General features: G+C 49.9%; 6 protein-coding genes, 1 pseudogene and 10 gene segments (V, D, J or C); 4 read left to right on the plus strand and 13 right to left on the minus strand.

Moving 5' to 3' along the window:
• Nucleotides 1-268: 268 nt before the first annotated feature.
• RSPH14 (radial spoke head 14 homolog) lies at nucleotides 269-70,730 on the plus strand. Its single transcript, XM_057491597.1, has 7 exons — nucleotides 269-379; nucleotides 1,510-1,767; nucleotides 3,320-3,422; nucleotides 6,639-6,757; nucleotides 66,479-66,704; nucleotides 68,754-68,890; nucleotides 70,452-70,730. Exons 2-7 carry the CDS (start codon nucleotides 1,569-1,571, stop codon nucleotides 70,688-70,690), a joined length of 1,023 nt encoding a protein of 340 aa, XP_057347580.1. The 5' UTR covers nucleotides 269-379; nucleotides 1,510-1,568; the 3' UTR covers nucleotides 70,691-70,730.
• GNAZ (G protein subunit alpha z) lies at nucleotides 13,466-60,717 on the minus strand. Its single transcript, XM_057491596.1, has 3 exons — nucleotides 60,528-60,717; nucleotides 39,470-40,654; nucleotides 13,466-15,305 (listed from the first exon to the last, which is right to left on the minus strand). The coding sequence occupies exons 2-3, from the start codon at nucleotides 40,190-40,192 to the stop codon at nucleotides 14,961-14,963; spliced, it is 1,068 nt and encodes a 355-aa protein (XP_057347579.1). The 5' UTR covers nucleotides 40,193-40,654; nucleotides 60,528-60,717; the 3' UTR covers nucleotides 13,466-14,960.
• Nucleotides 70,731-150,802: 80,072 nt separating the features above from the next.
• LOC130680757 (immunoglobulin lambda constant 3-like) lies at nucleotides 150,803-152,674 on the minus strand (the record flags this gene model as incomplete). The annotated part of the segment is given in 2 exon segments: nucleotides 150,803-151,255; nucleotides 152,644-152,674. Coding segments are annotated over 2 exon segments (351 nt in total), but the record flags the coding sequence as incomplete, so codon positions are not given.
• Nucleotides 152,675-154,598: 1,924 nt separating this feature from the next.
• Nucleotides 154,599-155,198, minus strand: LOC130680758 (immunoglobulin lambda constant 3-like). The segment is given in 2 exon segments: nucleotides 154,599-155,107; nucleotides 155,173-155,198. Coding segments are annotated over 2 exon segments (402 nt in total).
• Nucleotides 155,199-168,145: 12,947 nt separating this feature from the next.
• Nucleotides 168,146-377,422, minus strand: LOC130680826 (immunoglobulin lambda variable 1-40-like). The segment is given in 3 exon segments: nucleotides 168,146-168,466; nucleotides 376,968-377,273; nucleotides 377,362-377,422. Coding segments are annotated over 3 exon segments (672 nt in total).
• Nucleotides 171,558-441,967, minus strand: LOC130680825 (immunoglobulin lambda-1 light chain-like). 4 transcript variants are annotated; one of them, XM_057492329.1, is made up of 4 exons: nucleotides 441,907-441,967; nucleotides 441,510-441,797; nucleotides 173,244-173,282; nucleotides 171,558-172,010 (listed from the first exon to the last, which is right to left on the minus strand). In XM_057492329.1, the coding sequence occupies exons 1-4, from the start codon at nucleotides 441,950-441,952 to the stop codon at nucleotides 171,691-171,693; spliced, it is 693 nt and encodes a 230-aa protein (XP_057348312.1). In that variant the 5' UTR covers nucleotides 441,953-441,967; the 3' UTR covers nucleotides 171,558-171,690. The 4 variants fall into 4 exon arrangements, with proteins under 4 accessions (XP_057348312.1, XP_057348310.1, XP_057348309.1 ...); XM_057492327.1 differs by having other exon boundaries at nucleotides 441,507-441,797; XM_057492326.1 differs by lacking the exons at nucleotides 441,510-441,797; nucleotides 441,907-441,967 and adding exons at nucleotides 431,676-431,975; nucleotides 432,085-432,175.
• On the plus strand, nucleotides 202,434-212,983 carry LOC130680827 (uncharacterized). 3 transcript variants are annotated; one of them, XM_057492330.1, is made up of 4 exons: nucleotides 202,434-203,181; nucleotides 208,708-208,764; nucleotides 208,879-208,955; nucleotides 209,681-212,983. In XM_057492330.1, the coding sequence occupies exons 1-4, from the start codon at nucleotides 202,689-202,691 to the stop codon at nucleotides 209,699-209,701; spliced, it is 648 nt and encodes a 215-aa protein (XP_057348313.1). In that variant the 5' UTR covers nucleotides 202,434-202,688; the 3' UTR covers nucleotides 209,702-212,983. The 3 variants fall into 3 exon arrangements, 2 of the variants coding, with proteins under 2 accessions (XP_057348313.1, XP_057348314.1); XR_008993871.1 differs by lacking the exon at nucleotides 208,708-208,764 and having other exon boundaries at nucleotides 202,434-203,038; XM_057492331.1 differs by lacking the exon at nucleotides 208,708-208,764.
• On the minus strand, nucleotides 208,869-209,730 carry LOC130680829 (immunoglobulin lambda variable 3-25-like). The segment is given in 2 exon segments: nucleotides 208,869-209,394; nucleotides 209,553-209,730. Coding segments are annotated over 2 exon segments (463 nt in total).
• LOC130680828 (immunoglobulin lambda variable 3-19-like) lies at nucleotides 213,393-214,783 on the minus strand. The segment is given in 2 exon segments: nucleotides 213,393-214,560; nucleotides 214,694-214,783. Coding segments are annotated over 2 exon segments (597 nt in total).
• Nucleotides 243,482-247,455, plus strand: PRAME (PRAME nuclear receptor transcriptional regulator). Its single transcript, XM_057492325.1, has 3 exons — nucleotides 243,482-244,257; nucleotides 244,661-245,269; nucleotides 246,570-247,455. Exons 1-3 carry the CDS (start codon nucleotides 243,965-243,967, stop codon nucleotides 247,144-247,146), a joined length of 1,479 nt encoding a protein of 492 aa, XP_057348308.1. The 5' UTR covers nucleotides 243,482-243,964; the 3' UTR covers nucleotides 247,147-247,455.
• Nucleotides 269,950-363,001, plus strand: ZNF280B (zinc finger protein 280B). 2 transcript variants are annotated; one of them, XM_057492323.1, is made up of 2 exons: nucleotides 269,950-270,324; nucleotides 362,380-363,001. In XM_057492323.1, the coding sequence occupies exons 1-2, from the start codon at nucleotides 270,016-270,018 to the stop codon at nucleotides 362,404-362,406; spliced, it is 336 nt and encodes a 111-aa protein (XP_057348306.1). In that variant the 5' UTR covers nucleotides 269,950-270,015; the 3' UTR covers nucleotides 362,407-363,001. The 2 variants fall into 2 exon arrangements, with proteins under 2 accessions (XP_057348306.1, XP_057348305.1); XM_057492322.1 differs by lacking the exon at nucleotides 362,380-363,001 and adding an exon at nucleotides 297,513-301,937 and having other exon boundaries at nucleotides 270,010-270,324.
• Nucleotides 368,599-369,254, minus strand: LOC130680830 (immunoglobulin lambda variable 1-40-like; annotated as a pseudogene).
• Nucleotides 441,968-457,097: 15,130 nt separating the features above from the next.
• LOC130680831 (immunoglobulin lambda variable 1-40-like) lies at nucleotides 457,098-457,631 on the minus strand. The segment is given in 2 exon segments: nucleotides 457,098-457,435; nucleotides 457,545-457,631. Coding segments are annotated over 2 exon segments (369 nt in total).
• Nucleotides 457,632-474,120: 16,489 nt separating this feature from the next.
• Nucleotides 474,121-474,925, minus strand: LOC130680759 (immunoglobulin lambda variable 8-61-like). The segment is given in 3 exon segments: nucleotides 474,121-474,152; nucleotides 474,459-474,758; nucleotides 474,858-474,925. Coding segments are annotated over 3 exon segments (378 nt in total).
• Nucleotides 474,926-476,308: 1,383 nt separating this feature from the next.
• On the minus strand, nucleotides 476,309-480,178 carry LOC130680760 (immunoglobulin lambda variable 1-40-like). The segment is given in 3 exon segments: nucleotides 476,309-476,427; nucleotides 479,613-479,984; nucleotides 480,094-480,178. Coding segments are annotated over 3 exon segments (537 nt in total).
• Nucleotides 480,179-490,804: 10,626 nt separating this feature from the next.
• Nucleotides 490,805-491,391, minus strand: LOC130680761 (probable non-functional immunoglobulin lambda variable 1-50). The segment is given in 2 exon segments: nucleotides 490,805-491,205; nucleotides 491,295-491,391. Coding segments are annotated over 2 exon segments (447 nt in total).
• Nucleotides 491,392-506,271: 14,880 nt separating this feature from the next.
• On the minus strand, nucleotides 506,272-506,866 carry LOC130680762 (immunoglobulin lambda variable 1-40-like). The segment is given in 2 exon segments: nucleotides 506,272-506,660; nucleotides 506,770-506,866. Coding segments are annotated over 2 exon segments (435 nt in total).
• Nucleotides 506,867-514,334: the final 7,468 nt, after the last annotated feature.

Below are 514,334 nucleotides of genomic sequence, written 5' to 3' on the forward strand. Positions count from 1 at the left end.
ATGGGCGAGAGGTAGGCAGTCCTGGGGTCAGACCTGTGCGATTTGCGGGAAGCTACTGAACCTCTTTGAGATTCATATAGGTAAACTGGGTATGCTATTACCTCACGGGATTACTCAGAATTCAAATCATGCAGACTGTTCAGTACAGAGAAAGGCGTACTTCCCTTCCCTTTACCATGAACAAAGCTGGGCCGCCTTTATTCTCCACAGTAACCCTCTTAAGGATCATTTTCCTCACTTTACAGCTAGCCCTTTACCTGGCGCTGTTCGCGCCTGCGCAGTGGGCGCAGAACGTGGCGTTGCTGACGCCACTGGGGTTGCCTGGCAACCAGGTCTCCAGGCAACAGACTTGCGCTACCGGAACCGAGCGCTGAGGCAGGTGAGCTGGGCGGCAAGAAAGGGTTCTGGGAACAGGGGACCCCTCCAGACCCACCCAGACTAGTTCACACGGGGCCGTCCTCACACTCAAGGCTTTCTCATCGGTGGCCGGACTCCTGCAGCCCGTGACCCTTTAGAGAACGGCAGGCCCCTGTCCCTAGCGCTCCCTGCTCCCTTTGAGAGCAGCCCAGATGGGAAGAGGCCGCGTCCCTCCCAGCCTCGTCCCCTCCCCTCCTTCCCTTGTCACCTGGTGCCTCTGTTACTGGAGTTGGCCATTCCTATAGGGCTGGGGTCTGTCACTGCGACTAATTGCCATAACAGCTGCCACCACCACCAAATAATAACCACAGCCAGCATATCTGGAGCCCTGGGCTGCCGGGCTCATGAGCATCAGTTAATATGACAACTCTGGGGGGGATGGAAGCAGGTGCTATTATCGCCTACCTTTTGCAGCTGTAGAAAGAGAGGAACTAACTTATAAAGGGCCAACCATGGCCTGGGTCTGGAGCCCGTTCTTAACTACGAAGCCGCATTGCCTACAGTTGCTCAAAGTGTATATGTGTGTAATAAAAATAAATCACACTTTAATCTTAATTCCTTTTTTATGGTTGTGTCAGAAGCATCTGATTATGGGTCCCTGATGGGTGAATGAGCTGAACCTGGATTCAAACACTGATTCCTGGACTTACTGGTTCCCTGACCTCCAGCAAGCTCCCTGCCAATAAAAGCTCAACTTCCTTCTATGTAAAATGTGGATAATATAGCTCCCCTCCTTCTTGAGTAGCTGAGTTATGTACTAAGTACTGCTGGCTCGAGATAAGCACTAAATGTGGCGACCAAATTAGTGTTTGCTTATTCGGTTTGGTTTGTCTCTTTGTGCCTGTGACTGAAGGCACAGCCTGTAGAGTATTAGTTTCTGCTGTCCTTAAGCATGTGAGGACCCTGAGCTGACACTTATCTTCACTGTGACCTTGAGCAGATTCCTTCATTGCTCTCAGCCTCAGGTTGCTCACCTGTGACATAGAAGTAAAAATATCCACCTGGCTGCCCTTAAAGTTTTGGGGATCAAATGAGAAGTGGCTTCAAAATCACAATAGTAGCAACAACAATATTTTGGGTTCTTTTTATCAGTGCTTTCTGCAGAGCTTCATTTCAAAAGCTAGAGAGTTGCCCTCTGCAGGCGTGGAAAGATGGCCCATTCCCAGATCTCTCTGCACCTTCCCCTCGACATCAACCCCACCCAGGCTGCCACTGCCTATGGCTGTCGGGCCCTGCCCAAGCTGAAAGAGGAGCTGCAGTCGGAGGACCTACTGATGAGGCAGAAAGCCCTCATGGATCTGTGTGACCTTATGCATGACCCTGAGCATGTCTACGTGGCCATCGACATAGGTGAGTGTCAGCCCAGGTGACCATGACAGGGGTCTGGAGGGACAGACACAGAAAAACTGGAGGTTAGAAGAGCTGAGGCGACCTAGCCCCTTTACAGCATCCTCCCAGCTGGTCAGCCAGTCTGTCCATGCCCAGACACCAGCAGCAGCCTGCCCAGAGCCACAAAGCAGCCCTCTCTGCTGTAGCTCAACAAGGTGGCCATGATTCCAGCAAACAGACCTATTTATCTGTCTCATCCATAAGGCAGTCATGGAGATAGGCACATACCCTATTGAAACCACACGTATATCTAGGATCTGTGCCCCTTGTTTCCTACTCAGTCCTAATTACCAAAGTAAGAGTTGAGGGGATTTCCATGGCCTGGTTATACCTCTCCCAGATCAGGCACATTATGGACGAACTGTTTCATCTCTCGCTAATCTTAGCTGAAGGGCTAGGTTAATTCCAGAGGAGGTGGTGGTCCTGACATGGCCTTGGACACAGTTAGAGCTCCAACAAGTAGGGCTGTTCCTTAGTGAGCCCGGCTCTGGGCCAGCACCACCCCATGTGCACTGCCTGTGTTATTTTTAGTGCCTCAGAGCACCAACAGTGATGGCAGAAAACACAAGGAGCAGTTTCTGTCAGTTGAGGAGTACCCTCAACCGACAGATAGGACAACCAAGGCTCAGAGAAGGGCTGTGAGGCTAGGGTTGCTGGACAAATAAATAAAGCAGGATTTTTATTTGTTCAATCTGGCATCCCTAGGTGTAACCCATTTAGGGCTACATGACTAGTCTGGGACAAGGTTAGAATTTGACCTCTGGTCTCTCTAAAGGCACAGGCCATTTTCTTAACCCTGTGGTGGACTGCAAGAGAAGGCACTGCATGCATGGGATTCACGAGGGGGGATAGATGAAACAGTCCCTGGGGGTGAGCCTTTCTAGCACACAGAGACTCCTTCAGTGATTCTGAAATACTTCATAACTGACACAATTTCCCCATGACCCAAAGCAGTGGGACTTCTGGGGGGCCTTATCCATGGTTTCACTTCACAGTCTCAGTCACCCACAGTCAACCACAGTCTGGAAGCAGGTGATCCTCTTTCTGACAGATTGTCAGAAGGTGAAGAGTGGCCTAGCACTAGGTCACGATGCCTACGTCATTCATTTCATAACGAATCTCACATCCTCCCAAGAAGGATGAGTGTGGTACAGTAAGATATTTTGAAAGGGAGAGCACAGGCACATAACTTTTATGATAGCATATTGTTGTAATTGTTTTATTTTGTTATTATTGTTGTTAATCTCTTACTGTGCCTAGTTTATAAGTTAAACTCTATCCTATGTATCTACATATAAGAGAAATCATAGTACATCTAGGGTTTGGTACTATTCGTGGTTTCAGGCATCCCCTGGGGATCTTGGATGCACCCCCTGTGGGTGAGGGGATTTCTGCACTCTCTTGTTGCCCACCATTGGCTCACCTGTTGGCTTCTAGGTTAATTGATTTCTGAGAGTGGCAAACATTCAAAGGTTTTTGTTTTGTTCTGTTTTGTTTTTTTAATGCCTTGCAGGCTGCCTGGAAAGCCTGAAAGCTTTGCTGAAGGATACCAACGACACGGTGCGGATAAAGACCACCGAGGTGCTCTACATCATGGCAACCCACAACGTGGGCAGGTGGGCAGCTGTCTCTGCAAACTGAAGTCTTGCTTTGGAGCCGCCCCTTCCCTTGGCATGGGCATGCCCTTGAACAGCCTTCAGTACTCAGAATGTTTGTCTGTAGTGCAGATCTTCGGCAGGAACAGGCCTCTGTGGGGTGGTTACCTCTGCGGGGGCCTAGTGCGGTCCTCTGTTCCAGACTGGTTTTTGCGTTAGTTCCCAGCTCTGCACATCCCCCTTTGAAGATGGAAAGAAAGTTCAGGGCCCATACCCGCAACAATTTAGCCTGTTCTTGGCCCTTTATGGAGAGCCCAGTTCCTTCTCCCAGACCCTGGCAGGTCTCCATGCAGTCCCTGTCCCCATGCAGGTGTTAAGACACCAGCCTCAAAGCACACACCTCCTCTAGGCTGGTAGTTTCAGCATTATCATGATGCCCTCTTGACCTGGGATCATTTGTCTTACTTTGTACTGAAAACAGAGCTGAACACTGCAAACAGCATCATGCCCTGCCTGGGGAGGGCTGCCCAGAGAGCCCACGCCCAGAAAGGAGGGGGACCCATGACCGTCACCATGATGGTGACGGCGGAGGACAAAGGGGGCAGGGCACTCCCTGTCTTCGGACTTGCTTGGTGCAAACAACAGGTGCCTTCAGAGAAGCTTGAGAGGTTTTCAAGGGTGTCAGGGCATCTCACAAACCCCAAGGTCTCTCAGTGTCGATGAGTCCTCATCTGAGCCTGCTTGTGGGGCAGGGAGTGGAATGAGTTAATGCACATGACGTGCTCAGCCTGGCGACACCTCAGAAACGTCCTCCTAACGTTGACCTGGAGGCTGCTGGGGTTCCTTTCTCTGGGGACTGCTCTCTGTGAGCCCGCACACCCACTCACTCGGGCCACCTCCAGAGGGCCACCTCGGTCCCCCAGCGCCTTGACATCCTGGCTGCCGGCTGCTCTCTGGGTTCTAGTTTCAGGTCCCGGAAGGGCTACGGCCAGCCCAATCCCATGCGCAGCCCTGGCCTGACGGGCCACTGCGAACGGGGTGAGTGTGGGGAGGCGGTGCCACAGTGCGCACCTGATGGCGTGCCGTGCGGGCCACTGTTGTGTGGCTTTGCTGTCTCCCTTGGCTGGGAGGAGGGGCGTCATTCCCCTGCCAGGCACCGCCTCCGTCGCCTCCCCCCCTTCAAGCGCATTCTGTTGAGTTGTTTTCCCATTTCTAATTGATTTGAGGCCAGGGCCTGAGACAGTTGTGAGTGGCCTTTCCCTGCTCCATGACCTTGGCTGAGCCTCGTGCACTCTGAGACAGGCCTGGGGAAAGAGTCACGGGAGTGGCTCGCCTCTCATCCTTCCTGCTGCTTGTTCTCTTTCTGGACCTGACAGGGACATTGGGTAGTAACTGCCGATGATGGATGACAGACACCGGCGCAGACAGGAGGGATGCTTGGAGCTGGGGCAATTATAAGGACACGGGGAGCCTGGGAAGGGGGATGTAGGTTTGTGTAGCCGCACTAGGAGGTCTCGGTGGGGCATTCCTGGCTGGGCTGGGGGGATGAGGAAGGAAACTATTATCACTGCCTGAGAACCTGAGGGGGCACGGCCCACACCCTCTGCCATCCTGAATGTTACCACTTCAGGGCATGGGGAGGAGGCCAGAGTGAGGCAACTCAGGTGTCCAGGTCCAGGATCCCAAGCCCTGGTTTGGTCCACCACACCACATGGGACAAGTATGCCAAGGGCCAAAAATAACTGGGGCCACTCTGAAGTTCACTGGGCTTCAGTGGTGATTGTGTAAGTAAGGCCAGTAGCTCGTGAAGTCCACCCATCTCTCAGTGACAGCCCATGTGGAATCCTTCCGCCCTCTTGTACCCACACAGGTAGCAACAGGAAGGGGGGATGAGGGTGAAAACATGGGGCTTGACATCTTGTCACCTTGAGGAGTTAGTTTGTACAATGGGCCACAAGCAGGAGAGTACCCGGGAGCCTGGCTACCTTGCACTCTCTTGCTTGCCTGCTGCTAAGTGGGGGGCAGAGTCCTAAGGGCAAGCAAGCCAACTCACACAGCAGAGTGATGGGAGCGGGCTACCGGTGCTGACTGAACAGGCCCAGGCACCTCACCCAGCTGGTCAGGGAGGCCCCTGTGACTCGGGTGTCCTGCTGTGATTTTCTTATCGCAGGGCTTAGAACTCACCATATGGTTAGGCCCTGCCAGTGCAGCGAGGCACAATTGGTCGGCACTTCCTGTGTGCTGGGTACTGGGCAGCAGTCTTACATGGAGTTCTTACTTCTTTCTGACTCCAGCCCCGAGAGATGTGACCTCACAGGAACAGGCCAGATGCAAGTGGACCCGGCAGCTAATTGGTCAATCAAGAGAAAAGGTTAAAAAGCTAGGAACTGAAAAAATTGTTCATTCCATTTAAACAGTTCCTTTTAACCCAAAACACGAAGATTAGGCATTCACCAATGCCTGTGTGCCACCCGGACCCTTTCTTGGATATGAGCCCACTTTGTTTGCCTAAAGCAGACCTATAACATCACCTAATTTGCAGCTTTGGTTTCTTTAAAGTAGAGCTCAAAGACATTAATGAAGTAACTGCATGCAAAAACCTTCTAGAATCTTTCACAAACATCTCACTTTTTCTTTTTAAGAGACTCACTTTTGAGTCTTCCCAAAGCATTCAACTTTGTGAGGAAATGAGAAAAAACCTTCTCTCATCTAATTGGCTTACCTAATATTTAATTAACTTACATAATTACAACAAAAGCATACCAGACATACATAGGTTTGGATGCAAAGAACTGATGGCTGGCAAGCTTGCAACTCAGCTGGGAGAAGAGGGTCGGGCTTCCAGGGTCCCAGCCTACGGGAGCTCGCTGTGCGGGAGCAACAGCTGCCATGTGCGCTGGTGGGTGGAGAGAGGTCAGCTCAGCCCGGCAGCTCAGCTCCCGGGACAAGGAGTTAAATGCTCGCCAGTTAGGAGCCTCTGCTGCCTCATCCCCATTGTACAGAAGATAAAGCTGAGGCTCAGAAGAGAGAAAGGACAAAGACCTTGGCCTCGAGGGATTCTATAATGTGTTGTCTACCTCTGGTCTTTGTCTTCCCTTAGGAAGCCAGAGGAATGTGGTCTGCACCAGCCAGCGTGGGTTCAGACACTAGGTGGGGGTGGGCAACCGTCTCTTGGGCGTTACTGGGTCCTCGCCAGGCATGTCTTAGTTGTGTCTAAATTCAGCTTCTCTTTCCCAGAGAGGGCTTTTTAAAGCACGACATCATCCTTGCCTTGTCCTTCCTGCTGAATGACCACCAGAAAACGTGCCGAAAGAACCTGCACCTCGTGTTCACGCACCTGGCCCAGCTGCCTTCAGGTAGGCTCACAGGGGGCGCTTGGGTGGCCCCTCGGTCTCCTGTCCAGGTCTGGCATGTGCCATGCTGCCATCATGGTCTAAAGCACATCTTTAAAGCAGTTATGCCTTTATAACTTATGTATGGTACAAATACATACCAAAAAGGCACAAGTTATACATGAACATTTGACTGAATTGTACTAAGCAAGCATGTCACGAACTACTATGATCAAGAAATATGTGGTGTCACCAGCACTCCAGAAACTTCCCACATGCCCCATCTCTGTTACTACCCCTCAACTAAAGGTAAATATGACTTTCTATTTATAAGATAGTAGATTAGTTAATACGTCTTTTGGAACTATGTAAATGGAAACATACAGTCAGTAATATTTTGTTTCTGGTTTCTTTTGCTCAACATTTTGTCTCTGAGTTCCATGTATGTTACATATTACTGATTTTTGCTGATTTACGTGTAGTGTGGCATTCACATTATATGAGCATACTGCAGTTTATTTATGTGCTCACCGATGGACATTGGACTTCTTACTGGTGGATGGCTGCTCAGAATAGAGTGACTAGAAGTGTTCTTACAAATATGCCTTTTGGTGGACATGTATATTCATTTCTCTTCAGACATACCTAGGAGGAGAATTGCTGGGCACAGAATACACTTATGTCCAGCTTTAGGAGGTCTGACAAATGGCTCTCTAAAATAGTTATGCCAATTTACACTCCCACCAGTAATGTACAAGAGTTCAAGGGGTTCCACACCCTCACCCACACTTGATATTTCCTGTCTTTATATTGTAGCTTTTTTGCTGGGTAGGTGTGGTAGTGTCTCATTTTAGTTTTAATTTGTATTTGCCTGTTTATTTTGGTACTATTAATGTCCTCTTTTGTGAAGTGCCGTAGCGCATGTTTAAGGATTAAAGAGGGCCCACTCCGAAAGGCCCCCCGGCTCCTTGCCCTTTACAGCTGGCTGCTGCTGCTGATCAGATGCAGGATCCAGGGGGCCATGGCCAGAGGGCTGAGGCTGTGTCAGACTGACGCTGCCGTGGCACGTGGTGCAGTGAGCATTTTTAAAGGAGGGCCTCATTTCAAAACGTGTGATGTCAGGCCTTAAAGGGGATGCCTAAGTTAAAGGTGGACAAAAAAAGATGTGGCCCAGGAGCCTCACAGGCCTGGGTTTCCTCTGTCTTCCCCTGGTTTCCTGGGTGTCCTGGACAGGTGATTTCGTCATCTCTAAAGTGAGACTGACAGTACCCACCACAGAAGCCTGAGGTGATAAGGTACTCGCCGAGTGTGTAGCACAGCGCCCTGCACAAAGCCCACGTACATGCCCAGATTTAGGTGTGAGCATGTCCTGAACTGAGGTCCCAGAGAGAAATGACTACAGGCCAAATGGGGTGGAGTCCTCGGGTGCCTGGGGTTGCTGCTTGGCAGGAGGCTTGCCTTCTTCCATCTGGGCCGGGCTGGGTGTTGGAGTGCATGTCAGGCCAAACAGAACCTGCTGGAGAGCTTTTAGAAAGACCATCCTATCCCTGGTCCTGTCCCAAGCCAACAGAATCTGTCTCTGCAGGTGGGCCCTGCTCACATTTTTCTTAATGGCACCTTGGCTGAGTCTCCTGTGTGGCCACTGGGGTACTGGAGTTTCTATTATGGACCAGTGCTTGGGGCTGAACTAAACGAGCCCTGTGCTCACCATACAGGGGCCGTACTTGGCGTGTGCAGGGGACACGTGCTGCTCTCATCCAGGGCTCCTAAAATTACTGTGACCTATCGAGTGTTCAGAGAATTATAGAGATAATGATAATGAGCGTCAGGCACCACACCCAGCTTTGCCAAATCTTAACCTACTGTATTTCATATTTGCTTGCGGTTCTTGTTTAAAAAAGGAAAATACAGTCCAAGCACCCTGTGAGCCTCCCCTGCCCAGCACCCTTCCTCCTGCCCTCCTTTAAGCTACCAATAACTTAGTGACCATATTTAGTGTCTTTATATTTTATCACAGATGTAATTACATAGATCTTGCCTTACATGTTTTACAATTCTATGTAAACAGATCTTGCCGTATGTATCCCTTTGCTACTTAAGAATAATGCCATCATTTTGAGATTCATCCCTGTCATGTCATGGGCTCCGTTCCTTTGTTTGAACTGCTGCCCATCTTTCTGGCGTGGTGATTCCCAGTTGACACTCCGTATGCGTACCCCCGCCCCGCTGACGGGCACAGGAGTTATTTCCGGGCCTCAGGTTTTCCGAGAGCCCCTCCAAGGCCTGCCCCGGAGGAGGATGTCACCAGGCCCGGAGAGGGCGCAGCTTCAGCTTGGCTGGACGTCCCCGCACACCCTCCCCTGCCGGGAGACAGCCTGCGCCTCCCCACCAGCAACTCCGTGCGGGTCTCGGCTGTGTGGCTTTGCGGCCTCCCGTGGCCAGGAGGAGGGGTATCTCTCCTCTGCCTCCCGTGGCCAGGAGGAGGGGTATCTCTCCTCTGCCGCGCACCGCCTCTGTCACCGCCCCCGCCGGGTGCCTCCAGGGCCGACCGTTCTGTTGCGTTGTTTATCCATTTCTTATTGATCTGTGGGGGTGTTTCACTTCTTCCGGATCCCAGCCCTTTGTTGGTTACACCTATCACCAAAACCATTTCCCGGTGGTCTGGATGGCTCCTGACTGCTTGTTTCTGGTCTGGCAGGTTTTCATCTGTGTGCAGTCAGTTCCGTCAGTCTTTCCCTGTGTGTGTGTCGTCGCTGCTGTTTAAGAGCTCATGACGGTGTCCTGCCGTGTGTTCTTCTAAGTGTAGAGTTCTGCTCTTCACGTTTAGCTCATGAAGGTCCCTGGGGTGGATTTCTGTTTGACTGTTTTGAGCTCTTCTTGTCCAGCACTTGCCAGCCCAACACCGCCTCGATGCCCAAAGCACCATGATCCTCTGCGTTCCGGCGGACAGGCCCTGCCACCATCCTCTTCCTGCATGGCTTTTCTGGACTCCACGCATGCTGGGCACGCCGGGAGGAGCAGGGTCCTGTGGTTCCGACAAACCTCAGTGGGGCTCCAGTGCTGAGCCTTTATCACGGGATTTCTGGGTGCTGCGCGTTGTCTGTGCTATGCCCTGAAGGGAGGCCTGGGACACGCTGGTGGAGGGCATGCGGCTACAGGGGCAGCAGGGAGATAGCTGGAGAGAGACAGGGAGACATACAGTGTGGTGGGCATCCCAGAGGTCCATCTGGGGGTGGTCTAAGTTCTGTGACTCCTGGGTTGGCCAGCGTGGCTGAGTCCCAGGTGGTATCCTTGATGGGCCTCCAGGTGGCGGTCCAGGTGGGCTGAGGGCATCTATTTCAGCGGCTGCAGGACCCTGGGCAGTCACGTAGCCTGTCAGCCTGTCTCAACACCAAGCATGGGCAGCCACAGGGAGCACGTGCAGCCTGGCTGGGATGGCCTGCACTCGGGGCTCAGCCAGCTGTCATGCTGATGGTCATTAATACAGGCTTTCTGTCCGTGGCCACACTGGAAGGCATCCTCTGCACCTGCTGGAGCACCTGGCACGTGGCTGCCATTCAGCAAATATTGATTGTTTAGCAGGTTTTATACTGTATTTCCAAGGATCATTTGTCAGGTGTTTTCTTGAGGCAGTTCACTCACTTGCTCCGTCATTCATTGGACAGATGTGTGTTGGCCCCTTGCTTTGTTGCATCCACTGTGCCTCAGTTGCTTCGTCTGTACTGCGGGGTACTCGCTGGGGCGCGGAGGTCTGCCCTCTGGGGCCCGAGCCACATGGGTCTGGCTGGCTGCGTGGTCCCAGAAGAACCAGCAGAGGGCGCCACAGGACCGACGGCCCAGCGCATGGCTCTGCTAACCCCATGTGGAAACATCTTGGGAGCAGGTGCTCTGAAGGAGAGAGCACCAATGCTGAAACCGGGGGTTCTTCTGTAACTGGATTTTGGGATGCAGCTGAACAGCCCCAGGAACCCCAAAATTCTCCTACCAGCCCCATGGCCCCGGCCCTCACCTGCCGTGCCTCTGGTGGTAGCCTGGGCCCGATCGGGACCTATGAGCCTGGCCTGGCCCTCTCCCCATGTCACTCCACCCTGGCGCCAGGCTCCGACCTGCAGGCCCAGCTTCACTGGCAGTGCCGCACAGACCACTCCGTCCCCTTCCCGCCAGTGTGTGGCCTGGTTTGGGTGGGGCTGTGCAGTTGGAGGCAGGCACTGGCCCAGGACGGGGAGGGCGGCAGTGCAGGTACAGTCAGGACCATCCCGTGGCGCAGGGCTGGGCTGGGGGTGGGGGACAGGCTGTGGCAGGGGAGACCAGCAGAAGCCTCGGCACAGTGCACCTCGCCAGTCAGGGGAAGAGGGGTGGGGCTGGCAGCCCCCAAGGGGCGGGCCTTTCCTTTCTCACCTGCCTTCAGGGCGCGGTACGCCAGGGCCTGAGTCTTTGGTGGGCAGTGGGCCCCTTTGGGACTTAGAAAAGGACGATGCCCATGAATGGTGACACTGCCCACTTGGTTGCCAGCCTGGTGCGCTGGCTCTGTGCCCCTTCTCCTCTCCCCTCCCTATCCGCTTGCCCTCTTCCACAGGGAGAGCCGTGTCCTCTGTGTCCTCACGGCCACCCTGGGGCTCTCTCAGGACAGGCGGCCTTTCCCAGCCTTCTGCATGAGGTGTCCATATGATTGCCAGGCTGTTTGGGACAGTCCATTCCACGTGGAATTGCCAAGGGAGTCAACTCCGCCTGCGGCACGTGCTGGGCAGAACCAGCTGGGGCCTGGCCTAGGGCCTGCCCGCACGCCGAAGTCCTTAGGCCAGCCCATCTCGGTGAGGTGAGTCCCCCAGCTGGCCCCACACTCCATGCCTGTTTGTCCTAGATGGCCAAGACCCCCAGGGGGTTCCCAGGAAGGTGGAGACAGAGCACAGCCCTGGGGACCCAGGCCTGGTCAGGTCGTCACTCGTTGTATCTGTGACACCAGGGTGTCGTGCCCTCTCAGGGTCTCTGCTTTCTCTTCTGCAAAATAGAATCGATCATCTCAGCTCAGGGCCTGGCATGTGGGGAGCAGTCTCTGAGGGGAGCTGGGGTTATTGGGACACTGTCATTGTAGACCGTATAGGCTACAGGGGAGGACATGCCCGGCAGTGCACCCTGGGGAAGGGAGTCTATGCCCATTCCTGGCCTAGGGCTAGTGTTCTCCAGGGGCAGGGCTGGACTAGCTTTGACTGCCCAGGGAAGCACTTCTCCCCTCCCCACTGTTTGTCTATAGCTCATTTCCTTCTGGGTAATGCCCCAGCTTCTCCTGGGCCTTCAGCTCTGCACGTGTTGGCACCACTGGGGCATAGTACAGGAAGGAGGTGGGTCAGACGATGCCAACACCCCTTCCCAGCTCACCCTGGTGTGGGTGTGCTATGTGCGGGAGTGCAGGAGGGGTGACTTTTGGTGCCCAGAGGCTGGGCCCTGAGGGACTGATGGATCCAGACCATGAGGGTGGGAAGGGCATGTCAGCTGAGGGGTCAGCGAAGCACAGTGTGGACGCGGCCAGCTGGTGAGGGGCAGAGCCAGAGCAGACAGGCCGAAGCGGAGGGCCAGCTGGGCTCTGGGAGCCAGGAGGAGCCCTGGCCCAGGGCAGCTGCCTCGCATCCTTGGGCACATCAGGAGAGAAGGCAGAATCCTCCTCTTTCCCCTGCAGCTGTTTAATTTTAGGCTAATGATGCACAAGGTGAAATTACTGCTCTTTTCACAGTTGGCATTAAAAGCACAAAATAAGTTTCAAAGATTTTTAAGTCACACTTTATTTCTTTTTATAAAAAAGCCCCCTTGGGGTTCTGCCATTCAGTGACGTGGGAAGGTGTGAAGGGAATCCCCACATGGGCTCAGGAGTGGGGTGGGGAGAGCGAACCAAGTCAGGACGTGTATCTGAGTGCCGTGTGTATGTGTGTGTGTATGTGCGTCTCTGCCTGCTGCTCCTGGCTCAGGGCTTCATGTAGGTCCTGGATTCAAGAAGGTATAAGGTGGCTCCCCCTGGGTTCCTGCCTGTCCAGGTACAGAGCAGTCAGGGACAGTCAGGTAAAGACTGAGGCCTCTGAAGAAGGATGGTTAGAATGGCTCCAGCGTTCCCTGACCTTGACCTTGGGCACCTTTCCTCATCTGTAAAATGGGTCATAGCTGACAACCTGCCATGGTGCAAAGTGTCCAATAAAATAATTTGTAGGGAGCCTGGTGCATGGTGAACAAACTACCTTGACCTCTAATTAGTGTTTTCCACCATATGGACATGCCTCTAGTCACACAAGCCAGAGTCAGCAAACGGTGGGCCATTGAGGGGCCCTCCTTCCCATCTCCCGCAGGGCCTGCCCTACACTGCTGGGGCTTGTCGGCACCCTCCTGGCTCTCGGGCACCTGTCTTGTTCCATGGGGATGACTCTGACCCTGGGAGAAGTGCCTTTAGGGTGTGAGGGGCCCAGATGACAGTACAGGCTGGTTCAGTGCTGGGCAGGAGTCCTGGGGACTGCAGAAGGGGCAAGGGCCATCAGCACCCCCAGACCTAAGCCCCTTGGGACACATGGGCATGCAGGGCTCCCCTCTTCTGCAGCCTCTTTCCTCTTGGAGTTATTCTTGATGTTCCTGTCAAGTTGATCCTAAGTATGTGGAGTGGAAGAGGAGAGGAACTTCAGCATGGAGGGTGTCCCTGGCTGCCCTCCCCGGTGTCAGCCATGCACGCACACAGCACTCCAGGACAAGGCTTGACTCATTCAGGGTATTTTATTTTCTTAAAGTAGACAATCTCTGACTTTCATACAACCACCAGCTCCTCTTTCCCTCTGTACATCTCTTAAAGTCCTTGGCTGTGATTCCACACGCTGACCTTGGACCCAGTACTGAACAAAGGCTGTGAGAAGGGGACCTGGCAAGGGCTCTGGCGGCGCCTTCCCTCTCGGCGGCAGCGCTTCCTATTTACACGTGGCCCTCGGCCAGTCCTTTCATGGCGGTAGGTGCCACAGGGCCTGGGCGCCGGGCCCCAGTGGGGCCTCCCTCAGGCTACAATGCTGGCGAAGCCTTCACAGGAGTTGTAGTCACACTCAGGCATCTCAGGCGCAGGGCGTGCGGGGGCCGGGCTCTCGCCTCCCTTTCCTCAACTTGCGAAGCCACAGATAATGTACTCTTTAAATACCAAGACATTAGCTATTGTTCATTCGCTCCTAGGTGAAGAACCTTCTTTAAATACATCACATTTATTTTCTGAAATAAAAACGAAGCAGAAACCGCACCATAACAAGGACGCTGCACAGGTTTATGTACAACATGGCCCCTAGAGGCTGCTGCTGGGCAGCCATTGGCCCCAGCGTCTCTCGGGAGCAGAAGGACAAACTCGTCCAGACAACTTTTACACTCAGCAAGCCAGACACAAAAAGGACCACCTGAAAAAAAATATGCTTTGAAAATCTGCATTTTAAAAAAGAAGATTCAACTGCATTTGAAATTTTCTGTTTTTCTGCGAAACACCACAAGATCTGGCCAAAAAAAAGGATGTCAGAGAAGAAAAACCAGGTTTTGATTTATAAAACATCAGACTAGTAGAAGAAAAGCTGGAACCCAGCTGGCCTAGTTTGAAACAAAATGTGCCACTCGTGTTATTGTGATTTTTGCTGCATATTTTGAAGCTGTTTAAAAAGAGCTGTGAGTGGCTGGAGGTCTGGTTAGTGCTGCCATCTGACCTTGAACCCTGGTTCCAGAATGAACACGGTACAGAGTAGGCCAGCGGTGCGCATGGCCAGCAGGGAAGGCGCATGGACCTCGCTCGGGTCCTCCCTCCTGGTCAGCGGCGAGGTCCCCGGTCTGGAGCTCAGGCAGAGCTGGCCTCCTCCAGGTGGCCCAGCTGCCACTCCCTGTAGCCCACACGGACCCCCATGCAAAGTGGGGCCCACTCAGGAAGGCAAAGTGAAGGGGCAGGAAGGGCTTGTAGTGAACCTGGTGAATAGCTCCTCACATTTCAAGAGACCTTAGTTTTGGGGAATTCTGCCATCTCCAGACTGTATGTGAGTGTGTGTGTGTGCGTCTACCTACCTAGCAATCTATCCATATATATTTAGGTGTATGGAAACGTGGGTGCCAAAGAGGCAGAGGGGCGGGGGGACACTCTTCAGGCCCCACGTTTTCTGCCCCTGGGCTGGGTCTCCCTAGCACAAGTGGGGGTGTGACACCCCCGGGGTTTCGCCACAGGCAAACAGGCTGGCCTGGCCTCTCAGCAAAGGCCTATGTACTTGAGATTGTTCTGTATGATGACGTCTGTTACTGCGTCAAACACAAACTGGATGTTACTGGTGTCAGTGGCACAGGTGAAGTGGGAGTAGATCTCCTTGGTCTCCTTGTTGCGGTTCAAGTCCTCGAACTGCCGCTGGATGTAGACGGCGGCCTCCTCGTAGGTGTTCTGGCCCTTGTACTCAGGGAAGCAGACGGTGAGGGGGATGCGCCGGATCTTCTCTGCCAGCAGGTCCTTCTTGTTCAGGAAGAGGATAAGCGAGGTGTTGATGAACCAGTTGTTGTTGCAGATGGAGTCAAAAAGGCGCAGGCTCTCCGCCATTCGACTCTGCGAAGAAAACGCTGGTGTTAATTGGGGCAGCAAGGAAAGGCCCTGGACCCACAGCCCCGCTGGGGGAAGCCCCCTTGGCAGGGTCCCAGCCCAGCACCAGCCCTGAAAGAAGGCCCTCCTGCTGGGATGTCCCCCCTCTGCCCGCTCGGAGCTGCCTTCACCTGCCTCCTGCACTCTGGGGCCTCTGGAGTGGCCAGCACTGCCCCCTGGGAGCCTGGCAAGTGTCTGTAAGAGGCCCTCCTGCCCCACTGGCCCCTCCTCTAGGCACCAGGAGTCAGTGACTTCAACATATCACTTTGGGGCTGTGGCATGGCCTCCCTTGGCCCCAGGGACTCGGGTGGCTCTAGGCTCACAGCCTGAAGTCCTTGTCCCGTCTGCCCTGTGCCCACACGGGCAAGCTCCCATCTCCCCCAGGAGATGCTCTCATCCCGTCATCTCCCTCAGTGTGAGTGTGGCGCCTTCTGCCCAGCAGTCAGCTCCAGCCCAGGAGCCTCAGTCCTGCCACAGGGTGCTGTCAGTCCCCAGCCGCACCATGAGGGGCGGGCCTGCACTTCCAAAGCCAAAGCCCCAGTTCAGAGCCAGGGCAGGCTCAGGCCCCTCTGCCTGGGCGCTGTCAGACTCATGTGAGGACAGCGGCCTGGGGGTGCAGGGACCACAGAGCATGGCTCCTGGCCCTTCTCTAGCTCCGAGCACTGTAGTGATTGTGGGCTTTTAAGGAACAAAATGTGTTTGTCTGACTGCCAAAGCCACCATTTCCACACAGAACTGACAATTCTTACTAAAGGAACTGCTGGGGAAAGCTGCCCCTTAAGACAAAGGTAACAAACCAAGTTGTCCAAGCAAAGTCAGGAGCCAGTTTAGATTCGAGGCATCCGATTACATCACCAACAGTGTGGCAGTGACAACGGGGTGGGCATGGCACTGGCCTGTTTTGATCTCCACACCTTCCTATTCCCATTTTATAGATGAAGAAACTGAGGCTTAGAGAGCCAGGAAGTGCACACTGGCAGGAGCTCCAACGGCTCCCCCAGCGGGGATGGGCAGCTCTGCTGAGGAGGCTGCGCCCGGGCGGGGATGCCTGGAGGGATGTGCACTGAAGCCCCGAACTCCCTGGGACCCTGAGTCACCTGAGGCATGCGGTCTATCAGCTATCAGTGCTGAGAAGGCCCCAGGGTGGGCTGGGGGCGGACGCCCAGAGGCGCCTGTCATTGACCCCTGACCTCAGCGCGGCTGCCTTGAGGTGCTGTGCTCCACCTGGAGGATCATGTTTTCCAAAACCAATCTTCTCGTGCCTTCCTCAGAATGAACTCAGGAGCAACAGCTCTGAAAGATGAGTGGTCTCAAGTTTGAGGGTGGGGGATGATTTTTTGCAAAGAAAGATGCGGCATCCCCATCCCCAGCAGTGACTGGAGGACCTGCCTGGTGTTCCCAAAAGCCAGCCAAGTGGTGGTCTAGGAATGCCGTGTTCTTCTGGGGAGTAATTAGCTCTAATGGATTCCTGGAAGTCACACTGTAAAAACTAACGGAGCTGTCATTTCTCATAGGAATTATGTCATAATCAGGGGCTGTGCTTCTGACCCCAAATTTCCCATCAGATAAATAACAGATGCAGCTATTAGCACGTGTGCCTTAATTCAATGAGCACATGCTTGCTGAGCATGCCCTGAGGGCCACGGCCAGGTCTCAGCTCTCATGCCAGGTGCTGGAGCCCCAGAGGCAGGAGCCCAGGGCTGGGAGGTGGACGGGCTGCCCACTGCAGGTGGGACTCAGCAGGCCAGTGCCCAGGGCTGGCACCTGGGGTTCCAAGGCAGGTGGGCAAAGATGGAGCAGACCCCAGGCTATACAGTCAGGGCTCGTCTCCCTGAGCCCTGCCGGGGCTGCCCTCGCACCCAGCCCCAGCCTAGCAGTTCCGGGCAGGCGGGCCTCTCTTGACATGCTGAGGGCCCCCAAGTGCTGGCTAGAGGTCACGCCGAGGGCTCTGCCGCTGGTCCTCTGTGGGGCATGCACACTTGGGAAAAGCTGAGTGGAGCACAGCCGGGTGGCAGCGCCATCCCAGGGCCCTTGGAAAGGCACGAGGCCCTCTGCTGAGGAGAGGAGCCAAGCCCAGGAGGTGGTAGGGGGCAGGGGGGAGCTGGAGCCCCCGGGTCCCATGACTTGGTGCCCACACTGCTGCTGTCACTGCTAGGGGTGTGCTCCTACGGCCCAAGCACTGGAGGGGCAGAGCAGCCCCCTGATGCCTCATAGCACAGATCACTGACAAAGGAGCATGCTATTCTGGGCTGTAATGCTGGGAACCCTGTGGAGCATGCCCGAGTGTGAGTATGGGAGGAATGGGTACCCAGGTGCCTCCCCACCCAGCCACCCCCCAGCCAGTGGCACAGGCCTCCCTTCTTCCCCACCACTCCATGTTCTCTCTGCTCACTGTCCATTGCCTCCTCAAGGCCCCTTCTTCCTGGAAGCCCCCTGACTTCTGCCACCCCATACCACCTTCCTGTGGCACATCTGGCTGTTGCCCCCTGGCACCAGGACAAAGTCCCAGCCCCTCAGTCTGGCCTTTGGGGCCTCTCCTGCCAGCCCCCCAGCCCTGGTGGGTGTACTCAACTTGGGTACCAGCTGTGGCCTCGATCTTCTCCCTGACCCCTCTTTGGCCTGAGTGGGGTTCTACCGTGCCACCCGGTTCTCCTGCCTACTTGTTGTCAGGGGTCAGAGCTGCTGCTGAGGGCCCTGAAGGTACTAAGACTGGGTTGCCTTTGCCGTAAATGAGGCCAGGGGCAGCTTTAGAATCGTTACTGGCACGTCACCCCCTTGTCCTATTCAACTCCCCTCGGCCCCACACAAGCACCCTGGAACCAGAGGCACCTCCTCTGCAACCCATTGACATGCTGCGGCGGGGAGGACTGCCCGTTTCACACTCTGGAAGATGGAGGCCTGGGTGGGCTGGCCCCCAGGGCTCAGGGGAGAGCTGTTTCCACCACACATTCTCCTCCAAGAAGCCCTCCCGGCCTTGACCTCTCCAGCTGCCAGTGGAGCAGCGGCCATAGATGCTGGTCCCAGGAGGAAGCACACCCACTGATAGTTGCCTTCAACGACAGCTCAGCTCTCTCCAGGGCCTGCTTACCAGCAAGGCAGCACTTTCAAGGAGTCTGGGGACTGTCTGCACATTCATTATATAAATAACCCGGAGCAGACGATTCCCATCAGAAGCCTGTGTGATGGTGGGAAACTTACTGCTCGCGGTGAGAAACCAGTGATTTGGATTTGTAACAGAGCATGTCAGACAGTGGGAGGCAGCTAGGTGGCTGGATACAGTCCCTGGGGTGGTAAGAAAGTGATTTCTTGGCCATCTGCAGGGAGAAAGCTCTTGCTGGGACAGGTCCAAATATATTCAGTGCCACTGCATGGACTTCCCCCAGGGGAGCCTGTGGGGGTTGCCTGCCTGGATCATGTGGGTGTCACCAGGTTGGACCTGATGATCCATTCCTAAGGAGCTTCTAGCTTGCTGGCCCGTGAGTCTGGAGTCTTCCCTCAGTGCTGAACTCTGCAGTGGAGGCCTTTACTCGGCACATGGCTGCCATGTGACAGCACCCACGATGGCGTGGACTGGACTGGCTCCTGGAGTGGCCCTGTGAGGCCAGCGGCCAGGGTGAGCTAAGATGTGAAGCGCAGCCTGCATCTGCTTAGTGAGGCACTGCAGCCCAGTGGTCCCATCTCCATGTTCTCCTGGTGTCACAGAAGAGCTGCTCTCCCTGGTTAAAGGCATGGGGTCTGGGGCCAAAGGCCTGGGATTCATTGTTACCTCCAGTGTTTGCCACACTTTAGACAAGTCATTTCGCCTCTCTGGGCCTCAGGTTCCTCATCTGTAAAATGGGGACATCTCTAGCTCTCAGTGCCAGGCCTGCTGTGAGGAATGGAGGTCTGCTGTGGGAAGAGCGGGTGGGCCGCTGCCTGAGGGGGCTCTCCCAGGCCGCTCACCACCCCTCGCCGTGGCATATGGTATCTGTGTGTCCTCTCACCTCAATGACAACCCACCTCTTGCCACCCCAGCACAAAGCTGCTCTGGGATGCCACTGTCCTACTACAGAACAGCCCCATGGGATGGAGAGGGAAGGGGGCATGACTCTGAACCCAGGCCCCACCAATGACACCTCCGTGCCGGCCACAGACCCCAGTCGGCCTGCTTCCTCCAGAAGCTCCTGTGACTGCTCAGCCTGGCTATCCGACAGCAGCCTGGCCCTTGTGACACAGGCTCAGCCCCTTCCACCCGGCCTCCCTGCGGCAGGTTTGCCTAGCTGCAGGGCACAGGCCAGCGCCAGGTGCCAGGCCAGCGCCTCCGGTCACCACTGCTTCCCTGATTCAATAGGTCAGGCCCGTGAGCTGCGAAGGACGGCCGTTTGCATGCCTGCTGTGGGGGACAGGGCTGCTTCCCAGAGACCTAGCACTGGGCCCGGCCAGCAGACACCCAAGTCCAGTCCTTGTATTTCACATACAAGGACCAAGGGGCCCCCACCAGGCAAAGGTGGCTGCCCAGACGCTTCCTGCATGGCCTCTTCTAGCACATCTGCTTCCCTCTGCTTCAGGAGCCCACTGGATCACATGAAGAACAGGGGACAGCGGATTCCCTCCAGGCCATGGTCCTGGGTCTCTCTCAGAGTGAATTCTGACTCCCTGCATGGTTAGGGGGAGTTCCTAGAGGGGCGTAGGGAACAGAGGAAGGGAGCTGTTCAGCGACCTGAGGCTGCCGGCATGCCATGGGGCGTTCCAACCTGTGCCTCCTGGGGGCTCCTTCCAGGCTCCAGCCGCCCTCTTTCTGGACCATCCCTTCTGACTCCCAAAACCTGTGAGCCAGCTCGAGCCTCATTCAGCTTGCCCCTGAGTCTGTGATGGGGAGTGTAGGGTCCTATGTTCACAACACAGCAGGCCTCTGGGGCAGACGTGGGGTGGGGCCTATCCTGGAGGGGAATCATTGGTGTCTGTTCACCTCGGCCCGACAACCCCAGCCCCCAGTAACGTACACATGGCTGCCGTCCCGCTCCCAGCTCATAAGGACACCGAGGCAGCTGGCTGTGTGAACAGGCGGGCCAGGGAAATGGGGGCCTGACGCCCCACACTCCGGGTTCTAGCCTTGGCCCATGGCACCCCTCCCGACACGCCCAGTGCCAGGGCCAAGGACAGGCCGTGGAAGGCGTGGTAGAGGCGGGCTCTGAACCCCTCTCTCTGTTCCCCATTGCTGTACTGCACTCCTGGGGCCCAATCTGGACACTTCAGAGGGGCCTGCCAGCCCTTCATGTTAGGGGATTCTCATCTCTCTCCCCCACCCCTGCTCCGTGTGACTCCCCTGTGTCCCTCTGGGCAAGATGCTCCTTTCTCAGCATCTCGGTCCCTCAGCGGTGAGGGTGGCGACTCCAGCCTCCCAACGTGGTGTGGCTTTCAGTGGAGAAAATGTACATGCAGACACGCTCACTGTTCTTGTTGGCTGTGGGGCCTGCCCTCTACTGACCTCTCAGGCCTCAGGCCCCAGTGTGGCTGCAGGGGATGGAGCTGTAGGCCCACTGGGGGTACCTGCCAGGTGCACCCAGTCTGACACAGGCCTGCAGCCCATCTTGCAGCCTTATTATTGCACAGGGGCCCCCAGCTCCATCCCAGGAAGGGGCAGGCTCCCTGGCCTCCCACCTCCCCATGGACACGCTGCTGCTCGCGCCCTTCAGGGCCCCAGGAGTCTCCAGGAGGACGGGCCACACTCCAGGTCGCCTCAGTTTCCATACCAGCTCCCAGCTGCCACCCTGTTCCCAGTGCCCTCCTGGATCTCACGTGGATGCACACCCCAGAGGTGGTGGGACTGGCACCGCCTTACTCGCCAAATCCACACCAGTTTGGGGCAGCCACATGGAAACGCAAACATGCTGAATGAGCCACCACCCCGCTCCTCTGCACACGGGGTGGCCCATCCCGAGGGGTGGGCAGTTCTCCCTGGGTGGGGATCACTCTGAGGAGGAAGCAGAGCCCGTGACATGGGGTGTGGTGGGCAAGGCTCTGTCCCGACCACTCACTCTGCCAGGTCCCCACCCCAAGGGCCCAGTCAGGGTCCGCTGGGATCCCTGGCCTTAGACCCCACATGAAGTGCAGGTCATGCCAAGGTCTCCGCTCTTCTCAGCAGCAGGCTGAACTCAGGGCCCAGGTGACCTGGAGACCCCAGCCTCCAGTGCCCCAGACTCCCTACTCAGCTGGGCCCCTGCGTCCCTCACCCTTGCCTTGTCTCCCTGGCAGACCTCCCCAGGTGCCCCTCTGAGACGCCGTTCTAGGCCTGAGGGAGGCAGGCGAGTGGACAGCCCTGCTCTCAACGAGCCTGTCCCGAGCGGGACGAAGGGCAGAAGGCAGCGCTGCGGCCGTGCAGTGGCTGACAAGGAGCAGAACCCCTGCTCTGCCAGCCACCAGCTCTTACCAGTTCGGAGCCTTGGGGGAATTCCTTCTTGCAAGGTGGCTGAGGGTGAAGTGTGACATACAGGGACAGCTCAGTTGCCGTGCCCAGGCTGCGAGTGCTGGCAACCATCAGGGCATGACCCTGAGTAGAGGGACAGGGCCCTGCACGGGAGAGGGAAGGGGGAGGTAGGCCTTGAGGTCAAGACCAGCGGAGGCCCGGAGGCCCAGAGCTGCGGGGGCACTGGCTGGGGGACGGTGCACAGGACACAGCAGGGGGTGCTGGCTCAGCTGCTCAGGGCCCCAGGAGGCTCTGTTCTGCCCTTGGGACCCAGTTTACTCATTTCCATGACAAATTCTCAGTTCTGTTGTAGTCTGGAAAGCCCAAATCTGCCCCTTGTAGAAAAGCCATGAGTGTTTGTTCACGGAAGCCATGAATTCAGCTTTTCCCATTGCAGTGGGGCTGGAAGGCTGAGCCAGGAAGTGATGAGCTCCAGTCACTGCAGGGGGCCAGCCCCAAGGCCGCCTGTCCCACAGCCGAGTGCCAGGCTCCAAGGGCCCTGAGGTTGGGACTCAGGCAGTGCCCTGGCTGGAGGGCCCTAGGAGGGGACTTCACACAGGGCTAGATGTCAAGCCAGCACCCTTCACAAAGTAACAGCCAAACCTCATGGCCCCTCGGGGCTTCCTCCGTGGCAGAAGGCTCAGGCTGCCTAGGTGTGGGCTCAAGGGGCGCAGGGTACTGCTAGCCTAGTGAGTGGCACGTCCCAGTGGGCAGTCTGGTGCCCATTCTCAGTGCACACCGACTGCTCTTCTCCCCTGCCAGCAAAGGCAGGTAAGGCCCAGAGCCCAGTGCTCTAGGCCTGGTGGGTGGCAGGAGACTACTGAGCCCTTCCTGGCCCACCCTGAGCTCTGCTGAGGGGGAGTCATCTGGGCTTGGGCATCCCCAGATTTCTCCTGCAGGGAGAGGCTGGGAGGCCCCATCCCCACACCCATGCCCCGAGGTCCTGGTCGGTGCACGGGGGGGCCTGTGTTAGCTTCCTCTGCAGCTGTGCAGCAGTGTGAAGACAGGGTGTACCTCCACAGTAAAACCACTCCAGGGATGGCATTGGTCACTCAGGGAAGAGCTGATCATTTGTCTCCAAGGAAGTGGGGGCAGGTCCTTGGTGGGATAGAGGGGTATTCCTCTTCATGCCAAGCTGCAGAGAAGTCTAGGGTGGCCTCAGGGTGCCCGGGTGGCTCTGCTGTGTGGTTGCAGGAGGCAGGCAGGGGCTGCACTTGGGGCACCCTGGCCCTGGGAAGAGGCCAGGCTGGGCACAGACCGCAGGCTGCCCGGTGGCTGGAAGACTTGTGCTTCCCTAGCCAGTCCGGTAAGGGTCCTTAGTCTGCTGGAGTTCATTTCCCTTCTGGGTGCTAGCTTGTCCCGGGGGAGCTTGGGGTACAAGGCCGTGGCCTGCGTGTACCTTCAGGCTGAAGAGTGCAGGGAAGGCTCTCCTGGAACGGAGTGAAGGGGGCACGCAGCAGAGCAAGGGCCACGGACTGGGATGGAGGCTCCTCCTGCTGTGCCCCGGGCGAGTCAGGGGGCCATCCCCAAGAGAGGCCGGACAGGCCGGACTGGGACAGCGGGGGGCAGCATGAGAGGGGGTCCGGGTAGGGTCTGGGGTAAGAAGGAAGCTGGGTCCAGCAGGGCCTCATCTGGGCACAAGATGCTGTTCAGCCAGCGTTAGGGGACTTTGTTCTCCCCCCAGGACAGTCACGGCCGCAGGGGGCGCTGTGGCCCGGCAGCTGGCCGACACAGGCCTTCGTGGACCCTGGCCATTCACCCGCTCTGAAGAGCTTCCTCCCATAGCCCCCTCTCCATCTCTGGGCCCCACCACACCCCACAGGGATGTGCCTGAGACTTTTTTGGGCTTCTTTCTCCTGCTGGACAGAGCGCGTGCTCGCCTCCTTTGCCTGGCCTACGCCCAGAGATTTGTGGCCACACCCTGACTGGCAGATGGACAGCCATGCACGGCAGCCTCTCTCTGGCTCTGCTGCTCTGCTTCTGAGCCTGAGGGAATAGCTAGTGTACACACTCCCCTGTCCTTAAGGGATTTATGGTGCGTATGGGGGGCCATGGCAGGAGACAGGGGTGGGCAGACTGACAAGAGCCACACAGCATGGCAGCCCCTTCTCGGCAGGGACCCAGCACAAGAGCAGGGGCAGCAGGCCTGAGGCAGCTCTGCTCATGCCTGCAGGGCTGCACCGAGGTGCTCGGACCTCCCCAGGCAGTCCAGCGTGTGGCTATCACCTGCCAGAGTCCAAGTTTGTCCACCCCCAGCCCGCGCTGCGCAGTAGGCATTCTGACTGGAAGTATCACCTGGAGGGCAGGGCCGTGCGCTCTGCTCACCTAGGCCTGGATGGAATCGCCATAACCCTGTGTGGACAAGAGGGCAGAAGTGGCCAAGGTCCAGCTGCCCACAGGGGGTCGGTGGGTGAGGAGGCCTCCAAGCCGCCCTCTGCTTGCTGGGCTCAGGACTATGGCAGCCCCCGGAGCCTTCCCGGTGCTGAGCTGCCGAGACTGGCTGCAGCTGCCACCCAGGGCACCTGCTCCCCTCCTTCTGCTGAGCTTAGTACCCAGATGCTCAGCAGATGCACCGATGTTTCCATGACAACTCGGGAGGAAGCCGCCACCCTCAGAGCCTCATACAGCAGCACAGAACGCGGCCAATGCTCGGGTTGGCCCCTCCACAGGGGCACGTGGGCCTGAACCCGGCTGGCCAGCCAGACAAGTGTTAGAGTCGTGCATTACTGTCTATTTGTTAGGAAGGGAGGGCCTCTGGGATCTGAGGGGACCCCACTCTCCAAGGGACAGGGAAGAGGAGAGGTCCCTCCGGTACCCACCCCTGGCTGGAGCACCCTGGGTGGGTGGGCCTCCCAGTAGGAGGGGAGGTGGGATGCTGTCGTTGGTACTTAAGGAGCATGGGATGGGATCTTGCCCTGGTCACCCTGTGGCCATGTGGGCCCTGACAGCTGCCCCCCCGCCCCCGCTGGCTTTGGTGCATCACTTCCATTTCCATGATACCCAGATGTCCAGCTTTGTTCATCTCAGAGAACTGGCTGTAAGGGGCTCCTCCCAATATTCCCATCTTATAGATGTGCAAACTGGGGCTCAGAGGGCTTACCTGGCGTGACTTGAGCCCCTCTCCCAGCCCACCGCCCCCAGCCCAAGGAGGGGCCCAGGCAGCCAGAGCCACCCTCTGCGCCTGGGGTCACCAGCTGACTGCTACTGGCCTCAGGAAACGGGGAGGTGTTTGGGGACAGAGCTGGATGGCCGGGGTCACTTCCAGACCAACCTGGTTAGCACTCCCCACTTCTTCCTCCTGCAAACCTAGCGCTGCCTTGCTGGACTGGAGAATTGGATTAATGAGGCTAATGAATCAATGGGCCTGAATGCCTGGGAGCCGGTCTGCAGGGACAGCACGGGAGTGGTGCCTGGGCCAGCGTCAGGGCAGTGGAGGGGAGCTGGGGCATGCTGCTGCCTGGCCTCTCTCCCAGGGCACTCAGGGCCTCTGGGGATGTGGCATTCTCTCTCAGGGCAGCCCCTGGTCCCCACAGTTACTCAGGTCCCAGTCAGCTGCACCTTCACCCCAAGCCTGGGCCCTCGGCCCCCGGGATGCCCAGGCTGAGACAGACAGGCACAGCCCTGCCCACTCACAGGGACAGCTGCTTATGGCCCCATACCCCTCTTGCCGGCCGTCCCCTCCCCCAGTCAGCCACTGGGGACTGCCCCTCCCTGGCACCCCCACACCCAGCCACTAGGCATCTTCCTACTCCACCCTGTTCTCCTGTCCCCAGACTTAAGCCACAGGCCTCCCCAGCACAGGCTCTGGGGACCCCTGCTCTCTGAACCTTGGTCAGATGCCCACCCCACTCAGTGTGCACCCCTCTTCCATCTGACCCCTTTTCTCCCTGGCTTACTTCAGCTTTCGGGCTGCCTGGGTGACATGTTTGGGGAAGTCTGAAGAGGGTAGCAGCTGATCCCCTAGCAGCCCTGCATGGGGCGGTCGGGGGGGCCAGCTGTGTGAGGGCCCCTGCTCTGCTGCTGGGTCCACTGTGGGGCTGCCTCGGTTCTCCTTGAACTTCACGTTACCCGAGACTCGGTCCTCCTGGCCAGGAGATGGCAGTTATTTTGGGCTATCATGGAATGAGTCACAGTAGAAATGTGGTCACCAGGCAGTAATGAGGCTGGAGGTCTGGTGTCCCTGCCCACCGAGTGCCACTGTCTGGGGGCAGCACTGCGGTGCAAGCCCAGCTCCCCGGGCTGCCCTCCCAGCACCTCTTCCCTGGACCCCAGGCCGTGCCTTGGTGACTGGGATACACCTTAAGCTCCTACTGAGTGCAGAGCACACTCCCGCCTTGGGGGGGAGAGGGGAACAAGGAGCAGTCCTGGCCTATCAACTCAGTCCCCCAGGGGTGGACACGAGTGCCACCGACAGCCCAGCACCACACCACGCAGAGGGGGCGGTGTCGGGTGGGCTCTGCCTGCATCCCATCCCATCAGCAGGACCTCCCGGCATGCCGGGAACCTGTCCACACCACTCCTTCCCACTGCCAGCACCTTCATCTCTGCGGGACCGGCTCCCTGCTTCTGCTCTCATGGCCCCCTGTCACCCCACCACAGCCACCCAGGCCACTCCAGTCCCCTGGGCAAAGCCCCCCAGTGGCTCCATCACTGAATAATCCAAGCCGCCCCTTGCATCCGGCTCCCTCTCCCACCTCCCCTCTCCCCTCTCCTGACTTCAGCACCTCTGCCATGCTGGGTACCCAAGGAAGGGTCACCCCACCCCCAGGCCTTCCCTGACCTCCTCTAACTGAAGTACGCCTGCCATGACCCGAACGGTGTCTGACGTCCCTGTTACCACTCCGGTCTGCCTGTGAGTGCAGTACCCTGTCAGGGGGCACTGCTCTCTCCAGCACCCAGCCAGGGCAGTCTGCCCAAGGTGCGGTGATGGCACGCTGCAGCAGGGATAGGTGGCTCGCTGTGGGCATTCGGTGTGGCAGCTGCATGTTTGGAGCTGGGGTGAGAGGAGGCACAGGTGCACCTGCCCTGAGCACCCAGGGATGGCCCGATGTGGGGGACGGGGAGGCACCCACGGGACTCACACTACCCCAAGCCTCCCCAGCTACTCCCAGGATGCCTGACATGTGGCTGGGCCCTCAGGATGGCAGGGCTGGGCCTCCCTGCCCCGCAGCAGGCCTAGCACTGCACTGGCCTTCCACTGGCAGCTGGCCCTGTCCCTTCTCACCTCTGTGCTGTCTTTTGCTAGACTGATCTGGCAAAATGGACTGGAATGCGTTTCATAAGCAGGTGCTCTTCCCGCTTTGAAACAATCAGAAATGCCTGATCCTGTCTTGGTGGTTGAAGCCTCGGGTTTTATTTTCCTGTATCAGCCCCGTGAGGCCTGTTTTGTGTAGAGGCCCCACGACCAATTCCTCTGGTGTGTTCCTGCCCCTGCAGACAACAGCCCCGAGGCCACGAAACTTGCCCAGCCGGGGTGGAGATTAATGAACGAGTGGCCACAGAAAGATGAGCAACTCAGATGAACGAGAGGCAGCTGGTAAAGGGCCACTGCCTGGCCCTCCTTGTCACCCCCTCTTCTCCCAGCCCATGCCTGCCCTGGGGGTGCTTGCTGCATGCCCAGGCAGGGAGGCGGGGGCAGGAGGCCCACTTTAGAGGGCTCAGTCCTGCAGGCATCAGCTGGCAACATATGGGGTGGGGGGCTGGGGGAGAGAGTGTTCTGAGGCGTCCAGCAGTCAGTCACCGCTCGCCTGTCCCCTCCGCCCCCGCATCCAGTGACAACTGCAGCGCTCATAGTAACGGCACCGGCCAGGCCTGTCGCTTCAAACAGCACGGGCTGTTTAAACAAGATAACGGGCTGCCAATAAAGCTGTAACTCAGGCCCTAATAGCCTGAACCGCGTTCTGAACCTGCGGGTAACAGCCGAGAGCTACTTCCTGTCTCAGCTCTAGTTCAGTATTGGGCCACCTCGCCTCGGGGCCTGGTGCCCCACTGACCCTCCTCAGGCCGTCCTGTTTGCTGGCCCTTGGTTTCCTCCGGCATACAGAGGGAATTAGGGTGACCTGATGTAACAGCAAGGGTGGCACCCCCAGCCCTCCAGGGGACAGCTGAGGGTCCTCCTTAGAAGGTGGCAGAGGGACTGGCTATGCGACCCGGACAACTTGCTGTTGGAGCCTGAATTTCCTCATCTATGTGGTGGGGACCAGCCCCTGCAGGGCCAGGGGGCTTAGAAAGCTGCATGCAGGCAGGGCCCCATGGCAGCACCTGGGGGCCCAACCTCCTTCCTTGGCCCTCCCTCCCCTTCCCACCTGGACGTCGCCCCCAGAGAGGGAGGCTGTGGCTCAGGTCCCACATCTCCCCCACAGTGTTGGGCACTAGGCTGAGAACCTGGGTGCCTTGATACAAGCAAGGGCAACCCACCGCTCACCCATTCAGTGGCTGGCCATGGCCAAGAGCCACTTTGAGCTGAGCCCCTGTGCTTCGTGTACTGCCCCAACTCCTCAGGAGCTGGGAGATGCGCATGGGGGCCTGGAGCTGGGCAGCTCGGGGGTCCCACAGTGACCCTGGGGCCACAGCCAGGCTGGTACCCACCCCAAGGCCCCAGCAAGAGCTGGAGGCAGCCTGCACGCACAGCACTTCCTTGTGTTCCGGCTGGCGGCTGTGCCCACTGGACCGGGGCTGTCTCCAGGAGTCGCGTGAGCCAGCCAGGACACCAGCAGCCCAAACACGCATCACTGTATTGCTTCCTTTCCTGTGCTCCCTGAACCCCAGAATCAGTGATGTGCAAGGTCTGAGAGCTAGAAGGACTCTTCTCACTCCCACAAGTAGAGGGATGTGACGTGGGTGGTAGGTGCCCTGTAACTTGAGGGGTTGACCTAGGTACACTCAACGACTGTCAGTTCTGGGGCGGCAAATTCCCAGGGGCTCCTATGTCCTGCTCCCTGATTTCACACCCAGTCCAGAGAGGGAAGGGGCTCATGGGCCTCCTGACAGGTGGCAATTTAGGATGAAGCCAGGCTGGGGTCCTGCCCGTTGCACGCTCTTGCCTAGGCCCGCCCTCCATCCTCCTCGTCCTGCCGTGCACAAGGCCTCTTCCAAAGCCCCACTCCTTTTTTGCTTCAGCTGAAATGAGAACTGTTTCCTATTTGTTTTTATGTTAAATCTTGCTGGCTTGACCCAAGTCCCCCTGCTGTCAGTCACTGATGGGAAATTAGCAAACAGCAGGACACAGGTGCGTGCAGACTGGACGTGGCAGCACAGATACAGGCCTAGCAGGGGGCTTACAGACCATCACTGTCATTATGGGAGGAAACCAGGGCGCAAAAGCCCCTCCTACTTTTAGCTCCAGAAGATCCCCACCCCTAGCCTGACACTGCTCAGCCTGGTGCAGCTTCGCGCTCCGCAGTGCAGTCCCGGCCACACGTCCAGGAGCAAAGCCTGGGGGAAAAGGCCAGGAGGCCCATGGGTTCCCGCAGGACCGAGAGCACAGCACAGGGCAGGTCTCTCAGCAGGGAACTTCTGCCTGTAGACAAGGTGGATTTCAGGAATGCTTAACCTTTACAAACGTACTTGGGTCATTACTGCCCTAACCCTGGCTTCTTCACCCGTGCAGAGCAGGGGGTGCTAGGCAAGTGTAGTTTCCCAGTCTCGGATCTGTGGAGAAAATGATTAAAGCAAAGAGCCTCTTCCAGGAGGGACGTCCATGCATACGCTGAAGCAGCCACACGATCCGGGCGTGTTTAGGGAATTCTGCAGCCCCTGGGGCCCCTCACAGATCTGGGCGCTGCCACACGGGGGCCTTGAGCCTGGGCATGGCTGCATGTGCCCGAGGCAGCAGCAGGCAGCTGCTTCCTGCCTGGGACCTGTTCTGTTGTTGACACACCCCACACCACTGGGTCCTCAGCAGCTGATGCGCTCTCTGGGCGTTCACCCTGGCCAGCGCAGGCGGAGCCTCTCGGCCCCGTTTACAAATGAGGCAGGGAAATGAGATGAGCTGGGAAGGGCCAGTGATGTCCAGGCACATTTGTAAAGGGTAAGCATTCCTGAAGCCCACCTTGTCTACAGGCAGAGGCTCCCCACTGAGATACCTGCCCCACCCTCACTAGGGGGACAGTCACTGCCTCATGGGGGGGACCCCAAACACCTCACCCCACCTCCACCGGTCCCCACGTGTCACCCCTGGGGCTGTGCCAGCCCGTTCTCCCGGATAGGCAGGGGGTGTGTGGAGGCACAGGATGGCTCAGGGTGATGCCCAGGCCAGGAGGCCACTGGCCACAGCAGCTGTACCTGCAGACAGGGCACTGGGCAGACGCAGGGACAGTGTTCAGGGGAAGGGCGTGCCAGAGGCCAGGCTGGTGGTGGCTGTGGTCTGAGTCCAGGCTGGAGCCACACAGTGGACAGCTCTGGGGAACAGTCTGGTCCCCAGCCCCCATGGGTCCCCTGCTGTCCAGAAGGGCTCTCCTATCCTCACTGGGCCCCACACCACTGCAGCTGGGGGGCTGGGACGTCCCAGGGAGGAGCATGTCCCGTGCTGGGCCTGGTAGAGCCCCAGCTTCTTGGCTCTGAGACTCCTATGCCATGTCCTCTGATCCGTGGGACTGCAAAAGGCTGGCCTGCTAGCTCTGGGTGTTAGAGGAGATGGTGACAGGCCCGCCCAGGGTTGCTCCCGTCCTGTGCTGCCACGTCCTTATGGGTACCCCAGGGAGGCCTATGCAGCACTTGGGTGGGGGTGCAGGATGGCCACCAACAGGCTCCCTGGGGAACAGATAACCCAGAGGCACTGTGCACGGTTGGGCCCTGGCTCGGCCTGGTCTCCTCTGTGGTGGGCTGGCCTTGGCCTTGGGGGGTTTCGTGCCATGTGCAGGCTCAGCCCACTTGCTTGTCCAGGGGGAGCCTGTAGCTGTCTCAGGAGAGGAAAGTGAGACGGCGGGAGGGTACTGTGTTTCCTGAAGGCCTGGGCCGACTCCCACACAGCCCTCCCAGCCACCTGAAGCAGGCAGCGTCAGCCAGGCCACAGGGGAGGCCCTGGGGCTGGGAGAGGCTCGCTGACCTGTCCAGCCACCCAAGGTCTCAGCTCCAATGCACGGTGCTCCCCTTTATCAGGGCCCCAACCTGAGAGCGCTGGGGCGTCAGGCACCAAGCACAGGCCCAGGTGGGAGACATCATGAAAACCATGCCCTGCCCTTGAGCCACGGGCCTGTCCTGCTTTACTGACAAGGAGGCCAAGACAGGACCAGCTTGGCCAAGCTGAGGCTGTGCAGGGCCAGGGGCCACATCTGGCCAGGCACTGCTCCCTCTCACCACCCAGGGCCCCGTCCTCAGCAGACAAGGCTGGGAGAGAAGCCGGAGGGGGCGGGCCTGGGAGCCCAGCAGGCACCACAGGGCCACAGAGGAGCAGATGTCTGCCCTTAGCATCTTTCCTGCTGAGCCAGGGGTGGGAAGCTGCCCAAGAACTACAGGTAGCCTGGGTCAGTTGTTCCAGAGTGTTTTCTTTCCCAGATGGTAATTAGCTACAGAATTGGTTTTCTGGAACCTGGGACACAGGAGCCAGAGATGGTGGCTTCTGGGGAATGTTGAGGAGGTCACAAATTTTTCAGACCACCCCACCTCCACCCCGCTCCACCGTCACTGCTGGAGGGAGGCTGTGCAGCCCTGAGGGGAAGGACTTGCCCAGGGCCACTCCCCTGGCTGGGCCACGCTGGCCTGGAGGCTCCTTGGTCAGGACGCTGTCAGCCTTCCCAGTGTCACCGAAGGCCAGAGAAGGTTTGCAGGGCTGTGGCCTGGGGCCGGCCTGAGTGGGAACCTCGGGGTGTGCTCAGGCCTCCGACTGACTCGGTTTTAATGAAATTACAGAAAGTGCAGGAGCCACAGAGATGCCAACCAGGGGGGTGATCAGACAGGACGAGGGTGAGCTGCAGCCTGGCTCTGGGGCCAGTCTGGGTTGTTCTTTGGGCCTGAGGACATGTGTCCTGTTGGGAGCCACATGCAACGAGCAGGGACACCTTTTGCTCATCCCAGCTGTGACCCTCAGGTGCCCAGGGTTGAATCTCCCTAGAAACTCCAGATGGTCAGAACCAGTGGGGCCTTGGTTGGGGGCCTACAGATGGGTGAAGAGGCCCCCTCCCTTGCATCCTGGTCAGCACAGAAGCATTTCTGTTTTGTTCAGGGCTGGTTATGGAACTCCCCTAGTGTCAGACCCCCATCCCAGTCTATGCTGGTTGCCAAGGGTCCTCAAGTCAGCTGGGCCCCAGGGCTCCCAGACTCCTCCCTGGAGTCTGTTCTTCATAAGTGGAGAAGTTGTTTTTCAGTTCTTGGATTAAAGAAATCCCTTAAAACAATAACCTGCGTCTTAAAACCCAGAGCTGTTCTGATGTGTGCGTAAGGAGCAGAGCTAATGCGCTCAGGAAATTAATTACCCTGCTGGCTGGGACGGCTGAGCAGGGTGCAGGCTGGGAAGTTCTCTGCCCTGAAGCTCCTGGATGGGCGGAATGGAGACGGTCTGCCAGTCAGGGACGCATTGTTGAGAGCAGGTTGTGTGGCAGGGGGTAGCATGCAGTCACGGGAGTTGCAGAAGCCCTGGCGAACCCTACCTCTGCCATCCCAGAGTGTGCAGGCCGTGAAGCCCACCTGGGACCGTGCTGGGAATTGGACATGGCACCTAGGCCCTTGTCCCCTGTGCAGGGCTCCTGGTGTCCTAGCACACCGTGGTCCCCAAACAGCCCCTCCACCCTGCCTTTGCTGGCTGCCCCCTTCCAGCCCTGTGGCCTAGGGTAGATCTGCAAGGTCCAGATTACCACCCCCACCGTCACCCCAATTTTCCTAAGCCCTGCTTCTGCTGTCAGCCCTCTTCTCTCCTGCAAGTTGGTCTCTGGCCTCCTGCTTCACAGGGGGGCCTCAAGGCCAGTCACAGAGGGCGCAGGGCCGGTAGAAGTAGGCCCTCCATGGATTGCTCAGTGCCATCCCCACCTGACCGCAGAGGAGGAAGGGGCACACGGATCATCTCTGTCCTTAGAGAGCGAGCTAGGTGCACACTAGGTGCATATGGAGTGCTTCCTGAGCGTGCCAGGGCTAGTTCTCTCTGACGGAGACAACACAGGATGGGCCCCAGCTTCACAGACGGTCTCACGAGAGTCGGCTAACATGCCGACAGGGAGAACGCAGAACCACCCAGCTCTGAGTCTGCTTCCTTGCCTGGAAGATTTCTTGTAAATCTGCCTGAGGAGACTTGGGTTGGGTGGGTGGGGGTGCGCAGGACGAACACGGAGCCATTCTAGCAAATGACCATCCTCAACCGAGATGAACGTGGCCAGAAATAACACATGCAGTCACAGGGCCAGAGAGGGAATCTCTGAGAAGTCACAGAGGAAGCTGAGAAGCAGGGACACTGCCTGGCTCTTCAAGCAGATGTGGACAGTGAATCCTGTAATTCACCAGTAAGTGAGCCTCACCGAGGCAGGCCCCTCTGGCCAGGGTTTGGGGGTCACTGGCTGTAGCAGGTTGGTGAATGTTCAACAACCGGCTGGGAGAGGGGCTGATTTGTATCATCTTCCATGATGTAGTTATTTCCATGGTGTAATTATTCTCACCTGGTTGATTTTAGGCTACCAATATGATGCCAAACAACTCACAGTTTCTAGAAATTGAAAGACTGGTATTTGTAAGCTGGTAGCAGCTAGCTCCAGCCCTGCAGTGGACTGGTGCACAGAGAGGGAGGCTCTGGTGCTGCTAACCTGGGACCCCGTGCCTCTCCCACAGGTGGAAGGGCAAGAGCTAGGCACAAAGGCAGGCAGGGGAGCCCTTAGCAGCTCCAGTGGGACAGGGAGGGAGGAAGAGAGGGAGCTGCAATCAATAGTGGCCTCAGTGGTGAGTGTCTCCCTGGGAGAAGGAAGGAGGTGTGAGCCCAAGGAACTGAAATTTTGTCAGCTGGCAAGTGCTAAGGGTGGCAAATAGATGCCAGGCTGTCCTGCAGGGGAGGGATGGCTGCTGGCTGCTACCTTCTCCACCCTCCCTCCACCTCACCCCTGCCCATCACAGGCTGCAGCAAGCATGTGAAGCATGGGACTGACGTGAAGCCCAGGGCCTGGCAGGGGAGCAGATATCCACCACCACTGGCCAGTCACTGAGTGTGGGCCACAGGCTCAGACCCAGGGTCCACCAAAGTGAGAACCAGCCAGCCTTAGCCTTGTCAGGGCTCAGACAAAGGCTGGGCAAGGGAGCCAGGAGCCCTGGGTGGGGCCGGGGCCCCAGGAGCCCACACGGAGCTGGGGGGACTGTTCAGAAGTGCTGGCAGTGCCTCTGGGCCATGGGTGAGCCAGCTGTGAGTACAGGGCCATCCCCCTGCAGCTGGCTGTGCTTCTACAATGCCGGCCAGGGATAATGGGCCCAGAGAGAAAGAGCTGGCCCAAGCTGAGACGGGGGCTCCGCTGGGGAGAGTGCAGGCCAGCTGAGCCCTGTGCCCACCTGGATCTGATGCCGGAGGTGCTGGTATGGCCCTGCCAAGAGCCTGACCCTCTTGCTGCATTTGTCTCTGCAGAACCCCTCGGATCTGTGCCTGGGGCCGTCCACTCCAAGGGAACCCAGCCCCTCCGCCAGCCAGGCCCCTCCTCCTGGCTCTAGTCCAGGAGGTCTCTGCTGTCCCAAGGTCACCATGATTTGTGGAGGCTGCAAACTGCAAGATCAGAAAAAGCTGCTCAGGGAGACCAGCCCCTGGGGGAGAAGGCTGGTGGCTTCCGAGCAGGTTGATGGCATGCCTCTCTGGCACTGTCCCAAGTCCCCATGGCACCACTCCTGGATCTATGTCCTTGACCTGGTCAGGAGCAGGAAGCAGGCTCTGCCTGGGCTCCCTGTGGTCCTGCCATGGATGCGGCAGGGTCCAATGCTTACGGCCACTGAAGTCTGCTGAGCCCGGCTGCCGGTGCTCCACCCTCCCTGCAGGGAGGCCAGTGCCATGGCAGTTCCCCCCACTGACTCTCTGTGGATGGCTCCCAGCCCTAAGGGGGGAAACCAGTCCACTCCCTGAGACACTCCCTGGAGCACCCCTGTCCCCACAGGGCATGGAGACTCCAGAGTCCCCTGGGGGAACAACGCCAGGTCCCTCCCTGAGTGCCAGACTCACCCCTGGGACACGCAATGGATGATCTCTGGGCCTCAGTTTTCTTATCTGCAAAGCTGGCTGGTTAAGGACACTAAAGGGTACACAAGGTCCCTTCCAAAGCTAAGCTGGGGTATCATCCTCATTTGGCTGTCTCCCACCTGTAACCACCTCCCTCCTACAAACATCACCAGGTCTCTCACCAGTAGTTGAGCCTGTCTTACTGCAACGCCGCGCATTACCCTCACAGGCCATTTCGTGACACAACGCCATTCCAGGCTGAATGACAAAGCACAGCGGTAGGGTGAGGGTACACATTGCCTGTAGGACAGCCTTGAGCAGCTTCCTGCTTGGGGGTGCAATGCACACGCCCCTGTCAGGGAAGGGCTGGGTGCCCCAGAGGCGGCATACCCAGAAGCCAGGGCCCTGAACTCCGGCTCTTCCTGAACCTGTCCCCACCCCAACCAGTCCGCAGATGTCTGCTGAGCACCACTGTGTGCCAGCCCATCCCTCAGCACATGCACTGCAGGGTGGGTGCATGAGGGACTGAGGGCCTGCCCTCATGGTGTGATGGCGGCTGAGTCCCGTCCAGGGCTGGGGAAAGTCCCCCTGGGAGATAAGGGTCCCAGTATGAGGAGGTACCATTGGCTGGTGCTGGGCAGAGGTGACCCCCCAAAGTCTGGAGTCTGGTGGCGTACTACCTGCCACTTGCAGAACCTGACCTCCTAAAGGGCATGTCCTTGTGTCCCACCTGTCCCCTTAGGGATCCTCCTTTGACACATGTCGACACAGCTCTCTGTTGGGTAAGCGGCGGGGATGCCAGGTTTCCCATGTGAGCCATGCCGTGGCCACAGCTGGTTCTGCATTAAAGGGGAAGGGGGGATACCCCAGGGGGCTGCCGCCTGCCAGGTCCTGAGGGAGGGGGTAGGTGTCCTCAGCAGCATGCCGGTCTGTGGAAATGATGCTGTGACGGTGCTGTGTGACAGCGCCCCCTCCCTGAGCTCTCTGTGCCGCCGTCAGGATAGTCAGACTTACCCTGGCGTCCAGCCCTCAGCCTGGGCCTTGTACCTGCAGAGCAGGCACACAGCAGGTGCACACCTGATCCGCCACAGGGCTGGGAACACCAAGGGCTCTGCCGGAAAATGGGGAGCAAGTGAGCTCCCCGTGGATTTTCACGTGAGAACACTTTGAGGCTTTACAGCCAGGCCTTTTAGTCCATTCCTTCTGAGGGGTCACTCCACCTGTACATGGCTGCAGATCCACCAGCAGATCCACGGCGGCAGAGGCCGGGCGGTGAGCGCCGGGCCCCCAACCCCATCTCCCCTGCTTTCCTGAACTTCCCTCCTGGGGCTATCACGGGTCAGGGGAGGCAGCCATTCTTTAGTCCTGGAAGAGGCCACAGGACAGGTGGAAGAGGCGGGCCAAGCTGCCAGGTAGTGGGGGTCCCACACGGAGCAGGGTGGGGTAGAGTGGCCTGGCCTGGCCCACACAGCAGGCATCGGTCAGGGAGGCCCCACAGCTGCCGGGAGCTATGGGCCTGGCCCTGGGCCCAGCCTGGTCCATGACCTGTCCTAAGCCTGGGCATCCCCATCTGTCCCCCCATCCATGATAGGGACAGTAGGCACGGCTGCCACCCACCGGTTGGTCAGTAACATTGCTGGGCCATACTCCGGCCTCCTTTGCTGCCTGTAGGGACTGTGGAGGCCCACCCTGGTGCCTTCCAGAACTGCATGGGGGGGCGGGGGCCCAGGCAGGCAGAGGACCCATTAAATCCTCCCAGGACAAGGCTGGGAAATCACTGTCAAGGCTGGGTGTGGCTCCTTGTATCTGCTTGTTGACATGGTCCACAGACGCCCCAGAACCTGCCTCCCCTGCCCAGTGCTGCCCTGTGCTTGCTGCAGCCCTCCGCAGCCCTTCATGCCCAGGAGCCCAGAGATCCCGACGTTACCCTTGGCAACGTGCTGACGCATATGCTAGCGGGCAGGTTGGGGGGGTGCTGTGGTGCCTTAGCCAGGTGTGGGGGCGGGGGGCTCTGCCAGCTCTGCCACAGGGAAGAAAGACAAGGCCTCAGGAGCTGAGCTGGCGAGAAGACCTCCGAGGAGCTGTGGCCAGAGCCTGGCCCTGGGCTCCCAAGATCCTCTGGTTCTGGCAAAACTCAGCATGGCCTTTGCTGGGCCCGGTTCAGGGCCCTCCCATAGGAGGAGGCAGCGGTAGCAGCCCTGTCCAGCCCCCAGCACCTGCCCTGGCCAGGAGGAAGGAGGGCAGGGGCACGAACAGCAGTGGTGACAGGGGCTGCCTGCGGGTGCCAGGAGAGGCAGGCTCTTCCCCGGGCGGCCGGCCTGCTCCGCGGCCAGCCGGCTGCAGGAATCACCGAGGGTATTGTCTTTCCTCAGCAGCCTGTTTGTTTTCCAACCCCAGATATTGCTGGTAGAGCATGAAAGGTCAGAACCATTTGGAATCCAGTGAATTTCCAGCCTTGCTTGAGTTTCTCAACAAGAATTTCCTTTTCTGGTGAGCCACCACCTCCCCAGGCCTGCTGAGACCAGCGTGCCAGTGGTGCTGGGGGCGAAGGCCTGGCTGCCAGCCCCTCCCTTTAGGAAACGCCCTGAATGGCCCCAGAGCCCGGCTGCCTCTCAGAGGCAAGTGTGGGCCTCATAGAGAACCCCACAGCCAGGCCAGTGGTCGCCAGCCCCACCCAGGGCTGCCCTCCCTGACCCCCACAGGGCTGGGGCCAGGAGAAGGCTAGAGATGGGAGCTCCCTGTGGGCTGCCCGTCCAGCCAGTCATCCAGCCCAGGCAGGTGGCCACTCGTCTGCATACAAGCAGGGACCCGCCATGAGCTGAAGTCTGCAATGGCGGGGTGTGTGTGGGTGCAGGGCTCGGGCAGGGCACAGGGCAGTCACACACTTGAGGCTGGAGAGAGCATGGCACATGGGAATGAAACAAGCCCAGGAAGCCCAGAGCAGAGGAGGGAGGCAGTGAGGCGGCAGGGATGGGCCAGGCAGAGTGCAGGACTCGGGGAGCCGAAGGCCTGGCCCTTGGGGACCCTTGGGCGTCTCCTGGTCGACTGGTCCAGGGAGCAGAGGTGAAGGCCACATCCCTGCATGAAACATGGCACCAGCTCAGGGCCCAGGCACCCTGCCTCCTGTGTCCTGGCGCACCTATGGGCCTGGGCTTAGTGGGCAGAGTCTGCCGATGGACAGCCTGGGAGCCTGGCCGGGCGCCGAGGGAGTTCACCACGTCTGTCTGGAGATGACAGCCTGGACTCCTGGCTGAAGCCAAAGAATCAAGTCGTCAGGTGCCTTAAAGAGCCCAGATGGAGAAGTGGGCGGGCCCCTTCCGTGCTGCGGCCCGGGTCCCACGGGGCCCAGAGGCTGCGCTCCTTTTGCAGCATGATGGGTCCCCTCACGAGCATTGTTACCAGCCCACTACCCTGAGCGCCTGGCACCCACAGCCTCGTACCCCTTACAGCTCCTTGCGGACCCCATTTGTCTGCAGGCCTCCCACCCCAGGGATCAAAGGCCTCTTAAGGGCAGATTTACCCAGTACTCCTGCCTGGCACACAGTCTCTGCTGTGGGAAGCAGCCCTGGCCACACCCACCCCTTGTGGGGCTGCCTGGCCTCCACTGCTGGGCATCCAGGGAGACTGTAGTGCTTTGCCCACTGGGCCTTCTGCCCTGGTCGGGCTTTGGTGTGCTGCCCACCCTCTCCATGCCAGGAGCCTGGCCCTTCTACTCCCACAGCCCAGCAGCTTCCCTGCAGCCCCTCACCAGCTTGGCATGGGATCCAGGTTGCCCCTCGGCACCTCCCTGCCCTGCACCACCTCCATGGTCTCTTCCCAACCAGGTGTCTGAGTCCCTTTCCCCACATGGTGTTCTGAGCCTGGGGCTGAGGGCCTGAAAGAATCCCCCCAACCTGCCCAGCCTCTGGGGATTAAATCTCAAAAATGGTTCTTAACCCTGTGGCAACCAGACTCTCAGGATCCGATGGGGTCTGGAACTGTGGCTGTGGTTGCCAAGGCGCAGGATGGGTAGGAACTTTGTGTACTTACTGAACTGCCACGTGGACCAACAACTGGATGCCTGGCCTGGGCCTTGTCCCCTCTGGTCCTGCACAGCTGCCATCCTCCCTCCTGGCCTCCAGGTCACCTCCCCACACAGCTGGTGGCAGCACAGCCTCTTGTGGCGCCCAATTCCCCCTTCCCCTCCCCAGCAAGCCTTACCTGACCCCCCGGTGGCCAATGGCCCCTTTTCTGGGATCCAAGCCACATGCTCTGGGGCCGAGGAGCAGGTCCCATTCAGCAGAGGGCTGGCCCTCCATGCCCTGGGCACATCTGGGGTGTGGTGTGCTCATGGCACCGAGGCGGGAGCTGCCTGGGCACCTGAGGCCTGCCCGCTCCAGGAGGGCAGTGCTGTCCGCAGCAGGGTGAGGGTGGCCACAGCCAAGAGAGCATCCGCACTGCTCCTAGAGAACTCGCAGGAGCCACCCTGGCCCCCCATCTCACTGCAGCGTCTCCTCCCTGCCTTGCGATACACTCCTGACCCACCTGCCCCCAGAAGCATGGTGGCAGGGGCAGCAGAAGGACAGCCAGCACACTCACCGTCTGGTTGTCCTCGTAGAGCTTCAGGTCATAGCCGCTGAGCTCCACGCAGAAGATGATGGCCGTGACACCCTCGAAGCAGTGGATCCACTTTTTGCGCTCTGACCTCTGCCCACCCACATCCACCATCTTGAAGGTGAGCTCCTTGAAGGTGAACTTGTTCTCCACGATGCCCGTGGTCATGTCCCGGGAGCGCAGGATGTCCTCGACCGTGGGGATGTAGTCAGGCGCAGCGATGCGCTCCAGGTCATTCAGGTAGTAGGCGGCGTTGTCCTCCAGGTGGTACTCGCTGGAGCGCCCAAAGCAGGCCTGCGCCCCGGGGTCGGCCCACAGCCGCCGCATGACGCCCAGCAGCTCCGGCGTGATCTCGCCCTTGCTCTCGGCTGGGCCCGTCAGCGCGAAGAGCTGCACGGCGTCGTAAGCCCGGTCGGGGTTGTGGAAGTCGATCTTGAGGGCAGCCAGGGCACGAATGATTCGGGTCAGAGAATCGATGGCGTTGTAGATGATGAGGGGCTTGTACTCCTTGCAGGCCTCCAGGTTGAAGCCGCCGCTGTGGATGATCTTCATCTGCTTGACAATGGTGCTCTTGCCCGAGTTGCTGGTGCCCAGCAGGAGCAGTTTGATCTCGCGGCGCTGCCGCTGGCTTTCTGAGCGCAGGTGGCGGTCAATTCTCCGGGACCGCCGCGCCGCCTCTTTCTCCTCTGAGCTTTGCCGACATCCCATGGTCCGGCAGCGGCGGGCCCAAACGTGGAGCGTGGGACGGAGCACCTCTCCTGCCGCCTCTGATCTGGGGATGCTGAGATGTGGGCCGGTGCGCGCAGCAGACGGAGCCCAGCTGCCCTCAAAGTGCTCAGTGCAGGCGGGGGGATGAGGCCGTGCCACACTGCAGCCCCCGCCCGAGTACCTCTTCTCCCGCTCGCATGGTGCTCGCGTGCTCTGGGAGGCGGCTGAGCCTCCCCTTTAGTGACACTCCACCTCCCAGGGCCACCACGGGGCCTGATTGGCTGCAGTCATTCCCTATCCTCCCTACGGTGGGGAGCCGTCCTCTCGTGTCCGCCTAGGCTGCTGCCGTCTGGCCGCTGGTTGCTGTGGCGATGCTGCTAAGCGCGGCTGGAGGGCCAGCCACCAGTGCCGGTGCCGTGGGGGCTCCCTGTGGCCCCCCTGCCACAGGCATCCGCCCTTCACCTGCCAACACAGAGAACAGTGTGAGCCTCCTCCCACCGCAGGCTGGGTGAGAAAGGGAGCGGCGGAAGCGGCCTGGGGAACAATGAATCAATCCCCCTCCCTTCCGTGGAGCCCCGCAGACTTCATGCCCAAACCACAGCAAAACAAGCACGTCTGGCTTGCCGCTCCCCGTCCCTCCTGGCTGGCGGTCAGCCTGAAGTCAGGTGATGGAGGGAAGAGTGTCCAGCGCTATCCAGGACCTTGGCCAGAGGGTCTTCAGAAGGGGAGAGCGCAGCTGGGGTCCTGCCACCCATCCCTGCCCAGTGGACCCGCCGACCTCACCTGCCCAGAGCTTCAGTTTCCCGGGCTGGTGGTGGTTGACTGGATGGGCAATCCCACTGGGATGCACCCCACCCCTCCCGGGGCTTTTCTCACACGCTGCAGCCTCAGGGGGGCTCAGCCTCCCCTGGTTCACGGTGGGTTTCCTGGCTGGGAAGCTGGTTGCCCCCACTCTTCCTGCCTCCTGCAGGAGCTGGGTCCCTCCTGCTCTTTCCCAGGGTGGGAGGCTCACCAGGAGGAGAGGAGGAGGCTGGCCAGGCATGGGAGCGCCGTGCGACGGCCTCACTACCGTGGGTGAGGTGGCAAGGGGCTGGGGCTGGCTGGCCGAGTCGGGGGAGCAGGGGCTGGCAGGGGAGGATGGGGGCCTGGGCGGTGGCCAGGTGTGGGGGTCAGGACCTGCCAGAGCGGGTCCACGGGCATCAGGCATCGATCCCAGGCCAGGCAGGGGCCTCAGGCCAAGTCTTCCACGTTCCCGCCCCCACTCTGATGGTCAGTAAGAATAGCTGTGCTCACACCCGGGGCAGGGCCTCAGTGCCCCACACTCCCCTGCCACCTGTTGACCCATAATGCCTGTGGGCAGCTGCCCTCCCAACCAGTGCAGCTCCAAAGCTTAGGCTCTGCCCAGGGCCCCCATACCATCTACACACACCTCTTGTCTCCCGCCTCTGACCTGTTCTACCTGGCTGCCCCCGCACAGCCTCCCCATTCTGCCGCGGCCAGTGTTTATTCCTCTAACATTTCCACTTCCCCTATGGCAGGCCCCAGATAGGAAGTACCTGAGGCCAAAAGACCCCAAAGCCAATGGCATTGTCCTGTCTCCCCACCAGTCCATTTTTCTAGCTGGCCTCCCTGCCTGCTAGTCCCAGGAGTGCTTGGAAGTGGCCCCCGTGCCCCATTCTCTCCCTGGGCCACCTGCTCTTGCAGCCAGGGCACCGTAGGCACCTCTCACTGCCTCTCTCCCTTGGTGGAACCCCCATGTACCCCCAGTGCTCTCAGGGCCATGATCCTCATCCCAGCTGCGTGGCCTGGGGACGTGACTTGATGCCTCAGAGCCCACCCCTCATCTGTCATGAGTGTCTGCGGAAAGTAAAGCATCTCCTGCAAGGCCTGGTACCAGCCAGCGGCAGCCAGCACCCCACCGTCCCCTTCACCACAAGCACCCCGGGCTCCTTGGTTCTGCCTCCTCAGGACCAAGCACCGTGCTGCTCGTGCGGCCTCCCCACCAGGCCCGGAGCAGCGCCATGCAGAGAGGGAGGGAGGGAAAGAATCAGGCTGAGGAACTTCTGCGCCTCGCCGACCCGTAGTCCGGGGATGAGGGCTGCACTAGGACATACCCTGGAAATCACTGCTGAGAAGGGCGGTGAGTGAAGGACCAGGTGGGTCAGCACAGTCCCGAAAAGGAGGGAAATTCTGCTCAGAGCGAAATCCCTGAGATGACCCTGGGCCCCGGGCAAGGGCGGGGAGTGGGGTGTGCTCATGGGGCACATGCTACAGGACAACAGGTACGTAACAGTGCAGGTGCACACGTGCTCACACACATCTATGCATGCGCCCTGTGAGCAGAGGTCTGAGAATGAGTTGGAGCAACAATGAGTTCTTGGTTGGAATTTTCTCTTGTGTTTTACATGTTCCCTAAGTTTTCTTCAATGAACTTTTGGCATAAGAAAGGTTTGTAAACAAGGATCACGGCATTCGTTAACAAGGCCCCTGTCTCAGTCCCATTTGGGACCTGCCTCTCTGTGCCTTAGAGTGTGTGCGGCAGGAACCCAGTGGTCGCTCCGGGGCTCCTGCTGATGACTGGACAGCCCTGAAGTCCTCAGCCACCCTGCTGGGATCCTGTTCCACCCCCACTGCCGCCCAGGGCCCCCCTGCCCCACATCTCTCCTGCAGGAGTGCGAATGCCCTCCTCCCTGAAGGCACTGCCCACCAGGCAGGGCTGCTCCACATTGTCATCACTTTTTCCCCAAATCTTGTGCTTTAAAATGTGAGGCATACCCAGGCCCCAAGTGGGCACTTCTCCCTCAGCTTGTCAGTGACAGAGACAAAGGTCACCCAGGAAGGCAGATTCCAGGTTCCTCCCACTGTTCATGCCACCCGAGACAGGCAGGCCCCTGGGCACTAGTCTCCATGCCTTGGGGTGCTCTGCTGTGACTCCACACTTGGAACACGGTCTTATTCAGGCAGGTGACATGGCCTAGTGTCATGCAGGCCAGTTCCCTGCTTCCTGCAAAGCTATACTTGAGCAGATGGAGATGTTGGCGGTTGTTCACAGTGCCCTGCATGTTCGCCCTGGCACATAGGTCCTTCCCAAACCCAGATCCCACTCCTTGCCTCTTGGGCCTGGGAAGCCCACTAGGCCCAGCATGGGCTGTTCTCTGGAGGGTTCGCTTCATCACCCCAGGCTGCTGCGGGTCAGGGGAGCCCCTCGCCATGCTCCTGCACCAGGACTTGGCCTGTTCTTCACAGGCCAGCTCACACATGGTTGCCGCACCCCCCAACAGGGCACCCTGTCCCTCCTGCTGCCTGCACCTTTCCACTGTGGTGCCCTGTCTCTGGTCTCTCCCACCAGGCTGGGGTTTTATTAAAAGCAGCAAGCACCTTCCAAAACACCATATACAAAATTTCAGTTAACATGGATCAAAGACTTACATGTAAGTCAAAACTATAAAACTCTTAGATGAAAGCATAGGCCAAAAGCTACAGGACACTGGATTTGGCAGTGATTTCTTGAATATATGACACCAAAAGCACAGACAAAATTTTCTGAAAATTAAAAAATTTTGTGCATCAAAAGACAATGTCAACAGGTAAAAAGGCACCCCACAGAATGGGAGAAAATACTTGCAAATCACATGTCTGATAAGGGATTAGTATCTAGAATACATAGAGAACTCCTAAAGCTCAACAACAAAAAAAAAACCAAACAACCTGATTCAAAACTGGGCAAGTGACTTCAATGGACATTTCTAGAAAGAAGATACATGAATGGCTAATAAGCGCATGAAAAGATGGTCAACATTACTCATCATTAGAGCAATGCAAATCAAAACTACAGTAAGATACCACCTCACACCTATATTAAAACAAAACAGAACAGAAAATAATGAGTGTTGGCGAGGATGTGGAGAAACTGGAACCCCTGTGTGTCGCTGGTGGGGATATAATACACTGTCCGTGCAACTGCTATGGAAAATAGCATGGCAGTTCCTCAGAAAGTTAAAAATAGAACTACCAGCAATTCTACTTCTGGATATATATACTCAAAAGAACTGGAATCAGGGTCTTGAAGAGGCTTTTGAACACCTGTGTTACAGCAGTGCTAGTCACAGCTAAGCAGCAGAAGGCAATTAACAGTGAATTGCCTGTTAATTCACCGCTAAGCAAACGGTGATAGATACACACAAGGGAATATTATCCAGCCCTAAAAAGGGAATCCTGACACAGGTTATAGCATGGATGAACCTTGAGGATGTTATGCTAAGTGAAAAATGCCAATCATTAAAGGATGAATGTTATATGATTCTATGTGTATGAGGTCCCCAGAGTCATCAAGTTCACAGAGACACAGAAGAGAATGGTTGTTATCAGGGGCTGGAAGAAGGGAGTTAGTGTTCAGTGGAGATGGTGCTGCAGTTGTGGAAGATGAAAAGTTCTGGAGATGGATGGTGGTGATGGCTAAATGGTCAAAATGGTCAGCTTAATGTGATGTGTATTTTACCACCCTAAAGAACTCATCCAGGGAGGCCACATAGCGTAAGGCAAAGAGGAAGGCCCAGGCCCGGTCCTGGCTCCCCCACCAGTGGAGAGCCACTCTGGCCTGCACGGGCCATCCTGGGGCCTGGACGCCTGCCCTAGTGGCCCCCAACCCAGTGCCGATGCTCATGGGGGGGGGGGGGCAGGGTGACTCTCACCCACCCAGCCTTTGGTCTGAAGCTGCCCTGTCCTTGTTCCTTGTGCTTTGTGACGAACGTGCTCCATGACCCCAAGGCTGAGGGCTGGGCTTCTGAGAACCAGGGGAGCAGGATGGGGGTGGCAGGTGGGCAGTCTGGGGCTGGCCATGCGGTCCGTGACCAGTGCAGCCAGAGCACTGCCGGAGTGGAGGGGAAACGTGGCTGGGTGGTGAGCATGTGCGTCAGGCCAAGTCTGGGAGCCGTTTGCCATCAGTGCAGGACAGCACCAAGTCACACACACAAGGTGTTAAGAGGTACCCTCTTAGGTCACCAGAAGCAAACATGCAGAAAGTCTCACACAGAATTCTCCCTGCAGCTCTGTGGGGCTGTCCATAGATGCAGGAAGGAGGCCTGAGGGGCAGTCAAGGCTGAGGTCTGAAGGGGACCTCAGGACAGTCCCACCCACTCTGAGGCTGGGCTTCTCTGCCTTCCCTGGAGGCTCCTGTCACCTCCCGCCTCTCTCTCTAATTGGGCTTTATTGGACTTCCCGGTCCAGAGGCAGAGGGCCAGTGGCCAGATAACCACATTGTTCCCTGGGCTAGTAACTGCTCACAGGCCCTCACAGCCTGACACCCAGGATCCCACCCCACCCCCACAGCACTGCTGGGTCTGTCTGGGTGTCACTGGGGAGTGGGTGAGGGAAAGTGTCCCCAGGCAGAGGACGACCATGTGCTCCTGCGGGGGAAAGGACAAACCACAGTGTGCCTGGGAACTGACAGAAGGTCAGGGCCGCCCCGTGCCAGTGCACGCTGCAGCCATGTGGTGTCCATTGTGCACACGTGCGTCTGGCTGCGTGCACACAGGTCAGTGTATGTGTCTCTTTGCAGGACTGCTGGCCTAGGTATGTGCCTGTGGGTGCAGGTATGTGGGGGCATGTGCATGCACACGCATGTCTGTGTGTGGCCATATGTGGTGTGCACGTAGAGAGGAGGTCTGGGCTGTGGTGTGCAGCTGGCTGAGGCCAGTGAGAGGCTGAGGGGAGGAGTCGGGGGCTCTGCCACCCAGCGTGTTGCTTACTGGTCAGGGGCTTTGGGCCTGGCTCCTGGGGTGGGTGGCACTGCTGACAGAGCAGATGAAGCCGGAGCCCAAGTTTAGGCAGCGGGGAGGGTGGGGTCAGACCAAAGGCAGCCAATAAATGTGGTGAGGGAAGGCACAGAGCTCCACACCAGGAGGGTATGGGGTGCTGGGGGTGAGGGCTACAGGTCTGCAAAGGTGGGCACAATTGGCCTCCCGACAGGTGACGGGTGAGGGGTTAAAGTGAGAAGGTGGTGAGGGAAGAGGAGGGCCAGTACAAAGGCCCTGTGGTAGGGACGTGCCTCTGGCCTGTCTGAGGGGCAGGAAGGAGGCCAGGTGGCTGCCGCTGAGGTGAAGGGCTGGCAACAGGAGGTCACAGTAAGAGCTCTGAGTTGGGAGCCAGCCAGGGTCCAAGGGAGGAGTGCGTCATCTGCCCTGGGTGTGCCCAGTGTCCCCAGACCAGAGAGGCTCCTGCATGCAGCTGTCCAGGTGACAGGGCATCGGTGTGGGTGAGGACCGTGGGGCAGTGCCTGGTGCTGGAGCGGTGGCTGGGGCTCAGGGCACTCAGGGCTGGCCAGCAGGCAGGGAGGGGGCCCTTCTCAAAGAGGGGACACTGGAGAAGCAGCAGGTGTGCTCACGGCTCTTGACAAGCTCCATTACAGCCCCTCACAGGCCTCCCTGAATTCCTGGGTACCGGAGGCTGCCAGGGCACAGCCCAAACCCAGAGCCCGCTCCGGACCCCTGGCTGAAAGCAGTTCCACTTCCTGCAGCCTCAGGCACAGATACTTGAGCACGTGCAAGGAAGGCCCTCCCTCCACCCCCCTGCCCCCTGGGCTCCCAGCCCTGGTCCTTGTTCAGCCCTGGCAGGCCCAGCCTCCCCTCATGTCATACTGCCCCTTCCCCCAGGAATGACCCTCTCAAGCCTCTATTCAAGTCAGATATTGGGTGACAGCTCTGAGCCTGGGAGGGCACACAGTAGTGGAATACTGCGCTGCCACCTCTCGGGCCTCTGCATGCTCGGGTGCTCTTCACCCTGGATGCCTACAACGCCAGCCACAGCTCCGACGGGCATGCCCCCACACCTGGCACAGAGGTACCCCTGCCCCTGACCTCTCTAACAGCTCCTCCTTGGCCCTCCCTCCACAGGGAAAGGGAGCCCAGGGTCAAGGTCCCCTGAGGTGTCACTACCCAAGCTGGGCTAAGCTGGAGGGTCTCCAAGGAGAGAAGGCAGTTTATCAGCTTACTGGGCTGGAGAAGGTTTGGACCTGACGGGCTCCCCGTCACCAGGCCCGCTTCCTCGGAGGGAAGCAGAGATGACAGGCCAAAGCCCTCACTCGCCAGACCCCCTTCCTGCTCCACAGTGAGCCCTATGCTGCCAGGAAAGGATGAGTTGGGGACGGGCAAGACCCACCCTCAGGGAAGTAGTTTGGTCCTGGTGAGAGAGCTGCACCTAGAATGAATGGCTGGAGAGGCCACTCAGACGTTCTCCTGTGCGGGGAGGGGTTGGGACCCCAGAGGCTGAGGGCAGCCCCGCACACAGGACCAGCAAGTCAGAGTGACCCCTGCCCCCAGTGCACTGACAGGCCCCCGTCTTCCTGCAGATGCGACCCTCGCCCCCAGCCTGAGGCCCTGGCTGGGAAGTGCCCAGCCACAGCGTGAGGATCGGCAGGATCGAGCTCCTGCCCCTCCACGAGAGCTGCCTGCCCCTCGCCCCCAGAGGGGTCCGGGCCTCAGCCTGCCCCGGCGGTGCTGTGACTCAGCACTGCTCTGTCCTGCACCCACACCCGGCCATGGCCTGTCCACCTGCCAGGGGAGGCGTGACCCCAGGCTCTTCATCACGTGAAGGACCGTCCTGCCGAGGCCCAGTAGGCCCACGCCTCTGGGTTTGCAGGGCATGGTGGGAGGAGGTGTGTGCTGGGCCACCCGGGCATGCTGGGGTCTACAGGCCCCTGCTGCTGGCCTCAGGACCCCGATGGCTTGCAGGTCAGAAAGGGCTCCCAGGCCTAAATCTATGCCTGTTGTTTCCATCTTCTAAAGAGCAGGCCCCTCTCCCCACCCTCTGGAGCTGCCCTGCGTCAGCTCCCACCAGGGCTCTATTTTAGAAACCGAAGGTCCAGAAAAGCCTCTGCCTGTGGCAGTCACTGATTATCAGTCTTCCTCCCTTTAATAAGGCAACATTTCCCACTGCCCTTTCACGCCTGGCATGCTGAAGCCAGCTTTCTACTTTTGGTTGACATTTTTGCACGCTCCTTCCTGCATGACTGTTGTGGCCCGGTTCCCTGTCGGCACCCTTCATCAGGTCTTCCCAGAGCCCAGCCTGGACCCACAGGGGACTTCTCAGTGGCAGTGGGTCCTCTGCAGTCTCTGATAAGCCCATGTTCTTGCCTGCCTGCTTCTTCTGCGGTTCTAACTTCCTTCCCCTTCGACTCCCGCCTCTTCCCCGCCCGAGCCTCAGCCCCAGCACGGGGCGTCTCACCTCTCCAGGGCTCAGCAGTCCCTGTACTGGGCTGGCGGGGCCTACCGCGGTGTTTCCAGCCTGCTGTGTGTGCGCTGCCCTAATCGCCTGGTCACGGCCCAGGGCCTGCAGACTCTCCATGGGGCTGTTTCCCCACGTTCTCGGGCCCTCGGGGATGGCTGGGGGCTGGGCATGGTGGGGTCAGGGTGAGGGCCTGGCTGCACTCTCTGCGTCTACGAGATGCCTCCTTGGGGCGCAGGGGCCACCAGGAACGAGGAAGCCTGAAGGGACAGCCTGTGCCTCCATCCCGCTGGGCCCCCGCCTGCCCTTGTGCACACATTATCTCCCATCATCCTCACAGTGCACTAGGGAGACGGGCAAGACCTGACAGATGCAGAAACTGAGGTCAAGGAGGGGCGGCTTCCTCAGGGCTGCCCAGCTGGGCACCCGCAGGGCTCAGCATTCACCAGGCCTGTGGACCCCATGCAGTGGCCCAGCACAACCTGGTCACCACCTGTAATTTACTCAGCATTCTTCTTTAAATTTACTTGTGTTTTTTACTTAAGCAGGCAAACTTTAAGAATGGCTTCACCTTCCCACTTTAAGTGGAAAGCTGGAGCCACTCACCACACAGCGTAACCCCAGTAGGAGCTAGTGTAAAGGAGACGCTGCTGCTGGCTGGCGTTGCCTGCGGAAGGGCGGGGCGCTCGCTGCTGGGTAACAACAGGGGCGTGAGAGCCACACTGGCACCAAGCTGGGATTTTCGCCCTGAAGGAAAAGGATTGGAAGAGAAATAAAAAAGGGTTATCTTCCCCGCTGGAGGGTCGGTGCTGCTCACAGTGGTGGCCTCAAGCCGCCCGGCCTGGTGGACACAGACTGGGCGCACAGGGGCTGGGTGCCCCCAGGCTCTGCTGTCGGCACTGCACCCTTGTTGCTCAGGCCAGGGGCCACCTCTCGTCTTGGGAAAGTGCACCACTCCGCCCCGTGGTCTCCCCTCCTCCGCTCAGGCCCACCTGCCTGCTCATCAGCCGTCCCCCACCACCTCCCTGTCACTAAATAAACCAGCATGAGATGCGGCAGGCGCGTGCCCTCCACCCAGGATGGGAACAGGCAGCCAGCCAACCACAGGCTCCATACGATCAGCACTGTGTCCTCTGGGACTGGAGCACACATGTGTGCAGCCTCTGCTCTGGGCTTGGGGTACTGGGCAGGGGACAAGCTGAGTGCGCACCAAGGAGCGTGTATCCTGGTTGGGGAGACTGTGAGCAGACAGGTCCGCAAGGCCACTTCTGATAAGGAGCAGCGCTGTGGAGAACAGGGAGCAAAGGCGTGGTGAGATGACTAGACGTCTGGGGCGAAGCCCAGAGAGGTGACACTGGAGGGGACAGGGCAGGAGTACGTGGGGCGGGGACACCTGAGCGGGACACTGTCCCAAGGGCTCGGCTGGGCCGGCTCAGAGGCACAGCCACCCCGGGCATCCCTCCGCAGTTCCCCAGGGGGCAGCCCAGTGATGGCTGCCCTGGCAGACGCCCCCAGGGGCTGGAATTCAGAAACTGCTCCCTAACCAACCCCCTTCCTCCCATGGAAGTGCCCCAGGAAGTGAGGCTGTCCATGCCACGGGGCCTGGCCAAAGACACGGGTGGCAGAATATCCAGCTCAGCCATACCAAATGCTTTGGGTTTTGATACAACCCATATTTTTGTACTGAAAAGCAGTATCTTACCAAGGAGACAAAACCCCTGCTTGCCTTGATGTCAGTCACAGTGGGTGGGGAACAGGGACAGGCCACCCTCCCAGGAGCCAGGATGGGGAAAGCCAGCCTCCATAATCCACCCCTATCTTCCTGAGAACCTTCCCAGAACCCAGGTCCCCACCTCCCCAGCTGTATCTCCCACCTCCCACACTCACAGTGCCCTGCCTGGCCCAGCGGGCTAAGAACATCCCTGCTGGAGGCCGGCTGAGGGCCTCCCTCACTGTGAGGGTCCTTTGACCTCTGCAGCACCAGTGGCCCCGTGGAGCCCTGGGGACTAGATCTAGACTTGCCACCTGGTCCTGTGTGACCTTGAGCGGAGTGCTGTGCGCCACTGGCTCAACAGTGGGACTGGACTTGAGCCCAGGAAGAGTCTGGCAGGGATGGCCGGGGCCAGCCCTTCCTTGGCTCTGGGCACTGGTCTGCAGGTGCCTGTCCTGACCACGCCTGCTGTGCCCTGGGGTTGGTCTGGCCCCTTACTCGAGGCCCGCCTTACCCCCCACCCCCCGGCCACCAGCTCTGCTTCCCTCTGAACAGGTGCTCTGAAAAGATGTGCTAAGCAGATGGACGGGTGGATGGATGAACACCAAAAACTATCAGTGCACAGCTTCCAACCTTCCCTGCACCCCCTTCCGAGTGTGTCACCTCACATGACCTCACCCAGGGCCCGCGCTGGAGGGTCAACTGTGGTCCACACCAGGCCTCCACTGACCGTAACCCACTCCCGAGCCCCTGACACTGATGGGACTCTGGGACCCCTCTGCCTGTGCCTTCTCCTCCCCCAAATGCCCTGGGCACCTCCCCAAGCTTCAGGCTAAGCCGCAGGGGCCCCAAACTCAGCTCAGCAAAGAGTGCTTTGGCCACCCCTGCCCCCAGCGGCTCCTGGGCCCTCCAGCTGCCTCCCCACCCCTTTCTCCCTCCCTGCCCCTCCTACCCCCTGCGGCTGCTTTCTGGTGTTTCCCACCTGGAAGGTCTCCCACCTACAAGGTTATTCCTTGTTGCTTCCTGGCCCTCCCCCACAGCCTGCTAAACTCACAAAGGTCTGCAGGCTGCAGGGTCTGAGTGTCCAGGCCAGCGTGGCTGAAGAGAGCTGCAGATGCCTGGGCCACCCTAGGTCTGAAGGTGGGACTGGGATGTGCATGTTGTCCAGCATCTTGGGTCCTTCTGAGGCCAGAGGCCTGGGTCCCCGCACTGGCAGCTACTCCAAGCCATTCTCACAGCTGGCACCAGTCCTCCTGCCCACAGTGGGTCGCGCCCATCAGCAAGGCACAGCCGTCTCTGACCCTGTCTTGGTGGGGGTCTCAAGAAGCTGAGCCTAGATGGGATTCTTGGGCACATGACCATTGAGGGAGCAAGTTCAGGAGAGAAGGATGGAGAGCACGGGGCCGGGGAGGGAGCCAGGGACCTGCTTTCAGTGGCCTTTTCACTGCAGCCTGATCCCCTGGGGAACTCTGGAGTGTGTCCCAGCTTGAGGGCAGGGGCAAGGCATCCCCAGCCTTCCAGAAAGGGGCGCCTCAAGGGCCTGGGGCAGTTCTCATGGAAGGGGTGCAGCTGGGTCTGTGAGCTCAAGGTGATGCTGCAGCAGGGGGGATGGAACGCCGGCAGGAAAGGGCATCTGGGCACAGGGGTGTCCACCGCATGCCCAGCCCACCACCCCTCCACCTTTCTAACAGAGCCTGGGACCTCAGGGCTGGGCCTGGGTGGCCTGGGGGAGCCCTCTGTCCAGAATCTGACCACTTACCTGCCCCCCCCACCCCTCATCTGGATTGATACAGCAACCCTGACCACCAGCCTCCCTGGTCTCTCCTGGCACCGGCACTAGTGCTGCCCACAGCAGCCGGGGAATCCTTATGAAAGTATAAAGCAGAGCGCCGCTCTTGTCCTCAAAACCTTCCCGCAGCTCGCCGTTCAGAGTCCAAGCCCGCCCAGGGTCCCCGGCTCTCTGACTCTCAGCCTGCAGAGCTGGCCGTCACGCTGTCCCCAGACACCACACTGTGGTCTCCCCTCTCAGGGTCTTCGCACTGAATGTCCCCTCAGCCGGGAGCCACTCCATCCTCGCCTCCAAGGACTCAGAGGTCTCCTACTGGGGAGACACCCCTCGTCCTACTTAGGACTGCCCACGCGTCTCACCGCCGTCACTGCCTACTGCGCTGCCTAACTCGCCTTACCGGGCGGACCGCCTCATCAGGCTTACAGAACGCCAGATCCACGGGCAGGGGCTGCCGGCTGTTTGTCACTGAGGTGTCCCACGGGACAAGAAGATTCTGGCAGGAAGCAGGTGCTGATAAACCCATCCCAGCCCTTCCCACTCTACTGAATGAGGGAGGGGCCGACCCGACACAGGGGGGGGTGGCCCCCAGTGGCCATGGTAGGCGTGCGTCACCTCCTGCCTGGCTGGGGCTGACCCTGACACTGCCCTGCCTCTGAGCCCCAGCCCACGACACACTGTCATCTGCTAAGCCTGTCAGGGCTGGGCTTCCGTTGGCTGCTACTGAAAGCATGGCCCCTCAAGGGCCCTGGCCCTCCCACCCCAGCCTCCTCGTGCCAGCGACCAGGACAGCTCCTGCGGTTCCGCCTGCCCAGTGCCTGGGCTTGCAGCGCAGCCCTGGGCCCCAGTCCTCAGCAGCCACACCTCCCTCAGTCCCCGCCCACTCCACCGAGGTCCTTCATCCTTGCCCCGCCCAGAGCCTCTTTGGAGGCTGGAGATGGAAGTGGCGAGGGCCGGCCAGCTGAGGAGTGCAGGGAAGGTACGCCGCCGTGGCCACGGGGCTCCCTGGCAGGGGTGGGTGGTGTTAGGGACACCAGGCAGCCCTGTCAGTGTGCCCACCCTCCTCCCTGCCACTGGGCAGGGGCAGGGCTGGGGATGTGCGTGCGTGCAGGGTGCTATCATAGAGGAAATCAATGCCTGGCACTGGCCCAGTGTTTAAGGGAAATGAATAGATTTTGGCCGAGGACAAAGAGAGTTTGATTAATCAGAAATTGGATAATGGAGGCAACACTCTAATTATTTTTCTTCCCAGCATTTTATCGAGAAATATGTTTGCACAGCATATCAGAGGTAACGGAGAGGGTGAGGGGGGACAACCACACTGGAAGAAAGCCCAGCTTGGGGGCAGGGCCATGGTACCCACATGTGCCAACAGGGGCTGATGGCAGGTCCTGATGGTCACTCCATGGGGCCACAGGAAGCAAAAGGGGGCAGGTGGGGCAGCTGGGGTCACAGAGGATGTGCCAAGCAGGGGTGGGCAGGGGAGGAGTCTGGTGCCAGGCCCAGGCCCTCAGTCAGCACAGAGGTGGACACCTCAGAGAAATGCCCCTCCTGTGGAGACTGTTCTTTCCCTGGCCCAGCTACCTCCATGCCACCCTGCCCTGCCCACAGCCATGCTGGCACAGTGGGACACTCAGCTCAGGTCACTGGGACCTGCAGCAGCCAGGGTGAAGCTGTAGCTGTCAAGTCCTCCAACTCTCAGTCAAGGAGGGTCTTCGAGGCCCCTCTCGGCAGCTTGGAGCGTTTTCCCATCTTTACCTCTGGTGAAACCTGGTGAGCTGAGGTCATTCAGGACCACTGGGTCCTGGAAGGACCAGGGCCTGAAACTCACACACCACAACCCTTCCTGGTTGCCTGCCCCTCCTCCTGCTCTGCCCCCACTCCAGCATCACCATTTCTGTGGTCATGTGGTCTGTCAATTCCAGGCTGGCTTCTCAGGGATCCTGGCCAGAGCAGGGCTCAGCACATGGCCCATTCACTTCCTCATTCATTCATTCAGAGGCTGCTGTGGGATGAGACATTCAGCAACGACCCGAGCTGCCCATTAGGCTGAGGGTGCCGGCCATATAGAGAGGTGCAGGGTGAGCTGAAGCTGCTAGGCCAGCATGAGGGAGTGGCAGCGGGGCTCAGCCAGTCCCTGGCAAGCAAGTCTAAATCCCGCCCTCCTGTACCCACGGCAGACATCACTCACTGACCGTTAGCTGCATGCCCTCTGAGCCACACACAGCCTCAGAATCCTCCTCAACGCTGTGCTTTTAGGCAGCCACTCCAGAGCTGGTACCAGAAATGAAAACTATGTGTACCCCTGACCCAGCCCAATTCAAAATGAGGACACCAAGGCCCAGAGAACGAAGAGCATTCACCAGAGTCAGCGTCACAGGCATAGCCGCAACCAGAAGCAGGCCTCCCAACTTCCCGCGCCAGGCCATTTCCCCTGTACCGAGCCGGCCTGCTGAGCTGACCTCAGGGCACAGGAGCTGCCTGGAAGGGCCACTCAGGCCTCCCGTGGTCACCATGAGCACCACGTTCCTTTCCCACCACCAGGATGTCGTCTTGCCCTCTTGGGATGGTTTCCCATGGACACGCTTCTGTACGTCATGGCTACAGATCCCCCACATCCCCCCAAGGCCTCCCCGAGTCCCACTGCATCATTGAGGGCAGGGCCTGGGACTCTGCTGGCTGCGTGAGAAGCTGGACAGCTTGCCTGCCTCTGGCTTGGGAATGAACCATCTGGGCCTGACAGGTGCCCAGCCAGTGGTGTTCACCTGTGGGTGGCCACTTTGTCGGCCAAACCTAAGGCCCAAAGGCACACCTCTTGGGACCCAAAGGCACAATGCCCTGGAGCAGAGGGCGGAGCGGGCACAGCGGTTCTTCAGTGTGAGCACAGCAGCTACCAGGAAGCCCAGCCCTCTGGGTGAAGGTGGCTAACAGGTCACAGTAGGCCTGTCTTCCTGCCGATATTTATTCTTCCTGCAACAGCCATTTTCTGAGTCCCTACCATGGGCCCAGCTGGGCTCTGGGCACTGGATTCTCAGAGGTGGACAGCAGAAAGGTCATGACCTCATAGCTCGTACTCAGATCCAGGAGACTGTAAACAAACGCAAGTATATAGAGCAGGTAGTGGGTGGGTTACAGTGTGGTGAGTGCCAAGGGGAGAAAACGGAAGGCAGGAAGGGGTACAGGATATGCGTGTATGGAGACACCGGTGCTGTTCTAGACGGAGGGCCCAGAAGGGCTGGAGGCCTGGACACGCATGGTGTGTGTGGACCCCGCCTGAGAGCCACTGGTGAGAAGCAAGCAGGTGCGAGGTGCAGGCTGGTCTGTCCAGTGAAAAGGACGCAAGCCACCAGCCCTGTCAGAGCCAGGCATGCGCCGAAGAGCTGCCATGCCAGCCATTGGCACAGCAAGCCCAGCCAGCCCTCCGTCAGCCCTCCCGGTGACCACCTGGGCAGTGGAGGCGGCCTGCCCTGGGCTGCCAACAGCAAGCCTGCAGGGTTCCTTGGCACCCTCCCTGGGGCCTACTCCCTCACCCACTCAGGAGAGCCACCCCATCTCTCTGGGTCTCAGTGCTCTTAATTTTGAGGATAAAACTGAGCAAAAACTGGCCCCTTCCTGGCGAACCGGTAGTAGGATAACTAAGTGAGCTGTCTAGGAAGGCCCTTGCCTGCTGTGATCCAGGGCAGATGCTGCCACCCTCCTTACCAACGCCGTGTCTGCGCTCTGGGAGACATGTGCATGTGGAGACCTTCTCCTCCACCCCAACACCACGACCTTGACCTCCATGACTCCCAGGGGCACAGGGCCTTCCTGAGGGGGTCAGGGCTCAGGCCACCCCACGCAGGGAGCCCCATCCAGACAGCTCTCCATCGGAGTCAGCAGAGGGCACCCAAAGGGGCGGGGTCTCTTTCTGAAAGGTGTGCTCTGACCACTGCCCACTTGGCCGGGAGAGCGGCGGGACAAGCCCTCGCGGACAGGGCTCGGCGTGTGTTTCTGGTTAGAGGCTGCTGGAAGAAACGCCAGGCTGCCACTGTTTGTAAGGCCCCTCCCTGCACTGTGATTTTTAACAGTCTTGCTTCTTAGCACTTTTTGATGGATTCTCCAGGGACGTCTCAAAAAGAGTTATACCTTAATTTAGAAGCAAATAACTCAAAACTCTGTGATGTAGCAGGTTCCTTTGGAAAAGAGATGAACTTAAGGAAGCCATTGTTGTGTGAAGCTGCCTGCCACGTTCGCTCAGGTCCTGCCAACAGGAGAGCCCAGCCCTCAACCATCCAGCTGTGCCTCCTGCCTGAGGCTGCTTGTGGCCAGTGGACAGAAGGGGCAGAAGCCGCACTCACAGGAGGCCAGGGTGAGGCTTGCAGGCTAGCTCTGACTGACCCCAGAGGCCCTAAGTGCCAAGCAGAGCCCACCTGCTCAACTGCCAAAGGGAGGCAGATGAGGAGAGTGGGCGGCAGGCATGTAGCACCGTGCCCACTGCCAGCACAACCAGGCTTCACGGGCAAGCACAGGGGCAGGCCGGCAGGGCCCAGGCCTGGCTAATGCTCTGCTTTCGTCATCTTGAAATGCTTAATAATTTTTAACAAGGGCCACACAAATCATGCAGCTGGTCCTGCCCCTGCTGCCTAGCCCCCAAGCCCCATGCCCACTAGTGTCTGCTGCAGGAGCCGCCCTCCTGGAAGCCCCTTGCCCTCACCTCCATCCTCCTGCATCTCTTCTCTGGGTGCTCCCCCCCAGCTCACGCTCTGAGAGGTGAAGGCCCTGCGGCCTGGCCTGGTCACTCTGAACCCGCCTACCCTTGATCCCTGAGTGGCCCCACATACAGGCTGCCGAGGACTCCAGGGTTCTACCTTCAGCCTTGCTCTCTCTCTGACATCACATGTGCTTACATCCACGAGCGTCTAACCCAAGTCACTTTTCCCAAATGAGGTGTCTTCCTTCTCAGCTAACGCCGACTCCATCCTTCCAGGGCTGTCCTTGCCTGTTCCCATCAGCAGGTCCTCCTTGAAATAAACCCACCATCTGACCACTTCTCATTATCTGCTGCTCTCACCCACCGCGTCAGCAGCCTGCTCACCCTGAAGCTGTAAGGGGCCCTAACAGCCTCTGGTCGTGCCCCATGCCAGCCAGCCAGGCAGGTCTTTTAACAGTGCACATAGCCCAAGTCTCTCCTTTGCCACAAACCCGCTCAGAGCTGCCTGACTCCCTGGAGCCCGCGGAGCCCCACGGGACCTGCTCTGAGACCTCCTCACCTCTCCGGGGCTCCAGCTGCCCAGCCTTCTGGTAGGGCCTCCAGGAGCCGCCCTGGGTCAGCCTCAGTGCCTCTGCACCTGCCATCCCCTCCTCTGGTGCTCTTCCCAGTCAGTCAGAACCCGCCCATCACTTCTCCATGGCATGATGCCAACGGCCCCTCCACACAGACCCCCTGCCCCTTCTGCTTTAGTTCTCTTCATGGCACCCACCCTCCCTGGCTTCCAGCTGCACCAGGTGCTGTGAGCCTCTTCCGGGGTGATGTGAGTGCCCTGAGGGTGGATGCTGTCTGTCCTGCTCCCTGCCATACCCCTGTGGCTGGCAGAGTGCCTAGTGCTTGGAGGCCACTGGCAAGCATTAGTCCAAGGAAGAAATGAATGAGTGCCCTGTGTGAGGTTGTGTCCTCATGCTCCGAACGGAGGCCTGTCTCTTCCCATGTGCTCCAGGAGCCACCAGATGGTCCCTTCACTGCCATGAAACACCTCCCCTGCCAGTGTGGACATGTGGAGGGGGCCTGGGTGCTGAGGAGGGCCCGTGGGGGTCCGTGTGGGCTCTGGGCGGGGCACTGTTGGCTCTGTGTACAGATGAGCACAAGGAGGCTCTGGGAGGATGGGGTGGGCCAGGGGGTGGTGGGGCCACAGTCAGGGCCCAATCCAGGTTTCTGGATGTCTCTACAGAGCTGCATAAGCTGCTAGGCTTTGGGCTGGTCCTCAGTGCCACCCCGGTGCCTCTGTTTCCCTTCGGCCTTCTTCCTGCCGACCTCAGCACCCCAGGCCTGCCCCTGGGGGCGTGGCCTCCCCAGCTGTCCTTCCTGGGGGCTTCAGAGAGTGGTGCTGATGTGCCTCCCCCAGAGTTCCTGCGGCCCAGCTGTGGTCTGCAGCAGCATGAACACCCGGTAGCCGCACAGCATTTTAGGTGTTCTGAGAGCTAGCTTGGGACAGTACAGGGTGGCCCGGTGGTGAGGAAGGAAGGTCGAGGGGAGGAAGGCGCGGTCCACACTGTCACTGCAGTACACCTGGGACAACCATGAGGCTAGGCGGAGGCCGCTGAGGCCAGCCTTCCCCGCCACTTGGCCTTCCATCTCACTGGCCTCTTTTCATGGGCCTTAGGCAGCCAAGTTCACCTGGTCACCCAGAAGTTCCTGGAATTGCCCTGGAAGCTCCTGAGGTCTGGACCAAGGCACTTTCCTCCTGGGACTCTGGGAAACAGAAGAGCTGAGAAGCTGGTGACAGAGGGAGGAAATCATTCAGTGGCCCAAATCTAGAGTCCCACGGCAGGCCTCCAGAATGCGGCCGGGTGACAGGCATCAAGTGAAGCAGCTCCACCAACTGGGCACAGACCGCACCCCCATGAGGGCAGGCAGGCAGCCCTGCCCGCTGCAGCAACCTGGGCCGCAGCCAAAAGCTGAAAGTGGGTGTGCGTTTGGGGGTGGGGCAGGGAGGGGGCGCCCTACACAGATGAGTAACAGCAGCCCCTTCAGGAGAGCAAAAACATCCCCAGGAGCTCGCAGACCCGGGCAGGACGTGACACTGGCATTCCGAGGGGTAGGGACATGTCTTATTTACCTCTTGTCCCAGAAAATCAATATCTGCTACAAGAGCACACAGAGTTTTAAACCAAATGCCAGTGTCTCATCATCCCTGGAGCATGAGGAAGGCTGAAGACACACCATTTCACCCAGGGCCTGGCCAGGCTCCTGTGCCATCAGCCCCCACATGGAGACACTCAGGCCTCCACGGTGACTGCTCACAAACACCCAGGCTTCAAAGGGACAGAGCTACCAATTAAGCATTGGCTTCTTTCCTAGCTAGGAAGGGGTCCTCCATCTGCCAGGAAGGGGGCCAGGTGGTTGGTCACCCAGTACCTTGACCCTGCCCAAGGCACAAAGTGCCTGGAAGGACAGTCCTCGGCTGCAGGCAGCCCTCCGAGGTCTCCCAAGCTCTTCCTCAGGCCCGCTCAGCTCCGGGCCACAGAGCTGCTCCCTCTTGGATGAGGAGATGCCAGAGCAGACAGGCAATGGGTCATGCCACTGCCCCAGCTTCCTCGGCACCCACCCACCCTTCCTGCCGTACCGCCTATGCTTTCCCAAGCACACCGCGCCCTTGCCAGACCCAACTGCCCGAGTGCCCTCTCTGTGTCTTGGTCTGTTCTCTGCCTGGTCTTCAATGCCCACCCCAACTGCACCTGTGTCCTTCAAGCTCCAGTTCAAATGTCACTTTGCTCACAGGCCTTCTGACCCCAGCCCAGGTCACCTCTGAGATCCCTCCTGAGGCCCCTGAACCCTCAGGGCTGTTATCTGAGCAGAGACGTTTCTCCCCCGTGGGGTGGTGAGTCAGTCCCTAGGGGGGAGTCCCAGTCCTCTCCCACCCCAGCACCAGGCTCTGGGGGAGCATTCTCTCAGTAAATATTTGTTTAATTGCATTCGGCCAAGGAGCTTCCTTCAGACAGAGCTGGAGGCAGCAGGACTTGCTCCCGGGGGCAGGGAAATCACTTGGGCAGAAAGGAGTCAGTGAGCGCCCAGCTGCCTCCCCAAGCTGGGCAAATCTTGCCTACGAGGCAGGTCCCTCCATCTGGAGACCGGGACTCGGGGGAACCCTGGTCTTCGCACTGTCTTCCCATCTTCTGCTCTCCTGTAACAGAGAACCCCAATTCTGGGCCTAGGCGGATGCCTGCCATCATCACTCAGAGACTCAGCACCGCCCTGAGGCAGAGCCCCTCGGATCTCCTGCAGGATAAGGAGCCCCAGCCGGAGGGCCTCACGTTCCTCCCCCCAAACCCCCGCCTCCTTTTAAGGGAAGAAAGCCATTGAGCAGGGCACATATCACGGTCGCAGCGGGTCGATACTCATCCCTTGCTCTAAATGCCTCCAGTGAACCTGCTCGCTGCAGGGGCGATGCCCGAGACCTGCGGAGCGGTCCGGGCGCCGGCCCAGGCCTCCGGGGCCCTCTCCTCGGTTTCAGCCAAGGCCACGCGTCTGAGCTCCCGCCGCTCGGGGTCGCCTCCTCCCCACTCCCCCCGGAGGGAGACCCCACTCAGCGCCGGTCCCGCGGGTCTCCCGATACGGCCCTGCACCAGCGGCTGCTCTGGGGCCCCGGGGCGGCATCCCCGGCCCGCAGTCGCCCCCTCCGCCGGCTCCTCTGCCTGCGGGCCCAAGGCCGCCCCTTGCCCACCTCGTCCGCATCCCCGCCCTCGCCGTCCCCCCCCCACGGTCAGGCATCCTTGTCGACGCGCCCCGGCGCCCCACGCCCGGGCGGATCCCCAGCACAAAGGCGCGGGCGGGGCCCCGGGTGGGGGTGGGGTGGACGCCCCGACCGCGCCCCCGGTCCTCCGAGGCTCAGACGCTAGCTCCGACCGCGGGTCCGCTCACTCACCTCCCGACCGCGGCTCCGTGCATCGGCCGAGCTGCTCTGGGCGGGGCGGGACGGCGAGCGCCGGCCGCGGCGCCCTCGTTTCGCACCAAGCGGGCGGAGGCGACCGCGCGGGGACGTGACCGGACCGCGGGCGGCGCACACGCTCCGGCCGGCCTGGCTCCCTCCGCCCGCTCTCCCGCGCCGCCCGCCGCCCGCCAGCGGGTCCGCCCGCCCCGCGCCGCGCCGCGCCGCCGCCGGCAGGGGGCGGAGCCGCGAGCGCAGTGTGTTGCCCGGCCAACCGCGGGCGGGGGTGCCGCGCACCCGCGGGTGACCACGCGCCGGGCGCCACCGCCCCGCCGCGAGCGCCGGCTCGCTGCACATTGGACAGGAGGGTTGACGGACATGTCTGCGGCCCAATGGCGACGGGCAGGGGCAGGGCCGCGGCTCCGCTCGCAGCTCAGTCCCGGACGCGCTGCGGGAGCTGGGGTTGCCGGCATCTGGCTGCTGCGAGGCCAGTGGGCAGACCCAGCCCGACCGCCTCTTGCAGGCCAGGAGATCCAGCTTGAGCGCGGTGGATGGCTCCGGCCTCTGCCCCTTTCCCGGCCCTAATTCGAACCCAGTGTGACTTTCTCTGAGTTCCACGACCTTGGACAACCGACTGACCTGAGCCTGTTTTGCAAAGTGGGACTAGTGGCACCTGCCTTTCCGAAATGTCGCTAGAATGTGTGAAGGGCTATGTAAGCCCGAAAGGTTTACACCAGTGAGGTTTGTGCAGCAATGGGAGGGGACACTAGTCATCTTTGCTGTTTGCACCTCCTAGGGTGTAGGGCTCTTCAAGGTCCCTGGTAATTCTGGCCACAGAAGGTTGCCTGGAACGAAGGGGACGGAGAAGGACCCAGGAACTGGGCCCATGGTAAGAGAGGCAGGAGGGAATCAGCTCCATGAAGGCCAGTTCTCCATTGGCGCTTCTGGGAGGCTCATAGAAGGCATCCAAGTCTCAGCAAAATGTACCTGATGGTACATTTCAGTTTCAGGGGAGCCCTGAAACTGCCAAGTATTGCTTTCGGTTTCAGGGGGAAGTCCATCTGTGGGCCTCAGAGCTAAGAGCCCCTCACTCCTGTGCTTAAAAGACCCAGGCCAGAAGGCCAAGACATTAATGCCATACCATCTTTCCATTGCCATAACTGAGGCTTTGTGCGTCCTAGGGCATCCCACATAGATGCAGAGGCTGCCAGCTAATACCTTGCTTATCACTTTACACACTTGTGGTCTTGTTACAGTGATCACTCCGCTTGGGTGCTAAAGCCCTGGAACTAACCACTGGCAGAGGTAGATGGGGTGGTGGCCCCGGTCTGCGGTCCGAAGGCAGGGCAGGGGTCTAGCTCTGCCAGCCAGAGGCTGTGGTATCCCAGTGTCATCCCATAACCTCTCTGGGAATGTTTACTTTGCTGTGAAATGGAGACCATTGGGCTACATACCCCCAGTGGCCCACGGGGAAGGTGCTGCTTAAACAGGAACAGGGCAGGTATTGGAGGTAAACTTAGGCCTAGACATGGCACAGTGCTTCCTGGAGAAGGACCAAAGGAAAGTGGCTAACAAATGAGGGGCTCCTCTGGATGCATGTCTTCTATACGGCAAGGCTGGGACTCTGTCTGGAGAACCACTCGGAAGCCAATGGCTATGATCCCAGGAAGACAACAGGCACAGGCCTGACCCTGGGGTGGGTCAGAGGTGAGAGGGGCTGTGGGTGACATGCAGGCCCAGTTGTATTGCTGTCACCTGTGCACTCTTGGGTGACTTATTTCACATGGCTAAGCCTCAGTTTCCTCTTCTGTCAAAAGGGGAGAGTAATACTGTCCCTAGAGGGTAATTCTTAGGAGAAATGCATGTTGGTGCATGTTTAGAGTTGGGCAAGGACAGTTTCTGCTAGGAGATCAGAGCCATACCTGAGCTGTTTGTGAGGGCAAACTTAGATACCTTGAAGTCTAGGCATGAGATCAGAGGCCAGCCCATGGCAGGGCCCAGCGGGGCTGGCAGCTGCCTCCCTCCCCTGACCCTGCTGGCCACTTCTACAGGAGAGAGTTCACCTGGTATCAACCAATGAGTTTAATCCTTCATAGAGCATTTTATGACAGTCTCCTCTGCACTGGGCACAGTTCTGGGATTAAGACAGACCTGCCCCTGTTTGCTAGACCCTTCTGTCTGCAGGGCAACAATCTGCCATGACAGCTGTCCAAGGAGGAGACCCACCAGGGCTCTGGAGGCATGCGGCAGGGGGAAGACTGGGCAGCGGGGCAGCAGGACGGGGGTGGCCTGTGACTTGGGGCAGAAGAGAAGCACGTTGCAAAGTGGGGAAGGCATTGGGTGTGAAGGAGCAGGAGGGCTGGAGGACCCCACAAGGCTGGAGGCTGGGCAGTCACACTGGACCTGTGGCCCCCACGGAGGAGGGAGGATGCTGGCCTAAGGACCAGTGGAGCACCCTAAGGTTCGCTTTTTAAATTTGAGGAGGATGGCAAGTTTTTTTCGTATTTATTCACAGCAGGCATGGCCCAGCAATGTGTGTCATCCAAACATGCAGAATCGAACAACAAAAACGTCAGCGGGTGGGCACAGAGGTCAGTGTGAGGCTGAGTTGAGCCCAGGGCCATGGGATCAGCGGTCTGCTGCATGTGTCCGGGAACGGTGTGGGGTGCCTGCAGCTGCAGAGGTGGGCTGGAGGGAGGAGTGGCGCTTGCCTCGCAGTTGGAGGAGCGGCTGGTGAGGTGGCTGGGAAACCAGCAAGTGGAGGGTCCTGGAGCCACGGGAATATCTGGAGAAGGAAGCATAGTCAGGACAGAGAAGCATCCCCACGAGCAGAGGCAGACACAGGTGGGATCCGTGTTCCGGGAGTTCGGGGTGTGGGGACCACACGAGGTTTAAGCTGGATAGCTGGGTCCCAGTGAGGTGCGGTTGGCCCAGGGCGCCAGGCACAGGTACATAGTCCCCAGGGCTGGGGCCAGTGCACCTTCTGGGGTCCTCACTTGCCAGATCAGGACCGGGAGATGATGGCTGGGGCTCTGTGATAGAAAGAGAAAAGAGGCCCTGAACTGAGCCCACCTGGCACCTCACCAACCCAGCAGGGACAGCTGGTGAAGGAGCAGCCCCTTCAGGTGGTGTCAGTCTCGACCACAGGGGGTCCGGTGTCACGAGCATCATGGCCTCTCAATTGCAGTGGAGTTTCCGGGCTCCTCAACCACTGAGCCCAGCCTGGTGCACCAGCAACCCTGGACTGGGCCCTCCCCAAACACATCTGTGCCTCACACCTTTGCCCCTCTGCCACATGAGGTCCTGCTCCTCCAGGCCTCTCTTCCTGCATCTTCCAGAGCCTCTAGGCCCTGGAATTCCTCACCTACACACGTGTCAGCTTGTGCTGTCCTGGCCAGGCCCGGTGGGCTCCCCGGCAGGTCCCCCTGCTTCCCTGCAGGGGGGAGTGGTGGCATTTCCCTAGTCTCTGAACCACTGGCAATGGGTCCCTCCTGGCTGGCCCTTCCCCGCCTGTCCTGCCAGCTGATTTTCAAGGTGTAGCGGGGTGCTGGCGTAGGTTTCTCCAGTTTGTTTCCTTGGGGTCTGTGCACTCCCCACCCCACTCCCGCCCCTTGAACATCCATTGTAGATCTAGGTTAGTTATAAATAGTCCGGCCTGCAACTCTCCTTTTAGCTGAAAGCCAAGTGAACGAGCAGAGAGGCACACCCGGCACGCGTTTTATTTTTAATCTTCTTCCTCTGTCTCAAAATGAGTCCGGGTGCTGGTGCTCAGCATTTCTAGGAGCAGAGGCCCAAGACACCCTGAGAAACAAAACCTGAGGAGCCGAGGGCCTGGTTTTGCCCTGGTCTTGTGTGTGACTTTGGGCACTTGAGTTGCCTCTCTGGTCCCCAGTTTCCTACCAAGAGGGAGAGCAGTTGGAGGTGATCACCTCCAGCACTTTGACTTTCTGACTTCAGTTCCCTCCCCGCCTGTGCTGTCCTGCTGCTCCAGCAGCCACTCCTTTCCCTGGGGATTCCCTGGGAAGCTCAGAGGCAGCTGCAGGTAAGGCCACATCAAGCCCCGATTTGACCATGCTCCAGTTCCTCATCCGCAGGACTTTGCTTAAGTGCCCTCTACCCAGGCAGCTTCTCCTCCCTCCAGACAGCAAAATCCTTGGAAAGTCACCTTCCCATTGTGAGCCGGGGAGGGGCCATCCCGGTCACGGCTGAGCCAGACCCACGCTGGGGTAGGTGGGGAGCTTGTTGGCCGGTGTGTGAGAGGAGCCAGAGCCACTGCATATGCCCAGGTGTGCCCAGGTGTGTGACGGTCTAGCAGGGGCCCAGGCCGAGGGCAGCGCTGAGGGAGAAGCCTGTGTTCTCAGAGGGCAGGGGCTGTGCAGCCTTTTTCTTTCTATGCCACCCTGGCTCCCACGCCTGTGCAGCTGGAACTGTGTTGGTGGAGTTTGGGAGACTTGCTGATCTGGGTCCAGATGGTCTGGGCACACAGTGACAGCCCTTACACAGCACATTCCCACCACTACTTCACTGACATGGCACAACCCCCTGCCAGATAGGCTTGTTTTAATAATGAAACCAGACTCAGAGAGGTCAAATATCTTGTCTAAGGTCACACAGCTGGATGCATTTAGAAGTTCAACCTAGGCTTTTAAAAAAAATCTGTGTGTATTAAATCTTAGAAAGCTCAGTCCTCTTGAAGCACCAGGAAGCTGTCGTGAGTGCCCTGAGGACAAATGGGGTAGAGCTAGCTGTTCTACCATGATGCCCCAGTGAGACGCTGGCCAGGGCACTGGGAACCACCTGACAGGTGGCTGTGCCTCACCAACCCCTTCACCCCAGGGCCCCTGCCACTTGATGTCCTCGGGGAGTGAGGGAGGAAGGCTCGGCAATGTCTTCAAAGAGGAAATTCCCGGTGCTAATTGGCACTCCGAGACCTTTAGGCTAATTAACCTGTTTATTTGTCTCTCTAGAGTAAATTAGAGGGTTTAGCTGGGAAGGGCGGAAGAAAGAGGTGCTTGCGGTGGCCGCCTACATGGGGGCCTTGGATGGCTTCTCGGTGGGTGGTGGGCCCTATGAGCAGCTGGGGGGGGCTGTGGGGAGAGGGTGGGCTGCCGACAGTGGTGAGGGCTGCCCGCATGCCTCGAGGAAGGGCTGCCTCCCCTTCTCCGTAAGCGCCACTCTGCCGGCAGTTCCCGCCGCCTGCAAGCTGGGTCCCTTGGGAGTGCCCTCTGGGCTGGTCCTGGGGTCTCCTCTGGGCGGCCATGCTCAGACTTTCCCCAGGAAGGAGGGGGAGCCAGGAGGAGTGAGGTGGAGCCTGTTCGTTCACCAGGGAGGCTTGGCCAAGCTGTGCTCTGCGGAGCCCCCTTCCTGCGGGGCGACAGGCTCCTTTAGGACCTTGGCCAGTCCATGGATTTCCGGCAGTTGCGGGAATGCGGGCACGGCTCTTTCCAGTTTGTCGGACGCTGGCCTGGTCACTAAATCCCCCACCTTAGCCGCTCTTCCAAGCTCTTCTTCCATCTCCAAGTGCCCCCAGACTGGCCTGGTGGCTCCAGCACCTTCGAGATGCTGGAGGTGGAGAAGAGGGGCTTGACTGGTTCCCACTCCCCTGCTTTCCCTGGTGCAAAGTGGGAAAGGGAGGGAGGTGCCTCACGTGCCCTGGGCCCTGCAATTGCTGAGCTCTCCAAGGGGTGGTTGGGGCTTCTCAGGCTGCTGGGCACCTGTTGCAGGCCGAATGCCCCCCAAGTCACAGGCGACCACAGGCTGGCACCCTTCAGGGTCCTCTGGGGCCTTGCAGTTCCCACCCCAGCTTGTCACCCATGGCCTCCTGCCTGGCAGTGCAAGTCATCTTGTCAAGCCCCTGGAGGTTCAGCAGGCCTCTCCTCGTCCTGCGTGCCTCCTGGCACTGGCTGCGGGTGGCCAGCCCACTCTGAGCGCCCTTTCCTGTCCTGCAGGGGCCCGGGGCATTGTCAGCAGTGGCCTGATCCCCCCGCTGGTGTGGAAGCTGCAGGGGGAGGAGGAAGAGATCCAGGAACTCCTCCTGGACACGCTGGCGGCCTGCCTGACGGAGGACGCCACCGAGGCACTGAGCAGCCGCGTGGTGCCCTTCCTGAAGGAGAAGCTCCTCAGCACCAACCATGACATCCGCAGCAAAGCCACCCGCGTGCTCACTGCTGTGAGGTGGGGCTGCTGTGGGCCCCGGGGCGCTGCGCAGGGAGGGCGGAGTGGCTGGCCCCGGGGCTTCTGCTGAGGCTCCCAGGAGAAAACCCTGCTGTCCCCAGACCCCAGCGAGGCAGCACCGGGGCTCTAGCGCACCCACCGAGGGCCTGCTTGCCCTTGTCTGCTTGTGCCCTGGGCATCAGGGCTGGGGCAGACGATGGCCTTCCTGTGGCCTGAGTGTCCTGAGTTCAGCACTGACCTTCCTGTGTCCTGAGAGGTCCCCAGTCCTAGGCAAAACGAGGTGGTCGGTCAACCCCCTCCCCACGAGGAAGGCGAGTGCAGAACAGCTGGGGTAACGGTAGTCCCAGTGCTGGACGTGTGCCAGGGGTTGTCTGCAATCTGCACATTTAGACTCTTCTCCAAGGAGAAGAGGTGAGGGAACAGAGGTGTCTACTCATCTGTGACCAGGGGTCACATGTGATCACACTCTGAATCCGGGTCTGGAACCTGAGGAAGCCCAAAGCGTCAGATCTAGGATGGGGCCTCAAGCCCAGAGAGGCCCTCCGCAGCACTCCCGGAGGACAGACTGCCGCCTGCCCCTGACTCACACCTCAGCTGTGGTCCCCTCCCTATGTCCCTGCACCTCTCACTCCCCCTGAGTCCTGACTTTCCCTCTGTGTGGGATTCTCACTAGAGATCTGGGCCTGCGTTTGTGCCAGCACGGCCCGACCTTGGCCCCTGGGAGGCTTGTGAATACACAGACTCCTGGGCCCCACCCCAGACCGGTCATCCTCAGGTCTGAGCTCAGAGCCGCCTGAGGATGGTTCTCTCTTTGTAACCCGGTGGCAGCCTCCTGTCCCCCGCCCTGCCTGTGCCCCTCATCATTCTGGACTATTCTGTGCACCACCCCAAGGGGAGCTCCTGAAGATAGGCTTTGTTCTGCTCACTGCTCCAGACCAGAGGTTCGAGACGCAGGGAGCTTGGCCTTCCCGGGAGGCATGTGGCTCCGTTCAGAGACGTTTTTGCTCTTCCAACTTGGGGGTCGGAGTGCTCTTGCCACCGAGTGGTAGAGGCCAGCGATGCTGCTCCATGTCCCACAAAGAGTGATCCTGCCCAAGACGCCAGTGGTGCTGTGCCGTGGCTCCCGGGGGCGAGGGGCTCTCAGTCCTCGCTGGGGAATGAATGAACACGGGGGGCCCCCGGCACGTGCAGCCCAGGGCTGCATCTCTGAGCAGGCTCCTGAGTGTGGAGGACCAGTGACCTTAAAGCTCAGCAGCCTCACAACAGCAGAGCAGCAGCTGGCCAACCCCACTCTTTCCAAACTGGGTTCCCAGGATGCAGGACAACGTGTATTTTGAGATATTATTAATAGTTCTGTCAACATGAGGGTTCTGTGGGTGGCAAAGTTTGGGAAAGGTTGATTCAATTAGGTGACCCAGGGTCCTTTGCTGCAGGACGAACATACACTGTGACGCTCCCACAGGACCCGTGGGCTGCGTTCCTGACCCAGGGAACCCTTCTCTTTTGTGGGTCAGTATTGGTCCTCAGCTCGGAAAACTTGTGGGAAGCCTACCACTTCCATTTTCACAACTACCTTCAGTGCCAGAACTAGAAGGGGGCTACCAGGTCACCCCTCGTGTTTGTGCCTCCAAACCAGTGTGTCCCCAGCGGCTCGCTGCTGCGTGTGTGGCTTAGCCCACCCCTGGCGGCTCGGACTCGTGCAGAGGTCGCAGGCTGGGTCCTGCTTCTCCCCATTCAGGGGCAGGGGGAATATGTCCGGTTTCTTCTTCCTGTGGTACCTTAGGGTGCGGTCCATCACCCCCCAACTCCTGGGTGGTCTTGCCTTCTGTGGCCCCAGGCTGTGCCGCCGGGTCGTCTGAGTATGGGGGTGAGGCCTGGACCTCACACCAGTGCTCCCTGCCCCCTGGTGCCCCAGCCCCAGCCAGGCCTGTACTGCCAGGGATGCTGCCAACACAGGTCCTTTCCTCTGGTGCCCCTGGGGGTGGTCCTGGGGCCTGCCCACCTCCTCCCCCCAAGCAGAGCCACCTAGCTGTCCCCTTTTTGGCTCAGTGTCCCTCTGGAGGGCAAGAAACAGGTGCGGCAGTATGACGTCATCCCCATCTTGGTGCACCTGCTGAAGGACGAGGTGGAGGAGGTGCGGGCCAACGCTGCTGGGGCCCTCATGAATGCCTTGGTGACGACGGAAGGTGAGGCAGCCTGTGGCCTGTGCATCTGGGTGGGCGGGGTGTCCCCTGTATAGCCCCTCAGCGTGCTGGCTACCCGGGGAGTCCAGGTCTTGCTTGCCCTCTGTCCCACCAAAATACTCCTCCCGCCAGTTGCTGAAGTCCTTCCAGGTTGGGGTCCAAGGCCCCGCCCTTCCTCTTCTTCCTGGCACAGTGGGCCCAGCATTAAGACCTCTGTGCTATTCCATGGGCTTGGATTTCCTTCCCAGACCAGGCTGTGCTTCCAGGATTGATTAGTTTGCCATCCATGATCCGGTTATCCTGAGGGCAAGAAGATGCTGGAGCCCTTGCTTCTATGGTGTTTCTTGATTGAAATTGCTTTTCTCAGTTTTGGGGGGTGTGGTGGCAAATAAGAGTATTAGATTATCTCCCCCATCTCCTACCCTGGGGCTCCATAAATCACCCAGTCCTGGGCTAATGGGAGGTACCAGGGCTGGCTTCCCCACCTAGACCACGGATGGCTGGCTGACCTCCCCTGGGCGTGTCACCTGCACTGGGCCTCTGATTCTCCACCAGCCAGCTGCAAGGCCTCCCTGAGTTGGGGCCCCCAGCCACTGCCCCTGGACCCTAATGACCTAATGGTGGAATCTGAGACACACGGGGGTGGGGAGTGGGGGCCTTTTCCAAGTCACAGGCCTCTGTTGATTGTGCAGTCAGTGCTGACTGCCAGGGGTTCCCTCTGTTTATTGTGGGGCATCCCCGCTGCAGTGTCGCTGCCTGGCCTCCCAGCAGGAGCACCTGGAGGTCCAGGGGGCTCATGGAGGGCCCAGGCAAGGCTGAACCTGTGGAAGTGAGGCCACTTTTTCCTGAGTTGGCACTCTTTCCAAGGGGCTCAGAGCTCCTGCCATGTGTCCTGCTGTGCACTGGGTGGGGGAGGCCCAGACGCTCAGCCTCCAGTGTCTCTGGTTTGGTGGGAGGGGCAGAGTGATGTGTGACACGGGGGAGAAGTATAACACGTAGTGGGCACAGGACACAGCAGAGCCTCCTCTGGGAGGGGTGGGTGTTGACTGGAGGGGAGTGCGAGTTAGCAGGGCACAGGAGGCCTGGATCTGCCTGGCAGCACAGAGAAGAGGGCACTGAGTATGGCAGGAAGCCTACGGGTGGGGAAGCCACGGCCTTTTGGTAGCCCACGCAGTGGGAAGGTGGCAAAGGGTTAAGGGGGCCTGCATCCCCCACTGGACTGTAAGCACTGGGAGGGTGAGAACTATGTGTGTTTTTGTGCCTGGTGCAGAGTGGTGCTCAGGAAATACTGACTACATAAATGAGCAGTTGGATTTTAAAGACCTTTCATGTTGCCTTGTGAGGACTGGATTGTGGAATGAGAGCCAGGGTGGATGGGGAGAAGCCAGTTATGGGGCTGGAGGGATGGGGTTCCTGGGGCCTGGGCTGGAGGCAGAGGAAGGTGCAAGGGCCTAGGTGCGGGTAAAGGGGTGCTTTCCCGAGACTGCGCGGGCTGGAGGCTGGGGCATGAGAAGAGGTGGGGCAGAGGGCAGGTGGAAGAATGCCCGGTGTTGGTGCCCCACAGGGAAGTATGCAGCCCTGAACGCAGAAGCCATCCTCCCGCTCCTGCAGCTGACGTCCTCAGCATTGAGCAAGGCACGCCTGAATGCTGTCAAGGCCCTCACCATGCTGGCCGAGGCCCCTGAGGGCCGCAAGTTCCTGCAGGCCTATGTGCACACCTTCCGCGCCCTCGAGTTGGACAGCAGCAAGGCCGTGAGGCAGGCAGCCGAGATCGCCACCAAAGTCATAGAGTGGGAACCCTGAGACTCTTAGTGGGCCAGACCTGATAAACTCCATGCCTGAATAAACGGGCTGATTCTCTTTATCTTGGGTCTGAATGGTACTTTGTGTTCCTGGAACACGGTCACATCTCCCCTCTCTCCTGCCAGAGGGGGACATTCTGGGTCCGAAGGACAGGGTGGGTGAGGGGGCAAGGGCTGACCCAGGCCCAGGGATGGGAGGGTAGCATCCCTGCTCTCTGCCAGGGCCAGAGCCCCTCAGAAGGGAGAGCAGACCAAGCTCTCCAGGGATGGGCCAGGGTTATGGGGAGGAACACAGCTGGACCAGGCCCCATCCAAGCTTAGGACACTGGAGTGAACAGGCCCTTGGGTGTGGCTGGGCACAGCCCTGCTCAGCCAGGTCTGTCCCCTTCCCACTGGGTGGCAGGGGGGAAGGTCAAAGGTGCCACCCCCTGGAACTCTTATTGGAGGAGGGTGAACTGTAAGAGCCCCCACTTACCCCTGGGGAATGAGCAGTCCTAAATATCTTCCCCTCAAAGCTGCATTCTTCCCCCGAACCAAGAAGACCCCTGAGTTAGCTCCCTGGCTGGCCTGAGGCCTGCAGCACCCCAGCCCCCGGATCTTTGCCTGGCCTCCCCTGTGCTCCCACGGCCTCTCTTGTCTCCACAGTGAATCTGGGTAAAGAGGCTGAGAGCTTGGGCAGGAAGGAGGAGAACCAGGCTGCAGGGGTGTGAAGTGTGGGTCCCCTCCAGCTCTCCTACCTATCCCTGCCTGAAGTGGCAGGGGAACGGTTTCCAAGTCAGTTCTGGCCTCCGCAGAGGAAGCTGCAGGAGTGCAGCTCAGCTGCAGGGGAGCTTTCGGAGGCCCCCTGTCTCACGGGAGGTGTCCGTCCTTATGGCACCAGCCAGCCCCGCATTTCCTGTGGGACGGTGCCTCCCCAGGCTCACGGGATGCTCACTCCCCCCCGAAGGAGTATCATCAGCGGAACCAGAATCTCCAAGTGAGTGCCCTGTTACACTTCTTTCAGTGCCTGGGGACTTCACTTTCCTGGAAGAAACAGAAGTTTGTGTCCCTGGAATTAGAAGATTAGCCCAAGTAAGCCCTCTTGTTCTGAGAGGGACTGGCTGCTGGACCCAGGTGGGGTTTTGGATTAAATTTCATTCTCAAAAAAGGCCCGTTAGAGGAAATCTCCTCTCCTTCAGGAAAACAGGTGCTCAAGGGCTTCCACTTCCTCATGTCCCCGTCCTGCCTCAACCCACAGTAGGTTGGCTGCACCCATACTGCCTCACCAAAGAGCCTCACCATGGCCACTGACCTCCTTGCTGCCAAGATCCCGTGCCCTTTGTGCCCCTGCAGTGGCCCTGGTGTGGCTGCTTCCTTCCTGTGTCGGCTGCCTTGTCCTCCTCGCAAGGCTCTGGCTGTGCCCCCTTGGTCTCCTTTGTAGACCCTTCTTTCTGTATATGACCAGTTGCTCTGTTCTAGGCCCTCTCTCCTCCCACGCTCCTGCACGATCTCATCTGTCCAGCTGTGGGCTTCCTCTACCAGGTTCCCTTCTTAGCTAGATCTGTCTGCTGCCCACTCTCCCCCAAACTGGTCTCCAGCCACAGCTTCTTGCCTGAGCTCTGGATTCTTCTATTCAATGTAACATCTATGCTTAAATGTCTTCAGGCAAGAATTAATACCAATCCTTCACAAACTGTTCCAAAAAACAGAAGAGGAGGGGGCACTTTCCAACTCATTCTATGAGGCTAATATTACCCTGGCACCTAAACCACACAAAGACATCATAAGAAAACTGTAGGCCAATATCCTTTATGAACATAGACACAAAAACTCAACCAAATATTAGCAGACCAAATCTAGTCACATTAAAAAAGTATTTACACTATGGCCAACTGGGATTTATCCCAGGAATGAAAAGTTGGTATAATAATGAAAATGAATCAATATATAGCTACATTCTAGCTATATAGATAAAGGACAGAAACCACGTGATCATTTTAATAGACGCATAAAAAGCACCTGATGAAATCCAACACCCATCCTAAGAAAAAAAAAGAGCAGAACGAAAACTCTCAGCAAACTAGACTAGAGGGGAAATTTATCACCATGATAAAGGACATCTGCAAAAACTTTGAACTAATATACTCAATGGCAAGAGATGGATGTTTTCCTCATAAGATCAGGAACAAGACAAGGATGTCTACTCTCAACTACTTCTACTTGACATTGTACTGGATGTTCTAGCTAGGGCAATTAGGCAAGAAAATGAAATAAAAGGCATTCAGATTGGAAAGAAGTAAACCAAGTCTATTTGCAGACTACATTATCTTGTATATGAAAAATCCAAAAGAATATACTTAAAAATGATTAGAACTAATATACAAGTTCAGTAAAGTTTCAGGATACAAGATCAATGTACAAAAATTGTTTCTCTATACACTAGCAATGAACAATCCAAAAGTGCAGTTAAGAAAACAATTCCATATACAATAATATCAAAAAGAATAAAATATCTAGGAATAAGTTTAGCAAAGTGCAAAACTTGAGTGCTGAAAACAAAACAGTGTTGAAAGAAAGAGGACCTAAATAAACAGAAGACATCCCATGTTCATGGATCAAAAGACTTAATATTGTCAAGATGGCAATAAGTATCTTCATGCAACTCAAACTCAAATGGTGCTCTACTTTTCTCACATGTCTGCTCTTTTTCCAGAGTGGCCTGTCCTTGGAATTGGTGCATCCTTTGCCCACATGCTCAAGTCAAAAAGATACCTCTGATCCCTCCTTCCAGAAGGCTAACCACTCGAGTCCTGTTACTTTCCACTCTTGCCACTCTCTGCCACGAACTTGCCAGGATTTCCCTAACAGTCTCCTGGTGGGCGTTCATGCCTTTGTTTCATCTTTCTAGCAGCAGCCAGCACATCTGATCCTATCACTTGTCCGCTGAAGCTCCCAGGGACTTAGGCTCCCAAAGCATACAGGGCCTGCAGGTCAGGATCCGGCTCACTTTGCTCTCCCCACCTCCCACTGTTCTCGCACTCACAGGCCACACCTTGGCACCCTTGACCATGCCTCACACTCTTGCCCTGTGTCTTCCCACACACTGTCCCTTCTGTTATCCAGCTAAATGACCTCCTCCTTTCGTCAGAGTTCTTCCCTTACTCTGAGGCTAAGTAGGGCTCCCCGCTGGGTGCTCCTGCAGTTCACACAACGTGTGCAGGACCCGTGTGTGGCTTTGGTGTCAGGCAGGCTGCTGCAGGCCTTGTGCCCTCTCCCTGTTTACTTGGTTCTCCTGCTGAGCCTCAGCCTCCTCCCCTGTGAGATGCAGTTAATTCTAGTCTTCCCACAAAGGTGGTTCGGTGGCTGAATGTGGTAATAATGCACTTACCCTCGCCTGGAAGACAGCAGGCAATGCTAAATCCTGGCTCTCACTCCTAGTTGTCACTGTCTGTTTGCCTATAGATCATGTGCTTTGTTCATAGCTATTTCCTTGCAGCAGCTGGCACATAGTAGGTACTCAAAAATGTCAGCTGAAGGAATAAACTAGGGATGTGGGGCTGATCATGTGAGTGTGCCTTCAGAGTATGATTTCTGTGATGCTGGGTGAGCCTCCCCCAAATCACTTCAAGGCACCCAAAGCTTTTCTAAAGACAAATCATTTACTTTGGTCTGAGAAGAAGGATGTGGAAGGGGTGGCTCGGGGAACTCCTGCAGAAACAGCCTAGGAGGGGCCTATACTCGATAGTTAAGAGGAATCTACTCCCTGGGCCCAAATCCCAGTAACACCCCAACAGCAGTCAGACTGGGAGGGACTCGGAAGAGCTTGGTAAGGAGGGAAGTCTTCTCTACACCTGCCCTACAGGGGTGCAGTGTGGCTGCAACTGTTAGTGCTGAGTCGTAGGGAGGCCTGTTCCACTAGGACAGAGACAGCCTCAGCCCCACCACTGGTCCAGGCAGGAGCCCAGGTGTCCATCCAGGGGCAGCTTTGACTCCAGCTGTCCGGTGAGGTCATCAGTAGTGGGCACAGCACCTGTGGGTGGGAGCCCTGGTGTAGGGGCAGGGCTGGCACGACCTGGCATCTTTGCCAGCAGGGCCATAACTTTAGAAGGAGGAGAGAACAAAGCAAATGGGGGTTGGGTTTAGGAAATGGTGATGGTAAAGTAAACACAAGCAAAAATACCAAATATATCTGGAGATAAAAAGCCAAAATTAAATTTAAAGAGAAAGTCAGTGTTTATGCAGTAGAGCCATTTGGAGACAATGACTCATTTTGTAAAGGAGCAGATGTTCTCATGTGCATAGTCTCTGCAAGCGCAAATGGACTTCACTGTCCCCTCAGCACACAGTCCCTGCAGCTGGTGGTCCTTGAGTCCTGACACCAAGGGAGTATTCCCCTTAGTGCAATCCTGGGTCCCAAATCTGTGGGTCCCCAGGTAGAAAATGCTTCCTCCCCTCAGTGGTGAGGGATCTGGATGAGGCAGCAGTTTGCTTGCTCTTCCCAGACACCCCTGAGTCCCAGCTGCTTAGGAGTAGTTTAGTTAGTGGCACAGGACTACAATAGAAATCAAGAGGAACCTGCTGGCAGCATCGGCAGATTTTCTCTGGAAGGGCATCTCTGATGTGTCACCATGCCGTGTCCTTTTCCACATATCACCGTTCTTTGTGGTACCTTCCCACACATTACCATGCTTTGTCCCTTCTGAAGGATCACTGCACTCTGTCCCTTTGGTGTGGCACCATGCTCCCTCTCCTCCACAGTGCCTCTTCTGGGGCCAGTCTGGTGCCCGGCTGTGGCTCCAAGCCACAGAACACATCCCAGGCATTCCAGGGGCAGTTCTGGGCCTTCTTCAATACATCTGAAACCAAAGCAAAGTTCAGGAGGCACAGGCAACGACACAGGAGGGAAATCTTCCTAGGGGTCACATCTCAGCTCTGAGCCCAGCAGAAAGGCCAAACAGACTCACTCCTAATATGAGGTACAATTTTCAGCCTTGCTATGCAATGCCAACCACCACCTTCAGAGATATGGGCAAGTGGGACTCTGGACTGGGAGGTGGGTGGGGACTGCTTGGGGCTGTGCTTGCTTTCCATTGGCAGAGCCTTCAGCTGGGCCCAGATGCCCTGGACTGGGTGGTGGAGGTGACAAAGGGGCCCCCTGCCATCACAGGAGGGGGCCCTCCCCTGTGTGCTCCCTGCATGCCCACCCCTCCCAGTCTCAGCTGAACACCTATACAGCTGAAAACAGCTCTGTAGGTCTAGGGCAAGTAGCTGCTGCTCTGAATCTCCCTCCCCAGTTGCTGCTCTCGAGTCCAGAGGATGGAAAAAAAAACCCTGATCTCTGGAAACAAACACTGCTCTCCTTGGCAACCCCTCAGGGAATGTCTTCTCCAGGCAGGCACCACTCTCATGGACTGGCCCAAAATACAGCCCTCTGGGCCCCTGAAGGGGAATCACTGATGTTTTCCAGGGGGCAAAGGAGGGAATTATAGGAAAGTTTCCTTTCAGTTTTCTAGGTCGAATTAGTGAAAAAAACCTAACGCCGGGGTGGCCCCAGGGTCTGTCAGTACAGCCTGTGCGGGCTGCTCCCTGGGCCTGCTCAGGCGCAGGTCAGCACCACGGCCAGCTCCCGCACGGGCGCCGTGGGCCCAGCTGCTGCCCGGGAGTGGTTCCCTCCTTGATGACAAGACTAGCATGTCCCAATCAGAGCAGGCTCCTGGCAGTGTGCGTTGTGACCTGTTCCGTGTCTCATTTCTTTGGGCAACCTCCATGCCAGCTGTGTCCCAAGGCTGAGGCAGCACCAAGGATGAAAGACCCATCAGCCAGGGTGGAAGGCAGCTGCAGCTGGAGGGACCCAGGCACCCAGACATCTATTGTCAGGGCTGAAAAGTCCCGAGCAGCACAGTCTGGCCCTAGTCACTCAGATGCCCAGGTCACCACACTGTCACGCAGCTGCCAGGCCCAAAGAGGCTGCTTTTTGTAAAAGGCAATCGGTCAATCATTCCACTACTGCCCCAGGGCACACAGGCCAAGAACACACACTTTGGAGTCAGATTCCTGGTGTTCAGATCCCAGCTTTACCACTGCCTGGTTACCTATGGAGCCTGGGGCCAGTTATGTAGCTGTTCAGTGCCTCAGTTTCCCCATCTCTAAAATGGGAATAATAATAGTCCCTATCAATTTTAATAGACATTTTTCCAAAGAAAACACACAGGTGGCCATAGACATATGAAAATATGCTCAACATGTAATCATCAGGGAGATGCAAGACAAAACCACAATGAGATATCACCTCACACCAGTTAGAATGGCCACTATCCAAAAGACAAGGAATAAAATGTGTTGGTGAGGATGTGGAGAAAAAGGAACCCTCGTGAAACTCTTGGTAGGAACATAAATTGGTGCAACCACTATGGAAATCAGTATGGAGGTTTCTCAAAAAACTAAAAACAGAAATACCGTATGACCCATCAGTTCCACTTCTGGGAATTTATCCAAAGAAAACAAAGCCACTAATTTGAAAAGTATGTGTACCCCTATGTTTATTGCTGCATTATTTACAATAGCCCAGGTATTGAAGCACCCTCAGTGCCCATTGATAGATGAATGGATCAAGAAGTTATGGTACATATATACAGTAAAATACTACTCAGCCACAAAAAAGAATGAAATCTTGCCATTTGCAACAACATGGGTGGACCTAGAAGGTATTATGCTAAGTGAATTAAGTCAGACAAAGAGAGATAAATACTATATGATTTCATTTATATGTGGAATCTAAAAAACAAAACAAATGAACAAACAAAACAGAGAAATAGACTCATGAACACAGAGAACAAACCTGGTAGTTGCCACTGAGGAGGGGATGGGGGATGAGGGAAATAGGTGAAGGGGGAAAAATTAGTGAGACTGTTTGAAATCTTGGTCTGCGTGACGGTTACTTGAGTTTATACAAGTGTATAATTCACTAACTGTACATTAAAATTTGTGCATTTTGTTATATGTACTTCAACTTAACAAACTGTACCTGTCACATCTGGGTATATTTTTGACAGTGCCTGGCACATCCCAAATGGGCAATAAATGTCAGCCGCCATCCTCCTCATCATCCACCCACAGCTGTGGGATGAGGGGCGTGAGAACAAATGCCAAGAGCAAGTGCCTAGCACACTGTGGGCACCCCACGAGCCGGTTCCCGGCCCCCCCGGGTTAGAGGAGAGAGGTTCCCAGGGCACCCTCGTTCAGGAGAGGCTGTGCGCTGCCCCGGCCCCTCCCCCAGAGTCTCCTCTGCAGGTGTCAGGAGGGAGCCCCGGGGCCCTTTGGGCTCTGAACTTCCCTAGCAGAAGTGGCGGTGGGGGGGGCCAGAATGCTGCCTCTTCCCGGGCAGTACCTTCCCTGCCTCTCCAAACTCATGCTTCCCGGCACTCTCTGCCCCAGATGCAGGACTAATCTCATTAGGCCTTTATCCCTGTTTGCGTCAGTCAAGGCCACAAGAGGCTCAGGTCACCCTCTCCCGTGACCCTAACACTCCTTTTCCAACTCCGTGTTCTGAAAGCCTGCCCCTGGGCCCTCTGAAGGCCCAGAGCCTGAACCTCTCCCTGGCACATTCTCTCTTCCTGCTTGGACTGAAATCTTGTTGACCCCAGACCTCTTTCCCCTGGTGTCCTCTTAGCTGAAGCTCCCCCCCATCCCCTTACAAGCCATCTCCCACCCCCCTTCCCAGAAACCATCTCCATTTGAATCCCTGTGTAACCTCCCCCACTCCAACCTGGCCTCTCCACTGACCCCTAGCCCTGACCCTAGCCCTGGCCCCTGAACCCCACCCCTCACCACCACACACCAACTCCACCGGGCTGCTCTTGTTGAGGCCCAACATGCTCTCTGTGTGGCGAGACCCCATGGCCGGTTCTCATGCCTCATCTTTCTTCATCCGCCAGCACCTGCCTCCTCCTGGCCAGCTCCTCCTCATTGCCTGCAGTGCCCCTTGCCTCATGCCAGCCCCCTGCTCCTCTCCCCCTGCACCCGCCCTTCTGGGGCAGCCCAGCACCTCTGATGGTCCCCCACATGGATCTCTCCAGCCCAGACCCCTCTGCCCAGATGTTTGAGAAGCATCTCAGCCTCTGCAGACACCCCCAAAGACAACCGAGGAAAAGTGAAAGCCAGGGAAAAATGGAACGCTCTGTCTGGAAGGGCATGTCTGGGAGTAGAGGCTGTGGCGCTCCCCCAGGGCACTACCTGGGAGCCCTCCCCGGTGTTGGGTCTCCCTCCTCACCTGGCTGGGCCTGGGGTGCCAGTCTCTTCCCTAGTTTTTCTGCATCCCCATCTGCCCTTTCCTCTTGGCTGTTTCCTAAACTCCAGCAGAGCTGGTGGAGATGCGGGGAGAGCAGGGGCGTGTCACCACCCAGGCCTTGGAGCGCCATGCCTGGCAGCTGGGCACCAGGGTCCTGAGGGACTGGAGAGAGATCTGGTCATTAGACTCCAACAAGAGTTGGAAGGAATACGGGGTGGGGAAGGGTGCCCTTGGGAAACCCTGGATCTCAGTTCTGGCTCTGGCACCATGTGGTCATGTGGCTTTGGCAAAGGGTGACACACCTTGCCTGGGCCTCAGTGCCCTTCAGCTGTACGGTGAGGGTAGGAGGCAATGTGCTCGGGGCTCGTTCCAGTTCCGAGGGGCCAGGAACCTGTGCCCTTCAGGGTAGGAGAAGCCGCCCATCATCCCAGTCTGCTTCCTGTGCTGGAGGAGGAGGTGCTCTAACCTAATGAGCAGGACAGGCAGACCAGGAGCTGTTCTCCTCCCAGGAGCCCTTCCGTGGCCAGCAGAGAGCAGCACTAACTCAGCTCAGGAGAGGCTTGCCCTGGTTTACCCTGCCAGGCGGCTGCGCACAGTCACTAAGCTCAGCAAGGCACTGGCGGGTGCAGAAGGAGAGCTCACCTTCCTTCCAGTCTGGGAGTTTGTTCTCTTCTGAAATCCCAGCCAATTGTTGCTTTTCTTTTTTTAAGCGTGGGGTCAACACAAGCGCGACTAAGTGAACATTTCCACCCAGTCTATCCTGAAATAGATTTTAGTCTATTATACCAATCTCCCCCAGCCCCACAACATATGGCAGGGATGTGAATGAGCTGGGCTGACCCCTCCCTAGCCTGCCCCTCCAAACCCACCTGAGCCCCACCTCTTGGACTAAAGTGTTGGAACTAGAATGCTGCTGTGTGAACGACAGAGACTGGGTTTAGCCTTTACTTGCTTCCTGGTGATACCATATGGATGTTTGCCTGCCCAGCTACACTCTTGGCCCCTGGGGACGAGGTCGCTGGGTGCACCGCAAGAGCTGGGGCTCAGGTGCCTTCCTGCTGCCCCTGGGCATGCAGAGCAGAGGGAGTGGCCCAGTGCCGGGCTCACTGGTGCTGACCCTGATTTTCCCTTTCATCTCTGCATCCCACCAGCAGCTGTTCTGTGTTCTCCAGGGCACTGGGCACACACTAGGCAGGTGGGAAACACTCAGCAAGTTTTTGGCTGCCTGAGAAGTGGGCAAAACCAAAAAGCTGAGAGTAGGAGAATAGCAGAAAAGAACAATCTAAACTGTTAAGACCCTGGGCACCAGGAAAAGAAGGCCACCACTCCCAGCTTCTCAAGGTGCTGGGGACACTCCAGTTCCCCACCACCTCCCTGCTGGCAGAGGGGATGCGCGGTGGGTGTGCACATCCGGGATGATCCTGGTGTCCTCCGCGTTCAATCCATCCCTCATCCCCCTGGGCACTGTGTGCAGGGGAGGCATGAAACACATGGAGATCACTGTGCATAAAGTGCGGCCAGAGGGACAGCCCAAGGTTGAGCAGCTGGACCCCGAGGCAGTCTCCCACGTTTCTGGCTTGTACCCAGGCCCCAGGCAAAGTCACAAGAAGGGCACGCAGGCCTTACAGAGCCATCTCCCTTCCAAGCTCCTCCCTGAACTCTGCACGCCCAGGATGCCCCCTGCTGGCTTCCGTCCTGTCCTGCTGGCCGAGTCCCTGTCCTGCTAAGCCTGTGGGTCAGGCTGAAGTAATGACACGGTGGAGCCAGGCTGGGGCCTGTGCCTGCCACCTATCAGTTCTGGTACCTTGGATAAGTGACTTACCTTCTCTGAGCCCTGGCTTTCTAGTATTCCAACTGAGGTGACTGGCACCTGCCTCTTGGGAGGGAGGAAATAGCCTAGCCAGGAGAAGCCTGAGAAATACCCAGCCCTGAGCTGGACCGGCAGCTGCTAGCACTACTGTGCCCTCGCCCTCCGTCCTGGCTTCATCCTCTCTCAGTGGGTAGCAGCTGGGACTGCCTTGATTACCTTCATTCACACTGAGGTTAGTGAACCCAACTTTTCCAAGGAAAATATGCATTTTAAAAGCCAAAATTCTCATTCTAAATGAATACCTACTTGGTGGATTGTTGAGAATACCTAATTGGTGGATTTTGGTTTTGTTTTTAAGGCAGGGTCCTTTCTGTGTTATTTGCCTATTTCTGACCTTCCCACACCTGGCCCCAGCTCTCCAAACAAGAATGCAGGAATTCAGCCTCATTTCGCCAAAGCTAGCAGAGTCAAGGTCCTGCTTCCTGGGATGCAGGGACTGTGGGCTGACCCCAGAAATCCTAAGAGCAGCACCTATGTGTTTATCCGGAATAGGGTTGGTGAATAAGGAGACCCCCAGGATGGTGAAAAGACTGGCTATGAAGAGGATTATGGCAAAATAGAGGCAGTGCGTGCTTCGGATGATCAGAGGGCACTTGCTGTTTGCTGAGCAGCTCCAGGGTCTGCAGACGAACCCGGGCACCATTGAGAAAAGCCAACCAGAAGTCTTCGGATGGGTCCCCAGAAGGCACCTTGCCAAAGGAGGAGCGCCAAGAGAGTCACCTGGGAGGGAGATGGGTAACGAGACAAACCATCTTCAGCCTCTCCTCCCTGACTGGGGAGTTCTAGAGCTCAGCTTGCCGTAGTACAGGCTTCAAATACCCCATGGAAGCAGAGGACGCTTTCTTGGGCCGAACAAAGACCCGAGACACTTAAGCACTCTCTTAGGGCAATCAGAGAACTTAAGGAACACCGGACACACTTTTACATCAGATCATGACTAAGCATCTCAAACGGACTGTGTCCACAGAGCCCAGTGTTCCCCATCGCCGGATGTGGCACCCCCATTTCCCTGGTTGCTCAGGCTGGAAACCCAGGAGTCATCCCTGACCACCTCCTTTCCATCCTGCCCTCCCACCAACCCATCAGCAAAGCCTGCTGGCTCTACTGCCAAAACGTAGCTGGAACCCGTCCACTCTACGGCTACCCCCCTAGTCCGGAACCTCCATCTCGCCTCACACAGGTGGGCTCACGACCAGCACCAAACCTCAACTCTGCCATTCAGGTGACCTCACCTGGCTCCACCGCTGTCCCTGGGTCATCCCACTTCAGCCACTGTGTGTGGCCTTCCTCCTGCGTGTGAAATGCACCCGCTTGGCCCTCGGCTCAGGCCTGTGCCCTTGCCCCCCTCTCTGGTTGGGTCTCTCTCTAGATCTTGGTATTTCTGGCTCATCCTTCCAGGCTCAGATTCAAAGTCACTTTCCTAGGAGAAGTCTTCTCCCGTCACCTTGGCTGATGTTCCTGAGTGCCCCCTTGCCACCAGGGGCTGCCTGGCCACCTGCCCTAGGACCCTTCTTTTATCTTTTCAATAGCGCTGCGACACTCACACTGGGAACCACCTGCCCTCCACCGAGATGGTCTGTGCTTGGAGTGAGACCTCGTCCAGGCTTGGGAGCTTTATCTGGAGGCAGACGCATGTGTGGATGGATGTCGGAGGAGATACAGGATACAGCATTTGGGCAAACATTTTGGAGGAAAAGCTGAAACCAAAAGCCAGGATGATGATCCCCAGGAACCATTTATTGAAGATGTGCGGAAAGGGAATATCTACAAAGAGATGGGCAGTAGCAGCTAGATGAGCCTGCCATCTAAAACGGGGTAGACGAGAGGGCCTGGGGAAGTTCTCTAGGTCAGAGAAGGCACCACAATACTCTTACAACCTTGGACCAGGGGTGCGAGAGGGCCACGGATCAGATCCTATTTTCCTCGTCAATAGACCCCAACACCTCAAGGTCGGTGTCACAGAGAGGAGGCCGATTCTCATGACTGCCTGCCTCTCTTGTCATCCCCTTCCCAGGAGAGCAAAGAGAAGCAACTCAAACTCTGGGGTTACATCAAGCCCCCTGACTTGCTTCATTAGCTCAATGAGGCTGCAGAAGTCCACCTATGGGGCTCAGAGAGCAGCGACAGCAGCTACCAGGTGCCCGGCACAGTGTCTGGCACACAGGCATGCTGGGAGGCCTGCAATGCCAGGGAGCAAGCCAGCCTTCCTGTGGATCATACCTCAGTGCCACTGCAGAGATTGGGCCCAGCTGGGGGAGCAGCGACAGGCTCTTCTCTGCCCGAACTTATCTCCCAGGAATTTCTCTGTTGCCACCTACATCTATGGTCTATGCCAGACTTCTGCTCAGCTGCAACCCTACTTTGAACTGATTAGCCCCCAAGACAGCAGTCTGGGGCACCTCAACACCACTGCCCTGTGGGAGACCTGGTAACCCTGATACTCTGGCTTTCTAACACGGGAGGAGTAGATCGGTGTGAGTATATTAGGATGGAGAATTTACCTGGGTACAAGACGCGGCTGACCACTCCTGGCATCACTATTCTGAACACAGGCAGCAGCTTCAGGTACCCATACAAGACACAGCCGCCTTTCACATGAGACATGTTCTTTCCTGCCAGGCTTTGCTGGACAAGCATCTGCCAAGGAAACACAGGTGCATGGTGGCTTCATCAGAGTGTATCAAGCCTGGGCCGCCTCAGCACAGAGGACAGTTGTGACCTGCTGCAGCAGTAGGATGTGCCCTCTGGTGGGTTTTTGCTAAGCTGCTCATTCCAGTCATCCAGGCAACTCTGGGGCATCCAGGGCCAGAGGAGATGCATGTGATCAATGAACATGTTTTGTTCCATGCACAGCTGCCAGAGGGGACAGGGATGGCAGGCATGACCTTGGCCTTATTGCTAGCACCGCCCACCAATCATGGCAGTGCAGTGCTTATAAGTTGTCCTCTGGCAAGGACGAGACTCCCTCCTAGAGTCACAGACCATCTCTGCCAGGCAGAGGGAAGGGAGCCCTTGTGACATCAATCAAAGCAAAGGTGGGTCCCTGGCAACAAATTCAGAACTCGGACCAACTTCGTTCATGTAAATCGAAATGAATAGTGCAGACCTTTAAAATGCAAAAAGCTGGAGATGTTTCATGAGCCATTTCATGGTGCTTCTGCTATAGGAGACAGTGTGTGCTCAGGCCAAACAGAACAGTACAGCTGGCAGGTGGAGAAGCACTTAAGGAACATAAGGACACAGTCCAGTACATCAAAACAACACAGTGTTATGTATGCACTTAAAATGCTTTCTGGGAGAACATTTAAATGATGTGAAAAATTGCTCATGATGTGATGGTAACCAAAAGGCGCAGAATATCACAATAGCATATGCACTGTGACTCTATGCCTAGAAAAAGTCCACAGGAATAAACCTCCATGTAATAGTGGTTAATTATGGGGCGGTAGGATTAACAGGTGGGATTTTCATTCTCTTCTCGATATTTTCTTTATTTTCCAGGTGTACTATTTTAATAACAGGAACTCAAAGTGCTCCTGCCTCATGCAACAGGTACTGCTTCTCAGAAGGCCTTACTGGCAGCTTGCTGCTGGTCTCTCAGTGTACCTGGGCCTCTGCTGGGCATCTGGGCTACATTTCTTGGTCTTTGCTTCCCCCGTGCACAGAAGAGATGGTCTCTCAGGGAACGGCTGAAGAGGCGTGGTGTGAATGCCACTCTCCTGGGGAAGGTAATCACCAGACATTAAGTCACCCCACGTAGAAGTCCTAAGCACTTTCTATGTTGTCATATATTTCAAAGTGGGTCAAGGGAAGGATTATTATTCAAAAACGGTTTTCATTCTGTTAGAGTTTTGCTTCTTTCTTAATGAAAATTTTTCTTAAATCATTTTCTTTACTTGTTAGGAAGTTATATATTTGACTTCTATGCTTTTAATTATCACTCCAAACATTTTAATGTGGACACAAATTCAAGTCTGAAGTAAATCAATATCCCCACCTTTCCGAACAGTTTAAAGTCCATAGAATTAGCTCCAAACTATGGTCCAATATTTTAGCTTTATCCTGTTTTTTTACTTCTGTATTTGTCATTACTATTATTTTTCTCCAATTTATTCACATGCCCATCAGTATCTTTACTATTCCTTCCTGCTCTTCAGAGCTTCCTGTCTCTGTATGTGCATCTTTCAGTCTTCCTTAGGGAAGGGCGTGTCCTTATTTTGTCCTTTGTTATGACTAATACCTTAGCTGGGCATGTAATTTATAGTTGACATTTTCCCCAATACTTTGAAAATCTTACTCCTCTGCCTTTAGATTATCCCACTGCTGAGAAGTCTGTTGTTGGGGTGACTGTCCATTTCTAAGGGACCCTTTCTCTCAAGTGGATTTCAGAATCTTTTCCTTGTCTTTGATGGTCTGAACTTTCATTATCTGTCTTTGTGTGGATTTTTTAAATATTTCTGTTTGAGATTCACTTCAATTCCTGAATCTGATGATTTCTGTCCTTTCAGTAATTGTAAAAATTCTCAGGCACTTGAAAGTATTCCTTTTCTCTCCTTTTCTTCTGCAACTCCAAAGAAATGTATTTTAGCCCACATTCTATCTTCTATGTCACCCCCTCCTCCAGTCTCTGGTAGCAGAATTGCTCTTTCCAGTGGTCTTCCATCCTGTGTAGCTTATATGGGCCTCATTAAGCTACCATTCCAATCTGGCATGTGCCCCAGGCTTGGACAATGTTCCCTGCCCTCTGGACAACAACTGATATGTCAGGAATGGGCATGTGACCCCAGCTGGGCTAATCAGAACTGGGCTCAGGATCTTCTGCTTAAGGAACCAACAAAGCAGGCTTCCTTCCTTTGGGCTTCTAAGCTCGGATGGCAGATTGAAGCTCTTTTGTCTACCTGGTTTATTTGGAGCCCTGGATCGGGCCATGTCTGAAGGTAGTATGACCCTGGAGATTTTAGTTACGTGGTCCAAGAAAGTACTTATTTGCTTATACTAGTTTTGAACTAAAGTTCTACCACAAGTTATCTAAAGAATCTTGACTAAAACAGAAATTATTATTTCTTTTTCTGCACTGCCAACAAAATATTTATGAAACTTCATATTTGAATTGTTCTCAGAGCCTATGGCATTGCTCCTTCAATATCCCAAGTGGTATAAAATCTTAACATTTAAAGAAAATATTTTTTAAAAGGTATTGAAACATTCATAATTCCATCTACTTGACTAAAAAGAACACTTTTATTTTGTCATATCAAGCCATGTTCCTTTGACATATATGTGATTGTTTAAATGGGTTCAAGGTCATTTAGAGTCAAAATGAATCAGGATACTGAGCAACTTAGAACGAATAAAACATCTCATGGCATATCTAGAAATGAATTGATTCCATGTAGATTTTTTTAAAAAGGTGAAATACAAAACTAGAAAGTTTTAGAAGAAAATAGGAAAATATCTTTATGAACTTGAGTTAGGAAATACATTCTTAAACAAGATACAAAATGGAGAAGGAAGGTTGACAAATTTGACCTCAAAAATTTTAATTTATATTACTGAAATCATATTTGTTAGGCTGAAAGAAGAGATTTACATTAGGACTCCTATACATCAATAGCCAAGGGAAACTACTGGAAAGAAATATGGTAGAGAATATGAATAGGTAATTCACAAAAGAGGAAATACAAATCACTACTAAGTATAGGAAAAGATCTCCACCTCACCAGTGTCTGGAAATTTCTAGTTAAAACAAAAATGAGATATTTTTTTCCTCACCTATTGCAAAAATTGTTAAAATGTCTTAAAATATCAAGTGTTGGCTGAGAAGTTAGGAATCGTATATTCTCATATATTGTTGAGGATGTAAGTTAATATAGCCACTTGGGAGAAGAATTTGGGGCTATTTCTTGACAAAGCTGGGTTTATTCCAGGAATGCTAGGTTGGCTTAACATTCAAGACCAAGTCACTGTAATTCATCATGGTAGCAGAATAAAGGAGAAAAATAATATAATTATCTCAGTAGATGTGGAAAAACACAATACAATTCAATATCTGTTTATAATAAACACTTGAAGCCAACTAGGAATAAAAGGGAAGTTTGTCAGTCTGATAGAGTATCTAAAAAAAACTTAGATTAAATATTATATTTAATGGTGAAATATTCAAAGCTTTCCCTGCAAACTGGGAATCCTATTGCTGTCTTTGCATCTGAGGAAGCAGTCACCTCCTCCAGTCTTCACTGCCAGGCTTTTGGAGAGAAATACCTTCCATCAGCCCTGCTAGGAATTCTGAGACTTTCTCAGAACTTTTCTATGGGTACACATCCTCTATGCTTTTGTTTTGTCTTCTGGTGGAATTCTTAATATCGTATGTCTTTTCTTGATTCTGCAAAGCCAGGCCAAGGGCTGACAGCCTCTTCTTTGCCTGTTTTCCACCGGGTGGTGCTGAGTGCTCAAGCCTGCGTGCTTTCGCCCCATCTCACAGTCAGGCTGGCTTCTGCACATGCTCAAGAGCTTCCTGCAAAGGTTTGCTCTCACCCCCGTCAGAGTGGACAAGTGTTTTATGCTTATGAGTTTTATCCGGACAATGATAAAGGTGGAGGTTAGTTGTTGCAAAAGGTATTACTTACATTCCACTCAAAGGCCACAACAGCAATTCCTGAAGTCAGGCCCATAAAGTGGCCACTGCCAATATTTGAGGCAAAAAGAGAAGCACCTATAAGAAAATTATATATCGTAACTCTTAGTTCATCTCCAAGAATCAATTTTCAGAATGTAAACACAAACTGAATTTTCTATGTTCTCAAAAGGGATCAGTACCTGGGCAGAATTCCCATTTGTGTTTCTTTTATACAAACCTTAACCATAAATTAGAAGCCAAGTGAAGAGGGAGAAAATGAAAAAAACGGAACAGCCAGCCTTACGTTGCCACCTCCACGTGCTCCACTGACACTTGCAATTGCCTAAGGCAGAAATATTAGCAGAGTTTAATTTCATCATTGTTTAAAGTAATTAAAAAATATGGATAATCTAGCCAATTAGCTATTAGAGACTGGTTAAAATACTAAGATATGTGAATACAATGAAATACAATGTAGGATATAGAATAAAGGAGCTCTTTATTAAACAATAAGGTAAACAATATGTATGAGGTAAACAATATGTGTAATATTAAAATTTTATGTGTGCATATTACACTTGCACACATATATGTTTATGTATGCATGGGAATGATTCTGGCAGTATATATATAATGAAATATTTCTGGGTACTGAAATTATGGTTACAGAGATGAAATGGAGAGAAAATTTCAAGTTCACCACTTGGACTGTAACTTTTGTTTTTTCACAACCAACACCTGTTACTGTCAAAATAAAGAATCCTGGAGATAGTTGAAATGAACAACTCCCTCCTAAACTCATAACAGCTTTTTCATCTAGTAGGAAGAGCCACTCCACTCAAAACCAAAATCCAACAATTGTGCTGTTGACATGAGGTATCTTTAAGACCAATTTATCAAGAGAGACTGAAAATAATAAAGCCTTTTAGGTAAAAACAAACAAACAAAAACTCCAGCAATGACAATACTGACATAAGATAAAGTAGCACTCAAGACCAAGAGGGCCAAAGTGCTGCACTTTTACACTAGAATAACTGTAACAGGCAAAATGCACTAATAAGACATAGTTGAGAACATACAGGCCACCAAATATCTTAGCAGTGACACTGTGGGGCAAAAAAGCCTTAGAAGTGGCACATAATACTCAAGTAACAATAGTTGTTTTTACTATTAGGAATGGTCACTACATTTATCATAATAGTGAAAAGTTATATACAGTCTGATTGCTGTATATAATATGGTGCATAAATGGTGGAATGTCCATGGGATATGATATTAAATACTGTTCAATTGCATATAAGTATAAAGTATCTGTACCTACCTATCTATGTTTATGTAGACTTAGGAAGATATCAGTACATTATTAAATGAAAAGGTAGGTTAAAAAGTCACCATCCATTAATTTAATAATGATTAATAGACATCTATTGCTAACTATGTCCAGGCTCTGGTCTAGGTCTTAGGGGTACATTATTGAGTAAAACAGACAACATTCCCTGTCCTCATAAAGCTAACACTTTTTTGGGAAGAAGAGAATAAACCAAATAAATTAGGGGAATATTTTGTAGCATAATAGACAGTGATAAATAGTACAGTGAAATAGAAAGGTGGGAAAGTGGATGGGAAGTGCTGAGCAATGGGGTGGTGAGGATAGGCCAAGTGAGAGAAGAGCTAAGAATACCAGGGATGAGGGAGCAAGCCGTGGGGAAATGTGAGGAGACCATTCCAAGCAGAGGGAGCAATAGGTGCAAAGGCCCTGAGGCAGGAGCCCTGCTGTATTGTTCAGACACTGGCTAGAGTCCAGTATAGGTTATTATTAGCAGCTGAGCTTTCATTCTGGGTGATATGGTAGCCCTCAGAGCGTTTTAAGCTGAAAAGTGACATTGTTTGACTTGAGTTGCAATAGGCTCCTTTTAGCTGCTTTGCTGAGTTTGGACACAGAGGAGCAAAGGTGGAAGGCGGGAGCCCAGCAAAGCTGTTATGATTAATTTGCATGACAGATGATAGCAGCATGGGCCTGGAGGCAGAGTAGAGGAGAAGAGGTCAGATTTCAAATATATATTTTTAGGAAGAGTCACAGGATTTCCTGATGGATTGGCTGTTGGGTAGGAGAGAGAATGAACACACATCAACTATCTGCTGATTGAATAAAAATATAAAAGGAAAAAGAAAGTTGGAGTGGCAAAGTTATTCATTTCCATTTCCTTTAATAATACCATAATATATTTTGTTCATTAAGCAATAATTCTAATAATGAAAAAGGAGTCACAGCAAACAAATTAGTAAATCATAACATAAATATTGGGAGGCCAAAGTATGTTCATGTCTTCTGAGAACCATCACAAGAGTCACAGTTTTACCAGGTAATGTGGGCAGCAGATTGCCTTTTTTCTGGGTACAGAGAACATGACTTCAGGCCTCAGAGTAGCTCAGGCAAAATACTGGGGGCTTCACAGCCCAGGATTGTGTTGTTAGACTCCTCTGCTGAAAATAAACTAAGGTAGGAGGCCCACTACACACATTTCTTTGTCTCATCCAATCTCTTTCTAAACCAGGTTTACAACAAAGAGAAGTTTGGGGCATAATTCAGAGAGTTACCACCAGGAAAATGCTTTCCGCAGATCTCCTAGCTAACCAAGGCAAAGCCATTTCTATTAGGTTGTTTGATCCATCAGAGTTAATGTGTGCACTTTCCTCCTCCCTTTGAATAAAGACACTTCTCCACTCCAGCCAAGACTTCTCTCTACGAAGAATCATTCCAGTGTGAAAAACCAGATCTCACCATAAGACTGGTTCACATTTGAGGACAAAGTATATTGGTGGCGGAAGGGCCTGCTTCTTTCAAGATTCTCTAAACATGTGGGAAATGTATGTGTATTTTAACACAATACATTATAAGCAGCTCTGGCTCAGGCTTGGCTTGGGTTCACAGACCCAGGGTCCCGCTGGGTCCCCACATTCTCCTCTTCCCTGGGGCACCCCCATCCACCTCATCCTGTGTAGAAGGCCACGGAAGAGCCGCTGCCTCCACTGCTGTGGGGGATTCGAGGCAGTCCTCTGGGACAGAATCACTGTGTAATGAAGAATAATCTAATGTGTCACACCAAAAATGTTTCTAGCCCTTCTAGTCTGCCCCCTTCTGTGCAGCATTGTGCTGTTCCACACCTCCATGCTGGCATGTGCTGTCCCTCTGCCTGGAATACCCTTATACTCTACCTGGCAAACACCTATCACATCCAAATCCTGCTCAAACAGCAGCACCTCGTGAGACCTCTCTCGTTTTGGCACACTAGGCACCCACACCCACAAAGCCTACTACACTGACTTTATCTTTCACGTATACCTGGCCTCTGCGCCTCCTATTAGGCTTACTACCCTGTACTGTTATGCACTATAATTCTCTAGTTACATGTCTAACTCTCATGCTAGATTGTGTTCTTCCAGAGGGTAGGACTGTCTATTTCCCATCTGTGTCCTGGAACCTAGGACTATGCCTGGTACATCCTGGGCACCAAATAAGTGGTTACCAAACTAAACTGAATTGAATGGAAACATTTAGGTAAAAACCTGCTTAAGAGTTTAGGGGACTACTGATGAAATGACTTTCCTGATTTAACAACTTTAAGTGATTTGGAGTATAAGACTTCTCAATTAACGCAATAAGCAAGTTAACAGGTAGCTCCCAAAGTGAACTGCCACATGCCAGGCTTACTCACTGGTCACTATGCTAGATTTCGTCCAGCCAGGAAGAAGTCTTCTACTGTCCCATGACTGCTTGACAGTGTAGCCTTAAAGACAAATAAGCAATGGGGTACAAGAAGCCAAACTGCTCCACAGACACAGGTCTCTCAATGACCTTCACTTACGGGTACGCTCTTTAGCAGAGATTCCCAAATCCATTCTCATCCATTCTCCCCTTCTTTCCTTTTAGGAATCGAAGCCACTGCCCCCAGGGGTAGAGGAAGGCTCCGGCTGCCCATCTGGAGACTCCAATCTCTCCCCATTCTGAGATTGCTTGGGCATGTCCATTTCTCTGTCCTCTTATGAAAATAATATTGCTTCATTTTTTCCCAACTAGTTAACCAGTGCCACAGTTTCTGGCACAGTCCGGGAGATAAGTGACTTAGTGAATGTATGGATCAGTCAGGATTGGCAAACCCGAACATGTGCCTTGCTTTTTCCAGGAGAGCTCTCGTGCTGCCGTCACCACAGTGTCCTTCCCGTGCATCCAAGCACAGTCCCCAGCTCTGATTTCCAGGCTGCAGTATCAGGGCAATATTGGGGATTTCCCGGACTGCCTAGCACTATTACCACCTAAAGGTGAGAGTTGCTTGACAAAAATGTGTTTCTGTGGTAAGAGTGACCTTATTGCTGCTATCTCAGGTATCTGCCTTATGATGCGGTCCCCCCACATCATAAAACCAAAGAAATGACCCTAAATCAGACGCATTGTTAGTCTCATTCCAACCATTCACTAAATATTTATCAAGGGCCTGCTGCACACAGAGCTGACCTTTCTAAGGAAGGTATCAGCGGTATGTACGCAAAGGTGCATTAAACTTTTAAAAGGAACTTATACAATGTTGTACAATGAATAAAATTACCCTTTTATCATTAAAGAGAGAACCAGACAGGAAGAAGAGATCCTGGGAAGAAGTGGGGTTAAATGCCTAACCCTGTCTCTCCCTTCCTGCCTGCCGTCTTAGAGAACAACACAACAGCCACAGTAGCCAGGGGCAGAGGACACATCCAACACTTTCCTGAAGATCTCTGGGCTGAGACTGATAAAAGAGAAAACAAACGAACAAAAAAGGGTACATTTTTTTCCCTTTTACACCCTTCAGAGCCAAGGCTCTGGCAAGATCTCCCAGGTCCCTGGGCACACTCAGCAGACAGAAGCTGAGGAACCCTCTCAGAAAGGAGTCCCATTTGTGCAAATGTGGGCAATGCAGTGCGGTGAGAAAAAGGTGGTTTGTTTAAGAAGTAGAAGAAAATAAAGCTAGCCTCCACCATGACATCATACATAAAAGTAAATTTCAGATGTTCTAGAGATGTAAATATTAAATTATAAAATATTAGAAGAAACTTTAGGGTAATATTTGCAAAACCTTCAAGCAGGGGAAATCTTTCCTTAGCAAGCCAGGAAATCTAGAAGATGTAAAATAAAGGAAAAGGGAGATAGCTCACTTCTTCAAAGTGAACAAAAATTCAAATGACAAAAAGAGACCTTTAACAGAGCTAGAGCAGGGGTGATTGTTGCCCCACCCACCCACAGGACATTCAGCGATGTCTGGAGACATACTTGGTTGTGAATGGCTAGGGGCCAGGGATATTTATAAGCATCCTAGAACACACAGGACAGGCCCCAACCCTCCTCACTCCACAGAAAGTAAGGAATCATCTGGTCCCAGATGTCAGCAGTGCTCAGGTTGAGAAACACTGATCTAGACAAATGGTAGTTTGGGAAAAACATATTAGCAAGCCAAATAACAGACAAGTTGATAAAATGAAAAGTCAAACAACCCAGTTAAAAAATAGGCAAATAAACTGACTCCAAAGAAGAGGAAGATCAACAGACAACTCATGAAAGATGCTCAACTGCACTAGGAGTCTAGGAAGTGCAAACTGAAGCTGCAATGACATACGACTATTCACTCATCAGACTGGCAAAGCAAACAGAAACCTAGCAGTGACAATCAAAGCTAGTGAGGACTTGGGGAAAAGAGCATGCTCAGACTCTGCTTGTGAGAAATGTACATCTCTCCAAGCTTTGGGGATTGCGTTAGTAGTATCTACTAAGATTTCAAGTGAACACACACTTCTGACCCAGCCATTCCAATGTGAGGAATCCATGCTACACAGAGTAAAACCATCAACACGTTAAAAACAAAATAACCTGGCAACAATCAAAGTGTCAATTAGTAGGAAAGAGTTGAATAATACACATGGTTGTATGATTATTACTTAGTTAGTAAAAACCAGAGCTAGGTCTCTATCTATTGACCCATAGAACTCTCTCCATCATATAGTAAGTAATGGGTGTGATATGATCACATTTTTTGTCAAATGAAACACGAAAACTCTCTGTATTGGTCCGTATGTTTGCATAAGCACTGAGACAGGGAAGGAAGGGTACACAGCCCATGGTTCCCTCAGAGGTGGGAATGGATGGGGGAAAGAGTAGTGACTTATTCCTTAAATATTTGTGTCTTTTCACATCTACAATGAGCATGTAATACTTTTGTAATTAAGAAATTATGTATGACTTTTTAAAAGAACAAATGAAAATATAATAATATAAAGGAAAAAGACCAAAGCATTTTGGATAACTATGCATGTCTTATGGCTTCCAGAACAGAAAGAATGCCAGGTTTCCTTTGGAAGTGACCAGATGGCTTACTAGTTTCTGACCTTAGCCAGACTGAGGCCCCCACTGAGCCTGGAAGAAAACTGCACGGGGGCTTCCTAACTCAACAACCAGACTGGGGGAAGGATCCCTGAACAAGTACTCATTATGCAGAGTCCCTGCCTAGGCCTCCTAGAAGGATGCTTCTCATGATTGAGGCCAATTTTTAAAAAGTTGTTCATTTGATGATCTGGAAAAATACCTCAGATTTCTCCTTTACATTTGGAATAAAGATCCTGTATTTTCTCTTTTGGTACAAAATCCTCTTAATAGGACAGAGACCATGTCACCATTACTCTATTGCCCACCCCCCGGCAGGAGAATGACTCATTGTAAGCCCTCAAAAGAGAGTCCAATAACCAAAGGGGCCAGATTCTGCACAGTAAGATCCTGCTTGTGACCTGGTGAAGCACCCCCAAATAAAGGCCACATGGGTATGAAAGATTCCCCTGGGTGGGGGGCCACCCAGAATGAAAACTCTCCTACTGGTTAGCAAATGGTGGCATTGCTGCCACATACTCCTCCTTGGTGAAGCAGGCCAGGAAGAGGCCTCTCATGGCCGACAGCTTAGCTGAGGGTCAATACCATGGCACCAGCCCAAACTTTTATACCCACTTCATCTTTCACTGGAACTTGGGCAGGCTTTTCCTGGGCAGGATCTGGGCCGGATCTGGGCCTGAGTAGTCTAGTTAAGGGACACCTTTTCGAGGGCTTACATGCTAAACTCTAGTGGGTGGATGGCAGTAAAGGAGATGTAGTCTCTACCCTATTAAGAGAACTTGCACTAGAGGAGAAAATATAAACTTTTAATTCAAATTTAAAGGGAACACTTAGAGCTCTAAGTCACGTGTGACCTTTGAGGTCTTGCCAGCAAGGCAATGTGGTTGAGCTCACAAGTCCTATCAGGCAGCTTTAGGTTCAAATCTGAACTCCGTAGTATTATTCCCTGGTTGTTACTTAATCTCTCTGAGCCCCAGTTTCCTTGTCTGTGAGACTGGAGGAAATGACACTATGTTCTTCACAGCATGGTTGTGAGGGGGTGATGCACTCAAGTACTCAGTACAGTCCTGGCACTTGAGCACCTCATCATCAGTAGCTGTCATTATTACCACCACCACGACGGTCATAACAATAACAACTCTTTATTAAACACCGCTTCAACTCCAGGAGGAAGGCACCGGGGCCTTTGACCTGTTCATTTGGGGGCTGAGGAGGAGAGGCATAGCTGGTCAGGCAGGGCTCTGCTGCTGAGGACATGCACATATTCTTGACTGGAAGGGTAGGGAGAAGCCAGACAAGGGAAGGGTGGCGAGGTCTCCCTGAGTGCAGGCAGGGGTGGGACTGCTTTGCGAGGTGGGGACCAAGTGACTGGCAGGGGGAGGTCAAACCCAGGCCGGTGTCCAGGGCGCTGCCCTGCCCTCTGGGTCCGGGCATACCCGCAGCCCGATGCCCAGGACCAACAGGAGGTACAAAACCATCACCAGGATGTCTAAGGCACTGCTGACGTCGGAGCCCAGAGCATCAGTCCGAAGTGGCACCATGCCAGGGGAAAGCTCATGGCGGCGCTTCAGGCCAGGTGAGCGGCGTGCACTGTCCGCGGAGGCGGCCAAGGCTTTGACTTGGCTCTAGCCTCGGGCTGCCGCTCCACCGCCGCAGGGCATCCTGGGGTCCACGCGGGGCGGCCCGGGAGTTCCCGGCAGGCTCCGCGCGCCGGCGTCGCCCAGTTCCCGCCTGGCTGTGAAGGCCTCCGTCCTCAGAGGGGCCTGCGTTCTGTGGGAGCCCGAGAGGCCCTGCCCCGCCGCCCATCCAGGTGCAGCGCCCTGCCTGGCGGGCCGCGACCGCCTCCCCGCTGTCCGGAGGTCGGTCTGCGGCAGCACGAGCCTGCGGGGGCCGTGCCAGCGGCAGGCCGGCTTCGGGGCCTCATTGGACCCCCCGGGCAGAGTGAGAAACCGGTAACACCGTCCCTGTCTGCATTCGCTAATTTGATACTTTGTTCATTGTGGATTTTGGCGTTCATTTGGACTTTCAAATAATTACGTTAGAATATTGTCTATTTTGAGTCCTGAGTTTCTTGGCGCCCCCTTAAGTTTTGTGCCAAGGAAAGTGCCTCACTAGCCTCACCCCGGTCACGGCCCTGATGGCGCCAGCTGATCACCGAGGGTGCCTCAGCTTTTTTGCAATTTGACCATTTACGGATGATGTCAGTTTTAATCTGGGCCAGGCGTTATTCTCCTTGGTGTGTTTCTCTGCTGAAGATGTCTCTCTGCTAAACTGTAGTTTTAGAGGTTTGAGTGAATAATACTACCAATCATAATAGCTAACACAGCTAGGTGCCAGATCTCCTTTTATGCACTTTGGATGCATTAACCCTTTTGGTTCTCACAATAACCGGGTAGTCCGAGTGTATGACCACAGCGTTGGGGAGGCTTGTCCCTGTAGCCAGGCCAGCCTATGGGGTCAGCCTGCTGAGCAGAAGTTTATAGTCCTACTTCAGTTGAGTGCTACCCAAAAGAAATATGGGAATCACTGGTGTTATTTTATTTTATTTTTCCAGCTCTACTGAGGAAGGATTGACAAAAATTGTATATATTTAAGATGTATGTGATGTTTTGATGTATGTATACATGGTGAGATAATTACCATAATCAGGCTAATTAACATATAAGTGATCTCATGGAGTTACCATTTTGTGTGTATGGTGGGAACACTTGAAATCTATTCTCTTAGCAAATTTCAAGTGTACAGTACATTGTTATTGGGTACAGGCATGATGCTGTACATTAGGACTCCAGAACTTATTCATCGTATAATGGAAAGTTTGTATGCTTTGATTAATATCTCCCCCTTTCCCCTATTCCCTAGCTTCTGGTAATTACCATTATACTTACTTTCTGTTACTATGAATTAGACTTTTTTTTTTTTAGATTTCACATATAAGTGAGATCATGTAGTATTTTATAATATTTGTTTTTCTGTGTCTGGTTTACTTTCCTTACCATGATGTCCTCAAGGTCCGTCCATGTTACAAATGACAGGATTTCCATCTTTTTTAAGTCTGAATAACATTCCAGAGTGTGTGTGTGTGTGCGTGTGTGTGGGTGTGTGTGACATTTTGGGCAGTTTGTTTCCATATCTTGACTACTGTAAATAATACTGTAGTGAACATAAGAGTGCAGATATCTCTTCAAGATAATGATTTTATTTCCTTTGGATACAAACCCAGAAGTGGGGTTGCTGGGTCATGTAATAGTTCTATTTTTAACATCTTGAGGAAGCTTCATGCCTTTTTCCATAGTGGCTGGACCAATTTACATTCTAGCCCACAGGGTACCCATGTACTGTTCTCCACATCCTCACCAACACTTACCTCTTGTTTTTTAAATAGCCATCCTAACAGGTGTAAGGTGATATCTTACTGTGGTTTTGATTTACATTTCCTTAATGATTAGTGATGTTGAGTGTCTTTTAATGTACCTGCTGGCCATTTGCATGTCTTCTTTGGAAAAAGGTCCATTCAGGGCCTTTGCCCAATTTTTAATTAGGTTATTTGTTTTTGCATTGAGTTGTATGAGTTTCTTATATGTTTTGGATATTAACCCCTTATCACATGTGGTTTGCAAAAATTTTCCATTCTATAGGTTGCTTTTTCATTTTGTGCATTATTCCCTTAGCCGTGTATCACATATATAATTTAAAATTTTCCAGTAGCCACATTTTAAAAAGTAAAGCAATAGGGTGGAATTAATTTAAATGATATATTTTATTTTGCCCAATATGTCCAAAATATTACTTTGAATTGTAATAAATATAAAAATTGCTGAAGTATTTTATATTCTTTTTTTCCATATTAAGTCTTTGAAAGCTGGTGTATGTTTTACACTTATGACACATCTCAGTTCACACACTGACTGTCCATCAGAGATACTTGATCTTTATTTAGGTTTAATAAAATTTACAATTGAAAAAGTACATTCACATACCAAGTTGTTCTAAACATACTTTAAAGTTTTCCAGTAACTGAATTAAGTTCCAAAATTTAATTTTCCTCTAAGTCAATGACAAAACTGATTAATCTTTTTAGAAAAATTGATTTAATTTTGAAGCAAAAGCACATCAGTTTCAAAACTGCATCTGTCCAAGTTAGATAATTCACTAATTCTTGTCAACTTGATATTACTAACATTGAATTCAAACAGTCATTACATACTTTGAAAAGCATTTCTAAATTGATCAATATTACAAAGCATTCTTCAAGTTTTTCTTGTAGTTTTTACTGCCAACTACATAACAGCCAGTTTATAATTAAAAACTTTGGCATATTGACTCATGTTAGGAGAATGTGTGAAATCATTATTGATTTGTATTAGAAGTTTCAGTTTCAACATAAATTCTTATACTTGGCTATCAAGGTCACAAATAAGCTTTTCTTTGACTATTTAAATTTTTAGCTCTTTCACATGTAGTACATACTAGTGAGTGTAAATACAGATGGCCATTTTTTTGTGTTTGGTTATTGAATATTTGACAAGCATTCCTTTTATTTCAAGAAAATCTTGAATTGTAATTGACATTAGAGTAATTCTTCGTAAAATTTCCAAGACTTAACCACTGACCATTGGTGAAACAGTATCATTAAATTCATTGCTTTTTATTTATTTCAGTAGTTCCACAAAATGGTGATGATTCATATTATTTGTGCATGTAAACTGAATGATTTTAACAACTGTATTCATCAATGATACTTTGCCGAGTCTGCTGTAAAAATTAAGCACAGATATTTTAAATATGTATTACAGAGTGGAATAAAACAATAAGGGAAATATCAGTCTCTGTTTTAAAATGCCATTAAATCTGGAATTTTGACCTAACATAGCTGGAGCACTGTTACAATAAAAGGTTAAAATTTAGCTGAAGTTATTGTCTTTGATAAAAGTAAAAAGTTGAAAATAATTTATGCCACAAATTTGATCTTTTAGGTCATGAACTGGCAACATTTCTTCATAGGTTTACATGTCCTTTGAGACAAAATATATTCAAAATATTAATTGAGCAGCATCTCATATCACATGGCTCAACTAAAGCTAAAGAAGGGGCCTTGAAAATTTTCAAATTTTAAACCCACTAATTTTTGGCATTGTTTATAGGCCTTATTTCTAATGGGCAATGTTTTGAAGCTTAATTGAAAAAAACTTTCACTTTTTGTAAAATATCTTTTTCTTTTAAGCATTTTTCTCAAAAATTTCTGACAGATTTCTGTAAGAATTAATAATTTCTTATGTCATCTTTCCATCTAAAATGTTTTAATGTATTTCTTTTTAGTGCAAATATCCAAGCTATTTTAAAGCTAGCCAAAGTTACAAACTCAAATTCTGTTAAAAATCAAAACAATTGTTTTTTGACGTTTATTTCTGAAGTCAGGGAACTAACATAACTTTTTTTTTTAACCACCAAGAGCAAACTTTTTAAAAAGTCAGATTTACTATGTGGTTGTTGAAAATTCCTCTTAATATTATTTACTATCTTTAAATTTTTTTACATACCTAGCAAATAGTTCTGCCAAAGCATGATGCATAAACATTATGTCCTTTAAATGAATTGATCCCTTTGCTTCTGTGAAATGACCCCTTTTGTACCTGGTAATATTCTTTGCTCTGAAATTTGGTTTTATGTTAATATAACCATTTCAACTTTCTGATGAGTGTGAGCATCATGTATCTTTTTCTATCACTTTTAGCATACTTATGTCTTTATATTTAAAGAGGATTTCTTGTAGCCAGCATATAGTTGATTCTTGCTTTTTTAATTTAATCAGATAATCTCTACTTTTAATTAGCATGTTTAGACCACTTATATTTAATGTGAGTACTGATGTGGTTGTGTTTAAATATACCATCATGCTGTTTGTTTCTTATTTGTCCTATATGTTCCTTTTCTCTTTTTCTATATCTTTTCGATTAATTGATGTGTGAGTGGGTGTTTGTTTGTGCAAGCACTTTCATTTTGTCTCATTTGTTGGCTTATTAGCTATAACTTCTTGCTGTCTTATTTCAGCGGTTGCTTTAGGGGTTACAGTATAAATCTTTAACTTAACCCAATTCACCTTCAAGTGATATTTCACTTCACATATAATATAAAAACTGAAATAATATGATTCCATTCTTCCCTCCTAGACTTTGTGATACTGTTGTCATACATTGCACTTTAGATTTGATATAAGATTTAAATTTGAATTTATATATGTTATTATTTCTCTTTTAAATGGTTTGTTATCCTTTAAAATATTTAAATAAGAAAAAATCTTTATATTTACTCACATAGGTACCATTTCTGGCACTCTTCATTCCTTTGTGTAGATCCAGATTTCCATTTTGTGTCTTTTTCCTCTGCTTGAATGCCTTTCTATAACATTTCTTGTAGTGCAAGTGTGCTAGTGATACATTCTTTCAGTTTTTTCATGTCTGAAAAATCCTCACATAGCCTTCTTTATGAAAGATACTTTTATTAGGTAAAGAATTCTAGGGTGACACTTTTTTCTTTCAATGCTTTAAAGATGCTGCTCCAGTGTCTTGTAGTTTGCATTGATTCTGATGAGAAATCTGCTGTCATCCTTATCTTTGTTTCTCTGTACATAATACATATTTTCCCCTCCAGCCACTTTTAAGATTTTCTCTTAAATGAGTTGATTTAAGAAATGTGATGATTGTGATGTGCCTTGGTATGGTTTTCACGTTTTGTGATTATGGTTTGTTGAATTTTCTTGGTCTATTAGTGTACAGTTTTAATCAAATCAAGTAGACTTTCTGCCATTTTTTTTCAAATACCCCCTTCCTCTCTTTCACAGACTCCATATATACAGATATCAAACTACTTGAAGATATCCCCCAGGTCATTGATATTCTGTTTATTTATTTTTAGTCCTTTTACTCCTATTTTTAATTTTGGATAATTTCCAAATTTTATATTTTTTCTTTAATTCTTTTCTTCTGCAATTTCTAATCTGACAGTGATCTTATCTAGTGTATTTTTCATCACTGGCCTCATAGTTCTGGAAGTTTAATTTAAAAAAAACCCGTCCATTACTTACCTAACATGTTTGATCTTTTCTCTAGCTTCTTGTACATATGAATTATATGTACAAGCATTATAACTGCTGCAATGTCCTAGTCTATTTTATTGTCTATGTCAATTCTAAGTTTTCATTGGTTGATTTTTTCCTTATTATGGATCATATTTTCCTACTTTGCACACCTGGTAATTTTGTAGTTAAATGTTGGACATTGTGAATTTTATCTTCTGGGGTCCTAGATGTTTTTGTATTCCTACAAATTTTCTTGGGTTTTGTTCTGGTATGTGATTAAATTACTTGGAAACAGACTAATCTATTCCAGGATTTCTCTTTAGAATTTTTTGGGTGAGATCACAGAAAAATTAAGGCTGAGATTGATTTTCCCCACTACTCAGGTAAACTCTTCTTGAGTACTCTACCAAATGCCCATGAATTATAAATTTTCCATGCTCTCTTTCCATGTGAGAACAGACATTATTCTCAACCCTTCATTTTCTCTGGAGATTAGTCTCTCTAACTGTTATAGATAGTTTTTCTTGGGCTTTAGGTAGTTTCCCCAAGTACATTCACTGGTCACTAATCAGCTGAGTGCTTGAGGGTAACCCTCTGAAGATTTGCAGAATTCTCTTTCTGTTCAGTTTTCTCCTTTCTGACACCCTGTGCCATGAGCTCCAGCTGCCTTGCATCGCTGGGCATCTCTACCTCTTCAACTCAGGGAGACCACTGGCATCTGCCTGCATTCCCTCCTCTCTGAGCCTCAGCATGGAAGGTCTCTCCAGAGAGTAATATGGGCAAACTGACTCAGTACCATTTCTTTCCATATATTTTGTGCTTATGTTTTCATTCTTTCAGGCAGGAGAATAAATCTGGTCCTTACTACTCTATATTTGCCAGAATTTTCAATTTTTAAAAATAGTTTTATTGAGATATAATTCACATATCATACATTCTACCCATTTAAAGTGTACAATTTGGTGGATTTTAGTATATTCACAGAGTTGTGCAAACATTCTTGTGCAAAACACATTGTTCAATACACAATCAGGTTTAGAACATTCCCCTCCTCCCACAAAAAAAGGGCCCATACCCTTTAGCTGTCTGCTCCCCACTTCACCCACTCATCCCATTCCTGTCCTAGGAATCTATTTTCTGTCTCTATAGATTTGCATATTCTGTACACTTGATATACATGGAATCATATAATATGTGGCCTTTTGTGTCTGGCTTTTTTCATGGAGTATAATGTTTTCAAGGTTGTGAAGATGTTCTAAAATGGATAATTATTCATAACCTTTTGGCTATTAATAGTACTGCTATGAACATTCATGGACAAGTTTCTATGTAAACATATGGTTTTCTTTCTCTTCAGTATAAGCCTAGGAGTGGAATTGTTGGGTTAAGTGGTAACTTTATGTTTAACTTATTGAGGAATTGCCATACTGCTTTCTAATGTTGCTGCACCAGTTTACATTCCCATGAGTAGTGTATGAGGGTTCTGAGTATTCCATATCTTCACCAACACTATTTATTATTTGTCTTTTTGATTATAGCCATCCTAGTAGGTGTTAAGTAGTATCTTACTGTAGTTTTAATTTAGTGTAAATTAAATGACTAATTATATTGAACATATTTTCGTGTGCTTATTGGCCATTTGTATATCTTTCAAGGAGAAACATCTGTTTGGTCCTTTGTACATTTTTATGAGATGTCTCTCTATTAATGAGTTGTAGGAGTTCTCTATGTAGTCCAGATACAAATCCCTCATCACATATATGATTTGCAAATATTTTTCCCATTATGTGAGTTGTCTTTTCACTTTCTTGATGGTACTTTTAAAGCACAAAAGTTTTAAATTTTGATGAAGTCCAATTTTTTTCTTTTGCTGTTTGTGCTTTTGGTGTCATATCTAAAAAAATCATTGCCCAATCCAAGGTCACAAAGACTTAACATGTATGTTTGCTTTTTCTTTTTTCTTTTTAAATTAAGGTATCATTGATATACAATCTTAGGAAGATTTCACATGAAACATTGTGGTTTCAACATTCACTCATATTATCAATCCCCCTCTACCCCATTGCAATTCCTGTCCATCAGCATAGTAAGATGATGCTATAGTCATTACTCGTCTTCTCTGTGCTATACTGCCTTCCCCATGACCTACCTATATTGTGAATGCTAATTGTAATGCCCCTTAATCCCCTTCTCCCTCGCTCCCCACCTACCCTCCCTGACCCCTTCCCTTTGGTAACCGCTAGTCTCTTCTTGGAGTCTATGAGTCTGATGCTGTTTGTTCCTTCAGTTTTGCTTACATGTATGTTTTCTTTTTAGTTTTAGGTCTTACATGTAGACCTTCAATCTATTTTGAATCAATTTTTGTATTTGGCATGAGGTAGGGGTCCAATTTAATTTTTTTTATGTGGATATATAGTTTTCCCAACACCATTGGTTGAAAAAACAATTCTTTCCCTATTGAATGGTCTTGGTACCCTTATCAAAAATCAATTGACCACAAAAATATAGGTTTATTTCTGGACTCTTAATTCTGTTCTATTGATCTCTATGTCTATATCTATGTCAGTACCACATTGTCTTGATTATTGTTGCTTTATAATAAGTTTTAAAATAGGCAACTATTAGTCCTTTAACTTTTTTTTCAAGGTTGTTTTGATTATTCTGGGTCCTTTGAGTTTCTATATTATTTTTAGGATTACCTTGTTCAGTTCTACAAAGAAGGTAGCTGGAATTCTTAGAAGGATTGAATTGAATCTGTAGACAACTTTGGAGAGCACTGTCATCTTATCAATATTAAGTCTTCTGATCCATTAACATAGGACATGTCTCCATGTATTTAGGTTTTCTTTAATTTCTTTTTACAGTGTTTAAGAGTGTTCAGAGTATAAGTTTTCCACTACATCTGTTAAATTTATTCTTAAATATTCTACTCTTTTTGATGTTATTGTAACTGAATTATTTTCTTGGTTTCATTTTTGGATCATTCATTGGTAGAACGGAAATACAGTGGACTTTTTCCAGCTTTATTGTGGTATATTGATAACAAAAAATTGTGTATATTTACAGTGTACAGTGTGATGTTTTGATATACATTGTGTAATATTTACAACAATCAAGCTAATTAATGTATCGATCACCTCATGTAGTTATAATTTTTTGTGGTGAGAGCATTTAAGATCTGTTTTCTTAGCAAACTGCAAGTATATAGTGTAGTATTATTAGCTATAGCCATCGTGCTGTACGGTAGCTCTCTAGAACTTATTCATCCTGCATAACCGCAACTTTGTGCCCTTTCATCAACATCTCACAATTTATGTTTGTATATTGATCTTGTATTCTGCAACCTCACTGAATTTGTTCAGTAGGTCTAGTTCTGTGGATTCCTTAGGATTTTCTATATAAAAGGTTATGTTATCTATGAATAGAATTTTACTTCTCTTTTAATCTGGATGCCTTTTATTTCTTTTTCTTGCCGAATTCCCTGGCTAGAACCTCTTTTCCTGACCATGCCCATCTGATAATTTCACTCATTGCAACTGATTTCTCTCTCATTTTTCAGCAGTGCCCTGGGGCACACATTGCTTCATAGACTGATCCAGTTAAATTTAGGCTCACTTGCCAGGATAGATTTTGAGGTCAGTGTTTGAGATTTGGTCTGACCCCAGGTGGGCTCTTCTTGGTTGTGTTTCCTGATTCTCTCTGGCAAATTAGCTGGCCAGTGGTTTAGCTTCTATCTCTAAAGAAACTACAAGTCTCCTCTTAATTGTTCTTCACCTCAAGCTCCATTGTTTTGAGAGTGACTTTATGTTTGATCTTCCTCACGCTCTGTTGCATATTAAGCCAGTTCATTTGTGAAAGTGGTCAGAGCTTTCTGTTTTGTCTGGCCTTTTTCCTGGGCACAATCTCTGAGCCATAGTTCTGGGGTGGCAGCAGGGACAGCCGTAGCTTCTCTCTGAGTGACAACCCCGCTTTAGGAGCTGGGAACTCACCTAGGGGCCTTTGATTTTCTTCACTTCTTTGTCCCAGCATGGAACCTTTACTTTAGGAGTGAGCCTGGGCAAGAGTGATGGTGACCCAGGATTTTCAATGTGCTGCATGAACGGGCCTGTGTGTCACAAGTGAAGGCTGAGCATAGACAGCCTCCGCCTCTTGCCACACTTGCCTGGAATTTAGCCTCGGCAGCAGGTAGCTGGAGGAGTGGGTACAGGGTAGGGGAATGAAAAATGCTGATGGACTGCCCCTATCAGGAAGATGCTGTCACTTGATTTTGAGCTGGGTGGAGAGGGTGCCGTGTGTTCTTGGTTGTTCCTGGAGTGGAGTTTTTGTCTCATTGTCTGGGAGGAGGGATGAAGAGAGGAGGTTATGGTTGAAATGTTACAAACTTACTGCTCTTGCCAAGTTCTAGTAGATTTTATTGAATACACATTTCATTTGCTATATGTCCTTGGGTCTGTTTACAGAGACTATAAATGTATAATTATATAAAGACTTTAAATATTTATATATAAAGACTATATATAGTCTCTAAAAGTTAGTATATATGTTTTAAAATTAACATACGTAAAAATAAATATTTAAGTGTATTTATATGTTATTGTAAGTATACTTAATTATAAATATTTACATATATTTGCTAAAAACTTTTTTTTTTTTTTACCAGTTTTGCTGGGGCCCGGGTCTGTAGAGCTCCTTATATTGCCATTCCAGAAGTGGACGTCCAGTAGGTGCTTACATAACTCCCACGGCAGGACGACTTAAGGATAGACATCCCAGTGAGTCAAACCTCCTTCCTTCTTTTTTTTTTTTTTTTTTTAATAATTATTTTTTATTGAAGGGTAGTTGATGCACGGTATTACATTACATTAGTTTCAAGTGTACAACACAGTGGTAGAATATTTATATACATAATTCTAGGTTCCAGCTATCACCCTACCAAGCTGTTACAATATCTTGACTATATTCCTTATGCTATACATTACATCCCGGTTACTTATTTATTTTACCATTGGAAGTCTGTCCTTTTTTTTTTTTTTTTTTTTTTTTGTGAGGGCATCTCTCATATTTATTGATCAAATGGTTGTTAACGACAATAAAATTCTGTATAGGGGAGTCAATGCTCAATGCACAATCATTAATCCACCCCAAGCCTAATTTTCGTCAGTCTCCAATCTTCTGAGGCATAACAAACAAGTTCTTACATGTAGAACAAATTCTTACATAATGAATAAGTTACATAGTGAACAGTACAAGGGCAGTCATCACAGAAACTTTCGGTTTTGCTCATGCATTATGAACTCTAAACAGTCAGTTCAAATATGAATACTCATTTGGTTTTTATACTTGATTTATATGTGGATACCACATTTCTCTCTTTATTATTATTATTTTTAATAAAATGCTGAAGTGGTAGGTAGATACAAGATAAAGGTAGAAAACATAGTTTAGTGTTGTAAGAGAGCAAATGTAGATGATCAGGTGTGTGCCTGTAGACTATGTGTTAATCCAAGCTAGACAAGGGCAATAAAACATCCACGTATGCAGAAGATTTCTCTCAGAACAGGGGGGGTGAGCTTCTAAGCCTCACCTCTGTTGATCCCCAATTTCTCACCTGATGACTCCCCTGCGACTGTGCCTGTCTTAGGTTGTTCCTCCCTTGAGGAATCTTACCCGTCTCTGGCTAACCAGTCATCTTCAGGGGCCATACAGGGAAATGTGAAGTTGGTAAGTGAGAGGGAAGCCTTATTGTTTGAAAAGGTTAGCTTTTTACTTCTTTGCATATTTATGCCCTGTAGCTTCTATGCCCAGCATTTGTCTTGAGGTATCTTTACCACTTGGAAGAATTATGATACTCGGTAAATTTGATATGAGGCACGAATTCTATTTAAGGGTTGTAATTAGGAAGGAAGAAGAAAAGCTATAGAAGTAGCAGGCGGAAGAAAACATGGGAAGATTGATTATTTCTTTGACATATCTTCTTGTAGAGTAACTTCAGCATGTATAGGTTTTAAGCTACTACTTAAATTGCGCAGACACATTAACATAATAGGAGTATAGTTACATAACCAAAGCATATCTGTAATTACCAGCCATCTCCAGTGAAACCAAGAAAATCAGTTAGGCACCTTAGGCATTTGTGAAAACTTATCTATGATATGGTGGATATTGTCCAACTGAACTTGAACAGTCTGAGAGAAATCAGACAAATTAAAACAACCCATTCCTGGGGACTGTTCACATGCCATATGTTCTTTTAACAGTAAATAGTCTGTAGTTGTAAGACTTTGGAGCGCTACAATTTGCACTTCTCCAAATTCTTGGTTGAGTTCCAACAGTATAGATCCAGTCCAATTTGTTGTTTTACTGTATGCACAGGCCAGCTTAGATATCTCCTTCCTCATTCCCATGGCAAGTCCAGGAACTGGTGGGATGAGTGCATCTACAGCTGTAGCAGTGCGTGGATCTTTGTTGGGGTTTTTTGATGATCATCTTCTGGCATGAGTCTTCCAGAGAGTGCAGATGTTGGAAGTTCTTTTTCATATCGTATCTTAGTTCATTTTCGGGGTAGCCCAATTAGGCTTTGATCCTCTGTATAAACACAAACAGACCCTTTGCCTACACTTTTATATGCCCTTTATACCCTTGTGTAGAACTCGTTGGAGGTTACCACACAGGAACTGCCCTTTTTTTTTTTTTGCTTTGTTTTTGGTATCACTAATCTACACTTACATGACGAATATTATGTTTACTAGGCTCTCCCCTATACCAGGTCTCCCCTATAAACCCCTTTACAGTCACTGTCCATCAGCATAGCAAAATGTTGTAGAATCACTACTTGCCTTCTCTGTGTTGTACAGCCCTCCCTTTTCTCCTACCCCCCCATGCATGTTAATCTTAATACCCCCCTACTTCTCCCCCCCTTATCCCTCCCTACTCACCCATCCTCCCCAGTCCCTTTCCCTTTGGTACCTGTTAGTCCATTCTTGAGTTCTGTGATTCTGCTGCTGTTTTGTTCCTTCAGTTTTTCCTTTGTTCTTATATTCCACAGATAAGTGAAATCATTTGGTATTTCTCTTTCTCCGCTTGGCTTGTTTCACTGAGCATAATACCCTCCAGCTCTATCCATGTTGCTGCAAATGATTGGATTTGCCCTTTTCTTATGGCTGAGTAGTATTCCATTGTGTATATGTACCACTTCTTCTTTATCCATTCATCTATTGATGGACATTTAGGTTGCTTCCAATTCTTGGCTATTGTAAATAGTGCTGCAATAAACATAGGGGTGCATCTGTCTTTCTCAAACTTGATTGCTGCGTTCTTAGGGTAAAGTCCTAGGAGTGGAATTCCTGGGTCAAATGGTAAGTCTGTTTTGAGCATTTTGATGTACCTCTATACGCTTTCCACAATGGTTGAACTAACTTACATTCCCACCAGCAGTGTAGGAGGGTTCCCCTTTCTCCACAGCCTCGCCAACATTTGTTGTTGTTTGTCTTTTGGATGGCAGCCATCCTTACTGGTGTGAGGTGATACCTCATTGTAGTTTTAATTTGCATTTCTCTGATAATTAGTGATGTGGAGCATCTTTTCATGTGTCTGTTGGCCATCTGTATTTCTTTTTTGGAGAACTGTCTGTTCAGTTCCTCTGCCCATTTTTTAATTAGGTTATTTGTTTTTTGTTTGTTGAGGCGTGTGAGCTCCTTATATATTCTGGATGTCAAGCCTTTATCAGATGTGTCATTTTCAAATATATTCTCCCATACTGTAGGGATCCTTCTTGTTCTATTGATGGTGTCTTTTGCTGTACAGAAGCTTTTCAGCTTAATATAGTCCCACTTACTCATTTTTGCTGTTGTTTTCCTTGCCCGGGGAGATATGTTCAAGAAGAGGTCACTCATGTTTATGTCTAAGAGGTTTTTGCCTATGTTTTCTTCCAAGAGTTTAATGGTTTCATGGCTTACATTCAGGTCTTTGATCCATTTTGAGTTTACTTTTGTATATGGGGTTAGACAATGGTCCAGTTTCATTCTCCTACATGTAGCTGTCCAGTTTTGCCAGCACCACCTGTTGAAGAGACTGTCATTTCGCCATTGTATGTCCATGGCTCCTTTATCAAATATTAATTGACCATATATGTCTGGGTTAATGTCTGGATTCTCTAGTCTGTTCCATTGGTCTGTGGCTCTGCTCTTGTGCCAGTACCAAATTGTCTTGATTACTATGGCTTTATAGTAGAGCTTGAAGTTGGGGAGTGAGATCCCCCCTACTTTATTCTTCTTTCTCAGGATTGCTTTGGCTATTCGGGGTCTTTGGTGTTTCCATATGAATTTTTGAATTATTTGTTCCAGTTCATTGAAGAATGTTGCTGGTAGTTTCATAGGGATTGCATCAAATCTGTATATTGCTTTGGGCAGGATGGCCATTTTGACGATATTAATTCTTCCTAGCCACGAGCATGGGATGAGTTTCCATCTGTTAGTGTCCCCTTTAATTTCTCTTAAGAGTGACTTGTAGTTTTCAGAGTATAAGTCTTTCACTTCTTTGGTTAGGTTTATTCCTAGGTATTTTATTTTTTTGGATGCAATTGTGAATGGAGTTGTTTTCCTGATTTCTCTTTCTGTTGGTTCATTGTTAGTATATAGGAAAGCCACAGATTTCTGTGTGTTGATTTTGTATCCTGCAACTTTGCTGTATTCCGATATCAGTTCTAGTAGTTTTGGGGTGGAGTCTTTAGGGTTTTTTATGTACAGTATCATGTCATCTGCAAATAGTGACAGTTTAACTTCTTCTTTACCAATCTGGATTCCTTGTATTTCTTTATTTTGTCTGATTGCCGTGGCTAGGACCTCCAGTACTATGTTAAATAACAGTGGGGAGATTGGGCATCCCTGTCTAGTTCCCGATCTCAGCGGAAATGCTTTCAGCTTCTCGCTGTTCAATATAATGTTGGCTGTGGGTTTATCATAGATGGCCTTTATTATGTTGAGGTACTTGCCCTCTATTCCCATTTTGCTGAGAGTTTTTAACATGAATGGATGTTGAACTTTGTCAAATGCTTTTTCAGCATCTATGGAGATGATCATGTGGTTTTTGTCTTTCTTTTTGTTGATGTGGTGGATGATGTTGATGGACTTTCGAATGTTGTACCATCCTTGCATCCCTGGAATGAATCCCACTTGGTCATGGTGTATGATCCTTTTGATGTATTTTTGAATTCGGTTTGCTAATATTTTGTTGAGTATTTTTGCATCTATGTTCATCAGGGATATTGGTCTGTAGTTTTCTTTTTTGGTGGGGTCTTTGCCTGGTTTTGGTATTAGGGTGATGTTAGCTTCATAGAATGAGTTTGGGAGTATCCCCTCCTCCTCTATTTTTTGGAAAACTTTAAGGAGAATGGGTATTATGTCTTCCCTGTATGTCTGATAAAATTCCGAGGTAAATCCATCTGGCCCGGGGGTTTTGTTCTTTGGTAGTTTTTTGATTACTGCTTCAATTTCGTTGCTGGTAATTGGTCTGTTTAGATTTTCTGTTTCTTCCTGGGTCAATCTTGGAAGGTTATATTTTTCTAGGAAGTTGTCCATTTCTCCTAGGTTTCCCAGCTTGTTAGCATATAGGTTTTCATAGTATTCTCCAATAATTCTTTGCATTTCCGTGGGGTCCATCGTGATTTTTCCTTTCTCGTTTCTGATACTGTTGATTTGTGTTGACTCTCTTTTCTTCTTAATAAGTCTGGCTAGAGGCTTGTCTATTTTGTTTATTTTCTCGAAAAACCAGCTCTTGGTTTCATTGATTTTTGCTATTGTTTTATTCTTCTCAATTTTATTTATTTCTTCTCTGATCTTTATTATGTCCCTCCTTCTGCTGACCTTAGGCCTCATCTGTTCTTCTTTTTCCAATTTCGATAATTGTGACATTAGACCATTCATTTGGGATTGCTCTTCCTTTTTAAAATATGCTTGGATTGCTGTATACTTTCCTCTTAAGACTGCTTTTGCTGTGTCCCACAGAAGTTGGGGCTTAGTGTTGTTTTTGTCATTTGTTTCCATATATTGCTGGATCTCCATTTTGATTTGGTCATTGATCCATTGATTATTTAGGAGCATGTTGTTAAGCCTCCATGTGTTTGTGAGCCTCTTTGCTTTCTTTGTACAGTTTATTTCTAGTTTTATGCCTTTGTGGTCTGAAAAGTTGGTTGGTAGGATTTCAATCTTTTGGAATTTTCTGAGGCTCTTTTTGTGGCCTAGTATGTGGTCTATTCTGGAGAATGTTCCATGTGCACTTGAGAAGAATGTATATCCCGCTGCTTTTGGATGTAGAGTTCTATAGATGTCTATTAGGTCCATCTGCTCTACTGTGTTGTTCAGTGCTTCCGTGTCCTTACTTATTTTCTGCCCGGTGGATCTATCCTTTGGAGTGAGTGGTGTGTTGAAGTCTCCTAGAATGAATGCATTGCAGTCTATATCCCCCTTTAGTTCTGTTAGTATTTGTTTCACATATGCTGGTGCTCCTGTGTTGGGTGCATATATATTTAGAATGGTTATATCCTCTTGTTTGACTGAGCCCTTTATCATTATGTAGTGTCCTTCTTTATCTCTTGTTACTTTCTTTGTTTTGAAGTCTATTTTGTCTGATATTAGTACTGCAACCCCTGCTTTCTTCTCACTGTTGTTTGCTTGAAATATGTTTTTCCATCCCTTGACTTTTAGTCTGTACATGTCTTTGGGTTTGAGGTGAGTTTCTTGTAAGCAGCATATAGATGGGTCTTGCTTTTTTATCCATTCTGTTACTCTGTGTCTTTTGATTGGTGCATTCAACCCATTAACATTTAGGGTGACTATTGAAAGATATGTACTTATTGCCATTGCAGGCTTTAAATTCGTGGTTACCAAAGGTTCAAGGTTAGCCTCTTTAGTATCTTACTGCCTAACTTAGCTCGCTTATTGAGCTGTTATATACACTATCTGGAGATTCTTTTCTTCTCTCCCTTCTTGTTCCTCCTCCTCGATTCTTCATATGTTGTGTGTTTTGTGCTGTGCTCTTTCTAGGAGTGCTCCCATCTAGAGCAGTCCCTGTAAGATGTTCTGTAGAGGTGGTTTGTGGAAAGCAAATTCCCTCAGCTTTTGTTTGTCTGGGAATTGTTTAATCCCACCGTCATATTTGAATGATAGTCGTGCTGAATACAGTATCCTTGGTTCAAGGCCCTTCTGTTTCATTGTATTAAATATATCATGCCATTCTCTTCTGGCCTGTAGGGTTTCTGTTGAGAAATCTGACGTTAGCCTGATGGGTTTCCCTTTATAGGTGACCTTTTTCTCTCTAGCTGCCTTTAACACTCTTTCCTTGTCCTTGATCTCCTTCCTTCTTTTAACGAATTATTATTGCTATTTTGCTGGACAAACGTAAGTTTGTGGAGTAAAACTCTTGCTACCTTGAATTTTACTTTTCTGAGCACTTTTGGGATAAAAGAGTACTTGTAACCCAGCTAGCTCCTAAGGCAGTCTTCTTTTAGGATTGGATTCATTCTCACTACTCTATCCGGATGGAGGGATATGGGAGATAAACTAGCTGTGCCAACCTTCTTTCAGCATTCATGCCACCTGGTGGGCAAATTTTGTGTCGATCACCTTGAGCCTGGGTTAGATTTAGTGGTCTCTGGCGCCCTCTAGTGATGAAAGGGCCCTGCCTGGTGTTTTGTGCTAGTTCGATCGCATTTCATTTGAGGCGAAGTGATTTTGACCTGGTGAGTATGATCATCCGTCACCAGCACACAGATTTGGAGCTTGTCCACTGAGGGGCCAGAGTGATTGTGCTGTGCCTGTGCCCGTGCCTGCAGGCTGCCGGCGGGCATTTCCCCTGGGGGGGCCAGGCGTGGGCTCCTTGTGAGGGCATTCAAGACACGGGCCTCCCAGGTCTGCAGTTCAGCGTTCTTCCCAAGTCAGCGTCCAGAGTCGCCCTCATGGTTCGGGACGCTCACAGCTCTCTCAGTAGATGTTGGTAGTGATCATGAAGGATATAGTGAAGTCTGGAGTGTAGTCCTCCCCTGGGTTTTCTGGCCAGCAAGGGAAGGACTAAGAGGAGAGTCTGGTTTGGGCCTTACTGTTTCACAACCAGACCTTCACGAAGACGTGAAGCATCCGTTTTCTTCCTCTGTTGGGGTTCCTACTATCCCAGATGCATCTTTCCCTATCCCACCAAGCAGGAGGAAATCACCTGAATGATCTAGAGCCAATTCTTCTCCCATTTCCTGCCAGCGGAGAGGACATCCATAGGGACTAATGTCATCGCAGATGTCCCACCACCCCAGCCCTCTCCTGGTTTTCAGGCTGCTTTACCTGAACCTGTGACCCAGAGCTTGAGACGCCTGTTGTCCTTGAGGCTAGTGACAAGCTGTGATCTTGTACTCCTGAGTTGCGGCCTATACTCCACTTAGCTGATCATCCAGTCCAGGGACTCCAGTTCCTGATCTTACTTGTGAAGAATCATTTAGAAAAATAAAATTCAGCCTCCTTGGCAGTAGTTTGTCCTGGAATGTTGGTTTCAGTTTTTGCAGGCCAAACGTCCCCTACCTTTTCACCTTCCATGAGTATCCCATATGAAAAGCCCTAAAACTGATAAGGAAAATATTTAACACAGCCATCAAGGTCAGTAAGCCGCTTTTTCCCTCCGGTTGGCAAAGTCAGCAGAGCATTCCCAGCCCCCTCCTCCCCTCCTTCTCTGGGCTCCTCTTTTGCCCTGCGCATGCCGAAATGCCACATATCAAAATAAAATAAAGTGCTCCCTTGCTTGTGCTCAGGGCTCAGGCCTTGGGAGACCACTCCCCGCTGGGTCCACTGGTGTAAAATAAACCTCAGCACCGCAAGACCTCTGAGTGCTGCTTGGTTCTTCCATCAGTGATCCAATCCAGGTTTTCCAGTATTTTCCATAACAAAACTGGTCAAGGGGTGGTCATTTTGAAAATCAGGATATTGGGGGACATCCTGTGGGGGGCCATCCCTGAAGGCGAAAGTTCTGCTAAGGCATCATTAGGGTCTGGAAAGGTGACAGGATGATTTCCTTTATCCATTAAACTTGGAAACAGGGAATTGCTTGAAGAGCCAGAGTTGAGCTTCCAGCCTCACTCATCATATGAAACCTCTGGGAGAAGCAAAGGAGAATTGGCCCCCTCCTTTTTGGTGTGCAAACACTGTACTCTTGGACACATGCCTGGCCTGTTGGTCTTTTACTAGAGCAAGACTGGTGGCTTATATTTGGTCCAAGTTGTCGCAGCTTCTGGGTCCATCAGAAATTCTTGATTTCTACGCTGGGAGGTGGGAGGTGGGTAGGGGGTTCCTATTCTTTTTCTCATGCTCCAGACCTTTATCTCTGTGCCCTGGGATTTGCTCGGTCTTGCCACCAGGTGTCACTGTCCACTCGTACAGAAGCACAGGGAGCTGAGTATTGCCTGCCCACACTGGGGAGTGAGTAACGGAGTGGGAGGCGTGCTGGGGCCCACTTGCTCTGGCTCCTGACTGTTGAGTGAACACATCTCTTCAAACTCCTCAGTGATGCACCATAGTAGCTTGAAGTCAGCTATGGTGGGGGTATTTACATCACAGAAGTTGGGAAATGCTGTACCCGCCCCATCACACATATACTAAATTGATTGTTCAGCATTTACTAGCACACCACTGGGTATAGTGACTATTTAGTGACACTGACTGGGAAACTGAAGCTCGTGAGTTTTTTAAATTAGTGGCAGAACTGGGAAAGAGCCCTGCTGGAGTGAAGCACTGTGTTAAGTGAGTTTGGAGGAAGCAAGCGTGCCCCAGTCCCTCTCCTTGGACTAGTCTGAAGAGGAAGGCTCACATGTTGCTGCAGTAGAGGACTTGCCAGGCCTCTGGCACATATGTAGGGTTTTCCTGCCTTATTTGAGAGGTAGAAGGGAGGGTTGTGGTAAGAGTGTGGGGGTGAAAATGGACAGGCTTGATAATATTAGGTGTTGCAAAGACTTAGGGAAGTAGGACCCCCCACACTGCTGGTGGGGATGTAAGTTATGCAGCCACCACAAGGAGCAATAGAACTGAAAATGTACATTCCTTCTGACTCAGTGGTTCCACCTCTGGGTGTTATTTGTAATAGTATTGTTTGCTAACTTGCATTATTTGTAGTAGCAAAAATTTGGAAGCCTAAATTCCTAGTATATACCACATGTTTATATAGCATATACCATATACTAGTATACTGTATACATGGAGGTGTGTATGTGTATATATATATATATATATATATGTATAGGATTTATCAGTGATATATATATATATAGTTATACATATGAATTGATCATGGGTGATACTTGTGATAAATTTTTCAGCCTCCAAATCATCCAAGCTGGAGAGATACTTGCCTCATGTTGCTCTGGTATGTTGTGATAATAAAGACCTTATTATTTAAGTCCCCCCAAAAGGTATACAAATATGTTAAAAAATATATAAATAGGTATATATATTAACAATACATTTATAAGATGGGCAATTCAGCAATTAGGATACTAGAGCTGTGTATATTATAATGGCTTAGATCTTGAGAACATAATGTTGAATAAAAAAATGTAGCCAAGTGATATGTAGAGCATAAATCCATTCATGTAATTTTAAAACTTGGAAACAAATTCAGATTTCTCATTGCAGCTTAATATGACTCTTAAATGTAAGGCACGACTTGTTGCGTTCCCTTCTATGTCCACTTCTCCTCCCATACTGCTCATGGAAGAATGGGGTTGTACATCCACTGTGAAAAAGTTTGGCGGTTGCTTAAAAAGTTAAGCAACGAACCACATCTACCATACGATCTAGTCATTCCACCTCTAGGTGTAATCCTAAAAGACAACATATATCTATACAAAGACTTGTGTAAATGTTTATTAGAACACTGCCTGGCAGTAGTAAATGATCATTCAATACTTGAATGAATGAAATTATATTTAGAAAGGAAAAGATATAGTCTGAGAAGGGAGGCTGTGTAACTCCAGCTGGCCTCAGGCAACACAAGCTGGAATCTGGCTGGCGGATCACTTGGCCCCTTGCTGGAGGGCGTGAGTCAGGGCCAGTGTATGGAAGCGGCCCACCCCAGCCAGAAGGTGTGGGAGGCTGGAGCTTGGTCAGTCAGGGCTGCTGAGGTGAAACTAGGCCGTCCTCATACCGGTCCACTGGCATCTGCTCAATAAAAAGGAAGGAAAGCTGGAAACCAAGCGAGGAGCCTTTTTGTCCCTGTGGCCTTGCAGCGTCCCTCCGGCATCCTGTATTGGCAAAGCTAAGCATTGCTTAGTGGCACAACGGTTTACACCCCACAAGATGCAGCTGTCCTTTCTGTAAAGATCTCACCCTCCCCCCCACAGGAGGAGACACATGCTCCCAAGAGTCGCTGTATTGTATCCCACAGCTCACTGTATCGTTTCTCCTCGCACTCAGCCCCACTTCCACTGAATGTTCTGCCAGCCGGCAACAACTCGTATATACAGGGATAATGCGAGGCAGAAATGAGAACAGCTTAATGAATATAAACACATGTCATGAGCAAAGGAAAAAAGGTGCCAAGTTTGTAGGTCTCCTTTGTTCAGTGGTCATGAAGAGGGTTGCCAGACAAAATACAGAATGCCCAAACAACAAATAATTTTTAGTATACGTGTGTCCCAAATTGTGTATGGGGCATACTCATACCAGAAAGAGTATTTGTTGTTTATCTGAAATTCAGATTTAATCTGGCATCTGTATTTTTTTTTTTGTAGATAATTATTTTTTATTGAAGGGTAGTTGACACACAGTATTACATTACATTAGTTTCAGGTGTACAACATAGTGATTCAACATTTATATACATGACAATTCTAGGTACCAGCTATCACCATACCAAGCTGTTACAATATCTTGACTATATTCCTTATGGCATCTGTATTTTTATCTGCCAAATCTGGTGATCCTAGTCATGAGGCCACAGTCGGTGTCTATGACTTCTTCCTTCCTCTGCTCATTCGTTATCTCTCTTGTCCTCAGATAGAAACTCAGCTGCTCATGGATCTTTACCTGGTGTCGGTGGTGGCAGGGAAGATCTAAACCTTCCATCTTAAAGACTCTAGGTATTAAGAAGTATTATGGTGCTTAGGTTCTGCTCTGTGTTCTAGCCAAAGGCCTGCCTGTCCCCCTTGTGTTGCTGCCATCCAATTTCTCCTTAGTGATCTGGATCAATCAGTTGAACTGGCAGAGTAGCCCCTTTTTTTTTGCCTGTTGGTTTCAACTCAGTGGAATCCATTGTAGTGTTCCCCTGGTGGGAGCATTATCTTTATTTATTTATTTTTCATTTTGGTATCATTAATCTACAATTACATGAGGAACATTATGTTTACTAGACTCTCCCCATCACCAGGTCCCCCCCACATACCCCATTACAGTCACTGTCCATCAGCGTAATAAGATGCTATAGAATCACTACTTGTCTTCTCTGTGTTGTACAGCCTTCCCTGTGCCCTCCCCTATATTATGTGTGCTAATCATAATGCCCCCTTTCCCCCTTATCCCTCCCTTCCAACCCATCCTCCCCAGTCCCTTTCCCTTTGGTAACTGTTAGTCCATTCTTGGGTTCTGTGAGTCTGCTGCTGTTTTGTTCCTTCAGTTTTTTTCTTTGTTCTTATACTCCACAGATGAGTGAAACCATTTGATACTTGTCTTTTTCTGCCTGGCTAATTTGGTAGCATTATCTTGTTGGGAAATAAGATCTCCAAAACAGCATAGCCCAAAGCTGCCAGGACAGAAAGTCAACATTCTTTGAATTATTAGGATTCATTATGAAAGAAGCCACTCTCACTTCCATCCTTTGATTCCCAGACTGATCTAGTCTGGCTCTGGGGATACTGCACCATAGAATAATGGTCTTTGCTTCAAAGCATAAACTGTATCCTATAAGACAGAAGCTCATAGTTCAAGGTGTTATCTCTCAACTTGTGCCATAACTGAGTCTTCAGCAAGCCACTCACCCCACTTTTAATTGGGCCAGCCACTTCTGAGTGATAGGCTATGGGAAGACTGGTTTAATTTCGTGCTGTACTTCCTTTGCTGTGGAGTAAATTCCTGGATTAGATGTGGTGCTGTGGGGAATGCCATGGTGGCAGCTAAGGCATCCCAAGAATCTGGGGATGGTGGTGCTGGAAGAAGCCTTACAGGCAGGAAAGTCAAATCCATATCCAGAATTTGTGCCCTTTCCATGATGGAAGAGGTGCAGTGGAATCAACCTGTCACTAGGTGGCGGGCTGGGCCCCCAGGGAATGGTGCTTTATGGAAGTTCTGCCTTGGTCTCTGCCGTTGTTGGCCAAGCGGCCACTAGCTGGTAGCCTTAGTAAGGGGGAGACCATGTCGATGAGCGCATGCCCAGCCTCCATGCCTGCCACCATGGCCCCTTTGCTCATGAGCACCTTGGTTCGGCTGGGAATGGTTGGGAATGAGGTTGACTGATACTGTGGGTTGTGTCATTTTGTCCACCTGATTACCGAAGCCTCTGGAGGGTGTTTGTTCATATGCCACTTGGTGATACGGAATGTGAATACCCTTACGTGCTGTCCATTCTCAGAGGCCCATCCCTATACCTCTTCCTACTCTTGTCATTTATTTTCAAATACTGGCCCTTAAGCCTTCTGAGTCCCTGCCTGTCTCAGTGTGCTCAGGCTAGGGTGACACCATAAGTTGGGTGGCTTCCACAGCAGACATTTATTTCTCACAGTTCTGGAGGTTGGTTACATCTAAGATCAAGGTGCCAGCAGATTCGGCTTCTGGTGAGGACTGTCTTTCTGGCTTGCAGACACTAGCTTTCTCACTGCTCACATGGCCTTTGTTGGTATGTGCGTGTGGAGGAGGGAGAGAGAGAGAGAGAGAGAGAGAGAGAGAGAGAGAGAGAGAGAGAGAGAGAGAGAGAGAGAGAGAAGAGAGAGAGAAAGTGAGAACAAAAGCAAGACTGAAAGAGAGACAGGGGAAGGGAGAGCGAGGAGCCCTAACACACAGATTCTCTCCCTCCTCTCATATGGCGCTAATCCCGTCATGGGGCCCCTGTGACCTCTAAACTTAATTACCCCACAGAGGCCCCCCTCCAAGTACTGCCAGATTGGTGGTTAGGGCTTCAGCATACAAATTTTGGGGGGGACACAAACATTTACCCCGTAACACTGACCATGCAGCCCAAACCACTGCTAACTCATCTGTGAGCCACTGTAGATCCGTATTTCTTGCTGTCTGTTGATCCAGGCCAAGTTAGGCCTAAAATGTACCCCTCAGTCTTATGTCCTGGAAGTTTTTCCCTGCTGTTCTTTAGGGTCACCCTTTATTGGGGTTGTTGTGTTGCAGCTGGCCACTTTCAGGTGGTACCAGCATATTGTGCAGAGCCATCAAGAAGCCAGTTCAAGACCTCCTCCTCCTTTGGATGGGTCATGTCCAGGGGTGAGGCTCTGCTCTGCTGGAGCTGTTTACCCTCTATGAATTTGGGGGTGAAAGCAGAGCAGACAGAATCTTAGAGAAGCAAGGCCAGGGCTTCTGGGATCAGGCAGCCCTGAGTGCCCCACGCTTAGATTCCCAGTCACATGAGCCAATCATTCCTTCCTTATGTGAGACCATTATTTGAGGTGCCTTGCAGGATCACTGACACTGTCTATAACAGAGGGCTGCACATATGCTCTGGAAGCATGGAGAAGTGCCCAGTAAGTCTGCCCCAGGCTCAATATTGAAGAGAACAGGCCAAAAATTTCGAATACAAAGGCAACTAAACTGTTAGAAATGTGAAGAGCACAGACTTGATTCTTGCACGATGTAAATGCTTGGTACACATTTCACAAATGACTTGCATGAAAAAAGTTATTTGGAGAAGAGATCCCATGTCTCACAATGGTGGGCTAGTTTATTTAGTTGAATTAAAAGGACATGGATGATAAAAGATACCATGAAATTCCTACCCACAAGAAAGCTGGTGTAGCTATATTGATCAGATTTAACAGCTTTATGCCCAGGAATTATTACCTGAAATAACTTGAAGAAGATAACAATGGATTGGAAGACTTGATTGATTTGACCTAGTGGACTTACATGTAGAACACATGTCCAGAGTTACAGTATGCATATTCCCTTCAAGCAGAAAAGGAACGCTGACAAAAATGACCATCTGCTGGGTCATAAAGCAAGTCTAAGTAAAGTTCAAACTACTGAAATTACTCCGCATATGTTCTATAAGCAAAATACTAGAAATTAAGGACAGACTAGAAACCAGTAAGAAAGAAATACTAGACATCCCCGTATGTTTGAAAATAAAGAAATATGTTTCCAATGGTTGAGAGAGGTACTCAGATCACAAATTAGCTGACATTTGAATTGAGCAATAGTGAAATCACTCCATAAAAGCCTTAAGGAATACAACTAATGTAGTATGTAGAGAGAAATCGATAACTTTGAAATGCATATAGAAATTTTGTAGAAAACAAAAAGGCTGAAAGTTAATGAGCTGAGCCTATATCTCAGAAAGCTAGAAAACAACAAAATAATCTTAAAGAAAAATAGAATGAAGGAAATAAGAAAGGGAAGAACAAATGCTAAAGAAACAGATAACCAATATCCAACAGGGATGGTAAAACAAGAAAGCAGAGAATTGGTCACTTTATGATATGACTGGAATTGAAAATGATTTGGTGAATTTATCAAGAACAAAAGAAAGAAGGCAAAAATTACCCATATCAGGAATGAAAAAGGGGATAATTTTGCAGACATGGAGTACCTAAAATGGATGATGAGTCTTTTATAATAGCATTATGCCAATCATTTGAGATAAAAGGAGAACATTCCTAGAAAAATCTAATCCAACACATATGTTTGACTGAAGAAGAAACAGAAGAAGTGGATAAAGAAGCACAAAATCTCAGTCATAATATAAATTAATCATGGAGATGGAAGCACCATATAGAGAATATAGTCAGTAGTTCTGTAACATCTTTCTATGTTGACAGACAGTAACTACATTAGTTGGCCTGAGCATTTAATGATGTATATGACTCTCAAATCACTGTTTCATATACTTGAAACCAATATAATATTGTATATCAACTATACTTCAATAAAAAATATAAAAAATTGTATTAAGGGGATTAAACCGTCATCAAAAGTCAAAAAAAAAAAAGAAATGGGAAATCTCAATCCTTCCAAAGGTATTGAATCAGTAGTCAAAAATCTTCCCACAAAGAAAACTGGCTCAGAGACCTTCACTGGTAAGCAGTTCCAACCACACACAAATTCATCCAGAGAAGAAAATAATTCTTTTAGAGAATAAACAATGTCTCATTTTATGAACGTAACCACCTGGGTTGTGAAACTTGATGATAAGGGCAGTGAAAGAGAGATTACAGCTCTGTCTCACTCAGGAATATGGATGCAAACTTTTTTTTTAATAGGCCAAACTTTTTATTTATTTGTTTATTATTAAAGTATCATTGATATACAATCTTTCAAAGGTTTCACATGAGCAATATTGTGGTTACTGCATTCACCCACATTATCAAGTCCCCCTCATACCCCACTGGATGTGAACATTTAAAACAACATCAACACACTGATTTCAGCTACAGTGCAGGGTAGTACATAATGGACAAATCTGGTTCATGCATTCCAAAAATGCAAGATTGGTTCAACATTAGAAAAATATACACAATTTGTAACATTAAAAGAGAAACGTCTCATTAAAAAATGTGGAAAAAGCCAGGTGGAGAAGGACAAATACAATATGACTTCACTTACTTGTGGTATATAAAAACAGCAAAACATAAGGAAAAAAACCGCATTAGACTCATAGACACTGAGAAGTGACTAGTGGTTACCAAGGGGGAGGGAAGGAGGTGGGGATAGGGGAGGAAGAGGGGAACTGTTGAACCACTGTGATGTACATTTGATAATTTAAAAAAAAGATTGTATATTAATGATAGTTCAATAAAAATTTTAAAAATGCAGAAAAAGCATTGAGTAAAACCCAACAAATCATTTCTAAAAACCATTGTACTTGTCATGCAAGGAATATAAGAGACTTTCCTTAATCTGGTGAGAGAATCTTTAAAGAAAACTATGGCAGGCATCATGTTCCATAATGAAAAGTTTAAAAACATCCCTTCAGACAAGACAAGGCTGCCCATTATCCTCCCTGCTATCTACTGGAGCACCAGCAGAGGGGGTAAGGCAAGGGACAGAAATGAAATGTTAAGAATTGTCATTATTCATAGATGATAGTTAAGTATGTAGCAAGTCCTACAGAATGTACAGGTAATTTAACAGAATCTATACCAAGTGCAGCAAATTTGCCAGATACAATTTCAAATATTGAAACTTACTGTATCTCTATATATGAACAAATGAACAGAAAATAACATTTAAGGAGACAATTTATCAGTTAACTAGGGATTAATCTAAAGAGATGTCCATGCTATTTGTTTATGAAGAAAACTACATACAACTTCATTGAGAATTATGAAAACCTATTAATGAGAGAGAGAAAGAGAGAGAGAGAGAGAGAGAGAGAGAGAGAGAGAGAGAGAGAGGATATTCTTGGATTAAAGATTCAGTGTGGTAAAGATGTCAAAATTTCCCAAATTGATTGGTAAATTCCCTGGGGAACTGGTTCAAGGTGCAAAACTCCTGTACATTTTTTAAAAATGTTGATATCATTAATGTACAATTACATGAGCAATATTATAGTTACTAGACTCCCCCTATTATCAAGTCCCCACCACATACCCCATTACAGTCACTGTCCATCAGCATAGTAAGATGCTATAGAATCACTACTTGTCTTCTCTGTGTTGCACTGCCCTCCCCGTGCCTCCACCACCACACCATGTGTGCTAATTGTAATGTCCCTTTCCCTCCTTATCCCTCCCTTCCAACCCATCCTCCCCAGTCCCTTACCCTTTGGTAACTGTTAGTCCATTCTTGGGTTCTGTGAGTCTGCTGCTGTTTTGTTCCTTCAGTTTATTCTTTGTTCTTATATTCCACAGATGAGTGAAATCATTTGGTACTTGTCTTTCTCCACCTGGCTTATTTCACTGAGCATAATACCCTCTAGCTCCATCCATGTTGCTGCAAATGGTAGGATTTGTTTTCTTCTTATGGCTGAATAATATTCCATTGTGTACATGTACCACATCTTCTTTATCCATTCATCTACTCATGGACATTTAGCTTGCTTCTATTTGTTGGCTATTGTAAACAGTGCTGCAATAAACATAGGGGTACATATGTCTTTTTCAAACTAGGCTCCTGCATTCTTAGGGTAAATCCCTAGAAGTGGAATTCCTGGGTCAAATGGTATTTCTATTTTGAGTTTTTTGAGAAACCTCCGTACTGCTTTCTACAATGGTTGAACTAATTTACATTCCCACCAGCAGTGTAGGAGGGATCCCCTTTCTCCACAACCTTGCCAACATGGTGGCCATCCTAACTGGTGTGAAGTGATATCTCATTGTGGTTTTAATTTGCAAAATTTCTCTCATGATTAGCAATGTGGAGCATCTTTTCAAGTGCCTGTTGGCTATCTGAATTTCTTCTTTGGAGAAGTGTCTGTTCAGTTCCTCTGCCCATTTTTTAATTGGCTTATTTGCTTTTTGTTTGTTGAGGTGCTTGAGCTCTTTATATATTTTGGATATCAACCCTTTATCGGATCTGTCATTTATGAATATATTCTTCCATATTGTAGGATGCCTTTTTGTTCTACTGATGGTGTCCTTTGCTGTACAGAAGCTTTTCAGCTTGATGTAGTCCCACTTGTTCATTTTTGCTTTTGTTTCCCTTGCCTGGGGAGATATGTTCATGAAGAAGTTGCTAATGTTTATGTCCAAGAGATTTTTGCCTATGGTTTTTTCTAAGAGTTTTATGGTTTCATGACTTACATTCAGGTCTTTGATCCATTTCGAGTTTATTTTTGTATATGGGATTAGACAATGATACAATTTAATTCTCTTACATGCAGCTGTCCAGTTTTGCCAACACCAGCTGTTGAAGAGGCTGTCATTTCCCCATTGTAGGTCCATGGCTCTTATATCATATATTAATTGACCATATATGTTTACGTTAATATCTGGACTCTCTATTCTGTTCCACTGGTCTGTGGGTCTGGTCTTGTGCCAGTACCAAATTGTCTTGATATCCCCCCTGCTTTATTCTTCCTTCTCAGGATTGCTTTGGCTACTTGCGGTCTTTTGTGGTTCCATATGAATTTTAGAACTATTTGTTCCAGTTCATTGAAGAATGCTGTTGGTACTCTGATAGGGATTGCATTGAATCTTCAGGCAGGATGGCCATTTTGACTATATTAATTCTTCCTAGCCAAGAGCATGGGATGAATTTCCATTTATTAGTGTCCTCTTTAATTTCTCTTAAGAGTGTCTTGTAGTTTTCAGGGTATAGGTCTTTCACTTCCTTGGTTAGGTTTATTCCTAGGTATTTTTTTCTTTTTGATGCAGTTGTGAATGGAATTGTTTTCTTGATTTCTCTTTCTGCTAGTTCATCATTAGTGTCTAGGAATGCAAAAGATTTCTGTGTATTAATTTTTGTATCCTGCAACTTTGATGAATTCAGATATTAGTTCTAGTAGTTTTGGAGTGGATTCTTTAGGATTTTTTATGTACAATATCATGTCATCTGCAAATAGTGACAATTTGACTTCTTCCTTACTAATCTGAATGCCTTTTATTTCTTTATTTTGTCTGATTGCCATGGCTAGGACCTCCAGTACTATGTTGAATAAAAGTGGGGAGAGTGGGCATCCCTGCCTTGTTCCCGATCTTAGGTGAAAAGCTTTCAGCTTCTCGCTGTTAAGTATGATGTTGGCGGTGGGTTTGTCATATATGGCCTTTATTATGTTGAAGTACTTGCCCTCTATACCCATTTTGTTAAGAGTTTTTATCATGAGTGGATGTTGAATTTTGTCGAATGCTCTTTCAGCATCTATGGAGATGATCATGTGGTTTTTGTTCTTCTTTTTGTTGATATGGTGGATGATGTTGATGGATTTTTTAATATTGTACCATCCTTGCAACCCTGAGATGAATCCCACCTTATCATAGTGTATGATCCTCTTGATGTAGTTTTGAATTTGGTTTGTTAATATTTTGTTGACTATTTTTGCATCTGTGTTCATCAGGGATATTGGTCTGTAATTTTCTTTTTTGGTGGGGTCTTTGCCTGGTTTTGGTATTAGGGTGATGTTGGCTTCATAGAATGAGTTTGGAAGTATTCCCTCCTTTTCTATTTTTTTGGAAAACTTTAAGGAGAATGGGTATTACGTCTTCTCTAAATGTCTGATAAAACTCAGCATTGACTCCATCTGGCTCAGGGATTTTGATCTTGGGTAGTTTTTTGATTACCGCTTCAATTTTGTTGCTGGTAATTGGTCTGTTTAGATTTTCTGTTTCTTCCTGGGTTTCTTCCTTGGAAGGTTGTATTTTTCTAGGAAGTTGTCCATTTCTTCCAGGTTATCCAGCTTGTTAGCATATAGATTTTTATAGTATTCTCTAATAATTCTTTGTATTCTGTGGTATCTGTCGTGATTATTCCTTTCTCATTTCTGATTCTGTTTATGTGTGTAGATTCCGTTTTTCTCTTAATAAGTCTGACTAGAGGTTTATCTATTTTGTTTATTTTCTCAAAGAACCAGCTCTTGGTTTCATTGATTTTTTCTATTGTTTTATTCTTCTCAATTTTATTTATATCTTCTCTGATCTTTATTATGTCCTTCCTTCTGCTGACTTTGGGCCTCATTTGTTCTTCTTTTTCCAGTTTCAATAATTGTGACTTTAGACTATTCATTTGGGATTGTTCTTCCTTCTTTAAATAGGCTTGGATTGCTATATATGTTCCTCTTAGAACTTCTTTCACTGTGTCCCACAGAAGTTGGGGCTTTGTACTGTTGTTGTCCTTTGTTTTCGTATATTGCTTGAGCTCGTTTTAATTTGGTCATTGATCCATTGATTATTTAGGAGCATGTTGTTAAGCCTCCATGTGTTTGTGAGGCTTTTTGTTTACTTTGTACAATTGATTTCTAGTTTTATACCTTTGTGATCTGAGGAGTTGGTTGTAGAATTTCAATCTTTTTGAATTTACTGAGGCTTTTTTGTGGCGTATTATGTGGTCTATTCTGGAAAATGTTCTATGTGCACTTGAGAAGAATGTCTATCCTGCTGCTTTTGGGTGTAGAGTTCTGTAGATGTCTGTTAGGTCCATCTGTTCTAGTGTGTTATTCAGTGCCTCTGTGTCCTTACTTAATTTCTGTCTGGTGGATCTGTCCTTTGGAGTGAGTGGTGTGTTGAAGTCTCCTAAAATGAATGCATTGCATTATATTTCCTCCTTTAATTCTGTTAGTATTTGTTTCACATATGCTGGTGCTCCTGTATTGGGTGCATATATGTTTATAATGGTTATATCCTCTTGTTGGACTGAGCCCTTTATCATTATGTAATGTCATTCTTTATCTCTTGTTACTTTTTTGTTTTGAAGTCTATTTTGTCTGATAGTAGTACTGCAACACCTGCTTTTTTCTCCCTATTGTTTACATGAAATATCTTTTTCCATCCCTTCACTTTTAGCCTGTGTGTGTCTTTGGGTTTGAGGTGAGTCTCTTGTAAGCAGCATATAAGTGGGTCTTGCTTTTTTATCCATTCAGTGACTCTATGTCTTTTGATTGGTGCATTCAGACCATTTACATTTAGGGTGATTATCGATAGATATGTACTTATTGCCATTGCAGGCTTTGGATTCGTGGTTACCAAAGGTTCAAGGGTAGCTTCTTTACTATCTAACCATCTAACTTTAACTCGCTTATTATGCTATTATAGACACAGTCTGATGATTCTTTATTTCTCTCCCTTCTTATTCTTCCTCCTCCACTCTTTATATGTTAAGTGTTTTATTCTGTACTCTTTTGTGTTGCCCTTGACTGCTTTTGTGGATAGCTGATTTTATTTTTTGCCTTTAGTTAGTATTTGGTTGGTCTGCTTTCTTTGCTGTGATTTTATTTTCTCTGGTGACACCTATTTAGCCTTAGGAGTGCTTCCATCTAGATCAGTCCCTTAAAAATACCCTGTAGAGGTGGTTTGTGAGAGGCAAATTCCCTCAACTTTTGCTTATCTGGAAATTGTTTAATCCCTCCTTCAAATTTAAATGGTAGTCTTGCTGGATACAGTATTCTTGGTTCAAGGCCCTTCTATTTTATTGCATTAAATATATCATGCTATTATTCTCTTCTGGCTTGTAAGGTTTCTTTTGAGAAGCCTGATGCGTTTTCCTTTGTAGGTGATCTTTTTTCTCTCTCTGGCTGCCTTTAATACTCTGTCCTTGTTTGTCTTTGATCTTTGCCATTTTAATTATTATGTGTCTTGGTGTTGTCCTCCTTGGGTCCTTTGTGTTGGGAGATCTGTGGGCTTCCATGGTCTGAGAGACTATTTCCTTCCCTAGCTTGGGGAAGTTTTCAGCAATTATTTCTTCAAAGACACTTTCTATCCCTTTTTCTCTCTCTTCTTCTTCTGGCACCCCTATAATGCGAATATTGTTCCATTTGAATTGGTCACACAGTTCTCTCTTAATATTCTTTCATTCCTAGAGATCCTTTTCTCTCTCTACCTCAGCTTCTATGTATTCCTGTTCTCTGATTTCTATTCCATTAATGGTATCTTGCACCTCATCCAGTAAGTCCTTCTATAGATTGTTTCATTTCTGTTATCTTCCCTGGACTTCATCCCTTAGCTCTTGCATATTTCTCTGCAGCTCTATCAGCATGGTTATGACTTTTATTTTGAATTCTTTTTCAGGAAGATTGGTTATATCTATCTAGCCAGATCCTCTCTCTGGCAGTGTTTGAGTGATTTTGGACTGGACCAGGTTATTCTGCCTTTTCATGGTGATAGAAGTGATCACTGGCAAATGGTACGTGTGTCAGCTGGGAGAACAAAGTCCCTTCCTGCTTTCTGGTCGCCTTGCCCTTCTCCCTGCCTGTGCCGGTTACCCACACACAGAGAAAAGTCTCTGGGTTAATTCCCTGAGCTTCCGTGGGCAGGGTGGCCCTCGGGATGGCCTAGTGCACTGCTGGGAATCACAGGTGTGCCAGGTGTGTTCTCCTGAGAGAACGGCACCCCTTTGTGCTTTCCAGACTTTGCCCCGGCTTCCTCTGCCTGTGCTGGGTGGCTGTGTGCTGGGGGCAGCCTCTGGGTCTGGCCTGGTTAACTGAGCACTGGGAGGAGACTGTGTGGTTGCTGTGGGCTGGGCTGCCCCCCCGGCTGGTCTGCAGCAATGGTGGGTCAGCCGGTTTATTACAGTGCTCACAGTAACCTGAAACCAGACTCCCCATGTCCCCGCGGTACCAAGTCAGGGGTGTGCTGTCCAAAGCACTGGGGTGTGCACAGTGACGCTGTTTGTGGAAAAGGCATAGGAACTGCCCGGGTGTCCCTCCAGCCAGCCGGCCAGTGCCATGCTGTCTGTTCACACACTGAACTGCCTAGCTCTCTGTGAACCTGTTACATGCTAGTCGTCAACTCAGATAGGTAGGAGGGCAGAAGGAGCACGGTATACCCACATCGCTCATGTGAATTTGAAAACTTGGAACAAAAGGCATGGTGCTCGGCATGATGTGCGAGGCCCCAGGGACCAGCTGGTTCCCTCTCCTGCCTCCCGCTTCCTTGGATCCAGCCACGCTGGCCTCCTCACCACCATTCCTGCAACTCGTCAGGCACATCCCACCCCAGGGCCTTTGCACTTGCTGTTCCTGCTGCTGGGAGCCCTCCTTCCCAGGCCCCTCCCTGGCTGGTCCCCTTGCTTCCTTTAGGCGTGGCCTCTCCCAACCAACCATCTAAACCAACAGTTGTCACTCTCCTCCTCAACCCAAGAATTGATCACACCACATATTATAGCATAACATGCAGTTTGTTCTGGCCTCCTTCAGCCAGTGGAACTTTGCTCCAGGACTTGGGCTCTGAGGCCACTGCTGTGTCCTCAGGGCCTAAAGCAGCACCAGGCTTGGGGACTGATCAGTGGCTACGTGTGGAATGAACGGCTCAGGATTTCTTCCAGGAAAGGTGGGAGCCCGTGCGACTGGGAAGGGGTGGGGACGCAAGGGGAATTGGCAGGACCAGTTGGTTTTCTGCTCCTGGTAAACAATCTGAGCTAGCTGGCCACAGGGCAGCATGTGCTGCTTCTGTGTGGTGGCGTATCGCCTGTGTCAGTGTTCTGGGCGTTTCTGAGTTTTCGTAAAGCCCAGCTGTCTCCCCTCCGACAGAGGAGACCTGTCTTAGGTACTCTGGTCTGGGAATTCCTCCCGCCCAAGGTGACTTCTTCCCTCATGGGGGGCAGTGCACAACCATGTGGGGGGAGGGGTGCAAAACCCCCAGTTCCTCTGCCCCAACCCCTGCCTCAGCAGAGGACCCAGCCTCTGGGCTCTGGCGGGGCCCTGGGAGATGGAAGGAGCTGGAATCTGAGCACCAGGCCACGTGGGAGGGGGCGAGAGCACTAGGGTGGGAGTTGGGGGCCAGGGCTCCACCGCTTACCTGCTGTGTGACCTTGGCCAGGTCACATCCCCCTCTGTGAAAGGAGAGAATGATCTTCCCAGACCTGAGCATCTGGGATTTCTGCTGAGCAGGCCTGGGGTTGTTAGGGTGCGACCGTCACCTTTTAGAAGAGTGACAGCAGCGGCCACTAGAGGGCACTGCCAGCTCAGGCTTCTGTGTGTGCACTTGCGTGGGCGTCAGTGTGTGTGAGCATGTGTGCGTGTGAGCATGTGTGGTGTGTGTGAGTGTGAGGGCCACTGTACGGGGACACTTGGGGTATGTTGACCGGGGATGCAGCTGGGACACCTCCCTGGGGTCCACGGAGGACAGTCAGGTGAGGGCCATGACATCCTTGTGTGATGACACCTCTGCAGGGTGCCAGGTGACCGCCTGGCTGGGTCCCCACCGTCAGCCCCTGCTCCCCAGTGGGTTCCTGACAGCCTGAGCTCCTCTCCAGAGGCACCTGAGGCTCGCGGGCTCTGGGAGAGCCTGGGGAGGGGGAGTGGGCCCATCGGAAGGGACTGGGGCGTGAGGTGCAGGCAGGGAGGTCACCCTGCTCCCAGGCCTGGAAGGAGGGGCGACAGGAGGGGAGGGCTTCTCCTCTCAGGCACCTGCGTCCTTCCTGCTCACAGCACATCAGCCCCAGTCGCCATTCCCTGGGCCCCTCGCGAGCTTTCCACTCCGGGGGACTGAGACCCACCTACGGGAAGGTCACAGGGGTGCTCCCTACCCCTGTGGGCGCTGCCCCTGAGCCTGGATCTCGGCTGGGGGTCGGGTGGGAAGCTGAGAAACGGGGCCGTGATGCTGGGTCCTGAATGTGCTTCAGCTCCGCGGGCCCCGAGGAAGGCAGGCAGGAACTGGGGCTGCAGGAGATAAGCCAGGCTGGGGCCCCGACACGAGAGAGGAGCCCGAGGGGAGGCCGGGTGGGCAGTGCTAGCTCTGGGGGCTTCTCAGCTCAGAGTGGCCGATGCTGAGTCTCGGGGTACAGACCCTGAGGCTGGAGCCTGGCCGAGTGGGCGCCTCTTAGGGCCAAGGGCATGTGAGTGCTGTGTGGGGGAGAGCCCTGGGCCTCGAGGCTGTGGCTGGGCTCACGGTGTGGCCTGGGGCAAGTCCTCCTCTCCCTGTGGGCCTTGGTTTCTCCTGGGAAAGCTGAGCGGCTGGGCCTGATCTCTAAGGCCACTTCCAGGTTCCCACTGCCCCCCAGTATCTGGGGCAGCCGGACTGGGCAGCCCTGATGCCTACTGGGCCTGACAGCCCAGGCTCTGAGACCCCCACAGTGGGGGCACCAGGCCCTGCTGCTGGAGGTGCTGGGGCTGGAGGTCTCCCTCAACCCCCACCCCCAACCCCCTGCCCCACCAAGGGCAGCTGCCTGGGAAGGCCAGACTGGGGTCTCTGCCTCAGAAATGGATGGGCCAGCTATTATCTGGGGCAGAGGACGAATTCCCTCCCTGGGCCCTGACTGTGGGGAACGCCAACCCACAGCCCCATATGTGCACCCCAGAGTCTCCAGTGCCCAGCCCTATGATCTCAGGCTGTATCCCAGGCCCCCCACTCCCATTGCTCCCACCTTCCCAATGCCCCCCACCTTCGGTAGCCAGAGGCTGAGCTCACAGTCCAGAGCCTTCCTCTCCCAACAGGGGTCTCGATGCTACCAAGGAGATACACAGAGCAGTGGTGGGGGTCTGAAGCATCATTGAAGATGGGGCTTCCTGCCTGGTTTAGGCCACCTAGGGGTGAATGTTCCCATGGGCAGAGGCCTTGGGGCTCTTCTCTGACTCCTGCCGCAGAGCTGTGGTTGGGATGGGACAGGTGGGGAGCAGTGTCCTCAGGCACTTCTGTCCCCTCCCTGGGGATCCGGGGGACCTAACAGGCTCTGAGGGGTAGCAGGTGGTGTGTGCTGCCTTTGTGGAACTGGGTCTGGAACATGCTCCTGAAGCTTCAGACAGGCGTGACCTTTGATCCCTGTGGGGAGGGTCAGCCCACGGTCAGTGGTGGGACCCATGCACAGCTGAGGCCAGGGGTGTCAGCTCCGTCCTGTGCAGAACAGTGTTGCCTGGCTGGGCCAGGGCGGGCTGCCCAAGTGTCATAAGAGCTGTGTGTTCACAAGTGGGATGCACACCCAGGTCACCATACCCTCATGGGTGTGCTGTTCAGTGACAAAAGTAAAAGCTCCATCTGTCATCTTACCTACCTACCTACCTACCTGTATAGCAGTTTCTGTCATCTGTCATCTATCATCTGCCTGTTGTCTGTGGGAAATGCAAGGTCAAGTATGGGAGGACACACACCAGATACCGCCAGCACAATCTCCGTACTGTGCTGGAAACATTTTTCTTCACATGTTTTTTTCTTTGTATTTCATTTTATAACTAGAAAAAAATTAACCTATCTCCCTTTTTAACCGAACAAAGCCAGTGTGTTACACAATGTTAGGGTCCCAGAGAAACCTTCACTCCCGGCTCCAGCCAGTGTTGGTGGGCCCTGCGGGGGGCAGATCTGCCCGGTGTCCAGCCGCCTACGCCTGGCCAGGGGTGGCTCCATGTCAGCAGTGGAGAGGGGCACTGTCAGCATGGATGGATATCAGAGATGCAGTGTTGAGAGAAAGAAACCACACTCGGTCTGACTTAATCTATGAGAAGCACAAAAATGGGTGAAGCTGAAAAATAGTTGGTTTGAGGGTACACTTTGGAGTTCCTGTGCGTGTTCTTAGCCCGTGAGGCTAATAAATGTGAAGCTCACATCACCGTTTAAAAATGAACAGACAGGTCGCCTAGTACATTCACAATGTTATGCAGCCATCACCCCGTTGTTATTTTTTAAACTTCACAGATGCATTCTATTGATTTATTTTGTGTTTGTTACAGTTTACAATTAGAATAGGATTAAAATAGAAGGAGAGCCAGCAAAATACTGGCTGTGACCCTTCTGGGTGAAGTAGGAGGGGTGAACTTTTTCCTCTGATTTGTTTTCCTGACTTTCCACATTGTTGATAGTATGTAGTTATTATTTCAAAACTCAAGACCAAGACCAATAACTCTAGTTTTAAGAGGAATTCAGAAAACAAACAAGGTGCTTCTCTCTACACTGGGCTGGCACCTGGGTCTGCGTAGTTCATCTACATCCTGTTGCCTTCCCCTGGGCCTGAGTTTGGGGCCCCAGAGGCACCCGAACCTCTGCCAAGATGGCGTTGGGACAGGAGAAATCTCTCGCAGGTTCTGGAGTCCCTTCCTGGACCATCCGCCCCAGTTCCTTTGGCGATTCCATGTCACACTCGTGTTTGATAAACTCTGTTTTCCTTTGTTTTGTCCTCCTCTGGTTGATTTTTGTTCACATAAGTTCATGAACTCCAAAACTGCAGGTCCCCTGGGGGAGTGGGTCGAGTTGTTTTGCCACCAGCCACTACCTCTTTCTCCCTCAACTTTATTGTTAAAACCCTCTTACAACAACCTTGAGAAACATACTTAAAAACAAAATTGAAATTCCCCTACAGAATGGTTGCTCAATCCAAATGGTGGCCCCTGCCGTGTCCACCGCCACCCCCACCTCTGGGAGCCTCTCCTGGTGTATGCTGCTCCTGGGTGGCGGTGACCCTGTCTCAGGCCCCTGCTCCAGGCGGGGGGTCTCACACAGGACTCAGTGCCTGTGTGCTCTGCTTCCCCAGACCCACTGAGTGCTCTTGGGTGGGCCCCGGAATGAGGGTCCTGGATTAGATCAGTGTGGTTAAAAGCCCTGACCATTTTCCACAAGCACATTTATACAGATGAATTTCAGGGTTTTTCAAACCCCTGAATTCGATGTCCTAGAACATCTGCAGGCCTCCAGGGCACCCTGTTGCAGAGGCAGGGCAGCCTGGTGACCCCAGAGAGCAGACCTCGGGTCTATCATTTCACCCCTGTCAGGTGCCATGCTGATTGTTTTCTGGAATTATCCCTCTGAATCCTCACATAGTCCTGAGGGATAGCTGTGACTCTTGTCACCTCCACATTACAGAAGAGGACACAGAGAGGACAGTCATCTGCCCAAGGCCACAGACTTGCACAAGCAGTGGACCAGGACTACAACCCTGGCATGTCTGGGCTCCAAGCTCAGGCTCTTACCACAAGCTGTGATCCAACCCCAGGGGGAAACCTATCTATCACCTGCGAGGTCCTTCCAATGCCAGAGTGCCTCTGAGAAGCTCTTAGGGTTTCTAAAGCATCTTCATGCATGTGTGTCCTTTCAGTGTCCTTCCCAGCACTGTGTGAGGCGGGCAGGGCAGGGACCGACATCCTCTTTGCCTGTGAGGGAACGAGGCTTAGAGACATTAAGGAAGGGGCTCAAGGTCACACTCAAGTCAGCATCAGAGCTGGGATGGGGACCCAACTTCCACTGAAAGAGTTCACTCCCCTTGCACAGAGTTACCAGGCACCAAAGTTCTGTGATTCTCCTAGTTAAGATCTACCCACCCACCCAACTGTCTGTGCATCCATTCACCCATCCAACTGCTAACCTACCCATGAACCCACCAATTCACCCACTCATCTACCCATGCATTGACCATCCACCCATCCATCTACCCACACATCCATCCTTTATCCATCCATCCACACATCCAGCAATCCACCCATCTCTGCACTCACCCAACTGTCCATCTATCCATTCACCCTTCCATCTAACTACCCACCATGCACCCACCAATCCATCCCCACACCCATTCTCCCACTCACTTAACTACCCATCCATCAATCATTCACCCATGCACACATCCACCCACCCACCCATCTCTTCCTTCCTTCAGATTGTTTATTGCAAGCCTTGAGGTTAACCAGGCCCTGGGCTGGGGATGAGATAAGGAGTCTGCAGGCCTGGGAAGGAGCCACATCTCCTGGGAACGGCACCTTTTCCTTTGTCAGTGAGGGTCGTGGAAAGGGAGCTTAGGAGGCAGGCAGGCAGACTGGGGTCATGAGTTCCTGATCTTCTGAGCTTTAGGTCACAGCACCAGGATCACTGAACTGGGTTAAAAACTTCTTTTTTTCTGGGAAGAAAATGAGAGTGAATAACTGAAAGTATGGTGGCTTTTCTCATGTCACTTATAGAACAGATAGCTGTCAATGACCTTAAGTAGGGAGTTTCTTTAGAGACTGTATGAATATCAGAAGAGAAATTACATAAATACTATGTAGCTAATGTAAATAAGATTAGAGTTAAACCATAGGTAATGTAGAGTGAGATTCCAGTAATAATTTCCAACCTATTTCTGTTCTTCACTGAACCAGGCATTCTGTCAAGGGATTTTATTCACATTATTTTATGCATTCCTCACAATAGACATGTGAGGAGCAACTGATACTGTCAACATGGACTAATGGACTAGATCAGAATATGGAGAGAGAGATGATTGCCAAGGTAAATTGTCACCTATGCGGCCGAGAAGTTCATCAGCCTGGGTCCTTCCCCCTACACATACCATGCCCTGCCCTGCCACAGAATTCTTCCTGTCCAGGAAACTGGTGAAAACTCTTGGAGCCCATTCTCGTCTGCTTCAGAGTGTGCATCTTTCCGTTGTAACTTCTGCCGATCCTGGACTAACCTTGTCCCATGCTGATGTGCTTTATTTGTAGGAAGGTTTTATTACCACTACTGTTTGCAGTAACTACTTTAACTTTTGTTTTATAATTGCTCGCTGTCTTGCGTTTAACTGTATTTAAAAGGGGTTGCTCTTCTCCAGTCTTTTTGGCTAAATCCCTACTGCTGGGTGTCACCACCCTGGAATACCTTCTCCCTTTTTTTTTTTTTTAAATGGTCTGGCAACTTCTGTTTCCTGCTTCTGTGCAGAGCTGAAGTCGTGAGAACATGGGTTTGGACGGGACCTAAGATTTAGGGGTGAGAATCCATATTAGGATTGTAATTATCTACTTTTTTCTACATACATTTCCCTCATTGTGCTACTGCCCTAGAGGAACTGTTTTTGGTCTTTGCGTCAGTGTCATCCCAAACCCTGTGCCCCGCCTGTATATTGGATGTAGCAGACAAGCAATAAGCATTTGTTGGATGTTAAGTAAATTGGAATAAATATGCTCACGTAAGTGAAAAAAACACTTGCGTGTTTCATAATTACACAGTAAATGCCTAATCATTGTAGAAAAATCAAATGTGCAAAACAAAAACCAGTATTACCTGAAGTTCCACCATGACAGGTAGCCCCGATTCACGAATACAGATATGGGTATAGGTACAGCTATAGATACAGAGACACGTGCTCACAGATGCATCTTGTCATGTGACCTCTTCAGGGTAACCTTATGATCAAGCCTTTTCAGATGCTGTTTAAATCTTTGAATACACCATTTTTAGAGGATCATTGATCCTAAGACAGTTTATTTTGTTTTCTGATTGTAAAAATCACACGTTCTCTGAGAAATCAGAAAATACAGAGAAAAATAAAAAAGAAAATAAAGCAACATCCAATCTCACTACCAGAGAGGACTCCTATTAGTGCGCTGGTGTGTATCCTTCCAGACTCTCTGAATATAGCCATGAACATTTCACAAAGATGGGCTCCAATGAGACCACCTCTCGCCATCACCTGCCTGTGTCCGACCATTCTCCACTGTGGGACCCGCCATGGCGTGTCTCCAGAGCTGTTTGGAGCTGTGCGCATTAGGCTGTGTGAACGTGTCATGGGGTGTACCTGGCGGATGACCTAGGCACTGGCCTGCAGTGAATTCCCAGGAGTAGACTACTGGGTCAAAGGGAACGGGCTCCCAGGTCAGTGACACAGGGGATGAGCTCCCTCCTCGAGGGCTGGACTGTGTATGTCCACCTTTGGAATCTCAGGGTCTCAGGAAGTCAGGAAGTGTGCTTACCGGCTGGCCCTCCTGCCCATCCACTCACTCTGGGCGGGGACAGCCTGGGACTGGGGCTCCCGAGCCTGGCCCCTCCCTCCTGCACTGACTTGCTCTGTGACCCTGGTCATCCCCTCCCTGGGGCCCTGCTGGCAGTGAGGGCCACCGCTGGCCTGTTCTGAGATTCCCTTGAGGTTGGGCCCTCCAGGATTCCAAGGCTCAGGATGGACTTGGGTGTGAGGAGGCAGCCAGAGGGCAGCATCAGGCCCAGGCCCGGGCTGGGAGGGGCTGGGTGTGTGTGGAGGCTCTGTTATTCCACCTGTGAACCGCACAAACATCTGGCCACAGCCCTGAAACTGCCCTGTCCTGGTCCCAGGCGACACCTGACCCTGTTTGTCACCAGTCCCATGCCCCACTGACCATGGGCTCAGTTTCTCTTCCCCTTACTTCTCCCTTTTTGTCATCCTGAGTTCTGGTTTCAGCCGCCTCAGGGTTAACTTTAGCCTGGGGATTCCCAGGGGGGCCAGCTGTGGGGCAGGGCCCCTGCCCCACCTCCCTTGCTCTGCAGGCCCTACCCTGCTCCTGCCTGGGGCCTCACCATCCAGTCCTTTCACCCAGGAATCCTACAGTTTTCCTATCACTCCTGGCCCCTCACGGAGCTCTCCTTGAGCAGACAGGAAGATTGGGGTTCAGAGAGGTGAAGGGACTTGCCCAGGGTCACACAGCCTGTCAGAGGCAGGCACTGGGTAAGAACCCAGGAGATGACAGGACCGGCTGGGGGTCGGTATGTGTCACTCTGGGTCAGGCACATCACAGGCATTGTCTTTAGTCTCCAAACCCACCCTGCTGGGGGACAGACCAGTTATCTCGCCCTTGTACAGATGAGGAGGCTGAGGACCACAGAGGAGTGAATCACCTAAGGTCAAGGGTCGGGAAGGGCAGCATGTGGACCCCGGCCCGTGCAACTCTGGGGTTGGGGCTCGCACTGCCCAGTCCTTTGCCACCACCCTCCGTCCTCTCTGTCGTGAGGTGGAGGGCCCGCTGCTGGGACCCATCGCCCTGGTTTTGCTGGATGTCCACTCTTGGGGCTCCTTTTTGCACCCTTGAAAGGAGGTCGGGACCGGGGAATGATGGTGGGAGGCCACCCCGTGTGGGCAGGACTGGTGCCTGGCAGAGGGTGGTTGTACGCCGTGCTCAGGCAGGTCCGTCCCCTGCTGGCCTCAGTCTCCCCACCCATCAGACAGGGGCCCCAGGCCGGGAGTCGGGTTTGTCTTGCTCTCTGGGATGTTAATCGTTTTGAATCTCAGTTTTCGTGCCTGTGAAATGGGGCAGCGATCCTGGCTGTTGGCCTCGCAGAATCTGTGACGTGTTATACATGTGTCCCTCTGTCTTACACATGCTACGGGGACGATAGGCCACTCGTAGTGTCTCAGGGCACAGGTACCTTCTGGAATTGCCGACCCGGTCAGGCCTGAGGCCCTCAGGGCCTCTGCCCCTGGCCCTGCCCCCTCTGAGCCCCATCCCTGCGCCTCTGCTGGGCTCCTGAGCCCGGGATGTGCTGGCCCCCTGGCAGGGCTCAGCATCTGCCTTTCCGCTCTTGCCTCGCCTTGTCCCTGCCCACGGCACTGACCCCCGCCCAGCCCCAGAACTGGGTGCCCCTCTGCCCGGGGCCTGCCTCCCAGCCCCCTCTGCACGTCCCTTCTCCTCTACCCCGCAGTCTCTGTGTCCTGCTCTTCCTCCCCAGGGCCTGGCCACATGCACAGAACGCAAGGGCTTTCTGGGTGGTGGGCGGGGTGGCGGGCCAGGTAGTGCGGGAGGCAGGAGTCTGGGGTCTCTGAGGCAGGGGGTCAGGGTGCACCAGCTCAGGGGTGCCTCGGTTCCTCATGCCTTTGCTCATTCTGATCCCCAGGCTGCCCTTCCTCCCTGTGCTCCTCTAGCCCCCAGGGTCCAGCTCCCAGTGCTGGTTGTGAGGTTGCCAAGCTTGCCAAAGCTGCAGTCGCCACCACCCCACCTTTGTCTTCTGTGCAGGACCCCCAGACTCCCCTCCTCATTGTCTTCACCATGATGTTGGTGGAAGGGGGACAGGGTCTATCTGCACCATGAACTCTGGACTGGGCAACTTTGTCCCGACCTGCTTTCACCCCAGGACCTGACCTGGGCTGGGCATGTGTGTGCCTGTGGGGAGGTGAGCGGCTATGTGAGTGAACAGGGGAGAGGAGCTGACTGACCACGATGGGGGTGAGGGTCTCCAGACACAGCACATCTCATGTCAGGTGACAAGGAGTTAAAGCAGAGGCCTTGGGCTGGGGGAGCTATTGGCAATGTCCCCTGCAAACAAGCTGACGAACAGATTTGCCATCTTTGGGGGTGAACCTGGACAACTGTGGGTAGGTACTTGGCCCCCCCATCCCCTTCTCCCACCAGTACCTCAGAGGCCCTGGAATGTCCTCGAGCCTCTGATCGGAGAGGGACTTGGAGGAGCGGGGGGCGGGTGGGGGCGGGCCTGGAGGGTGGACTAGGGTGCCTGTAATAGGAGCCTTGGGGGGTCTGGTCACACCCGGGCAGAGGGCACCGGGCCTCACCATGCTGGCCTTTCACTCATCTTTGCCCACAGCATCGAGACCCGCAGGCTGAGTAGGGGTCGGGGTACCCCAGAGCCAGAAGCCCTGTCCCCCAGTGGTGGAAAAGCACACCCCAGGTCTCACTTTGGCTTTGGCCGGGCCAGTCCCACCTTGCCTGAGACATGGGCGTCTGTGAGCCCCTCACAGGCCAGGTGCCCAGAAGACCACTTGGAGGCTTCGAGGATGGGTGAGGGGATGGAGAGAAGGACATAGGGATGTATGGACAGATGGATGACTGACTGGCCGGTCCGAACTCTTGACCACTGGGGAAGGCCCTGTGAGGCCTCCAGGGGACAGCCGTGCTTCTGGACCACCCGGACTTGGGGTTTCTAGGGCAGCAGTTGGGAGGGCGCACAGTGCTCTCCTCCTCCCTGGACTCGGCTCAGCCCCCCCAAAGAATCCCAGGTCTCGGGCAGCAGGCCAGGTATGCCCCACAGTGCCCCACATCCAGCCCTGGCCAGCCATGCCCACCTGAGCAACTCTGAGCAACAAGCGTCTGATTGTCTCCCATGGTCCACCACAGCCCCACGCATGGCATTTAGAAAGAACCCAGGGGAGGCAGCAGGGTCCACATGAACACAAGGTTCTAGAACAGAAAATGCCACTCCTGATCATTGGTTGATGTGATATTGAGACCTGGCTGGGCTCAGTCCTGGGCACAGGGGCTTGGGCAGCCTTGGTGCTGAGATGTAGGCCCTTCTCCAGCTATGCTCCTGGAAGCTTCTGGAACTGGAGCCCTTCCCCCTGGGGATGTGGAGGCACCTGCTGCTGGGGCTCTGGCCGGTTGGGGTTTCCCTGGCTATTTCGGGCATCAGGGACTCTTGGTTTCGCCAGGCCAGCTGCAATGGGGTGAGGGTGCCAGGCCCTCAGGGCCACCCAGCTGAGGGCAGGGCTGCTGGCCTGAGGCCGGCTGGGGCCCGAACAGCCCAACAATAACGGCAGCCCAGTCAACCAGAGACAGCAAAACATCCTTTTCCACCTGACCATCCCTCCCTTCCCTCCAGGGACACCTGAGAACAGGCCTCGCCTGGGTCTGGGTCCCACCTTCCCCACGCTGCTCTGCCCTGCAGCCCTGGGCCCAGCTCCCCTTCCCTCAGAGACGCTCTTGGCCCCTCCCCCAGCCCCCCGCAGCCTTCCTGTCCTCTGCTGGGAGTGACGCCTGGTCCGGTCATAGCTTCCTCCCTCCCCCCAGGGCAGTCAGGAGACCCTGACACCTCCCCATGCAGGCCGGGCCCTGAGCGGGCAGGGGCTGCCCATCCTAGTGAGGACCCATTGGTAGCCCTGGCTTCAGTGCCAGCACAGTGCCAGGCACTGTGGACACTCGGTGGACATTTAGTGGACCTCAGCCGTGACATGAGATGTCGTGAGGCTGGGCAGCAAAGGGCAGGAGGGACCTGGGGCCAAGTCAGGCGTGTTGACATGGCCTCAGGAAGAGGGTGTCACCCTGAAGGGGTGTCCTGGTGGTCATCCAGACCATTGGCTACTCTGTCGCCAGGGTGGTCATGGAGTGTCTGATGACCCCGGGTCTGGGACACTGGCCACGGAAGTCACCCAGCCCCTCTCTGCCGTCTCTCCTGTTGCCCCAAGACATTCTCCCTAATTCCTGATGGTTTCCTGGGGACAAGGGCTTCCAGGGACCCATCCCTTACTGGTCCTGTGCTGTCACTGGGTGGGAAATGATGTTAGGGTCACACGTGGGCCTCTCACAGGCTTGGCTGCTGTGAGCTCACACCCAGTGGCTCCAGGAAGAAGCTGTTTCTGTGGAGACCAGGGACCCCATAGTGACTGCCTGGGTGTGACCCCTGGTGAGGCCTTCCCAGTGGCTTCTGGCCCTTCTGGTGCCTTGTCAAGGCTGGGCCCACAGAGCACTCAATGTCTGACGTGGCTGACAGCAGGGCCTGGTGGCTGGCCTTGGGCCCCCAACCCCCCACCATTATGACTCATTGTAAGGAGCGTCATTCAGTCATTCAACAAACAGTTACTCTAAGCTCAGACAATCAAAGCTTGTTGCCCAAACTGAGATGTTTCCAGGCATGGAATAGTTGCTCTGGGACACAGGCATGAAGTGGGAATGTCTGGGAAGTCGAGGATACAGTCTCCCCCAGAGCCTGTCCTGGGCCCAGGCGTTCTGGGGCAGGCCATCACTGGGGGATTCCTGGCTGTAACTCCGGGGGAAAATCCCAGGACAAAATACCTTTGAAACTGAAATCAGTCAAAGGGAGAAATAAAGTGGGAGAAAACGTTTATTTCATACAAGCAGTCATCCACGTCTGCTCTCCTGTGTCTCTCGTGACCTGGCTGCAGACAAGGGACCCACCAACCTCTCTGGGCCAGATATGCCCTTGCTTCCCCTTGTAATTATCTATTGATATGGAGATGGACTACTTCTCTCCCGTTGGAAACACATATTGATAGGGAGATGCACTAAGGCCAGGAGAGAGAACCTGGAAATACTGCAGTTTGACCCACACTGGCCAAACTGGATGAGGTTCGTTGCTGTCGTCCCAGGTAACCAACTGGCTTTTCAGAAAGGCTGATCCAAAGACAGGTCCCGCCCTGACGCACTGGCCTCCATCACATCCACCTCCAGCCCCTCTGCAGCCCCTCACGGTGACCACCCGGGAGCAGGGGCTCCCCCGGGGAATCCCGGGAGCAAGTCCTCACAAAGGTCCTCTGCAAGAGGTGCCCCTCGTGGACTTTGCACAGCAGTGTTGTAGGGTCATGGCTGCTGTTTGGGACGCTCCTGTGTGCAGCCAGGATACTGGGCCACCTGGCCTCTTCCCCAAACGTTCCTGTACGGGAGACACAGGAGGTTGGACGAGCCATCACAGGGGCCACAGAGCCCAGGCAGGGGCCACAGAGACCTGGGAGCCCAGGCTGCAGTGTGGGGAGGGAAGGTGAAGGAGGCCTGCTCTGAGATGTGGACTGTTACTGTTTGGTGTCATGTGTCACTAAATCAGTGCAATGGACACTTGACTGGTGACACCCCTGGAAGCTGAATTTTCAAGGTGGCTGGAAACCTGGGTTTGGACCTTCTTGTTGGGAAGTGGGTGTTTTCTAGTGAGTGTCTGTGACCTCACAAGTCACAGGCTTGGGGCAGACCCCCTTCCCACCACTGCTGGGCTCAGTAAATGCTGTGGGGTGAAGGGGGGTGCCTCCTGCCCAGGCCTGGCTGTGCCAAGCTCTCTCTGTGCCTTTGCAGGCCTCACAGATGGCAGAGTCGCCCAGCTCAGCTCAGTACGAGCTCCTGGGCCTCCCCCAGGGCCAGCAGCCACCTCCCCTCCCCTCCCCCAGGGCCCAGGAGCCACCTCCCCGTCCCCTCCCCTCCCCCAGGGCCCAGCAGCCCTTCTCCCTCCCCTCCCCCAGGGCCCAGCAGCCACCTCCCCGTCCCCTCCCCTCCCCCAGGGCCCAGCAGCCCCTCTCCCTCCCCTCCCCCAGGGCCCAGCAGCCCCTCTCCCTCCCCTCCCCCAGGGCCCAGCAGCCCCTCCCCCTCCCCTCCCCCAGGGCCCAGCAGCCCCTCTCCCTCCCCTCCCCCAGGGCCCAGCAGCCCCTCCCCCTCCCCTCCCCCAGGGCCCAGCAGCCCCTCTCCCTCCCCTCCCCCAGGGCCCAGCAGCCACCTCCCGGTCCCCTCCTCCTCCCCTGCCACAGGGCCAGCAGCCACCTCCCCTCCCCTAGGGCCCCTCTGCCTGAGGTTATTCTGGGCTGTGGCTTCTGGGTTCTGGAGAAAACCACAGCCTCCCTCCAGCTGAGTCAGTTGCCTCCCTCAGCCCAGGCCTCCAGCAAGGAGGAGGCCCAGGAGGGAGGGGGCTGCCCACACAAGGGCGGGGTGCAGCCAGGCCTAGTCCTCCTCCCCAGACCTGCCACTCTTACCTCCACTGTGAGGTACACCACCAGCCCTGTCCCCGTGGCTGTCACTCCCTGGAGGGCTGACCAGGCTCCCAGGGGGGCAGGGCAGCCCCAGTGCAGCAGTCACGGTCAGTGTCCCTCTGTGAAGTGGGTGGTGACAGCCCTAACAGGGGCTTCAGAGGTCTGTGAGGACCTGGAGTGGGGCCCATCTGCAGCTTAGGGGCTGGGCGGGCATCCCGAAGACACTTCTGTGAATGGGATCTTATCCCGACTGTGTGGGGAGACGCTCCCTAGGCTGGGACTGACCTCGGGGCTTGAGGACAGGGTGGGGTCAGCAGTGGTCTCTGTGGCTGTCCCCCCAGGGAGGGAACACTTCCAAGGCACGTAGCACTGGCCCACAGAAGTGCTCGTGAGGATTTGGTGAATGAGTGAATGAATGGCGCATCCTGCAGGCTGAGGAGCCATGGAAAGACCCGGGGTGGGGGGAGGTCAGCCAGCAACTCCCATGTGACCCTGGGCAGCATCTTCAGCTGTGAGAGGCTACGTTCTCTCGTCTGTGAAATGGGCACACGGCACCTGTCCCTGCTTTGCTCTGTGAGCTCAGTGAGTCCCTCCCTCATGCCTGCCTCCTGCCCCAACTGAGTCAACATAGAACAAGGAACCCAGGGCCTCCCATCCCGCAGAACCTTAAGGATGACTCTCATTTCCGGATGCCAAGGGGGTCCATGTGCTCAGCAGCTTCTCCTCACAAGGGACAGTAACCTCAGGTTGGGGGGTGGGACCTGGCAGGCAGGGTCTCCCATCTGGCATCTGGGAAGGTATGGATGACATTGAGTTGACCTTGGGTCAGGAGGCCCAGGTGCTCGCTGACTGTGTGGCCCTGACCAGCTGGGGAATGGAGACAGGTTGCCTCAGGTCTGGGAACCTCTGTCTCCTTATTCATAAGGTGTGGCGGGTGTTTGCACCTGCCTCCCAGGGTGGTCTGGGGTCACACCAAGCAAAACATGTCAGACACCGGTGTGGAGGTTCCTGAGAAGCAGCATTTGGCCAGCAGTCACGCTGGTGACTTGTGGCAGGTGAGCTAACGCCTGCAGCTGAGCTGGGACAGTCCCACAGCTGGGCAGCAGTCACGGGTGGGCTGAACAATGCTGACCCTCTGTGGGATGGAGGGTGTGCAGCCCTACCCTCAGGGGTCACCCACCATTCCTGGTGACTCAGACTGTTGTGCTCGGGTGGGTAGGGGTGGCACTATCCCAGAGAAGTCAGCAGCCCAGGGTTGTCAAGCCCAAGGTAACCCCAGGTAACAAAAAGGTCCTTTTTAGATCCAGAGAGTTCATGACTGACGTAGAGAAGAAAGAGTAGGTGACATGCCAGCTCCAGTGGTGCTGATGGGTGGTGACAGGACAAAGGGGGCATGGATGGGCAGAGGAGAGGGGCCTTGAGGGCTGGAGGAGTTTCAGGATGGAGAGGATGGTATGTGGTGCTCAAGTCCACCCAATGTGTGACAAAGGGGAGGACACTGAGGGGGCGGTTAGATGGGGCCCATGGAAAGCCACTGGAGCCTCGGCAAGTGCAGGAGAGAGATGGGGTGACAGGGAAAACCCCCCAGTTTGAGGCAGGAAAAAGGGGGCATGGAGTCCAAGACCCCTTAGAGACTTACCCTAAGGAGCAGGAGAGATGTAGGCATCCAAGGTGGGAGAAAGAGTGTCCCATGCCTGAGGGGCAGGGGAGAAGGTAACTGGAAAACGAATTGGCCCCGATTTGCCATCCTTGAGAGTCACGGCATGGGTGAGGGGTGCCAGGAGGGGTAGCCTCAAGGAACCAGATGGTCTACCCTGGGGTGACCAAGTGCCTTGGAAGTCACCAGGGGTGCCCACTGAGGGAAGTCAGAGGCCAGAGGCCATGCCAGACCATCCTGTGTCCCAGCTTTAGGGGGCCTTCCCCACACACTCCCTTAGAGGGTTGGTTCACAAACAGTTGTCCCATTGTTTTCTTATTGGGAAATAAAATCCTCAAGAGCTTTTAGGTCACAGGTGGGCCGTCCTGGAGCCCAGGGACTTCATTACTTGTGGGCCACCTCTTCTCTATAGGGTCATGTCTGTGGTGATCATGTCGATGATGGCCATCTGGGAGGGAGACGGGCCCTTCACACTGAGATGCTGAGGCTGAAAGCTGGAGCTGGGACAGAGATGCCGTGGGCTTCAAGGCAGCACTGCCCCCTGGCCTGGGCGTCTGGGCAGCGCCCTCCACTCCTGCTGCAGTGGGACTGGGCAGGGCTGGGGCTGGGCATGCTCAGGCACCTGGGGAATGGCTGCTCACTGGTGGCAGGTGCTCTGAGACCTGGATGGGGCTGGGGTCACTCATGGGCTGGTTACTGCTCCTGCCCCAGCATCAACCTCAGCTCCCAGGGAGCCTGCGAGGAAGGGGACTGGCGTGGCATGGCATGCAGGTGCAGTGACTCTGGGGCAGTGGCTTGTCATTGGGATGTCATCACGAGGCTGGGGATGGGAGAGGTTTGGGGAGGTAGGCCTGAGGGGGCAGGGCTCCCCGCATGCTGGCCTGTGTGTGCCTTCAGGAGGCTGCTCTGTCGCAGGGGTCTGTCCGTCCTGGGGCCTGAGCAATGCCCCTCTGCAGGGCAGCAGTGGTCCTAGAGGAGATGGGGGCCCTGGGAAGTTCTTGGTGGGGAAGCACAGGTGAAGAAGTGGACTGGGGGTGTCAGGGGCGGGAGACCGGGAAACCGACCTGGGGTCACCAGGCAGGGTGTGTTGTGCTCCCCTGGCCTGCTCTCCAGGGGTTCATTCAAGGCAGGGTCACCATTCAACAGCCAGCCTGGAGCACCTGCTGTGCTCTTGCTGAACCCCTTGTGGATCTTCAGACCTGAATTCCATGTGTTTTCCCTCAGGGAATTACTGACTGAAGGTTGCTGAGAATTCCTGGGTCCTGAGTGGGGGCTGCTAGGACCAGGTCGTGAGACGATTGGGCTGCAGAAGCCACCTGCTAGCAACTGCCCTTTCTGGGGTTGGAGTGACCAAGGGCAAGCCCTTCAGAACCTGGGATGAGGCAGGGTCTCTAGGAAGAGGGGGCCCTCTTTTGGCTTCTTCTCCAAGTACTCTGACCCAGAGGGGGCCCTCTTTTGGCTTCTTCTCCAAGTACTCTGACCCATGAGGAAGGCAGCCATTCTGACCTGAGGTCCCTGTACCCCTCAGTCCCTCATCAGCCCCAACAACTCTGTCCCTTCGGCCGTGAGTCCTGGGGCTCAGGACGTGGGTCCGGGTGAGCTGGGAGCTCTCCAGGAAGTCAGATAAATCTGGAGGGCCTGGCCGGGACTCCGGGGTCAGGGGCTGAGATCTGGAGTGGAGGGGTTCAGCTCCTGCTGTGACCTTGGGCAGGTCACTCAGGGTCTCTGGGCCTCAGTGTTGCCATCCATAGCATCAGGATCCTGACAGGATCTCCCTCCAAGGGTGGTTGATGGCTCCAAGGCAAGGTCTGGAGAGAGTTAGCCTGGGGCCAGCAGAAGGAAATGCCCCAAAGCTGAAGCTCAAATCAAAATCCCTTCTCCACGGCCCCTGAAGGAGAAGGGGCCACAGGAGGCCAGGGAGAAAGGAGGGCGAGCCTTGGCCGGGAAGGCCCCCAGGAGCGGCCCCCAGGGGCTGGGCAGGAGACAGGAGGAGAGGAGAGGCGTGTGGGAGGTTTTTGAGCCCCCAGGGAATGGAGCAGAGCTGTGGTCAGCTGAATGGGGGCCCAGGTGTCCCTGTGCCAGTCCCCACACCTGTGGGTATGCCCCACCGGACATCCGGCCCCTGCAGCTGTCCAGAGTTAAAGACCCTGCACAGGGAGGGGGTCCTGGATTAGGTGGGTGGGCCCCAGTAGGGCCTTTAAGAGGGAGAGAGGAGGCGGGAGGGTCAGAGAGGAGTTGTGGCAGTGGAGGCAGAGGTCAGAAAGAGCCGAGGCCTTTGGCCTCTGCCTCCAGTGCTGGGCTTGGGTGTTGGTGGGAGGGGCCGGAGCCAGGGAATGCCCTCGGCCTCTGGAAGCCAGACACGGCAAGCAAACAGATTCTCATGGAGCCTTGATTATGGCCTGCAGGGCCCTCCCGACCTGTAGGTGAATGAACTGTTGTTCCTGCTGCTGCGTCGCTGGTGACATGGTGCAGTGGCCCCAGCATGGGGGCAGGAGCCGGGGGCCAGCCCCCCCCAGGACCCTCAGCACAGCCCCTGGCCCATGGAGACAGTGCCTGACCCTCTGCCGCTGCCCCCCACGATCCCCCACAGTGCAGCAGGGGACCCCAGCATGAGGGGTGGTGGTGGCAGGGCTCTCTCCCCAGCCCCCCCCCCACCAGGGACCCCTGGAGCCTCACAGAGCCACCCACAAAGTCCCTGGATGGGACCTGCTTTTCCGGCTGACACCCACGACTGGTTCCCAAGAAATAATGCCCCCTGGGGAAGATGGCAGGGGCCTTACTGTGCCACGCGCCTGAGTAGCCCACCCCTCTGTGGCTTCTGTGTGGCAGAGCTGTGGTGTTGGTGGGGGAGCAGTCCGGGGGTCCTGGGATGCCAAGGAGGTGCCAGGCAGGGAAGGGAGTGGGCTTGGGCATGCAGTGGGGCAGGGGGGTGTGATTTTGTGCCACAGGCCCAACTGGATCCAGCGGCAAGAGCTTGCCCGTCTGGACCCCCCATGGGCAAATCGGGGGACCGTTCTGTGTAGCATCCCCCTCAGCAGTGGTGACCTGGTGTTGATGAAGACAGTTGTATGGAGGGCTCCCCATGCAGGGGCAGCTGCCACCAGCTCGTGGCCATCACCACATCCTGAGGCTACCGAGGGGTCACCTGTGTGTCACAGTCCAGTTCCTGTCCATGCTGAAGGCTCGGGTAAACCATGTCCCCACTTTTTGAACTGTGATACAAGATGCCTGGTCTCAGCACTGAGACACCAGTTTCCTTCCAGCAAAGGCTTGTTTCATCTCAGAGAACTTAAGAGGCACGTGTTTCCCTCCTTGAATTGGTTCCCGGGGAGCTCGGAGCTTATTTTGGCAAATTCTGAGCCTCCTAGAAGGCCTTTTGTGTGAGTCTCCTTCCTAGCTTTCTTCTATTCCACTTACATCTCTGAACCTGCCCATGGGTGAGGAGTCTAGGTGGCCCTTGGACTTGAGAGCCTGGGAAGCTGACAGTAGTTAGTGTCCTGGACCTTGTGGGTAGTCCAGCCCTTGGGAGGAACAGGGAGGCGGTTTGGGTGGGCAGATGCTAAGCCAGGCAGAGAGGGAGGAGGGCTTTCAGGGCGCAGGCCAGGAGCAGAGGGGGTCCTGACGAGGAGAGGGAGGGATGGCTTATTTGGAGGCCACTGGCCATGGCCAGCTCTGGCTGGGGAGGTGCAGGGAGTGGGCCTGGCCCTGTGCTGGAGGAAGAGCTGGAGGAAGGCGGGGGCAGAGGGACTGATGTTCTGGTGACCCGACCTCCTGTGTCCTGGCCAGTGTCCTGGGAGATGCAGTAGGGCAGGGGGGTGTGATTTTGTGCCACAGGCCCAACTGGATCCAGCGGCAAGAGCTTGCCCGTCTGGATCCCCCATAGGCAAATCGGGGGACTGTTCTGTGTAGCATCCCCCTCAGGAGGGCCGGGAGCCTCTCCTCTTGGGTTATTTTCCCAACTGGGTGCCATGACGCCATACACACCACCCCAAGCATCCTGGAGAGGTTACAAATTAAATATAAGACAAAACAATGAGCAGAGAGCATGATTCCTGATTGGCAAGGAGGACCCTTTATTGCGAGTTGATTGGGTGAAGGGAGAGGGCTGGGGTGGTGGGGAGGGCAGTGGGAGGGAGACCCTCCTGGGTCTGTTGGGAGCATCTCAATGCCCTAATCATGGGATTCGCCCCCTTCCCCTGCCCCTCCTCCCCTATCGGCCTCAGTCTCTTCAGGTTCACATGTCCTCTTAATTTGCCGTCCACCCCTGTGTCTCCTGGCGCTGGCTGGCATCAGCTTCGAGGTCTCATCATTCCTTGGGAATCTGTCCTGGGCGTCTGACTCTGAGCTCTCTACCCGGTCATCTCTGTGCTGTCTACACCCTGGGATTATTTTCTGTCTTGGTTTTCCTGTCCTACTTTGGGAGGGTTTTAGGGTTTTTTTGTTTTTGTTTTTGCCTCACAGTCCCACACAGTGAGAGCCCTGGATCCCAGGAAAGGAGTGTAGACATTATCCTGGAGGCCACAGGGAACCAAGGGCAGTGGGCCTGGGACAGTCCTGTGTGGACATGGTCCACACAGAATGGCAAACAGAGAGAAAGTGCAAAGGCCAGCGGGAATGGCTTGTGTTACCCAGTCTCCTGTTAGCAACTGTTCTCTGGGTGCAGCTGGGAGGCCGTGACACTACCCTTCGAGGACCCGTGTGAACTCCACCTGCCCCACAGGCCAGAGGAGAGGGTCACCTAAGAGATACCTGGGGCCTCAGCAAGAAGGGGCGAGAAGGGGTCATGGGGGTCATTGCATCTGTCACCACCAGGTGCCTCGGCAGATGCACCAGACCACGGAGGGCAGGGAGGACGTACAGAAAAGGTGAGGACTAGTAATGCCACTATGATTCAGACCCCAGACCAAGACTAGACAGAAGAGAGGGAAAAACCAAATTTCACACTGGATCCCAAATAGGCCAAGAGGAAGACTTACATAGGATGGTCGGTCGGTCCCCTCCACCGAATGCATGACACAGTGACACAGTCTTGAACAAAAACCCTACTGTCACCCCGCACACCCATGACCCTTCGGCCTGCCGAGGCCCCCCTGCACCTGCGTGGGAGGACCAAAGGCCAGCGTCTTGTGCTCACCTAGCTGATGGGAGGCTGAGGAGGATGACTGCCTCCCACCTGCAAGTTGACTTGCTTGGAGGGTGGGGTTCTCTGCATCCCCAGTTGAGGTGGAGGTAGGAAGGAAGGTCTGAGATTCACCTCATATCCCAGGGAACTGCCATCCCAGGAAGGGGCTGTGTCGCTGGCCGGCATGTGCAGGAGTGCCTCATGCAAGGAGTAAGAGTCCTGCGTGACACAGAAGCCATGGAGCCTATGCCTATGGAGATATGAGGCCCATGGGAAGCTTCTGGATGGCAGCACAAATCTTGGGACATGCCAAACATCGCCATGTTTGCAATAACGTGTGTGAGCACATGCGTGCCTGTCTTACGTTAGGGAACAATCTGTGTGTGTGCCTGTTCACTGCCTGTCTCTGTGTCTGCAAACTCAGAGCTGACATCCTGTGCCAACCCCCAAGACAGGATCTACCTGGTTCTCAGGTATCCCTCCTAACTGCTGCTCACAAACATGTCCACGACAACATATAATTCTGAACCTTGACTATGAATACACAACACAGTGACCATTCATGGACACGCGGACATCAGTGCTTGAGGTGGAGTTGGTGGTAGGCTCTGAGGGGTGGGAGGCAGCAGAGGTGGCTCTCGTCCCCTATGGGCCTTGACTACAGCTGTGTGGGAGGGTGGTCCCCAGTAGGAGTGTGGAGGGGGTGACCCGGGTCTGGGAGCGGAGTGTCCTGTAGTGAGAGTGATGAGACTGGGGCTCAGGGAGGGGACGCAGGGCAGCGTCCCTAAGAGGCAGGAGCATAGAGGGCCCTCAGGATGGGGCCGTGTGCCAGGCTGAGAGGTGGGGAATTTCCAAATGGGTCAGGAGACCAAGAGGGCATGGCATGGAGTGTTGGGCCTTAGAGGGAGGGATAGTGGGACCAGTGATCACATGAGAGTGAGCCTGTGAGCTGCCAGGATGCTGGGATGGACTTGGTCCCTGCGAGAATCACAAGTGCAGGGCGGGTGCAGGTGGTGGTATGTCCTGGCTCCTGCTGCCTGGATGCCCTGTTCTGGAATATTCTCTGCCCTCTGAGTGTGAGTGACACTCCCTCTCAGGGACACCTGAGGAGAGGATCCTTCCCCTGGCTTCCTTCCCACCAGCAACAGGTGTCTGTGCCCCCGAGGGTGTGGTTGAGTTCAGGACAGAAAATGTGTAAGCCAACAATGAGCAGAGAGCATGATTCCTGATTGACAAGGAGGACCCTTTATTGCGAGTTGATGAGGAGCAGGGACAGGGCTGGGGGGAGTGCGGGGGTAGGGAGACCCTCCCCGGAGGCCCGTGTATCCAGGCGCCCAGGGGCGGGGGCTCGGGGCCTAAGAGCACTCCCTGGGGGCCAGCGTCTTCTCCACGGTGCTCCCTTCGTGCGTGACCTGGCAGCTGACGCTGCTGTGAGACTTCCACGCGTCGGGGGAGAGCCTCAGGTAGCTGCTGGCCGCGTACTTGTTGTTGCTCTGTTTGGAGGGCTTGGTGGTCTCCACGCCCTGGGTGACGGGGGCGCCGTCTGCCTTCCAGGCCACCGTCACGGCGCCGGGGTAGAAGTCACTGATGAGACACACCACTGTGGCCTTGTTGGTGCTGAACTCCTCGGAGGAGGGCGGGAAGAGGGTGACCGAGGGCGCGGCCTTGGGGTGACCTGCGGGGTGGGGGAGCGGCAGGAGGTCGGAGGTCTGCTGTCTGTGGTGGGAGGTCCTGACCTCACTGCTGATATGGGGCCGGGCTTCCCGTGGTCCTCGGTTGGACCCCAGGTGCCCCTGCTGTCCTGAGCTCAGATCACCCATGAGCAGGTTGACTTAGCTTTGCTGGGAGACTCTCATGGCAGACCCTAGGGAGCTGGCCCCCTCAGGCACTCTGCAGGTTTGTGGGGCCGCATAGGCCACAATTTCTTGACAGTGTCCCCTGGTGCTGGCTGGCATGGGCCGTGGGACCTCACGTCTGTGTGAGTCCGTCTGTCTTGGGGCATCTCTCTCCCCTCCATCTGCACCCAGCCCCTGTGCCCAGCGTTTGCCCAGGTGGTGGGTGTGTCCTGGTCTCAGGCTCTCCTAGCTTGTGGGGGTAGGTTTCCAGCCCTCAGCCCCATGAGGGCATCCTTGCATCCCCTGCCCACCTTCCAACAGAGACCCTTCATGCTGCCGGGCTGGGGAGTGGGTGTTGGGACTGGGACTGGATCCCAGGGAGGCCAGTGGAAGGAAGGGTCCAGAGCAGGCCATGCTCCCTCCCAAGGCTGGGCCGGGGCTGTTCGCAGGCTGTCTGCCTCTCCTGGGATGTTAGCCGGGGGACTGTGTCTGACCTTGGACATGTGTCTGCCTCTCAGGGCCTCTTGCTGTCACCTGGCCCTACAGTAAGACCCCTGGCAGGGGCATCTGCTCAGGGGTCTGTCCCACAGAAGTGGGATGTGGAAGATGGACCCTTTGGGGCTATGTGTCCTGACACCTGCCCTTTTCTGGGTGTCCTGATGTCCTAGGGGAGGAGCAGGGACCCAGCACCTTTGGTCACCTTCCCATAGGAAACTCTCCCTCCCTCCTTGCCCCCCACACCTTGCGTTGTCCCCCCGTCTCCTTAAGTTCCAGAATGGGATTCCTTGATGAGCCATGACTGGTCCCCACCTAGAACCCAGAGGCGCCCCAGTGCACAATGACACACCTGGTACAGTGCAGCTGCTCCCAGCTCCCTGCCCACCTCCCATGGCCCTGGTGCCCCAGCAGGAGCCCCCTGCCCTAAGACCCCAGCGCCCGAGAGCCTGCAGGTCCCACACATCCCAGAGTCCCAGTGAGGGACGAGAGAGACTGCTCAGAAGAACAGCGAGGGGGAGCAGGAAGCGCTCAGAGGGGTGGTCCACCCAAGCCCCGACCGGGAGCCTGTTAAAATTGAGCAGGGTGAAGGCGTTGATGAGTAACCGTGGGAGGTGAAGTTTCTATGCCTCAGAAGGGTTCAGACCCAAGGCCAGATAAGGACAGAAAGAGGAGAAAAATCATCCAAAATAGAAATCTGTATGCTACGGAGGATGGCAAAGGGGAGACTCACCAAGGACAGTCACTCGGGTCCCACCTCCAAAATGTACACAGTGACACGGCCATCAACAAAAACCCTCCTCTCACACCTCCCGCCCACCAACCCTCAACCTGCCAGGCCCCCTGCAGCTGCCTGGGAGACCCAAAGTCCAGCCTCCTAGTCACGGGTGCTGGTCGAGTAGTTTAGAGGATCAGAAGGTGTCCTCGAGAATCTGAATTCTGTTCCATTGACCGATGGGATTCTATTCATGCTTGGTCATGAGATGGGTGGTATCAAATGCCTGGGTTTCTAATCACAATCTCACCCATTTCCATCCTTATCACGGACCAATGCACCTTCCTCAGTCTAGGTTGGGATATCCCGAGAAAGGGGTGGGTGACACAGCGGAGTTGAGACCCCTTTGCAGACTTGGTACTGGCTGTGCAGACCTGGATGCACCACACAGTGAGCTGAGGGGGCTGTGGACGTTTTGGGAGGGAATGGAAAGTGTGGCGGGGCAGGAATGGAGTTCTGAACCAGCATCCAGAGCCTCTGCAGGGCCCTGGGACGGGGCCTCCCTCCTTGGCTGGGCCTTCCTGAAGGTGCCAGGAGCAGCTGGTGCGTAGACCCCGTGCTGAGCCTGGCGGGGGAGCACCTGCCTCCCTGCCCCTCCAGGAGGGCTGAACTAGAGCTGTATGGCCCAGGCGGACCCCTCTAGGCGGGGAGGAGGCCACTGTCCTTGCTAATTTCCTCCCTGAGCCCTAAGCGTGGGAGTGCGTGCTGTCCCCTGACACTCCTGATTACACGTGTGTCATGTGCATGAGCGTCACAGGCAGAGGGGGATTCCACAAGCAGGGATAGTAAGTGCACACCTGTCCTGTCCTACAGCTTCATGTCGTGAGGGGGCCCTGGTGTGCACCTGGTCCTGGACTGTCACCTGCAGAGCTCACGCATGTGACACCCACAAGAGTGGGTGTGGCATCCTTCTCTATCGGACACAGCCCCGTGGCTCGGGCAGCGCACAGCCTGGGGATGTCAGGGATGCCCTCTCCCTGCTCATGTCCCAAGCTGGGTCTCCACCGTACCACCTTCTACCCCATCTCCACTTGAGCCTCCAGAGAGGTGCCACTGTGGCCGTGCTCATAAATGTATGTTTTGTGAGCTTATGGGTGTGAGTGTATGTCCATGTCCATGTGTGTGTGTGTGCATGCATGCTCCTAAGATGATGATCAGCCCACAGAGTCCTGAATGGCACATTCCCAGTATCTCTCCCTTGATTTAGGACATGGGTGGTCAGGCAGGTCCCCCAAGAGTAGTGGCCATTAGGCATTTGTGCTGGGTCAGTGGTGGCCTGCCTGTCAGGGGTGGGAGGCAGCAGAGGTGGCTCCTGTCCCCTATGGGCCTTGACTACAGCTGTGCCCTCCAGGACGTGTGTGGGAGGGTGGTCCCCAGTAGGAGTGTGGGAAGGGGTGACCCGGGTCTGGGAGCGGAGTGTCCTGTAGTGAGAGTGATGAGACTGGGGCTGAGGGAGGGGATGCGGGGCATCGTCCCTAGGAGGCAGGAGCATGGAGGGCCCTCAGGATGGGGCCGTGTGCCAGGCTGAGAGGTGGGGAATTTCCGGATGGGTCAGGAGACCAAGAGGGCATGGCATGGAGTGCGGGGCCTTGACAAAGGGATACTGGGACTACTGATCACATGGGAGTGAGCCTGTGAGCTGCCGGGACGCTGGGGTGGACTTGGTCCTTGTGGGAATCACAAGTTCAGGGCAGGTGCAGGCGGTCGTATGTCCTGGGTCCTGCTGCCTGCATGCCCTTTTCTGGAATATTCTCTGCCCTGTGGGTGTGAGTGACATTCCATGTAAAGGCAACCTGAGGAGATGGTCCTTTGCCTGGCTTCCTTCCCACCAGCAACAGGTGTCTGTGCCCCCGAGGGTGTGGTTGAGTTCAGGACAGAAAATGTATTAAGGCAACAATGAGCAGAGAGCATGATTCCTGATTGACAAGGAGGACCCTTTATTGCGAGTTGATGAGGAGCAGGGACAGGGCTGGGGGGAGTGCGGGGGTAGGGAGACCCTCCCCGGAGGCCCGTGTATCCAGGCGCCCAGGGGCGGGGGCTCGGGGCCTAAGAGCACTCCCTGGGGGCCAGCGTCTTCTCCACGGTGCTCCCTTCGTGCGTGACCTGGCAGCTGACGCTGCTGTGAGACTTCCACGCGTCGGGGGAGAGCCTCAGGTAGCTGCTGGCCGCGTACTTGTTGTTGCTCTGTTTGGAGGGCTTGGTGGTCTCCACGCCCTGGGTGACGGGGGCGCCGTCCGCCTTCCAGGCCACCGTCACGGCGCCGGGGTAGAAGTCACTGATGAGACACACCACTGTGGCCTTGTTGGCGCTGAGCTCCTCGGAGGAGGGCGGGAAGAGGGTGACCGAGGGCGCGGCCTTGGGCTGACCTGCGGGGTGGGGGAGCGGCAGGAGGTCAGAGGTCTGCTGTCCATGGTGGGAGCCCCTGAGGGCAGTGTGACAGGTGGTTGTATCGTGTTCATCTCTCGGCAGGACCCCTCATCTACTTACCACTCTGGGTCAGTGCTCAATGCCATGGTTGATGAATCAGGGTGTTTTTCGCTCACCTCTCCATCCTCCTGAGAAAATCTCAGCCTGGACACCTGCCATTGCCTGTCATGATACCCACTGGAACCGGTGTACTCACAATATACCTGATCCTCATGTCCCTGCTTCCCCTTACGTTCTGTGGATGTCTAATTGGGGCTTTCTCCCGAGTGGATGTTGTGAATTCCTGGACGTCCAGTGGAGTTGATCTGCGGACATTTCTCACCTAACAGTTCAATGCTGGGACTTATGTTCTAGGGGTCTTTTATTTATCCCCATCTCTCTATCCCTGGTCTTCTGCACGGGGTAGAATCTTTGTTGATTTTGCAGTCTATCTGCTTGTACCTGGTTGTCTCTTGGTCTCCCGACTTAGGCATACTCAGGTACATTGGTCAGATCCCTACAGCTTTATACTGTACGTTCTCCCTTCTTTTGCAGGGAAGTGTGTCCCGACGACCTCGGGCTTTCGCCTTGCCCTCACGCCAGTTGAGCCCGACTTTGTGACTTACAGCAATTTTCCTCCCATCTCCCCTGTCCTCCCTCTGGGTCTCTGGACCAGGCAGGCTCAGGGCTCTGCATGGCAGGTCCACATAGGCTGGGGAAGCCCCTCCTGCCTTCCAAACCAGGCACTGGACGCTGAGTTCCACAGCCCAGGGGACTTCAGCTGAAACTGCCATGCGTGTCCCCAGCCTTTACCCTGAATGCTCCTGGTCCCTTTAAAGTCTCCATGTGGTCCCCCTCAGTGTTCCCTGTTCACTCTTCCCCTGGAGATGAGGTCCCTAAGTGACCCCCATAGACACAGAAGGTCTAACTGGAGCCCAGAGTGTGGAAGGACAGAAAAGAGCAAGTCTTGACCCTGGCATGACCCCGACAGATAGCAGAGTATATGGGTCCTGCAGTCCATTGCCCCGTCTCTGGGGGCAGCGGAGGGGCGCTGGTGAACAAAGGGGAGGCAGGAACTCATGAGGAAGGAGTGGAAGAGATCGGAGTCCCAGAGGCTGGGGTGCTCGTTGAAAGTTTGACCACAGGTTGAGACTGGGCACAGACAGAAGTAAAAACAACAGATAATTTTCCAAACCTCTGGGAAAGTAGGGAGTAGGCAGAAGATGAGACTCACCTAGGACAGTTACCCGCGTCCCTTCACCGAAGATCCAACACTGTGACACAGGCTTGTACAGAAACCCCTGCGTGGGATGCCCCGCACCCCCTTCCTCCCAGGCCCCCAGCTGCAGCTGTGATGGAGGAAGTGGGGCCACTGCCCCAGACATGTGCTCCGCTGGGGTGCCACCCCTCCAGCCTCATCACGAACGTCAGCATGTGGCAGTCTGGGGGACCCCATGTGCTCAATAGCAGGTTCCTTGGAAAGCCAGGCTCCTGAAGGAGGTTGGCATCTTGGATCCCATTTCCCGTGGTCTTCCCCCAGGAGTGTGAATGTAGTTATTGGAGATCGTTTGTGTCACTAAGACTGACGCTCCAAGGAAGCAGGAGACCGACTCTTCTGTGTAGGGCTGACCGATATGGACCATGAGCGTGACCCCTGAATGAGAGCGTGGGGGGCGGGCGAAGGAAGATCCCTTACCTCCTCTCCGGAGAGGCAGGTTGCTCTGCGGAGCCGGGGATATTGGAGTCTCCCCACTGTCCCGAGCTGGACTGCAGGGGTCTCAGCTTCAGCTTCCCTGGGGATCTGTTCTAGTGAAGTGTGGGCTGGTCCTGTGGGAAATGACAGTCTGTGCTCCAGGGTGACTTAGGGAGCATCCGAGCCACCTCTCGATCTGGTCCCATGTTGGGGATGGTCTGGTGTGCAAAATGAGCAGCACCAGGACCACGGTCCTAAATCCCATCTCCCAGTGCAGAGATTTGGAATCAATGGCAGATTCTAGCCCTGGGGCATGAAAGGTACCTGATGAGCTAGAACACCATCACCCAGAAAATAGGGTGCCATTGGGGTCCTGCAGAATTATCAGTGAGACCCAGGAGCCACTTGTAGAATTTCTCAGTGGTCTAAAATGGGACCTCGTCGTCACCAAGAAAATATCACTGCCTTGGCTGCCCACAGGCCGACACAATCCTAACCTAGCTCCGAATCATTGTCATGCTAGACAGCAGTTTCCCCTGGGGGAGCTGACGGAGGTCAGATCATCACTGTGTGACATGGTGAAGAAAGATGTGGAGTCTGTGCTCCTTTTTAGCAGAGAATGGAACACCACGGGCTGGGTCAGGGCAGACGGGAGCAGTCCTTTCATGGGCTTGCCAGAGCCCAACTGGGAAGGGGACAGGGAGAGATGTGGTCACCACACACTGCTCCTACTGAGCATTGATAGGAAGGGCGGTCTGAAAGTCACAGGAAGACAGCCCAACAGGAGTACCTTTGTCCTATGCGGCCAGTTGTCCTGGGACCCAGGACACATTGCCAAAAAGTCACCCCTAAACCATGTCTGTTCCTTACAATCCAAGAGCTACTTTGCAGGGACAGCAGGAGAACCGATCCGGTTCAGCTCGGGGAGAGCAGGCCTGCCTCATGACTCTCTTGCAAGGAGATAACGTAACATTTTGAGAGACTCAGCCATATTCCAACAGGCCCCCAAAGCCCCACCACTCTCAGCGGGGACAATTTCAATGATGGCATCCTTACATAAACAAGACTAAAGCTGCCAGGTAAAAACAGCAGCACAATATTAACCAAATCAATATGCTGTGAAATTGAGGAAAAATTTCCTCAATTGATGAAATTGATGAGAGTGTGATGAACTAGTTTTTGATATCAAGGAATCATTGGTACCTTCTGTTTATTTATAATGCTATCACTGTTATTTTTGGGGTCCTTACTGTTCCATGGCCCACATGGAATATCACAGATGAAATGGTGTGCGTCTGGAATTTGCTCCCAAACATTGTATAAAGAAGGTGGTGTTTGGAGGTGGGAGGGAGAGAATCATCTGGGATTATTTTGAGGGCTGGGTGATGGGACTGTGGGGTCACTGATTCTTCTATCTCCCGATTTTTGTGCTCAAAGTTGTCCTCATGGAACTTGCAACACAGAAAAGAGAATGATGAGGCTTGGGGCAAGACTCCCGAGTGGGGTGGATGGTGGCATTCTACCCAGGTGAGCCAGGGACTGAGGAAGGCCTGGGTGGTCTCCTCCCCTGCTGATGTCTCAGTTTTCACATCCCTGAAAAGAGGTCAGGCAGATTCGGGTGGAACACAGAGACCCTCAGCACCCTAAGCACCTGCATCTAGGCTGGGATTTGGTGCAGGGGTGGCTGGGGTCAAGCTCCGGGAGCCCCGTTGTGGCCAGAGAGCTCCCTACCCTTGAAAGTTCTGTCCCTGGGCTTTGCTGCTTACCCAGCAGCTCTGGTGAGGGCAGCCCCATGTCCTGGGTGAGCTGGGCACACAGATGGTGGGCCCAAGAAGTCCAGTGACATGATGAGTGCCAACACAGGCCCATCTGCACCTCCACAAGGCTGACTGCACCTGCCATCTGGGGCCTGGGAGGTCAGGTGTCTCTGGCGTGAGGCTCAGCTGCACTTGAGGCTGAGCCACAGTGAGTGAGGTGTTGGGTGGGACATGGGTAGAGGGTGCAGCTTCCTCGTAGGAGCTGACCTTGCTGTAGGCTTTGGGCCACCCTCACCGTGGCCAGAGCTGATGTGACACAGCCCAGCTACTCCTGGATTTGAATGGACTCTCTGTCCTTGGGACAATCCTCGGATATACTATAGGTGCCTGGGAGGGCGCCCTCTCTCACTGATGGAGTTTTCTGGAATCTTCTCCTGAGGGCTGACATCACCTGCTCTGTCCATAATCTAGCCATAACTCTCCCTGACTTGACTTGAGATGTCCACACTCCTCATGATTGCGATGTGAGCCCCCTACTAGGGTCACCTTGTGCCTGTCCCTGGCCAGGCTATTCAGAACCTAAGCTGAGCTTTCTGTGGCTCGGCCTCACCCCAAGTTCCCAGCACTAGTGAAGGTGCTCCAAGAGTAGGTTGAGAGAGTTGCCAAGGTCTTGGAAGTGTTAGCTAATGTGTTATCAGCCTGTTTCTCTGCTGCAGGACTTGGTCAGTGTCTTTACTTAGCTACTGTACTTTGGGAAAGTTTGAGAAATGTCCTTCTGTGATGTACTGTTCAGAGCTTTCCCTTGCTGCCTGGTAACAGGCCAACCACAGACCCTTCACCTGGTCTTTGCTCTCATCTTTGAGTCTCTTGTATGGAACAGGGAAGTTAAGCTCTGTTCCTAAAGAACATGGCCTCCATTCAAAGGTATTCTTTTTTTTTTTTTTTTTTTTTTTTTTAATAATTATTTTTTATTGAAGGGTAGTTGACGCACAGTATTACATTACATGAGTTTCAAGTGTACAACACAGTGGTAGAACATTTATATACATAATTCTAGGTTCCAGCTATCACCCTACCAAGCTGTTACAATATCTTGACTATATTCCTTATGCTATACATTACATCCCGGTTACTAATTTATTTTTCCATTGGAAGTCTGTCCTTTTTTTTTTTTTTTTTTTGTGAGGGCATCTCTCATATTTATTGATCAAATGGTTGTTAACGACAATAAAATTCTGTATAGGGGAGTCAATGCTCAATGCACAATCATTATTCCACCCCAAGCCTAATTTTTGTCAGTCTCCAATCTTCTGAGGCATAACAAACAAGTTTTTACATGTAGAACAAATTCTTACATAATGAATAAGTTACATAGTGAACAGTACAAGGGCAGTCATCACAGAAACTTTCGGTTTTGCTCATACATTATGAACTATAAACAGTCAGTTCAAATATGAATACTGATTTGGTTTTTATACTTGATTTATATGTGGATACCACATTTCTCTCTTTATTATTATTATTTTTAATAAAATGCTGAAGTGGTAGGTAGATACAAGATAAAGGTAGAAAACATAGTTTAGTGTTGTAAGAGAGCACATGTAGATGATCAGGTGTGTGCCTGTAGACTATGTGTTAATCCAAGCTAGACCAGGGCAATAAAACATCCACGTATGCAGAAGATTTCTCTCAGAACGGGGGGGTGAGGTTCTAAGCCTCACCTCTGTTGATCCCCAATTTCTCACCTGATAGCCCCCCTGCGACTGTGCCTGTCTTAGGTTGTTCCTCCCTTGAGGAATCTTACCCGTCTCTGGCTAACCAGTCATCTTCCGGGGCCATACAGGGAAATGTGAAGTTGGTAAGTGAGAGAGAAGCCTTATTGTTTGAAAAGGTTAGCTTTTTACTTCTTTGCATATTTATGCCCTGTGGCTTCTATGCCCAGCATTTGTCTTGAGGTATCTTTACCACTTGGAAGAATTATGATACTCGGTAAATTTGATACGAGGCACGAATTCTATTTAAGGGTTGTAATTAGGAAGGAAGAAGAAAAGCTATAGAAGTAGCAGGCGGAAGAAAACATGGGAAGATTGATTATTTCTTTGATATATCTTCTTGTAGAGTAACTTCAGCATGTATAGGTTTTAAGCTACTACTTAAATTGCACACACACATTAACATAATAGGAGTATAGTTACATAACCAAAGCATATCTGTAATTACCAGCCATCTGCAGTGTAACCAAGAAAACCAGTTAGGCACCTTAGGCATTTGTGAAAACTTATCTATGATATGGTGGATATTGTCCAAATGAACTTGAACAGTCTGAGAGAAATCAGACAAATTAAAACAACCCATTCCTGGGGACTGTTCACATGCCATATGTTCTTTTAACAATAAATAGTTTGTAGTTGTAAGACTTTGGAGCGCTACAATTTGCACTTCTCCAAATTCTTGGTTGAGTTCCAACAGTATAGATCCAGTCCAATTTTGTTGTTTTACTGTATGCACAGAACAGCTTAGATATCTCCTTCCTCATTCCCATGGCAGGTCCAGGAACTGGTGGGATGAGTGCATCTACAGCTGTAGCAGTGCGTGGATCTTTGTTGGGGTTTTTTGATGATCATCTTCTGGCATGAGTCTTCCAGAGGGTGCAGATGTTGGAAGTTCTTTTTCATATCATATCTTAGTTCATTTTCGGGGTAGCCCAATTAGGCTTTGATCCTCTGTATAAACACAAACAGACCCTTTGCCTACACTTTTATATGCCCTTTATACCCTTGTGTAGAACTCGTTGGAGGTTACCACACAGGAACTGCCCTTTTTTTTTTTTTTTTTTTTTTCTATCACTAATCTACACTTACATGACGAATATTATGTTTACTAGGCTCTCCCCTATACCAGGTCTCCCCTATAAACCCCTTTACAGTCAGTGTCCATCAGCATAGCAAAATGTTGTAGAATCACTACTTGCCTTCTCTGTGTTGTACAGCCCTCCCTTTTCTCCTACCCCCCATGCATGTTAATCTTAATACCCCCCTACTTCTCCCCCCCTTATCCCTCCCTACCCACCCATCCTCCCCAGTCCCTTTCCCTTTGGTACCTGTTAGTCCATTCTTGAGTTCTGTGATTCTGCTGCTGTTTTGTTCCTTCAGTTTTTCCTTTGTTCTTATATTCCACAGATAAGTGAAATCATTTGGTATTTCTCTTTCTCCGCTTGGCTTGTTTCACTGAGCATAATACCCTCCAGCTCCATCCATGTTGCTGCAAATGATTGGATTTGCCCTTTTCTTATAGCTGAGTAGTATTCCATTGTGTATATGTACCACATCTTCTTTATCCATTCATCTATTGATGGACATTTAGGTTGCTTCCAATTCTTGGCTATTGTAAATAGTGCTGCAATAAACATAGGGGTGCATCTGTCTTTCTCAAACTTGATTGCTGCATTCTTAGGGTAAATTCCTAGGAGTGGAATTCCTGGGTCAAATGGTAAGTCTGTTTTGAGCATTTTGATGTACCTCCATACTGCTTTCCACAATGGTTGAACTAACTTACATTCCCACCAGCAGTGTAGGAGGGTTCCCCTTTCTCCACAGCCTCGCCAACATTTGTTGTTGTTTGTCTTTTGGATGGCAGCCATCCTTACTGGTGTGAGGTGATACCTCATTGTAGTTTTAATTTGCATTTCTCTGATAATTAGCGATGTGGAGCATCTTTTCATGTGTCTGTTGGCCATCTGTATTTCTTTTTTGGAGAACTGTCTGTTCAGTTCCTCTGCCCATTTTTTAATTGGGTTATTTGTTTTTTGTTTGTTGAGGCGTGAGAGCTTCTTATATATTCTGGACGTCAAGCCTTTATCAGATGTGTCATTTTCAAATATATTCTCCCATACTGTAGGGATCCTTCTTGTTCTATTGATGGTGTCTTTTGCTGTACAGAAGCTTTTCAGCTTAATATAGTCCCACTTACTCATTTTTGCTGTTGTTTTCCTTGCCCGGGGAGATGTGTTCAAGAAGAGGTCACTCATGTTTATGTCTAAGAGGTTTTCGCCTATGTTTTCTTCCAGGAGTTTAATGGTTTCATGGCTTACATTCAGGTCTTTGATCCATTTTGAGTTTACTTTTGTATATGGGGTTAGACAATGGTCCAGTTTCATTCTCCTACATGTAGCTGTCCAGTTTTGCCAGCACCACCTGTTGAAGAGACTGTCATTTCGCCATTGTATGTCCATGGCTCCTTTATCAAATATTAATTGACCATATATGTCTGGGTTAATGTCTGGATTCTCTAGTCTGTTCCATTGGTCTGTGGCTCTGCTCTTGTGCCAGTACCAAATTGTCTTGATTACTATGGCTTTATAGTAGAGCTTGAAGTTGGGGAGTGAGATCCCCCCTACTTTATTCTTCTTTCTCAGGATTGCTTTGGCTATTCGGGGTCTTTGGTGTTTCCATATGAATTTTTGAATTATTTGTTCCAGTTCATTGAAGAATGTTGCTGGTAGTTTCATAGGGATTGCATCAAATCTGTATATTGCTTTGGGCAGGATGGCCATTTTGACGATATTAATTCTTCCTAGCCACGAGCATGGGATGAGTTTCCATCTGTTAGTGTCCCCTTTAATTTCTCTTAAGAGTGACTTGTAGTTTTCAGAGTATAAGTCTTTCACTTCTTTGGTTAGGTTTATTCCTAGGTATTTTATTTTTTTTGATGCAATTGTGAATGGAGTTGTTTTCCTGATTTCTCTCTCTGTTGGTTCATTGTTAGTATATAGGAAAGCCACAGATTTCTGTGTGTTGATTTTGTATCCTGCAACTTTGCTGTATTCCGATATCAGTTCTAGTAGTTTTGGGGTGGAGTCTTTAGGGTTTTTTATGTACAGTATCATGTCATCTGCAAATAGTGACAGTTTAACTTCTTCTTTACCAATCTGGATTCCTTGTATTTCTTTATTTTGTCTGATTGCCGTGGCTAGGACCTCCAGTACTATGTTAAATAACAGTGGAGAGAGTGGGCATCCCTGTCTAGTTCCCGATCTCAGAGGAAATGCTTTCAGCTTCTCGCTGTTCAATATAATGTTGGCTGTGGGTTTATCATAGATGGCCTTTATTATGTTGAGGTACTTGCCCTCTATTCCCATTTTGCTGAGAGTTTTTAACATGAATGGATGTTGAACTTTGTCAAATGCTTTTTCAGCATCTATGGAGATGATCATGTGGTTTTTGTCTTTCTTTTTGTTGATGTGGTGGATGATGTTGATGGACTTTCGAATGTTGTACCATCCTTGCATCCCTGGAATGAATCCCACTTGGTCATGGTGTATGATCCTTTTGATGTATTTTTGAATTCGGTTTGCTAATATTTTGTTGAGTATTTTTGCATCTACGTTCATCAGGGATATTGGTCTGTAGTTTTCTTTTTTGGTGGGGTCTTTGCCTGGTTTTGGTATTAGGGTGATGTTAGCTTCATAGAATGAGTTTGGGAGTATCCCCTCCTCCTCTATTTTTTGGAAAACTTTAAGGAGAATGGGTATTATGTCTTCCCTGTATGTCTGATAAAATTCCGAGGTAAATCCATCTGGCCCGGGGGTTTTGTTCTTTGGTAGTTTTTTGATTACCTCTTCAATTTCGTTGCTGGTAATTGGTCTGTTTAGATTTTCTGTTTCTTCCTGGGTCAGTCTTGGAAGGTTATATTTTTCTAGGAAGTTGTCCATTTCTCCTAGGTTTCCCAGCTTGTTAGCATATAGGTTTTCATAGTATTCTCCAATAATTCTTTGCATTTCCGTGGGGTCCGTCGTGATTTTTCCTTTCTCGTTTCTGATACTGTTGATTTGTGTTGACTCTCTTTTCTTCTTAATAAGTCTGGCTAGAGGCTTATCTATTTTGTTTATTTTCTCGAAGAACCAGCTCTTGGTTTCATTGATTTTTGCTATTGTTTTCTTCTTCTCAATTTTATTTATTTCTTCTCTGATCTTTATTATGTCCCTCCTTCTGCTGACCTTAGGCCTCATCTGTTCTTCTTTTTCCAATTTCGATAATTGTGACATTAGACCATTCATTTGGGATTGCTCTTCCTTTTTTAAATATGCTTGGATTGCTATATACTTTCCTCTTAAGACTGCTTTTGCTGTGTCCCACAGAAGTTGGGGCTTAGTGTTGTTGTTGTCATTTGTTTCCATATATTGCTGGATCTCCATTTTGATTTGGTCATTGATCCATTGATTATTTAGGAGCGTGTTGTTAAGCCTCCATGTGTTCGTGAGCCTCTTTGCTTTCTTTGTACAGTTTATTTCTAGTTTTATGCCTTTGTGGTCTGAAAAGTTGGTTGGTAGGATTTCAATCTTTTGGAATTTTCTGAGGCTCTTTTTGTGGCCTAGTATGTGGTCTATTCTGGAGAATGTTCCATGTGCACTTGAGAAGAATGTATATCCCGCTGCTTTTGGATGTAGAGTTCTATAGATGTCTATTAGGTCCATCTGCTCTACTGTGTTGTTCAGTGCTTCCGTGTCCTTACTTATTTTCTGCCCAGTGGATCTATCCTTTGGGGTGAGTGGTGTGTTGAAGTCTCCTAGAATGAATGCATTGCAGTCTATATCCCCCTTTAGTTCTGTTAGTATTTGTTTCACATATGCTGGTGCTCCTGTGTTGGGTGCATATATATTTAGAATGGTTATATCCTCTTGTTTGACTGAGCCCTTTATCATTATGTAGTGTCCTTCTTTATCTCTTGTTACTTTCTTTGTTTTGAAGTCTATTTTGTCTGATATTAGTACTGCAACCCCTGCTTTCTTCTCACTGTTGTTTGCTTGAAATATGTTTTTCCATCCCTTGACTTTTAGTCTGTACATGTCTTTGGGTTTGAGGTGAGTTTCTTGTAAGCAGCATATAGATGGGTCTTGCTTTTTTATCCATTCTGTTACTCTGTGTCTTTTGATTGGTGCATTCAACCCATTAACATTTAGGGTGACTATTGAAAGATATGTACTTATTGCCATTGCAGGCTTTAAATTCGTGGTTACCAAAGGTTCAAGGTTAGCCTCTTTAGTATCTTACTGCCTAACTTAGCTCGCTTATTGAGCTGTTATATACACTGTCTGGAGATTCTTTTCTTCTCTCCCTTCTTGTTCCTCCTCCTCGATTCTTCATATGTTGGGTGTTTTGTGCTGTGCTCTTTCTAGGAGTGCTCCCATCTAGAGCAGTCCCTGTAAGATGTTCTGTAGAGGTGGTTTGTGGAAAGCAAATTCCCTCAGCTTTTGTTTGTCTGGGAATTGTTTAATCCCACCGTCATATTTGAATGATAGTCGTGCTGGATACAGTATCCTTGGTTCAAGGCCCTTCTGTTTCATTGTATTAAATATATCATGCCATTCTCTTCTGGCCTGTAGGGTTTCTGTTGAGAAATCTGACGTTAGCCTGATGGGTTTCCCTTTATAGGTGACCTTTTTCTCTCTAGCTGCCTTTAACACTCTTTCCTTGTCCTTGATCTTTGCCATTTTAATTATTATGTGTCTTGGTGTTGCCCTTCTTGGATCCTTTCTGTTGGGGGTTCTGTGTATTTCCGTGGTCTGTTTGATTACTTCCTCCCCCAGTGTGGGGAAGTTTTCAGCAATTATTTCTTCTAAGATACTTTCCATCTCTTTGCCTCTCTCTTCTTCTTCTGGGACCCCTATAATACGGATATTGCTCCTTTTAGATTGGTCACACAGTTCTCTTAATATTGTTTCATTCCTGGAGATCCTTTTGTCTCTCTCTATGTCAGCTTCCATGCGTTCCTGTTCTCTGATTTCAATTCCATCAATGGCCTCTTGCATTCTATCCATTCTGCTTATAAACCCTTCCAGAGTTTGTTTCATTTCTGCGATCTCCTTTCTGGCATCTGTGATCTCTTTCCGGACTTCATCCCATTTTTCTTGCGTATTTCTCTGAATCTCTGTCAGCATGTTTATGATTCTTATTTTGAATTCTTTGTCAGGAAGACTGGTTAGGTCTGTCTCCTTCTCTGGTGTTGTCTCTGTGATCTTTGTCTGCCTGTAGCTTTGCCTTTTCATGGTGATAGGAATAGTCTGCAGAACTGGGACGAGTGACGGCTGGAAGGACTTCCTTTCTTGTTGGTTTGTGGCCCTCCTCTCCTGGGAGAACAGCGGCCTCTAGTGGCTTGTGCTGCGCAGCTGCGCGCAGACAGGGTTTCTGCTTCCTGCCCGGCTGCTATGGAGTTAATCTCCGCTGTTGCTGTGGGCGTGGCCTGGCTCGGGCAGCTACTCCAAAATGGTGGAGTCGCGTTGGAGCAGGAGCTGCTGGGAGGCTATTTATCTCCGTAAGGTGCCTCCCTGCTCCCTGCAGCCCAGGGGTTAGGGTGCCCAGAGATCCCGGATTCCCTACCTCTGGATTAAGTGGCCCGCCCTGCCCCTTTAAGACTTCCAAAAAGCACCCGCCAAAACAAAACAACGACCACAAAAAAAAACAAGAAAAAAATTTTTTTAATTAAAAAAAAAAAAATTTTTTTAATTAAAAAAAAAAAAAGGTGGTCGTTCGTTTTTCTTTATTCTCCGGTGCCAGCCTCAGGCCTCTGCTCACCGGTCTTTCTGCCCTGTTTCCCTAATATTGGGGTCCCTGTCCCTTTAAGACTTCCAAAAAGCGCTCGCCAAAACAAAGCAGCAAAAAAGCAAAAAAAAAAAAAAAAATGGTCGCGCGCTTTTCTTATGTCCTCTGTCGCCCAGCCTCCAGTGCCTGCTCACTGTTCTTGCTGCCCTGTTTTCCCAGTATCGAGGGCCCTGCACTCTGGCCCGGATGGCTGGGGCTGGGTGCTCGGCAGCCCTGGGCTCCGTCTCTCTCCCGCTCTGCCTGCTCTTCTCCCGCCGGGAGCTGGGGGGAGGGGCGCTCGGCTCCCGCGGGGCCGGGGCTTGTATCTTACCCCCTTCACGAGGCGCTGGGTTCTCTCAGGTGTGGATGTGGTCTGGATATTGTCCTGTGTCCTCTGGTCTTTATTCTAGGAAGGGTTGTCTTTGTTATATTTTCATAGATATATGTTGTTTTGGGAGGAGATTTCCGCTGCTCTACTCACGCCGCCATCTTCCGCCCCTCATTTCCATTCAAAGGTATTCTTGCCCACATTGCTGCCTCCTGTGGCTCTCCTCCTGTGTCCCTGATTTGCTACTCAGGTCTGTCCCTTGTTCCCCAGAAGGTCCAAGACTGGGAAGGTGAGTTAAGGGGTTCCTCAGTGGAGCCTCCTTCCCTCCCAAGGTGGACAAGGACTGCACCACAGGGATGCCACCACAGGTCACCTTCCTGGTCTGGGTCGCAGCTCCCAGGGGCACTCAGAGCTCCCTGGTGCCTGGAGAAAAGTGTGAGGGGATGCTCAGGGGATGAGAAGTTGAGCAGAACTACCCCTGCCCCTTGGGCAGTGACCCAACAGCCCAGATTCACAACCAGGCATGGGGAACACATCAGACATATGAGATGGTCAGTGGTATGGCCTTTAATGAGAAGTAGAAACAGGGACATTATGAGACCTGCCCAGTCTGAGCTGACCTGGGTGGAGTCTCTGGGGTACAGTGGAGCTGGGAAAGTGGTGTTGGATTGAGGAGGCCCCCAGAGGCGGGGGCTCAGGGCCTAAGAGCACTCCCTGGGGGCCAGCGTCTTCTCCACGGTGCTCCCTTCGTGCGTGACCTGGCAGCTGACGCTGCTGTGAGACTTCCACGCGTCGGGGGAGAGCCTCAGGTAGCTGCTGGCCGCGTACTTGTTGTTGCTCTGTTTGGAGGGCTTGGTGGTCTCCACGCCCTGGGTGACGGGGGCGCCGTCTGCCTTCCAGGCCACCGTCACGGCGCCGGGGTAGAAGTCACTGATGAGACACACCACTGTGGCCTTGTTGGCGCTGAGCTCCTCGGAGGAGGGCGGGAAGAGGGTGACCGAGGGCGCGGCCTTGGGGTGACCTGCGGGGTGGGGGAGCGGCAGGAGGTCAGAGGTCTGCTGGCCATGGTGGGAGGTCCTGACCTCACTGCTGATATGGGGCTGGGCTTCCTGTTGTCCTCGGTGGGACCCTGGGTGGCCCCTGCTGTCCTGAGTTCAGGTCAGCCATGAGCAGGGTGATTTACCTTTGCTGGGAGACTCTCATGGCAGACCCTGGGGAGCTGGCCCCCTCAGGCGCTCCGCAGGTTTGTGGGGCCTCATAGGCCACCATTCCTTGACTGGATCCCAGGGAGGCCAGTGGAAGGAGGGGTCCGGAGCAGGACATGCCCCTTTCTGAGGCTGGGCCGGGGCTGTTCGCAGACTGTCTCCCTATTCTGGGATGTTAGCCTGGGGACTGTGTCTGACCTTGGACATGTGTCCACCTGGCAGGGCCTCTTCCTGTCACCTGGCCCTACAGGAAGACACGTACCTGGGCATCTGCTCAGAGGTCTGTCCCACAGAGGTGGCATATGGAGGATAGATCCTTGGGGGCTACATGTGCTGACACCTGCCCTGTCCTGGGTGTCCTGATATCCTAGAGGAGGAGCAGGGACCCAGCATCCTGGGTCACCTTCCCATGGGAAACTCTCCCTCCCTCCTTGCCCCCCACACCTTGCATCTTAGCCCCCGTGTCCCTAAGTTCCACAATGGGATTCCTTGATGAGCTGTGACTGGTACCCACCTAGAACCCAGAGGCGCCCCAATGTACAGGTGACACTCCTGGTACAGTGCAGCTGCTCCCGGCTCCCTGCCCGCCTCCCATGGCCCTGGTGCCCCAGCCGGATCCCCCGCTGCCCTAAGACCCCAGCGCCCGAGAGCCTGCAGGTCCCACACATCCCAGAGTCCCAGTGGGGGATGAGAGACACTGCTCAGAAGAACAGCGAGGGGGAGCAGGAAGCGCTCGGAGGGGTACTCCTCCCAAGCCCCAACCAGGAGCCTCTGAAGACCAGGAAAGAGAAGTAAATGTCCCAGGCACCAGAAGGTTTTACACCCCAGTCCCAGTTAGGCCAGGAAAGAGAGAAAGTTTACTCTAAATTGCACTCTGGAACCCAAAGAGGAGGACAAGGGGAGACTCACCAATTACGGTCAACCGGGTCCCTCTGCCAAAAACATCACAGTGACACAGCTTCGAACAAAAACCGTCCCGCCCACCAACCCTCGACCTGCCAGTCCGCCTGCAGCTGGTGGGGAGGCCCAAAGTCCAGCCTCCTAGTCAGGGGTGCTGGTCAAGCCGTTTAGAGGATCAGGTGTCTCCGAGAATCTGAATTCTGTTCCATTGACCAATGGAATTCTATTCATGCTTGGTCATGAGATGGGTGGTATCAAATGCCTGGGTTTCCAATCACAATCTCACCCGTTTCCATTCTTTTCACGGACCAATGCACCTTTCTCCCTCTAGGTTGGGATGTTCCGAGAAAGGGGTGGGTGACACAGCGGAGTTGAGACCCCTTTGCAGACTTGGTACTGGCTGTGCAGACCTGGATGCACCACACAGTGAGCTGAGGGGGCCGTGGACGTTTTGGGAGGGAATGGAAAGTGTGGCGGGGCAGGAATGGAGTTCTGAACCAGCATCCAGAGCCTCTGCAAGGCCCTGGGACAGGGCCTCCCTCCTTGGCTGGGCCTTCCTGAAGGTGCCAGGAGCAGCTGGTGCGTAGACCCCGTGCTGAGCCTGGCGGGGGAGCACCTGCCTCCCTGCCCCTCCAGGAGGGCTGAACTAGAGCTGTATGGCCCAGGCGGACCCCTCTAGGTGGGGAGGAGGCCACTGTCTTGCTAATTTCCTCCCTGAGCCCTAAGCGTGGGAGTGCCTGCTGTCCCCTGGCACTCCTGATTACACGTGTCCCATGTGCACGAGCGTCACTACCATAGAGGGACCCCACAACCTGGAACACTAAGTGCACCTCTGCCCTGCAGCTTCGTGTCTTGAGGGCGCCCTGTGACCCAGGCCTTGGGACTGCACCTGGTTCTGGACTGTCACCTGCAGAACTCACGCATGTGATGCCCACAGGAGTGGGTGTGGCATCCTTCTCTATCGGGCACAGCCCTCTGGCTAGGGCAGCGCACAGCCTGGGGCCATCAGGGATGCCCTCTCCCTGCTCATGTCCCAAGCTGGGTCCCCAGCGAAGCACCTTCTACGTCAGCTCCACTTGGGCCTCCAGAGAGGTGTCACCGTAGCCGTGCTTGTAAATATGTGTTTTGTGAGATTATGGGTTTGAATGTATGTTCATGTCCGTGTGTGTGTGTGCATGCATGCTCCTTAGATGAGGATAAGCTCACAGAGTCGTGAAAGGCACTATTCCAGCATCTCTCATTTGATTTAGGACACGGGTGGTCAGGCACATCACCCCAGAGTAGTGGTCATTAGGCATTTGTGCTGGGTCAGTGGTGGCCTGCCTGTCAGGGGTGGGAGGCAGCAGAGGTGGCTCCTGTCCCCTGTGGGCCTTGACTACAGCTGTGCCCTCCAGGACGTGTGTGGGAGGGTGGTCCCCAGTAGGAGTGTGGGAGGGGATGACCCGGGTCTGGAAGCAGAGTGTCCTGTAGTGAGAGTGATGAGACTGGGGCTGAGGGAGGGGGCGCAGGGCAGCGTCCCTAGGGAGGCAGGAGCATGGAGGGCCCTCGGGATGGGGTGGGGTGCCATGCTGAGGGTATGGGGAATTCCTGAATGGGTCCGGAGACCAAGAGGGCATGGCCTGGAGTGCGGGGCCTTGACAGAGGGATAGTGGGACAAATGATCACACGGGAGTGAGCCTGTGAGCTGCCAGGTCCAGACCCATGTCCTGGAGGCCACGGGTAGCAAGGGGAGGGGGCCCGGGATGGTAGGGGGAACTTGGTCCCTGCAAGAATCACAAGCTCAGGGCAGGTGCAGGCGGTGCTATGTCCTGGCTCCTGCTGCCTGGATGCCCTGTTCTGGAATATTCTCTGCCCTCTGAGTGTGAGTGACACTCCCTCTCAGGGACACCTGAGGAGAGGATCCTTTCCCTGGCTTCCTTCCCACCAGCAACAGGTGTCTGTGCCCCCGAGGGTGTGGTTGAGTTCAGGACAGAAAATGTGTAAGCCAACAATGAGCAGAGAGCATGATTCCTGATTGACAAGGAGGACCCTTTATTGCGAGTTGATGAGGAGCAGGGACAGGGCTGGGGGGAGTGCGGGGGTAGGTAGACCCTCCCCGGAGGCCCGTGTATCCAGGCGCCCAGGGGCGGGGGCTCGGGGCCTAAGAGCACTCCCTGGGGGCCAGCGTCTTCTCCACGGTGCTCCCTTCGTGCGTGACCTGGCAGCTGACGCTGCTGTGAGACTTCCACGCGTCGGGGGAGAGCCTCAGGTAGCTGCTGGCCGCGTACTTGTTGTTGCTCTGTTTGGAGGGCTTGGTGGTCTCCACGCCCTGGGTGACGGGGGCGCCGTCTGCCTTCCAGGCCACTGTCATGGCGCCGGGGTAGAAGTCACTGATGAGACACACCACTGTGGCCTTGTTGGCGCTGAGCTCCTCGGAGGAGGGCGGGAAGAGGGTGACTGAGGGCGTGGCCTTGGGGTGACCTGCAGGGCGGGGCAGCGGCAGGAGGTCAGAGGTCTGCTGTCTGTGGTGGGAGGTCCTGACCTCACTGCTGATATGGGGCCGGGCTTCCCGTGGTCCACGGTCGGACCCCAGGTGCCCCTGCTGTCCTGAGTTCAGATCAGCGATGAACAGGGTGACTTACCTTTGCTGGGAGACTCTCATGGCAGACCCTAGGGAGCTGGTCCCCTCAGGCGCTCTGCAGGTTTGTGGGACCGCATAGGCCACCATTCCTTGACTGTCTCCCCGGTGCTGGCGGGCATGGGCCCTGGGACTTCACGTCTGTGTGAGTCCGTCTGTCTTGGGGCATCTCTCTCCCCTGCATCTGCACCCAGCCACTGTGCCCAGCATTTGCCCAGGTGGTGGGTGTGTCCTGGTCTCAGGCTCTCCTAGTTGTGGGGGTAGGTTTCCTTCCCTAGCCCCATGAGGGCATTCTTGCATCCCTTGTCCACCTTCCAATTAAGACCCTAGGACTGTATCCCAGGGAGGCCAGTGGAAGGAGGGGTCCGGAGCAGGCCATGCTCCCTCCCGCGGCTGGGCTGGGGCTGTTCGCAGGCTGTCCCCCTATCCTGGGATGTTAGCCTGGGGACTGTGTCTGACCTTGGACATGTGTCCACCTGGCAGGGCCTCTTCCTGTCACCTGGCCCTACAGGAAGACTCCTGGCCTGGGCACCTGCTCAGGGGTCTGTCCCACAGAGGTGGCATGTGGAGGACGGACCCTTGGGGGCTACATGTGCTGACACCTGCCCTGTCTTGGGTGTCCTGATGTCCTAGAGGAGGAGCAGAGACCCTGCACCCTGGGTCACCTTCCCATAGGAAACTCTCCCTCCCTCCTTGCCCCCCACACATTGCGTCTTCCTCCCATCTCCCTAAGTTCCACAATGGGATTCCTTGATGAGCCCTGACTGGTCCCCACCTAGAACCCAGAGGCGCCCCAATGCACAAGTGACACTCCCGGTACAGTGCAGCTGCTCCCAGCTCCCTTCCTGCCTCCCATGCCCCCAGTGCCCCAGCCTTAGCCCCCTGCCCTAATACCCCAGTGCCCGAGAGCCTGTTAAAATTGAGCAGGGTGAAGGCATTGATGAGTAACCGTGGGAGGTGAAGTTTCTATGCCTCAGAAGGGTTCAGACCCCAGGCCAGATAAGGACAGAAAGAGGGGAAAAGTCATCCGAAATAGAAATCTGTATGCTACGGAGGATGGCAAAGGGGAGACTCACCAAGGATAGTCAATCGGGTCCCACTTCCAAAAAAGTGCACTGTTGCACAGTCTTGAACAAAAACCCTCCTGTCACGCCTCCCGCCCACCAACCCTCAACCTGCCAGGCCCCCTGCAGCTGCCTGGGAGGCCCAAAGTCCAGCCTCCTAGTCACTGGTGCTGGTATGGCAGTTTAGATGATCAGAAGTTGGCCTTGTGGACCTGAATTCTGTTCCACAGAAGTTTGGTATTCTGTCCATTCTTGGGCATGAGATGGGGTGGGATCAGATGACTGGGTTTCACATCACAACCCCACCCAGTTCTGTCCTTTTCAGTGTGCATACGCCTTTCTCCATCTAGGTTGGGATGTCAGGAGGAGGGGATGGGTGACAGCGAAGTTGAGACCCCTTTGCAGACTTGGTACTGGCTGTGCAGACCTGGATGCACCACACAGCGAGCTGAGGGGGCCGTGGACGTTTTGGGAGGGAATGGGAAGTGTGGCGGGGCAGCAATGGAGTTCTGAACCAGCATCCAGAGCCTCTGCAGGGCCCTGGGACGGGGCCTCCCTCCTTGGCTGGGCCTTCCTGAAGGTGCCAGGAGCAGCTGGTGCGTAGACCCCGTGCTGAGCCTGGCGGGGGAGCACCTGCCTTCCTGCCCCTCCAGGAGGGCTGAACTAGAGCTGTATGGCCCAGGCGGACCCCTCTAGGCGGGGAGGAGGCCACTGTCCTTGCTAATTTCCTCCCTGAGCCCTAAGCGTGGGAGTGCGTGCTGTCCCCTGACACTCCTGATTACACGTGTGTCATGTGCATGAGCGTCACAGGCAGAGGGGGATTCCACAAGCAGGGATAGTAAGTGCACACCTGTCCTGTCCTACAGCTTCATGTCGTGAGGGGGCCCTGGTGTGCACCTGGTCCTGGACTGTCACCTGCAGAGCTCACGCATGTGACACCCACAAGAGTGGGTGTGGCATTCTTCTCTATCGGGCACAGCCCTGTTGCTCGGGCAGCGCACAGCCTGGGGATGTCAGGGATGCCCTTTCCTTGCTCATGCCCCAAGCTGGGTCCCCACCGAAGCACCTTCTACCCCACTTCTACTTGAGTCTCCAGAGAGGTGCCACCGTGGCCGGGCTTGTAAATGTGTGTTTTGTCAGCATATCGGTGTACATATGTCTTCATGTCAGTGTGTGTGTGCGTGCATGCATGCTCCTAAGATGATGATCAGCCCACAGAGTCGTCAATGGCACATTCCCAGTATCTCTCCTTTGATTGAGGACGCTGGTGGTCAGGCAGGTCCCCCAAAAGTAGTGGTCATTAGGCATTTGTGCTGGGTCAGTGGTGGCCTGCCTGTCAGGGGTGGGAGGCAGCAGAGGTGGCTCCTGTCCCCTGTGGGCCTTGACTACAGCTGTGCCCTCCAGGACGTGTGTGGGAGGGTGGTCCCCAGTAGGAGTGTGGGAGGGGGTGACTCGGGTCTGGGAGCGGAGTGTCCTGTAATGAGAGTGATGGGACTGGGGCTGTGGGAGGGGACGCGGGGCAGTGTCCCTAGGGAGGCAGGAGCATGGAGGGCCCTCAGGATGGGGCAGGGTGCCAGGCTGAGGGGCTGGGGAATTTCTGAATGGGTCAGGAGGCCAAGAGGGCATGGCGTGGAGTGTGGGGCCTTAGAGGGACGGATAGTGGGACCAGTGATCACATGGGAGTGATCCTGTGAGCTGCCGGGATGCTGGGATGGACTTGGTCCCTGCGAGAATCACAAGTTCAGGGCGGGTGCAGGCGGTCGTATGTCCTGGGTCCTGCTGCCTGGATGCCCTGTTCTGGAATATTCTCTGCCCTTCTGGGTGTGAGTGACACTCCCTCTCAGGGACACCTGAGGAGAGGATCCTTTCCCTGGCTTCCTTCCCACCAGCAACAGGTGTCTGTGCCCCCGAGGGTGTGGTTGAGTTCAGGACAGAAAATGTATTAAGGCAACAATGAGCAGAGAGCATGATTCCTGATTGACAAGGAGGACCCTTTATTGCGAGTTGATGAGGAGCAGGGACAGGGCTGGGGGTAGTGCGGGGGTAGGGAGACCCTCCCCGGAGGCCCGTGTATCCAGGCGCCCAGGGGCAGGGGCTCGGGGCCTAAGAGCACTCCCTGGGGGCCAGCGTCTTCTCCACGGTGCTCCCTTCGTGCGTGACCTGGCAGCTGACGCTGCTGTGAGACTTCCACGCGTCGGGGGAGAGCCTCAGGTAGCTGCTGGCCGCGTACTTGTTGTTGCTCTGTTTGGAGGGCTTGGTGGTCTCCACGCCCTGGGTGACGGGGGCGCCGTCTGCCTTCCAGGCCACCGTCACGGCGCCGGGGTAGAAGTCACTGATGAGACACACCACTGTGGCCTTGTTGGCGCTGAGCTCCTCGGAGGAGGGCGGGAAGAGGGTGACCGAGGGCGCGGCCTTGGGCTGACCTGTGTGCGCAGAGAAGGGGGTGTGAGTTTTCGGGGAGTCAGGGATGTTGGGGTTCCTCTCTGACTGTCCCTCTGGTGGCTGTGCCTGTTCACCTGACACCTTCCCTTCCACCCCAGCTCTTGGAGCGTAGACAGTCCCCCGCCCTCCCCGAGGCCCTGCAGTGCCCTCTCCCCCGTGACGGGCCCCGCCCAGCCTCTGCAGCCTCCATCTCCCCGGGGGTGCCCAGGGCCGCCTGTCTTCCTCCTCTCGGTCTCTCGCGCTGGAGTCTGGGGTCTGGCCCTGCCCTCCAGCCCTCGGCGCAGCCTCAGGCCCTGTGTCACTCTGTCCTTCTGGCCCCCTGGGGGGCTTCCCCTGTTAACTGGGGTCTCCTCTCCAGGATGGTCCTGATAGCGTGTGGGGGCCCCAGTCCTGAGCCTGGCATACAGTGGGGCCTGGAGCCCCCTCTCCCCCTTTGGCACAGGCTCTGTCCCTGCCTGGCCTCCACTGTCCCCTCAAGGACAGGTTCCCAGGCCAAAGTTCCCGGGCCCCTCCCAGGCTCTGCCCGCCTCTCCGGCCCCTGCCCTGCCTGCAGGACCTTTGCCCTCGGCTGTCTCCTGGGGCTGCTCACGGTTGACGGCCTCCCCCATACGTCCAGTGGAAGTGCTGATTTCCTGGAGTGGCCGTGTAGCTCTGAGACCCCCGGTCACTCCCCCTTCCTCATCTCCTTCCTGAGTCTAAGTCACTCTTTGAGGATGGCAGGAGGTTGACCCTTGGACAGGTGAGATACCTGGACCCCAGGGGCTAAGAGGCTGCAGTGACAGAGGACTCAGCCCCCAGGAACGTGCTCCTTTGAGACTACTGTCCTGAGAGGGCCAGGTCCCCGCCCCCTCCCCCATCTTACCAGTGTTTCTGTGTTGCCAGATACTCCCAGCCCAGCGGAAGTTATAAGAGCTTCCACCTAGAGTGAGCTAACCTCCTGTCTCCACCCTCCATGGGCCTCCCTTTAGGGTGCTCCTCTGTGTCCCGGAGGCTGGAGTCACAACCCCAGCCCTGTCCCTAGCCTCCCGTGTGGCCCTCCCAGCCTGGATCCTGAGGACCCAGGAACTCTGTAAGGCCACCCACTGCCCCTCATCAGAGCCAGCCTCTTGCCCCCTGGGGGGTCTGCCCTAGAAGAGGCGAAGGAACCCTGTTCCTGGGCCAAAGCCCCCAGGCCAGGGCCCTGGGACCCAGCTGTGCCCAACTGTTGGGCCCTGAAGGTGGTGCTCCTGCCACTGGGTCACTGAAGACCAAACTTCCTAGCCCAGATCCCACGGAGAAAGGAGGGAGTTGGTCTTCAGGCTGGGAGGCCAGAAGTTGGCAGCCCCCAGAGAGAGAAAAATGACTTTCCAGAGACAGCAGAGGGGTGGCAGGTTGGGAAGGTGGTGAGAGCCACTTACCTAGGACGGTGATTCGGGTCCCAGCTCCAAAAAGAAATCACGGTGACTGAGGCTCGGACCAAAACCTGTGGGCCAGCAGCTGGGGCCGGCCCCCGAGGGGCTGGGCCAGAGTAGGAACTTGAAGGGCTTGATGGCAAGGGGTTGCAGTGGGCGGGGCTGGGTCTTGGGGCTGGGCAGGTGGGCAGCCAGCTCCCCAGAGGCCAGGGCACACCTGGGTAGGCCCACAGCCCAGAGGTGTCCCCCTGCCCAGACCCATTCCAAGGCGGGCGCCGCCTGTGACCTTGGAGTTACCCAGTGTGTGTCCCTGGGTCACTGTCTTTCTGTTCATCGATCCATCCCTCTCTATCCATCTATCCATCCATCATCCATCCATCACCTATTCATCAGTCCATAACCCATCCATCTCTGCCATCTCTTCTTGGCACCTGCACTGCCCACTCTCCCCTCCTGTGGCTTCCCTTTCTCCCTGGCCCCTGCATGGCCACTGCCACCCCAAATACCAGTCTTCCTGTACTGCCCCAGTCTCTCTGCCTCTGACACATGTGGTACATTTCAGTGACTGTCCTGCGGTCTTGCATCCCTACGTCCAGTCCTGATCTTTCTTTTTGGCTCTGGATTAATGCGTATTCTGCCTCCTGAACCTGTCTCTGCTTGAATTTCCTACAGGCACCTCAAACTCAACAGGCTCCAGCTAAACCCCGCACATTTCCCTGCAAACTTGCTCCCCTGCATTGTCCTCCCTTCAGCAGATTTCTCTCCGGGCCAGGGGCCTGGAGCCATCCCAGAATGCTTTCCCGTCACTGAATCACCCTCTGTGTTCCAGATGCCCGACCATAACACAAAAACACCATTAAAACACTCAGAAACAAAAAGAAACACCCAAGTCAGACTCTAAGAGTTTCTGATTGCAAGAATCCTCAGGCTTTGCCAAGTCTGATTTTATCTCAGTAAAGTTTATCTAAATTGGAAGATAACCCACTGTGTCGGAGCCAGCATCTACCACCTCAGTAATAGGACCATTTGGTCCTGGTTGAATTGAAAATGTGCACATAAGAGTTTTGAAACAAAATTTGATATAATAGTGATACAAATTCAACCCTTGTTTCTGATTTAAAGAAAGCAACCCTGCAGCCTTTTATTAATTTATCTAAGGAAACTTCCTCACCTAGATAAAGAGTATCTCCCAAAAAGGAAAATAACCTTTATATTTAAAGGCAAAACCTTCTTAAAGGCCAGGTTGCCTTTAAGAAGGCAACTCTCTCTTTTATTATTCAACATATTCTGCAGATTCAAACCAATGCAATGAGATGAGGGGGGGAAATGAGGCATAAATAGTAGGAAAAATGAGAGGACACTGTTCTTTGCAGATCATGTGCTAGTCTATGTCAAAAAGCCCCAACACAATCCCCGAAGAACTGTTAGAACTAACACAAGAGTCCAATAAAAGAAGACAAGAGCGACATGGACAGATCAGTAGCTTTCCCTTCTCCACAAGCAGTAACCCCTTAGGAAGTGAAATTGGGGGAAAATACCCAATCACAATGAAAATTATATTAAAAACCTTAGGAATAAACACAAAATGTATAAGATTTACATGAATAAAATTTAAAACAAATTGACTTGATAGACATAATGAGAGTGTGAGTGAATGGGAAGCATCTGATGTTCCTATATGAAACTTCCGAGCACAGTAAAGATGTCGATTCTCCTCAAAAGACTCCATGTATTCCACAAAATTAGAAACAAAACACTAAAAGAATGGTTTTTCAAAAATGAGTGAACTGATTCTAAAGCCCCATAGTAAGAATCATGATGGAGAATAGACACAGATATTTTGAAAAAGAATAATAATGATGGGTTCTTTCCCTACCAGGTACCAAAACATACTGTAAAGCTACAGTAATTAAAATAGTGGAATAGATGCATGAATGAACAAAATCAATAGAATAACAGGGAGAATGTGATAAGTCAATAATTTAGTGTTTGATAACAATTGCATTTATATTCAACAAATATGCAACGACTGACGTTTCATTTGGAAAACAAAGAAGGTGATATTCTTACCTATACAAAAATAAACTGCAGGTGAAGTAAAAACAAACACCAAAACATGCAAGTGGTGGAAGAGAATACAAAAAAGATCTCATCTTATTAAAGTACGGCACAGATCACAGAAACCGTAAATAAAAAGTTAAACCAATCTGATGCATAAAAATTAAAAACAGCTTTATGGTAAGGGAACCCATAAACAAAAGGGATAAAACAGACCAGGGAAAAATATTTACAACATGTATATTTAACAAGGGGCTAATATCACAAGTATATGAAGAAGTTCTATAAGAAATTCCTGTAAGAAAATACAACCAACCAAATGGAAAATGGGTGAAATTATGATGGGTAAATTCATAGAAGAAATAAACCAGTCAATAAAAATATGGAAGGAAAACAAGTTTCATCAACGGTCTAATAAACAACAAACATACTTTCATTTTTTCCAGTCAGATTGGCAAAATAAAAAACTATCAATAATATACCATTATTGGCTGGGATATAGAGGAAAGGGCACTGTCATTCACTATCGTGAATTTAAGTTGGAACACCTTTTGGGTGGACAGTTAGGCATTGCCTATAAAAATGTCAAAAGCTTGGTTTCTCTGATTCAGCAATTCCACTTTTAGGCATCTCTTCTGTGGGAATACAGAAGTGCACCTTATACATGCACACACAACACACATACACATATAGACATTTCATTTGTAGCAGCATTCATAATTTATATTTTCAAATGGAAACAACCTAAATGTCCATTAATAGGGGAATGATGAAATACATTCTGGTTCATCCAAACTTTGAGTGTTATAAAAATATGGAAGATCTGAGATAGAAAATGTCAAAAACAAGTTTATTTACAAAGCTAGTTGCAGGGTAATATGCAGAGTATGATGCCATTTTTGAAAAATAAAATCCCAACACCAACCCTGTGTATGTGTGTGTGTGTGTGTGTGTGTGTTTTCAGGGACATACACACGGAAGGGCTGGGACGTGTGTAGACCAACCTGACAGTGGCTGTCTTGGAGAATGGGTTTTGGTAATATGAAACACGTGATTATTACTTTATATATTTTGGTGCTTAACTATTTAACAAGTGCATGCTACTCTTGCATTTAAAATTATTTTAGAAGATAAAAATGAAATATGTTTTCTTGTGAACATTGTCATAACTATGGAAAAAATGAAAGAAAAATTTTAATTAGGTGACATCCCATCAGCCAGAAACACACCATCTGGCATCTTTCTGTATTTTCTGACAGGCTTTCAAAAATGCACACATACTTCAAAAACCCAATTTCAGAAATGTAATTTTGGTGATTTATGGAGGATGGATGGTCTATACTCTATTTAATCACACCCTCATACCCTTTCTGTTGGATATTTAGGTTACTTCCAGTTATCACTCATCATTAATCATGTTGAGCTAAACTTCTGGCTACATCTTTGATTATTTCTCCCTCTTGGTATGAATTCCTAGAAGTGGAATCACACAATTTAGATAAATATGCTTTCTTGTAGGACATGCTGCTTATTGCTAAAATGGTTGTACGTTTTAGACTTCTATAGACAGTCCATGAGGGTGCCTGCCTATTCCTCCTCGGCCAACCTTCTGGTACCCTCACTGTAAATTCTCTTGACAATTTCACAGGATACCTTGGTGCCTGGTCCCCGCATGGACTGGCACCTCCTCCCCAATCTCACAGTGCAGGTGTTGACCCGCTGCCCCTTCTCCAAAAATCTGGATTCCAAAAGTCTGAAGCCATTTTTCCAAAACATGAATCTGATTCTTGAGAGTCCCCTACTTAAGCACCACCAGGACTCCAGGATAAAGGGTGGGTGCGCAAGACCCTTAAGGTCAGTGTCCCCTTCCAGATGTGCCCTACCGTGTCTGTGCACCTCAGTCTCCTCCCTGCCATGTGCCTCCCTTTGCCTGGAGCCCCCCCATCACCAGTGAGTGCCTCTCCATCTTTAAGACCAGCTTGGGCACCCCCCCACTCCTTCCACCTTACTACACCTGAAATGTTCCATGGGTCTGTCCCCACGCCTGGACATGCTGAACAGGCCCACCCTCTGTGCGGCCAGTCAGGGGACTTCCTTGTGGGAGACCAGCACCTTGCAGACCACCCCTTCTCTTTGACCATTCTGTTTAAACACAGGACATGCCCGTGAGCTCACAGCATTCAGTCCTGGAGCTTCTTATAGTTCTGGGACTGTGCCCATGTACTGTGTGAACTTGGGCATATTACTTTACCTCTCTGGGCCTCTATCGCAGGCTGTAAGATTGGGAGGACCACGGGACCTGCTTTGTGGGGGCGCTGAGAGGGAGGTTGTGTCCCTGAAACAATTAGTGCCTGCTGGGTATGTCCTGCCCCTGCCTCCACATACCTGCCCCATTCAGAGGCAGAATCCTGTGGGGCAAAATGTAAGGGTTGCCAAAACACTCAGTCACCAACAGTAACATTTCAGTAACAACACTCGCAGGTAAAAACCAAGGCAAACAAATCCACAGAGGACAAATGCCAACCCTAGGGGCGGCCCCCGCCTGCCTGGGCCTGTCGTCTCCGGCCGAGCCTTCCCTCTCACCCTCGCCCCTTGCCTCCTCTGCATCTGATGCCCACTCCTGCCTCCTGCCCCAGGGAGCTCCGCATCCTCCCCCATGACCCGTTCTGTTCTTACCTGTATCATAGGCTTCGAAAGCTGGATGGGCTGCTGCTCCCTGCAGGGCCAGGTCCCCGTAGTGATGCCACCAGGGGCAGCAGGCCATGGGTGCCCACAGCCAGGCTCAGCAGCAGTCCACCTGGCCCGGCCCCAGCCTCATCTGCCCTCAGTGTCAAAGGCACCTCCAGCCTGACTTCGGTGGGCTCCCTGGGTGGGGATTGGCCAGCACTCCCTATTCACATTGCTGGCAGTGGCTGTCCCAGGGCCCCCTGGCCAGTGTGGCCCTGTCCTCTGCCTGGGCCATCTCGGGTCCCTGCCCCCAGTGCCCAGCCCCTCCCAAGCTCTGTGGCTGTTACTCCCGGGGATGTCCCTGACAGTGGCATCTGCCAGCTGTTCTGCTGTGGTCGGGAGCTGCCCATCTGGCCCTGCCCCTGCCCCTCCCCTTGGAGCCCTGAGTGGGGCATATTTAACCTGCCCTCCTTTCCTGTTCTTTGAGGTTGCCCGCCTGGGGAGCAATTCCCTGGGGCCTGGAGGGGCTGTGGGGGTGGCCAAGTGCCCAGTGGACAGGAGTGATGAGGCCTGAGATCTTTGGGCTGGTGCTTCTCTTCTGACCTGTCCCCCAAGCTAGGCCCCTGCACGCTGTACTTCTGCTGGCCAAGATGGCCCTTTCTTAGCTGATTTGGTCAAGCCAGGCTGGTCCCCCACCCCAGTCATCCGCTCACATGACTTCTCAGCCAGGCCAGGGCCCACAGGGGTGATTCTATCCTTCACTTAAGAGGTAACTTCAAGTTCGTGCACGTTGAAACCATCTACACCTATGTCCCCTCTGGGCCTCAGTTTCCTTATCCCTAAAATGAAGGCCGTTCCTCTGCAGCAGGGAGGCCGTGGCTTTGAATGGGATCGTGTATCTGCTAAGCGCATGCACGGAGCAGGTACCGAACAAAGTCTACTCCCTTACACTTCCCCTGACTTTGGGCTTCAGAACAAGTCTTGGTGTGTCCGTAGGGTGCGGGTCCTTATTTTACAGATGAGAAAACTGAGGCCCAGAGAAGGTGAGTACTGGGTCCATGGTCATTCTGGGAGAGGGGTGCAGGGTGAGCTAGAATCTAGCAGTGAGCACTGAATGGTAATGGGGTACAGCACCCTAACAGATGCCATGCAGGGTACAGGCCCCCCACCCCATCCAGCCCAGCTTCTCCCCATTATGCTGCTTGACCCACTCCTGCCTCTGACCTTGGGTTCTTTGGGGGCTGAGGCAGGGCCCACCCTGGGGGTCCAGGCTGAAGCTGCTTCCTCCCAGCACCCCGGTGTGGGTGTGCCCAGGGCCCAGAAGCTGTGGTTCCCCTAGGGGTAGCCCCAGGTCTCAGGGAGAAGAAGGGGCTGTCCCTATATTCAGTAACCCCAGCTGCCCTCTCTCCCCAACCCTTGAGCCTGCCACGGCCTGTGGGCAGACGCCGCCACAGACCACACCCTTGGTCGGAAATCTGGGTCTGGCTGAGACCTGGGGGCCTTTGGGGGCTGGGCTGGGCCTTCCCTGCAGGTGCAGCTGCAGCTCTGACCCTCCCACACCTGCCTGCTCCCACCCCTGCCCCCAGACTGAGCTGTGCCGAAGGGGGCATCCAGCAGGCCAGCTTCTGGGTCCAGCTGTCCCACTTGGTGGAGCCCCTGCTCAGGGTCCCTGGCTCCCCTGGGCCCTGCCTCCAGCCTCTCCTGGAGCGGAGGGGCGTGTTCCCAGCCAGTCACTCCTGCCTGGCTCCATGTCAGTGGGGCGCCCTCACCTCTGCCTCCTGCTGGCCAGTCCTCTGCCCACTCTCGTCCCACAGGCCCCAAAGATCCTGCCTGCAGTCACCGTGGACTCCTCTGTCCCTGGCTCAGGTCTCCCAGTTTGCTGCTCTCCCCTTCACCACTCCCTCAAGCTGCCTGGTGCTTGCCATCTTATCTTGAGCATCTCACTGTTATGCCTGGGGGACCTGAGGCCAAGGGTGATGAAGTAGGGGCTATGACAGAAGTTCTGGAATCTCTCAGAGTCCTTAGAGTAGGGTCTGGCCCTGTGGCTCCTGATCCCCCTATAAGGGGTCCCCAGGAATTTTGATGTCACTGGCTCCCCTGGTGATCCTGGGGGTGCAGGGAACCCCCCTTCCCCCAGCTTTCCTCTAGCAAATGGGGAAAGAATTCTGCTGCTTCTGTAGATGTCACAGACTCACCAACCTGGTGGGGATCTTTCAGCTCCTTTTGATGATGAAATGAGGCTCACAGAGGGGGTTTCCTTCCTAAGTCACACAGCAACTGGTGCAAAGACTGTGTCCTGGGGCTTACTCGCACATGCAGGATTCCTAGGCCTGGGAGGACCAGCCTTTCTGGTCATGGGGTGGGGGCCAGCCTGGAACTGGAGGGTGGGGCTTTGGAAGTTCAGGGCTTTAACCCCTAATTCTCTCACTTCAGTTGCCTGGAGTGTAGCCAGCAGGGGAGAGTCCAGCAGGCAGCAGAGAACAGCAACAGAGGGAGGCTAGCCCTAGAAAAGGCTGGAGCTGGGAAGCAGGAGGTGGGACATGGCGGGGAGAGCCCAGCGATAGGGGCAGGAAGGGGATCCAGGGCCAGGGTTCCGGTTCTTCATCTGGCCTGGAACCCACCTCTCCCTGGGAACCGGCACCTTGGGGGAGGCAACTGAGGTGAGTCACACCCGTGTAGGGAGGGATCCTGACTTGACATGTTCTGGTCTTTTAGTCATCATGGGATGCTTTTGCATTAATTTTGCTTTAAAAAAATATTGCATTAAATATTATTTATCTTGATTACTGAGATTTTGGGTGCTCCCTTAAATTTTGCAAGCAATGAGAATGTCTTACTCACCCTACTCTAGTCCTGATGTGTCTGGAACTCGCGAAACCTGTTACCTCCAGCAAGGGGAAGGGGTTTGGGGGCACTGGAGTGGGCAAAGCCAGCACTCTGCAGTTTCTGCCCCACCTGACCAAGTGGGTTTATATTTGTAGAGCAGAATCCTGTTTTTCGGATCCTCTATGAAGTCTTGGATTGACACCTGGGAGAGATCCACTCCCATCATTAGGAGACCATGTGTGGCAGCTGGTGGTTTTGTAGCAGCCACAGATCCTTTAACTGGGCTGTCCCACCAGCAACAATCAGCATGGCTGGTCCTGACCCCAAAGTGTAGTCTCCTCAGTGCAATCATAAGAAGTGCTCCAAATTGATAGCTACCAAAACTAATATGATTTACATTCGATTCTTATTTCATTATTCCTAAAAGCCCTCACATTTATTTATGTATAACTATTGTCTTGCCAATGGGTCTCAGCCCCGGACAAGTTCGCTATGGATTCAATGTGACCAAAGAAAATGACAGCAAAATGTTCTTGGGGTGAAAGGGTTATACCCAACTTTATTTCCAGGTGGCAGGTCAGTCACTAAAATCTTGTTCACTCAGAGCGAGTCTGTATGCAGCAAGCCGGTCTCTGCCTCTGGGCCTCTCTGTCCGCACAGCCGTCCTCTGGGCCTCTCTGCACAGTCGTCCTCTGGGCCTCTATCCTTGGTGCTGCCACCACCACTCTAGCCTCTGCTCTGCTCACCTGCAGCCTTGCAACCCTGCCACCATGTCGCACCCAGAGTACTGGGTGGAGCTCTTTTTATAGAGTCAACAGCCATGTATTGCCCACAGGTGTGTGGTGAGCTAGTCAACCAGGGCCAGGTGAGAATCCTGGCCACAGAAACTCTCATTTTATCCACACAATACATGGTAAAGCATAGTAGCTATTGCATTTTATGTTGCAAATTAATGACAGCCTCGTGACTTACCTTGTTTTTAAAAAGTTATTATAAAATAGATACACAGTCATATAAGATCTATCACTTTAATGTTTGACCACTTCTGATGACCTCACCAGACATCCTTTAACTTTCAACAACTTCATGATATTCCTCAAAATGCCCATCAACATGTTTGTTTGTATTGACAAATTGTAGACAGTTTCTAACAGAAGTACATCTGAATAGTACATCTGACAGTGCAGACTGGCTCTGCCAATCAGATTACACCATGGGACTTTTCCATGGGTTGAATGATTCAAATCAACAGCCCCAAATTTTGGAGATAAAATATAATTAAAATGCATGAGAAGATGAAAGGCTTTTTCTCAAAAGCTACTGTATTGGCAAAGATGCAGTATGATTACAGATATTTTAATTTTTTCCAATTAAAAAAATATCTTACGCAGGGTCTTCTTGGTGTGGGAGTAACAGATTTAACTAGTATATTCTGGTCAAGTCTTCTTGGTGCAGAGCCCAGGGATTGAGACAGTGGGTGGCAGATGGCTGGGGACCCCTCTGGGATGGAGCCAACTTGCCCCTGGCAGGAGCGTGGCCCCAGGCGGTTTTCCTCCTCAAGGGAGCTGGCAGATGCGGCCTGGGCTGTCTGCAGCAGCTCTCCCAGCAGACGGCAACAAACCCCTCATTCCAAAAGGGGTCCAGAGGGCAGCACGCTGCCGCCACATGAACCCTGGGGAAGCTAGGTAGTTTGCAGTCCTTTGCTTTCAACAAAATTTAAGGAGTATGAAATAGAGCCACCAGCTGAAAGATCATTAAGAAAATTAATTTTTGAGTCAACCACTAAAGATTTTTGTCATTAAACTAGGAAGGAGTTCAGATCAGTGGATGACACTGTATTATAAAACTTTCGTTTATGAGACTACATTTCTTATAAAAATGAAAGCCAGAGCACAGTGATGCTTCACTTCCAGCGGAGGGTCACATGAACTGATGGATCTATGCATCAACATGATTTAGTAATCACGTATGAAAATTTTAATGCTCATGTTTTAATCAAATATGCTGTGAATAATTATGACATGAAGGGCAATCATTTAGCACTTAAAATCACAGGATATGAAACAAATATTAAAATGTACATTTTTATGACAGGAAAATAAATAAGAGACTTCCAGGTATAATCACAGAGGAGCAGATCACATTCAGTAAGGAGTATGGAATGGAAACAAAGGTCAAGGAGAAGAAAGAAGATGAAAAGTTTCCAAATGTTAGAGGAGAATGTTATAAAAGTGTGGGAATAAAATCATGATGATATTGGCTTCCATTCAATGTATGTAAAAGCACGATGTGAATGTTTTATAAACCTCTGATAAAAACTTTAGGAGTCACCTCTCAAAGGAGCAGGAACTGTGGTGAGCCCCCAACCATTTAGAGGGTAGATGGGTGGTGGTGTTGGAGACCCAGTTGCAGCCCCTGCCCCCCCTTACAAAGAGAACACTAGGAGTCCATTCTCTTCGTAAAGGTCTCAGTGAAGGATGCTCCTAGAGGAGCACAGACCACTGCTGCGGGGTGGGGGCCTGGACACTTGCCTTCTGGTGTTCAAATCCTCTTACCACTCCTGAGAGTGAAGAGCTAAGCCTGGAGAAGGGACAAGGCTATCCCAGGGCTACCTAGTAGAGGGACCTCTGGGTGTTGACAGCAGTCTCCTTAACTCACAATACACCCCCACCCATTTCTCAGCAAGTGAACAGAGGCCCCGAGAGGACAGAGAACCTGCTCAAGCATTCAGTGATTTCTAGTATAAGCAATGCTATGCCATGTAGGTCATACAAACTGTGGTGCTGGCGTACAAAGCAAATCCATCTTCCTACTGCATCCTGCACCCTTCAGGGTTCCCTGCCCCCATTAGGAATTCTCTGGAACAAGGGGAAACAGGGCAAAGTTGAATAGTTTCAGTTTTTAATTTTAGTAGTTTTTTTAAACCTCATTAAGGACCTATTAAAACTATCAATTTCAAACAAAACAAATAGGCTCATAAACACAGAGGACAGACTGGTGGGCGCCATTGCCGGGGGGAGAGGTGGGTGAGACAGGTGAAGAGGACAAAGAGGTGCAAGCATCCAGTTATATAATAAGCCAGTCACGGGGATGCAAGTGCAGCATAGGGGATGTAGTGAATCACACCGTAATAACTGTTCGGGGACGGATGGTAACGCCACTTACCGTGATGAGCATCTTGTATATAACTGCTGAATCACAATGTTGTGTACCTGAAACCAATAGAGTATTGTTTGCTTGCTGGCTTTCATCTGGAGAGCCACCCGATTCTGGGTTCCTGCTGGGAATGAGGGCTGAGGATTCGGTGAAAGCAGCTGAATTTCCAGGTAAAGAATCACGGCCATTTTTCAGCAAGCGGCTTTGTTCCCTTTAGGGTCTGCGTGCTTAGCAGCAGGTTTTTCTCTACATCAGTCTATGTGGTGTAATTCTGAGCCTGCACGTGTGGGTGCATGTGTGTGTTTCCTCAGATTGACGTCCCTTCCAACAGTCCAGTTTCCAGTGTCAGCTTCTAAATGGAAAATCCCATCACTGTTGTTTTGTGCGATTATATGTATTTCAAAATTTATCAGACCACACACTTTCAAGCATGCCTTTCACTGTGTGCCAGGCATAGCTAAACACGTGTAGGTGCTTAGTAGGCCTAGGCATCAAGGAGGGGTCCCTGCAGACCAAATCCCACCTGCAAGTTGACCAACCCTCGGGGACTGTTGAATATCTGTGGGGCCCATGGAGGGCCTGGGTCACCTCATGGCACCGTTTCTCAGGCTGAAGTGCTATAGGTTTTCCACATACAAAGAGTTTCTGTAAACCAATAAAAACAACCAAACAGAAAACCAGGCAGAGAAATGAACATTCAAGAAGAAATTCAAAATAATTGGAAAGAACAGAGAAAAAGAAGTTTAAAGTCACTGTGACAAAAGGAATGTAAAATCTCCAAATAAGAAGCCAAGTTTTGTCCTAATAGTTCGCAAAACAGTAATATTGGCCACATCCTTTGATGGTAGGTGTGGGGTGCTTATTACAATAAAGAAATTCTACATGCCTCTAAACTCTGCTCCAATTCCAGTCCTTCTGGTAATAAATGTAATTAAAAGCATAGTGCAAGAAAGGGTGCTTATTAGAACATGGCTTGTGACAGCCAACACTCAGAAACAACCCGTGTCTAGCAAGAGGGATGTCTAAGAGGATTCTAACATGGCTTTCCAAAGAATACTGTCCTCACCTTACAGCAAATGGGTTTCATGTGCATTGTGAACGAGAAAGTTGTCTCTTGGTGTACTGTTCAGATTAATACAAGTTGGGGACCCACAGTGCTATCATGGGGATAAAGTTTTGCAAAGGAAAAAATCGTGTATCATGCTTCCATTTCTTGACTATTGTAAATACTGCTGTGATAAACATAGGGGTGCATCTGTCTTTTTCAAACTGGGCTGCTGCATTCTTAGGGTAGATTCCTAGAAGTGGAATTCCTGGGTCAAATGGTATTTCTATTTTGAGTGTTTTGAGGAACCTCCATACTGCTTTCCACAATGGTTGAACTAATTTACATCCCCACCCCCAGTGTAGGAGGGTTCCCCTTTCTCCACACCCTCGCCAACATTTGTTGTTGTTTGTCTTTTGGATGCTGGTGATCCTTACTGGTTTGAGGTGATATCTCATTGTGATTTTAATTTGCATTTCTCTGAGGACTAGCGATGTGGAGCATCTTTTCATGTGTCTGGTGGCCATCTGAATTTCTTCTTTGGAGAACTGTCTGTTCAGCTCCTCTGTCCATTTTTTAATTGGATTATTTGCTTTTTGTTTGTTGAGGTGCTTGAGCTCTTTATATATTTTGGATGTCAACCCTTTATTGGATCTGTCATTTATGAATATATTCTCCCATACCGTAGGATGCCTTTTTGTTCTATTGATGGTGTCCTTTGCTGTACAGAAGCTTTTCAGCTTGATATAGTTCCACTTGTTCACTTTTGCTTTTGTTTCCCTTGCCTGGGGAGATATGTTCATGAAGAAGTCGCTCATGTTTATGTCCAAGAGATTTTTGCCTATGTTTTTTTCTAAGAGTTTTATGGTTTCATGACTTAGATTCAGGTCTTTGATCCATTTAGAATTTACTTTGGTGTATCGGGTTAGACAATAATCCAGTTTCATTCTCTTACATGTAGCTGTCCAGTTTTGCCAGCACCATCTGTTGAAGAGGCTGTCATTTCCCCATTGTATATCCATGGCTCCTTTATCGTATATTAATTGACCATATATGTTTGGTCATTTAATGTCTGGAGTCTCTGTTCTGTTCCACTGGTCTGTGGCTCTGTTCTTGTGCCAGTACCAAATTGTCTTGATTACTGTGGCCTTGTAGTAGAGCTTGAAGTTGGGGAGCGAGATCCCCTCCACTTTATTCTTCCTTCTCAGGATTGCTTTGGCTATTCGGGGTCTTTGGTGATTCCATATGAATTTTAGAACTATTTGTTCCAGTTTGTTGAAGAATGCTGTTGGCATTTTGATAGGAATTGCATTGAATCTGTAGATTGCTTTAGGCAGGATGGACATTTTGACAATATTAATTCTTCCTAGCCAGGAGCATGGGATGAATTTCCATTTATTAGTGTCCTCTTTAATTTCCCTTAAGAGTGTCTTGTAGTTTTCAGGGTATAGGTCTTTTATTTCCTTGGTTAGGTTTATTCCTAGGTGTTTTTTCTTTTTGATGCAATTGTGAATAGAAATGTTTTCCTGATTTCTCTTTCTGCTAGTTCATTGTTAGTGTGTAGGAAAGCAACAGATATCTGTGTATTAATTTTGTATCCTGCAACTTTGTTGAATTCTGGTATTAGTTCAAGTAGTTTTGGAGTGGATTCTTTAGGGTTTTTTATGTACAATATCATGTCATCTGCAAATAGTGACAGTTTGACTTCTTCCTTACCAATCTGAATGCCTTTTATTTCTTTATTTTGTCTGATTGCCATGGCGAGGACCTCCAGTACTATGTTGAATAAAAGTGGGGAGAGTGGGCATCCCTGCCTTGTTCCTGATCTTAGGTGAAAAGCTTTCAGCTTCTCGCTGTTAAGTATGATGTTGGCGGTGGGTTTGTCATATATGGCCTTTATTATGTTGAAGTACTTGCCCTCTGTACCCATTTTGTTAGGAGTTTTTATCATGAGTGGATGTTGAATTTTGTCAAATGCTCTTTCAGCATCTATGGAGATGATCATGTGGTTTTTGTTCTTCTTTTTGTTGATGTGGTGGATGATGTTGATGGATTTTTTAATATTGTACCATCCTTTCATCCCTGAGGTGAATCCCACCTTATCATGGTGTATGATCCTCTTGATGTATTTTTTTTTTTTTGTAGATAATTATTTTTTATTGAAGGGTAGTTGACACATAGTATTACATTACATTAGTTTCAGGTGTACAACATAGTGATTCAACATTTATATACATGACAATTCTAGGTACCAGCTATCACCCTACCAAGCTGTTACAATATCTTGACTATATTCCTTATGCTATACATTATATCCCGGTTACTTATTTATTTTACCATTGGAAGTGTGTACTATTTTTTTTTTTTGTGAGGGCATCTCTCATATTTATTGATCAAATGGTTGTTAACAACAATAAAATTCTGTATAGGGGAGTCAATGCTCTCTTGATGTACTTTTGAATTCGATTTGCTAATATTTTGTTGAGTATTTTTGCATCTATGTTCATCAGGGATATTGGTCTGTAATTTTCTTTTTTGGTGGGGTCTTTCCCTGGTTTTGGTATTAGGGTGATGTTGGCTTCATAGAATGAGTTTGGGAGTATTCCCTCCTCTTCCATTTTTGGGAAAACTTTAAGGAGAATGGGTATTATGTCTTCTCTGTATGTCTGATAAAATTCTGCAGTAAATCCATCTGGCCTGGGGTTTTGCTCTTGGGTAGTTTTTTTATTACCACTTAAATTTCTTTGCTGGTAATTGGTCTGTTTAGATTTTCTGTTTCTTCCTTGGTTAGTCTTGGAAGGTTATATTTTTCTAGGAAGTTGTCCATTTCTTCTAGGTTATCCAGCTTGTTAGCATATAGATTCCCATAGTATTCTCTAATAATTGTTTGTATTTCTGTGGGGTCCATCATCATTTTTCCTTTCTCATTTTGATTCTGTTGATGTGTGTAGATTCTCTTTTTCTCTTAATAAGTCTGGCTAGAGACTTATCTATATTGTTTATTTTCTCAAAGAACCAGCTCTAGGTTTCATTGATTTTTTTTCTATTGTTTTATTCTTCTCAATTTTATTTATTTCTTCTCTGATCTTTATTATGTCCCTCCTTCTGCTGACTTTGGGCCTCATTTGTTCTTCTTTTTCTAATTTCAATAATTGTGACTTTAGAAGTATTCATTTGGGATTGTTCTTCCTTCTTTAAATATGCCTGGATTGCTATATACTTTCCTCTTAGAACTGCTTTCACTGCGTCCCACAGAAGTTGGGGCTTTGTGTTATTGTTGTCATTTGTTGCCATATATTGCTTGATCTCTATTTTAATTTGGTCGTTGATCCATTGATTATTTAGGAGCATGTTGTTAAGCCTCCATGTGTTTGTGGGCCTTTTTGCTTTCTTTGTACAGTTTATTTCTAGTTTTATACCTTTGTGGTCTGAGAAGTTGCTTGGTAGAATTTCAGTTTTTTTGAATTTACTGATGTTCTTTTCATGGCCTAGTATGTGGTCTATTCTGGAAAATGTTCCATGTGCACTTGAGAAGAATGTGTATCCTGCTGCTTTTTGGTGTAGAGTTCTGTAGATGTCTGTTAGGTCCATCTGTTCTAGTGTGTTGTTCAGTGCCTCTGTGTCCTTACTTATTTTCTGTCTGGTGAATCTGTCCTTTGGAGTGAGTGGTGTGTTGAAGTCTCCTAAAATGAATGCATTGCATTATATTTCCTCCTTTAATTCTGTTAGTATTTGTTTCACATATGCTGGTGCTCCTGTATTGGGTACATATATATTTATAATGGTTATATCCTCTTGTTGAACTGACCCCTTTATCATTTTGTAATGTCCTTCTTTATCTCTTGTTACTTTCTTTGTTTTGAAGTCTATTTTGTCTGATAGTAGTACTGCAACACCTGCTTTTTTCTCCCTATTGTTTACATGAAATATCTTTTTCCATCCCTTCACTTTTAGTCTGTGTATGTCTTTGGGTTTGAGGTGAGTCTCTTGTAAGCAGCGTATAGGTGGGTCTTGCTTTTTTATCCATTCTCTTACTCCGTGTCTTTTGATTGGTGCATTCAGTCCATTTATGTTTAGGGTGATTATTGAAAGGTATGTACATATTGCCATTGCAGGCTTTAGATTCATGGTTACCAAAGGTTCAAGGGCAGCTTCTTTACTATCTAACTAACTTAACTTGCTTATTAAGCTATTATAAACACAGTCTGCTGATTCTTAATTTCTCTCCCTTCTTATTCCTCCTGCTCCATTCTTTATATGTTAGGTGTTTTATTCTGTACTCTTTTGTGTTTCTTTGACTGCTTTTGTTAGTAGTTGATTTTATTTTCTGCCTTTAGTTAGTATTTGGTTGGTCTGCTTTCTTTGCTGTGATTTTATTTTCCCTGGTGACATTTATTTAGCCTTAGGAGTGCCCCCATCTAGAGCAGTCCCTCTAAAATACCCTGTAGAGGTGGTTTGTGGGAGGCAAATTCCCTCAACTTTTGCTTGTCTGGGAATTGTTTAATCCCTCCTTCAAATTTAAATGATAATTGTGCTGGATACAGTATTCTTGGTTCAAGGCCCATCTGTTTCATTGCATTAAATATATTATACCATTCTCTTCTGGCCTGTATGGTTTCTGTTGAGAAGTCTGATGATAGCCTGATTGGTTTTCCTTTGTAGGTAACCTTTTTTCTCTCTGACTGCCTTTGATACTCTGTCCTTGTCCTTGATGTTTGCCATTTTAACTATTATGTGTCTTGGTGTTGTCCTCCTTGGGTTCCTTGTGTTGGGAGTTCTGTAGGCTTCCATGGTCTGAGAGACTATTTCCTCCACCAGTTTGGGGAAGTTTTCAGCAATTATTTCTTCAAGCACACTTTCTATCCCTTTTTCTCTCTCTTCTTCTTCTGGTACCCCTATAATGCATATATTGTTCCATTTGGATTGGTCACACAGTTCTCTTAAAATTCTTTCATTCCTGGAGATCCTTTTATCTCTCTCTGCCTCAGTTTCTCTGTGTTCCTGTTCTCTGATTTCTATTCCACTAACGGCACTTGTACCTCATCCAGTCTGCTCTTAAGTCCTTCCAGAGATTGTTTTATTTCTGTATTCTCCCTCCTAACTTGATCCTTTAGCTCTTGCATATTTCTCTGCAGGTCCATCAGCATAGTTATGACCTTTATTTTGAATTCTTTTTCAGGAAGATTGGTTAAATCTATCTCCCCAGGCTCCCTCTCAGGGGTTGTCCGGGTGATTCTGGACTGGATCAAATTCTTCTGCCTTTTCATAGCTATAGAGGTAGTCGTGGGCAGTTGGCACGTGTGTTAGCTGGGAGAACAACGTCCCTTCCTGTGCCTTGCCCTCCTTGCTGCCTGTGCTGGTTACCCGCACATGGGGAGCAGCCTCTTGATTAATTCCCTAAGCTGCCATGGGTGGGACAGCCATTGGGGCAGCCCAGAGCCCTGCGAGAAGGGGCAGGTGCACTGGGTGTGCTCTCCTGTGAGAATGGTGACCCCTAGTGGCTTGTGCTGGGCAGCTGTGCACCGACAGGGCCTCTGAGTCTGGCCCAGGTGGCTGTGGAGGAGGCTCTGGGTGGTTGCTGTGGGTGCGGCCTTTCTCAGGCTACTCCCCTGCTATGGCAGGACCGCGCCAGAGTGGGAATGGACAGGAGGCTGTTTATCTCCGTGAGGGGCTTCAGAGCTGTTCTGCTGCCCAGGGGGTTAGGGCACCCAGAGTTCCCTGGGATTCCCAGCTGCTGGGCTCTGTGTGCCGGGATGCTGCCGTCCAGCTGTGAGGTCCCTGTCCCTTTAAGACTTTCAAAAAGCACTCGCTTTTCTTTGTCCCAGAGGTGCTAGCTGCGGGGACCTGCTCGCAGGTCTTACTGTCCTGTTTCCCTAGTTTCCAGCACACCATGCACTGTGTCTGCGCTCTGGTGCGGATGGCTGGGGTTGGGTGTTTAGCAGTCCTGGGCTCCATCTCCCTCCCTGCTCCGACTCCTCTCCTCCCACTGGGAGCTGGGGTTGGAGGGTGTGCTCAGGTCCCGCCAGGCTGTTGCTTGTATCTTACCCCCTTCGGGAGGCGCTGGATTCTTGTAGATGTAGATGTAGCCTGACCGTTGTACTGTATCTTCTGGTCTCTGTTTTAGGATTAGTTGTATTTGTTGTCTTTTCAAAAATAGATATGGTTTTGGAAGGAGATTTCTGCTGCCTTACTCACGTCACCATCTTGGCTCCTCCTCTGGCTTTCTCCTTCTTTTCTGATGTGGGGTCACCCAGTGGGTGGCTGCTCACCCCTCTGTTCCCCTGCATGCTGTGTCCACCTGCAGATATGTGGGGAGTTCACCTGCCGTATTTGCCACTGGCTCTGGGGCCACATGAAGGGTGTTGGGTGGGTGACCCATCCCAGCTTTCCTTGAAGTCACACGAACTCGGTGGCCTGGTAGGAACCTGGGGGTGCAGTTGCATAGGAGGAAAGGGGCTTGTGGGGTGAGTCTGCTCCCAGGGTCGTGCTAGTGGCCGGTCTCAGCTGTCTGACGGTGATGCCGTCACCCAGAAGCCTCAGGGGCACGCACCTGGCCACACTCCCTGTGGTCTCCCCTTCACACACCCCCAGTGGAGCCAGTGCCCCAGCTGGACCTGCCCTGGCGGTTCTGGGATGGCAGACACAGCACAGCAACAGCCATGAGGGAGCTTCAGAAAATCTGGTTTGTTACTGACAGGTTCTGGAGGGGACAGGGCAGGCCCAGGGCTGCGCAGGGAGGTCACAGGGGCAGAGACAGATCCCGGCCCTGGGGCTCGGCCTTTACTGGGATCAAGGGCGGGGCGCCAACGGGTTTCTTAGCTTCACAGACTTTTGGCGAATTCAAAGCAAGAGCAGGGACGAGGGCGTGGGAAGGGAGGAGCGGGTCGGCCTGAGGTCTGGGCCCGGGTCCCCAGGGTTCCTGCAAGGGCGCTTCTCGCGCGGATCAGCCTGACCCCTCACATAGCGGCTGTGCTGGAAGCTCTGCAGTTCAGCTGGAAACATGCCATTCAGAACGGATGTCTTAGAACGGTGCCTTGGCAAAGTGTTGGCGGAATTTTAGTGTGGGGCACTTAGGTTACAATAATAAAAACAAGGTTATTGTCGTGCCCGTACACTACACGCTCTTTACCTGAGCTCATCTAATGCATTTTATATTTTCCTCTGAAGAGGGTCCTATTTTAGATGCTTGGCTTCATACTACTGTTTTAAGATTGACAAGTCCCTTGTCAATGTAGTATTTGGAAATATTCTGGCTCATTTAGTGGGTTGTCTTTTCTATGTTTTCTTCTGTTGCTCTCACTTTTGGTGTCATATTTTCCAATCTTTGCCAAATCCTTGGTCTTGAATATTTATTATTACGATTCCCTCTGAGATTTTTAAATTGTGCTACTAAACTGAGAGGTTAGATTCATTCTGAGGAATATTTATATGTGATGTCATGGCAAGATCCACCTTCACTCTTTTGCATGTTGCCATCTGGTTGTCCCAGCTCCGTTTGGAGAAATACCCATTCTTCTCCAGGAATGACTTGGCATCCTTCCCCAAAATCACTTGGCCATGGATGTGTGGAGTTACTGCTACACATCAGTTCTGTTCCAATGCTGTGTATGTGTCACCTTGAGCCAGTGACACAGTGACTGCTGTCTCGTATGAAGTTTGAAATCAGGAATCATGAGTCTGTGTCACCTGCTTTTTCCTCCTTTCCATAAATGTCTTGTCAATTCTAGATTCCTTGCATTTCCAGAAGAATTTTACAGTCAGCTTGCTGATTTGTATAAAGAATTACGTGGGGATCTTCACAGGGATTGTGTCGAGTCTGTAGACCAGTTTAGGGATGAGTGTCATGTAAGTACGAAAGTTCCTCTTAATTACTTCTGACAAATTTGGTACTTTACAGATAATACACTTTACACTTCTCTAGTGAAATTTACTTGTAAATGTTATATTTGTTTTGATGTTATTGAGAATGGAATTGTTTTTGTAAGTCAATTCTCTGCTTGATGTTGCAAACGTATAGGAATATTTTGACTTTTGTATATTAATCTTGTATCCTGCACCCTTGCTCAAGTTGCTGATTTCTTCTAAGAGTTGTTCGGGGGATTCCTTCAGATTTTCTATATGAAGGTTATGTATCTGCCAAAGGAGATAGTCTTCCTTTTCCCTTTTTAGCCTCTTATTTGTTTTCTTTTATTTCTTTTTTCTTGCCTAATTGTCCTAGCTAGAACCTCCAGTACACTGTGGAATAAAAGTGCTGAGACCGAACATCCTTGTCTTATTCCTGATCTTAGGCATGTAAGAGTGAGAGCCAGGCCTGGGTGGTGGGTTAGGGTCCCACGTCCCCATCTGTCTGTGTCCCTGAGTCACTGCCTGGTACTCTCAGTGCCATCGCCTGGAGCACAGTGATGGACAGATCTATGCTTGGCATCAGGCCCTGCGAATGGTCAGGGTGGCTGAGTGCTCACAGGTCACTGGGTCCTGCACCTACTGGTCCAGGCTGTTCAGTGAAGAACCTTTGAAGGCTCAGAGGAGGCCCAGAGCAGAGGCCGTGATGTAGTAGGTGCAGGTCAGCTTGTAGCAGGCATGAGTATTCTAAATCTGGCTGCATTCCTTTTCTCTTAAAGGCCAGAGAGAGAACAGTTTAGTTGTGCGGGTCATCGGGTCCCTGTCACAGCTCCTTTGCTGTTGTATCATGAAAACCGCTGTAGATGATCCATCAGTGAGAGTGGCTGTGTTGCAGTGACACTTACTTTTAGCAAAAGAACAGAAAGTGAGCACCACTTGTCCTGTGACCCAGAGTTGCCGGGCCCTGCTGCCTGTCAGTGGTCACGGAGGTCCTGGGTCCCAGGAGGCGAGACCCTGGGCCAGCAGCCCGGGGGCAGACACAGACCCTCGCAGGGAGCGGGGCAGGGCCCTGTTCCTGTGATTCTCGGTTCTGTGGGTAATGAGCCCCAGTTCCCAGGGGATGCCACAGAGGCACTGCAAGTATCCCCTGGACCTTCACCCATAACTCTCCTGGTCCCCTCGGGCTTCTTCTGACACCACTGGTGTCCTGGGTGTGGCCGATGGGTCTCAGCTGGAGGCCTTGCAGCCGTGGCCCTGGGAGGAGGGGCAGCACGCTGACCGTGTGCCAGGGGACCCCTGTCCGCACTGCGGGGACACCTGGGAGTCTGGGGATGAAGGGCAGGGAGTTCCGAGGATCTGGATGCCGTGCATGGGACCAAGTCAGGGTCTCAGGGTGAGGGCGGATCGGCACGTGGGGATGAGGGTGTGGCTGTGTGGGGAGCACCTGACCCAGAGGCAGGTGCTGACTCTGCCTGCTGGCACCTTGAGGACCCCTCTCAGTTCTGTCCTCTGCATCTGGAGCTGAGCCCAGACACCGTGACACAGGCTTCAGTATCAATGGATCAGGGGGGAGGGAGCGAGAAAGAACACCTCCACCTGGGGGATGGAGGGGACGTGAGACTGGGCAGCAGGGGGCACGGGCCTACCCTGGGGGGTCACCGAGGCCTCCGCTCCTGCAGGGGCTCTGAGCTGTTGGTCTCCTGGGTCGTCCTGGACTTGGGGCAGAGCGTTGGGATCTCGGCCTCAGGCAGTCCTGACCCGAAGCTCTCTGAGAAGGGGCAGAAATGCTGGGGAGGCAGTTTTCTGCAACCAACAGCCCCTCCCAGTGAGGGGACCCCTGTGAGCTCAGGGGCTCCCCTGCAGGGGTCAGCTGTGAAGGGGGCACCTAGGCTGATCCCACAGTGGGCCTCGACCTGCTGCCCCCTCAGGGCCCGTGCCGCCGGGGGAGGCTGGGTGGCAGGGAGTAAGTGTGCTGGGCAGGACATGGCCTATGGAGAAGTGGCAGTGGCCCTGTCATGGTCCCCACATGACGGGGCTCCAGGGGCCATGATGGAGATGGACGTGAAGCAGATTTCCTGGCCCCTTTTTTTTTTTAATGAAGGCACCATTGATACAGACTCTTATGAAGGTTTCCCAAGAAAAACAGTGTGGTTACTACTCCTGGATCTTTTGAACATTGCATACCATCAGGAGCCTCAGTACCTGTTGTGTGGAGACATTTTACATATTCAGTTTGATTGCTTATTTCCCCTGTGTATTTATCAAATAACTGTATCACATCTTTGATTCATCACTGGTGTTGCTCATTGTGTTCTGAGAATGTAAAGATTTCTCATTTGTTTCTATTTAATCATGTGGCTGAGGCCGGGTATCAGCAATTGAGAGCACAGGTTCCTGATTTAAACTTGTTTGGTGATTAGTATTAGCAGCTGTGAGATCTTTTGAAAGCCCTTTCCCACTTGATTTCAGAAGAGCGGGCCTGAAAGCCCTCTGTGCTGTCTCCCTCCTGCTCAAGCATGAGTTTCAATACAGCTTTGTCCAAGCTAGAGTTTGAGTCTGATGCTACTTATTCCAGCAGGCAGAACTCAAGGACCTTAGGTCAGCAACAGATGTGCGTCTGTCCTTCCCTTCAGGCCTCTTTCCCTACCACGGTGCCATCGGGACAGCAGCAGGCAGCCTGCCCACACAGCCCAGAGTCCATATGACCAGGCTCTGCAGAGCCGCCCGGGGTCTCAGATCTGGGGAGCGGGGTCACATGTTCACAGCGTGGTCTAAATCTTCCTGGGGCTGGAGGGGACACGGAAGGGAAGGGGTTTGTGTCTCTCTGCCCCACCTGCCTGTGTCACTGTGAGCATTATCACCATCCCACAGTTAACAGTAATAGTCAGCCTCGTCCTCAGCCTGGGCCCCGCGGATGGTCAGGGTGGCCGTGTTCCCCGACTTAGAGCCAGAGTCAGGGTCCCCTGTCCAGAGACAGGGTCAGGGATCCCTGAGGGCCGTTTGCTGTCTTCATAGATGAGCAGCCTGGGGGCCTGGGTGGGCTTCTGCTGGTACCAGTAAGCATTTTTACTTCCAATGTTGGTGCCCCCACAGGTAATCCTGTGGGCATAGACACTGAGAGGACCTGGGTCAGCTCGTAGGAGGCCACCAAATCTTCAAGAAAGGAAATAAAGATGCGCTTCTAACTTAGGGTCTCATCCCCTAGGGACATCCACCTGCCAGAACAGACTGGGATGCAGAGATTTTGTTGCCTCCAGAGAACTACCTCCCATCAGTCTCAGTCCCTGGGACCCACAGGCCCGGCTGGTGGATGGAGTCTTGGATCTAATGGTCCTGTGTGGGTCCCACATGGACGACATGCCACTGTGTTCACTGATGCCCCATAGAATGGCTAAGCAGACCAGAAGACACTGAGGGAGGGCGTGCCCTTGACAGAGAAGGAAGGCTGGAGAGGGAGTGTGGGTCCCACAGTAGCTTCAGAAGGAGGGAGAAGAGCCGAGGCTCTTGCCCTTCTGTGTCACGTGCTCCTCCAGCCCCAGATAGATGTGGACAGAGTCATGAGCAGGTGGCTGAAGTCCCCAGATCTGAGACCACCCCCCTGCACACACCTGTCAGCTCCCCCCTTCCAGCCATCCAAGCAGGTTGCACAGAGGGTGAAATCAGGTTGAATTTATGCCTGGAAGCACGAGGTGGTGCTGTTGCTACCTGGCTTGGTTATGAGTTGGGAAACGTGGACCTGTTTTGAAGGGCAGACAGAGGGAGACATGCACCCAGTGGTAACTGACCCTGGATTTCCATCTCAGGGTAACTGAGCCTCTCCTGAGCCCAACTGTGCTGGATTAATCCCCCATTTCCCCACCTCATGGCAGCTGGGATTCCAAACAGCAGACATGTGCAGTGGATGCTGTAGTGTCCACCTAGGTCCCCTCCTCCAGGCTGACCCGCCCACATCCCCTGCCCGGAACCCCTGGCAGCTCACAGCTGAGCCCTGGCTGGGAATCGCTGTGTAGAGGATGCCTCCCCCAGGCTGTGCCCTTGAAGACTGGGGCTCTGTCCACTCAGACACCTGCCTGAGCCCAGAATGCAGGTCCCTGCCTCATGCGGGGTGACCTTGCAGGGCCTCCCAGCAGAGTCCTCAATGGTCACCTCGCTGCAGATTGGCACAGTGTTGCCTTCACACTCATTTCCAGAGAGCTCTCCCCAAAGCCCATGCTAGCGATTCTCCATCACTAAGGTGCCTCCATGGAGCCCCAAAAGCAAAAAGCTTCACAGGGAAGAGCGTGGAGAGAGTGCGCAGTGTACAGAGACCACACTGGAGTCGGGATGTTATGAGCTGATGTTCCCTTGTCTGGGAGGAAGCTTCCTGAGGCCAAGAACAGAGCCACCCAGAGATGGTAGAGGGACCTGCAGAGCTCACACACCCTCAGTCAGGAGGGGTGCTTGTAACCCATCCCTGAGTGGGAAACTCCTAAATCGGGGCCATCAGGTTGCCTGGTCAGAGAAGTGTTGCCTCAACGGTGTGGGAACATCAGCCAAGGACTAACACTGGCCCAAGTCCAGCCAAGAAAGTGTAAAAGCAAGTTGTGAAAGGATCAGACTCTTCCCAAGGACTTTGCTGAATCTAGAAGGAATCTAAAAATGGAGAGGAATACAGATGCACCAGACAAGGAAACATTCACAAGGTGTGGCGTCCCAGCCAGGCCTCCTGCGCGGGAGCAGGGAACCAGGAGCCACCCCCAGGAACAAATCCATCCATCCCAGCTGGTCTGGAACCTCACCAGTGATTGACTCTGCAGGCCAGGATGCAAAATTAAGTATTAGGACAATGTTCCTTTGTACCAGAGGGCATAGGGACGATTGAACATCTTCAGTGGGTGTGACACAGAAGGGGAAGGGGTTTGTGTCTCACTTCCCCATCTGCCTGTGTCACTGTGAGCATTACCACTGTCCCACACTTGACAGTAATAGTCAGCCTCGTCCTCAGCCCGGGCCCCGCTGATGGTCAGGGTGGCCGTGTTCCCCGAGTTAGAGCCAGAGAACCGGTCAGGGATCCCTGAGGGCCGTTTGCTGTCTTCATAGATGAGCAGCCTGGGGGCCTGGGTGGGCTTCTGCTGGTACCAGTAAGCATTTTTACTTCCAATGTTGTCACCCCCGCAGGTGATCCTGGCCGTCCCTCTTGGGGACACGGACACTGAGGGGGCCTGGGTCAGCTCGTAGGAGGTCACGGAGCCTGAATGAAAGAAAAGAGAATGGGCTTCCCGCTTTGGATGTCATCCTAGGAGACCCCCCTACAGCCCTGCCCTGGACTGAGCCCCTCGGTTTCTCAGGGCCCCTGGGGAACCCCTCCCATCGTCTCAGCCCCAGGGGCCCAGGGGCCCGGCTGGTGGATGGAGCCTTGGATCTAAATGGGAACCCACCGCCCCAGCCCTCAGGGCCCCCACGCAGCAGGGAGCACGGGGGTTCTCAGCCGGCAGCCCCGCATCCGCTGCAGGTCCTGAACATCCTCCCCCGCGGCAGCCCCGCTGAGCTCAGAGTCAGGCCAGGCCGGTCCCAGAGCCCTGGGTGGGGGCGGGAGTGAGCCTGGGCAGCACCTGTGCAGTGAGCCAGGAGGCCTAGCAAGAGAGGGGTCCAGGCCATGGTGGAGGTGCCGGTTCTGCTCCCCGAGGCTGGGCAGGGGGTCCCCCAGGCCTCTCTTATCCCCTTGCTGGAGGGAGCTGCAGGGGATGCAAATGAGCCAGGGCTCAGGGGCTGCTGTGGGAGGAGCTCTGAGGACTCAGAGAAGGGCTCGGCCCCAGGGGGGCCAGGGAGGGAGGGCTGGCCCCTGCAGACCCACCTCAGCCCCGGGGCCCTCCCTCCCTGCTGGTCCCGCAGTCTGACATCTCCACCTCACTCTGCACCCTGTCCTTGCTTCCAGCCTGGCCACACCTGAGCTTAGAGGTGGCATCTGGTTTATATTCCAGGACACAGAAGGACCTGCTTGGTGAGAGTCCAGGCTGCTCGGGAAGGTGCCAAGGTGCCAGGGAGACGGGGATGCTGAGCTCATCCTGGGCCCAGGTCCCCCCTCTGCTCCACCCGAGCTCAGGAGGGGGTTGCTACTGTCCCGGTGAGTCCAAGGGCTTTGTCCTGATTGAGGGGGTGGAGCCACATGCTGGTCTGGTCCTGACTCCACATCAGGAGGTCTCTGCTGACGCTCCTCATCCTAGGGCAGTGACCCTCCTCACCCCCATTCGCAGAGTGACACTGCGAGGCTCAGACAACGGCAAGGGCTTCCCTGGATCACAGCCCATGAACTGTGGAGCCAAGTTTGGGTGTCATCCTAGGAGACCCCCTACAGCCCTGCCCTGGACTGAGCCCCTGGGCAAGATTCCCCCCTTGTCCAGGTACACGGGGTTCAGAGATCCCCAAGGGCCTGTCAGTGTCGGCCCCTGGCGGTGGGCCCATGGGCAGGGGGCAGGGCTAGAGGCCCAGGGCCCAGGAGGTGTGCTCGGAGCTGTGGACTTGAAAGACCTGATGGAGTACAACAGTGAGTGTTGGACCTAAACTGTGATAAACTCATATGAAATTTAATTATAATTAAGTTGCCTTCAATTGTGAGTATTAAAATACATAATTTAGTAAACTAAGTGAAGTGTAATTTGGAGTGCTGTGTGCCTGAGGAGGAAAAGGGAAAGAAAATATTGGCACCAGGCCCCTGGGGAGAAAGCGGGAAGGAGGAGCTTCTCCCGGCAGGACAGGAGGCTGTCAGAGCAGAGGAGGGGTGGGAGTGTGCATCAGTGTCAGGGGGAGCCTCCCGACAGCCTCTCTCTGCGTTCAGGTGTCAGGTCGGGTGTCAGGGCCTGGGTGCTGATCCCCCTGCATGGGGACGCCCAGCCCCATCACAGGCGGCTTTGCCCCGGGACTCTGCTGCCCCCTGGTGGTCACTCCACGCTGGCCGCTGAGGTGCAGGGGTCCTCTGGAGAGATGCAGATTCAGACCCTGTCGCTCAGGTCTGGATTCTACCCTCTGCAGAGCTGCCTGAGGGGCTGGGAGGGAAGGGAGGTCACGGGATCTCAGATCTGGGGACCTGCACACACCTGCTCATGCTTTGTTTTCATCCTCCTGGGCAGGAGTTCAGAGACGTTCAGGGAGGTGGAGTTGTCCGCGTGGAGTGTGGGGTCTGTGGGTTTGATGTTTGACTGCACCCCTCAGCAATAGAGGCTGAGCCAGGAACCGTTGTCACCAGGAGATGTGCTTAGATCCCCAGTGTCACTGCTGCATCAGCCCAGGAGGTGGTGACCATCTGTCCAGGGGCCCAGATACCCAGAGAGACTGAGTCAGGACAGAAAGGCCCCGAACTCCAGGGAGGGGCAAGTGTGGTTGGGCCAGTGGAGAGCCAAGACCCTGGGGACTCTGCGTGAACTGCCACTCAGGCTGGGTCTCCCCAGGGTGACTGTCGCAGTGCCGGGAGGTGAGCAGGAGCAGAGCCACTCAGAGGGTGGTCCTCGGAGGGCCAGAGGCATGATCTCCCTAACCAGGGCACTTAGATGCCTGATCCCAGGGCTCCACCCAGACCTGCGGGGCTGCATCTGCACCTGTGCAGATCCCCCAGGGGGCTCGTGGCTCCCTGAGGGCTCAGAAGCCCTGGTCTTGGCCACATGGAGACTCTCGCTTCCTCCTGCTAGTCCCCCAAATCCTTCCTGGGACACCTGGGTCTCGGGGCCTCACTGGCCTGCCCTCGTCAACTGAGTTTCACTCAGAGTCCAGACCCTGTGATGATGGGGAATAAATGGTGTGAGAATAGACTCTTTAGAAGCAGCATGGTGTGTGTGTTGGGAGTGGGGAGACCCCAGTGGGTCCCAGACAGAAGCAGGAGGCCCCTGCAGGTCTCTGGTGTCACCGAGCTGCAGCCCATCCAGTTGCCCTGCTTTCTACCTGTGTCAGCATCTCTTCCATCCCCCAGCCTCTGTATGGGTTTCTCTCTGGCTGAAGCCCTTCCGGGGGACCCTCCTCACCCAGTGTCAGCTTAAATCCTAGTCCTTTCAGTTCTGGGTACATATCATGTCTAGGAAGTGGCCTCTTCTGCCAGAACACTGGGACACACACCTTTATCATTTAATAAAAGTATCCTCCCAGATGTTGGGGACCTCCAAGTATTTTGCCTGGAATAACCCCCCATCCCATCTCTACACCTCCCATGTTACCTTTCATGATTACATAATAGAACTAGAAAGACAACCCAAAGTCATGTCTGCCTGCACAGAAATGCTGTGACTATTGAGAGATCAGGATATGTAGTCCTTTATTCTACCAATGCGGTCTACTTTATTAACTGTTTCCAGGTGTTACAATAAGCTTGCTTTCTTGTGATAAGAAGCACAAGGACATAGCATATATTACTTTTACTTCATTGCTGGAATAGGTATTCTAGTCTTTTAGGTCATATGAAACTGTCCTGCAGCTCAGAGAGGTTCTGATCATTATTATTATAATTATTATTTTGGTATCATTAATCTACAATTACATGAGGAACATTATGTTGACTAGACTCCCCCCATCACCAAGTCCCCCCAACATACCCCATTATAGTCACTGTCCGTCAGTGTAGTAAGATGCTGTAGAATCACTACTTGTCTTCTCTGTGTTGCACAGCCCTCCCTGTCCCCCCCCACATTATACATGCTAATCGTAAGGCCCCCTTTCTCCCTCCCCCTTATCCCTCCCTTCCCACCCGTCCTCCCCAATCCCTTTCCCTTTGGTAACCGTTAGTACATTCTTGGGTTCTCTGATTCTGCTGCTGTTTTGTTCCTTCAGTTTTTCTTTGTTCTTATACTCCACATATGAGTGAAATCATTTGATAGTTGTCTTTCTCCACCTGGCTTATTTCACTGAGCATAATACCCTCTAGCTCCATCCATGTTGTTGCAAATGGTAGGATTTGTTTTCTTCTTATGGCTGAATAATATTCCATTGTGTGTATGTACCACATCTTCTTTTCCATTCATCTACTGATGGACACTTAGGTTGCTTCCATTTCTTGGCTATTGTAAATAGTGCTGCGATAAAAATAGGGGTGCATTTGGGAATGAGGAAGGAGATATCTAAGCTGGCCTGTGCATACAGTAAAACAACAAATTTGACTGGATCTATACTGTTGGAACTCAATCAAGAATTAGGAGAAGTGCAAATTGTAGCGCTCCAAAATCTTACAACTACAGACTATTTACTGTTAAAAGAACATATGGGATGTGAACAGTCCCCAGGAATGGGTTGTTTTAATTTGTCTGATTTCTCTCAGACTGTTCAAGTTCAGTTGGACAATATCCACCATATCATAGATAAGTTTTCACAAATGCCTAAGGTGCCTAACTGGTTTTCTTGGTTTCACTGGAGATGGCTGGTAATTACAGGTATGCTTTGGTTATGTAACTATACTTCTATTATGTTAATGTGTGTGCACAATTTAAGTAGTTGCTTAAAACCTATACATGCTGAAGTTACTCTACAAGAAGATATGTCAAAGAAATAATCAATCTTCCCATGTTTTCTTCCGCCTGCTACTTCTATAGCTTTTCTTCTTCCTTCCTAATTACAACCCTTAAATAGAATTCGTGCCTCATATCAAATTTACCGAGTATCATAATTCTTCCAAGTGGTAAAGATACCTCAAGACAAATGCTGGGCATAGAAGCTACAGGGCATAAATATGCAAAGAAATAAAAAGCTAACCATTTCAAACAATAAGGCTTCTCTCTCACTTACCAACTTTACATTTCCCTGTATGGCCCCGGAAGATGACTGGTTAGCCAGAGACGGGTAAGATTCCTCAAGGGAGGAACAACCTAAGACAGGCACAGTCACAGGGGGGTCATCAGGTGAGAAATTGCGGATCAACAGAGGTGAGGCTTAGAACCTCACCCCCCCTGTTCTGAGAGAAATCTTCTGCATACGTGGATGTTTTATTGCCCTTGTCTAGCTTGGATTAACACATAGTCTACAGGCACACACCTGATCATCTACATTTGCTCTCTTACAACACTAAACTATGTTTTCTACCTTTATCTTGTATCTACCTACCACTTCAGCATTTTATTAAAAATAATAATAATAAAGAGAGAAATGTGGTATCCACATATAAATCAAGTATAAAAATCAAATGAGTATTCATATTTGAACTGACTGTTTATAGTTCATAATGCATGAGCAAAACCGAAGGTTTCTGTGATGGCTGCCCTTGTACTGTTCACCATGTAAGAACTTATTCACTATGTAAGAATTTGTTCTCCATGTAAGAACTTGTTTGTTATGCCTCAGAAGATTGGAGACCGACGAAAATTAGGCTTGGGGTGGATTAATGATTGTGCATTGAGCATTGACTCCCCTATACAGAATTTTATTGTTGTGAACAACCATTTGATCAATAAATATGAGAGATGCCCTCACAAAAAAAAAAAAAAGTACACACTTCCAATGGTAAAATAATAAGTAACCGGGATGTAATGAATATAGTCAAGATATTGTAACAGCTTGGTATGGTGATAGCTGGTACCTAGAATTGTCATGTATATAAATGTTGAATCACTATGTTGTACACCTGAAACTAATGTAATGTAATACTGTGTGTCAACTACCCTTCAATAAAAAATAATTATCTACAAAAAATAAATAAATAAATAAAATAAAATAAAATAAAAGGATACCATTCAAGAAAAAATATAAAAAAAAATAGGGGTGCATCTGTCTCTTTCAAACTGGGCTGCTGCATTCTTAGGGTAAATTCCTAGAAGTGGAATTCCTGGGTCAAATGGTATGTCTATTTTGAGTTTTTTGAGGAACCTCCATACTGCTTTCCACAATGGTTGAACTAGTTTACATTTCCACCAGCAGTGTAGGAGGGTTGGTTCTGGTCATTATTTCATTTGATTTCCTTCTGTGTTTCATTCACAGCTCTGTCACTGAGGTCACTGATCACTTCATTTGTAGCATCTACTCTGCTGTCCACCACATCTACTGCATTTTAAAATCTCAGATATTGTAGATTTATTTTTAGAAGTTCAATTTGGATCCTTCTAATAACCCCATGTTCCAGTTAACATGTCTGATGATTCCATTCCCCTCAGGCATGAATGGAATAGAGATATAAAAATTCTTTTGTATCCTTGTCAACAAATAATATCATCTGGGCAGTTTCAGGGCCATACTGAGTAATTGATCTGTGTACTTATTTTGGTCATGTTTTCCTGATTCTTTGCAGGAATTTGGACAGGCTGGGAGGTACTGTGAATTTCCCCTGTTGAGTACAGCATACTGTGAATTTCTGCATATATAACGATTTTTGTTTTTGGATTCAGTAAAGTCACATGGACACAGGTGCTCCTTTCCAACGAGCCTCCCCCTGTCAGGTGGCCCCAGAGCGGGTTGGGGTCCAGGGCTCATTTCCCCACGACTGTGGTTCCTCCTTCTGAGTCATCCCCCAAGGCCCCGTGAGGAGCCTCTTCCTCTGCCTGGGGCAGCAGCCCTGTCCTGGCAGTGGGTGTGGGGTGGGGGTGAGCCCCGTGGGGCGTCCCCTCATGTCTAGGGTGTTTCTTCCTCTGCCTCACGTGGTTCCTCCCACATGTGATGTCATCTGTATTAGGAACATTCACACTGAGTTTTCTCTCTGGGCACTCTCTCCTCTCCCAGAATCTTCTGTCTAAACAGTTCCTGTGCTGTGTGGCTCCCTGGAAGCACGGTCTGGCATGGGGGTTGCGCACAGTAGGCATGTGGGGTGAACTCTCAGGCAGGAAGCCTGGTGTCACGACTGTGCAGACAAGCAGTGTGGCGACGATGGAGGCCTTAGCTGGGTGGCCCTGCAAGGTCATCCTGACCCGAGGGAGGACCTGGGGTCTCGGCCTCAGGCACCTTTTCATCAGGGCATAAGCCTGGGGAAGGCAGCTCCCTGCACACAGTGGTCCTTCCCAGGGAGGGGGACTGTGAGCACCCGGGGTTCTCAGCTGCGGGGTGTGGGTGCATCAGGCCTGAAGAAGGAATGTCGGTGACACCAGTGTCCCCTGCACTGCTTTGCTTCACTCAGAATCTGAGGCTGGGACCTGGGGCTTCAGGAACTCGGCTGTGCCAGGAGGTTCTAGGGGTAAAAGCAGAATGTTGAGCCACGGAGTGCCCCAGTCACCAGTAAATGGAACTCCGAGGCCCTTCACACGCACGTGAGTCTGCATGTCTGCCCATCACTTCTTTCCCACTCCAGCTGAGGACAAGAAAACCGCCTCAGCCCGCAGCTGCGATGCACTTCTGATCCGGACCCTGCAGAGCTGCCAGCCGCAGGTGGGGACGCTGCGGGGCAGTCTCAGATATGGGGAACTGTGCCACCTGCTCCCATGCTTTGTCTACGCCCTCCGGGGGCCGGAGGGGACACAAACAGAAGGGGTTTGTGTCTCACTTGCCCACCTGCCTGTGTCTCTGTGAGTATTATCACTGCTGTCATATGACTGACAGTAGTAGTCGGCCTCGTCCTCAGTCCGGGCTCCGCTGATGGTCAGGGTGGCCGTGTTCCCTGAGCTGGCACCCGAGAACCGGTCAGGGATCCCTGAGGGCCGCTCACTATCCTTGTAAATGACCAGCCTGGGAGCCTGGCCGGGCTTCTGCTGGTACCAGTAAGCATAATTTTTACTCAGTAGATCCCCAGAGCAGGTGATTAAGGCCGTCTGTCCCGGGTCCACTGACACAGAGGGTGGCTGAATCAGCTCATAGGAGGCCACGGAGCCTGTAAAGACAGGAGAGCGGAGGCGGGTGTGAGGGCGAGGGTCATTCCCAGGGCCTCCTCATACCGAGGCTGAGCCTGGGCTGAGCTCAGGGTTGGGGGCAGGCCCAGCCCAGGGCCCTGTGGGGGCTGAGCCTGCGGGCAGGGCATGGGGCCCCCACCTGTGCAGAGAGTGAAGAGGGGGAGGAGGAGAGGGGTCCAGGCCATGGTGAAGACGCCCCAGGGCTCTGCGTGCTGAGACCCCACGGCCCAGCTGGGCTCCCCGAAGCTCCTCTTATTCCCTCTTCAGGTCCTTTGGGGCAGTGAGTGAGAGCGTTTATGCAAATCTACACTCCCCACCCCTCCCGCCCAGGCTCCTCATTCATCCAGACCAGAGTGGGGTCAAGAATCTGTGACCAGTGGGAAGGATTGGAGCCCTCCAGGTTTCTCCAGGCAACTCCTATTTCAGGAAGTCGGCCGAGGCCGGAAGGTCTCTGGTCACAGCTGCCTTCCTGGGGGCTGAGCACATGGCGCTGTCCCGAACCGTCCTGACATGGGTCCGCTCCTGGCTGGCTCAGGGGGCCTGTGTGCTTCCAGGAGCCTCGCCCTGGGGCTGAGCTGGGCCCCCGAGACACCCAACAACACCCAACAACACACGATCCGGGGCAGCGTGTCCTTGGGCATCGTCACCTTCTTCCTCCTGCTTCCTGTTCCCGGTGTGCCCAGGGCACCCTGCATCCACCCCTGGCATCTCATCAGAATGTGGATCTGTGTCAGTAGGATGTTTGCCCAGCGTGTTGTGTGTGGCAGTGTGATGGTTAAGCAGCCACCTGGTTTGGGAGATTCCTCCCGATTCGCTTTACCCAAGGTGTCTTCCTCCTTCAACACCATGTCCCACAGCAGAGTAGCGATTGGCATTGCTGATTGGCATTGTCAATCTTTTTGATTCATTTTCCCCAACATTTAAAAACTGTGAACTTGTGACGTCCAGAAGCACACAGTGAGACGCCCTTCAGGGCCTAGGGTCACCAGGGCCACCTCTTTGCACTTCTGGGACTGGAAGGTTAGTGATGTCTCCTACAAAGTGGATCCTGTCAATGAACCAAAGACAACCCAGAGACCAGAGCCGAGCCCTGAGCAGTGAGAACCCGCGTCCTTCTGCGGAGTCCCTAAGGGAGCCCGTGGATGCTCCATCCAGGGACCGGAGCCCAGAGCACCCCACCTCCCACCCCTGAGTGGACCCTGACAAAGGAGCTCTAGCCCTGAGGAGGACTGTGCCTGCAGGGTGTGGAGAGGCCGAGGGCGGGCGGCTCTGGGAGGCTCTGGGCCACTCTGGACATGCCCAGGACAGATGGACCAGCTCCCTGGGGACCGCTGATGGACTGTGAGGTGGCCTGCATTTCCCAGTGATGCATGCACTCACTGTGTCAGGGTCCCTACAGTGTCCTGCCTGTCCTTGTGTAAGCCTGATGGTCAGATCACAGTCACTGCAGTCAACATTTTGATGACTTTCCTGAAATTCAATCCGTGCACTAACTGTGGACCCCTCCAGGGCTGGTGTTCCCTGAGGCTCCGCCTGCAGAGCCCCAGCCTCTGTGCCGGCTGCTCCTGGTGCAGCTCTGCTGACCCCTGCTGGCGGAGGGGACTCAGCCCAGGAGCTTGCCTCCTGCAGCTTCCCCCAGAGCACCTGTCCCCTGAGAGGCTGTGGAGCAGAGAGTCCGGCCCTCCTTTCTGCCTGCTGGGACTCTGTTCTGCCCAGCCCAGCACAGGGAGGTCCCATATGCCGGGTGGATATGCACTACTTTGTACTTTGTATTTGCTAGAAGAATGCCAGCTGCGGGATAAACTCCATTGTTTTGCAAAGATTCAAGGTCCATGGAAACCTCAGACAAACCTTAGGCGCTTGAGGTTCAAGCCCAGTTCAGGTACATATGACGTTTTCTCCTAATTTGAGCAGTTGGGGTGCAGGAGGAGTGTGTCATTGGGCATGTAAGAGGCAATTCCAGGGAATAAGCCAGCTTCTCTTGGCGTCTGCTAAGCACATGAAGGGATGAAGGTGTGGGGCAGGGACAGCATTGACACAGATGGGTTCAGAGCAGCCCCTGGCCCCTCCGTAGGTCACCTGGGTTGGGGCAAGGACTGGAGCAACTCAGGAGTGGTTACTACTCTTCCTCTACCCTCTTCCCACCTGCAGTCACTGGGGGCAAGGGTGCTACATGTGCGTGTGGTCCTGGTCCTGTCTGGGGTCCCACGTTCATGACCTGTCTCTGCTTTCCCCGTTGACCCTCAGCCTGGCTGAGTAGACCAGGGACACTGAGGGTGTGGGTGCCCTTGACAGAGAAGAAGGTGGGAGAGGGAGTGAGTTCCTATGGTCCCTGGAGAGGGAGGGAGAGGAGGGGCTGGGGGACCCAAGGGCAGCAGCCGTCAGCTGCACCTGGTGAGGAAGGTGCTGAGGTGGAAGGGGATTCCGGGACCTCAGCCCAAAGTCCCAGACCTGAAGGGACAGCTTTCTCCTGTCAGTTCTGCTGGTGGCCTGTGTGGGGCGCTACTGCACTTGGGACCAGGACCTGGGAGGGTCCAACCCTGCACAGGGTCGTAAGACTGTGAGATCTCTGGATTATAACCAAGCAGGGTGGCCTTTTCATGACCCTTTACAGTTGCTTATGAAGTTAAAAGAATTACGGGGAAGGTTACAAACAATGTGTGCCATCATTTTAGATGACTTGACTGAAGTGAAAAAATTCCTAGAACAACGTAAATTATCAATTGACTCATGATGAAATAGAAATCTGAATAAGTCTGTGACAATGAAGGAAACTGAATTAGCAATTGAACATAATCTTGCTAAGAAAGCATGGCTCTCTGGTAAATTCTATACAATATTTAAGGCAAAAGCAATACGGGTCCTCCCTGGACTCTTTCAGAATGTAGAGCAGAGAGAACTCTAAGTGATTCTCCGAGGTTAGCACTAAGCAGTACCAAATCCAGACAAAGATATCCCAGGAAAACTACCAGTGAACATCCCCAGTGACTCCAGATGCTCATATTATGTGGCCTAAACCTGTCCATCAGGGTCTCCTCGTCCAAGGGAGCTGCCGTCACTCCAGCCCTCATCCTCACTCCCCATATGACTCCATGATGTGAGCATCCTTCATGGAGTTGCTTATGTCAGGCTTGCCTGCTTTCTCGCCAACTGCCTCTGTAAACATACCCCACCCTAAAAGGCGTACCGGTGTGCACCTGAGCTGGACAGCACCCCATGTGGATGGACTGGACTATATGGGGGACTGGACACAGAGCCCCCGCGGCTAGCCCGTCCCAGAGGTCCCTGACACTGGACCACAGATGTGTGCTCAGAGTCGTGCTCCTGCTCATCTGCTGCGCTCCTGCCCCCTCACAGATGCACCACTCACTGGAACTGTCCCTGCTGCACTGTTTTCCCTTGGGACAGATGAGAGGCTGACTGGGACAGCCTGGACCTGAACCATCTGTTGTGACCAGTATGAGATGTATTGACCCATGATATGTATGATTTTTAGATATGCTTAATCCCCCCTTGAGTGTTTTGTGAAAGGAAATTGCAAAATAAACCATGTGATTCGTGCAACCACAAGGATGTTAAGCTCATTACTCCATCGCCCTGTGGATCCGTACTTCCTGACCCGCTCACGTCGTCACTGTGTGGCCTCCTAGGCCCCTGGATGTACAGTTTGTTATCTCATTTCCTTCAGCTCTGGCACTGGGACCAGGTCTGGGAGGCTGCGGAGGGACATGGGACGGGAGGGCTTGTCTGTAGGTGTGTCACCATCTGTGCTCGGTGGATTTTCTGTGCAGTTTTGGGGCGCAGACTGGGGAGTGGAAAACTCATCCTTCATTTGAACTTGGACTCTTGTGTTTATAAAATTGAAAGTGCATTCCTTGTAGGAGCATTTAGCTAGGTCTTGTTGTAAAATTCAAACTGATATTTCTGCCTTTATTTGTGGCAGTTAGACCATTTACAATGAACGGGGAATAGTATGAATGGTCCTGTTGAAATATACCATTGTCATCAATGTATTTTCTATTTGTCCCATCTGTTCATTATTCCTCTTTCCCTTTTTCTGTCTTTTTCAAATTAACTGAGTATGTCCTTGTGATTTCATATTATCTCCTTTGTCAGAGAGACAAGACTTGGCCAACCTGCAATGTGGTAACAATTGGGGACTCAGCTGGGAGCCCCACGAGGTCACCCTGGAGTGAGTAAGGGACTTGGGATCTCAGCCCCAGACAGTTGTTGGGCAGAAGCCCGCTCGGAGAGGGCACAGTCATGGGGAGGGAGCCTTTGCAAGGCCAGCCCCAGCTTTGGGCTCAGCTCAGCGAGCTGCCAGGGGCTCCCAGTAGGGGATGAGGGGGTCAGCCCTGAGGGAAGTGGAATGGACCCCAGCACATCCACTGCAGTCCTTTGCTCCACTCAGACTTGCAGGCTGCCATGAGATCCTGGGGCTTCAGGAGGTTAAATGAGCTGGGATTTGGGGGATTAACCCAGAACAGCTGGGCAGGTAGAGACCCCAGTCTCCACCACATGGAGATCCAGGGTCGACTACCACTGGGTGCATGTCTCTCTCTATCTGTCCTTCCAAACAGAGCCTCTTTCCCCAACTCACATGGCTCTGACAACAGCACAGCCTCGTCCTGCCCGCCCCCCCAACCCCCGATATCCAACCTGACTCCACTCTCTATACAGCCTGCATGGAGGGCTAGGAGAAGAGGGATGCCTGAGGGGTCTCAGATCTGGGGCCCTGGGCCACCTGCTCCTCGTTCTGTCTACGTCCTCCTGGGACTGGAAGAGCATGTGACATAGATGCAGAAGGGGTTTGTATGTCACTTCCACGTCTGCCTGTATCACTGTGTGCTGAGTATCACTGCTGTCCCACACCTGACAGTAGTAGTCAGCCTCGTCCTCAGCCTGGGCCCCACTGATGGTCAGGGTGGCTGTGTCCCCTGAGCTGGAGCCAGAGAACCGGTCAGGGATCCCTGAGGCCAGGTTGCTTTCCTGATAGATGAGCAGCACAGGGGCTTGGCCTGGCTTCTGCTGGTACCAGTGAGCATAATCACTTTCAAAGCTGTCTCCTTGGCAGGAGATCCTGGCTGTCTGACCCAAGGCCACAGAGACCTCAAGTGGTTGAATCAGCTCCGAAGAGATCACAGAGCCTGAAAGAAAGGAGAGGTGAGGCTGAGGCCGCAGGGCTCAGTGCCGGGGACGGTGACCCCGCAGTAGCCTCTGTGCTGAGCTGACCCAGCTGACCCCTGGCTTCCTTGAGTACTGAGCCCTTGGGGACAGCACCTGTGCAGAGGATGAGAAGGCGGAGCAGGAGGGAGGTCATGGCCATGGTGGAGATGCCCCAGGGCTCTGCCTCTGAGCTCACAGCTGGGATGCGGCCTCAGAGCCTCTCTTATCTTCAGAAAGGGGGTGTCCTCATGCAAATCTATTTCCTTAGGTGGCTCTGTTGGGCGGATCCCCACTGGGCAAACAGCTGGGTTTAATGTTGGATTTAAAATTGGGCCCCAAGTCTAAACTCTGTACTCAGTTTTCCCATAACTCTGGCATCGAGTGAGAAACGTTGACCCACTGCCCCCAGCACATGCACACACACCTCAGGCTGTGCCCTGGGCTTCCACCCTGGGTTTGGAAGAACACCCTCGACGTTCACTGTACAAGTGAGCAGAAGAGCTCATTCTTGGGGTGGGGCTGGGAGTGCTTGAAGCAGGAGCTTGTAGGAACAGCAGTCATGCTGTCTGAGGAGCCAGAATTCCATCTTCTGACACAGTGAATTGGTCACATATCTCTTCTTTCTGGACAGATTTTCCTCAGTAGTGTGCTTGGAGGGACCTCTGAGCACCCTAGGATGCACTGACCTGTAGAGAAAACGGGGGCAGGAGGTAGAAGGGAACCAGTCCATGGTGAGGCAGGGCTTCTAAGAGCTCTGCCCTGAGGTTTCCCAGTTGGGACTGGAATCCCCAAGCTCCATTGTACCCTCTCTTCTTAACGTTCAAGAAGGGAGGAGCATTGCATGCAAATCTATCCTTCATTCTTCTAAGAGTCTGTCTAAGCTCTTGTCTGAGTTCTGAGCCTAAGGGCCTCATGCTGGTGATTTCCTGAGATTAGAAGAAGGGCCAGGTTTGGGTTTCAAGAATATGAGTTGATTTTACCCAGTAAAAGTGTCTTCAAAGAAAGCGTCAGTCACACCCTTTGTTCTTGAGCACAGCCCAGAGGACTTGGATTTAGGGTCCCCAACCAAGAGCCACAGTGCCCCCTGGTGCTTCCAGGATGAATCTCATCTTACTTTATTGCTTGTTCAATAGAATGACTTACTTCTGAACCTTCAATATATGGGCCAGACTCATGCTCCACGTCAATGAGACAGCATAAAAATTCCACAGGAGTGCTGTGGTTAAGGCACAACCTAGTCTACAATCTTCTAAATGAGCCAAGTAACACTGAGAGATTAAGTAATTTTCTCAAAGTTACCAAGACAGTGATAAGAGAGTCAAGTTTTCAGCTGACCTCAGCCTGACCTTTCAGCCCCCTCCCTGTCCTGCCCCGTCACCAGGCTCCATCGCCTCCTTCTCCCATCATCCCAGGCCTCTTGGGCCCTTCCTACCATGACCCTCTCTTCTTTTTTCCGATGCCTGTCCACCCTGAGTCTGCTCTGAAGTGTGCTCAGATCTTCTCAGTGTTGGCATCAGTGTCCCCAGCAAAGCAGCCCGGTGGCTTGAATGTATAGAGCTGGGATAGTTACTCCAAGGAAACCTCAACCATTTAAACTGCTCCGTATGGTATCCAAAGCCACATGTAACTGTTGAACATGAAATGTGGTCCCAGTAGAGATGTGCTGTAATTCTGAAATACCCAGCAGGTATCAAAGACTTAGTATAAAAATAAGGTATCAATATTTTTATATTTAATTCATATGGAAATTAGAATATTTTCAACCAATTGAATTAAATGAAATATTTTATGAAATACATCATTCCACCTGCCTTTCTCATTTTTTAAATGTGGCTACTAGAAAATTTTAATTACTTACATGGTTCTAATTTTATTTCTGTTGGGCAGGGTTGCACTGCAAAGTCACAATGTCAGACACTTGCTTATGAAAAAGGAAGGAGAACTTTCTAGGACATTAAGGAGAAGCCAAGTCTTACCTTCCAAAGGTAGGTAATGAGAGGCCACAGATGGGTGGTGAAGACCAGGGACCCTTTTGTCAGAAAACCTTGGTTTGCCGCTGGGTTAGATGATTTCTAGTTCTAACCTTGAGCCAGTTGCACGTCCCTACATGCCTTAGCTTCCCCATTTGTATAATGGGAGGATAATAAGGATGCTTGTCTGCAGAATATTTGTGATTAAACAGTTTAATAAATATGAGGTGCTCTGGATGGTGCTTGATACATTCTAAGCGCATTCGAGTGTTTGCTCGTCCTCCTATGCTCAGTCCTTATACTCAAAGCTAAGACACTACAGACTAGAGGAAGGAGGAAAGTTATGGAAAAATAGAAAGTCTATAGAGTTGGGGACATTTGGCATTGGCAGACCCACAGATGCTCACAGGCCCACAGAGGCATTTCTCTCTGCACAGGTAGGTCACAGAAGACCATTGACTTGCTCACTAGGCCTTTAGACCCAGGAACGTGGTCTTGTTTTCCCAACAGAGACATCACAGGATGTCCCAGCAGAGCTAGAGCAGCATTCATGCCTGCCCAGATTCTGTGGTGCGTGTCATCACATCCCCGTTGGCTCTGCTTGTGACCTCCTAGTTCTGGGGGGAAGCACCTCATTCTGCAGATAGCGCACACCTGGACGGCCAGTGTATGTCTTCTAACCTGTCCCCAGAGGGCAGCCTGGAGGCCTGGGTGTGATGCCGGGGTTCTTGTTCATGGAGTGCAAAAATGGACTTCGCAAACACTCAAGGTAGGGGAGCAAGGAGAGGCTTTTATTTAGAGATAAAGTGAGAGGACAGAGCTCGAGGGGACCAGAGAGTCCGGGGTTGGGCGTTGTCTAGGGCTTTACATCTTTAGGTTTAACTGAGGTGTTTAGCTATTATTGGTCCCAGCCTGAATGCTGCCTTTTTGTTTTAACCAGTCCCTCTGAAAATTGCCTATATTCCTGATTTGGTATCTTTACCCTGAAGGATTAGTGTGACTGACTTTGCTTAATGTTTAACATGGAGTTTTGGTAGGGATTTCTTTGCACATTGTTACATTGTTCTGACTGTAATTATCCTGCTTTGGTTTTTCCGGAGGCCCTCACCCTACTTTGTCTAAACCCACAGTCCTTGTCTCAGTTGGGCAGGGGAGGACTGACAGGCCTCACGCTGGGACTGGTGGCAGTGGGGGAAAAGAACACCGGGGCAAAGACAGCAGGAGTCCCTCTGGACTCTGTCAGGGAGGCAGCTGCCTCTGAACCCCACCCGCTGACGGTCATGAGGCCTCGTCTCACCTATGACCTGACTGGGGGCTGTAGAGGTCGCCCTTGTCACATGTTTGAAATCTGCTCTCTCTGGTGATGGTAAGAGAACATGGATGGAGCCTGGACATCCACGTGCAGAGATGGGTCGTTTAGGGGAGAGTCAGAGGTCCTTCTCGGCTGATCCCTAGAGCTGTTGGTGCACTTTCAACCTGAGGAGCACCCCCAAAGGGGAGGGAGGGAACAGCGATGGCAGAGACACTGTCGTGGGTTGAGTTATGCCCCCCCATTCCCATGTTGAAATCCTGGCTGCCAGTACCTTTCAATGGGATCTTATTTGTATATAGGATCATTGCATATGTAATTAGTCATGAGATCGTACTGGAGTGGGCAGACCCCTAATCCAGGTTGACTGGTATCCTTATAGAAGGGAAAATCTGGAGACAGACTCCCACAAGGCAGAATGCCATGTGAAGAGAGAGGCAGAATCTACAAGCCAAGGAATGCCAGAAAACCACCGGAAGTTAGAAAAGAGGCACAGGACAGGTTATCTTTCACAGCCCACAAAGCAAACAATCCTGCCAACATCTGTTAACATCCCAGACTGTTAACCTCCAGAACTGTGAGACATACATCTCTATTGCCAGCCCCCCGGTCTGTGGTACTGTGTCACTACAGCCTGAGCAAACTAAGGCAGCTGCCCCATAATACAGAACTCTGGTTTCTGGGCATTGGCAGCAGGGCTGGGCTCCCTGCAGTTCTTCCCTTCCTAGTGTCACAGTCCCCTGGTGGGGACTCCTGTCATCTAAGTCTCCTCCGCAGGATGCTGCCTCAAGTCCCCAGGGAGCAAGTGGTCCCTCCTGTCACCCAAGACAGCTCTGTCCCCATGCTTGCTCCCTCTGGGATCTTGGTGAGGCATGTGCACTTGTCCTGTTTAAACAAGAACAGAACATTCTGCAGTTTCCAATACAAGTTATCACCATGACTGTAAATATTCAAAACTACCAGTTTATTTGGGCCTGTGCACCATCTATCACCCTCAGAATGGAGTCTAACCGTGACAGAAGATATTAAACAAGGTATTTTACATGCCTTAAGAATGTTGCCAAAGGGGAAATATAGGATCCTATGAGACTATTTCAGCAAAAACATCTCACTCCGTCTTTAAGTCATGGATGGCCTCTCTGACAATGGGCTTTTTAAACAGAACCTTGAAGGATAATTTGGCGATAACCAGGTAAGGATCAGTACCGCACGGAGGGACAAGGGGCGGGAGCCATGACTAACCACGGGGTTGAAGAAATGGATTAATAAGGATATATGTACATTCATAGAATTGTAGCTTGAGATCCAGTTTGACTATCTCTGCCTTTTAATTGGTTTGCTTAATTCATTCATATTAATGTTGTTATTGCTATTGCTGAATTTACATCTGCCATTTTACTTTTGATTTCTATATATCTCATGTTTTTTATGATCTATCTTCTAAACTCCCTTACTGCCTTCTTTTGCATTAAGTAAATGTTTTCTAGTTATCATTTAAACTTTCTAGTGATTGTTTTGCTGTATTTTTCAGTTATTTTCTGAGCAATTGATGAGCTTACCACATGTGCCTTAACATATTAGTATCTACTTCAGATTTATGCAAACAGTTCTAGTGAGATATAGAAATGTTGCTCCTATATTGCTTCATTCTATCATGGAAATAAATAAAGGAAACCTCACTAAAACAGAGTCAGCAGGGGAAGATCTCAAGCCTACCACTCCTAGTCACTTGCAAAACCAAAGAAAAGAGACAGACCTTGCAACTCCATATTGCTTTAGCTAGTACTTTACCAGGGAGCATGAAGGGGAAGGGTTTCTCCTCCCCTAGCAACAGTCCAGCCAATGAGATACTGCCAAACTCAGCCAATAAGAAGTCACCATACTTGGACCACCCCCAAAGTTTACTCCAGTGGACTTTTTGTTTGTAAGAGCTTCTTCCAAGTCCACCCTTTCCACTGTAAAAGCGCCTTCCTCTCCTTTGTTCTCTGGACTTGCCTACAGTTTTGCTGTAGCTTGCATGTCCCAAATTGCAGTTCTCTGCTATTCCCAAATAAACCCATTTTTTTCTGGTAAAATAATTTTTATTTTTAAGGTAAAAACCATCTTCATTTTTTCCATCTTCCTCTTAAGATAACGTTATTGTCAATATTACACACATCTACACATGTTACACACCCAACAAGATATTGGTTCAATCACTACTTTATATGATTTTAATGTCTTTTAAAGAAGCTGAGAGAATAAAGGGGAGCAGGTATCCACTGACTTTGTTAGAGTCACCTTTTTTTTTTTTTTTTTTTTTTGGTTCTTTTCATTTGTCCCTTCAGTTTGGAGTTACGGTCAAGTGTCATTTGCTTACTACAGTGCAGCTCTGTCCCCGCTCTCTCTTCATGCAGTCATCACCAAACAATATGTATATAGTTCTAAACAATTGCTTTAAGTCAGTTAATAGAAGAAAAGAGAAGAAATATGCATTTATACTGTCTTTTACAATCATGGAATTACATTTACTGGTCCTCTCGGGTTTTGTTGTCTGTTGTCATCATTTTGTTTTTGTGGATTTGAATTACTGTCAAGTTTGACTGTTGGCCCACAAAGCCTAAAATATTTACTACCTGGTTGTTTAAGAAAACGTATCAACTCCTAAAATGTAAAGAACACTGAAACATTTGAGAAGATGCTCAATCTCAAGCATAGTAAAAGAAATACAAAGTAAAGCTATGCCAAGATAACATTTTTCATCTAAGGTTTGAAAAGATCAAATATTTGTTGCTGGCATTATAAACTAGTACAGCCTCTGTGGAGGGAACCTGACAACAATAGATGGATACTGCAAACACACGGCTCCCCTGAACCAGCAATGCTGCTGCTAGAAATTTATCCTGTGGGCATATTCACGTATGAATCCAAAAGGGTATATAAGGATATTCATTTTAGTGTTATCTGTAAGGTCCAAATCTTGGTGATCATCTTAGGGTCTAGTTGGTTAAAATACTGCTGTGGAACACTCTGCAGCCTTATAAAGAATGAAAGAGCCTGGCTGTTTCTGGAAGAATGTGCAAGACATGTTGCATGTGCTGGTCTTTGATACGGGGGACCAGGGCAGGGGTCCTACTCATCACTCTGCTTTATGTGAAATCTCATGTGGGTTCCCTGGAGTCAAAGCTTGAGAGGGGAACTGGGGCCTCTGTGATATACCGAGGAGTGTTCTCAAGAGAAACTGGGAAGGGGGAGAGGGGGACAGGGTAGGGAAGGTCCAAAGGCAAATCCTGGCCTCTGCCTGATCCTGTAGGGAGCCCTGAAGCATAAGGTTTACCCCAGGGTGTGTCCCCCTTTGAGCCGAGACAGCAGGACTGTGTCCCCCTGCACCAGTCAGCCACTGGCTACAGTATGTGGTGTGCAGCTTCCAGGCACCGCTTTGCAAGGGAGCCCCAGTCTTCAGCAGCCCACAGACACATCTCTTGAGAAGGCTGCCTGTGCGAGCAATTAGCCAGGGCATCGTTCAGAGGTGGGAGATGGGCTCCCCAACTGGGGCACCAGAAGCAGCTGCCACTGGTACCACTGGAAATTTTTCTGTTGATGTGCATGTACTATCTTGAGCTCAAATTCAAATTAATTAAATCTGTTTTAAAGATTTCCATAATCGCCCAAAACAAAAGTCTTTTGACCCAAAAGAACTGTAAGCAGACCATCTTCACACCTCTTCCCTGTCACACTGAAGGCTGCTGACAGTGAGGCAGCAGCCACAGTGTCCTGGGAGCACCGTGCTTAGGCCAGCCACTGGCTGAGTGAACGGAACTGGGGTTTGGTGGGTTTCCGCTCTTTCTCAGGATGGGGAGATTTTTCTCTCTGCTCACGATGTTGCTACTCCAGGCTGATCACGTTTGCTTTTCTGATTCATCTCCCCATTAGCATCTGTCTCTGTGAAGCCAGTGCATTGTACTGGACTGTACAGATGTACTCAGCCTTGTCCTCAGACTGTGCCCCAGCAATGGGAAGGAAGGCAGCTCTGTCCCCAAGGATGGAGCTTCTAAAGGGGCTGAAGACAGATGCCAGGCGTTTGTCTGCCTGGCGTCTGAGCTGCAGAGGAGACTGACCAGGTTTCTTCAGGAACTCTCCTGGAACGTTCCCAGGAGTGACAGGTCCGGCACTCATGGAGCAGGTCAGGGGGACTGTCAGCCCAGGTATCACTGGGAGGGAGAGCTCCTGGGCCATCACCGACTGGGGGCTGACAGCCGACGAGAGCAGAAGGAGATGGCTCTGAGTATTGTAGTTAGGGCGACCCCTTCACAGGACCCTTGTGCAGAGGCCCATGAAAAGGACAGTGACCAGGACACGGTGCTGTGGCTTCCTGAGGATCCTGAAGCTAGGACTGGACTCCTCCAGCTTTGACTCGCTTCCCTCCCTGACTCTTCGGGGAAGGGGCAGACTTTGTGCCAATCCCCCCTCCCAGTTTCCTGCTTGTCCCAATCCCTCATCAACCCTGGCTGAGTCCCAGCTGGGTAAACACCCTGCCAGAGGAATGGTGGGTGGAAGATAGGAGCAATAAGGCTTTGTTCCTGTTTCCTTCTTCCTGTCACCCACCCTCCCTGAGTGTGGGGCCATCACAGCTGCTGTGGTACCCTTGGTGAGCACTTACAGAAAATGCAAACGGTGTCACTCGCAAAGACACACAGCTGGGTGTTTGTCCCCATGAATAGAGATGTGGTCCCACAGTGCCCTGCTTCTTGCCCATCCAAAAGTCTCCTTTTCCTGAAAGAGACTTCAGGATGGATAGATTCAACTTCAGGCCTCTGGCTGATTCCCTCAGAAATGAACCTCACGCAGTCCTTTCTCAAAAGCCTCCAAATAAAACTCCAAGTCCAAATTGCCCTCTCTGGGTCCACCTGAGCTCAGAAGTCCTCAAATCCAGCCAGCAGATCTGGATCACATACTGTCTATATCCCCTGGGTGCATTCTGACAGAAGGAGATGCATTTGGGTATAGTTGTCCTTCTTTGATCCACGTAGAAGTCTGATCGTTTACGGACACACAGAATCAGGGAACCTTATACGCATTGCTCTGTGTTGAAAATCTATTTACCAAGATTTTTCCAAACATCTGGGAGCAACAGAGGGAGGGAGGATGGAATGGTGGATGTGACCCCATTCTTTGGGCCTGAATTAGATATTTTAGACATGTCAGTGTTCTCTTCAATTCCGTTAGATGTTGGCCACCGCATTGTAATATGGCTCAGTGAGTTGCATGAATTTGGCACCTGGATGGCTGAGGTACCAATAAATCTCTGGAGATTATTTGCCACCCAAAGGTTTGAACCATAAATAGATCCCAAGCCCTCCCTGAGAAGTGACAGTGACTTCCAGTTACAGTATAAGGGAATAAGAGAAGGAAAACAAAGCTATTTGCTTAATATATTTACGTATATGCACAAATATATTCACATCAAAATAAAGAGGAAGCACAACAGTTACAGTCCTCATTTCTTTAACTGGTCGTGTACTCAGTGCTGACATTTATAACCACCCTCTTCTGCTCCCCGGTTTGTATTCCCTTTGCCTTAAGCAGGCATGTCAGCTGCCCATGGCTCTTGACTCGGTGGAGTGACCCAAAGCTTCATTCCTGAGGGGTCTGGCTGTTAGCAGTTCTCCCTGCTGTGCCAGGCTGGCCTTTGTGGAAGTCCACGTTGCTGCATCTCTGCGACCATTCCCACCTTGCTCATTGGATGAAGGCAGGGGTGGCTGGGAGAGATGCTAACTAGTAATCACAGGACGGGTCATCCTATCCACTTGATTTTTTAAATTCTCTTCTGAGGTCATCCTTTGGTGAGTACTCACATGGGACACAAATATCATCATGAGGATTATTTTCCCCCGTTCAGAGGTCTATTCACTTACCTCTTCCCCAAATTAATTTTTCCACCAATTTCCAACAGTTTTTTGATAATTTTACTGAAGTATAGTTGATGTACAATATTAGATTCATTTTAAGTACACAACCTAGTAATTCAACAGTTATCTACATTATTAAATGCTCACGTCAGCTAGAATGTTTACTATCTGTCAACATAGAAAGATGTTACAGGTGTTCTCTATGCTGTCCTTTCATCCCTGTGATTAATTTATTTTGTGCCTCTTTATCCCCTTCACCTATTTCACCCACTTACCCAAACCCCTTTCCCATGGTAACCACCAATTGCTTCTTAGTGTCTATGAGTCTATTGCTGTTCATTTTGTTTGTTTTTAGATTACACATATAACTGAATCACATGGTATTTGTCTTTCTCCATCTGGCTTATTTCACTGAGCAAAATACCCTCTAGGTCCATCCATGTTGTTGCAAATGGCAGGACTTGATTCCTTTTTATGGCTGAATAATACTCCACTGTGTATATGTACCACCTCTTCTTTATCCATTCATCTACTGATGGACACTTAGGTTGCTTCCATTTCTTGGTTATTGTAAAAAGTGCTGCGATAAACATAGGGGTGCATCTGTCTTTTTGAATCTGAGAAGTTGTATTCTTTGGGTAAATTCCAAGGAGTGGGATTCCTGGGTCAAATGGTATTTCTATTTTTAGTTTTTTGAGGAACCTCCATACTACTTTCCACAATGGTTGAACTAGCTTACGTTCCCACCAGTGTAGGAGGGTTCCCCTTTCTCAGCAACCTCGCCAACATTTGTTGTTGATTGTCTTTTCAATACTAGCCATCCTTACTGGTGTGAGGTGATATCTCATTGTGGTTTTAATTTGCATTTCCCTGATGATTAGCGATGTGGAGCATCTTTTCATATCCCTGTTGGCCATCTGTTTATTAGCACTCTTAGAAGATGATTTATTAGGGTGCCACTACTTTGAGGTATCAGGGACCTCAGAGGGAAGCAGCTGTTAAAGTCTCACTTAGGACCGCATAAACCCAGCGTGCCTTCCCTGGCTCCAGGCCCTCGCTGCCCCCTGGTGGCTCAGATGGTGCATCGCAAGCTCCAGGGAGGCAACTGAGCAGTAGCTGGAAACCCCTGCGGTGTCCCGCTCCCGGCTTCCCCCTCCAGACCCAGCTCAGCACCAGGCCCCTTCTAGTGCCTTCTCAGCTCATCTCCCTTTGTCCAGGGATCCCTTCAGGATGGAATATGTCACCCTCCACACCGGTGGCCCAGAGGGTCACCTCAGGACTACTGCGCATGTCCCATCACCGCCTGGGCATGGGTTACTGCTTGCAAGGCAGCTCTGGGCTCAGGGCTGAGGAAACACTAGATGTTAAATAAAACCAACCTCAGCAGGAGGGCAGGATGAGAAAAATTAGGCTCAGTGAAGACAGACAGGCTTCTCAAGGAGTGGAAAGAAACAGTAGTGCCTGAAGAAGAGGACTCTCTGTGGGATTGAGAACCTCCTCCTGGAAAGCAGGAGGGGAGCCCAGCGTTTGAGGACGTGGGGGAGGGCCGGGTTTGTCCGCTCCTCGGGGCGTGTTTTGGTGCCACGGGGACCCGGGATCCTGTCGTTTTGCACACTGAGACAACCTCACCTCAAAGCCACATGCCCTCCTGGGGCAAAGTCTCTTCCATCTACAGACAGTTGCTTGACCTAGTGTTTTTCCAGAAAAGATTGGGCTTGAGGTAAAGACTCTAAGCAGGACAGACTATAAAACTCATGCAAAAGTTATTGAATCAATTCTCCTTCTTTAAGAAAAATACACAGCCTCTTTGCCTGGCTTTCTGTCATGTGACCTGTCTTCTGCCCACGACTCTCCTCTCGTTTCCTGCTCTCATTCCCCAGCCGATGATCCCCCAGCACCCCTGGATTTCTTTCTGTCACTTCACTGGCCTTTTCCCTCCATGTCAGATCCGTAGCCCAGGCTGCTTCTCTGCCTGAATCGTCATACCCTCCCACTTCACAAGGCTGGACCTTTCTGAGAACACAGAAATGTACCCCCTCAACCCACTCAAACAGTGCCTATTTGTTGGTAAGTCGAGGACAGAGCTCAGGCAGGGAAGCTGAGCCCCTACTCTTTCGGCCACACTCCGATGTGTCAGAAAATGTTTTCCCAGCCAGGTCCGAGGGGAGGACCCCAAGCAGGAATAGGTTTTAATGGTTTCCTTCTGTGTGTCCCCAGTGAACACCATACCCAGGGCTCTGCATTCACTGTCTTCCTTGCTGGAGTCACTCACCCATGGCACAGAGGAGGGAAGGGGTAGCCACTCGCTTCCCACTTCATCTCTTCCTGGAAAACACAATCTGGCTGCAGAAAGAGCCGAGGACTTACCCATCCCTGCTCTGAATGACAAGTGTGAGAGGCTTCTGGCAAGCTGAGAAAATCTCCAAGGGCTGGGATGTGGCATCCCTTTGTGACCTCTGCTTAGCGGGGGTGCTCTCACATCTCTGTCCCCAGCCTCTGCAGTGGCCTGGGATTGGGTATGTACTGTCCTATACAGAGAAGAGACTAAATCGGGAGATGATCTGTGAGTTTTCCCCTTTGATGGGACTGGGGAGAAAGAAGCTCTTGGTACCTCCCACAAACCGAGAGAAACTCCAGCCGCGCGCCTTGGAGTCACTGCTGTCCCCAAATCCAGATACTCGGTGCCCCCTGGTGGCTGAGAAGGGAGAGCCTGACGCAGTGGAGAGCCAGAAATCACCGCTCCGCTTCCCGTGCACCCTTTCTAAATCTGAATGTGCTTTCTCCTCACTCACTTTTCCTTCTGACGGACCCTGTGCTCCCTGGTTCAGTTCCTGGGGCTCCATCTAGAAGTCTAGAAGGGAGTATGTCACCTTCCACACCTGCTGGCCAAAAGGCTCCCCACTCCGGACTGCCAGTGTGCCCCAGGAAGCCCTGGCAGTGCATCATTGTTTGGGAGGAAGACCCCCGTTTAGGGCTGAGGAATGGAAGTGCATCCAGCCCTGGAATCAGACATGCAGGAGAGAAACGCAACAAGGAGAAAACATTTTGGAGTCTCAAAATTTTGCATATGAACCTTGAGAAGGAGAGACATGGAAAGAATGAGGAGATTCCCAGAACCTCAGAAATTTTGTCTTAGCAACTGGGGAGAAGGCAGACAGGTAAGAAGGACAAATGATGTGGGTGAGATGCCCCCTCACAGAGAAGAGTTTGTGGAGGGGATGGAGGGAAAGGGGATGGAGGGGGATCGAGGCCTCTCCCGCTGATCCTGGTGAAGCAGCCGCTGCTCCGAGAGGAAGAAACGAGAAGCGTGAGGCATGCACTGCAGACGACCAAGTTGGACTGTGGGAAACTACTGAAGGGAAAGGAACTGAGGACCCAGGACTCTGCCAGCAAAGACCCAGGTCCATCCAGAAGTTCCGCAACAGATGACACACAGGGATGCGTTGACTTCCTCATTCTTGCATCCACCCCAGCTGGGAGCAGGCTGGCACACCAGACAAGCCCACCTGCTCTCTTTGCACCTATGGGACAAAGGAACCAGTCAGGAAAGATTTCAGTGAGATGGAGAGGACAATGAATGTGCAAAGTGGGTTGGTCTCTGAGGGAAAGCACATCTGTGCAGAGCCCAGGGTCTATGACTCCAGTTCTCCCCCAACTCAAGCCCCAGGAAGTACTGCCTGAGTGTGGTGTCAAAGGAACAAGACCCCAAAGAGAAGGTCTCCTAGGTTTTCCTTTCCCTACCATCCCCTCCACAAACTCTTTGGCATTTTCCTCCGTCACCACAGGCTTGCTGAAGAGTGACCTCGGTAAAGGGCCATCCCGAGCAGACTGTGGTGGAAGCAAAGGTGAATACGTGGTGTCACTTGTGGTGTACCAAATCGAGGCCAGTCTGGACCGGGGTATAGGAGGCATTTTGCTGTCATCTCATGCTGGGCGTACCTGGACCGCACCGGGCCGGACTCTCGGGGTCCCCTGCTCCTGCCTTGCTGTGTGGGCTGGCATCCACAGTCGGAGCCCTCCCACCAGCAGTGATGAGCGTGTTTTCCTAGAGCCCACCGACCTGGAGAGGATTCCTCACAGCCCTCATGATGACTCGGAGGAAGAATTCTGAGAGAAGCCGCACGGGGACATAGCTGTGCCCGCACACAGGGCAGCAGGGCCGAGAGCAAGTGGGAATCTCATGAGCTTGCACAGGGTTTGCTGTCACTTCCGCAGTGGGCTTGGAGCGCTGTGGGAAGTGCCGCTGCCCAAGTATGACCCACAGCGGCCATCTGTCTGGCCCTCAGGCTGGAGCCTGTGGTGGTCAGGAAGGCCAGGCTGCTGGACCTGGAACCAGGGGAAGAGTCTGAGATCCCAGAAGGCTAGGAACTGACAGCACCAATCCGTTTGAAGGCTGTGCCCAGGCCTTACTGGTGCCAAAACGCCTCATCATACCCCCAGTGTTATAACCCCCTCACCCTAGATGCAGGGGGACATTGAGTCAGGGCACATGGAGCCCACGAGCCTGAAAACGAAAACAAAGACTGGTTAGTAAGTCAGGACCAAGGCCTCAGGTGAGCCAGAATAAAAGAAGGGGTCACCCATGAATCAGTACCAGGGTGTCTCACCTGCGCAGTGATGAGGGAGTGTGAGGAGCAGAGGCGGCCTGTCACCGTGACCTGCCATGGCGGCTGAGGCAGCCCCTGGGGCTGTGGATCCCGCCAGGCTGCCCTGTGTCAGGGTGGGGTTCATGTAGACCTGTTACCCAAGCCTTGACCAGCTTCGCTGCTCTCTCTGGCTCCAGCCCCATGAGTAAGGGACCTTCCAGGATGCTGGGCCTGAGAGATATGATTAGAAATAGACCTGCGGCAGGGCCCCCAGGGAGACAGAGCTGCTGAGCAGATGCTATTCCAGGGAGAAGGGCTGAGGCCCCAGGACTCCAGAAGGGTAAGCCCTGTTCATTCAGAAGGTCTACACCTGCCTGAGCAAGCGTTCATGATACATATGCACATAGTGAGTCAGTCCCTCATCTGTTAGCGTCTTTGGGACCCCAGTTAGGAGCAGTTTAGCCCACTAAGGAGCCCTAACCCTCATCCCACTGGCGGCCTGGCAGAGCCCGCACCTCTGCTCAGTGCAGACCTTCGTGAGCCCCTGGGCTCTGGGAGGGACCCGGGTGCCCACGTAAAAGCTCCCTGCTGTGTCCCTGATCGTGGCTGCTGCCACCAGAGAGGTAAGCAGAGTGCTCACCTTGTTGTCCCGGCCACAGTCCTACCGACTGCAGCATCCCCTCCCCCTCCCCGGGAACGAGGGTCACGGCTGACTCAGCCTCGGCTTCTACCTGCCGGGCTGCGTGGAGTGGCTGCTCAGGACCTCACTGCCCAGTACCGGAGCTGCCAGCCACACGTGCTTATTAAGCACTTGAAAGGGATCTAGTGTATCTCTAATATATATTTAATATATCTACTACCTAATACAGCTAATATATATTTAATATATATCTAAATATATATGAGGAGCTGAATTTTTATTTAATATACTCTACATTTAAATTTAAAATACAATAGTTCAGCTATTATATTGTTTGGAACAACTTGGGTATGTGAATGAATCTACTTTTTCAACTGTAAATTTTATAAATTTATCTAAAGACAGACCAATTTAGCAGTATATATATATATATATATATATGTATATATATATAAATAAAATTGTTGAATCATTACATTGTATACCTGAAACCAATATAATATTGTATGTCGACTAAACTTCAATTTTTTTAAAAAAGAAGGTAATTTGCAGGAAAGATCAAAAGTCAGATTGAGAGGCTCCACAGACAGCAACAATATCCTCCAAAAATAAAATTAAACTTAAAAAATAAATACAGACCAAGCATTTCTTTTTTTTTAGTGCCTTATTTATTCATTTGCCACATTTGCAATGACCTGCTTAATTAAAAATTACAAACGTACAATGATTTCTATTAACATAATTAATTTGCAGAATTACAGGTTTCCTACATTTTCAAGATTCAGTTACCTAAATCAGCAATATACTTTGTCCATTTCAACTGCATACACTGAGCTCTCAGGAAGCACTTTTTGTTAATCTGACAGTAGTTTCTGTGTATGTGCCAAGATCTATTTTATTATTTTTTTTATATATCTCTTTTTATTAAGGTACAATTGATATACACTCTTATGAAGGTTCCACATGTAAAAACAATGTGGTTACTACATTTACCCATATTATCAAGTCCCCACCCTACCCCAATGCAGTCACTGTCCATCAGTGCAGCAAGATGCCACAGATTCACTATTTGCCTACTCTGTGCTACACTGTTCTCCCCATGATCCCCCCACACCATGTGTACTAAACATAGTACCCCTCAATCCCTTTCTCTCTCCCTCCCCACACCCCGACACAGCACTCCCCTTTGGTAACCGCTAGTCCCTTCTTGGAGTCTCTGAGTCTGCTGCTATTTTGTTCCTTCAGTTTTGCTTCATTGTTATACTCCACAAATGGGGGAAATCATTTGGTATTTGTCTTTCTCTGCCTGGCTTATTTCACTGAGCATAATACCCTCTAGCTCCATCCATGTTGTTGCAAATGGTAGGATTTGTTTTCTTCTTATGGCTGAATAATATCCCATTGTGTATATGTACCACCTCTTCTTTATCCATTCATCTACTGATGGACACTTAGGTTGCTTCCATTTCTTGGCTATTGTAAATAGTGCTGTGATAAACATAGGGGTGCATATGTCTTTTTGAATCTGAGAAGTTGTATTCTTTGGGTAAATTCCAAGGGTGGGATTCCCGGGTCAAATGGTATTTCTATTTTTAGTTTTTTGAGGAACCTCCATACTACTTTCCACAATGGTTGAACTAGCTTACATTCCCACCAGCAGTGTAGGAGGGTTCCCCTTTCTCCACAACCTTGCCAGCACTTGTTGTTCCTAGTCTTTTCGATGCTGGCCATCCTTACTGGTGTGAGGTGATATCTCATTGTGGTTTTAATTTGCATTTCCCTGATGATTAGTGATGTGGAGCATCTTTTCATGTGTCTGTTGGCCATCTAAATTTCTTCTTTGGAGAATTGTCTCTTCATATCCTCCAACCATTTTTTAATCAGGTTATTTGCTTTTTGGGTTTTGAGGTATAGGAGTTTTTTATATATTTTAGACAAGCATTTCTCATTAAAATTTAGCATCTAAGTTGTGATGGGCTGTGAAAACACATCAGATTTGGAAGACTCAGAACCAAAATAAGAAGGTAAGATATCTCACTAATGTTCTTTTTATATTGGTTACATACTGAAATGATATTTTGAATACACTGTAACCCAGTGTATGTATCTACCCATTAAAATACTTTAGTAAACTTAAAAAAAAATTCTTGCTGGAGTCATCCTTTCAGTGCACATTTTCCTGACACATCATTATGCATCCCGGTGAGCGTCTGCAAGTAGAAGGCAGGCGTGGTTGTCGGACCCAGATGTCAGTGCTGCATTCTGTATTCTCTCTGCCTAGCCCGACCGGATGGCTACAAAGGCCCTGGACAGCATTGGTAAATAATTACTGAACAGAAAAAAAAAAAAATATTACATTTACTTATGGTTTTATGTGAAGAACATTATGTTGTACTTGCTATTCTATACTTGCTTTTCTTCATTCAACAGTACAGACATTACAAATCTAACATGGCCAAAAAGATATTTTACCATATTTGCTCCTCTTTTTATTTTTCCCGATCTCAGGGGGTTCAAATGAAGTTCTAGGTGGTACCCCTGACCTTGTACCCTCATGACTTGAATCCTCTCCAAAGGCAAGTCCTGCTGATTCTGTCTCCAAATAGCCACAAAACCATCCAAATGCAAGCCAGGATCTCCCACAAGGAGGGTCAACTGCAGTTGAAGGGACAGAGGACCCATTTTGTAGTGAAGCCATTGCTAAAAAATGCATGAAGGTTTCATGTCAGAGATTTGAGGGGAAGGCTGGTTTGGGGCAGAACAGTGCTCTGGCACATAAATACTCCCCTGGTTCAGATGACCATGAACTAAGTGGTATGAGAGGACGGACACAAAGAGTAGGACCAAAATCTCCTATTTCTTGCTGTTCCCTCAGCTAAATTTGCAGAGTTTTTACATAAGAACGTTAAAAATGGATTTGAAATTTAAAATGGATTGAAAGTGTCCTTTTTTGTGGACTGTGGAGGATGTACCCTAGGGTGGCCCTTGTATAATCTCTTGCCCTGGAATTTGGGAAGAACCTGTGATTTGCTTCTAATAAATATAGCAAAGGTGACAGGATGTCTCTCCCTTGAATAGGTTATGTAAAATGACAAAGAGACCAGGTATCACTCCTGTGATCACATTATGTGATCTAAAACTCACCCTTAGCAAACTGGAGAAAGGGGTTCTCACCTGCTGATCAGGAAGAAGCAAAGAGTGGTGCTGTCAATGACTTATGGAGAGAGCCATGTGGTAGGGAGCTGGGGGCAACCTCTAGGAACTAGGAGCATGACAGCCTGTGGGTAAAATCGTAGCATTTCCAGAATATCTCGCCTGGCTTTAGTACATCTGCATATCAATAGGCTTTCAGAGGTGGAAAGAAGCATGGCTTTAGTGCATTTGCATCATTCCTCAGGGGTGGAGAGAAGTCCATCTCCATATCAGTGGGTAATTACTTGGGCAACAGAGGGCTTATCTGTACCTGAGAGGTGAGGGGTAAGGCTGGTTTTGCTTCTTCTGGAGCAGAGGAGAAAGACAGCCTGGACTGCAGTTTGTAAGTAATAAACAGGTTTTAAACTTTATTTCTCCCTTTTACTGATTTCAGTTTTTAGAGGTATTTTGCCCCAAGATTTCCTCTCCCTAGACTTAGACAGCCAAAGATCCAAAAAAAGCTGAAGTTTCAGTCATACAGCAGCAAGGAATGAATTCTGCCAAGGAACTTGGAAAAAGACTCGTCCTCTTGAGCCTCTGGAATGGAACGCAGTCACCAATACTGATTCAAGCTCGGAAAGGCACTGAGCAGGAGCCCCAGCTAAGCTTTTCTGGGGAAACTCAGGTAATAATTGGGTGGTTTTAAATCACTATATTTGTAGAAATCTGTTACACAGCAATAGTGAATTAGTATCTGGCTTACCTGGGTCACCTTGCTCAGACCCCAGTGGAGAAGGTAAGTCAGAGGGAGGCCTGTGTCCCTGAGCACAGGAGTACCGGAACCCTCGCTGGGTGCAGAGGGATGGGTCTGGGGCAGGTGGCCTCTGAATTGGCCAGCACACCGAGAAGCCCTTGTCCTTCTCCCCATCGTGCCACTGAAGAGGGAGACCTAGTTGCATCCCAAGGCCACCACACAGAGGAAGGAAGGAGCTTTTACTTTCATTTTTGCAAAACCACATCCCCTGGGAGACTGCTTCTCTTTCCCACAGTATTATAAAGACCAACAGGAATATATGGTGTAACTCCAGGGGAAAATCCTGGGGCAAAACACCTCTGAAACTGAAATCAGTCAAAGGGAGAAATAAAGTTTAAGAAACCTGTTTCTTACAAACAGTCATCCCATCTCTCTCTTGACCAGGCTGCAGCAGCAGAGAGCTCCACTTAACCTCTCCAGTCCAGATAAACCCTCTCATGCCCTTGTAATTATCTATTGATATGAAGATGGACTAATGCTCTCCACTCCTTGGAAACACCTATTGATATGCAAACGCACTAAAGCCAGGTGAGGGATTCTGGAACTACTGCAATTTTACCCACATATGGGGTCCCAGTCCTGAAACACCTATACCCCTGGGGTGATGAGCAGGAAGGAGAGCAGAAACCCCACTCTGACCACCCGGCTGGGGTGAAGTTCCCAGACACTGAGCGCTCCTGGCAGCCTCTGGCCTCAGTTCCCAGTGGGCTTGGGGCACTGTATATGAATGCTCTGGCTGTCCCAGGACAATCCGAGATAATTAGCCCTGTCCTTAGGCTGGAGTCCAGAGACATCCCAGAGGCTGTGTTGCCAGGCCTGGAGCCTCAGGCTGGAGCAGGAAGCTTGGGGTTAGAGAACTCCAGCACAGTCTGGAGCGTGGGGGCAGCTCCTGGCCACAGTCGGCACCAGGAGTCAGGGTGAAAAGTCCCAGTGCGGCTGCTGCTTCCAGGGCAGGAGATGGTGACAGTTTGTCTCAATGCCCCAGACACTGAGCCCAGGACACAGAGTCGGGGAGGGGGGAGAAATGCAGAGAGGGATGAGAGGGAAAAAATTATGGTAGAAAAAGTTCAAAAAGCGCAGAAAAATATTACATCATAATCGGTGCTATCATTTCAATGACCATCTTCTGGACGTCTTGACCTGCTTCTCCAAGATGTTCACAAATATGAAGTACATATACCCCAGGAGGGTGGAGCCCATGAATACCTTTTCACTCCCTCCTCCACATCCAAGGCAGCCCCAGGGTGGGTAAAATCGTAACATTTCCAGATTATCTCGCCTGGCTTTAGTGTATTTGCATATCCTCAGGAGTGGAGAGTTCGTCTCCATGTCAATGGGTAATTACCGGGGCAACCGAGGGCGTGTCTGAACCTGAGAGGTTAAGGGGAGGGGCTGCTTGCTTGCTTCCTTCCGGAGCAGGGGAGAGAGACGGCCCTGGACTGCAGTTTGTAAGCAATAAACAGCTGTCAAACTTTATTTCTCCCTTTGACTGATTTCGGTTTTTAGAGGTATTTTGGCACTGGGACTTCCTCTCCGCAGACTTACACCCAGGAATTTGGTAGACATCTGTAAGCATTACTTGAAGCAATGAATGAATGAATGCTATACTCACATTTAATTGTACATGACTAGCACTGCATTACATAATCACTTGTGTGACCTACATTTTGCTTTCAAATATCAAGGACATCATCCTTTTAGTGTACCACTCACAGTGATCATTAAAAGGGCGATCAGATCATGAAAACACCGACAGTTAAGAACTATTCAGATGGACGAAAGGGCTCCCTTTTTCATGTCTCACCCTACCTGCAGATGCAGCCAGTGCTCTGTCACTGTCATTACCTTCCCTTCTGCCCTAATCTCTTTCTTTGTGCTTTCAAATTGGCCAAGCAGTCTATGAGGATTTGTGCAGTCAGTCCTCACACCCAGGACAGGATCCTCTCAAGCTCCTGCGGCTGTTGCCTGCTTTGGCCTCAGACAAGGGATCCTGAGCAAAAGTTAGCAGTCAGCTGCCTCTGTAACTTACCATGCCAGCCCTGTTTGTTTCCCTAAGAAAATTAGTTACAACTTGCCACTTTAAAACAAAGGTCTTACTGTGTTTTGTTTTTTTTGTTTTCACCCAAAATCTTATGAGCCAGAGACTTTGTGTGTCTGTCTCCTTTCGTGTTGAGCATCAGCAGCTACTCAAGGACAAATCTTTGTCCAGTGAGTCCAGAAGAGAGGTGGGAGAGGCAGGCTGAGAGTCTCTAGTTCCAAGGCGGAAAATTTGAGTTTTTTAATCAGTTCTGTTCTAGGTGACAATCCCAGGTCTGCTAGGGATCAACACAATGACCTCACTGGTATGTATTTATGTACTTATCTATCTGTGGAGCTGGCAACCTTAAGCTCTGTTAGTTCACAGGAATGGGGGTACCTGGGGGAATGACAGGAAAGATCCACAAAAAATAGCGAGCCTTGCCACCCCGCCTGTCACTCTCAGCCACCGTGAACTTCCCATGGCCTGTGGTAGAAGATTTAGGGTCACCTGCATGACAAGGTCCCAAAGCTAGACCCACTCATTTCCCTCCCTTGCAGACAACCTACCTCCCAGTATGAGGAGGCTGAGTCCTTCTCAGCCCTGGTGAGGGGCTCTGCTTTGCTCTAAACGACCCCCTCTCTCTTTACCAGGAAAAGATCGTCACCCATCTGGGTCTTGCCAACTCTCCAGAAGCCTAACTTTTCACCCCTAAAGGAGCTGGCAGGAAACTGGCACCAAAACCTGACACAGGCCTTGCAAACATGAGGGATTCCAGGTCCCCAGTGGCCCTTGGTGGTCCCAGACACAAAACCCCCGGGGTTCAGAGCAGAGCAGCGGCCCTGGGGTGGTGCCTCCAACTCTCCTCAGTATCCTTCACCTGCTCCCTGCCCAGAACGGTCTTGTCCACATCTTCAGTTTTCTGGTGCAGCTGTGACTTTATCAAAAGGTATTTGTCGGTAAAGAGAAGGCATACCCTGCCTTTAGGACGAGTGAGGAAGCTGAAGTCAGCTGAAGGGCTGGGGGAGCTGAGCAGAGCAAACGCAGGAATCTGGATTCTGCAAAAGCTCTGGGAAACCAAATCCAAGGGGAAGATCAGGGAAGCGCGCTCTGGAGAGAGGCACAATCTAAGCGATCCCCGACGGGGGCCTCCTCTGCCCCAGGGGTTACATCAATGGTAAAGTCCAGTGAGTAGGGGGCAGTGGACTGGCCAAGGGCAACACTTTTCCCAGTCGAGGGAGGTGGGAGTGGGGCGAGGAGCCTTGCTCAGGTGCCCCAACAGAGGGAAAAGGGCCACCGGCAGCCCCCTTAGAACCGGCCTTGGGGGTCAGGGGTGGGGTGCGCTGGGGGTACGGAGTTCCAGGCCTTGCTCCACTCCTGCAACAGAGCCCCCCTATTATCCCTATAGCACCTGTACCACCACATACCCACCCCAAGCCCCTATGGCCGCCCCACTCCCATTCTTAGCCCAACAGCTGCAGTCCGGTGGGCGGGGCCACAGACACCACGCCTTCCCTTGTCCCCCTTCCCCCCACTGCCTCCCAGCCAGTTAAAACAGCTCCCCTCTGGACTCACTGGGCGACTCCCCTCGAGATCACAAGATCTCGTGAGATTTGGAAGGAAACAAAGCGATTGGTCAGATCCGGCTGTTTCCAGCTGGCTTGGGCAGTTAACGACTGGCTCTAGCTGGTTCTGGCTGGTTCTGGCTGGTTTGCGGAGTTGGAGCCGCCAGTTCTCTCCCTCCAGCCGCTTTCGCGAGGATCACCGGGCGAGAAAAACGGGCTGTGGAAAACGTAAGTTCAAACCCTGGTTCCTTTGCTTTCTCGCAAGGTGACTTCGGACTAGTCACCAGCGACCCCCACTCCCCGCACCCTTCCGTTTTCCATCTGAACACGAGCGGTCGTCACAGAGGCTTAGAGGACAGACCTACTGGAATAACGTGCTCACTCAGGTCAGCCCCGGCCACGTGCGCCATGAAAGGGGCGCAGGTACCAGGTTCTGACGTAATAGTTCGAACTTGGGCGTCTGTCCTTACTGTTAGATCTCATTAGCTGGGGGTTTGTGCACTTGAATCGGGGTGGCCCGCGTGGAGGCGCCTGGGTGAGGAGGGCACGGGGTGGGGCAGAAATATGGCTGCCGGACAGTGGTGCGTGTTCTCGAGGGACGGGTCGTTTTTGACCAAGAGCACAAGGTCTATCACTTAAATTGTCCCCTGGTTCAGCTGATGAGAACCTGGCGGTCAGGTTTGGAGATAGGAAGGGATTCCCCCTGAAAGAGCAGGATCGAGGCTCCAGCTTTCAGTTTCCTCCGCAGGATTCTCAAGAGGTATTCACGGGAGCCTGTGGCTTCGTAAATAGGCGTGTTAACACACAGTCTCCTTGTTTTCGGAGCATTCTGGTTCTTCCTTTCAGACTTAGGTGAACACGGGTGACTGAGACGTTACGAGGCCAGGGAAACCAAGTAACAGAGGACCCAGGCCAGTCTGAGCTGGAACAGAGTGGACAGAAGACATATTTAGGTAAGCTGGTCCCCCGAACCCTCTCGGGGGTCCTGAGAAGCCCTGTCCACCCAGCCCTCCTCGTCATGGAGGATCTGCATCTGATGTCCCTCACAGGAGGGTCAAAGACCCAGGAGCAGCCTTCATTTTTCAAGTCGTATCCCAAAGAGAACATTTATCCTGATGCCTTTTAATAAGAAGTAACCATTGTGTGTAGGGGACGCTCTTCCCAAAGTCAAAGTTACATTTAGAACCTCAGCTCAGAGTAAAAAGCAGAGCAGGTGTTAGATTCCAGAGACTCGACTTGTGTTTGGTGTCGAGCAGGGACAGGGTGGGTGAGCTGAGGGAGGTTTGGCTTCACTGCTCTTGGGGCTTGGACTGCTGGGGGTCAGAGGCTCTCCTTGAAAGAGAGCCCCAGTCGTGTCCAGCTAGGCCCCCTGCAGCAGCCCGAGGGTGTCAGGGAGGCCATGTGGCCTGACCTGGAGCTGGAGGGAGGAGGCGGGCCCTGAGGACCAAGCACGACCTCTGCCTTGAGAGTGCCAGGCAGCGTGGGCCCAGGAGCCCTAGCTGTAACCCCCAGTATTACTGCTGCCTCCAGAGCAGGGGATGGTGGCCTTCTGGCCCAGAGTACCCCACTGAGAGTGTCTGCGTCAGGACAGGCTTGGGCCCAGGACCCTGAGAGTAGGAGGACATGCAGAGCGAAGTCTAGGTCATGATACCAGGGGAATTTGAGGCACAGGGAGAGAAAGGTCAGCCCTGGGGTGCCAGAAGGTCTCCTCCTTGTGCCCTGAGCAAGGATGATGAGCAGAGTGAGCCCAGGCCACCACAGAGACACCCCAGAGCTCTGTCTCTATGACCCCTCACCCTCGTTATCCCCTGCCTTGCATGTGAGAGAGGCCTCCATGTACATCTCAAATCCGGTGAGTGACACCCCAACGAATTTGCGTATTTGGTCTGCCCAGGTCATGCGTGGCTGGGAGGTGTGTGCTCCCAGGGGCTGCTCTGGCTGGTGTGGTAGGAGCTAGGGCCACTGAGCAGAGGTGCCTCAGACAGTGAGGCAAGCCTTTCTAGATTTTCCCCTGGGAACATTGCTAGCCTTCCCCACATCCTCCTGGAAGACCTGGCAGGGCCTATAGACCTCAGCTGAGCACAGACCTGCGAGTCCCTGGCCTGTGGTGCATGATGCCATTTAAAGGAAGGCTCCTGGTCTCTGCTCCTGTCCCTGACCTTGTCTAGTGCTGCCACACACATAGAATGGTGTCCCCCCTCCAGGCACATTCCCATCAGGCTGGCACAGGTGATGGCCTTAGGGAGCCCTGGACCAGGACCTCTGGGCCTGATCCTCATGTTACCTTCCTACTGATCTGCGATACTGCTGCAGGTGACTCACCCTTTTGAGCATCACGTGGAAAGGACAAGTCATGCTAAGCTGCCTATGAACATTGCGTCGTATGTTGATAAACTAATGAGATTAGGAAAGCAAACACTTTAGCCGTTTCTTACCTTCTGCCAAAACGTGGTGAGTTATTTTTACTCATCGTCATGATTCAGAATCCATCTTCCAGCTCACAGCCTCCATCTCCCAGAAAAGTGTAGAAGAAGAATATGGTTTTGATAAGAAGGATGAAGATGTCCCAGAGGAAGCAGTGCTGGCAGAAAACTTTCTGCTAAAGGAACACTCTTGAAGATCAGTCTTGACAACAAGAGCACGAAGGATAGAATTAGGGAAGCCTGTCTGGACCTAAAAACAGTGCGACATTTCACCAAGGCACAGAAAAGATGCTCACTCACTCTGTATCAAAAGTTATATGACAGGAAGAAGGGCAAACAGTGTTCAAACTACTCTTGGTAAGTTTTTTTATAAAGAAGCCAAACATTCTTATTCTCAGAGTTTAAAAATCACAGTATAGTAAGTTAGTTTTGATAGTAAGAGAGTTCTTAATTTTTTTTTTTGGTATCATTAGTACACAGTCACAGGATCAACATTGTGGTTACTAGATTCCCCCCATTATCAAGTCCCCGCCACATACCCCATTACAGTCACTGTCCATCAGCGTAGTAAGATGCTATAGAGTCACGACTTGTCTTGGTGCTATACTGCCTTCCCCGTGCCCCCCTACGTTATGTGTGCTAATCGTAATGCCCCTTATCCCTCCCTTCCCACCCTTCCTCCCCAGTCCCTTTCCCTTTGGCAACTGTTAGTCCATTCTTGGGTTCTGTGAGTCTGCCGCTGTTTTGTTCCTTCAGTTTTTGCTTTGTTCTTATGCTCCACAGATGAGTGAAATCATCTGGTACTTGTCTTTCTCCACCTGGCTTATTTCACTGAGCATAATACCCTCTAGCTCCATCCATGTGAGAGTTCTTAATGTTTTGACAAAAAAAATTTGATTGCCACCGGAAAATCATTATTTTGCCTTTGGATTAAGATTGTTTTGCGCGGTTTCAGCTGGCACAGACATCTTGTGGCCCTACTTTCCTATGCTAAGCAAGGTTAGCCTGTGATTAGTTTATTTTTCAGCTTATTTGTTTTCATTTGTCTCCTCAGTAGAATGCAAGGTCTATGCCTCAGTGATACCCTGAGAGGAAGACAAGGTATTTTCACTGAGTGTCCCTACTTGTCACCTAGAAGGGCAACTACTGTACTGTGGGCACTCAGTAAATGTCTAAAAAAATCAAGGATTGGGGGTAAAGGGGAGGGGTCAGCTGGGCCAGAGACATCCTTGTGAACATGTCAACCCTGCCCCAGTGCTCCCTGCCAGCCTGGGACACAGGACATTCCTGCCAAGTGTGAGGCAGGTCCCCAGTGGTGAGGAAGAAAGGGACAATCCCTGTTCAGGTCCAGATGTCCCTGGATCTGAAGTGAACTCAGGAAGGGGCAGGGAGGGCCCACAGAGAGCTTTAAGCTTTAAAAAGGCACCAAGGGCAGAACATTTCAGGGTAAGGGGATCTGACCACCGAGGGGAAGGAGAGGCACTGGGTCCCAGGTGGGACCTTGTCTGCTCAAGGCTGGGCTGGGAGAGCCGTGGCATTAGGAAAGGTCCCCAGGGCCTCTCCTCAGAGAACCTGGTGCTTTTGAGACCAGTGGAGCCGGGCTTTTCCTCTGGCATTCCTCGGGCCTCTTAAACCAGAAAAGCATCTGGGTTTATTTTTTTCTTCTACACCATTTGGCTTGTTGTGTTCTCTAAAAATAGTGGCATTGAGCAGAACACTTTGAATTTTTTCAATACCAGTGAAGGGGTGTACCCAGTGTCATGGCCAAGGCGCCCGGAGAGGCGGGCTCACATGCTCAGGGACACTGAAAGACAGGGCTGCCCCTTCGGCCCAGGCCAGAAGCACTGTCATTCTGCAGAGTCGCTGAGGCAGATGCTCTGGGATCCAGTTGGAATTCTGTGAAGGGGAGGCGGCTGCAGACACCTCCCCGGGTGAGCTCAGGCTACTGCTACGGCCTGTGCCGCAGATGAGACCATGAAGAGAGCAGGTCACCAGGACCAGGTAGAAACGCCCCCCAGATTCATGCCTGGGCCCTGGGAGTCATCCTGGGCAGGAAGGACTTGGTGCAGATGTGTGCTGTGGTGTTCCTCCGACAAGCAGGCTGTGCACAGAGGTGGACAGTGCAGTGTCCCTCTCCTCACTGGGAAGAGTGTCCTTCTCATACGTCACATTTTTAGGTCTTTTGAAGACAGTGGTTCCTCCTGCCTGCTTGGACTTCTGGGCCTTTCCTGTCTCCTGGAGCCCACGTGAAGCCCGTCAGTCAGCTCTTTCTAATGCTGAGATTGACATAAGTGGGGCAGATCCCTCCAAACCCCTCACCTGAGGGTGTCAACCAGTTTTTGCCAAGCCCAGCCCTGGATCACCAGGCTCAAAATAAAACTGACAGTGAACTTTGTTTTCGATTTTCTGCTAAGGTACTGGAGCTCCGTTTCTGGCCCAGTGTCTGCGCTATTGATCTTTATTACTCATCTCAGTCTCCCACAGGTGATTGCCTGGGAGCTAAAATGCCCAGAGGGCACATTCCAATTTCACCCTGTTATACACAAAGTCGGCTGATAACGGATAGCAGAAATTTGGTGAAAGCACTTTCCAGGAATATACCAAAAAGGAGAAGATCCTTGAGAGAATCCCAGCCTCCTGCCCGTGGTATATGAGAATTGTTTGGGCATCACAATACAGAGGGTAGAGAATAAGTAGCCTCAAGAATTCTTTGGGTGGAGAGGCTGTCTCTCTGTTCTGAAATGTCAAAAGCACCAATGTGTGATTCAGCCCTGCATGGGAATCATCTCTAAATTTGCAGAACCTTTAAATGCCAAATCTAGTTTCAGATTTTGTGAGGGAAAAGATGATGTTATTTGCGCACCATGGTTAATACCGGGAGAGAGGAAAACAGTTTTATTCCTGTGCCTAATGGGGCTGTCCTATCAGAATCCGGGTATCCAGGAAGCTTCAGGGGATTGGGTCGGGAAGGGGCTTTTTGAAGGTATATTTGCATCAGTTGGCTTGGGGAGATAGCAGTTACCAACTCTTATCTTCCTTGGTAAGGGGCCTCGGGAGACCAAGTTTAGGGGCCACAACCCCTAGAAAATACCTGGGCCTGATCTGCTTGTGAAGGGTCAGGATGTGGAAGGGGACACCCCTTGGTGACAAGGATAACTGCGTTTGGCCCACATTAATTTCTCTCCCTGCCTCCGAGATCTCAGAGCCTGAAATTCCCACCCAGACTCGGTTGCCAATACCGTTCTGACTTCCGCAGCCCATATTTCTGCACTTAATTTTCTCAAGCCAGTGTGTTGAGCTGATGTAGAACTTCTGGTAGGAAATGCCCTTTACCTCCAGGGAGGGAGGAAGACTGAATTTCCTCCCTGCCCTCACCAATTACCTTGTGTTTAGAGGATCTACAAGCCTTTGAATTCCTCAAACCAAAGGTATTTTACCTCGTCTGGGTAACCTCCCTTGGTGCTGTTACCATGCCTATCCCCTCCCTTCTCGTGGCCAGTTCCTAGTTGTAATTTTGACCTGACCTCCTTCAGAGAAGCCTTGACCCTCAAAATCTGGAAGACCACAGCCCCTCAGTTGTACCTCTGTTCCTGTGAGTGGGCATGCGATTTGTGGTTTTAGGTAACAAAGTATAACTCTAAAATAAATTTCATTTTATTTATTTTTCTTTTGGGTTGACAAGACTGCATAAAGCTGCCTTCACTTGAACATTGGGGCAATTCTGATGTGGCCCGAAGTCCCCCAACAAGTACACTTCCAGGTGTTTTCTTTTTCATTTCCTTTCATAAACGGACACAGGAGTCAGTAGGTGGTATGGAGAATGTTAGTACCCAATCAGGATTAGCTGGGTGGGGATCCAGGAAGATGTCACTTCCCATTGGAAACTGAAATTTCAACCCCGTCTGAAAAGGACGGTGTGGCCAGGAAGGCCTGTAATGGCTGCCGAGGACCAGAGAAGGGAGCCCGAGGCCTGGCGTGGGACAGTCACTGCCCATCAGGTCTGAGCAGGTGGGTCCCTGTGCTCCGGGGACCCAGGAGCCACGTGGGCCCTGCTGGCACACTGCCTTCGGGCGCGGTCCCCCCCGGCTCTCTGGCCAAGACCACGTGGAGTTTCCCTTCTTTCCAATGAGCAGGCTTGGCTTTGGCCTCTAAATGCAGTTTCGCCTTAATCCCAAACATTGGGATTTCTGCTATAGCGTATGCCGCCTTAGAGACGTTTGTAATAGTTCTTACCCAAAACAGGTTTTTGTTGGAATTTTTGAAAGACACCTGTTGGAACTTTTTGATGTTTTCAATATTTGGTTTGTGACCAGTAATTACAGTTCATACCACTTTTTTGTGATTTTACTATTAAGTGCTTTTTAAAAAAAGTAAAAAGGAACTAACTAAAAGCTTAAAAAATACTACATAGAATAATACTGCTACAGACTATTTTTAAGAGTAGAGGCTTTGTTCTGAATGTGTTTCTTTTTCCCTGAACAAAGTGGTAATTCTGATACTCATTCGAAGAGATGCATAATAGTAGTACTGTTAGTTTTTAGGTAAAATAACATAATAGTGCTCATCGCGTGGGAGCCCCTTCATCTTTTCCATCTGGGCTGTCTGTTGGAGCTGAGGAGGAGGCCGTGCCCGGCGACATGACACCCCTTATTCCCCCATATTTTCAGTTCTTGAGTGACAATCTGGAACTTTCCCCAAAAAGTGTGGGGTTAGTTCTCTGGCTCCTTGGTACTCACTTGGCAGTGGGGCTGGAATTAATGGGTGGCTCTCGGATGTGGCCAGTGGCCACGCTCCCTCAGTGAGGCCTGGTGAGATGCTCCTCGTGGTGCTGGCAAAGGGAGAGGTACAGCTTTGTGTCCACCAAGCAGACCCTGGGACTGGGTGAACAGGACTGTCCAGTTATTGCCTGAGCAGGGACGTCAGCCTGGAGTCGGTTCCTCTGAAGGGTGGAGGGATCTGGGGTTGCTCACGCTTGGCCTCACAAGGCTGCCTTGCTCCCCGGCTGTTTCCCCAGGATTCTTTTCAGAGTAGATTCACCAGGATGAGCATTCTGGTCCCAGCCAGACTCCTGGAACTGGCGGTTCAGAGCCTGCTGAGGGACGAGGCCTTGGCCATCGCCGCTTTGGAAGAGCTGCCCAGGGAGCTCTTCCCTCCGCTGTTCACAGCGGCCTTCGCCGGGAGACATAACAATGTCCTGAGGGCGATGGTGCAGGCCTGGCCCTTCCCCTGCCTCCCTCTGGGGTCCCTGATGAGGGAACAGCTGCCGCACCAGGAGACCTTCAAAGCGGTACTTGATGGACTTGATGACCTGCTTGCCCAGGAGGTTGGCACCAGGTGAGGGTGATCCACAGCCTGGGGGTGGGAGGGACCTGGGGGGTCCTAGCAAGGTACACCTGGGGTCAGGATGGGGCTGGGGTGGGGGGCGGTGCAGAGGTTGCTTGTGGTGCTAGTGAGGAAGTTCAGGGAGGCCCCAGGGCCATTGGGATCAGTCTGGGAACAGGCTTCCGGACATGTAGGGCTGATTAAGATGCAGAGATGACTGAGGGAATATGTGCCCATCCCCTCCTGGTGGCACTTAAAGGTGCTAGGAGTGGGGACTGGAAGGATCCCAGTAGACAAGGAGAAGGAGCAGTTGATGTCTGGGGTGTGGAGTAAAAGTGCCAATCAGGTGTCTCGTCCTTGCCTGGGTTTGTGGTGTCAGACTCAACATCTCAGTCTGTCTCCTGTTTTCCTGCAGGAGAGGGAAACTGCAAGTGCTGGATTTGCAGAAGAATGCCAGTCAGGGTTTCTGGCTTGTGTGGTCTGGAATCAAAGCCAATATTTACTCACTTTTTGAGTCAGACATGGACCCACCCCTGATGAAGAGGCCGAGAGTGGAGGGCTCAGGGCCCGGGCCCGAGGAGCCCTTGGATCCTGTGCAGGTGTTCGTAGACCTTTGGCTCAAGGACAGCAGCCCTGATGAGGCCCTCACCTACCTCATTAAGAAAGTCCGGGGGAGCAGAGGCTTGCTAAACCTGTGCTGCAGGCAGCTGAAGATTTTTGGGATGCCAATACAGAATGTTCAGAAAATCCTGAGATCGGTGCAGCTCGACTCCATCCAGGAGTTCGAGGTGAACAGCACCTGGAGGCTGACCACCCTGGGGAAGTTTGCTCCTCAGCTGGGCAAGATGGGCGGCCTGCGCAGGCTGTTTGTCTACCACATCCACTCGTCCCCCCGCACCTCCCAGGCCATGGAGGAGCGGTGCGTCAGCCTGTTCAGCTCTCAGCTCCTCAATCTGCACCACCTCAGGGGGTTCTATGTGAACTCTGTCTCCTTCCTCAAAGACCGCCTGGCCCAAGTGCTCAGGTGAGAGACGGCACAGTTTCTCTGTGCCAGGGAGAGTGGGCCCTTCCCCCTTCCATGAACAATAATGGGCATCTGCTGTGTGCCAGCCATCGACAGTGCCTGTGTGCACCAGTCACGAGAAGTGCCACATGTCACAGCTGTCCTGTGCATGTTGTCATATAATCTCCCAGGTAGAGGTTAGAGATACAATCTGGGAGAGGTGCTGGTAAAAGGGACTTTGCCAGGGGTTGTGTAATGGGGCCTTTGGGCCACATGAGGGTGGCTTTGGGAATTCCTCCTGAAAGAGTAATGTGTAAATTAAGACGATTGGAAATAACCGAGGAGGCCACGGGCAAAGGGAAAGGTTGTGAGGTTTCACATCATAAGCTCTGCACTCAGCAGCCTTACCAGCGTGAACCTCTACTTGCAAACCTGCCTCCACTTCCTCTCTGTGGCGCCACTCCAGGCGCCGAGTTGGGTGGTAAGGCGGAAATTCCTGATTTGGGAGATGATGGGAGAGCAGGAGGGAAGGATTGTGAAAGCAGAGGTTGGTTTTTGGGTGACAGAGTGAACTGAATTGGTCCCTGCAGGCTGGCGCCCCCGACCACATGCCAGCAGGCCGTGCCCTGGCGAGCCCTTTGTGCACATCTCCTGGCGGCCTCACCAGGATCAGAGATTACGGGCGTCCGAGCAGCAGCTGGAAGGAAGTCCTAGTTGAAAGCACTTCTGGTCATGTCTCCCAGTCCTCAGATTCACCGATTCCCTTTCTTGCTTGAGACACTAGATTAGGTGCCCCTTCTGAACGCCTGTTGTTTTCTTTTTTTTTAATTTTTAAAAATTGAAATGTAGTTGATGTATACAGTATTATATTGGTTTCAGGTATACAGTATGAGACCCGATATGACTAAATGCTCACCACAGTAAGTGTAGTTAATATCTGTCATACAAAGAAATTAAAATGTTATAGGCTATTTTCCCTATGTTGTATTTTCATCCCTGTGACTGTCTTATAATGTGAAGTTTGTACCACTTTATCCCCTTGCTACCTGATTCGTGCTCATACCTCTGAGGAGTACATAGTGCCCTGCTTGACAGCTAAGTGGAGGAGATGGTGGAGGTGTCTGTGCCTTGATGCCGCCACCCAGCAAATAAGTGGTGGAGAAAGGCGTCCACTCAGATGGGATCCTGGGGGCTGCCTGTCATCTGTGATGCTTTGGGTTGTGGTGAAATGGCTCTCTCTTCCTTTAAGGGCTTCGTTATCCCCATGTCCACCCACCCATCACCTCCATCCCCCAGAACTGACTGCTCTCTCTCTTCCCAGGTGCCTCAAGACCCCTTTGGATTCCCTGTCATTTACCAACTGCTTGCTTTCGGAATCAGACCTGATGCATCTGGCCCAGGGTCTGAACGTCACTAAGCTGAAGGCCCTGAGTCTCAGTGGGGTCAACCTGACCAATGTAAGTTCGGAGCCCCTCCGGGTTCTGCTAGAGAGAGCCTCTGACACCCTCCAGGACCTGGACTTGGAAGAGTGTGGAGTCGTGGATGCCCAGTTCACCGCCATGCTGCCTGCCCTGAGCCGCTGCTCCCAGCTTGTGTCCTTCAGCCTCTGTGGCAACCGCCTCTCCATGGCCTCTCTGGAAAGCCTGTTGCACCATACCATCGGGCTGAGCAAGCTGAGCCGTATGCTGTATCCTGCCCCCCTGGAGAGCTACGAGGATGTCCACGGCACTCTCCACTTGGGCGTACTTTCCCAGCTGCATGCCAGGCTGAGGCAGTTGCTGGAGGAGTTGGGGCTGCCCAGCATCGTCTGGTTCAGTGCCAGCCCCTGTCCTCACTGTGGTGACAGGACCTTCTATGATCCAGAGCCCATTCTGTGCCCCTGTAACATGCCTGACTAGCTGCGTGCACGTATTATAGGCTTTGTTCTGGGCCCTTGGACACTGAAGCCCAGACATAAGTACATGTCTGAGGGACACAGGAGCCCATTTCCCACATCTACTCACTGTGAGCAGGAAAAGGGAATGTGTTTTACAGGGTGGGATGTTAACTTGGGAGTTGATTGGCTCTTTGAGGAGATGCATTCCGTAGAGTTAGAAATAGGAATCTGGATTTCTAAAGGGAAATTCTGGCTTTGGAGGTAGATTTGGGAGTTGTCTGGGTGTGCATGGTTGTAAAGAAATGTTCAGAAATAAAGGGGACTTCGTTGTCAGCCAGCTGGTGTTGTCTGTGATACGTTAAGCTGTTCCTCTAGTTTGAACCTAGGGATCTGCAGTTGCTGTTTAAGTGAGAAGGAATGTGCAGACACTCTAGGCTGGGTGCGGGGTGGCCCCAGGAGCTCATGACACCGTTTATCACTCACTGCATTTGGTTCTGGTCTCTGGTGCACCTGTTACCTGATCACTTCTGTGCTGTTCAGCCAGTCAGTACACACGAGGTGCGCCCCCAGGGCCTGGAACAGTGGGGGGGACAGTGGTGTTGCCACTGGAAGAGAAGTTCATCAGGCCCAGCTGCTGACTCTGCTTTTTTCCCTTGGCACTTCTTTCCGACTGATCCAGTGGGTCCAAAGCCTCTGTCCCTGGCCTTCAGCCCTCCCAGGATAGGGCTTCTCTGTGCACATGTCAGGCCCCCAGTGTCGGAGGGACATTCACCATACCACTGAGGCCTCGCCAAGCCATGCCTGTCATCCCCCTGGATCCAGCCCCTTGAATTCAACTGGTTATGGCCAGTAAAAACATCAACATTCCTTTCAGCAGAATATGAAGATCACACAGGCAGGTGACACTTGTTCAGTATTCACTCCCATGTTAGCAGTATTACCTCCCTTGGGGAGGCAGGGCGATGGCTTTCCTCCCCGAAGAACCCCGTCTTCCCTGCGGAGAAGGTGGCAAGCCAGCTCTGAGCCAGTGGGCTGCCCTCGATCCCGTTTCCCGGGGGTGAGCAAACCCATACCAGGTCCCAGGGAGCACTTAGGTGGAAGCGGTCAATGTCAGCCTTGGGATTAGCAGTTTGGCAGGGCCACCCCGTGGGACAGTCCACCCAAATGAAGATGTCATTCTGTGGGGTCAAACCATGGCCGTGGCATTTGGCTGTCCGGTGAACAAACGGGCTCCCTGCCCCCATGCCACTGCATCCTGGCCCTAGGGTGCCTCGCCTCCCTCCCTGTGTGGCCTCCCAGAGACGCCCCTGGGAAGGAGGCCACACGCCAAAGCCCACTGCCTTGCACTGGAGTCGTCCTGCTGTTCTCGCACTGCCTCTCGTTTGGTGCCAGCCCCCTGTGTGCGCACTGTTGGCCTTTGCTAGGTGTCAGAAATTCCCTATCTTCTCGCACAGCAACTGGCCCTTCTCCGTTCTCTTCCCGTAGCACTTACCTTCTTTCCTCCTGCCTGCCTCCTACACCACACCATTTAAGAAAGAACCAGAAATGGGCCCATCTGCTTGTGGGGCACACTGCTCTTTCTGGGAGAAGAGAAAATGTAGACATCTGTGTAACTGATGATTGTGCCTGAAAAGGGATCAGGCAAAGATCTTTCATTTTCCCTGACGTGTACCCTGCCTCAACATTCCCAACAGAGACCCACGTTACAGGGATTATTTCCCAAAACAGGAACCAACAGCTTGGGGACTTGAGGAAAAATGTTCAGAATGGGCAGGTTCTCTGGGAAGAAAAGCAAGAACAAAGCATCACATGGTCTCAGCGTCGGGTTCCTCAACCACATACTAGAGATGATAATTCAACAATGTGCTGAGATTCACCTACAGGGCTAAGTACAAAGCACTTGCTGGAAAGCCTTGTTCACGATGGCCCTGCAGCCCTGCACAGATGAGTGACTACCATTGACGCCTGGTGGAGGTAAGGGAAGAAAAACAAGTCGTCGCTGTAGCTGCTAAAGCAGGGTACCTTATAATCGGGACTTTGGGTTGGAGGCCCCATTTGAGAGAAAAACGTGGCAAGATTTTTTATTCAGAATTTACTATGCCATCAAAATATTCAAAGAAGCATGATATCAAGGCCATGAAATTTGTGAAAGTTGGGTTTGTTTGGAAAGAAACCTCACCAGTAAGGGTGTGACTGCACACGGGGCATGTGGACACAGTGACATGGGGGCACGCGGCCGTTCGGATGAAGCGGGCAAGGGGTTTCCAGGTCATTAGCAAGGGTGGAGGAAGATGGCACACACGGTAGGTCATTTGGTATTAATAACTCAAGCCACTTGAGCTGCAAAACAGGCTGAATTCAAGACAGCTGGAGCCTACGATGTCAGCAGGAAGAATCTGAATAAAAAAGAACCAGGCCAACCTGTCAGGGTGATGAGGGAACAGCCCAGAGGCAGAAATAAGACCGAGAGGAAGTCTGAGGCCCAGGCAGAAAAACAGGTCAAATCGTTCTGGGAGAGGGAGTTGGGGAGAGCTCAACTACAGCTGACCCCCGAACAATGGGTTTGAACTGCTTGGATCTGCACATACATGCACTGCTTTCGATAAACTTACTGGAAAAACTTTTTGGAGATCTGCGTGCAACAACTTGAAAAAACCTTTCTTGTCTCTAGCTTCCTTTATTGTAAGAATACAGTATATAATACAAATCACATACAAAGTATGTGTTAATCAGCTGTTTGTGTCATCAGGAAGGCTTCCAATCAACAGGCTATTAGTAGTTAAGTGTTGAGGGAGTCAAAAGTTATACGGGTTTTTGACGGCACAGAGACCTGCGCTCCTGCATTGTTCAACCGTCAACTGCATTTCCTAATGCCAGCAAGAACTGCTGACTTGACCCAAAATCTGGAACCCAGATCATTGCTACTACTACTAATAAGGGAGGGGCTATGCAATCAGGTTCTGAGAGAAATAGCCCAGATTCTGCAGCTAATATTAAGTGATTGTTAGAGGCACATTTTCATTATCTGGTCAATCTTCTATCTCACTGGTATTTGGTTCTGAAACTTAAAAAGGGGAAATTGCCTGAACAGAGGGAGGCTCCACAGGCTCAGCTCAATTCTAGTCTGCTCCAGATACGGCATCACATCAGGAGACAAACCTGGGTTTCTCACAGGAGGGTGGTGGTCCACGCACCGGAGAGCTGGAGAGGTTATTATCTTGGAGAGGAAGATCGAGAGCGAGACATAAATTCAGCATTGGGACCAGCAGAATTTAATAGATGAAGAGGCAGGACCTCAGAGGGTTGGGAGCGCAAAGTGATCGCCCAAAGCATTTTTACGGAATGTTGGCTTCAACAAATCTCTTTCCAATGCTGAGAAGTCAGGGCAGGAACACAGGTCCCTGAATCCATGTGGTGGGAAACTGCATACTGCAGAAATGGCAGGTTGTCAGCACTGTCGATCCCGTGAGTGCCAGACTGGGTATCATGTGAGATGTGCAAGTACCAGGTGGGTCCCAGGATCTTATCTGTCAGACCTCTGGGCGCTCTGCACTCTCATGTTCCCGGTAAGTACCTACAGAGCTTTATTCTAGTTCATGGACTGTTCCAGAGTGTGAAAATGAGTACTGGGAAACCTCACTAAAATGGAGTCAGGGAGCCAGAAGGGGGATCTCATGCCTCACCACCTCCTTCTAGCCCTTCGTAGACCTAAGGAACAGACATACCTCGCATTCCCAACAGGAAGAAGCCTAAACTTTACTACCCTAGCAGGACAAAGAGAGGTTTTTCTCCTCCCTTGTCAACAGGCCAGCCAATGAAAACCACTACACTTTGAACTCCTGGTTTCCTCCAGTGGACTTTTTAATAACAGCCCTCTCAAATCCTGCCTTTTTTCTATAAGAGAACATTCTCCTTTGTTCTCCAGACTTGACTTTGATTTTGCCTGCATGTCCCAAATTGCAATTTTCTGCTATTCCCTAATAGACTCATTTTGCTGATAAAATAACTTTTATTTATTTGTTTTTATTTATTTATCTTTTAAACAACTGAAAGTTGTAAGTTTATTTATTTTTTATTTTTATTTTGTTGTCATTAATCTACAATTACATGAAGAGCATTATGTTTACTAGGGTCCCCCCTTCACCAAGTCCCCACCACATACCCCATTACAGTCACTGTCCATCAGCGTAGTAAGATGCTGTAGAATCACTACTTGTCTTCTCTGTGTTCCACAGCCCTCCCCGTGCCCCCCCGCACATTATACATGCTAATCCTAATGCCCTCTTTCTTTTTCCCCACCCTTATCCCTCCCTTACCTTCCATTCTCCCCAGTCCCTTTCCCTTTGGTAACTGTTAGTCCATTCTTGGGTTCTGTGATTCTGCTGCTGTTTTGTTCCTTCAGTCTTTCTTTGTTCCTATACTCCACATATGAGTGAAATCATTTGGTGTTTGTCTTTCTCCGCCTGGCTTATTTATACCCTCTAGCTCCATCCATGTTGTTGCAAATGGTAGGATTTGTTTTCTTCTTATGGCTGAATAGTATTCCATTGTGTATATGTACCACATCTTCTTTATCCATTCTTCTACTGATGGACACTTAGGTTGCTTCCATTTCTTGGCTATTGTAAATAGTGGCTTTTGGATGTAGAGTTCTATAGATGTCTATTAGGTCCATCTGTTCTAGTGTGTTGTTCAGTGCCTCTGTGTCCTTACTTATTTTCTGTCTGGTGGATCTATCCTTTGGAGTGAGTGGTGTGTTGAAGTCTCCTAAAATGAATGCATTGCTTCTCTTTCCTCCTTTAGTTCTGTTAGTATTTGTTTCACATATGCTGGTGCTCCTGTATTGGGTGCATATATATTTATAATGGTTATATCCTCTTGTTGGACTGAACCCTTTATCATTATGTAATGTCCTTCTTTATCTTTTGTTATTTTCTTTGTTTTGAGGTCTATTTTGTCTGATACTGCTGCAACACCTGCTTTTTTCTCCCTGTTGTTTGCATGAAATATCTTTTTCCATCCCTTGACTTTTAGTCTGTGCATGTCTTTGGGTTTGCGGTGAGCCTCTTGTAAGCAGCAAAGAGATGCGTCTTACTGTTTTATCCATTCTATTACTCTGTGTCATTTGATTGGTGCATTCAGCCCATTTATATTTAGGGTGATTATTGAAAGATATGTACTTATTGCCATTGCAGGCTTTAAGTTTGTGGTTACCAAAGGTTCAAGGTTAGCTTTAGTATCTTACTGTCTAACTTAACTTGCTTATTGAGCTGTTTTAAATACTGTCTGGTGATTCTTTATTTCTCTCCCTTCTTATTCCTCCTCCTCCGTTGGTTGTTTTATTTTGTACTCTTTTGTGTTTCCTTTAACTGCTTTTGTGGATAGTTGATTTTATTTTTTGCCTTTAGTTAGTATTTGGTTGGTCTGCTTTCTTTGCTGTGATTTTATTTTCTCTGGTGACATCTATTTAGCCTTAGGAGTGCTCCCATCTAGAGCAGTCCCTTTAAAATACCTTGTAGAGGTGGTTTGTGGGAGGCAAATTCCCTCAACTTTTGCTTGTCTGGGAATTGTTTAATCCCTCCTTCATATTTAAATGATAATCGTGCTGGATACAGTATTCTTGGTTCAAGGCCCTTCTGTTTCATTGCATTAAGTATATCATGCCATTCTCTTCTGGCTTGTAATGTTTCTGTTGAGAAGTCTGATAATAGCCTGATAGGTTTTCCTTTGTAGGTGACCTTTTTCCTCTCTCTAGCTGCCTTTAAAACTCTGTCCTTGTCCTTGATCTTTGCCATTTTAATTATTATGTGTCTTGGTGTTGTCCTCCTTGGGTCCCTTCTGTTGGGGGTTCTGTGCACTTCCGTGGTCTGCTCGATTATTTCCTTCCCCAGTTTGGGGAAATTTTCAGCAATTATTTCTTCAGATACACTTTCTATCCCTTTTTCTCTGTCTTCTTCTTCTGGTACCCCTATCATGCAGATATTGTTCCTTTTGGATTGGTCACACAGTTCTCTTAATATTGTTTCATTCCTGGAGATCCTTTTATCTCTCTCTGCATCAGCTTATATGAGTTTCCTGTTCTCTGGTTTCTATTCCATCAATGGCCTCTTGCATCTTATCCATTCTGCTTATAAATCCTTCCAGAGATTGTTTAATTTCTGTAGTCTCCCTCCGGACGTCTGTAATCTCCCTCCGGACTTCATCCCTTAGCTCTTGCATATTTCTCTGCAGCTCCATCAGCATTGTTATGAGCTTTATTTTTAATTATTTTTCAGGGAGATTGGTTAGGTCTGTCTCCTTCTCAGGGTTTGCCTCTGTGATCTTGGTCTGTATCAAATTCTTCTGCCTTTTCATGGTGATAGAGGTATTTGTGGGAGCTGGCACATGTGTCAGCTGGGAGAACGTCCCTTCTTGCTAGTTGTGGACTTTCTCTCCTGGAATGACCCCTAGCGGCTTGTGCTGGGCAGCTACACACAGACAGGTGTCTCTGATTCTTGCCCGGCTGCTGTGGAGTTAAGCTCCACGGTTGCTGTGGGCGTGGCCAGCCTCAGGCTGCTGCTCCAATATGGCGGAGCCGCGTCGGAGGGGAGTGGGCAGGAGGCTGTTTATCGCCGTGAGGGGCCTCTGAGCTGCGCAGCCGCCCACGGGGTTAGGGCGCCCGGAGTTCCCTGGGATTCCCAGCTGCTGGGCTAAGTGTCCCAGGATGCTTCCATCCAGCTGTGGGGTCCCTGTCCCTTTAAGACTTTCAAAAAGCACTAGCTTTTCTTTGTCCCAGGTGCGCCGGCTGCGGGGACCTGCTCGCAGGTCTTCCTGTCCTGTTTCCCTAGTATCTAGCACCTCATGCACTGTGTGTCTGCGCTCCGGTGCGGGTGGCTGGGGCTGGGTGTTTAGCAGTCCTGGGCTCCCTCCCCGTCCTGCTCCGACTCCTCTCCCCCCACTGGGAGCTGGGGGGAGGGGCGCTCGGGTCCCGCTGGGCCGCGGCTTGTATCTTACCCCCTTCGCGAGGCGCTGGGTTCTCTCAGGTGCGGATGTGGGCTGGATATTGTCCTGTGTCCTCTGGTCTCTCTTTTAGGAATAGTTGTATTTGTTGTATTTTCAAAAATATATACGGTTTTGGGAGGAGATCTCTACTCACGCCGCCATCTTGGTTCTCTCGTAGCTTTTATTTTTAAGGTTAGCAATATCGTATCTCCCTTTGACAAAATGGATACATATTTTCTTCTTTTACTCTTAGGTGAAGATGGATCCATATTTACTTCATTTTACTCCATAAGCTCCACTTGCTTCCTCCTAGCTCAGTTCCACCAGTTGAGAGAGACAGAAATGCTTCTCTGCAATCCCTTTAAAGGGCCAAAATGGATCAGGACAGGAATGAAATCTGCTGTACATATAACTGTTTATTGCCTATGCAGTGTTCCAGCTCTCTGAGCAAGGAGCCTGTGCTACCCAGTAGGATTCCTCTTCTGGTTTCAGCCTCTCAGGAATGTTATCTGTAACAGTCAACATGGAATTTCCTGATCAGCACTAGGAAATTTACTGACAGACTCCTCTTGTTTTGTTAGGAGGGCCACCTTGCCTAAAACAATGGATTCTCTGCTAATACTTTTTTCAGCTCCCTTTCTACCTTTAAAAATCTTTATTTTTCTGCAATTGAATGGAGCATCTCTCTACTTGGTATAGTAGATGCTGCCAGATTCATGAACTGCTTAATAAAGCCAATTAGATCTTCCAGTTTATCTGGTTGAATTTTTATTTTTTAACAGAAGAGAGCCAGAGATTTTAGCTTCCTTCCAGAACTTTTTTTTTAAGATTGTACAAATACTTCTTAAAGTTTTTATCTATCTATTTTTAATTGAAATGTAGTTGAAATGCAGTATCATACTGGTTTCAGATGTGCAACACAGTGATTGGACAGCTATATACATTACTAAATAGTCACCACGATAAGTGTAGTTACTGTCTGTCACCATACAAAGATATTACAAATTACTGACTATATTTCCTATGCTGTACTTTCATCCCTGGGGCTAATTTATTTTATAATTATTCCAGAACATTTACTGTGGAATAAGAGATACCATTTATGGAGCATAAACTCATTTAATCCCAATAGCATTCCTCCTAACTACTTGCAACATTGTGGGTTATAATAAATATATTTTTTCATTCCTGTTTCTGACATGGATCTCCTAAAACCTTTGGCATTTCCTAGGTGGTAAGGGTGGCAGAGGTGTCTTTTGTTACGTTAATGAAGTGACTTTTGAAAGCACCTAAGGATGGGGGCTGGTTGCCAGTGAGGCCAAGCACAGACTTAGAGGGTTGGAATTAAAGCTGGCCCTTGAAAATGCCCAGGGTAGGGGCGTGACACTTTGAATCCCCAAAATCTTAACTACCAAGACCCTACTATTTACTGGAAGGGTTACCAGTAACATAAACAGTCAACTAACACGTATTTTGTATTTGTGTGCATTATATATTATATTCTTACAATTAAGTCAATTAGAGAAAAGAAAATGTTTTTTCAATTGTCACAAATCTCCAAAAAATTTTCCAATATATTTACTGAAAACAATCTGTGCAAGCAGATCCGCACAGTTCAAATCCATGTTGCTAACCAGGAAAGCCGTGATCTGCCCTGGAGCGCGAGGAAGGCTGCAGAGGCTGGCTACCTTGATTACCTGGCTCCCTTGGCTACCTACTCACCAACAGGTATGCCTCCCTGGGTCAGGTCCCCTTGGTCTGTGGGTCTGATCTCAAAATCAAAGCATTATTATGCAGCCATTGGCAGTGGCATTCCTGTTCTCACCTCTACTTCCAACTGTCCCATTGTTCAGTTCCCCTTGAACCCCCAGCAGATGATTTCACACCCTGGGTCATGCTCTCTAAAAAGAATCTGAACAAGTGAGTGGAAGCCCTTTACCCTGTCAAGTCTAAGTGGGAAAAGGAACTCCCACCACTACTGGCGTTTTCTCAAGTGGAGGGCACATGGCAGCTGAGGATTTGGAAAAAGACTCCCTAAAATTTGATCCAATTGGCCAGCAAGTAGGATTGGGCACTGGCATTTCTTAAAGTTCCCTAGGCAATTCTAATGGGTAACGTGATGAAAAATGTAGGCTTAAACCTCATAGATTACATGGTTTACAAAAGTGATACACTAAAAAAAAAAAAAGTGATGTACTAAAATATTTGGGATGGAAGATGAGAGTTGGGAGTTGGACTGACTCTACGAGACTGAACTTCTACAGTCGAGGGACTTCTACAGAGTGTCCAGGACCCCATTATTGCATATCCTCCTCCCTTACATGGTACCACTGACCAGGTCAGCGGCTAGTGAATTATAAAAGTAATGTGACTTTAAACTACAAGTGGCCAACTGATAATTCTCGGGACAAATCAGCACACAGATGTGCTTTATGTGGCTTCATCATGTTTTACAACTTTAAAAAATCGCTTTCTAACATTTTTAAATTAGGAAGACAACACAAAAATTGAAATTTTCAACACTAGGCACAGATTGGCAACCACCAGCATTACCCCCACGCAGAAATCACATAAAATGGAGTAGCGTCTAATCCCTTTGAACAGTGAATCTATTTCTAAATCCACCCACATACATTTATTCAACAAATATTCTTGAATGTCTGCTAGGTTCCAGGTTCTTGATAAATATCAGTGAAGGAAACAGACTAAAAGTCAATCTCTTTTTGGGGCTTAAATTCCAGCAAGGGAGGCAGCAATAAATAGAACAGATTAGTAACCACAAACTCTCTTAGAAGCTGGGGAGGTCCTGCAAAAAAACTTAGGAAATTGAGCAGGGCAGGGAGCCAGGATCCTAGATGGGGAACAGTGGCCATTTTAGGAAGGTGGTCAGGGTGGGCTCCAGTGAAGCAGCTCTGCCGCAAAGACCTGGAGGATATGGGAAAAGTGCCAAGAGGATGTGCGAATGAAGAATATTCCAGAATAAGGAACTGGTGGGAAGGTCCTGGTGCAAGAGGGCAGTGTGGCTGGAACAGACTGGCAAAGGGCAAAGCAGCAGGACCTCATGGGCTCCCAGGAGCGGTGGCACCACATACACGGTTGAGGCTGGCAGTCGCCATCAGGACTTCCTGCTGTGGAGACTTTGTCACTTCACTTCAGCTGCTTCCTACAGGAAATGCCCTGGGCTCCCTGAAAGCAAAGGCAGCCTTCCTGGAGTCCCCACACAAAATAAAGACCCTCAGTTTTATATTTTAATACCACCCTGGATTTCACTTGTTACATTTACAAAAACAGGCATTTAAAAAATTAATTTGTACATTTGTTAATTATTTATCCAGCTTTATGGAAATTTAGTTGACATATAACCTTGTGTACTTTTCAGGTGTACACCCCATGGACTTGATGAGAAAGGTATTTTTAGAGTTATATCAGGGTATGGCACTTTGGAAAATTTAAATTAGCAAACTGGATTTGTTTTGATTGCGTGACTTGGTTGCACTGGTAGGAATGGAAATACAAATATTTCTTGCCTGTTGTGGGGGTATGCTTGCAGCCTTCCCTTCTCCAGGAGTCTGTATGCCAAGGGCTGTAAACGCAGTGGGAGGGGATCCTGAGGTCCAGTCTGGAAAGTGCTGAGGGACGGGACAATGAGGGGCGGAGGGGTGGCCAGAGTAAAGAGCACTGACCTTTGGCCCCTGGAAACAGACTAAGAGACGAGTGGGTTGCTGCCTAGAACTCTTGGAATTAAACGTGGAGAACCACAGTCAGAACCCTGCTTGGGCACCTGGACTCCCATGGGAGCTACCAGGAAGAAAGAATTTTCCTCTGCCCTTTTGGGCTCTGGAAGTCCCTGTGACTGGTGATAAGGGTGTCCCTATACCTCCTCGTACATGGGAGCTTTATTTCCTGCTTTCTGGAGACAAAGGGGTTCAGAGTCGCTTTCTTGCACTGGATGTTTCTTAAGTGATATTTAATTCAAAATAATATGCCCAAGTGGCATGTTTGGGGAGGGGAGGGGACCTGCCTTTGATCCCCACAGAGCTGAATCTTCAAGTGCAGATTGCCTGACCAGCTTGGGACTGAAACCTGCCCCCCCTCCCTCGCTGTCTGTGGGGACAGGCAGAAGGCAGGTTTTTGTTCTCTATACCTGGAGTGGTCTGTAGAACTCCCCAACACCTACAAGACTGTCTTTTTCGGTTCCTTATCACACACTGAACTCTGTTGGAATAGCTGTGGACTGCCTTTCCCTGCCCCTGCTGACCTACAATGGCTGAAGACCCAGGTAAACTGGAGATAAGGTGGTGGAGCTCTGGACACAGAGAGAGGAAGGGGCACCCCTCCACCCTCCTCACTCAGGCACCCAACCAAGATGGCAGCCCTGGGCCAAGCCCTGAAGCCCTGCCCACATTCTTTTCCTTGCAGGGCTATTTGGGTGAAAGGTTTTTGACCATTGCTCTGGACAATGAAAATCCAATCAGGATAAACTCATTCAAAACATGATTGGAGCCCTGTTTGGATGTTATCAGCTGGACTATAATAGACTTTATTTTATGTATTTATTATTAAGGTATCACTGATAAACACTCTCATGGTTTCATATGAAAAACTGTGGTTACTACATTCACCCATATTATCAAGTCCCCCCCCACTCCCCATTGCAGTCACTGTCTATCAGTGTAGTAAGATGCCACAGAGTCACTACTTGTCTTTGTGCTACAGTCTTCCCCATGACCCCCGACACACCATGTGTACCAATCATAATACCCCTCAATTCCCTTCTCCCTCCCTGCCCACCCGCCCTCCCACACTCCTCCCCTTCAGTAACCCCTAGTCCCTTCTTGGGGTCTCTGAGTCTGCCACTTTTTGATCCTTCATTTTTGCTTTGTTGTTAAACTCCACATATGAGTGAAATCATTTGATACTTGTCTTTCTCTGCCTGGCTTATTTCACTTAGCATAATACCCTCTAGCTCCATCCATGTTGTTGCAAATGGTAGGATTTGTTTTCTTCTTATGGATGAATGATATTCCATTGTGTATATGTACCACATCTTCTTTATCCATTCATCTACTGATGGACACTTCCATTTCTTGGCTATTGTAAATAGTGCTGTGACAAACATAGGGGTGCCCATGTCTTTTTGAATCTGATAATTTGTATTTTTTGGGTAAATTCCAAGGAGTGGGATTCCTGGGTCAAATGGTATTTCTATTTCTAGTTTTTTGAGGAACCTCTGTACTGCTTTCTACAATGGTTGAACTAGCTTACATTCCCACCAGCAGTGTAGGAGGGTTCCCCTTTCTCCCCATCCTTGCTAGCATATGTTGTTCCCAGTCTTTTGGATATTGGCCATCCTTACTGGTATGAGGTGGTATCTCATTGTGGTTTTAATTTGCATTTCCCTGATGATTAGCTATATGGAGCATCTTTTCATGTGCCTGTTGGCCATCTGAATTTCTCCTTTGGAGAAGTGTCTGTTTATATCCTCTAACCATTTTTTAATCGGATTATTTGCTTTTTGGGTTTTGAGGTGTGTGAGTTCTTCATGTATTTTGGATGTTAACCCCTTGTTGGATATGTCATTTACAAATGCTGTATTTGTAAGGATGCCTTTTTGTTCTGCTGATGGTATCCTTTGCTGTACAGAAGTTTTTTAGCTCGATGTAGTCCCATGTGTTCATTTTTGCTTTTGTTTCCCTTGCCCGAGGAGATGCGTTCAGGAAAAAGTTGCTCATGTTTATAATAAAGGCCATATATGATAAACCCACAGCCAACATTATACTGAACAGCAAGAAGCTGAAAGCTTTTCCTCTGAGATCAGGAACAAGACAGGGATGCCCACTCTCCCCACTGTTATCCAACATAGTACGGGAGGTCCTAGCCATGGCAATTAGACAAAACAAAGAAATACAAGGAATCCAAATTGACAAAGAAGAACTTAAACTGTCACTATTTGCAGATGACATGATATTGTACATAAAAAACCCTAAAGACTCCACTCCAAAACTACTAGAACTGACATCGGAATACAGCAAAGTTGCAGGATACAAAATTAACACACAGAAATCTGTGGCTTTCCTATACACTAACAATGAACCAATAGAAAGAGAAATCAGGAAAACAACTCCATTCACAATTGCATCAAAAAGAATAAAATACCTAGGAATAAACCTAACCAAAGAAGTGAAAGACCTATACCCTGAAAACTACAAGTCACTCTTCAGAGAAATTAAAGAGGACACTAACAAATGGAAACTCATCCCATGCTCGTGGCTAGGAAGAATTAATATTGTCAAAATGGCCATCCTGCCCAAAGCAATATACAGATTTGATGCAATCCCTATCAAATTACAAGCAACATTCTTCAACAAACTGGAACAAATAGTTCAAAAATTCATATGGAAACACCAAAGACCCCGAATAGCCAAAGCAATCCTGAGAAAGAAGAATAAAGTAGGGGGGATCTCACTCCCCAACTTCAAGCTCTACTACAAAGCCATAGTAATCAAGACAATTTGGTACTGGCACAAGAGCAGAGCCACAGACCAATGGAACAGACTAGAGAATCCAGACATTAACCCAGACATATATGGTCAATTAATATTTGATAAAGGAGCCATGGACATACAATGGGGAAATGACAGTCTCTTCAACAGATGTTGCTGGCAAAACTGGACAGCTACATGTAGGAGAATGAAACTGGATCATTGTCTAACCCCATACACAAAAGTAAATTCAAAATGGATCAAAGACCTGAATGTTACGTCATGAAATCATAAAATTCTTAGAAAAAAACATAGGCAAAAACCTCTTAGACATAAACATGAGTGACCTCTTCTTGAACATATCTCCCTGGGCAAGGAAAACAACAGCAAAAATGAACAAGTGGGACTATATTAAGCTGAAAAGCTTCTGTACAGCAAAAGACACCATCAACAGAACAAAAAGGTACCTTACAGTATGGGAGAATATATTTGTAAAGACAGATCCGATAAAGGCTTGACGTCCAAAAAAATATAAAGAGCTCACCCACCTCAACAAACAAAAAACAAACAATCCAATTAAAAAATGGGCAGAGGAACTGAACAGACAGTTCTCCAAAAAGGAAATACAGATGGCCAACAGACACATGAAAAGATGCTCCACATAGCTAATTATCAGAGAAATGCAAATTAAAACCACAATGAGGTATCACCTCACACCAGTAAGGATGGCTGCCATCCAAAAGACAAACAACAAATGTTGGCGAGGTTGTAGAGAAAGGGGAACCCTCCTACACTGCTGGTGGGAATGTAAATTAGTTCACCACTGTGGAAAGCAGTATGGAGGTTCCTCAAAATGCTCAAAATAGACTTACCATTTGACCCAGGAATTCCACTCCTAGGAATTTACCATAAGAATGCAGCACTCAAGTTTGAAAAAGACAGATGCACCCCTATGTTTATCGCAGCACTATTTACAATAGCCAAGAATTGGAAGCAACCTAAATGTCCATCCGTAGATGAATGGATAAAGAAGATGTGGTTACATATACACAATGGAATATTACGCAGCCATAAGAAAAACAGATCCTACCATTTGCAACAACATGGATGGAGCTAGAGGGTGTTATGCTCAGTGAAATAAGCCAAGTGGAGAAAGACAAGTATCAAATGATTTCACTCATCTGTGGAGTATAAGAACAAAGCAAAAACTGAAGGAACAAAGCAGCATCAGACTCACAGAACCCAAGAATGGACTAACAGGTACCAAAGGGAAGGGGACCTGAAGGGGATGGGTGGGTAGGGAGGGATAAGGGGGGAAAGAAGAAAGGGGGTATTATGATTAGTATGCATAATGGGGGGGTGGGAGAAAGGGGAGGGCTGTACAGCACAGAGAAGACAAGTAGTGATTATATAACATTTTGCTATGCTGATGGACAGTGACTGTAAGGGGGTTTGTGTGGGGGACCTGGTATAGGGGAGAGCCTAGTAAACAATGTTCTTCATGCAATTGTAGATTAATGATAACAAAAAAAAAAGAAAGAAAAGGGGGATTACTCCCTGATAGGATTAAACTAACTGCAAATCACCGATTAATGCATGCTTTAAATATCCTTAATTTTGATCATTTAAAGGGTGTCAGATGATCATCTATGGAAGTACATTTTTCTGATAATATTCCTTTCTCTTAAAAAAAAACAACAGTTCCTCTGTGGTGATCTCCAATAAGTTCTTCACAATGGTATAAAGGGCATATCAAAGTGTGGGCAAAGGGTTTGTTTGTGTTTATACAGAGGATCAAAGCCTAATTTGGCTACCCAGAAAATGAACTAAGATATGATATGAAGAAGAACTTCCAACATCAACATTCTCTGGAAGGGTCATTCCAGAAGATGATCATCAAAAAACTTCAACAAAGATCCTGGTGCTGTTGCAGTTGTAGCTGCATTCATCCCACTGGTTCCTGGACTTGCCATTGGAATGAAGAAGGAGATATCTAAGCTGGCCTGTGCATACAGTAAAACAACAAATTTGACTGGATCTATACTGTCAGAACTCAACCAAGAATTAGGAGAAGTGCAAGTTGCAGTGCTCCAAAATCTTGCGACTACAGACTATCTACTGTTAAAAGAACATGTGGGATGTGAACAGTTCCCAGGAATGTGTTGTTTTAATTTGTCTGATTTTTCTCAAAATATTCAAATTCAGTTAGACAATATCCATTATATCATTGATAAGTTTTCACAAATGCCTAGGGTGCCTAACTGGTTTTCTTGGTTTCACTGGATATGGCTGGTAATTGTAGGTCTGCTTTGGTTATGTAGCTGTATTCCTATTATGTTAATGTGTGCACGCAATTTAATTAGTAATTTAAAACCTATACACGCTTATGTTACACTACAAGAAGATAGGTCAAAGAAATAATCAATCTTCCCATGTTTTCTTCCATCTGCTACTTCTATAGCTTCTGTTCTTCCTTCATAATTACAACCCCTAAGTAGAATTCGTGCCTCATATCGAAATTACCAAGTATCATAATTCTTCCAAGTGGTAAAGATACCTCAAGACAAATGCTGGGCATAGAAGCCACAGGGCATAAATCTGCAAAGAAGTAAAAAGCTAACCTTTTCAAACAATATTGCTTCTCTCTCACTTACCAACTTTACATCTCCCTGTATGGCCCCGGAAGATGACTGGTTAGCCAGAGACGGGTAAGATTCCTCAAGGGAGGAACAACCTAAGACAGGCACAGTCGCAGGGGGGCCATCAGGTGAGAAATTGGAGATCAACAGAGGTGAGGCTTAGAACCTCCCCCCTCCTGTTCTGAGAGAAATCTTCTGCATACGTGGATGTTTTATTGCCCTGGTCTAGCTTGGATTAACACATAGTCTACAGGCACACACCTGATCATCTACACATTTGCCCTCTTACAGCACTAAACTATGTTTTCTACCTTTATCTTGCATCTACCTACCACTTCAGCATTTTATTTAAAAAATAATAATAATAATAAGGGAGAAATGTGGGATTCACATATAAATCAAGTATAAAAATCAAACGAATAATCATAATTGACCTGATTGTTTATAGTTCATGATGTGTGATCAAAACCGAAAGTTTCTGTGATGACTGCCCTTGCACTGTTCACCATGTAAGAACTTATTCACTAAGTAAGAACTTGTTCACCATGTAAGAACTTGTTCGTTATGCTTCAGAAGATTGGAGACTGTTGAGAGTTAGGCTTGGGGTTAATTAATGATTGTGCATTGAGTCCCCTATACAGAATTTTATTGTTGTTAACAACCATTTGATCAATAAATATGAGAGATGCCCTCTCAAAAAAAAAAAAGTTGCTCATGTTTATACTCAAGAGATTTTTGCCTAAGTTTTTTTCTAAGAGTTTTATGGTCTCATGACTTACATTCAGGTCTTTGATCCATTTCGAATTTACTTTTGTGTATGGGGTTTGACAGTGATCCAGTTTCATTCTCTTATGTGTATAATAGACTTTAAAAGGGGTGGGATCTTCTGATCTAGCCTCACTCAGAAAGGCATTTGGAGCACAAGGTAAGAGTTCCACTGACCCTGAAAGTTGCCACTTCCCCTGAACTCTAGAGAAATTTCTCCAGGTGTGGAGAGGACGACACACCAGCTTTGCTCTCCCTTGCAGCCCAGAGTGCAAAGTAATCGACTGAATTATCTGGACACACAACTTCAGGAAGTGGTAAGCTAAGAAATTTGGTATCCTCCATTTTTTATTCTCTTAAACCATAGGTTGATAAACTTCTGTTAAGAGCTAGATAGTAAATATCTAGGCTTCAGGAGCCCTGTAACCTCTGTTGCAAGTGCTTGCCTCTGACATAGTGCGGTTGACCCTTGAACAAGGTGGGGATTAGGGAGCCCGCCCCCACAGCAGTCGAAAAATACTGCACATAACTTTTGATTCCCTCAAAACTTAATAGCCTACCGTTGACCAGAAGCCTTATGGATAACAGAAACAGTCGATTAGCACATATTTTGTATTTTTATGTACCATATACTGTATTCTTACAATAAAGTAAGCAAGGAAAAAAACAGTTTTTTTCAAATTGTCACAAATATCCAGAAACTTTTCCAAAATATTTATTGAAAAAAGTCCTGGTGTAAGTGGACCCACAGACTCTAAATCCGTGTTGCTCAAGGGTCCACTGTACTGTGAAAGCAGCTACTAACTATATAGCCTTAAACCACTCCTGTGTCGTGATAAAACTTTATTTGTGGACACTGAAATTTATTTTCACATATCAGAAAACATTTTCACATGTCACAGAATATTACTTTGGGTCCCTATCCAGCCAAATTAAAAGTTTTAAATATTAAATAAATTCTTTTAAAAAACAGGAAATGTAAAGATCATTCTTGGCTTGCTGGCTATGAAAACACAGGGGGCCGCCCAGTTGCCAATCCCTGTCTTAAGCCCTTTGCCAAAATGCAGCATCCCTTTAGTAAAATGTGAAATAAATTTAGTGGACTGCAAAGTTTATGAAAAGAGATAGAGTTTGTTGTTGAATCTAAGATGCCATCAACTGTAAAATACAACTGTATTTCTAATGTCACTATAAAATAAAAAGGATATATGCTACCAAAGTGTAACATGCTACTGAGATGCAGTCTGATTTCAGAAACGATAAAATGTGAACATTAGCATGTGCCTTAGCATCAGTGAAAAGTGTTAATGGTATGGAAGGTATCAGTATATATATTGTAAGGAGGGTATTATTTCACAAAATGAAATACTCTTTTGTTTCAATTACACACACACACACACACACATACACCCCTAAATACTGGATGAATTTCTCCCTTGCATGATAATATTAAGTCATTTGGGCTTGGGCTTTATTAAATGCTTGGAGTACCTGGAATTAGTGGATTCAGGTCTGTTGTACACATCCAGGATCATATTAATAACAGCTACTATTTCTTCATGTAACAAAGATGTAGCACTGAGGGTATGCCAGACATTGCTCTAGAAGCTAAGGATACAGCAGTAAATGAAACACAAATTCCTAGTCTCAGGTAGGTTACAGTCTAGTGGGTGGGGATAGAAAAGAAGCAACATATTTTATATATTGTGTGTTATACAGGTGACAGATGCTAAATCGAAAAATTGCTATTTGAGAGAGAATAGGGCATATGAGTTGAGGGAGGCTGTGATTTCTGGTGTTACGGTCAAGGAAGCCTTGGACTTGAAGGACTTGAAGCAGGGTGGGCACCGGTATGGGGCTATCTGAGGTAAAAAGCACCAAGGCGGGGGAAGACAAAGGTGTCCTGCGAAAGCACAGGGTCTGGTGCCTTCCAGACTCATGGTACTTGGGGTGGCTGCCGTGGTGGGTGAGGGGCACAGAAAACACAAGAACCAGTGGGCACAGATGGTGGGCCTAAGGCTCTTTCAGACATTTTATGTTCTTTGGCATTTCTTCTGAGATGGGCAGACGCTGGAAATATCTAAGAAAAGAGTGCATACCAGCTCTCCTACATATTGTAGCAGGAGCCCTGGGGCTACCATGGGGAGACCTAACAAAAGTTGTGTAAGGCTGGAAACTTCTGCAGTGATCCAGGGAGAGAACACCACAGTGCCTTCGATCAGGGAGGGGGCAGTGGAGGTAGAAACAGTGGTCAGGCTCTGGATCCTTCTGGAGGACGGAACAGGCAGGGTTTGCTATGTGATTGGCTCTGGGGTGTGGGGGAAAGACTGTCAAAGGATGTCTTCAAAGTTCGTGAACTGAGCAACTAGAACGGTTTACTGAGAAAGAACACTGCAAGCAGGGCGGATTTCAAGGGAACTCTCTGGAACTAAATTTTGTCCAGGTTGGTCAGAAAGCTTAGTCATCCCTGAGGGTGCACCTGGGAGTAGCAAGAGAGGCTCGTGAGACACGCTGGGTGCAAATAGGAAGGAGGTGGGCGCTCTGAGATGTTGAACCTGTGCCTCCTTAATTCCTGGGCCCTAATGCCTCACTTGCCTCACCCTAGTCATGGCCCTGCAAGAGGGTGTGCTGAGCAGTTTGCAATTGGGAGAGACCTGGGGCAAATCTGGAATTATCATGTCACTTAAATGGTTTGAGCCTGTTTCCTCACAAGTAGAATAAGGATGTTCATCGTTGTCTCAGTGTTTCAAGGGAGGGTTAAAAAAAGACAATGATTTTGTCTTTTGAAATAAACACTATGACATGTGTGAAATAAATACTGATGACATGTGTTTGCATTTAGGTGGCAATTTACAAGAAAGCACTAGAAGCCGAAAGGGCCACTTGCAGCTAAAAGCAATTGTAAAATGGCAGCCCTCTTGTCATGTGAGGAAAAGCAAAGACCGCTGGAGAAGAATGGTGGGGGTCGGGGGGAAGCCGGACATGGGAATCATGGGAATGGGGTCGACCAGGGTGCAGAGCTAATCTTTGTAGGAGTGCAGCTTGTAAATGAAGAGGCTGAGAGTCTCTTCAGAGTTATTTCAAATTCAAAACCACTCATTGCAAGCATTATGAACAGAGTGACCCCGGAATCACAGTAAAAAAACAGAGAGGTCACTTGACTCAAGACGGTACGGCCCGCGAGGCACGTGACCCGAACGTCCAACGCGGCGTCCACCTTGCCAGTCTCTTCATCAGAATGCAGAGTGAGAGCTGGTCTTGTTACTTTTCAGTCTTCACCTAAATCTGATTCGAAAAACAAGCTCGCCACAAGCCATGCCTCACGACTGCTCAGATTCGCACTCTCCGTGTCCTCAGTGTCGAGGAGGAGCTGTACTTCCTGTAGGAGGCGTGGACCAAGGCCCGAGCGATGCCGAGTGACTCAACACTTGATGCAGTGCAGACACCGCCAACCACTCTTTCAAAGCGATTGAAACAATTGACATTTCCACCAGCAGTACTGACAACTCCACTGCTACAGATCCGGCACTCGGCCCTAGTGGGCCTTCTCTTTAATACAATTCTCTGCAAGTTGTAAAAGTGCCACGTTGTAGTTTTCATCTGCATTTTCCTGTTGAGTCATTATCTTGAGACAATTTTTTTTGCATGCGGTTATTTGCCACTTGAATATCATCCTCTTTTTAAAAAAGCCTATTCAGGTCTTTTCCCCCAACGTTTTTTTTTTTTAACTATCCTGTCTGTCAACTGAGAAAGGGATGAAGGAACTACTGAGGCACTGAAAATATCCTGTATCTTGACCTGGTTGGTACTTTAATGGTGAACATATTCCATCAAGGTTGATGGTTCCTGCTGCATCCTATTTGAGAAATTATTGTCTACCAAGCACATAGACATTCCTCCTATTCTAGAACCATTACTGTTTAGCCTTTCACATTTAGGTCTATGGTCCACCTCAGATTTATTTTTTTTGTTTATGTTGTGATAAATCAAGGTATTTAATTTTTCATATGCATATTCAAATCAACCAACACCATTTACTGAAAACCACTCTTCATGCTGTATTGCCGTTGACTCGTTGTGTAAGCCAGGTAGGTGACTATGTATTTCTGGACTCCATTCCATTCCATTTGCCCAGTTCTTTATCCTTGTGGTAATGCCACACTGTCTTGAATATTGTAGCTCTGCCTAAGTTTATGTGATGGTTAATGTTATGTATCAATTTGGTCTAAGGGATGCCCAGATAGCTAGTAAAACATTACTTCTGCTGTGTCTGTGAAAGTATTTTGGGAAGAGATTAGTATTTGAATCATCAGCCTGACTGAACAAGCTAAACCCTTAGCAACTTGGGAGTGCGTCATACAATGAGACACCTAAGAGAACAAAAGTGAGGGGAAATTTTTCCCTGTCTTCTTGAGATGGGACATGCAATTCTCCTGCCCTTGGACATCAGTGTTTCTGGTTCCTGGGTCTTTAGACTCAGACTGAACTACACTGCTGGCTTTCCAGGTTCTTCAGCTTGCAGACAGTGTATTGTGGAATTTCTCAGCCTCCGTAATCGCATAAATCTCATATCTCTCTATATCCTATTGGTTCTGCCTCTGGAGAGCCCTGACCAAATACAGGTATCCGGGAATTTTCCAGCTTTGGTGTTCAAAGGTGTCTTGGCTGTTCCAGGGACTTTGTTGAATTGAAGTGGTTATAATGGACATTGTTCTAGAACACGGTAGTTTTCATCTGCATTTCCCTTATAAGTCATGATCTTCAATATTTTTTTCAATGTAAAATGTTCTATATGGTGTACATTGTACAGGACATTGCACATTGTACAAAATGATAATGTTCTGTACATTGTATAATGAGAACTTTGTCTTGTTCTTAAACTCAAGTGCAATAGTTCATCATTAATTGTAGTGTTAGCTGTAGGGCTTTTTATAGCTATCCACTGATTGCAGGGTAGTTGAGCTACAAATCAACAATAGTTAATTGAGGAAAAAAAGCCCTAAAGCTTGGAAATCAAGCAATATTATTCTAAACAGGGCTGGGACTAGGGTGAGGGAAGCCAGGAGCCTAAAATGCAGAAGTACCATCCCTGCACTTCGAACCCCTTCAATGTTGTACTTTAGGCTCACACTAGTCCTGTTTCTGGTTATGAATAACTCAGAGCTCCTATGAGAAATCGATATAGAAAAGGAAACTATTTGGAACTGAGTGATATTAAAAAGACAAAATTTATACGATGGAGTAAATCAGTTCTTAGAAGATATTCATATTTAAACTGCATATATTTGAAAAGAAGAAATGTTGGGGTGGGTGAAATGGATGAAAGGGGTCAAAAGGTACAAACTTCCAGTTATGAAATAAAAAAGTCCTAGAGATGTAATGTACAGCATGGTGACTATAGTTAATAATACTGTATTGCATATTTGAAGGTTGCTAAGAAAGTAAATCTTAAAAATCCTCAGCATAAGAAAAATATTTTGTAACTGTGTGGTGATGTTAGTTACTGTGGTGATCATTTGACATTATAGACAAATATTGAGTCATTATGTTGCACACCTGAAACTAATATAATATTGTATGTCATTTGCATCTGTATAAGGGGAAGAAGATGAAACTTTATTAATGGACACGAAATTTGCATTTAATTTTCAGATACTACAAAATATCTTATTGAATTATATATGTTATTCAATTATATATATTTTTCAGATGCCACAAATCATAATACTCTCTGAGTGTTTTCTCCCCAGACACTAAAACATAAAGTTCATTCTTAGCTCGCTGCTAACTGGTACAGAAACAGGTGACAGGCTGGACTGGATGCCCACCCAGCAGCGTGGCCAAGCTCCTCAAGCAGCAGGCAGCTCGTTCTATTATGGAAAAGGAACCCCAGGTGAAGATTACCAGAGCTGGACTCCAGGTGGGCAAACATATCCCCTAGTAATTGGGAGTCAGCCCTGGACGCAGAATCCAGGCTGGCTGTGAAACCTTGACCGCCCAACACGCTTCCAGGGAGCCAAAGTCATGGCGGCGGGCCCCTGCCCTTTTCAGCCTGACTCAGCGCCCAGCGGTTGCCACCAGGGGGCGTCAGGGCGCGCGCATGCGCCCGATCCGGCCTCCCGGCCAATCAGATGGCAGCGCTCGGAGCCGCGCCGACCTTGCGCCCTCACCTGGCAGCCAATCACAGGTGGCAGCGGGCGCGCGTGCGGGGGAGCCGGCGGAGTCTGCGGCGCCCGGGGCGCGGAGGAGGCGTCGTCCCCTCGGGCCTCGCCGGGGGGGCGTCTCGGGCCCGATGAGCTGCAGGCAACTACGGGACGGCGGCGGACCGGGACGGTAAGAACGGGGGCGTGGCGAGGCTCGAACGTGTGCCCCGAGGGGAGAAGGGAGGGCTTCCGCGGCTGCTGCCCTGCGGGTCCCGACGCCGTGCCAGGCGTGGACAGCCTCTGCGGCCTCACCCGCTCTGCGGCTCTAGAAAGGGAGTGTCGCGCGGGCGGTCCCCGGCCGGCCCTAAGAGCCTCCCACGCGCCCTCCCTTCCCTGATGTCCGCGGGCGCCTCTAGAATCGGCTTCCGCTCCCTAACCCCAGCGGGGCGCTCCCCATCCCGCAGGGCCCGGCCGCGCCGAGGCCTCCCGGGGGAGGGGACCGGCCTGTCTCCCGAGGCCCTCCGCTGCCTCGCAGCCCGCACCACCCGCGGTGGTCCCCTGGGGAGCTTCAGGGGGTTAAACGTCTGTAACCGGTTTTGTAACTCAGGCCCCGCCCTCATTCAGGACGTAGGTACGTCCGGACCCTCGAAAGCGTTGAAGGCACTTTAAAATTCATTTTTCGGTCCCTCCCTCCTGCCGCGGTGCCTTGTGTATTTTTCTTGTTCACTGTCTCTCTGGACTCAGAGCCAGGCCCGAGGGTGATTTCGAGGCATTTGATTCGGGCAGTTCCCAGATGGAGTGTTTCTTTAATGATGAAGGCTAGATGGATGGAACAAGTGGCAGGGAAAGGAATTCAGTTCTTTTTCCGATTGTGAGAGGCTTGATAAATGCTTGATCCGCATGGCAGTCAGGTTCCTGTAACACGTACATACCTCCAGTCCTCTCTGGTTGTTCAAGGACGTGATCTCCTGCCTGGAATAGCTCACGTTCTGAAAAGATTGAGTGCACACCTGAGGTAAGATATGCGAGGTCTTTATAATAAGGACCAAGGTTGCATCTGTAAGTTTTTCACTTGTTCTCTTCTGTGGTAAAACGTTACTGTTTAGGCAGTATTTCCTGAGTGTGTATGATTTGAAACTGAGTATGTATGGATAAATTCGGCCACTCATTGATTTAGATAATTCTGGACTCTCTAAATTGCCTCTTAAGAAAGGGAGGGTGGTGGTGGCTTGCTTTCCCCTGCCCACGTGGAAGGAGAAAGAAAAGTAAGAGCACCGTAGATTTTAAGCCATGTAAAGCTGATCTCTTTATTACCATGTGACAAGGCCAATGGGCTGAAACACATACCCTAAGATTTCAGCTAATGTATTAAAGTGGTTCATTCAGGGCAAATGTATTTAAAAATGATTGCATGGGTTTGGTTGTTGTTCATTTTCATACCCTTTTCCCTACGGACTTTTTTCATGATATGAGTGGATGGGAGAGGCTCTCTCAATCCATTCCATGCCAGTAGGCAAGATTATAGGTAAATTCTGTGCTAAGCAAACTTGTGCATACAGCTCAGAGAGAGCCACTGTATAGTTTATTTTCTATTGCTGTGTAACACATTATCTCAAAACAATAGCTTAAAATAATACGTGTTTATTATCTCATAATTTCTCATGGTCTGCAACCCTGGAGTGGCTTAGCTGTGTGGTTCTGGCTCAGGGTGTCTCATGAGGTCTGGTCAAGCTTTTGACTGGATGGGCAATCTCTGAAGACTTGACTTTTGTTGGATGATCTGTCTAAGCTCACTCACCGGACTGTTAGCAGCTGGCTTCTGTTCCTCATCTGTGTGCCTCTCCTTGGGGCTGCTCATGTCCTGGCAGTTAACTTCCCCCTAGAGCGAGTGATTCAAGAGAGCTTGTACCGAACATGAGGTTCAGTCTTTCTCAGATGTTACATATCATCACTTCTGTGTTTGTTTAGTTCCACAGACTAACCCCATGATAATGTGGGGGAGAGCTACACACAAGTGTGAATACCATGAAGCGGGATTCATTTGGGGCTATCTTAGAGGCTTGGCTTACACACCATTTATATACCATTCTACCCTTCACTGTATGATCTCAAGCATTGTCCTATTACTGTCGGTACATTATTTGGCTCCAGGCTAAGGCCAATACCTCTTTTGTGTACTAGATCCAAGCAGTTATTCTTTATTCAAGGATGTTGTTCCCACAAGTCTCATCTTTATCCTGGATTAAGTTTTCTGTTTCTCTGGGTCATTTCCATCAGCAAACAGACTGATTATAATGTCACCTCTTCTTAAAAATCCATCTTTTGATGACACATCCACCTCCTGCTTATTTTGTTTCATATTTGTATGTTATTACAGGAAAATTTTTCTGGAGTTTCCCATATTTGTTTTCTCCAGTTACCTCATTCTCCTTTAAATCTACTCTTTGTCATGGTCACCAATGAATTTCACGGCGCTTAATCTGATGGTCTGTTTTTAGTTTTTTTTTATATGATCTATTGGCAGCATTTATCAGAGGAACTCATTTCCTTCTCCTTGAAAATAACTTTTCATTTGGATTACAGGATTTCATTTGATATTCTACAGGATTCTCCTCCTTTTAAGACTTAACCCCTCCCAAACCCCTGACCCAATGGCTGTAAGTATTTCTTTGTAAACATCCCCTCCTCATATCCTTTTCTGGTTCCTTATCAACTCCCTAACCTCTAACCAATGAAATGCCTCAGGGCTTGGATCTCAGGCCTTTTAACCTAAATGAGTTCATTAAGTCTTGTGTTTTAAATAACACTCTATGCTGAAGTTGCCAAAATTTGTACACCTAGCACAGACTTTTTCCTGAGCTCTAGTCTCATATATTTACCTGCTCAGCATCACCCCTTGTATGTCATCGTCTTCTCCTTCACATCCTAAACCAATCTGTCAACTAATCTTTGGGACCTAATAGATTTTGATCTAGAATCTGACCCCTTAGTACCTCCATTTTCCCATCCTGTCTGGTACAAACATCATCTTTTGTCTATATTATTTCAGGAGCCTCTTGAACTTGTCTTCCTGCTTCCAATACTACCCTCTAAAGTTTGTTTCTAGCAGTCATATAGCAGTCAGAGTGACCCTGTTTAAATGAAAGTTAGATTCTATCACTCCTCACTCAAAACCTCACAGTGACCCTCATCACACTGAGTGAAAACCAAAGAACTGGCCTACACCGACCAACTTGATTTTGGCTCTTCACCACACGGAGCTTATTCTTTGATCTCATCTCCTTTTCCATTGGCTTGTCTGTTAGCCTCTTGACCATTAAGTGTGCTAAGCATGTGCCAATTTCAGTCTTTGTATTTGCCATTTCTTCTGTTGAAATATTCTTCCCCAGATATCCATAACCATGCTGTATGATTATCAGCTTGCCTCCATACTACCTGACATTTACTGCTTTATTTTCTAACATTTGTAACCATTTGAAATTTTACATGTATATATAAATATATGTTTGAATATACAATGATATAAAATGCATTTCACATATTTTACTGTTATTATATATAACAAAATATATAGTACTATATGATACTATAATATACATAATAATATTTTATGTATATGTGTTTAAAAAATATTTTCCAATTACCTCTACTGGAATGTCAGCACCCTGAAGAAAGGGTCTTTGTTTGCATCATTGCTGAATTGCCAGTGTATAGTTCAGTACCTGGTATAGGTAGGCTCACCAAACTTTTATTGAGTGAATGGTCTACTACTCAAATTCCTCACAAACAGCACCTTGATGCGCCTCCCTCCCCCTTCCTCTGTGGTTAGGAGACTGTCAAAAGTGTGCAAAGTCTTTTAATCATTCCATTCCTGTGTCAAATCTCTGTTTCTCAGTTTTTTTGGGGGACAGGGATATATTTCAATTCTATTGATCCAATATGTTTTGTAGTTCATCCAAAATAGTGAACATCAGAATATTTCCAAACTTGTATGTATGATCTCACATAGAACTTCTTATGGTGATCTTTCCATAGAGTAACAATTTCTCCCTAATTTCTTAAAAAAAACATTGTCTCCCCACCCCATTTTTTTTTGGACCCCGGAGTTCTAAAATGGCAATATTAGGGTCAATTTGGTATTTTAGAAAAATAATAGTGACTCATCTTTTGACTTCTTAATAAATGTGGGCACAAGCTATTTTAACCTCATCCTTTGTAAGTTCCTTACACTTGTAAACTACAAATATCTTTAGGTATATTCCATTCTTTCCCTTAAATGTATAAATTAGTCATTTGAATAATAATACAATTCTGAGTTTAGTTTAAGCATTATTATTGGATATATTTGAAAACAAACTATGGATGCTCTGAAGAAGTCTTAGCAGGATTTTTTCCCCTGCGAGCTTCTCAGTAGCAGGGAGATACAAGTAGAGATTCATTAACAGGGCCCATCTGGCCTGCAGAGAATCTTACCACTTCACAACCTCCAGATTCCTTATTATTAGGTTGACTTATTTATCAACCAAACTGAGGTATTTTTAAGAGTGAAAAGTGGTACTATTAATACATAGGGGCAACAGGTTAAACTGGGATCATCCTGGTCAAATATTTAGCAATCCTACTTAAATTAATTTGGCCTTCTAAGTCCTTAATATCAGAGAAGTATCCACTCTACAAGCAGATAGCCTTCTATCTCTGGGACGGCCTGCATCCCCCTGTGAATTTATAAATTGACCACCTGGCACGAGCTTAACTCACTTCGTTGGCTAGATTAGTTTGCATCATTAGCATGATCCTAATTACTTGTTACTTGAATGGAGTCTGCTTGGGGCTTTGTAAGTTTAGTATCAGTTGTTGTGATGTGCAAGGCATTTTTTCCTCTTTAATTGAGATATAATTCACGTACCATTAAATTTACTCTTTAGAGTGTAAAACTGAATGGTTTTTAGTATGTTCATAACACTGTATGTTTACCACTAATTCTGGTACGTTTCATCAACTCTAAACCCTGTATCCATTAGCAGTCACTCATTGTGTTAGTTTCCCGTGGCTACCATAACAAATTACCACAAGCCTGGTGGCTTAAAACAACAAAAAATTATTCTCTCTAAATTCTGGAGACCAGTCATTTGAAATCAGCATCGCTGGACTTAAATCAGGATGTTGCCAGGGCTGTGCTTCCCCTGACACTTTAGGGGAGAATCCATTCCTTGTCTTTTCTAGCTTGTGGTCATGGCTGGCATTTCTTGGCTTGTGGTCATGTCACTCTGGTCTTTGCACACTGCTTTCTCGTAGTATATGTGTGATATCTCCTGCCTCACTTATTAGGACACTTGTGATAGCATTTAGGGCCCACTCATATAATTAATCCAGGATAGTTTTACCTTCTTAAGATCCTTAACTTAATCACATCTGAAAGACCCTTTTTCAAAATCAGGTAACATATACATGTTTCAAGGACTGGATCTGATATTTGGGGGAGGGGATGTCATTCTACTCACTATATTCCCCATTCCTTTTTTCTCCCCAGTGGTAACCACTAGTTTATTTCTGTCTCTATGAGTTTGCCTATTCTACACATTTTTTTTTTTTGTTTGTTTGTTTGTTTTAAATAATTATTTTTTATTGAAGGGTAGTTGACGCACAGTATTACATTACATTAGTTTCAAGTGTACAACACAGTGGTAGAACATTTATATACATAATTCTAGGTTCCAGCTATCACCCTACCAAGCTGTTACAATATCTTGACTATATTCCTTATGCTATACATTACATCCCGGTTACTAATTTATTTTACCATTGAAAGTCTGTCCTTTTTTTTTTTTTTTTTGTGAGGGCATCTCTCATATTTATTGATCAAATGGTTGTTAACGACAATAAAATTCTGTATAGGGGAGTCAATGCTCAATGCACAATCATTAATCCACCCCAAGCCTAATTTTCATCAGTCTCCAATCTTCTGAGGCATAACAAACAAGTTCTTACATGGAGAACAAATTCTTACATAATGAATAAGTTACATAGTGAACAGTACAAGGGCAGTCAGTCATCACAGAAACTTTCGGTTTTGCTCATGCATTATGAACTCTAAACAGTCAGTTCAAATATGAATACTCATTTGGTTTTTATACTTGATTTATATGTGGATACCACATTTCTCTCTTTATTATTATTCTTTTTAATAAAATGCTGAAGTGGTAGGTAGATACAAGATAAAGGTAGAAAACATAGTTTAGTGTTGTAAGAGAGCAAATGTAGATGATCAGGTGTGTGCCTGTAGACTATGTGTTAATCCAAGCTAGACCAGGGCAATAAAACATCCACGTATGCAGAAGATTTCTCTCAGAACAGGGGGGGTGAGGTTCTAAGCCTCACCTCTGTTGATCCCCAATTTCTCACCTGATGGCCCCCTGCGACTGTGCCTGTCTTAGGTTGTTCCTCCCTTGAGGAATCTTACCCGTCTCTGGCTAACCAGTCATCTTCCGGGGCCATACAGGGAAATGTGAAGTTGGTAAGTGAGAGGGAAGCCTTATTGTTTGAAAAGGTTAGCTTTTTACTTCTTTGCATATTTATGCCCTGTAGCTTCTATGCCCAGCATTTGTCTTGAGGTATCTTTACCACTTGGAAGAATTATGATACTCGGTAAATTTGATATGAGGCACGAATTCTATTTAAGGGTTGTAATTAGGAAGGAAGAAGAAAAGCTGTAGAAGTAGCAGGTGGCAGAAAACATGGGAAGATTGATTATTTCTTTGACATATCTTCTTGTAGAGTAACTTCAGCATGTATAGGTTTTAAGCTACTACTTAAATTGCGCACACACATTAACATAATAGGAGTATAGTTACATAACCAAAGCATATCTGTAATTACCAGCCATCTCCAGTGAAACCAAGAAAACCAGTTAGGCACCTTAGGCATTTGTGAAAACTTATCTATGATATGGTGGATATTGTCCAACTGAACTTGAACAGTCTGAGAGAAATCAGACAAATTAAAACAACCCATTCCTGGGGACTGTTCACATGCCATATGTTCTTTTAACAGTAAATAGTCTGTAGTTGTAAGACTTTGGAGCGCTACAATTTGCACTTCTCCAAATTCTTGGTTGAGTTCCAACAGTATAGATCCAGTCAAATTTGTTGTTTTACTGTATGCACAGGCCAGCTTAGATATCTCCTTCCTCATTCCCATGGCAAGTCCAGGAACTGGTGGGATGAGTGCATCTACAGCTGTAGCAGTGCGTGGATCTTTGTTGGGGTTTTTTGATGATCATCTTCTGGCATGAGTCTTCCAGAGAGTGCAGATGTTGGAAGTTCTTTTTCATATCGTATCTTAGTTCATTTTCGGGGTAGCCCAATTAGGCTTTGATCCTCTGTATAAACACAAACAGACCCTTTGCCTACACTTTTATATGCCCTTTATACCCTTGTGTAGAACTCGTTGGAGGTTACCACACAGGAACTGCCCCTTTTTTTTTTTTTTTTGCTTTGTTTTTGGTATCACTAATCTACACTTACATGACGAATATTATGTTTACTAGACTCTCCCCTATACCAGGTCTCCCCTATAAACCCCTTTACAGTCACTGACCATCAGCATAGCAAAATGTTGTAGAATCCCTACTTGCCTTCTCTGTGTTGTACAGCCCTCCCTTTTCTCCTACCCCCCCATGCATGTTAATCTTAATACCCCCCTACTTCCCCCCCTTATCCCTCCCTACCCACCCATCCTCCCCAGTCCCTTTCCCTTTGGTACCTGTTAGTCCATTCTTGAGTTCTGTGATTCTGCTGCTGTTTTGTTCCTTCAGTTTTTCCTTTGTTCTTATATTCCACAGATAAGTGAAATCATTTGGTATTTCTCTTTCTCCGCTTGGCTTGTTTCACTGAGCATAATACCCTCCAGCTCCATCCATGTTGCTGCAAATGGTTGGATTTGCCCTTTTCTTATGGCTGAGTAGTATTCCATTGTGTATATGTACCACATCTTCTTTATCCATTCATCTATTGATGGACATTTAGGTTGCTTCCAATTCTTGGCTATTGTAAATAGTGCTGCAATAAACATAGGGGTGCATCTGTCTTTTTCAAACTTGATTGCTGCGTTCTTAGGGTAAATTCCTAGGAGTGGAATTCCTGGGTCAAATGGTAAGTCTGTTTTGAGCATTTTGATGTACCTCCATACTGCTTTCCACAATGGTTGAACTAACTTACATTCCCACCAACAGTGTAGGAGGGTTCCCCTTTCTCCACAGCCTCGCCAACATTTGTTGTTGTTTGTCTTTTGGATGGCAGCCATCCTTACTGGTGTGAGGTGATACCTCATTGTTATTCTACACATTTTATATGAGAGGAATCATACAATATGTGGCCTTTTGTGTCTCACTTTATTCACTTAGCATGTTTCAGGGTTTATCCATGTCGTATATGTACAGCAGTACTTTGTTTTTATGACTGAATAATATTCTTTTGTATGGATGTACCACAGTTTGTTCATCCATTTATCAATTAGTGGACATTTGGGTTCTTTGCACTTTGTGGCTATTATGAATAATGTTGCTGTGAACATTGTTATGCAAATTGTTGTGTAGGCTTATATTTTCAGTTCTTTTGGGTATGTATTTGGAGTAAAATTGCTAGTTCGTATGGTAACTCTATACTTAATTTTTGAGGTACTTCCAAATGGTTGTCTGAAGTAGATGTACCATTTTATAGCAATTACATAAGCAATATATGATTCCAATTTCTCCACATCTTCTGCAACTCTTGTTATTGAGCCTCTTTTATTAGAGCCAAACTAGTGGGTATGAAGTAGTATCTCATTGTGATTTTGATTTACATTTCCCTAATGACTAATTGTGTTGAGTAGTATTTCTTGTGCTTATTGGTCATTTGTTTATTATGTTTGGAGAAATGTCTATTCAAATCCTTTGCCCATTTTTTAATGAACTTTTTATTGTGGTAAAAACAGTTAATGTTGAGAACATAAATATTACCCTTAACCTCACTGTTTTGAAACAGATCTCTAGAACTTATTACTTACAAAATTGAAACTGTATAACTGACCCATTAAACAACAATCTCCACTTTTCTTTCTGCCACTAGATCCTGGTATCCAGCTATTTTGTTTCCTTTTTGTTGCTTTGACTGTTATAGATACTTCATGTAAGTGAAATTATACAATATTTGCCTTTTTGGTGACTGGCTTATTTCATTTAGCATAATGACCTCAAGGCTCATGCATGTTGTAGCATGTGACAGAGTTTCCTTTTTATGGTGAATAATATTCCATCATATGTATATATGACATTAAAAAAATCCTTTCATCAGTCAGTGGATATTTGGTTATTATAAATAGTTCTGCTGTAAACATGAGTATGCAAATACCTCTCTGAGACCCTGCTTTCATTTCTTTTGGATATACATCTAGAAGTGGGATTGTTGGATCATATGGGAATTCTGTTTTTAAGTTTTTGAGAAACTGTTTTCCATAGCAGTTGCACCATTTTGCAGTCCAGCCACAGCGCACAAGGATTCCAATCTCTCCACATCCTTGTCAATAGTTGTTTCCTCCCCACTACACCCATCAGGATGATAGCCATCATCCTGATGGTGTGAGGTGAGATGTCATGGTTTACATTCACATTTCCCTAACGATTAGTATGTTGAGCATCTTTTCATGTATTTGTTGGTTGGTTGTATATCATCTTTGGAGAACTGTCAGTTTTGTTCCTTTGCTCAAAAAGACAGTTGTCTTTTTATTCTTCCATTCTAAGAGGTCTGTATGTATTCTGGATACAAGCTCCTTATCAGATAGATGATTTACATATATTTTCTCTCATTTCTGTGGGTTGTTTTACTATAGTAATGGTGTCCTTTGAAGGATGAAAGTTTTTAATTTGACGAAGTCCTATTTATTTTTCTTTTGGCATTTATTCTTTTGGTGTCTTGTCTTAAACCATTTCTTTTTTTTTTTTTAAGAGTTTTATAGGGTCAGCTCTTACATTTAGTTATCCAATCCATTTGAAGTTACTTTTAGTGTATGGTATGAGCAGGAGTCCAGCTTCATCCTTTTGTATGTGGATATTCAGTTGTTGCGCATCATTTCTTGAAAAGACTTGTCTGTTCCCTACTAAATTATTTTAATAATCTTGCTGAAAATGAATTGACCATTAATGTGTGGGATTGACCAGTAATGGATAGATTTATTTCTGGACTTTGAATTCGGTTCTATTGATCTGTGTTTCTATCTTTATGGCAATGCCAAACTCTTGATTACTGTCACTTTGTAGTAAGTTTTGACATCAGCGTGAATCTTTCAGTTTGGGTCCTCTTTTTCAAGATTGTTTTGGCTATTTTGAGTACCTCACATTCCCATATGCATTGCAATTTCTGTGAAAAAGTTAGCAGGGATTTTGATACATCAGTTTTGGTACTCTTGCCATCTTATGTTAAGTCTTCTGATCCTTGAACATGGCCTGTCTTTACATTTATTTAGGTCTTTGTTAATTGCCTCAACAATGTATTCAGTATAATTTAGTGTTTTTAGTATTGTATCTTGCATTTCTTTTATTAAATGTATTCCTAAGTATTTTATTATTTTATTGCTAATGTAAATGGAATTTCATCTTTCAGAGTGTTTATTGCTGGTGTACAAAAATATTTTTATATTGATCTTGTATTTTGCAACCTTGTTGAATTTGTTTACTCCTTGTAATACTTTGTGGATTCCTCAGGATTTTTATAAACAAAATCATGTCATCTCCAGTAGAGTTTTACTTCTTCCTTTCTAATCTGAATGCTTTAAAAAAAATTTTTTTTTATTAAGGTATTATTGATATATACTCTTATGAAGGTTTCACATGAAAAAACAATGTGGTTACTACATTTACCCATGTTATCAAGTCCCCACCCATACCCCAATGCAGTCACTGTCCATCAGTGTAGTAAGATGCCACAGATAAACTGTTTGCCTTCTCTGTGACACTATGTTTTCCCCATGACCCCGCACACCATGTGTACTAAACATAATACCCCTCAATCCCCACCTCCCTCCCTCCCAACCTGTCCTCCCACAACCCTCCCCTTTGGTAACCACTAGTCCCTTCTTGGAGTCTCTGAGTCTACAGCTATTTTGTTCCTTCAGGGAAATCATTTGGCACTTGTCTTTCTCTGCCTGGCTTATTTCACTGAGCATATATTCTCCAGCTCCATCCATGCTATTGCAAATGGTAGGATTTGTTTCTTTCTTATGGCTGAATTGTATTCCATTGTGTATATGTACCACGTCTTCTTCATCCATTCATCTACTGATGGACACTTAGGTTGCTTCCATGTCTTCACTATTGTATATAGTGCTGCAATAAACATAGGGGTGCATATGTCTTTTTGAGTCTGAGAAGTTGTATTCTTTGGGTAAATTCCAAGGAGTGGGATTCCTGGGTCAAATGGTATTTCTATTTTTAGTTTTCTTGAGGAACCTCCATATTGCTTTCCACAATGGTTGAACTAGCTTACATCCCCCACCAGCAGTGTAGGAGGGTTCCCCTTTCTCTGTATCCTCACCAGCATTTGTTGTTCTTAGTCTTTTCGATGCTGGCTTTCCTTACTGGTGTGAGTTGGTATCTCATTGTGGTTTTAATTTGCATTTTCCTGATGATTAGTGATGTGGAGCATCTTTTCATGTGTCTGTTGGCCATCTGAATTTCTTCTTTGGAGATCTGAATTTCTTCTTTGGAGAACTGTCTCTTCATATCCTCTGCCCATTTTTTTTTTTTAATTGAAGGGTAGTTGACAACAGCATTGCATTACATTAGTTTCAGGTGTACAACACAGTGATTCAACATTTATATACATGATAATTCTAGGTACCAGGTATCACCATACCAAGTTGTTACAATATTTTGACTATATTCCTTATGCTATACATTACATCCCGGTTACTTATTTATTTTACAATTGGAAGTGTGTTTATATATATATATATATTTTTTGTGTGTGTGTGAGGGCATCTCTCATATTTATTGATCAAATAGTTGTTAACCACAATAAATTTCTGTATAGGGGGGTCAATACTCAATGCACAATCATTAATCCACCCCAAGCCTAATTTTCGTCAGTCTCCAATCTTCTGAGGCATAACAAACAAGTTCTTACATGGAGTACAAATTCTTACATAGTGAATAAGTTACATGGTGAACAGTGCAAGGGCAGTCATCACAGAAGCTTTCGGTTTTGTTCATGCATTATGAACTATACACAGTCAGTTCAAATATGAATATTCATTTGATTTTTAAACTTGATTTATATGTGGATACCACATTTCTCTATTATTATTATTTTTAATAAAATGCTGAAGTGGTAGGTAGATACAAGATAAAGGTAGAAAACAGAGTTTAGTGTTGTAAGAGAGCAAATGTAGATGATCAGGTGTGTGCCTGTAGACTATGTGTTAATCCGAGCTAGATGAGGGCAGTAAACATCCATGTATGCCAAAGATTTCTCTCAGAACATGGCTCTGCCCATTTTTTAATCAGGTTATGGGCTTTTTGGGTGTTGAGGCATGTAAGTTCTTTATATATTTTGGATGTTAACCCCTTGTTGGATATGTCATTTACAAATATATTCTCCCATACTGTAGGATGCCTTTTTGTTCTGTTGATGGTGTCCTTTGCCGTACAGAAACTTTTTAGTTTGATGTAGTCCCATGTGTTCATTTTTGCTTTTGTTTCCCTTGCTTGAGGAGATGCGTTTAGGAAGAAGTTGCTCATGCTTATATTCAGGACATTTTTGCCTATGTTATCTTCTAAGAGTTTTATGGTTTTATGACTTACATTCAGGTCTTTGATCCATTTCGAGTTTACTTTTGTGTATGGGGTTAAACAATGACCCAGTTTCATTCTCTTGCATGTAGCTGTCCAGTTTTGCCAACACCAGCTGTTGAAGAGTCTGTCATTTCCCCATTGTATGTCTATGGCTCCTTTATCGTATATGAATTGACCATATATGCTTGGGTTTATATCTGGGCTCTCTAGTCTGTTCCATTGGTCTATGGATCTGTTCTTGTGCCAGTACCAAATTGTCTTGATTACTGTGGCTTTGTAGTAGAGCTTGAAGTTGGAGAACATAATTCCCCCTGCTTTATTCTTCCTTCTCAGGATTGCTTTAGCTATTTGGGGTCTTTTGTGGTTCCATATGAATTTTAAAACAATTTTCTCTAGTTCACTGAAGAATGCTGTTGGTATTTTGATAGGAATTGCATTGAATCTGTAGATTGCTTTAAGCAGGATGGCCATTTTGACAATATTATTTCTTCCTATCCATGAGCATGGAATGTGTTTCCATTTACTGGTATCTTCTTTAATTTCTCTCATGAGTGTCTTGTAGTTTTCAGAGTATAGGTCTTTCACTTCCTTGGTTAGATTTATTCCTAGGTATTTTATTCTTTTTGATGCCACCGTGAATGGAATTGTTTTCCTGATTTCTCTTTCTGCTAGTTCATCGTTAGTGTACAGGAATGCAACATATTTCTGTGTATTAATTTTGTATCCCGCAACTTTCCTGAATTCAGATATTAGATCTAGTAGTTTAGGAGTGGATTCTTTAGGGTTTTTTATGTACAATATCATGTGATCTGCAAACAGGGACAGTTTAACTTCTTCCTTGCCAATCTGGATGCCTTTTATTTCTTTGTGTTGTCTGATTGCTGTGATGAGGACCTCCAGAACTATGTTGAATAGAAGTGGGGAGAGTGGGCATCCTTGTCTTGTTCCCGATCTTAAAGGAAAAGCTTTCAGCTTCTTACTGTTAAGTATAATGTTGGCTGTGGGTTTGTCATATATGGCCCTTATTATGTTGAGGTACTTGCCCTCTATACCCATTTTGTTGAGAGTTTTTATCATGAATGGAAGTTGAATTTTGTCACATGCTTTTTCAGCATATGTGGAGATGATCATGTGGTTTTTGTCCTTTTTGTTGATATGGATGATGTTGATGGATTTTCGAATGTTGTACCATCTTTGCATCCCTGGAATAAATCCTCCTTGATCATGATGGATGATCTTTTTGATGTATTGTTGAATTTGGTTTTGCTAATATTTTGTTGAGTATTTTTGCGTCTATGTTCATGAAGGATATTGGTCTGTAATTTTCTTTTTTTGTGGTGTCTTTGCCTGGTTTTGGTATTAGAATGATGCTGGCCTCATAGAATGAGTTTGGAAGTATTTGTCTTCTTCTACTCTTTGGAAAACTTTAAGGAGGATGGGTATTATGTCTTCACTAAATGTTTGGTAAAATTCAGCGGTGAAGCCATCTGGTTCAGGGGTTTTGTTCTTAGGTAGTTTTTTGATTACCAATTCAATATCATTGCTGGTAATTGGTCTGTTCAAATTTTCTGTTTCTTTCTGGGACAGCCTTGGAAGGTTGTATTTTTCTAGAAAGTTGTCTGTTTCTTCTAGGTTATCCAGTTTGTTGACATATAATTTTTCATAGTATTCTCTCATAATTCTTTGTATTTCTGTGGTGTCCATAGTGATTTTTCCTTTCTCATTTCTGATTCTGTTTGTGTAGACTCTCTTTTTTTCTTGATAAGTCTGGCTAGGGGTTTATCTATTTTGTTTATTTTCCCGAAGAATCAGCTCTTGCTTTCATTGATTCTTTCTGTTGTTTTATTCTTCTCAATTTTATTTATTTCTGCTCTAATCTTTATTATGTCCCTCTTTCTACTGACTTTGGGCCTCATTTGTTCTTTTTCTAGTTTTGTTAATTGTGAGTTTAGAGTGTTCATATGGCATTGTTCTTTCCTGAGGTAGGCCTGTGTTGCAATATACTTTCCTCTTAGCACAGCCTTGGCTGCGTCCCAAAGATTTTGCAGTGTTGAATTATTGTTGTCATTTGTCTCCATATATTGCTTGATCTCTGTTTTTATTTGATCATTGATCCATTGGTTATTTAGGAGCATGTTGTTATGCCTCCATGTGTTTGTGGGGTTTTTCATTTTTCTCTGCATGATTTATTTTTAGTTTCATACCTTTGTGGTCTGAGAAACTGGTTGGTAAAATTTCAATCATTTTGAATTTACTGAGGCTCTTTTTGTGGCCTAATATATGATATATTCTTGAAAATGTTCCATGTGCACTTGAGAAGAATGTATATTTTGTTGCTTTTGGGTGTAGAGTTCTGTAGATGTCTGTTAGGTCCATCTGTTCTAATGTGTTGTTCAGTGCCTCTGTCTCCTTACTTATTTTGTTGTCTTTTTGATCTGTCCTTCAGAGTGAAGGGGAGTGTTGAAGTCTCCTAGAATGAATGCATTACATTCTATTTCCCCTTTTAATTCTGTTAGTATCTGTTTCACATATGTAGGTGCTCCGGTGTTGGGTGCATGGGTATTTATAATGGTTATATCTTCTTGTTGGATTGACCACTTAATCATTATGTAATATCCTTCTTTGTCTCTTGTGACTTTCTTTGTTTTGAAGTCTATTTTGTCTGATAGAAGTACTGAAACTCCAGCTTTTTTCTCCCTGTTAGTTGCATGAAATATCTTTTTCCATCCCTTCACTTTTAGTTTGTGTATGTCTTTGGGTTTAAAGTGAGTCTCTTGTAGGCAGCATATAGATGGGTCTTGTTTTTTTATCCATTCAGTGACTCTGTGTCTTTTGATTGGTGCATTCAGTCCATTTACACTTAGGGTGATTATTGATAGGTATGTACTTATTGCCATTCCAGGCTTTAGATTCGTGGTTACCAAAGGTTCAAGGTTAACATCCTTTCTATCTAAGAGTCTAACTTAACTCACTTAATATACTGTTACAAACACAATCTATAGGTTCTTTTTTTTCCTCCTCTTCTTCCTCCTCCTCTATTCTTTATATGTTAGCTATCATATTCTGTACTCTTTGTCTATTCCTTGATTGACTTTGGGGATAGTTGATTTAATTTTGCATTTGCTTAGTTTTTAACTGTTTTGCTTTCTTTACTGTGGTTTTATTACCTCTCCTGACAGCTATTAAACTTTAGAAACACTTCCGTCTATAGCAGTCCCTCCAAAATACACTGTAGGGATGGTTTGTGGGGGTAATTTCTCTCAGCTTTTATCTATCTGGAAATTGTTTAATCCCTCCTTCAATTTAAATGATAATCTTGCCTGATAAAGTATTCTTGGTTCGAGACCCTTCTGCTTCATTGCATTAAATACATCATGCCACTCCCTTCTGGCTTGTAAGGTTTCTGCTTTGAGGTCTGATAGCCTGATGGGCTTTCATTTGTATGTGTTCTTATTTCTGTCTCTGGCTGCTTTTAATAGTCTGTCCTTATCCTTGATCTTTGCCATTTTAATTACTCTATGTCTTGGTGTTGTCTTCCTTGGGTCCCTTACATTGGGTGGTCTGTGTATCTCCATGGCCTGAGAGACTATCTCCTTCCGCAGATTGGTGAAGTTTTCAGCAATTACTTCCTCAAAGACACTTTCTATCCCTTTTTCTCTCTTCTTCTTCTTCTGATACGCCTTTAATGCCAATATTGTTCCATTTGGATTGGTCACACAGTTCTCTAAATATTCTTTAATTCTTAGAGATCCTTTTTTCTCTCTGTGCCTCAGCTTCTTTGTATTCTTCTTCTCTAATTTCTATTTCATTTATTGTCTCCTCCACTGTATCTAATCTGCTTTTAATACACTCCATTGTGCTCTTAAATGATTGGAACTCCAACTGGAATTCATTCCTGAGTTCTTGAATATGTTTCTGTACCTCCATAAGCATGTTAATGATTTTTATTTTGTACTCCCTTTCAGGAAAATTCATGAGGTCGATTTCATTTGAATCTTTCTCAGGTGTTGTATTCATAATTTTACTTTTAACCAGTTTCTTTGGCGTTTCATATTTGTATATGGTGCCCTCTAGTGCCCAGAAGCTCTTCCCTCTGGACTGCTCAGCCCCTGAAGCAATGTCGGGGGTTTCAGGGGAGCAGTATTGGTGCCTGGGGGGAGGAAAGAGCTGTTCCCTGGTTCCCAGCTGATATGCATGTCTCCACTGCCAGAACCAGTGGGCCAAGCACAAAGGTATAAGCCTCTATGCTTTGCATTTGTAGTTGCTGTAGACGGGGCTTCCCTTTGGCTGGCCTAATGCCAGGGTAGGGTTTGCCGGTTTGTGAGTCAGGTGGGGCTGGCCAGGAGAAAGGCGCAGTAGGCTGTGTATCACAGAGGGGGTCCTTCAAGCTGTGTAGCCATCCAGGGAGCTGGAGCGCCTGAAGATCAAGAAAGTTTCCAACCTGCTGGGCAGAGTGCACCGAGACAATTTTGTCTACCTGTCCTTTCTCCTGAGCAGTAAACTGTGCAATCCTTGCTCCTTTAGCAGCCCTCTTGCTTTTAGGAAGTCTCTTAGACTGCCCGCCTTTCTTTTGTCCCAGAGCAGCTGGATATGGATCCCTGCTTTCTTCAAGCAGCTGGATCTCAGTCTCTCCAGGTATTCTGCCTGTCTTAACTATCCCATCCCCTAATCACCAGAGTACCATGAAAGCACTATGAAAATGTAGGTTTGTGCTCCCAGAGAGTATCTCCAGAGTTAGGTATTCAGCAGTCCCAGGCTTCCACTCCCTCCCTGCTCCATTTCTCTTCCTCCCACCAGTGAGCTGGGGTGGGGGAAGGGCTTGGGTCCTGCCAGGCCATGGCTTTGGTACATTACCCTGTTCCATGAGGTTTATTCTTTTCTCCAGATGTATGCAGTTTGGCGCAGCCCTCTTTCCTGTTGCTCTTTCGGGATTAGTTGTAGTATTAATTATATTTTCGTATTATATGCGGTTTTAGGAGGAAGCCTCTGTCTCACCTCTCACACTGCCATCTTTAATCCTCTCCTGAATGCTTTTTTATGTTTTCTTGCCTGATTGCCCAGGTGAAAGAGTACCTCCAGTAAAATGTTGAATCAAAATGTGGAAGTGGATATTGTGTTCTTCCTGATTTCAGAGGGAAAGCTTTCAGTTTTTCTCCATTAATTATGATGCTAGCTCTGGGTGTTTCACAGATGCCTTTTGTCTGATTGAGAAAGTTCCCTTCAGTTCCTAATTATAGAGGTGTTTTTTTTCCCCATCATGGAAGGGTGCTAGATTTTGTCAAAGCTTTTTCGGCAGGCAGATGTGTCTTTTGTCCTATATTAAAATAATATAATGATTGATTTTCAATTAATGAACTAGCTTTGCACACCTTACACACCTTACATAAATCCCACTTGGTTATGGTATATAATCCCTTTTATATGTTGGGTTTGTTTGCTAGTATCCTGTTGAGGATTTTTACCTTTATATTCATAAGGGATATTGGTCTACAGTTTTCTTTTTTTGTGTGTTTAATGTTTTGGTCTGATTTTGGTATCAGAGTAATACTGGCCTTATAGAATGAATTGGAAAGTTTACTTTTCTGATTTTTGAAAGAGTTGATGAAGGATTGGTGTTGATTCTTATTGAATCATTTTGATAGAATTCACCAGGTAGTCATCTGATCTTGGGTTTCTCTTTTGAGAATTTTTTTATTACTAATTCAAGTTCTTTACTTATTTTGGATCTATTCATATTTTCTGTGTTTCTATGTGTGTGTGTGTGTTTGGTAATTTATGTCTCTTTTGAAATTTGTTCATTTCATCTAGATTATCTAATTTGTTGGAATAAAATTTTTCGTAGTATATGCTTAAATTTTATGAATTCTGGGAGGGGAAATCCCAGGGCAAAAATACCTAGCTGAAACCAAAATCAGTCAAAGGGAGAAATAGCATTTACAACCCATTTGTTGCTTACATACAGCCTTCTAGGGCCTCTCTCTCTCCTGCTGCAGCAGAAGCGAGCAAATCCTCTCCTCAGCCTCTCATGTCCAGATAAGCCCTTGCTCCCCGTTGATATGGAGATTGGCTACTTCTCCCCACCCCTTCCTGTTGGTATGGAGATGCACTAAAGCCAGGTGAGAGATTCTGGAAATATTGCAATTTTACCCACAAACTTTTAAAATAAATTTTCTGTGGTTAGTAGTAATATCCCCTTTTTATTGAAAAAAATAACATTGAGATGAAATTCACATATAAAAAGTCAGTCATTTTTGAGTGAACAATTCAGTGACATGTAGAGCATTCATGGCATACATCTGCTGTTTCTATGTAGTTTGAAAACATCTCCATCATTTCAAAGTAAAACTATCCATTAAGAAGTATCTGTTTCCCTCCCCCACCCCCTGGCAGCCACCAATCTGTGTTTAGATTCTCTGGATTTACCTATTCTTGATATTTACTATAGATGAAATCATACAATACAGGGACCTTCTCTGTCTGGTTTCTTTCACTTTGCATGTTTTCAGGACTTACCCAGATTGTAGCATGCATCAGTATTGTATTCCTTTTTTTAAACAATTAAATTAAAATTTTTATTGGTATATATATGATTAACATATAACATTGTATTAGTTTCAGATCTACAACACAGTGATTCAATATTTCTATTTATTATGAAATGATCACACAGTAAGTATAGTTAACCTCTGTCACCATATGCAGCTACAACTTTTTTTTTCTTATGATAAGAACTTTTAAGATGTATTCACTTAGCAACTTTCAAATATACAATACAGCATTATTAAAGGTAGTCACTGTGTTATACATTACATCTCTATTACATAGAGTTATTTTATAACTGGAAGTTTGTACTTTTTGACCCCCTCCACCCTCCCACCCCATCCCCTAAACACACACTTCTGACAAATACCATTCTGTTCTGTGTATCTATGAGCTTGGTTTTTTTTGTTTGTTTGTTTCTTTTTAGGTTCCTCATGTGCATGAGATCGTACAGTATTTGTCTTTCTGTTTGTCTTATTTCACTTAGCATAATACACTCTAGGTCCATCTGTTGCAAATGGCAATATTTCAGTCTTTTTTATGGTTGAGTAATATTCCATTGTGTGTATATTGCCACATTTTCTTTATCCATTCATCCATCAGTGTACACTTAGGTTGTTTCTATATCTTGGCTATTTGTAAATAATGCTGTAGTGAACGTGGGGGAACCTGCATTCCTTTTATGGTCGAATGATATTTCAATGTGTGTAAATACACAATTTGTTTATCCATTCATCCACTGATGGACATCTGTTATTCCACCTATGTTATTGTGAATAGTGGTGCTATAAATGTGCATATATATTACATATGTGTGTTTGAGTACCTGTTTTCAGTTCTTTGGGGTATATACCTAGAAGTGGACTCATGAGGTCATACAATAATTCTATATTTAACTTTTTGAGGGAACTGCTAAACTGTCTTCTACAAAATCTTCTGATTTTTGCAAGCTTTTTGTTAATTTCTAGGATCTGAGAAACTTGATTTTGAAAGTTTTTGCTAGTGTTTGCTTTTAGGAAGGAGTGCATACTTTTAGTTCCTTAATCCATTATTCCCTCTGATCTCACCTTGTTGCTAGCATTTAACAAATTGGCATTGTCATGTTTTTTTAGTCATCTTTTTTATGGCTCTCCAAAACCTCTTTTAAAATCATTTGCCACTCTCCAGTACTCCAAGCCTTTCCCAAACAGGCTTAGTGAAAGAATTTTGCCTCTGAACTAATAGGCCACTTTTAGGTTGAACTGTCACCTGGCTCCTGTCTCCTTTGTGGATTCTTCTAAGATGTTGCTCTTAGAAGGAAAGGAAGGAAAAGGGAAAATGCCTGGATTTCTCTCTTGTCTAAGAGAAGGTCTCATGTAGTATAGTATTCTAACCATATTGTTCTGAGAAAAGGCTTCCCCAAACCTGTGGTCTTCATGATGAGATCTTGCTATAGTCATTCTTCTAAATCCCAGGATTGTAGGGCTTTCTTAATAGCACACTTCAGTGGTTCCCAGACTTCAAGAAAATTGGCTGTTTCCCAGGTTTGAACATTTTCTACCCCTTCTCTCAGCCCGCTTTCCTTTGTTGAGTTTCTTTCTAACTCCTTCTAGATAATTGTTTCCCTTTAATGAATATTTGAGTGTTTATTTTGTGCCAGGACTGTGCTAGGCTTTTGGGAGAAATCAGTGTGAACAAAATAGACAAAAAATAGACTAAAAAACAAAACAGAACTTCTCCAGTAGAAGGAGCTGATAGTCCAGTGGGGAAAGATAGTAAATATAGTAAGTACATAATTCTCTGGTGAAATAAAAAGTGATATTATTAAATTAGGGAAAATATAATAGAGCAGGATCATAGGTTTGAATGTTGGGTAGGTAGAAGTGTTGTAATTTTAGGGTGGCCAGAGAAAAGATAAGTTTGGACATGAAGTTGAAGGAGATAGAAGTGTTAGAGAATATCTGGAAGACAAGAGTTTCAGGTGGAGACTCTACACTGAGCAGGCTCCACTGTGGCTTGGAATGAATGAATGTTAGAATAGTGGAAGAAGAGATGAGAGAGTTAGCAATAGTGGAATGGTAGTGATGGTCTGTGATTCTTTGATTTTTCTCTCATTCCATTTTGTAGAAACAGTCATGTCTTTTGACAAAGAACAACCTTGGTTTAATAAATTGTTACTTTTCTAGACTCTCAGGCTAGATTAGACACAATTTTTGCACTGTTCTACCATCCTGTGCTTATTTATGAAAAAACATTTGTCAAAAATACTTACGAAAAAACTGTTTTTCTTTAACTTACTGTAGTTTTAAGGATCCTGTCAGGCTCCCATTTCCCCAAGGATCTGTGTTAATGAGCATTTAATTCTAAGGCAGCAAATATGTGGGGTTAATGGAGGAGAGGGGAGGAAGACTGGTGGGGAAGGACCGAGTGTGCTGTGCTGTGGGTGGGGAGAGACTGAGTGGATTGGAACAAGAATTTGGAAGAGTAGTAGCTGGGTGAAAAGAATCAGAGCAAGGGAAGTTGGTGAGGACAGGTACCAGAGAAGTCATGGTGGCCTAAACTTTCAAAGTTACTCAAGAAGGACGGATGCCTGATAGAAGCTGGTGTGTGGTCATAACAAAGACCTATTAAAAGGATCATTTAAATGCACAGGAATAACCTGGGAGGTGTGTCATCACCACTGTCTTCCCAGCTGTCTTTGGAGAGAAACCTCATTCACTCCTCCCACAGACCTTGGCACTTTCCTCGGATGTGGGTATGAAGTGATTTTTGAGGACTAGCCCCTTAGATCTAGTAGGTCTTGGCATGTCCAACCTCCCCAATACCAATGTCTTAAGATTCTGGCAAACTGTAGAAAATAAGGACACTAGAGGAGAAGAGATAGGAAAATCCCCATGGTCTAATGTGTTACTCTTGTTCTAAATGAATTACTTCATTAACTTATTTGTCTTACGTCTGATTGCCTGCTCTTAACTTTTTACCTTGAACAATTGGCTGGATGGAAAGTTAATCAGTATAGTCAACAGCTAAAAATCCTACCAACATCAGTTGGATTCAAGTTTAGCAATGTTACTGGAACCTGGTTTATTTATTTATTTATTTTAAACAACAGGCATTTATTTTTCATAGATTTGGAAGCCAGAAAGTCCAAGATCAACGTGCTAGTTGATTTGGTTCCCCAGTGAGGGCTCTCTTCCTAGATTGCAAGTAGTCACTTTCTTGCTGTGTCCTCACATGGTGGAGAGTAGAGAGGAAGCAGTTCCTTTGATGTCTCTTAGCATTAATCCCATCGTGAGGGCCTCACACTCATCATTTTATCTAAATTTAATTACCCCCTAAAGTCCCCATCTCCAGATACCAAGTTGGTGGTTAGGGCTTCAACATATGAGTTTGAGATTGAAGGGGACACAGTTTAATCCATACCATAACTAAAATGTATTCTGTAGAATTGGAGGAATCATTTAACATGTAGGACTAGAGAGGAATGAAATAATTACAATGGTGTTTTTAAAGTTCATCTAGTGGTGATACACAGTATAATTTGAAGGACAGAGAAACAAGACAGCTACCAGTTTAGAGCCTAATACAGATGTACAAACATGAAGTAACCAGTGGACTTAAACTGGTTTAAGTTGGGGGGGAGGTGCTTTAATAGGAATGGAAATGAAAGGTATGACTAATGAAATGAAAATCAGAATGACTAATGCTTTAAAAAGTTATTTAGAATCTTAAGTTTCTGTGAATAATTTGATGGGAGCTGGGGAAGGTTTGAATAGATTTTATAAAATAGAAGGAGAGTAAAAATGAATCCCATGAGTCTCTTTTATCCTTAGAGACCAAGTGGGTAATAGCACCATCATCTGAAAAGGACGCGCATTAAGTCCGAGTTCTAGTGGGCAGAGCACAGAACTAGAATTCAAGAATTATGTATTTTAGTTCTAATTCTGAAGATTCTGCATATAAGTTTAGGAAAATAATAACCTTTTCTAGGTTTTAAAAGTCCACCCCCAGATAATCCTGATGGTCCATATTCGTTGTAGAATTACAGTTTTTATTTTGAAAATTTGAGATTTTTATTTTTTAATTCTTCTATTCTGGTTTTTATGATATCAGAAAGAATATTGATAATTTTGTTTCAGGACTATGCCTTTAGAAAGGATATTAAAGCATACATGTAGAATTACCTAGAAGGTAGTGACTAGAATTGTGGAAGTGATCCTGAGAGGAAGATTGGATTAGGGCAGAAGATCTCCCAAAGAATATTTTTGATTGCCACATCTACAGGATTGCTGTTGGCATCTAGTGGGTAGAGGTGAGGGAGACTGCTAAACATCCAACATGTACCCCCCAACAATGAAAAATTATTTGATATGAAAATATCAGTAGTGCCTAGGTTGAGAAACACTGGACTAGGTGGAATCATCCAAGAGTTAGATGACTGTAGTCATATGTAGACAAACCAAACTAATTTTTGTTAACTCTAAAGAGTAGTGTTTTCAAATTTGCCTGATGTTTTCTTGCATTATATGTCTCTGAATTATCTATTTAGTTTTAGTTTTAAGGTTGTAAATTGCTATTCATGACACACTAGGCCGAAGCTTCATGCATTTGCTCCTTTCTCCCTGGTGCTTGATAGTGTCCAACCAGTGTTGGTCAAGTAAAATACCACTGTGGAATAATGGGGAAAAGAATAAAAAATGTTATTGTGCTTAATATAATATTTCTTTTTTTAAATTTACTTCTAAATTGGTACACAGACTTTCAGGATTAAGTATATGTTCCAAAATTATATAGTGATATGCTAATTAAGTTAATGAGAGGTGCATGGCAAGGCTTAGGTGCCAGTTTAATTTTTATAGATCAGATTATGCTGATTTGAAGGATCCTCATTGGGTTATAATGAATTCTGACATCCTGGGGTGTTTAGAAGTTGATAAGTTATGAACTGTGGTTTTGTTAGGCAGAAAAGTAGGTATGAGTGGGGTGGAGAGAAAATAAAGCCAGTAAAGCCCACTAAAAGGGACTCAAAGAGTTAACCAGATAAAACCATGGAGCCAGGAAAGACAGAGTTAATTAGCTGAAGTTTCAAGGACCAGGAGTTTACTTGGAATGTTCAAACACTCCCCAGATAAAGAAAATATCAGAAGACAAGCACAATAACCATCAAAGCACAGCTCTTGTGTCCATTTCACCAATTAGACCAGGCTTCCAAGGCCAAAGATTGTCAGTCAAGGACTTCTCTGCCCTGCCAAAAACCCCATAAAAAGAAGCCTCACAGTAAGCCTGCCTTTGTCTGCCTTGACTCTGGCCCTCTCCTCCCTTGGAGTGCATTCAGATAAAACTTTCATTTGGCTTTGCTACTGTGTCTTTCCCTTTCAGTTCTTTGTTGCAGTGCGACAAGAACTGCAGGAGAACAAACTCAACATGTAACGTCTTAAAGTGCCTACATATTTCTAGACTAAAACCAGTGCTTTTCAAACCACTAGTAGTGACCCACTGATGAGTCATAATCGATTTTGTGGGTCATGGTCAATTTAAGAGAAATGAAATAGAAAATAATTAAAATAAGCATCCCATTTAAGTAAAGGCAATTATTATTTATATGTGTTTGTGTAGTGAGACTCCACATAGTTGTTTCTATTTTTACTATGGGTTGTGGTTAAAAAATGTTTGTAAAAAGTTACCTTTAAATCCTTTATTGGCCTACAGAATTTCTGACATGACAAGATTCTGAGACTGAATTCATAGAAAGCATGAAATTAATGGAGCATAATCTGCTTTACAAATAAAGGTTATTAATTAGAGTTACCATTTATTAATTAATTTAACAAATTCTGTATTTATTACATTCCCATGTTATGCCAGCACTGTTCTTTGTGCAGAGGATACAGCAGTTAACAAAAGACAATTCCTTCCCTTTGGAGTTTACATTTTACTGGATACATAATAGAAAAGAATCAAGATAAAGTTTATACTATATTAGATGGTGATAAGGGCTTGAAGGTGAAAGAGAAGGGGAGATTGGGGATGTGAATTAGAGTTTGGTTGGAGTATTTGAGACGCTCTCTGAGAAGATGACTTGGGACAGAGTCCTGAAGGTGGCAAGGAGCCAGCCCTGCAGGTTTTGCATGATGAGCATTCATATTAGACAGATAGCAAATACAAGGGCCCTAAGCAAGGTAAAGTGTTTCACATGTTCAAGAAATCGCAAGGAGGTTAGTGTGGTTAGAGTGAAGTAGATGGGGGAGAGGAGTATGAGATTCCTGCATGGTGGTATGTGGGGTTGGAGGCATTGAAAGACTTAGCCTTTTACTGAGTGAACCAGAAAGCCATTTGAGGGTTTTGAGCTTAACGGTGATATAATATGATTTCTTTAACAGAAGTACTTCACCTGCCATGTGGAGAAGACACTGAGGTGGGGTGAGGGAGGAAGTACTGTTGGACTTAAGTTCAGTGGGGAAGTCAGAATTGGAGAAATTTAGGAGAGACATCAGTGAATGGATTATAACTAAAGCCTCAGTTGGGATGAGGTTATCAAGAGAGCTCATTTTCTATTTTCTAGGCACGTGCTAAACACTTGATATTGATTTATGTTATTTTGTAAAATGACTGTGTAAGCACCCTTACTCTATTCTTAAATATGATACTTTTCTATATTAATATTTATGAAGTTAACATGTATGAACCAATTGAGATATGTGCATTTAATATACATTTCTCTCCAGCTCTACTACAAAACAAACTGCCGTTTAATAGTTGGTGCCCCCCCACCAGTACACAAGCATGTATTCTATATTAGTATCAGGAAAGAACACAAGTGGTCAAAACCTTCTAAGAATGGTAACAGATGTTAACTGACTCTCTTGTCAAACAATGAGTACTTGCTATGATGACAGACTGTTCCGAGTCTAGGAATACTGGGGAAAGATAGGCCTTTCAAGAAATTCACCTAATTCTTACAGAAGCTCAGAGGAACCAGGGATAGCATCCTAGTGTTCTGAACTGAGTCATGACGGCCAAGTGAGGAAGGGATGGCAGTTGGATGTGTGCAGAGCATTTCAGGCATAGGAAACTTGTACAGTGATGAAAATCTATTTTAAGTACTTCAGCATGGTGTGTGTGCGTGTGTGCGTGCGTGCATGCGTGTGTGTGCTGTGTGCCCAAGCATGCTGGAGTTTGGTGGAGGTGGGTGGGGGAAGCAGAGAAGGGAGGGAAAGGGGAGTACTGAAAAAAAAATCATGACTCTTACATGTAAAAGGATTTTAGTTTAATCTTGAAAGCCATATTGAAAGGTTTTTAGCAAAGGGATGACAAAAACAATTGCTTGTTAACAAGACCATCCTGGCAAAGGATCACTGCTAAATGAAACAGACTCATCTAGCAAGTATTATAGAAAAATTACTGTATGCCAGACAAGACTGGGAGCCAGATGGCCATTTAGAAAGCAACTGCAGTATCTTAGCCTGCAAACGGTAGTAAGGAAGCAGTGTGGTTTGAGGGTTAAGAAGCAAAACTGTCAATTCTAGGTATATCAGATGCGGCTTAGAGTGGGGAGGCAAAAGAGAAATCTAAGAGGATTCCCAAGTTGAATAGTTTGTGCTTTTTAAAAGAGCTGTTACCTTTAAGTCTAAGAAATAGGAATATTTGCCTTTTAAGATACAGAAATACATTTAAAAGTTACAAACTTGCCGAAGATGCAGCTGGTGTGTGTCCTATTTAGAATTCCAGTTTAATCTTCTCCAACTCCAAAGCCCATGTTTCTAAGCACCACACACAGGTCTTGAACACGTGAAACACAAATACTTGTCCTTTATATTTGATTTTTGCTTAGTGATTAGCTGTTGTAGTTTTTCATAGGACAAAGTTACGATTCTAGAGTTGCATAGACTGCTAATCATAGATTTTAAGCTGTCATCTTTGCATCTTAGTGTCCTTAATCTGTGAAATAATGATGTTTGTAAGTGTTTTGGAAAGAATTAAGTAAGAAAACTCATTTTTCTATACTTACTGATGTGCAGTGTGTTTGTACTTAGGTGGAAGTTTATATAAAGGAAGCACTGGGACTTGTGACCACACCCTTCAAGAGTAAAAAGAAATTATAAAATGGAGCAACCGTGTATGTTATATGAGGAAGGACGAGAGCCAGAGCCGGAGAAGAGCATCAAAGAGACCAAACAAGTAGGTGATGAAGATGCTGAACTGATCTTTGTTGGGGTGGAACATGTAAACAGAGATGCTGAACTGATCTTTGTTGGGGTGACTTCAAATTCAAAACCAGTCGTTTCAAATATTTTGAACAGAGTCACCCCAGGTTCGTGTTCAAGGAGAAAAAGGTTTGGTCATCTCAGAAAAGATGCTGCTTGCAATTTGCAGCCTTTTCATCGTGTGACCCCTACACCAGCTGCAGTGAATGTCTTGCCAGTTTCTGAATCTGACTCAAGATCAACATATAGTCCTGTTATTATTGAGCCTTTGTCTAAAGCTGATTGCAAAAATAATTCACCGCGAGTCGTGCCTGATAGCTGTGCAGAGTCATGTTCTCCTGTGGTCACTTTCACGAGTTCACTGCAGCACCCGGAGGGATTAGCACTTTCTGAGGGAGGTACGAATAAAAGTCCTTCCATATCAAAGCGACTTTCCACTTCTAAAGTAAACACTGTAAATCCCAAAAGGCCTGAGCTCAGTGATGGAGTCACAGAGGGATATATTTCAGCATTGCCTCCTGCAGGCGTCTTTCATACAGTGACTACTCAGCAAAGCACACCCTCAAGCCTTGTTCATACTTCATTAAGCCATGTTCAGGATGGAGCATCTTCTCCAACAGCTTTTCCAAAGGACAGTGTCCATTTCAGGTCTGTAAATCCTGGTGGGGAAAATAAACTGGCCAAAACAGACTTACTGGGTCTAGCAAGTCAAAATAAGACTGTTGATCCCAACAAAGGAACTCTGATTGTGTCACTTCGTGACTTTTACTACGGACAGCATAAAGGAGATGGGCAGCCTGAAAAGAAGACTCATACAACTTTCAAATGCCTCAGGTGCTTGAAAGTTCTAAAAAATGTCAAGTTTATGAATCATATGAAACATCATTTGGAACTTGAGAAGCAGAGGAGTGACAGCTGGGAAGTCCACACCACCTGCCACCACTGCCACCGGCAGTTTCCCACTCCCTTCCAATTGCAGTGTCACACTGAAAGAGTACACACTACCCAGGAGCTCTCCATTGTCTGTAAAATTTGTGAGTTGTCATTCGAAACAGATCAGGTTCTCTTAGAACACATGAAGGACAATCATAAGCCTGGTGAAATGCCCTATGTGTGCCAGGTTTGCAATTACAGGTCATCGGCCTTTGCCGATGTGGACACACATTTCAGAACATGCCATGAAAACACTAAGAATTTGCTTTGTCCGTTTTGTCTCAAAATTTTCAAAACTGCAACACCGTACATGTGTCATTATAAAGGACACTGGGAAAAGAGTGTTCACCAGTGTTCCAAATGCCGGCTACAGTTTTTAACTTTCAAAGAGAAAATGGAACACAAGACCCAGTGTCATCAAATGTTTAAGAAACCTCAGCAACTAGAAGGTTTGCCTCCTGAAACAAAAGTTGTTATTCAAGTGTCACTGGGTCCTCTGCGACCAGGATCAGTGGAAGTAGCATCCATTACTGTGAGCACATCTGATTCTGAACCATCACCTCCCAGGTCTAAAAGTAGAGTTTCAAAAAACTCATATTAATTCTAGTTTCAGGAATTCTATAGCAAGTATTTCAAAGTCAAAAACCCCATAAAAACAAAAAATACAAACCATACATTATTCAGTAGCATCAAAAATAGTGAAACTATTGGGTCATTTATGAATTTTTAAAAATTGAAACACAATACTGTTTGATCTGAATTTTGTGATGCTATTTAAAAATATACTACCTAGTTTTTATGTAATTGTATCTGGCTTAACACATAAAAGGTGTGTGTGTGTGTGTGTGTGTGTGTGTGTGTGTGTGTGTGTGTGTGTGTATGTGAGAGAGAGAGGGAGAGAAAAAGTGGAAACCTATTATTTTGGTATTTCATGTTACTTGTAAATTTGAAAGCTCTTCCTTCTATATATAGCATCCATAGAATTTTTTAAGTCCTTAATTTTATTTTCAACTTTTTTACATGCCTCAAAGATTTCAAAATTAACTTTAGTCAGACTGGAATGGCTTTGTTACGGTGTGGTCTCACTTGCTGCTGAACTTCCAGAAGTGCCTCTGTTGTACTGGTCTAGAATAGTCTGGCTCTGAAAGCCTGGGTGTGGTTTGGAAGTTGAGGGGGAAGCTGTGCATGAATGGGAACCAGAAACTGGACGGTCCTCGGTGGAGAACAGTGGTTCCTTGTGTCAGTTGAGGGAGAGGCACACATTCACCTTAGACTTGGAGCCAAGGCAGAAGGAAAACTGTCTCAGAGTTTTTCTGCCTAATCCAAGAACATCCGAGGAAGCAAAACCATCAAAATGCCTATGTTTGTCTGAGGCGTCCCTACAGACATTAAACAGGTGGTATCTGTCCAGGTGCTGAACTGGACTAAGTTTAATTCTCTTACTTTTAAGATGGAATGGCACTTGTCCATGAAAAGTCAGTACAGTGGATAAAAGTAGCCCAGAGCAACTGATTGGGCTTTTATTTATGTTCTGTGTATATGTATCTTATCCTAATTGAACATGTGAAATTTGCAATTTTGTGTCTTGCCTGGGACATGAATGTATTAATAGTTTTTCTCACGTTGTGTGTATAATTTCCCATCTTAGCAAGTTAATATTGACACACTCTTATGCACAAGAAATGTCCCATTTATTCCAATAAGTATTAGGTCTTTAGAGTTACTGTCCTTCATCTATCTGACTAGCCCGTGACTATGTTATGGTGGGACCTTACCCCTTGCCGTCATCTCCAAGAGCTCTCTCACAGAACAGTGAGGTACCCTGGGTATTGGTGCCTGAGCGTCAGTGGTCTTGGCTGCTTCTGTGGGTTCCCAGGGTTGAGTCTCCCTAGTTTTAGTGCCATCTCTTCTTCCTCCACCTTGGCCCAGGTACCTAGCAGCCTCCGCGTACCACTCACGGAATCTGTGATCCTGGCTGTAGCCCTAAACCAGGAGAAATCTCTCCTTTTTTCTCTAGCTTTCTCCTCCTCTTCCTTAAAGGCACCTTATCTTTCACTGCTCCTTTCTTCCCTCCTCAATCTAGTTAAATTCCCTAAGCTTTCATAAAAAGCTGGGGAGTGCTAGTCACCAAGGGCTTAGTTTCCCATTTAGAACTGGGGAGGAAGCACTACAGGTAACAAAGTAGCTGTGAGTATATTGTTTATGTTTTTGAGAGTTTTACCTTGTGTATATTCTGTTGTATTTATTTGCAAAATGCTTGACTGAATGATTGATTGCACTTTGAACATTTTACTAGGCCTTTTCAGTTAGTTTGCTTGGGCCATTGCACTTTGCTAAATACCAGCCTGAACCCCCTTTCTTCACGTGTAGAAAGCCTGTGTGTGTGTGTGTACGTGTTCCACTTGTTCTGGTCTCAGGTGGGATTTTCTATGTATAAACAGATGTGTAGGCTTTTGCAAACTTACCTCCCTTAATTCTGTTTCTTTGGTAAAAATATGTTTTAGTACTTTGTTTTTGTGGTTGCATAGTAATACCAAAATTGTTATTACTGTTTGCTATTTCACTAAAGTATGCTCCTAAGGAGTACAGTTTGTTATTTATTGCCAACTGTAGGTTCCGGTGATAGGTCCCTCTCTACCTCCTCTCTCTCCCATTCGCAGCACTGCCACCGCTCCATTTTCCCACTGGTGTACATTCCTGACACACTGGCCTCACTCTTCTTCAAGCGAATCGCATTTCTTCCCGTCCAAAGACTTTGCAGCTGCTCTTCCTCTTAGAATGCTCTTCCCTAGGCCTGCATGGCTTGCTACCTCGCTCTTAACACTTTCATTTATTGAGCTTTACTGATGTTCTTAAAATGAAACCGACAATGAGATCCTCCTCACCCTGCTCCCCTTTTTCCTGCTCACCCCTTAAAGGCACTTTAAGCCTCCCCACTCCTTACTTCTCTCTCCAATCTAGTTAAATTTCCTAGGGTTTCACAAAAAGCTGGGAAGAGAAGTTTTCAAGGGCTTTGCTGCTCCCTTAGATTGAGCTAGCTTGCATCAATTTCTGTGCCTGCAACCAAAAGAAAATGAATATAGTGAGTTGAGTTCTTTCAGGAGCTTTCTCTGTTATATCGATACCTCTCTATTTTTTTAAGGCAATGTCACTTTGTTTTGTTTACAAATATATTGAATATCTGTCAAGATTACTATTTTGTTATTGCTCTTTGTGAATTTCCTTGTCTATTTTGCTTGCTTGTATTTTGAGATAAAATTTATTTTATTAATGTTGCCAAAATTTGTAAGTAAAATAGTGATTATAGTAATAAAATGTGTTTTTGAAAACTGTGTTTCCTCTATATTGTCTTTTCACCAATAACATGCCATATTTTTAGTTTTATTTAAGTTTTATTTTATATCACTATGTAAGTTCTTTACCTTCCTGCCAGTTGAGTTTATTTTTAATTTATTGCATTGGCTAGAACTTTTAAACAATGATATGTAAATGGGCTTTTGTATTTTTGGTTTTAACAAGAAATGTTTACCACTAAAGGTAATGAGTATGCTGCTTAATTTCTATTTCTACCTTTAGAATCTTTAAAGAGAACTGTTTAATTTTACTGGATAGTTTACAACATCTATTGAGATAATCATTTATTTGCTCTTTTCTTTACTATGCCAAGGTGTTGCTTGGCTAGATTCACAGCTTTTCTATTAGAAACCTTCCTTTCCTAAAGCAAAAATATTTCCACATGGGGTGGAATATAATCCTTCTACTCAGAATCTCATTCCCTTTCTCATTTCTAATATTGAAATGTATTTCCTCTTCCCCTCATTAGATTTGCCAGAATTTTATCAATGTTTCTCATTTACTTTTTATAAGAAACAACTCTTGGTTTATTATCCCAACTAGTTATGTGTTCTCTCTTTTTTTTTTTTTTTGTAGATAATTATTTTTTTATTGAAGGGTAGTTGACACACGGTATTACATTACATTAGTTTCAGGTGTACAACATAGTGATTCAACATTTATATACATGACAATTCTGGGTACCAGCTATCACCATGCCAAGCTGTTACAATATCTTGACTCTATTCATTACATCCCAGTTACTTATTATTTTACCATTGGAAGTGTATACTTTTTTTTTTTTTTGTGAGGGCATCTCTCATATTTATTGATCAAATGGTTGTTAACAACAAAAAAATTCTGTATAGGGGAGTCAATGCTCAATGCACAATCATTAATCCACCCCAAGCCTAATTTTCGTCAGTCTCCAATCTTCTGAGGCATAACAAACAAGTTCTTACATGGAGAACAAATTCTTACATAGTGAATAAGTTCTTACATGGTGAACAGTGCAAGGGCAGCCATCACAGAAACCTTTGGTTTTGCTCATGCATTATGAACTATAAACAGTCAGTTCAAATATGAATACTCATTTGATTTTTATACCTGATTTATATGTGGATACCACATTTCTCTCTTTATTATTATTATTTTTAATAAAATGCTGAAGTGGTAGGTAGATACAAGATAAAGGTAGAAAACATAGTTTAGTGTTGTAAGAGAGCAAATGTAGATAGATGATCAGGTGTGTGCCTGTAGACTGTGTGTTAATCCAAGCTAGACAAGGGCAATAAACATCCATGTATGCAGAAGATTTCTCTCAGAACATGAGGGGGGAGGTTCTAAGCCTCACCTCTGCTGATCCCCATTTTCTCACCTGATGGCCCCCCTGCGACTGTGCCTGTCTTAGGTTGTTCCTCCCTTGAGGAATCTTACCCGTCTCTGGCTAACCAGTCATCTTCCGGGGCCATACAGGGAAATGTAAAGTTGGTAAGTGAGAGAGAAGCCTTATTGTTTGAAATGGTTAGCTTTTTATTTCTTTGCATATTTAAGCCCTGTAGCTTCTATGCCCAGCATTTGTCTTGAGGTATCTTTACCACTTGGAAGAATTATGATACTCGGTAAATTTGATATGAGGCACGAATTCTATTTAAGGGTTGTAATTAGGAAGGAAGAAGAAAAGCTGTAGAAGTAGCAGGTGGAAGAAAACATGGGAAGATTGATTATTTCTTTGACATATCTTCTTGTAGAGTAACTTCAGCATGTATAGGTTTTAAGCTACTACTTAAATTGCGCACACACATTAACATAATAGGAGTATAGTTACATAACCAACGCATATCTGTAATTACCAGCCATCTCCAGTGAAACCAAGAAAACCAGTTAGGCACCTTAGGCATTTGTGAAAACTTATCTATGATATGGTGGCTATTGTCCAACTGAACTTGAACAGTCTGAGAGAAATCAGACAAATTAAAACAACCCATTCCTGGGGAATGTTCACATCCCTTATGTTCTTTTAACAGTAAATAGTCTGTAGTTGTAAGATTTTGGAGCGCTACAATTTGCACTTCTCCTAATTCTTGGTTGAGTTCCAACAGTATAGATCCAGTCAAATTTGTTGTTTTACTGTATGCACAGGCCAGCTTAGATATCTTCTTCCTCATTCCCATGGCAAGTCCAGGAACTGGTGGGATGAGTGCATCTACAGCTGTAGCAGTGCGTGGATCTTTGTTGGGGTTTTTTGATGATCATCTTCTGGCATGAGTCTTCCAGAGAGTGCTGATGTTGGAAGTTCTTTTTCATATCGTATCTTAGTTCATTTTCGGGGTAGCCCAATTAGGCTTTGATCCTCTGTATAAACACAAACAGACCCTTTGCCTACACTTTTATATGCCCTTTATACTCTTGTGTAGAACTCATTGGAGGTTACTACACAGGAACTGCCCTTTTTCTTTTTTTTGGTATCACTAATCTACACTTATATGACGAATATTATGTTTACTAGGCTCTCCCCTATACCAGGTCTCCCCTATAAACCGCTTTACAGTCACTGTCCATCAGCATAGCAAAATGTTGTAGAATCCCTACTTGCCTTCTCTGTGTTGTACAGCCCACCCTTTTCTCCTACCCCCCCATGCATGCTAATCTTAATACCCCCCTACTTCTCCCCCCCTTATCCCTCCCCACCCACCCATCCTCCCCAGTCCCTTTCCCTTTGGTACCTGTTAGTTCATTCTTGAGTTCTGTGATTCTGCTGCAGTTTTGTTCCTTCAGTTTTCCCTTTGTTCTTATATTCCACAGATAAGTGAAATCATTTGGTATTTCTCTTTCTCCGCTTGGCTTGTTTCACTGAGCATAATACCCTCCAGCTCCATCCATGTTGCTGCAAATGGTTGGATTTGCCCTTTTCTTATGGCTGAGTAGTATTCCATTGTGTATATGTACCACATCTTCTTTATCCATTCATCTATCGATGGACATTTAGGTAGCTTCCAATTCTTGGCTATTGTAAATAGTGCTGTGATAAACATAGGGGTGCACTGATCTTTCTCATACTTGATTGCTCCATTCTTAGGGTAAATTCCTAGGAGTGCAATTCCTGGGTCAAATGGTAGGTCTGTTTTGAGCATTTTGATGTACCTCCATACTGCTTTCCACAATGGTTGAACTAACTTACATTCCCACCAGCAGTGTAGGAGGGTTCCCCTTTCTCCACAGCCTCGCCAACATTTGTTGTTGTTTGTCTTTTGGATGGCAGCCATCCTTACTGGTGTGAGGTGGTACCTCATTGTAACTTTAATTTGCATTTCTCTGATAATTAGCGATGTGGAGCATCTTTTCATGTGTCTGTTGGCCATCTGTATTTCTTTTTTGGAGAACTGTCTGTTCAGTTCCTCTGCCCATTTTTTAATTGGGTTATTTGTTTTTTGTTTGTTGAGGCGTGTGAGCTCTTTATATATTCTGGACGTCAAGCCTTTATCGGATGTGTCATTTTCAAATATATTCTCCCATACTGTAGGGTTTCTTTTTCTGTTGATGGTGTCTTTTGCTGTACAGAAGCTTTTCAGCTTAATATAGTCCCACTTATTCATTTTTGCTGTTGTTTTCCTTGCCCAGGGAGATATGTTCAAGAAGAGGTCACTCATGTTTATGTCTAGGAGGTTTTTGCCTATGTTTTCTTCCAAGAGTTTAATGGTTTCATGACTTACATTCAGGTCTTTGATCCATTTTGAGTTTACTTTTGTATATGGGGTTAGACAATGGTCCAGTTTCAGTCTCCTACATGTAGCTGTCCAGTTTTGAGAGCACCATCTGTTGAAGAGACTGTCATTTCGCCATTGTATGTCCATGGCTCCTTTATCAAATATTAATTGACCATATATGTCTGGGTTAATGTCTGGATTCTCTAGTCTGTTCCATTGGTCTGTGGCTCTGCTCTTGTGCCAGTACCAAACTGTCTTGTTTACTATGGCTTTATAGTAGAGCTTGAAGTTGGGGAGTGAGATCCCCCCTACTTTATTCTTCTTTCTCAGGATTGCTTTGGCTATTCGGGGTCTTTGGTGTTTCCATATGAATTTTTGAATTATTTGTTCCAGTTCATTGAAGAATGTTGCTGGTAGTTTCATAGGGATTGCATCAAATCTGTATATTGCTTTGGGCAGGATGGCCATTTTGACTATATTAGTTCTTCCTAGCCACAAGCATGGGATGAGTTTCCATCTGTTAGTGTCCCCTTTAATTTCTCTTAAGAGTGACTTGTAGTTTTCAGAGTATAAGTCTTTCACTTCCTTGGTTAGGTTTATTCCTAGGTATTTTATTTTTTTTGATGCAATTGTGAATGGAGTTGTTTTCCTGATTTCTCTTTCTGTTGGTTCATTGTTAGTGTATAGGAAAGCCACAGATTTCTGTGTGTTGATTTTGTATCCTGCAACTTTGCTGTATTATGATATCAGTTCTAGTAGTTTTGGGGTGGAATCTTTAGGGTTTTTTATGTACAGTATCATGTCATCTGCAAATAGTGACAGTTTAACTTCTTCTTTACCAATCTGGATTCCTTGTATTTCTTTGTTTTGTCTGATTGCCGTGGCTAGGACCTCCAGTACTACGTTAAATAACAGTGGAGAGAGTGGGCATCCCTGTCTAGTTCCCGATCTCAGAGGAAATGCTTTCAGTTTCTCGCTGTTCAATATAATGTTGGCTGTGGGTTTATCATAGATGGCCTTTATTATGTTGAGGTACTTGCCCTCTATTCCCATTTTGCTGAGAGTTTTTATCATGAATGGATGTTGAACTTTGTCAAATGCTTTTTCAGCATCTATGGAGATCATGTGGTTTTTGTCTTTCTTTTTGTTGATGTGGTGGATGATGTTGATGGACTTTCGAATGTTGTACCATCCTTGCATCCCTGGGATGAATCCCACTTGGTCATGGTGTATGATCCTTTTGATGTATTTTTGAATTCGGTTTGCTAATATTTTGTTGAGTATTTTTGCATCTACATTCATCAGGGATATTGATCTGTAGTTTTCTTTTTTGGTGGGGTCTTTGCCTGGTTTTGGTATTAGGGTGATGTTAGCTTCATAGAATGAGTTTGGGAGTATCCCCTCCTCCTCTATTTTTTGGAAAACTCTAAGGAGAATGGGTATTATGTCTTCCCTGTATGTCTGATAAAATTGTGAGGTAAATCCATCTGGCCCGGGGGTTTTGTTCTTGGGTAGTTTTTTGATTACCGCTTCAATTTCGTTACTGGTAATTGGTCTGTTTAGATTTTCTGTTTCTTTCTGGGTCAATCTTGGAAGGTTGTATTTTTCTAGGAAGTTGTCCATTTCTCCTAGGTTTCCCAGCTTGTTAGCATATAGGTTTTCATAGTATTCTCTGATAATTCTTTGTATTTCTGTGGGGTCCATCGTGATTTTTCCTTTCTCGTTTCTGATACTGTTGATTTGTGTTGACTCTATTTTCTTCTTAATAAGTCTGGCTAGAGGCTTATCTATTTTGTTTATTTTCTCGAAGAACCAGCTCTTGGTTTCATTGATTTTTGCTTTTGTTTTATTGTTCTCAATTTTATTTATTTCTTTTTTTTTTTTTTTTTTTTTTTTCTTTAATAATTATTTTTTATTGAAGGGTAGTTGACACACAGTATTACATTACATGAGTTTCAAGTGTACAACACAGTGGTAGAACATTTATATACATAATTCTAGGTTCCAGCTATCACCCTACCAGGCTGTTACAATATCTTGACTATATTCCTTATGCTATACATTACATCCCGGTTACTAATTTATTTTACCATTGGAAGTCTGTCCTTTTTTTTTTTTTTTTTTTTTTGTGAGGGCATCTCTCATATTTATTGATCAAATGGTTGTTAACGACAATAAAATTCTGTATAGGGGAGTCAATGCTCAATGCACAATCATTATTCCACCCCAAGCCTAATTTTTGTCAGTCTCCAATCTTCTGAGGCATAACAAACAAGTTTTTACATGTAGAACAAATTCTTACATAATGAATAAGTTACATAGTGAACAGTACAAGGGCAGTCATCACAGAAACTTTCGGTTTTGCTCATGCATTATGAACTATAAACAGTCAGTTCAAATATGAATACTCATTTGGTTTTTATACTTGATTTATATGTGGATACCACATTTCTCTCTTTATTATTATTCTTTTTAATAAAATGCTGAAGTGGTAGGTAGATACAAGATAAAGGTAGAAAACATAGTTTAGTGTTGTAAGAGAGCACATGTAGATGATCAGGTGTGTGCCTGTAGACTATGTGTTAATCCAAGCTAGACCAGGGCAATAAAACATCCACGTATGCAGAAGATTTCTCTCAGAACGGGGGGGTGAGGTTCTAAGCCTCACCTCTGTTGATCCCCAATTTCTCACCTGATGGCCCCCCTGCGACTGTGCCTGTCTTAGGTTGTTCCTCCCTTGAGGAATCTTACCCGTCTCTGGCTAACCAGTCATCTTCCGGGGCCATACAGGGAAATGTGAAGTTGGTAAGTGAGAGAGAAGCCTTATTGTTTGAAAAAGTTAGCTTTTTACTTCTTTGCATATTTATGCCCTGTGGCTTCTATGCCCAGCATTTGTCTTGAGGTATCTTTACCACTTGGAAGAATTATGATACTCGGTAAATTTGATATGAGGCACGAATTCTATTTAAGGGTTGTAATTAGGAAGGAAGAAGAAAAGCTATAGAAGTAGCAGGCGGAAGAAAACATGGGAAGATTGATTATTTCTTTGATATATCTTCTTGTAGAGTAACTTCAGCATGTATAGGTTTTAAGCTTCTACTTAAATTGCACACACACATTAACATAGTAGGAGTATAGTTACATAACCAAAGCATATCTGTAATTACCAGCCATCTGCAGTGAAACCAAGAAAACCAGTTAGGCACCTTAGGCATTTGTGAAAACTTATCTATGATATGGTGGATATTGTCCAAATGAACTTGAACAGTCTGAGAGAAATCAGACAAATTAAAACAACCCATTCCTGGGGACTGTTCAAATGCCATATGTTCTTTTAACAATAAATAGTTTGTAGTTGTAAGAGTTTGGAGCACTACAATTTGCACTTCTCCAAATTCTTGGTTGAGTTCCAACAGTATAGATCCAGTCCAATTTTGTTGTTTTACTGTATGCACAGGCCAGCTTAGATATCTCCTTCCTCATTCCCATGGCAAGTCCAGGAACTGGTGGGATGAGTGCATCTACAGCTGTAGCAGTGCGTGGATCTTTGTTGGGGTTTTTTGATGATCATCTTCTGGCATGAGTCTTCCAGAGGGTGCAGATGTTGGAAGTTCTTTTTCATATTGTATCTTAGTTCATTTTCGGGGTAGCCCAATTAGGCTTTGATCCTCTGTATAAACACAAACAGACCCTTTGCCTACACTTTTATATGCCCTTTATACCCTTGTGTAGAACTCGTTGGAGGTTACCACACAGGAACTGCCCTTTTTTTTTTTTTTTTTTTTTTTTGCTATCACTAATCTACACTTACATGACGAATATTATGTTTACTAGGCTCTCCCCTATAACAGGTCTCCCCTATAAACCCCTTTACAGTCACTGTCCATCAGCATAGCAAAATGTTGTAGAATCACTACTTGCCTTCTCTGTGTTGTACAGCCCTCCCTTTTCTCCTACCCCCCCATGCATGTTAATCTTAATACCCCCCTACTTCTCCCCCCCTTATCCCTCCCTACCCACCCATCCTCCCCAGTCCCTTTCCCTTTGGTACCTGTTAGTCCATTCTTGAGTTCTGTGATTCTGCTGCTGTTTTGTTCCTTCAGTTTTTCCTTTGTTCTTATATTCCACAGATAAGTGAAATCATTTGGTATTTCTCTTTCTCCGCTTGGCTTGTTTCACTGAGCATAATACCCTCCAGCTCCATCCATGTTGCTGCAAATGATTGGATTTGCCCTTTTCTTATAGCTGAGTAGTATTCCATTGTGTATATGTACCACATCTTCTTTATCCATTCATCTATTGATGGACATTTAGGTTGCTTCCAATTCTTGGCTATTGTAAATAGTGCTGCAATAAACATAGGGGTGCATCTGTCTTTCTCAAACTTGATTGCTGCATTCTTAGGGTAAATTCCTAGGAGTGGAATTCCTGGGTCAAATGGTAAGTCTGTTTTGAGCATTTTGATGTACCTCCATACTGCTTTCCACAATGGTTGAACTAACTTACATTCCCACCAGCAGTGTAGGAGGGTTCCCCTTTCTCCACAGCCTCGCCAACATTTGTTGTTGTTTGTCTTTTGGATGGCAGCCATCCTTACTGGTGTGAGGTGATACCTCATTGTAGTTTTAATTTGCATTTCTCTGATAATTAGCGATGTGGAGCATCTTTTCATGTGTCTGTTGGCCATTTGTATTTCTTTTTTGGAGAACTGTCTGTTCAGTTCCTCTGCCCATTTTTTAATTGGGTTATTTGTTTTTTGTTTGTTGAGGCGTGAGAGCTCCTTATATATTCTGGACGTCAAGCCTTTATCGGATGTGTCATTTTCAAATATATTCTCCCATACTGTAGGGATCCTTCTTGTTCTATTGATGGTGTCTTTTGCTGTACAGAAGCTTTTCAGCTTAATATAGTCCCACTTACTCATTTTTGCTGTTGTTTTCCTTGCCCGGGGAGATATGTTCAAGAAGAGGTCACTCATGTTTATGTCTAAGAGGTTTTCGCCTATGTTTTCTTCCAGGAGTTTAATTGTTTCATGGCTTACATTCAGGTCTTTGATCCATTTTGAGTTTACTTTTGTATATGGGGTTAGACAATGGTCCAGTTTCATTCTCCTACATGTAGCTGTCCAGTTTTGCCAGCACCACCTGTTGAAGAGACTGTCATTTCGCCATTGTATGTCCATGGCTCCTTTATCAAATATTAATTGACCATATATGTCTGGGTTAATGTCTGGATTCTCTAGTCTGTTCCATTGGTCTGTGGCTCTGCTCTTGTGCCAGTACCAAATTGTCTTGATTACTATGGCTTTATAGTAGAGCTTGAAGTTGGGGAGTGAGATCCCCCCTACTTTATTCTTCTTTCTCAGGATTGCTTTGGCTATTCGGGGTCTTTGGTGTTTCCATATGAATTTTTGAATTATTTGTTCCAGTTCATTGAAGAATGTTGCTGGTAGTTTCATAGGGATTGCATCAAATCTGTATATTGCTTTGGGCAGGATGGCCATTTTGACTATATTAGTTCTTCCTAGCCACGAGCATGGGATGAGTTTCCATCTGTTAGTGTCCCCTTTAATTTCTCTTAAGAGTGACTTGTAGTTTTCAGAGTATAAGTCTTTCACTTCCTTGGTTAGGTTTATTCCTAGGTATTTTATTTTTTTTGATGCAATTGTGAATGGAGTTGTTTTCCTGATTTCTCTCTCTGTTGGTTCATTGTTAGTATATAGGAAAGCCACAGATTTCTGTGTGTTGATTTTGTATCCTGCAACTTTGCTGTATTCCGATATCAGTTCTAGTAGTTTTGGGGTGGAGTCTTTAGGGTTTTTTATGTACAGTATCATGTCATCTGCAAATAGTGACAGTTTAACTTCTTCTTTACCAATCTGGATTCCTTGTATTTCTTTATTTTGTCTGATTGCCGTGGCTAGGACCTCCAGTACTATGTTAAATAACAGTGGAGAGAGTGGGCATCCCTGTCTAGTTCCCGATCTCAGAGGAAATGCTTTCAGCTTCTCGCTGTTCAATATAATGTTGGCTGTGGGTTTATCATAGATGGCCTTTATTATGTTGAGGTACTTGCCCTCTATTCCCATTTTGCTGAGAGTTTTTAACATGAATGGATGTTGAACTTTGTCAAATGCTTTTTCAGCATCTATGGAGATGATCATGTGGTTTTTGTCTTTCTTTTTGTTGATGTGGTGGATGATGTTGATGGACTTTCGAATGTTGTACCATCCTTGCATCCCTGGAATGAATCCCACTTGGTCATGGTGTATGATCCTTTTGATGTATTTTTGAATTCGGTTTGCTAATATTTTGTTGAGTATTTTTGCATCTACGTTCATCAGGGATATTGGTCTGTAGTTTTCTTTTTTGGTGGGGTCTTTGCCTGGTTTTGGTATTAGGGTGATGTTAGCTTCATAGAATGAGTTTGGGAGTATCCCCTCCTCCTCTATTTTTCGGAAAACTTTAAGGAGAATGGGTATTATGTCTTCCCTGTATGTCTGATAAAATTCCGAGGTAAATCCATCTGGCCCGGGGGTTTTGTTCTTTGGTAGTTTTTTGATTACCTCTTCAATTTCGTTGCTGGTAATTGGTCTGTTTAGATTTTCTGTTTCTTCCTGGGTCAATCTTGGAAGGTTATATTTTTCTAGGAAGTTGTCCATTTCTCCTAGGTTTCCCAGCTTGTTAGCATATAGGTTTTCATAGTATTCTCCAATAATTCTTTGCATTTCCGTGGGGTCCGTCGTGATTTTTCCTTTCTCGTTTCTGATACTGTTGATTTGTGTTGACTCTCTTTTCTTCTTAATAAGTCTGGCTAGAGGCTTATCTATTTTGTTTATTTTCTCGAAGAACCAGCTCTTGGTTTCATTGATTTTTGCTATTGTTTTATTCTTCTCAATTTTATTTATTTCTTCTCTGATCTTTATTATGTCCCTCCTTCTGCTGACCTTAGGCCTCATCTGTTCTTCTTTTTCCAATTTCGATAATTGTGACATTAGACCATTCATTTGGGATTGCTCTTCCTTTTTTAAATATGCTTGGATTGCTATATACTTTCCTCTTAAGACTGCTTTTGCTGTGTCCCACAGAAGTTGGGGCTTAGTGTTGTTGTTGTCATTTGTTTCCATATATTGCTGGATCTCCATTTTGATTTGGTCATTGATCCATTGATTATTTAGGAGCATGTTGTTAAGCCTCCATGTGTTCGTGAGCCTCTTTGCTTTCTTTGTACAGTTTATTTCTAGTTTTATGCCTTTGTGGTCTGAAAAGTTGGTTGGTAGGATTTCAATCTTTTGGAATTTTCTGAGGCTCTTTTTGTGGCCTAGTATGTGGTCTATTCTGGAGAATGTTCCATGTGCACTTGAGAAGAATGTATATCCCGCTGCTGTTGGATGTAGAGTTCTATAGATGTCTATTAGGTCCATCTGCTCTAGTGTGTTGTTCAGTGCTTCCGTGTCCTTACTTATTTTCTGCCCAGTGGATCTATCCTTTGGGGTGAGTGGTGTGTTGAAGTCTCCTAGAATGAATGCATTGCAGTCTATATCCCCCTTTAGTTCTGTTAGTATTTGTTTCACATATGCTGGTGCTCCTGTGTTGGGTGCATATATATTTAGAATGGTTATATCCTCTTGTTTGACTGAGCCCTTTATCATTATGTAGTGTCCTTCTTTATCTCTTGTTACTTTCTTTGTTTTGAAGTCTATTTTGTCTGATATTAGTACTGCAACCCCTGCTTTCTTCTCACTGTTGTTTGCTTGAAATATGTTTTTCCATCCCTTGACTTTTAGTCTGTACATGTCTTTGGGTTTGAGGTGAGTTTCTTGTAAGCAGCATATAGATGGGTCTTGCTTTTTTATCCATTCTGTTACTCTGTGTCTTTTGATTGGTGCATTCAACCCATTAACATTTAGGGTGACTATTGAAAGATATGTACTTATTGCCATTGCAGGCTTTAAATTCGTGGTTACCAAAGGTTCAAGGTTAGCCTCTTTAGTATCTTACTGCCTAACTTAGCTCGCTTATTGAGCTGTTATATACACTGTCTGGAGATTCTTTTCTTCTCTCCCTTCTTGTTCCTCCTCCTCGATTCTTCATATGTTGGGTGTTTTGTGCTGTGCTCTTTCTAGGAGTGCTCCCATCTAGAGCAGTCCCTGTAAGATGTTCTGTAGAGGTGGTTTGTGGAAAGCAAATTCCCTCAGCTTTTGTTTGTCTGGGAATTGTTTAATCCCACCGTCATATTTGAATGATAGTCGTGCTGGATACAGTATCCTTGGTTCAAGGCCCTTCTGTTTCATTGTATTAAATATATCATGCCATTCTCTTCTGGCCTGTAGGGTTTCTGTTGAGAAATCTGACGTTAGCCTGATGGGTTTCCCTTTATAGGTGACCTTTTTCTCTCTAGCTGCCTTTAACACTCTTTCCTTGTCCTTGATCTTTGCCATTTTAATTATTATGTGTCTTGGTGTTGCCCTTCTTGGATCCTTTCTTTTGGGGGTTCTGTGTATTTCCGTGGTCTGTTTGATTACTTCCTCCCCCAGTGTGGGGAAGTTTTCAGCAATTATTTCTTCTAAGATACTTTCCATCTCTTTGCCTCTCTCTTCTTCTTCTGGGACCCCTATAATACGGATATTGCTCCTTTTAGATTGGTCACACAGTTCTCTTAATATTGTTTCATTCCTGGAGATCCTTTTGTCTCTCTCTATGTCAGCTTCCATGCGTTCCTGTTCTCTGATTTCAATTCCATCAATGGCCTCTTGCATTCTATCCATTCTGCTTATAAACCCTTCCAGAGTTTGTTTCATTTCTGCGATCTCCTTTCTGGCATCTGTGATCTCTTTCCGGACTTCATCCCATTTTTCTTGCGTATTTCTCTGCATCTCTGTCAGCATGTTTATGATTCTTATTTTGAATTCTTTGTCAGGAAGACTGGTTAGGTCTGTCTCCTTCTCTGGTGTTGTCTCTGTGATCTTTGTCTTCCTGTAGCTTTGCCTTTTCATGGTGATAGGAATAGTCTGCAGAACTGGGACGAGTGACGGCTGGAAGGACTTCCTTTCTTGTTGGTTTGTGGCCCTCCTCTCCTGGGAGAACAGCGGCCTCTAGTGGCTTGTGCTGCGCAGCTGCGCGCAGACAGGGTTTCTGCTTCCTGCCCGGCTGCTATGGAGTTAATCTCCGCTGTTGCTGTGGGAGTGGCCTGGCTCGGGCAGCTACTCCAAAATGGTGGAGTCGCGTTGGAGCAGGAGCTGCTGGGAGGCTATTTATCTCCGTAAGGGGCCTCCCTGCTCCCTGCAGCCCAGGGGTTAGGGTGCCCAGAGGTCCCGGATTCCCTACCTCTGGATTAAGTGGCCCGCCCTGCCCCTTTAAGACTTCCAAAAAGCACCCGCCAAAACAAAACAACGACCACAAAAAAAAACAAGAAAAAAAATTTTTTTAATTAAAAAAAAAAAAAAAATTTTATTTAAAAAAAAAAAGGTGGTCGTTCGTTTTTCTTTATTCTCCGGTGCCAGCCTCAGGCCTCTGCTCACCGGTCTTTCTGCCCTGTTTCCCTAATATTGGGGTCCCTGTCCCTTTAAGACTTCCAAACAGCGCTCGCCAAAACAAAGCAGCAAAAAAGCAAAAAAAAAAAAAAAAAAAATGGTGGCGCGCTTTTCTTATGTCCTCTGTCGCCCAGCCTCCAGTGCCTGCTCACTGTTCTTGCTGCCCTGTTTTCCCAGTATCGAGGGCCCTACACTCTGGCCCGGATGGCTGGGGCTGGGTGTTCGGCAGCCCTGGGCTCCGTCTCCCTCCCGCTCTGCCTGCTCTTCTCCCACCGGGAGCTGGGGGGAGGGGCGCTCGGCTCCCGCGGGGCCGGGGCTTGTATCTTACCCCCTTCGCGAGGCGCTGGGTTCTCTCAGGTGTGGATGTGGTCTGGATATTGTCCTGTGTCCTCTGGTCTTTATTCTAGGAAGGGTTGTCTTTGTTATATTTTCATAGATACATGTTGTTTTGGGAGGAGATTTCCGCTGCTCTACTCACGCCGCCATTTTCCGCCCCCTCCTCAATTTTATTTATTTCTTCTCTGATCTTTATTATGTCCCTCCTTCTGCTGACTTTAGGCCTCATTTGTTCTTCTTTTTCCAATTTCGATAATTGTGACATTAGACCATTCTTTTGGGATTGTTCTTCCTTTTTTAAATATGCTTGGATTGCTATATACTTTCCTCTTAAGACTGCTTTTGCTGCGTCCCACAGAAGTTGGGGCTTAGTGTTGTTGTTGTCATTTGTTTCCATATATTGCTGGATCTCCATTTTGATTTGGTCTTTGATCCATTGATTATTTAGGAGCGTGCTGTTAAGCCTCCATGTGTTTGTGAGCCTCTTTGCTTTCTTTGTACAGTTTATTTCTAGTTTTATGCCTTTGTGGTCTGAAAAGTTGGTTGGTAGGATTTCAATCTTTTGGAATTTTCTGAGGCTCTTTTTGTGGCCTAGTATGTGGTGTATTCTGGAGAATGTTCCATGTGCACTTGAGAAGAATGTATATCCTGTTGCTTTTGGATGTAGAGTTCTATAGATGTCTATTAGGTCCATCTGCTCTACTGTGTTGTTCAGTGCTTCTGTGTCCTTACTTATTTTCTGCCCAGTGGATCTATCCTTTGGGGTGAGTGGTGTGTTGAAGCCTCCTAGAATGAATGCATTGCAGTCTATTTCCCCCTTTAGTTCTGTTAGTATTTGTTTCACATATGCTGGTGCTCCTGTGTTGGGTGTATATATATTTAGAATGGTTATATCCTCCTGTTGGACTGAGCCCTTAATCATTATGTAGTGTCCTTCTTTATCTCTTGTTACTTTCTTTGTTTTGAAGTCTATTTTGTCTGATATTAGTACTGCAACCCCTGCTTTCTTCTCACTGTTGTTTGCTTGAAATATGTTTTTCCATCCCTTGACTTTTAGTCTGTACATGTCTTTGGGTTTGAGGTGAGTTTCTTGTAAGCAGCATATAGATGGATCTTGCTTTTTTATCCATTCTATTACTCTATGTCTTTTGATTGGTGCATTCAGCCCATTAACATTTAGGGTGACTATTGAAAGATATGTACTTATTGCCATTGCAGGCTTTAAATTTATGGTTACCAAAGGTTCAAGGTTAGCCTCTTTAGTATCTTACTGCCTAACTTAGCTCACTTATTGAGCTGTTATGTACACTGTCTGGAGATTCTTTTCTTCTCTCCCTTCTTATTCCTCCTCCTCGATTCTTCATATGTTGGGTGTTTTGTGCTGTGCTCTTTCTAGGAGTGCTCCCATCTAGAGCAGTCCCTGTAAGATGTTCTGTAGAGGTGGTTTGTGGGAAGCAAATTCCCTCAGCTTTTGTTTGTCTGGGAATTGTTTAATCCCACCGTCATATTTGAATGATAGTCGTGCTGGATACAGTATCCTTGGTTCAAGGCCCTTCTGTTTCATTGTATTAAATATATCATGCCATTCTCTTCTAGCCTGTAGGGTTTCTGTCGAGAAGTCTGATGTTAGCCTGATGGGTTTTCCTTTATAGGTGACCTTTTTCTCTCTAGCTGCCTTTAAAACTCTTTCTTTGTCCTTGATCTTTGCCATTTTAATTATTATGTGTCTTGGTGTTGTCCTCCTTGGATCCTTTCTGTTGGGGGTTCTGTGTATTTCCGTGGTCTGTTCGATTATTTCCTCCCCCAGTTTGGGGAAGTTTTCAGCAATTATTTCTTCTAAGATACTTTCCATCTCTTTTCCTCTCTTCTTCTTCTGGAACCCCTATAATACGGATATTGTTCCTTTTGGATTGGTCACACAGTTCTCTTAATATTGTTTTGTTCCTGGAGATCCTTTTGTCTCTCTCTCTGTCAGCTTCTATGCATTCCTGTTCTCTGGTTTCAATTCCATCAATGGCCTCTTGCATCCTATCCATTCTGCTTATAAACCCTTCCAGAGTTTGTTTCATTTCTGTGATCTCCTTTCTGGCATCTGTGATCTCCCTCTGGACTTCATCCCATTTCTCTTGCGTATTTCTCTGCATCTCTGTCAGCATGTTTATGATTCTTATTTTGAATTCTTTGTCAGGAAGACTGGTTAGATCTGTCTCCTTCTCTGGTGTTGTGTCTGTGATCTTTGTCTGCCTGTAGCTTTGCCTTTTCATGGTGATAGGAATAGTCTGCAGAACTGGGACGAGTGATGGCTGGAAGGACTTCCTTTCTTGTTGCTTTGTGGCCCTCCTCTCCTGGGAGAACAGCGACCTCTAGTGGCTTGTGCTGCGCAGCTGCGCGCAGACAGGGTTTCTGCTTCCTGCCCGGCTGCTATGGAGTTAATCTCCGCTGTTGCTGTGGGCGTGGCCTGGCTTGGGCCTCCCCTTCTCGAGGCGCTGGGTTCTCTCAGGTGCGGATGTGGTCTGGATATTGTCCTGTGTCCTCTGGTCTTTATTCTAGGAAGGGTTGTCTTTGTTATATTTTCATAGATATATGTGGTTTTGGGAGGAGATTTCCGCTGCTCTACTCACGCCGCCATCTTCCGCCCTTCCCACTATTCTGTGTTCTCTATTTTTGTCTCGATTAATGATATACGTTCTGCTTTCTTTAGGATTGCTCTTTTTTAAAAGCTTAATTTTTTTCTTTAATAAAGGATTTAAGACTGTGCCTACCTTTGCTTACAGCTTTGTCTGAATCCCAAATATTTTATGCATATTCTGATTTTTATTAAATTTTTCGTTCTTTCCACTTCTTTTTGGTAAAAGTTAATTCCAAAGACTTAAACATTTGCAGCCTGAATTAGTTTTAATTTATAGCTTACCATGAGTTTAGTTTTCCTTGGAGCCTTGAGGGTGTGTGTGTCTGTACACTGATATGCTTGTTATGTACACATCCTTTTCATATTACTACATGGGCTACTTTTAAAAAGATAGTTTATATTTGTATGATAAAAATTTGAAATGATTTAAGTCTGGAAATCTATCCTCCTCAAAAGAACATACTATAAAAGATAAAGGTTATTACACAAATTATTTCTTTTTCTTTTGTGCAAAATACATAAAACTCCTCCCAAGGCTCCCAAAGGTAGGAGTCCAGAATCTCATCATTCAGATTAGGTACAGATATGGATCAGGGTCCATGGGTGGTGGTCCTTATGTGCATCATATAAAATAATCATTTTAGAGTAATTACTAGTAACAAAACTTGGAAATGTTATGGTAAAGAAAACTTTATTCCAGGGAGGACTACTACAAATGGGGTTTTGTAATAGTGGAGAGAAATTAAGCTTAACTCTGACCCCAAGGGCAAAATTGGGATTTATAACCAAGGAGCAAGGAGCAGGGTGGATGTCAGTGGGTGGAAAACATCCACTTTCCTTAGTAAAGAAGGAACATCAGGAGTCAGGTGGATTCTGTCTAAACTGACTTGGCGGGATTATGGCTGAGGACAAGCAAGGTGATAAGGCATCAGGGGTGGTGGATTTTCCCTAAACTGACCCAGCAGGATTGTTGCTAAAACTGGATGAAACAGGCAGAAACACTGGACTAAAGACAAAGCTCAATGCTGGGAGTGTGTTATTTATTGCTGCATAACAAATTACCATATAACGAATGTAAGATAAATTCTAGCCGAAATAAGCAGGCGAAGAGAGGCAACAAAGGGCCAGGTAGTTTATTTGAACGCAAATTCCTGGGTGATGTTAAGTGGTCTGGCTATCACAGGCTGGGGAAGTCACACTCAGCAGGGCACGCAGCTAGTTTTTAAAGAAGGTAGGGGGAGGCAGAGCTTAGATTTACAGCGGCATGAGGATTGGCTAGCCTAAGGCACATATTTTCAGGTTGGGAGGGGGCAGCAGCCAGGGACTTTGGCACGTCATCAGTGTCCGATGTGCTCCCCCTTCCCCCCAGTGCCTTCAACCTTACATTCCAGCCTTTTGGTCATAATGGGCGACGACTTGATCTGACTACTTCTGGCTGACAAGGGGCGTCGTTGGGGGGGGCGGTTTGTAGCATGTAGTTACATTGCTCTGACTGCAAATATCCTGCCTTGCTTTCTTCAGAGGGTCTCACCTTATTCTGTCTAAGCTTATGGTCCCTGTCTTATTTTCCCTCTACAGATAGAGACTACCTGCTGCCAGGGAAAAGGGGCGATGACCGCTCCGGCTGCTTCATGCTGAGAAGGGGCGCAGTAAAGGGTGCAGCTAGGTTTCTATCACTGGTCAGTTGAGAGGGCCTTGGAAGGTTGGCGCTTCTATTCTGGAAGGACAAATTTGATGAGATTAAGAATGCATGGCTGAATATGAGAACTAGAAATATGAAGAGTCTAATTGAGAATCATAGCCAGGTATCATGGGAAACTAAAATTTTGGATTGAGTTTACATTTCAATGACTAGTATTAGAATTTAGTATAGATAAGACTGCATTATTGAAACAATACTTTTCTCTAAAATCACCCTCATTTTTATTAGAAGTAACCAGGTTAAGAAAATAAGTAACACTTGGCTTGATTATTTGCATAAGTGAAGCAAGAAGAGCAATTGATTACATAGGCTCTTTTAAATATGCTTTGCTGGAACTTTTTGTAAGGAATTTCAGATTGAACTTTTAAGGGCTTCTTGAGGCCAGAAAGCCAAGCCAGACTTGCTATCAGGTTGTGCCTGCAGTACCTGTAGATTTAGGTGAATTCCTCTCTTCTTGAGGTTCCCGCACCTGCCAGGCATTGAATGACCTTCCTTACCTGGTAAGGCTGCTGGGAACTCTGTAAGCAAGGTACCAGGCCAGTTCTTCCAACGGGCTTTGTTGGCTCTATAAATTCAATCTTAGTTCCTTAAAGCTGTCTGTTTATATCTGAGTTTATGCACGTGTCTCTCAGGTATGACATTCCAGTCAAAGCCTTGGTAATATAACCAGTGTTTTTAATTAGTCCTCTTACAAGGAAAGCAGATTCTTATTGAACTTGTGCAAATAAACATACTGCCATGAAATATAAAAGTAGTCACTGAGAGTTTTTAAATTCTGGAGGGATCAGGTAGAGAAAAAGAAGTTTCAATTCTGCTTACAAAGGCAGTCATTCACGAAACTGTTGTCAGCTTAAGAGAAAAAGCTTAAAACACTTTATCAACAACATTTGAAATAAAAAGCCACAAAGTCATCTTCCTTAGTTTACTTAATCTTATGTAACTAATACTTGTTCTACTGAAATCTAGTTCTTTACTAGCTTAAGAGTAATAAAACTGAGTATAGATGACAAAAGACTTACAAATGACAGTGGTTAAAGATCTAATGAGAGCTTACTGTAAGACAGTTGACATAAGGAAATTCTGATATTTCTGTAATACAAAACATTCAGTAACAAAGTTTAACATTATTTTTTTTGACAGTGCTTTCTAGGTAATTAAGCAGGTAATTAATATCAGATAAATAAGCTAAATTAGCCAAATACTTTCTCCAATGAGAAAAAGATTCTCTGGCATGTTCCAGGGGCCCTCTGGAAAATATAAAGAGTTAACTAGAGGTAAAAGTACCTTTTTGAATTTGATTTTGGGAAGCTGTTAAAAGTTTTAAGGCACTTGCTTAAATAGGATTATAGGTTGCTATGAAGCAATACTTATCTATTTAACCAGAATGACAACAAAATACCTCAAAGGCAAATAAAGAAGGTTACACAGTTGTTAGGGAACTTTAGCTTTTAGTCCTTTTAATGTTAAGATCTCATTTTATTAAATACTGTGACAACTCATTGAGACTTTAAGCATGAGAAACTCTTTTGATAAAACAATTAGAGAACTTTTTGCAATTTTTCAATATTAAGAGCAGACTAACAGTTAAGAAAACTTTGTCGTTTTAACTGAAAACAAAATTCTAATTTTACTGTATACTTGATACCGAGATTCATTTGCTTTAATTTTATATAGCATGACCATATTAAATTCTTCTAAAAACTTTCTACAACTTTCTTTTTATATTTAGAGTTCTCTCTCTAAATAAACAGCTGTACTTTAGAACAAAGTTACTTTCTTTTATCAAGACACATTTTTTAGTATGCAGAAATGTTTTCCTTATTACTCTAAGTAGTTTTAATTAGAACTTAAAACTATTAGGTACTTTAATTTTTAGTGAACACTGAGGCAGGCTATTGTAAACTGTTACACTAGCATTGTTTGGATTGACAAATTTATGAATATTTTATAATTTCTGTTAACTATGAGCTTTACAACACAATCTCTCACTAAGCACAAAGTATATATTTTTAACTTAGCAAAATTTTAAGGTTTTAGGTTACCACAAAGATTTTTAGGCTGTAGATAGGTATACACACTGTAACACAATTAAAAAGGTGTTCACTTGCCACACTTAATTTAGTTCACTCATTCGTAACAACTATGCTAGATTACTTACAAGACCTTTACCGAATATTAGACAAAGCTAAGCCTTTAAGCATTTTATTCTTAAAAGATTTAGCAGATAACATCAACTTAAATGACCTTAGGTAAAGTTAGGCACCTGATAACCACAAGGACATGCCCGCTTCAGCCAAACCCAAATTAGCATTTGCTTAACGTTTTTTATCAGATTTTCTGGAAGTTTTAGAATGCCCAATTTTCACAAGCACTTGTTTTTAAATCAATTTTTATTAATACCATCTGGAGGTAGGAAAATATTTTTGATTTACACACCTAGACACACAAACATACAAACAGACACAACGACTACTCAGCAACACCTCCCACACAAAAACATATACACAGACAGACAAACCGATATAAAGACTTGAGTCACTGGTACCCAATTGCCTTCCCTCTCCTCAGCTTCCTGTCCGTGGCTTCTGGAACCAGAGGGCGGGAGGGGTGTGTTCCGGTGGGGGAAGAGGGCGGTGAAGGCGGAAGGAGAGGGGGAGGGGGTGGTGCAGCCACCGGAAGGGGAGAGCAGGACAGCGGCGTGGTTGAGAATGTACTTTAAGATGGTGGCAACACGTGTGAAGACAAAGGACTTCGAGATGGTGTTGGAGAGAGGGGGAGGGGATCACGAGCTGAGGGAGGCAGGTGACTGAGGTCTTCTGGCGGATCTAAAAAGGAGGAAGGACTGGGCAGAGTAAGAGGCTGACAATCCTTAACCGGAGGTCGGGCCAGGAGAACCTGAGTCGTTGAACACTTAACATAAAGGTCTGGGCGGGAGCGCAAAGTCCAAAAAGCCTGCACATATGGGATTTCACTCTACTCTCCGCTCCAGTGGCAATAATTAATCAAGTCGGTGAGGAGGCTAAAACTGAAAGTTCCCTCAGGGGGCCAGTGAGATTGATTGTCCAAGGGATACTGAGGCCCGGCCTCAGAGCAAAGAAAGAGTAGCTTCCGTTTGCGAACTTCCCGGGACAAACATAGAGCAGCCAGATTAGAAATGAGACACCACAACGGGGTCTGAGCCTCCGCTTTCGAGGGCTGGTTCCCCATGAGTGCGCCACTTCCTAACTAATCCCGCTGAGGAGCGCCCAGCGTCCCAAGCGCGCCAAGTCAGGGGAGATGTCCTGGGAGCCTGGGGGAGGGATGTCTCCCTCACCACAGGGCCAGGGGCGGGCTGGATGCCCGCAGACGTCCTGGGGCCTGGGGTAGGGATGTCTCCCACACCGCAGGGCCAGGGGCGGGCTGGATGCCCACAGAGGGTAGGCCAGATGCCCAAGGGCTGGATGCCCCCACCTGGACATACGTATGATTTCTAACGGACCAGGTGAAATGGAGTTAGGAAGGGAAGCAGACCGGGGGAAACTGAGGGACTCACTGGAAAACAGCACATGCAGCGGAGAGCAGGCTGAGGTCCCGGGTCGGGGAAGGAGGGGGTGGGGCCACCGGTGGCCAGTCGGGGCTCAATGCTCACGCTCCTTACTGGGCTTTGGCACCAAATGTAAGATAAATTCTAGCTGAAATAAGCAGGCGAAGAGAGGCAACAAAGGGCCAGGCAGTTTATTTGAACGCAAATTCCCGGGTGATGTTCCGTGGTCTGGCTATCACAGGCCAGGGAAGTCACACTCAGCAGGGAGGCAGCGAGTTTTTAAAGAAGGTAGGGGGAGGCAGAGCTTAGATTTACAGCGGGGCGAGGATTGGCTAGCCTGAGGCACATATTTTCAGGTTGGGAGGGGGCAGCAGCCAGGGACTTTGGCATGTCATCAGTGTCCGACGTGCTCACGCCTCCCTGCAGTGCCTTCAGCCTTACAACAACCAGCTTAAAAACATTTTTTATGCTGTTTCTGAGAATTAGGAATTCAGGAGCAACTTAGCTGGCTGTTCAGGCTCAGTGTATCATAAGGTTGCAGTCACCTGAAGGCTTGCCTGGGGCTGGAGGATCTGCTTCCAAATTGGCTTACTCACATGGCTCTTGACAGCAGATGAGTTCCTTACTGTCTCAGGCAGAAAGTCTCAGTTCCTCCATGTGGGCCCCCGCTGCTGGGCTTGAGTGTTCTTAAAACATGACTGAACTGGCTTCTAGAGTGAGTGCCAAGAGACTGAGCAAGTGGCTGCACTGCCTTTTATGCCTGTAACTCCTGGAGAAAATCCCGGGGCAAAATACCTTTGAAACCAAAATCAGTCAAAGGGAGAAATAAAGTGGGAGAAACCCATTTTTTGCTTATAAGCAGTTGTCCACTTTTGCTCTCCCATGTCTCTTGCAACCCAACCCCACTGCAGGAAAAAGGGCCCCTACCCAGCCTTTCGCGTCTAGATATGCCCTTGCTTGCCCTTGTAATTACCTATTGATATGGAGATGAACTACTCACCACACCTTGGAAGCACCTATTGATATGGAGATGCACTAAGGCCAGGTGAGAGATTCTGGAAATAATGCAATTTTACCCACAATGACTTAGCTTTGGCATTTCATTCCATCATTTCCATAATATTCCATTCATAAGAAGTGAGCCTCTTAAGTCCAGCCCACATACCAAGGAAAGGGTAATTAAGCTCCACCGTTGAAGGGAAGAATTTGTGGACAGAATTTAAAACCACCAGACTATATACTCTGGTCATAAATTATTTGCATACCTCCAGTGTGTAAAATATATTTGCCTCCTTCCAAGACCCCTAAAAGTTGAAGTTCAGAATCTCATCATCTAAATCAGGTACAGTTGTGGATCAGGTACTTGGGTGGTGTTCTTTATGTGCAGTATCTCAAGTACAGTTCCTCTAGATCTGAAGACCTATAAAGAGCTGGGTTACCTGCTGCCTACATCCACACCCAACATCAGTGGTAGGACAGGCATAGGAACCTTCATAGACACTCTTGTTCAGAAAGGGGGTAAGAGTCACTAGTCAGCGGCAGTTATGAAATCCTACCAGATAAATGTTGGCAGTTCATTGATTAGGACTCAAGGCCTAGAAATTATCTGCTTTGATTTCTGGATTCTTGATTCTGCCCTATGACATGCTTCATTTTCAATGAAAGATAGTACATGGTTACAGCTAAATAGTTTCCTCAGTCTGCTTTCCTGCTTGTAGTGATAAGGGAAATAGCATTTTTCAATATGGCCAATAGGGCTAACAGGAGAATCTCAGTGCCCCACCTTGGGACCCTTCCGGGTTCTTCTGCCCTGCTTGCTGCATGCACCAAACTATCATGTATATGGAAGTAGAAAAGTATAAATCATTCCCCTTTCCTGACTCAGGGCTCAGACCTTTGGAGATCACTCTCTTCTGAGCCCGCCGGTGTGAAATAAACCTCCCACCCTCCAATACCTCCGAATGCTGCTTGGTTCTTCTGTCGGGCGATCCTGCCCAGGTTCGGTAACAGAAGGTAGATGTCCAAAGTTCTTTTTTCATTTTGTACTCTCTTAGGTCCTTTCAGTCCAAGCTAGGGACATATCTATAAATACATTATCTTAAAAACTTTGTCTTGTTATCTTATTGGTGTTCATGCCAAAGAACTCCATTCCAAAATCATAGCCACATCTCTTCAAGATAAGGCCTACTTCTGTATTGTAGAAGCCCTATTTTACGATCAAGGTGACCCCTGAGGCACACCCTTAAACTCTTTGGAGGACCTTGGCCTGACAGACGATGCTCTGGAGCATCACCCTGGATCTTTCTGAGCTTTAATAAAGAATCTTGCAGTCCCACTCCTATCTTTAGACACCTTTCTTCTGTGCTCCAGATATGATCTTTCCTTGGTAGCCATTCATTTTAACATGTTTTGCCATCTGAAGATACTGGAAAATTTAAAGGTCACAAGTTCTGGCTCCTTTTTTGTTTAACAGCCCTTCCCTTAGTTTTTAAATTTCCCTCACATTATAGTACAAGCAGCAAAAAGAAACCAGGCAGCACTTTAAGCTGTCTGGCTGGAAATCTGCTTAGCTAGATCACCCAATTAGATACATTTTCTACTTTCAGCCATTTAGGTACATTTTCTATTTTCATATAACTGCCAGTGATAGTGTTACTAAACTTTCTCAATCTTCTAATAACATGTTCCTCACTTCCTTCTGAGCCACCCTGGAGGCTTCTCAAAGTCCAGCTGTTTCTGCTAAGGCCCTCATACTCTCCTAAGAGTTCTTCCAGGTGTTGCCCACTGCCTAGTTCCAAAGCCACTCCCACATTTTAGGTATTTGTTACAACAGTACTCCCCTTACAAGTATCAAAATCTGTATTAGTTACCTATTGCTGTATGAAACATTACTCCAAATTATCTTATGGTTTCCAAGAATCAGGAATTTGGAGTCAGCTTAGCTGAGTGGTTCTGGATCAGTTCTTTCATGGGGCTGTAATTAAGATACTGGTTGGAGCTCCAGTCGTGAAGATCTGACGGGGGCTGGAGGATCAGTGCTATGGTCTGAATGTGTCTCTCTAAATTTATGTTGAAATATGAACTCCCCAGAAGTGATGGTAGTAGTTGGTGGGCCTTTGGCAGGTGATTAAGTCATGGGGTGTAGCCTTTGTGAATGGGATTAGTGCTCTTATCAAAGATCCTACATTAATGTCTAGCCCCTTCCACCATGTGAGGGTACAAGAAGTATGTGACTTGGAAGAGGGCCCTCATCCAGACATTCTGGCACCCTGATCTCGGACTTCCCACCTCTAGAACCGTAAGCAATAGATTTCTATTGTTTGTCAGCTACCTGGTCTGTGGTATTTTGTTATAGTAGCTTGACTGGACTAAGACAATCAACTTGTAAACTTACATGGCTGTTAGCAGGAGGCCTCAGTTCCTTGTCACATGCTGCTCACGACAGTTCAGCTGGCTTCTAGCAGGGTGAGTAACCCAAGAGAGAGCAAGGAAGAAGCTGCAACCTAGCCTTGGAGGTGAAACACCATCACTTCTGGTGTAAACTACCAGTGACACAGACCAACCTTGGTAGAATGTGGAGGTTGACCGTATATGGGCAGGATACCAGAGGGTGGGGGATCTTTGTGGATATCCTGAGTCTACTCCAGGGAGAATGGAACATTAGAAATTTTCATGACACCCCGCAAGGAATGAGAATAAAACCAAGTTAATGCTCATGGGTGTTACCTTCCCAGCTTACAGTTCGCCATATGGCTGACACTGGCCAGTCTTTCTCTTCTTTTAAGGACACTGGTCCCACCAGGAGGGCTCTGCCCTCATCAAAATCTACTTATTTCTCAAAGGCCTTATCTCCAAATAGCCTCACGTTACGGGTGTGTTCAATATATTAACTTTAGGGGGGACGCAAACATGCCGTCTATAACCATCACAGTCCTGGTGCTGGAGATGCCCTGCTCCCTCCGCATCCACCTGTGCCAGCCAAGATCCTGTGTGTGCTTCATAGTAGGTAGACTTGCCCGGGATTTCTCTAGGGAAAGGGTAGTTGCTTTATCAATTTAGTTTTCAAAAATCCTTGTTAGTTCTCTATAATAGTGATTAGCATATGAGTTTATACTTAATTTCTAATGTCTTTGAGGGTGATCTTTTTGACAGAGAAAGTTCTTTTGTCTTTGTATTTACACCCTCTTGGGCCAACCTAATACACTGTGTCATCCCGAACTGGTCCTTCTGTGTTTCCCAGTTAACTGAATGAAAATGGGTGGATGGAAAGATGGATGAGTGTTTGAGCCCAAGACATGTTTATTTTAAAATAAGGGTTTTATATTAAATGACTATAAAGTCTTCCCTAATACTTTGTGGTTAAAAAATTTAGAAATAGAGGCTCCATGTGATAATGAGATAGAACTGGAAAACAAAAGGAAATGAAACAAAAAAAAGCAAGTAAGTTGGAGGCTTCTTAAAAATTGGGCAAAGTCGCAGAATAAGAGTAGAGAAAACATATGTAATGTTTATGGGTTATAAATACTTCTTTTGCTCTTAATTCTCCTTTGTAACAATTCAACTCTGACCTGTAATTTTCTTTAATCTTTTTTGACTAACAGGACTTTGGAGAATATATACATGTTTAATCTTTAATTTAAAATTTAAATTATATTCATATTTTAACTAGAGCTGACTTTCTAATTTCAACTCAATATGTCCCTTTTAGGAAATAGTGATATGCAGAATTGCAAAAAAAAAAATAGTATGTAAATATTGCAACTAAATCCCCATATAGCCCCAATGTCTTATCACTCCCAGTCACCTCCAAGTTTCTTGGCTGCTTAGCATGCTGCAGGGCCAGCATAAAAGGAGGGATTGTTTAGACGCCATGCTCACTGTCCTAGTCCTGGACACTTCCGCTGCTCTTGGAAGCAGAGAGGTTGCTTGAGGTATGAATCTTCCCCTTGGCTGGGTTGGTAAAACTGATGACTGTCCTCTGCAGGAGAGAGACCTGCGTTTAAAACGTACAGGCCAGCATGTGCTCACTCACTAGACCAATATCCAATGTCTGCTTTATGTCAGATGTGTAGGTCATATGTCATTGCACAACAACCAGCCACAAATGTCAGCATTTATTACATTTGTGTTCATTTTGAAGCCCAGACTGAAGAGACACAACCCACCCAGGACCCAGTCTTCCTGGTAATGAGAACAGCAAAAGAGGGCAAACCAAACTGTACAAAACATCCCATTGCCCAATGGAGCACATTGTCAAGCCCGAGTCCAGGGGGGCAGGGGGATAGGGTGGGAGGGGTGCGTACTCATGGGAGGAACTACAAAACTATGTGAGGAAGTGGGAATAATATTTGGAGCCAATAATTCCATCTACTTAGCCAGCCATTATTGGGACATTCTCTGGAAGTTTAGGTGAGAACTTGCTTGGTATTCTGGTCTCAGGATATAGTTGTACCCAAAACTTCCTTTGGAAGTGCCAAAATGCCCAAGAGAAGCTTTCAGATGTGCTTTCCACGTTCTACTATCTGCATTCACTTCCTGGTGGTAATGACATCATCTTTATATACAAATATTTATATCCATTACTTGGTCCTGTAAAAGGGCTCTCTCGTATTGTCATGTATGCTATATATACACCATACGTAGAGTGTTTCCATATCTATTGAAAGAGTTTTTACTGATAACTCCTATTTAATTCCAACACTCTTGGATTCATTCTAGGCCTCTTCCATATTATATCTCTCTTCTCTTTTGGTGGGAACACTAAGCGCTATTGATTACAGTATATTTTTTTATTTGCTCAGTTCTTGAAAGCACACTACATAGATTCAGAATTGTTAACTCATGCTACTTGTGTAACCAAATCTAACCAGTGCGGCTGGCAGTGGTACTCAGCCTCATCCCTAGGCTGGGCTGCCTGAGAGGGGGAGGGCAGCACTGCCCCCAAGGAGGGGGCCTGAGAGCCCAGCGGGAGGCTGTGAGTGTTATGTGTGTCATAGATCAGTGCCCTGGGGGTTTGGCCAGGCTCCTGCTGGAACCAGTGTGAACACTGGCCATTGGGGACTATGCCAGTGCCGGAGGCACAGGTGAGAGTGACTGTCCCCCATGGGGACATGGTCAGTGAGGGCTCCTGAATCACCACAGCCTGAGAATTGGACCCTGAAGCAAAAAGACGGACACATTTTAGGAATGAGGAACCAGAGCAGAGGGAATTCCCCAAAGGCCGGTATCTGCTGTCTCCGTGAGCTTGGACGGGAGGGAGCAGAGGGAGGAGCAGGAGGAGGGGAGCCCCCCCCTCACCGCCCCCGTGCTGCAGGTGCCCTGAGGCTCAGAAGGCTCCTCAGCTGACACTCATTGCTCTGCTGGCACCTTGATTCCCTCCTGAGCGCCCTGGCTGAGGGGCGTGTGTGGTGCATCATGTACACTGGCTGCCTTTACTACTCCCCCAGCTGTGGGCCCAGCTCAGAAGGCAGCTCTCCTGCCCAGAGACTGGTTTGCTCAGTGGTGCAGCTTTGACATGACGAAACAACCCCAGCTCAGGGTAAACCCCATGTGCAGCCTAACCACAGGGCAGCGGGAGTCAACAGCACAGCCAAGTGTTTGAGTTTGTCTTCCTTCACTCCTCATACCCCTCTAGGCCCTAAATTTACAAGAAAAAAAGGTAAACAAGTTGTAAAAATCAGCCTCAGGAGAAGAGATAGAGGGAGATAGGCAGCCGGCTGCAGCCACCTAGTTAGATGGGCTCAGCAGCAGGAGAGAGCGGACTCCTCCGCACAGCAAGCCTGGGGCTCGTGTTCCGGGCACAGCACTCCCGCCTGCCTCACCATAGGAGTGCGGCGGCCTGGCTTGGGCTTCGGTGCCTCCTCCTGGTGCCTTTCTGGTCTGAGCAGCTGCTAGTGCTCTGGAATGGTTGCAGTGGAAAGCAGAGATGCACACACGTTATAAAAGGGAGGCATCAACATTAAACAATGTGAATTAGAAGTAATGAAACTGAACATCAAGACGTAAGTGTGATCTTCTCAAAGATAAAAGGAAGAATAATGGTAGCAAAGTATTAAAAGAATTTGTTGCACCAAAAGACTGACAGTGGTCCTTGTGTCCTACATATCCTGCTCCCCAGCCTCCTTAAGTTTTTGCAGATATCTTAGCTAGGCCCATTGACCACATCATTTAAAATCCTATCTGCATGTCATTCCTTACTCCCATTCTGTGCTTTATTTTTGTCCACAGCCCTTGTCACCTTCTAACGTACTACACCATTTATTCTTTATCTTTCTGGTCTGCTTCTCCCTCTTAGAAGTTACTCTCCATGAGGCTATTTGTCTGCATCCTCAGCACCTAGAAGGTGACCCAGCTATAGGAGATACTAAAAAAATACTTGTTAAACTAGATCAATGAATGAAGAAGTACAGGAGTTTTGGGAATTAAGGATAAGGAATTAACCTACAGATTTATTATTTAAAGAAGCAAGGGCAAAAAGTCAAAAGGAAGGAGGAAAGGAGAAGAGAGAGGGAGGAAGCAAGGGAGGAAAAACATGAAGAATGAATAAGAAGTACGTTCACATCAACCTGGACCTAAAATAATAAACGCTGTCTGTGCACTGAGGGTGCTGCGGGCCGTGCCCCAGGGGCGGGAGCCTGCTCAGGGCCTTCGTCCTCAGTTGCGGGTGAGCTGTCAGCAGGGGCCACCTGCGTCTGAAGTCTTGGCTAGAGCGGCAGGATCTGCTTTCTCACATGGCTGCTGGGAGGCCCTGGCCCCTTAGCATGTGGCCTGCTCTACGGGGTCCCATCAGGCAGAGTATGTCAGAGCCCCCAGGACACACCATCCAAGGGAAAGCAAGAGAGGGCCACCAAGACAGGCCACTCTCCTTTTCTAACCTAGTCTCAGAGGTGACATCACTTCTTGTTCTGCCCCTTCGAATGCTGTTACATGAGCAGCTTACGGATGGCCCCTGCGTAGTCTACTTCACAGCAGCCTGCAGCCATTAGCAAAGCCCTTCTGCACTAAAACCAAATTTTTACACATCCAGCTGCTTTAAATATAGACCGAGTAAGCATACATTTAGCCACGTATACAGACTGTCTGCTTTGCATACCCCCTGAAACCGCAGTCAGTGCCTGCTGAGCCATCAAAAAGAAAAATCCTTGGACTATAAAAGACCCCCAACTGCTGCTGACCATTGTAGCTGTCTGACCCAGAGATTCCTGGCTGTGCCGATGAATGACAGCTCCCAGGCATGATTCCCTCCCAACCTGAGAGTTCTGTGCCCTCTTCATTGGGGTGGTGGCCCTGCGGCACTCTGCAAGGTGTACAGATGTGAGAGGTTCCCTTCTCACCTAAGTGCCACCCGAATGAAGTTCCCTGTGTGTTACTGCCAGCTCTCTCTCTGCCTCTCTTTTTTTTGTACTTTTTGCCCTTTTCCTTGATCAACCTGTAGTCCTCCAACTTACTACTCCTGTCACTCAGTACAGCCTACACTCAAGGAAGGGGATCACACAGGGCATAAACCCCAGGATGTGGGGGTTACTGCTGTTTTGGTGATGGTTTACACAGTCCCTCTCACATACCAGACACATTACCCAGGCCTTGTATTCAACTCTGCACACATGAAAAAGAAATACACAGGAGTAGGGGGTGAGCCTGAGCCCAGAGGTTTGTGTCTCACTTCCCCACCCAGCCTGTCACTGTGGGAATGGTTGCTGAACCACAGAGCGCAGAAATACTCAGCCTCATCCTTGGGCTGGGCCCCCGTGATGCTGAGGGCGGCTTTGTTTCCAAGCAGGGAGCCGGAGAACTGGACAGGGACCCCTGGGACCTGTGTGCTAGTGGCACCTATTAGACCCTGGGGTGCCTGGTATGGCTTCTTTTGGAACCAGTTGGCATAGTTACTGGTGGTGATGGTCCCAGCGCTGGAGCCACAGGTTAGTATGACCGTTCCTCCAGGACTAGTGGTCAGTGAGGTTTCCTGAGTCACCACGGCCTGAGAAATGGTCCCTGAAAACAAGCGAGAAACCACGGTCAGGAGAGGGGCCAGGGACTCAGTGTGGCCTCTCCCACCTGCCAGACCCCACCCCTCCCAGTGCCAAGGGTCCCCCTGACCTGTGCAGTGAGCCAGAAGTATGAGCAGGAGGGGCGCCTGGGCCATGGCGTAGATACCCCAGGGCTGTGCTTCTCAAGACTTTCTGCACAGAGTCCCCCTGCACAGCTCTCGTGATAACTCCTGCCACCTGCGGGGGTGGGGGTTCATGCAAACGAGCTGCCTCCCAGGAGTGCCCAGCCGTGTGGCCAGGTCACAGCTGCTGGGCTGTTCCATGTCAGTGAGCACGTGGCAGTGGGACCCTGGACACAGTTCACACACGGCAGCCATCCACCATGAGTAGAAGAATCAAGGTACTGGGTTCTCCTAATGTCTTAACTTAGGTTCCCCTTAAACCCAGGTACTATTATGTATATCTAGCTTCATGACTTGATAACTGTCCCATGGCCAGAAGCTTGGTCTCTTCTGGGGCCCTGGAACATTCCAGACCTATCTTTTGAATGGTTTATAATTCCCTACTGCTTCAGAACCCTAAGAGACTACAATTATCTTATTAGTGCTTGCCAAATATTCCACATGTTTTTTATTGTTCTATTTTTCTCATGGCATGTAGTTCTAGTAAGACAGGGTCATGTGTCTCTGTAATGGCAAGAGTGTGTGCCTCTTACAGACATTGCAGGACACTTGTTCTTGATTCTTCAAACCTAGTATCTTTGAGGGTCATGTGAAAAGAGGTTATAATAGTTTTTCCTGATGTGCAACATGTACTTCCAGAACCAGAGAAGGTCTACCACAGTGTTGTGATTTCTTCTTGGGAATGAAAATTGTGAGGAGAATAGTTTGTTTTTTATTTTTAATGGCATCCAAAAATGTCACAGACTGGGGAATTCCCTAAACTAGCGGACTCACTGGTGAGATGGGCCCCTGATGCTTTATAGGGTGTGCCCCCATCCTCTGGAGTCCTTCCCAAGTACTGCCTACCTCTTCCTCATCTTGTTTAAATAAATCGATGTAATGTATCCCTGTATCGATGTAATGATGTTCTGTAGAACATGCAGGTGGTCCAGTTTACTTGGGTATATGTCAGCTGAGAGAAAGAGTAAAAATAGTTTAGGGGCAACACTTTATATGTGCTGTGTCCATTGCTCTCAAGTGTGAATGGTGTCTGACACCCCTTAGCACTACGGACAGTATGCACTCACCAGATTTATGATTGTACCATTAACCGAAACTGTGTTAACGTACCCTAGAAACAGACCACGTCAAGCACAGAGCAGCAGTTGGGGTGCCACCCGTCTGGATTCAAACAGTTCACATTCATCTGGCAGGACGCGTCTGTTTGGGGGACTGTTGGTTCTTTGTTCAGAGGCCAGATTGATGACTTGAATGAGGACTCCCAGTGGAGACCGGTGCCACCAGCACCGCTGCCTCACCACTGCCACCACCGATCTCTGCTGTTTTCCCACGATAGTGTTATTTTTAAAATTTCTATCTTGAAGAAAATGGAGCAAGGCATGGTTCCAGAGGCTTTCTCTTGGCCTTCTCAACTGCCAGTTCTGATTTATGGGCTTACTTTCCCAGGCCAGTAAGTAAGTGTGGAGATTCTGCCAACAGTTATGGGAATATGTGCGTGGGGTAGTTCTGTGGGCCCAACAGATCTGCTGTGAGCTGCACTGTTAGTAGACATGGCGATGCTCTTGGTTCCTGAGTAGTAACGCCACTTGAATCATGTGTTCAGCAAAACAAAAATATCTGGGTGTTTCTTTTTCCACAGCATACTGTCCATTAAATGACTATAGGTCACTTTGGGGTAGTCCGAGGGAAATCTTTACCATATACATTGCTCAAGTGGTGCCTTCTTCATAGGATCCTATCCTAAATTTCAGGTAAAAATTTCTAGGTATGAAAAATGGTTTGAGTCAAAAAACCGGGCAATAAATCATAATCTTTTACTAGGGTGGCTGCACTCAGTCCCTTGTACATCCTCTTCTACCTTTTGGTTGTATGCGTGGGTAGTGTTCTTGTGATGACTCTGCCTTGTCCCTGGAAAACTGCTCTAGCAGCCACACCTGCGGCATTCTGGGCTCATCCTCTCTGCGTGCTGCGCTTTGACGTAATTTTATCCACCTTTCTAATACTAAGAGGCTTTTCTGCCCTCTAATTTTTAGGGATCGTATAGTTCCTGTTGTTATCAGAATGGCTCAGTCATGACATGTCCTACAGTGGTGGGCCCTAGCCAACCAAGAACTACATGACTGAGCTCTGAGATTGGTGGGAACAGAGGAGCTAATACTGTTTGTACTTTGAGTACACTTGTGAAAGACTTAACATCCTGGAAACTCAAATCCATCAGGGAACAGGTGAGTGACAACAACTACACCTGCTCATGTTTCAGGAAGTGGCCGAGAAAGTATCTTGCAACACATGTTAGTGTTTACTATGGACCAAGACTGGGGTGGGCATGCAAAGATAGACCATTCTCATTGGACAGGTGCTGAATTACCAAAATATCTGGGAAGGTGAAAACTCTCAAGGCAGGGTTAGGAGGCCGAGCTATGAAGCCAGTGGGAGGATACAGGCCGGGGCAGATCAGACATGAAGTGTCCACCCCCTGCTTGTGTCACTGTGGGTATAGGAATAGCTGCTCCCACAGTCGCTCCACAGTTGGAGTCATTCTCAGCATCTTCTTGGATGTTCTGAAAGGTCAGGTGCCAATCTAGGTTAGAGCCAGGACCTTAAGGAGGAAAAGTCCTAGAAACAGTACACTGGAGGGGGGAGGGGAGGCAAGGGAGGAGGATTCTGCCTGAAGAGGAGGCCTCTGTACCTCAGATTCACGGACTGTGCGTTTCTTCTTTAATCAAAACTTGAGTTCATTGTCAGAGATTTCTCTTTGGTTCTTCTCTGCACATTGCTTCCCTCTCATGCCATTCTTAGAGATTCAGAGATGCAGAATCCCAGGCCCCACTCCAGACCTAGTGAATCAGAATCCAATGTTTACAAGACCCCAGAGGATTCATATGCACATTGAAGTTTCAGAATAACTGATCTAACACATGCAGGAAGGCCATTTTGTTTTTGGTTATGAATTGTTTCTCATGGCTCAATCTATTCTGCTTCCAACCAACCTGTCTAGCAAATTAACTTGCCATTTCATCATTTTCTACATTTTATGTAAAAAATAATGTACGCAGGGCTGCCCATTGAAAATGGCAGATCTCCCCAAGGAATCCACAAAGAAAAATCTAGAACTAATAAATTAGCAATATCACAGGACACAAGAGCAATATCATACAAAGTCAATTGTATTTCCATCTTGTACGAACAAAGTACCCAAAGAAAAAATTAAGAAAACAATTCAACTTAGAATCAAAAGGAACAAAATTCTTAGGATTAAATTTATCAAAAGTAATGTCAGATACATGCACTGAAAACAACAACAAAAATAAGAAGAAGATGGCAGATATTTTCCTTTTACCTCACCAGATCTAGAAATGTACTAATAAGAACCGGATGATCTTCCCATCTTTACTGATACTAGTAAACAATTGGAAATACTAATAGCTACCTATATTCTTATTTTTAAAGTAATATTAAGCAGCAGTTATATATTTATATACTTCTAAGTCAGGATAAATTACTTATATTAACTTTTAATGACAATAGTGTATGATATATGAGCATAAATATGAAATATGAGCAAAACTGTTTTGTACCACGATTGTGTAAAAATTAAGAACCAATTAGGAAGAAACTGTTCAAATTCAGAAATATAGTTATATTGATTGTTTGATATATTAGGTTTCTAGGGCTATTGGAACAAGGTAATACAAACAGGGCTGCTCAAACAATAAAAAGTCATTGTCTCCCAGGTCTCGAGGCTAACTGTCCCAAATCCATAGGGCAGGTCAGGCCCAGGTGTGCCTCTGAAACCTGCAGGGGATTCCTTCCTGCCTCTTCATGACCGCTAGTGGTTTGAGGGTAATTTCTGGTGTTCCTTGTCTACAGCAACATGGGTGCATCTCTGCTTCCATCTTCACTTGCTGCTCTCATTGTCCACACATGGCTTCTTCCTGTAAGGACACCGGTCGTGGTGGATAAGGAGGCCAAGTGCGCCAGCTTAGCCTCATCTGCACTGATTATATCTGCAATGACCCTGTTTTCAAGTCAGGTCACAGTCTTCAGTCCTGGGCATTAGAACATGTCTGCTTTGGGGGAAACAGTTTAACCCAGAATATTAGGGAGGAGGAATCTTTTCCAAAAGTGTTTATAACTTTTAATATATATATTTTCAAAAAGTATTCAATATACTTGCATTGCATTAAAATGAAACCTAATAATATAAGCTTTAGAAATATACAATGTGTGGGTTTTTCACCCTTTGTTCTTGGCTGGCAAAGGACATTGAAAATACTTTTTTGGGGAAGGGAATGTGTTTGGCCCCAAGCCTTAAATCAGATTCACCAGAAGCTATTCCTTCTCTAATAGAAAACAGGTAAACTCTGCTTTTTATGGATGAGTTCCTCCAAAGTCATTCATGAATATCCTCCACTTTAGGACTCAAATAGGAATGGGAATTAATTCAGACCCTTCCCTTCACCTTCTCTCTATAGGTGGTCAACATTCAGGCTTCCCTGAGAGCTCAGGTGTCTGCTCATGTGATGTCAGTATCACACCGTTGTATTTGTACCCACACTCAGCCAAGCCAAGGTTTACGTCTTGCTTCCACTTCTCAGTCTGTGACTGGGCCGAGCACCACTCTATTCTGCCCAGCAGTAGTCCTCAGCCTTGTCCTGGGGCTGGGCCCCGAGGAGTGTCAGAGCAGCTCTGCCCCCAGAGAGGGAGCCTGAGAACTGGGCAGGGGTCCAGGAGTGTTTTTTTGCTTGTTTCATAAGTCAGTGCCCTGGGGGTTTGGCCAGGATCCTGCTCTGCCAGTGCAGGGGGCACAGGTGAGAGTGACTGTCCCCCCTGGGGACATGGTCAGTGAGGGCTCCTGAGTCACCATAGCCTGAGAACTGGATCCTGAAACAAAAAGATAGACTCTTTTTAGGAATGAGGAACTAGAGCAGAAGGAACCCGCCAAGGGCTGGGAGCTGCTGTCTGCACGAGCTTTGACGGCGAAGGAGCAGAGGGAGGAGCAGGAGGAGTCCAGGTCACGGTGTGCACTTCCCAGAGGTGTCCTGGCCTCCCAGGTGGCGCTGGGCTCTGGGATGTCTCCTTTATCTGCTCCTCTGCTTCCTGGGTGAGGGGCTCAGGGGTGGTACATTATGCGAAAATGAGCCCGCATGGCCTTCCGGTTCTGTGTCCCAAGCCCAGTTTGTGGCTTCACTCCCAGGAGCTGGCCTGTGTCTGTGAGCTCTGAGTCTGTCCCTTGTGGGGAAGCACCTGCTGTGACCTCTACCTCAGGCCAGTGAGCACCGTCACAGGGCCCATTCAGTTGGAACCATTAGAGTAAGTTTTGGGCCTTGCAGCTCTGAGAAGACCCACGGCGCCCCCTGGTGACATCTGTAGGACATAATTAATGATTTATGCAGAAGGAATGTTAATCCAGGTTTTCTTTCACCAAACATACCAGTCAATCCTATTTCAATCAATCCTATTCTGAGTCCCTCCAGAGTTGTCTTTTTCAATTTCATCTTATATTTTTCAGTTCTCTAATTGCCAGTTTTGTTTTTATGAGTTCTATTTCTCTTCTGAGTTTCTCCAGTCTTCCACTGCTGCCAAGAGTGCTTGTGGTTGCTCATCAAATGGATTTTGTGATTGTTGCCAGATCTCTGACGCAGAATTCCGGCATCTGAGTCATCTCAGTGCTGGTGTCGGTAGATTCTCTGTTCTCACCCAAGGTTCCTAATTCTTGGTGTGACAAGTGGTTTTTTGTTCTCTTTTTACTGGAACCTGGACATTTTAGAGATTACATGAGGAGCCTCCAGGGTCCATTTCCTCTTCCTTCCTCAGGTGGCCCTCCTGTTGAGCAGCAGCGGGAGGGCGGAAACTGTGTGCTCAGCATCCCACTGGTCCCAGCAGAAGTGGGCACTGACCCCACCGTACTGTGCTGCGACCCCTTCCTGGGGAAGGAGGGACAATGATTGCCACCAGCTCCATTCCATCAAGTAGGGTATGAGCCCAGCCCCCCTGTTGGACACTGCTGACCTCAGGGAGGGAAGCACAGGCCGAGAGGAGCTGCTTGGCAGGAGGGGGGATGAATGCTCAGCTCTCCTCTGGGCTCCAGGGCCTTGCGGATGCCAGGGAGGGGAGGGGTCACTGCAGTACCAATTCCTTGCTTCCCACCCTGGATTCAGTGCTGTTCATGCCAGGGGGAGTCAGGGCTCGGCTCCTTGCTGGTCCCACAGTCACCAGCAGGGGGCAGAAGGGAGCAGCCAGGCTCTGCCTGCCTGCACCCCTCCTCCCTCAGGCTCCCTGCTGAGGGTTGGGAGAGTCCAGCTCCCCACGGGGCTGCTACCATCATGGGTGGGGAGAGCTGAGGGCTGACAGTCCGACTGACACTGCGCTGCCCAGGCTTGTTGAGACTGATGGGATGGATGCTCAGCCACCCGCCAAGCCCCAACACAACCGCAGGTGGCCAGGGGCACCACCCACTCCTGCCAGGAGGGGATGGATGGAGACCAGGTCTCTGCTCAGCACTGCTGAGACCCCCACAGAAGGCCTCAGCTCAACGTCTGTTAGTCTGGGAGGGTACTGGGTGGGAATTTTTAGGAAGATTTTCCTGGTTAGGCATCTGATTTCCAGATTCTTTTGTGAAGGGGGCAAGGTTTTCTTGGGAGTTTTTGTTATTCTGTGTGTTTGTGTTTTGTCTGTACCTTTGGTGTCTCAGAGTCTGAGGTTTCTGCAAGTCCTACCCTGTCTGAGGGGAGGAAATGAGGAGCCCGGGGAAAGGGCTGCTGCCCTGTTGCTCCAGTGGTGAGCGTGTAGGGAGCTGGCTTCCCCTCCCGCCCATCGGAGTTGGAATGCCCCTGTTATGTCATGTCCTGGAGCTTCCCTCGCAGGAGAGAGGATCTGAGAGGACGGACTCCTCACTGACCACCTGGGAACCCTCCGGGTTCATGATCTGAAGGGTTCACTCCTCTCATTGGACTAAGAGATTCTGCTTCTCTGAATCTGTGGATTATTCATACAATCCCTGAGCTACATAAATAAATGGCAGGTTAAAGTGATTAATATTTTAGCTAAATAAATAAATGACAGGTAAAAGTGATTGATATTTTCCAAATTTTTTTCTTTGGGGAATATTCAAATAAAAATATAGTACATCACCATGGTTTGAGCGTGAAAAGTTGTACAGACTTTGTGAGCACCTTGCACAGATCAAAAGGTAGGCTCTGTGCTCTTCTCTCAGACGGGGGAAGAGAGTATGCTTTTATTCCTGTCTATGTGTTTTGTAAAACTTCTAATTTTCTACTACTCTTACATTAATAGAGAACTTGAACTTAGTACACAAACCTGTTACATAACCTCCACTCACATGCCACTAATATTCAAATCTTGCAAAGCCATGGTCATTTTTAAAAGCTAAAAATTTAACCTCATTATATTAATATTAACTAAACCAGAAGTTTTATTTGATTTGTAAGTTTTCCCACTAACATCCTTTTCCTGTTCTTAGATCTAATCCCAGAATCCAGTAATGCAGCAAACACGACAGCCAAACAGCATACATACTGACACACATACGTTCCTTACATAGCTGTATAATGCTTTCCTACCTCTAAATTTGTTTGGCATTCCCAGAATATGAAATTTTTCTGATAAGATTTTGTATAAACAGGAGAAAACTACAGCAAACCAACAGCCACCCCCGCCACACCCACCCCGTGTCTCTGCCCCTCACAGCCAGGGCTGGGGCCTGGGGACGTTCACGCAGTGATGCATCCTCCAGGCCTCACCTCCTGTCCTGGTGAGGCTGCTCAGTGGGGCCATGAGTGGTTCAGGAAGCCAGTTCTCATAAGACGGATTCTAGCAGTGTACATATTCATATGAGCCACAAAAATACATCCTTAGAGACTCTGTGATTGTGGAAATTCCTCCCAACTTCTGGTTTTAGTTGAAATCTAATCAAAGTTTTCAGCTGTTGCTACAGATTTTAAGTCTGTTTCTGAGTGTTCTTGAAATGTGGATAGTAACTTGGGAGAGATTGTGTCATGGAACGTGAACTTGAGTTCATTTTAAACAGAAATTTTCATGAATAATTTCATAATAATAGAAGTAGAAGTATTTCTCAAACTTGAATGTTCTTAAAAATCTGGGTACTTGTTAAAACCCATATCCTTGCACAACAATGCACATTTCTGACTCAATAGGTCTCCTTTCAGGACTTGTATTTCCAACAAGTTCCCAGTAATGCTCCATTTTCTTATTTATTTATTATTAAGGTATTATTGATATACACTCTTATGAAGGTTTCACATGAAAAAACAATGTAGTTACTACATTCACCCTGTTATTGTGTCCCCCCCATACCCCATTGCGGTCACTGCCCATCAGTATAGTAACATGCCACAGAGTCACTATTTGCCTTCTCTGTGCTACACTGTCTTCCTCCTGATCCCCCCCACACACGATGTGTGCCAATCATAATACCCCTCAATCCCCTTCTCCCTCCCTCCCCACCCACCCTCCCCCACCCCTCCCCTTTGGAAACCTCTAGTCCCTTCTTGGGGTCTGTGAGTCTGCTGCTGTTTTGTTCCTTCAGTTTTGCTTCTTTGTTATACTCCACAAATGAGGGAAATCATTTGGTACTTGTCTTTCTCCACCTGACTTATTTCACTGAGCATAATATCCTCCAGTTCCATCCATGTTGTTGCAAATTGCAGAATTTGTTTGTTTCTTATGGCTGAGTAGTATTCTATTGTGTATATGTACCACCTCTTCTTTATCCATTCATCTACTGATGGACACTTAGGTTGCTTACATATCTTAGCTATTGTAAATAGTGTTGCAATAAACATAGGGGTGCATATGTCTTTCTGAATCTGAGAAATTATATTCTTTGGGTAAATTCCAAGGAGTGGAATTCCCGGGTCAAATGGTATTTCTATTTTTAGTTTTTTGAGGAACCTCCATATTGCTTTCTGCAATGGTTTAATTAGCTTACATTCCCACCAGCAGTGTAGGAAGGTTCCCCTTTCACCACATCCTCACCAGCATTTGTTACTCTTAGTCTTTTTGATACTGGCCATCCTAACTGGTGTGAGGTGGTATCTCATTGTGTTTTTTATTTGCATTTCCCTGATAATTAGTGATGTAGAGCATCTTTTCATGTGCCTTTTGGCCATCTGAATTTCTTCTTTGGAGAATTGTCTCTTCATATCCTCCACCCATTTTTAAATTGGGTTATTTGCTTTTTGGGTGTTAAGGCATGTGAGTTCTTTATATATTTTGGATGTTAATCCCTTGTCAGATACGTCATTTACAAATATATTCTCCCATACTGTAGGATGCCTTTTTGTTCTACTGATGGTGTCCTTTGCTGTACAGAAGCTTTTAAGTATGATGTAGACCCATGTGTTCATTTTTGCTTTTGTTTCCCTTGCTCAAGGAGATACATTCAGAAAAAGCTGCTCATGTTTATATTCAGGAGATTTTTGCCTATGTTATGTTCTAAGAGTTTTATGGGTTCATGACTTACATTCAGGTCTTTGATCCATTTCAAGTTTACTTTCATGTATGGGGATAGACAAAATCCAGTTTCGTTTTCTTACATGAAGCTGTCCAGTTTTGCCAACACCAACTGTTGAAGAGGCTGTCATTTCCCCATTGTATATCCATGGCTCCTTTATCCTATATTAATTGACCATATATACTTGGATTTATATCTGGGCTCTCTAGTCTGTTCCATTGGTCTATGGGTCTGTTCTTGTGCCAGTACCAAATTGTCTTGATTACTGTGGCTTTGTAGTAGAGCTTGAAGTTGGGGAGCGTAATCCCCTCAGCTTTATTCTTCCTTCTCAGAAGTGCTTTGGCTATTCAGGGTCTTTTGTGGTTCCATATGAATTTTAGAACTATTTGCTCCAGTTCGTTGAAGAATGCTGTTGGTATTTTGATAGGAATTGCATTGAATTTCTAGATTGCTTTAGGCAGTATGGCCATTTTGACAATATTAATTCTTCCTATCCATGAGCATGGAATGTGTTTCCATTTACTGGTATCTTCTTTAATTTCTCTCATGAGTGTCTTGTAGTTTTCAGTGTATAGGTCTTTCACTTCCTTGGTTAGGTTTACTCCTAGGTATTTTATTCTTTTAGATGCAATTGTGAATGGAATTGTTTTCCTGATTTCTCTTTCTCTTAGTTCATCATTAGTTTATAGAAGTGCAACAGATTTCTGAGTACTCATTTTGTGTTCTGCAACATTGCTGAATTCAGATATTAGATCTAGTAGTTTTGGAGTGGATTCTTTAGGGTTTTTTATGTACAATATCATGTCATCTGCAAACAGGGACAGTTTAACTTCTTCCTTGACAGTCTGAATGCCTTTTATTTCTTTGTGTTGTCTGATTGCTGTGGCGAGGACCTTCAGAACTATGTTGAATAGAAGTGGGGAGAGTGGGCATCCTTGTCTTGTTCCTGATCTTAAAGGAAAAGCTTTCAGCTTCCTGTTGTTAAGTATGATGTTGGCTGTGGGTTTGTCATATATGGCCTTTATTATGTTGAGGTACTTGCCCTCTATACCCATTCTGTTGAGAGTTTTTATCATGAATGGATGTTGAATTTTGTCAAATGCTTTTTCAGCATCTGTGGAGATGATCATGTGGTTTTTGTCCTTCTTTTTGTTGATGTGGTGGATGATGTTGATAGATTTTCTAATATTGCACCATCCTTGCATCCCTGGAATAAATCCTCCTTGATCATGATGGATGATCTTTTTGATGAATTGTTGAATTTGGTTTGCTAATATTTTGTTGAATATTTTTGCATCTATGTTCATCAGGGGTATTGGTCTGTAATTTTCTTTTTTTGTGGTGTCTTTGCCTGGTTTTGGTATTAGAGTGATGCTGGCCTCATAGAATGAGTTTGGAAGTATGCCTTCCTCTTCTAGCTTTTGGAAAACTTTAAGGAGGATGGGTATTACATCTTCACTAAATGTTTGATAAAATTCAGTGGTGAAGCCATTTGGTAGAGAGATTTTGTTCTTAGGTAGTTTTTTGATTACCAGTTCAATTTCATTGCTAGTAATCGGTCTGTTCAGATTTTCTATTTCTTCCTGGGTCAGCCTTGAAGGTTGTATTTTTCTAGAAAGTTGTCCATTTCTTCTAGGTTATCCAGTTTGTTAGCATATAATTTTTCATAGTATTCTCTCATAATTCTTTGTATTTCTGTGGTGTCCATAGTGATTTTTCCTTTCTCATTTCTGATTCTATTTATGTGTGTCTAGACTCTTTTTTTTTTTCTTAATAAGTCTGGCTAGGAGTTTATCTATTTTGTTTATTTTCTTGAAGAACCAGCTCCTGCTTTCATTGATTCTTTCTATTGTTTTATTCTTCTTGATTTTATTTATTTCTGCTCTAACCTTTATTATGTCCCTCCTTCTCCTGACTTTGGGCCTCATTTGTTCTTCTTTTTCTAGTTTCATTAATTGTGAGTTTAGACTGTTCACACGGGATTGTTCTTCTTTACTGAGGTAGGCCTGTATTGCAATATACTTCCCTCTCAGCACCGCCTTTGCTGAGTCCCACAGATTTTGTGTTGTTGAATTATTGTTGTTATTTGTCATATATTGCTTGGATATACTTGTCTGGAAATTGTTTAATCCCTTCTTCAAAATGATATATTAAGCAACATATCATTTGTCATATATTGCTTGATCCCTGTTTTTATTTGGTCATTTAGCTATTGGTTATTTAGGAGCATGTTGTTATGCCTCCATGTGTTTGTGGGGTTTTTCATTTTCTTTGCATAATTTACTTCTAGTTTCATACCCTTGTGGTCTGAGAAGTTGGTTGGTACAATTAGAATCTTTTTTAATTTACTGAGGCTCTTTTTGTGGCCTAGTATATGATCTATTCTTGAAAATGTTCCTTGTGCACTTGAGAAGAATGTGTATCCTGCTGCTTTTGGGTGTAGAGTGCTGTAGATGTCTGTTAGGTCCATCTGTTCTAATGTGTTGTTCAGTGCCTCTGTCTCCTTACTTATTTTCTGTCTGGTTGATCTGTCCTTCAGAGTGAGTGGAGTGTTGAAGTCTCGTAGCATGAATGCATTGATTGCAGTCTATTTCCCCTTTTAAGTCTGTTAGTATTTGTTTCTCATATGTAGGTGCCCCTGTGTGGGGTGCATAGATATTTATAATGGTTATATCTTCTTGCTGGATTGACCGCTTAATCATTATGTAATATCCTTCTCTGTCTCTTGTGACTTTCTTTGTTTTGAAGTCTATTTTGTCTGATACAAGTACTGCAACACCTGCTTTTTTCTCCCTGTTATTTGCATGAAATCTTTTTCCATCCCTTCACTTTTAGTCTGTGTATGTCTTTGGGTTTAAAATGAGTCTCTTGTAGGCAGCATATAGTTGGGTCTTGTTTTTTTATCCATTCAATGACTCTATATCTTTTGATTGGCACATTCAGTCCATTTACACTTAAGATGATTATCGATAGGTATGTACTTATTGCCATTGCAGGCTTTAAATTCGTGGTTACCAAAGGTTCAAGAGTAACTTCTTTACTATCTAAGAGTCTAACTTAACTCACTTAGTATGCTATTACAAACACAATCTAAAGGTCCTTTTTTTTCCCCCTCCATTTTTTATATATTAGGTATCATATTCTGTACGTTTGTCTATCCCTTTTTATTACCTCTGGTGACAGCTATTTAACCTTAGGAACACTTCCATCTGTAACAGTCCCTCCAAAATATACTGTAGAGATGGTTTGTGGGAGGTAAATTCTCTCAGCTTTTGCTTGTCTGGAAATTGTTTAATCCCTTCTTCAAATTTAAATGATAATCTTTCCAGATAAAGTATTCTTGGTTCAAGGCCCTTCTGCTTCATTGCATTAAATACATCATGCCACTCCCTTCTGGCCTGTAAGGTTTCTGCTGAGAAGTCTGATGAGAGCCTGATGGGCTTTCCTTTATATGTGATCTTATTTCTCTCTCTGGCTGCTGTTAATAGTCTGTCCTTATCCTTGATTTTTGCCATCTTAATTACTATGTGTCTTGGTGTTGTCTTCCTTGGGTCCCTTGTGTTGGGAGATCTGTGCACCTCCATGACCTGAGAGACTATCTCCTTCCCCAGATTGGTGAAGTTTTCAGCAATTACCTCCTCAAAGACACTTTCTATCCCTTTTTCTCTCTTCTTCTTCTTCTGGTACCCCTATAATACGAATATTGTTCTGCTTGGATTGGTCACACAGTTCTCTCAGTATTCTTTCATTCCTAGAGATCATTTTTTCTCTCTGTGCCTCAGCTTCTTTGCATTCCTCTTTCCTAGTTTCTATTTCATTTATTGTCTCCTCCACCATATCTAATCTGCTTTTAATACCCTCCATTGTGTTCTTCAATGATTAGATCTCCATCCTAAATTCGTTCCTGAGTTCTTGAATGTTTTTCTGTACCTCCATGAGCATGTTTATGATTTTTATTTTGAAATCTCTTTCAGGAAGATTTATTAATTCAGTCTAACTCAGTCCTTTCTCTGGTGTTAAGATTTTGCTTTGCAGGTACCTTTGGCGTTTCATATTTGTATATGGCGCCCTCTAGTGCCCAGAAGCTCTACTTTCTGGAGCTTCTCAGCCCCTGGAGCCATGTCAGGGATCGCAGAGGAGTGGTGCTGGTGCCTGAGGGAAGGAAAGAGCTGTTTCCTGCTTCCTGGCTGCTATGCCTGTCTCCACTGCCAGAACCAGTGGGCCGAACACAGAGGTGTAAGCCTCTTGCTTTGTGTTTGTAGCTACTATAGGCGGGGCTTCCCTCTGGCTGGCATGATGCCAGGGAAGGGGCTGCCAGTTTGCGAGCCAGGTGCAGGCTAGCCGGGAGAAAGACACAGCAGGCTGTGTATTACAGTGGGGGGCCTTGGAGCTGCATAGCCAGCCAGGGGGATGGAGTGCCTGAAGATCATTTAAGTTCCCAACCTGCTGGGCAGAGTTCAGCTAGACAATTTTGTCTACCTGTCCTTTCTCCTGAGGAGTAAGCTCTGTGCAATCCTTGCCCCTTTAGCAGCCCTCTCACTGTTAGGAAGTCTCTCAGACTGCCTGCCCAGATCATCCAGATATGATTTTCTGTTTTCCACAAGCAGCTGGAATCTCCGTCTCTCCAGGTATTCCTCCTGTCTTTGGTTTCGAACCCCACTAATAACCAGAGCACCATGCAATATAGGTTTGTGCTCCCAGAGCAGATCTCCAGGGCTGGGTGTTCAGCAGTCCCAGGCCTCCACTCCCTCCCTGCTCTGTTTTTTCTTCCTCCTGCTGGTGAGCTGGTAGGTGGGGGAGGGCTTGGGTACCACCAGATCACAGCTTTGGTATGTACCCTGTTCCGTGAGGTCTGCTCTTTTCTCCAGGTGTATGCAGTCTAGTGCAGCCCTCTTTCCTGTTGCTCTTTCAGGATTAGTTGTAGTAATTATATTTTCATATTAGAGGTGGTTTTAGGAGAAGGTCTCTGTCTCACCTCTCATGCCGCCATCTTTAATCCAATCCTCTGGCATAATACTTCATTTTCAATGACAAATGAAAGATAAATTTGGTCTGCATGGGCAAATGAAGGAATGAGAGTATGTCTGTTAATGGTATTTGAATAAGAAGATTCTTAATGACAACAGTGGTGTCTCTGATTCTCTCAACAACATCCCCATCATTATAGGTAAAAAAAGGTTCACATGGAGAGGTGGACACACCCCCAGGCAAAGACTGGAGGAGGCAAATGACTATGAACCCCTGGGCAGGAGAACTGGGCCAGGACTTACCTTCCCAGGGAGGTGCCGACCATTTCCACCCTCTCGCCCTCTCCCCTGACCCCCGAGGGCTGAGCCTCTCTCTGCACCATGTAGGGAGTTTGAGTTGCACTTGCCCATGGGTGTGAGTCACTGTGGAAATACTACCACCCATGTACAGAGCACAGAAATACTCAGCAGCATCCTCGAGCTGGGCCCCTGTGATGGTGAGGGTGGCTTTGCTCCCAGAGATGGATCCGGAGAAGCGGCCAGGGATGCCCGAGGGGCGGCTGTTAGTGTTGTAGATAAGTGTGCGGGGAGCCCGGCCTGGGGTCTGCTGGAACCAGCTGGGGTAGTTACTTGTCGACACTGAGCTGGAGCCAAGGCCACAGGTGAGTGTGACCGTCCCTCCTGGAGACACTGACAGTGCCAGCTCCTGGGTCACCATGGTCTGAGAATCTGCCCCTGAACCAACAGGAGAGAGATGGAGGTGTTATGGAGACAAGGGTCACCCTGAGGCCCTGCTCTCATGCCCCCCAAGGCTGCAGAGCCCCTGCCCCTGACCTGAGCCGTAAGCGAGGACCCCGAGAAGCAGCACCATCCAGGCCATGGTGGGACCCTCACAGGACGTGGCCTCCTCAGGCTCCTGGGCAGCAGGGAGGTGCCCTCGGGGCCTTTTCATGCCTCCCAGACCATTAGGAGGAGAAGGGGCTTCATGCAAATCAGCTTCCTCTCTGCCCCTGCCCAGGTCATGCTGATGTCCCTGGGGGGGAGCCTGAAAGAGGCAGGTGCTGGGGCCTCACAGACCAGTGACTGCACAGCGATGGGGATGCTGAGTGACGGGTGACACCTGTGGCCAATCAGCCCCCACGTCCCTGGTGACCTCAGTCCCAGTGTCATGCCTGCAGAGCCGGGGGCTGAATGGAGGACCCTGTGCTCCCCTGCCCTGGGCCTGTAATCGAGGCCATCCCAAATCTCACCACCCCGGGGCGCAGTGCCTTCCTTCCGCATGAAATCCCTCTGTGTCTTTGCTGGGGCTGAGCGGTCCCTCCTCCTCCAGCAGCGGGTCCCCTGGGAAGTCCCAGGATGTAGGCCAAGGGGATGAATACGATGGGGTCTCCCACTGATGCAGTCCTGTCCCCTGTCCCGGGAGGAGCAGTGGAGGGACCAGGGCTGGGGGTGGGGCACACAGAGCTTCACTGCCAGGATTGGGGTGCCACCTCCTGGCTCCAAGAAGCCACCAGTTACAAGGAGGATCACCTGCAGGTTTTGAGTTGGACAGGTCTGATGGTCACCACAAAATTAGTAGATTCCTCTGTATGTCAAATATAACAAAACATAAATTTATAAAAATGAGATTATGTATTATAAAATATAAAAAATGTCTCATAATCATAAATAAAGCACTGTCTGAACAAGTTGGTGTGAACATCATGGGGGGTTTTAATCATCTGTGGAGCAGAAGGAATAGGAAGGGTGGACATGGATTTGGGATGTAGGGGGCTTCCAGGAGATAAAATGTCTCCAGTTATGGGGGAGAATGAGGCATATGAGTGGTGCTCGTCACAGTGTGAAATATAAATGTGATTTTGGTATTCATCATGGAGATGTGAGTAAATGGTCTTTTTATTAAAACCCGCATGATTTTTTTCCTTTCTCTGCATGTATATTTGAGAGCCTCAACTCATATCAGAGAAAAAGAGTCATGTTAAATTATTTTCCCCATCATACAAATATATATTTGTTAGTGTAAAGAAATAAGTAATTTCATGTAAATGTCATATTTTGAAATGAGGAGTATTAAAAGAGAAGAAAAATTAGCTGAAACACAGTATCAGTTTCTATAACTCAATATAAAATATTGAAATAAGCGAGAAATAACAGACTAATGAGAAATGACTGAAATGAAGGCAGACAAAGGGCTGATGCATTCATTTCACGTTCATGGTGAGTTCATTTGGAAGTCAGAGTCAGCAGCGAGGACCCCTGAGCGTGGCCTCCTGTACAGATTGTCTCGGGGCTCTGCAGCTACCATGCTTCATGATTTTCCCATGAGGCAGATCTGGGTAGGATTAGGAGCCGGTGTGGACGTAGCATTGACAGGCTGAGATGGGAAAAGCATTCAGAACCCCAGAAGCCCCTCACATATCCCAGCGTCAGGGCAGATGTCCTCTGGTGGGCAGGGGGAAGTTTTCTTTAGATTATGTGGATTCTGCATGCTCATATGTTGAGTCATTTGTACAACTATCAGCTATGTTCATAAATGAGATCATTCTGTGATGATCAAATCTGACACTGTTTCTAGTGGGTTGGGCTCCATTGATTTTCTAGAGGGAGAAAAATGAGTTAAACTACATGCCCTCTATTTGAGTGTATACTTAGTTTTAAACAAAGACCTAGACACTGTGATGCCAGAATAGACACCATCTGACCCAGAACCTTGGGAGGAGGGTCAGATGGCAGGAAGAATGGGCTGATGCTCCACCATCTGCTATTTAGCAGGTGGTAGAAGCAAAAATTAGAGCAAATTCCCCCAAAGTTTCACTTTCCCTAAAGGAAACTCTTTGTTCAGTGAGTGACGAGGTGAAGAGAGCCTGGGACAGGGAGCAGCAGCCCCAGAGCTCTGCTGACTGAGGCCAAATCGTTTGCACTGGGAGAGCCCTCCCCAGGCATCTCCTGTCCTGGCCCACGTAGCCCTGTAGGTCACGTGTCTTCAAGCAAATTCATTGCTGTGTGACTGTCCCTATTCTTTCCCTGATCCTCAACTTGGACAATGACTCCCTGACTCGATGGAGGAGGAAATAGGAAAACGGGGGTGACTCAGAGGTGAGGACACATGGGCTTCTAAACCCAGGTGCAGGGAAATCACACTTCAGTGAGGACACTGCCCAGCTATTCAAGAGCCACTAGAACATTCTCAAGGCAGCCTGGCCCAGACCCCTGTGTTCTGAGACTCAATCGAGAAGCGCCCCCTGCAGGGCTCAGAATTCACGGCTTCCAGCCCAGTTCCCACTCCGGCCCCCCAGGGGGCTCTCTCTGATTCCTGGAGGTGGGGCTTTCTTTCTGATGGTGCCACAAGGCCATAGAATAAGTCCCCTCCATTTAATCTGGGACAGAGACATTAATTTTTCCAGGTCACCAATGACCGTCAAAAGCTAACTGAAGTGCTTCTGTTACCGGATTTCAGGACTGCTTGATATTGTAGTTTTCTTCTGTGTTGTCCTGGGTTCACTATTAGCACATAACCACCTTGAAGCAAGTTCCAGACTGACGAGAATCCCACTGGGTCACACCTGATGAAAATTCTACCTGGTTTCCCTCAGAGGGTCATTATTTGGTTCCTGTCCATGTTGTAAGGTCTCTGGTTAGTCTCACCCTATCCCCATGGCACCCATACCCCCTCAGCTTTTTACCGGTTTCTTTGTCAGGAAAACGTAATGCTGGCAGAAAAAAAGTCTCTTTTGTTCTTCATTACCTGTGGGGGTTCTCCTTTGCCCTTTAATGTTATCCTGGAAATACTTTCTTTTGACCCCCTGATATATTTAAGACATTTTTAGTATAGTTTTTTGATTATTTTCAATATGAGGATTGAACGAGTATTAGTACAGATATATTAGTATATTATATGTTATATGTAGACATATTAGTATAGAAAGGATGGTAGTATCCTCTCCCTCATCTTTAGAGGTTCCTTCTTCACTGCTGACCTAGGAAACCTCAGAGCCTCTTACCCCGTCTAACCTTGGGCCCTGGTCAGGTTTGTTTTTTAAAGCGCTCCATGGACGTCATGGGAATTTGGTGTGTAAGGTCTAGGTCCAAAAGAATGTTCTCCTGTCCTTCCATCGTGAACAAAGACTCAGGGAGGGACAAGTGAGAGAGGTCAGAGAGGGTAAAGTGGAGAAAGTGAGCAAGTGTGGGGCCTGAGAGCCTCCCCTCCCCGGGGAGGGACGCCCGTTGCCTGGAGGAGATCAGCGCCTCAGCCCTGTGTCCACTGCAGGCCGCCCGGCAGGGCTGCACTTTCTGTGGTCATTCCTCCGTCTCGTCTCCAGCTGTGTGTCCTTGTTGCTCCTGCCACACTCTGTCCGGGGACATAACACCCCCATCCTAACACCTGCTTCCCGTTACTGCCTCCAGACCCCATGGGCATCCTGGGGTCCCTCTGTGGACACCCCCTCCTCCACCCTGCCCAGGGGGACTCCAGACCCCTTGCCCTGAGGCCTGGGCCCCAATCTAGAGCCGAGCCTCAGTCTCCTCGGCCTGTCCCGCCCTGCAGCCCCTTTTCCTTATCCAGAAAATGAGAGTTGGAGCCAAGGAGTCCTTATCCATCCTTGTTACAGAAAGAACTTTCTGGAAGCATCTACACACAAACCGAGGAGGGAACCCCCCCTCCCTATGAGGGGAATGGGCAGGGATGGTGGTTCCCTGAGCTTCTCCAGATGGCAAGGTGATGACCCTGGGGTCAGCCCTGCGAGTGGGGGCCTGAGTTCACCCTGCATGTTCCGTCCGTATCACAGCATGGTGACATCATCCCAGGCTCAGGGGACCTTTCCGTCCAAAGTGAGACAAGACTAACCAGTGACGGGCATCCCCACGTCTCTTGGTGGGCATCCCTCCCCAGGGGCAGGCCCACTTCCTGGCATATGGGCTGTCAGTCCCGCTGCCTCTGGGAAGTGGGTCCTCACGGGGTCTCAGTGCCCTGAGCACCCCCCACCCCCGCGGCTCCCAGGACCCCTGCCTCGGTGTCTCTCTCCCAGCCCCGCATGTCAGAGCCCCTCCCTCCCCGTCCTGGGGTCTGGGCCTCCCTCCCCGCCTCCCCTGCCCCCTGGTCAAGCCTTCTGTCTTACCTGGATGTCACCACAGCCCCACCTGGTCCTGCCTCTCCCCACCTGCTCCCCCACCCTCTGGGCAGCACCAGGACCTCACCGCGACCCCAGACTCGGGGGCCCCTGCCAGCCTCTCCGCTCCTTCCCTGTCCCCCGCCTCCCCTCACTCATCTGGGACACGTCTCTCCTCCTCAGACGCTGTCAGCTCTCTGCGCCTGCGGCCCTTCCTGTCCTCTCAACACTGTGTCCTGGGCCCCTGGACCCGTGTCTGGGTCACCGTGGGTTTCAGTAAAAGGTGAGGATGCCCTTCATCTGGTCAGCTGATTACTCTGTGGCAGACACGGCTGGGCCCTGTGTCCCTGCTTCTGTCCTGACCCCCTTGATAAGGCTTGAGCTGTGTCCACATAAAACCTGTGTGGAAACCCCAACCCCAGTGAGACTCTATCTGGCGATGGGCACTGAAAGAAAAAATTAAGGTCACTGAGGTCATGAGGGTGGAGCCCTCAACAAACGGCTGGTGTCTTTATGAAAAGAGGAGCAACCAGGGCTGAGCGCAGGGAGGGCCGCGTGAGGACGCGGGGAGCCTGGGCCTCTGCCAGCCAAGGAGAGAGGCCTCGGGGACAGCAGGCCTGCCCGCGCCGTGACCTTGGACTTCCAGCTCCAGGACGGTGAGAAGAGACGTGTCCGCGGGCTGCACCCCCCAGTCTGTGGCGGGTGTGACGCAGCCCCGGCAGAGTGACGCTCCCCTCGTGGACGCTCCTGGACCCCCAGGACGATCCAGGGCAGCCTGCCCAGTGTCCAGCAATTTCAGCTCAATTTGGGCACATCGTTCCCAGTGCTGACAACAAGGACAGGCCTCGGAGGAAGAATCTGTGAGGACGAGGACAGGTTCCCCGGGCCCGTTCCCAGGGCTGGTGCTCGGAGCCCAGTCCTCAGCCACACAGACAAGGATGCAGCTGACGCGGCCTGAGGACAGGGCTGCCCTGGGAACCCCAGTGCCGGGGGTTTTTGTCTCACTTCCCCACAGGCCTGGGGCACTGTGTGATCTGTAGATTGCTGACCCATGCTGAGCAGTAATAGTCGGCCTCGTCTTCAGCCTGCAGCCCAGTGATGGTCAGGGAGCCGGAGCTGCCAGACTTGGAGCCAGAGAATCGGTCCGGGACCCCCGAGGCTCTGTCACTATTATCATAGATGAGGAGTCTGGGGGCCGATCCTGGGAGCTGCTGGTACCACTGCATGTAACTACCAGGGATGTTGGAGCAGGGGATGGTGACCCTCTGGCCTGGGGACCCCGACACCGAGGGGGGCTGAGTCAGCCCAGACTGGGCCCAGGACCCTGCAAGCGGGAGAGACACAGAGACGGTGATGCTGGGGTCTGGGGACAAGAGGAGGAGGGAGGGCCCCATGTCCTCTTGTCCTGTCACCTGTGCACTGAGCCAGGAGGGTGAGGAGCAGAGGGGTCCAGGCCATGGTGGAGTCTCCCCGAATCTTGCCTTCGGTGGCCCCGACTCTAGAGCAGAGCTGCCCCCAGCCTCCCCTTCCCCTCTTGATGCTCTGGGAGGGGGCGGGGCCGCTTATGCAAAAGAGGCCCCCCAGGACTCTGACCCTCCCTGGGCCCCGGGTCAGGCCCCTGTGCCTGAGGAGCTCAGGGGGAGGCAGGGCGGGGCTGTGTGGGGCCCCTGGGAGGGCAGGTCACAGCTGGGAGCCCTGAGCAGAGGACACAGGTGTGCCAGGTGGCAGGGCCCAGCTGCCCAGCTCTGCCCTCCCAGACCCCTCAGCCCTCAGGATGGGCCCCGAGCGCCCCCTGGTGTCCAGGCCCAGACACACCACGTGGACATGGTGCCCAGAGCCCAGCAGAGACAGCCCCTCCCCCGCCGCTCTGGCCACTGCCCCTGCATCAGGCCCATGCCTGGAGGGCCCTGGGAGGAACCACTTGCTCTGACCACACAAACGCCCTTGCTCAGGGGCCTCTGCCAGGCAGGGAGGACACAGCTGCCGAGTCCCGGTCAGTGAGCGCAGGGCTCAGCTTTCTGGTCCAGGCTCCTTGTGGAGAAGGGTCCCCTCACTGTGCAGCTGTGTAGGGACCACAAAGATGTTCCCACACCCCTCCTTGAGGGTGATATGTGAAAAAAAACGAAGAATGAAAAAAATTATCCCACAGATAATGTTTATGATAAATAAATATAGTACATACTTTACTAATAAGATACAGACTTTGCGCTAGTTGTAAATCAATTAGTAAACTGACCAGGTTTAATAGAAAATGTTATGGAACTACTGTGTAAATGACAGAAGATAGACTTTTTCCCATGAGGAAAAACCCTTCAGCATCAGTTCTTGTTGTTTCCTCCCTATATTTTTCCCATTATTTAAAAGAATGAAAATTTTTTAGTGTTTTAAGAAAGGAGTTATATAGAGATAATTACATCTTTCAAATACATTACATAAAACAAAAATTGTAGACCTATAATGTGAAATATCTATATACAACTTTGAATGAAATAAAAAAAGGTCTCTATACCATATTAATAAATAAAATGGTACAGTATTACTAAGTGTCATTAATTCCAATGATACAAGTTGGGGTCCATATAAAGAATTATTCAGTATAGCCCATCATATTAACAAATGAATAGAAATGATCACACCATCTCAATTTGTGATCAATTGTCATCAAATTCCTGGAAGAGCTTTTAACTGAATTTAACACAAATTCCTAATATAAAAGTCACATATAAATATGAACAAACAGGAAGTTTGACAATGTGTTGAAACATACTCTCTCACTCCGGTCCATATAATCCAATCTGGGGCCTGAATCTACGTGCGTGGAGTGCGGAAGGGGAGGATTTCCTCAAAGATCAGGGACAGCATAGTGACGCTTCATTCCGTTATAATTCCACATTCAGCAAGTATAAGAAAATGTAATTGAAGAAGAAAAATCAGTGCTTAGAATTTAGCACTAATGGGAAAGTACAAGGGGTCCTTCTTAAAGGTCTCAATGCATGTTCTGTCCTTAGATAGGCCTGTAATGGTGCAGGGTGACAACAGAGATGTCACCAGTGAGTGGTCACTCACTGCGACTAGGACTCATAACAGTTAGTGGCAGAGGCACGATGGGTGGAAGAAGGGGAGTTGAGTGGAGGTCCCGGCCACCTGCCCAGGGGTGAAGGGCATGCTGCCAGGTGTTAGCAGCTGTCCCAGGTCTGAAGGAATCCCTGCCTCCCACTCAGGCTGCCTCCTAAGTGGTGTCAGTCACCACATTTGTGGGGTTTCTGTCTCGACACAGAATCACCCACCTTTCAGAGATCTCCAGTGCAGAAATGGTGACCAGCTGCCCTAGTGACCCAGGCCCTGGGACAGAGGGATGTGATGGGGTGTCACTGCACCTGCTGTCTGTGGAAATGGGAGGAAGGCCATGACCTCAGGGACCCTGGGCCCTATGACCTGGCAAAGGCTCCCTGTGTAGAGGCTGAAAGAGAAAGACTCCAGGACACCGTGGGGACACCACAGAGCTCTGTCTGCGGAGGTTCCATGTTGGTGGGGGGATCTCTGCCCACAAACTGCATCTCCTCCCCTGGGCCGACTTTCCCAGGAGCCTGTAAAACTTTCAAATATCTTTTATGTCTGCCAGCAGAGAAATTAAAAATTTCATGGAAGAAGACATACAATGAACTGAGCCATCATCTGCTAATGGTTTTTCATGTATTTGCCAACATTCTTCTTGTGTGTGTTTCCCCATTTTTGAAGATAATGCATATTTCAGACTGGAAATTTTAGCCTACTGCAGAAAGTCTTCCAAGTCAAACTTCTTAGATACACTGGAGGCGGTACGGGAGTTTCCATGAGCTTGGCCTCTTTGCATGAAGCCAGATCCCAAGGGAAACATCTTCAGCAGAGTGACCCAAAAGATTCCAGGGTGATCAAAAGAGAGTGCGCACAATGAACCAATGGGATTGCATCAAACCAGAAAGCTTCCGTACAGCAAAGGACACCATCAGCAGAACCGAAAGGCATCCTACTGTGTGTGAGAATATATTCATAAATGACATTTCCGATAAGGGATTAACATTCAAAATATATAAAGAACTCACATGCCTGAACACCCAGAAAGCAAATAATCCAATTTAAAAATGGGCAGAGGATCTGAACAAACACTTCTCCAGAGAAGAAATTCAGATGACCAAGCACATGAAAAGATGCTCCACATCGCTAATCATCAGGGAAATGCAAATTAAAAATACAATGAGGTATCACCTCACGCCAGTTAGGATGGCCAACATTCAAAAGACAAGGAAACAACAAATGCTCATGAGAATGAGGAGAAAGGGGAACCCTGCTACACTGCTGGGGGGGAATGTAAATTAGTTCAACCATGTGGAAAGCAGTATGGAGGTTTCTCAAAAAACTAAAAATAGAAATACCATTTAATCCAGGAATTCTACTCCTAGGAATTTTGTTTCCCAAAGAAACAAGATCCCCGATTCACTAAGAAATATGCACCCCTATGTTTATTGCAGCACTATGTACAATAGCCAAGAAATGGAAGCAACCTAATAGTACAACAGTAGATGAATGGATACAGAAGATGTACATATACACAATGGGATATTATTCAGCCATAAGAAGAAAAAAAATCCTACCATTTGCAACAACATGGATGGAGCTACAGAGTATTATGCTCAGTGAAATAAGCCAGGCAGAGAAAGACAAATACCAAATGATTTCACTCATATGTGGAGTATGAGAACAAAGAAAAACTAAAGAAACGAAACAACAGCCGACTCACAGACTCCGAGAAGGGATTAGCAGTTACCAAAGGGAAGAGGATGAGGAGGGTTGGTGAGGAGGGAGGGAGAGGGGATTAGGGGGCATTATGATTGGCACACATAATGTAGGGGGGGCACCAGGAAGGCATAGCACAGAGAAGACAAGTAGTGTCTCTATAGCATCTTACTGTGCTGATGGGCAGTGACAGCAGTGGGGTGGGGGGCTGGATAATGTGAGTGAGTGTAATAACCACAATGTTGCTCATGTGAAACCTTTATAAGATTGCATATCAATGATACCTTAATAAAAAATTAAGTAAATAAATAATAACAGTAACACACCGATATTGGTGTATTAATGTTAACAAATACACCACAAGAATGGCGGATGTTAGTAACAGGCACTACTGTGGAGGGAGCCTGTGAGAACCTTATCTGCCTTTCTTTGTTGCCGTTGTTAATCTAAAATCTTTCTCAACTACAAACTCAATTTAAGAATCAGATGGCAGCAGTACATCAGAGAGAGGTCCATGGCAGCTAAGGTTCAACAGTCAGCTAATGCTTAAGTATTTGTTTGAGGCATGGTTTACTATTCCTGAGAACAATGATCTATAAAGGGATCTTTTTGTGATTGAAGCCCTACAGACTGACTTAGTAAATTAAAGTTTTCATCCATGAATAAACAAGGCTATGGCTTAGCATTCTGGTTTTGTCTTACAGGATACTAAAAGCATTACAATCATTATTCTAAAACCCACATGCGCACTGAACTTCCACAGCACCTGGGATGGACTCCTGCCTGGGGTGTCTGGGCTTGGGCAGGATGCCCATTGTTCTGGCCCACTGCTGGCTTTGGGGTCCATCTCCTTAAACAAGGGACAAGAGACACTTTGTTGAAGGTAAATTCCCTTAACTTTTGCTTATCTGTCAATTGTTTAATCCCTGTTTTGAATTTAAATGATAATCTTGCCAGAGAGAGTATTCTTGGTTTGAGACCCTTCTGTTCCATTGCATTAAATATGTCATGCCATCCCTTCTGGCCTGTAAGTTTTCTATTGAGAAGTCTGATGGGTTTTCTTTGTATGTGATCTTTTTCTCTCTTTCTAGCTGCTTTTAATACTCGGTCCTTGTCCTTGTCCTTGATTGTTGCCATTTTAATTATTATATGTCTTGGTGTTGTCTTCTTTGGGTCCCTTGTGTTGGGAGATCTGTGCACCTCCATGGCCTGAAAGACTATTTCCTTCCCCAGATTGGGGAAGTTTTCAGCAATTATTTCCTCAAGTACATTTTTTACCCCTTTTTTTCTCTCTTCTCCTGGTATCAATTTTATGCAAATACTGTTTTGTTTGGATTGGTCACACAGTTCTCTTAATATTCTTTCATTCCTAGATATCCTTTCTTCTCTCTGTGCCTCATCTTCTTTGTATTCCTGTTCCCTAATTTCTATTTCACTTACTGTGTCCTCTACCTCATCTAATCTGCTTTTAAATTCCTCCAATGTATGTTTCATTTCAGATACTGTATTTTTCAAAGTTTCTCTTTCTTGACGTCCTCCCTGAAGTCTTGAATATTTTTCTGTACCTCTGTTAGTATGTTTATGATTTTTATTTTGAAATCCTTATCAGGAAGATTGGTGATTTCAGTTTAACTTAGCCCTCTTTGTGGAGTTTGAGGCATTTGGGTTTGTACCAGATCCTTTTGCTGTTCCTTCCATATTTCTAATGATGACTATGGAATAACATTGTGTAGGTGGCCCCATTTAGTGCTCAGAAACTCTACTCTCTGGAGCTGCCCAGTCCCCGGAGGGATGGTGGGGGTTGCAGGTGCACAGTGCCAGTGCCCGCTGGGAGGAAATAGCTCTTTCCTGCTTCCAAGGTGCAGTTCCTGCCTCCACTGCCAGGGCCAGTGGGCGGGGCATGCAGGGAGGATACTCTGTGCTACATCCCTGTAGCTGCAGTAGGCAGGGCTGCCCTCTGGCTGGCCTGGTGCAAAGACGGGGTCAGCAGGTTTGTGAACCCATGCTGGCCAGGCGGAACGAGTGGCAGGCTGCGCCTCATGGGTGTGGCGGTCATGGCGCTGTGTTGCCAGCCAGAGGGATGGAGCGCGTGAAGCTCCTGAAAGTTCCCAACCTACTGGGCTGAGTGTGCTGGGACGATTCTGTCCACCTGTCCTTTCTCCTGAGCAGCAAGCTCTGTGTAGTACTTGCCCCTCTAGCAGCCCTCTCGCTGTTGGGAAGTCCTTCAAAGTGCCCCCCTTTCTCTTGTCCCAGAGCAGCTGGTTGTGGGTACCTGTTCTCCACAAGCAGCTGCAATTTCAGTCTCTGAGTATTCTGCCCGTCTCTGCTTTCCAACCTCTCTAATCTCCAGAGCACCATGTAATGTGGGCTGTGCTCCCTGAGCAGATCTCCAGGGCTGGGTGTTTCGCAGTCCTGGGCTTCTACCCCCTCCCCACCTCCTTTCTCTTCATCCTGTCGGTGAGCTGGGGATGGGGGAGGGCTTGGGTCCCGCCGGGTCATGGCTGTGCTCCTTTAGCCTTTTCTGTGGGGTCTTCTCTTTTCCAGAGACACAGGCCACCTGTTGCAATCTTCTTTCCTGTTGTTCTTTCAGGATTAGTTGTATTTGCTGTATTTTCTTGTTGTATGTGGTTGTGGGTGGAGGTTTCTGTATTACTTCTCATGCCGCCATCTTGTTTTTATGTTTTTACTGACGTTTAGTTGACACCCAGCTTTAAATTAGTTTCAAGTATACAACACAGTAGTTCACCAGTCACCCACATTATTAAATCCTCACCCCCTCTAGTGCAGTTACTATCTATCAACATAAGAAGACGTTACAGAATCACTGGCTCTATTCTCCTTGCTGTCCCACCATCCCCATGAACAACTTACATTATGATTGAACATTTTTGTGCCCCTTTTTCTCCCTCACCCCACTACCCATCCCAACACCTCCCTCACATGATCCACAAATTGCTTCTCAGTGTCTGTGAGTCTACTGCTATTTAATTCATTTTGTTTGTTTTGTCTTCAGATTCCACAAATAAGTGAAGTCATATGGTATTTGTCTTTCTCCAGCTGGGTTATTTCACTGAACATAATACCTTCTAGGTCCATCTATGTTGTTGCAAATGGCAGGGTTTCTTTCCTATGGCTGAATAGTACTCCATAGTGAATATGTACCCCATCTTCTTTATTCATTCATCTATTGATGGACATTATCGTTGCTTCCATATCTTTTCTACTGTAAATAATGTGGCAATAAATATAGGGGCACATGTATCCTTTTGAATGAGGGATTTTGTCTTCGTAGTGTAAATTCCTTGAAGTTGAATTACTGGGTCAAATGGTCAAATGGTGTTTCTATTTGTAGTGTTTTAAGGAACCTCCATACTGGTTTTGACAGTGGCTGTACCAATACACATTCCCACCAACTGGGCAGGAGAGCTTCTTTTTCTCCACATCCTCCGCAGGACTTCTTATTTCTTGGCTTTTGGATAGTGGCCTTTCTAAGTGTTGTGAGGTGCTGTCTCATTGTGGTTTTCATTTATATTTCCCTGATAATTAGCAATGTGGAGTATTTTTTACGTACCTGTTGTCCATCTGAATTTCTTATTTGGGAAAATTTCGATGTAGCTCTCCCCATTTTTAAATCAGGTTGTTTGTTTTGTGGTGTTGAGTTGTATTAGTTATTTATATAAGTTAGATGTTAACCCCTTATCAAATAAATCATTTATGATATGCATTACTTGGAACTAAATTCCATAATTTTTATTAGGAGTTGCTGCCTCTGTTGTACATTTCTGTGGCCTTTGACGGCTGTATTCTGTCATGTCTCCACAATTACGGAGCCGTACAGAAGAGTTTTACCATCCTGACAGCAGCCTGTGCGTCACCTAGAAATCCCTCTCCCATTTCCCTGTCGGCCATGGCAACCACTGACCTCTGTACCGCCTACATCGCTTGTCTTTTCCACATTGTGCTGTAGCATGATTCACAGAGCAGATAGCTGTTCACAGCTGTCCACTGTGAGTCTCTCATCCATTGACCCTGATTTGAAGGGCTTCACAAATAGCAATGTCAGCTTATTAGCCATACGGGAAGAAAATTTTCCTTGACACAGATTTTCCGGTTTTGGATTAAGAATTTCCTGTTGGCAATCAATATGGACCTAAGTGGCAGCTCTTTGGGCAAATGCTCATGACTTTCTCACTAGTGTGTTGGCCATTTTCTTTGGGGGTCTTTGATGAGACGACACTTTCTCATCTCGTTTCCTAAAGTCACCAAGAGAACAATTCCCATTATCCTGGATCTTGGAGTCGGGCATGTCCAGGACAGAGTCCCTGGGCAGCGGGGCCAGGGAGGCACTGCTCCTCTCTGGGCCCACGGCTCCCACCATGCACTCTGTCTACGGAGCTAGTGTGGTAATGGGGTTGTTGTGAAGGGCAAATGATTCCCAAGGAGCTAAGATCATATCAGGCACAGAAAATTCACTCAATATGTGGGGATGGTGGCCATCAATAGTATGTGGAGATGACATCCACATGTCCCTCTGATACCATTGCAGTCACAGGCTGGTGGCCAGCACTCCCCAGGTCGGCTGGGTTGGGTGATTGAACAATGAATAAGTAGGAGACAGTGACAGAGTGACCACAGTCATTCTCCTAACGTTCTCATCAGAGAATAATGTGATGGTGGAGGTTGACAAAGAGACATAATGCGCAGGAATCAGGAGACAGTAGGTAGGATGGCAGTATCCGAGGAAAACAGAGAGGAAGGAAATGCCAGGCAGAGAAAACCCAGGATTTCTTGAATGCTTTGTTGGAGAGCCATCCATCCTTCCAACTGGTGACCAGAAAGAGTCCCCAGTAGCTTCTGGTCCCACTATGCATTGCCCAGGAGGAGTGTCAGGGCTCTGGAGAGGACCGTGGAGGTGAGGACAAAATTGTTCCCTGAGACTGGCCCACGTGACGCCAAGAGCAGCAGGACCCTGAGTCCTCAGCTCAGCGCTCACTGTCCCCTTCTTCCCAAGGCCACTCCACCAGCGTCCCCGCCCAGTCCACGCAGAGCCTGGTGTCCGGAGCCAGAGGGTTACAGTGCATAGACGGCCATCAGCCGCTAATGTGTTTCCTTTTCCCGTCCCCTTCATTCCTTTTCCTGCACTCCTCTTTGCTGCTCTTCCCCATCCCTCTTTCCCTCTTTGTGTCATTCGCAACCTGAAGGACCTGGTCTCCTCTGGGCACCTGAGGTCCCTGCATCTCGAGTGTCTCTAGAACCTCTCCAGCCCTCCTCACGCACTCTCCCAGTTCTGCCCCGGGGTCTGCCCCCCAGGCTGCTTCACCCATGGTATCCCACGGTCCCAGTGGGGTGGGCAGACTGCAGTGCCGCACGACCCAGGAGCTGGTCCACACCCTGATGGGTGGGCTGTGATTTCTGGGTCTGCTGTGAGCTCCCCTTGCTGCTGACTCCTGCCCAGGGAGGCTCAGGTCACATGGGATTGTTCTTCTTCCAGGAGTCAAGACTTCCATCAGGAGTCTGAATCTTGTCCTGGATTCAAAAGAAGCTCTCCAGGAAGTAAAAGGAGATGAAGCAGAAGAAGAGGAGAAAATGTGTGATGACTGGGGAGGAGGAGCAGAAGACACATAGTGAACACAGACTCCACACCTCCCTCAACTTTCATCCCGAAACTTTGGGAAAACCTGCAAACCTGAGGCAAACAATAGCATGGCCAATATTGTCTGTGCACGTGGAGACAATGGGATGACTAACATCCGGCAGGCAAGTGAAGGAGGCCCTGGGAACACCTTCCCCAGGACTGGAGCCCCTTTCCGCGTGGGCCGCAAAGGCTGCAAGGCTGCATCCCCCAGTGGCCATGTCCATCAGGCACAAGGGTCTGTGGGTGCCGGGAGGGCCGCCATGTGCATGAATCCACGAGGTGGAGCTCACTTTACATTCCTGTGAAGAACGCCCCTGAAGCGCTCAGCATCACAGCCCTGAAGGGCCCAAGCTGCCCTCCCAAGCCTCTCAGGGTGATCAGGGTGCTCCCCAGCCAGTCGGTGGATGGGGCAGATGGGCTGAGCTGGGCCCGACCTCCCCGTCTGCAGGCCTCCTGGTAAAGGGTGAAGAGGACAGGGGCCCAGAGCTGCCCCTACCCTGTGAGCAGGCCACTCCCCTGGCCCAGCTCCACGTCCTGCAGGTGCGTAGGAGGCAGTGGTGTCTGTGGGATGAGGCGTGGGACCCAAGCCTGGGTGGCAGGTGCCCGAATCCTGGGTCCCTGAGCCTCTGAGGAGCCCTGTGAGTGGTTTGGGGTCAGCACTCGGCACTTGTTCTCCACCTGAAGCTCCCAGCGCTTTTCCTGCATCTGCCAAATCATACTAGAAATAAAGGATTTGAGGAGACTCCATTCAATGCTAACATGGGGGGGGATGCTGAAGGGGAAGGATGAGCATTAGGTATGTTTTATTTTTTGAATTTATTAAGAAAAACAATGATACTGGTTTTATGGCATATTTACAACGATGTCTTCTATCAAGTGCCCACACTAGAATATGCCACTGCCGGATGATTCGTGGTTTCAGTACTGCAGCATAGTGACAGTCCTTTCACTGGGACGCAGGGGCAAAGACTGGTGTTGGCTTTAGAAAGCACAAGGGCTTTAGGGGAAAGGAAAACACCCATGAGGCCTTCCCTGCAGATGCAGGTCCCATGACCCGGTTGTGCCGAATGGAGGGGTGGAGGGGCAGTGTCATCCCTCCCCCCCGGGTCATCAGAGGTCATTCCCCTCCCAGTGCCCAGTGTCGTGGACTCTGTCATTTCGTCTTGGAGCCCAGTGTCCTCCTCACTGCCCTGCCTCCGGTCGATTGCCCAGGCGCCCGGCCACTTACAGGCTGCCCGGTGAGACGTGCAGGTGACATTGCGCTTGTAGGACATTCAGAGGCTTCCTGGTGACAGACAGCACCCTCAGCAAAGACCAGGCCATGGGCTCCGTGCTGTGCTGAGCTGATCTGCCCCCGGGGCTGTCAGGCGCCCAAGCCTACTGTCCAGAGCCTGAGATGTCTTCTGGGTTTCCCACAAAGCCCCCTGCTAGTGACCCCACAGCTGTGCTCACCCTGGGCAGGCCAGGAAGGGAAGTCCTCGGCCTGGGTCTGGGAGGTGAACTCTGTAAAGTTGGCACGGTTAAGAAAGGTCATGACGTTTATAGAATATCAAAGAGCGAACGCCGCTCACCTCTGTTCCTCTGCCTGCCTGGCAGCTCATGTGGTATCAGGGACTTAAGGTCTCAGCATAAAGAGAACTGACTTTTAAGATATTTACAAATTTCCTGTTGCAGGTTTTTTTTTTTTTTTTTTATTGAAGGGTAGTTGACAACAGCATTGCATTACATTAGTTTCAGGTGTACAACACAGCGACTCAACATTTATATACATGATATTTCTAGGTACCAGGTATCACCATACCAAGTTGTTACAATATTTTGACTATATTCCTTATGCTATACATTACATCCCGGTTACTTATTTATTTTACAATTGGAAGTGTGTTTATATATATATATATATATAGTGAGGGCATCTCTCATATTTATTGATCAAATAGTTGTTAACCACAATAAATTTCTGTATAGGGGGGTCAATACTCAATGCACAATCATTAATCCACCCCAAGCCTAATTTTCGTCAGTCTCCAATCTTCTGATGCATAACGAACAAATTCTTACATGGAGTACAAATTCTTACATAGTGAATAAGTTACATGGTGAACAGTGCAAGGGCAGTCATCACAGAAGCTTTCGGTTTTGTTCATGCATTATGAACTATACACAGTTCAAATATGAATATTCATTTGATTTTTATACTTGATTTATATGTGGATACCACATTTCTCTCTTTATTATTATTATTTTTAATAAAATGCTGAAGTGGTAGGTAGATACGAGATAAAGGTAGAAAACAGAGTTTAGTGTTGTAAGAGAGCAAATGTAGATGATCAGGTGTGTGCCTGTAGACTGTGTGTTAATCCGAGCTAGACGAGGGCAATAAACATCCACGTATGCAGAAGATTTCTCTCAGAACATGAGGGGGGAGGTTCTAAGCCTCGCCTCTGTTGATCCCCAATTTCTCACCTGATGGCCCCCCTGCGACTGTGCCTGTCTTAGGTTGTTCCTCCCTTGAGGAATCTTACCCGTCTCTGGCTAACCAGTCATCTTCCGGGGCCATACAGGGAAATGTTAAGTTGGTAAGTGAGAGAGAAGCCTTATCGTTTGAAAAGGTTAGCTTTTTACTTCTTTGCATATTTATGCCCTGTGGCTTCTATGCCCAGCTTTTATCTTGAGGTGTCTTTACCACTTGGAAGAATTATGATACTCGGTAAATTCGACATGTGGCACGAGTTCTATTTAAAGGTTGTGATTAGGTAGGAAGAAGAAAAGCTATAGAAGTAGCAGGCAGAAGAAAACCTGGGAAGATTGATTATTTCTTTGACATATCTTCTTGTAGAGTAACTTCAGCATGGATAGGTTTTAAACGACTAATTAAATTGTGCACACACATTAACATAATAGGAATATAGTTACCTAACCAAAGCATACCTGTAATTACCAGCCATCTCCAGTGAAACCAAGAAAACCAGTTAGGCACCTTAGGCATTTGTGAAAACTTATCTATGATATGGTGGATATTGTCCGACTGAACTTAAACAGTCTGAGAGAATTCAGATAAACTAGAACAACCCATTCCTGGGGACTGTTCATATCCCGTATGTTCTTTTAACGATAAATAGTCTGTAGTTGTAAGACTTTGGAGCGCTACAATTTGCACTTCTCCTAATTCTTGGTTGAGTTCCAACAGTATAGATCCAGTCAGATTTGTTGTTTTACTGTATGCACAGGCCAGCTTAGATATCTCCTTCCTCATTCCCATGGCAAGTCCAGGAACTGGTGGGATGAGTGCATCTACAGCTGTAGCAGTGCGTGGATCTTTGTTGAAGTTTTTTTTTTTTTTTTTTTTTTTTTTTCTGATCATCTTCTGTCATGAGTCTTCCCGAGAGTGCTGATGTTGGAAGTTCTTTTTCATATCGTATCTTAGTTCATTTTCGGGGTAGCCAAATTAGGCTTTGATCCTCTGTATAAACACAAACAGACCCTTTGCCTACACTTTTATATGCCCTTTATACCCTTGTGTAGAACTCATTAGAGGTCACCACATAGGAACTGCATTTTTTTTTTAATCATTAATCTACACTTACATGACGAATACTTTGTTTACTAGGCTCTCCCCTATACCAGGTCCCCCCTATATACTCCTTTACAGTCACTGTCCATCAGCGTAGCAACCTGTTGTAGAATCACTACTTGTCTTCTCTGTGTTGTACAGCCCTCCCCTTTCTCCCACCCCGCTATGGATGCTAATCTTAATACCCCCCTACTTCTCCCCCCCTTATCCCTCCCTACCCACCCATCCTCCCCAGTCCCTTTCCCTTTGGTACCTGTTAGTCCATTCTTGAGTTCTGTGATTCTGCTGCTGTTTTGTTCCTTTAGTTTTTCCTTTGTTCTTATATTCCACAGATGAGTGAAATCATTTGGTATTTCTCTTTCTCTGCTTGGCTTGTTTCACTGAGCAAAATACCCTCCAGCTCCATCCATGTTGCTGCAAATGGTTGGATTTGCCCTTTTCTTATGGCTGAGTAGTATTCCATTGTGTATATGTACCACATCTTCTTTATCCATTCATCTATCGATGGACATTTAGGTTGCTTCCAATTCTTGGCTATTGTAAATAGTGCTGCGATAAACATAGGGGTGCACTGATCTTTCTCATACTTGATTGCTGCATTCTTAGGGTAAATTCCTAGGAGTGCAATTCCTGGGTCAAATGGTAAGTCTGTTTTGAGCATTGTGATGTACCTCCATACTGCTTTCCACAATGGTTGAACAAGTTTACATTCCCACCAGCAGTGTAGGAGGGTTCCCCTTTCTCCACAGCCTCGCCAACATTTGTTGTTGTTTGTCTTTTGGATGGCAGCCATCCTTACTGGTGTGAGGTGATACCTCATTGTAGTTTTAATTTGCATTTCTCTGATAATTAGCGATGTGGAGCATCTTTTCATGTGTCTGTTGGCCATCTGTATTTCTTTTTTGGAGAACCGTCTTTTCAGTTCCTTTGCCCATTTTTTAATTGGGTTATTTGTTTTTTGTTTGTTGAGGCATATGAGCTCTTTATATATTCTGGACGTCAAGCCTTTATCGGATGTGTCATTTTCAAAGATATTCTCCCATACTGTCGGGTTCCCTTTTGTTCTATTGATGGTGTCTTTTGCTGTACAGAAGCTTTTCAGCTTAATATAGTCCCACTTGTTCATTTTTGCTGTTGTTTTCCTTGCCCGGGGAGATATGTTCAAGAAGAGGTCACTCATGTTTATGTCTAAGAGGTTTGTGCCTATGTTTTCTTCCAAGAGTTTAATGGTTTCATGACTTACATTCAGGTCTTTGATCCATTTTGAGTTTACTTTTGTATATGGGGTTAGACGATGGTCCAGTTTCATTCTCCTACATGTAGCTGTCCAGTTTTGCCAGCACCATCTGTTGAAGAGACTGTCATTTCGCCATTGTATGTCCATGGCTCCTTTATCAAATATTAATTGACCATATATGTCTGGGTTAATGTCTGGATTCTCTAGTCTGTTCCATTGGTCTGTGGCTCTGTTCTTGTGCCAGTACCAGATTCTGTTGCAGGTTTTTACATAAGACAATATGTTTAAATTCCAATGTTTTCAAAACATTTTATATAACATCAAATAAATGTATAGAAAACCACCCAAACATGATCAGCAGTAACCACTTATTCCACGGCAATCACCCTCGTGACTACCAGTTAGGTCGCTCCCTCTCTCAGTGACACTCATTAGTCTCCCTTGTACATGTGACTGCCAGTCCCATACTGAATTGTCCCTATGGTGGTGTCTTTCCAGACATTTCATTGTGTGATGTTTGTCACTTCATCCAGAAAGAATCATGAGAATAGTACTATTTACTCTATTATATAAAACATGACACGTTGATGTTACTGCTTTGCAATGTGTAAGTTTACCGTCTTAGGTCCCATTATCACCCTAGTTACATTTCATATGGAAGTGTTATTTTTAATGAAAAATCATTATGCTGCTTTGAACTGCACACCCACCCCTATTTCTTACACCAGGGAGTCTACATTTTGATTTTCCACCGAGCTCCACAGAGTTCCCACTCAGCCCTGCAAATGTTAAAAAGTCCCCAGTCCTTCCCCAGGATGACTCTAGTGAGGTGACCCAGAGTAGGGGCTAGCAGAGGGGCCTTGTGTCAGCCTCACAGAAGTCTCGGGTTAACCCCAGCAGCTGAGAGAGGTCATGCCCTGCTGGACCCCAACCTTCTGAGGTGCCCAGGCAGCCAGGGGATCAATCACTGTCCCTACGTGTGTAATGTGATCATAAGAGATGAGGATTTGGAGCCCCTTTCTGGAATCTATTGGTCCCAGGACACACACTGGACACCTGATGTGCCATGACTGAGACACACCTGGATTCTGTGTCCCTGATTCTGCCCTGAAACATCATGGCCTCTGACCTCAGTGCAGCCTGGCCCTGGGCCCAGGAATTGCTGTTTGGTTTGAGAAAATCGCACAGTGTGTTCCTGCCAAACAGGCAGGGGTGGCACATCTAGGAGGGTGTGGGAAGACATTCTAGACTGTTCCCTGTGTGGATATTAAACCCCAGTTTAAGGATGAAGACAAGAGGCAGTGGACTTGGCGAGGGATGGGGCTGCACGGGGCCAGCCCAGTGCTGGGGAACAGTGGGTTTTTGTCTCACTTCCCCACAGGCCTGAAGCACTGTGTGATCTGTAGATTGCTGTCCCATGCTGAGCAGTAATAGTCGGCCTCGTCCTCAGCCTGCAGCCCAGTGATGGTCAGGGAGCCGGAGCTGCCAGACTTGGAGCCAGAGAATCGGTCCGGGACCCCCGAGGCTCTGTTACTATTATCATAGATGAGGAGTCTCGGGGCCGATCCTGTGAGCTGTTGGTACCAGTGCACGTAACTACCAGGGATGTTGGAGCAGGGGATGGTGACCCTCTGACCTGGGGACCCCGACACTGAGGGCGGCTGAGTCAGCCCAGACTGGGCCCAGGACCCTGCAAGTGGGAGAGACACAGAGAAGGTGATGCTGGGGTCAGGGTACAAGAGGAGGAGGCAGGGCCCCCGTGTCCCCCCAGACCCATCCCTGTCTCCTTGTCCTGTCACCTGTGCACTGAGCCAGGAGCGTGAGGAGCAGAGGGGCCCAGGCCATGGTGGAGTCTCCCCGAGTCCTGCCTTCTGTGGCCCCGACTCTGGAGCAGAGCTGCCGCCAGCCTCCCCCTTCCCCTCTTGATGCTCTGAGAGGGGGCGGGGCCGCTCATGCAAATGAGGCCCCCCAGGGCCCTGACCCTCCCTGGGCCCCTGGGCCTGAGGAGCTCAGGGGGAGGCGGGGCGGGGCTGTGTGGGGCCCCTGGGAGGGCAGGTCACAGCTGGGAGGCCTGAGCAGAGGGCACAGGAGTGCCAGGTGGCAGGGCCCATCTCTACCCTCCCAGACCCCTCAGGAAGGGCCCCGAGCGCCCCCTGGTGTCCAGGCCCAGACACACCACGTGGTCATGGTGCCCAGAGACCAGCAGAGACAGCCCCTCCCCCGCCGCTCTGGCCACTGCCCCTGCATCAGGCCCCGGCCAGGTGTCCCTAAGTGGCCTCCCATCACCTCAGGTCTGACTTCATGTTCCACTCAGATTCCTCAGGGTGAGTCTGTCCCTCAGGACTGACGTGGTGTCTGTCCTATAAACTCCTCTCAGATTTAGGGTCAAGTCCAGCCCTGACAAATTGGTTTCTTTACAGCATTTCTCTTCAGAGCAAAATGGCAAACATGCCAAGAGTTTGAGGACTGAATGAGGTAAAACTCCGAGCCTCTTTGAGCTGTACCTGGCCCCAGGTGTGCCCGACACCTGGTGGCCCTGAGGACTGACCATCCCAAAGGGAGCGTTAGGAAAACATGATCCACAGTCAGGAGGGCTTTCTGGGGGTTGCGTACAAACCAGGTAAATTCTTATGATTTTATTTGATGAATTGGCCAATATCATTATATTGCAAATAGATCATATTAAACAAGAAACAGGAAAACATTTGTCATTTGTATCAAAATTTTTGAAATATATTTTTTTATATGACTAGAAAATTTCTGGAATTTTAAGCACCAGATGCTGAACTGACTAGTCTGGGGAGCCTTTTGGTGGAGAGCAGAGCCTGGGTTTGTGGGACGTGCTCTGCGTGTGAGTGTGTTATAATGGGGGTATCGTTGTGAGATTTTAAATGGGCAAGAGAAAATCAGGACTGAGCGATTTTCATACACCTTGGAGTGAACCTCACACAGTCATGACTCATGAAGATGGCGCCTGTGCTCAGGCCCCGAGCCCTCACCTCCCCATGCACGACACCCCTTCCCCTGGTTCACAACTGAGGGCTCAGGTGTGTGCAAATTGCCAGTCCCTCTGTGTGCCCGGACTCCCCCCAGGGCCCACGTCCTCACACAGCGTCTCCAACATTAGTGCCTCGTCCCGGGGACACATGCTGCTTGGCCAGCTCTGGGCACGGGCTTGGAGCCTGAGCTAGATTCGGTGCTGCGGACCGTCCCTGCTGGGATGGTCCCCGTGCCCTCAGCAGGGGGAGAGCTGGGAAATCTGAATTCCCTTCTTTCAACAATTATATTTACATACATACATATATGTATACACACACACACACACACACACACATACAGATTATTATATATAATTATAATGTAGACTATTTTATATGTAATTTCTATGCTATATTTATCTCCAAAGGTTGTGATGTTATCAGATCTGGATCAATAGGCAGAGCTTCAGGTTTATGGGTGTTTTTTATTTGTGTGTTTTCCTGAGACTTCATACACATTGAATGAGAAATGGGAAGGAGAGTTCTTCGGAATGAGAGGCTGCCTCCAGGTTAAATGAATGTATATGAAATGTAACCCTTGAAAGCAGTCAGAATGCGGGACTCTGAGTAGCCCAGGGTTTTGACCCGGTGGTCGTCTGTGAGCCACTCTGGGAAGCATCTGGGTCCCGGTGGCACAGTGAGCCTGGCACAGTGAGCCTCAGCCTTGACCTCGGCCTGGAGCCCAGAGGCGACAGGAACCCTACCCTGGCCGAGGCAGCTTTGGACCACGAGAAGCGGCTGGGACCCCGGAGCCCTGGTGCTTTTCTGAGCCTGTGTGACAGTACAGGAGAGAGCAGGGAGGACCTGCAGGCTCGGCCCCCATGTCTGCCATGCACCCACACAGGAGGCACCGCCCCAGGGTGCAGGTGAGCGTGGTGTCCAGTCCTGGGGGTGCACAGAGGGAGGGCAGCTGGGTCAGCACGGCTGGGTGAGGGAACTGCAGAGACTGGCACGGTGTTGAGCATTTAGGCTGTGACGTCTCGGTCTCCGGGGCTGACAGTGTGTGGGCTGCTCCCCAGGTCTCCGTGGCTGTCCCTGCGTGTGCGGGGAGAGAGGAGGAGGGGGAATATAGGCGTCCAGGCCATGCTGCGGACCACCCATGGGCCCACAGTGGGCTGTGCTGCCCCAGGCTCAGTTCATCCTCCTTTCTGCCCCCAGGGAAAACAAGGGTCTGTTCAGGGAAATCCACCCTCTTCCTGACTGTCTCAGAACATCACGTGATCACTGATTTGGGAGCCTCCGAGGGGACAGAGGACCGAGGAGGGTGAGGGCTGGGCTGCCTGAGTGGGACCCCAGGACGGGCTGGAGGAGACGGCTGTGGGAACATCCACAGGACGTGCCAGGAGCCTCTGCCAGGCCCTGAGGTCACCAGGCTGCTGGGTCTCACCAGGGAGCAGGGGCGGCTCAGCCTCTGCCCAGTGCTGAAACCAGCCGGGCTCCCCTGTCCATGGACTCAGCGCACGTCCACGTCGTCCCCTGCTGGCCATGTGTCCATCTGCAGGGTCCTCTGAGTTCGAGTTCAGTGCCCACAAGTTTGTCACCAGGATTGCACAGTGACTGGCTGTCTACTGGAAATGACTGCACTCACCTGCAGTTGAAGAGATGTTAATATGCTGTCGGTGATTTTATAGGCTTGCAATGCAGGGCAGATTGTTGCCGAGTAATAGATAGCATCGTGGATGTGAGGCTCTACAAACACCTGAATGTCTCTTTAGGCGCCTGGGACACGGAGGGAGCCGAGTTGGCAGGACGAGTAACAGCCTTTTCCATGTGGAATCACAAAAGAAAAATAAAAGTAGGGTGTGGTGGTGCTCCAGCCTGTGGTGGTCGCAGATGGCCAGCCATGGAGAGGACCTCCTCCCTGGGATGGGGACGGGTGCAGGGAGCAGGGCCGCCGAACGGAAGCATGCTGGTAGGAAGGAGGCTTAGGAGGAAGAGCAGGAGGGGGTGATGCCCCAGAGTTCAAAGGCAGAAGCCCCAGCGCGCTGACCAGAAGGAGCTCTGGGGTGAGGAAGGGTGACACACACGTTAAGATCACAGTTCGAACAAAAGGCAATGGTGTAGGTATTGGTGCAATAGAATAGGGAGTCTTGGGTGTTTCTTCTGTTCATGAAATAGTGGGACATCTGCGACCCCGTGAGAAATACTTCATTCCAAGGTCTGTAGGGGTCAGCGATGACCTGGCCGGAGACTGTGATGTGACCGTGGCGCTGTGGGTGGTCACGAGAATTCCTAATGCGGGTGTGGACATCCAGTAGTGACACACACTTGGGACAGAACCCTGGGCACATCCCCGTGTGCACAGCAGGGTCGCACCTGCTCGTCCCTCCATCTTTCTGACTTCTGACTTCCGCACTTCCTCAGTTCTCTGTCTAACGGCGACATCCAGGAGACTTAGAGAAACAAGAAGCCAAGGTCATTTCCCTAACTTCACTGTTTATCTTTAATTTTTATAAGGAATAGACTCTGTCCAGGCACCACATCATCATCATAGTGCTCAGTGGGTGTCAGAACGTTGTCCTCACAGCAGCCGAGTCAGGGTCCCCGGGAAGCGCGGCCCACAGCCTGGATCTGTGTTGTGCCACAGATCTGGGAGACGAGAGCCTCTTTGAGGTGAAGGCAGAGATTCCAGGAAAGGGGAGGCAAGGTGGGCTGGACATGCCCGTCACAGGACGGGAGCAGCCGATGTGACTGGGACTCTCCCCACAGGCTGACCCCAGGCCTCGGGAGAATCCAGCATGCGGTGTCACACGGCCACTGGGCTATGTGTGGCAAGTGGGCGGGAATCAATCAGTATGTGTCCCAGGGGCCCAGAGCGATGGGCGTCTGTGAAGTCTCACCGCTGTCCCTGCATCCTCAGGACTCCAGCCAGGGCCCCTGCGCTGCACGGGGAGGCAGGGCTGCAGGCTCCCTCTCATCTCCCTCAGCCCTGGATGGGCGGGGGGCACCCACTCTGCTCACTGCTGCCCCCTCCTCCTCTTGGTGTTTGTCATGGGGGACAGGGCTGGGGGTCCCTGGGAGCTCAGGGCCCTGGGGTACATGCGGCTGGCTAGGGACCCAGACTCGGGCGGTGGCCAAGTTCCCAGCGGCGATCCTCCATGCCCCCCAGGGACAGCCACAGCGCCCCCTGCTGCCCAGCCCAACACCTCCCGGTCTGAGAGGAGGGGCCAGGGCCCCGGAGCTGAGCGCCCCCTGCCTCCACCACGGGCCGGTGACCTGCCCACTCCTCACAGAGGAAGGGCCACCCTGGGCCATGCTCACCTGTTGTCCCCAGGCTCATTCCTCCTGTGGTCCTATCTCATTGGCCACAGCAGGAGAGCAGGTGATGGGGACAAGAGTTTATCATCAGCCACAGAAAAGGATCCCTCAGTTGGCCAGCCTCACACCCACCTCACTCTGCCACCCCCTGCAGGGACACCAGTGGTCCCAGGGTCACTGCGTCTAGCTGTCCACTCTCCACGGGGGTGACTGATGTTCTTCCCACAAATTCATAAATTACGTCATTGTTATATATTCAACAGTGTTTCCTGCTCTGAGTCTGTCATGAATTTCCTGCAGGGCCCCTGGTTACTGCGTCCCAGCTACAACTGCCCACACACAGAATCGCGTATCTGAATGAATCCCCTGTGCCAGGGAACAGTCAGTTACCCCGGTACTGTCACCCCAGAGCGAGTCCACGTCCTGAATGAGGACCCGCTGCCGCCTAGAGACGAAAGGTCAGGAGGTCCTTGAGCGACGGTGCCGCCTTCTCCAGGGTCGGGACCAGGTCAGGGCTGCAGAGTCCCAGCAATGGGCATCGCTGGCTGGGGTCGTCACCCGATGCTGGCTGTGGGCACCTAGAATGCGGGCCTCGCGAGAGCCCAGGCAGCACAGCAGAGGGGTTGGGCTCACGTCCCGGAGACCTGGAGCCTGGTGTGCCAGTGGGCCTGTCACCCCATGTGTGACAGTGAGGAGCGGCGTCATCCGGAACCCAGCAAATGTCCTGAGCTCAGGGAGGCATCTGAGGCCCCAGAGAAGCAGCTGGCAGCCCAGAGCCTGGATCCTAGTGAGACTGCGTGGGGTCTCAGAGGCGGCTGGGGCAGCAGAGCCTGGGGCCAGGAGCAGGGCCGTGCAGGGGGCGGGCAGGGGGCCACCTGGGTGCCCGGGGCACTGACGCTGGGCGTCTGCTTCCCTTCCCATCCCACCCAGCAGCTCAGAATGTTAGTAGGTGTCTGTGAATCTGTTTGCCTTTGAAGAACATTAAGAAAGGAGATATTTTCATTGACTGCTGGAGACGGACCAAGGTGAGAGCACGCTGCTGTTCAGTGAAGGAGGGACGGCGGGAGCCACCGCCTGGCCTGGCGCTGCTCACAGGCAGGGACATGGCAGAGATGGGCAGACGGGGGACGGGAGGGCAGGTTCGTATCTCGCTTCCCCGCGGAACGCGAGTGCTTTGCGGCCGGGTTTAGCTCTGAGACCCTGACGGTCGGCCTCCCCATCAGGGTGCAGCCTGGGGTGGGCAGGGGGTCGTGTAGAAGCAGCAGGGACCCCAGAGCCCGGTTCCTCCCGAGCCGACTCTCGGAAGCTACTGGGGAGGGCACGCTGGCTCCTCGTGCCAACAGGAATGATTTTGCCTTCGACCTTCTCACACTGGCTGTAAACCTAAAACACCTCATGAAAATAGTCTATGAAAAACAAGAAAATATATGTGGTCATATGGTAAGAGAAAAACAATCCAGAGACAGAAATTTAGACATCTGTCAATTAGAAGAAAAATTTAAACAGGAAGCCATGAGCAACATATACCATCATAATAAAAGTAACAATAAATGAAGAATGTACTAAGAAAATAGTAGAGTTCAGTTCCACATTGAAATTATATTTTATAACGACAGAATAAAGGAAACACTCCCTGTGTATAGAACTGGGTAATGCGCACATATGGAATACTTGAGACAAGACTTGAGAATTGGAAAAGTTGTAAATGTTAAGTTGTGTAAAAATCATTAAAATGCATACTTTACTAAGATTTCAAATCTTGGTTTCTTCAAGGGAAAAAAATGAATAAACAGCCTCTTTTCCTTAGAAAAACTAAAAAACACTGTAAGGAAAAATTCGACAAAGAGGCCTGCAGTACAGTCAGCTTTACGAGGAACATCAACACACTCCCAGGGATCAGAGACTCCCGGGCTTGTCGCTTCACATACATGTGTTTTTCAAAACATGTGAAATGTGGAAAACAAAAATTACAGACCAATATTATGTAATATTGCTGTAAATGTTCTCCACTAAATAGTAACAAAGAGATTCCACAATCAGATTGATGAATTACCATGTGAGATTTTTTCCAGGTATACAAGCTGGGTTCCAACAGGTAAACCTTTGATATAACACAGCATGTTAACTGATCACCACATAAAATTATATTATCTTAAAGGATCTTGAAAGAGCCTTTGATCAAATGGAAAACAAATTCCTAACAAAAAATGCAAAATAAAAACAGATACATTGATAATATGGAAACGCACACTGTCCCCTGAACCCCAAACAGATAGAACAGTCCCGCAGCCAGACCCTCAGCTAACAGGGTGGGGGAAGAGGACATTTCCACCAAAATCAGGAAGCCACAGATGTGATCTTTAAGTCCATCATTATTCCACCTCATTTCCCAGTGTTCGATGACACAGTTAAACAAGAGAAAACCAATGACTGTATTGTAGCACTGATGAGACAGACGAGCAGTCACTCCACAGGCCCAAATGTGTGACGCGGCCTTAGATGCTCTGCTGCTGGTGCAGCAGTGAGGGAAGAAATCAATACAATGAGCAAAGAGAACATTCAAACGAATGACTAACGGGATGGTGACACCCCTCTGGAAGCTTCTAGAACTGGTAAATGAACCAGCATTTGATGGAGGATTCCTTAGTCAGAGCACAGGTGTGCAGTGGCCTCAGCTGGACTCCACCACAGCCCCTGAGCTCCAGGGCAGACGCTGTGCCCCCAGCTGATGGAGGACGGACGCTGTCTCCCCTGCGACCTCTGCCCAGGATGGGCTGCTGTGAGTGACGCTGAGGACAGAGGGGACAGGAGGAGCCCTCACTGCCAGGCAGGCCCTGGGAATGACCTGGGCCCCTGCAGGTGACAGGAGCCATGGTCTGAGACAGAGCAGGAGCTGCTGGGCACCCCTCCCAGCGGGTGAGGAAGGGGTGCTGGGCTCCTCCCAGGGCTGGAGCTCTGTGCGCCCCGACCCAGCTGTCACAAGCCTGGACACACCCTGCACAACCCTGATGAGTCCTGGTGCTGACACAGTGGAGCCTGTGGCCCTGCTCCTGCCCTGACCCGTCACGGCCTCTGTCCCCAGGGCAGCCTCCCCTGGACCCAGTAAGTTCTGCTCACTTGGGGAAAATCCCACAGTGTGTCATTACCAAGGGCACACTGTGGGGGCACAATACGGATGCACAGAGATGTTCTAGACAAAAGTCTGTTGGTGGTTGGGCTGGGGAGTGTCTGGACCCAGTTCACACCACAAACCCCAGGAGGCGGCTGACTCGGCAGAGACAGGGCAGCGTGGAAGGTTTTGGTCCCACTTCCCCACAGGCCTGAAGCACTGTGAGACCATTCAAGCTGTCGTCCCACGCTGAGCAGTAATAGTCGGCCTCGTCCTCAGCCTGCAGCCCAGTGATGGTCAGGGAGCCGGAGCTGCCAGACTTGGAGCCTGAGAATCGGTCCGGGACCCCCGAGGGACGTTTGCTGTTTTCATAGATGAGGAGTCTGGGGGCCGATCCTGGGAACTGTCGGTACCAGGTTACATAATATCCACCCCCGATGTTGGAGCTGCTTCCAGTGCAGGGGATGGTGACCCTCTGGCCCGGGGACCCCGACACTGAGGGCGGCTGAGTCAGCCCAGACTGGGCCCAGGACCCTGCAAGCGGGAGAGACACAGAGACGGTGATGCTGGGGTCTGGGGACAAGAGGAGGAGGCAGGGCCCCATGTCCCCTTGTCCTGTCACCTGTGCACTGAGCCAGGAGGGTGAGGAGGAGAGGGGCCCAGGCCATGGTGGAGTCTCCCCGAGTTCTGCCTTCTGTGGCCCCGACGCTGGAGCAGAGCTGCCCCTAGACTCCCCCTTCCCCTCTTGATGCTCTGAGAGGGGGCGGGGCTCTCATGCAAATGAGGCCACCCTGGACCCTGACCCTCCCTGTGCCTGAGGAGCTCAGGGGGAGGCGGGGCGGGGCTGTGTGGGGCCCCGGGGAGGGCAGGTCACAGCTGGGAGCCCTGAGCAGAGGGCACAGGAGTGCCAGGTGGCAGGGCCCAGCTCTGCAGTCCAAGACCCCTTGGGATGGGTGCGAGCGCCCCCTGGTGTCCAGGCCCAGACACACCACGTGGACATGGTGCCCAGAGCCCAGCAGAGACAGCCCCTCCCCCACCGCTCTGGCCACTGCCCCTGCATCAGGCCCACCCTGGGTGTCACTTTTGAGGCCTCCCCATCACCTCTGGGCTGGCCTTCTGCTCCACCCAGACTCCTCAGGGTGCGTCTGTCCCCAGAGCCCTGGGCTGCTCACGGGTCAGGACTGAGGTGGTGTCTCTCCTATAAAACGCCTCTCAGATCAGCGTCAGGTCCAGAGCTTTGACTGAGTTTTCAATATTATTTTTAATGAGTCTTGTTCCATTCTTAAGGTGATTTTATGTTTGGAGGTTTTTATGATAAAGCACACAGGCATTTTATGGAACTGCATTTGTTGTGGAGTAGTAATCAATGTTGACAAGCACATGTGAACCCCGAGGTTCCTTGGTGTGATCTCCTCCTTGAGGCGGCAGAGGTTTTCACCGTGCGCTCTGTTTGCCCTTTTCCTGTCACTGAGTGCGGGTGGGTGTGCCAGCCTGAGAATGTGTCCCGGGTCCTCTCTTCCCTGGGGACCTGCCACGGGCAGGGGCGTGCATGAGCCCCAGGCTGCGTGTCCTGAGACTCGCCCTTCTCCCTCAAGGTCTCAGGGGCCCCGTGCTGGGGGCTGCCCGGCTCTCCCCTGGGACGCGGCACTGGGCACAGGGCTCACTTCTCGCACGGCTGCTTCCCCTCCACACTCCTTGTTCACCAGCTTCCGGTGCCATTGCAAACACCCGGTTCTCAGCCCCACCCTCCCTGGAGTCGGGGGAGGCCTTTCCCAGTCTGCATGAGTCCCCTTGCTGACAGGCTGAGCATTGTAAGCATCTTTGTCCAGAAACTGACCTATTATTTTCAAATCTGATCCTGTCTCTGTTGACTCGGGTGTTCTGGATTTTTCTGAAGGAGAGAGGATTGTGGGCTGCATGCCCTGTAATTTCAGTCTGTGGGAAGGGCCCTGCGTGACTGGCTGAGCTCCTTTCTGACTGCCTTCGGCACTGGACTGTGGTCAGGGAGGAGGCTCACTGGGGCACGTCTTTCTCTTTTTGTGCCAAAAGGCCCGATACTGTGGAGACTGGGGATTCCAGAGTTAGCACAGTCCCTGCACGTGATGAGAGCAGGTGGCGGGAAGATTCAGATGAACATAGGCCTGGAAGGAAAGTGCAAATGTGCTGCCAGCCCTGGGAATTCGGGAGCCCTGCAGGCCGGGGAGAGAGAGAGCCCAGCCTCCTGGAGCTCGGAGCCCAGGGAACTGTCAGGAAAGCCCAGGCTCGTGCAGGGGACGTGGGGGGACCTGGGCTGAGGCCGCCTTTCTGTGCCAGTGATACAAGGTGCAGAACTTCCCTTCTCCGCAAAGAGCACCGGTGGGGTATTTTAATTCTGAAAGCAAAGTAATTCTGTTTTCATTGGGAGAAAATATCTCTAAAAAAGATACTAGCTTTGCCCCCATAAAGACAGAGTTGAAAGCATGAAGCCTTGTGGTTGTAATAGGACAACAGAGGCCAAAAGCTGAGCTGGTGATGGTCAGAGGCTGGGACAGGAGAATGATGGCCCGCCAGGGGCTTGGAGGGCAGATGGTTATCACATGTCCCCACGGGACAGTGATGTTTGGTGGCATTAGGGTTGCGTTCAGCTCTATACTGATGGTCATCTGCCTCATCCCCAGGCTGGAGCCCAGAGGGGGGTCCCTGGCCGCTGTCCTAGTTCACTGCTGCGATAGCGGCTCCACCTGGGAGAACTCGGGGCTGTAGCCTCGGTCACCCCAGTCCACCCGCTGCTCCTGTGCAAGACCCTCAGTGACACACACACACACACACACACACACACACACACGGGGGCGCCCCACCTCACCCGGATGGGGGGAAATCTCCAATGCGGGTGAGGGAAGAGGAGGACACAGTCTGTGCCTGTGGGCTCAGGAAACCCACCCGGGCGTCCTGTTGCCCCTGAGTGTTGTCCGCTGCAAGACTGTCTCACCATGGATCGACGTCACCTCTTTCCTAGAGCAGTTCAGCATCTTTCCTGCCCCTTGGAGTGAGCCTAGCTCTGTCATGATGCGCAGAGGGCCCCTCGCTTCAGACCCCAACCGTCCCTCCCCATGCATGTGAGCTGCGAGGCCAGCTCTCTGCTGGAATCCCTCACACACCTGCATCCTCACACTCAGCCTCCCATCTTAGTGCCTCGCTCCTGGGACACGTGATCCTTGCCCAGCCCTGGGCACAGGAGCCTGGACGGAAGGGAACGGCTCTGCTCTGACCCTGGGGGAGCAGATTCGGTGCTGAGGATGGTCCCTGCTGGGACGGGCCCTGCGCTCTCTGCGGGGTGAGAGCCAGGAACGTCTAAATTCCTCCCTTCAAGATCACTGTAATTATGTCATGATATGTAATATTTTATTGTGTTTTAATTCCATATTCTATATATATATATATATATGCATATATCTCATCTTTATCTATGTCTCTCTCTATATAAATACAGATCTGTCCAAAGCTTGAAGTGTTATCACATGGGAACAATAGGCATCATTTCTGGTTAGGTGACTTTTTTGTTTTTATTTTTGTATTTTCCTCAGGCTTCAGATACATTGAATGAGAAATTGGAAGGAGAGTTATTAGGAATGAGAGGTTGCCTCCAGGTTAAATGAATGTATATGAAAAATAACACTTGAAAATAGACATAATCTGGGATAATGAGCAAGCGAGGGTTTTGGCCCGGTGGTCATCTGTGAGCCACTCTGGGAAGCATCTGGGTCCCAGGTGGCACAGTGGGCCTGGCACAGTGGGCCTCAGCCTCGACCTCGGCCTGGAGCCCAGAGGCAGCAGGACCCCTGCCCTGGCCGAGGCAGCTTTGGACCCCGAGAAGCGGCTGGGCCCCCGGAGCCCTGGCGCTTCGCTGAGTCTGACTGAAAGCTCAGGGGATACTAGGGAGGGCCTCCTCTCTGCCCCCATGTCCGCCATCACCCCCACACAGGAGCCACCTCTCAGGGTGCCGGCAAGTCTGGCTGGTGATCCCGGGGACGCAGAGATGGAGGGTGGCTGGGTCAGCACAGGCTGGGTGAGGGAATCTGCAAACACACACGCTCATGGCTGACGGGCAGGGACAGGGAATGTGGCTCAGGGTCTGAGCCAGAGGGGCTGATGCAGGCTGGAGGGCCGCCCCGTGTCCCCGAGGCCTGTCCCTACCTGTGCAGTGACAGAGGAGCATGGGGAGGAGAAGTCTGGGTCGAGGCCACCTGGCTCTGCAGGGTCACACAAGCTATGGAATCACCCCTCTCACCCCCAGGCAGGAACAGTGGGGTATATTGCTTCTGTAAGCAAAGAAATTCTATTTTCTTTGGAGATAAGCGTCTCCAGAACAGAATGAGCTGACAGACTATTGGGCTGGATGCCAGCAGGAAAAGAGCTAAAAAATGTGTCCCTGGACTTTGCTTCCTTTGTCCCCACTGATCCTTCTCATCCAGTGATTCAAGAGGGTGAAGAGAAGGACCCAGGCTACGGGGGAGATGCCTCAGGAATTCAGCCTGCTCGGGCCTCACTGTTAATGTCAGGATCCCAGTCCCCTCGCCCCCCAGTTTGGGATTCATCGCTGGCGACTGCCTAGGCAAGGTTTGCCTTGCATGCAGACATGCTCGCAGGGCCTTGGGTTGGGGAGGGTCTCCCCCGGGGCAGGAGCGTGGCCCTCGGGGCAGGGCTCCAATCAGAGCCACAGCGTGGTGCACCTTGTAGTGTGACATGTGAATAGGATTTGACATTGCCTTTGGAAATGCTGGTAAATTGTCCTGTTACTAAACTTCCATGAACGGCCTTGTCCTTCTCTACGTGTTTGAGAGCACAACTCACCACAGAGACAAATATTCATGCTAAAATACATCTCATTATATAAATACATCTCCATAGTGTGGGGGAAACAGTTAACCCATATGTACAGAATTTGAGAGGAGGAGTATAAGTACATTTAAAAAATAAAGAATTAGGAAGCTGAAAACAAATAGTATCAGTTTCCAAAGGTCTGTATAAAATAAATAAATGATGGGGAGGAGCCAGGATGGTGGTGTGAGTAGAGCAGTGGAAATCTCCTCCCAAAACCATATATATATTTGAAAACACAAGAAATACAACTATCCCTAAAAGAGAGACCAGAAGATACAGGACAACAGCCAGACCGCATCTACTCCTGCAAGAACCCAGCACCTTGTGAAGGGGGTAAGATACAAGCCGCGGCCCGGCGGGACCCGAGCGCCCCTCCCCCCAGCTCCCGGCGTGAGGGGAGGAGTCGGAGCGGGAGGGGAGGGAGCCCAGGACTGCCGAACACCCAGCCCCAGCCATCCGCACTGGAGCGCAGACACACAGTGCATGGGGTGCTGGATGCTAGGGAAACAGGGCAAGAAAACCTGTGAGCAGGTCCCTGGAGCCGGCGCCCCTGGGACAAAGCAAAGCAAGTGCTTTTTGAAAGTTTTAAAGCTATAGAGAACTCGCAGCTGAACAGAAGAGCCCAAGGACACTTAGCCGGGCAGCTGGGAATCCCAGGGGACTGCAGGCGCCCTAACCCCGTGGGCGGCAGTGCAGCTCGGAGGCCCCTCACACGATAAACAGCCTCCCGCCAGTTCCCCCCATTGCAGCTCTGCCATAGCCGAGCAGCAGCCTGAGAGCGGCCACACCCACAGCAGCAGGGGCAGAGCTTCTTCCACAGCAGCCGGGCAAGAATCAGAGACCCCGTCCGCGTGGAGCTGCCCAGCACAAGCCACTAGGGGCCGCCGTTCTCCCAGGAGAGGAGGGCCACAAACTAGCAAGAAGGGACGTTCTCCCAACTGACACACCAGCCAGCTCCCCACAACTGCTTCTATCGCCATGAAAAGGCAGAAGAATTTGATCCAGACCAAGATCAAAGAGACAACCTCTGAGAAGGAGCTTGGAGAGATAGACCTAACCAATCTTCCTGAAAAATAATTCAGAATAAAGGTCAGAACCATGCTGATGGAGCTGCAGAGAAAAATGTAAGAGCTAATGGACCAAGTAGAGAGGCAGACTACAGAAATAAACAATCTCTGGAAGGATTTAAAAGCAGAATGGACAGGATGCAAGAGGCCATTGATGGAACAGAAATCAGAGAACAGGAACACATAGAAGCTGACACAGAGGGAGATAAAAGGATCTCCAGGAATGAAACAATATTAAGAGAACTGTGTAACCAATCCATAAGGAACAATATCCGTATTATAGGGGTTCCAGAAGAAGAAGAAGAGAGAAAAAGGGATAGAAAGTGTCTTTGAAGAAAGAATTGCTGAAAACTTCCCCAAACTGGGTGGAGGAAATAATCGCTGAGACCATGGAAATACACAGAACCCCCAACAGAAAGGATCCAAGGAGGACAACACCAAGACACATAACAATTAAAATGGCAAAGATCAAGGACAAGGACAGAGTTTTAAAAGCAGCTAGAGAGAGGAGAAAGGTCACCTACAAAGGAAAACCCATCAGGCTATCATCAGACTTCTCAACAGAAACCCTACAGGCCAGAAGAGAATGGCATGATATATCTAATGCAATGAAACGCAAGGGCCTTGAACCAAGGATACTGTATCCAGCACGATTATCATTTAAATATGAAGGAGGGATTAAACAATTCCCAGACAAGCAAAAGTTGAGAGAATTTGCCTCCCACAAACCACCTCTGCAGGGTATTTTAGAGGGACTGCTCTAGATGGGAGCACTCCTAAGGCTAAACAGATATCACCAGTAAAAACAAAATCACAGCAAAGAAAGCAGACCACCACATACTAACTAAAGGCAAAACATAAAATCAACTACCCACAAAAGCAGTTAAAGGAAACACAAAAGAGCACAGAATAAAACACCCAACATATAAAGAATGGAGGAGGAGGAATAAGAAGGGAGAGAAATAAAGAATCACCAGACAAGGTCTATAACAGCTCAATAAACAAGTTAAGTTCAGCAGTAAGATACTAGAGAAGCTAACCTTGAACCTTTGGTAACCACGAATCTAAAGCCTGCAATGGCAATAAGTACATATCTTTCAATAATCACCCTAAATGTAAATGGACTGAATGCACCAATCAAAAGACACAGAGTAATAGAATGGATAAAAAAGCAAGACCCATCTATATGGTGCTTACAAGAGACTCACCTCAAACCCAAAGATGAGCACAGACTAAAAGTCAAGGGATGGAAAAAGATATTCCATGCAAACAACAAGGAGAAAAAAGCAGGTGTTGCAGTACTAGTATCAGACAAAATGACTTCAAAACAAAGAAAGTAACAAGAGATAAAGGAGGAGATTAAATAATGATAAAGGGCTCAGTCCAACAAGAGGATGTAACCATTGCAAGTATATATGCACCCAACACAGGAGCACCAACATATGTGAAACAAATACTAACAGAACTAAAGGAGGAAATAGAATGCAATGCATTCATTTTAGGAGACTTTAACATGTCACTCACTCCAAAGGAAAGATCCACCAGACAGAAAATGAGTAAGGACACAGAGGCACTGAACAAAACACTAGAGCAGATGGACCTAATAGACATCTATAGAACTCTACACCCAAAAGCAACAGGGTACACATTCTTCTCAAGTGCACATGGAACATTGTCCAGAATAGACCACATACTAGGCCACAAAAAGAGCCTCAGTAAATTCAAAAAGATTGAAATTCTACCAACCAACTTCTCAGACTACAAAGGTATAAAACTAGAAATAAATTGTACAAAGAAAGCAAAAAGGCCCACAAACACATTGAGGCTTAACAACATGCTCCTAAATAATCAATGGATCAATGACCAAATTGAAATAGAGACCAAGCAATATATGGAAACAAATGACAACAACAACACAAAGCCCCAACTTCTGTGGGATGCAGCAAAAGCAGTCTTAAGAGGAAAGTATATAGCAATCCAGGCATATTTAAAGAAAGAAGAACAACCCCAAACGAATAGTCTAACGTCACAATTATTGAAATTGGAAAAAGAAGCACAAATGAGGCCTAAGTTCAGCAGAAGGAGGGACATAATAAAGATCAGAGAAGAAATAAATAAAATTGAGAAAAATAAAACAATAGAAAAAAATCAATGAAACCAAGAACTGGTTCTTTGAGAAAATAAACAAAATAGATAAGCCTCCAGCCAGACTGATTAAGAGAAAAAAAGAATCAACACACATCAATAGAATCAGAAACGAGAAAGGAAAAATCACGACGGACCCCACAGAAATACAAAGAATTATTGGAGAATACAATGAAAACCTAGATGCTAACAAACTGGAAAACCTAGAAGAAATGGACAACTTCCTAGAAAAATACAACCTTCCAAGACTGACCAATGAAGAAACACAAAATCTAAACAAACTTGAATCAGTAATCAAAAAACTACCCAGGAACAAAACCTCTGGGCCAGATGTGTTTACCTCGGAATTTTTCAGACATACAGAGAAGACATAATACCCATTTTCCTTAAAGTTTTCCAAAAAACAGAAGAGGAGGGAATTCTCCCAAATTCATTCTATGAAGCCAACATCACCCTAATACCAAAACCAGGCCAAGACCCCACAAAAAAAGAAAATTACAGACCAATATCCCTGATGAACGTAGATGCAAGAATACTCAATAAAATATTAGCAAACCAAATTCAAAAATACATCAAAAGGATCATACACCATGACCAAGTAGGATTCATCCCAGGGATGCAAGGATGGTACAACATTCGAAAATCCATCAACATCACCTACCACGTAAACAAAAAGAAGGGCAAAAACCACATGATCATCTCCATAGATGGTGAAAAAGCATTCGACAAAATTCAGCATCCATTCATGATAAAAACTCTCAACAGAATGGGTATAGAGGGCAAGTACCTCAACATAATATAGGCCATATATGATAAGCCCACTGTCAAAGTCATACTGAACAGTGAGAAGTTGAAAGCTTTTCCTCTGAGATCGGGAACAAGACAGGGATGCCCACTCTCCCCACTGTTATCCAACATAGTACGGGAGGTCCTAGCCATGGCAATTAGACAAAACAAAGGAATACAAGGTATCCAAATTGACAAAGAAGAACTTAAACTGTCACTATTTGCAGATGACATGATATTGTACATAAAAAACCCTAAAGACTCCACTATAAAATTACTAGAACTGATATCGGAATACAGCAAAGTTGCAGGATACAAAATTAACACACAGAAATCTGTGGCTTTCCTATATGCTAGCAATGAACTAATAGAAAGAGAAATCAGGAAAACAATTCCATTCACAATTGCACCAAAAAGAATAAAATACCTAGGGAGAAACCTAACCAAGGAAGTGAAAGAACTATACCATGAAAACTGTAAGACACGCGTAAGAGAAATTAAAGAGGTCACTTACAAATGGAAACTCATCCCATGCTCCTGGCTAGGAAGAATTAATACCGTCAAAATGGCCATCCTGCCCAAAGCAATATACAGATTTGATGCAGTCCCTATCAAATTACCAACAACATTCTTCAACAAACTGGAACAAATAGTTCAAAAATTCATATGAAAACAAGAAAAACCCCAAATAGCAAAGCAATCCTGAGAAGGAAGAATAAAGTGAGGGGGATCTCACTCCCAAACTTCAAGCTCTACTACAAAGCCACAGTATTCAAGACAATTTGGTACTGGCACAAGAACAGAGCCACAGACCAGTGAAACAGAATAGAGACTCCAGACATTAACCTGAACATATATGGTCAATTAACATATGATAAAGGAGCCATGGACATACAATGGGGAAATGACAGTCTCTTCACCAGATGGTGCTGGCAAAACTGGACAGCTACATGTAGGAGAATGAAACTGGATCACTGTCTAACCTGATACACAAAAGTAAATTTGAAATGGATCAAAGACCTGAATGTAAGTCATGAAACCATAAAACTCTTAGAAAAAAACTTAGGCAAAAATCTCTTGGACATAAACATGAGCAACTTCTTCATGAGTATATCTCTCTGGGCAAGGGAAACAACAGCAAAAATGAGTAAGTGGGACTATATTAAGCTGAAAAGCTTCTGTACAGCAAAAGACACCATCAATAGAACAAGAAGGATCCCTACAGTATGGGAGAATATATTTGAAAATGACACATCCGATAAAGGCTTGACGTCCAGAATATATAAGGAGCTCTCACGCCTCAACAAACAAAAAACAAATAACCCAATTAACAAATGGGCAGAGGAACTGAACAGACAGTTCTCCAAAAAAGAAATACAGATGACCAACAGGCACATGAAAAGATGCTCCACATCGCTTGTCATCAGAGAAATGCAAATTAAAACCACAATGAGATACCACCTCACACCAGTAAGGATCACCACCATCCAAAAGACAATCAACAACAAATGCTGGCAAGGGTGTGGAGAAAAGGGATCCCTCCTACACTGCTGGTGGGAATGTAAATTAGTTCAACCATTGTGGAAAGTAGTATGGAGTTTCCTCAAAAAGCTCAAAATAGAAATACCATTTGACCCAGGAATTCCACTCCTAGGAATTTACCCTAAGAATACAGCACTCCAGTTTGAAAAAGACAGATGCACCCCTATGTTTATCGCAGCACTATTTACAATAGCCAAGAAATGGAAGCAACCTAAGTGTCCATCAGTAGATGAATGGATAAAGATATGGTACATATACACAATGGAATATTATTCAGCCATAAGAAGAAAAGAAATCCTACCATTTGCAGCAACATGGATGGAGCTAGAGGGTATTATGCTCAGTGAAATAAACCAGGTGGAGAAAGACAAGTACCAAATGATTTCACTCATATGTGGAGTATAAGAACAAAGGAAAACTGAAGGAACAAAACAGCAGCAGAATTACAGAACCCAAAAATGGATTAACAGTTGCCAAAGGGAAAGGGACTGGGGAGGATGGGTGGGAAGGGAGGGATAAGAGGGGGGAAAAGAAAGCAGGCATTACGATTAGCATGTATAATGAGGTGGGGGCACGGGGAGGGCTGTGCAACACAGAGAAGACAAGTAGTGATTCTACAGCATCTCACTACGCTGATGGACAGTGGCTGTGAAGGGGCATGTGGGGGGACTTGGTGAAGGGGGGAGTCTAGTAAACATAATGTTCTTCATGTAATTGTAGATTAATGATAAAAAATTTTCAAAAAGATAAATAAATAAATAAATGAGAAATACCAGTTAGTAAGAAATAACAAGGGAACGAAGGCAGGTACAGGGCCGATGCACCTACTACACGTCCCACGTGGGCCCACGGGGACCTCACAGTCGGCAGCCAGGGGCTGAGAGCGTAGCCCCAGGACCTTGCCTCAGGGGTTCCCCAGGCACTACGGGTCATTGCTGCCCCCGGGGTTGAGGGCAGGTCTGGGTGGGATCGGAGCCAGTGTGGCCGCCAGACTGTCAGGCTGAGGCAGGAGCAGCTCCCAGGCCCCCGGGAGCCCCTCGCCTGCAGGAAGGAGGCGGAGCAGCGCCCCCTGCGGGTCCTGAGTGGCGCTGCCTGACCCGGGGAGGAGCCCGCTCTGGGCGGGGCTGCATCACTCCGGGAAGCTGCGGGAGCAGGTGACCTGGGCTCCAGAGGGCCCCGTGTCCCCTGCGGTGGGTCCTTCACCCCATTCTCCTGTCCCTGGGATTGTTCGGGGACCGGGCATGGGAGGCAGAAATCGCGCCCTGTATGGGGACCCTGACACAGGCTTGTAGCCCCGGCACACCGTGTCCCCACAAATCCAGGCACCTCCTCCCCCAGGAGCAGCGTGCAGCCAGCTCCCCCCTGGTGGGCAGGGGCACTTTTTTTCAGGTAGCCCAGATTCTATTTGTTTGCACATTGTGTCGCTTGTGCGTCAGGAGCGACCACCAATGAGACTATCCTGTAATTATCAACTCAGACACTTCCTGAGCGGTTGGGCTCCATTGATTTCCTAGAAGGGCAGAATCGTTGGAGGCCATGTGCTCCCTACTTTAATATGTGCTTTTAAATTACTTATAAATGAAGACGAGACACTGAGGGCAAAACCGATGCTGGCTGTGGGCACCTAGAATGCGGGCCTCGCGAGAGCCCAGGCAGCACAGCAGAGGGGTTGGGCTCACGTCCCGGAGACCTGGAGCCTGGTGTGAGCAGTGGGCCTGTCCCCCCATGTGTGACAGTGAGGAGCGGCGTCATCCAGAACCCAGCAAATGTCCTGAGCTCAGGGAGGCATCTGAGGCCCCAGAGAAGCAGCTGGCAGCCCAGAGCCGGGATCCTAGTGAGACTGCGTGGGGTCTCAGAGGCGGCTGGGGCAGCAGAGCCTGGGGCCAGGAGCAGGGCCGTGCAGGGGGCGGGCAGGGGGCCACCTGGGTGCCCGGGGCACTGACGCTGGGCGTCTGCTTCCCTTCCCATCCCACCCAGCAGCTCAGAATGTTAGTAGGTGTCTGTGAATCTGTTTGCCTTTGAAGAACATTAAGAAAGGAGATATTTTCATTGACTGCTGAAGACGGACCAAGGTGAGAGCACGCTGCTGTTCAGTGAAGGAGGGACGGCGGGAGCCACCGCCTGGCCTGGCGCTGCTCACAGGCAGGCACATGGCAGAGATGGGCAGACGGGGGACGGGAGGGCAGGTTTGTATCTCGCTTCCCCGCGGAACGCGAGTGCTTTGCGGCCGGGTTTAGCTCTGAGACCCTGACGGTCGGCCTCCCCATCAGGGTGCAGCCTGGGGTGGGCAGGGGGTCGTGTAGAAGCAGCAGGGACCCCAGAGCCCGGTTCCTCCCGAGCCGACTCTCGGAAGCTACTGGGGAGGGCACGCTGGCTCCTCGTGCCAACAGGGATGATTTTGCCTTTGACCTTCTCACACTGGCTGTAAACCCAGAACACCTCATAAAAATAGTCTACGATAAACAATATAATACATGTGGTCATATGGTAAGAGAAAAACAATCCAGAGACAGAAATTTAGACATCTGTCAATTAGAAGAAAAATTTAAACAGGAAGCCATAAGCAACATATGCCATCATAATAAAAGTAACATAAATGAAGGATGTACTAAGAAAATTGTAGAGTTAAGTTGCACATTGAAATCATATTTTATAACGACAGAATAAAGGAAACACTCCTTGTGAATGGAACTGGGTAATGCACACATACAGAATACCTGAGACAAAAATTGAAAAGTGGAAAAGTTGTAAATGTTGAGTTCTGTAAAAATCAGTAATATGCGTACTTTCCTAAGATTTTAAATCTTGGTTCCTTCAAGGGAAAAAAATGAATAAACAGCCGGTTTTCCTTAGAAAAAGTTAAAAAACACTGTAATGCAAAAATTCGACTATGAGGCCTACAGTACAGTCAGCTTTACGAGGAACGTCAACACCCTCTCAGGGATCAGACGCTCCCAGGCTCGTCATTTCACAGACATGTGTTTTTCAAAACATATGAAATGTGGAAAACAAAAATTACAGACCAATATTATGTAATATTGCTGTAACTGTTCCCCACAAAATAGTAGCAAAGAGATTCCACAATCAGATTGATGAATTACCATGTGAGATTTTTTCCAGGTATACAAGTGTTCCAAGTGATAAACCTTTGATATAACACATCATGTTAATTGATCACCACATAAAATTATATTATCTTAACAGATCTTCAAAGAGCCTTTGATCAAATTGAAATCAAATTCCTAATAAAAAATGCAAAATAAAAACTGATGCATTGATAATATGGAAATGCACACTGTCCCCTGAACCCCAAACAGATAGGACTGTCCCACAGCCAGACCCTCAGCTAACAGTGTGGGAGAAGCGGATATTTCCACCAAGATCAGGAAGCCGCAAATGTGATCTTTAAGCCCATTATTATTCCACCTCATTTCCCAGTGTTAGACGACGCAGTTAAACAAGAGAAAACCAATGACTATATTGTAGCATTGATGAGACAGTCGAACAGTCATTCCACAGGCCCGGATGTGTGACGCGGCCTTAGATGCTCTGGTGGTGGTGCAGCAGTGAGGGAAGCAATGAGCAAAGAGAACAGACATTCAAACGAATGACTAACGGAATGGTGACACCCCTCTGGAAGCTTCTGGAACTAGGTAAATGAACCAGCATTTGATGGAGGAATCCTTAGTCAGAGCTCAGGTGTGCGGTGGCCTCAGGTGGACCCCCACCACCGCCCCTGAACTTCAGGGCAGAGGCGGTGTCCCCAGCTGGTGGAGGACGGACGCTGTCTCCCCTGGGTCCTCTGCCTTGGATGGGCTGCAGTGAGTGACGCTGAAGACAGAGGGGACAGGAGGAGCCCTCACTGCCAAGTGGGCCCCGGGAAGGACCTGGGCCCCTGGAGGTGACAGGAGCCACGGGCTGAGCCTGAGCAGGAGCTGCTGGACACCCCTTCCGCCGGGTGAGGAGGGGGTGCTGAGCTCCTCCCCAGGCTGGAGCTCTGTGCACCCCGACCCAGCTGTCACAGGCCTGGACACACCCTGCACAACCATGATGAGTCATCGTGCTGACACAGTGGAGCCTGTGGCCCTGCTCCTGCCCTGACCCGTCATGGCCTCTGTCCCCAGTGCAGTCTCCGCTGGACGCAATAAGTTCTGCTCCATTGGGGAAAATCACACAGTGTGTCATTACCAAGGGCACATTGTGGGGCCACAATACGGACGCACACTGATGTTCTAGACAAAGGTCTGTTGGTGGGTGGGCGGGGTAGTGTCTGGGCCCAGTTCACACCACAAACCCCAGGAGGTGGCTGACTTGGCAGGGACGGGGCTGCATGCAAGGTTTTGGTCCCACTTCCCCACAGGCCTGAAGCACTGTGACACCACCAAGGCTGCTGTCCAATGATGAGCAGTAATAGTTGGCCTCGTCCTCAGCCTGCAGCCCAGTGATGGTCAGGGAGCCAGAGCTGCCAGACTTGGAGCCAGAGAATCGGTCTGGGACCCCCGAGGCTCTCTTACTATTATCATAGATGAGGAGTCTGGGGGCCGATCCTGGGAGCTGCTGGTACCAGTTCACAAAGTAAGCCCCAATGTTGGAGCTGCTTCCAGTGCAGGGGATGGTGACCCTCTGGCCCGAAGACCCCGACACCGAGGGCGGCTGAGTCAGCCCAGACTGGGCCCAGGACCCTGCAAGCAGGAGAGACACAGAGACAGTGATGCTGGGGTCAGGGGACAAGAGGAGGAGGCAGGGCCCCATGTCCCCTTGTCCTGTCACCTGTGCACTGAGCCAGGAGGGTGAGGAGGAGAGGGGCCCAGGCCATGGTGGAGTCTCCCCGAGTCCTGCCTTCTGTGTCCCCGACGCTGGAGCAGAGCTGCCCCCAGCCTCCCCCTTCCCCTCTTGATGCTCTGAGAGGGGGCGGGGCCACTCATGCAAATGTGGCCCCCCAGGACCCTGACCCTCCCTGGGCCCCGGGTCAGGCCCCAGTGCCTGAGGAGCTCAGGGGGAGGTGGGGCAGGGCTGTGTGGGGCCCAGGGGAGGGCAGGTCACAGCTGGGAGCCCTGAGCAGAGGGCACAGGAGTGCCAAGTGGCAGGGCCCAGCTCTGCCCTCCCAGACCCCTCGGGATGGGCCCCGAGCGCCCCCTGGTGTCCAGGCCCAGACACACTATGTGTGACATGGTGCCCAGAGCCCAGCAGGCAGCCCCACCCCCATCGCTCTGGCCACTGTCCCTGCTTCAGGGCCAGGCCAGAAGGGCCCTGAGAGGAACCTGTACATACAACAGTGTAGATATCCCAGCAGTTCATCTTGCTGTAATTTATTTCCTGCTTAAGCTTAATCTGTAGCCGAAACTGTTCTAAGAGAGCAGAACAGTAGGTGCTGCGTCTTGGAATCTGGTGCGGGTCATGAGCGGTGTGACAAGGACTGCAAACAGTTCCCGTGATCCTTTCCAAGGCAAACCCAGAGAAGGACATACCGTGAGACTCTCGTGGCAGGACGACTTGACAAGACATAAGAGAAACTTGTAAGAGGTGATTAGTTTGCAATTGTTCAGCTTGATGAAAAACTCATCCAGTAAACATTAATGGACGGCTGTCTTTTTACTCGCTGTAACTTAATAAACGCGCGGGGGAGCGCTGACCTGGTGCTTAGTCGCCAAAGAAGTCTAAACCCTCTGCACTAAATGTCATTCTGACTCGGTTTCTCATTTTCGTGGTCCCCGACTGCAACAGGAACTACTTGCTCTGACCACACAAACGTCCCTGCTCAGGCGACTGCCAGGCTGGAGGGGACACAGCTGCTGAGTCCCCGTCAGTGAGTGCAGGGTGGCTTAGACCCCAGGCCCAGGCTCCCTTGAGGGAATGGTCCTCACTGAGCCCCAGTGTAGAGACCACAGGGCAGCCCCCACAGCGCCCCCTGCTGGTCACAGGCACATGCGTCCCCGTGGCCCAGAGCCCTCGGAGCCCAGCTGACGTCTGCAGCTCCCCGGGCCAGTCTCTGTTCATAAATCCCTGGCCAGGTTCCTGGATCCTGGGATGCCACGTGCTGCACATGAATTCTGTAGTGTTTTTCACCCTCAGAAGGAGTCCTGGTCTGCGGGTGGTACAAACATGTGCATGAAGGATGAGGCCAGCTGTCATCACCCCGAGGCGATACTACAAATACCATATCCCCTTTTGGTATATGATTTTGGGTATTCACACATGCTTAGCGTTCCATAGAACTTGTGCATTAAATTGATGAATTGCAGCTACCCTCACATGAATTGATTGGCGTTTTAGTCTCCTGTGGTTTAGGTAACTTCATTATTTTACGACTCATTAAAGTGAAAGGAGTACAATGAATCCTAAGGTTGCTCCCGTCATCCACGGAGAGATGGGTTAGCGAGAAGGCCCTTGGGTTCCCTCCCCTGGAATGTGCCCCTGGATTCCTTGCAGAAGCTTCGGACATACAGGCAGTGACTCTGAAATCGCATGTTGTCTCCTTCTGGGTCCTGAATCTGCTACAAGAGGTCGCGGGTCACCTGGTTGTTTACTGAGCAGAGGTGATGGTCAGAAATACATCACCAGGAGCACATTGCAGGTGTCACAGACCAGGCGCAGAGCGCCCCACTGCAGGCCTGCTGCCCCCACCCGTCTGCTGCAGACAGCACTGTCTGCCTCAGCACGCGGGTCTCTCTGCAGGTACGCTATGTTTCAGTGAACAAGATTCCCAGTTTTGTCTCAGATTCATCATTAATTCTTTTGTCTTTGATGCTGTTGTAAATGGTTTGATTTTTATGTTTAGTGTCTGGGGGTGGATCGCTAGAATGTACACACAACTCCATTCTGCATGTTGCTACTGAGTCCCGAAGCCCAGATGTAGTTATCAGAGCAGAAGCTTCTTTGAGTTGCTCCTGGACCCTGAGCTGAGCATGACCAGTGTTCCCTTCCCTGTCCTGCCTCCAGTGGAAAGTTTCCCTCAGAGCAGCGGTTTCTGCTGAGACGCAGGACCCAGCTGGACACAGTCAGGTCTCGCCCTCTGAGGACAGTCAGCTGTGGGCTGAGGAAGTGATGCCGGCCGTCACCCGTGAGATAGACCTGGTGTCAGCCAGCGCGGGAGTGACGCCTCGGCCCGGGACTGGGGGGAGGTTTGTGTCCCTTCCTCATGAGTCTGGGGCACTAGTGCGTCGTGGAGCTGCTGGGACATGGAGGACAGTAGTCAGCCTCCTGTTCAGGCCGCAGCCCAGGGACGTGCAGGAGCGCTGCCCCGTGGATGGAGGCATCTGTAGACCTGGAAAACGGCTGAGGACCCCAGATCCCTGATGGTTAAAGGCTGATATGAAACGGAGGACGCCTCCCTGATTCTGCTGCCACCAGCTAATCCATCAGCCACACATCGATGGCGCCACTCAGGGAGCAGGTGAGTGTGGCTGAGGATCCCAGGGATGCAGGTGGGAGGGCGGGGAGCGTGCTCAGGCCGGGGAAGGGAAACCGTAGACGCACACAGGCAGCGCTAACGGCAGGACTGCGGAGGAAGAGCTGGGATTCTGGGCCACAAGGCTGTGAGCGGCTCGGAGCTGCGTGGGTGCCCAGGCCTGACCCTGCCCGACAAGTGAGAGGGGGCAGGAGGAGGAGGGGCGGCCAGGCGGGTGGACACAGCCCTGAGCGCCAAGTTGTGGCTGGTGGCCCTGGCCTCTTTTGTCCCCATCAGGTGCCTGAAAGAGCAGGGGCTGCTCACCTACACGCTCTCCTGCTGGGGATTCTGCTCACCCTGAGCGTGAGCTGAAGTCTGGCCTTAGCTCTTCAGACAGACTGACTAGACACTCCTAGTGACACTCAGACTTTACCTCCTGGGGGTCCCGGGAGGAAGCAGCTGCTGGGACCTTACACAGGCCTGCGAGCAGGAGACCCTTCCCGGCCCAGACAGCACGCAGCTGCCGTGTCCCTGTCAGCAAAGCCAGGCACCAAACCCGCAGCCTGGGGAGTTTAAGGATTGCGCTGCGCGGGTCCCAACAGCGCCGCCTGCTGTCCACTGGACACACTGCAGCTCTGGGTGGAAACAACCCTGGGGCAGGGCGGACATCAGGTCGCTGTCACTCCACAAACACCCGTGGGCCAGGCCACCGCTGCGAGTCAAGTTACGGATATAAATTAATTGTCCGATTTATCAGAGAAGAAATGCTTCCAAAATTAAAATGCCAATGAAAAATCTACCACATAATGGACAGTGACTGTACTGGGGTACGTGGTGGGGACTTGATAATGGGGGGAGTCTAGTAAACGTAATGTTGCTCATGTAATTGTTCATTAATGATAGCAAAATAAAAATAAGAAAACAAAACTAAACAACAACAAAAAAATCCACCACATATAACGGTTTAGAGTAGTTACTAAATTTCAGTATTACAAAGATACAACTCTATCACAGTTACAGAAGAGAAGCCCCAAATCAGGAGAGCAGGAAAGTGCTACAACTGAGGGTCACCAGAGAATCAACTGTCTCTCCGACAGCGTTAAAAATGACCTTTCGCAGACGCTTCTTTTTCTTCGTGGTCTCATGCTGCCTCAGGTAAATGGAGCAGCACAGCAAGGGTTCCCTGGCCTGAGAGTGTGAGTGCATCCGAGGCGGTATTACGTACTGATTAGGTCGCCATCATCACACTAACAAGTGGCGACATGTCTGTCGGCAGAATCTGAACAAGAGGGACCTCACAGGGAGTGGCGGGGCCTCTGAATCTCACTGTTGGTTGGTGAATTTTGGAGCTGACTATTTGCCCATTATGATGGGCTGAGGGGTGACATGCAGAGGTGGACGCCCTTGGGCAGAGACTGGAGGACATGCCCATGAACCCCTGGGCAGGAGAACAGAGCTCGGGAGCTCCCTTCCCATTTCCACCCTCCTGCCCTCTCCCCTGACCCCCGAGGGCTGAGCTTCTCTGTGCACCATGTAGGGAGTTTGAGTTGCACTTCCCCATGGGTGTGAGTCACTGTGGAAATACCACCACCCATGTACAGAGCACAGAAATACTCGGCGTCGTCCTCGGGCTGGGCCCCTGTGATGCTGAGGGCGGCTTTGCTCCCAGAGATGGATCCGGAGAAGCGGCCAGGGACGCCCGAGGGGCGGTTGTTCGTGTTGTAGATCAGCGTGCGGGGAGCCCGGCCTGGGGTCTGCTGGAACCAGCTGGGGTAGTTACTTGTCGACACTGAGCCGGAGCCAGGGCCACAGGTGAGTGTGACCGTCCCTCCTGGAGACACTGACAGTGCCGGCTCCTGGGTCACCACAGTCTGAGAATCTGCCCCTGAACCAACAGGAGAGAGATGGAGGTGTTATGGAGACAAGGGTCACCCTGAGGCCCTGCTCTCATGCCCCCCAAGGCTGCAGAGTCCCCACCCCTGACCTGAGCTGTAAGCGAGGACCCCGAGAAGCAGCACCATCCAGGCCATGGTGGGACCCTCACAGGACGTGGCCTCCTCAGGCTCCTGGGCAGCAGGGAGGTGTCCTTGGGGCCTTTTCACGCCTCCCAGACCATTAGGAGGAGAAGGGGCTTCATGCAAATCAGCTTCCTCTCTGTCCCTGCCCAGGGTCACACTGATGTCCCTGGGGGAGAGCCTGAAAGAGGCAGGTGCTGGGGCCTCACAGACCAGTGGCTGCACAGCGCCAAGGACGCTGAGTGACAGGGGTGACACCTGTGGCCAATCAGCCCGCACACCCCTGGTGACCTCAATCCCAGTGTCGTGCCTGCAGAGCTGGGGGCTGAATGGGGGACCCTGTCCTCCACCGCCCTGGGCCTGTAATCTAGACCATCCCGAATCTCACCACCCCAGGGCGCAGTGCCTTCCTTCCGCATGAAATCCCTCCGTGTCTTTGCTGGGGCTGAGCGGTCCCACCTCCCCCAGCAGCGGGTCCCCTGGGAAGTCCCAGGATGCAGGCCAGGGGGATGGTCGGACACGGGTCTCTCACTGGCACACGCCTGGGCCCTGTCCCAGTAACAACAGTGGGGGCTCCAGGGCTGGGGGTGGGGACACACAGAGCTGCCAGGCTTGGGGTGCCACGTCCTTTACTTTTAGAAGCATCAATTATATGGAGGAAATTCAATGTCCTTAAAAGTTTTTAGTTGGAAAAGTGATAGGGTGGTAGAGTTATAAGATTTCTCTGCAAATCAAATATAACAGAAAAGGAACACATGTATCTCAAATCAGAAATAAAATGACAGTGCATCTGTGAAAGCTGGTGTGAGCATCCCGGGCTTTGCAGCCCCATTACCCTTTATACTGCGCTTCGCAGCCGCAGGAACGGGAGGGGCGGGCGTGGGAGTTCTCACGTAAGAACGATGCGCAGGGAGATAAAATTTAGCCTGTCTCAGGTGAGGGTAAGGCACACACTGTTCTTCCTCATGTGAGATTGAAATGAGTTGCACTCACACTGGGATCGCTGGTAAATTGTCTATCTAATACAACGTGCGTGGTGACCTTGTCCTCTTCTCACGTGAGGCCAACTCATCAGAGTAGATATTCATGCTAAACTTCATGTCATTGTACAAACACATCTCCCACAGGGTGGCGAAAAAGCGTTAACTCCTATCTACCCAATTTGATGTGAGAAGGTGTATTAACACATTTAAAAAAAGGATTAGGAAGCTGAAAACATAAACAATATGGGTTCCCATAACTCAGTATAAAATATTGAAATAATTGAGAAATACCGGACTAGTAAGAAAGAAGGGAAGGAAGGCAGGTACAGGGCCGATGCACCTACTACACGTCCCACGTGGGCCCACGGGGACCTCACAGTCGGCAGCCAGGGGCCGAGAGCGTGGCCCCAGGACCTTGCCTCAGGGGTTCCCCAGGCACTACAGGTCGTTGCTGCCCGTGGCGTCGGGGGCAGGTCTGGGTGGGATCGGAGCCAGTGTGGCCGCCAGACTGTCAGGCTGAGGCAGGAGCAGCTCCCAGGCCCCCGGGAGCCCCTCGCCTGCAGGAAGGAGGCGGAGCAGCGCCCCCTGCGGGTCCTGAGTGGCGCTGCCTGACCCGGGGAGGAGCCCGCTCTGGGCGGGGCTGCATCACTCCGGGAAGCTGCGGGAGCAGGTGACCTGGGCTCCAGAGGGCCCCGTGTCCCCTGCGGTGGGTCCTTCACCCCATTCTCCTGTCTCTCGGTGTGTCTGAAAATAGCCCTGGGAGCTCAGAGGCCCCACCATGATTGCAGTCTTGACACCTGCTCAGTGCCTGTCTACCTCCCTTCCCCCAAATTCTAGGCACGTCTTCCACCAGTCGGCACCCCTATACCACCCTCAGCCCAGACCCTCCGTAGTGGGCAGGGGGAGGTTTCCTGAAATTATACAGATTCTACTGGCTCATTTGTTGAGCCTTTTGTGAATCTATCAACTATGTTCATAAGTGAGATTGTCCTGTAATGATCAAACCTGACACTGTTCCGGGTGGGTCGGGGCCCACTGATATGCTAGGAGAGAATGAGTGTAGGCTATATGTTCTGTATTATAATATATATTTTTACTTATTTTAAACAAAACCTCAGACACTGTGATGACAGAATAAGCACCATCTGACACAGGATCCTGGAAGGAGGGTCAGAATTAGCAGAATGAATGTGGTGACGACCACCTGTGCCCAATGGCAAGAAGAAAAGGCAGATTCCCAGCCACTTGTGCTCAGTTCCCCGACAGTCCTGTGTGTCTACGGAAGGGACAGGAGGACCCTGGGCCAGCGTAGTGCAGCCCCAGAGCTCTGCTGACTGCGGCTGATTCGCAGGCATTGGGACAGGCCCTCCCCAGGGGTCTCCTGACAGAGGCCCAGGTAGCCCTGCAGGTGATGTTTCTTCTGACAAATTCATTGTTGTGTGACTGCCTCCTCTTTCCCTGAACCTCAGCCTGGGCCGTGATGCCCTGACTCGGTGGAGGGTGCAATAGGACACAGAGCTGGGGCACATGGACTTCTAGGGGCCCAAGTGCAGGGAGTCACACCTCAGTGGGGACACTGCCTGCCAAGCGATGCAAAAGCCACTTGAACATTCTCCATCGAGCTGGGCTGGCCCAGACCCCTGAGCTCTGCGAGTCAGTCCTGCAGCGCCCCCAGTCGTCCAGCCCACGTCCCACCACGGCCCTCCTGGGGGACCTTCTGGTTCCTGCAGGGGTGGCTTTCTGCTGGTGCCATAGGCAGCAGAACGGTCAGGTCCCCTCTTGTGTTTGGGGCATAGACAGTAATATTTTCCAGGTCACTAATGATGTCCAGACAACCGAATGACAACCTTCTATTACCAGATATTGAAAGGTTACCTGTTACTAGAATTTCCTTCTCCCTTGTCCCTGAGTTATTACCAGCATAACCGCCTTGAACCAAGCAAGGCACAGGCTCAAGGCGGCACCCCACAGGCTGATGACTCGCCCTGGTTTCCCTCCAAGTCTGATTCATTTGGTCGTTGCTGTGGCTGTTGGGTGCTGTGAGGGTCTCCTGTTGGGTCCCCCGGCTCACGTTGCACGTGGCCTAGTTTCTGTGCCTGTGTTTGCTGTGAGACAATAATATCCCCGCGGAGAACATGTCCTCATTACTTCTGCAGTTTCTCATTTGCCCAACCATGTTATCCTGGAAATACTTATTTTCTTTCTCTCTGCTAAATTATTCTTACTCTCCTTTTAAAAAATGTTCTCATTATGATGTAACAGGATGTCAGTATGAAGGGCCTGTCATCCCATTTTAGGGCTTCTTACTCCATTTCTGGCCCCACATCCCTCATGGCCTGGTCTCCACTTTTCTGTAGCCTTGATAAAGTTAATTTGTGGAGAGACCAATGGATTGAATAGGCCTGGAATGTGTAAGTTCTAGGTTCAAAGGAACTGATATTTATCCAGTTTCCTCCCAATGAAAGACACAGAGGGAAAAATGTGAGAGGTCAGAGGGGGTCAAGTGGAGAGAATAGGAGCCGGCAGGTCTGAGGGCCTCGTTCTCACGGGAGAGGGTCTCCCAGCGCCTGGAGAAGGGGGTCCCTGAGAGACAACGCCAGGGAAAGGGAGGGCCCAGCTTCTGGAAGGGGTCTGGGGCCAGGGAAGGAGCAGCAGAGCCGGGCCCGAGCAGAGCCACGCAGGTGGGGGTGGAGGGCCACCTTGTCTGTTGCCCTGGCGAGCGCCCCTGGGCCCTGAGGCGCCCTCTGCGTCTGCCAGGTTCAGTTCGTGGGGAAGGTGGGGAGAGGGGCTCCGCCACCCAGGTGAGGAGAGCAGACCTGCAGCGGAGCCCAGTCCCGCTCTGCCCCCTCCAGGCCGTGACCTCTGGGTGGAGGATCTGACGCAGGATAGATGCCCAGTTAGACTGGAATCTCGGATAGACTCCATTCCCCAGGGGCAGTTACCTAGAAGGTTCTTGCGTATTTCTCTCAACTCAAACTGACCTGACTTTGCAGTGCTTCCATTGGCTGCACCTGGTGGCCCGTCCCCAAGTCACACGCACACCCTCCCCATAGCGGGTTTCCCTCCCCACAGTGAGAGTGATGGCAGAGGGGTCGTCGGGAATAAATAGGGTTGCACACCTGAGCACATAAACAACAGCAGCTGCTGTCCCTGCAAACCCTCATGAGGGTCCCCGTGTGTCACTGTCACCATCCACTCCGGGGACGACAACAGGCCAGGACAGGCTGCAGAGGGAGGCAACCCTTCACGAGTCCTCATGTGGCACTGAGGCCATGCGTTACCTACTGTCATCAAAAATAATGACACATTCTTATTCAGTCTCCGGGAAGGACCTGGGCCCTTGGCACCGGCAGGAGCCACAGACCGAGCCTGAGCAGGAGCTGCTGGGCGCCCCTCCCGGCTGGTGAGGACGGGGTGCTGGGCTCCTCCCAGGGCTGGAGCTCTGTGCACTCCGACCCAGCTGTCCAGGCCTGGACACACCCTGCACAACCCTGATGAGTCCTGGTGCTGACACAGTGGAGCCTGTGGCCCTGCTCCTGCCCTGACCAGTCATGGCCTCTGTCCCCAGGGCAGCCTCCCCTGGACCCAGTAAGTTCTGCTCAATTGGGGATAATCACACAGTGTGTCATTACCAAGGGCACATTGTGGGGGCAAAATAAGGGTGTGGACAGACGGTCCTGACAACATTCTGTGCGGTGGGTCTCATAACCCAGGTTACACAAAAAAAACAAGGAAGCAGCTGACGTGGCAGAGGACGGGGCTGCGCAGAAGGTTTTGGTCCCCCTTCCCCACAGGCCTGAAGCACTGTGACACCACCAAGGCTGCTGTCCAATGATGAGCAGTAATAGTCGGCCTCGTCCTCAGCCTGCATCCCAGTGATGGTCAGGGAGCTGGAGGTGCCAGACATGGAGCCAGAGAATCGGTCCGGGACCCCCGAGGCTCTGTCACTATCATCATAGATGAGGAGTCTGGGGTCCAATCCTGGGAGCTGCTGGTACCAGTTCACAAAGTAAGCCCCAATGTTGGAGCTGCTTCCAGTGCAGGGGATGGTGACCCTCTGGCCCGGGGACCCCGACACTGAGGGCGGCTGAGTCAGCCCAGACTGGGCCCAGGACCCTGCAAGCGGGAGAGACACAGAGACGGTGATGCTGGGGTCAGGGGATAAGAGGAGGAGGGAGGTCCCCCGTGTCCCCCCAGACCCATCCCTGTCTCCTTGTCCTGTCACCTGTGCACTGAGCCAGGAGGGTGAGGAGCAGAGCGGCCCAGGCCATTTTGGAGTCTCCCTGAGTCCTGCCTTCTGTGGCCCCGACACTGGAGCAGAGCTGCCCCTAGACTCCCCCTTCCCCTCTTGTGGGCTGCGAGGGGCGGGGCCGTGCATGAAAATGAGGCCCCCAGGACCCTGACCCTCCCTGGGCCCCACCCCAGATCAGGCAACTATGCCTCAGGAGCTCATGGGGAGGCAGGGCGGGGTTGTGGGGGTCCTGGGAAGGCAGGTCACAGCTGGGAGCCCTGAGCAGAGGACACAGGCAGTGGCAGGTGGCAGGGACCAGCTCTGCCCTCCCAGACCCCTCAGCCCTCAGGATGGGCCCCGAGCGCCCCCTGGTGTCCAGGCCCAGACACACCACGTGGACATGGTGCCCAGAGCCCAGCAGAGACAGCCCCTCCCCCGCCGCTCTGGCCATGGTCCCTGCATCAGGCTCAGGCCAGGAGGGCCCTGGGAGGATCCACTTGCCCTGACCATACAAACACCCCTGCTCAGGGGCCTCTGCCAGGCAGGGAGGACACAGCTGCCGAGTTCCGTCTGTGAGCACAGGGCCCAGGCCCCAGGCCCAGGCTCCCTTGAGGGAATGGTCCTCCCTGAGCAGCTGTGTAGGGACCCCAGGGCAGTCCCACGGCACCCACTGCCACTCCCAGGTACACACCTCCCCTTGGCCCAGAGCCCTGGAGCCCCGCTGGAGTCTAGCTCCCCAGGACGCTCTGTCTATTCACAGGGGGATGACCTGGCTTCTACAGACTGTCATTCTTACACGTGGAGCCTGATTGTCACCCACAGAGCGATTCATGGTCTATGAGTGGTTTGTAGCTGTCTTAGCTCAGCTCCCCTGGAGTGTAAGGTGATGAGTAAGTGACCCACAAAGGTCAGCAGGTCAGATGTCACCGGCAGTGGTCAACTGTGCCTGATTTAGGGGCTCTTCAGGGGAAGAGGATTGAGTCAGAAGAAACTGCTAACTCTCTGACCAGGAGAAGGCAAATCACCAATTTTTTAAAAATCACAAGTGCCTTTAGAATTTTTGTAGGAACTAGATTTGATTTCTCAGATTCACAATTTGGTAAGCATTATATTTAACAGACTTTCATGGGACAGATTATTTTGTAACATGAGCTTTATCTTCTGAAGTTTGTAATTCTCTGCATAGCTCTGTCGTTTATTTCTGGCTTACATGTCTTACAATTTGTTTATATCAAAAACAGAATTTCCCACCTGTATTTTCTTGTTCATTCCTTACTTAAGTTAGAAGCCACTATGTTAATGCCTTGGTGATTAGTTCATATTTAATGTTCTTTGCAGACGTGTTGAATGCCTGAACAGGTCACTGCAGAGTTCATCTCTTCCTGCTCACATGCAGGGTCTGAATCTGGTTTCATGGTGCTAGTGGGCCACAGATGTCCAGGCAAACAGGGACTTGTGGTAAACACCTGGGATCCGGACATCTGTTCCCCTCATGTTCTCGTCTCACGACACTCAGAAGGGTCTCTACCCTGAGCTCATGCAGGGCCCCCTGCTTAATATCCTGCTGAGACCCCTCTCTGCTGTTTACAAAAACCCAAACATTCAGCTCTGGGAAGGCGCCTGCTGGTCAGGCCCCGTCCAGCTGCCCACCCCACCCCTTGCCGCCTCTGCTGTCCCTGCGCCAGCCTCATGCCTCCTCTGTCCTCGGAAACCTTCAGCTCCTGCCCCCCCGGGGCCCCCACCCCAGCTGCTCCCCTCTCTGCTGGGAGCAGATGGGCCGCACCTAAACTCAGGGGGGAAGTGCACATTTTGGAGCGTCTAGCATCTGTTAGAAGCGGAGCAGACGCAGAGCACTTTTTTTCCTTTCATTTGGGGAACTGTTCAATGTACCGGCATCTAGAGATCAGCCAGCAAACTCCCTGCACACATCGCCCAGACCCAAACTCCATCAAGTTGAGGGACATGTGGGATGAGGAAAGAGCCCAGGTGGGCACAGAAATTACAAGGCTGTCATTTATTGATGCCCTTCCTGCACCGCACCTGCTGTGGACCCGGGGCTCACAGCCTCGTCCCTCCTCCCTCAGGGACCTTGCCGCCAGTGTCCTTGTGGAATTCTGAGGTGAGAGTCTGAATATAAGACCCCGTTCTTACTGTGATCCTGTGTGCTTCACATCAGTTTGACGATGGCTCATCCTGCAGGCTCCGAGTTCAGCAACATATTAGCCGACACTCATCGCTAAGCCGGGCTCTGCAGGGTCCTCTGCTCAGAACAGGCTCCGCAGGCCCCCTGGCCCCTGCACCTCACCCCCCAGCGCCTGGGGGTGCGGCGCGTCCTGCTCGGTGTCCGCCTACCCGATGGAGCCCCAGTCCGTGGTCCTGCTCGCCGTGCCCCTCCTCGTCAGCCCTGATTTATATATGTAAGTGTGTTCGTTTGGTCACCTGTGTATCAGACTCATGGTACCACCAGATCCCCAGACTCAGCAATTTTTTAAACATACTCAAACCTCAAAGTAAGACTATTTGAAGGCAGAAATTATCTTGGCCTCATTTCTACTTCTCCCAGGATTCCAATGAATGTGGTCACATTTTCACTCAGTAAACATATGTGGAGTGTTCTTTTTGCTGGGCTGACTCTTCAACTGCGTAGGTGCAGCGGCGACAATATGGAAACAAAGCAGAGAAGCTCCCTGTGGTCACGGAGCCGGGGCAGCAGAGGAGGCCGAGCGACAGTCCCTGGCCGTGCAGAGCCTCCACCCGCGGCCGCCCCTCCGCAGCACGCCTCCCCGCGGCACTCCAGCCCGCGGAGGGCCAGGCCGTCCCCGCTAACCCGGCCTGCACAGCCCCCCGGGGTGGCCGTTCCCGCTGCTGCCTCCTGCTTTGTTGCACTCCTTACATCACAGCCCAGGGGCCTGTCACGTGCGCGTGCTGCTGAGAGCCCGGCCGCAGGTGCCGCCCCAGCAGGGGGCAGGGGAGTCGCCCCTGTCTTGCTCGCAGTGTCCCGGGCCTGGCCGTGCTCTGTGCCGGCCTCCTGCGTCTCCTCTCTCCCCGTAGCCCGTACAGAGGCACACATGGCTCCCAGCGGCACGAGGTTCCAGCCGGGAGCACAGCTTCCCATCCCTTTAAGCGCTTCTGACCCTCTGGCCCCAAATACGGGACTGTCTTCCTTTTGGTGACCTTGACCTATGCTACCCAAGGGAAAGACCCACGAGGAGGCAGCTCAGACCTTTGGGTGACAATGTGCAGCCACCTGGGAAGGTGTGCTCAGTCGCAGAGGAAGATTGGGGCACGTGCCCCAGTGCACCCAACAGTCTGGGCCGCTTGCAGTTCACAACCACTGGCTCCTGTGAAACACCCACTGGCAGTTTCCACGGGAAACTGGCAACTTTTTCTGGGAAAATGGCTTAAGGTCATGGGGGATCGCCTCCAAGGCTCTTCCGCTGCAGCTGGTCTCCCCACGGTGACGGGTGCTCACTGTCCTCCTGCCACCATCCGGGAGGGCCCCCCACTTCCGGTGAGTGCCTGGCCTGTGCCCGTGGCTGCCGGCGGATGCGCCAGAGCCTCTGCCTGATGTGTCTGAGCTCAGTCCAGTCTCCTTCCCAGGATATGGGCACTGTTGGCGTATGTGTCCACTCAGTGTCACAGGGCAGGAGAGACGTGCCCGTAGGGGCCCTGGGAGGTGACCCCAAGTGCCCCATCCCCCCTGTGTGAGAGCAGCTGTCACCCACCCATCTGGGTTACCAGGGTCAATGGTTTCTGCTGTTTGTGATGCTTACCTTTGCCTTCAGTGAATTCTCAGGACGGGTGTCTTGTGACCCCAGGGAGCTGAACAGGGCGTTTGTCTGGACCTCTGCTATGTTTTCTGGCATAATGTCCCCTCTAGTGTCCCCACAGGGACCTACATCCCCTGTGGATCACCATCAGGGATGGAGAGCGCCTGCACCTGCTGCCCTCATAGTACCGGATGCAGACAATGTCTCCATTCAGGGTGGACACCGCACACCTGTCATGAGCTAGGTGTCACCCAGCCAAATCTGTGGATCACCTTCTGCACACCCTCCATTGGGGAGGTGCCCTGCTACCCTTTCAAGTAGCACGGCCCTCACCCTCTCAGCCCTGTGTGCTGCCTCCATGTAGGAGCTCAGAGGGCTGCTGCCACAAAGGGCCACCACCCAGGAGGCGTCAAACAACGAGATGCATGCTGTTTCAGCGCTGGAGCTCACGTGTGAGGTCAAGGTGTCCGCAGGCCCCTGCCCCCATGAAGCTCCCAGAGACCACCTCTCCTTGCCTATTCCTGGCCTCCCAGGCTCCTGGCCTCCTGGGCGTCCCTCAGTCTGTGCTCAGGTCTCTGGCTCTGTGCTCACACAGAGCCCCGCAGGCAGCAGCGTGGATCATTCAGAGCCTGTAGGGAACATGCACTTGGGCAGAGAGGCCAGTGATTTCTCTCCTCTGCCTCTGGGAGTATCTTCCAAGATGCAGGCAGAATCTGCATTGGTTAATCAGATTAAGATCATGAAAAGAGGTACTGTATGAAAATAGGAAGCCACATGTCACCCCGAAGCTAGACTTGGTCCCAAGCAGAGCAGGGGGACCGCTCCAGGCGGGGAGAGCACTGGGTTTAGCCTCACTTCCCTGAGGTCTGGAGCGCTGTGCAACATTTAGTGCATCTGTGCCTTGCAGCACAGTGTTGATTAGCCTCGTCCTCAGGCTGCAGCCCAGAGATGAGCAGGAGCCCTGCATTGGCAGAGGCATTGTTGAACCCAGAGAAGAGGCTGGGGATCCTGGACCCTTGTTTTTTAAGTGAGTCTGAGAAGTAGGAGAGAAGATAGTGGGGAGGGCTGGCCGGCTTCTGCTGGAAATAGGCTGTGCCACGGCTGCTGACACTATAGCCACTGCTCAGGGAGCAGGCGAGTCTGGCTGATGATCCCAGGGACGCAGAGATGGAGGGAGGCTGGGCAACACAGGCTGGGTGAGGGAACCTGCAAACACACATACTCATGGCTGTTGGGCAGGGACAGGGAACGTGGCTCAGGGTCTGATTCCGAGGGTCTGATGCAGGCAGGAGGACCGCCCTGTGTCCCCGAGGCCTGTCCCTACCTGTGCAGTGATGGAGGAGCAGGGGGAGGGCAGGCATCCAGTCCATGGTGCACACAGCCCCTCGGCCCACTGCGGGCTGGGCAGCCCAGGCCTCCTTCTCTGCTCCACCCTCTGCAAGAGGTGGGGCTGCCATGCAAATGGCTCCCATCCAGGGACTCACAGCCTCTCCTTGATCTCTGGTGCCAGAACTCAGCTCACACCCGAGACTCAGGAGATGCAGGGGGGCTTCACCCCTTAACAGAGCCCAGGAGGAAGCATCTGCTGAGACCACACAAACAGCCCTGCTCTGGGGACTCTGCCAGGCCGAGGGACACAGCTGCCGATTCCCCATCAGTGATCAGAGGGCCCAGCCCCCAGGCCCAGGCTCCCTTGAGTGAATAGTCCTCCCTGAGCAGCTGTGTGGGGACACCAGGGCAGCCCCACAGCACCCCCTGCTCGCCCCAGGCACCCACCTCCCCTTGGCCCAGAGCCCTGGGAGCCCAGCTGGCATCTGCAGCTCACCAGACCCCTGTCTATTCACACATGCAGGTCTGATTCCTGGATGCCGTGACGCCCACACACTGGGCTTGATCGCTCTAGTATCCCACTTGCAGAAGCAGGCCCCATCCATGGGAGCACAGAGACGCACAGATACGATCTGTCAGAAAGTTAGTGCCCCAGGGAAGGGGCTGCAGTCACTTCATCCCCCCACTGGCATGTGGTTAGATGGCGCAGACAGTTGCATGTCCCCCTCCTGGGCATTGAAGAGTGGGTTCCAATATTCTCACATTAATAGGTGTTTACTCTCACTATATTGAGCTAATTTGTTTGCTGTAACAACGACAAATCGAAGGAAGACATACAAGATCAAAGCGTTGCATCCGTTCAGAGCACATGAGGCCATATTACATTAGAATAAAGTCCACATTGAAGACGGACTAGGAGACCATCCCTGGTTGGCCCACTTCACCCACGTCTGCCTGTTGGAACCACCTCATCAGTGGCCCCACAGCTTACAGGCCCCGGGAGAGCCGAGTCTGGGACGGGGGGGGGGGAGGCTGAATGCTGGGGCCTCATGGAGTTCCGGCGGGGGCGGGAGCCCTGCATTGTCCCCGTGTCGTGAGGGGGCTGTTATCCATCCTTAAGTGATCTGCTACGAGATGGTCCCCCACCCTCTCCTCTGCAGTCTGTCTGTCCTGGGGATGCTGTCCCGATCCTAGCATGTGCCCCCCACCCTGCACCTGCTCCCCGAGGTTTCTTTCCTCAGCACCTGGGGGACTAGCATGCACGTCACCACATTCTGCCGGGATGGGCCCGGGACGTGGGTGCATGTGGGGGGCCTGAATCTTGGGTGCACTGGGCTGACCAGATCCTGGGTTGTCGTGGGTGCCGGGATGGCAGGAGCTGGCCTGGAGGCCAGGCTGTGGTGACCGGCCTGGTGCCCTGGTGGCCGGGAGCCCGCATCCGAGTGAGCCTGCGGGGCGGCTGGGTCACTGCATTTCAGCCTCACACGGGTCGATGGGAGCCAGTCTGGGGCCAGCCTGTCCCTGGGGTGCAGGGACTGAGAGGTCCCAAGCGTGGGACCCTCCTGGGGACCGGGGCTGTGCGGTCTGGTGTGATTGCGGGTCTGATGCACGCTTACGGGCGCTTGGCCTGGCTGGCTTTGTCTGCCTTCTGCAGTGCAGGTCCCCAAAGGCCTGGCTCCGGGGTCCCAGCCTTTTCTGGGGCTGGTCAGGTGCCTTGATTCCCAAGAGCCCACATGGGGCCTGGTTCTTCTGGGACTGGTGGGGACCCTGGGGCCACAGGAGACTGGAGGGCCCCCATAGCTGTCTTGACGTGAGGGTGGGCTTGAAGCATGCGGAAGGGCTGTGGGCTTGGAGGCTGGAGTGGCTGGTGCTGGGGTCCACAGTGAGGTCAGGGGTTCTGAGCCCCAAACTGCCCCAGAGCTGGCATCTCTCTCTGGGCAGTGCTCCCTGGGCTGGGGGAGTGGAGGCTGGTGTGTGAAGCTCTTCCCACCCCCTTTAACACCTCTTCTCGTATGCCTGGGCTGCCCCACCTGCTGTAAGTGCCTCCCGGGTCCCTTAGAGATTATGGGGGTATTTCCATGTGTGGGTGCTGTTCACGGTGCTGATCTGTAGAGTGTGGGAACTACCACCTTATGCAAGGACACCTCGCTGAAGCCCCCCAATGCCCTTTGTGAAAGTGTCACATGTCTAAGGGGATGGGGCTCCTCCTGAGGCCCCTGCATCAGGACCTGAAGGGTCCCGGCAGCCTGGCCTCCGTGGAATCTGCTCCTGCCCCTCCTGGCCTCTAGGGGCTCCAGTCCCTCCACTGCTGACCTGGAAAAGGAGCCTCCTGGGATAAGGCAGGTCAGGGCGGCAGGGAGAGAAACAAGGGCCAGGGGGAGCGCCTGCCCTCTGACCCTTCTCCCCAGGCTCGCTCCTGCTGTGGTCCTATCTCATTGGCCACAGCAGGAGAGCAGGTGATGGGGACACGAGTTTACCATTGGCCACAGAAAAGGATCCCTCAGTTGGCCGGCCTCACACCCACCTCACTCTGCCACCTCCTGCAGGGACACCAGTGGTCCCAGGGTCACTGCGTCTAGCTGTCCACTCTCCACGGGGGTGCCTGATGTTCTTCCCACAAATTCATAAATTACGTCATTGTTATATATTCAACAATGTTTCCTGCTCTGAGTCTGTCATGAATTTCCTGCAGGGCCTCTGGTTACTGCGTCCCAGCTACAACTGCCCACCCACAGAATCGCGTATCTGAATGAATCCCCTGTGCCAGGGAACAGTCAGTTACCCCGGTACTGTCACCCCAGAGCGAGTCCACGTCCTGAATGAGGACCCGCTGCCGCCTAGAGATGAAAGGTCAGGAGGTCCTTGAGCGACGGTGCCGCCTTCTCCAGGGTCGGGACCAGGTCGGGGCTGCAGAGTCCCAGCAATGGGCATCGCTGGCTGGGGTCGTCACCCGATGCTGGCTGTGGGCACCTAGAATGCGGGCCTCGCGAGAGCCCAGGCAGCACAGCAGAGGGGTTGGGCTCACGTCCCGGAGACCTGGAGCCTGGTGTGCCAGTGGGCCTGTCCCCCATGTGTGACAGTGAGGAGCAGCATCATCCGGAACCCAGCAAATGTCCTGAGCTCAGGGAGGCATCTGAGGCCCCAGAGAAGCAGCTGGCAGCCCAGAGCCGGGATCCTAGTGAGACTGCGTGGGGTCTCAGAGGCGGCTGGGGCAGCAGAGCCTGGGGCCAGGAGCAGGGCCGTGCAGGGGGCGGGCAGGGGGCCACCTGGGTGCCCGGGGCACTGACGCTGGGCGTCTGCTTCCCTTCCCATCCCACCCAGCAGCTCAGAATGTTAGTAGGTGTCTGTGAATCTGTTTGCCTTTGAAGAACATTAAGAAAGGAGATACTTTCATTGACTGCTGGAGACGGACCAAGGTGAGAGCACGCTGCTGTTCAGTGAAGGAGGGACGGCGGGAGCCACCGCCTGGCCTGGCGCTGCTCACAGGCAGGCACATGGCAGAGATGGGCAGACGGGGGACGGGAGGGCAGGTTCGTATCTCGCTTCCCCGCGGAACGCGAGTGCTTTGTGGCGGGGTTTAGCTCTGAGACCCTGACGATCGGCCTCCCCATCAGGGTGCAGCCTGGGGTGGGCAGGGGGTCGTGTAGAAGCAGCAGGGACCCCAGAGCCCAGTTCCTCCCGAGCCGACTCTCGGAAGCTACTGGGGAGGGCACGCTGGCTCCTCGTGCCAACAGGGATGATTTTGCCTTCGACCTTCTCACACTGGCTGTAAACCTAAAACACCTCATGAAAATAGTCTATGAAAAACAAGAAAATATATGTGGTCATATGGTAAGAGAAAAACAATCCAGAGACAGAAATTTAGACATCTGTCAATTAGAAGAAAAATTTAAACAGGAAGCCATGAGCAACATATACCATCATAATAAAAGTAACAATAAATGAAGAATGTACTAAGAAAATAGTAGAGTTCAGTTCCACATTGAAATTATATTTTATAACGACAGAATAAAGGAAACACTCCCTGTGTATAGAACTGGGTAATGCGCACATATGGAATACTTGAGACAAGACTTGAGAATTGGAAAAGTTGTAAATGTTAAGTTGTGTAAAAATCATTAAAATGCATACTTTCCTAAGATTTCAAATCTTGGTTTCTTCAAGGGAAAAAAATGAATAAACAGCCTCTTTTCCTTAGAAAAACTAAAAAACACTGTAAGGAAAAATTCGACAAAGAGGCCTGCAGTACAGTCAGCTTTACGAGGAACGTCAACACACTCCCAGGGATCAGAGGCTCCCGGGCTTGTCGCTTCACATACATGTGTTTTTCAAAACATGTGAAATGTGGAAAACAAAAATTACAGACCAATATTATGTAATATTGCTGTAAATGTTCACCACTAAATAGTAACAAAGAGATTCCACAATCAGATTGATGAATTACCATGTGAGATTTTTTCCAGCTATACAAGCTGGGTTCCAACAGGTAAACCTTTGATATAACACAGCATGTTAACTGATCACCACATAAAATTATATTATCTTAAAGGATCTTGAAAGAGCCTTTGATCAAATGGAAAACAAATTCCTAACAAAAAATGCAAAATAAAAACAGATACATTGATAATATGGAAACGCACACTGTCCCCTGAACCCCAAACAGATAGGACAGTCCCGCAGCCAGACCCTCAGCTAACAGGGTGGGGGAAGAAGACATTTCCACCAAAATCAGGGAGCCACAGATGTGATCTTTAAGTCCATCATTATTCCACCTCATTTCCCAGTGTTCGATGACACAGTTAAACAAGAGAAAACCAATGACTGTATTGTAGCATTGATGAGACAGACGAGCAGTCACTCCATAGGCCCAAATGCGTGACGCGGCCTTAGATGCTCTCGTGCTGGTGCAGCAGTGAGGGAAGAAATCAATACAATGAGCAAAGAGAACATTCAAACGAATGACTAACGGGATGGTGACACCCCTCTGGAAGCTTCTAGAACTGGTAAATGAACCAGCATTTGATGGAGGATTCCTTAGTCAGAGCACAGGTGTGCAGTGGCCTCAGCTGGACTCCACCACAGCCCCTGAGCTCCAGGGCAGAGGCTGTGCCCCCAGCTGATGGAGGACGGACGCTGTCTCCCCTGCGACCTCTGCCCAGGATGGGCTGCTGTGAGTGACGCTGAGGACAGAGGGGACAGGAGGAGCCCTCACTGCCAGGCAGGCCCTGGGAATGACCTGGGCCCCTGCAGGTGACAGGAGCCATGGTCTGAGACAGAGCAGGAGCTGCTGGGCACCCCTCCCGGCGGGTGAGGAAGGGGTGCTGGGCTCCTCCCAGGGCTGGAGCTCTGTGCGCCCCGACCCAGCTGTCACAAGCCTGGACACACCCTGCACAACCCTGATGAGTCCTGGTGCTGACACAGTGGAGCCTGTGGCCCTGCTCCTGCCCTGACCCGTCACGGCCTCTGTCCCCAGGGCAGCCTCCCCTGGACCCAGTAAGTTCTGTTCACTTGGGGAAAATCCCACAGTGTGTCATTACCAAGGGCACACTGTGGGGGCACAATACGGATGCACAGAGATGTTCTAGACAAAAGTCTGTTGGTGGTTGGGCTGGGGAGTGTCTGGACCCAGTTCACACCACAAACCCCAGGAGGCGGCTGACTTGGCACGGATGGGGCAGCGTGGAAGGTTTTGGTCCCACTTCCCCACAGGCCTGAAGCACTGTGAGACCATTTAAGCTGTCGTCCCACGCTGAGCAGTAATAGTCGGCCTCGTCCTCAGCCTGCAGCCCAGTGATGGTCAGGGAGCCGGAGCTGCCAGACTTGGAGCCAGAGAATCGGTCCGGGACCCCTGAGGGACGTTTGCTGTTTTCATAGATGAGGAGTCTGGGGGCCGATCCTGGGAACTGTCGGTACCAGGTTACATAATATCCACCCCCGATGTTGGAGCTGCTTCCAGTGCAGGGGATGGTGACCCTCTGGCCCGGGGACCCCGACACTGAGGGCGGCTGAGTCAGCCCAGACTGGGCCCAGGACCCTGCAAGCGGGAGAGACACAGAGACGGTGATGCTGGGGTCTGGGGACAAGAGGAGGAGGCAGGGCCCCCGTGTCCCCTTGTCCTGTCACCTGTGCACTGAGCCAGGAGGGTGAGGAGGAGAGGGGCCCAGGCCATGGTGGAGTCTCCCCGAGTTCTGCCTTCTGTGGCCCCGACGCTGGAGCAGAGCTGCCCCTAGACTCCCCCTTCCCCTCTTGATGCTCTGAGAGGGGGCGGGGCTCTCATGCAAATGAGGCCCCCCTGGACCCTGACCCTCCCTGGGCCTGAGGAGCTCAGGGGGAGGCGGGGTGGGGCTGTGTGGGGCCTCGGGGAGGGCAGGTCACAGCTGGGAGCCCTGAGCAGAGGGCACAGGAGTGCCAGGTGGCAGGGCCCAGCTCTGCAGTCCAAGACCCCTTGGGATGGGTGCGAGCGCCCCCTGGTGTCCAGGCCCAGACACACCACGTGGACATGGTGCCCAGAGCCCAGCAGAGACAGCCCCTCCCCCACCGCTCTGGCCACTGTCCCTGCATCAGGCCCACCCTGGGTGTCACTTTTGAGGCCTCCCCATCACCTCTGGGCTGGCCTTCTGCTCCACCCAGACTCCTCAGGGTGCGTCTGTCCCCAGAGCCCTGGGCTGCTCACGGGTCAGGACTGAGGTGGTGTCTCTCCTATAAAACGCCTCTCAGATCAGCGTCAGGTCCAGAGCTTTGACTGAGTTTTCAATATTATTTTTAATGAGTCTTGTTCCATTCTTAAGGTGATTTTATGTTTGGAGGTTTTTATGATAAAGCACACAGGCATTTTATGGAACTGCATTTGTTGTGGAGTAGTAATCAATGTTGACAAGCACATGTGAACCCCGAGGTTCCTTGGTGTGATCTCCTCCTTGAGGCGGCAGAGGTTTTCACCGTGCGCTCTGTTTGCCCTTTTCCTGTCACTGTGTGCGGGTGGGTGTGCCAGCCTGAGAATGTGTCCCGGGTCCTCTCTTCCCTGGGGACCTGCCACGGGCAGGGGCGTGCATGAGCCCCAGGCTGCGTGTCCTGAGACTCGCCCTTCTCCCTCACGGTCTCAGGGGCCCCGTGCTGGGGGCTGCCCGGCTCTCCCCTGGGCAGCGGCACTGGGCACAGGGCTCACTTCTCGCACGGCTGCTTCCCCTCCACACTCCTTGTTCACCAGCTTCCGGTGCCATTGCAAACACCCGGTTCTCAGCCCCACCCTCCCTGGAGTCGGGGGAGGCCTTTCCCAGTCTGCATGAGTCCCCTTGCTGACAGGCTGAGCATTGTAAGCATCTTTGTCCAGAAACTGACCTATTATTTTCAAATCTGATCCTGTCTTTGTTGACTCGGGTGTTCTGGATTTTTCTGAAGGAGAGAGGATTGTGGGCTGCATGCCCTGTAATTTCAGTCTGTGGGAAGGGCCCTGCGTGACTGGCTGAGCTCCTTTCTGACTGCCTTCGGCACTGGACTGTGGTCAGGGAGGAGGCTCACTGGGGCACGTCTTTCTCTTTTTGTGCCAAAAGGCCCGATACTGTGGAGACTGGGGATTCCAGAGTTAGCACAGTCCCTGCACGTGATGAGAGCTGGTGGCGGGAAGATTCAGCTGAACATAGGCCTGGAAGGAAAGTGCAAATGTGCTGCCAGCCCTGGGAATTCGGGAGCCCTGCAGGCTGGGGAGAGAGAGAGCCCAGCCTCCTGGAGCTCGGAGCCCAGGGAACTGTCAGGAAAGCCCAGGCTCGTGCAGGGGACGTGGGGGGACCTGGGCTGAGGCCGCCTTTCTGTGCCAGTGACACAAGCTGCAGAACTTCCCTTCTCCGCAAAGAGCACCGGTGGGGTATTTTAATTCTGAAAGCAAAGTAATTCTGTTTTCATTGGGAGAAAATATCTCTAAAAAAGATACTAGCTTTGCCCCCATAAAGACAGAGTTGAAAGCATGAAGCCTTGTGGTTGTAATAGGACAACAGAGGCCAAAAGCTGAGCTGGTGATGGTCAGAGGCTGGGACAGGAGAATGATGGCCTGCCAGGGGCTTGGAGGGCAGATGGTTATCACATGTCCCCATGGGACAGTGATGTTTGGTGGCATTAGGGTTGCGTTCAGCTCTATAATGATGGTCATCTGCCTCATCCCCAGGCTGGAGCCCAGAGGGGGTCTAAGAGGTCCTGGTGACAACCTGGGATCCAGGGTACCAGGCTCGGTCCCTGGAAGGTCCCTGGCCGCTGTCCTAGTTCACTGCTGCGATAGCGGCTCCACCTGGGAGAACTCGGGGCTGTAGCCTCGGTCACCCCAGTCCACCCGCTGCTCCTGTGCAAGACCCTCAGTGACACACACACACACACACACACACACACACACACACACACGGGGGCGCCCCACCTCACCCGGATGGGGGGAAATCTCCAATGCGGGTGAGGGAAGAGGAGGACACAGTCTGTGCCTGTGGGCTCAGGAAACCCACCCGGGCGTCCTGTTGCCCCTGAGTGTTGTCCACTGCAAGACTGTCTCACCATGGATTGACGTCACCTCTTTCTTAGAGCAGCTCAGCATCTTTCCTGCCCCTTGGAGTGAGCCTAGCTCTGTCATGATGCGCAGAGGGCCCCTCGCTTCAGACCCCAACCGTCCCTCCCCATGCATGTGAGCTGCGAGGCCAGCTCTCTGCTGGAATCCCTCCCACACCTGCATCCTCACACTCAGCCTCCCATCTTAGTGCCTCGCTCCTGGGACACGTGATCCTTGCCCAGCCCTGGGCACAGGAGCCTGGACGGAAGGGAACGGCTCTGCTCTGACCCTGGGGGAGCAGATTCGATGCTGGGGACGGTCCCTGCTGGGATGGGCCCTGCGCTCTCTGCGGGGTGAGAGCCAGGAACGTCTAAATTCCTCCCTTCAAGATCACTGTAATTATGTCATGATATGTAATATTTTATTGTGTTTTAATTCCATATTCTATATATATATATATATATATATATATATGCATATATCTCATCTTTATCTATGTCTCTCTCTATATAAATACAGATCTGTCCAAAGCTTGAAGTGTTATCACATGGGAACAATAGGCATCATTTCTGGTTAGGTGACTTTTTGTTTTTATTTTTGTATTTTCCTCAGGCTTCAGATACATTGAATGAGAAATTGGAAGGAGAGTTATTAGGAATGAGAGGTTGCCTCCAGGTTAAATGAATGTATATGAAAAATAACACTTGAAAATAGACATAATCTGGGATACTGAGCAAGCGAGGGTTTTGGCCCGGTGGTCATCTGTGAGCCACTCTGGGAAGCATCTGGGTCCCAGGTGGCACAGTGGGCCTGGCACAGTGGGCCTCAGCCTCAACCTCGGCCTGGAGCCCAGAGGCAGCAGGACCCCTGCCCTGGCCGAGGCAGCTTTGGACCCTGAGAAGCGGCTGGGCCCCCGGAGCCCTGATGCTTCGCTGAGTCTGTCTGAAAGCTCAGGGGATACTAGGGAGGGCCTCCTCTCTGCCCCCATGTCCGCCATCACCCCCACACAGGAGCCACCTCTCAGGGTGCCGGCAAGTCTGGCTGGTGATCCCAGGGACGCAGAGATGGAGGGTGGCCGGGTCAGCACAGGCTGGGCGAGGGAACCTGTAAACACACACGCTCATGGCTGACGGGCAGGGACAGGGAACGTGGCTCAGGGTCTGAGCCAGAGGGGCTGATGCAGGCTGGAGGGCCGCCCTGTGTCCCCGAGTCCTGTCCCGACCTGTGCAGTGACAGAGGAGCATGGGGAGGAGAGGTCTGGGTCGAGGCCACCTGGCTCTGCAGAGTCACACAAGCTACGGAATCACCCCTCTCACCCCCAGGCAGGAACAGTGGGGTATATTGCTTCTGTAAGCAAAGAAATTCTATTTTCTTTGGAGATAAGCGTCTCCAAAACAGAATGAGCTGACAGACTATTGGGCTGGATGCCAGCAGGAAAAGAGCTAAAAAATGTGTCCCTGGACATTGCTTCCTTTGTCCCCACTGATCCTTCTCATCCAGTGATTCAAGAGGGTGAAGAGAAGGACCCAGGCTACGGGGGAGATGCCTCAAGAATTCAGCCTGCTCGGGCCTCACTGTTAATGTCAGGATCCCAGTCCCCTCGCCCCCCAGTTTGGGATTCATCGCTGGCGACTGCCTAGGCAAGGTTTGCCTTGCATGCAGACATGCTCGCAGGGCCTTGGGTTGGGGAGGGTCTCCCCCAGGGCAGGAGCGTGGCCCTCGGGGCAGGGCTCCAATCAGAGCCACAGTGTGGTGCACCTCGTAGTGTGACATGTGAATAGGATTTGACATTGCCTTTGGAAATGCTGGTAAACTGTCCCGTTACTAAACTTCCATGAACGGCCTTGTCCTTCTCTACGTGTTTCAGAGCACAACTCACCTCAGAAACAAATATTCATGCTAAAATACATCTCATTATATAAATACATCTCCATAGTGTGGGGGAAACAGTTAACCCATATGTACAGAATTTGAGAGGAGGAGTATAAGTACATTAAAAAAATAAAGAATTAGGAAGCTGAAAACAAATAGTATCAGTTTCCAAAGGTCTGTATAAAATAAATAAATGATGGGGAGGAGCCAGGATGGTAGTGTGAGTAGAGCAGTGGAAATCTCCTCCCAAAACCATATATATATTTGAAAACACAAGAAATACAACTATCCCTAAAAGAGAGACCAGAAGATACAGGACAACAGCCAGGCTGCATCTACACCTGCAAGAACCCAGCACCTTGTGAAGGGGGTAAGATAGAAGCCCCGGCCCGGCGGGACCCGAGCGCCCCTCCCCCCAGCTCCCGGCGGGAGGAGAGGAGTCGGAGCGGGAGGGGAGGGAGCCCAGGACTGCCGAGCACCCAGCCCCAGCCATCCGCACTGGAGCGCAGACACACAGTGCATGGGGTGCTGGATGCTAGGGAAACAGGGCAAGAAAACCTGCGAGCAGGTCCCTGGAGCCGGCGCCCCTGGGACAAAGCAAAGCAAGTGCTTTTTGAAAGTTTTAAAGCTATAGAGACCTCGCAGCTGAAGGGAAGAGCCCAGGGACACTTAGCCGAGCAGCTGGGAATCCCAGGGAACTGCAGGCGCCCTAACCCCGTGGGCGGCAGTGCAGCTCGGAGGCCCCTCACATGATAAACAGCCTCCCGCCAGTTCCCCCCATTGCAGCTCTGCCATAGCCGAGCAGCAGCCTGAGAGCGGCCACACCCACAGCAGCAGGGGCAGAGCTTCTTCCACAGCAGCCGGGCAAGAATCAGAGACCCTGTCCGCGTGGAGCTGCCCAGCACAAGCCGCTAGGGGCCGCCGTTCTCCCAGGAGAGGAGGGCCACAAACTAGCAAGAAGGGACGTTCTCCCAACTGACACACCAGCCAGCTCCCCACAACTGCTTCTATCGCCATGAAAAGGCAGAAGAATTTGATCCAGACCAAGATCAAAGAGACAACCTCTGAGAAGGAGCTTGGAGAGATAGACCTAACCAATCTTCCTGAAAAATAATTCAGAATAAAGGTCAGAACCATGCTGATGGAGCTGCAGAGAAAAATGTAAGAGCTAATGGACAAAGTAGGGAGGGACACTACAGCAATAAAGCAATCTCTGGCAGGATTTAAAAGCAGAATGGATGAGATGCAAGAGGCCATTGATGGAACAGAAATCAGAGAACAGGAACGCATAGAAGCTGACACAGAGGGAGATAAAAGGATCTCCAGGAATGAAACAATATTAAGAGAACTGTGTGACCAATCCAAAAGGAACAATATCCACATTATAGGGGTTCCAGAAGAAGAGAGAAAAAGGGATAGAAAGTGTCTTTGAAGAAAGAATTGCTGAAAACTTCCCCAAACTGGGGGGAGGAAATAATTGCTGAGACCACGGAAATACACAGAACCCCCAACAGAAAGGATCCAAGGAGGACAACACCAAGGCACATAACAATTAAAATGGCAAAGATCAAGGACAAGGACAGAGTTTTAAAAGCAGCTAGAGAGAGGAGAAAGGTCACCTACAAAGGAAAACCCATCAGGCTATCATCAGACTTCTCAACAGAAACCTTACAGGCCAGAAGAGAATGGCATGATATATTTAATGCAATGAAACAGAAGGGCCTTGAACCAAGGATACTGTATCCAACATGATTATCATTTTAATATGAAGGAGGGATCAAACAATTCCAGTCAAGAAAAGTTGAGGGAATTTGCTACCCACAAACCACCTCTGCAGGGTATTTTAGAGGGACTGCTCTAGATGGGAGCACTCCTAAGGCTAAACAGATATCACCAGTAAAAACAAAATCACAGCAAAGAAAGCAGACCACCAAATACTAACTAAAGGCAAAACATAAAATCAACTACCCACAAAAGCAGTTAAAGGAAACACAAAAGAGCACAGAATAAAACACCCAACATATAAAGAATGGAGGAGGAGGAATAAGAAGGGAGAGAAATAAAGAATCACCAGACAGGGTCTATAAAAGCTCAATAAACAAGTTAAGTTCAGCAGTATGATACTAAAGAAGCTAACCTTGAACCTTTGGTAACCACGAATCTAAAGCCTGCAATGGCAATAAGTACATATCTTTCAATAATCACCCTAAATGTAAATGGACTGAATGCACCAATCAAGACACAGAGTAATAGAATGGATAAAAAAGCAAGACCCATCTATATGCTGCTTACAAGAGACTCACATCAAACCCAAAGATGAGCACAGACTAAAAGTCAAGGGATGGAAAAAGATATTCCATGCAAACAACAAGGAGAAAAAAGCAGGTGTTGCAGTACTAGTATCAGACAAAATGACTTCAAAACAAAGAAAGTAACAAGAGATAAAGGAGGAGATTAAATAATGATAAAGGGCTCAGTCCAACAAGAGGATATAACCATTGTAAGTATATATGCAAACAAATACTAACAGAACTAAAGGAGGAAATAGAATGCAATGCATTCATTTTAGGAGACTTTAACATGCCACTCACTCCAAAGGAAAGATCCACCAGACAGAAAATGAGTAAGGACACAGAGGCACTGAACAACACAGTAGGGCCTAATAGAACATCTATAGAACTCTACACCCAAAAGCAACAGGGTACACATTCTTCTCAAGTGCACATGGAACATTCTCCAGAATAGACCACATACTAGGCCACAAAAAGAGCCTCAGTAAATTAAAAAAGATTGAAATTCTACCACCCAACTTCTCAGACTGCAAAGGTATAAAACTAGAAATAAATTGTACAAAGAAAGCAAAAAGGCCCACAAACACATGGAGGCTTAACAACATGCTCCTAAATAATCAATGGATCAATGACCAAATTGAAATAGAGACCAAGCAATATATGGAAACAAATGACAACAACAACACAAAGCTCCAACTTCTGTGGGACACAGCAAAAGCAGTCTTAAGAGGAAAGTATATAGCAATCCAGGCATATTTAAAGAAAGAAGAACAATCCCAAATGAATAGTCAACGTCACAATTATTGAAATTGGAAAAAGAAGCACAAATGTGGCCTAAGTTCAGCAGAAGGAGGAACATAATAAAGATCAGAGAAGAAATAAATAAAATTGAGAAAAATAAAACAATAAAAAAAAATCAATGAAACCAAGAACTGGTTCTTTGAGAAAATAAACAAAATAGATAAGCCTCCAGCCAGACTGATTAAGAGAAAAAAAGAATCAACACACATCAATAGAATCAGAAACGAGAAAGGAAAAATCATGACGGACCCCACAGAAATACAAAGAATTATTGGAGAATACTATGAAAACCTAGATGCTAACAAACTGGAAAACCTAGAAGAAATGGACAACTTCCTATAAAAATACAACCTTCCAAGACTGACCAATGAAGAAACACAAAATCTAAACAAACTTGAATCAGTAATCAAAAAACTACCCAGGAACAAAACCTCCGGGCCAGATGTGTTTACCTCGGAATTTTTCAGACATACAGAGAAGACATAATACCCATTCTCCTTAAAGTTTTCCAAAAAACAGAAGAGGAGGGAATTCTCCCAAATTCATTCTATGAAGCCAACATCACCCTAATACCCAAACCAGGCCAAGACCCCACAAAAAAAGAAAATTACAGACCAATATCCCTGATGAACATAGATGCAAGAATACTCAATAAAATATTAGCAAACCAAATTCAAAAATACATCAAAAGGAGCATATACCATGACCAAGTAGGATTCATCCCAGGGATGCAAGGATGGTACAACATTCGAAAATCCATCAACATCACCTACCATGGAAACTAAAAGCAGGACAAAAACCACATGATCATCTCCATAGATGGTGAAAAAGCATTCGACAAAATTCAGCATCCATTCATGATAAAAACTCTCAACAGAATGGGTATAGAGGGCAAGTACCTCAACATAATATAGGCCATATATGATAAGCCCACAGTCAAAGTCATACTGAACAGTGAGAAGTTGAAAGCTTTTCCTCTGAGATCGGGAACAAGACAGGGATGCCCACTCTCCCCACTGTTATCCGACATAGTACGGGAGGTCCTAGCCATGGCAATCAGACAAAACAAAGGAATACAAGGTATCCAAATTGACAAAGAAGAACTTAAACTGTCACTATTTGCAGATGACATGATATTGTACATAAGAAACCCTAAAGACTCCACTATAAAATTACTAGAACTGATATCGGAATACAGCAAAGTTGCAGGATACAAAATTAACACACAGAAATCTGTGGCTTTCCTATATACTAGCAATGAACTAATAGAAAGAGAAATCAGGAAAACAATTCCATTCACAATTGCACCAAAAAGAATAAAATACCTAGGGAGAAACCTAACCAAGGAAGTGAAAGAACTATACCATGAAAACTATAAGACACGCGTAAGAGAAATTAAAGAGGACACTTACAAATGGAAACTCATCCCATGCTCTTAGCTAGGAAGAATTAATATTGTCAAAATGGTCATCCTGCCCAAAGCAATATACAGATTTGATGCAATCCCTATCAAATTACCAACAACATTCCTCAACAAACTGGAACAAATAGTTCAAAAATTCATATGAAAACAAGAAAGACCCCGAATAGCCAAAGCAATCCTGAGAAGGAAGATTAAAGTGGGGGGGATCTCACTCCCCAACTTCAAGCTCTACTACAAAGCCACAGTAATCAAGACAATTTGGTACTGGCACAAGAGCAGAGCCACAGACCAGTGAAACAGAATAGAGACTCCAGACATTAACCCGAACATATATGGTCAATTAATATATGATAAAGGAGCCACGGACATACAATGGGGAAATGACAGTCTCTTCACCAGATGGTGCTGGCAAAACTGGACAGCTACATGTAGGAGAATGAAACTCGATCACTGTCTAACCTGATACACAAAAGTAAATTTGAAATGGATCAAAGACCTGAATGTAAGTCATGAAACCATAAAATTCTTAGAAAAAAACTTAGGCAAAAATCTCTTGGACATGAGTATGTCCATGGATATACTCTTCATGAGTATATCTCTCTGGGCAAGGGAAAAAAAGCAAAAATGAACAAGTGGAACTATATCAAGCTGAAAAGCTTCTGTACAGCAAAGGACACCATCAATAGAACAAAAAGGAACCCTACAGTATGGGAGAATATATTAATAAATGACAGATATGATAAAGGGCTGACATACAAATATATATATAAATGACAGATATGATAAAGGGCTGACATACAAAATATATAAAGAGCTCACACACCTCGAAACACAAAAAGCAAATAATCCAATTTAAAAATGGGCAGAGGAGCTAAGCAGACACTTCTCCAAAGAAGAAATTCAGATGACCAACAGGCACATGAAAAGATGCTCCACATCGCTTGTCATCAGAGAAATGCAAATTAAAACCACAGTGAGATATCAGCTCACACCAGTAAGGATCACCACCATCCAAAAGACAATCAACAACAAATGCTGGCAAGGTTGTGGAGAAAGGGGAACCCTCCTACACTGCTGGTGGGAATGTAAATTAGTTCAACCATTGTGGAAAGTAGTATGGAGTTTCCTCAAAAAGCTCAAAATAGAAATACCATTTGACCCAGGAATTTCACTCCTAGGAATTTACCCTAAGAATGCAGCAGCCCAGTTTGAAAAAGACAGATGCACCCCTATGTTTATCGCAGCACTATTTACAATAGCCAAGAAATGGAAGCAACCTAAGTGTCCATCAGTAGATGAATGGATAAAGAAGATGTGGTACATATACACAATGGAATATTATTCAGCCATAAGAAGAAAAGAAATCCTACCATTTGCAACAACATGGATGGAGCTAGAGGGCATTATGCTCAGTGAAATAAGCCAGGTGGAGAAAGACAAGTACCAAATGATTTCACTCATATGTGGAGTATAAGAACAAAGGAAAACTGAAGGAACAAAACAGCAGCAGAATCACAGAACCCAAGAATGGACTAACAGTTACCAAAGGGAAAGGGACTGGGGAGGATGGGTGGGAAGGGAGGGATAAGAGGGGGGAAAAGAAAGCAGGCATTACGATTAGCATGTATAATGAGGTGGGGGCACGGGGAGGGCTGTGCAACACAGAGAAGACAAGTAGTGATTCTACAGCATCTCACTACGCTGATGGACAGTGGCTGTGAAGGGGCATGTGGGGGGACTTGGTGAAGGGGGGAGTCTAGTAAACATAATGTTCTTCATGTAATCGTAGATTAATGATAACAAAATTTTCAAAAAGATAAATAAATAAATAAATGAGAAATACCAGTTAGTAAGAAATAACAAGGGAACGAAGGCAGGTACAGGGCCGATGCACCTACTACACGTCCCACGTGGGCCCACGGGGACCTCACAGTCGGCAGCCAGGGGCCGAGAGCGTGGCCCCAGGACCTTGCCTCAGGGGTTCCCCAGGCACTACGGGTCATTGCTGCCCCCAGGGTTGAGGGCAGGTCTGGGTGGGATCGGAGCCGGTGTGGCCGCCAGACTGTCAGGCTGAGGCAGGAGCAGCTCCCAGGCCCCCGGGAGCCCCTCGCCTGCAGGAAGGAGGCGGAGCAGCGCCCCCTGCGGGTCCTGAGTGGCGCTGCCTGACCCGGGGAGGAGCCCGCTCTGGGCGGGGCTGCATCACTCTGGGAAGCTGCGGGAGCAGGTGACCTGGGCTCCAGAGGGCCCCGTGTCCCCTGCGGTGGGTCCTTCACCCCATTCTCCTGTCCCTGGGATTGTTCGGGGACCGGGCATGGGAGGCAGAAATCGCGCCCTGTATGGGGACCCTGACACAGGCTTGTAGCCCCGGCACACCGTGTCCCCACAAATCCAGGCACCTCCTCCCCCAGGAGCAGCGTGCAGCCAGCTCGCCCCTGGTGGGCAGGGGCACTTTTTTTCAGGTAGCCCAGATTCTATTTGTTTGCACATTGTGTCGCTTGTGCGTCAGGAGCGACCACCAATGAGACTATCCTGTAATTATCAACTCAGACACTTCCTGAGCGGTTGGGCTCCATTGATTTCCTAGAAGGGCAGAATCGTTGGAGGCCATGTGCTCCCTACTTTAATATGTGCTTTTAAATTACTTATAAATGAAGACGAGACACTGAGGGCAAAACCGATGCTGGCTGTGGGCACCTAGAATGCGGGCCTTGCGAGAGCCCAGGCAGCACAGCAGAGGGGTTGGGCTCACGTCCTGGAGACCTGGAGCCTGGTGTGCCAGTGGGCCTGTCCCCCCATGTGTGACAGTGAGGAGCGGCGTCATCCAGAACCTAGCAAATGTCCTGAGCTCAGGGAGGCATCTGAGGCCCCAGAGAAGCAGCTGGCAGCCCAGAGCCGGGATCCTAGTGAGACTGCGTGGGGTCTCAGAGGCGGCTGGGGCAGCAGAGCCTGGGGCCAGGAGCAGGGCCGTGCAGGGGGCGGGCAGGGGGCCACCTGGGTGCCCGGGGCACTGACGCTGGGCGTCTGCTTCCCTTCCCATCCCACCCAGCAGCTCAGAATGTTAGTAGGTGTCTGTGAATCTGTTTGCCTTTGAAGAACATTAAGAAAGGAGATATTTTCATTGACTGCTGGAGACGGACCAAGGTGAGAGCACGCTGCTGTTCAGTGAAGGAGGGACGGCGGGAGCCACCGCCTGGCCTGGCGCTGCTCACAGGCAGGCACATGGCAGAGATGGGCAGACGGGGGACGGGAGGGCAGGTTCGTATCTCGCTTCCCTGCGGAACGCGAGTGCTTTGCGGCCGGGTTTAGCTCTGAGACCCTGACGATCGGCCTCCCCATCAGGGTGCAGCCTGGGGTGGGCAGGGGGTCGTGTAGAAGCAGCAGGGACCCCAGAGCCCGGTTCCTCCCGAGCTGACTCTAGGAAGCTACTGGGGAGGGCACGCTGGCTCCTCGTGCCAACAGGGATGATTTTGCCTTCGACCTTCTCACACTGGCTGTAAACCCAGAACACCTCATAAAAATAGTCTACGATAAACAATATAATACATGTGGTCATATGGTAAGAGAAAAACAATCCAGAGACAGAAATTTAGACATCTGTCAATTAGAAGAAAAATTTAAACAGGAAGCCATAAGCAACATATGCCATCATAATAAAAGTAACATAAATGAAGGATGTACTAAGAAAATTGTAGAGTTAAGTTGCACATTGAAATCATATTTTATAATGACAGAATAAAGGAAACACTCCTTGTGAATGGAACTGGGTAATGCACACATACAGAATACCTGAGACAAAAATTGAAAAGTGGAAAAGTTGTAAATGTTGAGTTCTGTAAAAATCAGTAATATGCGTACTTTCCTAAGATTTTAAATCTTGGTTCCTTCAAGGGAAAAAAATGAATAAACAGCCGGTTTTCCTTAGAAAAAGTTAAAAAACACTGTAATGCAAAAATTCGACTATGAGGCCTACAGTACAGTCAGCTTTACGAGGAACGTCAACACCCTCTCAGGGATCAGACGCTCCCAGGCTCGTCATTTCACAGACATGTGTTTTTCAAAACATATGAAATGTGGAAAACAAAAATTACAGACCAATATTATGTAATATTGCTGTAACTGTTCCCCACAAAATAGTAGCAAAGAGATTCCACAATCAGATTGATGAATTACCATGTGAGATTTTTTCCAGGTATACAAGTGTTCCAAGTGATAAACCTTTGATATAACACATCATGTTAATTGATCACCACATAAAATTATATTATCTTAACAGATCTTCAAAGAGCCTTTGATCAAATTGAAATCAAATTCCTAATAAAAAATGCAAAATAAAAACTGATGCATTAATAATATGGAAATGCACACTGTCCCCTGAACCCCAAACAGATAGGACAGTCCCACAGCCAGACCCTCAGCTAACAGTGTGGGAGAAGCGGATATTTCCACCAAGATCAGGAAGCTGCAAATGTGATCTTTAAGCCCATTATTATTCCACCTCATTTCCCAGTGTTAGACGACGCAGTTAAACAAGAGAAAACCAATGACTATATTGTAGCATTGATGAGACAGTCGAACAGTCATTCCACAGGCCCGGATGTGTGACGCGGCCTTAGATGCTCTGGTGGTGGTGCAGCAGTGAGGGAAGCAATGAGCAAAGAGAACAGACATTCAAACGAATGACTAACGGAATGGTGACACCCCTCTGGAAGCTTCTGGAACTAGGTAAATGAACCAGCATTTGATGGAGGAATCCTTAGTCAGAGCTCAGGTGTGCGGTGGCCTCAGCTGGACCCCCACCACCGCCCCTGAACTTCAGGGCAGAGGCGGTGTCCCCAGCTGGTGGAGGACGGACGCTGTCTCCCCTGGGTCCTCTGCCCTGGATGGGCTGCAGTGAGTGACGCTGAAGACAGAGGGGACAGGAGGAGCCCTCACTGCCAAGTGGGCCCCAGGAAGGACCTGGGCCCCTGGAGGTGACAGGAGCCACGGGCTGAGCCTGAGCAGGAGCTGCTGGACACCCCTTCCGCCGGGTGAGGAGGGGGTGCTGAGCTCCTCCCCAGGCTGGAGCTCTGTGCACCCCGACCCAGCTGTCACAGGCCTGGACACACCCTGCACAACCATGATGAGTCATCGTGCTGACACAGTGGAGCCTGTGGCCCTGCTCCTGCCCTGACCCGTCATGGCCTCTGTCCCCAGTGCAGCCTCCCCTGGACGCAATAACTTCTGCTCCATTGGGGAAAATCACACAGTGTGTCATTACCAAGGGCACATTGTGGGGCCACAATACGGACGCACACTGATGTTCTAGACAAAGGTCTGTTGGTGGGTGGGCGGGGTAGTGTCTGGGCCCAGTTCACACCACAAACCCCAGGAGGTGGCTGACTTGGCAGGGACGGGGCTGCATGCAAGGTTTTGGTCCCACTTCCCCACAGGCCTGAAGCACTGTGACACCACCAAGGCTGCTGTCCAATGATGAGCAGTAATAGTCGGCCTCGTCCTCAGCCTGCAGCCCAGTGATGGTCAGGGAGCCGGAGCTGCCAGACTTGGAGCCAGAGAATCGGTCCGGGACCCCCGAGGCTCTCTTACTATTAGCATAGATGAGGAGTCTGGGGGCCGATCCTGGGAGCTGCTGGTACCAGTTCACAAAGTAAGCCCCAATGTTGGAGCTGCTTCCAGTGCAGGGGATGGTGACCCTCTGGCCTGGGGACCCCGACACCGAGGGCGGCTGAGTCAGCCCAGACTGGGCCCAGGACCCTGCAAGCGGGAGAGACACAGAGACGGTGATGCTGGGGTCAGGGGACAAGAGGAGGAGGCAGGGCCCCATGTCCCCTTGTCCTGTCACCTGTGCACTGAGCCAGGAGGGTGAGGAGGAGAGGGGCCCAGGCCATGGTGGAGTCTCCCCGAGTCCTGCCTTCTGTGTCCCCGACGCTGGAGCAGAGCTTCCCCCAGCCTCCACCTTCCCCTCTTGATGCTCTGAGAGGGGGCGGGGCCGCTCATGCAAATGAGCCCCCCCATCCTGACCCTCCCTGGGCCCCGGGTCAGGCCCCTGTGCCTGAGGAATCAGGGGGAGGCGGGGCGGGACTGTGTGGGGCCCCAGGGAGGGCAGGTCACAGCTGGGAGCCCTGAGCAGAGGGCACAGGGTGTGCCATGTGGCAGGGCCCAGCTCTGCCCTCCCAGATCCCTCAGGATGGGCCGGAGCGCCCTCTGCTGTCCAGGTCCAAACACACCACGTGGACATGGTGCCCAGAGCCCAACAGAGACAGCCCCTCCCCCACCGCTCTGGACGCTGTCCGTGCATCAGTCCCAGGCCCGGTGTCCCTTACGAGACCTCCCCATCACCTCTGGCAGACTTTCTGCCCACGCGGAATCCTCAGGGGTGAGTCTTTCCCCGACGTCCTGGTCACCTCTCGGCTCAGAACTGAGGTGGTGTCTCTCCTACAAACGCTCAGATCAGAGTCAGGTCCAGAGCAGTGACCACACTGCTGACACGTGTCCCCTTCTGTGCGGGACCCTGGTGCCGCTCCCCTCATGTGTGTCCTCCCTGGTGCCCAGAGCTCTCCCTCCCCGCAGATCCCCTCCTTCTGAGCAGACAGGAGCCACGGTCTCCAGGTTCAGGACGTTGTGTGGGAGGGGCCCTGGGGTGCAACCTAGACTGTTGTGATGGGGAATCTGTGTGTGTGTCATTGTTCCCACACTGACCCCTACCAGCTTTTGTTTTCTTTTGTTTTGTTTTGGAGAAGTCTCCTTACTAGATATCTACTCTGAAAGGCCAGTACACAGGTCCGCAAGGTGCCATTCCATGTGACATTCTTTGCAGCATTTTACATACAACTCTGAATGCCCTTGAGCAGTCCAGTTTCCAGGTGACCCTGATATGGGGCAGGTCAGGTCAACCATTCCAAATAGAGGGTTTGGAAATAGTATAGTCCATACTCAAAAATAAGTATCGTGGGAGCTGATTAAATATGAGAGACATTACTACATTTTGCATGAAAAAAAAGTCTACACTGAGTGATTTTGCCAGAAATATCAACTTTAAAAACTAAACAGGAAAACATTATTCACTTCAATCCAATGCTTAAAGTAAAGAAAAGGAACACGTGCTTTTATAACTAGATTTCTTTACACTGGGATCATAACTGGGATTCATACTCATCAGGCCTGTCACTGGTTTAGTCTGAGGAGTCATTAGGGGAAAAGCATCCTGTCTGTCTGTGTCCCGTGGTCTGTGCGGGAGGGAGTTCCAGGTGGTTTAGATGCTGGGAGACGTTAAATACATCACAATGTGTAATTGGATTTGAAAATCTAAGGTCATTACTAAAATTAATCCATGAATTTCACTGAAAGAAAATCTACGCCCTACTTTAATTTCACTTTTTCAACCTTACCATCTTTTGAAATACTTCCTTGTAACCCTTCTTTGTTTTGAGGCAACTTTTGGTTAAATCACAGAGAATTTTATTCATTAGACAGAAGAAATGAATTCTTGCAGGCACATTGCACCCTGAGGTGTCTTGGAACTGCTTCCGCTCTGACATGCATGGTCTCCATGTGACTCCCCTTCACTCCTCCCACTGGAATAAGAGGGGCTCTGCTAAGCTGCACAGGTGCTCACACACAGGTTGGGCTCCGGGACCCCGCCCAGAGGGGCTCCCTCCCTGGGGCCCTCAGCTCAGGCTTAGGGGTAGGCGGGGTGTGTGGGCAGCGGGCTCCCCCGGGTCAGGCCCCATTCTGGCCCAGCTCCACGGGACCTGGAGGGCAGGGGCAGCTCTGCAATGGTGCCTGTTCCTCGGACACCAACTGGACATGGGGTTGGGGGCAGGGTCGGCACAGGTGAGTGCACAGTCTTTCCCCAGTGTCCTGGCACTGCCCAAGAAGAGGACACACATGGGAGGCAACTGCCCATCACTTCCCCTCGTAGGTGTTCACAAAGGAGGGACTGAGGGCATGTCTGGAAGGCCTGGGTCCTGACAGGCCATGGCCACGTGGTGACATTATGGGGTCCACACAGTACAGGGCCATCTCACCTGCGCTCCAGCCTAAAGGCAGCAGCGCCTCAACCCTGCCTCTGCTGCAGGCCGCCCGGCGTGGCTGCACTTTTTTGGAGATTCCTCCCTCTTGTCTCCAGCTGTGTGTCCTTGTTGCTCCTGCCACACTCAGTTTGTCCAGGGATATTAAACTCCCATCCTAACACCTGCTTCCCATTACAGCCTCTAGTTCCTGCAGGATTTCTGGGTTCCTGTGTGGACCCTTCCACCACCATCCAGTTTAGGGGACTGCAGACCCCTTGCCCTGAGGCCTGGGCCCCAATCTAGAGCCTCCTCGGCCTGTCCCACCCTGCAGCCCCTTTTCCTTATATAGAAAATGAGAGGTAGAGCCAAGGAGTCCTTATCCATCCTTGTTGCAGAAAAGAACTTTCTGGAAGCATCTACACACAAACCAAGGGGAGAACTCCCCTCCTTATGACTCGTATGAGGGGAATGGGCAGGGATGGTGGTTCCCTGAGCTTCTCCAGATGGGAAGGTGATGACCTGGGGGCAGCCCTGAGGGTGAGGGCTGAGCTCACCCCGCATGTTCCGTCCGTATCACAGCATGGTGACGTCATCCCAGGCTCAGGGGACCTTTCCATCCAAAGTGAGACAAGACTGACCAGTGACAGCAACCCCATGGCTCCTGGTGGGCATCTCTCCCCAGGGGCAGGACTAATTCCTGGCATGCGGGATGTCAGTCACACTGCCTCTGGGAAGTGGGGCCTCACAGGGTCTCAGGGCACTGAGACCCCCACCTCCATGGCTCCCAGGACCCCTGCCTCGGTGTCTCTCTCCCAGCCCCACACGTCAAGTCCCCTCCCTCCCCGTCCTGGGGTCTGGGCCTCCCTCCCTGCCTCCCCTGCCTCCTGGTTGAGCCTCCTGTCCCACCTGGACGTCACCACAGCCCCCCTGGTCCTGTGTCCCCCCTCCTGCTCCCCCACCCTCTGGGCAGCACCGGGACCTCACTGTGACCCCAGACTCAGGAGGCCCTGCCAGCCTCCCCGCTCCTTCCCGGCCCCCCACCTCCCCTCGCTCTCCCGGGATGCATCTCTCCTCCTCGGACGCTGTCAACTCCCTGAGCCTGTGGCCTGTCCTCTCCTCTCAACACTGTGCCCTGGGCCCCTGGACCCACATCTGGTTTCAGTAAAACGTGAGGATGCCCTTCATCTGGGCAGCTGATTACTCTGAGGCAGACACGGCTGGGCCCTGTGTCCCTGCTTCTGTCCTGACCCCTCAAAGGATTGAGTTGTGTCCCCACAAAACCCTGTGTGGAAACCCCAACCCCAGTGCGACTGTATGGGCGATTTAAAAAGGAAATTAAGGTAAACGAAGTCATGAACCCTCAACAAACGCGGCTGGTGCCTTTACAAAAAGAGGAGCAATCAGGACTGAGCGCAGGGAAGGGCTGCGTGAGGATGCGGGGAGCCTGGGCCTCTGCCAGCCAAGGAGAGAAGCCGCGGGGACAGCAGGCCTGCCCGCGCCATGACCTTGGACTTCCAGCTCCAGAAAGGGGAGAAGAGACGTGTCCGCGGGCTGCGTCCCCCAGTCTGTGGCGGGTGTGACGCAGCCCCGGCAGAGTGACACTCCCCTCGTGGACGCTGTCCCCAGGGCGGCCCGCGAGCATCCAGCAATTTCAGCTCAATTTGGGCACATTGTTCCCGATGCTGACAACAAGGACAGGCCTCGGAGGAAGAATCTGTGAGGACGAGGACAGGTTCCCCGGGCCCGTTCCCAGGGCTGGTGCTCGGAGCCCGGTCCTCAGCCACACAGACAAGGATGCAGCTGACGCGGCCTGAGGACGGGGCTGCCCTGGGAACCCCAGTGCTGGCTGACGGCGGGTTTTGGTCGCACTTCCCCACAGGCCTGAAGCACTGTGACACCACCAAGGCTGCTGTCCCATGATGAGCAGTAATAGTCGGCCTCGTCCTCAGCCTGCAGCCCAGTGATGATCAGGGAGCCGGAGCTGCCAGACTTGGAGCCAGAGAATCGGTCCGGGACCCCCGAGGCTCTTTTACTATCACCATAGATGAGGAGTCTGGGGGACGATCCTGGGAGCTGCTGGTACCAGTTCACAAAGTAAGCCCCAATGTTGGAGCTGCTTCCAGTGCAGGGGATGGTGACCCTCTGGCCCGGGGACCCCGACACTGAGGGCGGCTGAGTCAGCCCAGACTGGGCCCAGGACCCTGCAAGCGGGAGAGACACAGAGACATTGATGCTGGGGTCAGGGGACAAGAGGAGGAGGCAGGGCCCCCATGTCCCCCCAGACCCGTCCCTGTCCCCTTGTCCTGTCACCTGTGCACTGAGCCAGGAGGGTGAGGAGGAGAGGGGCCCAGGCCATGGTGGAGTCTCCCCGAGTCCTGCCTTCTGTGGCCCCGACTCTGGAGCAGAGCTGCCCCCAGCCTCCCCCTTCCCCTCTTGATGCTCTGTGAGGGGGTGGGGCCTCTCATGCAAATGAGACCCCCTAGGACCCTGACCCTCCCTGTGCCCCCAGGACAGGCTCCTATGCCTGAGGAGCTCAGGGGGAGGTGGGGCGGGGCTGTGTGTGGCCCTGGGGAGGGCAGGTCACAGCTGAGAGCACTGAGCAGAAGGCACAGAGTGTGCCAGGTGGCAGGGCCCAGCTCTGCCCTCCCAGACCCCTCGGGATGGGCCCCGAGCGCCCCCTGGTGTCCAGGCCCAGACACACTATGTGTGACATGGTGCCCAGAGCCCAGCAGGCAGCCCCACCCCCATTGCTCTGGCCACTGTCCCTGCTTCAGGGCCAGGCCAGAAGGGCCCTGGGAGGAACCTGTACATACAACAGTGTAGATATCCCAGCAGTTCATCTTGCTGTAATTTATTTCCTGCTTAAGCTTAATCTGTAGCCGAAACTGTTCTAAGAGAGCAGAACAGTAGGTGCTGCGTCTTGGAATCTGGTGCGGGTCATGAGCGGTGTGACAAGGACTGCAAACAGTTCCCGTGATCCTTTCCAAGGCAAACCCAGAGAAGGACATACCGTGAGACTCTCGTGGCAGGACGACTTGACAAGACATAAGAGAAACTTGTAAGAGGTGATTAGTTTGCAATTGTTCAGCTTGATGAAAAACTCATCCAGTAAACATTAATGGACGGCTGTCTTTTTACTGGCTGTAACTTAATAAACGCGCGGGGGAGCGCTGACCTGGTGCTTAGTCGCCAAAGAAGTCTAAACCCTCTGCACTAAATGTCATTCTGACTCGGTTTCTCATTTTCGTGGTCCCCGACTGCAACAGGAACTACTTGCTCTGACCACACAAACGTCCCTGCTCAGGCGACTGCCAGGCTGGAGGGGACACAGCTGCTGAGTCCCCGTCAGTGAGCGCAGGGTGGCTTAGACCCCAGGCCCAGGCTCCCTTGAGGGAATGGTCCTCACTGAGCCCCAGTGTAGAGACCACAGGGCAGCCCCACAGCGCCCCCTGCTGGTCACAGGCACATGCGTCCCCGTGGCCCAGAGCCCTCGGAGCCCAGCTGACGTCTGCAGCTCCCCGGGCCAGTCTCTGTTCATAAATCCCTGGCCAGGTTCCTGGATCCTGGGATGCCACGTGCTGCACATGAATTCTGTAGTGTTTTTCACCCTCAGAAGGAGTCCTGGTCTGCGGGTGGTACAAACATGTGCATGAAGGATGAGGCCAGCTGTCATCACCCCGAGGCAATACTACAAATACCATATCCCCTTTTGGTATATGATTTTGGGTATTCACACATGCTTAGCGTTCCATAGAACTTGTGCATTAAATTGATGAATTGCAGCTACCCTCACATGAATTGATTGGCGTTTTAGTCTCCTGTGGTTTAGGTAACTTCATTATTTTACGACTCATTAAAGTGAAAGGAGTACAATGAATCCTAAGGTTGCTCCCGTCATCCACGGAGAGATGGGTTAGCGAGAAGGCCCTTGGGTTCCCTCCCCTGGAATGTGCCCCTGGATTCCTTGCAGAAGCTTCGGACATACAGGCAGTGACTCTGAAATCGCATGTTGTCTCCTTCTGGGTCCTGAATCTGCTACAAGAGGTCGCGGGTCACCTGGTTGTTTACTGAGCAGAGGTGATGGTCAGAAATACATCACCAGGAGCACATTGCAGGTGTCACAGACCAGGCGCAGAGCGCCCCACTGCAGGCCTGCTGCCCCCACCCGTCTGCTGCAGACAGCACTGTCTGCCTCAGCACGCGGGTCTCTCTGCAGGTACGCTATGTTCCAGTGAACAAGATTCCCAGTTTTGTCTCAGATTCATCATTAATTCTTTTGTCTTTGATGCTGTTGTAAATGGTTTGATTTTTATGTTTAGTGTCTGGGGGTGGATCGCTAGAATGTACACACAACTCCATTCTGCATGTTGCTACTGAGTCCCGAAGCCCAGATGTAGTTATCAGAGCAGAAGCTTCTTTGAGTTGCTCCTGGACCCTGAGCTGAGCATGACCAGTGTTCCCTTCCCTGTCCTGCCTCCAGTGGAAAGTTTCCCTCAGAGCAGGGGTTTCTGCTGAGACGCAGGACCCAGCTAGACACAGTCAGGTCTCGCCCTCTGAGGACAGTCAGCTGTGGGCTGAGGAAGTGATGCCGGCCGTCACCCGTGAGATAGACCTGGTGTCAGCCAGCGCGGGAGTGACGCCTCGGCCCGGGACTGGGGGGAGGTTTGTGTCCCTTCCTCATGAGTCTGGGGCACTAGTGCGTCGTGGAGCTGCTGGGACATGGAGGACAGTAGTCAGCCTCCTGTTCAGGCCGCAGCCCAGGGACGTGCAGGAGCGCTGCCCCGTGGATGGAGGCATCTGTAGACCTGGAAAACGGCTGAGGACCCCAGATCCCTGATGGTTAAAGGCTGATATGAAACGGAGGACGCCTCCCTGATTCTGCTGCCACCAGCTAATCCATCAGCCACACATCGATGGCGCCACTCAGGGAGCAGGTGAGTGTGGCTGAGGATCCCAGGGATGCAGGTGGGAGGGCGGGGAGCGTGCTCAGGCCGGGGAAGGGAAACCGTAGACGCACACAGGCAGCGCTAACGGCAGGACTGCGGAGGAAGAGCTGGGATTCTGGGCCACAAGGCTGTGAGCGGCTCGGAGCTGCGTGGGTGCCCAGGCCTGACCCTGCCCGACAAGTGAGAGGGGGCAGGAGGAGGAGGGGCGGCCAGGCGGGTGGACACAGCCCTGAGCGCCAAGTTGTGGCTGGTGGCCCTGGCCTCTTTTGTCCCCATCAGGTGCCTGAAAGAGCAGGGGCTGCTCACCTACACGCTCTCCTGCTGGGGATTCTGCTCACCCTGAGCGTGAGCTGAAGTCTGGCCTTAGCTCTTCAGACAGACTGACTAGACACTCCTAGTGACACTCAGACTTTACCTCCTGGGGGTCCCGGGAGGAAGCAGCTGCTGGGACCTTACACAGGCCTGCGAGCAGGAGACCCTTCCCGGCCCAGACAGCACGCAGCTGCCTTGTCCCTGTCAGCAAAGCCAGGCACCAAACCCGCAGCCTGGGGAGTTTAAGGATTGCGCTGCGCGGGTCCCAACAGCGCCGCCTGCTGTCCACTGGACACACTGCAGCTCTGGGTGGAAACAACCCTGGGGCAGGGCGGACATCAGGTCGCTGTCACTCCACAAACACCCGTGGGCCAGGCCACCGCTGCGAGTCAAGTTACGGATATAAATTAATTGTCCGATTTATCAGAGAAGAAATGCTTCCAAAATTAAAATGCCAATGAAAAATCTACCACATAATGGACAGTGACTGTACTGGGGTACGTGGTGGGGACTTGATAATGGGGGGAGTCTAGTAAACGTAATGTTGCTCATGTAATTGTACATTAATGATAGCAAAATAAAAATAAGAAAACAAAACTAAACAACAACAACAAAAATCCACCACATATAACGGTTTAGAGTAGTTACTAAATTTCAGTATTACAAAGATACAACTCTATCACAGTTACAGAAGAGAAGCCCCAAATCAGGAGAGCAGGAAAGTGCTACAACTGAGGGTCACCAGAGAATCAACTGTCTCTCCGACAGCATTAAAAATGACCTTTCGCAGACGCTTCTTTTTCTTCGTGGTCTCATGCTGCCTCAGGTAAATGGAGCAGCACAGCAAGGGTTCCCTGGCCTGAGAGTGTGAGTGCATCCGAGGCGGTATTACGTACTGATTAGGTCGCCATCATCACACTAACAAGTGGCGACATGTCTGTCGGCGGAATCTGAACAAGAGGGACCTCACAGGGAGTGGCGGGGCCTCTGAATCTCACTGTTGGTTGGTGAATTTTGGAGCTGACTGTTTGCCCATTATGATGGGCTGAGGGGTGACATGCAGAGGTGGACGCCCTTGGGCAGAGACTGGAGGACATGCCCATGAACCCCTGGGCAGGAGAACAGAGCTCGGGAGCTCCCTTCCCATTTCCACCCTCCGGCCCTCTCCCCTGACCCCCGAGGGCTGAGCCTCTCTGTGCACCATGTAGGGAGTTTGAGTTGCACTTCCCCATGGGTGTGAGTCACTGTGGAAATACCACCACCCATGTACAGAGCACAGAAATACTCGGCGTCGTCCTCGGGCTGGGCCCCTGTGATGCTGAGGGCGGCTTTGCTCCCAGAGATGGATCCGGAGAAGCGGCCAGGGACGCCCGAGGGGCGGTTGTTCGTGTTGTAGATCAGCGTGCGGGGAGCCCGGCCTGGGGTCTGCTGGAACCAGCTGGGGTAGTTACTTGTCGACACTGAGCCGGAGCCAAGGCCACAGGTGAGTGTGACCGTCCCTCCTGGAGACACTGACAGTGCCGGCTCCTGGGTCACCACAGTCTGAGAATCTGCCCCTGAACCAACAGGAGAGAGATGGAGGTGTTATGGAGACAAGGGTCACCCTGAGGCCCTGCTCTCATGCCCCCCAAGGCTGCAGAGTCCCCACCCCTGACCTGAGCTGTAAGCGAGGACCCCGAGAAGCAGCACCATCCAGGCCATGGTGGGACCCTCACAGGACGTGGCCTCCTCAGGCTCCTGGGCAGCAGGGAGGTGTCCTTGGGGCCTTTTCACGCCTCCCAGACCATTAGGAGGAGAAGGGGCTTCATGCAAATCAGCTTCCTCTCTGTCCCTGCCCAGGGTCACACTGATGTCCCTGGGGGAGAGCCTGAAAGAGGCAGGTGCTGGGGCCTCACAGACCAGTGACTGCACAGCGCCAAGGACGCTGAGTGACAGGGGTGACACCTGTGGCCAATCAGCCCGCACACCCCTGGTGACCTCAATCCCAGTGTCGTGCCTGCAGAGCTGGGGGCTGAATGGGGGACCCTGTCCTCCCCCGCCCTGGGCCTGTAATCTAGACCATCCCGAATCTCACCACCCCAGGGTGCAGTGCCTTCCTTCCGCATGAAATCCCTCCGTGTCTTTGCTGGGGCTGAGCGGTCCCACCTCCCCCAGCAGCGGGTCCCCTGGGAAGTCCCAGGACGCAGGCCAGGGGGATGGTCGGACACGGGTCTCTCACTGGCACACGCCTGGGCCCTGTCCCAGTAACAACAGTGGGGGCTCCAGGGCTGGGGGTGGGGACACACAGAGCTGCCAGGCTTGGGGTGCCACGTCCTTTACTTTTAGAAGCATCAATTATATGGAGGAAATTCAATGTCCTTAAAAGTTTTTAGTTGGAAAAGTGATAGGGTGGTAGAGTTATAAGATTTCTCTGCAAATCAAATATAACAGAAAAGGAACACATGTATCTCAAATCAGAAATAAAATGACAGTGCATCTGTGAAAGCTGGTGTGAGCATCCCGGGCATCGCAGCCCCATTACCCTTTATACTGCGCTTCGCAGCCGCAGGAACGGGAGGGGCGGGCGTGGGAGTTCTCACGTAAGAACGATGCGCAGGGAGATAAAATTTAGCCTGTCTCAGGTGAGGGTAAGGCACACACTGTTCTTCCTCATGTGAGATTGAAATGAGTTGCACTCACACTGGGATCGCTGGTAAATTGTCTATCTAATACAACGTGCGTGGTGACCTTGTCCTCTTCTCACGTGAGGCCAACTCATCAGAGTAGATATTCATGCTAAACTTCATGTCATTGTACAAACACATCTCCCACAGGGTGGCGAAAAAGCGTTAACTCCTATCTACCCAATTTGATGTGAGAAGGTGTATTAACACATTAAAAAAAAGGATTAGGAGGCTGAAAACATAAACAATACCGGTTCCCATAACTCAGTATAAAATATTGAAATAATTGAGAAATACCAGACTAGTAAGAAAGAAGGGAAGGAAGGCAGGTACAGGGCCGATGCACCTACTACACGTCCCACGTGGGCCCACGGGGACCTCACAGTCGGCAGCCAGGGGCCGAGAGCGTGGCCCCAGGACCTTGCCTCAGGGGTTCCCCAGGCACTACAGGTCGTTGCTGCCCGTGGCGTCGGGGGCAGGTCTGGGTGGGATCGGAGCCAGTGTGGCCGCCAGACTGTCAGGCTGAGGCAGGAGCAGCTCCCAGGCCCCCGGGAGCCCCTCGCCTGCAGGAAGGAGGCGGAGCAGCGCCCCCTGCGGGTCCTGAGTGGCGCTGCCTGACCCGGGGAGGAGCCCGCTCTGGGCGGGGCTGCATCTCTGGGGGAAGCTGCGGGAGCAGGTGACCTGGGCTCCAGAGGGCCCCGTGTCCCCTGCGGTGGGTCCTTCACCCCATTCTCTTGTCTCTCGGTGTGTCTGAAAATAGCCCTGGGAGCTCAGAGGCCCCACCATGATTGCAGTCTTGACACCTGCTCAGTGCCTGTCTACCTCCCTTCCCCCAAATTCTAGGCACGTCTTCCACCAGTCGGCACCCCTATACCACCCTCAGCCCAGACCCTCCGTAGTGGGCAGGGGGAGGTTTCCTGAAATTATACAGATTCTACTGGCTCATATGTTGAGTCTTTTGTGAATCTATCAACTATGTTCATAAGTGAGATTGTCCTGTAATGATCAAACCTGACACTGTTCCGGGTGGGCCCACTGATTTGCTAGGAGAGAATGAGTGTAGGCTATATGTTCTGTATTATAATATATATTTTTACTTATTTTAAACAAAACCTCAGACACTGTGACGACAGAATAAGCACCATCTGACACAGGATCCTGGAAGGAGGGTCAGAATTAGCAGAACGAATGTGGTGACGACCACCTGTGCCCAATGGCAAGAAGAAAAGGCAGATTCCCAGCCACTTGTGCTCAGTTCCCCGACAGTCCTGTGTGTCTACGGAAGGGACAGGAGGACCCTGGGCCAGCGCAGTGCAGCCCCAGAGCTCTGCTGACTGCGGCTGATTCGCAGGCACTGGGACAGGCCCTCCCCAGGGGTCTCCTTACAGAGGCCCAGGTAGCCCTGTAGGTGATGTTTCTTCCGACAAATTCATTGTTGTGTGACTGCCTCCTCTTTCCCTGAACCTCAGCCTGGGCCGTGAGGCCCTGACTTGGTGGAGGGTGAAATAGGACACAGAGCTGGGGCACATGGACTTCTAGGGGCCCAGGTGCAGGGAGTCACACCTCAGTGGGGACACTGCCTGCCAAGCGATGCAAAAGCCACTTGAACATTCTCCATCGAGCTGGGCTGGCCCAGACCCCTGAGCTCTCCGAGTCAGTCCCGCTGCGCCCCCAGTCGTCCAGCCCACGTCCCACCACGGCCCTCCTGGGGGACCTTCTGGTTCCTGCAGGGGTGGCTTTCTGCTGGTGCCATAGGCAGCAGAACGGGCAGGTCCCCTCTTGTGTTTGGGGCATAGACAGTAATATTTTCCAGGTCACTAATGATGTCCAGACAACCGAATGACAACCTTCTATTACCAGATATTGAAGGGTTACCTGTTACTAGAATTTCCTTCTCCCTTGTCCCTGGGTTATTACCAGCATAACCGCCTTGAACCAAGCAAGGCACAGGCTCAAGGCGGCACCCCACAGGCTGATGACTCTCCCTGGTTTCCCTCCAAGTCTGATTCATTTGGTCGTTGCTGTGGCTGTTGGGTGCTGTGAGGGTCTCCTGTTGGGTCCCCCGGCTCACGTTGCACGTGGCCTAGTTTCTGTGCCTGTGTTTGCTGTGAGACAATAATATCCCCGCGGAGAACATGTCCTCATTACCTCTGCAGTTTCTCATTTGCCCAACCACGTTATCCTGGAAATACTTATTTTCTTTCTCTCTGCTAAATTATTCTTACTCTCCTTTTAAAAAATGTTCTCATTATGATGTAACAGGATGTCAGTATGAAGGGCCTGTCATCCCATTTTAGGGCTTCTTACTCCATTTCTGGCCCCACATCCCTCATGGCCTGGTCTCCACTTTGCTGTAGCCTTGATAAAGTTCATTTGTGGAGAGACCAATGGATTGAATAGGCCTGGAATGTGTAAGTTCTAGGTTCAAAGGAACTGATATTTATCCAGTTTCCTCCCAATGAAAGACACAGAGGGAAAAATGTGAGAGGTCAGAGGGGGTCAAGTGGAGAGAATAGGAGCTGGCAGGTCTGAGGGCCTTGTTCTCACGGGAGAGGGTCTCCCAGCGCCTGGAGAAGGGGGCCCCTGAGAGACAAAGCCAGGGAAAGGGAGGGCCCAGCTTCCGGAAGGGGTCTGGGGCCAGGGAAGGAGCAGCAGAGCCGGGCAGAGCAGAGCCACGCACGTGGGGGTGGAGGGCCACCTCGTCTGATGCCCTGGCGAGCGCCCCTGGGCCCTGAGGCGCCCTCTGCGTCTGCCAGGTTCAGTTCGTGGGCAAGGTGGGGAGAGGGGCTCCGCCACCCAGGTGAGGAGAGCAGACCTGCAGCGGAGCCCAGTCCCTCTCTGCCCCTCCAGGCCGTGACCTCTGGGTGGAGGATCTGACGCAGGATAGATGCCCAGTTAGACTGGAATCTCGGATAGACTCCATTCCCCAGGGGCAGTTACCTAGAAGGTTCTTGTGTATTTCTCTCAACTCAAACTGACCTGACTTTGCAGTGCTTCCATTGGCTGCACCTGGTGGCCCGTCCCCAGGTCACACACACACCCTCCCCATAGTGGGTTTCCCTCCCCACAGTGAGAGTGATGGCAGAGGGGTCGTCGGGAATAAATAGGGTTGCACACCTGAGCACATAAACAACAGCAGCTGCTGTCCCTGCAAACCCTCATGAGGGTCCCCGTGTGTCACTGTCACCATCCACTCCGGGGACGACAACAGGCCAGGACAGGCTGCAGAGGGAGGCGACCCTTCACGAGTCCTCATGTGGCACTGTGGCCATGTGTTACCTACTGTCATCAAAAATAATGACACATTCTTATTCAGTCTCCGGGAAGGACCTGGGCCCTTGGCACCGGCAGGAGCCACAGACCGAGCTTGAGCAGGAGCTGCTGGGCGCCCCTCCCGGCTGGTGAGGACGGGGTGCTGGGCTCCTCCCAGGGCTGGAGCTCTGTGCACTCCGACCCAGCTGTCCAGGCCTGGACACACCCTGCACAACCCTGATGAGTCCTGGTGCTGACACAGTGGAGCCTGTGGCCCTGCTCCTGCCCTGACCGGTCATGGCCTCTGTCCCCAGGGCAGCCTCCCCTGGACCCAGTAAGTTCTGCTCAATTGGGGATAATCACACAGTGTGTCATTACGAAGGGCACATTGTGGGGGCAAAATAAGGGTGTGGACAGACGGTCCTGACAACATTCTGTGCGGTGGGTCTCATAACCCAGGTTACACCAAAAAAACAAGGAAGCAGCTGACGTGGCAGAGGACGGGGCTGCGCAGAAGGTTTTGGTCCCCCTTCCCCACAGGCCTGAAGCACTGTGACACCACCAAGGGTGTTGTCCCATGATGAGCAGTAATAGTCGGCCTCGTCCTCAGCCTGCAGCCCAGTGATGGTCAGGGAGCCGGAGCTGCCAGTCATGGAGCCAGAGAATCGGTCCGGGACCCCCGAGGCTCTGTCACTGTCATCATAGATGAGGAGTCTGGGGGCCGATCCTGGGAGCTGCTGGTACCACTGCACGTAACTACCAGGGATATTGGAGCAGGGGATGGTGACCCTCTGGCCCGGGGACCCTGACACCGATGGGGGCTGAGTCAGCCCAGACTGGGCCCAGGACCCTGCAAGCGGGAGACACACAGAGAAGGTGAAGCTGGGGTCTGGGGACAAGAGGAGGAGGCAGGGCCCCCATGTCCCCCCAGACCCATCCCTGTCCCCTTGTCCTGTCACCTGTGCACTGAGCCAGGAGGGTGTGGAGCAGAGGGGCCCAGGCCATGGTGGAGTCTTCCCGAGTCCTGCCTTCTGTGGCCCCGACTCTGGAGCAGAGCTTCCCCCAGCCTCCCCCTTCCCCTCTTGATGCTCTGAGAGGGGGCGGGGCCGCTCATGCAAATGTGGCCCCCCAGGACCCTGACCCTCCCTGGGCCCAGGGTCAGGCCCCTGTGCCTGAGGAGCTCAGGCGGAGGCGGGGCGGGGCTGTGTGGGGCCCTGGGGAGGGCAGGTCACAGCTGGGAGCCCTGAGCAGAGGGCACAGGGTGTGCCAGGTGGCAGGGCCCATCTCTACCCTCCCAGACCGCTCAGGATGGTTTCCGAGCGCCCCCTGGTGTCCAGGCCCAGACACACCACGTGGACATGGTGCCCAGAGCCCAGCAGAGACAGCCCCTCCCCCGCCGCTCTGGCCACTGCCCCTGCATCAGGCCCATGCCTGGAGGGCCCTGGGAGGAACCACTTGCTCTCACCACACAAACGCCCCTGCTCAGGGGCCTCTGCCACGCAGGGAGGACACAGCTGCCGAGTCCCGGTCAGTGAGCGCAGGGCTCAGCTTTCTGGTCCAGGCTCCTTGTGGAGAAGGGTCCCCTCACTGTGCAGCTGTGTAGGGACCACAAAGATGTTCCCACACCCCTCCTTGAGGGTGATATGTGAAAAAAAACGAAGAATGAAAAAAATTATCCCACAGATAATGTTTATGATACATAAATATAGTACATACTTTACTAATAAGATACAGACTTTGCGCTAGTTGTAAATCAATTAGTAAACTGACCAGGTTTAATAGAAAATGTTATGGAACTACTCTGTAAATGACAGAAGATAGACTTTTTCCCATGAGGAAAAACCCTTCAGCATCAGCTCTTGTTGTTTCCTCCCTATATTTTTCCCATTATTTAAAAGAATGAAAATTTTTTAGTGTTTTAAGAAAGGAGTTATATAGAGATAATTACATCTCTCAAATACATTACATGAATAAAAAATTGTAGACCTATAATATGAAATATCTATATACAACTTTGAATGAAATAAAAAACGTCTCTATACCATATTAATAAAATGGTACAGTATTACCAAGTGTCATTAATTCCAATGATACAGGTTGGGTTCCATATGAAGAATTATTCAGTATAGCCCATCATATTAACAAATGAATAGAAATGATCACACCATTTCAATTTCTGATCAATTGTCATCAAATTCCTGCAAGAGCTTTTAACTGAATTTAACACAAATTCCTAATATAAAAGTCACATATAAATATGAACAAACAGGAAGTTTGACAATGTGTTGAAACATACTCTCTCACTCCGGTCCATATAATCCAATCTGGGGCCTGAATCTACGTGCGTGGAGTGCGGAAGGGGAGGATTTCCTCAAAGATCAGGGACAGCATAGTGACGCTTCATTCCGTTATAATTCCACATTCAGCAAGTATAAGAAAATGTAATTGAAGAAGAAAAATCAGTGCTTAGGATTTAGCACTAATGGGAAAGTACAAGGGGTCCTTCTTAAAGGTCTCAATGCATGTTCTGTCCTTAGATAGGCCTGTAATGGTGCAGGGTGACAACAGAGATGTCACCAGTGAGTGGTCACTCACTGCGACTAGGACTCATAACAGTTAGTGGCAGAGGCACGATGGGTGGAAGAAGGGGAGTTGAGTGGAGGTCCCGGCCACCTGCCCAGGGGTGAAGGGCATGCTGCCAGGTGTTAGCAGCTGTCCCAGGTCTGAAGGAATCCCTGCCTCCCACTCAGGCTGCCTCCTAAGTGGTGTCAGTCACCACATTTGTGGGGTTTCTGTCTCGACACAGAATCACCCACCTTTCAGAGATCTCCAGTGCAGAAATGGTGACCAGCTGCCCTAGTGACCCAGGCCCTGGGACAGAGGGATGTGATGGGGTGTCACTGCACCTGCTGTCTGTGGAAATGAGAAGAAGGCCGTGACGACAGGGACCCTTGGCCCCACGACCCAGCAAAGGCTCCCTGTGTAGGGGCTGAAAGAGAAAGACTCCAGGACACCGTGGGGACACCACAGAGCTCTGTCTGCGGAGGTTCTATGTTGGCGGGGGCATCTCTGCCCACAAGCTGCATCTCCTCCCCTGGGCTGACTTTCCCAGGAGCCTGTAAAACTTTCAAATATCTTTTATGTCTGCCAGCAGAGAAATTAAAAATTTCATGGAAGAAGACATACAATGAACTGAGCCATCATCTGCTAATGGTTTTTCATGTATTTGCCAACATTCTTCTTGTGTGTGTTTCCCCATTTCTGAAGATAATGCATATTTCAGACTGGAAATTTTAGCCTACTGCAGAAAGTCTTCCAAGTCAAACTTCTTAGATACACTGGAGGCGGTACAGGAGTTTCCATGAGCTTGGCCTCTTTGCATGAAGCCAGATCCCAAGGGAAACATCTTCAGCAGAGTGACCCAAAAGATTCCAGGGTGATCAAAAGAGAGTGCGCACAATGAACCAATGGGATTGCATCAAACCAGAAAGCTTCCGTACAGCAAAGGACACCATCAGCAGAACCGAAAGGCATCCTACTGTGTGTGAGAATATATTCGTAAATGACATTTCCGATAAGAGATTAACATTCAAAATATATAAAGAACTCACATGCCTGAACACCCAGAAAGCGAATAATCCAATTTAAAAATGGGCAGAGGATCTGAACAAACACTTCTCCAGAGAAGAAATTCAGATGGCCAACAGGCACATGAAAAGATGCTCCACATCGCTAATCATCAACGAAATGGAAATTAAAAATACAATGAGATATCACCTCAAGCCAGTTAGGATGGCCAACATTCAAAAGACAAGGGAACAACAAATGCTGGTGAGGATGCGGAGAAAGGGGAACCCTGCTACACTGCTGGGGGGAATGTAAATTAGTTCAACCATATGGAAAGCAGTATGGAGGTTTCTCAAAAAACTAAAAATAGAAATACCATTAAACCCAGGAATCCCACTCCTAGGAATTTTGTTTCCCAAAAAAAACAAGATCCCTGATTCACTAAGACATATGCACCCCTATGTTTATCGCAGCGCTATTTACAATAACCAAGAAATGGAAGCAACCTACTTGTCCATCAGTAGATGAATGGATAAAGAAGATGTGGTACATATACACAGTGGGATATTATTCAGCCATAAGAAGAAAAGAAATCCTATCATTTGCAACAACATGGATGGAGCTAGAGCGTATTATGCTCAGTGAAATAAGCCAGGCGGAGAAAGACGAGTACGAAATGATTTCCCTCATTTGTGGAGTATAACAATGAACCAAACTTAAGAAACGAAACAACAGCCGACTCACAGACTCCGAGAAGGGATTAGCAGTTACCAAAGGGAAGAGGATGAGGAGGGTTGGTGAGGAGGGAGGGAGAGGGGATTAAGGGGCATTATGATTGGCACACATAATGTAGGGGGGGCACCAGGAAGGCATAGCACAGAGAAGACAAGTAGTGTCTCTATAGCATCTTACTATGCTGATGGGCAGTGACAGCAGTGGTGTGGGGGGCTGGATAATGTGAGTGAGTGTAATAACCACAATGGTGCTCATGTGAAACCTTTATAAGATTGCATATCAATGATACCTTAATAAAAAATTAAATAAATAAAAATAACAGTAACGCACTGATATTGGTGTATTAATAGTAACAAATACCACAAGAATGGAAGATGTTAGTAGCAGGCACTACTGTGGAGGGAGCCTGTGAGAACCTTATTGTCTGCCTTTCTTTGTTGTTGTTGTTAATCTAAAATCTTTCTCAACTACAAACTCAATTTAAGAATCAGATGGCAGCAGTACATCAGAGAGAGGTCCATGGCAGCTAAGGTTCAACAATCAGCTAATGCTTAAGTATTTGTTTGAGGCATGGTTTACTATTCCTGAGAACAATGATCTATAAAGGGATCTTTTTGTGATTGAAGCCCTACAGACAGACTTAGTAAATTAAAGTTTTCATCCATGAATAAACAAGGCTATGGCTTAGCATTCTGGTTTTGTCTTACAGGATCCTGAAAGCATTACAATCATTATTCTAAAACCCACATGCGCACTGAACTTCCACAGCACCTGGGATGGACTCCTGCCTGGGGTGTCTGGGCTTGGGCAGGATGCCCATTGTTCTGGCCCACTGCTGGCTTTGGGGTCCATCTCCTTAAACAAGGGACAAGAGACACTTTGTTGGAGGTAAATTCCCTCAACTTTTGCTTATCTGGAAATTGTTTAATCCCTGTTTTGAATTTAAATGATAATCTTGCCAGAGAGAGTATTCTTGGTTTGAGACCCTTCTGTTCCATTGCATTAAATATATCATGCCATCCCTTCTGGCCTGTAAGGTTTCTATTGAGAAGTCTGATGATAGTCTGATGGGTTCTCCTTTGTATGTGATCTTTTTCTCTCTCTCTGGCTGCTTTTAATACTCTGTCCTTGTCCTTGATTGTTGCCATTTTAATTATTATATATCTTGGTGTTGTCTTCTTTGGGTTCCTTGTGTTGGGAGATCTGTGCACCTCCATGGCCTGAAAGACTATTTCCTTCCCCAGATTGGGGAAGTTTTCAGCAATTATATCCTCAAATACATTTTCACCCCTTTTTTTCTCTCTTCTCCTGGTATCACTTTTATGCGAATATTGTTCTGTTTGGATTGGTCACACAGTTGTCTTAATATTCTTTCATTCCTAGGTATCCTTTCTTCTCTCTGTGCCTCATCTTCTTTGTATTCCTGTTCCCTCATTTCTATTTCACTTACTGTGTCCTCTACCTCATCTAATCTGCTTTTAAATTCCTCCAATGTATGTTTCATTTCAGATACTGTATTTTTCAAAGTTTCTCTTTCTTGACGTCCTCCCTGAAGTCTTGAATATTTTTCTGTACCTCTGTTAGTATGTTTATGATTTTTATTTTGAAATCCTTATCAGGAAGATTGGTGATTTCAGTTTAACTTAGCCCTCTTTGTGGAGTTTGAGGCATTTGGGTTTGTACCAGATCCTTTTGCTGTTCCTTCCATATTTCTAATGATGACTATGGAATAACATTGTGTAGGTGGCCCCATTTAGTGCTCAGAAACTCTACTCTCTGGAGCTGCCCAGTCCCCGGAGGGATGGTGGGGGTTGCAGGTGCACAGTGCCAGTGCCCGCTGGGAGGAAATAGCTCTTTCCTGCTTCCAAGGTGCAGTTCCTGCCTCCACTGCCAGGGCCAGTGGGCGGGGCATGCAGGGAGGATACTCTGTGCTACATCCCTGTAGCTGCAGTAGGCAGGGCTGCCCTCTGGCTGGCCTGGTGCAAAGGTGGGGTCAGCAGGTGTGTGAACCCAAGCTGGCCGGGCGGAACGAGTGGCAGGCTGCGCCTCATGGGTGTGGGGGTCATGGCGCTGTGTTGCCAGCCAGAGGGATGGAGCGCGTGAAGCTCCTGAAAGTTCCCAACCTACTGGGCTGAGTGTGCTGGGACGATTCTGTCCACCTGTCCTTTCTCCTGAGCAGCAAGCTCTGTGTAGTACTTGCCCCTCTAGCAGCCCTCTCGCTGTTGGGAAGTCCTTCAAAGTGCCCCCCTTTCTCTTGTCCCAGAGCAGCTGGTTGTGGGTACCTGTTCTCCACAAGCAGCTGCAATTTCAGTCTCTGAGTATTCTGCCCGTCTCTGCTTTCCAACCTCTCTAATCTCCAGAGCACCATGTAATGTGGGCTGTGCTCCCTGAGCAGATCTCCAGGGCTGGGTGTTTCGCAGTCCTGGGCTTCTACCCCCTCCCCACCTCCTTTCTCTTCATCCTGTCGGTGAGCTGGGGATGGGGGAGGGCTTGGGTCCCGCCTGGTCATGGCTGTGCTCCTTTAGCCTTTTCTGTGGGGTCTTCTCTTTTCCAGAGACACAGGCCACCTGTTGCAATCTTCTTTCCTGTTGTTCTTTCAGGATTAGTTGTATTTGCTGTATTTTCTTGTTGTATGTGGCTGTGGGAGGAGGTTTCTGTATTACTTCTCATGCCGCCATCTTGTTTTTATGTTTTTAGTGACGTTTAGTTGACACCCAGCTTAAATTAGTTTCAAGTATAGAACACAGTAGTTCACCAGTTACCCACATTATTAAATCCTCACTCCCTCTAGTGCAGTTACTATCTACCAACATAAAAGACGTTACAGTATCATTGGCTCTATTCTCCTTGCTGTCCCACCATCCCCATGAACAACTTACATTATGATTGAACATTTTTGTGCCCCTTTTTCTCCCTCACCCCACTACCCATCCCAACACGTCCCTCACATGATCCACAAATTGCTTCTCAGTGTCTGTGAGTCTACTGCTATTTTATTCATTTTGTTTGTTTAGTCTTCAGATTCCACAAATAAGTGAAATCATATGGTGTTTGTCTTTCTCCAGCTGGGTTATTTCACTGAGCATAATACCTTCTGGTTACATCTATGTTGTTGCAAGTGGCAGGGTTTCTTTTCTATGGCTGAATAGTACTCCATAGTGAATATGTACCCCATCTTCTTTATTCATTCATCTATTGATGGACATTATCGTTGCTTCCATATCTTTTCTACTGTAAATGATGTGGCAATAAATATAGGGGCACATATATCCTTTTGAATGAGGGATTTTGTCTTCGTAGTGTAAATTCCTTGAAGTTGAATTACTGGGTCAAATGGTCAAATGGTGTTTCTATTTGTAGTGTTTTAAGGAACCTCCATACTGGTTTTGACAGTGGCTGTACCAATACACATTCCCACCAACTGGGCAGGAGAGCTTCTTTTTCTCCACATCCTCCGCAGGACTTCTTATTTCTTGGCTTTTGGATAGTGGCCTTTCTAAGTGTTGTGAGGTGCTGTCTCATTGTGGTTTTCATTTATATTTCCTTGATAATTAGCAATGTGGAGTATTTTTTACGTACCTGTTGTCCATCTGAATTTCTTATTTGGGAAAATTTCGATGTAGCTCTCCCCATTTTTAAATCAGGTTGTTTGTTTTGTGGTGTTGAGTTGTATTAGTTATTTATATAAGTTAGATGTTAACCCCTTATCAAATAAATCATTTATGATATGCATTACTTGGAACTAAATTCCATAATTTTTATTAGGAGTTGCTGCCTCTGTTGTACATTTCTGTGGCCTTTGACGGCTGTATTCTGTCATGTCTCCACAATTACGGAGCCGTACAGAAGAGTTTTACCATCCTGACAGCAGCCTGTGCGTCACCTAGAAATCCCTCTCCCATTTCCCTGTCGGCCACGGCAACCACTGACCTCTGTACCGCCTACATCGCTTGTCTTTTCCACATTGTGCTGTAGCATGATTCACAGAGCAGATAGCTGTTCACAGCTGTCCACTGTGAGTCTCTCATCCATTGACCCTGATTTGAAGGGCTTCACAAATAGCAATGTCAGCTTATTAGCCATACGGGAAGAAAATTTTCCTTGACACAGATTTTCCGGTTTTGGATTAAGAATTTCCTGTTGGCAATCAATATGGACCTAAGTGGCAGCTCTTTGGGCAAATGCTCATGACTTTCTCACTAGTGTGTTGGCCATTTTCTTTGGGGGTCTTTGATGAGACGACACTTTCTCATCTCGTTTCCTAAAGTCACCAAGAGAACAATTCCAAATATCCTGGATCTTGGAGTCGGGCATGTCCAGGACAGAGTCCCTGGGCAGCGGGGCCAGGGAGGCACTGCTCCTCTCTGGGCCCACGGCTCCCACCATGCACTCTGTCTACGGAGCTAGTGTGGTAATGGGGTTGTTGTGAAGGGCAAATGATTCCCAAGGAGCTAAGATCATATCAGGCACAGAAAATTCACTCAATATGTGGGGATGGTGGACATCAATAGTATGTGGAGATGACATCCACATGTCCCTCTGATACCATTGCAGTCACAGGCTGGTGGCCAGCACTCCCCAGGTCGGCTGGGTTGGGTGATTGAACAATGAATAAGTAGGAGACAGTGACAGAGTGACCACAGTCATTCTCCTAACGTTCTCATCAGAGAATAATGTGATGGTGGAGGTTGACAAAGAGACATAATGCGCAGGAATCAGGAGACAGTAGGTAGGATGGCAGTATCCGAGGAAAACAGAGAGGAAGGAAATGCCAGGCAGAGAAAACCCTGGATTTCTTGAATGCTTTGTTGGAGAGACTGGGAGAGCCATCCATCCTTCCAACTGGTGACCAGAAAGAGTCCCCAGTAGCTTCTGGTCCCACTATGCATTGCCCAGGAGGAGTGTCAGGGCTCTGGAGAGGACCGTGGAGGTGAGGACAGAGTTGTTCCCTGAGACTGGCCCACGTGACGCCAAGAGCAGCAGGACCCTGAGTCCTCAGCTCAGCGCTCACTGTCCCCTTCTTCCCAAGGCCACTCCACCAGCGTCCCCGCCCAGTCCACGCAGCGCCTGGTGTCCGGAGCCGGAGGGTTACAGTGCATAGACGGCCATCAGCCGCTAATGTGTTTCCTTTTCCCGTCCCCTTCATTCCTTTTCCTGCACTCCTCTTTGCTGCTCTTCCCCATCCCTCTTTCCCTCTTTGTGTCATTCGCAACCTGAAGGACCTGGTCTCCTCTGGGCACCTGAGGTCCCTGCATCTCGAGTGTCTCTAGAACCTCTCCAGCCCTCCTCACGCACTCTCCCAGTTCTGCCCCGGGGTCTGCCCCCCAGGCTGCTTCACCCATGGTATCCCACGGTCCCAGTGGGGTGGGCAGACTGCAGTGCCGCACGACCCAGGAGCTGGTCCACACCCTGATGGGTGGGCTGTGATTTCTGGGTCTGCTGTGAGCTCCCCTTGCTGCTGACTCCTGCCCAGGGAGGCTCAGGTCACATGGGATTGTTCTTCTTCCAGGAGTCAAGACTTCCATCAGGAGTCTGAATCTTGTCCTGGATTCAAAAGAAGCTCTCCAGGAAGTAAAAGGAGATGAAGCAGAAGAAGAGGAGAAAATGTGTGATGACCGGGGAGGAGGAGCAGAAGACACATAGTGAACACAGACTCCACACCTCCCTCAACTTTCATCCCGAAACTTTGGGAAAACCTGCAAACCTGAGGCAAACAATAGCATGGCCAATATTGTCTGTGCACGTGGAGACAATGGGATGACTAACATCCGGCAGGCAAGTGAAGGAGGCCCTGGGAACACCTTCCCCAGGACTGGAGCCCCTTTCCGCGTGGGCCGCAAAGGCTGCAAGGCTGCATCCCCCAGTGGCCATGTCCATCAGGCACAAGGGTCTGTGGGTGCCGGGAGGGCCGCCATGTGCATGAATCCACGAGGTGGAGCTCACTTTACATTCCTGTGAAGAACGCCCCTGAGCGCTCAGCATCACAGCCCTGAAGGGCCCAAGCTACCCTCCCAAGCCTCTCAGGGTGATCAGGGTGCTCCCCAGCCAGTCGGTGGATGGGGCAGATGGGCTGAGCTGGGCCCGACCTCCCCGTCTGCAGGCCTCCTGGTAAAGGGTGAAGAGGACAGGGGCCCAGAGCTGCCCCTCCCCTGTGAGCAGGCCGCTCCCCTGGCCCAGCTCCACGTCCTGCAGGTGCGTAGGAGGCAGTGGTGTCTGTGGGACGAGGCGCGGGACCCAAGCCTGGGTGGCAGGTGCCCGAATCCTGGGTCCCTGAGCCTCTGAGGAGCCCTGTGAGTGGTTTGGGGTCAGCACTCGGCACTTGTTCTCCACCTGAAGCTCCCAGCGCTTTTCCTGCATCTGCCAAAATCATACTAGAAATAAAGGATTTGAGGAGACTCCATTCAATGCTAACATGGGGGGGGATGCTGAAGGGGAAGGATGAGCATTAGGTATGTTTTATTTTTTGAATTTATTAAGAAAAACAATGATACTGGTTTTATGGCATATTTACAACGATGTCTTCTATCAAGTGCCCACACTAGAATATGCCACTGCCGGATGATTCGTGGTTTCAGTACTGCAGCATAGTGACAGTCCTTTCACTGGGACGCAGGGGCAAAGACTGGTGTTGGCTTTAGAAAGCACAAGGGCTTTAGGGGAAAGGAAAACACCCATGAGGCCTTCCCTGCAGATGCAGGTCCCATGACCCGGTTGTGCCGAATGGAGGGGTGGAGGGGCAGTGTCATCCCTCCCCCCCGGGTCATCAGAGGTCATTCCCCTCCCAGTGCCCAGGGTCGTGGACTCTGTCATTTCGTCTTGGAGCCCAGTGTCCTCCCCACTGCCCTGCCTCCGGTTGATTGCCCAGGCGCCCGGCCACTTACAGGCTGCCCGGTGAGACGTGCAGGTGACATTGCGCTTGTAGGACATTCAGAGGCTTCCTGGTGACAGACAGCACCCTCAGCAAAGACCAGGCCATGGGCTCCGTGCTGTGCTGAGCTGATCTGCCCCCGGGGCTGTCAGGCGCCCAAGCCTACTGTCCAGAGCCTGAGATGTCTTCTGGGTTTCCCACAAAGCCCCCTGCTAGTGACCCCACAGCTGTGCTCACCCTGGGCAGGCCAGGAAGGGAAGTCCTCGGCCTGGGCCTGGGAGGTGAACTCTATGAAGTTGGGACAGTTAAGAAAGGTCATGACCTTTATAGAATATCAAAGAGCGAACGCCGCTCACCTCTGTTCCTCTGCCTGCCTGGCAGCTCATGTGGTATCAGGGACTTAAGGTCTCAGCATAAAGAGAACTGACTTTTAAGATATTTACAAATTTCCTGTTGCAGGTTTTTTTTTTTTTTTTTTTATTGAAGGGTAGTTGACAACAGCATTGCATTACATTAGTTTCAGGTGTACAACACAGCGACTCAACATTTATATACATGATATTTCTAGGTACCAGGTATCACCATACCAAGTTGTTACAATATTTTGACTATATTCCTTATGCTATACATTACATCCCAGTTACTTATTTATTTTACAATTGGAAGTGTGTTTATATATATATATATATATATATATATATATATATATATATATATATATATATATAGTGAGGGCATCTCTCATATTTATTGATCAAATAGTTGTTAACCACAATAAATTTCTGTATAGGGGGGTCAATACTCAATGCACAATCATTAATCCACCCCAAGCCTAATTTTCGTCAGTCTCCAATCTTCTGATGCATAACGAACAAATTCTTACATGGAGTACAAATTCTTACATAGTGAATAAGTTACATGGTGAACAGTGCAAGGGCAGTCATCACAGAAGCTTTCGGTTTTGTTCATGCATTATGAACTATACACAGTTCAATTATGAATATTCATTTGATTTTTAAACTTGATTTATATGTGGATACCACATTTCTCTATTATTATTATTTTTAATAAAATGCTGAAGTGGTAGGTAGATACGAGATAAAGGTAGAAAACAGAGTTTAGTGTTGTAAGAGAGCAAATGTAGATGATCAGGTGTGTGCCTGTAGACTGTGTGTTAATCCGAGCTAGACGAGGGCAATAAACATCCATGTATGCAGAAGATTTCTCTCAGAACATGAGGGGGGAGGTTCTAAGCCTCACCTCTGCTGCTCCCCATTTTCTCACCAGATGGCCCCCTGCGACTGTGCCTGTCTTAGGTTGTTCCTCCCTTGAGGAATCTTACCCGTCTCTGGCTAACCAGTCATCTTCCGGGGCCATACAGGGAAATGTTAAGTTGGTAAGTGAGAGAGAAGCCTTATCGTTTGAAAAGGTTAGCTTTTTACTTCTTTGCATATTTATGCCCTGTGGCTTCTATGCCCAGCTTTTGTCTTGAGGTGTCTTTACCACTTGGAAGAATTATGATACTCGGTAAATTCGACATGTGGCACGAGTTCTATTTAAAGGTTGTGATTAGGTAGGAAGAAGAAAAGCTATAGAAGTAGCAGGCAGAAGAAAACCTGGGAAGATTGATTATTTCTTTGACATATCTTCTTGTAGAGTAACTTCAGCATGGATAGGTTTTAAACGACTAATTAAATTGTGCACACACATTAACATAATAGGAATATAGTTACCTAACCAAAGCATACCTGTAATTACCAGCCATCTCCAGTGAAACCAAGAAAACCAGTTAGGCACCTTAGGCATTTGTGAAAACTTATCTATGATATGGTGGATATTGTCCGACTGAACTTAAACAGTCTGAGAGAATTCAGATAAACTAGAACAACCCATTCCTGGGGACTGTTCATATCCCGTATGTTCTTTTAACGATAAATAGTCTGTGGTTGTAAGATTTTGGAGCGCTACAATTTGCACTTCTCCTAATTCTTGGTTGAGTTCCAACAGTATAGATCCAGTCAGATTTGTTGTTTTACTGTATGCACAGGCCAGCTTAGATATCTCCTTCATCATTCCCATGGCAAGTCCAGGAACTGGTGGGATGAGTGCATCTACAGCTGTAGCAGTGCGTGGATCTTTGTTGAAGTTTTTTTTTTTTTTTTTTTTTTTTTCTGATCATCTTCTGGCATGAGTCTTCCCGAGAGTGCTGATGTTGGAAGTTCTTTTTCATATCGTATCTTAGTTCATTTTCGGGGTAGCCAAATTAGGCTTTGATCCTCTGTATAAACACAAACAGACCCTTTGCCTACACTTTTATATGTCCTTTATATCATTGTGTAGAACTCATTAGAGGTCACCACATAGGAACTGCATTTTTTTTTTTTAATCATTAATCTACACTTACATGACGAATACTTTGTTTACTAGGCTCTCCCCTATACCAGGTCCCCCCTATATACTCCTTTACAGTCACTGTCCATCAGCGTAGCAACCTGTTGTAGAATCACTACTTGTCTTCTCTGTGTTGTACAGCCCTCCCCTTTCTCCCACCCCGCTATGGATGCTAATCTTAATACCCCCTTACTTCTCCCCCCCTTATCCCTCCCTACCCACCCATCCTCCCCAGTCCCTTTCCCTTTGGTACCTGTTAGTCCATTCTTGAGTTCTGTGATTCTGCTGCTGTTTTGTTCCTTTAGTTTTTCCTTTGTTCTTATATTCCACAGATGAGTGAAATCATTTGGTATTTCTCTTTCTCTGCTTGGCTTGTTTCACTGAGCAAAATACCCTCCAGCTCCATCCATGTTGCTGCAAATGGTTGGATTTGCCCTTTTCTTATGGCTGAGTAGTATTCCATTGTGTATATGTACCACATCTTCTTTATCCATTCATCTATCGATGGACATTTAGGTTGCTTCCAATTCTTGGCTATTGTAAATAGTGCTGCGATAAACATAGGGGTGCACTGATCTTTCTCATACTTGATTGCTGCATTCTTAGGGTAAATTCCTAGGAGTGGAATTCCTGGGTCAAATGGTAAGTCTGTTTTGAGCATTTTGATGTACCTCCATACTGCTTTCCACAATGGTTGAACAAGTTTACATTCCCACCAGCAGTGTAGGAGGGTTCCCCTTTCTCCACAGCCTCGCCAACATTTGTTGTTGTTTGTCTTTTGGATGGCAGCCATCCTTACTGGTGTGAGGTGATACCTCATTGTAGTTTTAATTTGCATTTCTCTGATAATTAGCGATGTGGAGCATCTTTTCATGTGTCTGTTGGCCATCTGTATTTCTTTTTTGGAGAACCGTCTGTTCAGTTCCTTTGCCCATTTTTTAATTGGGTTATTTGTTTTTTGTTTGTTGAGGCATATGAGCTCTTTATATATTCTGGACGTCAAGCCTTTATCGGATGTGTCATTTTCAAAGATATTCTCCCATACTGTCGGGTTCCCTTTTGTTCTATTGATGGTGTCTTTTGCTGTACAGAAGCTTTTCAGCTTAATATAGTCCCACTTGTTCATTTTTGCTGTTGTTTTCCTTGCCCGGGGAGATATGTTCAAGAAGAGGTCACTCATGTTTATGTCTAAGAGGTTTGTGCCTATGTTTTCTTCCAAGAGTTTAATGGTTTCATGACTTACATTCAGGTCTTTGATCCATTTTGAGTTTACTTTTGTATATGGGGTTAGACGATGGTCCAGTTTCATTCTCCTACATGTAGCTGTCCAGTTTTGCCAGCACCATCTGTTGAAGAGACTGTCATTTCGCCATTGTATGTCCATGGCTCCTTTATCAAATATTAATTGACCATATATGTCTGAGTTAATGTCTGGATTGTCTAGTCTGTTCCATTGGTCTGTGGCTCTGTTCTTGTGCCAGTACCAAATTCTGTTGCAGGTTTTTACATAAGACAATATGTTTAAATTCCAATGTTTTCAAAACATTTTATATAACATCAAATAAATGTATAGAAAACCACCCAAACATGATCAGCAGTAACCACTTATTCCACGGCAATCACCCTCGTGACTACCAGTTAGGTCGCTCCCTCTCTCAGTGACACTCATTAGTCTCCCTTGTACATGTGACTGCCAGTCCCATACTGAATTGTCCCTATGGTGGTGTCTTTCCAGACATTTCATTGTGTGATGTTTGTCACTTCATCCAGAAAGAATCATGAGAATAGTACTATTTACTCTATTATATAAAACATGACACGTTGATGTTACTGCTTTGCAATGTGTAAGTTTACCGTCTTAGGTCCCATTATCACCCTAGTTACATTTCATATGGAAGTGTTATTTTTAATGAAAAATCATTATGCTGCTTTGAACTGCACACCCACCCCTATTTCTTACACCAGGGAGTCTACATTTTGATTTTCCACCGAGCTCCACAGAGTTCCCACTCAGCCCTGCAAATATTAAAAAGTCCCCAGTCCTTCCCCAGGATGACTCTAGTGAGGTGACCCAGAGTAGGGGCTAGCAGAGGGGCCTTGTGTCAGCCTCACAGAAGCCTCGGGTTAACCCCAGCAGCTGAGAGAGGTCATGCCCTGCTGGACCCCAACCTTCTGAGGTGCCCAGGCAGCCAGGGGATCAATCACTGTCCCTACGTGTGTAATGTGATCATAAGAGATGAGGATTTGGAGCCCCTTTCTGGAATCTATTGGTCCCAGGACACACACTGGACACCTGATGTGCCCTGACTGAGACACACCTGGATTCTGTGTCCCTGATTCTGCCCTGAAACATCATGGCCTCTGACCTCAGTGCAGCCTGGCCCTGGGCCCAGGAATTGCTGTTTGGTTTGAGAAAATCGCACAGTGTGTTCCTGCCAAACAGGCAGGGGTGGCACATCTAGGAGGGTGTGGGAAGACATTCTAGACTGTTCCCTGTGTGGATATTAAACCCCAGTTTAAGGATGAAGACAAGAGGCAGTGGACTTGGCGAGGGATGGGGCTGCACGGGGCCAGCCCAGTGCTGGGGAACAGTGGGTTTTTGTCTCACTTCCCCACAGGCCTGAAGCACTGTGTGATCTGTAGATTGCTGTCCCATGCTGAGCAGTAATAGTCGGCCTCGTCCTCAGCCTGCAGCCCAGTGATGGTCAGGGAGCCGGAGCTGCCAGACTTGGAGCCAGAGAATCGGTCCGGGACCCCCGAGGCTCTGTTACTATTATCATAGATGAGGAGTCTCGGGGCCGATCCTGTGAGCTGTTGGTACCAGTGCACGTAACTACCAGGGATGTTGGAGCAGGGGATGGTGACCCTCTGACCTGGGGACCCCGACACTGAGGGCGGCTGAGTCAGCCCAGACTGGGCCCAGGACCCTGCAAGTGGGAGAGACACAGAGAAGGTGATGCTGGGGTCAGGGTACAAGAGGAGGAGGCAGGGCCCCCGTGTCCCCCCAGACCCATCCCTGTCTCCTTGTCCTGTCACCTGTGCACTGAGCCAGGAGCGTGAGGAGCAGAGGGGCCCAGGCCATGGTGGAGTCTCCCCGAGTCCTGTCTTCTGTGGCCCCGACTCTGGAGCAGAGCTGCCGCCAGCCTCCCCCTTCCCCTCTTGATGCTCTGAGAGGGGGCGGGGCCGCTCATGCAAATGAGGCCCCCCAGGACCCTGACCCTCCCTGGGCCCCTGTGCCTGAGGAGCTCAGGGGGAGGCGGGGCGGGGCTGTGTGGGGCCCCTGGGAGGGCAGGTCACAGCTGGGAGGCCTGAGCAGAGGGCACAGGAGTGCCAGGTGGCAGGGCCCAGCTCTACCCTCCCAGACCCCTCAGGAAGGGCCCCGAGCGCCCCCTGGTGTCCAGGCCCAGACACACCACGTGGTCATGGTGCCCAGAGACCAGCAGAGACAGCCCCTCCCCCGCCGCTCTGGCCACTGCCCCTGCATCAGGCCCCGGCCAGGTGTCCCTAAGTGGCCTCCCATCACCTCAGGTCTGACTTCATGTTCCACTCAGATTCCTCAGGGTGAGTCTGTCCCTCAGGACTGACGTGTTGTCTGTCCTATAAACTCCTCTCAGATTTAGGGTCAAGTCCAGCCCTGACAAATTGGTTTCTTTACAGCATTTCTCTTCAGAGCAAAATGGCAAACATGCCAAGAGTTTGAGGACTGAATGAGGTAAAACTCCGAGCCTCTTTGAGCTGTACCTGGCCCCAGGTATGCCCGACACCTGGTGGCCCTGAGGACTGACCATCCCAAAGGGAGCGTTAGGAAAACATGATCCACAGCCAGGAGGGCTTTCTGGGGGTTGCGTACAAACCAGGTAAATTCTTATGATTTTATTTGATGAATTGGCCAATATCATTATATTGCAAATAGATCATATTAAACAAGAAACAGGAAAACATTTGTCATTTGTATCAAAATTTTTGAAATATATTTTTTTATATGACTAGAAAATTTCTGGAATTTTAAGCACCAGATGCTGAACTGACTAGTCTGGGGAGCCTTTTGGTGGAGAGCAGAGCCTGGGTTTGTGGGACGTGCTCTGCGTGTGAGTGTGTTATAATGGGGGTATCGTTGTGAGATTTTAAATGGGCAAGAGAAAATCAGGACTGAGCGATTTTCATACACCTTGGAGTGAACCTCACACAGTCATGACTCATGAAGATGGCGCCTGTGCTTAGGCCCCGAGCCCTCACCTCCCCATGCACGACACCCCTTCCCCTGGTTCACAACTGAGGGCTCAGGTGTGTGCAAATTGCCAGTCCCTCTGTGTGCCCGGACTCCCCCCAGGGCCCACGTCCTCACACAGCGTCTCCAACATTAGTGCCTCGTCCCGGGGACACATGCTGCTTGGCCAGCTCTGGGCACGGGCTTGGAGCCTGAGCTAGATTCGGTGCTGCGGACCGTCCCTGCTGGGATGGTCCCCGTGCCCTCAGCAGGGGGAGAGCTGGGAAATCTGAATTCCCTTCTTTCAACAATTATATTTACATACATACATATATGTATACACACACACACACACACACACACATACAGATTATTATATATAATTATAATGTAGACTATTTTATATGTAATTTCTATGCTATATTTATCTCCAAAGGTTGTGATGTTATCAGATCTGGATCAATAGGCAGAGCTTCAGGTTTATGGGTGTTTTTTATTTGTGTGTTTTCCTGAGACTTCATACACATTGAATGAGAAATGGGAAGGAGAGTTCTTCGGAATGAGAGGCTGCCTCCAGGTTAAATGAATGTATATGAAATGTAACCCTTGAAAGCAGTCAGAATGCGGGACTCTGAGTAGCCCAGGGTTTTGACCCGGTGGTCGTCTGTGAGCCACTCTGGGAAGCATCTGGGTCCCGGTGGCACAGTGAGCCTGGCACAGTGAGCCTCAGCCTTGACCTCGGCCTGGAGCCCAGAGGCGGCAGGAACCCTACCCTGGCCGAGGCAGCTTTGGACCATGAGAAGCGGCTGGGACCCCGGAGCCCTGGTGCTTTTCTGAGCCTGTGTGACAGTACAGGAGAGAGCTGGGAGGACCTGCAGGCTCGGCCCCCATGTCTGCCATGCACCCACACAGGAGGCACCGCCCCAGGGTGCAGGTGAGCATGGTGTCCAGTCCTGGGGGTGCACAGAGGGAGGGCAGCTGGGTCAGCACGGCTGGGTGAGGGAACTGCAGAGACTGGCACGGTGTTGAGCATTTAGGCTGTGACGTCTCGGTCTCCGGGGCTGACAGTGTGTGGGCTGCTCCCCAGGTCTCCGTGGCTGTCCCTGCGTGTGCGGGGAGAGAGGAGGAGGGGGAAGATAGGCGTCCAGGCCATGCTGCGGACCACCCATGGGCCCACAGTGGGCTGGGCTGCCCCAGGCTCAGTTCATCCTCCTTTCTGCCCCCAGGGAAAACAAGGGTCTGTTCAGGGAAATCCACCCCCTTCCTGACTGTCTCAGAACATCACGTGATCACTGATTTGGGAGCCTCCGAGGGGACAGAGGACCGAGGAGGGTGAGGGCTGGGCTGCCTGAGTGGGACCCCAGGACGGGCTGGAGGAGACGGCTGTGGGAACATCCACAGGACGTGCCAGGAGCCTCTGCCAGGCCCTGAGGTCACCAGGCTGCTGGGTCTCACCAGGGAGCAGGGGCGGCTCAGCCTCTGCCCAGTGCTGAAACCAGCCGGGCTCCCCTGTCCATGGACTCAGCGCACGTCCACGTCGTCCCCTGCTGGCCATGTGTCCATCTGCAGGGTCCTCTGAGTTCGAGTTCAGTGCCCACAAGTTTGTCACCAGGATTGCACAGTGACTGGCTGTCTACTGGAAATGACTGCACTCACCTGCAGTTGAAGAGATGTTAATATGCTGTCGGTGATTTTATAGGCTTGCAATGCAGGGCAGATTGTTGCCGAGTAATAGATAGCATCGTGGATGTGAGGCTCTACAAACACCTGAATGTCTCTTTAGGCGCCTGGGACACGGAGGGAGCCGAGTTGGCAGGACGAGTAACAGCCTTTTCCATGTGGAATCACAAAAGAAAAATAAAAGTAGGGTGTGGTGGTGCTCCAGCCTGTGGTGGTCGCAGATGGCCAGCCATGGAGAGGACCTCCTCCCTGGGATGGGGACGGGTGCAGGGAGCAGGGCTGCCGAACGGAAGCATGCTGGTAGGAAGGAGGCTTAGGAGGAAGAGCAGGAGGGGGTGATGCCCCAGAGTTCAAAGGCAGAAGCCCCAGCGCGCTGACCAGAAGGAGCTCTGGGGTGAGGAAGGGTGACACACACGTTAAGATCACAGTTCGAACAAAAGGCAATGGTGTAGGTATTGGTGCAATAGAATAGGGAGTCTTGGGTGTTTCTTCTGTTCATGAAATAGTGGGACATCTGCGACCCCGTGAGAAATACTTCATTCCAAGGTCTGTAGGGGTCAGCGATGACCTGGCCGGAGACTGTGATGTGACCGTGGCGCTGTGGGTGGTCACGAGAATTCCTAATGCGGGTGTGGACATCCAGTAGTGACACACACTTGGGACAGAACCCTGGGCACATCCCCGTGTGCACAGCAGGGTCGCACCTGCTCGTCCCTCCATCCTTCTGACTTCCGCACTTCCTCAGTTCTCTGTCTACACGGCGACATCCAGGAAACTTAGAGAAACAAGGAGTCAAGGTAATTTCCCTAACTTCACTGTTTATCTTTAATTTTTATAAGGAATAGACTCTGTCCAGGCACCACATCATCATCATAGTGCTCAGTGGGTGTCAGAACGTTGTCCTCACAGCAGCCGAGTCAGGGTCCCCGGGAAGCGCGGCCCACAGCCTGGATCTGTGTTGTGCCACAGATCTGGGAGACGAGAGCCTCTTTGAGGTGAAGGCAGAGATTCCAGGAAAGGGGAGGCAAGGTGGGCTGGACATGCCCGTCACAGGACGGGAGCAGCCGATGTGACTGGGACTCTCCCCACAGGCTGACCCCGGGCCTCGGGAGAATCCAGCATGCGGTGTCACACGGCCACTGGGCTATGTGTGGCAAGTGGGCGGGAATCAATCAGTATGTGTCCCAGGGGCCCAGAGCGACGGGCGTCTGTGAAGTCTCACCGCTGTCCCTGCATCCTCAGGACTCCAGCCAGGGCCCCTGCGCTGCACGGGGAGGCAGGGCTGCAGGCTCCCTCTCATCTCCCTCAGCCCTGGATGGGCGGGGGGCACCCACTCTGCTCACTGCTGCCCCCTCCTCCTCTTGGTGTTTGTCATGGGGGACAGGGCTGGGGGTCCCTGGGAGCTCAGGGCCCTGGGGTACATGCGGCTGGCTAGGGACCCAGACTCGGGCGGTGGCCAAGTTCCCAGCGGCGATCCTCCATGCCCCCCAGGGACAGCCACAGCGCCCCCTGCTGCCCAGCCCAACACCTCCCGGTCTGAGAGGAGGGGCCAGGGCCCCGGAGCTGAGCGCCCCCTGCCTCCACCACGGGCCGGTGACCTGCCCACTCCTCACAGAGGAAGGGCCACCCTGGGCCATGCTCACCCGTTGTCCCCAGGCTCGCTCCTGCTGTGGTCCTATCTCATTGGCCACAGCAGGAGAGCAGGTGATGGGGACAAGAGTTTATCATCAGCCACAGAAAAGGATCCCTCAGTTGGCCGGCCTCACACCCACCTCACTCTGCCACCCCCTGCAGGGACACCAGTGGTCCCAGGGTCACTGCATCTTGCTGTCCACTCTCCACGGGGGTGACTGATGTTCTTCCCACAAATTCATAAATTACGTCATTGTTATATATTCAACAGTGTTTCCTGCTCTGAGTCTGTCATGAATTTCCTGCAGGGCCCCTGGTTACTGCGTCCCAGCTACAACTGCCCACCCACAGAATCGCGTATCTGAATGAATCCCCTGTGCCAGGGAACAGTCAGTTACCCCGGTACTGTCACCCCAGAGCAATTCCACGTCCTGAATGAGGACCCGCTGCCACCTAGAGATGAAAGGTCAGGAGGTCCTTGAGCGACGGTGCCGCCTTCTCCAGGGTCGGGACCAGGTCAGGGCTGCAGAGTCTCAGCAATGGGCATCGCTGGCTGGGGTCGTCACCCGATGCTGGCTGTGGGCACCTAGAATGCGGGCCTCGCGAGAGCCCAGGCAGCACAGCAGAGGGGTTGGGCTCACGTCCCGGAGACCTGGAGCCTGGTGTGAGCAGTGGGCCTGTCCCCCATGTGTGACAGTGAGGAGCAGCATCATCCGTAACCCAGCAAATGTCCTGAGCTCAGGGAGGCATCTGAGGCCCCAGAGAAGCAGCTGGCAGCCCAGAGCCGGGATCCTAGTGAGACTGCGTGGGGTCTCAGAGGCGGCTGGGGCAGCAGAGCCTGGGGCCAGGAGCAGGGCCGTGCAGGGGGCGGGCAGGGGGCCACCTGGGTGCCCGGGGCACTGACGCTGGGCGTCTGCTTCCCTTCCCATCCCACCCAGCAGCTCAGAATGTTAGTAGGTGTCTGTGAATCTGTTTGCCTTTGAAGAACATTAAGAAAGGAGATATTTTCATTGACTGCTGGAGACGGACCAAGGTGAGAGCACGCTGCCGTTCAGTGAAGGAGGGACGGCGGGAGCCACCGCCTGGCCTGGCGCTGCTCACAGGCAGGCACATGGCAGAGATGGGCAGACGGGGGACGGGAGGGCAGGTTCGTATCTCGCTTCCCCGCGGAACGCGAGTGCTTTGCGGCCGGGTTTAGCTCTGAGACCCTGACGATCGGCCTCCCCATCAGGGTGCAGCCTGGGGTGGGCAGGGGGTCGTGTAGAAGCAGCAGGGACCCCAGAACCCGGTTCCTCCCGAGCCGACTCTCGGAAGCTACTGGGGAGGGCACGCTGGCTCCTCGTGCCAACAGGGATGATTTTGCCTTCGACCTTCTCACACTGGCTGTAAACCTAAAACACCTCATGAAAATAGTCTATGAAAAACAAGAAAATACATGTGGTCATATCGTAAGAGAAAAACAATCCAGAGACATTTAGACATCTGTCAATTAGAAGAAAAATTTAAACAGGAAGCCATGAGCAACATATACCATCATAATAAAAGTAACAATAAATGAAGAATGTACTAAGAAAATAGTAGAGTTCAGTTCCACATTGAAATTATATTTTATAACGACAGAATAAAGGAAACACTCCCTGTGTATAGAACTGGGTAATGCGCACATATGGAATACTTGAGACAAGACTTGAGAAGTGGAAAAGTTGTAAATGTTAAGTTGTGTAAAAATCATTAAAATGCATACTTTCCTAAGATTTCAAATCTTGGTTTCTTCAAGGGAAAAAAATGAATAAACAGCCTCTTTTCCTTAGAAAAACTAAAAAACACTGTAAGGAAAAATTCGACAAAGAGGCCTGCAGTACAGTCAGCTTTACGAGGAACATCAACACACTCCCAGGGATCAGAGACTCCCGGGCTTGTCGCTTCACATACATGTGTTTTTCAAAACATGTGAAATGTGGAAAACAAAAATTACAGACCAATATTATGTAATATTGCTGTAAATGTTCTCCACTAAATAGTAACAAAGAGATTCCACAAGCAGATTGATGAATTACCATGTGAGATTTTTTCCAGGTATACAAGCTGGGTTCCAACAGGTAAACCTTTGATATAACACAGCATGTTAACTGATCACCACATAAAATTATATTATCTTAAAGGATCTTGAAAGAGCCTTTGATCAAATGGAAAACAAATTCCTAACAAAAAATGCAAAATGAAAACAGATACATTGATAATATGGAAACGCACACTGTCCCCTGAACCCCAAACAGATAGAACAGTCCCGCAGCCAGACCCTCAGCTAACAGGGTGGGGGAAGAAGACATTTCCACCAAAATCAGGAAGCCACAGATGTGATCTTTAAGTCCATCATTATTCCACCTCATTTCCCAGTGTTCGATGACACAGTTAAACAAGAGAAAACCAATGACTGTATTGTAGCATTGATGAGACAGACGAGCAGTCACTCCATAGGCCCAAATGCGTGACGCGGCCTTAGATGCTCTGCTGCTGGTGCAGCAGTGAGGGAAGAAATCAATCCAATGAGCAAAGAGAACATTCAAATGAATGACTAACGGGACGGTGACACCCCTCTGGAAGCTTCTAGAACTGGTAAATGAACGAGCATTTGATGGAGGATTCCTTAGTCAGAGCACAGGTGTGCAGTGGCCTCAGCTGGACTCCACCACAGCCCCTGAGCTCCAGGGCAGACGCTGTGCCCCCAGCTGATGGAGGACGGACGCTGTCTCCCCTGCGACGTCTGCCCAGGATGGGCTGCTGTGAGTGACGCTGAGGACAGAGGGGACAGGAGGAGCCCTCACTGCCAGGCAGGCCCTGGGAATGACCTGGGCCCCTGGAGGTGACAGGAGCCACGGGCTGAGACAGAGCAGGAGCTGCTGGGCACCCCTCCCGGCGGGTGAGGAAGGGGTGCTGGGCTCCTCCCAGGGCTGGAGCTCTGTGCGCCCCGACCCAGCTGTCACAAGCCTGGACACACCCTGCACAACCCTGATGAGTCCTGGTGCTGACACAGTGGAGCCTGTGGCCCTGCTCCTGCCCTGACCCGTCATGGCCTCTGTCCCCAGGGCAGCCTCCCCTGGACCCAGTAAGTTCTGCTCAATTGGGGAAAATCACACAGTGTGTCATTACCGAGGGCACATTGTGGGGGCACAATATGGATGCACAGAGATGTTCTAGACAAAGGTCTGTTGGTGGGTGGGCGGGGTAGTGTCTGGACCCAGTTCACACCACAAACCCCATGAGGTGGCTGACGCGGCATTGACGGGGCTGCGTGCAAGGTTTTGGTCCCCCTTCCCCACAGGCCTGAAGCACTGTGACACCACCAAGGCTGCTGTCCAATGATGAGCAGTAATAGTCGGCCTCGTCCTCAGCCTGCAGCCCAGTGATGGTCAGGGAGCCGGAGCTGCCAGACTTGGAGCCAGAGAATCGGTCCGGGACCCCCGAGGCTCTCTTACTATTAGCATAGATGAGGAGTCTGGGGTCCGATCCTGGGAGCTGCTGGTACCAGTTCACAAAGTAAGCCCCAATGTTGGAGCTGCTTCCAGTGCAGGAGACGGTAACCCTCTGGCCCGGGGACCCTGACACCGAGGGCGGCTGAGTCAGCTCAGACTGGGCCCAGGACCCTGCAAGCGGGAGAGACACAGAGACGGTGATGCTGGGGTCTGGGGACAAGAGGAGGAGGCAGGGCCCCCATGTCGCCCCAGACCTGTCCCTGTCCCCTTGTCCTGTCACCTGTGCACTGAGCCAGGAGGATGAAGAGGAGAGGGGCCCAGGCCACGGTGGAGTCTCCCCGAGTCCTGTCTTCTGTGTCCCAGACGCTGGAGCAGAGCTTCCCCCAGCCTCCACCTTCCCCTCTTGATTCTCTGAGAGGGGGCGGGGCCGCTCATGCAAATGAGCCCCCCCATCCTGACCCTCCCTGGGCCCCAGTGCCTGAGGACTCAGGGGGAGGCGGGGCGGGGCTGTGTGGGGCCCTGGGGAGGGCAGGTCACAGCTGAGAGCCCTGAGCAGAGGGCACAGGAGTGCCATGGGGCAGGACCCAGCTCTGCCCTCCCAGACCCCTCAGGATGGGCCGGAGCGCCCTCTGCTGTCCAGGTCCAAACACACCACGTGGACATGGTGCCCAGAGCCCAACAGAGACAGCCCCTCCCCCACCGCTCTGGACGCTGTCCGTGCATCAGTCCCAGGCCCGGTGTCCCTTACGAGACCTCCCCATCACCTCTGGCAGACTTTCTGCCCACGCGGAATCCTCAGGGGTGAGTCTTTCCCCGACGTCCTGGTCACCTCGCGGCTCAGAACTGAGGTGGTGTCTCTCCTACAAACGCTCAGATCAGAGTCAGGTCCAGAGCAGTGACCACACTGCTGACACGTGTCCCCTTCTGTGCGGGACCCTGGTGCCGCTCCCCTCATGTGTGTCCTCCCTGGTGCCCAGAGCTCTCCCTCCCCGCAGATCCCCTCCTTCTGAGCAGACAGGAGCCACGGTCTCCAGGTTCAGGACGTTGTGTGGGAGGGGCCCTGGGGTGCGTCCTAGATTGTTGTGATGGGGAATCTGTGTGTGTGTCATTGTTCCCACACTGACCCCTACCAGCTTTTGTTTTCTTTTGTTTTGTTTTGGAGAAGTCTCCTTACTAGATATCTACTCTGAAAGGCCAGTACACAGGTCCGCAAGGTGCCATTCCATGTGACATTCTTTGCAGCATTTTACATACAACTCTGAATGCCCTTGAGCAGTCCAGTTTCCAGGTGACCCTGATATGGGGCAGGTCAGGTCAACCATTCCAAATAGAGGGTTTGGAAATAGTATAGTCCATACTCAAAAATAAGTATCGTGGGGGCTGATTAAATATGAGAGACATTACTACATTTTGCATGAAAAAAAGTCTACACTGAGTGATTTTGCCAGAAATATCAACTTTAAAAACTAAACAGGAAAACATTATTCACTTCAATCCAATGCTTAAAGTAAAGAAAAGGAACACGTGCTTTTATAACTGGATTTCTTTACACTGGGATCATAACTGGGATTCATACTCATCAGGCCTGTCACTGGTTTAGTCTGAGGAGTCATTAGGGGAAAAGCATCCTGTCTGTCTGTGTCCCGTGGTCTGTGCGGGAGGGAGTTCCAGGTGGTTTAGATGCTGGGAGACGTTAAATACATCACAGTGTGTAATTGGATTTGAAAATCTAAGGTCATTACTAAAATTAATCCATGAATTTCACTGAAAGAAAATCTACGCCCTACTTTAATTTCACTTTTTCAACCTTACCATCTTTTGAAATACTTCCTTGTAACCCTTCTTTGTTTTGAGGCAACTTTTGGTTAAATCACAGAGAATTTTATTCATTAGACAGAAGAAATGAATTCTTGCAGGCACATTGCACCCTGAGGTGTCTTGGAACTGCTTCCGCTCTGACATGCATGGTCTCCATGTGACTCCCCTTCACTCCTCCCACTGGAATAAGAGGGGCTCTGCTAAGCTGCACAGGTGCTCACACACAGGTTGGGCTCCGGGACCCCGCCCAGAGGGGCTCCCTCCCTGGGGCCCTCAGCTCAGGCTTAGGGGTAGGCGGGGTGTGTGGGCAGCGGGCTCCCCCGGGTCAGGCCCCATTCTGGCCCAGCTCCACGGGACCTGGAGGGCAGGGGCAGCTCTGCAATGGTGCCTGTTCCTCGGACACCAACTGGACATGGGGTTGGGGGCAGGGTTGGCACAGGTGAGTGCACAGTCTTTCCCCAGTGTCCTGGCACTGCCCAAGAAGAGGACACACATGGGAGGCAACTGCCCATCACTTCCCCTCGTAGGTGTTCACAAAGGAGGGACTGAGGGCATGTCTGGAAGGCCTGGGTCCTGACAGGCCATGGCCACGTGGTGACATTATGGGGTCCACACAGTACAGGGCCATCTCACCTGCGCTCCAGCCTAAAGGCAGCAGCGCCTCAACCCTGCCTCTGCTGCAGGCCGCCCGGCGTGGCTGCACTTTTTTGGAGATTCCTCCCTCTCGTCTCCAGCTGTGTGTCCTTGTTGCTCCTGCCACACTTAGTTTGTCCAGGGATATTAAACTCCCATCCTAACACCTGCTTCCCATTACAGCCTCTAGTTCCTGCAGGATTTCTGGGTTCCTGTGTGGACCCTTCCACCACCATCCAGTTTAGGGGACTGCAGACCCCTTGCCCTGAGGCCTGGGCCCCAATCTAGAGCCTCCTCGGCCTGTCCCACCCTGCAGCCCCTTTTCCTTATATAGAAAATGAGAGGTAGAGCCAAGGAGTCCTTATCCATCCTTGTTGCAGAAAAGAACTTTCTGGAAGCATCTACACACAAACCAAGGGGAGAACTCCCCTCCTTATGACTCATATGAGGGGAATGGGCAGGGATGGTGGTTCCCTGAGCTTCTCCAGATGGGAAGGTGATGACCTGGGGGCAGCCCTGAGGGTGGGGGCTGAGCTCACCCCGCATGTTCCGTCTGTATCACAGCATGGTGACGTCATCCCAGGCTCAGGGGACCTTTCCATCCAAAGTGAGACAAGACTGACCAGTGACAGCAACCCCATGGCTCCTGGTGGGCATCTCTCCCCAGGGGCAGGACTAATTCCTGGCATGCGGGATGTCAGTCACACTGCCTCTGGGAAGTGGGGCCTCACAGGGTCTCAGGGCACTGAGACCCCCACCTCCATGGCTCCCAGGACCCCTGCCTCGGTGTCTCTCTCCCAGCCCCACACGTCAAGTACCCTCCCTCCCCGTCCTGGGGTCTGGGCCTCCCTCCCTGCGTCCCCTGCCTCCTGGTTGAGCCTCCTGTCCCACCTGGACGTCACCACAGCCCCCCTGGTCCTGTGTCCCCCCTCCTGCTCCCCCACCCTCTGGGCAGCACCGGGACCTCACTGCGACCCCAGACTCAGGAGGCCCTGCCAGCCTCCCCGCTCCTTCCCGGCCCCCCATCTCCCCTCGCTCTCCCGGGATGCATCTCTCCTCCTCGGACGCTGTCAACTCCCTGAGCCTGTGGCCTGTCCTCTCCTCTCAACACTGTGCCCTGGGCCCCTGGACCCACGTCTGGTTTCAGTAAAAGGTGAGGATGCCCTTCATCTGGGCAGCTGATTACTCTGAGGCAGACACGGCTGGGCCCTGTGTCCCTGCTTCTGTCCTGACCCCTCAAAGGATTGAGTTGTGTCCCCACAAAACCCAGTGTGGAAACCCCAACCCCAGTGTGACTGTATGTGCGATTTAAAAAGGAAATTAAGGTAAATGAAGTCATGAACCCTCAACAAACGCGGCTGGTGCCTTTACAAAAAGAGGAGCAATCAGGACTGAGCGCAGGGAAGGGCCGCGTGAGGACGCGGGGAGCCTGGGCCTCTGCCGGCCAAGGAGAGAAGCCGCGGGGACAGCAGGCCTGCCTGCGCCGTGACCTTGGACTTCCAGCTCCAGAACGGGGAGAAGAGACGTGTCCGCGGGCTGCGTCCCCCAGTCTGTGGCGGGTGTGACGCAGCCCCGGCAGAGTGACACTCCCCTCGTGGACGCTCCTGGACCCCCAGGACGATCCAGGACGGCCTGCCCAGCATCCAGCAATTTCAGCTTAATTTGGGCACATTGTTCCCGATGCTGACAACAAGGACAGGCCTCGGAGGAAGAATCTGTGAGGACGAGGACAGGTTCCCCGGGCCCGTTCCCAGGGCTGGTGCTCGGAGCCCGGTCCTCAGCCACACAGACAAGGATGCAGCTGACGCGGCCTGAGGACGGGGCTGCCCTGGGAACCCCAGTGCTGGCTGACGGCGGGTTTTGGTCGCACTTCCCCACAGGCCTGAAGCACTGTGACACCATCAAAGCTGCTGTCCCATGATGAGCAGTAATAGTCGGCCTCGTCCTCAGCCTGCAGCCCAGTGATGGTCAGGGAGCCGGAGCTGCCAGACTTGGAGCCAGAGAATCGGTCCGGGACCCCCGAGGCTCTCTTACTATTATCATAGATGAGGAGTCTGGGGGCCGATCCTGGGAGCTGCTGGTACCAGTTCACAAAGTAAGCCCCAATGTTGGAGCTGCTTTCAGTGCAGGGGATGGTGACCCTCTGGCCCGGGGACCCCGACACCGAGGGCGGCTGAGTCAGCCCAGACTGGGCCCAGGACCCTGCAAGCGGGAGAGACACAGAGACGGTGATGCTGGGGTCTGGGGACAAGAGGAGGAGGCAGGGCCCCATGTCCCCTTGTCCTGTCACCTGTGCACTGAGCCAGGAGGGTGAGGAGGAGAGGGGCCCAGGCCATGGTGGAGTCTCCCCGAGTCCTGCCTTCTGTGGCCCCGACTCTGGAGCAGAGCTGCCCCCAGCCTCCCCCTTCCCCTCTTGATGCTCTGTGAGGGGGTGGGGCCTCTCATGCAAATGAGACCCCCTAGGACCCTGACCCTCCCTGGGCCCCGGGTCAGGCCCCTGTGCCTGAGGAGCTCAGGGGGAGGTGGGGCAGGGCTGTGTGGGGCCCAGGGGAGGGCAGGTCACAGCTGGGAGCCCTGAGCAGAGGGCACAGGAGTGCCAAGTGGCAGGGCCCAGCTCTGCCCTCCCAGACCCCTCGGGATGGGCCCCGAGCGCCCCCTGGTGTCCAGGCCCAGACACACTATGTGTGACATGGTGCCCAGAGCCCAGCAGGCAGCCCCACCCCCATCGCTCTGGCCACTGTCCCTGCTTCAGGGCCAGGCCAGAAGGGCCCTGAGAGGAACCTGTACATACAACAGTGTAGATATCCCAGCAGTTCATCTTGCTGTAATTTATTTCCTGCTTAAGCTTAATCTGTAGCCGAAACTGTTCTAAGAGAGCAGAACAGTAGGTGCTGCATCTTGGAATCTGGTGCGGGTCATGAGCGGTGTGACAAGGACTGCAAACAGTTCCCGTGATCCTTTCCAAGGCAAACCCAGAGAAGGACATACCGTGAGACTCTCGTGGCAGGACGACTTGACAAGACATAAGAGAAACTTGTAAGAGGTGATTAGTTTGCAATTGTTCAGCTTGATGAAAAACTCATCCAGTAAACATTAATGGACGGCTGTCTTTTTACTGGCTGTAACTTAATAAACGCGCGGGGGAGCGCTGACCTGGTGCTTAGTCGCCAAAGAAGTCTAAACCCTCTGCACTAAATGTCATTCTGACTCGGTTTCTCATTTTCGTGGTCCCCGACTGCAACAGGAACTACTTGCTCTGACCACACAAACGTCCCTGCTCAGGCGACTGCCAGGCTGGAGGGGACACAGCTGCTGAGTCCCCGTCAGTGAGCGCAGGGTGGCTTAGACCCCAGGCCCAGGCTCCCTTGAGGGAATGGTCCTCACTGAGCCCCAGTGTAGAGACCACAGGGCAGCCCCCACAGCGCCCCCTGCTGGTCACAGGCACATGCTTCCCCGTGGCCCAGAGCCCTCGGAGCCCAGCTGACGTCTGCAGCTCCCCGGGCCAGTCTCTGTTCATAAATCCCTGGCCAGGTTCCTGGATCCTGGGATGCCACGTGCTGCACATGAATTCTGTAGTGTTTTTCACCCTCAGAAGGAGTCCTGGTCTGCGGGTGGTACAAACATGTGCATGAAGGATGAGGCCAGCTGTCATCACCCCGAGGCGATACTACAAATACCATATCCACTTTTGGTATATGATTTTGGGTATTCACACATGCTTAGCGTTCCATAGAACTTGTGCATTAAATTGATGAATTGCAGCTACCCTCACATGAATTGATTGGCGTTTTAGTCTCCTGTGGTTTAGGTAACTTCATTATTTTACGACTCATTAAAGTGAAAGGAGTACAATGAATCCTAAGGTTGTCCCCTCAGACGGTTGTCTCCTGTCATCCACGGAGAGATGGGTTAGCGAGAAGGCCCTTGGGTTCCCTCCCCTGGAATGTGCCCCTGGATTCCTTGCAGAAGCTTCGGACATACAGGCAGTGACTCTGAAATCGCATGTTGTCTCCTTCTGGGTCCTGAATCTGGTACAAGAGGTCGCGGGTCTCCTGGTTGTTTACTGAGCGGAGGTGATGGTCAGAAATACATCACCAGGAGCACATTGCAGGTGTCACAGACCAGGCGCAGAGCGCCCCACTGCAGGCCTGCTGCCCCCACCCGTCTGCTGCAGACAGCACTGTCTGCCTCAGCACGCGGGTCTCTCTGCAGGTACGCTATGTTCCAGTGAACAAGATTCCCAGTTTTGTCTCAGATTCAACATTAATTCTTTTGTCTTTGATGCTGTTGTAAATGGTTTGATTTTTATGTTTAGTGTCTGGGGGTGGATCGCTAGAATGTACAACACAACTCCATTCTGCATGTTGCTACTGAGTCCCGAAGCCCAGATGTAGTTATCAGAGCAGAAGCTTCTTTGAGTTGCTCCTGGACCCTGAGCTGAGCATGACCAGTGTTCCCTTCCCTGTCCTGCCTCCAGTGGAAAGTTTCCCTCAGAGCAGGGGTTTCTGCTGAGACGCAGGACCCAGCTGGACACAGTCAGGTCTCGCCCTCTGAGGACAGTCAGCTGTGGGCTGAGGAAGTGACGCCGGCCGTCACCCGTGAGATAGACCTGGTGTCAGCCAGCGCGGGAGTGACGCCTCGGCCCGGGACTGGGGGGAGGTTTGTGTCCCTTCCTCATGAGTCTGGGGCACTAGTGCGTCGTGGAGCTGCTGGGACATGGAGGACAGTAGTCAGCCTCCTGTTCAGGCCGCAGCCCAGGGACGTGCAGGAGCGCTGCCCCGTGGATGGAGGCATCTGTAGACCTGGAAAACGGCTGAGGACCCCAGATCCCTGATGGTTAAAGGCTGATATGAAACGGAGGACGCCTCCCTGATTCTGCTGCCACCAGCTAATCCATCAGCCACACATCGATGGCGCCACTCAGGGAGCAGGTGAGTGTGGCTGAGGATCCCAGGGATGCAGGTGGGAGGGCGGGGAGCGTGCTCAGGCCGGGGAAGGGAAACCGTAGACGCACACAGGCAGCGCTAACGGCAGGACTGCGGAGGAAGAGCTGGGATTCTGGGCCACAAGGCTGTGAGCGGCTCGGAGCTGCGTGGGTGCCCAGGCCTGACCCTGCCCGACAAGTGAGAGGGGGCAGGAGGAGGAGGGGCGGCCAGGCGGGTGGACACAGCCCTGAGCGCCAAGTTGTGGCTGGTGGCCCTGGCCTCTTTTGTCCCCATCAGGTGCCTGAAAGAGCAGGGGCTGCTCACCTACACGCTCTCCTGCTGGGGATTCTGCTCACCCTGAGCGTGAGCTGAAGTCTGGCCTTAGCTCTTCAGACTAACTAGACACTCCTAGTGACACTCAGACTTTACCTCCTGGGGGTCCCGGGAGGAAGCAGCTGCTGGCACCTTACACAGGCCTGCGAGCAGGAGACCCTTCCCGGCCCAGACAGCACGCAGCTGCCGTGTCCCTGTCAGCAAAGCCAGGCACCAAACCCGCAGCCTGGGGAGTTTAAGGATTGCGCTGCGCGGGTCCCAACAGCGCCGCCTGCTGTCCACTGGACACACTGCAGCTCTGGGTGGAAACAACCCTGGGGCAGGGCGGACATCAGGTCGCAGTCACTCCACAAACACCCGTGGGCCAGGCCACCGCTGCGAGTCAAGTTACGGATATAAATTAATTGTCCGATTTATCAGAGAAGAAATGCTTCCAAAATTAAAATGCCAATGAAAAATCTACCACATAATGGACAGTGACTGTACTGGGGTACGTGGTGGGGACTTGATAATGGGGGGAGTCTAGTAAACGTAATGTTGCTCATGTAATTGTACATTAATGATAGCAAAATAAAAATAAGAAAACAAAACTAAACAACAACAACAAAAATCCACCACATATAACGGTTTAGAGTAGTTACTAAATTTCAGTATTACAAAGATACAACTCTATCACAGTTACAGAAGAGAAGCCCCAAATCAGGAGAGCAGGAAAGTGCTACAACTGAGGGTCACCAGAGAATCAACTGTCTCTCCGACAGCATTAAAAATGACCTTTCGCAGACGCTTCTTTTTCTTCGTGGTCTCATGCTGCCTCAGGTAAATGGAGCAGCACAGCAAGGGTTCCCTGGCCTGAGAGTGTGAGTGCATCCGAGGCGGTATTACGTACTGATTAGGTCGCCATCATCACACTAACAAGTGGCGACATGTCTGTCGGCGGAATCTGAACAAGAGGGACCTCACAGGGAGTGGCGGGGCCTCTGAATCTCACTGTTGGTTGGTGAATTTTGGAGCTGACTATTTGCCCATTATGATGGGCTGAGGGGTGACATGCAGAGGTGGACGCCCTTGGGCAGAGACTGGAGGACATGCCCATGAACCCCTGGGCAGGAGAACAGAGCTCGGGAGCTCCCTTCCCATTTCCACCCTCCGGCCCTCTCCCCTGACCCCCGAGGGCTGAGCCTCTCTGTGCACCATGTAGGGAGTTTGAGTTGCACTTCCCCATGGGTGTGAGTCACTGTGGAAATACCACCACCCATGACCAGAGCACAGAAATACTCGGCGTCGTCCTCGGGCTGGGCCCCTGTGATGCTGAGGGCGGCTTTGCTCCCAGAGATGGATCCGGAGAAGCGGCCAGGGACGCCCGAGGGGCGGTTGTTCGTGTTGTAGATCAGCGTGCGGGGAGCCCGGCCTGGGGTCTGCTGGAACCAGCTGGGGTAGTTACTTGTCGACACTGAGCCGGAGCCAAGGCCACAGGTGAGTGTGACCGTCCCTCCTGGAGACACTGACAGTGCCGGCTCCTGGGTCACCACAGTCTGAGAATCTGCCCCTGAACCAACAGGAGAGAGATGGAGGTGTTATGGAGACAAGGGTCACCCTGAGGCCCTGCTCTCATGCCCCCCAAGGCTGCAGAGTCCCCACCCCTGACCTGAGCTGTAAGCGAGGACCCCGAGAAGCAGCACCATCCAGGCCATGGTGGGACCCTCACAGGACGTGGCCTCCTCAGGCTCCTGGGCAGCAGGGAGGTGTCCTTGGGGCCTTTTCACGCCTCCCAGACCATTAGGAGGAGAAGGGGCTTCATGCAAATCAGCTTCCTCTCTGTCCCTGCCCAGGGTCACACTGATGTCCCTGGGGGAGAGCCTGAAAGAGGAAGGTGCTGGGGCCTCACAGACCAGTGACTGCACAGCGCCAAGGACGCTGAGTGACAGGGGTGACACCTGTGGCCAATCAGCCCGCACACCCCTGGTGACCTCAATCCCAGTGTCGTGCCTGCAGAGCTGGGGGCTGAATGGGGGACCCTGTCCTCCCCCGCCCTGGGCCTGTAATCTAGACCATCCCGAATCTCACCACCCCAGGGCGCAGTGCCTTCCTTCCGCATGAAATCCCTCCGTGTCTTTGCTGGGGCTGAGCGGTCCCCCCTCCCCCAGCAGCGGGTCCCCTGGGAAGTCCCAGGATGCAGGCCAGGGGGATGGTCGGACACGGGTCTCTCACTGGCACACGCCTGGGCCCTGTCCCAGTAACAACAGTGGGGGCTCCAGGGCTGCGGGTGGGGACACACAGAGCTGCCAGGCTTGGGGTGCCACGTCCTTTACTTTTAGAAGCATCAATTATATGGAGGAAATTCAATGTCCTTAAAAGTTTTTAGTTGGAAAAGTGATAGGGTGGTAGAGTTATAAGATTTCTCTGCAAATCAAATATAACAGAATAGGAACACATGTATCTCAAATCAGAAATAAAATGACAGTGCATCTGTGAAAGCTGGTGTGAGCATCCCGGGCTTTGCAGCCCCATTACCCTTTATACTGCGCTTCGCAGCCGCAGGAACGGGAGGGGCGGGCGTGGGAGTTCTCACGTAAGAACGATGCGCAGGGAGATAAAATTTAGCCTGTCTCAGGTGAGGGTAAGGCACACACTGTTCTTCCTCATGTGAGATTGAAATGAGTTGCACTCACACTGGGATCGCTGGTAAATTGTCTATCTAATACAACGTGCGTGGTGACCTTGTCCTCTTCTCACGTGAGGCCAACTCATCAGAGTAGATATTCATGCTAAACTTCATGTCATTGTACAAACACATCTCCCACAGGGTGGCGAAAAAGCGTTAACTCCTATCTACCCAATTTGATGTGAGAAGGTGTATTAACACATTTAAAAAAAGGATTAGGAAGCTGAAAACATAAACAATATGGGTTCCCATAACTCAGTATAAAATATTGAAATAATTGAGAAATACCGGACTAGTAAGAAAGAAGGGAAGGAAGGCAGGTACAGGGCCGATGCACCTACTACACGTCCCACGTGGGCCCACGGGGACCTCACAGTCGGCAGCCAGGGGCCGAGAGCGTGGCCCCAGGACTTGCCTCAGGGGTTCCCCAGGCACTACAGGTCGTTGCTGCCCGTGGCGTCGGGGGCAGGTCTGGGTGGGATCGGAGCCAGTGTGGCCGCCAGACTGTCAGGCTGAGGCAGGAGCAGCTCCCAGGCCCCCGGGAGCCCCTCGCCTGCAGGAAGGAGGCGGAGCAGCGCCCCCTGCGGGTCCTGAGTGGCGCTGCCTGACCCGGGGAGGAGCCCGCTCTGGGCGGGGCTGCATCTCTGGGGGAAGCTGCGGGAGCAGGTGACCTGGGCTCCAGTGGGCCCCGTGTCCCCTGCGGTGGGTCCTTCACCCCATTCTCCTGTCTCTCGGTGTGTCTGAAAATAGCCCTGGGAGCTCAGAGGCCCCACCATGATTGCAGTCTTGACACCTGCTCAGTGCCTGTCTACCTCCCTTCCCCCAAATTCTAGGCACGTCTTCCACCAGTCGGCACCCCTATACCACCCTCAGCCCAGACCCTCCGTAGTGGGCAGGGGGAGGTTTCCTGAAATTATACAGATTCTACTGGCTCATATGTTGAGCCTTTTGTGAATCTATCAACTATGTTCATAAGTGAGATTGTCCTGTAATGATCAAACCTGACACTGTTCCGGGTGGGTCGGGGCCCACTGATATGCTAGGAGAGAATGAGTGTAGGCTATATGTTCTGTATTATAATATATATTTTTACTTATTTTAAACAAAACCTCAGACACTGTGATGACAGAATAAGCACCATCTGACACAGGATCCTGGAAGGAGGGTCAGAATTAGCAGAATGAATGTGGTGACGACCACCTGTGCCCAATGGCAAGAAGAAAAGGCAGATTCCCAGCCACTTGTGCTCAGTTCCCCGACAGTCCTGTGTGTCTACGGAAGGGACAGGAGGACCCTGGGCCAGCGCAGTGCAGCCCCAGAGCTCTGCTGACTGCGGCTGATTCGCAGGCACTGGGACAGGCCCTCCCCAGGGGTCTCCTGACAGAGGCCCAGGTAGCCCTGCAGGTGATGTTTCTTCTGACAAATTCATTGTTGTGTGACTGCCTCCTCTTTCCCTGAACCTCAGCCTGGGCCTTGACGCCCTGACTCGGTGGAGGGTGAAATAGGACACAGAGCTGGGGCACATGGACTTCTAGGGGCCCAAGTGCAGGGAGTCACACCTCAGTGGGGACACTGCCTGCCAAGCGATGCAAAAGCCACTTGAACATTCTCCATCGAGCTGGGCTGGCCCAGACCCCTGAGCTCTCCGAGTCAGTCCCGCTGCGCCCCCAGTCGTCCAGCCCACGTCCCACCACGGCCCTCCTGGGGGACCTTCTGGTTCCTGCAGGGGTGGCTTTCTGCTGGTGCCATAGGCAGCAGAATGGGCAGGTCCCCTCTTGTGTTTGGGGCATAGACAGTAATATTTTCCAGGTCACTAATGATGTCCAGACAACCGAATGACAACCTTCTATTACCAGATATTGAAAGGTTACCTGTTACTAGAATTTCCTTCTCCCTTGTCCCTGAGTTATTACCAGCATAACCGCCTTGAACCAAGCAAGGCACAGGCTCAAGGCGGCACCCCACAGGCTGATGACTCGCCCTGGTTTCCCTCCAAGTCTGATTCATTTGGTCGTTGCTGTGGCTGTTGGGTGCTGTGAGGGTCTCCTGTTGGGTCCCCCGGCTCACGTTGCACGTGGCCTAGTTTCTGTGCCTGTGTTTGCTGTGAGACAATAATATCCCCGCGGAGAACATGTCCTCATTACTTCTGCAGTTTCTCATTTGCCCAACCACGTTATCCTGGAAATACTTATTTTCTTTCTCTCTGCTAAATTATTCTTACTCTCCTTTTAAAAAATGTTCTCATTATGATGTAACAGGATGTCAGTATGAAGGGCCTGTCATCCCATTTTAGGGCTTCTTACTCCATTTCTGGCCCCACATCCCTCATGGCCCGGTCTCCACTTTGCTGTAGCCTTGATAAAGTTAATTTGTGGAGAGACCAATGGATTGAATAGGCCTGGAATGTGTAAGTTCTAGGTTCAAAGGAACTGATATTTATCCAGTTTCCTCCCAATGAAAGACACAGAGGGAAAAATGTGAGAGGTCAGAGGGGGTCAAGTGGAGAGAATAGGAGCCGGCAGGTCTGAGGGCCTCGTTCTCACGGGAGAGGGTCTCCCAGCGCCTGGAGAAGGGGGCCCCTGAGAGACAACGCCAGGGAAAGGGAGGGCCCAGCTTCTGGAAGGGGTCTGGGGCCAGGGAAGGAGCAGCAGAGCCGGGCAGAGCAGAGCCACGCAGGTGGGGGTGGAGGGCCACCTCGTCTGATGCCCTGGCGAGCGCCCCTGGGCCCTGAGGCGCCCTCTGCGTCTGCCAGGTTCAGTTCGTGGGGAAGGTGGGGAGAGGGGCTCCGCCACCCAGGTGAGGAGAGCAGACCTGCAGCGGAGCCCAGTCCCGCTCTGCCCCCTCCAGGCCGTGACCTCTGGGTGGAGGATCTGACGCAGATAGATGCCCAGTTAGACTGGAATCTCGGATAGACTCCATTCCCCAGGGGCAGTTACCTAGAAGGTTCTTGCATATTTCTCTCAACTCAAACTGACCTGACTTTGCAGTGCTTCCATTGGCTGCACCTGGTGGCCCGTCCCCAGGTCACACGCACACCCTCCCCATAGCGGGTTTCCCTCCCCACAGTGAGAGTGATGGCAGAGGGGTCGTCGGGAATAAATAGGGTTGCACACCTGAGCACATAAACAACAGCAGCTGCTGTCCCTGCAAACCCTCATGAGGGTCCCCGTGTGTCACTGTCACCATCCACTCCGGGGACGACAACAGGCCAGGACAGGCTGCAGAGGGAGGCGACCCTTCACGAGTCCTCATGTGGCACTGTGGCCATGTGTTACCTACTGTCATCAAAAATAATGACACATTCTTATTCAGTCTCCGGGAAGGACCTGGGCCCTTGGCACCGGCAGGAGCCACAGACCGAGCCTGAGCAGGAGCTGCTGGGCGCCCCTCCCGGCTGGTGAGGACGGGGTGCTGGGCTCCTCCCAGGGCTGGAGCTCTGTGCACTCCGACCCAGCTGTCCAGGCCTGGACACACCCTGCACAACCCTGATGAGTCCTGGTGCTGACACAGTGGAGCCTGTGGCCCTGCTCCTGCCCTGACCGGTCATGGCCTCTGTCCCCAGGGCAGCCTCCCCTGGACCCAGTAAGTTCTGCTCAATTGGGGATAATCACACAGTGTGTCATTACCAAGGGCACATTGTGGGGGCAAAATAAGGGTGTGGACAGACGGTCCTGACAACGTTCTGTGCGGTGGGTCTCATAACCCCGGTTACACCAAAAAAACAAGGAAGCAGCTGACGTGGCAGAGGACGGGGCTGCGCAGAAGGTTTTGGTCCCCCTTCCCCACAGGCCTGAAGCACTGTGAGACCATTTAAGCTGTCGTCGCACGCTGAGCAGTAGTAGTCGGCCTCGTCCTCAGCCTGCAGCCCAGTGATTGTCAGGGAGCTGGAAGTGCCAGACATGGAGCCAGAGAATCGGTCCGGGACCCCCGAGGCTCTGTCACTATCATCATAGATGAGGAGTCTGGGGGCCGATCCTGGGAGCTGCTGGTACCAGTTCACAAAGTAAGCCCCAATGTTGGAGCTGCTTCCAGTGCAGGGGATGGTGACCCTCTGGCCCGGGGACCCCGACACCGAGGGCGGCTGAGTCAGCCCAGACTGGGCCCAGGACCCTGCAAGCGGGAGAGACACAGAGACGGTGATGCTGGGGTCAGGGGATAAGAGGAGGAGGGAGGTCCCCCGTGTCCCCCCAGACCCATCCCTGTCTCCTTGTCCTGTCACCTGTGCACTGAGCCAGGAGGGTGAGGAGCAGAGGGGCCCAGGCCATTTTGGAGTCTCCCTGAGTCCTGCCTTCTGTGGCCCCGACACTGGAGCAGAGCTGCCCCTAGACTCCCCCTTCCCCTCTTGTGGGCTGCGAGGGGCGGGGCCGTGCATGAAAATGAGGCCCCCCAGGACCCTGACCCTCCCTGGGCCCCACCCCAGATCAGGCAACTATGCCTCAGGAGCTCATGGGGAGGCAGGGTGGGGTTGTGTGGGGTCCTGGGAAGGCAGGTCACAGCTAGGAGCCCTGAGCAGAGGACACAGGCAGTGGCAGGTGGCAGGGACCAGCTCTGCCCTCCCAGACCCCTCAGGTTGGGCCCCGCGCGCCCCCTGGTGTCCAGGCCCAGACACACCACGTGGACATGGTGCCCAGAGCCCAGCAGAGACAGTCCCTCCCCCACTGCTCTGGCCATGGTCCCTGCATCAGGCTCAGGACAGGAGGGCCCTGGGAGGATCCACTTGCCCTGACCATACAAACACCCCTGCTCAGGGGCCTCTGCCACGCAGGGAGGACACAGCTGCCGAGTTCCGTCTGTGAGCACAGGGCCCAGGCCCCAGGCCCAGGCTCCCTTGAGGGAATGGTCCTCCCTGAGCAGCTGTGTAGGGACCCCAGGGCAGTCCCACGGCACCCACTGCCACTCCCAGGTACACACCTCCCCTTGGCCCAGAGCCCTGGAGCCCAGCTGGAGTCTAGCTCCCCAGGACGCTCTGTCTATTCACAGGGGGATGACCTGGCTTCTACAGACTGTCATTCTTACACGTGGAGCCTGATTGTCACCCACAGAGCGATTCATGGTCTATGAGTGGTTTGTAGCTGTCTTAGCTCAGCTCCCCTGGAGTGTAAGGTGATGAGTAAGTGACCCACAAAGGTCAGCAGGTCAGATGTCACCGGCAGTGGTCAACTGTGCCTGATTTAGGGGCTCTTCAGGGGAAGAGGATTGAGTCAGAAGAAACTGCTAACTCTCTGACCAGGAGAAGGCAAATCACCAATTTTTTAAAAATCACAAGTGCCTTTAGAATTTTTGTAGGAACTAGATTTGATTTCTCAGATTCACAGTTTGGTAAGCATTATATTTAACAGACTTTCGTGCGACAGATTATTTTGTAACATGAGCTTTATCTTCTGAAGTTTGTAATTCTCTGCATAGCTCTGTCGTTTATTTCTGGCTTACATGTCTTACAATTTGTTTATATCAAAAACAGAATTTCCCACCTGTATTTTCTTGCTCATTCCTTACTTAAGTTAGAAGCCACAATGTTAATGCCTTGGTGATTAGTTCATATTTAATGTTCTTTGCAGACGTGTTGAATGCCTGAACAGGTCACTGCAGAGTTCATCTCTTCCTGCTCACATGCAGGGTCTGAATCTGGTTTCATGGTGCTAGTGGGCCACAGATGTCCAGGCAAACAGGGACTTGTGGTAAACACCTGGGATCCGGACATCTGTTCCCCTCATGTTCTCGTCTCACGACACTCAGAAGGGTCTCTACCCTGAGCTCATGCAGGGCCCCCTGCTTAATATCCTGCTGAGACCCCTCTCTGCTGTTTACAAAAACCCAAACATTCAGCTCTGGGAAGGCGCCTGCTGGTCAGGCCCCGTCCAGCTGCCCACCCCACCCCTTGCCGCCTCTGCTGTCCCTGCGCCAGCCTCATGCCTCCTCTGTCCTCGGAAACCTTCAGCTCCTGCCCCCCCGGGGCCCCCACCCCAGCTGCTCCCCTCTCTGCTGGGAGCAGATGGGCCGCACCTAAACTCAGGGGGGAAGTGCACATTTTGGAGCGTCTAGCATCTGTTAGAAGCGGAGCAGACGCAGAGCACTTTTTTTCCTTTCATTTGGGGAACTGTTCAATGTACCGGCATCTAGAGATCAGCCAGCAAACTCCCTGCACACATCGCCCAGACCCAAACTCCATCAAGTTGAGGGACATGTGGGATGAGGAAAGAGCCCAGGTGGGCACAGAAATTACAAGGCTGTCATTTATTGATGCCCTTCCTGCACCGCACCTGCTGTGGACCCGGGGCTCACAGCCTCGTCCCTCCTCCCTCAGGGACCTTGCCGCCAGTGTCCTTGTGGAATTCTGAGGTGAGAGTCTGAATATAAGACCCCGTTCTTCCTGTGATCCTGTGTGCTTCACATCAGTTTGACGATGGCTCATCCTGCAGGCTCCGAGTTCAGCAACATATTAGCCGACACTCATCGCTAAGCCGGCGCCCGCAGGGTCCTCTGCTCAGAACAGGCTCCGCAGCCCCCCTGGCCCCTGCACCTCACCCCCCAGCGCCTGGGGGTGCGGCGCGTCCTGCTCGGTGTCCGCCTACCCGATGGAGCCCCAGTCCGTGGTCCTGCTCGCCGTGCCCCTCCTCGTCAGCCCTGATTTATATATGTAAGTGTGTTCGTTTGGTCACCTGTGTATCAGACTCATGGTACCACCAGATCCCCAGACTCAGCAATTTTTTAAACATACTCAAACCTCAAAGTAAGACTATTTGAAGGCAGAAATTATCTTGGCCTCATTTCTACTTCTCCCAGGATTCCAATGAATGTGAAGTCACATTTTCACTCAGTAAACATATGTGGAGTGTTCTTTTTGCTGGGCTGACTCTTCAACTGCGTAGGTGCAGCGGCGACAATATGGAAACAAAGCAGAGAAGCTCCCTGTGGTCACGGAGCCGGGGCAGCAGAGGAGGCCGAGCGACAGTCCCTGGCCGTGCAGAGCCTCCACCCGCGGCCGCCCCTCCGCAGCACGCCTCCCCGCGGCACTCCAGCCCGCGGAGGGCCAGGCCGTCCCCGCTAACCCGGCCTGCACAGCCCCCCGGGGTGGCCGTTCCCGCTGCTGCCTCCTGCTTTGTTGCACTCCTTACATCACAGCCCAGGGGCCTGTCACGTGCGCGTGCTGCTGAGAGCCCGGCCGCAGGTGCCGCCCCAGCAGGGGGCAGGGGAGTCGCCCCTGTCTTGCTCGCAGTGTCCCGGGCCTGGCCGTGCTCTGTGCCGGCCTCCTGCGTCTCCTCTCTCCCCGTAGCCCGTACAGAGGCACACATGGCTCCCAGCGGCACGAGGTTCCAGCCGGGAGCACAGGTTCCCATCCCTTTAAGCTCTTCTGACCCTCTGGCCCCAAATACGGGACTGTCTTCCTTTTGGTGACCTTGACCTATGCTACCCAAGGGAAAGACCCACGAGGAGGCAGCTCAGACCTTTGGGTGACAATGTGCAGCCACCTGGGAAGGTGTGCTCAGTCGCAGAGGAAGATTGGGGCACGTGCCCCAGTGCACCCAACAGTCTGGGCCGCTTGCAGTTCACAACCACTGGCTCCTGTGAAACACCCACTGGCAGTTTCCACGGGAAACTGGCAACTTTTTCTGGGAAAATGGCTTAAGGTCATGGGGGATCGCCTCCAAGGCTCTTCCGCTGCAGCTGGTCTCCCCACGGTGACGGGTGCTCACTGTCCTCCTGCCACCATCCGGGAGGGCCCCCCACTTCCGGTGAGTGCCTGGCCTGTGCCCGTGGCTGCCGGCGGATGCGCCAGAGCCTCTGCCTGATGTGTCTGAGCTCAGTCCAGTCTCCTTCCCAGGATATGGGCACTGTTGGCGTATGTGTCCACTCAGTGTCACAGGGCAGGAGAGACGTGCCCGTAGGGGCCCTGGGAGGTGACCCCAAGTGCCCCGTCCCCCCTGTGTGAGAGCAGCTGTCACCCACCCATCTGGGTTACCAGGGTCAATGGTTTCTGCTGTTTGTGATGCTTACCTTTGCCTTCAGTGAATTCTCAGGACGGGTGTCTTGTGACCCCAGGGAGCTGAACAGGGCGTTTGTCTGGACCTCTGCTATGTTTTCTGGCATAATGTCCCCTCTAGTGTCCCCACAGGGACCTACATCCCCTGTGGATCACCATCAGGGATGGAGAGCGCCTGCACCTGCTGCCCTCATAGTACCCGGATGCAGACAATGTCTCCATTCAGGGTGGACACCGCACACCTGTCATGAGCTAGGTGTCACCCAGCCAAATCTGTGGATCACCTTCTGCACACCCTCCATTGGGGAGGTGCCCTGCTACCCTTTCAAGTAGCACGGCCCTCACCCTCTCAGCCCTGTGTGCTGCCTCCATGTAGGAGCTCAGAGGGCTGCTGCCACAAAGGGCCACCACCCAGGAGGCATCAAACAACGAGATGCATGCTGTTTCAGCGCTGGAGCTCACGTGTGAGGTCAAGGTGTCCGCAGGCCCCTGCCCCCATGAAGCTCCCAGAGACCATCTCTCCTTGCCTATTCCTGGCCTCCCAGGCTCCTGGCCTCCTGGGCGTCCCTCAGTCTGTGCTCAGGTCTCTGGCTCTGTGCTCACACAGAGCCCCGCAGGCAGCAGCGTGGATCATTCAGAGCCTGTAGGGAACATGCACTTGGGCAGAGAGGCCAGTGATTTCTCTCCTCTGCCTCTGGGAGTATCTTCCAAGATGCAGGCAGAATCTGCATTGGTTAATCAGATTAAGATCATGAAAAGAGGTACTGTATGAAAATAGGAAGCCACATGTCACCCCGAAGCTAGACTTGGTCCCAAGCAGAGCAGGGGGACCGCTCCAGGCGGGGAGAGCACTGGGTTTAGCCTCACTTCCCTGAGGTCTGGAGCGCTGTGCAACATTTAGTGCGTCTGTGCCTTGCAGCACAGTGTTGATTAGCCTCGTCCTCAGGCTGCAGCCCAGAGATGAGCAGGAGCCCTGCATTGGCAGAGGCATTGTTGAACCCAGAGAAGAGGCTGGGGATCCTGGACCCTTGTTTTTTAAGTGAGTCTGAGAAGTAGGAGAGAAGATAGTGGGGAGGGCTGGCCGGCTTCTGCTGGAAATAGGCTGTGCCACGGCTGCTGACACTATAGCCACTGCTCAGGGAGCAGGCGAGTCTGGCTGATGATCCCAGGGACGCAGAGATGGAGGGAGGCTGGGCAACACAGGCTGGGTGAAGGAACCTGCAAACACACATACTCATGGCTGTTGGGCAGGGACAGGGAACGTGGCTCAGGGTCTGATTCCGAGGGTCTGATGCAGGCAGGAGGACCGCCCTGTGTCCCCGAGGCCTGTCCCTACCTGTGCAGTGATGGAGGAGCAGGGGGAGGGCAGGCATCCAGTCCATGGTGCACACAGCCCCTCGGCCCACTGCGGGCTGGGCAGCCCAGGCCTCCTTCTCTGCTCCACCCTCTGCAAGAGGTGGGGCTGCCATGCAAATGGCTCCCATCCAGGGACTCACAGCCTCTCCTTGATCTCTGGTGCCAGAACTCAGCTCACACCCGAGACTCAGGAGATGCAGGGGGGCTTCACCCCTTAACAGAGCCCAGGAGGAAGCATCTGCTGAGACCACACAAACAGCCCTGCTCTGGGGACTCTGCCAGGCCGAGGGACACAGCTGCCGATTCCCCATCAGTGATCAGAGGGCCCAGCCCCCAGGCCCAGGCTCCCTTGAGTGAATAGTCCTCCCTGAGCAGCTGTGTGGGGACACCAGGGCAGCCCCACAGCACCCCCTGCTCGCCCCAGGCACCCACCTCCCCTTGGCCCAGAGCCCTGGGAGCCCAGCTGGCATCTGCAGCTCACCAGACCCCTGTCTATTCACACATGCAGGTCTGATTCCTGGATGCCGTGACGCCCACACACTGGGCTTGATCACTCTAGTATCCCACTTGCAGAAGCAAGCCCCATCCATGGGAGCACAGAGACGCACAGATACGACCTGTCAGAAAGTTAGTGCCCCAGGGAAGGGGCTGCAGTCACTTCATCCCCCCACTGGCATGTGGTTAGATGGCGCAGACAGTTGCATGTCCCCCTCCTGGGCATTGAAGAGTGGGTTCCAATATTCTCACATTAATAGGTGTTTACTCTCACTATATTGAGCTAATTTGTTTGCTGTAACAACGACAAATCGAAGGAAGACATACAAGATCAAAGCGTTGCATCCGTTCAGAGCACATGAGGCCATATTACATTAGAATAAAGTCCACATTGAAGACGGACTAGGAGACCGTCCCTGGTTGGCCCACTTCACCCACGTCTGCCTGTTGGAACCACCTCATCAGTGGCCCCACAGCTTACAGGCCCCGGGAGAGCCGACTCTGGGACGGGGGTGGGGAGGCTGAATGCTGGGGCCTCATGGAGTTCCGGCGGGGGCGGGAGCCCTGCATCGTCCCCGTGTCGTGAGGGGGCTGTTATCCATCCTTAAGTGACCTGCTACGAGATGGTCCCCCACCCTCTCCTCTGCAGTCTGTCTGTCCTGGGATTGCTGTCCCGATCCTAGCATGTGCCCCCCACCCTGCACCTGCTCCCCGAGGTTTCTTTCCTCAGCACCTGGGGGACTAGCATGCACGTCACCACATTCTGCCGGGATGGGCCCGGGACGTGGGTGCATGTGGGGGGCCTGAATCTTGGGTGCACTGGGCTGACCAGATCCTGGGTTGTCGTGGGTGCCGGGATGGCAGGAGCTGGCCTGGAGGCCAGGCTGTGGTGACCGGCCTGGTGCCCTGGTGGCCGGGAGCCCGCATCCGAGTGAGCCTGCGGGGCGGCTGGGTCACTGCATTTCAGCCTCACACGGGTCGATGGGAGCCAGTCTGGGGCCAGCCTGTCCCTGGGGTGCAGGGACTGAGAGGTCCCAAGCGTGGGACCCTCCTGGGGACCGGGGCTGTGCGGTCTGGTGTGATTGCGGGTCTGATGCACGCTTACGGGCGCTTGGCCTGGCTGGCTTTGTCTGCCTTCTGCAGTGCAGGTCCCCAAAGGCCTGGCTCCGGGGTCCCAGCCTTTTCTGGGGCTGGTCAGGTGCCTTGATTCCCAAGAGCCCACATGGGGCCTGGTTCTTCTGGGACTGGTGGGGACCCTGGGGCCACAGGAGACTGGAGGGCCCCCATAGCTGTCTTGACGTGAGGGTGGGCTTGAAGCATGCGGAAGGGCTGTGGGCTTGGAGGCTGGAGTGGCTGGTGCTGGGGTCCACAGTGAGGTCAGGGGTTCTGAGCCCCAAACTGCCCCAGAGCTGGCATCTCTCTCTGGGCAGTGCTCCCTGGGCTGGGGGAGTGGAGGCTGGTGTGTGAAGCTCTTCCCACCCCCTTTAACACCTCTTCTCGTATGCCTGGGCTGCCCCACCTGCTGTAAGTGCCTCCCGGGTCCCTTAGAGATTATGGGGGTATTTCCATGTGTGGGTGCTGTTCACGGTGCTGATCTGTAGAGTGTGGGAACTACCACCTTATGCAAGGACACCTCGCTGAAGCCCCCCAATGCCCTTTGTGAAAGTGTCACATGTCTAAGGGGATGGGGCTCCTCCTGAGGCCCCTGCATCAGGACCTGAAGGGTCCCGGCAGCCTGGCCTCCGTGGAATCTGCTCCTGCCCCTCCTGGCCTCTAGGGGCTCCAGTCCCTCCACTGCTGACCTGGAAAAGGAGCCTCCTGGGATAAGGCAGGTCAGGGCGGCAGGGAGAGAAACAAGGGCCAGGGGGAGCGCCTGCCCTCTGACCCGTTCTCCCCAGGCTCACTCCTGCTGTGGTCCTATCTCATTGGCCACAGCAGGAGAGCAGGTGATGGGGACAAGAGTTTATCATCAGCCACAGAAAAGGATCCCTCAGTTGGCCAGCCTCACACCCACCTCACTCTGCCACCCCCTGCAGGGACACCAGTGGTCCCAGGGTCACTGCGTCTAGCTGTCCACTCTCCACGGGGGTGACTGATGTTCTTCCCACAAATTCATAAATTACGTCATTGTTATATATTCAACAGTGTTTCCTGCTCTGAGTCTGTCATGAATTTCCTGCAGGGCCCCTGGTTACTGCGTCCCAGCTACAACTGCCCACCCACAGAATCGCGTATCTGAATGAATCCCCTGTGCCAGGGAACAGTCAGTTACCCCGGTACTGTCACCCCAGAGCGAGTCCACGTCCTGAATGAGGACCCGCTGCCGCCTAGAGATGAAAGGTCAGGAGGTCCTTGAGCGACGGTGCCGCCTTCTCCAGGGTCGGGACCAGGTCGGGGCTGCAGAGTCCCAGCAATGGGCATCGCTGGCTGGGGTCGTCACCCGATGCTGGCTGTGGGCACCTAGAATGCGGGCCTCGCGAGAGCCCAGGCAGCACAGCAGAGGGGTTGGGCTCACGTCCCGGAGACCTGGAGCCTGGTGTGCCAGTGGGCCTGTCCCCCATGTGTGACAGTGAGGAGCAGCATCATCCGGAACCCAGCAAATGTCCTGAGCTCAGGGAGGCATCTGAGGCCCCAGAGAAGCAGCTGGCAGCCCAGAGCCGGGATCCTAGTGAGACTGCGTGGGGTCTCAGAGGCGGCTGGGGCAGCAGAGCCTGGGGCCAGGAGCAGGGCCGTGCAGGGGGCGGGCAGGGGGCCACCTGGGTGCCCGGGGCACTGACGCTGGGCATCTGCTTCCCTTCCCATCCCACCCAGCAGCTCAGAATGTTAGTAGGTGTCTGTGAATCTGTTTGCCTTTGAAGAACATTAAGAAAGGAGATACTTTCATTGACTGCTGGAGACGGACCAAGGTGAGAGCACGCTGCCGTTCAGTGAAGGAGGGACGGCGGGAGCCACCGCCTGGCCTGGCGCTGCTCACAGGCAGGGACATGGCAGAGATGGGCAGACGGGGGACGGGAGGGCAGGTTTGTATCTCGCTTCCCCGCGGAACGCGAGAGCTTTGCGGCCGGGTTTAGCTCTGAGACCCTGACGGTCGGCCTCCCCATCAGGGTGCAGCCTGGGGTGGGCAGGGGGTCGTGTAGAAGCAGCAGGGACCCCAGAGCCCGGTTCCTCCGAGCCGACTCTAGGAAGCTACTGGGGAGGGCACGCTGGCTCCTCTTGCCAACAGGGATGATTTTGCCTTCGACCTTCTCACACTGGCTGTAAACCTAAAACACCTCATGAAAATAGTCTATGAAAAACAAGAAAATATATGTGGTCATATGGTAAGAGAAAAACAATCCAGAGACAGAAATTTAGACATCTGTCAATTAGAAGAAAAATTTAAACAGGAAGCCATAAGCAACATAAGCCATCATAATAAAACTAACAATAAATGAAGGATGTACTAAGAAAATAGTAGAGTTCAGTTGCACACTGAAATTATATTTTATAACGACAGAATAAAGGAAACACTCCCTGTGTATAGAACTGGGTAATGCGCACATATGGAATACTTGAGACAAGACTTGAGAAGTGGAAAAGTTGTAAATGTTAAGTTGTGTAAAAATCATTAAAATGAATACTGTCCTAAGATTTCAAATCTTGGTTTCTTCAAGGGAAAAAAAATGAATAAACAGCCTCTTTTCCTTAGAAAAAATTAAAAAACACTGTAATGGAAAAATTCGACAAAGAGGCCTGCAGTACAGTCAGCTTTACAAGGAACGTCAACACACTCCCAGGGATCAGAGGCTCCCAGGCTTGTCGCTTCACATACATGTGTTTTTCAAAACATGTGAAATGTGGAAAACAAAAATTACAGACCAATATTATGTAATATTGCTGTAACTGTTCTCCACTAAATAGTAACAAAGAGATTCCACAATCAGATTGATGAATTACCATGTGAAATTTTTTCCAGGTATACAAGCTGGGTTCCAACAGGTAAACCTTTGATATAACACAGCATGTTAACTGATCACCACATAAAATTATATTATCTTAAAGGATCTTGAAAGAGCCTTTGATCAAATGGAAAACAAATTCCTAACAAAAAATGCAAAATAAAAACAGATACATTGATAATATGGAAATGCACACTGTCCCCTGAACCCCAAACAGATAGGACAGTCCCGCAGCCAGACCCTCAGCTAACAGGGTGGGGGAAGAAGACATTTCCACCAAAATCAGGAAGCCACAGATGTGATCTTTAAGTCCATCATTATTCCACCTCATTTCCCAGTGTTCGATGACACAGTTAAACAAGAGAAAACCAATGACTGTATTGTAGCATTGATGAGACAGACGAGCAGTCACTCCATAGGCCCAAATGCGTGACGCGGCCTTAGATGCTCTCGTGCTGGTGCAGCAGTGAGGGAAGAAATCAATCCAATGAGCAAACAGAACATTCAAATGAATGACTAACGGGACAGTGACACCCCTCTGGAAGCTTCTAGAACTGGTAAATGAACGATCATTTGATGGAGGATGCCTTAGTCAGAGCACAGGTGTGCAGTGGCCTCAACTGGACTCCCACCACAGCTCCTGAGCTCCACGGCAGAGGCTGTGCCCCCAGCTGATGGAGGACGGACGCTGTCTCCCCTGCGACGTCTGCCCTGGATGGGCTGCTGTGAGTGACGCTGAGGACAGAGGGGACAGGAGGAGCCCTCACTGCCAGGCAGGCCCTGGGAATGACCTTGGCCCCTGGAGGTGACAGGAGCCACGGGCTGAGACAGAGCAGGAGCTGCTGGGTGCACCTCCTGGCAGGTGAGGAAGGGGTGCTGGGCTCCTCCCAGGGCTGGAGCTCTGTGCGCCCCGACCCAGCTGTCACAAACCTGGACACACCCTGCACAACCCTGATGAGTCCTGGTGCTGACATAGTGGAGCCTGTGGCCCTGCTCCTGCCCTGACCCGTCATGGCCTCTGTCCCCAGGGCAGCCTCCTCTGGACCCAGTAAGTTCTGCTCACTTGGGGAAAATCCCACAGTGTGTCATTACCAAGTGTGCACAGAGATTTTCTAGACAAAGGTCTGTTGGTGGGGGGCGGGGTAGTGTCTGGACCCAGTTCACACCACAAACCCCAGGAGGCGGCTGACTCGGCAGAGACAGGGCAGCGTGCAAGGTTTTGGTCCCACTTCCCCACAGGCCTGAAGCACTGTGAGACCATTTAAGCTGTCGTCCCACGCTGAGCAGTAATAGTCGGCCTCGTCCTCAGCCTGCAGCCCAGTGATGGTCAGGGAGCCGGAGCTGCCAGACTTGGAGCCAGAGAATCGGTCCGGGACCCCCGAGGCTCTGTTACTATTAGCATAGATGAGGAGTCTGGGGGACGATCCTGGGAGCTGTTGGTACCAGTTCACATAGTTACCCCCAATGTTGGAGCTGCTTCCAGTGCAGGAGACGGTAACCCTCTGGCCTGGGGACCCTGACACCGAGGGGGGCTGAGTCAGCCCAGACTGGGCCCAGGACCCTGCAAGCGGGAGAGACACAGAGACGGTGATGCTGGGGTCTGGGGACAAGAGGAGGAGGCAGGGCCCCCGTGTCCCCTTGTCCTGTCACCTGTGCACTGAGCCAGGAGGGTGAGGAGCAGAGAGGCCCAGGCCATGGTGGAGTCTCCCCGAGTCCTGCCTTCTGTGGCCCCGACGCTGGAGCAGAGCTGCCCCCAGCCTCCCCCTTCCCCTCTTGATGCTCTGAGAGGGGGCGGGGCTCTCATTCAAATGAGGCCCCCCAGGACCTGACCCTCCCTGGGCCCCTGTGCCTGAGGAGCTCAGGGGGAGGCGGGGCGGGGCTGTGTGGGGCCCCGGGGAGGGCAGGTCACAGCTGCGAGCCCTGAGCAGAGGGCACAGGAGTGCCAGGTGGCAGGGCCCAGCTCTGCAGTCCAAGACCCCTTGGGATGGGTGCGAGCGCCCCCTGGTGTCCAGGCCCAGACACACCACGTGGACATGGTGCCCAGAGCCCAGCAGAGACAGCCCCTCCCCCACCGCTCTGGCCACTGCCCCTGCATCAGGCCCACCCTGGGTGTCACTTTTGAGGCCTCCCCATCACCTCTGGGCTGGCCTTCTGCTCCACCCAGACTCCTCAGGGTGCGTCTGTCCCCAGAGCCCTGGGCTGCTCACGGGTCAGGACTGAGGTGGTGTCTCTCCTATAAAACGCCTCTCAGATCAGCGTCAGGTCCAGAGCTTTGACTGAGTTTTCAATATTATTTTTAATGAGTCTTGTTCCATTCTTAAGGTGATTTTATGTTTGGAGGTTTTTATGATAAAGCACACAGGCATTTTATGGAACTGCATTTGTTGTGGAGTAGTAATCAATGTTGACAAGCACATGTGAACCTGAAGTTCCTTGGTGTGATCTCCTCCTTGAGGCGGCAGAGGTTTTCACCGTGCGCTCTGTTTGCCCTTTTCCTGTCACTGAGTGCGGGTGGGTGTGCCAGCCTGAGAATGTGTCCCGGGTCCTCTCTTCCCTGGGGACCTGCCACGGGCAGCGGCGTGCATGAGCCCCAGGCTGCGTGTCCTGAGACTCGCCCTTCTCCCTCAAGGTCTCAGGGGCCCTGTGCTGGGGGCTGCCCGGCTCTCCCCTGGGCAGCGGCACTGGGCACAGGGCTCACTTCTCGCACGGCTGCTTCCCCTCCACACTCCTTGTTCACCAGCTTCCGGTGCCATTGCAAACACCCGGTTCTCAGCCCCACCCTCCCTGGAGTCGGGGGAGGCCTTTCCCAGTCTGCATGAGTCCCCTTGCTGACAGGCTGAGCAATGTAAGCATCTTTGTCCAGAAACTGACCTATTATTTTTAAATCTGATCCTGTCTTTGTTGACTCGGGTGTTCTGGATTTTTCTGAAGGAGAGAGGATTGTGGGCTGCATGCCCTGTAATTTCAGTCTCTGGGAAGGGCCCTGCGTGACTGGCTGAGCTCCTTTCTGACTGCCTTCGGCACTGGACTGTGGTCAGGGAGGAGGCTCACTGGGGCACGTCTTTCTCTTTTTGTGCCAAAAGGCCCGATACTGTGGAGACTGGGGATTCCAGAGTTAGCACAGTCCCTGCACGTGATGAGAGCAGGTGGCGGGAAGATTCAGATGAACATAGGCCTGGAAGGAAAGTGCAAATGTGCTGCCAGCCCTGGGAATTCGGGAGCCCTGCAGGCCGGGGAGAGAGAGAGCCCAGCCTCCTGGAGCTCGGAGCCCAGGGAACTGTCAGGAAAGCCCAGGCTCGTGCAGGGGACGTGGGGGGACCTGGGCTGAGGCCGCCTTTCTGTGCCAGTGATACAAGGTGCAGAACTTCCCTTCTCCGCAAAGAGCACCGGTGGGGATTTTAATTCTGAAAGGAAAGTAATTCTGTTTTCATTGGGAGAAAATATCTCTAAAAAAGATACTAGCTTTGCCCCCATAAAGATAGAGTTGAAAGTATGAAGCCTTGTGGTTGTAATAGGACAACAGAGGCCAAAAGCTGAGCTGGTGATGGTCAGAGGCTGGGACAGGAGAATGATGGCCCACCAGGGGCTTGGAGGGCAGATGGTTATCACATGTCCCCACGGGACAGTGATGTTTGGTGGCATTAGGGTTGCGTTCAGCTCTATAATGATGGTCATCTGCCTCATCCCCAGGCTGGAGCCCAGAGGGGGTCTAAGAGGTCCTGGTGACAACCTGGGATCCAGGGTACCAGGCTCGGTCCCTGGAAGGTCCCTGGCCACTGTCCTAGTTCACTGCTGCGATAGCGGCTCCACCTGGGAGAACTTGGGGCTGTATCCTCGGTCACCCCAGTCCTCCCGCTGCTCCTGTGCAAGACCCTCAGTGACACACACACACACACACACACACACACACACACACACACACGGGGGCGCCCCACCTCACCCAGATGGGGGGAAATCTCCAATGCGGGTGAGGGAAGAGGAGGACACAGTCTGTGCCTGTGGGCTCAGGAAACCCACCTGGGCGTCCCGTTGCCCCTGAGTGTTGTCCGCTGCAAGACTGTCTCACCATGGATCGACGTCACCTCTTTCCTAGAGCAGCTCAGCATTTTTCCTGCCCCTTGGAGTGAGCCTAGCTCTGTCATGATGCGCAGAGGGCCCCTCGCTTCAGACCCCAACCGTCCCTCCCCATGCATGTGAGCTGCGAGGCCAGCTCTCTGCTGGAATCCCTCCCACACCTGCATCCTCACACTCAGCCTCCCATCTTAGTGCCTTGCCCCTGGGACACAAGATCCTTGCCCAGCCCTGGGCACAGGAGCCTGGACGGAAGGGAACGGCTCTGCTCTGACCCTGGGGGAGCAGGTTCGATGCTGGGGACGGTCCCTGCTGGGACGGGCCCTGCGCTCTCTGCGGGGTGAGAGCCAGGAACGTCTAAATTCCTCCCTTCAAGATCACTGTAATTATGTCATGATATGTAATATTTTATTATGTTTTAATTCTATATTCTATGTATATATATATATATATCTCACCTTTATCTATCTGTCTATCCATATAAATACAGATCTGTCCAAAGCTTGAAATGTTATCACATGGGAAAAATAGGCATAATTTCTGGTTTGGTGACTTTTTTGTTTTTATTTTTGTATTTTCCTCAGGCTTCAGATACATTGAAGGAGAAATTGGAAGGAGAGTTATTAGGAATGAGAGGTTGCCTCCAGGTTAAATGAATGTATATGAAAAATAACACTTGAAAATAGACATAATCTGGGATAATGAGCAAGCGAGGGTTTTGGCCCGGTGGTCATCTGTGAGCCACTCTGGGAAGCATCTGGGTCCCAGGTGGCACAGTGGGCCTGGCACAGTGGGCCTCAGCCTCGACCTCGGCCTGGAGCCCAGAGGCAGGAGGCCCCTGCCCTGGCCGAGGCAGCTTTGGACCCCGAGAAGCAGCTGAGCCCCCGGAGCCCTGATGCTTCGCTGAGTCTGACTGAAAGCTCAGGGGATACTAGGGAGGGCCTCCTCTCTGCCCCCATGTCTGCCATCACCCCCACACAGGAGCCACCTCTCAGGGTGCCGGCAAGTCTGGCTGGTGATCCCGGGGACGCAGAGATGGAGGGTGGCCGGGTCAGCACAGGCTGGGCGAGGGAACCTGTAAACACACACGCTCATGGCTGACGGGCAGGGACAGGGAACGTGGCTCAGGGTCTGAGCCAGAGGGGCTGATGCAGGCTGGAGGGCCGCCCTGTGTCCCCGAGTCCTGTCCCGACCTGTGCAGTGACAGAGGAGCATGGGGAGGAGAGGTCTGGGTCGAGGCCACCTGGCTCTGCAGAGTCACACAAGCTACGGAATCACCCCTCTCACCCCCAGGCAGGAACAGTGGGGTATATTGCTTCTGTAAGCAAAGAAATTCTATTTTCTTTGGAGATAAGCGTCTCCAAAACAGAATGAGCTGACAGACTATTGGGCTGGATGCCAGCAGGAAAGGGGCTAAAAAATGTGTCCTTCGACATTGTTTCCTTTGTCCCCACTGATCCTTCTCATCCAGTGATTCAAGAGGGTGAAGAGAAGGACCCAGGCTACGGGGGAGATGCCTCAAGAATTCAGCCTGCTCGGGCCTCACTGTTAATGTCAGGATCCCAGTCCCCTCGCCCCCCAGTTTGGGATTCATCGCTGGCGACTGCCTAGGCAAGGTTTGCCTTGCATGCAGACATGCTCGCAGGGCCTTGGGTTGGGGAGGGTCTCCCCCGGGGCAGGAGCGTGGCCCTCGGGGCAGGGCTCCAATCAGAGCCACAGCGTGGTGCGCCTTGTAGTGTGACATGTGAATAGGATTTGACATTGCCTTTGGAAATGCTGGTAAACTGTCCCGTTACTAAACTTGCATGAATGACCTTGTCCTTCTCTACGTGTTTCAGAGCACAACTCACCACAGAGACAAATAATCATGCTAAAATACATCTTATTATACAAATACATCTCCATAGTGTGGGGGAAACAGTTAACCCATATATAACCAATTTGAGGGGAGGAGTATAAGTACATTTAAAAAATAAAGAATTAGGAAGCTGAAAACAAATAGTATCAGTTTTCAAAGGTCACTATAAAATAAATAAATAATGGGATGGAGCCAAGATGGCAGTTTGACTACAGCAGTGGACATCTCCTCCCAAAACCATATATATTTTTGAAAACACAAGAAATACAACTATCCCTAAAAGAGAGACCAGAAGATACAGGACAACAGCCAGGCTGCATCTACACCTGCAAGAACCCAGCACCTTGTGAAGGGGGTAAGATACAAGCCGCGGCCCGGCGGGACCCGAGCGCCCCTCCCCCCAGCTCCCGGCGGGAGGAGAGGAGTCGGAGCGGGAGGGGAGGGAGCCCAGGACTGCTGAGCACCCGGCCCCAGGCATCCGGGCCAGAGCGCAGACACACAGTGCATGGGGTGCTGGATGCTAGGGAAACAGGGCAGGAAAACCTGCAAACGGGTCCCCTCAGACGGCACCCCTGGGACAAAGAAAAGCGAGTGCTTTTTGAAAGACTTAAAGGAACAGAGACCCCACAGCTGGATGGACGTGTCCCAGGACACTTAGCCCAGCAGCTGGGAACCCCGGGGAACCCTGGGCGCCCTAACCCCGTGGGCGGCAGTGCAGCTCGGAGGCCCCTCACACGATAAACAGCCTCCCGCCAGTTCCCCCCATTGCAGCTCTGCCATAGCCGAGCAGCAGCCTGAGAGCGGCCACACCCACAGCAGCAGGGGCAGAGCTTCTTCCACAGCAGCCGGGCAAGAATCAGAGACCCCGTCCGCGTGGAGCTGCCCAGCACAAGCCGCTAGGGGCCGCCGTTCTCCCAGGAGAGGAGGGCCACAAACTAGCAAGAAGGGACGTTCTCCCAACTGACACACCAGCCAGCTCCCCACAACTGCTTCTATCGCCATGAAAAGGCAGAAGAATTTGATCCAGACCAAGATCAAAGAGACAACCTCTGAGAAGGAGCTTGGAGAGATAGACCTAACCAATCTTCCTGAAAAATAATTCAGAATAAAGGTCAGAACCATGCTGATGGAGCTGCAGAGAAAAATGTAAGAGCTAATGGACAAAGTAGGGAGGGACACTACAGCAATAAAGCAATCTCTGGAAGGATTTAAAAGCAGAATGGATGAGATGCAAGAGGCCATTGATGGAACAGAAATCAGAGAACAGGAATGCATAGAAGCTGACACAGAGGGAGATAAAAGGATCTCCAGGAATGAAACAATATTAAGAGAACTGTGTGACCAATCCAAAAGGAACAATATCCACATTATAGGGTTCCAGAAGAAGAAGACAGAGAAAAAGGGAGAGAAAGTGTATTTGAATAAATAATTGCTGAGAACTTCCCCAAACTGGGAGAGGAAATAGTTGCTCAGACCACAGAAGTACACAGAACTCCCAACAGAAGGGACCCAAGGAGGACAACACCAAGACACATAACAAAATGGCAAAGATCAAGGACAAGGGCAGAGTTTTAAAGGCAGCTAGAGAGAGGAAAAAGGTCACCTACAAAGGAAAATCCATCAGGCTATCATCAGACTTCTCAACAGAAACCCTACAGGCCAGAAGAGAATGGCATGATATATTTAATGCGATGAAACAGAAGGACCTTGAACCAAGGATACTGTATCCAGCATGATTGTCATTTAAATATGAAGGAGGGATTAAACAATTCTCAGACAAGAAAAGTTGAGGGAATTTGCCACCCACAAACCACCTCTACAGGATATTTTAGAGGGACTGCTCTAGATGGGAGCACTCCTAAGGCTAAACAGATATCACCAGAAAAAATAAAATCACAGCAAAGAAAGCAGACCAACCAAATACTAACTAAAGGCAAAAATTAAAATCAACTACACACAAAAGCAGTTAAAGGAAACACAAAAGAGCACAGCATAAAACACCTAACATATAAAGAATGGAGGAGGAGGAATAAGAAGGGAGAGAAATTAAGAATCACGAGACAGTGTCTATAACAGCTCAATAAGCAAGTTAAGTTAAGCAGTAAGATACTAAAGAAGCTAACCTTGAACCTTTAGTAACCACGAATCTAAAGCCTGCAATGGCAATAAGTACATATCTTTCAATAATCACCCTAAATGTAAATGGACTGAATGTGCCAATCAAAAGACACAGAGTGGATTAAAAAGTAAGACCATCTATATGCTGCTTACAAGAGACTCAGGTCAAACCCAAAGACATTCACAGACTAAAAGTCAAGGGATGGAAAAAGATATTCCATGCAAACAACAACGAGAAAAAACCAGGTGTTGCAGTACTAGTATCAGACAAAATAGACTTCAAAACAAAGAATGTAACAAGACATAAAGAAGGACATTACATAATGATAAAGGGGTCAGTCCAACAAGAGGATGTAACCATTATAAATATATATACACCTAACACAGGAGCACCAGCACATATGTGAAACAAATACGGACAGAACTAAAGGAGGAAATAGAATGCAATGCATTCATTTTAGGAGACTTCAACACGCCACTCACTCCAAAGGACAGATCCACCAGACAGAAAATAAGTAAGGACACAGAGGCACTGAACAACACACTAGAACAGATGGACCTAATAGACATCTACAGAACTCTACATCCAAAAGTAACAGGATACACATTCTTCTCAAGTGCACATGGAACATTCTCCAGAATAGACCACATACTAGGCCACAAAAAGAGCCTCAGTAAATTCAAAAAGATTGAAATTCTACCAACCAACTTCTCAGACTACAAAGGTATAAAACTAGAAATAAATTGTACAAAGAAAGCAAAAAGGCTCACAAACACATGGAGGCTTAACAACATGGTCCTAAATAATCAATGGATCAATGACCAAATTAAAATAGAAACCAAGAAATATATGGAAACAAATGACAACAAAAACACAAAGCCCCAACTTCTGTGGGACGCAGTGAAAGCAGTCTTAAGAGGAAAGTATATAGCAATCCAAGCATATTTAAAGAAGGAAGAACAATCCCAAATGAATAGTCTAATGTCACAATTATTGAAATTGGAAAAAGAAGAACAAATGAGACCTAAAGTCAGCAGAAGGAGGGACATAATAAAGATCAGAGAAGAAAGAAATAAAACTGAGAAGAATAAAGCAATAGAAAAAATCAATGGAACCAAGAGCTGGTTCTTTGAGAAAATAAAATAGATAAGCCTCTAGCCAGACTTATTAAGAGAAAAAGAGAATCAACACACATCAACAGAATCAGAAATGAGAAAGGAAAAATCACGACGGACCCCATAGAAATACAAAGAATTTTTAGAGAATACTATGAAAACCTATATGCTAACAAGCTGGAAAACCTAGAAGAAATGGACAACTTCTTAGAAAAATACAACCTTCCAAGACTGAACAAGGAAGAAACACAAAATCTAAACAAACCAATCACCAGCAGAGAAATTGAAGTGGTAATCAAAAAACTACCCAAGAACAAAACCCCCAGGGCACATGGATTTATCTCGGAATTTTATCAGACATAAAAAGAAGACATCATACCCATTCTCCTTAAAGTTTTCCAAAAAACAGAAGAGGAGAGAATACTCCCAAACTCATTCTATGAAGCCAACATCACATTAATACCAAAACCAGGGAAAGTCCCCACCAAAAAAGAAAATTACAGACCAATATCCCTCATGAACATAGATGCAAAAATACTCAACAAAATATTAGCAAACCCAATTCAAAAATACATCAAAAGGATCATATACCATGACCAAGTGGGATTCATCCCAGGGATGCAAGGTTGGTACAACATTCGAAAATCCATCAACATCACCTACCATGGAAACTAAAAGCAGAACAAAAACCACATGATCATCTCCATAGATGCTGAAAAAGCATTCGACAAAATTCAAAATCCATTCATGATAAAAACTCTCAACAGAATGGGTATAGAGGGCAAGTACCTCAAGATAATAAAGGCCATCTATGATAAACCCACAGCCAACATCATACTGAACAACGAGAGGCTGAGAGCTTTTCCTCTCAGATCGGGAACAAGACAGGGATGCCCACTCTCCCCACTGTCATTCAACATAGTACTGGAGGTCCTAGACATGGCAATTAAACAAAACAAAGAAATACAAGGAATCCAAATTGATAAAGAAGAAGTTAAACCATCACTATTTGCAGGTGACATGATATTGTACATACAAAACCCTAAGGGCTCCACTCCAAAACTACTAGAACTGATATCATAACACAGCAAAATTGCAGGAGACAAAATTAACACACAGAAATCTGAAGCTTTCCTATACACTAACAATGAACTAATAGAAAAAGAAATCAGGAAAGGAATTCCATTCACAATTGCACCAAAAAGAATAAAATACCTAGGAAGAAACCTAAGCAAGGAAGTGGAAGACATATACCCTGAAAACTACAAGTCACTCTTAAGACAAATTAAAGGGGACACTAACAAATGGAAACTCATCCCATGCTCGTGGCTAGGAAGAATTAATATCATCAAAATGGCCATCCTGACCAAAGCAATATACAGATTTGATGCAATCCCTATCAAATTACCAGCAACATTCCTCAATGAACTGGAACAAATAATTCAAAAATTCATATGCAAACACCAAGACCCCGAATAGCCAAAGCAATCCTGAGAAGGAAGAATAAAGTAGGGGGGGGATCTCGCTCCCCAACTTCAAGCTCTACTACAAAGCCATAGTAATCAAGACAATTTAGTACTGGCACAAGAACAGAGCCACAGACCAGTGGAACAGAATAGAGACTCCAGATAGATTAACCCAAACATATATGGTCAATTAATATATGATAAAGGAGCCATGGACATACAATGGGGAAATGACAGTCTCTTCACCAGATGGTGCTGGTAAAACTGGACAGCTACATGTAAGAGAATGAAACTGGATCACTGTCTAACCCCATACACAAAAGTAAATTCAAAATGGATCAAAGACCTGAATGTAAGTCATGAAATCATAAAACTCTTAGAAAAAACCATAGACAAAAATCTCTTGGACATAAACATGAGCAACTTCTTCATGAACATATCCCCCTGGGCAAGGGAAACAAAAGCAAAAATGAACAAGTGGAACTATATCTAGCTGAAAAGCTTCTGTACAGCATGGGACACCATCAATAGAACAAAAAGGTACCCTACAGTAAAGGAGAATATATTCATAAATGACAGATCCGATAAAGGGTTGACATCCAAAATACATAAAGAGCTCACACACCTCAACACACAGAAAGCAAATAATCCAATTAAAAAATGGGCAGAGGAGCTGAACCAACACTTCTCCAAAGAAGAAATTCAGATGGCCAACAGACACATGAAAAGATGCTCCACATCGCTAGTCATCAGAGAAATGCAAATTAAAACCACAATGAGATATCACCTCACACCAGTAAGGATGGCTGCCATCCAAAAGACAAACAAGAACAAATGCTGGCAAAGATGTGGAGAAAGAGGAACCCTCCTACACTGCTGGTGGGAATGTAAACTAGTTCAACCATTGTGTAAAGCAGTATGGAGGTTCCTCAAAATGCTCAAAATAGAAATACCATTTGACCCAGGAATTCCACTTCTAGGAATTTTACCCTAAGAATGCAGCAGCCCAGTTTGAAAAAGACAGATGCACCCATATGCTTATCACAGCACTATTTACAATAGCCAAGAAATGGAAGCAACCTAAGTGTCCATCAGTAGATGAATGGATAAGGAAGAGGTGGTACATATACACAATGGAATATTATTCAGCCATAAGAAGAAAACAAATCCTACCATTTGCAGCAACATGAATGGAGCTGGAGGGTATTATGCTCAGTGAAATAAGCCAGGTGGAGAAAGACAAATACCAAATGATTTCACTCATCTGTGGAGTATAAGAACAAAGGAAAAACTGAAGGAACGCAACAGCAGCAGAATCACAGAACCCAAGAATGGACTAACAGTTACCAAATGGAAAGGGACTGGGGAGGGTGTGTGGGAAGGGAGGGGTAAGGGTGGGGAAAAAGAAAGGGGGCATTAGGATTAACATGTATAATGTGGGAGGAATATGGGGAGGGCTGCGCAACACAGAGAAGACAAGTAGTAATTTTACAGCATCTTAGTATGCTGATGGACAGTGACTGTAATGGGGTTAGTGTGGGGGAGTTGGTGAAGGGGGGAGCCTAGTAAACATAATGTTCTTCATGTAATTGTAGATTAATGATAACAAAATTTTAAAAAGATAAATAAAAATAAATAAATAAATGAGAAATACCAGTTAGTAAGAAATAACAAGGGAACGAGGGCAGGTTCGGGGCTGATGCACTTATTACCTGGGTGGGATCGGAGCCGGTGTGGCCGCCAGACTGTCAGGCTGAGGCAGGAGCAGCTCCCAGGCCCCCGGGAGCCCCTCGCCTGCAGGAAGGAGGCGGAGCAGCGCCCCCTGCGGGTCCTGAGTGGCGCTGCCTGACCCGGGGAGGAGCCCGCTCTGGGCGGGGCTGCATCTCTGGGGGAAGCTGAGGGAGCAGGTGACCGTGTGCCCTGCGGTGGGTCCTTCACCCCATTCTCCTGTCCCTGGGATTGTTCGGGGACCGGGCATGGGAGGCAGATATCGCGCCCTCTATGGGGACCCTGACACAGGCTTGTAGCCCCGGCACACCATGTCCCCACAAATCCAGGCGCCTCCTCCCCCAGGAGCAGCGTGCTGCCAGCTCCCCCCTGGTGGGTAGGGGCACTTTTTTTCAGGTAGCCCAGATTCTATTTGTTCGCACATTGTGTCGCTTGTGCGTCAGGAGCGATCACCAATGAGACTATCCTGTAATTACCAACTCAAGACATTTCCTGAGCGGTTGGCTCCATTGATTTCCTAGAAGGGCAGAATCGTTTGAGGTCATGTGCTCTCTATTTTAATATGTGCTTTTAAATTACTTATAAATGAAGACGAGACACTGAGGGCAAAACCAGCATCCCCTGACCCAGGACCCAGGAAAGAGGGTCAGAAGGTCACTGAGCAGTGGGGTGACCACCCCCTATGCTCAGACTGTAGGAGCAAAAGGCAGAGCAAGTGCCCCCCCCCAAACTTTCACTTTCCCTAAAAGAAATTCTTTGTTTGGTGCGCGAGCTGGTGAAGAGAGGACCCGGGTGGAGCCGCCCCAGGACTCTGCTGCCGACGGCCGCACTGTTGGCCCTGGGACCGGGCCTCCCGGGGGTCTCCTGGCCGAGGCCCAGGCAGCATTGCACATACACTGCTGTACATTCCTTCCTGCACCTCAGCCCGGGCAGTGACTCCCTGAGGTGGTGGAGGATGAAAGAGGAACAAGGGGCTGTCACAGACTGGCACGTGTGCTTCGAGGCACCCAGGTGCAGAGAGTCACACTTCAGTGTGGTTAGATTTTATTGGCCAAAGCACGACAGCAGGTGATGGCAGACCCTCAAGGGGGAGAGAGTTTACCACAGGCCACAGCAAAGGAATTCCCTGTTTCCCGGATTCACGCCGACTTTCCTCTGCCGTCTCCAGCAGGGACATCAGTGGTCCCAGTGTCACTACCTTGGAGATGGTTTCCATTCTCCAAGGGGTTTTCCTGACATTTTTCTCACAAATTCATAAATTATGTCATTGTGAAACACTCAAAACTTTGTCCTGCTCTGAGTCTGTCATGAATTTCCTACAGGGCCCCTGGTTACTGCGTCCCTGCCCACCCACTACAACTGCCCACCCACAGAATCGCGTATCTGAATGAATCCCCTGTGCCAGGGAACAGTCAGTTACCCCCCGGTACTGTCACCCCAGAGCGAGTCCACGTCCTGAATGAGGACCCGCTGCCGCCTAGAGATGAAAGGTCAGGAGGTCCTTGAGCGACGGTGCCGCCTTCTCCAGGGTCGGGACCAGGTCAGGGCTGCAGAGTCCCAGCAATGGGCATCGCTGGCTGGGGTCGTCACCCGATGCTGGCTGTGGGCACCTAGAATGCGGGCCTCGCGAGAGCCCAGGCAGCACAGCAGAGGGGTTGGGCTCACGTCCCGGAGACCTGGAGCCTGGTGTGCCAGTGGGCCTGTCACCCCATGTGTGACAGTGAGGAGCGGCGTCATCCGGAACCCAGCAAATGTCCTGAGCTCAGGGAGGCATCTGAGGCCCCAGAGAAGCAGCTGGCAGCCCAGAGCCGGGATCCTAGTGAGACTGCGTGGGGTCTCAGAGGCGGCTGGGGCAGCAGAGCCTGGGGCCAGGAGCAGGGCCGTGCAGGGGGTGGGCAGGGTGCCACCTGGGTGCCCGGGGCACTGACGCTGGGCGTCTGCTTCCCTTCCCATCCCACCCAGCAGCTCAGAATGTTAGTAGGTGTCTGTGAATCTGTTTGCCTTTGAAGAACATTAAGAAAGGAGATATTTTCATTGACTGCTGAAGACGGACCAAGGTGAGAGCACGCTGCCGTTCAGTGAAGGAGGGACGGCGGGAGCCACCGCCTGGCCTGGCGCTGCTCACAGGCAGGCACATGGCAGAGATGGGCAGACGGGGGACGGGAGGGCAGGTTTGTATCTCGCTTCCCTGCGGAACGCGAGTGCTTTGCGGCCGGGTTTAGCTCTGAGACCCTGACGGTCGGCCTCCCCATCAGGGTGCAGCCTGGGGTGGGCAGGGGGTCGTGTAGAAGCAGCAGGGACCCCAGAGCCCGGTTCCTCCCGAGCCGACTCTCGGAAGCTACTGGGGAGGGCACGCTGGCTCCTCGTGCCAACAGGGATGATTTTGCCTTTGACCTTCTCACACTGGCTGTAAACCCAGAACACCTCATAAAAATAGTCTACGATAAACAATATAATACATGTGGTTATATGGTAAGAGAAAAACAATCCAGAGACAGAAATTTAGACATCTGTCAATTAGAAGAAAAATTTAAACAGGAAGCCATAAGCAACATAAGCCATCATAATAAAAGTAACAATAAATGAAGGATGTACTAAGAAAATTGTAGAGTTCAGTTGCACGTTGAAATCATATTTTATAACGACAGAATAAAGGAAACACTCCTTCTGAATGGAACTGGGTAATGCACACATACAGAATACCTGAGACAAAAATTGAAAAGTGGTAAAGTTGTAAATGTTGAGTTCTGTAAAAATCAGTAATATGCGTACTTTCCTAAGATTTTAAATCTTGGTTCCTTCAAGGGAAAAAAATGAATAAACAGCCTCTTTTCCTTAGAAAAAAAGTAAAAAACACTGTAATGCAAAAATTCGACTATGAGGCCTGCAGTACAGTCAGCTTTACGAGGAACGTCAACACCCTCTCAGGGATCAGACGCTCCCAGGCTCGTCGCTTCACAGACATGTGTTTTTCAAAACATGTGAAATGTGGAAAACAAAAATTACAGACCAATATTATGTAATATTGCTGTAACTGTTCTCCACAAAATAGTAACAAAGAGATTCCACAATCAGATTGATGAATTATCATGTGAGATTTTTTCCAGGTATACAAGCTGGGTTCCAACTGGTAAACCTTTGATATAACACAGCATGTTAACTGATCACCACATAAAATTATATTATCTTAAAGGATCTTGAAAGAGCCTTTGATCAAATTGAAAACAAATTCCTAATAAAAAATGCAAAATAAAAACAGATACTTTGATAATATGGAAATGCACACTGTCCCCTGAACCCCACACAGATAGGACAGTCCCGCAGCCAGACCCTCAGCTAACGGGGTGGAGGAAGAAGACATTTCCACCAAGATCAGGAAGCCACAGATGTGACCTTTAAGTCCATCATTATTCCACCTCATTTCCCAGTGTTCGATGACACAGTTAAACAAGAGAAAACCAATGAGTATATTGTAGTATTGATGAGATAGACGAGCAGTCACTCCACAGGCCCGAATGCGTGACGCGGCCTTAGATGCTCTGGTGCTGGTGCAGAAGTGAGGGAAGTAATCAGTCCAATGAGCAAAGAGAACAGACATTCAAACCGATGCCTAATGGGATGGTGACAGCCCTCTGGAAGCTTCTGGAACTGGGTAAATGAACCAGCATTTGATGGAGGAATCCTTAGTCAGAGCTCAGGTGTGCGGTGCCTCAGCTGGACCCCCACCGCAGCCCCTGAGCTCCAGGACAGAGGCGGTACCCCCACCTGGTGGAGGACGGACGCTGTCTCCCCTGGGCCCTGGAACCTGGATGGGGTGCTGTGAGTGACACTGAGGATAGAGGGTACAGGAGGAGCCCTCACTGCCAGGTGGGGCCCCGGGAAGGACCTGTGCCCCTGGAGGTGACAGGAGCCACTGGCTGAGACACAGCAGGAGTTGCTGGGCACCCCTCCTGGCAGGTGATGAAAGGATGCTGGGCTCCTCCCAGGGCTGGAGCTCTGTGCGCCACGACCCAGCTGTCACAAGGCTTGGACACACCCTGCACAACCCTGATGAGTCCTGGTGCTGACACAGTGGAGCCTGTGGCCCTGCTCCTGCCCTGACCCGTCACGGCCTCTGTCCCCAGGGCAGCCTCCCCTGGACCCAGTAAGTTCTGCTCAATTGGGAAAGGTCACACAGTGTGTCATTACCAAGGGCACAGTGTGGGGCACAATACGGATGCGCACAGATGTTCTAGACAAAGGTCTGTTGGTGCGTGGGTCTGGACCCAGTTCACACCACAAACCCCAGGAGGCGGCTGACTCGGCAGAGACAGGGCAGCGTGCAAGGTTTTGGTCCCCCTTCCCCACAGGCCTGAAGCACTGTGACACCACCAAGGCTGCTGTCCCATGATGAGCAGTAATAGTCGGCCTCGTCCTCAGCCTGCAGCCCAGTGATGGTCAGGGAGCCGGAGCTGCCAGACTTGGAGCCAGAGAATCGGTCTGGGACCCCCGAGGCTCTCTTACTATTAAGATAGATGAGGAGTCTGGGGGCCGATCCTGGGAGCTGTTGGTACCACTGCACGTAACTACCAGGGATGTTGGAGCAGGGGATGGTGACCCTCTGGCCCGGGGACCCCGACACTGAGGGCGGCTGAGTCAGCCCAGACTGGGCCCAGGACCCTGCAAGCGGGAGAGACACAGAGACAGTGATGCTGGGGTCAGGGGACAAGAGGAGGAGGCAGGGCCCCCATGTCCCCCCAGATCCGTCCCTGTCCCCTTGTCCTGTCACCTGTGCACTGAGCCAGGAGGGTGAGGAGCAGAGGGGCCCAGGCCATGGTGGAGTCTCCCCGAGTCCTGCCTTCTGTGGCCCGGACGCTGGAGCAGAGCTGCTGCCAGCCTCCCCCTTCCCCTCTTGATGCTCTGAGAGGGGGCGGGGCCGCTCATGCAAATGAGGCCCCCAGGCCCCTGACCCTCCCTGTGCCTGAGGAGCTCAGGGGGAGGCGAGGTAGGGCTGTGTGGGGCCCCTGGGAGGGCAGGTCACAGCTGGGCGCCCTGAGCAGAGGGCACAGGAGTGCCAGGTGGCAGGGCACAGCTCTGCCCTCCCAGACCACTCAGGATGGGCCCCGAGCGCCCCCTGGTGTCCAGGCCCAGACACACCACATGGACATGGTGCCCAGAGCCCAGCAGAGACAGCCCCTCCCCCACTGCTCTGGCCACTGCCCCTGCATCAGGCCCAGGCCGGGTGTCCCTTACAAGACCTCCCCATCAGCGCAGGCCGACTTGCTGCTCCACTCAGTCTGTCCCCAGCTCACGGGTCGGGACTGAGGTGCTGTGTCTCCTACAAACCCCGCTGAGGTCAGGGTCAGGGCCAGAGTGAGTCTGGCCCCTTGGAGGCACTTCCTTCCTCTTGTGTGATTCCTCCCTTGTTTGGAATTAAACAGTGTATCTCCAGCAACAGAAATATTGTTTCAAATATTGTTTCCCGTGAATAATAAGAACTTTGTGTTCTGACAGGCTTTTTGATCAAGTTACCCACATCAGTGGTATCCCCATTAATAAACGCTGTCGTGATTGCCCAATGCTGGTCCCCGTGGTCAGCCTCGCCTGAGGACAGGATGTGAGAGACCCTCAGGAAGCATTCCTGGCAGTCCTGAAGCCAGAGGCCCTGTCTCGGATGCTCTGAGCACCAGCCTCGGGGCCCATGCTCCAGGGCTCTGCCCAGTGCCGTGGTGGCTGGGCCACACTGCTCGTCTCTGTGTCGCTGCTTTTTCTGCTTCAAATGATCTGCTCCCTGAGCCCTGAGCCCGGCACCGTGGGTGGACTGGGCAGCACAGCCTGGGCGCACAGCCCTAAGGACATGGGGGGGGGGCACGGGCTCCCTGCCCACCTGGCCACAGCCTGACTCAGGTGGGGATTCAGAGCACGATTCTGGGACCGCCTGGGAGGCTGGCAAGGAAGCCACGAGATGCCAACAGGAGAGGCAAGACTGCGAGAGCCCCAAATCTGGGTAAAAACTGCGAGGAGAGCCCTGGTGTCCCTGTGCCACGAACAGAAGGCAGACTGGATGAAGCCCAGATACAAACCCATTTTTCATTTCCTCACTGGGTCAAATGAGGAAACTCTGTCAAGACAAGGAAACATATTCAGTCTAAACTGTGAGCACCAGTCAGACGGAATCAGCTCAGGGAGCCCAAGGAGGGTGGGTCTGGCTCCCCGGCCCTGGGGCACCTGTGGGGACCTCGCATTTAGCTGGTGACCGACATCCACCTGCCCTTAAGTGGTGATCTAGAGCTTCTGCTCCAGGGTGGCATGGAGATAGCAAACAGGACCCACATGCCCAGAGGATGTGGCTGTTTACACGGGCCCAGAGTTTTGATGAGATATCCCTGGAGTCATCTGACACAATTCTAGCCACTTGTGTGGTTTCTTCCTGGGCAGTAGATAGCAGCTTTCTGTCCTGGGGTCCCAGTCCCTGAAGGAGGCTGGATCAGCTGCAGAGATACAGAGGCCTGTGTGCCCAGGGCACCTGCATGGCCTGAGGGTCAGGGCCCTTTCTCTGTGCTGTGTCTGGGGACAGTGAGGAAGAGGGGAATCCAGGATGTGGTGCACACAATGCAGGACCCTATTTCTTGGGCCCTGAAGCCAAGGCAGGGCTATCTCAGTCTCTTTCTCTGCTTATCTCCATCACACACCTGGTGTTTCTAGACACTTCCTGTGCCCTGTTCTGTGGGACAATCTATGGGAAGTGGTGGAGGAAGGAGATCTGTGTCCTCATCCTGCCCAGGGCCTAAGAAGTCTGGGTCTCAAGGAAGCATGTGGCAGGGAACCAAGACCCTCCTGGAAATGGCCCCACCATATTCACGCCCACAGGACCAGGCCGATGACATCCCATGTGGCAGGGCCACACCCACAGGCTTTCCGAGACAGGCCACAGCAGCTCTTGGAGCTGGTCCATTTCCTGACCAGCTTCCCTCTCCCAAAAATTATGGACCCAGGTTCCATTTCTCACCCTTGGCAGTGCAGCCAGAGTCGCAGTCCCTGAAATCGCACTGTGCCCACTTCACTGAAGTGATCCTGGCTGTCCTGCAGCGGGTCACCGGCCACGGGGCCCTCCACTGAGGGGTGACGGACAGAAGCCAGCACCAGGAGCACCCTGCAGGTGGCCGCCCAGGCTGTGAGCCCGTCAGCAGCAGCCCCAGTCTGCCGTCCCCTTGTTCAGCCGCCACCCCTCAGGCAGCTCTCCCTGCCTGCTCCGTGTCGCCTCCCCGGCTAAGGTGCCTCCCTTCCTAGCACTGACTTCCTTCCTCCGGCTGCACGTCACCTTCCCTGCCTGACCTTCCTCAGAGGCAGGCAGGCCAGGTGGGCACAGAGCAGATTCTCCCAGGGCTAAAATGCCGTGTACTTATTTCCTTTGTGTTTCCAACTTTTTTGTCTGAAATTCCCCACCCTTTTTGCAAGTACATTTTACCAATAATTGCTATGATTGCATAGTTCAGTTCTGGGAGAACTGATATCTTAACCACCTTGACTGTTTCAACTCATAAACTAGCTATATCTGTACACTTATTGAAATGTTTAAGGTCTTTCAGGAATGGTTTAGAGTTTTCAGTGCATAAAAATTTCTAATTCTTTCAGATTTGTCCTTCGCATTTCATATTTTCCATGCTATTGAGAATGGGATTATTTTTACCTTTCAGTTTTGATGACTGATTGCTAGACTAAGGAATACAATTCATTCTGTCCATGGGTACGCCATCCCAGCTCCAAGTGGAAACCCTCAGATCAGAAGCACCTCTGAGTCCCTCGACCCCCTCAGGAGGGCACGACTGCATCAACCTCTTCAGCCTGATCCGAACTCTCCACTGATTAAGTAGCTCCAGAGGTAAAAGCTGCTGATCTCTGAGCAAGACTACTGCCAGCCGACACATGAACGGGGTGGGAATATACTAGTAACAGATTAATCTAAATTTTGAACTGCACGAAAGTGTGTGATACTGTCAGATCAAGTGGTCCGAGCTAGACACAGTCAGAGATGTCTTTATAGATCTTTTAGTTGAAGGAGACACAGAAAATATGACCGCCGGGCCCCTGACTGAGGCTGCTGTGAGTGCAGGCTGCTCCGGGAACAATGACCTGAGTATGGCATCCAACAGGGAAAGAACGTGGGGGCACGTTCTAACCTGGGTCCGAAGGGAGAGCGGCTGGCCTGCTGGTGAGTGAACAAAGCAAACAATATTTCCAAAAAAGGTGCAGAGTTCTCGGAAGAGGGAGCAGTACTCAAATACGCAAAAACATCAAATACTGTAGGGGCTTGGGGTGTGGCCGAGCCTCTCATGTTTCTGAGCCTCCCGTTTCTTGGATGCTTGTATTGTCCCACCATGTTTCTTTTTTTGCTGCTTCCCCTGCTGTAGACGCTGTCGCCACTGACACCCCAGCACCGTGAGTGGATACACAGGACCCTAGGAGGTCAACACATGGCTGCTTCTCATTGTGCTTGGATGGATGCTTCCAGCCATTCCAGAAATCTTTATGAAAAGAATGAGACAAGCCAGCAGTGTGCCCGACGTGAGGGATATGAAAGATGAAAGCACAGAAGGCCGCTGTGGCTGAGGCAGGGGGCAGAGGGAACAGAGAGGAGAACCTCCAGGGGCAACGCCTACCTTTGTCCAGTGAGGATGCAAAGGTGCTTCATCGCGGTACGGATGCCACCGTCACGAGGCAAAACTCCCTCGCTGCTGCCCCCCTCCCCGTGCTGCCCCAGCTTGGAAAGGGTCTTTGCCCATCCAGTGAAGAACCCTAGGATGTGACACTTTCCTCCTATTATGGACATTTCCCATCAAAGTTCAAGACTTGATTCTCTCTTGTTCAGGCAGATGGAAAGATGAACTCTCGTCTGAAATACAGTTTAGGAAGTTCCCTTCAATCCCCAGCTTTACGACATAGGACCTTCTATATATATTTTTTCCATTGGGTGACCCTGTTGTTAAATACTTTTTTTAACTTTGAGTTAAGGGACAGAAAGGTACACGGGTGTTCCTTATTATTCAAAGCAATATATGACATAACGGTCCATGTGCATCTTTACCTCAGATGAAGATGTATGTGGGGGAGAACATAAAGATAACAAAGAGGTTCCTTGTTTTGAGGAATTCAATATTGAAAACCAAAGTTTGTAAGAGGTCAATGTCCTTTGATTAATTTCTAGTCAAAGCTTTACCCAGGGAAGCTTGACAAGGCGTAATGGACGTGCACGATTCCTACGGGACATTATAACCAAGCCAAGGATTGTAAGGAAAAGTCCCAGGCCATTAGGCCATTCACTGAAACACTGCACAGGGAGGGGGTCCAGTGCAGTCCCATCACGTTTCATTAACGGCAGACATCAAGGCCTGGCCCACCACACTCACACCCTCCCCATGCTGGCACCCCCATCTCTTGATGTATTCATTATCTGTCTCTTTACATCAAACTTCTCCAAAACTTGGATGCTTAAAACAACAGCATACGATTCCACAATTTTGGTGAGTCAGTGAATTAGCAACAGCTTAGAAGGACATTTCTGGTTCAGGTTTTCTCATGAGGTTTCAGTCAAATTTTGATCAGAGAGGTGGTCATATGAAGACTTGACTGGGGCTGTTGGATCAACTTCCAATCTGGCTGCACCCCAAGGCTGGTGGCAGGAGACCTCAGTTCCTTGACACACAAACGTCTCTGTAGGGTTGCTTGAGAGTCTTCATAACAGGGCAGCTGCCTTCCACCAGAGCAAGTGACCAGAGACAACACAATGGCAGTCTTACAGTCTAGCACTGCAAGTTCCCACGAGGTCCTTTCCTCAGTATCCCGTAGTCACACAAGCCATCTCTAATCAAAATGCACCAGGGCATGAACACCCGGAGGCAGTGGTCATTAATAACATCTTGGAGATTGGCTACTACACCTGGTCAGTCCACACAAGACACAGATCTGGGACCAGAGGCCTCATGCTGACACAGAGGAGCTAATTCTAACGGCCGGCAGGAGCAGCAGAAATCCCCCCTGTTTGCTGTGGGTGGCTGCCTGCTGGCCAGAATGGCGGGGGTCCTTCCTGTCTGCAAAGCCAGATGGCTCTTCTATTGCTTCTGTTATCATCGCTCCCATACAAAACTGGACATACTCTCACCGTACAGTCTGGCGGTCCCACTCCTTGGTATTTATCCAGATGTGTTTGAAAGCTATTCCCACACAAAATCCTGCACAAAGATGTTTATAGCTGCTTTGTTCATGATTGCCAAAATTTGGAAGGTGTCATGATGCCATTTAGTAGGTGAACGGGTGTTTTTAAAACCTAGTACAGCTGGACAAGGGAATGGCAAACACGTATTACCAAGTGAGAGAGGCCAATCTGAGGAGGCTGTGTGCTACATGATTCCAGCTCCATGACATCCTGGAAAAGGCAAAATCATGAAGACAGAAAAAGAGCAGTCATTGTCAGAGGTTAGGAGAAGAAGAGGGATGAAAATGCAGAGCACAAGAGATTTTTAGGACAGTGAGGCTATTCGGTATGAGTCTACAGTGGTGGGTACATTTCACTACACATCTGTCAAAGCCCATAGAACCTCCAAAACCAAGAGTGGACCTTATTGTGAATTATGAACTTTGGAAGGTAATGATGCATCAGCGTAGGTTCATGGACTTCACAAATGCACCACTCTCCTGCAGGGTTTAGATCTGGGGAAGGGAGAGTGTTGGGACAGCTGTGCGTGTGTCAGGGCAGTGGGCGTGTGGAACTCTCTGCACTTTCCACTCGGTTTGCTGTGAACCTAAAAATCATCTAAAGAATAATGTCTATTAAAATAAGAAAGCAGACATGATGTATGAGACTATATGCTTGTTTGGGGATATAAGAGAGTAAAAATGTGACTTGGAGAGGAATATTGCATTTGCTTTTATAAGAATATATCATGTTCTATCAAGAGCTGAGTCTTGAACATGAAAAGACAACAGAGCTCCCCAAACTTCAAAGGAAGGGTTGTTTAGACAGAATATGAATGGGAGTTACACCCACTCTGAGAATGCCACTCTGGTAAAACCTGAGCAAATAATTGTTGATGAGACACACGCGTTGTTCACTGCTATTCCAACAATGATGGTGACATGATATTTTTTTTAATGCTTTTGTATCCTCTGAGTTTTAAATTTGAAATAACAAAGACCAGAGGTCCAACTACTATCATTTCCACTGCAGGTGTTGTAAATGCAGAAGAAATATGGGGCATTTTAGAACTATAATTAGTGTGCAATAGCACCTTTACCCTTTCCATGTATTCAAAGCCAAGGGGAAGAACAAATTTCATGTGAACAATGACCTGCTGTTTCAAGCCATCCCTCACTTCCTTGAACCAAGTTTCAGCACTTTTCCACGGTGACTAATTTTAAGGTGCAATTGAAGTTACAGCAGAAGTAAACTGTTTTTCTCTCCTATGTGGGCTATATTTTCACCTTACATCTCTTCCAATAGCATGCATCATCAAGTCTTGACAACAGCTAGGGTGTATAATTGGGAATTGAGAGGAATGCAAGCCTTGGGATCCTACAAGCTATAGTAGACATGGAAAACGTCCATCCAGAGTGGGCATCGGGATGGAGGAAGGACCCATTCATAACTCCAAGATGTTACTCAGTTCTAAGCTAATGGAGGTCCAGATCTGTCACTTCCAACCACCAGAGCTACAGTGGCTTGTTATTTCTGCCTCCTATGCCCATTCTCAGCCCTGAATCTCAATGCTCCCTGTTACATTTTGCAGAACACTGTGGGCAAGGCTCTGTCTGGTGCTGCCACTCCTGAGGCCCTGGAAGGAGGGTAGGGCGTCTTCCTCGGGGCTGACTTGAGGTCTCTGAGACATGAAGGAGGCCCTGGGGAAAGACGGGGTTCTTCACTGCAGGTAACTCTCCAGGGCAACTGAAATTCAAGTCCACATAAAGGTTCACAGCAGAAATTCCTCTCAGATCCTGGCTATAGTGGAACCATGTTGGTGAGAAGTATTTTTCTGAGGCTATGTTTATTTGGTTAAAAAAAACACACCACAGTTTGGCACAAGAACAGACCCACAGACCGGTGGAACAAAATAGAGAGTCCATATATTAACCCAACCATGTATGGTCAAATAATATACGATAAGGAGCCATGCATGTACAATGGGGAAATGACAGCCTCTTCAACAGCTGGTGTTGGCAAAACTGGACAGCTACATGTAAGAGAATGAAACTGGATCATTGTCCAAACCCATACACAAAAGTAAACTCGAAACGGATCACAGACCTGAATGTAAGTCATGAAACCATGAAACTCTAAGAAGGAAACATAGGCAAAACTCT

The sequence above is a fragment of the Manis pentadactyla genome, chromosome 14, assembly GCF_030020395.1.
Source record: "Manis pentadactyla isolate mManPen7 chromosome 14, mManPen7.hap1, whole genome shotgun sequence".
Classification (NCBI taxonomy): Eukaryota; Metazoa; Chordata; class Mammalia; order Pholidota; family Manidae; genus Manis; species Manis pentadactyla.

Coding starts and splice junctions, on each gene's coding strand:
- RSPH14 (XM_057491597.1), top strand. CDS start 1,569: ATGGCCCATTCCCAGATCTCTCTGCACCTTCCCCTCGACATCAACCCC. Junction 3,423..6,638: donor GCAACCCACAACGTGGGCAG/GTGGGCAGCTGT, acceptor TCTCTTTCCCAG/AGAGGGCTTTTTAAAGCACG. Junction 68,891..70,451: donor TGCCTTGGTGACGACGGAAG/GTGAGGCAGCCT, acceptor GGTGCCCCACAG/GGAAGTATGCAGCCCTGAAC.
- GNAZ (XM_057491596.1), bottom strand. CDS start 40,192: ATGGGATGTCGGCAAAGCTCAGAGGAGAAAGAGGCGGCGCGGCGGTCC. Junction 15,306..39,469: donor TCTACGAGGACAACCAGACG/GTGAGTGTGCTG, acceptor TTTTCTTCGCAG/AGTCGAATGGCGGAGAGCCT.
- LOC130680827 (XM_057492330.1), top strand. CDS start 202,689: ATGCTGAGCTCATCCTGGGCCCAGGTCCCCCCTCTGCTCCACCCGAGC. Junction 203,182..208,707: donor AGACCTGATGGAGTACAACA/GTGAGTGTTGGA, acceptor TGCTTCACTCAG/AATCTGAGGCTGGGACCTGG. Junction 208,765..208,878: donor TGTGCCAGGAGGTTCTAGGG/GTAAAAGCAGAA, acceptor TTCCCACTCCAG/CTGAGGACAAGAAAACCGCC.
- PRAME (XM_057492325.1), top strand. CDS start 243,965: ATGAGCATTCTGGTCCCAGCCAGACTCCTGGAACTGGCGGTTCAGAGC. Junction 244,258..244,660: donor GCCCAGGAGGTTGGCACCAG/GTGAGGGTGATC, acceptor GTTTTCCTGCAG/GAGAGGGAAACTGCAAGTGC. Junction 245,270..246,569: donor CGCCTGGCCCAAGTGCTCAG/GTGAGAGACGGC, acceptor CTCTCTTCCCAG/GTGCCTCAAGACCCCTTTGG.
- ZNF280B (XM_057492322.1), top strand. CDS start 297,583: ATGGAGCAACCGTGTATGTTATATGAGGAAGGACGAGAGCCAGAGCCG.
- LOC130680825 (XM_057492326.1), bottom strand. CDS start 432,130: ATGGCCTGGGCCCCTCTCCTCCTCACCCTCCTGGCTCAGTGCACAG. Junction 431,976..432,084: donor CCTCCTGGCTCAGTGCACAG/GTGACAGGACAA, acceptor TCCCGCTTGCAG/GGTCCTGGGCCCAGTCTGGG. Junction 172,011..173,243: donor GACCCGATTGACTATCCTTG/GTGAGTCTCCCC, acceptor CCCGCCCTGCAG/GTCACCCCAAGGCCACGCCC.